This window comes from Eretmochelys imbricata, chromosome 6 (assembly GCF_965152235.1).
Source record: "Eretmochelys imbricata isolate rEreImb1 chromosome 6, rEreImb1.hap1, whole genome shotgun sequence".
Lineage (NCBI taxonomy): Eukaryota > Metazoa > Chordata > Testudines > Cheloniidae > Eretmochelys > Eretmochelys imbricata.
Genome location: NC_135577.1, coordinates 6282686 through 6851447, shown reverse-complemented (window position 1 = coordinate 6851447; position 568762 = coordinate 6282686). Strand labels below are relative to the sequence as shown.

Below are 568762 nucleotides of genomic sequence, written 5' to 3'. Positions count from 1 at the left end.
TAACTGGTTATGTGTAATTTCTTGACACTCTCGTTGGTACAAGTTTGTGCATTCTAATTTTAGTCTCACCACTAACTTAAGAGGAATCTTGTGTGTACAGAGCACATCAGCAAGTTTTTTTGATTTGTGCATAACTTTTATTCTGGAAAATTCAATAAACAAGATGTCAATTTAAAAAGAAAAATCATCTTCCTGGGTTTTTTTGCTTGTATTTTTGTCCTCAGATTGTTCCAGATGTCTTGATTTTGTATCCAACTACCTTGAAATTTGTCCAGGTTCTGGGCAGTAGGGCAGTACTCCTCCCAGTAGGAGTAGTGGGGGGGCAGACATCCTGATGAGCTTGAAGATGGAGCTTGATAAATTTATGAATGGAATTACTTGACAGGTTTGTCTATACTAGTGGAGGACTGGAGTCAATGGCACAGGAGGTCCCTTCCTCTCCTAGGTTCCTATGAGCCTCACTGACTGGGAAAAAATAAAAATATAGCTCTCTGTGATAAATCTGAGAATGCTCTTTAATAATTACCTCTATGCTGTCTGGAGCTGTCACTAGAGCCATATGTCTATACCATATAATGAAGTAGATATTTCACGCTAGGGGTGTGAAGGAGGGCAGACACTTTTTCTACTAGTTGCCTAGCAGCTTAAAATGTATAGATTCTAGTCTGACCTGTATAGCACAGGCCATTAATGCCACCCAGTTATCCCTGTAACGAGCTCAATGTGTTTGATTGAAGCATCTTCCAGAAAGGCGTCCCATCTGGATTTGAAGAGATGGAGAATGCACCAGTCCCATTGAGAGTTTATTAACCTTTGCATCACTTATTCCCAGTGGCTATAGCTAGATTTGAGGGGGGCAGAGTTAAGGTTGCATTGTGTGTGTCGGGGGTGATGTATATATACCTTAACTCTTTCCAGGTTTTCAGTGGGTTAAGTTTAGCCACTCTCCACACTCTGGAAAGGTCTAAGACAGCAGTGGACAACCTACATTCTGCCTTAACAAAGTTTTTGGTTTAGCCTGAAGAGCAGCTAGTCTTTATGAAGGCCAGCAAGAGCTCAGCTGGGTTAGAGAGCTGGAGCAAGGCTTCTGTGGTAGAGGAAAGAACTGAGTTATTAGGCAATTCCCAGTGTCCATCACAGCTCCGCAGCCAATACAGAACAGCTTTCCATGCCTTTCCCAAGCTCTTCCCACACATTCCTTGCAATCTCCCGGAACGTCTCCATACCCTGTTCACTCCACCGCTTCAGGCAGCTTCCAAAATGATAGCTGGACTTACACACAGCTATGACACCCTACACTGCCCTGCACTCTTATCTCCCTTCTCACCAAGCTTTCTGTGTGTTGTTAATTGGTATTTAATGCGCTGAAAGATAGCCAATTTTTATCTGTCTCCTACGTGTGGTGGTTGCTGTTGGTAATAATACATAGTGTTTGATCATTTGCTTGCAAATCCCAGTCAGGAATTATCACAATTTTCACGCAAGGTGACAAGTTAACAAAGCATGGCAGAGTGCTGTATAGAAAAACACATCACTGGTGCTCATTGACAAAATGTTGCCTCAAAGCCTCCCTGATTCGAATAGCCTCCCATAATGCCCCTCTAATAGTCCTGGTATCTGGTTGCTTAAATTCAGAAGACAGGTGATCCACCTCCACGCTCCACCCCGGGGGGAAACTTTTCACCCTTAGCCTCACAAATATTATGGAGTGCGCAACAGGCTGCTATGACCACGGGAATATTTTCTTCATTTAGGTCTAACCTGTCGTAAAGTCAGTGCCAGCATGCTTTTAATCTGCCAAAGACACATTCTACGGTCATTCTGCACCTGCTTAACCTATTGTTGAAGTACTCCTTGCTGCTATCTGGGTTTCCCATGTAAGGCTTCATGAACCATGAGAGCAAGGAGTACATTGGGTCTCCCAGGATCACTATGGGCATGTCAACATCCTCTCCTGGACTTTTCTGGTCTGGAATGAAAATCCCTGCTTTCAGCTTTCTGTACAGGCTAGTGTTCCTGAAGATTTATGTGTCATGCACCTTCCCGAACCACCCCACACTGATGGCAGTGAAACACCCACGATGATCCACAAGTACCTGGAATACCATAGACAAGTACCCCCTTTCTGTTGATGTACTCTGTCACAAGATGGTCCAGGGCCAAAATTGGAATATGTATGCCATCTATTGCCCCGTCACAGTTAGGGAATCCCATTGCTGCAAAGCCATCCACTATTTCATGCACATTGCCAAGAGTCACAATCCTTCATAGCACGATTAGCTGCTGCCCGAACAGTTGACTTCCTGACTCCAAACTCATTCGCAACTGACCAGTAGCAGTCTGGAGTCGCCAGCTTCCACACAACGATTGCCACATGCTTCTTCACTGAGAGGGCAGCTCTCATTTTGGTGTTCTTGTGCTGCAGTGCTGAGATGAGCTCCACACACCGTTCCAGAAAGGTGGCTTTCCGCATCTGAAAGTTCTGCTCCTACTCGAGATTCCCCTGGTCACGCATTCAAGACTTGCTGTAGCTCTCTGGGCCACAGCACTGCACTTGGACCTTGTTTCAGCTGATTGTCCACAATGACCCTTAAGTCCTTTTCAGAGTCACACCATGCCCAGAACATGTGGTGAACTTGACTTGACTAATCTTAAGGAAACCCAGAGAGCAGAGTGATTTCTTTATAGAACTGCTTTAATTCTTACAGTTAGGTGGTCCCTAGCTTCTAGATGGTCACTACAGAAAGTCCATTCTTGGATGACAGTTCCTTCACAAAATCCGCCGTGGTAGCCACATTGTGGATGGTCTCCAAAAATACAAAACCAGGAAATGTGTGAGGCCCATGATGGAAAAACTGGTACCATCCTTCCATGTAACTAATGGCTCATCAGCACCTACGCTCCCTCACCATTCTCTCATTAACACATGGCAGTTTCTGGATTCTTGCATCATGAAAAAATAGGGAAGTAGCTGTGAGGGCCTAATCAAGGTAAAAGTTTATGACCCACTCCAGAGATGGTTAACCTAGAAATACAGAGCTACTTTTAGAGCTTCATTAGAATAAATCCCATTCACAATATAACAATGAAAGTTTTCTCAGGCCCAATTTGAATATGTGATATTTCCCACCCAGAAGCAAATGTCCTAGTCTGGAGGTGGGGTGGGGGGTGGGGGTGGGAAGCAGCCTTTCGATCTTTACTGCCCACAGTAGCTGACAGGGGATTGATTTGTCTGGAAGATCCAGTAACCACCTGGAGTATCTTGCTATTTCAGATATGATGCTCAGATCAGAAAGCCATCCCTTCCAGCACTGTGTCAGTGAGCCAGCAGTTCAGGGAGATGGTCAGTGACTGGAGTAACCAAGGATTCCTGTTACCCATAATTCCAGGCACTTGATGAGCTACTGCTCAGCAGATGCTGATCAGCAGCTACCTGACCCTCGCTAAAGTGTGTGTGTGAAAGGTTTGAGGCAGCTGGAAATGGTGGGAGGATGGAATGTTAAGGGGATGAAGGTTCTTTAGTGGAAGCTGGAAAATGGCGGGAAAATGGAGTGTTGAGGGGATGAACGTTCTTCAGTGGCAGCAGGAAAATGGCGGGAGGATGGAGTGTTGAGAGAATGAAGGCTCTTGGGTGGCAGTTAGCAATGGCAGGAGGATGGAACGTTGGTCCCAAAGTTGGCAATGGGTCGAAACATTAAAACGGGGGCCAAATGGAGAAAATCGGGAAGACTTTCCCTTTCAGGGCAGCTGAGGAGGAGGAAATTTCAGTAGGCAACATATCCCCTATCCAACCCAAACCTACCAGAGGCAGAGGAATTTTCTTCTCTCTTCCCCGCAGCTTCCCTGGAGGGCAAATATTTAGGGGAAAGATGTAGGGTCTTGGCCTTGCTTCCGTTTCATCCAATATTCCACCCCTGTGCAATAAAGTACTGTGTGACCAAAGTTCTGTTGCACAATCCTTCTGGTAAAGGAGGGGAGTCCCCCCTTGAATGTTAGTTGCTGATGCGGAGTTGCGATGCTCAGACCTATGTAATATCGATGTGGCAGGAAAGCTTTGGCTCTGTGCTGAATAGATTTGTATAAGGGAGTGAGGAGATAAATCCTGGAGAGATCGGGCATGTCTGGATTCCCTGTGGTTTTCTACAAACACTCATAACCATTATGAGCTCCTTCTCTCTCTTTGAATATTGCTAAAAAGCACGCAAATCTGGGAGCACCCATCTGTCCAGCTTGTTTGGGAGTAGTCCCTCAGGTTCCCAGTGGGCTGTTGAGCTCACCCTGACTGCTCCCAAGCCTTGAGGCTGTGAATCCCCTCAGACAAAGCCTCTGGGAGAAGGGAAGGGGCAGAGAGAAAAGCCCAGAGTCAGCAAGATACAGGGGGGTGACGGAACGGGGTTCCTCCTGGGATGGGTACAGATGTTAAGGAGTGAGATGGGCCTGCAGGGGTTCATGATCCCTGCTGAACATGGCAGATAGAACACTTTGGCCCCAGCTCCAGCATGGAGGGGGCGTGACGTTATATGATTACAATATAACCATATAGAACATTGTTGCAACCACTGTTATATATTTTCAGCAAACCTTGTACAAAGGTTGTCAAGTGAGGTATCTACGAAAAAGTTATGATTTGCTGGTTATGATTATGCTATCTGTATGCATGTATCATTTTTGTATGTGAAGTTATAAGTATTGGCTCTATACTTGGATTTCAAATGTTGGCGCCTGGGGTAACATCCACAAGGCAGCTAGCCAGCACATCTTGGAGGGACTGTTCAAATTAAGTGGTTCATCAAGAAACACTTGGTTAACAATGGGCCATGGGAGACACCCAACTAAACTGAGTGGACTGTCATGTAAACGTGCTGTCTGGAGTGCAGGTAATGGTGTCCGGCAATGACTGAGGGAAATTGGGCATGAACATGTGACTTAGAATCATAGATGATTAGGGTTGAAAGAGGGTCATCTAGTCCAACCTCCTGCTCAAAGCAGGACCAACACCAGCTAAATCATGCCAGCCAGGGTTTTGCCAAGCCGGGCCTTAAAAACCTCTAAGGATGGAGATTCCACCACCTTCCTAGGTAACCCATTCCAGTGCTTCACCACCCTCCTAGTGAAATAGTGTTTCCTAATATCCAACCTAGACCTCCCGCACTGCAACTTGAGACCATTGCTCCTTGGTCTGTCATCTGCCACCACTGAGAACAGCTGAGCTCCATCCTCTTTGGAACCCCCCTGCAGGTAGTTGAAGGCTGCTAACAAATCCCCCCCGCCCCACTCCTCTCTTCTGCAGACTAAACAAGTCCAGTTCCCTCAGCCTTTCCTCATAAGTCATGTGCTCCAGCCTCCTGATCATTTTCGTTTCCCTCTGCTGGACTCTCTCCAATTTGTCCACATCCTTTCTCTAGTGGGGGGCCCAAAACTGGACGCAGTACTCCAGATGTGGCCTCACCAGTGCCCAATAGAGGGGAATAATCATTTCCCTCGATCTGCTGGCAATGCTCCTACTAATGCAGCCCAGTATGCCATTAGCCTTCTTGGCAACAAGGGCACACTGCTGACTCATATCCAGCTTCTCATCCACTGTAATCCCCAGGTCCTTTTCTGAAGAACTGCCGCTTAGCCAGTCAGTCCCCAGCCTGTAGTAATGCATGGGATTTTTCCATCCTAAGTGTAGGACTCTGCACTTGTCCTTGTTGAACCTCATCAGATTTATTTTGGCCCAATCCTTCAATTTGTCTAGGTCACTCTGGACCCTATCCCTACCCGCTAGCGTATCTACCTCTCCCCCCAGGTTAGTATCATCTGCAAACTTGCTGAGGGTGCAATCCACACCATCCTCCAGATAATTAATAAAGATGTTGAACAAAGCCGGCCCCAGGACCGACCCCTGGGGACTCCACTTGATACCAGGTGCCAACTAGACATCGAGCTGTAGATCACTACCTGTTGAGCCTGACAATCTAGCCAGCTTTCTATCCACCTTATAGTCCATTCTTGCCCATGTGACTCCAAACTCCATCTTGTTGCTGTGATTTTCCACAGTAAGAACAATGGGATGCCCTCCATATTGCAAAAGTTATAAAAGGCCCTGGAAACACCTCCATTTTGTCTTCAATCCTGCTTCTTACCTCTGGAGGAGCTTTGCTACAAACTGAAGCTCTGAACAAAGGACTGAATGACCCATCCAAGCTGTGGATGTATTCCAGAAACTTGACCTAAGACAGCAGTTTATTCCATCACTGCTACAAGCCTGAACCAAAAACTTTGCCATTACTGTATGTAATTGATTTCTTTAACCAATTTTAACTTTCTTTCTTTCTTTCTTTCTTTCTTTCTTTCTTTCTTTCTTTCTTTCTTTCTTTCTTTCTTTCTTTCTTTCTTTCTTTTGATGAATAAAGCTTTAGCTCGTAGATACTACAGGATTGGGTGATTTTTGGGTAAGATCTAAATTATATAGCGACCTGGGTGTGTGGCTGGTCCTTTGGGATCAGAAGAACCTATTATTTGGTGAGACTGGTTGTAAAGAACCACTCATCTCTGAATCCACTGTTTTTGGTGGTGACATAAGAACTGGAATGCCTGAGGAAACTGCCTTTATGTTTTCTTGTTAGCCAATGTGGTGAAACTGGAGTTTACTTTTGTGGCTGGTTTGGTATATCTTATAAAAGAATAACCACCAGTTTTGGGTTGTGTTTGCCCTATTTCTTGGCAGTTCGTCCTGAATTTGGCATCCCCATTTGTGACCCACTAAGGCCCAATTACAAGGGGTTCCTAGTGCCCACGTGTTTAAAACAATGTTAAAATACTGGAAAGGGTGGAGAGAAGATAACACACATTTAAACCTTTTAACACTGGGAAATATACAGGTAAGATAGGTGCTATAGCCCAGCCCTACCGCCTAATATTTCACACACACACACTCACATATCTGCCTTTTCCAACTGCCATGGAACCTTCATTCCCCAACATTCCATCTTCTTGCAATTTTCAGGTCCCTCAACATTCCATCCTCCTGCCATTTCTAATTGCCTTGGAACCATCTGCCTCTTAGAAATGCTTCTCCAGCCCCACAAAAAGTCATTACTTGGTGGGGAAAGACACGTCGTCATTTGGCCCACACACACTTTAGAGAGGGGCTGCCTGCTTCTGGTCAGCATCTCCCGAGCAGTAGCTCACCAAGTGCCTGGAATTGTGGGTAACAGGAAGCCTTGGTTACCCTGGGCACTGAACGTCACCCTGAACAGCTGGCTCACTGACACAATGCTAGAAGGAATGGCTTTCAGGTCTGAACATCATGCCTGAAATAGCTAGGCACCCCGGACGGTGTCTGGAGTTTTCAGATAACTCTATCTCCTGTCTGCTGTCATGGACGGTAAAGATTGAAATGCCATTTTTGCCAGAATGGGAGGTTTGCTTCGGTGTGATGGCTCACATATTCCTCCCTGCCCCCAAGACGCACACCTCTGTTGTGTATTGGAAAGGAAGGATGGTCCAGTGGCCAGGGCACTACCCAGAGACCTGGGTTCAATTCTCTGCTCCACCACAGCCTCCCTATATGGCCCTGGCCAAGTCACTTAGCTACTCTGTGCCTCAGTTTCCCATCCGGACATTGGGAGTAGTAGCCCTGCCTGGCTTCACAGGGGTACTCTAAGGATAAATATACTGCAGTTTGTGAGGTATTCACTTATTGCAGTGTTGGAGGCCAGATAAGAACCTTAGTGTGTGGTGGGCCAGCTGCATTTCAGTGGTACCAACCCTGAGAAATTCAGCCAGATGCTTGTGTCCCAGCGTAGGTCTACTCTACAAAGAAAGGCGCGCTCTTAACCGGAGTTAACTTGGGTTAAGACAGCTGTAAACACATGGTAGCTTGAGTTAAAGTCTAGATGGGTCTGAGCAGACGTCAATAGGGGAACAACACTGCCATTAAAAACCCACAGCTGGCCTGTGCCAGCTGACTCTGGCTCACAGGTCTGGTTACTTGCAGTACACCTCCGGGCTCAGGCTGGGCCGAGGTGGGAAGTCTACACTGCATTTAAACACCCCTGCAACTGGAGTCACCTGGCACAGGCCAGCCGCGGGTTTTTAATTGCAGTGTAGATGTACCCGGAGTGACTCCTGCATTGTGTTTGTGCAGGGGTGCGTTTCCGTCTTCAGCCCCGAGCCCCAGAGAGAATTGCCCCAGCCGGGTGGCGAGTAGGGGCACTGGGCACAGGGGAGACGCAGCGAGAGTTGCAGCAAGCGGAAGCCCCAGGGAGGGAGAGAAACAGCAGCGGGGGCAGGAAATCGTTGCCCGGAGAAAGTGGCTGCAGTAATGAGGGGATCAGAGCCTGAACTGCAGCTGGGCCTGGAGAGACACGCTACCTCCCGCCCCCTCAGCCAGCTCCAGGACAGGGTGTCTGTGTAGCTGAGCCCAGCAGGGTGTAATCCATGGGGCCAGATCACCAGCTGGTGTAAATGCCAAAGCTCGTCTCCAGTTCACACTGGCTGTGGATCTGGCCTTGGGTGTGTCCGTCTCCACAACGGTGCTTTGCTCTGTAGCTCCCGTGTCTGCCCCTGGGGTCCCACTCTCACCCCAGGGCATGTGACAGCATCTTTGTTCCTCACAGCTCTGCCCCTGCCCTGATGGTCATCTCCGGCGAAGAGGAGAGGAGGGAAGGGAGGATGATGGACTTGCTCCATGCGCTCCACTCTCAGGTGAGCTGGCAAGTGCTTTGCCCTCCTGGGGTCCCAGCTTCGCCTCCTCTGGGTGGTACCCCCATCCCAGTGCCAGCCCTGCAGCAATGGCTGTGCCCAACACACCTGCCCAGGCCCTTCGTCCTTGGGGAGAGGCTGTGCCAGGCCCTGGCAGCTGCCTGGTCTGTCATGGCACTTCCCGCAGGAGTCCAGCTTCCCTCACCTGGCTCATTCGCTCCTGTGGCCCCTCGCTGGTGGAGGAGAATGGTGTTCAGCCAGGCCAGGCCGCTGTGGCTGTGGTCAAAGCACTGGGCTGGGGCTTGAGAAAGCTGTGTTCAGTGCCTGTCTCTGCCACAGGCCTCTTGCATGGCCCTGGGGCAGTCACTTTGTCTCTCTGGGCCTCCATTCCCCCTGTATAGAATGGGTATAACAACCCTTCCTTTGTCTTTCTTGCCTCTTTAGACTGTGAGCTCTCCAGTGTAGTGTCTCACACTGCAAATGTGTGCAGCTCCCAGCACAATGGGGGCCCCGATCTCGGTTGGGGTCTGTGCAGCACCTGGCACAATGGGGTCTTGATCTCTAACCCTTTCTCCCTTGGCCTTCTCTCTCCTCTGTTTCATCTTGCATCTTCCAGCTGCCCATTTCCCTGTCCCCAACACTGATCCACCTCCCATCTCTCCACCACATCGGAGTAGTAACACATTCTAGGCAGGAGCCTGGTGCTACCTCCCCTCACCAGGATCGAGCCCACCGCAATGGTACCCATGTCATGACTCTCCTGATGTGGCTGGTCCCCTTGCAGCCTGAGCTCTCAGATTGTGGCTAGAGTGGCAGGTGCTGAATAGGGTTCCTTGTGGTTCCAGGTACCAGCGGTGTTCGAGGAGGTGGCCGTGTATTTCTCCCGGGAGGAGTGGGGGCTGCTGGACGAAGGCCAGAGGCAGCTCTACAGGGACTTCATGCAGGAGAATTACCAGATTCTGATCTCGCTGGGTGAGGAATCTATTAAAGATTTCCCTTCGGGGTGTGTGTGTGGGGGGGGGGCGGGGGCATGACTTAATTGCCTGGTTGGGCTCTCTGACTCCAGGCTGTGTCCACTCACTTTCATTCCTGGGGGAACATTCCCAAAGGCTCCAAAGTGTTCGTAACAGGTGCTATGTCTGAATCATATATGTGTGTGGGGATCCCTGACTCCCCTACAAGAGGTGCTGTCCACCTCCTCCAAGTGTCTCCCTGCCCCAAAGGGTCCCCGTGAACAATTCCCCCTCTATTCACATCACACGTCCCCTGCCAACTTCAAGTCATGAGCCGAAGGCTGCAGCGAGTCCAGTCTCTGACACAAACTTAAATTGTTGTATTTTCTGTTTCCTTCCCCACCATCAGGATTCCCTGTCCCTGCTGTGGTCTCCCAGATGGAGTGAGGGGAAGAGCCACACATCCTGGATCTCCAAGGCTCTGAGGAAAGGGAGACCCCAAGAGGCTCCGGCACAGGTGAGGAATGAGCGATAGCAGCTTAGAGACAGTCTGGGGGTGAAGGGAAAAACTGGGATCCCAGCAAAGCACTAGAAGCCCCCCAGTTCTGTATTGTCTTGCTCAGTATCATCCCCAGCAGGGCCTGTCTTCATGGCAGGTATCACTCCTGCCCGCAGCTTTTCCCTGAGGGCTAAGATGGGTCACTGAGGCAGAACTGGCCCCTCCTCTCCCATTTGGAGAAGAGTTTGGAGTGATATAATTAATGCTTATGAGCATCAGTTTATGGAAAATAGATCCTGGCAAACAAACATTTTTTTTTTGGCAAGATTTCAAGTTTGGTTGATAAAGGTAACAGCATTTATGTAATATACTTAGGCTTCTTTATGGCATTTGGCTTTGTACTGCACAACATTTTGATTACACAACTAGGACATTAAAAAATGAACATGGCACACATTAAATGGATTCAAAACTGGCTAACTGATAGGCCTCAAAATGTAACTATAAATGGAGACTCATCATCAGGGAGGTGTATTTGTAGTGTGGTCCAACAGGGATCAGTTCTTGGCCTTAAGCTATTGAACATTTTTATCAATGGTCTGGACATAAAATAATCACTGCTAAAGTTCACAAGTGACACAAATATTGGGGAGTTGTAAACAATGAAGAGGACAGGTTATTGATACAGAGCGATCTGGCAGCATGTGTGTTTCTAGTACTCCTGGGGGAATTCTGTGCCTAAAAATTCTGCAACAAAAAATTAAAAATTCTGCACACAATATTTTCAAATTCTGTAAAATTCTGCATATTTTATTTGTTAAAATAACAAGACAATATAATCACACCAGTTTCATTTATTTTTGGTCATTTATTTCAAAATGCCTGTCAACAAGTATGTCTGTAACAATACAGACAACAAAAAAGATTCAGAAAATGTTGTTTGACAAATAGATTCCTTATTAAGCATATTAATACAGAACTCTGAGTAATAATTCATTTAAACTATAATACAGAACCGTATTTCCCGCACCCTTAGAAGCAGTGCAAAGGCTTGGGGGAGACAGGGGTAATGGAGGAGCTGAGGGAGAAGGAAGTAATTGCTCAGAAGGAGCCTGGATGTGAACTTGGAGGGTTGTTGGATATGGGTGGGAAAAGTATGGAACAAGCGGGAAGGGACATGCAGATCCTGGCTGACCCCTAGCCTCTCCCATTCAGTCAGACACATCTGCCCTGTCCTCATGTGTCCCTGCACCCCCATGTGTCCCTCCACCTAAGTTCCCTGTAAGCTGTGTGGCTGGGCAGAGTGCGGGGGGGAGAGAGGGAGGAAGAGAGGGGAGAGGGGTGCTGATGTCAGGGTGTCCCCCTCCCCCTGCCCCTGTACCCCATCTCCACAGAGTATGTGTGGGGGACACACGGCAGGGCTCAGGATGGAGGGAGCTTGCTGGCAGCTGCTGCTGCGTCTGAATTTGCTGATCTACTTAAAAGGGCAGCATACTTAAAGTGGGGTCAGCATATTTAAAGAGACAAGGCGTGTCTCTGTCACACACACACGGTGTGTGTCTCTGTCATGCACCCACACACACCTGGTGTGTGTCTCTGTCACACACACACACACACACTGTCTTTCACACTCACCTCCCAACACATACTTGTATTTTTGTTGTTGTTGTTGTTACTTCTTGATACTTCTTTCAAAGTGTGTAATTTTAGTTTTTTGGCTGCTCTATGCATTTCATAATTTTTATTTCTCTCTTAAATTTAAATTTAATTGTTTGAGTTCTAAAATGCCTAACCTGTCCTGGCTGGAGTAATTATCCCTATGGCAACTTTTTAAAAATATATATTATATCTAGGTTTTTGATTTCTACTGGTGGTGCACATCCACACATTACCTCGATATGGTGCACATAACAAAATTCATTCTGCACATCGATGGAGAAAATTAGAAGGAACACTGCCCTCCACCCCCACTCAGACACCCTCTCCCCCCTCCCCCTGTCCCCATATGTCTCTGTGTCCCACTCAGCAACTCCCCTGTCCCTATGTGGCCCTGTACCTCCCTCCTCCCTGTGGCCATGCACCTCCACTCCCATTCAGCCCCTGCCCCAATATGTCCTCCCACACTAGCTGTTATGAGCCCCTGTCTGACCCGCCCCCTCCCCCAGGACCGCAGGGTGTCTCCCCATAGCCTCTGTCTCCTGACCCACTGTGAAGAAGGCTCTGCAGGCTCTTTCTCTTCCCTAGCTGGCTGGAAGTGGCTGCTGTGTTCTAGCGCCACAGTGCCCTCTGGTGGGCAAAAGGTGAAACTGCAGCAACATTCCAGCAGAAGCTTTTTCCTACCCAAAAAATTAAAAAGTTGCGTGGCTCATTAATTATGAGCGCACGCAGTAGCGCAGTATTCCCCCAGGAGCTGTGTTCCCTGTACCCTGCGTGCTTGGGCGGCCACGCAGGAGAGATTTAAGTGCCGCCCAGCTGATAGCAGAGCACGCCCAGCTGGCAGCATGTGTTCAGGTGCCCCTCCCCCCACGTTGCTCCATCCTGCAGCTGCTTCTGGGACCCTCCTGTTGGCTCTGCAGAGCAGGGGTGGGGGAGGGAGCTGATGTCAGGGTGTCCCCCTCCCCTTGCCCCTGCCTGCACCCCATCTCTGCAGAGCAGGCCAGAGGCGACAGCCTGGCTCAGAAGGACTCAGAGCTGCTGAGCTCTGAATGGTGAGAGTCTGAGTGCCTTTCTTAAAAAGAGACGGGTTTCAGAGTAGCAGCCATGTTCTGTGTGTATATAAATCTCCTCACTGTATTTTCCACGGTATGCATCCGATGAAGTGAGCTGTAGCTCATGAAAGTTTATGCTCAAATAAATTGGTTAGTCTCTAAGGTGCCACAAGTACTCCTTTACTTTAAAGAGACAGTGCACTTGTCAAGGTTCCTCCCCCACTCTGAACTCTAGGGTACAGATGTGGGGACCTGCATGAAAAACCTCCTAAGCTTATCTTTACCAGCTTAGGTCAAAACTTCCCCAAGGTATAAAATATTCCACCCGTTGTTCTTGGACTGGCCGCTACCACCACCAAACTAATACTGGTTACTGGGGAAGAGCTGTTTGGACGCATCTTTCCCCCCAAAATACTTCCCAAAACCTTGCACCCCACTTCCTGGACAAGGTTTGGTAAAAAGCCTCACCAATTTGCCTAGGTGACTACAGACCCAGACCCTTGGATCTTAAGAACAATGAACAATCCTCCCAACACTTGCACCCCCCTTTCCTGCGAAATGTTGGATAAAAAACCTCACCAATTTGCATAGGTGACCACAGACCCAAACCCTTGGATCTGAGAACAATGAAAAAACATTCAGTTTTCTTACAAGAAGACTTGTAATAAAAATAGAAGTAAATAGAAATAAAGAAATCCCCCCTGTAAAATCAGGATGGTGGATATCTTGCAGGGTAATTTAGATTCAAAAACATAGAGAACCCCTCTAGGCAAAACCTTAAGTTACAAAAAAGATACACAGACAGAAATAGTTATTCTATTCAGCACAATTCTTTTCTCAGCCATTTAAAGAAATCATAATCTAACACATACCTAGCTAGATTACTTACTAAAAGTTCTAAGACTCCATTCCTGGTCTATCCCCGGTAAAGACCAGCATATAGACAGACAGACACAGACCCTTTGTTTCTCTCCCTCCTCCCAGCTTTTGAAAGTATCTTGTCTCCTCATTGGTCATTTTGGTCAGGTGCCAGCGAGGTTACCTTTAGCTTCTTAACCCTTTACAGGTGAGAGGAGCTTTCCCCTGGCCAGGAGGGATTTCAAAGGGGTTTACCCTTCACTTTATATTTATGACAGCACTGTTTCTGAGATTTCCCCAGGAGCCAGCTCACACAGTCTCTGTCTCTCTCTCTCTCTCTCACACACACACATACACACTCCCCCCTCCCTGCTCATGTACCCCATCTCCACAGAGCAGGGGAGACGAGACAACAGGGCTCAGGGAAGAGCAGGAGAGCTTTCAGTGAGTGTCTTAAAGAGACAGGTTTCAGAGTAGCAGCCGTGTTAGTCTGTATTTGCAAAAAGAAAAGGAGTACAAATAAATTCGTTAGTCTCTAAGGTGCCACAAGTACTCCTTTTCTTTTTTTAAAGAGACAGTGCATGGCTTTCCTCAGCAGCCAGCACACACACTGTCTGTGTCACACACATACACACTGTATCAAATACACACACACACAGCATCTCTGTGTCTCAAACACACACACTGTCTATGTGTCACACACAGACACAGAGTCTCTGTGTCACACACACACATACTCTGTCTCTTGCACACTCAGCTCCCAACACATACTTGTATTATTGTTGCTGTTGCTCCTTGGTACTTCCTGCAATGCACGTATATTCGCTGTAATTTTATTCTTTCAAAGCATTATTTTAGTGTTTTAACTGGTCTATGTATTTCATGATTTTTATTTCTCTTACACTTAAATTTAATTCTTTGAGTAGTGAGTTCTAAAGTACCTAACCTGTCCTGGCTGGACTAATTATTCCTATGGTAACTTTTAAAACATATATATTCTATCTAGGTTTTTTGTTTCCACTGGTGGTGCACATCCGCACATACCTCGGTGCACATAACAAAATTTATTCTGCACATGGATGGAAAAAATTAGAGGGAACATTGCCCAGGAGTAGTCTAGGCCCTGAGCTGTGGGATGAACTATGTTCCAGGCATGCTGTCTCTAACTACATATTTTCTCTTCTCAGGTCTGCCCTGGTGGTTGGCCCTTTGGGAGGAGCAGAGTGATGGCTGTTGGGAGGCTGAGGTTTTGCATGGCAGGTTCAGCCTTCAGGTAAGCAGCACAGCGGATATAACTGCTCCCCCCCACCATCACCCATGGTTCCTTCTCACCTCCTGTCTGCTCCGTTGCAGCTTTTTCCACCTTCCCACTGACTACCAGCCCCAGGTTCTCTCTGGGGCAGGGTTTGGGGAACATTTTAAGCAAGGACCCTTTGCACGTTTAAGTGTTATGAGTTCTCTTAGAGTGAGGCACTAACCACAGACCTTGGGGACAAGCCCACAGCCTGCTAAGCCCTTTCTAGGTCTGGCCAGGAGCATTGCCCTGAAAAAGAGCCAAGAGATGCTGCCATTTGTTCCAAGTTACTCCAGCACTCTCACTTCAGGGCAATGTGTGTTTCAATAAAGCCAAATATAAAGTCACATAGTGAGGAACAAAGAACTCAGACCATACTTACAGGATGGGGGACTTCATCCTGGGAAGCAGGGATGCTAGACAAGGACTTGGGGCTCCTGGGGGATAATTTGTGGAACAGGAGCTCCCAGCAAAACAGAGCGAATGTGATCCATGGATGTATAAACAGGGGAATCTGGAGTAGCAGAGACTTTACTTTATCTCTGTATTCGGCACTGGTGCAACCACTCATTGAATACTGTCTTCAGTTCTGGTGCCCACAATTCAAGAAGGATGTTGATAAATTGGAGAGGGTTCAGAGAAGAGCCATGAGAATGATTAAAGGATAGGAACACCGGCTTTATAGTGATAGACTCACGGTGCTCAATCTCTTTAGCTTAACAAAGAGAAGGTTAAGGGGCAACTTGATCACAATCCCTGAGTACCTACAAGAGAACCCTTCCACACCACGCCTTTCAAGATCCATGGGTCCTACCCATGCCTATCAAAATAAGTGGCGTACCTCATCCAGTGCACTACATGCTCCAATAACAACGATGTGGGTGAAACCAGACAATCACTACACTCTTCAATGAATTCACACAGGAAAATGATGAAAGACAAAACCACCCTGTCACCTGTGGGTGAACACTTTTCACAAAGTGATCACTCCATATCTGACCTCTCAGTCCTCATCCTCAAAGGAAACCTGCACACTTTCAAAAGGTTTCAGAGTAGCAGCCGTGTTAGTCTGTATTCACAAAAAGAAAAGGAATACTTGTCGCACCTTAAAGACTAATCAATTTATTTGAGCATAAGCTTTCGTGAGCTACAGCTCACTTAATTGGCTGCAATCAAAAGCTGACCCTGGGTGCTTAAATTCATACCTTTGAGATACACTAAAAAGCATGGGCTATGTCTACATTACAGACCTATATTGGTATAACTATGTAACTCAGGGGCATGAAAAATCCACAAGCTAAGGTTGTGTCTACACTAGCACTTTTGTTGGCAAAACTTTGTCGGTCAGGGGTGTGAAAAAACACCCTCGGACCAACATAAGTTTCATCAACAAAAGCACCGGTGTTGATGAAATAGCACTATGTCGGCAGGAGAGCGTCTCCCACTGACGTAGTTACTGCAGCTCGTTGGGGGTGGTTTAATTATGCCGGCAGGAGAGCTTTCTCCCGCTGGCATCGGGCGGCTACGCAGGAGGCTTTACAGTGGGGCAGCTGCATCGGAACAGCGGTGCTGCTGCAAGGTCCGTAGTGTAGACATAGCCTAGCCCCCTGTGTAGACAGCACTATGTCGATGGGAGAAGTTCTCCCATCAGCGCAGGAGCATCTTCACTTCAGCGCTACAGCGGCCTTGTGAAAGTAGAATGAATTATATTGAAATTATAATTCATTAAAGAAATGCTACTTGAAGGGTTTGTTGAAATATAGTTGTCAGGAAGAGAAACATTAAGGAGTGTGAGACAATGGGTCCTCAAACTAATTAACTTAGAGCTCCTACTGAGCTAGGAGATTGGTAAACGTTAGTATGGAAATAAGATATGTATGTATATTTGTCAGTTTCTGCTTCCTTTTGTCTTTTATGCTAGATTGGCTTTGGCTTATTTGTATAAATAAGTTAGCTTGAGCCTCAGAGAGGGACTCACATATCTGGGTGCATTGGCAAAGCGCTTTGCTAATAAACAGAGTGGTCTGACAAATTATGTGAGTCCTGAATCTGACTTTGACAACCTGCACATGGTCTTAATACAGAGACTGGATTTATGGCTTATTACAACAATCTATAACCCACTAACCTCCCTTTTCCTCTTATGACTATAGTGGTATTAACGGGCCACTTCACCTGGAATGGTCCCTGTGACAGGATCCCCAGGGTGCAGTCTGGGACTATGGGACTGCTGTGCCCCCTAAACTCTCCAACCTGGGTTGTCTCTCACAATGCTTTGCTTTGCTAGTGACAAATAGCAAACCCCTCCCGGCACTGTGATCACTCAGCACAACCGTACGTGGAGCACCCACACCCAGCTAGATTGCATGAATGCTCCCAGAGCCACTCATGAATCACAAAGAGAAAGGCACCTGCCAAATCCCCCCAACTCCTAGCCTTGTGCCTCAGGACTATACCATCTTGCACTGCTCAAGACCCTTTCTTGAGCAATGCAAATTTATTAATTAGTTCACCACTTCATCAATGGAAAGTGGACATACACCAGCCTTTCTAACCTGAGCAGATTTACTAAAAACTTCAAGCAAACTCACTGGTAAAAACAAACAGTAAAACAAATTTATTGACTACAAGGCCAAAATAAAATAAAATATAATCTCTCAACCCTATTAGACTGGGCAACATCTAGATTAAGCAGTTTTTCTCTCCCTACTGGATATTGCAGTTCATAGTACACAGGTTTCACCCTTGAAACCTGGGCCAGTCTCCTCTGTTGGAGTCTTCAGTCTTCAGAGTATCCTTGTTGCTTGCAGCGTAGGTGGAGGAAGAGGAAAGGCCAAGCATATGGCTCCTGTTCTGTTTTATATCCTTAGTCCATGTGTTTGGAGAACACAAGTCCAGGCATGTCTGGTGAGCACTGCTGAGTCACCAGGCAAGGTTGAGCAATTCCCCTGGTGTGGCCTTATGCAGGTGAGTCACTGAATTGTAACTCCTCCGCTGGACAATGACTGTTGATGGTTGTTTGACACCCTCCTGGGCATTGGTTACTTTCCTTGCTGTTGTCCCTGGAGAGCTAATATCTGGCCAATTCCCCAACTTACAGCATGTTTTACAGACAACCATACAGCACACTCTCATAACTTCATATGCACTAATGGTGTACATATTTAGATAGAGCAGAGACTTTCACCAGATCATAACCTTTCCCCTGATACCTTACATGGCATGCTTTATATGCAATATCACAAATATATATATAAATGAGGAATATGGGGGTTACAGGGCGCTCCCCCAAGCTATAGAATGTCACAGTCTCTTAGAATATGTGTTAAAGACTTACGCTAAACTATCTCCTCCACCTTATGTTTAGCTGTGATACTCCGAGGCCAGGCCTACACTACACACTTACTTCAGTGTAACTATGTCACTCAGGGCTGTGAAAAATTCACACCCCTGAGCAATGTAGTTATCCCAACCTCAGCCCCCTGTGTAGACAGCGCTATGTCAGCGGGAGAGCTTCTCCCACTGACATAGCTACTGCCTCTCACGGAGATGGAGTAACTAAGCCGACTGGAGAACTCTCTCCCATTAGCTTAGAGCGTCTTCATCAAAGAGCTACAAATGTATTAATTTAAGTTAAATTTATTAATTAATAATTTATTAATTTATTAAATTAATTAAGCAGCAGTGTTTGTAAAGTAGATCTGCCCTAAGTACCTTTCCCAGACCAGAAGAAGAGCTCTGTGCAGCTTGAGAACTTGTCTCTCTCTCCAGCAGAAGTCGATCCTGTAAAAGTTATTACCTCACCCACCTGGTCTCTACAAAGGGATCAGATATTTGATAATGGGCTCTTCTGTCTAGGCGAGGGAGAAATAACAAGATCCAATGGCTGTAAGCTGAAGCTAGACAAATTCAGACTGGAAATAAGGTGTAACATTTTTACCCGTGAGGGGAATTAACTGTTGGAACCATTTACCAAGGGTTGTGGTGGATTCTCCATCACTCGCAATTCTTAAATCAATATTGGATATTTCTCTAAAAGCTCTGCTCTCGTGCAGACAGGAATTAACTCAGGGAGGTCCTATGGCCCACATTATAAAGGAGATCAAATAGATGATCACAGTGGTCCCTCCTGGCCTTGGGATCAGTGACTCAGTGAGCCCAGCAAGGATGATGCTATAAGAACAAAGATTTGAGAAATTGCGTGCTCGGCCTCAGACCAAGCAGTGGGGTGGCAGCTGGAGCGTCAGGTGCTGAGCGGGGTTCCTTGTGGTTCCAGGCACCGGTGGCGTTTGAGGAGGTGGCCATGTATTTCTCCTGGGCAGCGTGGGGGCTCCTGGATGAAGGGCAGAGGCAGCTCTACAGGGATGTCATGCAGGAAAATTACGAGACTCTGATCTCGCTGGGTGAGGAGATGGTTCCCATTGGGGTTTAGGGGCTTGTGGGTGGGGGTAGGGAGGGGGAATAAACAAGGGGAAATAGGTTACTTTTTATAATGAATCAACCATTCCCAGTCTCTATTCAAGCCTAAGTTAATTGTATCCAATTTGCAAATTAATTCCAATTCAGCAATCTCTCTTTGGAGTCTGTTTCTGAAGTTTTTCTGTTGTAATATCGCAACTTTCATGTCTGTAATCGCGTGACCAGGGAGATTGAAGTGTTCTCCGACTGGTTTATGAATGTTATAATTCTTGACATCTGATTTGTGTCCATTTATTCTTTTACGTAGAGACTGTCCAGTTTGACCAATGGACATGGCAGAGGGGCATTGCTGGCACATGATGGCATATATCACATTGGTGGATGTGCAGGTGAATGAGCCTCTGATAGTGTGGCTGATGTGATTAGGCCCTGTGATGGTGTCCCCTGGATAGATACGTGGGCACAGTTGGCAACGGGCTTTGTTGCCAGGATAGGTTCCTGGGTTAGTGGTTCTGTTGTGTGGTATGTGGTTGTTGGTGAGTATTTGCTTCAGGTTGGGGGGCTGTCCGTAGGCAAGGACTGGCCTGTCTCCCAGGATTACCAGAAAGTGACACTACCGCTGCCCCGACTGTGGGAGGAGCTTTGCCCACAGCTCCACCCTCAGCAAACACTGCAGGAGACACACCGGGGAGCGGCCCTATCAATGTGCTGAGCGTGGGAGCAGCTTTGCTCAGAGGTTCATGCTCATGCAGCACCAGAAGATCCACATGGGAGCCAAGCTCTGGAGAGGGCTGTGAGCACAGGGGACAGCCCGGCTCATGGCCATATCTAAGAACGTTCACTTTCCCGGCTCTGATGGTTTTGCGCCTGGCTTTAACGTGGTGGTTCCAGACACTGTAATTTCTCTGGCTTGTGTGGATCTAGACCCTGCCTTCCCTATGCCAACGTGCCAGCCATCTCTCACCAGGATCAATTGGAACTGCCTCTCCGGCTCAGACTGATTGAACTCAGGACCTCAGAACCAAAGAAGTACCTGCCTGCACTAAAAAAGCAGCCACCTTAAAGGGAAGCCAGGAGCAGACTCATATCCTTTCTAGGGTGACCAGATGTCCTGATTTTATCAGGACCATCCCGATTATTAGGGGCTTGATATTACCCCCTCCCATTACCTCCTTCCGGCCCTCCCTGATTTTTCACACTTGCTATCTGGTCACCCTAATCCCTCCACTAGGAGCCAGAGCCTGACATGGGTCACCTGCTGCCGCTGCTTCCAGTGCTCAGCCACCACTTTCACAGAAGCAAGATAAAATCCTGAGCGAGACACTTCTGTAATGGAATACACCCCTGTGTTCGCACCCGACTGAAATAGCGGTTGTACAAAGTATGCCTGGTGAGGTTTCATTTGAAAACTCACACCTGGCTGATCAGTAAGAGCATGCTAAAGTGCACATCGCAACATTATATGTAAAGGTCTGAACGTAAGCTGAAATCATGACTGAAGTGTGTTTCCCAGTTAAGTCCGGGGAGTGGTTAACCCAGTTTCTCAAAGACAAGGGGCAAGCTGATGCCCCACACAGGTGTCAACAAAGCTAATGGGCCATTACCTATCAAGTGGCCATGTCTGGCAAGACCAGGTGGCAGGCACAAAGATCTATATTGAGCAAAGAGAGAGCATGAAGGGTTTTCCTCCTAAGACTGGCTGTCTCCTAGTTCGCAGCCGGAAATGCTTTTCAATGAGGAACAGGAAACTATAAAAAGGAGAGGCAAACACCCCAAGACACCCCTTTTTCTCTCCCTCTCTGTCTCTGGCATCACGCCTAAGAAGTCAAAGGAAAACAGCTATTGGACTTTGGGGGAAGGAGTCCCGACCTGATGAGTTTGGCCAGTAATCTTTCTTGATTCATGTGGTCAGAAATTTTGCTTAAAACTAATATAGTTTGTGAAGTTAGGCACCAGTAAGCGTTTAGCTTTACTTTTCTTGCAGCCATTTCTGACTTTTATGTCTCATTGCTTGCATTCACTTAAAATCTCTCTCTTTGTAGTTAATAAACTTGTTTTATTGTTTTATCTAATCCAGTGCGTTTAAGTTAAAGTGTTTGGGTAACTCTATTTAAGATAACAGGCTAGTGTATATTATTCCCTTAAAGGACTGACAGACAATATATTTGGACTGTCCAGGTGAGGGCTGGGCACTGAAAAACATACATTTCCGAGGGAAAGTCTGGGACTATGTTGGGGTCACCCTGCTGTATAACCAAGGTTGGTGAGACCCAGGGTGTGACTGGCAGGCTTCAGTTCCACAAACATGTCTGTGAGTGACCTGCATGCTGGTGGCTGGTTGTGAGCAGTCCAGGTTGGAGACTACAGCAGCAAGGCATTGCAAGGCCCCCCTAGTCATGGGGGGCAGGCGACACAGCCTCTCACTGGTCTGGATTGTACCCCTGTATGTCACAACTCTGATCCTCCTTTATTTTCGTGACAATGTCAGGTCAGTAATTGCATTTTAAAAAATTATATTAATTAGGGATTACCTTTCCCCCCACCCCACCTCCTTATGCACTTTGTAGTTTGTATTAGCCCAGATCCTCTCAAGGATAGGCAGCTGCACATATAAGAACTTAAGAACGGCCATACTGGGTCATATCAATGGCCCATCTAGACCAGTATCCTTACTTCCAACAATGGCAAATGCCAGGTGCTCCAAAGGGAATGAACAGAGCAGGCAATCATCCATCCCCTGTTGTCCATTCCCAGCTTCTGGAAAACGGAGGCTAGGGACACTCAGAGCATGGGGTTCTCCATTGATGGACCTATCCTCCATGAACTTACCTAGTTCTTTTTTTAACCCTGTTATAGTTTTGGCCTTCACAACATCCCCTGGCAAGGAGTTCCACAAGTTGACTGTGCGTTGTGTGAAGAAGTACTTCCTTTTGTTTGTTTTAAACCTGCTTCCTGTTAATTTCATTTGGTGACCCCTAGTTCTTGTGTTATGTGAAGGAGTAAATAACATTTCTTTATTCACTTTTTCCACACAATTCATGGTTTTATAGACCTTTATCATATCCCCCCTTAGTCACCTCTTTTCCAAGCTGAAAAGTCCCAATCTTTTAAATCTCTCCTCATATGGAAGTTGTTCATTACCCCTCATAATTTTTGTTGCCCTTTTCTGTACTTTTTCGAATTTCAATATATCTTGTTGAGATGGGGTGACCAGATCTGCATGCAGTATTCAAGATGTGGGCATACCATGGATTTATATGGAGGCAGTATGATATTTTCTGTCTTGTTCTCTATCCCTTTGGTAATGGTTCCTAACATTCTATTACCTTTTTTGACTGCCGCTGCACATGAAGTGGATGTTTTCAGAGAACTATCCACAGTGACTCCAAGATCTCTTTCTTGAGTGGTCACAGCTAATTTAGACCCTCATCATTATATATGTATAGTTTGGATTATGTTTTCCAATATCCACTACTTCGCATGATTCAACATTGAATTTCATCTGCCACTTTGTTTCCCAGTCACCCAGCCTTGTGAGGTCCCTTTGTAACTCTTTGCAGTCTGCTTTGGACTTAACTATTTTGAGTAATTTTGTATCATCTGCAAATGTTGCCACCTCACTGTTTACCCTTTTTTCCAGATCATTTATGAATATGTTGAACAGTACTGGTCCCAGTACAGATGCCTGGGGGACACCACTGTTTACCTCTCTCCATTCTGAAAACTGACCATCTATTCCTACCCTTTGTTTCCTGTCTTTTAACTAGTTACTGATCCACAAAAGAAACTTCCCTTTTATCCCATGACTGCTTACTTTGCTTAAGAGCCTTTGGTGAGGGACCTTGTCAAAGGTTTCTGAAAATTTAAATATACTATAACCACTGGATCACCCTTCTTCACATGTTTGTTGACCCACCTCAAAGAATTCTAATACATTTACAAAAGCCATGCTGACTCTTCCACAATAGATCATGTCTAATATCTTAGGTTGGTTTGCCAACTGTGGGGTTTGCTTTACAGTAGGACTTTCTCCTCTTTTCTCCTAATACACCTTGTTTTTCGTTCAGATCCTTGCAGTATTGACTTGTGTCTGGGATGTTCATGCAAAGTTGGCCTGGGCGAGGTCACCTAGCATCCCACATCGCTGGAAACCTCATCCACTGCCTCGCCTGTCCGAAACCCACCCGACATAGGAATCTTAGCCAAACACACAGATCAACCAGTCCTTTCTTCTAACAGGCAGCCAAGGCCAGGGCTGTGGCCTGGAGCTAGGTCTGAGCCCCAGAACCTCACCTGCAGGCTTTCCTTGTGGGGGGAAAAGTTTCAGACCCTGGGTCACATCCTGGCCTCACTGCAGTGAATGGCAGACCTCCCACTGGTGTCAATGGATTTCACTTCATGAGTGGAATGAGAAGGGCATAAAATGATAAGGAGACATGCACAGATTGGGGTCTGTTTCTTGGCTGTTACATCAGTTCCAATGGACTCATACAAAACATATGTAATATAGGGGAGACTCAAGTCCTATCTATCTGCCTGTCTCCACACATTCACCTCTATCTGTTGACCCATACACATCCCTATATCCATCCGCATACACACCCCTTTATTTATCCATCCATCCAACCCCCCCTCCCCAAGCCCCCACCTATCTATCAGGACTGAACGCTGCTGGGATCTTGCCCTGCTTGTCTCCATTCAGAATGCTGCTGCAAAGATCGCTCTCCTAGCCAGTCGCTTTGCCCGTGTCACCCTTCTCTTTGAATCCCTCCACTGGCTCCCCTTTCTCCAGCTTGTCAGTCACTTTCTCCAGCTGCTTGTCTTCACTGGCAAGAGACTGCAATGTTTATTCCCCATCCTACCTATCATCTCTCATTCAGCACCAAGAGGTCAACTCCCTCCTCTGGTTGGCCCATGATTCAGCCTACTCATGAAATTCGCAAACAAGCCCCTTTGTGCTTTTTCATGTGCTGCCCCTCAGGCTTGGGAGGAGCTCCTCAAAAACATCTGCAAAACTACCTCTTCCTCCTTCTCCTTCAAATGCCTCCTCATAACACTCCTTTGCTGCAATGCCTATAAAAAACTTGACAACAGTTAGACTGCTGGTGCACTGAGACCACTGCTGATCCTGTGACCCATTATTAGCTCATTGGTTCCTTTTACTGCCTTGTCTGTCTCTGCTGTCTTTTGCTTTAAACTCATATTATATGCCCTTTGGGGCAGGGGATGTATTTTTGTTTTGTGTTTGTACAGTGCCTAGCACAGTAGGACCCTGGGCCATGACTGGGGCCCTTAGGAACTACCATAATACACCTCATAGACTTTAAGGCCAGAAGGGATCATCCTGCATGTCGCAAGCCACAGAACCTCCCCCCGGCCCTCCCGTAATAGACCCCTAACCTCTGGCTGAGCTACTGATGTCCTCAAATCATGAGTTAAAGACTTACAAGTTACAGGGAATTCACCATTTACACTAGTTTAAGCCTGCAAGTGACCAGAGCCCACGCTGCAGAGGAGGGCAAAAAACGGCCCCAGGGTCTCTGTCTATCTGACCCAGGGGAAAAATCCTTCCTGATCTCAAATATGTCTTCTCTCTTCTGTGTTGTATCTTTTGCTCTTTACACAACAATAATTGGAAGGAATCACAGCTTGGTTCAAAATAACTGTGTTTTCTAAACATACGCTAGAGGGGCATGAGTTCTGGGACTCCTGGTATCCCTCCATCCCTGAATGCCCTCCTCCCATCCTCTCTATTTCAAGGTCTCCCTGCAACCCCCCAAACCCTGCAATGCCAGGGCCTCTGTGTGCCCCCTTCCCCTATACCCCCCAATTTCCCTCCCCTCACAAGGGGTTGGGTGCCCCCTGTGAGGGGTTCTCTGTGCCCTCCATTTCCCCCACCTCTATTCTCCCCACCATGCCAGGGCTCTGTCCCCCCCATTTCCTCATCCCCCGTAGCAGGATCCCATTCTCCCCACCATGCCAGAGGCTCTATCTGGCTCCTGCCAGGGAAATACATCCTGCTGCTCTGACTGCTTATGAAATCAGACATAAGAATACAGAAGTGTCGCAAGCCACACTAGTACTGAACAATTGCCGACTTTCTCATTTTTACCATGTCATTATAAAATTAATCAAATGGAATATAAATATTGTACTTACATTTCAGAGTGCAGTGTGTAGAGCAGAATAAACACGTCATTGTGTGACATTTTAGTGTGTACTGGCTTCACTAGTGCTTTTTTGTGTAGCCTGTTGTAAAACTGGGCAAATATCGAGATGAGTTGATGCCCCCCCGGAAAGACCTCTGCCTAGCCCTGGCTGAGAACCACTGCTTTAGGCAAACACAGGTGACTGGGCTCAATACGGAGGCAACTGGGTGAGATTCTGTGGCCCATGCTATGAAGGAGGTCAAGGTAGATGATCAGATTCCTTCTGCCTTAAGATCCATGAATCTGCCCTTCACTTCCGTGACCCTTTCCCTCCCCCTCTTCTCCCTCCATCCCTCTTCTGTCTCTTTTTTCTACTTTCTCTTTCCTCATCCTATTCTCTCCCCATCCCATCCGTCTCAATCACATTCACACCCTCTCCTGTCTCGTCTCCTCCCCCTGTCCTGGTGATTTGCTCTCTGCCTCTGGGAGAGCCCAATCAGGGATCCCCCTGCCCGCAGCTCGCTCCTCCTTCTGGGAAAGGTGCACAGAGGAAGCAGGGAAGTGGGCAGACTGGATCGCTGGCTTTCTCCCTGCGTCCCTCCCCAGGCTCCTCCTCCGGTCCCTCTGTCCCCCTCCCGCGCTCTCCCGGCCTGTGCGCGCTGGGAAGCCCCAGGCCGGAGCATGGAGAGGGGCGCAGGCCTGCCGCAGCACATCATGGCCCAGGTGCGCGTCCAAGCCCCGGGGGCCGCGGCCAGCCGAGAGGATCCGTGCCGGGAAGGCTCGCGGAGGCAGCAGGCGGCTGCGGCCGGGGACAGGCTGGCCGGAGGGCGGCTGCTGGACAGCCGCAGCTTGGATGGGATCAGCCAGGCGTACGGGGCCAGCCGGGCGCAGGAGGGGCGCCGCGCCACCATCTCCAGCGCCCTGGAGCTGGAAGGGACGGTCAGCCACGACGGGGACCTCACCCACTTCGTGGCCAACAACCTGCAGCTGAAAATCAAGCTGAGCTCCCGGGGCAGCCTGGAGGAGCCGGAGCCCCCGGGCCAGCCCTTCCCAGGGCTGGGGCGGAGCAAAGCGGCCGACATCCCCCCCATTGACCCCGCGGTGCTGACGGAGCTGGAGCGCCTGACCCAAGAGGTGGCCCACAAGGTGGACCAGATGATGAGGAGCTTGAACGGCAGCATCCAGAACATGACGGCCCTGAGCGTGGGCTACATCCAGACCTACCGGGACGCCGTGGACAGCTTGGGCGAGTCCGTAGACATGAGTATCAAAGGGATGTACACCCTGATGGCCCGCTGCGAGGAGCTGGACCGCTCCATGCAGCCGGTCCACGCCCTGGCCAAACAGATCCGGGAGATCAAAAGGACCCTGGAGATATTGGAGTCACTGTGCAAGTAGGGCCGGTGGAAAACATTTCGCAGCTGCTTTGTTACTATCGGGGGAGGGGGGCCGCTGTGCTGGTTGCAAACTCCAAAAGGGAACATGTAATGTGTGTGGTTGTGTGTTTCTTTCATGTCTTGTGCTGCCATAAGCCTGTTACACTAAAAGCAGACACTGCTTTGCCGAGGATGTGTCTGAAAGGGGCTAATGTCCCCTGACCAATTACTTGAAAATTTCCCACCCTCCCTGTTCGTTAGAGGGGATGATGCATGCTCAGGATTTCAAAGGACCCTAAGGGAATGATGCTCTCAAATTCAGTAGGAACCCAACTTCAGTGGGAGTTGGGCTGCTTTCAAAATCCCAGCTGGGAAGAATTGTCAGCTGGACAAGGAATAGTGAACTGGATTCCCTCATCTGTGTATTTCACCTTTCCCTGTAAAATAAGAATATTTATACTTAATAAAGCCACTCTGCAATTTGCCAAACAACTTAAAATGTGTCCATAGGAAAGAACTTCTGCTATTGAGGCTTCCCGGTGTTATTTTCAAAAGAGCCCAGCATTGCTCTTGCCTTGCTCCCTTTGAAGTCAAGGGGAGGTTTACCTTTCATTTCAATGGGTGAAGAACAAGGCCCGCCCTGAGTGGTTTTGAAATTCCCATGCTCTCCATATTCAGCAGCTGAGGAGTTTGCCCTACCAGTGGATGTGCAGGATGCCGGCTCAGAAGCAGATTCTGAATCCTCTCTCAAAACCTCTGATGACTCTCACATTCGCTTCCACATTTAGCAGCCTAACCTGTGACCTATATTAAATATGGAAGAAATGACAGCTGTGTACATATGCTCTGTGGACCTTATACCCTTCAACTGGTTAATTTCTTTGTTTTAGTACAGCAGGGCTGCATGTATTTAATATTTGGCATGTGGTATGGAAGTGCTCCTTTCAGTGTATCTGGGGAACAGAAAGAATTAGCTATAGAGCCCCAAGGCCTTCCTCAGTTCCAGAGAGGACCAGGCTATGCTGTATGGGGGGGAACTTAATAAAGACAGGAACTTCCTGCTCTCAGCTGTTTCCTCATCTAGAGGTGTTAAGTGACTCCCCTGGCTCTGAGTCTCTCAGCCCCTTGGTGCACTAAGGCATTTCTCTCCTGGTAAGACCCTACCGGAATGGCACACCTCTGTCTGAGCATTGCTAAAGCCCAGGGGAGTCCGGTCTAAAGAGGAGTGGAAGCAGGAGGGGATCAGAGCCTGAACCCCCCACTAGGCCCAGAAGGAATCCCCCCCAGCAGCCCAGGGGCAGCCCGGAAGTGTGGGGGGGATGTGCAGCTGGGCCTAACAGAGTCCCCCTCCCGGTGGGAGCCTGCAAACTGGAGTAGGGCTAGGGTGACCATGTGTCTGATTTTCAACTGGAACACCTGGTTGAAAAAGGACCCTGGCACCTCTGGTCAGCACCCTCAACCGGGCTATTAAAAGCCTGGTCAGTGGTCTCCAGGGCTAAGGCAGGCTAGTTCCTACCTGTCCTGGGGCACCACGCTGTGCCCCGGAAGCTGCCAGCAGGTCCGGCTCCTTGGCTGGGGGGCCACGGGGCTCCATGCGGTGCCCCCGTTCTGAGCACCGATTCCTCACTCCCACTGGCCAGTTCCAGGCAAATGGGACCTGGAGGGGGGCAGTGCCTGCAGGCAAGAGCAGCGTGCACCACGGAGCCTCCTGCGCCCGCCTAGGAGCCAGAGCTGCTGGCAGCTTCCCGGGCACAGCGCAGTGCCAGGGCAGGCAGGGAGCCTGCCTTAGCCCTGCTGCGCCGCTGACCGGGAGCCGCCCAAGGTAAGCCTGGGCCCGTCTCCTACCTTAGCCCTGAGCCCCCCCAAACCCAAGCCCCCTCCTGCACCCCAAATCCCTCATCCCTGGCCCCACCCCAGAGCCCATACCCCCTCCTGCACCCCAGAGCCCTCACCCCCCTGCACTTCAATCCCCTGCCCCAGCCCAGAGCCCCCTCCCACACCCTGAACCTCTCACCCCCTCCTGCACCCCAACCCCCTGCCTCAACCCGCAGCCCCCTCCCGCACTGCGAACTGCCCGGCCCCCAGCTCCCCCTGCACCATAAAACCCCTCATCCCCTGCCCCACCCCAGAGCCCCCTCCCACACCCTGAACCTCTCACCCCCTCCCGCACCCCAAAACCCTGCCCCAGCCCGGGGAACGTGAGCGAGGGTGGCGGAGAACGAGCCACCGAGGGAGGGGGAACGTAGTGAGCGGGGGGCGGGGCCTCGGGGAAGGGGGCGGGGCCTCGGGGGCGGGGCGAGGGTGTTGGGTTTGGGCCAATAGAAGGTTGGTAACCCGAAGCAGGGCAGCGGGGCGGTAAAACCCCTGGCGACCCCCCGGCCCCGATGGCGGCAGAGGGTCTGTTCCTGGGGGGCGGGGCTGCGCGGGGGGCCCCGTTACACCCGGGCAACAGCATCGCCCTGCGGGGTCTCCGCAGGCCCCCGCCCCCTCCGGCGGGGCATCGGTTACCGGAGCAACCCGACCCCGCACTTCCGGCCTCCAGGGCCGTAGAGCTCGGGGTGGAGTGGGGCAGACAGGCGCTTCCGGTCTGCTCCAGCGAGTAGCGGCTTGGGAGACCGGAAGTGTTTTGTCCCCGAGCATCCATCGCCTTCGTCAGCGGAAATGCGTACCCGGCTCCTTTCGGTCTCCACGGCGGTCTCTCCTCTCATTGGCCGGTTCCGCGGGGCGGGGCTGGGGGCGTTGCCCTGGGTGCCGGGCGCTGAGACTGTGATGGGCAGGTCAGCGCGCAGGCGCTGTGGCTCTGTTATGGCGGCCGCCGCCGGGAGGAACGTGGTGTTCGTGACCGGCAACGCCAAGAAGCTAGAGGAGGTGGGTGGGGGGGCGCAGGGAGCTGCGCGGATTGGACGGAGGGGGCCACCGTACCGGAGTGAGCACGGTGTCCGCCAACTCCCGGAGGAGGGGCGGGGCCGCCTCCCGCGTGCGGTGCTTCCTCCCGCCCCCGTAGCGAGCCCCGCCCCCTGCTGTCACTGCCCGGCCGCTCCGCGTGCCGCCGTCGTTAGGCTCCAGAGTTAACGGCCGGGCGGGCCGTGGCTCGGCCTCCCGCGCCCGCAACCGCCGGGACTGTCGCTGCCCTGGGGACGCTCCCGACGCTGAACCTGTCCCCGGACGAGCCCCGTCGGGGGGGCGGGCCCGCTCCCCTGAACCAGAGCCTGGTGGGAGCCTTAGAGCGAGTCCCCCCTCGCCATCCCTGGTCCTGGCCAAACACTGCTCCCATCCGGCGCTGCCCAGCGCCCGCCCTGTTGCCAACTTCCTGCCACCCCCCCCATAGTGCGTGGGTCTGAGGCAGGTGGCGAGAGCCCCTGTGGCTGCGAGGGATGGGACAAACTATCCCCCAGTATCTCACACACTGGGTTAAATGCTGTCTCCCACCCGCAGAGCTTGCTGAACAGCCGCTGTCTTGTTCCCAACAGGTCCTTCAGATCCTCGGGGATGCGTTTCCCTACAGACTGGTCGCAAAAAAAATTGACTGTAAGCTTGTGATTTTGTTTCTCACTCGTTAAACAGTAACATTTCAGCAGCCATTGGCCAACCCTCCCCCCGCAATAATCCCTCCTGTTGTTGTTGCAGTGCCAGAATACCAAGGGGAGCCAGACGAGATCTCCATTCAGAAATGTCGGGAAGCAGCAAATCAGGTCATGTCCTTTTCCGCTTTTCCCACTTCCACAGGTGTAAGTCAAAAATGAATACAGATTAACAAAGAGTTTAGGCTAAATGGCCCAGCTGTTACCCACCGCATGACAGCCCACCCGTTTGGCACAGAGTTGGTGGGGAATTAAATGGCCATGGACTGACTGGTGCCAACAAAAAGGACGTAGAAGATTTGAATATAGCTACAGAGACATTCCAATGGAAGTCCATATGAGAAAGGGTCATAAATGGGGTCTGCCACGGCAAAGGCCCTTCCCTGGCCTGATCGCACTGATCTCTAGGACTGAGAGTGAGGTCTGCTCAGTTTCTTTGGCAGAACATTCCTACAACTGGCTCTGTCCTAGATTATTAGTATTCTCATCTTCCAATCCGGTAGAGCAGGGACATGGTGAAGGGTAGTGTGTCCATCCACAGAGCTCCGGCCTCTCACATCCCTAGAACAGAGGCTGCCACTGTTACTAGGTACAGTAACTCCTCGCTCAACGTTGTAGTTATGTTCCTGAAAAATGCTACTTTAAGCGAAACAATGTTAAGTGAATCCAATTTCGCCATAAGAATGAATGTAAATAGGGCGGGTTAGGTTCCAGGGAAATATATATATATTTACACATACACACATATACACAGTATAAACTGTTTGTTTAAAACTTATAATACTGTACGTAGCAATGATGATTGTGAAGCTTGGTTGAGGTGGTGAAGTCAGAGGGTGGAAGAGGGTGGGATATTTCCTAGGGGATACCTTACTGCTAAATGATGAACAAACACTCCACTGAGCCCCCAAAGGTTAACACGTTGTTGTTAATGCAGCCTCACACTCTACAAGGCAGCATGAATGGAGGGAGGGGAGACAGCATGGCAGACAGAGTCACAGTGTGAGAGAGAGAGGCGCATTGCCCCTTTAAATATGCTGACCCCACTCTAAGTACACTGCCTGTTTAAGTAGATCAGCAAATTGAGACAGCAGCTGCTGCCACTAAGCTCCCTCCTTCCTGATCCCTGTCGTATGTCCCCCCACTGCTCTGTGGAGATGGGGGGCAGGAGTGGGCAGAGGGGGACACCCTGACATTAGCACCCCTCTCGCCCCCCCCCACTCCCCCGCAGGAAGCAGGAGGCTCCCAGGAGTAGCTCCAAGGCAGAGGGCAGGAGCAGCACAAGGCAGTGGGGGGAGGGACAGCTGAACTGCCCGGCATAGGGTGGCTGCTGCACAGGGAACTTAGGGGAGCAGGGAGCTGATGCGGGGGGCTGCTAGTCCACCCAAGGTCCAAACCCCCACCAGCTAACTGCAACGATCTGCTCTTCCTGCAAGCAGTGGACAAAGCAGGCGGCTGCCAAACAACGTTATAAGGGAGCATTGCACAACTTTAAACGAGCATGTTTCCTAATTGATCAGCAATGTTACAATGAAACATTGTTAACCGGGACGACGTTAAGTCAGGAGTTGCTGTACCTATTGCGGGCAGGAGCGGCAAAAGCTCCTTAAAAATGTGTGTGTATGGGGGGCCACTGACACCACCCATTTCTCCTAGGCTCCACCCTTGCACTGTCCCTTCATCCTGTGCCCCACCCCTTCCTGCCGAGGCCTTGCCCCGCCTCTTTCCCGAGGCCCCGTCCTTGCCCCGCCTCTTCCCACTAAGAACCCAGCCCCTGCTCGCTCCTTTCCACATGTCCTACGGCCAGTAAAAAGTGGGAGGACATTGCCCTCCCTCTTTTAAAAGTGATGGGGCTATGGCTGCATGGACCCGCTGTTCCGGCGCCCCTGATTGCAGGTACGGGGTCAGCGCCTTTGTTCCCCTCTTATCATTTGGGTGGCAATGAGGTAGTATTGTGTCCAGTTTTGGGCCCCACACTACAAGAAGGATGTGGAGAAATTGGAGAGAGTCCAGCGAAGGGTAACAAAAATGATTAGTTTCAGAGTAACAGCTGTGTTAGTCTGTATTCGCAAAAAGAAAAGGAGTACTTGTGGCACCTTAGAGACTAACCAATTTATCTGAGCATGAGCTTCATCGGATGCATACTGTGGAAACGGCCGTTTCCACAGTACGCATCCGATGAAGTGAGCTGTAGCTCACAAAAATGATTAGGGGTCTGGAACACATGACTTATGAGGAGAGGCTGAGGGAACTGGGATTGTTTAGTCTATGGAAGAGAAGAGTGAGGGGGGATTTGATAGCTGCTTTTAACTACCTGAAAGGTGGATCCAAAGAGGATGGATCTAGACTGTTCTCAGTGATAGCAGATGACAGGACAAGGAGCAATGGTCTCAAGTTGTAGTGGGGGAGATTTAGGTTGAATATTAGGAAAAGCTTTTTCACTAGGAGGGTGGTGAAACACTGGAATGCGTTACCTAGGGAGGTGGTGGAATCCCCTTCCTTAGAAGTTTTTAAGGTCAGGCTTGACAAAGCCCTGGATAGGATGATTTAGGTGGGGATTGGTCCTGCTCTGGGCAGGGGGCTGGACTAGATGACCTCCAGAGGTCCCTTCCAACTCTGATATTCTATGATTCTATGATTCTCCACCAGCCAGTGGCAGGTTGTCATCCAAAGAGCGCAGGTGCAGATTTCTTTCAGACTCAAGAAGCCAGTTAGGCCTTGGGCTCCAATGAAAGCCAGGACTGTGCAAATGCAGCCCCCCGCATGTTAGGTTCCTCCAGCACTGGCCCCCCAGTGAGGGCGATACCCATATGAATGCTTTAGATTAGTTCTCCTCTGACTTCCAAAGGAAAGCTTATTCCCTCTGCCGTGGTAGTTCCCCTTTTAACTGCAGATGCGGAGCACAGGGTTCGTCGCTTGTTCTCTTAGCCTCCGATTTAAGGAGCTTTAATGGATGTTGTGTTTTTATGAAGCCTCTAACATCATGTGGAACCATAATGGATTGTAACCTAAAAGGCCGTTTAGGAGAGGGTGCCTTCCCCTTAGATCTAATATTTCTGTTTTTTTGACTTCCCTCTGCAGATTCAGGGACCTGTTATAGTAGAAGATACTTGTTTGTGTTTCAATGCCTTGGGGGGCCTCCCAGGACCATATATGTAAGTAGGAGTGAATATGCTTGTAGTTCTTTCCTGTATTGCGGTTTGACTGGGGCTATGGGTTTCTGAGATGTGAGTCCCGGGGGCTCTCCAAATCCCATGAGCAGAACTCTCTTTTCTGTTGTTTGCTGTCCTAGCTCCTGCAGCTTCATCCTGAAGAGTGGGGCAATGGGGAAGGGATTTGTACTCACCTGGTCCCTGCTTTGCACTTCGTGCGTGGTGCATGGGATGGATTGAACAGCTCAGTGAGCCTGATTTACTCCCAGCTACAGGCCCTGCAAAGGAATCCCTGGAGGCTGATCCATGCACTCCAAACTCAGCACGGGCGTCATTTGGAGGGTTGGGCTCTTAAACTGAAATGATGGTTTAAAGTGATTGGACCAAACTCATCCTTTGTGTAACTACTCTGAAGTCATCAGGGGAGGAATTTTGTCCATTCTGCCACTGCAGTAGAGAAAGAGCTTCAGAGTTTTGTTAATTCAAATCGCTGGATTTATTTTATTATATAATGGGACCCTGGAGGCTGCTGTAGTTCAACTGGTAACAAGATTTCTAAATTTAATCGCTCATAACTAAGGCTAAGGTTTAGTCACGGGTATTTTTAGTAAAAATCATGGACAGGTCACAGGCAGTAAACAAAAATTCATGGGCCGTGACCTGTCCCTGACTTTTATTATAAATACCCCTGACTAAATCTTAGCTGCTCTGGGGGGGCCCCGAGGGACTGTTGCTTCAGGGGAGCCCCGGGGGCCAATGGCTGACCCCTGCTCTGGCAGTTGGGGCTGACCGCTGACCTCACCCGCTGCTCTGAGGCCCCCCGGGACCATGGCTCTGGGACAGCCCCCAGAACCGCTGCTGCTCCAGTGGCCAGCCACATTGACTGCTCTTCCGGCGGCCCTGGGGCCGGCTGCTCAGGCAGCCCTGGGGCCAGCCACACCAGCTGCTGCAGCTGTGGAAGTCCTGGAGTTCCCAGAAAGTTACGGAATCCATGATCGAACCGCAGCCTTACTCATAACTCCTCTAGCAAAGACCTACTATAGCTCTTGGTACTGCTTTTTAGTTTTGCAATTTCTCCACAATTTGCTCTGCTTGTTCAGGTTACTAGGGCAGAAAACATGGAAGGCGGAATGTGATTATGTACTTCTGTAACTCATCTTCTTTATTTCTTACAACAAAACTGGGCAAATGATCACTCCCCAGATGTGAGTTAATTGGCTTAGTGATTCTGGAAGGAGGAAAAAAAATCTTAAGATGAAGGATTTTTTTTTACCATCTCACTGCTCATTTGTGGGAATTACGCTTCTGAACACTTGGCCTCTGGAACACTTAGCGCTTTTATAGTTCTCTTTATTTAAAGAGCTCCCAAGTATTTTACAAACTCACCTATGCAAGGTAGGTATTCTTCCCATTGTACAGGGGGGATTGCTACCGCATGGAGAGCTTAAGTGATTTCCCCCAAATTGTACAGCAACTCAGGAAAAGAACCCAGGTGTCTTGGGTCTCTGCTTTAACCATTAGACTATGCTTCCTCGCTAAAATATTGAACATACATGCTAGGTGGTATGGCACAGCAGACTGGCACATAATCTGAATAGCAAAAGTACTGGAGTAGAATCTTGGGCTAAAGAGCCACAGGCTCAGTTCTTTAAGAAATAGGCACCAACCCTGCAATGAACTCCATGCAAGTTGACCCCTGGCCCAGGGAAGAGACCCATTGATTTAGTATGACCCACGGGGGTCTGTAACTTGCTGGCTTGGGGTCTAAGTCTGCATTTCATAATGTTTGTTAATATAAAGCCCGGAGTAAGGTTTACTAAACAGCGCAAGTTCAACAGGGATTCATGGTGCTAGGAAACCTGTGCAGAGAGAAATCAGACCTAGAATGTTGCGCTGGACATATTTCCATTGTTGATGGCAATGGCAGAAAATAACCCTGCTCCTGACACTTGTGTTCTCTTCTTACGTTTCAGAAAATGGTTTCTAGAGAAGTTAAAACCAGAAGGTATTTCCCTTCGAATTACTGCTCTGAATGGGATTTGCTGTTCAGAATCACATGCTCCTGTGCAACCTAGCAATAATGTGAAATGAATCCCTTTCCTCTCTGCGCTTTCATGGCTCTGCACTTGACTGGTTGCTTTGCCATCTCTGGGACCGCTCACTTCTCCCCATTCCTCACGGTCTCCATGTGTCCCATCATGTTCTGCCCTTAGCCCCTCCCTTTGCTCCATCTCCACCTTATCAGTGAGTAAGATCATCTGCTCTGATGGCTTCAGCAGCCATCTCTGTGCCGATGATTCCCAAATCTACCTCTCCCACTCTCTTCAGAGTCATATCTGTCTTGGTACTGATGATTGCTCTTCCTAATTGCCCTGTAGTTATCAGTTCAGCATGGCAACACAGTAGTACAACCTTCGTGTCACCCCTCTTTCCTTTCCCCTCCTCACATCTAGACTATTACTGAATCCTGTCACTTCTTTTCCAACCTATCCAAAATCCATCCCTCCCCTGTATGTGCCTTCCTGATCTCCTTTTTACTGATCTGATCTTCCTGTCACCCACCTCGTGTCCCTCCAGTACCACCAAACTCCCCTTCTTTGCCTGCTCTTCTGACTACACTCTGGGAGCTCCCTCTCTGCTGCATAATGCTGTCACAAGTATGGACAATGGGAAATAGACTGACCCCAAGTGACAGGAGATGTAACCTTTAGTATCAGATGAATAAAACCATTATCCTAGGCAGTTATGTAGCATCTCATCTAGGCATTGCAAAACATTTCAAAAACATTCATTAAGCCCCCTTGCAAGGATTCTGTGGAAAACTCATGAGTAGAGTCCAGGAATCCTGATCACCAGTCTCCTGAAATACCCGTGAGACACCATTCCCTGCCTAATCCCGGTAATACTCCCTCACCCTTGTGAATGTGGATGCAGTCCGTGGGAGGCCTGCCACGGGGGCACAAAATGTTATCTGTTTGGGGTTCCCCCTCCCCTCGCTCGTCGCAGATTGTCTCTTGTCAGTTGTGCTGTGTGCCGAATGAAACGTGGAGATGATGGAATCCTTCTTCTGTTGCTTAGGTCTGTACAAGCTGTTAGCGGGGTTTGAAGACAAGTCTGCTTATGCTCTTTGCACCTTTGCATTCAGCACTGGAAACCCGGAGGACCCGGTGAAGCTGTTCAAAGGCCAAACTTGTGTAGGTATTCAGATCACTGTGCAAAAGAAGCCTCTGCAGATGGGAGTGAGGGGGCTTGTAACGTGAGTCCGTTAACAGCACTAATTCGCATGGGGCTCATCTTGGCCACCAACATCCATATTTAGTTACCTACATAAATGGCCTGATTTTTCCAGGGTTGCTGAGCTGCTGCAACTCCCAAAGACTTCAGTGGGAGATGTGGATACTCAGCACGTCTGGAGATCGGGCTACTCATCGTGGTGCCGAGGGGCACCTGAGTTTGAAAACGTTGGTTAAAGGTTCTGAATGATCCTCCCAAGTTCTCTTGTCTCCACTCCTGAGCCTGGTGGCTCTTCAGCCGTCCAAGCCCTTTAATGCTAGGAGCAGAATGTTTGGCTGCACCGTTTCAATGAGCTGGTAGTGGTGCTCCAAGCCCCATCACTCAGCTGCACGTAGTTAACCCTTTCCTCAGATGTCCGTCTTTCCAGACCCTATCGTTTTCATTTGGATATGTGGTTGCTCTTCTCCGAACTCCCTCTAATATGGCTACATCTTGCTGGTACTGAGAAGCACAGAAGTGACCGGTCTTCTCCCACCATCCATGCCCAGAGTTTTCTCCAGCCAGCCTTAAATCTTGTTGCAGTTGCTCTCTCCTGCTCCTATGCCTGTTTGCTAGTTTATCCTTCAGACAGTCAGGAATTCTTATTGGGGGCGGAGTCCTGAAGCCTCAACGCCCTGGGATGTGTATGTTGAGCAGGCCTGCCAGGGGAAGGTGGAGAGCAGTGCAGGAGGTCTGTCTGCCTACGGCATGGACGTAAGAAGATGGAGCACTAAACCAAGAAGTCCTAGTTGTTTACCTTGGCCTTGTTTTGCGGGAATGCTAAGCAATCTTGTAGCTTTTGGTGGTTTCACAAAGCAGAGGTCTAAAATGTAAGAGGTTCATTTTTCCACGTGTAATGATCTGGAATGTAAATGTGGCAGAGCAGTGCTGAGAAAGAAACCTCTTATTTTTTCTTCCTCCTCGAATTGGCAGGGTCGCATTGTTGAACCCAGAGGCCCCAGAGACTTTGGCTGGGATCCTTGCTTTCAGCCTGACGGCTATGACCAGACGTAAGTGACTCTTTGCCTTTAATTCTTTACTTAAGAAAATCCAAGAAACCAAAGGTTCTGTTAATGCATCAAGTGGAACCCACTTACAGTGAACTCTGCCAAAGGGAAGCTGAGATGGGCTTAAAGCAGAATTTTACATCTGAACAGCTTTGACCATGGGGGACGTGGCTCGGAACCTCACAGCTCAGACTGTCTCAAGCCTGTAGGGCAGAAGACCTGAGTGTGCAGCGTGTTTCTAAAGAACTGTTTCCCACCCTAGGACTCCTCACAGACTTTGGAGAGATGCAGGGATGGTTCTGCTCTTGTTTTCTAGTAGCTGCTGCTAGTTAGTGGACTGTTGTAGGAGTCAGATATGGTTTTTATTGACTCTGACTTTAAGTGAGCTGCATCAGCCTGCCTAGAGTAGTGTTGTTAAATAAATGGACAGAGGTGGTCTTGCACTAGGGCACATGACTGCACAAGTCCAGGACAATGGAGACCCAGGCCCAGGGTCTGACTTTCCTTTGGGAACTGAGCTGCACTCAATTCCTTGCCCTCTGAATAAGATGACAAAGGGCTCAGTGAGTTAAGCCTGGCAAGAGAGCCTGCTTGACTCCCAAGTAGAAATTATGTGACCAAAAGGTTGGTGCCGAAGTAAAGCCCAGAGTCAACAGAGGGCGCCCTAATCTGCACGTACAAAGCAGGCCAAGGGAACCACTTCTGCAAAGGAATGTAACAGTTACAGAATGCACGGATCTGGTCTGTCACCAGCGGCATCTCTAAGGCCTAGCATTACACTAGCCGGTGAAGGGAGCGGTCTCAGCTCAACAGGCCGCTGGAGCTCAGGAGCACGCAGTTACCAAGTAAACCATGGTTTAGACTCTTGGTTGGGATTGTGGCCATTCCTGTTTTTTCCTCCTCCCCAGGTATGCTGAGCTGCCCAAGGCAGTGAAGAACTCCATCTCTCATCGCTACAGAGCACTCAAAGAGCTCTCCGGCTACTTCAGTCAGCAGAACAACCCAGCAGAAGCCACCTCCACTCCCAGTTAGGCTTCTGGTGTCTTGGGCTACGTCCACACTGCAATAAATACCCCACGGCACCAAGCCTCGGAGCCCGGCTTGATTGACTCAGGCTCGCGGGGCTTGGGGTGTGGGACTAAAACTTGCAGTGTAGTTGCCTGGGCTCGGGCTGGAGCCTGGCTTTCGCTGGTTTTCGCAGCCTGGGCTCCAGCCAAGTCTGAACATTTCCAGTGCCATTTTTAGCCCTGCAGCCCGAACCCCATGACCCCAAGTCAGCTGACCCAGGCCAGCCGCGAGTCTCTGATTGCAATGAAGATGTGCCCTTGGGGACACCAGACTTTTACAGAGAGTTGTATGTGAGATGTGGGGTCCATTTGTGGTTGTCTGTACTGTCTATGTAGAATAAAGCTGCCCACTTTAAAACTGGGATGGTTTTCTGCTTCCTTTTGTTGCTTCTGAGGAGCCTGAAGAAGCCAGTGGGTCTACACTGATTTTTAGGGGCTGAAGTGCACTGGATACAGAGTTTGGTGTTCACGTTATCCCACAGCTTGTCCCAGGCCGGTGGCGTTTGTGCAGCTCACCCTGCCTCTTCTGTTCTCCCCTATGCTGTTGCCCTATCAACAGGATTTTTTTGGGTGGTGATGGGAAGATCAGTCAGTTGGTCATTGCACAAGATCAGTGGGAAAAATGACGATCATTTCCCCTTTGTGTATTGTAATCCTGATGGCTAAAATGCCTGTGAAAAGTATCTGACAGCTTGTCTAATGACATGAAAGTGCGATGCAAAGGTCACTCCCACATCCAGATTAAATTTACAGCGCTAGTTTGCTGTGTACTTCCCCTCACCACCCTTCCCACCCCCTCCTCTGAGCCTGCTGTGCCCTCGCGCCTCCACCACCTTTGCCTTTATTTCTGTCTTTCCTGAACAGCACATACCACAGCCGCTGACTTTGTCATTTTCCACGCGGTGCTCGATCCACGCTCTGCCCCAGAGCTGGTCCCACCCCTACTCTGCCTCTTCCTGCCCCCAGTCAGCCTATTCCTGCCATGTTCTGCCCCTCCTCCGAGCACCTCCTGCCCGCTGCTGAACAGCTGATCGTGTGGGCAGGAGGCGCTGGGGCGAGGGGGAGGAACTGATCAGCGGGGCTGCCAGTAGGTGCTGAGTACCCACCATTGTTTCCCCATGGGTGGTCCAGAGAGTCAGGACCTATGCCACATGCCCTTCAATAGCTGTACTCCACTCACGACTAGTCCACCATGTTTCTGTTATCCCTGTAATATCTGGTTTCCCTTCCTGTGTCAGTAGTTCTAATTCATCCGTTTTGTCACCCAGGCTCCTTGCATTGTGTACAGACATCTTTGTGGTTTCTGCTTGGCTTTGCCCAGATTCCTCACCTGATTAGGAACAATCATTCTACTGCCAGTATCATCTACCTGACTGTTAGTATCATTGGTATTGGCACTACCTTTCCTCTTGATGTCCATTCTCTTCCCCTTTGTTGTTCCTTTCTCCATTGCTGTATCCTCTTTTACTTGATTTTCCTCCCACTAGTATTAGACTCGGGTGTGGAGATCCCAACGGTCTCCCCAGAATTCCTAGTTTAAAGCTATTTGAATCAGTTGTATCAACCTCCATCCCAGAAGTCTATTTCCCTCCCTATTCAGGTGGAGTCCATCCCAGGAGAACAGTCCTCTGCCCGTGAATTCCTCCCAGTGGTCGAATATCCCAAAGACCTCCTTATAGCATCATTGCCTGAGCCATCTGTTGATGATCATAATCTTCTCTCCTACTCTTGGGACAGGTAGAACTCACTGAAGATCACCTGAGCCTCCATTTCTTTAACGTCTTACCTAGCCTGGCCTAGCCTCCCTTGATGCGTTCTAGTAGGAAACTAGCCGTATCTTTTTTTTTCCTCACACGAAGGACAATCTGTGTGTCCTCATTATATAAAGGGAGCCCCACACAATATACCCAACAGAGATTCCTGCCCTTTTATGATGAGGGAGCCCAATGCAACCCTTCTGCCAGGGGGAGCCAGCAGCAACAGGGGATAGGTTCAGTATCTAGGGGTTCCTCTTAACAATACAAAATAGAACTGGCTTAAGCCCTCATCCAGTAGTCTGGGAAAATTTAACACCATCTGTAGGTGCCTCTAAGACAGAGGTTCTCAACTGTGGTCCACTGTTTGTTCAGGGAAAGCCCCTGGCATGCTGGGCTCGTTTGTTTATCTGCCACGTCTGCAGGTTTGGCCGATTGCTGCTCCAGGCCAATGGGGAGTGCGGGCCGAGGGATGTGCTGGCTGCCCTTCCTGCAGCCCCCATTGGCCTGGAGTGGCGAACTGAAGTCCTCTCATGACTGTCTGTTCTTGGTTAACAAAAAACTCAGAGATGTGTTCATAGGGGTTCTAGGGTTGTCAACTTTCTAATCGCACAAAACCAAACACCCTTGCCCTGCCCCTGCCCCACCCCTTCTGCGAGGCCCCGTCCCCGCTCTCTCCATCTCCCCACCCTCACTCACTTACTCCCTCACTCATTTCACTGGACTGGGGCAGGGGGTTGGGGTGCAGGAGGGATGAAGGCTCTGGCAGGGGTGCAGGCTCTGGAGTAGAGCCAGGGATGATGGGCTTGAGGTGTAGGAGGGGGATATGGGCTGGGCTTGAGGGGTTTGGAGTGTGGGAGGGGGCTTCAGGCTGGGGCAGGGGATTGGGGTGTGAGGGGGAGGGCTTCAGTTGGGGGTATGGGCTCTGGGGTGCGGTTTGGGATGCAGGAGGGGGCTCCAGGTTGGGGCCAAGAGGTTCAGAGAATGGGAGGGGGTTCGAAGCTGGGGCAGGGGGTTGGGGTGCAGGAGGGGGTGTGGGGTGCAGGAGGGAATTTGCATGTGGGAGGGGGGTCAGGACTGGAGCAGAAGGTTGGGATGCGGGAGGGGGTGCCGGGTTCAGGCCTCAGCTCTTGCACCAGGCCCAGTGTTCCAGGCTCTCTCTACTACAGCTTCTGGGCTAGCTCCTGCTGTGCCGTAACAGTGCTTGTAACTACTACTTGTTTCCTCATCTTTAGATTGTGTATTAATTATACTGATTACTTAAGAATCCCCAGTTATCACTTTGAGGGTTGACGGGTTCTTGCCCCAAGATCAGGCCCAGTATTTATTATATAGTTGGGAAACCCGATGTGCACAGTTGTAACACTCACACTATAGGAACCCTTTTATACTTACAAATATAGTTTATTAATACATTTAACATAGTCACAAACACTCCAGCTCAGTAAGATAGAGATACTACAGAATGTACCTCTGCACTTCCATATACTCTCACCATCTCCTGTAGAACAACCTGCAGTGTTAGCCATCACCTTCCTCATCACCATCACTGTGCTCCTCATCACCAGTGGCCATCACTCTGTCACCTCCCAAGGACTACATCTCTTGCTCCTACTGCCCCTAGGCTGGGATGCCACTTTTATAATACGTTACGCTGACACCACTATGTTTGATGCATATTCAGTAGGGGGATTTCCCCCCTTTTCTTTATTTGTATTTCCTCGCCTTACTAATGTTGGAGTGTCTTTTTCCTATTGGTCAGTATATCAGTGAGCACAGCTTATTATCGTATATGTCAATTCGTTACCATGGCCCTTTTGTGATTAGGTATCACATTTGTTATTTCTGTCCTAACCGGTTATTTCAGTTCTTTCCAAGTTCCAAGTTGTGGTGTACCAGTTAATTTTAACCTGTTAATTTTAAAAGGGAATGAATTTAGGAAAGCCCCTATGCCAACCTACTTCAACGCATCCTGTATGTTAAAGGTCGCAGCCATACATGGACCTTATGCTTTAGCTCATCACCATCTATCCAGGGGAAAAGTCCCAAACATATGTACGCTAACTTTGCCTTAGGTCAACAAACAGGACGTGGCCTGCAGGTCCCTTGTGTTAGAGCCAAAATATACTCTAATATAAATCTATAATAATATAACAAATAATCACACCCATAAAAAAATAAGAAACTTATAAGAAAAGATATATAGGCAAGCAGCCATTTATAATAAGGCTCCTTCATGGGCTCCAGGTTTGTATAATTTTTGGTGGTGGCCAGAATGGGTCCAAGACCTGTCCCTGTAGCAGGGCACTGATTCACCGGTACGGTGCCTCCTGTTGGTTGTCTGGGAATTAGCTCTTTTTTTGCCTCGGAGCGCCCTCTGCTGGCCAGTGGCTCGCCTGATCAGGCCCCATGTCCCTACCGGACCCCAGTGCCCCTTTACCTCGGTGTTCTGCCCTAGCAGTACCCCCACACTCTGGGTCTTCCTTCCCAGGGGGACCCCCAACGCTCTGTGCCTGCCTTGCCTCAGTGGCTACTGCCAGTCATCATCTAGCCCCCTCTCACTGGGGCAGACTGTAGTCTGTAATGGCCACTCATTATTGGCAAGGGGGATTAGGACCAGCTGCCTCTGCCAATTCCCAGGCTGCACCTCTGTAGCCCCAGTACTTTTGTAGGCCTTCAACAAGGCCTTCAGTCTGGGGAATTGCCAGGCTGGAGCTCCCCAGCTCCTCTTGCCTTTCCCCAGCCCTGTTCTGCTTCAGGTACCTCGCTCCCAGGCAGCTAGCCGGTCTCACTACAGCCACACCTGGGGCCACCTACCTCTCCAGCCTCCCTCAGTTGCTCTTAATTCCTTTTACCTTGGAGTGGGGCAGCTGCCCCACTACAGTCCCCCACACCTGCTTTGTAAGCCGATATATAGCCTTACCCCTGTCCACCCCACCCCCACAGCTGGGGCCGGGAGCAGGGCCATGTCTCTGGGAAGGGGGACCCAGACAGGAGAAAGGGGGATGAGGCTGTGGCCACAGCTGGGACCCTGAGTGTGGGGCCGGGAGTGGAGACCCAGCTGGCAGCCGAGCCCTGGGCACAGGTCTGGCAGTGGGTCTCCGGGCGGCAGCTGGGACCCTGTGTAAAATGTTTCCACATCCCTAGTTCCCGCGCCTATGAAAATAAGGTTAAGCATGCCTTTCAAGTTGATGCTCAGTGGACAATTATGAACAGAGATATTGTTCACATCAAAATGTACGTAAAATATGAGCCCAAACATTGGTGGAGCTGGGCCCATGTTCCTGAATATTGGTGGAGCACGGGCACCACAGGCCCATAAAACTTGCCGCCTATGGGCTCCTTTACATCACTCTGGGAATGTAGGGGCCTTAAAACTTTCACAGTTTTAAAGCTTCTGGGGGACTTGACTAAGAATGGGAACAGTTAACTAACAATAGGAACATTAACAATGTTACTACATAGACAGGCTGCTACATTTCTGCCTCAGAGAATGAGATCAATTAACCATCAACAGCAACTTTAACTGTTAGGACACAGTCAGGCTGCTACATTTGTGCCTCAGAATATGAGACCAATTAACTAACTGGCAGGCTGCTACATTTCTGCCTCTAGCCGGCCTTGTGCATAATAAAAAGCCCTACCTTTCCATGCCAGTGAGCTGCAGTAGCAAACGAGAGGGACAGAGTCTCTCTCTCTCTCTCGTTGGCATGCACGTATATCCAGCCCCGCTCTGCCTCCCCACGGTGACCAACCACGCAGGCACGCATGCCCAGCCCCCCTCCCCTGTCTCTGAGGCTGCTCCAGGAACGCTGGAACTGACATGCTGCCGGGGAAGAGACGCGTGTCCCCTGGCAGATTTTTTTTGCGTTTTTCTGCACGGGGAGGCACAGAAAACTGCGGGCCACATGAATTCTGTGCCTGCGCAGTGGCACAGACTTCTGTCAGGAGTAAAGTCCGGCGTGGACTTTGGGCGCGTACTTGGCTTGCGAGCCCGTTCTGAAGCCTGTGCTGTGCTGGAGTACAGGCCGTGTGGGGCCAGTAGACCTCGGTGCCGCACAGCGGGCGGCAGGTGACCCCCCCCACCCTCTTGGTAGGGCGGCACAGCCATTGGTTGTGGGAAGGGGGTGCTGTGGCCGTTACAGAGGGGGACAGGGGAAGTTCTTGCCGTGGCCATTAGATGCGGGAAGAGGGAGGTGGTCGCTGTGGCCGTTACGGGGGTGGGGGGAGGCGGGCACTGGAGCCCGTGGCCCGCAGCACAGCCTTCATCCCCCGCTGGCTCAGCACCGGCTGGCAGAAGAGGCAGCAGGGCACAGCCCCACCCTGGTCCTGGTGCGAGGGGCCGTGGGGGCTCTGGACCAGAAGGGTCTGTCCCTGGTCTCTTCCCCAGGAGAGGTGACGGGGCTCCCCGCTGCTCTGAGCGCCCCCAAGCCCCCCTTCGCTGATCCCAGCCCCCCACCCCCCTTCTGCAGCTCCCCCCCCCCTCAGGATCCTTGCCCCAGGGGCTGCTCCCCCCACCTGCTCCTCCCACACTCCCAGCCCCCCCCAGGACACTGCCCTATGCCCTCTCCTCCCCCTCCCGCCAGCCTGGGGGGACACGGACCGTGCAGGCCGCTGAGAGCTTCCCGCGCGGCTCGCTGCCCCGGCCAGTAGGGGGCGCGGCGTGTCCGGCTGTCCGAGGCACGTGTCCTCACCCCGGCCGGGGCGGCGATGCCTGGGCCGTAGAACGCTGCTATTGGTTAGCAGGCTTGTCATTCCAGTCTCCTCTCGGCTGCTGATTGGGGGAAGCCGAGGAGGGTGGCGGGAGGCTCGGTCCCCGGCTCCCGGGGACTTGGCCGCGCGGCGCTGCCGGTGAGAGCGCGGGGCGGGGCTGGCGGGGGCGGGTTTCCCATCCCCCCCCCCCCGCCCCATGCCACGCGCCCTGTCTGCATGGGGTCGTTGGCGCTGCAGAGGGGAGGCGGGCGCCGCAGCGGTTCCAGAGCGGGCCGCGGGGAGGCGGGCGCCGTGGCGGTTACTGAGGGGAGCGGTGGGGGCGGGCGCGGCGGCCGTTACGGGGGGGGAGGGGCAGGCGGGCGCGGCGGCCGTTACGGGGCAGGCGGGCGCGGCGGCCGTTACGGGGGGGGAGGGGCAGGGGGGGGAGGGGCAGGCGGGCGCCCCGCTCCCCTCAGCAGCCGGTTTCCCGTCGCACGCCGCGGCCAGACTCCCGGCGCTGCCGGGCCGGTTCCGTCCTGCTCCGCCTAAGAGCCGGGCGCCCCGAGTAACCCCGGCTGCGGCCGCTGCCCGGCCTGGGGTGACCCCGCGCCCGGCTGGGCTGGGGGGGCCGGGGCGCTCCCTGCCAGTGGCCGAGGGGACCCCCGCGCGGGGGCGGGGCGACTAGCAGGTCGCCGGGGGAGGGGGAACATCTGCCCTGGCCGCAGTCCCAGGGCGTGGGGGGCAGAGGGGCTCCCCCCCTTTCCGGGGGCCGCAGCTCAGCACCCGCTCCCCGAGAAGCGCCCCCCGCGCTTGGCCGGGGCAGGTTGTCCCCAGCTGCTAAAGGAGACCTGCCCCCCTGCAACATCCACCCCCCCGAGGCGCTACTGCTGCGCCCTGGTTTCCGTGTTTAAAACAATCCGGATTCGGTTCCTGTGTCTACACAAAGCCTCCGAGCCCGCCCCAAGTGCCACCTCCCTGCTGCTCTGACTTGCCCTGCCCGAGTCCCCCGCCGTACGCGGCCTTTCCCGCCTTTCGCCGATTTATCCAGTGTTTGCCGGCTCTGAGCATCCCCCCATTTACCTTCCTTAGCATTTTGCCGCTGGATGCCCTTGTGCTATTTATATTTTAATAGGAAATAATCACTGGTCATATTAATAGGTGCTCATAGCTTCAGCAGTCATATCTCACGGTGTTTCTAGTATAGTGCTTCCTGTTTGTCTTGCTGTGTTAGATTTTCATTCTACGTTTTTGTTTTTAATCTTTTTATTGATATACAAGTTTAATGCTGTGGGAACAGAGGACTTCAAGGTGGACTGATTTTCTGGGTTGCTGTCCAAACTTCTTCACTTTCCTTTGATCTGCCAATGGGGATGGCCTTTGTCAACTGTTACTTTGTCTCTTTATCCAGAACCCTAATGCTATTTCACATCACCACTGGAGTGTACAATTTGGTTCCCAAAGATTTATTAAAAGCCAGTTTTTTAAAGGTTGAAAGCACCTAGATGCTTTTGAACATCCCACTAGTCATCTAAATACCTGGCCCTATATATCTAAAAATTATCTTATGTAAATCCTTCTCAAAGGCAAATTTCTACTGTAATTTTTTTTTTTTTTTACTAAATATAGGTATAAAGCCCCAAGATAGACTGACAACCACAAGCATTCAAAAATCATGAGTTATACACCCAGAAGTCATGAAGTTAAACACATACATACATTTTGGGTTCTTTTAATTTGCCTTTTTGTTTCTGAGCCTTTAGGGCATACTAGCTTCATGCTTTTGCTGTATTTATCCCAAAGATTCCATATACTGAAAAAAGTTGTACATTCCTACAACATTCAACACCATTTTGGACTTCTGGTAATGTGTTTTCCTCCCCCTGTTTGTAACTGCAAACTTATTAAAAATTCTTATTTCTCTAAGTAATTCCCCATCCTGCAAATATTGAAGTTTACACTTTCCTCTACTATTACTTCATTTGTTGCATACATAGATATTAATTTTTGTACCAAACTGTTTATTCTTCTAATTACATATTTTAATTTCATTGTCTTTTATGTATATTTTGTTATGGCACATTTCAGTGATGTTCTTCATTCTGACAAGTTTATTGTTCTTTACTGCTAAAGTCAAGGATTTTTTTAAACAATGAATATACTGTTACTTTTTTGCATTGGTTGGGTCGGGACATGGTGGTGATATCACCTAGCTTGTCTTTTGGTGAAACTAAAAGTGCTTTGGGTCCACTGTGTTTTTACAGGTTTCAGAGTAGCAGCCGTGTTAGTCTGTATTCGCAAAAAGAAAAGGAGTATTTGTGGCACTTTAGAGACTAACCAATTTATTTGAGCACAGGCTTTCGTGGCATCCGATGAAGTGAGCTGTAGCTCACGAAAGCTTATGCTCAAATAAATTGGTTAGTCTCTAAGGTGCCACAAATACTCCTTTTCTTTTTGTGTTTTTACAGTGGGATAGGTAATGCATGTGATTAAAAACATCCCTTTTCTTAGCACCTAGGACACAGATGTTAAATGAACCATTATTATTCAGAACTTGACAACCCTGATACTGATTATGTGGCTAACACTGCTCCTTTGCCATCAGATGTATTTGCGTCTGAATGCCTGCAGCCGCCCAGTTATGTGGGTATCAGGAAAAAACAGTTAAAACATTTTAAACTAAAGCATTAATAGAGATTTTTTCCTCCCTTAATTTCACTTATTTCCTTCCCTTTAAGTTATTAAAGGCTAGTCTACATGGTGTGACACTAAAGGTGTGACATTAGTGAACATAAGTTACAATGCCTTACACCTCTGTGTGAATGCTCTCTTTCAGAATTGGCCTTAGTTTTGCACTGACAGGGCCATCATAGAAGATTGTAGGAGTGTTTCCCCTAAAAACTATTAATCATCAGGGCTTTTACTTGTTTTCAACATTTTTAAAGTTTTGTACAGTCCAGGTGCCATCCACATTTGATTTTTTAAGTCCAAAGCGAAGGGGAGAAGCAGTGGAGCACTCATCTTAGCTCTTCTGATTGTTGTCCCCTGTAGAAAAGCATTTGCAATATTTCACAGGTATCAATTTTGACCCAAGAAAATTTCAATAAATTAAAATATAAGGTTAAAGGTTAAATTTTGAGGCGATCTCTTTCCTTCTCTCTGCCCTGCACTGGTCAGGACATCTTTCATGAGCAGGAGAATGAAGGCCTCATCATGTCATGTATAATGGGGCTTTTGGCATCTTACTGAAAATTAGTGGGTTTTTTGGTTGGCCCTCTCCCAATATAAAAAAGGGGCGGGGGGCTGACGAGAACTCAGGATCCTGAGACTGACAGTCCCCAGGGCCAATGGGGAGAGGGCAGTGCTCCAGGTCAGCCCGATTGACAGGGCAGGCAAGCCAGTGAGGGAGTCAGGAACTCGAGGGCCTGTCCTCTATGCGAGCTGGAGCTGCCTGAGCCAGATCAGGGCATAGCTAAGGAGAGCAGCAGCCTGAGCTGGGCTGAAGGCAGTGCAGCAGCACTAAGCCAGAGGAGCCAGGTTGAACTGGAGGCAGAGGAGCCAGAGGTAGGGGTCTGAAGCAGCACAGACCAGCTGTGCCCATGGTGAGCCAGGGCTGAGCTACAGCAGGGAGCTGTGGGGTCAGAGTCAGGATAGCAGATGCTGGCTGAACCACAAGTAACACTGCAGCCAAATGAGGTGAGCAGCTGGGGAGAGTGAGAGGGGAATCCTGGGCAGAGGGCCCAGTGCAGGGAGACGTTGCCAGACTGGAGAGGGCACGGGAACTAGGGTTGCCAGGCGTCCGGTTTTCGACCAGATCAGCCGGTCAAAAAGGGGCCCTGGCAACTCCAGTCAGCACTGCTGACCGGACCGTTAAAAGTCCAGTCAGCGGTGCAGCAGGGCTAAGGCAGGCTCCCTGCCTGCCCTAGCTCTGCGCAGTTCCCGGTAGTGGCTGGCATGTCCCTGCAGCCCTTAGGCGCAGGTGTGATCGGGGCGAGCTGCCCCTGTCCTGAGTGTCGCCTCTGCAGGTCCCTTTGGCTGGGAGCTGCAGGGTGGTGCCTGCAGGCACGGGCAGCGCGCACCACGTGGAGCTGCTTGGCTGCACCTCCGCCAGTCTGCCTAGGATCCAGATATGGCAGCTGCTTTCTGGGAGTCTGCCTTAGCCCTCTGCACGGCCAACTGGGAGCCGCCTGAGCTAGATGCCATTTGGCCAGAGACCACACCCCGAACCCCCTGCCCCAAGTCGGAACCCCCTCCTGCACCCTGATTCCCTCTTACAGCCTGCACCTCCTCCCACACCCCAACCCCTGCCCCAGCCCTGAGCCCGCATCCAAACTCCCTCCTGGAGCCTGCACCCCTGCCCCAGCCCTGAGCCACCTCCCAGAGCCCGCACCCCCGCCTGTGCTGGAGCCCCTCCTGCACCCTGAACCCCTGATTTCTGGCCCCATCCTGGAGCCTGCACCCCCAGCTGGAGCCCTCACCCCCTCCCGTATCCCAAACCCATGCTCCAGCCCAGTGAAAGTGAATGAGGGTGGGGGAGAGCGAGCAACGGAGGGAGGGGGGGTGGGGCCTCAGAGAAAGGGCATGGGATGGAGCAAGGGTGTTCAGTTTTGTGCAATTATAAAGTTGGCAACCCTAATGTGAACCCTATGGGAGGGCCAATACGGGGAGAAGGGTCTTGCCACCTATAGCCTGAGGGCGTGTGGCCACCACCGGAGCAGGTATCTGACCTGTGGTATCACCACAGTGCAGCAGAGGCCTGAGAAGGAGGCCTGGGATGTGTGAAAAACAGACTGTGAACGTTTATGGCTGTTTATGGTGTTCCCCATGCTCATATGGTGGGGTCCTTTGTTCCTTTAACCTTTTCTATTTTTTCCCTTATTTTTCTCACAGTTGCTGTTTAATAAATTGTATTTGGTTTGAACTAAATGTAGTGATCAGTTGGTCAGGGAAGTACCTGGTGTGGAGAGAGAACCTCAGAGTGGGGACACCCCAGTGCCTGTCCTAAGGGAGCACAACAAGACTGCGGGTTAAGCTCCCCCAGGAATCCTGGGTCCAGCCTTGTCGGGGTTACAAGGAGTCTGCACAGAAGAGTGGAAGGGGAGTCTTTGCGGTCAGGCAGGTCTCCATGTAAAGGGAATGGGAGCGGGGACTCGGATCCTTTTGCTGTCTGATTCCACCAGGGTAGTGTAGGGAACTTTCCTGGCTTCTACAACAGCAGGATCATCCCCCCCGCACTTACACTGGTAGATCCTGCTGTGCACACAGAAGGTTTTGGCCTAGCTGTACAGTGATCCACTCTATGAGCAATGCATATGAAGTGGTGGCTCTCTTGTCCTATTAGAATTAACCAGTTGATCCATATTTTTGGTGCTCTAACTGTAAAGATTCCCCTTTGATCTCACCTCTCCCTGCTTGCTAACCACACATGATATAAGCCTTTTCTTTTACTATGTGTTCTCAGGAAAATATAACTTACAAACATAGCTTTGCTTCTTACACTTTTCATATATTATGATACTAATATTAATGAGACCAGATTGCGATATTTGAAAAGGTGTGAGGTTACAATTCAATAGGTGGCAACAAAAATATTTGCAGGTCACTTAAAACATTGTGATGTTGTGTCTCTTGGGATGTGGAAGACCCAGCATCAATTTCTTCCTCAGGCAGAAGGGGAGAAAATATTTGAACAGGGGTTTCCCAGATCTCATGTCAGTGCTTTAACCCCTGGGTTAAAAGTTACAAGGTGGGCATTACCTCCTCCTCTGGCTGTTTTGTGTGCAGTTAGGCACCTACCCAGCTCATTCTCACAAGAAACAGATTGGGCCTCTAGGCTACCTGGCTCCAGGAGAAGGGTTCCCGTTCATGGACTTGGGGATGAACAGTGTCTGAGGAGTGGGGCTTAGTACACACCCCTCTGGTGGGTGTCTCCCATCAGCAAGTTTAGGTGGCTCCTCATCTAGCATCCTGGCTTTTATGGATCCCACTCTGTGGTGCCTCTCTCTCCCTGTTCATTGTATAGGGAGCATAAGTCTCTTACTCAAGCTTTGTGAATCACAGAGGTGTTCCTGTGACTTTTTAGGCACCAAAAACATAGGCAATGCAATGCTCAGCGTCACAACACCTAAGTCCCGTTGTAAATTTAGTGCTTAGGCCTTTTCTTCACTGTTAAAAGTGATTTATTTATTTTTTTAATTTCAGGGTAACTTGAGGTGCGGGAGCTATTCTGAGGTAAAAACACACCGAGGCCAAGGCACTTGGTTTTAGCAGTGAGGAAAAGGCCTGAGAAAATGTCTCTGGAATATCAGGGGGCGCTGTGCTTATGTGTTTGTACCAAAGTAGAGAAGTACAAATTTTGTTTTGAAAACTGGATCAATATGTGTAACAGTTAGGGATGTAAAAGTTTAACTGGTTAACCAATAAGCTTGATGCTTATCGGTTTCCGTTAACGATTAAACTCCGCTGCTGCCCCGTGCGCCCCAGGGTCCCAGCTGCCGCCCCGTGCACCCAGGGGGCTAGCAGCTGGGACTCCAAGTGCACTGGGATGCTGGGCGTGGGTGGCAGCAGAGCCCTCGGGTGGCAGCGGAGCCCCACATAAAACATGGAGGTGCTGCAGCACCCCCTGCACCCCTAGTTCCCTGGTTAAACATTTAACCGATAGAATTTTAATAGGTTACACGGTTACTTTTTTTACACGCTATTTACATGCCTAGTAACAATGACAATGGAGGGAACAATATATAAGGAACAATGGTTGATTTTCTGCATAGTTGGTGTTTCATGTGCATTAAAGTTCATGTTCAGTGTTTCATGTACATTAAATATTTGTTTATTATAGAAATTCTATGCAATTCTCTACAATGCAGAGTTCAATAAAGAAAAAACTACACCTCCATTCAGGTTTTTACTTACAATAGCCCTGATGTGCACAGTTGCAACACTCACACTATAAGAACTCCTATATTTACAAATATAGTTTATTAATACATTTAGCACAGTCACAAGCATCCAAACTTAGTAAGATAGATACACTACAGAATATACATCTGCACGTCCATTTACTCACACCATCTCCTGTAGAACAACCTGAAATGTTAGCCATCATCTTCATCATCGCCATCACCTTCCCCCTCATCACCAGTGGCCATCACTCTGGCACCTCCCAAGGACTACATCTCTCTCTCCTACTGCCCCTAGGCTGGTTGCCACTTTTATAATACATTGTGCTGATGCCACTATGTTTGATGAATATTCAGTAGGGGATTTTCCCCCTTTTCCTTATTTGTATTTCCTCGCCTTACTAATGTTGGAGTCTTTTTTTCCTATAGGTTAGTATATCAGTGATCTCAAATTATTATCACATACGTCAATTTGTTACCATAGCCCTTTTGTGGTTAGGTATCACATTTGTTATTTCTGTTCTAACTGGTTATTTCAGTTCTTTCCAAGTTGTGGTGTACCTGTTGAGTTTAAAATGGTATGAACTTAGGAAAGCCTGTATGCCAACCTGCTTTAAGCCATCCTCTATATGAAAGGTCGCAGCCATACGTGGACCGTATGCTTTAGCTCATCACCATCTATCTAGGTGAAAGGTCCCAAACATATGTATGCTAACTTTGCCTTAGGTCAACGTACAGGATGTGGCCTGCAGGTCCCTTGTGTTACAGCCAAAATATTCTCTAATATAAACCTATTATAGTAAAACAAATAACCAAACCCATAAGAAGATATATAGGCAAGCAAGCAAGCTGGCCTTACATGTATCTCATGTACCTGTTATCTACATCAGTTCGTTGCCAGGACATTTCTATGGTTGACTCATGTACCTGTGGTCAGAATTTCCCCTTAAACTCTATTTTCAGCTCCCCAAATACTTGGGGTTTTCGTTGGGTCATTTATCTGTGCAAAGTTTATCTGTTCAAAGTTCACAGGCTACCCCTGCAGGGCAAGAAATCTCTGTCAGGCTCTGGGGTTGGGCTGGGGATGAGGGGTTTGGGGTGCAGGAGGGAACTTCGGGCTGGGGTGTGGGGAAAATGAGGGCTCCGGCTGGGGGTGGGAGAGGGGATGAGGGGGTTGAGGGGTGTGGGGGGTGAGGGCTCTGGCTGGGAATGAGGGGTTTGGGTGTAGGAGGGGGCTCCGGGCTGGGCCAGGGGATTGGGGTGCAGGTGTGTGGGGTATCAGTGGCGCTTATCGTGGCTCTGAGGAAGTGGCCGCCAGGTCCCTGCAGGCCCTAGGTGCATGGGTGGTCAGGCGGCTCTGCGCAGTGCACTCTGCCTTTGCACCCACAGGTGCTGCCCTCCACAGCTCCCATTGGTCACTCTTCCTGGCCAGTGGGAGCTGCGGAGCTGGTACTCAGGGCGGGGGCAGCGTACGGAGCCTCCCTGGCTGCCCATGCATCTAGGGGCTGCAGGGACCTGGTGTCCACTTCTGGGAGTAGCGCAGAGCCAGGGCAGGTAGGGAGCTTCCCTTAGCCTCGGGCTCCTGCTGCACCGCCAACCAGACCTTTAACGGCAAAGGAAAAGAAAGAATGGTGGGGCAGAATTGTAAGGCATGGAAGGCACACAGAGCCTGGGACAATGGAGGACCCTGGTATGGGGAATGGAGGCACACAGATCCCCTGGCATGTGGCTGAGGGGGAAGTGAGGTGGCACACTGGGCCCCTGATATGGGGGAAGGGTTGGGGAGGCTTTGTAGGGAGTCCCTGAAATAGAGTGAGATGGGATGGTGGCATAAAGGAAGCTTGGGGAAGGGAATGGAGGAATGTGTGTGCAATCAGCTTGGCCAATAGAAGCAATGGAGTTATGTTTGAGCCAATGAGTCAAAAGGCTTCTGAGCCTAGCTTGGAGATGGCCGCTTAGTTCTCAGATCATTCACTCATAGAAATGTAGTGCTGGAAAGGACCTCGAGGTTATCTAGTCCATCTCCCATGCTGAGGCAGGACCAGGTAAACCTAGACTATCCCTGACCAGTGTTTTGCAGCCTGTTCTTATAAACCTCCTATGATGGGGATTCCACAACTTGCGTAGGTAACCTGTTCTGGGCCTTAACTATCCTTATAGTTAGAAAGTTTTTCTTAATATCAAACTTAAATCTCCCTTGTTGCAGATTAAGCCAATTGTTTCTTCTCCTGCTTTCAGTGGTCAAGGAGAACAATTGATCAGCATCCTCTTTAAAGGAGTCCTTCACATATTTGAAGATTGTTATCAGGTCCCCCCTCAGTCTCCCTTTCTGAAGACCAAACATTTCAGATTTTTTTATTCTTTCAGAAAGCCTATTTTATGAGGAATTTTTTTTTCTTTGCTCTCCTCTCCAATTTGTCTTAAAGTCTGGCACCTCAAACTGGACACTTTAAGAAAGTGATAAGGCATGTAAAAATAGAAAATATAACACTGTAGAAATGACAAAGTTACAAAGCAGTAGCTAATAAGGCAAATCTTTAATCCACATGAACAAAAAAAGGATTGTCTCTGTCTCTCACTGTCAGTCCCTTCTACACTAGCCAACTATATACTTTGAAAAGGGAAAGCTGGAATATCCATATCTTATTGCTTATTACTGAAAAAGGAGAAGTAACTCAGGACATTGAGTGGGGGAGAAAAAAGGGGAAGTTCCTTACTCCAGCATGTTCCTGTTATAACAAGCAGACCCAGAGTGGTAGAGTTTGCTTTAAGGTTAAAGCTTCCTGGTGAGGACTCCGCAGAATAATTTCTTCAGTCTGACTGGTTGAAAATGGAAAGAGCTATAAAGAACTCTCCTCCTTTGATAATCATTTTTTGCTGAAAAAGGAGGAGGAGCTCAGGACTCTGATGTGAGTGAAGTGGGAAGTTCTTCCCTGCAGCTGCAGACACAGAGCAATAGAGTTTGCTTTAAGCTCAGAGTTCCCCGTGAAAGCCTCTGAAGAAATAATTTCTTTGGTGCAATTGGTTGAAAGCCGACTGTATTTGAAAGGTGTTTCCTGAGTTACAGAAGTATTTTACTCTATTAGAATCTTTCTGTTCTCCAATCTCTAGAAAGCACCAGGAAGAAACCCAATCAACTCAGGGACTCAGCAATGGCAAGAGGAACCACTGGAGTCCATGGCTAGACAAAGAAAACTGTACGTACTAATTTCCTTTTAGTCGCCATTCTGCCTAGTGATATTTACATCCAAACTTGCATTTCACACTGCTGTGCCTAGCAGAATGGGGTTGTGGTCCATGAGTAAACCTCTGAGGCACTGTGGTAATAAATACTACATTACAGGTCCACCTGTTGTAATAACTGGGGCAGTACAGGACTGTGGGAAAACTGCTAAAATTTTATAAAATGTTCCAGTCACGTATAACAAATGCCAATGGGAAACGGTTCAAAAGGGAGACAGACAGATTGGGTTACTCCCAACAAACAGGCTTACTAATTTAACTCAAAAGTCTGTGTCAAGATCATGCCTGGTAAACAAGAGGAATGTGGAATCAGAAATCAATGGGGGAAGTTTTTCCATCCAGCCACAGTTTTAAGTTTGTTTTAGCTAAAAAAGTAGTGAGTTGTAAGTTCTTAGCTTTGTTAACCTCTGAGAGGTTTAACTGTGATTTCGAAAGCATCTAATCAAATAAGATTTGTAAATCCTATAACTCTAGGATTGTGTTACGATTGTGTCTGGTAAACTAGAGGAGTGTGGGATCAGAAATCACTGGACCAAAATTGGTTAAGGTTAAGGTATGTATTCAGTAGCTGAAAATTCTGGCAAACTAGCAATTGTTGTCCAAGTGTGTTTTAGCTTGTTTGATTGGGCTAAGCATGCAAAGTCATCTGCTAATGTTCTTATTTGAAAAATCAGAGCATTTAACAATTTTGTTTGAGGGTTATTGCTATTTTAAAAAACTTTTTACAAATGCTTTGTTTCTCTTTTTCTTTTGTGTATTTTAAGGTTTGTAGTTTCTGTAACTGGTAATAACTTTGAACCTTCAACGTAAAGGCATTTTTAAGCAAAATGCAAAAGTGATAAAATAAAGTGTTTTAAATTGGTAAAGGTTAAGCTGCTAAAGCAAACTTCTGCTCAGACAACATCATGAGTAACTCTTTTTTAACTGAATGCCAGCTTAATTCAGGGAGGCTACTGCATTGACTATACATTGAGTTTTAAAGCATTGGAAATGGTTGTTGCAGCCCCCAAGTTTTTTGTGATTGGAAAAACAACACAATTTGTCGGTGGTTGTTTTTGTGTATGTGAATCAGCACAGTTCTAGTGATTCAGCTTAGATCTCTGGGAGGGGCTAAATTGCCTCAGTGGCTGTGAAATGTTGGTGGGCAAGGTCTATCATAGACTAAAATGCCAGTGTATTTTACTACCTTTGAGTGTTATAAATGGCTCATGGATGCAACAGTGGTTCTAAAGAATGTTAGCCTTCTACATCTTTTTAAGAGGAGGAAAAATATAGGGCTAAAATCCCTCAAGGGGATTGCAAGTCAGCAATTTTAACCACTTGTGTATGATATTTTCATGGTTTATGTAAATGTGCAGCTTTAAATGAGGAGGAGGGTGTAGCCTATAGTATTAACCTGCTTGCTTGCATACATATACATATAATCTTTTTTTATAGTTTAATATAAATCTATAAACCTATTACAATAAACCAAATACTTAAAGTAAGTTTGGCTGTAATGCAAGGGACCTACAGGCCATATCCTGTATGTTGAGCTAAGGCAAAGTTAGCATATCTATGTCTGAGACCTTTCACCTAGGTAGATAGATAATGGTAGAATGGCATAGGGGATTTCCAAGTCTGTACCCTCAAATTTAACAGGTACACCACAAGGAAAGAACTGAAATAACTGGGAGAATAAAAATAATATGTGTGTATATGATCTAATGTCATTAATATGTATGTACATGTCATCAATATACACAAACATACTAGCCCATGGAGTAAGTGTACCCTAACATTTTTGTGGGTGGGAAATAAAGTTTGAGCATAGACGGAGGGTTCAGACACCTGCGCCCTGTAAAAGAGGGCCTTGCTAGAGAGGCTGTACTTGTTTTTCTTAGAACTTTCTAAGTTCCAAGGGGACTAGGCTAAACTTGGTTTCCCTAAGCTTTTGTTCTTAATTTTCTGTATTAGCTTTTAATTTTAAGTTTAAATTAGTTAAGTAAACTCTAAGTTAGCTTCGATAGCTCTTAGCTCTAGTGTCTTCTAAGCTTTGCACCTCTCACTCGAACCTGAACTGCCAAACGCGAGGCTGATCCTGTGTCTCTCACCACTGGGTTATCAAGGAAGGGTGTGAATATATTAAGCAAAGCTTTGTAGCATATAATACCATAATACCATGTGTATCTTTTGAATAGCACTAATACAATTGTAACTTTGTAACTCTGACTATTTTACCATTTAATTACTACTTCATTTATCTTAATAAAAAGTCTTTAAGGCTATATCTGTCTCAGTGTAAGCTTCCTATCATACCCCTAGGGTCCTTTGTAAATTCTGTGGATACTAATTTGGGACAAGAACCTTATTATCTTCTAATCAAACAAACTGCTGAGCCTAAAACCCGTACTATCCAAATTAGTATTATTAACCTCCTAAATCAAGCAACAGACTTGCGAGCCAGGTAGGACACTCAAAGAGTGTGTGACAGGGATTTTCAGGGATTCCAGGCCTCTTTAGACCTCCTGAAATCTCACCTGAAGCATAAGTGAAGAGTTAGAATTAGAGAGCAAGATTGTGTGTTTTACTCACTCACTCTTAAGAACACAGGAACCTGATTTTCTGTGACTGCTTCTTGGCAGCGATCCCAGAATTTCCTGTTATGTACTGTAGTTAGACTTAGAGTTTTAGCTTAGAGGTTTTGAATTTAATCTTGCAAGATTAAAGAGTAATAGTGTTATTATTTAAAGTGATACATGCATTTAAGGGGCTTTGTTGAAGGTTGAAGTTATAATGAATGGCACCAATAAGATATTAGCAGTAGCATCAGGCCCGATGACCCACAGTAGTGGTGGCAGGGGAGTTAATAAATCTATATATTAATTGCTGCCAAGAGGCTGCAGTAACTCAGAACTTGTATGTTTCGAGTTACCTTATTTCAGTCCCCTCAACTCTCCCGGGCTGCACCTCTGATCTGTCTGCCTCAGTTTCCCCCAGCTGTTTGGCAGGCCCTGACAGAGGGAAAGAGACCTCTCGAACAGCTACAAGCCATCGAGGGAAGAAAGGAGAACACGCCCCCACCCCTCTATCATTTACTTGGGACTTATTGAACTAAGTGTAAAAACAGTTTAGGGTGTTGTTTCCTGTTGTTTCTGTGAAGAGATGCCTTCAGTTTCAAAGTAAAGAACAGCAGAGTGTTCATTATATAGTTTATTACATAGGCTCATCAGTAGTGAAGTTGTAGAATTGAAATAAGTTCTACGTTACGTGTTAAGATGAGTGGAGCAAGGTCAAGAGTAGAGTCTGTTGGAGTTACCTGCAGTCCGGCTTTAAAAAACTTTGCCAGAAAATACATTCAGGAACATGGAGGAGGTTTAGTACAACTGAGAAATAGCTAAATGATCTCTAAACATTGTAACCCACGGGGTTTTATAAGTGAGGTGTTTAATGTAGAAACAGAGTAAAAAAAAAGAAAGGCTAAACTGGTGAAGGGAATAGCTGTTGAATGTCTGCTCGTGGCTTGTAGTTTGCTGGGAAAGAAATTGAATAAAAAATTAGAGTTACTCAGAAAAGTCCAGCAAACTTTGGATGAGAGAGGAAAGGTTATTCAGGATTTAACAAATCGGCTACATGTAGCGTCAGAGAAGCGGTCAGTACTTTCCAAAAGAAGCAGGAGATAAAGAAAACGTTAAAACGGTGCAGGTACCAAATACAGGAAGCAGGAGAGGAAGCACGTTGTTCGCAGGAGCAAGTGAATGCCAGCTTAAAATCGCTGGACGGCTACAAATCAGACCAAGGTCGGCTGTTGAAAAGAATCGAAGAGTTGGAAAAGACAGAAAATGTGTTAGAGGACGACAAAGAATCAGTTCCTATCCCTATTGGCATGGTGAAACTGATGAAGATAGAGAAACCTGCAGGGCCAATTACTAAAAGTAGGGTGAGAGCGTTAGTTCAGGCTGACACAGTATCTTTAGGAGTGGAGTTGGAGATTGAGTCTCAGAAGCCACTGGCATGGTGTCTCCAGTGGAGGGGTATGATTTAAACAAAATAGTGGCTAATCATGCAAACCAACCTGAGTTACAGGCTTTACTTCGCAAGCATGCGGATGCCTTTGCTAAACACAAACATGATTGTGGATGTATGGCAGTCACTATTGTTGTAAAAGGAAAAGATGTATCAGCCCAGACCAAACTAGACAAACCCATACTTAGAAAAGACTATCAAGTCTTTGCTGACACAGGAAGTACTACGTAGATGTACTTCCACTGGCAATTCCCCTATTTGGCCTGTGAAGAAACCAGATGGTTCTTGGCGTCTCACAATTAATTACAGACACCTAAATCAGGTCACTTGTGCCCCTACAGTGGTCAAAATGCCAGATATAATTGAGTCCTTTGATCCAGAGGCTGTGTGGTTTACTGTCCTTGACATCAGTAACAGCTTTTGGACATTACCATTGGCCCGCATTTCACAGTACCGTTTTGCATTTAAGTTTCCAGGGGGTCCAGTATTCCTAAACATGTTTACCCCAGGGATATAAAAATTCTCCAACTTTATTCTATGTGCAAATGAGGTGGGTACTGTTGCAGTTTTCTAAACCAACTGTTCTGTTTCAATACGTAAATGACCTTTGTTTAGCAACACAAACCAAGAAGGAGCATCTGAAAAGGCTTGTCAAGCTCCTGCAGATCCTAAAGGAAGCAGGACTAAAATGCAATCTGGCCAAGGCACAGCTAATGGCCGACCGTGTCTCTTTCTTGGGCTTGACCCTGACAAAATGGGGTAAAACCCTGGCGTAACAAAAAGTAAATGCAATTCAAACATTGCCTTTACCACAGGACCAAACGGCTTTAAAATCCTTTTTGTGTTTAACTGGGTACCACAGGAATTTCATTCTCAATTTTGCTTCCATTGCAGGTCCCTTGTACCAACTGTTAAAGAAAAGTATCCAATGAAAATGAAATGAACAACGCATGGAAGCAGTATCCCAGCTAAAACAGGCCATTGTCAAGGCTCTGGTGTTGATCACTTCAAATCCTAAGATATTCTATCATCTAAAGGTAGTGGTAAGCATTAATACATTAGCGGCTGTGGCTTCACAAGAGAGGCATGAAAAAATCAGACCTGTGGCCTATGCCTCATGTTTAATGTCATCAGTTAAACTTAAGTATAACAATTGTAAAAGTACCTATCGGCCACCAGTTAGGCCATACAACACTTTTATTTTTTAATTGGCCTCAGCCCAATCATATTGCACTCATTGCACACTCCCCTTCAGTTCTTACTGTCCAATAGGGTATAAGATGGGCAAGTCTCAAATGCTCGCCTAGCTCACTGGGCATTGGTACTGCAAAAACTATTGCAGTAAAACCTGTTAGGACACCATCTTTGTTACCAACTGCCCTACTGTACCAAGGGGAGCCACATGTGCGTCCCGATCTTAAGCAGTTGAATCTAAGGGGGAAGGAAAAAAAAACCTTTTCCAACCATTAATCCAGAAAACTAGTTATTTACCATCAAGGCAAACCTTATACCGGACTTAAAATCTATGCAGTTCCTCCTGAGGAGAAAAAAGAGCCTTGGAAGAAGGCATATTCATGCATTCCACATTTGGCTCAATATGCTAAATTAGCAGCGGTGGCTTGTGTGTTGGAGTACTGTGTGCAGTTCTCCATCACCACATACCAAAGTATCTGTCTGTTTGCAAACTCCGTATGGGTATGCAATTCTCTCGCAAAGTTTCTACCATGTTGAAAAACAAATGGGTTCACATCTTCTAATGGCTCACCTATTAGGTATGCATCGCTGGTAAAATACATCCGCTGGTTAGTAGTAACAATCGCTGTGCCAGGATGCCAATTAAAGTAAAAAAAATAAAAGCTCACTAAAAATTAAAACCCTATGCTACAAAAAATGGGGGAGCTAATAAATTAACCCGAAAAGAAGCCCAATCAGGGGAATTCTAAAAAAATAAATACATTAAAAATATTCTGTTACAGCCCCTCGCCAAGGCATATTCTCAGGGAGGCCCTAAAATAGGTCGGCATGGAGCCCCAGTTGCAATACTTCAGGAACCACAAGCTAATCCAGAGGTGAGCAAACTATGGCCTGCAGGCCACATCTGGCCCACTGGACTGTCCTTCCCAGCCCCTGAGCTCCCGGACGGGGAGGCTGGCCCCCAGCCCCTCCCCTGCTGTCCCCCTTCATCCCCCATCCCCCGCAGCCTCAGTGCACTGCGCTGCCAGCGCTCTGGCCTGCCGCTCCTGCCAGGCAAGGTGGCGGTGTGGCTGCGAGCTCCTGCCGCTCTGAGCGGCATGGTAAGGGAGCAGGGAGGGGTTGGATAAGGGGCAGGGGGTCCCAGTGGGCAGTCATGGGACAGGGAGCAGGGGGCGGTTGGATGAGGCAGAGGTTCGGCAGGGGGACGGTCAGGGGACAGGGAGCAGTGGGGGTTGGATAGGGGGTGGGGTCCCGGGAGGGAGCAGTCAGGGGACAAGGAGCAGGGGGTTTAAATTACGAATTGCATTTGTTAAAAGGAGAGGTTGGGGGCGTGAGGGTTTCTTGAAAATTAAAAAGGGGGTGTGATGCCGGAAAGTTTGGGAACCAATGGTCTAGAAGGTTTACTTGGTCCTGTCTTAGCGCAGGAGATTGGACTGGATGACCCTTTGAGGCCCCTTGCCACCCTACATTTCTATAATTCTATGAAATGCAAGTGAGAAATTAAAAGATCCTATGTTATGCTTAGGTAGTTTTATATTTGGTATGTATAACCTTGCAATTCCAATTGTGAATGCAAAGTCAGTCTAACATCCATAAATTGGAGTATTAATTAGATTCAACAAGGAGTTTTGGAGTTAAATGTTTTGGGGTTACTTATTGGAACTATCCCTTTATGTTATTGCTTCCATAAAATTTAATTTAAGGTGAAAATAGAATCATAGAATATCAGGGTTAGAAGGGACCTCAGGAGGTCATCTAGTCCAACCCCCTGCTCAAAGCAGGACCAATCCCCAACTAAATCATCCCAGCCAGGGCTTTGTCAAGCCTGACCTTAAAAACCTCAAAGGGAGGAGATTCCACCACCTCCCTAGGTAACGCATTTCTGTGCTTCACCACCCTCCTAGTGAAATAGTTTTCCCTACTATCCAACCTAAACCTCCCCCACTGCAACTTGAGACCATTGCTCCTTGTTTTGTCAACTGCTACCACTGAGAACAGTCTAGATCCATCCTCTTTGGAACCCCCTTTCAGGTAGTTGAAAGCAACTATCAAATTCCGCCTCATTCTTCTCTTCTGCAGACTAAACAATCCCAGTTCCTCAGCCTCTCCTCATAAGTCATGTGTTCCAGTCCCCTAATCATTTTTGTTGCCCTCCGCTGGACGCTTTCCAATTTTTCCACATTCTTCTTGTAGTGTGGGGCCCAAAACTGGACACAGTACTCCAGATGAGGCCTCACCAATGTCGAATAGAGGGGAACGATCACGTCCCTCGATCTGCTGGCAATGCCCCTACTTATACATCCCAAAATGCCATTGGCCTTCTTGGCAGCAAGGGCACACTGTTGACTCATATCCAGCTTCTTGTCCACTGTAACCCCTAGGTCCTTTTCTGCAGAACTGCTGCCTAGCCATTCGGTCCCTAGTCTGTAGTGGTGCATGGGATTCTTCTGTCCGAAGTGCAGGACTCTGCACTTGTCCTTGTTGAACCTCATCAGATTTCTTTTGGCCCAATCCTCCAATTTGTCTAGGTCCCTCTGTATTCTATCCCTACCCTCCAGCGTATCTACCACTCCTGCCAGTTTAGTGTCATGCACAAACTTGCTGAGGGTGCAGTCCACACCATCCTCCAGATCATCAATGAAGATATTGAACAAAACCGGCCCCAGGACTGACCCTTGGGGCATTCAACTTGATACCAGCTGCCAACTAGACAGGGAGCCATTGATCACTACCCATTGAGCCCAACTATCTAGCCAGCTTTCTATCCACCTTATAGTCCATTCATCCAGCCCATCCTTCTTGAACTTGCTGGCAAGAATACTGTGGGAGACCGTGTCAAAAGCTTTGCTAAAGTCAAGGAATAACACGTCCACTGCTTTCCCCTCATCCACAGAGCCAGTTATCTTGTCATAGAAGGCAATTAGATTAGTCAGGCATGACTTGCCCTTGGTGAAGCCATGCTGACTGTTCCTGATCACTTTCCTCTCCTCTAAGTGCTTCAGAATTGATTCCTTGAGGATCTGCTCCATGATTTTTCCAGGGACTGAGGTGAGGCTGACTGGCCTATAGTTCTCCGGATCCTCCTTCCCTTTTTAAAGATGGGCACTACATTAGCCTTTTTCCAGTCATCCGGGACCTCCCCAGATCGCCATGAGTTTTCAAAGATAATGGCCAATGGCTCTGCAATCACATCCGCCAGCTTCTTTAGCACCCTCGGATGCAGTGCATCCGGCCTCATGGACTTGTGTGCGCATCCAGCAAAAGAAACAGTGAAAAAGCAAGAGCACCAGCTGCATTTCTGGGTGTGCAGCCAAGAGTTGATTATACTCTAAAAGAGGAACTAAGGCCTGATCTCCACTAAAACTTATGCCGGCGTCGGTAATTAAAGATTGCTGGCCAATGTCTTCAGACAAAAGCACCAAGGGAATTTGTAAAGATTTAGTCCATACCTTGATTATACTAGCATAGTTTGGAAATTACTACCCGCTAAGTAAGAGATGGCTTAGCAAGCAGGCACCCTTGTCCCGATGATCAGTGTGAAATGTAAAACAAAGTGTGTCTTCAGTTTTGAGGGTCAAAACTTTTTTGATCTGAATATGACAACTACATCTTGAAACATGAAGCTGGACACAGGTAAATCATACTGACATACATCAGACTGGCTTTCTCATTTAACAAGAAACATAGAACAGATGGTTTTCTGGGTATTTTAATGTTACTCCAGAGTTCAGCATCTTCTTATGACAAGGCTTTGTCTGACACAGAGGCCAAAGGTAACCTAACCGTTCTGATATGATGTTGACTGGAGCCCCTTTATGGGAAAAGCACTCAATTAAATCAAAGTAGAGCTAATCTCTCACTACCAAAGACAAGTACACTGGAAAATGTAGAGCACGGGTATAAAACTTTGTCTGGGCCAAAAAGGGTCTTGAAAGAGGAACAGTTAAATCTGGATCTGGTCGAGGTTCAAACAAAAAGATTTTAATTAAATAAAATTCTGTTAATTCATACTCTTGAGAAAATTGGATACCCTTTTGAGTGATGCTCCTCAAATGTAGAGAGATTATGTTACAAGGGAAGCTCTTTCAGGAATCAAATGTCATTTTTCTCTCTTTGTACAGCACCCAATACAATGGAATCCTGGCCTATGACTAGGACTCCTGGGCTCTAGGGTAATACCAATAAATAATAATAATCTTAATTAAAAAGCATAAAAAGAGTCAACTACCTGCATTAGTGCAATTGTGATCTGATATTCCTAGGTGCCATGACCAGTCCAATAAAAGCCAGAATTGAGGTAACATCACCTGAGTGCGGAAAGGGTTCACTAGGAAGAAAAAAGCAGCACAGGAAGGAAGAAGGCTTGGTTTGGGCAGAAGGCTACAAGGAAGAAATACAAAACGGAGGGATCTCTTCTAGTCATCAATGGGCAGAACCCAACTGATATTGGTGAAAACTGGAAGATGGAAATGTGCGGGAGACACAGAGCCCCTTTCATGTGTGTGGCAGGCCCATCGGCTTTCAATAACTCTGTTTAGTAGAGAATCTGAGAGGCACTTGTCATTGCCCCTCAGATGATACCTTTGTCCCTCACACAGAGCTAACAACATATTTGTTTCCCAGGTCTCAGTTTGTGTGATCGGAAGAGAAGGGATTTCTGAGACGATGGAGCCGCTGTCCAGCTCAAGGTCTCAGAGCTTCCACCACCCAGGACCACAACTGAGCTGTGACCTCAGAGAGAAGCTGCAGTATTCACGGCAACTAGGTAATAAGTTGTGTGTGGAGATGCGGTGATGTTGCGGAGTATGGATATCACAGCATGGAGGTTTCAGAATAGCAGCCGTGTTAGTCTGTATTCGCAAAAAGAAAAGGAGTACTTGTGGCACCTTAGAGACTAACCAATTTATTTGAGCATAAGCTTTCGTGAGCTACAGCTCACTTCATCGGAGCATGGAGGGGAGTCCCCAAGGCAGCCTGTTTGAAATCATCGGAACAGCATTTGCTTGTCTAGTGGCATGTGGAGGCTGGGTGAATCCCTGTTCCTAGTAGAGTCGTGAGGTCCAGGAGCGTATGTGTCTGTGTGGGTCCCTCTTACGCAGTGGTTCTTAACCTGGGGTGCACGCACCCCCTGGGGGTGCGAGATGCCCTTTCTGGGGGTGTGAGACATGCCAGATTTTTTTAGAAGGTAAATCATTGAAAACACAAATTAAGCACAGGCACATAAGTACAACTGCTTTGTTTCATGAAACCTATGTATTTATTAGCATTATACATTTTTTAACTATGACTGTAATCTACAAACAAAAAAATTATTTTCAAGTTTTTAAGCTAATTGTAGTGAAATTATCTCGCTACAAAATACAGTGTACCGGCAGTTGCGGGGTATTTCTTGATGCGTACACAGACGATGATGTGGCAGCACTGTGGCTTTGTTTGAATTCAGTTAGCTGCTAACTGTTAGCGCGTTGGCTACAGTTTACTTCCACAGCAAAACTCCAGCATCTCTGGGAAGTACTTGCCTATTTTTGGGTGCCCACTGTACTATTATTTGTGGTGAGTATTAACATAAAACTATTTTACATATATTTAATATGCATTTAAAAGTGTATAGGTCCCCCATATTTATATATATTTTTTCATTTCAGTAACCCCTGCCACGTCCAAAGAAACGCAAATGGAACGACAAAATTACTGCGAAATTAAAATAAATATATAATTCTCTCTTTCATTCTATAGTTATGATATATCTAGGTTTAAAGAACTGACCTACTTCAACGATTTTTGATAAGCGAGAACATATTTTGAGAACCAAAGGGGTGCAAGCTGCAGTGAAGGTTAAGAACCACTGCTCTAACGGTATCTTTGTCATCCTTTAGATCTTCCTGTGACCTATTTGATTGTTTCTTACGATAAGGGGAATGAAGGAGACCAGGATATGGTGGCCTCGCTCCATAGGTTCAGCTTTATGGTGAGTTGTGAAATGGTCCGTGCTGTTCCTCCTGCTGGGCCATGCTGCTTCCTTGTCTGTCCTCACTCGTTGCTCTCACCTCCTCCTGGCTCCTCCATCGCTCAATAGTCTTTCCAACTTTTTCTTCCCCATCAATAAAATAATCACACCCCTTTCTTTGGGAGGTGCCTTGTGCATGTGGAGCTTTTCCAGCATCCTGGATAGCTCACTTCATGCCCCTCCAGTTGCTCAGGATTAGCTCCTGGCAGTACATCCCATGACTGAGTGGTGAGACTATCGCGGGAACAGCATGTGCTGAGTGGGGCTCCCTTGTGGCTCCAGGTGCGTGCTTGAGTGGCCTGAATTGGGACTAAGAGCTCTGTGGGGATGGGTAGGCTGACTCTGGCATCTCTTGCTGTGTGGAGGAGGATGAGATAGTGGGAAATGGGATTCCTTCCCCTCCTCCAGTGCTGCGTTGATGGTGATGACTCTGCCCTTTGCTGCTCAGCTTGTGCCTGAATGGTGGGATTGTGGCCAGACCAGGCAGGTGCTGAGTGGAAGACCCATGTCATTTCAGATGCCAGTGACGTTTGAGGAGGTGGCCGTGTACTTCTCTGAAGATGAATGGGCTCTTTTAGATGAAAAGCAGAAGGAACTCTACAGAGAAGTCATGCAGGAGAATTACAAGACTCTCATCTCGTTAGGTGAGGAGTTGCTATCGTCCCCGTAGTGTAGACATGGCCTAAATCTTTTATAAGCAACACAGCTCATTTCCCACCATACAGCCTGCTTGCTAAAATGTGATACACGAATCTTTTATAAACTATATGGATTATGTCTTTCCCCTTCAGCAAAGAAAATCTTGGAATGTTCTTTGTAGTTAAGTGATCGACGAATACTTAGACTCATAGAATATCAGGGTTGGAAAGGACCTCAGGAGGTCATCTAGTCCAACCCCCTGCTCAAAGCAGGACCAATCCCCAATTTTTGCCCCAAATGGCCCCCTCAAGGATTGAACTCACAACCCTGGATTTAGCAGGCCAATGCTCAAACCACTGAGCTGTCCCTCCCCCCAACTTAACACGTTGTGATGCATGTACCTCTTTCCAATGAGCAGGATTTCCTATTGCTAAACCAGATGTGCTGTCCCAGATGGAGCGAGGGGAAGAGTTGTGGATCCCAGATATCCAGGGCTCTGAGGAAAGGGAAATCCCAAGAGGCACTACGACAGGTGAGGAATGAGTGACACCAACTGAGAAACAATCTGGGACTGGGGAAAGCTGGGGTCCCAGCAAACCCACTGAGTCCTCCCCCTGTTCTGTCCCATCTCATCTGACTCACTGTTGTGCCCTGTCCTCCTGGCTCCCACTCGTTCTGCCTGACCCCTGGCAGAAGCCTTTTCCTCCCTCAGCCTTTTTTCTTAGGGCTCAGATGGGACTTTGAGGCAGAACTTGCCCCTCCTCTGCCACTTGGTGGAATATACTTCCTGCCTATCAGGTTCTGTTATCAATGATAAATCCCTTTGCCGCCCCCTCTGTCTCCAACGCATGGAGTGAATCCCATCTGGATTCTCTCTCCCAACAGGTACCGGGACGGCAAGTGAAAACAAGGAGGAGAGTCCCCAGCAGGAAGGCGCTGTGGGAGTGAAGCTGCACAGGATGTTCTCAGGAAGGCCGCGGTGCCCTAGTGGGGCAGATGCCAGTAAGAGTCAGGACAGAGTGGGGCGGCAGAGAGGAGACTCTCCAGGCAGGAGTAATTCTACTCACAGCAAAAGAGGTTTGAGGAAATCCACAGACACCAACGCCCACCCGGTAACCCATATTGGGTTGACCGCAAATACCATCAATGAACTGGGGGAAAGAGTCAGTAACAGCTCGCTCCTTTTTCAACATTGTCAGGAAACTAGTGTAGAGAAGAGTGCCGTCAGGTGTAGTGAATGTGGCAAAAGCTTCACTCGAGAAGAAAACCTTCAGATACATCTGAGAATTCACAGAGGGGGGAGACCCTATAAATGTAACAAATGCGGGAAAAGCTTCAGACACAAGACAAGCCTTGTTCTTCACCGTTACACAGTCCACAAGTCGGAGAGACCCCATAAATGTCCAGACTGCAGCCAGCTCTTTATCCTGAGAGAGAGATTTATTCAGCATCAGAGAATCCACAACGAAGTGGCATCTAGAGGGTTCAACGATGGGATCGTGAGTGAGAACAGGGACAAGAATCCCCAGAAGAAGGGGTCTGGGAGAGCAAAGCCAGACATGATGTTGTCGGGGAGACCCCAGTGCCCTGAGTGGGGAGATGCCCGTGAGAGTAAGGGAAAGGTGAGAGAGCAGCATGGAGACCCTCCAGATTGGAGACAAAGTAAATCCACTTGCAGCAAAACAGGCTTAAGGAAATCCAAAGACGCCAGCACACAGCATGGAGACTGCATGGAGAAGAGACCAAATACAGGCACTGAACTTGGGGAAAGTTTCAATAACTGCTCTCTCCTTATTAAGCATCATCAAACTGGTGCAGGAAAGAGTGCTTACAGGTGTAGTGAGTGTAGGAAAAGCTTCACTCAAGAAAAATACCTTCAGATACATCTGAGAACTCACAAAGGAGAGAGACCTTATAAATGTAAAGAATGTGGGAAAAGCTTCAGTCGGAGTTCAGTGCTCAAAGATCACTCCATGAGTCACAGAATGGAACAACCTTATAAATGTACTCAGTGTGGGAAAAGATTCAGAGAGAAGACAATCCTTGTATATCATCTTTACATAGTCCACAGGGTGGAGAGACCATATAAGTGTCCATACTGTGGCCAGCAGTTTGTCCTGAGAGAGAGACTTGTTCAGCATCAGAGAATCCACAAAGAAGAGGAACCTAGAGGGTTTAATGATGGGATCATGAGTGAAGATGAAGCTAAGAATCTCCAGCGGGAAGGGCGTCCCGGAGCAGAACCACAGAGGACATTCTCAAGGAGACCCCGAGGTCCTGAGCAGGGAGAAGGCTGTGGAAGTCAGGGCATGGCACGAAGGAAGCAGAGACACCCTGCAGGCAAAAGAGGCAATATATCTAATCAATGTGGAAGAGATTCCAAGAAATTGAAAAGCACCATCACGCACCAGGAGACCCATACTGGAGCACAAACAAACACAAATGGTGACAATGAGAAAAGCTTCAGTAGCAACTCAGCCCTTTCTGTGCATCAGAAAATCCACCTGGAAGAGAAACGTTACAGCTGTGCTGAATGTGGGAAAAGCTACCACCAGCATGCTCACCTTCGAAGGCATCAGAAAAACCATACAGGAGAGAGACCCTATGTATGTGCTGACTGTGGAAAGAGCTTTGTGTACAGGTCAATACTCAGCAGACATGAAAGGACCCACAAAGAGGAGAAAAACTATAGCTGCACTGATTGTGGGAAAAACTTCAGTGAGTACTCATACCTTACTATGCATCAGAGAATCCACAGGGAGGAAAGACCCTATCAGTGTCCTGACTGCCACAAAAGCTTCAGGCTGCGAGGACACTTTACCAGTCACTGTAGAACCCACACAGGGGACAAACCTTATAAATGTACCGAATGCGGGCAAGGCTTTGGGCGGAAATCAACCCTGACTAAACACATGAGGATCCACACCGGGGAGCGGCCCTATAAATGCACGCAGTGTGAGAAAAGCTTTCGTCAGAAGTTCGCCCTTTCCCAGCATCAGTTAATACACCAGGGAGAGAGGCCTCACAAATGTACTGAATGTGGGAAAATCTTTCTTCAGAAGTCCCACCTTACCACGCATCAGTCAGTGCATCAGGGAGAGAGACCTCACAAATGTACTGAATGTGGGAAAAGCTTCAATGACCGATCAAATCTTGTTAAACACTTAGCAAAACTCCACTTGAAAAAGAAACCCCATACAGCAAATGTGGCAAAGAGTCCTGTGGCACCTTATAGAGTAACAGACGAAAGCTTATGCTCCAATACTTCTGTTAGTCTATAAGGTGCCACAGGACTCTTTGCCGCTTTTACAGATCCAGACTAACACGGCTACCCCTCTGATACCATACAGCAAATGTAGCTTCAGATTAAATAGATCTACAGTTGTAATAGAAAATAATGGAGTGGTACTTTTTTGATTCTGGTGAAACACTTTTCCTTTCATACTTATTCTAAAATACAAGGTTTAAGGAGGATGGGTTGGTAGTATTGCCTAGTTTCTGATTATGGGAGTAAGATGTGTGAGGGGGACAAAGCTGGTGAAGAGAGGAACTGATCTTTCAACAGTTTTGGGGATGGTTAGTGGGAATTTCAGGGGAGTGGAATTGAATTTTGCAAGTTGACCAGCGGCATGCCATCTATGGATTGCATTCCCATGTGAGCCCTGAATATGACTTCCTGACTGGCTGTGCCAGTGGGACGATTCCATCCGGCCCCTGAACACACTACAGAACAAAATAGCATCCTCCGGACCTTATGAAGACACGGGTATTTTAACATGGCACTTTATAAATGGATTAAAACCTGGCGAACTGAGATGTGTCAAAATGTAACTGTAAACAGGAAATCCTTATTGAGCGGGTGTGTTTCTAGTGGGGTCCTGCAGAGATCGGTTCTTGATCCTCTGCTTTGAAACATTTTTATCAATGACCTGGAAAAAAACATAAAATGATCACTGATAAAGTTTGCAGATGACACATAAATTGGAGGAGTGGTAAATAATGAAGAGGACAGGTCACTGATTCACAGTGAACTGGATCACTTTGCAAACTGGGCAAAAGAAAACTATATGCATTTTAATGTGGCTAAACGTAAATATATACATGTACGAATGAAGAACGTAGGCCATACTTAAAGGATGTGGGATTTGATCCTGGAAACGTGGGACTCTGAAAAAGATTTGGGGTGTGGTGGATAATCAGCTGAATATGAACTCCCAGTATGATGCTGTCTCCAAAAGAGCTCATGCAATCCCGAGATGTATAAACAGGGGAATCTCGAGTAGGAACAGAGAGGTTATTTTACCTCTGTATTTGGTACTGAGGCAACTGTGTTTTTTAAACATGTCTCAGGGTTTATCTACTCCGGAAGTTTTACTGGTATAATTTTGCCAGTATGGTTATAGTGGCATAACTTCCTGTGAATAAGTGTGTCAACATGGGGCATTACGAGTGCATCTTCACCTGGATCTTCCATCCCCAGCAGTTCAGTCTATTCCATGGCTCTTGTAAGGGGTTAGGCACACTGTGATTTTTCCTGTGTGGCAGGTACCCTTAACTGTGCCAGTGTAACTGGTAATGCAAGTCCTACTTCCTCCCTGAGCTGTGCATACCAGAGTCCACTGACGGTGTCTGAAAAAATACCCATAATCTTTGGTACAGGGACCTGCTGCTCATCCTGCATGGAATTGCTGCCCAAAATGTTTCACAATTTACTCCTAAAAACAGAGTTGGGCAGAGTGGTGGGTATGAACTGGAAAACAGAAAATGCCCTGTTTAACTTACAGCTGGTTAAGCCTGAGTGTGATTTGTTAGCTTATGAACTGAAGGCCCCTAAGGCTTTGCAGCTATACAAAATGTATAAAGGATATGTGTGACAGACTGCAATGCTTGCTGGTGAAAAAAGTAATGGAGAGGTACTGAGACTGATGTTTTAACCATTAATTGCAAGTCCTAAATATTTTGCTGTGTAAGGGACATGCAAGTGGTATGAACAAAACAAGGAAGTAACTAGGTTGTAAACAACTGAGGTATATGTGATGGTATAAACAAATTGGAACAGACACAGATGTTGACACTTAAAGATAGGTCAGAAAAGATTTTTACGGCTTGCCTTGGGACAAGATTCCCATGATGCTTTGCAGTTAACATAAAGCTATCTAGCAAAGAATGGAATTTTACAATGCAGTAACTGATGACATATTTTATATAAGATATATTTTTGCAATGTACTAACCGCAACATATTTGCAAGATATGTAATGAATAAAAATGTCCAAAAAAGGCCATAAACAATGATTAACTACTTGGTGTTGAAACACTTGGAAAATTACAAGGAAGAGGGAACTGAGGAAAGAGCCTTAAGGGCAGGTCTACACTATGGGGCTAAGTCGACCTAAGTTACGCAACTCAAGCTATGTGAATAACGTAGCTGGAGTCGACATGCCTTCAGTGAATTTATTATGGTGTCTACACCGTGCTGGGGTTAATGGGAGAAACTCTCCCATCGGCTTACCTTATGCTCCTTGTACCGGTGGAGTACCAGAGTCGACGAGAAAGCAATCGGCGGTCAATTTAGCGGGTTTTCACTAGACCCACTAAATCGATCCCCGGAGGATTGATCGCACATTGATACCCCGTAATGTAGACAACGCCTAAGATATGGAGAACTATACACCAAAAGGAGGCAATAAATAAGAGTTGGAATGTTGAATTAAGAAGAGTTTCAAAGTAGCAGCCGTGTTAGTCTGTATCCGCAAAAAGAAAAGGAGTACTTGTGGCACCTTAGAGACTAACCAATTTATTTGAGCATAAGCTTTCGTGGGCTACAGCCCACTTCATCAGATGCATAGAATGGAACATATAGTAAGAAGATATATATATATACACACAAACACACACACACACACACACACACAGAGAAAATTGTATATATACACATACAGAAAATATGAAAAGGTGGAGTAAGAGGCTAATTAATTAAGATGAGCTATTATCAGCAGGAGAAAAAACCTTTTGCAGTGATAATCAAGATGGCCCATTTAGACAGTTGACAAGAAGAGTTACCAGGATATAACTACCACAAGAAATCATAAAAAAGCAAGACCACTGGCAGACAGGATCCAGACTATCTGAAGCTATAGAGAAGGCCTTCCACAGTTGTAGGTAATTGTATGCCTCTCTGTATGTGCTGTCTTGACTGTTTAGTAAATTCATTCAAAGCTGACTTGTTAACCAAATCTAAATTTAAGAGAAGGCTATTCATTAAACATATAATCACACTTAAAATCCCTATCATTATTAGCTATTCATTTATTAATTATTGACAAATTATTGGTTGATTATCAACACAAGAAATATGTAAACTACAGTCACTGGAAGACTGTTTTCTGTACTGGTAATGTCTGACCTTTCTGTATTATGCTGTTTTAGTGTTAATCAATAAAGTGACTGAGCTGAGTTCTCTGAGGTCTCATTAGCTGATGACAAACTTAACCAGCAACCGCCTCAAACCACTTACAGGATCACATTTCTAGCTGTAATGGGAATGGGGCCTCAAAGTGACTGAATTTCATGAGGACGGAGGACAGTGTCCCAGCTGTGTGAGGCATTAAGGGGAAAGGATTACAGATCAAGGAAGAGATGCCTTTTTTAAAATTTCTCAATAGACTGATTTAACAAAGGTAGCACTACTTTACACTATTAACTCTGGGTGCTATTAATTAAACATGAATGCCCCAGTGAAAGTGGGTGGGCCTGTTACGAAACAGTGAGTTTGTGTATTTCTTTGGTGGTGCTGGGGACTGTTGTGACATTGTAACTCACAACAAAAGCACCCGCATGGCTCCTAGTACTAGGGAACACGTTGCTTTTTCTCTGGAAGGTTGTGGGAGTAAATCCCTGGTTCCTGAAGAATTTCTAAGGGGATCCGTTTTTGTTCAGCTGCCTGCTCACTCCCTCTCACTGGGAAGAGTCTGGGATCTAAGCCCCTCTTCTCTTACCTGTCTGCAAAATCAACTCTTTCTTCAACTGCCATGACGTTGTTCAGTCCCAATAGCCACATCAGAGCAGACCAGTTGTTCAGCTAGTCCTGTGTCTGACAGCGGCCAGCACTACACGCTTGGTTGGATCATGCAGGAAACCCCGAGTGGACAATTATGGCAAAATCTGTCCCTAGCAAAAGTTTCTGCCTAATCCTGTCAACCAGTTGTTGGTTTGTGCCCTGAAACAGATTCCTCATATATACATTATATATTAGTTCAGCTAGTGTAACTCTGGAGGTTCTCATGATCTATATTTCTATCCGACCCTTTTTCAAAATTCCATGAGGTCCAAGTCTCAATGCTATCTAGTGGAAATGAGTTCCATAGGGTTATATATCTATATATGAGATAATCTAATCTGATCTCCTGTATATCACAGGCTATATCACATTTCACCCAGCTACCCAATAACTTACTTCAGAGTAGCAGCCACGTTAGTCTATATCCGCAAAAAGAACAGGAGGTCTTGTGGCACCTTAGAGACGAACAAATTTATTTGAGCATAAGCTTTCGTGAGCTACAGCTCACTTCATCGGACGCATGATGGATTCATCCGATGAAGTGAGCTGTAGCTCACAAAAGCTTACGCTCAAATAAATTTGTTCGTCTCTAAGGTGCCACAAGACCTCCTGTTCTTTTTGCCAATAACTTATGTTTGCCTAAAGAACACCTAGAAAGGCATCCAGCCTTGATCTGGAGACATCAAGAGACAGAGATCCACCACTTCCCTCACAAGTTTGTTCCAGTGGTTAATCACCCTCACCTTTAAAACTTGGGAATTTATTCCTAATTCAAATTTGTTTTGCTTCATTTTGCAGTCCTTGGCAGTGGCTCTTCCTCCATTACATTAAACAGCCCTCTAGGGCCCAGCATTTTCTCCCCGTAAAGGCATTTAAATTGTAATCAAGTCACCGCACTCTGAATCTTCTTTTTGAGAAGCTGCACACATTGAGCTCTAAGTCCCTCACTGTGAGGTATTTTGTCTAGCCCTGTGATCATTTTGTGGCTCCTCTCCAGTGTTTCAACATGATTTGTAAAATGTGACTACAAGAACTGTACACAGTATTATCGTATCAGTCTCACCAATGTGGTACACAGGATTAAAATCACTCTTGCCCTACTTATTACTCCTCTGATTATACATCCAAACATCACGTTAGCCCTTTTCGCCGCAGGATCACACTCGGGGCTCATGTTCAGATGTCTGTCAACTGTGACCCCCTAAATCCTTTTCAGAGCCACTGCTTTCTAGGATACAGTTGCCCATTCTGCAGCCAAGACCAGCATTCTTAGGCGGACGACCTTGTGTTAGACCCGCAGTAGAGGTCTCCCTACGGGATGGGAAGCAAGTAGATAGCGGATGCTGTGTTGGTATATAATACTCTAAATGCTCTTTACTGATTACAAAACAAACCTTTCTCACTCCACATTCACACCCCAAACATACTATGCCAGAGTCCAAAGGTCAGAATGGTCCCAATGGTCAGTTGAGGTTCCTTCCGTCAGGATAAGATCATAAGATGCAGGGAGCCAGCAAAAACCACATCTATATCCACATGGGGCTCTGGATCAATAAACAATTCTGATTTGTAAAAATCATAGGAAACCATTTATACGCATTCCATTGCGTCATCCGTTCTTTGCCTTCGTTTACTAGTCCTTCTACCCACACAATTCCAAAGACACAATCCTGGGCAGGCCGCCATGATCCAATGTGCCATTTCCTCCAATTCTTATACAATTTTATATCAGTCCAGCTGGTGTTGTTTTCTTTTCTGATGATTTTCTGTATTTTTCTTGGAACATAAGATTGTTTTTGCCCAAATAGTTCTAATAGTCCTTGACCTTAAGTTCTTGCTTCAGTTGCCAACTTTCAACGCACGTATTCATGTCAAGTACGCGTCATTCATATCAGGCCTCAATGACCTATAACACATTACATGGTATATGAATCACGATGTTTGTATGTGTATATATATATCCCAACACTTGTATGTGGCTGTATTGTTTGTTTGGTTCTCCTTGAATTGTTATTACCTGGCAATAAATAACTTTTATGGTTAAGCTGGTTGTTTCCCTCCCTCCCTCCCTGTCTCTTTTGTGTTTTTGGCTTCCCCATTTACTCTGCAGCAATGCTCCTCTTACCTAAGCTAGAGATCCCTGCAGTGCCCAAAAATCCTGTGGGGTTTTCTCATCAAGCGGGTTACTACCAGAACAATTGTAACGGGAAAGTGGGGATAGGGACGTGCTGAACCTGTGGCATAGGAGGGTGGCAACTTGGAAGTGCTGCTCGACTCAGACTGTTGTTCTTCGAGGTGTGTTGCATGTGTCTATTCTGCGATCCACCCTCCTGCCCTCTACATCGTAGTTTTCTGGAAAGAAGGAATGGAGGGGGCGAGGGGATGGCTGGGTGCCTTAACGACAGGTACCGCTGAGGGGAAAATTTTCAGCAACTGTGCTTGGGGTGCACACGCACCTAGAAGGAATGGACGTGTGCAACATGTCTCAAAGAACAACCTTTAGAGAAGGTTAGTAAACACTTTTTTAAAAATTAAAGCAGAGATCTCACATGATCACCTGACTCCATGAGCAAGGCTTTAAGAAAAGCACCAAATATTGCAAGACGGGATAAAATGGCTAGATATGCAAACAATGCACTCACCTCAAGACACGAACAACTTCTTCAGGGTTCCTAGCTTCCTATCTTCCAGCTCTGCACTGCAAAGTGCTAACCAAATCCAATATGTAGACTGGAAATTCTTTGGGGGAAAGGACCTTGTCTCCTTATTTGAGGAGTGTCCTATGGAGACCAGGAATTTCTCTCCTTTTTAGGTGAATAAGCACACTCTTTGGCCTCTGTAAAAATAACAGATGATAGTTTTCTTTTAATGAAAGCTGAGATTCTGCTGTAATCACATGACTCCTGGAACTGGGGCACTAAGTAGAGACTTGTAGTGTCTATCCCTTATTTAAATGCCTCCCAAAGTCATTAATGCATGCCAAGTTAGGGCTGCTCAGTGGTGCCTCATGTCCTTCCAGACTGAAAAGTGGCTAAACCTAAACCTTTGAAAACCAGGAAATACAAAGTGAATGCCATATGTGCCAAGCCCCTACCACTGGTGTTAAAACAAAACCAAAACTGATGTGTCCATGACTGAATACAGGGCTTCAGAGGGAAGACCAACCCAGAAACCCACGTGGATGGCAGACTACCTGGATTCCTAGGAGTTTCAGCAGTAATATTTTGGTTGCTGTTTTCAAACTCTTATTAAATGGAAGTGGGGAATGGTGTAATGATCAGTGCAGATAGCACCTCCACCAACAGCTGGTGCATCTTTATCTTAGTGTTAAGTTGTCTTGTTTTCATAGTGTGTGTTGTCCTGGTTGGGAAGGGCAGGGTTAAGGGTGCGGAGGCCACTAGTCCCGTATTAAACCAGATGGTCCTCTTTTTGAGAAGTGTGTCCTCCTTTCAGTACTGGGACAAAACCAGACATTGTATTGGATGGGGGACAATGTTCTGTCCCCTCTGACTCTTAGAAATGGCACCCTTCATGCAGTATGACCTCGCACGTAGGTCATGCCAGTGAGGACAGCGCATTCTTAAAAACAGTGGTCTCCGTGTGGCGTGACTTCGCACTCACCATGAGTATGAGGTCACACCAGCAGGGGCAGGGCGGGTATACTCTTAAAGACGATGTCCCCCGTGTGGCAGGATCTCACACTCACGTTGTCTCCACAGTTTCTGGAATTATCATAGGGTTTTCTGTAGGGTTGTCACCTTTCTAACTGCTGCTAACTGGATCCTTGAAGCCCTGCCCCTGCCCTGCCTCTTCCACCAGTCTCCCCCTCTTCACTCAGGCCCCGCTCCTGGATTTGCTCCCCTTGCTTGCTGGATTGTCTCCACCTCCCCGCTCCTGCCACTGGGCTCCCTCTGTTCTGGGGCTGGGGTGGCAGCTGCTGCAGCCTGAAAAGGAGCCTGCCTGCAGGCAGGAGGTGATCCGGGCTGGCACGGGTTAATGACCTGGCGTCTGATCCCGACTCGGGGGTCATTGGACTTTGTACTGACAAGACACTGCCACGTCCCATTTTGACCAGACTTTCCAGTCAAAAAGCTGGCACCTGGCAACCTTAAATGGCACCTGGACACAGAAGCGAAAAACCGGACTGCCCAAGTAAAACCCAGACAGGTGGCAACCCTAGTCCTCCGGAACATGTGAACGGCCACCTTGGTTCAAGGGCAGAGGAAACCTGTCTTACCCGTGTGTATTGGAGTTGTTAGTTGCAGCGTCCTGGTAAATCCCGTGATTTCTCTGGCTGACCTATGGCAGCATGTCTGGTGAATGAGAAGAAACCACCACAGAGGTGGTCAAATAAACCCATGGACGGTGAGTTATATGGGCCCATGGTGCCCATGCTCCAGAAAAGTCAGGGCCTGGGGGCCCGGCTCCACCAATGTTTGGGGTTGGGTCTCTCCCCCAGCCCCGCCTGCCTCCCCCGCATGCTCCCCCGGAGCGTCCCTGCCTGTGCCCTGGGCAGCAGGCTGCTGCCTGCCACGCCGCGCCGTGCTCCCTCGCCAGCCGCTGCCGGCTACAAAAGGGACGGGCACCCGCGGCAGGATGAGGTGGCTGCACAGCTGCCGCCTGTGGAGGGAGGAGGCGAACACAGGATGGCAGCCCCCCCCCGCCCCCCCCAGCACCCACCACAGGGGAGGCGAGGGGGCTTCCTGGACCAGAAAGGGGCCTGGCCCCTAGAGATGTGCAGTGACAGTGCTGGGTGAGTGTGCTGCTGGGGGGGGGGAATGGGGGGACTGTGGCATCCTCCTCTCTGGCCCCAGCCGTGGGGCAGCCTGCCTCCTCCCCAAACCCCTCATCCCCAGCCCCACCCCAGAGTCGCACCCCCAGCCAGAGCCCTCACCCCCCTGCACCCCAACCCTCTGCCCCAGCCCTGAGCCCCCTCCTGCACCCTGAACCCCACATCCCCAGCCCCACCCTGCAGCCCTCACCCCTGCATCCCAACCCTCTGCCCCACCCACACCCCAAACCCCTCAGCCCCACCCCGCAGCCCTCACCCCCGCACCCCAACCCTTTGCCTTAGCCTTGAGCACCCTCCTGCACCCTGAACCCCAGATCCCCAGCCCCACCCTGCAGCCCTCACCCCCGCACCCCAACCCTCTGCCCCACCCACACCCCAAACCCTTCAGCCCCACCCCGCAGCCCTCACCCCAACCCTCTGCCCCAACCACACCCCAAACCCCTCAGCCCCACCCCGCAGCCCTCACCCCCGCAGCCCAACCCTTTGCCTTAGCCTTGAGCCCCCTCCTGCACCCTGAACCCCAGATCCCCAGCCCCACCCTGCAGCCCTCACCCCCGCACCCCAACCCTCTGCCCCACCCACACCCCAAACCCTTCAGCCCCACCCCACAGCCCTCACCCCAACCCTCTGCCCCAACCACACCCCAAACCCCTCAGCCCCACCCCGCAGCCCTCACCCCCGCAGCCCAACCCTTTGCCTTAGCCTTGAGCCCCCTCCTGCACCCTGAACCCCAGATCCCCAGCCCCACCCTGCAGCCCTCACCCCCGCACCCCAACCCTCTGACCCACCCACACCCCAAACCCCTCACTCCAACCCCTTGCCCCAACCACACCCCAAACCCCTCACCCCTGCACCCCAACCCTCTGCCCCACCCACACCCCACACCCCAAACCCCTCATCCCCAGCCCCACCCCAGAGCTCGCACCCCCAGCCAGAGCCGGCACCCCATGCACCCCAACCCTTTGCCCCAGCCTTGAGCCCCCTCCTGCACCCTGAACCCCACATCCCCAGCCCCACCCTGCAGCCCTCACCACCGCACCCCAACCCTTTGCCCCACCCCGCAGCCCTTACCCCAACCCTCTGCCCCACCCACACCCCAAACCCCTCATCCCCAGCCCCACCCCAGAGCTCACACCCCCAGCCAGAGCTGGCACCCCATGCACCCCAACCCTTTGCCCCAGCCCTGAGCCCCCTCCTGCACCCTGAACCCCACATCCCCAGCCCCACCCTGCAGCCCTCACCCCAACCCTCTGCCCCACCCACACCTCAAACCCCTCACCCCAACCCCCTGCCCCACCCACACCCCAACCCCCTCATCCCCAGCCCCACCCCAGAGCTCGCACCCCCAGCCAGAGCCAGCACCCCATACACCCCAACCCTTTGCCCCAGCCCTGAGCCCCCTCCTGCACCCTGAACCCCACATCCCCAGCCCCACCCTGCAGCCCTCACCCCTGCATCCCAACCCTCTGCCCCACCCACACCCCAAACCCCTCAGCCCCACCCCGCAGCCCTCACCCCCGCACCCCAACCCTTTGCCTTAGCCTTGAGCCCCCTCCTGCACCCTGAACCCCAGATCCCTAGCCCCACCCTGCAGCCCTCACCCCCGCACCCCAACCCTTTGCCTTAGCCTTGAGCACCCTCCTGCACCCTGAACCCCAGATCCCCAGCCCCACCCTGCAGCCCTCACCCCCGCACCCCAACCCTCTGCCCCACCCACACCGCAAACCCCTCAGCCCCACCCCGCAGCCCTCACCCCAACCCTCTGCCCCAACCACACCCCAAACCCCTCAGCCCCACCCCGCAGCCCTCACCCCAACCCTCTGCCCCAACCACACCCCAAACCCCTCAGCCCCACCCCGCAGCCCTTACCCCTGCACCCCAACCCTCTGACCCACCCCGCAGCCCTCACCCCAATCCTCTTCCCCAACCACACCCCAAACCCCTCAGCCCCACCCCAAACCCCTCACCCCAACCCTCTGCCCCACCCACACCCCAAACCCCTCATCCCCAGCCCCACCCCAGAGCTCATACCCCCAGCCAGAGCTGGCACCCCATGCACCCCAACCCTTTGCCCCAGCCCTAAGCCCCCTCCTGCACCCTGAACCCCACATCCCCAGCCCCACCCTGCAGCCCTCACCCCTGCACCCCAACCCTCTGCCCCACCCACACCCCAAACCCCTCACCCCAACCCCCTGCCCCACCCACACCCCAACCCCCTCATCCCCAGCCCCACCCCAGAGCTCGCACCCCCAGCCAGAGCCAGCACCCCATACACCCCAACCCTTTGCCCCAGCCCTGAGCCCCCTCCTGCACCCTGAACCCCACATCCCCAGCCCCACCCTGCAGCCCTCACCCCTGCATCCCAACCCTCTGCCCCACCCACACCCCAAACCCGTCAGCCCCACCCCGCAGCCCTCACCCCCACACCCCAACCCTTTGCCTTAGCCTTGAGCCCCCTCCTGCACCCTGAACCCCAGATCCCCAGCCCCATCCTGCAGCCCTCACCCCCGCACCCCAACCCTCTGCCCCACCCACACCCCAAACCCTTCAGCCCCACCCCGCAGCCCTCACCCCAACCCTCTGCCCCAACCACACCCCAAACCCCTCAGCCCCACCCCGCAGCCCTCACCCCCGCAGCCCAACCCTTTGCCTTAGCCTTGAGCCCCCTTCTGCACCCTGAACCCCACATCCCAGCCCCACCCTGCAGCCCTCACCCCCGCACCCCAATCCTCTGACCCACCCACACCCCAAACCCCTCACTCCAACCCCCTGCCCCAACCACACCCCAAACCCCTCACCCCTGCACCCCAACCCTCTGCCCCACCCACACCCCAAACCCCTCATCCCCAGCCCCACCCCAGAGCTCGCACCCCCAGCCAGAGCCGGAACCCCATGCACCCCAACCCTTTGCCCCAGCCTTGAGCCCCCTCCTGCACCCTGAACCCCACATCCCCAGCCCCACCCTGCAGCCCTCACCACCGCACCCCAACCCTTTGCCCCACCCCGCAGCCCTTACCCCAACCCTCTGCCCCAACCACACCCCAAACCCCTCAACCCCACCCCGCAGCCCTTACCTCCGCACCCCAACCCTCTGATCCACCCACACCCCAAACCCCTCATCCCCAGCCCCACCCCACAGCCCTCACCCCAACCCTCTGCCCCAACCACACCCCAAACCCCTCATCCCCAGCCCCACCCCACAGCCCTCACCCCAACCCCCTGCCCCACCCACACTCCAAACCCCTCACCCCCGCACCCCAACCCTCTGCCCCACCCACACCCCAAACCCCTCATCCCCAGCCCCACCCCAGAGCTCGCACCCCCAGCCAGAGCCAGCACCCCATGCACCCCAACCCTTTGTCCCAGCCCTGAGCCCCCTCCTGCACCCTGAACCCCACATCCCCAGCCCCACCCTGCAGCCCTGACCCCCGCACCCCAACCCTCAGCCCCACCCACACCCCAAACCCCTCAGCCCCACCCCCCCAACCCTTTGCCCTAGCCTTGAGCCCCGTCCTCCACCCTGAACCCCAGATCCCCAGCCCTACCCTGCAGCCCTCACCCCCGCACCCCAACCCTCTCCCCCACCCACACCCCAAACCCCACAGCCCCACCCCGCAGCCCTCACCCCCACACCCCAACCCTTTGCCCTAGCCTTGAGCCCCCTCCTGCACCCTGAACCCCACATCCCCAGCCCCACCCTGCAGCCCTCACCCCCGCACCCCAACCCTGTGCCCCACCCACACCCGAAACCCCACAGCCCTCACCCCAACCCTCTGCCCCACCCACACCCCAAACCCCTCAGCCCCACCCCATTCATTTTGTGATGTGCATCAGCACGCAGGCGGAGTGCGGTGTGAGGGCAGGACTCGGACCGGCTCTGGGCACCCCCAAACCTGAGACAACCCTGCCGCCCCCGCCCCTCGTGCCCGGCGCTGGCGGGGACCCGGCCAGGGGGTCGGGGGAAGCGAATAGCGGCGGAACTTCCCCTCCTCGGCGGCGCTGGTTTCCTCCGGCAACTCAGCGAGCCCGGGCCGCCTCTGGCTGCGGGCGCGACTCCGCGATCGCGGCTGGTGAGCGCCCCGGGAGCCGCCTCCCTCCCCGCCGCGGTGAGCCGGGGATCGGGGCAGGGAGGGAGAGACGAGCTGCCCCGGCGAGAGAGCTCCGCCGCGGGCCGAGCCGTGGCCGGACAAGGGGGGGGCAGAGCCTGAACCCAGCCCAGCCGGCTCCCGGGGAGCACAGGGCGCGGGGGGGGGGGGTCTCTGCAGCTGAGCCTTGCAGGCTCCTCCCCACGCAGCCGGTTCCCGGGGTGCAAAGAGGGGAGGTCCGAGCCCGCAACGCCCGGGAGGGGCCCCTGCAAGCCGGCCAGCAACTGTCCCGCAAAACAACGCGTGACAAAAAGCCTTGCTGGGGTAGACGCAAAAGGCCCGGTGCAGAGGGAGCCTTGTCCACACGCACAAGGTGTCGTGCTTCAACCACCCCTGCGTTTAAAGCGGTCCAGTGCCCCCAGCCCAGCATATGGATATAATTATTTTATTACAAAGGTGCTTGCAGGGAAAAGGGAGTAAGCTACCCTGGTGTAAGGCAAAGCTCAGATTCAGTTCTCCTAAATTCAAGTTATGCTTTTTTAAAAGGCCTGTGTAGCAATGTACAGCAGTCGGCTGAGAAAAGGAAGGAAGACCTTGGGCCATGTGCAGCCATCACACCGTTACTTCTTATTTCTGCCGCTGCCCAGGCAAACAGGACGACCGCCCTGATGACGGGGACGCTGCGATTGTCTCCACCACAGAGCCTTGGCCACCAGAGCCTGTGCGTGGAGACACCGCGTACGCCCACAGGAGGAGGTTTTCTGCCAGCATGGCTGCCCCACCTCCTCAAATGACGCTAGTTACACCAGTGTTTCTCAGATGGGGGGCCACCAGGGTCTTTTCTTGGGGCCACAGCCTCCTGGGCAGTGATTGGGGGCACGAAGCAGTGACCCCTCCCCCAGGACCCCCAGCAGGGGTTGGATCCTGCCCCCTTCTGGAGCCAGAAATGCCAGAGGAGCAGGCAGCTGGTGTGAGTTCCCCACCTTCCTAGGGGCGGTGGGGCTCGAGCTTTCGACTTCAGCCCTGCACTGACAGGTGGCCGGCTCCAGACATGGGGCTTTGGCATGATCCGTCAACTGGTCCTGGGCTCATCGCTCCCACATCGTCCCTGGTTCCCACTGCCTCCTCTGGCTCTGGGCTTCGGTCATGTGGCAGCGGACTCCATCCCCCAGGCTCTGGCTGTGGGGCCCCAGGCTCTGGCCCCAGCCACGTGGCAGCAGGTGCCAGCCCCAGGATCCACCTCTCTCAGCCCCCGCCTGTCGCCCTGGTCACCCGCTGTCTCTTCCATCCCTGGGCTCTGGCTGCGCGGCAGCGGGCTCTGTTCCTGGCGCCGGCCTCAGGCTCTGGTCATGGGGCTCCAAGATCTGTGTGTGGGGCTTTGGGCTCTGGCCCTGGGCTCACCCCCCTGATCCTCGCTGCGTCCTCCAGCTCTGGCCTTTGGCCAGGCAGCAGCGGGCTGTCTCCCGGGCTCCATCTGTGGGGCCTTGGGATCCAGCCATGGGGCTTTAGGCTCTGTCCCCAGGCTCACCATCCCCTGCACATCACCCCTGGCCCCCACTGCCTCCTCCATCCCCAAGCTCTGGCCTCACGGCAGCAGGCTCCATCCCCAGGCCCTGGCCTCTGGCTGTGGGACCCCAGTATCCAGCCGTGGGGCTTTGGGCTCTGGCCCTGTGCTCATCGCCCTCCATGACCCCGGACCCTGCTGCTTCCTCTGGCCCCGGTCCCCAGCCACGGGGCTTTGGGCACCGGCACCATGCTCAACCCAACCCATTGCCATTGACCCCTGCTGCTTCTCCTGGCCCCTCACCCACCCCCCATCCTCCCTGGCTGCCACCGCCTCCCTACCCACCGTCCCATCCAAGTCTTTGTCCCACGGCTTGCTGGGGCTGAGTAAATCTGCTGTGAAAAGTGAAATGTTTATGTTTTTTAATAGCGCTTTTCACTGCCTCCCAGTTAGCTAGCAAGTCTGCTTCTGTGAAAAGTGATTTTAACAAACATACAAATATCACTTTTCACAGGAGCAGACTTACTAGCTAGCAATTAAAAAAGTCTTTTAGACAACTAAAAAAGCAAAAGAAACAACAACAACAACAAAAGACAAGAAGAACATGCAAAGCACTTTAGTTTTGTTTCTATTCTGTTTAGGTCCAGTAAAGAATAGAGACAATTGTACAATATTTTTATTACCGAGTTTGCAAATAAAAAAACCCCATCATAAATAAATTACAATGATGTGGACATGTATATGTGCATATTTATTTGTTTTTCCTAACGTTAATTAAGTATGTTAGGAAAAATTGTCAGAGTGGCTGCCAGCAAGGGATGATTGTTATAGCAGATGTTTCCTGTTGGGGAATCAACAGGGAAGAATGATGGCGGGGTAAGAAGGATCCACTGAGAGATACTATCTTAAAGAATTGTTAATCCTCCCAGCTGTCCTCTAACCATGTCTTCACACATAAATCAGGTAAACTGAGAATATATAGAAATGACACTGCAACATATGTTTCTGGCAGAATATGCTTGGCAATGAGGTTTCCTTTGTCTGAAACCCTATCTAATCAAATTGATACAGAAACTTAGTTGGCAGAGTGAAGACTGCACATCCCTTCCAGATGCAGGACAGACACGTCAGCAAGAAAGGGTGGTAATGTAGCTATTTCTTTCCGTATAGTGCTGTACTAATCTCTGATGAATAATCTGAGATTAAATAATTCCAATCTTGAGTCATTAATTCAGACATGCAACAGCTTTAAGGTCAAAGGTTCCAATGAAAGAAAGCCTGTGAAGAAATAATTTCTTTTGTGCAATTGGTTGAAAACCAACTATAGTTGACAAGCCGTGGGTCCCTTGTTTAATAGGTGTTTTCTGAGTTACAGAAATATTTTACCCTACTAGAATCTCTGTTTTCCAGTTTCTAGAAACCACCAAGAAGAAAGTCCATCAACTCAGAGACTCAGCAACAGTAAGAAGAACCGCCAGAGTTCATGGCTGGACTCGGAAAGAAAGAAAGCTGTACGTGCTTATTTCCTTTTAGTCGCCATTCTGCCTAGTGATATTTACATCCAAACTTGTATTTCACACGGCTGTGTCTAGCAGAATGGAGTTGTGGTCCATGGGTAAACTGCCGAGGCCCTGCGGTAATACATGCTACATTACATGTATACCTGTTGTAATAACTGGGGCCAGATAGGCCTACCCCAACTGTGGAAAAATGGCTAAAAATTTATAAAATGTTCCAGGCACCTATAACAAATGTTAATGGGAAACAGTTTGAAAGGGAGACAGACAGATTGGGTTACTCCCAACAAACATGCCTGCTGATCTAACTCAGAGTGTGTCAAGATCATGACTGGTAAACAAGAGGAATGTGGGATCAAAAATCAGTGGGGGAAGTTTTAAGCCACAGCCTCAGTTTTAAGTTTGTTTTAGCTACAAATGAAGTGAGTTGTAAATTCTTAGCTTTGTTAATCTCTGAAAGGTTTAACTGTGATTTTGATAGCATCTAATCAAATGAGATTTGTAAATCCTATAAATCTAGGATTGTGTTTCGATCGTGTCTGGTAAACAACAGGGGTATGATCAGAAATCAGTGGACCAAAATTGGTTAAGGTTAACGTACATACTCAGTAACTGAAAACTCTGGCAAACTACCAATTGTTATCCAAGTGTGTTTGAGCTTGTTTTGTCTGAGCATGCAAAGCCATCTGCTAATGTTCTTGTTTAAAAAATCAGAGGTTTTTGTAACTTTGTTTGATAGTTATTACTGGTTTTAAAATCTTTGTACAAATGCTTTGTTTCTCGTTTTCTTTTGTAGTTTCTCTAACTGGTAATAACTTGGAACCTTCAACATAAAGGCATTTTTAAGCAAAATGCAAAAGTGATAAAGTGTTTTAAATTGTTAAAGGTTAAGTTGCTAAAGCAAACTTCTGCTTAGATAACATTTTTTAACTGAATGGCAGCTTAATTCAGGGCTGTAAATTGAGTTTCAAACCATCGGAAAGGGCTATTGCAACCCTCAAGATTTTTGTGATTGGAAAAACAAAAGAACGTGTTGGTGATGGATTTTGTTATGTGAAACAGCACAGTTCTAGTGGTTCGAATTAGACTCTGGGATGGGCTAATTTGCCTCAGTGGCTGTGAAATGTTGGTGGGCAAGGTCTATCATAGACTGAAATGTTGGTGGGCAAGGTCTATCATAGACTAAAATGCCAGTGTATTTTACTACCTTTGGGTGTAGCAAATGGCTCATGGATGCAAAACTGGTTCCAAAGAACATTAGTTGGTTGCTTCTTTTTAAAAGGAGGAAATATACAGGGGTAAAAATGACACGAGGCCTAAAATTTCTGCTAGTCAGCAAGTTTAACCACTTGTGCGTGACATTTTCACCATTTCTGTAAATGTGCAGCTTTAAAAAGGCAAGAGGAGTAGGGGGATGGGGGGGGGGGGGAAAGATTTTCAATCTTTCCCCAATCTGGACTTAGAGCAAAAAATGTGACAAGAGCTAGTCTGTTTCTAAAAATCTGAAGACAGAGACCAACATCAGTTTTAAGTTTGTTTTAGGTACAAATCAAATGAGTTGTAAGTTCTTATCTTTATTAACACTCGAAAGGTTGAAATGTGATTTTTTTTTTTGTAGCATCTAATCAAATAAGATTTGAAAATCCCAATTTTGGGATGAGGAATTTGCAAACCTTGCAATACAACCAAGTACCTTTTCCCCCGTTTCTACAACAGCAGAGTTGCGAGTCAGCATGCGAGACAGAACTGCATTTTCTATCTTTGCTGTTCTTTCCTCTCCCTTTTTCTGTGCATTTGTCTGGTTTTGTCTTCACAGAAACGAGATCAGACTCTAACAACAGAAGCAACAGCTCCAGCCCATTTCAACTAACTGCTTCTCTCCCCCCCCCCCCCCCCCAAAAAGGAATTTTGTTACCATCCATACCAATATCAAAAAGACTGCTTGTCAGGGTTTCCTCCTCCCCCCCTCTTGAATACTCTCTACAGCTAAAGGAAAATGGAATAAGGCATATAGTTGAAATGAAAGCCTTATGGAGTACTTTACATTTCAAATCCCTTAAGGGTCTTGAAAAAGGAACAGTTAAATCTGGATCTGGTACAAGTTCAAACAAAAAGGTTGCCATTAAATAAAATTCTGTAAATTCATACTCATGAGAAAATTGTAAAACGTTTGAGTGATGCCCCTGAAATGTAGAAGGATTATGTTACAAGCGAAGCTCTTTGCGGGTAAAGACTGTCTTTTTGTTGTGTCCTTTTTCAGTGCCTGATACAATGGGGTCTTGTCCCATGATTAAAAGTCCTGAACTCTAAGGTAACACAAATAAATAATAATAATGTTCATTAAAAAGCGTAAAAAGAGCCAACTACCTGCATGAGTGCAATTGTGATCTGATATTCCGAGGTGCCATGATCAGTCAAATAAAAGGCAGAACTGAGGTAACATCACCTGAGTGCGGAAAGGGTTCACTAGGAAGAAAAAAGCAGCACAGGAAGGAAGAAGGCTTGGTTTGGGCAGAAGGCTACAAGGAAGAAATACAAAATGGAGGGATCTCTTCTAGTCATCAATGGGCAGAACCCAACTGATACTGGTGAAAACTGGAAGATGGAAATGTGGGGGGACACAGAGCTCCTTTCATGTGTGTGGCAGGCCCATTGGCTTTCAATAACTCTGTTTAGTAGAGAATCTGAGAGGCACTTCTCACTGGCCCTCAGATGAAAACTTTGAACCTCACGCAGAGCTAACAACGTCTATGTTTCCCAGGTTTCAGTTTGTGTGATTGGAAGAGAAGGCATTTCTGAGATGATGGAGCCCCTGTCCAATTCAACGTCTCAGATCTTCCACCACCCAGGACCACAACTGAGCTGTGACCTCAGAGAGAAACTGCAGTATTCACGGCAACTAGGTAACAAGTTGTTTGTGCAAAAACAACGAGGAGTCCTTGTGGCACCTTAGAAACTAACAGATTTATTTGGGCATAAACTTTTGTGGGCTAGAACCCACTTCATCAGATGCATGGAGTGGAAACTAAAGTAGCAGGTATATATATTGTGATACAAGAGGGCCAGGGAGCAGTGTGAGAGTGCTAGAGGGGAAATATATAAACTCAAGGCTAATTAAGGTGTGGTTCCCTGTAGACTAGGGAAGGTGGCTGCAGGTTAATTGGACCACCTGCAGTCAATTAAGGCCCTGTTAGGAACCTAATAAAACCCCCTGCTTCAGGCAGACAAGGGAAGAGGAGAGGATTGGAGATTGGAGGTGTGCTGTGAGACTTGGAAAATCAGAGAACTGAAGTAAGGGGGACCCTGCCCAGTATGGGAGGTAGACTCCCTTCCCCAGCATCTAAGGACTGCAGGTACCCCACCCAAGGGGGAAGAGGGTAAGAACCCGTAGGGGTTGAGAGGGGCTGGGGCTCAGAGTGAGGAGCAAACCCAGACCCCTCTCCTGCTTCCCTCCTTTATCACCTTCCTGGGCCACTAGTGGGGCCATCGACGCTCCAAGAACAGGGGCAAGGGGTGGCATCTTAGCTCCCCGCCAAGAAAAGCGCAGGACCCACCAGAGTAACACTGGCCATCTTGTCTCTATCTATCTACACACAGAGTACGTGAAAAGACGGGAGTTGCCTTACCAAGTGGAGGGGTCAGTGCTAATGAGACAATTCAATTAACAGTAGAATACCAAGGGAGGAAAAATCACTTTTGTAGTGGTAATGAGGGTGGCCCATTTCAAACAGTTGACAAGAAGGTGTGAGTAACAGTAGGGGGAAATTCATTTTTGTAATGACCCATCCACTCCCAGTCTTTATTCAGGCCTAATTTGATGGTGTCCAGTTTGCAAATTAATTCCAGTTCAGCAGTTTCTCGTAGGAGTCTGTTTTTGAAATTTTGTTGTTGAAAAATTGCTACTTTTAAGTCTGTTATTGAGTGACCAGGGAGACGGAAGAGTTTTCCTAGTGGTTTTTGAATGTTATAATTCCTGATTTGTGTCCATTTATTCTTTTGTGAAATCATCAGAACAGCATTTGGTTGTCTCGTGGCACGTGGAGAGCGGGTAGGTCCCTGTTCCTAGTAGAGTCGTAAGATCCAGGATCATGTGTGTCTGTGTGGGTCCCTCTAATGGTATCTTTATTATCCTTTAGATCTTCCTGTGCCTTATTTGTTTGTTCCTTATGATAAGGGGAATGAAGGAGACCAGGATATGGTGGCCTTGCTCCGTAGGTTTGGCTTTATGGTGAGTTGTGAAATGGTGCTTGCTTGCAGTGGCCTGAGCTGGGGCTGAGTTCTGGCGGGATGGGGAGCTTTGAGGGCAGGCTGAGTCAGGCATCTCTTGCTGTTTGGAGGAGGTTGGGATAATGGGAAATGGGGTTCCTTCCCCCGCAATGCTGCGTTGACAGTGATGGCTTTGCCCTTTTCTGCTCAGCTTGTGTCTGAGTGGTGGGATTGTGGCCAGAGCAGGCAGGTGCTGAGTGGAGGACACATATCATTTCAGATGCCAGTGACATTTGAGGAGGTGGCCATGTACTTCTCTGAAGATGAATGGGCTCTTTTGGATGAAAAGCAGAGGGAACTCTACAGAGATGTCATACAGGAGAATTACGAGACTCTCCTCTCATTGGGTGAGCAGTTGCTATTGTCCCCGTAGTGTAGACATGGCCTAAATCTCCTATAAGGAACACAACCCATTTCCCACCAGACAATCTGGTCGCCAAAGGGGGTTTCATGAATAATTGACAACGTATATGGATTGGTTTCAGAGTAGCAACCGTGTTAGTCTGTATTCGCAAAAAGAAAAGGAGTACTTGTGGCACCTTAGAGACTAACCAATTTATTTGAGCATAAGCTTTCGTGAGCTACTGTAGCTCACAAAAGCTTATGCTCAAATAAATTGGTTAGTCTCTAAGGTGCCACAAGTAAACCTATATGGATTATGTCTTTCCCCTTCATTCCAAGATTTTCTTTGCTGTTCTTTGTAGTTAAGTGATCGACAAATACTTGACATGTTGTGATGCATGTACCTCTTTCCATTGAGCAGGATTTCCTATTGCTAAACCAGATGTGCTGTCCCAGATGGAGCGAGGGGAAGAGCCATGGTTCCCAGATCTTCAGGGCTCTGAGGAAAGGGAAATCCCAAGAGGCACTACGACAGGTGAGGAATGAGTGACACCAACTGAGAAACCATCTGGGACTGAGGGAAAAGCTGGAATTCCAGCAAACCCACTGAGTACTCATCTGACTCACTATTGTGCCCTGTCCTCCTGGCCGGTGTCAGTCGTGGCTCCCACTCGTTCTGCCTGACCCCTGGCAGAAGCCTTTTCCTCAGGGCTCAGGTGGGACTTTGAGGCAGAACTGACCCCTTTTCCCTTCTGTGGAAAGATTTGGGGAATTTAATTCCTACCTGTCAGGTTCTCTTATCGGTGACCAATCCCTTTTCTGCCCCCTCCGTCCCCAGCACATGGAATGAATCCCATCTGGATTCTCTCTCCCAACAGGTACCGGGATAGCAAGTGAAAACAAGGAGGAGAGTCCCCAGCAGGAAGGGGCTGTGAGAGTGAAGATTCACAGGATGTTTTCAGGGAGACTACAGTGCCCTGACGGGGCAGATGCCAGTGAGAGCCATGGCAGGGCAGGACGGCAGAGGGGAGACCCTCCAGGCAGGAGTAAATCCACTCACAGCAAAAGAGGTTTGAGGAAATCCAAGGACACCAGTGCCCACCCGGTAATCCTTACGGGGGAGACACCAAATACTGTCAATGAACAGAGGGCAGGTTTCAATAACAGTTCGCTCCTTATTCAGCACTGTCAGCAAACTGATGTAGAAAAAAGTGTCTACAAGTGTTATGAGTGTGGCAAAGGCTTCTCTCGACAAGAAAACCTTCAGATACATCTGAGAATTCACCCAGAGGAGCGACCTTATAAATGTAATGAATGCGGGAAAAGTTTCAGACATAAGACAAGCCTTGTTCTTCATTGTTACACAGTCCACAAGTCAGAGAGACCCCATAAGTGTCCAGACTGTGGCCAGCTCTTTATTCTAAAAGACAGACTTATTCAGCATCAGAGAATCCATTCAGGAGAGGCGTCTAGAGGGTTTAATGATGGGATGGTGAGTGAGAACAGGGACAAGAATCCCCAGAAGGAAGGGCTTGTGAGAGCAGAGCAGGACAGGATGTTGTTGGGGAAACTTCAGAGTCTTGAGTGGGGAGAAGCCTGTGGAAGTGCGGGAGCTGCACGAAGGCAGCACGGGACCCCGGAAGGGGAGAGAGGCAGCGTATCTATTCAACATAAACAAATTTCCAAGAAACTGAACTGCCCCATTGGCCACCAGAGCACCAATCAGGGAGCACAACCGAGTACAAGTAGTGATCAGAAAAGCTTCAGTAGAAGCTCAGCAGTGCATCAGAAAGTCCGTCCCAAAGAGAGACGTTACAGCTGTGCTGAGTGTGGGAAAAGCTATTACCACAACTCGCACCTCCGATGGCATCAGAAAAAACACACAGGAGAGAGATCCCATGTATGCGCCGACTGTGGAAAGAGCTTTAACTGCAGATCGTCACTCAGCAGACATGAAAGGATCCACAAAGAGGAGAAAAACTACAGTTGCACTGACTGTGGGAAAAAATTCAGAGAGTACTTGCACCTTGCTTCCCATCAGACAATCCACACAGGAGAGAGAGCCTATCAGTGTCCTGACTGTCACAAAAGCTTCAGACTGAAAGGGGTCCTTTGTACTCACCGTAAAACCCACACAGGAGCTAAACCTTTTAAATGCACTGAATGTGGGCAAGGCTTTGGGCGGAAAGAAACCCTACATAAACACATGAGGATCCACACTGGGGAGCGGCCCTATAAATGCACCCAGTGTGAGAAAAGCTTTCGTCAGAAGTTCTCCCTTTCCCAGCATGAGTTAATGCACTGCGGAGGGAGGCCTCACAAATGTACTGAATGTGGGAAAGGCTTCAATCACAAATCAAACCTTGTTCAACACTTGGCAAAACTGCACTTGAAAAAGAAACCCCACACCGCAAATGTAGCTTCAGATTAAATAGATCTACAATTGCAATGGTAGAAAACAGTGGAGTGGTTTGTTTGTTTTTTTAATTCTGGTGAGACACTTCTAAAATACAAGGCTTAAGGAGGATGGGTGGATAGTATTGGCTTATTTTTGATGATGGGAGGAGGACAAAGCTGATGAAGAGAGGAACTGATCTTTTGATGGGGTGGGAGGATGGTTAGTGAGAATTTCAAGGCAGTTAAGTTGAATTTTGGAAGTTGTGCAGCGGTATGCCATCTCTGGATGCAACACATGGATTGCATTCCCATGTGAGCCCTGAATATGACTTCCTGACTGGCTGTGCCAGTGGGACGATTCCATCCGGCCCCTGAACACACAGGGAGGATGCCATTGTGTAGAACAAAATGGCGTCCTCCGCACATTGTGAAGACACGGGTATTTTAACATGGTACTCTATAAATGGATTAAAACCTGGTGAACTGAGATGTCACAAAATGTAACTGTAAACAGGGAATCCTCATTGAGCAGGTGTGTTTCTAATGGGGTCCTGCAGAGATCAGTTCTTGACAACATTTTTATCAATTACCTGGAAAAAACCCCATAAAATGATCACTGATAAAATTTGCAGATGACACTCTAAACCAGAGGATGGTAAATAATGAAGAGGACAGGTCTCTGATTTAACAGTGAACTGGATCACTTTGCACACTGGGCACAAGAAAACAGTATGCATTTTAATGTGGCTAAATGTAAATGTATACATCTAGGACAAAATATGTAGGCCATACTTATAGGATGGGGGATTCCATCCTGGGAAGGTGGGACTCTGAAAAAGATTTCGGGTTTGTGGTGGATAATCAGCTGAATATGAACTCCCAGTACGATGCTGTCTCCAAAAGAACTCACGCAATCCTGAGATGCATAAACAGGGGAATCTCAAGTAGGAACAGAGAGGTTATTTTACCTCTGTATTTGGCACTGAGGCAACTGTGTTTTTTAAACTTATCTACTCCGGAAGTTTTACTGGTATAATTTTGCCAGTATAGTTATAATGGCATAACTTCCTGTGAATAAGTGTGTCAACGTGGGGCGTTACAGAGGTATAATGATACTGGTATATTTTATGCCAGTTAAATTCCACATGTAGACAAGCTCTTAGCGAGAGCAGTTTTCAAGGTAACAGGTGAACAGGAGTAAGTCAGCCTTGCACCACCCCTACAGCAACTTTCTACCATGCACTAATGGGCTATAGCACTATTGGATAAAGATTCAGCTCACTGTCAAAAGCATATGATTAATAATGGGATGCCGAGTGCATCTTCACCTGGATCTTCCATCCCCAGCATCAGTCTATTCCATGGCTCTTGTAAGGGGTTAGGCACATCGTGATTTTTCCTGTCTGGCAGGTACCCTTAACTGTGCCAGTGTAACTAGTAATGCAAGTCCTACTTCCTCCCCGAGCTGTGCATTCCAGAGTCCACTGACAGTGTCTGAAAAAATACCCATAATCCTTGGTGCAGCGACCTGCTGCTCATCCTGCATAGAATTGCTGCCCAAAATGTTTCACAATTTACTCCTAAAAACACAGTTGGGCAGAGTGCTGGGTATGAACTGGAAAACAGAAAATGCCCCGTATAACTTACAGCTGGTTAAGCCTGAGTGTGATTTGTTAGCTTATGAACTAAAGGCCCCTAAGGCTTTGCAGCTATGCAAAATGTATAAAGGATATGTGTGACAGACTGCAATGCTTGCTGGTGAAATAAGGAATGGAGAGGTACTGAGACTGATCTGTTTGCAGATGTTTTAACCATTAATTGCAAGTACTAGATGTTTTGCTGAGTAAGGGACATGGAGTGGTACTAACAGAAATAGGAAGTAACTAGGCTGTAAACAACTGGGGCATATGTGTCGGAATAAGCAAATTGGAATAGACACAGGTATTGACACTTAAAGATAGATCAGGAAAGATTTTACGGCTTGCCTGGGGGCAAGATTCCCGTGATACTTTGCAATTAAGATAAAGCACACCTCTACCCCGCTATAACACGAATTTGGATATAATGCAGTAAAGCAGCGCTCCGGAGGGGCAGGGCTGCGTGCTCCAGTGGATCAAAGCAAGTTTGATATAATGCAGTTTCGCCTATAACGCGGTAAGATTTTTTGGTTCCCGAGGACAGCGTTATATCGGGGTAGAGGTGTATCTAGCAAGGAATGGAATTTTACAATGCAGTAACCCATGATATATATTTTATGTTATACAATATATTTTTGCAGTGTAGTAACTGCAACATATTCGCAAGGTATGTAATGCATAAAAAAGGCCATAAACAATGACTAACCAGTAGGTTTTGAAACAGTTGGAAAATTACCAGGAAAAGGGAACTGAGGAAAGAGCCTAAGGACATGTATACACTTACCGGGGATCAATGCTGCTGCTGCAGTCGATGTACCGGGCGTTGATTTAGCGGGTCTAGTGAAGACCCACTAAATCGACCGCAGATCGCTCTCCTGTCAATTTCAGTACTCCACCACAAGGAGTAGTGTAAGGTAAGTTGACGGGAGAACATCTCCCGTTGATGCAGTGCGATGTAGACACTACAGTAAGTTGATCTGAGCTATGTCAACTCCAGCTACGTTATTCACTGGAGTTGAGTAACTTAGGTCGACTTACCCCCGTAGTGTAGACAAGTCCTAAGATATGGAGAAGTATATACCAAAAGGAGGAAATTGATAAGGGTTGAAATGTTGAACTAAGGAGAGTCACCAGAGTATAATTACCACAAGAAATCATAAGGAAGTAAGACCACTGGCAGACAGGATCCAGACTGTCTGAAGCTATGGAGAAGGCCTTCCACAGTTGTAGGTAATTGCATGCCTCTCTGTATGTGCTGTCTTGACTGTTTAATAAATTAAATCAAAGCTGACTTGTTAACCAAATCTAAATTTAAGAGAAGGCTATTCATTAAACATATAATCACACTTAAAATCCTTATCCATTATTAGCTATTCATTTATTAATTATTGACAAATTATTGGTTATCAACACAAGAAATATGTAAACTACAGTCACTGGAAGACCTGTTCTCTATACTGGTAATGTCTGACCTTTCTGTATTATGCTGTTTTATTGCTAATCAATAAAGTGATTGAGTGAGTTATCTGAGATCTCATTAAGGGATGACAAACTTAATGAGCAACCACCTCAAACGACTTACAGGATCACATTTCTAGCTGTAATGGGAATGGGGCCTCATAGTGACTGGATTTCATGAGGACAGAGGACAGTATCCCAGATGTGTGAGGCATTAAGGGGAAGGGATTACAGATCAATGAAGAGATGCCTTTTTTTTTCATTTCTCAATAGGCTTCATTTAATAAAAGTAGCACTACTTTACACTATTAACTCTGGGTGCTATTAATTAAACATGAATGCCCCAGTGAAAGTGGGTGTGCCTGTTACGAAACAGTGAGTTTGTGTATTTCTTTGGTTGTGCTGGGGACATTTGTGACACTAGCTCACAACAAAAGCACCCCTTTTGGCTCCTTACTAGGGAACACATTGCTTTTCTCTGGAAGGTTGTGGGGATAAATCCCTTGTTCCTGAAGAAATTCTAAGGGGATCCGTTTTTGCTCAGCTGCCTGCTTGTTCCCTCTCACTGGGAAGAGACTGAGATCTGAGCCCCTCTTTTACCTCTCTGCTAATTCAACTTTATTTTTTCATCAACTGCCATGATGTTGTTCAGTCCCAATAGCCACATCAGGGCAGACCAGTCGTTCATCTCGACCTGTGTCTGACAGCAGCCAGCACTACATGGTTGGAATGTGCAGGAAACCCCGTTGTGGACATGGCAAAATCTGTCCCTAGCAACAGTTCCTGTCAACCAGTTGTTGGCTTGTGCCCTGAAACAGATTCGTCATATATACATTATATATTAGTTCAGCTAGTGTAACTCTAGAGGTTCTCATTATCTATATTTCTATCTGACCCTTTTTCAAAATTCCACGATTTCCAAATCTCAATGCTATCTAGTGGAAATGAGTTCCATAGGGTTATATAAACTTCCCTTAGTAGTTCGTTCCAGTGGTTAATCACTCACCTTTAAAAATGTGGTACTTATTGATAATTCAAATTTAGCTTGCTTCAGCTTGCAGTCATTGGTGGTGGCCCTGCCTTTTTCCATTAGATTAAACAGCCCTTTAGGAGCTGGGATTTTCTCTCCATAAAAGCATTTAAATTGTAATCAAATCACCTCTCAATCTTCTTTTTGAAAAGCTAAACCAATTGAACTCTCTAAGTCCCTCACTGTAAGGCATTTTGTCTAGTCTTGTTATCATTTTTGTGCCTCCTCTCTGTATGTTCTGTGACAGCCTCTCCGCCAAGCTTTTCACTGTAAGGCATGCAAAGCACAAGGCAAACTCTGTCAGTGCATACCCAGTGTCTAGTACAAAGTTACTATTTAAAAATCACTCCCCTTATTACACTGAAGTGCAAGCCAGAACGTAATCTGTATCCCTAGCTATTCAGTGAACCGGTTTGCTGTTCCTGCCAAGGTGAGTATGACCTAGCGGCACGGGCAATGGGTCCTGTGCTGCAACTTGTGGGAAACATGGGCAGTGCTTGGTTACCAGGGACCAGCATTAACTCTCCCAAATACTGGTCTTTGTCTGAGGCAGCTCAGGGGGAGGGGCGTGGGGCAGCCATGAGAATACAGGACCCCCGCTTCCCTTAAAGCTGATGGTATCAGGCACCCTGGACTTGCACATTCTGAGGTCAATGCCCATCCCTGCCACCCAAACCACCAGTATGTTAGGAAAACTGGTTGAGGGACCTGGAAATCACAATGGGCGTGGGATCAGATGCTCTATTGTTTGCAGTGTGAGCACCTGTAATGAAAACTTCCACTGTCTCCCGTAGGTGACCCGATGTGATATCAGTCTTGTGAGGGTAACAGAGGTGTCAAGGGAGCAGATGCTGCAAGATTTTGGATACAGACCTGGTTCTCGTGCTGCAATGATACGTACCGCAATGATGCCAGCAGAATTAATACTGTAGTGGCGTGGGAAAGTGTCCTTAACAAGCAAGTTGCCACTCCCAACAGATAAACTGCTATTCTCCACATTATACTGAGCTACTTTAAGCAAATCACTTCTACCTGGGTCAGGCTCACTTTTACAAACTTCAGTGCCAGCAATCCATCACTCATAAAAAAACTACCCTTTTCTTCCTTAATTAGGGCTTTAACCTGATCATCAACTTTAAGCTGCTCTAGAGAAACATTTCCCCCATAAATGAGCTCTCTTTGTGCTTTATCTAATTTCAGATTCACTTCTGAGATACTAGACAGACCTTCAGAAACTTCATTCACATATAAATTGCTTTTTTGCACAAACAGCTATTTTTCACCTTCCCCAGGTTAGAGACAACCTCTCTCTGGTCATAGCAAAATTGGTTAAACACAGGCAATTGCTCAGAGTCATACAACATACTATCATTGTTATAAACTGGACTTTCTAGATGATACAGTTTCTGCTGTTCTTCCATTGCTTTTTGGATTTCAAGCTTAAGTTTGTCCACCTTTGCCTTAGCTTAGCTGTGGTGAGCTTCTTTGGCTCTTTCTGCAGCTTGCTTGGCTTGGCACATCTCACCCCTGCACTAGTATGATTTGAAACCCAACGCCGTCTGAAATGGATCATTTTGAAAAAGCAGCTCCATCAGGCTGCGCGTCCAGGCAGAGCCGGCATGTCTGTGCAAACTCAGGCTGCTCCTGAAGTCATTTCCCCCAGCTCATCAATAGATGTCAGGGCAGAGCCCATTCAGGCTGGCTGACACCTGCCTGCACGCCCTCAGGTGAGACCTGAGCAATCCATCCCTATGGACTGAGCCCTCCTGCGTGAGTCCTCTGTGTCTGTGACATTGGGGGTGTGTGTGTGTGTGTCTGGGGGGTTGCCAATTTTGGTTGGACCTATTCGTGGAGGTTTCATCACATGACAATTTTTAATTAAAGAGTAATCTTGAATTCCTGGAGACTCCAGGCCAATCCTGGAGGGTTGGCAACCCCCAATTGGGGGCGCAGAGTTCAGCCCCATGTTCTCCCCCGACCCGGCGCAGGTGCCTCTGAGGAGATGGGTCACAGGGGGAAGGGCAGAGCAGCTCCCTGCACAGTGTTAGGTAAGAATAATTAAACATGAGACAGTTATGCCAGCTGAACTGAAGTCAGGCCAATAAAGGTTGCTGGGAAAGTCCCTGAAGGAGATAAGCAGAATGACAGAATACTTGTTGCTGAGAATGAGATAGATAGAGACCTGCATTCCTGCTTTTTTGTACCAGATGTTCTGAGATGTTCCTGCATTTCTGTTCTATGTCTGTTCTTAACTCCTTGTCTCCTGTTGGTTTCAGAGTAACAGCCGTGTTAGTCTGTATTCACAAAAAGAAAAGGAGTACTTGTGGCACCTTAGAGACTAACCAATTTATTTGAGCATGAGCTTTCGTGAGCTACAGCTCACTTCATCGGATGCATACCGTGGAAACTGCAGCAGACTTTATATATACACAGAGAATATGAAACAATACCTCCTCCCACCCCACTGTCCTGCTGGTAATAGCTTATCTAAAGTGATCATCAGGTTGGGCCATTTCCAGCACAAATCCAGGTTTTCTCACCCTCCACCCCCCCACACACAAATTCACTCTCCTGCTGGTGATAGCCCATCCAAAGTGACAACTCTTTACACAATGTGCATGATAATCAAGTTGGGCCATTTCCTGCACAAATCCAGGTTCTCTCACCCCCTCACCCCCCTCCCAAAAACCACACACACAAACTCACTCTCCTGCTGGTAATAGCTCATCCAAAGTGACCATTCTCCCTACAATGTGCATGATAATCGAGGTGGGCCATTTCCAGCACAAATCCAGGTTCTCTCACTCCCTCACCCCCCTCCAAAAACCCACCCCCATACACACACAAACTCACTCTCCTGCTGGTAATAGCTCATCCAAACTGACCACTCTCCAAGTTTAAATCCAAGTTAAACCAGAACATCTGGGGGGGGGGGGGGGAGTAGGAAAAAACAAGGGGAAATAGGCTACCTTGCATAATGACTTAGCCACTCCCAGTCTCTATTTAAGCCTAAATTAATAGTATCCAATTTGCAAATGAATTCCAATTCAGCAGTTTCTCGCTGGAGTCTGGATTTGAAGTTTTTTTGTTTTAAGATAGCGACCTTCATGTCTGTGATTGCTGTTGGACACCCATCCTGATAAGGAAGTTTGGTGAGGCATTAGGACTTGCTGAAAGCTATATGCAACAGGGGGCTAGGAATGCATGCCTAACAGAGAAAGAGAACTTTTAACTAACATGGGGTGGGCTGCTGTGTGAATAATCTGTGAGGCCAGGGACCTGTCTCTAAAAACCTACCCGTTTCACCTAAAGGAGCAGCTGGCTCTCCTTGGAGAGAGGCCGCTCTCTACTGTTGTGTGCGCTCCTCAGGGAAGAGCTTGTGCTTGGCCCTTGCTGGTCTTGCCTGTCTCTCTCCGGTCAGACAAGGAACCCTGCCCTCCGGGCTTCCAGGCCTCCGCGACAGGATGAATCAAAGCGCACCGAGGTAGGGGATTGCGGGCAGCGGCCATTAAAGGGGGAGGGGGAGGGGGAGGCACCACAGCCCTTCCGGAGGGGGAAGGGGGAGGCGGGCGCTGTGGTAGATACAGTGAGGGGAAGGCGGATGCCAGAGCCGTTCCACAGCGGGCCATGGAGAGGTGGGCGCCGTGGCGGTTACTGAGGGGAGCGGTGGAGGCGGGCGCGGCGGCCGTTACGGGGGGGGAGGGGCAGGCGGGCGCGGCGGCCGTTACGGGGGGGGAGAGGCGGGCGGGCGCCCCGCTCCCCTCAGCAGCCGGTTTCCCGTCGCACGCCGCGGCCAGACTCCCGGCGCTGCCGGGCCGGTTCCGTCTTGCTCCGCCTAAGAGCCGGGCGCCCCGAGTAACCCCGGCTGCGGCCGCTGCCCGGCCTGGGGTGACCCCGCGCCCGGCTGGGCTGGGGGGGCCGGGGCGCTCCCTGCCAGTGGCCGAGGGGACCCCCGCGCGGGGGCGGGGCGACTAGCAGGTCGCCGGGGGAGGGGGAACATCTGCCCTGGCCGCAGTCCCAGGGCGTGGGGGGCAGAGGGGCTCCCCCCCCTTTCCGGGGGCCGCAGCTCAGCACCCGCTCCCCGAGAAGCGCCCCCCGCGCTTGGCCGGGGCAGGTTGTCCCCAGCTGCTAAAGGAGACCTGCCCCCCTGCAACATCCACCCCCCCGAGGCGCTACTGCTGCGCCCTGGTTTCCGTGTTTAAAACAATCCGGATTCGGTTCCTGTGTCTACACAAAGCCTCCGAGCCCGCGCCAAGTGCCACCTCCCTGCTGCTCTGACTTGCCCTGCCCGAGTCCCCCGCCGTACGCGGCCTTTCCCGCCTTTCGCCGATTTATCCAGTGTTTGCCGGCTCTGAGCATCCCCTCATTTACCTTCATGAACGTCGCGCAGGTGGACGTCGTGCAAAGAAACAGTGAAAATAGGGCTGTCAAGCGGTTAAAAAAAATAATCGCAATTAAAAAAATTAAATGCGATTAATCACAGTGTTATACAAAAAATAGAATACCATTTATTTAAATATTTTTGGATGGAGTCTACATTTTCAAATATATTGATTTCAGTTACAGCGTAGGACACGAAGTGTACGGTGCTGACTTTATATTTATTTTTGATTACAAGTATTTGCAGTGTAAAAAAACAAAAGAAATAGTATTTTTCAATTCACCTAATACAAGTACTGTAGTGCAATCTCTTTATCATGAAAGTTGAACTTACAAATGTAGAGTTGTGTACAAAAAAAACCTGCATTCAAAAATAAAACGATGTAAAATTGTAGAGCCTGCAAGTCCATTTAGTCCTACTTCTTGTTTAGCCAATTGTTCAGAAAAGCAAGGTGGTTTACATTTGGAGGAGATAATGCTGCCCACTTCTTGCTTACAATAAAAAGAAAGGGAGGACTTGTGGCACCTTAGAGACTAACAAATTTATTTGAGCACAAGCTTTCGTGATCTACAGCTCACTTCATCGGATGCAGGCAGTGGAAAATGCAGTGGGGAGATTTATATACACAGAGAACATGAAACAATGGGTGTTACCGTACACACTGTAACAAGAGTGATCAGGTAAGGTGAGCTATTACCAGCAGGAGAGCGCGGGGGACGGACGGACCTTTTGTAGTGATAATCAAGGTGGGCCATTTGCAGCAGTTGACAAGAACATGTGAGGAATAGTGGGCGGGGCGGGGGGGGAATAAACATGGGGAAATAATTTTACTTTGTGTAATGACACATCCATTCCCAGTCTTTATTCAAGCTTAAGTTAATTGTATCCAGTTTGCAAATTAATTCCAATTCAGCAGTCTCTCTTTGGAGTCTGTTTTTGAAGTTTTTTTCTTGAAGAATTGCCACTTTTAGGTCTGTAATGGAGTGACTAAAGAGATTGACGTGTTCTCCGACTGGTTTTTGAATGTTATAATTCTTGATGTCTGATTTGTGTCCATTTATTTTTTTACGTAGAGATTGTCCGGTTTGGCCAATGTACATGGCAGAGGGGCACTGCTGGCACGTGATGGCATATATCACATTGGTCGATGTGCAGGTGAACGAGCCTCTGATAGTGCGGCTGATGTGATTAGGCCCTGTGATGGTGTCCCCTGAACTCAGAAGTTACCTACTACAGGACAGGCCCAACAAAGAAAATAACAGAACGCCACTAGCCATTTACCTTCAGCCCCCAACTAAAACCTCTCCAGCGCATCATCAAGGATCTACAACCTATCCTGAAGGACGATCCCTCACTCTCACAGATCTTGGGAGTCAGGCCAGTCCTTGCTTACAGACAGCCCCCCAACCTGAAGCAAATACTCACCAGCAACCACACAACAAAACCACTAACCCAGGAACCTATCCTTGCAACAAAGCCCGTTGCCAACTGTGTCCACATATCTATTCAGGGGACACCATCATAGGGATACAGACTAACATGGCTGCTACTCTGATTCTTGTTTACAATGTCACCTGAAAGTGAGAATAGGTGTTCTCATTGCACTATTGTAGCCAGCGTCACAAGATATTTTCATGCCAGATGCGCTAAATATTCATATGTCCCTTCATGCTTCAACCACCATTCATGCTGTTGATGGGTTCTGCTTGATAACAATATAAAGCGATGCGGACCGATACATGTTCATTTTCATGATCTGAGTCAGATGCCACCAGTAGAAGGTTAATTTTCTTTTTGGTGGTTCAGGTTCTGTAGTTTTCACATCAGAGTGTTGCTTTTTTAAGACTTTTGAAAGAATGCTCCACACCTCGTCTCTCTCAGATTTTTGGAAGGCATTTCAGATTCTTAAACCTTGGGTTGAGTGCTGTAGCTATGTTTAGAAATCTCACGTTGGTACCTTCTTTGCGTTTTGTCAAAGCTGCCGTGAAAGTGTTCTTAAAATGAACAACATGTGCTGGGTCATCATCTGAGACTGCTATAACATGAAATATATGCCAGAATGCAGGTAAAACAGAGCAGGGGACATACAATTCTCCCCTAAGGAGTTCAGTGACAAATTTAATTAACACATTTTTTTTTAAATGAGCATCATCAGCAGGGAGGCATGTCCTCTGGAATGGTGGCTGAAGCATGAATGGGCATATGAATGTTTAGCATATCTGGCACGTAAATACCTTGCAATGCTGGCTACAAAAGTGCCATGCAAATGCCTGTTCTCCCTTTCTGGTGACATTATAAATAAGAGGGCAGCATTATCTCCTGTAAATGTAAACAAACTTGTTTGTCTTAGTGATTTGCTGAACAAGAAGTAGGACTGGTGGACTTGTAGGCTCTAAAGTTTTGCATTGTTTTGTTTTTGAGTGCAGTTATGTAATAAAAAATCATCTACATTTGTAAATTGCACTTTCACAACAAAGAGATTGTACTACAGTACTTGTATGGGGTGAATTGAAAAATACTATTTCTTTTATCATTTTAACAGTGCAAATATTTGTAATAATAATATACACTTTGATTTCAATTACAACACAGAATACAGTATATATGAAAATGTAGAAAAACATCCAAAATATTTAATAAATTGCTATTGGTATTCTACTGTTCAACAGTGCGATTAAAACTGATTAGTCAAGATTAATTTTTTTTCGATTAATCATGTGAGTTAACTGCAATTAATTGACAGTTGAAAATATTAGTTGAAAATATTAATAGTTGTTAGTAGCTTTAGCAGTCATGTCTCACAGTATTTCTAGTATAGCGCTTCCTGTTTGTATTGCCATACTAGTTTTTAATGCTAAGTGCTTGTTTTTATCTTACCCACTATTCTGTGGGAACATATGACTTCAAGGTGGACTGATTTTCATCATCCTGCAAATACTGAATCCATCATCCTGCAAATACTGAAGTTCACACTTTCCTCTTCTATTAATTCGTTGCATACACAGATGTTGATTTTTGCACTGAATTGTTTATACATCTAATTGCATATTTTAATTTCATAGCCTTTTATGTATGCTATATATTTTGTTACGGCACATTTCAGTGATGTTCTTCATTCTGACAAATTTATTGTTCTTTACTGCTAAAGTCAAGGATCTTTTTTTTTAATGAATATACTATTACCCCTTTGCATTGGTTGTGGGGTGGGCATAGTGATGATATCACCTAACATCTTCAAGTAATGTCCCTGTGGGTGGTCCACTTTAGTTGTCGGTGTGTCCCTGTGCTATTGATGGGAGAATTTCAGCAGCAGACCTGACCCCCACTATTCCTTCTTAACCGTCCTCGGCCAGAGATGGAGCATGGAGTTCCCAGCGGTGCCCCGACTCAAGCTCATTTTAGGTTTAAAAGTAGTTAGAAATAGTTAAAAACAGTTCATAGTTATTTAGTTACTTTTCTCCTTCTGTTCTAGTTAAAAAAAAAATTTTTTTCTGAGAGACTGTTAGGGTCTATACCTGGGGCTAACCGTCCCTTTTTCAACTATGCCTGGTTCACCAGGATTTAAACGCTGTATCCTATGCCAGGATGCTATCCACGTGTCAGGTAGCCATTCATACTGTGTCCGCTGCCTTGGTGAGTCGCACATTCCCCAAAAGTGCGCTCACTGCAGTAACCTGTAGGCTAGGCGAGACAGAGATCTGTGCCTCAAGCTCATTCTTATGGAATAATCTCTCTGCCTGGCCTTTGACCCCAGGCAGCAAACCCCCTCTGGACGAAGATCCCTGGAGACTTCACCCTCTGCTCAGAGGAAGGCTCACTCCTCAAAAAAATCATTGAGGAAATAAGTGACAACTTCTCAGAGAGAGCCGACCAAAAATAAATGTTTCCCAGCCAGGTCGCTCTCCTTAGTACTGAGTGCACTGTGGCTAAGTACCTTTGATGCATCAGGATCCTCTGGCACCACGCATAGCCCCTCCATCCTCCAGTGAGGAAGAGGATGATGAGGAAGAGGGCGTCTTCTCCTCACACCATTCTTCACCTATCTGAACAATGCCAACCTCTGGAACCCTAAGATCGAGGTCCCAATATTGACAGTGGTATGGGCATCCATGGATGGGCCCACTCATAACTTTCCCCATGCAATGGCCTCACTGGGACCCTTGGGCCGCCTATAGAAGACATTATAGCAGACCACCCAGTCCCTATAGGGTGAGGATTAGATTGCCACCACCTTCGGTGCCAGCTATGTCAGAACCCCCAGAGGAAACAATGGTAGACAGGGAGGAGACGATAGAGTAGGACACCACACCACCTACTCATAACTCCTCATCCTCACCAGATGAGGCCATAATGCCCCCACCTCCTATGACTGCTGATGATTTCAAGCAATTTCAGAAACTATTCAAATGGGTAGTGGAAGGTCTAGAGGTCCCACTTGAGGAGGTATCTGAAACCCAACCCAAACTCCTGGAGATTCTCCAAACTTCGTTCACTTCAAAATTAGCACTGCCTATCAATGATGCGCTAATGGAACCAGCCAAAAATATGTGGAAAACCCTGGCAACCATTCTGCCCACAGGCAAGAGGACTGATACAAAATATTACATACCCTCTATGGGCATGGACTTTCTTTTTTCCAACCCTCTGCCAAACTGTCTTGTGGTGGAGGCTGTGAATTAACATGGGAAACAACTTCAATAAGTCTACTCCCCAGGACAAGGAGCAGAAGAGACTTGACTTTTTTTGGCTGCAAAGTTTACTTGTCGGCAACCTTGCAATTTTGAGTGGCCAACTACGTGGCACTATTGACAAAGTATGACTATGACAATTCCATTAAGACAATTAAATTTATTAATGACATCCCAGAGGACAAAAGGGATCAATTCAGATCCCTGGTGAATGAAGGTCAACTAGTTGCCAGAACTGTGCTCCAAGCATCCCTAGATGTGGTGGACACAGTTGCAAGATCTACAGCCACTGCAATTGTCATCCACAGGGCATCCTGGCTCCACTCCACGGGCCACTCAAAGGAGTTACAGACCACGGTGGAGGATCTCCCCTTTGACAGAGAGAAACACTTTGCTGCAAAGATGGACAAGGTCCTCCACACCATGAAGGACTCACAAGCGACCCTCAGCACGCTGGGCATTTACACACCTGTAACGAAGAGGAGACAACACAGATCTCAACCATACCAACGTAACAGATATAACTAATTTGCCCAGTAATGACAGTACGAGTCACAATGCCAGAGACAAAGACATCAGAGACAACCACCACCTCAGCCACAATCCTCAACATCACAATTGTCATCCGCGAAACAACAGTTTTGAGGGTTTGGTGGAGGGGCTAAACAACTTCCCCTACCCGACAGTGCTGACAACACCTACCACATCCCACTTTGGCCTCCGTTTATGCCCCTTCTACCTGGTGTGGGCGTCCATCTCTAGACAAGTGGGACTTAGAGATTATGCGTTCTGGCTACTCCATCCCATTTACTTCCATTCCCTCCCACCCAAGCCCCCTCCCTGTCTCTCTTCAGGGACCCTTCTCACAAGCACCTTCTACAACAAGAAGTAAACCACCTTCGAGATCTAGGTGCCCTGGGACAAGTTCCTCCACAACACAGGAGGAAGGATTTCTACTCCCACTACCTTTTAACCCAGAAGAAAAATGGAGTATGGAGACCCACTGTAGATCTCAGAAAGCTCAACAAGTTTGTGAGGGTCCAATGAGTCAGGATGGTCACACTGGCAAAGATAATGCCAACACTGAAATGGGGGGACTGGTTTTCAGTCCTCGACCTTCAAGATGCCTACTTCCACGTAAGAATTTATCCCACTCCGAGGAGGTTTCTCAGATTTACCCTGGGAACGGATCATTATCAATACAGGGTCCTACCTTTTGGTCTTTCCACAACATTGTGAGTATTCTCCAACATTCTCGCAGTAGTGGTGGCACATTTCCACAAACAAGGGGTAATAATATTCCCCTACTTGGATGATTGTTTACTAAAAGGCCATACTTGGGCAGAGTCATTTGATATCACTCAACGGACAATCATTCTCTTTCTGAATCTAGGAATACAGATAAACAAAAATCAACCCTAATTCCTGTACAACAATTGGACTTCATTTGGGCCCACCTTGACTCTACAGAAGCCAAAGCATCAATACCAACAAAGAAATTTTTGACCATAACCAGCCTCATCTCTTCAGTGATGAATAGTCCACCTATCAGCACGTACCTGCCTCCAACTATGAGGTTGTTGGAGATCCCAGGGCATGGCCACTAGTTAAGTCGAGGGGATGGAAGGCCATAAGGGTCGAGGAAGTCTCCCTGCTGAAGGCCTAAGGGCTTCTTGTCAACCCCCCTTAATGTAACTCAGGCCTGGCTGGTTTGAGTAAGCTCTTTTGCTCTTAAAACAATGTTGCAGTTGCAGATAATGCCTCATAGTGTAAGGTTTGCTGACGCCAAGTTAAAGATAACAGGAGAGACAGCTAGAAGGCCAGACAGGATGTGCTGGTTGTTTAAGTTGCTAGGAATGCTTGTTAGAGGTTGCAGGAAATAAACATTGTTGTAACCCATATAAGGAAGGCAGAGTATTTGTGCAAAGCTTTGATTGGCCAATGTGTAGTGCAGTAGCATTAAGGAATATACAAGTGTGTGTAATGACCTGCTCTGGTGTGCAGGATTTGAGATTTCTCTCCCCGTACCTTTCTTTGGAATTCCAAATAAACTTTTCTGCTTCTCCACCCTGTTGTGTTTATTGGGTGACGCACACCGGGCAACGAACCGCTGCTGTTGTTTTGCCTCTGGGCACTGGGTGCCGGCAACAAGGTCATATGGCGACAACTACATATGTGGTATGGCATGTGCATCTCTACATGTGCTGCATTCAGGGTTGGCTCAGAACTTTATACATACCACACAAACACAGCCTAAACAGACGCCTGACAATGCCGACCAAAGACAAAGACACTCTACCTTGGTGAACACAACCCAACAATGCATGCTCATGGATTCCCTTCACTCAGGACCTACTTTTCATGATGTTCACAACCGCTACCTCCTTGATTGACTGGGGAGCTCACCTGGAATGTTAATAAATTCAAGGGCAGTGATCTCCCCTAGAAACACAATTACACATAAATCTACTAGAACTCTGTGTGGTTTTCAACCAATGTCTCCACTTCTTCCCCTTGATAAGGAACGAGATGGTACGAGTAATGACCAACAACATTGCCTTCATGTTCTATATAAATCATCAGGGAGGAGCCAATCCCACTCCCTATGCACACATGTCATAAAACTGTGGAACTCGTGCATTTGATACAACATCAGCATCTCAGCCTCCTATCTTCCAGGCTGTCAGAACACAACAGTGGACACATTGAGCAGACAATTCTCCCAGAACATGAATGGGAACTGAACAATGTAGTCCCACAAAACATATTTCAACAATGGGGCAACCTATCCATCAACGTATTCACGACATCACAAAATCACAAATGACCACAATTTTGCTCAAGAGTAGGTCTGGGACTGCGATTGCTAGGGGATGCCTTCCTCCTCAAATGGGATGCAATACTTCACTACATGTTCCCACCAATACCACTTCTATCGAAGGTTATTCACAAAATACATACCGACAAAGTGAAGGTCATACTGATAGCCCCAACATGGCCACAACAGATTTGTTATGCTTACCTACTGTGGATGGCTGTCTGTACACCATGCACTTTCCCACTTTGGACGGACCTCCTCTCACAGGATGCCGGCCAGGTTCACCACCCAAACCTGGAGAGACTCCAGTTGAAGGTGTGGCTCCTACAGGGTTCCCTCATGGGGAACTAGCCTGCTCGGAACAGGTTAAACATTTATTACTAAACAGTAGGAGGACAACCACGCATAAGACTTATCTTCAGAAATGGAAGAGATTTTCCATATGGTGTCAGGTCAAACATGTTACTGCAATTTCTGCACTTGTCCCCTTGATCTTGGATTATCTCTTGGAGCTAAAACACTCGGGACTATCTACTACCACAATCAAAGTGCATTTTGTAGCAATTACTGTGTTCCACCACAAGATCGATGGAGCATCGTTATCTGCACATTCAATCACTAAATGTTTTCTAACGGGCATACAGAACATTTACCCTGAGGTACGCGCACCCTCATCAACTTGGGATTTGAACCTGGTACTACGCTGCCTTACTGGGCCTCCATTCAAACCCTTAAGGATGTGTTCATTGACTCAACTATCCGTGAATGTAGCATTTTTAGTCACTGTCACTTCGGCCTGTCACCCCTCGGGTGAGACAGCTGCTCTTATGGCACATCCACCATCCACCATATTCTACAAGGACAAGGTCACCTTGAGACCATATCCAGAATTTGTACCCAAAATATCATCCTCCTTCCACATAAACCAACCAGTCCATCTTTCTGTATTCTTTCCCAAACCTCACGGGGAGTACACATGATGCTGTACTACATACCCTGGATGTACCATGGACTAGCGTTCTACCTTGATAGAACTAAGCCATTCAGAAGATCCCCGGGTTTTTTCATTTCTGTCACAGAATGCTCTAAAGGATTGGTTATTTGCACACAAAGACTATCAATATGGATCTCAGGGTGCATTCACCTCTGCTACAAAACAATTTACAACCCCCAGCAGGGATCAGAACTCATTCTACCAGATCTAAAGCAACCTCAATAGCCTTTCTGAACAATGAACCACTCAAAGACATATGCAAAGCTGCCGCCTTGGCCTCTGAACATACATTCATAAAACATTATGCAATTGACCAGACCTCAGGCTCAGATACACTTCTAGGCCTAGCAGTACTATCTTCAATCACCCCTTCCATCCACAGAGGGCACTGCTCTACGGTCACCTTAAGTGGAGCACCCACAGGGACAAACATCTCGAAGAACCTCAGTTACTGCAGCAGGTGAGTAACCTTCTCTTACTGTTTTCAAACTCTTATTAAAGTAAAGGGGGGAATGCGTAATAATCAGTGCAGATAGCAACTCTGCCAAAAGCGAATGCATCTTTATCTTAGTGTTAAGTTGTTGTCTTGTTTTCAAATTATGTGTTGTCCTTTCTTGGAAGGGCATGGTTAAGGGTAGGAAGGCCTCTCATCCTGAATTAAACCAGATGGTTATCTTTTTGAGAGGTTTGTTCCCTGTTCAGTCCTGGGAACAAAACCAGACCTGATTTTGTCTGGTATTGGGTGGGGGACGGCGGTCTGCTCTCTCTGGATTTTAAAAATGGCACCCCTCTGCGCTGTGTTACCTCACATGTGGGGCAGGGCACTCTTAAAAATAGTGGCCCCCATGCGGCATGATCTCGTACGCACCATGCATATGAGGTCATGTTGGCGGGGCAGGTAGTGTGATCGTAAAGATGATGGCCCCCCATGCGGCATGACCTCACACGCATGCTGCCCCAATTCTTCTTGGAAGTACCAGAGTGTCCAAGAATTCCGAGAATAGTGTGCATGGGAGGTGTTAGTTGCAGTGTCCTAGTAAATCCTGTGATTTCTATGAGTGAGTATTACAGTATGTCTGGTGAATGAGAAGAAATAACCATAGAGGTGGTTCAATAAAAGATATTACCACACACACCCTGTCTCTAATAACCATAGAGCTACACAGTTCTAGAGAGGACCAGGCTATGCTGTAAGGGGAACTAAATAAAAAAGGAATTTCCTGTTCTCAGCTGTTTCCTCATTTGGAAAACCCAATGCGGTCTGAGTCTCATTGTGTACTGAGGGATTAAATCCTTGATCTCTTCTGGTAAAACCCTGAGGAGATCATGTTCTCCTCCCCCTCATGTGCTGGCAAGAGCGGTGAGTAGGGGTGTCTGGGATAAGAGGAAGGAGATGCCCCTGCAGCGGCAAGAGATCTCTGTCAGGAGGAAGTTGTGCCAGTGACAAAGGGATCAGAGCCTGAACCCAGCATAGGGGAGGTCTGTGCAGCTGAGCCCAGCATAGATTCCCCCATCCCAGCCAGCTCCAGGGCAGCATTCTGGTGGGTGGGAAGGACCTGTGCACCTGAGTCCTGCAGGCTCCTCCCCACTCAGCCAGCTTCTAGAATGTAAAGAGGGGAGGTCTGTGCAGCCAGAGCCCAGGAGGGGCCCCTCCAAGCCAGCCAGCAACTGTTCTGCAAAACATTTTTTTAAAAAGCCTTGTGAAACGCAAAAGGCCTTAAGTATCAGAGGGGTAGCCATGTTAGTCTGTATCCACAAAAACAACGAGGAGTCCGGTGGCACCTTAAAGACTAACAGATTTATTTGAGCATAAGCTTTCGTAAAGTGGGTTTTTTACCCACGAAAGCTTATGTTCAAATAAATGTGTTAGTTTATTTCATGAGGGAAATTAAAGACTATCTCAAACCAAATGGCAATTAACCAGGATGTTCAATGAAATAATTACAAACTTTAAAACCATCACAATACAAAAAACGAAAAGCAAAGAATCAATCCTTCTCAATTCAATTTAAGCTTTTTTTTTTTTTTTAAAGTCTGTAAAACAATATATAGAAATAAAATGAGAAAAGGTAGGCCTAAATTGATCCATTTAGGCCATAAAGAACATTAATTTCACAAAATTAATTTTTATTTCTGCTGCTGACCAGGCGAATAGGGCAACTACTCTTATAACTGAAATATTGAGATTGTCTCCACCAGAGAGCCTTGGCCAGTGAGCCTATGAGTGGAGACACAGCGTACACCAACGGAAGGAGTTTTTCCGCAACCATGTCTACCGCACCTCCTCAAATAACACTAGCTACACTATCAGAACCACTGTTCTGTCGGTTTTGGGGTGCCATTTCACCCACGTTGGCTGGGTGTGTGTGATTTTTTCCACTCACTCCTAGCCAGTATAGCTATGCTGGCAAAACTTTGCAGTGTAAACTAAGCCATCAGCACTACACATGAAATATTTGGCCCAGCTTATGAAACCCTACACTCAGCTTGATGGCTTTTCTCTGTCTGTAATGTGATAGCTTTTGAACACCACATCTGATTAATTCGACAATATCAGGGAATGTTCTCTGTCTTGATACATTTTGGTGAAAATCAGAAAAGTAGAAGGAGGAATATGGGTACACATGGAGCCCCTGGCATATGCTTAGCAGGCCCATTAACTTTGAAAAACTCTGAAATTATCTATAGATCAAAGAACCAGTTAATGATTGCCATTAACCACTTCGGGCATAACAACACTCGTACTAGTATGTCCCAATGGAGTTTACATATTGACACCCTGAATGACTTATCAGCCAGACAAAGGAAAAGAAAGAATGGTGGGGCAGAATTGGAAGGCATGGAGGGAACAAAGAGCCCTGGACATGCGGGGGACAATGTGGGACCCTGGTATGGGGAATGGAGGCACACCGACCCCCAGGCATGTGGCAGAGGTGGAAGAGAGGTGGCACGCTGGGCCCCTGATATGAGGGAAGGATTGGGGAAGGTTTATAGGGAGTCCCTGAAATAGAGTGGGATGGGAGGGGGGCACAAAGGAAGCTTGGGAAAAGGAGTGGAGGGATGTGTGTGCAGTGAGCTTGGCCAACAGAAGCAATGGAGCGTACCTTTGAGCCAATGAGGCAAAAGGCTTCTAAGCCTAGCTTGAAGATGGCCCCTTAGTTCTCAGATCATAGAATCATAGAAATGTAGGGCTGGAAAGGACCTCAAGAGGTTATCTAATCCCATTTTTCTCAACCTTTTTTCATTTAAAGACGCCTTTGGAAATTTCTAATGGAGGTGCAGACCCTTTTGGAAATCTATTGTCTCTCTATATAGTTGATTTCTGTTTTCAGTCTAAGTCTTTCGCAGACCCCTTACACATAGTCTGAGGATCACCAGGAGTCCACAGACCGCAGGTGGAAAGCCACTGATCTAATCCATCCCTCATGCTGAGGCAGGACCAAGTAAACTTAGACCATCCCTGACTGGTGTTTGTGCAACCTGTTCGTTAAAACCTCCAATGATGGGGATTCCACAACTTCAGTAGTAACCTGTTTTGGGCCTTAACTATCCTTGTAGCTGGAAAGTTTTTTCTAATATCAAATCTAAATCTCCCTTGTAGAGTAAGCCAATTGCTTCTTCTCCTGTTTTCAGTGGACATGGAGAACAATTGATCACCATCCTCTTTATAGGAGTCCTTAGCATATTTGAAGACTATTATCAAGTTCACCCTCAGTTTCTTTTCTCAAGACTAAACGTTCCAGATTTTTTAGCCTTTCCTCATAGGTCAGGTTTTCTGAATCTCTTACTATGTTATTTATTTATTTTGCTGTCCTCTGGCCCCTTTCCAATTTGTCTTAAAGTTTGGTACCTAACACTGGACACTTTAAGAAAGTGACAGTAAATGAAAAAAATGTAAAATATAACACTGTAGAAATGACAAAGTTACAAAAAAGAGTAGCTAATAAGGCAAATCTTTAATCCACATGAACAAAAAAAGGATTGTCTCTTTCTCAATGTCAGTGTATCTCCTTTCCACACTAGCCAACCGCATCCTTTGAAAAGGAAAAGCTGGAAAGCTGTAGAGGCCCTCCATATCTCATCATTGCTTATTACTGAAAAAGGGTTAGTAACTCAGAGCTCTTCACTGGGTGGGGTGGGGGGAAAGGGGAAGTTCCTTATTCCAGCATGTTCCTGTTGTAACAAGCAGACTCCAGGTGGTAGAGTTTGCTTTAAATGAAAAGCTTCCTGCTAAGAATGTCTTCAGAATAATTTCTTCAGTGTGACTGGTTGAAAATGGAGACGAGCTATAAAGTACCCTCCTCATTTGATGATCATTTTTTACTGAAAAAGGGGAAGTAGCTCAGGGCTCTGATGTGAATGAAGTAGGAACTTCTTTCCTCCAGCTGCAGACACAGAGCAGTAGAGTTTGCTTTAAGCTCAAAGCTTCCTGTGAAAGCTTCTAAAAAATTAATTTATTTGGTGCAATTGGTTGAAAATCAACTATATTTGAAAAGCGGTGGGTCCCTTGTAGAAAAGGTGTTTCCTGAGTTATGGAAGATTTTTACCCTACTAGAATCTCTTTGTTCCCCAGTCTCTAGAAACCATCAAGAAGAAACTCCATCAACTCAGAGACTCAGCGACAGTAAGAGGAACCGTCGGAGTTCATAGCTAGAGAAATAAAACTGTACGGACTAATTTCCTTTTAGTCACCATTCCGCCTAGTGATATTTACATCCAGACTTGCATTTCACACTGCTGTGCCTAGCAGAATGAGATCATGGTCCATGAGTAAACCTCCGAGGCACTGTGGTAATAAAAACTGCATTACCGTACACTTGTTGTAATAACTGGGGCCAGACAGGCCTACACCAACCGTGGGAAAATGGCTAAAATTTTTATAAAATATTCTAGGCACCTATAACAAATGCTAATGGGAAACAGTTTGAAAGGGAGACAGACAGATTGGGTTACTCAAAAGAAACAGGCCTTCTGATCTAACTCAAAGAGCGTGTAAAGATCATGTCTGGTAAACAAGAGGAATGTGGGATCAGAAATCAGTGGGGAAGCTTTTCCACGCAGCCACAGTTTTAAGTTTGTTTTAGCTACAAATGAAGTGAGTTGTAAATTCTTAGCTTTATTAACCTGTGAAGGGTTTAACTGTGATTTTGATAGCATCTAAACAAACAAGATTTGTAAATCCTATAACTCTAGGATTCTGTTAAGATTGTGTTTGGTAAACTGGAAGAGTGTGGGATCAGAAATCAATGGACCAAAATTAGTTAAGATTAATGTACATACTCAGTAGCTGAAAACTCTGGCAAACTAGCTATTGTTGTCCAAATGTGTTTGACCTTGTTTTGGTTGGGCATGCAAAGCCATCTGCTAATGTTCTTATTTGAAAAATCAGAGGCTTTTATAATTTTGTTTGATAATTATTACTGGTTTTGAAATCTTTTTACAAATGCTTTGTTTCTCGTTTTCTTTTGTGTATTTTAAATTTTAAATTTCTCTAACTGGTAATAACTTTGAACCTTCAACATAAAGGCATTTTTAAGCAAAATGCAAAAGTGATAAAATAAAGTGTTTTCAATTGTTAAAGGTAAAGTTGCTAAAGCAAACTTCTGCTCAGACAACATCATGAGTAGCTCTTTTTTAACTGACTGCCAGCTGAATTCAAAGCTGCTACTGCATTGACTATACATTGAGATTCAAACCTTTGGAAAGGGCTGTTGCAGCCCCCAAGATTTTTGTGATTGGAAAAACAAAACATGTCGGTGATTGTTTTTGTGTATGTGAATCAGCACAGTTCTAGTGATTCAGATTAGATCTCTGGGCGGGGCGGGGGGCTAAATTGCCTCAGTTGCCGTGAAATGTTGGTGGGCAAGGTCTATCATAGACTAAAATGCTGGTGTATTTTAACTATCTTTGGGTGTAGCAAATGGCTCATGGATGCACATGTGGCTAAGGAACATTAGCTGGCTGCTTCTTTTTAAAAGGAGGAAATATATAGGGGTAAAAATGCAACTAGGGCTAAAATTTCTGCAAGTCAGGAAATTTTACCACTTGTGCATGACATTTTCACGGTTCATGACATGTGCAGCTTTAAATACGGAAGAGGTGGGGGATGGGATTGGGAGAGTTTTTTGATCTTTACCCAATCTGGGCATTCAGTCAAAATGTGATAAGAATAGTGTGTTTCTAAACATCTCAAGACAGAGAACAGCAGCACTCTTAAAATTGTTTTAGGTGTAAATAAAGTGAGTTGTAAGTTCTTATCTTTATTAACATGAGAAAAGTTCATATGTCATCTAATCAAAGAAGATTTGAAAATCCCAATTTTGGGATGAGGAATTTGCAAACCTTACAATACAACCAAGTACCTTTTCCTTTTTTCTGTTTCTCCAAGAGCTGGGTTGCAAGTAAGAGTCAGCATGTGAGACAGAACTGCATTTTCTATCTTTGTTGTTCTTTCCTCTTCCTTTTTCTGTGCGTTTGTCTTGTTCTGTCTTCAAGGAAGCAAGATCAGACTTTAACAATAGAAACAACAGCTCCAGCCCATTTCATCTAACTTCTTCTCCTTTCCCCCCCAAAAAAGGAATGTTGTTACCATCCATAACACCATCCAAAGGACTTCTGAACAGAGTTTCCTCCTCCCCCCTTTTCTAAAAACATTCTACAGCTAAAGGAAAAATGGAATAAGGGATACAGTTGAAACGAAAGCCTTGCTTACTACTTTATATTTCAAATGGCTTAACTGTTTTTTTCTTTTTTTTTCTGTTCCTTTGGTAAAAGGTTAAAAAAGCTTTTAATGCTGGTTGTTGCCATGGCACTTAGCAGGCTGAAGGTTACTGGCCTAGTGGATAAAGGGGAAGCACTAGACATGACATATCTCAGTTTTAATTGGGCTTCTGACATAGTCCCAGATAACATTATCATGTGTAAACAAGTGAAATGTGGTTTGGATGAAATTACTATAAGGTGGATGAAAAAATTATTCAAAGAGTAAAAATTACTCAGAGTAAATGTCAATGGTTTGCTATCAAACTGGGAGGGTGCATCAAGTAGGGTTCTGCAGGGGTCAGTCCTGGGTTCAATACTGTTAAGAAAAGCTTCCTAGCTAGAAGGGTAGTTTAGCTGTGAAATAATCTTCCATGGGAAGTTGTGAAATCCCCATCATCATAGGCTTGTAAGAACAGGTTGGACAAACACCTGTCATGGGTGTTCTAGGAGGTTTATTTGGTCCTTCTTCAGTGCAGGGGACTGGACTGGATGACCCTTTGAGGCCCCTTCCCGCCCTACATGTCTATGATTCTGTGAAATGCAAGTGAGAAATTAAAGCATCCTATGTTATGCTTAGGTAGTTTTATCTTTGGCATGTATAACCTTGCGATTCCAGTTGTGAATGCAAAGTCAGTCTAACCTCCTTACAATTGGAGTATTAATTAGATTCAACAAGGAATTTTGGGGTTATTTACTAGAACTACCCCTTTAAGTTATTGCTTCTGTAAAGTTTAGTTTAAGGTAAAAATCTTCCAGGCAAAAGAAACAGTGAAAAAGCAAGAGCACTAGCTATACTTTTTGGTGCGCAGCCAAGAGCTTATTGTACTCTAAAAGAGGAACTAAGGCCTTGTCTCCACTTAAAACTTATGCCGGCATCAGTATGTCAGTCAGGGCTGAAAAACCATACACCCTCAGCAACATGGCTATGCTGACAAAACCCCCAGTGTGAACACAGATATGCCGAAAGAAAAATGCTGCTAACGGCATAGCTAATGCTGTTTGGGGAGGTGTTCACTTGCCATCAGAAAAACTTCTGTCAGTGTACTTTGTATCTACACTAGGGGGCCATCCTGGCTCCAGCATAGACTCTGGAGTGTAGACAGCGCTACTTTTCTGACAGTCTCTGTGAGGCTATGGAAGTGAGAGTGACAGACAGCATTGCTTTTAAACTAGTCAGTGCAATCTAAATTTCTCCCTAGCTGAAATGGGAAATTAAAGATTGCCGCCCTCTGGCCAATGTCTTCAGACAAAAGCACCAAGGGAATTTGTAAAGATTTACTCCATACCTTGGTTATGCTAGCATGGTTTGGAAATTACTACTCACTAAGTAAGAGATGGCTTAGCAAACACGCACCCTTGTCCAAATGATCGATGTGAAATGTAAAATAAAACATGTCTTGCTTGAGTTTTGAGGGTCAAAACCTTTTAGATCTGAATGTGACAAATACATCCTGTAAGAGGAACAGTTAAATCTGCATATGGGAGAAGTTCAAACAAAAAGGTTTCCATTGAATAAAATTCTGTTAATTCAGACTCATGAGAAAATTGGATACCCCTTTGAGTGATGCCCCTCAAATATAGAGAGATTATGTTACAAGGGAAGCTCTTTGGGAATCGAATGTCATTTTTCTCTCTCTTTGTACAGCACCTAATACAATGGGATCCTGGCCCATGACTAGGACTTTTGGGCTCTAGGGTAATACCAATAAATAATAATAATGTTCATTAAAAAGCAAAAAAATAACTACCTGCAGGAGTGCAATTCTGATCTGATATTCCTAGGTGCCATGACTAGTCCAATAAAAGGCAGAATTGAGGTAACATCACCTGAGCGTGGAAAGGGTTCACTAGGAAGAATAAAGGCACACAGGAAGGAAGAAGGCTTGATCTGGGCAGAAGGCTACAAGCAAGAAATACAAAATTGAGGGTTCTGCTCTAGTCATCAATGGGCAGAACCCAACTAATATTGGTGAAAACTGGAAGATGGAAATGTGGGGGGACACAGAGCCCCTTTCATGTGTTTGGCAGGCCCATCAGCTTTCAATAACTCTGTTTAGTAGGGAATCTGAGAGCTACTTGTCACTGCCCCCCAGTAAATACCTTTGTCCCTCACACAGAGCTATAAACAAATATGTTTCCCAGGTCTCCGTTTGTGTGATCGGAAGAGAAGGGATTTCTGAGATGATGGAGCCCCTGTCCAGTGCAAGGTTACAGAGGTTCCACCACCAGGACCACAGCTGAACTGTGACCTCAGAGAGAAGCTGCAGTATTCACGGCAACTAGGTAAGTTGTGTGTGGGGATGCATGTGGTGTTGGGGAGCATGGATAGCACAGTAGGGAGGGGAGTCCCTGAGGCAACCTGTATGAAATCATCAGCACAGGATTTGGTTGTCTAGTGGTGTGTGAAGGGTGGGTGGTTCCCTGTTCCTAGTAGAGTCGTGAGGTCCAGGTGTGTCTGTGTGGATCCCTCTAATGGTATCTTTATCATCCTTTAGACCTACCTGGACCTCATCTTTCTGCTCCTCATGATAAGGGGAATGAAGGAGACCAGGATATAGGGTCTTGCTCCATAGGTTTGGCTTTATGGTGAGTGGTGAAATGGTCTGCACTGTTCTTCCTGCCAGGCTGTGCTGTTTCCTTGTCTGTCCTCACTCATTCCTCCCACCTCCTCCTGCTCCTCCATCGTTCACCAGCCTTTCCAACTTTCCTTCTTCCCCATCAATAAAATAACCACACCGCCTTTTTGGGAGGTGCCTTGTGCATGTGCAGCTCCTTCCGCATCCTGGATAGCTCACTTCATGCCCCTCCAGGTAGCCAGGCTTTGCCCCTGGCTATTATTCCGTTACTGAGCGGTGAGGCTATCGCAGGAACAGCATGTGCTGAGTGGGGCTCCCTTGTGGATCCAGGGGCTTGCTTCAGTGGCCTGGGTTGGGGCTAAGAGCCCTGTAGGGATTGGGAGCTTTAAGGGCAGGCTGAGTCTGGCATCTCTTGCTGTGTGGAGGAGGTTGGGATAGTGGGAAAATGGGGTTCCTCCCCCCAGAATGCTGCATTGACAGTGATGGCTTTGCCCTTTGCTGCTCAGCTTATGTTTGAGTGGTGAGATTGTGGCCAGAGCAGGCAGGTGCTGAGTGGAGGACACGTGTCATTTCAGATGCCAGTGACGTTTGAGGAGGTGGCCGTGTACTTCTCTGAAGATGAATGGGCTCTTTTGGATGAAAAGCAGAGGGAACTCTACAGAGATGTCTTGCAGGAGAATTACGAGACTCTCCTCTCATTGGGTGAGCAGTTGCTGTAATCCCCATAGCGTAGACATGACTTAAATCTTCTCTGAGGAACACAGCCCATTTCCCACCAGACAATATGCTTGCCAAAAGGTGATACTGAATGTTTGACAACCTATATGGATTATGTCTTTCCCCTTCATTCCAAGATTTTCTTTGCTGTTCTTTGTTGTTAAGTGATCGATGTAGGATTCATACAAGGTTCATGTGCTTGGCAACATTCAGGGCACACCCGGAGTGTTGTATAGGAGCTGTGCACACACAGCTCTTCTCAAGGGCATGAACCTTGGAATCTCGCCCAGATGACATGAACCGTGGGAAGCCTCCCAGGACTGGACTCAAGGCCCGAGAGCAAGGAATGTGGTAGATAGAAATTGGTAAATAAGAATGTTAAACAAAGCCAGTGTATTCCTTTTATCTGCTGGAGAATGTAATGCGCAGGGGGAGAGAAAGAATAAAGGGGAAGGTGGAAAGCTGACAGGCAGAAGTCGGTTGGCAGACAAGCTCGCTTGCTTGCTAAAAGCTCTGTGCTGTCTTGTATTTGAACCGCAACAGATCGACAAATACTTGACAAGTTGTGTTGCATGTACCTCTTTCCAATAAGCAGGATTTCCTATTGCTAAACCAGATGTGCTGTCCCAGATGGAGCAAGGGGAAGAGCCGTGGTTCCCAGATCTCTCTAAGGAAAGGGAGAACCCAAGAGGCACTAGCACTGGTGAGGAATGAGTGACACCAACCGGGAAACCATCTAGGGCTGAGGGAAAAGCTGGGATCCCAGCAAACCCACTAAGGACTGCTCCTGTTCTGTCTTGTCTCATCTCACTCCCTATTGTGTCCTGTCCTCAGGGGAGGAGTCACCCCTGGCTCCCACTTGTCCTGCCTGACCCCTGGCAGAAGCCTTTTCCTCCCCCAGCCTTTTTCTTAAGGTTCAGATGGGACTTTGAGCCAGAACTGGCCCCTCCTCATTCCTCTAGGGAGATATTAGGGAAATTTGCTTCCTGTCCATCAGGTTTTCTGATCTGTGACAAATCCCTTTGCTGCCCCCTCTGCACCCAGCACAGGCAATGAATCACATCTGGATTCTCTCTCTCTCTCCCACCAGGTGCTGGGACCGTGAGTGAGAAGGAGAAAAAAGCCCCAAAAGTAGTATCTACAGGAGCAGAACCACAAAGGATGTTCTCAGGGAGACTCTGTTGCCTTGAATGGGGAGATGCCAGTGAGAGTCAGGGCAGGACAGGGAGGCACTGGGAAGACCCTCCAGGCAGGAGTAAATCCACTCATAGCAAAAGAAATTTAGAGAAATCCAAAGACATCAGCACCCACCAGACAGCCTGCACGAGGAAGAGCCCAAACACAGGTACTGAACCTGGTGAAAGTTTCAATAAATGCTCACTCCTCGTTAAGCATTGTCAGCAAACTTGTGCAGAAAAGAGTGCCTACAAGTGTAATGAATGTGTCCAAAGCTTTTCTCAACAACAGTGCCTTCAGATACATCTGAGAATTCATACAGAGGAGAGACCCTATAAATGTAATGAATGCGGGAAAAGCTTCAGACACAAGACAAGCCTTGTTCTTCACCGTTACACAGTCCACAAGTTGGAGAGACCCCGTAAGTGTCCAGTGTGCGGCCAGCTCTTTATCCTGAGAGAGAGACTTATTCAGCATCAGAGAATCCACAACGAAGAGATGCATAGGAGGTTTAATGATGGGATTGTGAGTGAGAACAAGGATGAGCATCCTCAACAGAAAAAGCCAGTGGGAGCGGAGACTCATGAGGCATCTCAGAGATGTGAACTGGCAGATGCTAGTAAGAGTCGGGGCAGGAGAGGACAGCAGCGAGCTTACCCTGCAGGGGGGAAAGACTGTGAATCCGCTGTATGTGAAGGAAGTTCTAAGAAATTGAACCGCACCATTGCCTACCAGGGAACTAAGGTGGGAGCACAGCTGAATACACAAAGTAAAAGTAAGAGAAGCTTTAGTAGCTGCACAGCCCCTGACCTGCATCAGAAAATCCACCCAGATGAGAAACGACACAGCTGTGCTGAGTGTGGGAAAAGCTACCGCCGGAACTCACACCTCCGAAGGCATCAAAAAAGCCACACGGGAGAGAAACCTTATGTATGTGCTGACTGTGGGAAGAGCTTTGGACGGAAGTCGATACTCAGTAAACACCTACGGACGCACAAAGAGGAGAAACCCTATAGCTGTGCTGGCTGTGAGAAAAGGTTCAGTGAGAGCTCATACCTTGCTCTGCATCAGAGAATCCACACAGGAGAGAAACCCTATCAGTGTCCTGACTGTGACAAAAGCTTCAGGCTGAAAGGGGACCTTTCCAGTCACTGTAGAACCCACACGGGGGAAAAACCCCATAAATGCACTGAATGTGGGCAAGGCTTTGGGCGGAAATCAACCCTGACTAAGCACCTGAGGATCCATACTGGGGAGAGGCCCTATAAATGTCCTTATTGTGAAAAAAGCTTTCGTCAGAAGTTCACCCTTTCCCAGCATCAGTTAGTGCATCTTGAAGAGAGACCTCACAAATGAACTGAATGTGGGAAAAGCTTTCATCAGAAATTCACCCTTAGCCAGCCACAGTCAGTGCACCAGGGATAGAGACCTCACAAATGTACCAAATGTGGGAAAGCGTCAATCAAAAACAAAAGCTTGTTATACCCTTGGTAAACCTCCATGTGAAAAAGAAACCCAATAGAGCAAGTGTAACTTCAGATTACATTATCTCTAGCAGCGCAATAGGGACTCCACATGTGATATAAAACAGTGGTGTGGTACTTTCTTTGCTTGGAGAGGGGCACTTAAGTACAAGGTGTAAGAAGGATGGGTGAGAAGTATTGGCTTATTTATGATGACAGATATGAGATTCAGCTGGGGAAAGGAGCTGGTGAATGTAGGAACAGATCCTTTGGCAGGGTGTGGGGGTTAGTTGGAATTGCAAGGTAATGGAGTTGAATCTTGTGGGAGGACTGATCATAAGGGCACAGTGGCAGGAACCAAGAGCAGAGAGTGCCTGGTAACGGAGATACGGATCATTTAAAAACTGGGATGTTGCACAAGGAGGAATACTTGTACACGCGTGTGTGCACATTTGTGTATCTTTTAGGGCTTGTCTATATGAGGAGTTCTACCAGTATAATTATGCCACTCTGGTTATACTGGTACAATTTCCCATGTGGACACTTTTATTCTGGAATAAGTGTGTCCAGATGGGGAGTGAGAGATGTATAATTACAGTTGTATATGGCCTGTAAAATTCCCCATGCAGACAAACCCTTAATGAGGGAATATTAAAGGTGACTGCTGAGCAGAAGTAAGTCAGTCATGCTCCACCCCCACAGCAGCCTACCATGCCACTGTGGGTCTGTCTACACAGCAAGTAGCAGTAAGTGTCAGAACCTAGGTCAACGGACTCGGGCTCACTCTACAGCGTTAACAATAGCTGTGAGATGTTTCAGCTCGGGCTGGAGCTTGGGCTCCGTGAGTCTCAGCGCCCGGGTTGACACACTTGGGCTTGAGGAGCTCACGCTATGGTGCTAAAAATAGCGGCGAGACCTGGCTAATCAGCCTAGGGTCCCAGCCCGAGCTGCAATGTCTACACAGCTCTTTTTAGCACAGTAATTCAAGGTCAAGTCTGTTGACCCACACTCTGAGACTTGCTGCTGCTGGCTGCTCCTCACTGTGTAGACATACCCTAGCTGGCTAGTAGCACTATTGGCTAAAAATAAACTCCCTTTCACAAAATATATGGTTAATAATAACAACAGGATTCCAGGGGGAGCCAACAGGGGAGGTATGCTGCCTGAGCTCCAAGCTTCTTGCTCCTTGTTATACCCCACAGAATCTGTTCAAAATAATAGAAATCCTACTATAAATGTAGTTAATTTAGGTTGATATCAATGCACCATCTGCTAAGGGATCCCTGGATAAGAGTTTGGACCTCTCCTCTTCTCCAGTAATGGAGCAGGCCTGCAAAAAGTAAAAGCTATCTGAGAGCCCATGTCAGGCAGAGATGGAGATGCAGGAAGAAGCTCCAGATAGAATCCTGAGCAAACCTTGCAGGTGCTTCAGTAGATGTCTGAAGAACAACGTCAGCTGATATTGCTGATGTGAAAAAGACCACTGCAGCTCATCAAACAAGCCTATGAAGGCTCTCAAGGAGAGTGGGGCAAGTTGAGGCCCATGTGTCTGCACTGGAGGACTCTGTAACAGCCAGTAACTCCTCCTCAAATCAGCAAATGCAGAGAATTAGAGCCCTACAGGAGAGAGTCAACTATCAGGAGGCAGATCAAGATATAATAATTTGCATTTGGTTGCCTTTCTGGAGGGCTTTAAAAAAGGTAAATCTAGAAATTCCTAAATAAGGCTACCCCAGAATTCTTAAAACCCCCTTTGGGAACTGATTTTGAAATTGAGAGGGAGCACCGTTCCGTTGTTAGCCCCGAAGCCCCCAGCAGATGTGAGACCAAGACCTTTCCTCATTTTTTAATGATGAAGTTTTTAAAATGTGGCACCAGACAGTTATCCTGCATAAGGCTTGGGAATTGAAATGGGGCAGCAAGAGCATCATGGTGTTCTGTCTACACTCAGCAGGTGGCAGGGGGAAGGGCCCAGTTCAATAAGGCCATGAACAAGCATACAAGGCCGATGACGTACTACATTTCATTTCCGGCCAGATTTCAGACTAAGACTGAAGGATAATGCCACAGTTTTGGCACAGCAACAGAAGCTAAGAAATGTATGGATTCTCTGTGAGGGACTCTCTTCTGATCAGCACCCCAGAGACTGATCCTCTCTTTTACACTTCAAGGCATAGACTAGTCCTTATTCTGCTCCACCCCCAATGTCTGTATTTAAGATAGAAGGAAGGTATTCTTTGCTTGGTCTGTTTTACTGGAAACAATTTTTGAGGCTGCTTTTTTCTTTAAGACTTCTGCCTCCCCCACTGAGTATATAAGAAGTCGGGGTCTATAAAACTGTACCTGGAATTACCAATGCCAGTGGTATGTGATTATCCAGATCCACAGTGAAACCAGTGACCCCATCTGCTAGGAAGGACTATGAAGGTGAAACATTTACTTGATGCATAATAATTTATACCTCCCTTGGACTGGGACTGAATCTTATGATAGTGAGCATCTGTGTAATGTGGACAGTACATGCTGGTTCATGCTGCTTGCTTTTGTTTAACAGTTACCCTGTGAGACATGAGAAGGGAATTGCAGCTCTCTGTATGGCAATTTGCTGAATCCTTCTTTCTCACTGAAACACGCCCTTCCCCAATCTGGATCTGTATAAATGGCCTCACTCTCCTCTGCAGATTTATTTCCCTCTCCTATGCCCCCCACCCCATTTTGTAAATTATTGTTAGCTGGCCTCACCTCTTGATTTTCCATCCCTTTTGCCATATCACCTCAATTTAGGTTATTGTTGATTGTTAATGATTCAAGTTACATCTATTGTGTTTATACTCTGAGCCCTGGTCTACACTAGGAGTTGAGGTCGAATTTAGCAGCGTTAAATCGATTTAACCCTGCACCCGTCCACATGACGAAGCCCTTTTTTACGACTTAAAGGGCTCTTAAAATCTATTTCCTTACTCCACCCCCAACAAGGGGATTAGCACTTAAATCGGCCTTGCCGGGTCGAATTTGAGGTATTGTGGATGCAATTAGATGGTATTGGCCTCCAGGAGCTATCCCAGAGTGCTCTATTGTGACCACTCTGGCCAGCACTCTCAACTCAGATACACTGGCCAGGTAGACAGGAAAAGGCCTGCGAACTTTTGAATTTCAATTTCCTGTTTGCATGGTCACCTGCAGCTTACCACGCTGGCCAGAGCTCATCAGCAGAGGTGACCATGCAGAGCTCATCGGCAGAGGTGACCATGATGGAGTCCCAGAATCGCAAAAGAGCTCCAGCATGAACCGAACGGGAGGTACGGGATCTGATTGCTGTATGGGGAGAGGAATCCGTGCTATCAGAACTCCGTTCCAGTTTTCGAAACGCCAAAACATTTGTCAAAATCTCCCAGGGAATGAAGGACAGAGGCCATAACAGGGACCCAAAGCAATGCCGCGTGAAACTTAAGGAGCTGAGGCAAGCCTACCAGAAAACCAGAGAGGCAAATGGCCGCTCCGGGTCAGAGCCCCAAACATGCCGCTTTATGATGAGCTGCATGCCATTTTAGGGGGTTCAGCCACCACTACCCCAGCCGTGTTGTTTGACTCCTTCAATGGAGATGGAGGCAACACAGAAGCAGGCTTTGGGGATGAGGAAGATGATGATGATGATGAAGTTGTAGATAGCTCACAGCAAGCAAGCGGAGAAACCGGTTTTCCCGACAGCCAGGAACTGTTTCTCACCCAGGACCTGGAGCCAGTACCCCCCGAACCCACCCAAGGCTGCCTCCTGGATCCGGCAGGCGGAGAAGGGACCTCTGGTGAGTGTACCTTTTAAAATACTATACATGGTTTAAAAGCAAGCATGTTTAATGATTAATTTGCCCTGGCATTTCCGGCTCTCCTGGATGTACTCCCAAAAGCCTTTGCAAAAGGTTTCTGGGGAGGGCAGCCTTATTCCGTCCACCATGGTAGGACACTTTACCACACCAGGCCAGTAGCACGTACTCGGGAATCATTGTAGAACAAAGCATTGCAGTGTATGTTTGCTGGCGTTCAAACAACATCCGTTCTTTATCTCTCTGTGTTATCCTCAGGAGAGTGATATCATTCATAGTCACCTGGTTGAAATAGGGTGCTTTTCTTCAGGGGACACTCAGAGGTGCCCATTCCTGCTGGGCTGTTTGCCTATGGCTGAACAGAAATATTCCCCACTGTTAGCCACGGGGAGGGGGGAGGGGCTAGTCACGTGGTGGGGGAAGGCAAAATGCGACCTTGGAACGAAAGCACATGTGCTGTGTATGTAATGTTAACAGCAAGGTTTACCCTGAAAGAGCATACCCATTGTTCTATAAAATGTGTCTTTTTAAATACCACTGTCTCTTTTTTTTTTCTCCACCAGCTGCATGTTTCAAGGATCACAGGATCTTCTCCTTCCCAGAGGCTAGTGAAGGTTAGAAGGCGAAAGAAACGCACTCGTGATGAAATGTTCTCTGAGCTCACGCTGTCCTCCCACACTGACAGAGCACAGACGAATGCGTGGAGGCAGACAATGTCAGAGTGCAGGAAAGCACAAAATGACCGGGAGGAGAGGTGGCGGGCTGAAGAGAGTAAGTGGAGGGCTAAAGAGAGGGCTGAAGCTGAAAGGTGGCGGCAGCATGATGAGAGGAGGCAGGATTCAATGCTGAGGCTGCTGGAGGATCAAACCAATATGCTCCAGCGTATAGTTGAGCTGCAGGAAAGGCAGCAGGAGCACAGACCGCTGCTACAGCCCCTGTGTAACCAACCGCCCTCCTCCCCAAGTTCCATAGCCTCCTCACCCAGACGCCCAAGAACGTGGTGGGGGGGCCTCTGGCCACCCGACCACTCCACCCCAGAGGATTGCCCAAGCAAGCAACAGAAGGCTAGCATTCAATAAGTTTTAAAGTTTTAAACTTTTAAAGTGCTGTGTGGCCTTGTCCTTCCCTCCTCCACCACCCCTCCTGGGCTACCTTGGTAGTTATCCCCCTGTTTCTGTGATGAATGAATAAAGAATGCATGAATGTGAAGCAACAATGACTTTATTGCCTCTGTAAGTGGTGATCGAAGGGAGGAGGGGAGGGTGGTCAGCTTACAGAGAAGTAGAGTGAACCAAGGGGCGGAGGGTTTCATCAAGGAGAAACAAACAGAATTTTCACACCGTAGCCTGTCCAGTCATGAAACTGGTTTTCAAAGCTTCTCTGATGCGCACCGCACCCTCCTGTGCTCTTCTAACCGCCCTGGTGCCTGGCTGTGCGAAACCAGCAGCCAGGCGATTTGCCTCAACCTCCCACCCCACCATAAACGTCTCCCCCTTACTCTCACAGATATTGTGGAGCCCACAGCAAGCAGTAATAACAGTGGGAATATTGGTTTCGCTGAGGTCTAAGCAAGTCAGTAAACTGCGCCAGCGCGCCTTTAAACGTCCAAATGCACATTCTACCACCATTCTGCACTTGCTTAGCCTGTAATTGAACAGCTCCTGACTACTGTCCAGGCTGCCTGTGTATGGCTTCATGAGCCATGGCATCAAGGGGTAGGCTGGGTCCCCAAGGATAACTATAGGCATTTCAACATCCCCAACGGTTATTTTCTGGTCTGGGAAGAAAGTCCCTTCCTGCAGCTTTTGAAACAGACCAGAGTTCCTGAAGATGCGAGCGTCATGTACCTTTCCTGGCCATCCCACGTTGATGTTGGTGAAACGTCCCTTGTGACCCACCAGTGCTTGCAGCACTATTGAAAAGTACCCCTTGCGGTTTATGTACTCGCCGGCTTGGTGCTCCGGTGCCAAGATAGGGATATGGGTTCCGTCTATGGCCCCACCACAGTTAGGGAATCCCATTGCAGCAAAGCCATCCACTATGACCTGCACATTTCCCAGGGTCACTACCCTTGATATCAGCAGATCTTTGATTGCGTTGGCTACTTGCATCACAGCAGCCCCCACAGTAGATTTGTCCACTCCAAATTGATTCCCAACTGACCGGTAGCTGTCTGGCGTTGCAAGCTTCCACAGGGCTATTGCCACTCGCTTCTCAGTTGTGAGGGCTGCTCTCATCTTGGTATTCTTGTGCCTCAGGGCAGGGGAAAGCAAGTCACAAAGTTCCATGAAAGTGCCCTTACGCATGCAAAAGTTTCGCAACCACTTGGAATTGTCCCAGACCTGCAGCACTATGCGGTCTCACCAGTCTGTGCTTGTTTCCCGAGCCCAGAATTGGCATTCCACGGCATGAACCTGCCCCATTAGCAGCATGATGCCCACATTGCCAGGGCTCGTGCTTTGAGAGAAGTCTGTGTCCATGTCCTCATCACTCACGTCACCGCACTGACGTTGCCTACTCGCCCGGTATCGCTTTGCCAGGTTCTGGTGCTGCATATACTGCTGGATAATGCGCGTGGTGTTTAATGGGCTCCTAATTGCCAAAGTGATCTGAGCGGGCTCCATGCTTGCCGTGGTATGGCGTCCGCTCAGAAAAAAGGCACGGAATGATTGTCTGCCATTGCCCTGACGAGGGAGGGGCGACTGACGACATGGCTTACAGGGAATTAAAATCAACAAAGGGGGTGGCTTTGCGAGAAACTGAATGGCCCCCTCAAGGATAGAACTCAAAACCTCAAGGATAGAACTCAAAACTGAGTTTAGCAGGCTGCTGATTTCACAGAGGGAGGGAGGGAGGAGAAAATGAATATAAAACAAATCTGGTCTATTTCTTGTTTTGAGCCACTTCATCTATCTTTATACATCTTGCTGGTAGCAGACTGTGCAGTACGACCGCTAGCCATCATCATCTCCTGTGTGCTCAGCAGAAGACGGTGCAGTATGACTACTAGCCATCATCTTCTGCTAGCTGGAGGTTAAAAGACAGTGCACTGCCGGTCGGACTCAATCGCCACGAGACGAAACTTAAAAGAGAAATGACCTGGCTGAGTCACTCCCATGTTTGCCCAGGCACCCAGTTAAAAGAGCACCCAGGACTATGTCGATGATGGCTACTAGTCATACTGCACTGTCTGCTGCCAAAAGGCAATTAACTGCTGCTGTGTAGCAATGCAGTACCACATCTGCCAGCACCCAGGAGACATACAGTGACGGTTAGCTGAGCGGGCTCCATGCTTGCTGTGGTATGGCGTCTGCACAGGTAACTCAAGAAAAAAGGTGCAAAATGATTGTCTGCCCTTGGTTTCACGGAGGGAGGGAGGGAACGGGGGCCTGACGATATGTACCCAGAACCACCCGCAACAATGTTTTAGCCCCATCAGGCACTGGGATTTCTACCCAGAATTCAAATGGGCGGCGGAGACTGCGGGCACTGTGGGATAGCCACCCACAGTGCAACGCTCTGGAAGTTGACGGTTGCCTCGGTACTGTGGACACAGTCTGCCGACAACATGCAGTTAGAGCATTTGTGTGGGGACACACACAATCAACTGTATAAAAACACTTTCTACAAAACCGACTTCTATAAATTCGATCTAATTTCGTAGTGTAAACATACCCTGATAGTTATTGGCGATAATGATGAAGAAACATGGTCTTGCTACATGTTAGGTTCCTTTTCCCTCCCCTCTTCTGTGGATGTGTGGATCATTAGAGGACTGCCAATCTTTGCCGTGTATGTAGGATGTAATACCTCACTTAATGTGGTAACCCTACTAACTGTTAAGGTGAAATAGTATATATTATATCAATCTCAATTTGTTACATATGCTGTTTAAATGTTAATGAGCACCTATATAGGTTATGTTATAATAAATTGGGTGTGGGCATGGGGGAAGTAGGGGAGGGTTTTTTTCTTCCTCCTCCTCAAATGGCTCTTCCCATGGTACATGTGACACAGAGGCATTGGTGCTAACTCGTAAAAGGGTCACTGTTCTTTACAAGCAATTCCTGTCTCAACAAACCTGACAAACTCCCTGCACCTAATACATCACTTTCATGGTATTTATCTATGAAGGGTAGCATGTGAGGTCTCTACTGAAAGCTTGTAACTTATTGGTACTCATAGTCATTGTGAGGTGTGGATATGGGTAATTTTTAAGAAATAGTGTAACTATATTGAAAATTATGCCCTTCTGGTCTTGGAGTGAAAGTGAGTCACCAGGGAATAACATGTCTCAATGGAGGCCCACTGAAATGGGAGGGAGTTTTCACCCCTCCCTGGTTAGCTGATTATGTAATATAGTGCGCAGTTGTCTACCATTCTACCAACCCAGAAAAGTCAATGGAAAACCATCAAACTATAAACATTGAAACCATATGGAAATGAAAAGGAACTCTATGACAGTGAGGGGATCACACTGTTTGTGAATGAAAATGCTACAGTGACACAGCTGCACTTCTGTGTAGACACTACCTGCACTGACGGGAGGAGTTCTCCCATCAGCATAGGTAATCCACCTCCCCGAGAGGCAGTAGCTAGGTCGACAGTAGAATTCCATAGCGCTGCCTACACCAGGGCTTGATTGGCTTAACTAGACTGCTCAGCGGTGTGGATTTTTTCATACCCCTCAGCAATATGCTTGAGCCGACTTAATTTTGTAACATAGACCAGGCCTGATTCAGTATATCACAGGGTGGAGAAAGATAGTCTGGATCCATTCATTGAGGAGATACCTTGATGAGCAGGGTACTTTGTGAAAGACTGGGTCCTAGGTCCTAACTTTGGGGTGAGAATCTATTTTATTACATAGGAAAGGTAACTATTAATAAGGGTAGGTCCTAGTTCACATTTTGTGATTTTGCTTTGGATGTAACCATTTGATGCCATCACTTACGCTTGTTTCTCTTTGAATCTCTATTCTTTCTTAAAATAAAATTCCTTTTGTTTTACTATAATTGAACTCAACAGCTGTGAACTCAACAGCTGTGTGTGGTACAAGACCAGTGGTCCAAGGTGCAACTGATAAACTGGGGTACACTGTTCCCTTGGGAATGGAGGTATCCAGTGATCATAAGAACAAATGAACATAAGAATGGCCTACTGCATCAGACCAATGGTCCACTGTGATAGCCTGTACCCCATGTTCACCTCTTTTATGTGGTTATGATACATTGTGTACAAAGCATGCCTTGTGAGGTATTATTTGAAAACTCACAATTTACTGAATATTATTATCATGTTGAAATGTGTGTAACAACGCTACATGTAAATTTACAAGATTTTGCTATATTTTTTAATGAAATATGTTGTAATTTTGGGTAAAACCCACAAACTAATTTCCCAGAGACAAAGACACACTGGCACACCAGCAGAATGCTAAAGAGTCATTACCTGTTTAACCAGACATTCATCAGCGTGGGGGGCGGGGGGGAGATAAAAACAAAGTATTTACAATTCATCTGAAGGACAATTTGTAGCTCGCATATGCAACAGACCTACCCCATGACCCAGCAAGGATTTTTCCAGTACAAAGGGTTGGAGTATAAGAAGGAGGAAAAAAGGCCTCTGGCCACCTCTCCTCCTCTCCTCTCCACCTCCCTTCTCTCTACTTGAGATTAATGAATATCTTAAAGACACTGAAGCAAGGAGAGATGTCCCAGGCTAACAGGAAATCCAGCCTGTGAAGTGAGAGCTGTGAATTCTGAACTGCCTGCAGCATCTGCTGTGGTGAGAAAGATGTTTGCTTCAAATCTCATTTAGCTTGGTAAAGTTTAGGAATAGTTTGTGGTTTTATTTTATTTGTTTTGTGACCAATTCTGACCTTTATGCTTTATCACTTATAATCACTTAAAATCTATCTTTCTCCAGTTAATAAACTTGTTTTATTGTTTTATCTAAACCAGTGTGTTTGATTGAAGTGTTTGGGAAACCTCTACTTGAGATAACAAAGGCTGGTGCATAAACATTACCTATTGTTGGAATATCAGGCTATCTATGAGCTTATACTGTCCAGGGGGTCTACTGAGCAGTATAAGACACTCATTTCTGGGGAGCCAAGGCTGGGGCTGGGGATATGCAGGTGTCTCCATGTATATAATTAGTGGGTGTCTGGGCATAGCATTCATGGATTCAGGTGGGAGTGATTTTATATGCTAGTGGCTGTGTGTGAGCAGAGCCTGGAGGGGTTGCTGTTCTCCAGCAAAGCAGTGTAAAAGGCATCTCAGATTGCAGAGTTAAGGGGACCCAGCAGTCCAGATTGTACCCTGGGGAATGTCTAATCCATCTAGCCCAAAATCCTGTCTTCCAACAGTGGCTGGTGCCAGATACTTCAGAGAGAATCAACAGAACAGGGCAATTTATCAAGTGATCCATCCTCTAGTGTCAAGGCCTAGCTTCTGGCAGTCAGAGATTCAGGGACATCCAGAACAGGGGATTGCATCCCTGACCATGTTGGCTAATAGCCACTGATGGACCTTGAAGTTTATCTTCCATTTTCTTGCACAATTATCCAGTTTTATGAGATCCCTTTGTAACTCTTCACAGTCAGCGTGGACTTTACTATCTTGAGTAACTTAGTATCATCTGCAAACTTTGCCACCTCACTGTTTACCTTGTTTTCCAGATCATTTATGAAAATGTTGAATAGCACTGGTATATATCTTTGGGGGAACCTCACTATTAACAATTCTCAATTGTGAAAACTGACCATTTATTCCTATCTGTTGTTTTCTATCTTTTAACCAGTTACTAATCTGTGAGAGGACCTTCCCTCTTATCCAATGACTGCATACTTTGCTGAAGAGCCTTTGGTGAGGGACCTTGCAAGAGATGTTAAGAGTAACAAGAAGGGTTTCTTCAGGTATGTTAGCAACAAGAAGAAAGTCAAGGAAAGCGTGGGCCCCTTACTGAATGAGGGAGGCAACCTAGTGACAGAGGATGTGGAAAAAGCTAATGTACTCAATGCTTTTTTTGCCTCTGTTTTCACAAACAAGGTCAGATCCCAGACTACTGCACTGGGCAGCACAGCATGGGGAGAAGGTGACCAGCCCTCTGTGGAGAAAGAAGTGGTTCGGGACTATTTAGAAAAGCTGGACGAGCACAAGTCCATGGGGCCGGATGCGTGGCATCCGAGAGTGCTAAAGGAGTTGGTGGATGTGATTGCAGAGCCATTGGCCATTATCATTGAAAACTCATGGCGATCGGGGGAGGTCCCAGATGACTAGAAAAAGGCTAATGTAGTGCCCATCTTTAAAAAAGGGAAGAAGGAGGATCCAGGGAACTACAAGCCAGTCAGCCTCACCTCAGTCCCTGGAAAAATCATGGAGGAGGTCCTCAAGGAATCAATTCTGAAGCACTTAGAGGAGAGGAAAGTGATCAGGAACAGTCAGCATGGATTCACCAAGGGCAAGTCATGTCTGACTAATCTAATTGCCTTCTATGATGAGATAACTGGCTCTGTGGATGAGGGGAAAGCAGTGCACGTGTTCAGTTCCTTGACTTTAGCAAAGCTTTTGACACGGTCTCCCACAGTATTCTTGCCAGCAAGTTAAAGAAGTATGGGCTGGATGAATGGACTATAAGGTGGATAGAAAGCTGGCTAGATTGTCGGTCTCAACGGGTAGTGATCAATGGCTCCATGTCTAGTTGGCAGCCGGTATCAAGTGGAGTGCCCCAGGGGTCGGTCCTGGGGCTGGTTTTGTTCAATATCTTCATAAATGATCTGGAGGATGGTGTGGATTGCACCCTCAGCAAGTTTGCAGATGACACTAAACTGGGAGGAGTGGTAGATACGCTGGAGGGTAGGGATAGGATACAGAGGGACCTAGACAAATTGGAGGATTGGGCCAAAAGAAATCTGATGAGGTTCATCAAGGACAAGTGCAGAGTCCTGCACTTAGGACAGAAGAATCCAATGCACTGCTACAGACTAGGGACCGAATGGCTCGGCAGCAGTTCTGCAGAAAAGGACCTAGGGGTTACAGTGGACGAGAAGTTGGATATGAGTCAACAGTGTGCCCTTGTTGCCAAGAAGGCCAATGGCATTTTGGGATGTATAAGTAGGGGCATTGCCAGCAGATCGAGGGACGTGATCGTTCCCCTCTATTCGACATTGGTGAGGCCTCATCTGGAGTACTGTGTCCAGTTTTGGGCCCCACACTACAAGAAGGATGTGGAAAAATTGGAAAGAGTCCAGCGGAGGGCAGCAAAAATGATTAGGGGACTGGAACACATGACTTATGAGGAGAGGCTGAGGGAACTGGGGATGTTTAGTCTTCAGAAGAGAAGAATGAGGGAGGATTTGATAACTGCTTTCAACTACCTGAGAGGGGGTTCCAAAGAGGATGGCTCTAGACTGTTCTCAGTGATAGCAAATGACAGAACAAGGAGTAATGGTCTCAAGTTGCAGTGGGGGAGATTTAGGTTGGATATTAGGAAAAACTTTTTCACTAGGAGGGTGGTGAAACACTGGAATGCGTTACCTAGGGAGGTGGTGGAATCTCCTTCCCTAGAAGTTTTTAAGGTCAGGCTTGACAAGGCCCTGGCTGGGATGATTTAGTCGGGGATCGGTCCTGCTTTGAGCAGGGGGTTGGACTAGATGACCTCCTGAGGTCCCTTCCAACCCTGATATTCTATGATTCTATGATTCTTGCCGAAGGCTTTCTGAAAGTCCACGTAAATTCTATCAACTGGATCACCTTTGTTCACATGCTTGTTGACACCCTCAGAGAATTCTAGTAGATTGGTGAGACTTGATTTCCCTTTTCAAAAGCTGTGATGACTCTTCCCCAACATATCGTGTTCATCCATGTGTCTGATCATTCTGTTCTTTACTATCGTTTCAGTCAAATTGCCTGGTACTGAAGTTAGGCTTATGGGCCTGTAAGTGCCAGGATCGCCTCTGGAACCATTTTAAAAAATTGGCTTTAAATGAGCTATCTGCCAGTCATGTTGTACAGAGACTGATTTAACTGATAGGTTCCATACCACAGTTAATAGTTCTGCAGTTTCACATGTGAAGTCCTTCAGAACTCTTGGGTGAATGCCATCTGGTCCTGGTGACTTCTTATTGATTTGTTGCACAACCACCTGTATAGACACCTCAATCTTGGACAGTTCCTCAGATTTGTCACCTAAAAAGAATGGCTCAGGTGTGGGAATCTCCCTAACATCCTCTGTAATGAAGACTGATGCAAAAAATTCATTTAGCTTCTTCTCAGTGACCTGGTCTTCCTTGAGTGCTCCTTTAGCACCTCGATTGTCCAGTGACCTCACTGATTGTTTGGCAGGCTTCCAGCTTTTGATGTACTTTTAAAAAATGCTGTAATTTTTTTGTGTCATTTGCTAGTTCCTCTTCATTTTTGGCCTGCCTAATTATACTTTTACACTTGGCTTGCAATGCTCCTTTACATTTTCCTCAGTAGGATGTGACTTCCAATTTTTAAAAGATGTCTTCCTTTGTCTCTGCCTCTTTTACTCTGTTGTTTAGTCCTGGTGGCACTTTTTTGGTCCTTGTCACAGAGGAAGAGCGTCCCATCCCCTTTTGGGGCAGGGTGAGGGTTATTTCCCCGTGGCTGAGTCTGTGAGACCGCCCTTTGTCTCTGGCTAGCGTGGCCTAGGGGCAAAAGTCAATATAGCTGCCTTCTCTCAGGTCTGTGTTGCCCAATGGCCTGAATCAACTGAGGCTTCCCTCTCCCTCAGGCCTGCTTGGCCTACTGACCAGAGTCAATATAACTGCCCTCTCCCTCATGGCTGTGTGGCCTAATGGCCAGAGTCAATATGGCTGTCCTCTCCTTCAGGGCTGCGTAGCCCAATGGCTCAAGTCAGTAGGGCTGCCCTCTTCAGCAGGGCCATGTGGCCTAATGGCCTGAGTCAATATGGCTGCATGGTCTAGTGGCCAGTCGGGGAAGTGGGCTGCCACTTATGGGTGGGTGGCGGCCGGGATAGGGGGACCCGGGCCCTCCCTGCTCCACCAGTCCCAGCTCAGGGCCCTGGCAGTGGCAAGTGTGCTTACCACTGGGTCAGCGGGGCATCCGTCCGAAACATGGTGACACCGCCCCTGCACAATGACTAATCCCCCTGAGCCACTTCCTACCCTGTCCCTGGTGAGGTGGTCTGGGTGTCGCCAGGGTCTCTGGGCCCCTCAGCCTGTGCAACTCTCAGCAGCTCTGTCTCTTCTTGGGCATCTGCAGGAGCTTGGGCATTCATCGCCACCTGCAGCATCAGCAGTTCCTGGGCGGAGTCTGCAACATGCATCCTCCTTCCTTGGCGGTCAGCCCTGAATGAGCTGGACTGCTCCCTTTTATTCCTGGTCTAGCTGGAGCATGCCCAGCAGGGCTGAAAGAGCATGGCCTCCTCGGCCCAAAGGGTGGAGTTAACCCTTGCAGTACCAGTGCGGGGCAAGCATACCCCATCACAGTCCTCTTACCTTTTTTTCTTTTTATTTGGGGGTGGACATGTAGTTTGAGCCTCTATTATGTTTTTAAAAAGTTTCCATGCAGATTGCAGGTTTTTATGTGTGTGTTTCAAACTAGGAAGAGCACCTCCAGCCTCTGATGAGGGGGGGAGGGGCGGATGGAGAAATCTAATTGGAAAGTTAATGTGTAGAACTGGTTGACAAAATTTTGACTAAACTATTTTCTGTTGAAAAACACCAGTCAGTCTAAACTGCAATGTTTCTTGGAAACATATTGGTTTGACAAACTTTTTTGTCATATGTGACTCAAAGGTGGATGTTCCCATTCTGTCACCATTCCTGCTGCTTTTTAAAAAATGCCCCCTGAGGCCACATTTAATTCAGGTATCATTTTATGTGTCTGTTTTATAAAAAGGAACTGCTAATCTTGAATGACATTCATACCATCTATCTTTGAATGCCCTCCCAAGCTTTCCTTCTGCACCGACATGAGCAAGGTCTCCTGTCAAGGTTCCTTTCCCACTCTGAACTCGAGGGTACAGATGTGGGGACCTGCATGAAAGACCCCCTAAGCTTATTCTTACCAGCTTAGGTTAAAAACTTCCCCAAGGTACAAACTTTGCCTTGTCCTTGAACCCTATGCTGCCACCACCAAGCGTTTTAAACAAAGAACAGGGAAAGATCCCACTTGGAGATGTCTTCCCCCAAAATATCCCCCCAAGCCCTACACCCCCTTTCCTGGTGTCAAGGTTCCTCCCCCACTCTGAACTCTAGGGTACAGATGTGGGGACCTGCATGAAAAACCTCCTAAGCTTATCTTTACCAGCTTAGGTCAAACTTCCCCAAGGTACAAAGTATTCCACCCGTGGTCCTTGGAATGGCCGCTACCACCACCAAACTAATACTGGTTACTGGGGAAGAGCTGTTTGGACGCGTCTTTCCCCCCAAAATACTTCCCAAAACCCTGCACCCCACTTCCTGGACAAGGTTTGGTAAAAAGCCTCACCAATTTGCCTAGGTGACTACAGACCCAGACCCTTGGATCTTAAGAACAATGAACAATCCTCCCAACACTTGCACCCCCCCCTTTCCTGGGAAATGTTGGATAAAAAGCCTCACCAATTTGCATAGGTGACCACAGACCCAAACCCTTGGATCTGAGAACAATGAAAAAACATTCAGTTTTTTACAAGAAGACTTTTAATAGAAAATAGAAGTAAATAGAAATGAAGAAATCCCCCCTGTAAAATCAGGATGGTAGATATCTTACAGGGTAATTAGATTCAAAAACATAGAGAACCCCTCTAGGCAAAACCTTAAGTTACAAAAAGATACACAGACAGAAATAGTTATTCTATTCAGCACAATTCTTTTCTCAGCCATTTAAAGAAATCATAATCTAACACATACCTAGCTAGATTACTTACTAAAAGTTCTAAGACTCCATTCCTGGTCTATCCCTGGCCAAGCACAGCATACCGACAGACACAGACCCTTTGTTTCTCTCCCTCCTCCCAGCTTTTGAAAGTATCTTGTCCCCTCATTGGTCATTTTGGTCAGGTGCCAGCGAGGTTACCTTTAGCTTCTTAACCCTTTACAGGTGAGAGGAGCTTTCCCCTGGCCAGGAGGGATTTCAAAGGGGTTTACCCTTCCCTTTATATTTATGACACGCCCCCCAAATCTCAGCTAGGGTGAAACACTGGCTGGGATTTCTTCCTGGAGCTCTAGGAAAAACAGAGTTAATAAGACACATGCATCTCTAAATATACTACCAAGTACATAAAGACTAACAATATTTTCCACATCTCAAGGACGATTTTAACCAGTTGACTCTGGGAAACTTTCACGGGAGAGTGCATCAGCCACTTTGTTAGAAGCTCCTGAGATGTGTTGGATGTCGAAATCAAAATCTTGGAGAGCTAAACTCCACCGAAGAAGTTTTTTGTTAGTTTCTTTGACGGTGTGAAGCCACTTCAGTGCAGCATGGTCGGTTTGCAGGTGGAAACGCCGTCCCCAAACATATGGGCGTAGCTTTTCCAGAGCGTAGACAATGGCATAACATTCTTTTTCAGTGACTGACCAGTTGCTTTCCCTCTCAGACAGTTTTTTGCTGAGAAACACTACAGGGTGGAATTCTTGATCAGGTCCTTTCTGCATTAAAACTGCTCCCACACCACGCTCGGATGCATCTGTGGTTACTAGGAACGGTTTGTCAAAGTCTGGGGCCCTTAGTACAGGGTCAGACATGAGTGTCGCTTTAAGCTTGTTAAAGGCCTTCTGACACTTTCCGGTCCACTGAACAGCATTTGGCTGTTTCTTTTTGGTTAGGTCTGTCAGTGGGGCAGCGATTTGGCTGTAGTGCGGTACAAATCGTCTGTAATAACCAGCCAAGCCTAAGAAGGATTGAACCTGTTTCTTTGACTTTGGGACAGGCCACTTTTGGATAGCATCCACTTTGGCCTGTAGGGGGCTGATAGTTCCTTGACCCACCTGGTGTCCAAGGTAAGTCACTCTGTTTAGGCCTATTTGACACTTCTTAGCCTTAACAGTTAGTCCTGCCTCCCTTATGCGCTCAAGGACTTTTTGTAGATGTTCCAGGTGGTCTGCCCAGGAATCCGAAAATATGGCCACATCATCAAGGTAGGCGACTGCATATTCTCCTAATCCCGCTAGGAGACCATCTACAAGTCTTTGGAAAGTGGCGGGTGCATTTCGCAGCCCGAAAGGGAGTACATTAAATTCATACAGCCCGAGATGTGTGATGAAGGCTGACCTTTCCTTGGCAGATTCATCTAGCGGTACCTGCCAGTACCCCTTTGTTAAGTCCAAGGTAGAGATGAACTGGGCCCGTCCCAGTTTCTCTAACAGTTCATCTGTGCGGGGCATTGGATAGTTGTCTGGGCGAGTTACAGCATTTAGCTTACGGTAGTCCACGCAAAAACGTATTTCCCCATCTGGTTTGGGAACTAGAACCACTGGAGATGCCCATGCACTTTCAGAGGGGCGGATTACACCCATCTGTAACATATCCTGGATCTCCCGTTCTATAGCAGTTTTAGCTTGAGGAGACACCCGGTAAGGTTGGACCCTAATTGGGTGAGCATTACCTGTGTCAATGGAGTGGTATGCCCGTTCAGTCAGTCCTGGGGTGGCTGAGAACGTTGGCGCGTAGCTAGTGCACAGCTCCTGGATCTGCTGTCGCTGCATACGCCCAAGGGTCATGGAGAGGTTCACCTCTTCCACACCACCAGCACTTTTCCCTTCGTAGTAGACACCTTCAGGCCACTCAGCATCATCTTCTCCCTGGGCTGTAAACTGACAAACCTTTAATTCTCTGGAATAAAAGGGCTTTAGAGAATTAATATGGTACACCTTAGGCTTTCGGTTGGAGGTGGGGAATGCTATGAGATAATTAACAGCTCCCAGGCGCTCCTGGACCGTGAATGGCCCTTCCCACGATGCTTCCATTTTATGGGCCTGGAGCGCCCTTAAGACCATGACCTGGTCTCCTACTTTGAAGGAACGCTCTCTGGCATGTTTATCATACCAGGCTTTTTGCTCTTTTTGAGCATCCTGTAAGTTTTCTTTAGCAAGGGCTAAAGAGGTTCGGAGGGTGTTTTGTAGGTTGGTTACAAAGTCCAGAATGTTAGTTCCTGGAGAAGGTGTAAATCCCTCCCATTGCTGCTTCACCAACTGCAATGGCCCCTTAACCTCACGGCCATATACAAGTTCAAATGGGGAAAACCCTAAACTGGGATGTGGTACAGCTCTGTAGGCAAAGAGCAACTGCTGCAACACTAGGTCCCAATCATTGGAGTGCTCATTTACGAATTTACGTATCATGGCCCCCAAAGTTCCATTAAACTTCTCCACCATGCCATTTGTTTGATGGTGGTAAGGAGTGGCAACCAAGTGATTTACCCCATGAGCTTCCCAAAGGTTTTTCATAGTTCCTGCCAGGAAATTAGTCCCTGCATCTGTGAGGATGTCGGAGGGCCAACCTACCCTGGCAAAAATGTCTGCTAGTGCCTGGCATACACTTTTAGCCCTGGTGTTGCTTAGAGCTACTGCTTCCGGCCATCGGGTGGCAAAATCCATGAAAGTCAGTATGTACTGCTTTCCTCTGGCTGTCTTTTTCGGAAAAGGACCCAGAATATCCACAGCTACTCGCTGAAATGGAACTTCAATGATGGGGAGTGGTTGTAGAGGGGCTTTGACCTGGTCTTGGGGTTTTCCCACTCTTTGGCACACCTCACAAGACTGGACATAGGTAGAAACATCCTTGCCCATTCCCTCCCAGTGGAATGACCCCCCCAAACGGTCTTTGGTCCTGTTCACCCCAGCATGGCCACTAGGGTGATCGTGGGCTAAGCTCAAGAGCTTGGCCCGGTATTTAGTTGGAACTACCAACTGTCTCTGAGGATGCCAGTCTTCCTGGTGTCCACCAGAAAGAGTTTCCTTGTATAAAAGTCCTCTTTCTACAACAAACCTGGATCGATTAGAAGAACTGAGAGGCGGTGGGTTGCTCCGTGCCGCCGTCCAAGCTCTCTGGAGGCTTTCATCTGCTTCCTGTTCGGTCTGGAACTGTTCCCTTGATGCTGGGGACATCAGTTCCTCATTGGATTGTGGACCTAGGCTTGGTCCCTCTGGAAGCGATATAGGGGATGGAGCTGTTTCTGTTGACTGTGAACCGCTCTCCGCTGGTGCACTAGGTTGGGATTCAGGCTCCGGCTGAGCCTCTTGTGTAGGGTTATCGGCTGCTGCCAGTTCAGGTTCGGTGGGGCCCTCTGGTGTTGAGGTTGCAAGTACTGGATTCAGTGCTGGCACGGGGTCTGGTGTTGGTTGTTCGGCTGGTTCCGGTTCTGGGACTGGTTCCGTCTGGGTCTCTGGGACTGGATCCACTACTGCTGTTGCAGACATTGGCCTGGGGTCCGGGTCCATCACCTCTGACCGGGTCCTGATAGAAGTTTCCGGAACAGAGCTAGGCCTCACGGCTTGTTTAGCCTGGCTGCGGGTGACCATTCCCACCCTCTTGGCCTGCTTCACATGATTGGCCAAGTCTTCCCCCAACAGCATGGGGATGGGATAATCATCATAGACTGCAAAAGTCCACATTCCTGACCAGCCCTTGTACTGGACAGGCAACTTGGCTGTAGGCAAATTGAAAGAGTTGGACTTGAAGGGTTGAATCGTCACTTGGATCTCTGGGTTGATTAAATTGGGGTCCACTAAGGAAGCATGGATAGCTGACACTTGTGCTCCGGTGTCCCTCCACGCGGTGACCTTCTTCCCGCCCACACTCACAGTTTCCCTCCGCTCTAAGGGTATCTGGGAAGTATCTGGGCCTGTGGACCTCTGGTGTGATTCCGGTGCAATGAACTGTAATCTGTTGGGGTTCTTGGGGCAGTTGGCCTTTACATGCCCCAGCTCGTTACATTTAAAACATCGTCCAGCTGACGGGTCACTGGGGCGAGGAGGGTTGCTGGAGAACGGGGTGGCAGGACGATAAGGGGTCTGGAGGGTTCTTTGGGAGGTAGGTGGGGCCTTGGGCGGCCCCCGGTAATAGGGTGTGGTCTGGGGTGGTCCCTTCTGGTCTCCGCTCCAACTGCGACCAGTTTTCTTCTTCTCTGCCACCTCCACCCATCTGGCTCCAATCTCTCCTGCCTCGATTACAGTTTTGGGTTTCCCATCTAGGATGTATCTTTCTATTTCCTCAGGAACACCCTCTAAGAATTGTTCCATTTGCATTAGGAAGGGCAAATTTACTGGAGATTCAACACTTGCTCCTGATATCCAGGCATCCCAATGTTTCACAATGTGGTAGGCATGTCGGGTAAATGACATGTCTGGTTTCCACCTTAGGGCTCTGAACCTCCGACGAGACTGCTCGGGTGTTATCCCCATTCTGACTCTCGCCTTGGATTTAAACAGTTCATACTTGTTCATGTGTTCTTTAGGCATTTCAGCTGCCACCTCAGCTAAGGGTCCACTGAGCTGCGGCCTCAGCTCTACCATGTACTGGTCAGTAGAGAGGTTGTATCCAAGGCAGGCCCTTTCGAAGTTTTCTAGGAAGGCCTCAGTATCATCGCCTGCCTTGTAGGTGGGGAACTTTCTGGGATGGGAAGTGGTACTTGGAGAAGGATTACTAGGGTTTGTTGGGATATTCTGCTGAGCCTTTATCTTCTCCATCTCCTCCACATACTTCCTCTCTTTTTCCTTCTCCTCCAGTTCTTTGTCCCTCGCTTCCATAGCTCTCCTGTGAGCAGCCGCTTGGTGTTGTTCTGCCTCCCTTTCTTGTTCCTTCTTCAGCCGCATGAGTTCTATCTGTCTTTCATGTTCCCTTTGTCTTTCCTCAGCCTGAAATTTGGCTAATTCCAGCTGTAGTCGAGCTGAGGATTTGGTCATTCTAACCTCTCTGTTTTTAACTAACTTTACACCCGAGGTTTAGAAATAAACAAACAAAACTTGGCTGTAAAATTTTGCTGTGCTGGAATAGAATACCTATTCTCTGATAGTGATTGTCAGCCTACAGAAAAAGACAATTCCCTTGTCTCTGTTCTGGGCCCAACTTAAAGCAAAAAACCTCCAAACTACTTGGAAACCTGCTTACCCAGCCCAAAGAAAAAGCAAATGGGTAGAACACACACCCCCTATTTACTTTTAGGAAGAAAAGAAAAAAAAAAACCTCTGGGTTGGAAGACTGTGAATTTCCCTGCAGGAGTTAAGTACCCTGCCTCCAGGCAAAGAAAACCTGCAATTCACAAGATAATCCCCTTTTGTCTCTGCTTGGCCACAAAGCAGGGAAAACCCAAGATGCTTTCAGTTTCAAAGCTGCTTCAAAGCCACAGGAAAAAAAAATTCCTTTTTAAAATCTGTATTTCTAGTTCAAAAAATCTCAACTGGATCTCAAAATGATTTCAGGTTAATCCCACCACTATGCCACCATGTCAAGGTTCCTCCCCCACTCTGAACTCTAGGGTACAGATGTGGGGACCTGCATGAAAAACCTCCTAAGCTTATCTTTACCAGCTTAGGTCAAACTTCCCCAAGGTACAAAGTATTCCACCCGTGGTCCTTGGAATGGCCGCTACCACCACCAAACTAATACTGGTTACTGGGGAAGAGCTGTTTGGACGCGTCTTTCCCCCCAAAATACTTCCCAAAACCCTGCACCCCACTTCCTGGACAAGGTTTGGTAAAAAGCCTCACCAATTTGCCTAGGTGACTACAGACCCAGACCCTTGGATCTTAAGAACAATGAACAATCCTCCCAACACTTGCACCCCCCCCTTTCCTGGGAAATGTTGGATAAAAAGCCTCACCAATTTGCATAGGTGACCACAGACCCAAACCCTTGGATCTGAGAACAATGAAAAAACATTCAGTTTTTTACAAGAAGACTTTTAATAGAAAATAGAAGTAAATAGAAATGAAGAAATCCCCCCTGTAAAATCAGGATGGTAGATATCTTACAGGGTAATTAGATTCAAAAACATAGAGAACCCCTCTAGGCAAAACCTTAAGTTACAAAAAGATACACAGACAGAAATAGTTATTCTATTCAGCACAATTCTTTTCTCAGCCATTTAAAGAAATCATAATCTAACACATACCTAGCTAGATTACTTACTAAAAGTTCTAAGACTCCATTCCTGGTCTATCCCTGGCCAAGCACAGCATACCGACAGACACAGACCCTTTGTTTCTCTCCCTCCTCCCAGCTTTTGAAAGTATCTTGTCCCCTCATTGGTCATTTTGGTCAGGTGCCAGCGAGGTTACCTTTAGCTTCTTAACCCTTTACAGGTGAGAGGAGCTTTCCCCTGGCCAGGAGGGATTTCAAAGGGGTTTACCCTTCCCTTTATATTTATGACACCTGGGGAAGGCTTGATAAAAATCCTCACCAATGTGTACAGGTGAACACAGACCCAAACCCTTGGATCTTAAGAACAATGAAAAATCAATCCAGTTCTTAAGAGAATTTTAAAGAAAAGGTAAAAGAATCACCTCTGTAAAATCAGGATGGTAAATACCTTTCAGGGTAATTAGATTCAAAACATAGAGAATCCCTCTAGGCAAAACCTTAAGTTACAAAAAGACACAAAAACAGGAATATACATTCCATTCAGCACAGCTTATTTACCAGCCATTAAACAAAAGGAAATCTAACGCATTTCTAGCTAGATTACTTACTAACTTAACAGGAGTTGGAAGGCTTGCATTTCTGATCTGTTCCCAGCAAAAGCATCACACAGACAGACAGAACGCTTTGTCCTCCCCAGCCTCCCCACTCCAGATTTGAAAGTATCTTGTCCTCTCATTGGTCATTTTGGTCAGGTGCCAACGAGGTTACCTGAGCTTCTTAACCCTTTACAGGTGAAAGGGTTTTGCCTCTGGCCAGGAGGGATTTTATAGCACTGTAAACAGAAAGGTGGTTACCCTTCCCTTTATACAAATGACACTCCATATTTCTCTCTATGAGCAGTGATCTCTGGTGAGATGCTAATGCCGACAGTAACGCTCTTTATTCCCTGTGTTTACAGGTGAGGGGAAACTGCTGGGGAAAGTTGCCTCTGATCAGAGGAGACCCTCTTAGCCCAGAGAGCGCAGACCACAGCCCTTGAGGAAAAGGGGGCAGGGAGACTCAGTGCTGGGAGGGGGCAACACAGGGTAACAACCCCAAAAAGGGTCATTGTGCTCTGGGAGTGGGCGCCTGTTAATGGTGGCGTCTAATACTGAGAACCACCCCCCACTGAAGTCAGGATCTGGCCCTAGCTACCCAACTGGTGACATCCTACAAGCTTTGTGTCCTTCCCCTGTGGTCCCTGCTCCTGCCCCTGCCCTCATGATGGGTTCTGTCCCTCCACGTGTCTCAATAGCTCCATTCCTGACCCCTCACCAATTGGCAGCCCCATGAGTTGGCTGATTTCCCTGGGCTGGGGGACAGAGCCGGGCTCTGAGATAACGCAGCCAATTTCCTTGGCACTTTTGTTCTCTTCGCCTCTCCCTGAATTAGGGAGATGAGTGTAATTCATCATCTAAGCCGGGGTCAGTCTCAGAGGAAGGGGCTTCTTTCTGTAGGGTCCCATTGCCTAGCAAGGGGGGCCTCCAAAGCAGGGGCCTTGTTTCTATTGGGGTCCCTCTGCCCCGCTTCAGTTGGTCTAAAAGAAGAGGCCTTAGTTGTATAGGCATCCCAATGTCCAGCTGGAGCTAGTCTCCAAGGGGCTTGCTTTTATGGTGTCCCATTGTCCAGCTGGGTTTCTTACCCTTCTTCAGCAGGAGGCTGTACAGCCAATAAACCCCGCCCCTGGCTTGCCGGCTGATGTCGTCGGCTGGGTCTCATATGTAGAGACCCAGCTGCAGCACAAAGTCGTCCGCCTTGGGGAAGTCGGAGGAGCTCTGGTGGAAGGAGGAGGAGAGGGGAATCCATCAACAGTCTCCCTTCAGCTCCCCAGCTCCCCTGGGCCAGAGCTCTGCTCCCATCCATCTGTAGGAGGCGCTGGGGGAGCTTGGAGAAAAGGGACCAGAGCAAGGGCCCTCTATGAGCACTCGCTGCTACCAGAATAACAAGGGCCCTGAGGCCAGGCACGGCCGTGCCAGCCAGTGGCCTATGGAACGCGGCTGTCCCTTACGGACCCAGGGGGAACCATGTAGCCAGGGGATGAGGAACTTGACTCAAGCATAGTTGGGGCTCAGTTCTGACTCTGCCTCCCCACGGGGGTCCTCTCTACAACCCCTGCAGCGGCTCATCCCACAGCCTGTCAGCGCCAGCCCTGCCTATGTAAGTGGTCAAAGGTCACTTACATCAAATCCGGGGAGGGTAGTGGTGAATCGGAGCAGGGCAGCACTGCTCCGAGCTAGAAATGGACGTGCTGCGGGAGAAGGAGGAAGGGGAGGGTCAGCGGGCAGGCTTACATGCTCTACAAATGAGCCTCTCCCCCTCCCCAAGGGGCTGAGACCTTGTGCTCAGGAGGGAATAGCTGACCCCTGACTGCAGAGCTTGAAAAGGGGGTTCGTGACACTGCCAACGTCTTGCTGGGCACAAGCTGTCATTGTCTCTCCAGGCTGGGACAATGTTCCGTCTTGGGGCTGGTCTATTTGCTCTGACCCCCTGATCCAGCACATCAGAATCAAGGCACATGCCCTGGACCCCCAGACCCCAGCTGCAGAGGCCTTGGTAGGATGGATGGAGGGGCCATGAGGACAATCCCCCCGGAAACTGCCGTGTCCCTAGGACAGAAGAGCTGATTCCCTGAGGCTCCTCCTGTATCTCAGGGTCTCCGTAGAAAGGAGCCAGTGACTTTTCTCAGAGGCCCATGTCCTGCATCTCACAGGGCTTTCAGTCTCTCAGTCCCCAGCCAGGACTGGTGCTCACTGTTAGTGCTTAATGCAACCGTGCAGAGCTCTGGCTGACAGTCCCAGCTCTGCACTGATGGCTCTGGGAACCTGTGGCCGGCTGGGTCCAAGCTGGAGGACACAATGGAAACATGGCTCTTCTAGTCTCTCCTTTGCAGCCCTCCCATGGGGTTCAGGGGAAATTCTGCCCCAGACCCTCCCATTCTGCTCACCTCCAAGAGGTGCTGCAGCTTGTCCGTGGTGGGGGTCTCTGTCAGCAGGCCCCTGAGCATGGTGTCCATGCTTTGTAAATAGGTCTTGTGCAGAGCCTGCAAGAAGAGGGGAGCACCCGTCAGTCATAGGATCTGGGGCTACCCCAGTCAGGGGAATATTAGGGGGGTTCTCTGGGGAGCCCTGGCAAGAGCCAAAAGGCACATCCTGGCCTCTCCCATTCACATCACTCCAGGGACACTTAGCAAGAGTTCATGGCTGGATGCCTGCTGGCTCCTCAATCCTAGCCCTTAGCTGTTCTCTGCGCAGGGCCTGGTACCCAGCAGAGTATGGAGCAGTCAAACCGCAATGGATGGAGGTAGGATCCCCGGGTGGGAGAGTCCGGGCAGCAGAGCAGAGAGTGAGGAGAAGAGGGAAGTCTGGGATCAGCCACAAGGGCTAACACAATCCCCTCTGGACGGAAGGGGCCCTCCCTGACAGTTTGTGTCCGCCCCTCTCCCCCGCCCCTCCTGGGCCTGTTCCCAGCTCTGCTCACCCCTCCCCTATTCTCAGCAGCTCCATCAAACCGAGGGAGCAGGGACCAGAGGCCGCTCTTGCTCCTGGGACAGAGAAGTAGGATCAGGACCTACCCGGAAGTGGGTGGTGCCCTGCCCCGTGCCCATGGTGAAGACGCGTGAAGAACAGCCCGCAGGAGGCGTGACTCCAGCTCCAGGGCAAGCGGCGGCTTCAGTTTGCTGTCAGGAGAGAGGAGCCCGTGTTACACCTTGCAGGACGAGAGGGGTGCTGGCACTGCCATGGACACGACCCCCATCCCCTGCAGTGATCCCCTCCCTACGGCCACTCGAACGTTACTGGAGTGAAATCAACCCCCAGCCAGGAAAGAGGGGACGTTCCCACCTCCTCTGCTGGGGGATGCGAACAGCCAGAGCTTGGGGTAACGCAGGCCGGGGAGGATCTGTGATACCCAGCTCTGGGCCCGATCAGCACCAGGGTTAGGGCAGCTGGAAGGGAGGGTCCTGGTACCTGAGGCTGCAAACCGCGGCCATGGAGCTGGAGACGATGGAGGCTGGCTCGGACTCCATGGGGAGATTTTCAGTCAGCTCCTGGGAGACCCCAAGGAGACAAAACCGCACGTGAGATTCAGGCCCCGCAGACCCACAGGCCTTCCCAAGGAGGAGGCCAAAATGCTCTGCAGAAACAGCCACTGTCACCCCAACCTGTAGCCAGCCAGCCAGCACCCCCCCCCTCAGACCAGCATTGCTGGGAACACAAGGGAGCCAAAACAACAGGGGACTTAACATATATTCCAGCACAGCCTTTGAAGCTGTGAAAGCACAGGTGTGCTGCTACAATGTGCCTCTGGGAACATATACAACGATTAGGCTCCCAGCAGGCAGAGGCCCTGTGACAGACATGGCTCTTAGCCCCTACTAAATAGCGTGATGCACACACCCCAACATCCTAGGTGGGAAAATATTTACCCTAATAAAAGGAATGTCCAGTAGTCGAAACTTATTGTTTCTCTCCCTTGCAAGCGTAAACTACTCTTGCGAGAGCTGGCGTCACCCAGACAGACCAGCCTCAATTTGGCATAAGAAAGGAGAAAGAGAATAAAGGAGTACAGAGGTATAAGTAGGGGACCTGCAGCACCATGATTTTTGAGTGCTTTTCACTATCTATCTGCTGGTCAGATAAGTGACAGCCTCCCAAGGCTTCTGCAGCTAAGAGGGTCCCTAAGCCTTGTCCCTTATTCGTCTTTCCGCGGAATTGAGTGACCGATCCTGGCTTGGCACCGCTGGAATCGAGAGATGCAAGGAGGGTAAGAAGCACCCACACCTGATCTCCTATCTTTAGTGTACACATATTTTGAAATAGAGCTCTATACTTTGTTTTCTTTCTTTGGGATTGTGGCTTCAGTTTTGTAACTTGTTTGTGTGTGTAACATCTCTACATTTAAATAAGTAGGCACTAGCAATTTTGTAACCACATGATTAGAATCTAGTTTAATAAATTTTGGTAACCATTTGTGCGTAAGCCTGACTTGTTTTCTCTGGTTTACTGTAAAGCAGCCAACGCAATTAAAGAACCTCAGCCGTTTTGGCTCTAAAGCCTGGCCATGAGGTGAGAGTACTAAGAGCCTAGCGTTGAGTTGTGCCGCCTCCACGGGGCAAACTCTTGGGGCACCTGTCAGTCAATCCTGGCTGCCCGCTGCGAAGGAGCTCTGAGCTCTAGCAGTTAAAATCACGGGTGTGGAGAGGCTCTTAGTGCTGCCATTGGGGCACCTGTCAGTCAGTGTTGACTGCCCGCTGCGAAGGGGCTCTGAGCTCTAGCAGTTAAAGTCACGGGTGGTTAGGACCTTGGGGCATCCGTCAGCCTAGCCCGGGCTGCCCGCCGTGAAGGGACAGTGCGTCCTAGCGGTTAAAGTCATGGATGGTATAAAACGGGCATAGCTGGCACCTCACCAAACATCCTTGGCCATCGGCTAACACCACCCCAACCAGCTGGGCTCCCCATTGCTCCCATCCATCAAACTTACTCCTTCCTTCCTTCTCTCCCACTCAATTCCTCCCTCCCCTCAGCCTCAGCTGCCCCTCTGGCCTCACAATTCCCCCACTGCCAGTTCCCCATCAGTGTCAGAATTTCCCCCTTCCCTGCTCCCCAGCCTGCAGCCCCAGGAAGCCCTGTCCTCTGCTCCCCCCTCCAGCCCCACTAACTCGTCCTGCCATGTCTGGCTCCCTCGCCCCAGGGGCCGGGCACGGGGTCCCACTCACCGCAATGCTCTCCATGAGGGCCGCTTTGGAGAACTGGGGCTCCAGGGTGTCCCACCTCTGCCTCTGTGCCGAGTAGCACAGACTCGGGACAGCATGGAGGAAGCGGAGCTGTTTGGCCCTGTCCTGCACCCACTAGGAGTGGGGTGGGGGGGAGAGAGAGAGAGACGGTTAGGTAGGGACCACCCCGCCCCACCTAAACCAGCTCCAGGGCTCAGGACCTCCATGGGGTTGGACAGGGAAAGCCACCCCTCTTCCCGAAACCACAGTGTCGCCCTGCACAGAAAGGGGTTGTAACTGGGACTGTGTCTGCGGGGAGCGGACACCTTGGCCTGTGTGGGACAAATGCCCCCACTTTGGGGTGCAGGATAACAGGGGAGAAGTGCCCCCCATTGGGGGTGATGGATTCTCTGGTACTAGACCCCACTGTGTGGGTGGGGATGGAAGAAGGGGCAGGACAGACTTGGGGGCAGCGCAGCTGGGGGAGTTTTGTACCTCAGCTCTGCCCCGGAGGTGCTGCTGGATGACCCTGATGGTGGCTTGTTCAGGGGACACATCCTCCTCCTCCACCTCCTCCAGCTGGGCACTGGGGGTCTCTGCACCGGGGAGGGAAGGAGAAAGGGTCATTTATGCTGCTGCTGGGGGGATGCAGTGGAGAGAAAAGGCTCCATGTTCCTCCTCCTCTGTAAGGAGCCCCATGGCAGAGAGGGCCCCACCCTGCCCCTCCCAGAGATGCCCTCAGCCCCAGGGCCCTGTGGGAGTCAGCCCCCACAAACAAAGTAATCAGGGGAGGCTGGAGCTCCCCCGACTCCGCCCAGAAGCCCGCGAGCCCCCAACCGCCCTGTCCTCCTCCCGTTCCCCTGGGTCTCCCCTCACCTGCACAGTGGGAGCCTTCAGCCTCAGGGCTGTGAGACCCCACGGAGGGGCTGCTGGCCCCGCGGGAGTAGGCAGAGCAGCTGGTGTTCGTGCCAGAGTTGCCCAGCTCCTGCTCTGGGCCGGCTGGGGGCTGCTCAGTGGCCAGGCTGGTGGGTGGCTCCTGCTGGGCCCTGGGGTGCGGCTCCTGGCTCCTCTGCTTCCTGTGAAGGAAGCCCCAGAGCTGCCTTGCCCGGCTCCCGCCCGCTCCTGGGTCCCTCCGGCATAGCGTCACCCTGGGCCACCTCCGTTTGGGCCCAAAGAGGCCTCAGGGCCTGTTATGGGAGCTGGTGTCTTCCTCCTCCTTCAGAAAGCCAGGGAGCTCCTCCTCCTTGCCTGGCCACTGGCCTCTTCCCCGCCCGCGGGGACAGAGGGGCCGCTCTCCTCCTGGGCAAGCCGGCCGCTGCTCCCCACTGGCTCCGGAGCCACCTGCCCAGCCTTCCTCCTCAGCATCCGCTTCAGCCGCTGCATCCTGGGACTGAGTGGGGAGCAGCCATGAGTCTGGGCTCAAGGCAGCTGCTCATTAACGGGCCGGCCTGATCCCCTGCCCACCTCCCCTCCGCTGAGGCAATTCCTCCTCACCGCACACCCCACCCCAGGGCATGGGGGCTGCCATCCACACCCACTGGCAGCTGCTCCCAACGCTCCCCCTCACCACTGGGGCCCTGTGACACCAGGGGGGTCTCGTCCTTTCAGAGCAGTGGGGCTCTCCGTTAGTTTGGACAAGCAGCTCCCTCCACCCCTCCAGGCCCCGCTCCCTCCTCGGCCAGGGAAAGAGCAGCACCTGGATAGTCCCCAGCGAAAGTTTACAAGGTGCGAATCCCAGGAGGCAGGAGTTGCCCTGAGTTCCCACTGATTTCACTGATTGGGGGTGGGGGTGTTCAGCATGTGGCAGGTTCTGCCCTCTCCAAAGACTCTCGACATGGGGAACAATCTCCGACAAGGGAAGGGCTGGGAGCCCTGTTGCTGGGCCATTCCCCCCACACTGGGGATGGCTCTGGAGAACTCCACTCACTTGCTCTAGATGGGATGGAGCTGGATGGCAGATGCTCACTGATGGTCCGTGATTTGCCCTCTTCCTCAATCTCCTGCCCCCAGGTGGGCTGGAAAGGGTTACTGCACAATGCCCTGCCAGCAGAGCAGGGGGTAGAAGCCAGGAGATCGAAAGTGGCTGTGAAAACAAGATGATGTTTTATTGCCAGGGGATGGATAAACCCAGGCTAGCAGCCGGGGCTTCACAACACTGACCTACGGCCAGCAGCACACCTCCATCTCCAGGTCTCCTTGTACCTCACGCACATTCCTGAAGCGTGATGACCCACAGGCTCTAGGGGAGTGTCCCCAGCCCCACTGATGGAAACAGAGGCCTGGGCAGGAGAAGCCACTGCCTCAGGGTCGCACTGGGAGTCAGGGATAGAGCCGGGGTTGGAGCCCAGGAGTCCTTTGTCCAGGTTCCCGCACTAACCACTAGAGGATCACTCCCTTCCAGTGCTGGGACGTGCCAGCGGTCCTCGATTCCCAGGGTCCTTGGCTCTGAGTGTGACCTGTTGTAGTGACTGAGGCAGGGAGTTGGGAGTCAGGACTCCTGGCTTTCATTGGTGGTTTTCCCATTGACCTAAGGGACCTTGGGTCAGCCATTCCCCTGCTCTATGTTTCAGTCCCCAGCAATAAAATACTTACCCATTATTGTAAATTGCTGTGAGATTTACCCAGAAAGAGCCACTCTGTAAGTGCTATGCAGCATTGGACCATCAAAGATCAGATCCAAATTCCTGCCCTGGAATGGGTTACCTAGGGAGGTGGTGGAATCTCCATCCTTAGAGATTTTTAAGGCCCAGCTTGACAAAGCCCTGGCTGGGATGTTTTAGTTGCGGTTGGTCCTGACAAAATTGCCTCCGGAGGCCTTTTCCAACCCTAACCTTCTATGATTCTATGATCCTAGAGTGAGGAGTGTTTGGATCCTGGCTTTCAGTTCAGCCCAGTACAGGGAGAGGAGCTCAGCCTTGAGTTTGGATAGAGGAGGATCAGCCCTTCCTGGGTTGGGAGATGAGCTAAGAGGCCCTTTTATCCCTAGTGGGGTGGGAAAATATTGATTATTTTTAAAAAAATATTAACTGGATTTGTAATTAAATTAACAATAGGCTTGTTTATTAAAAATCATCTACTTAAAATGAATGATGTGATAGCTAAGCCCCTGGAACCAAAGTTAGCTGAAATGCTAACCCAGCTCTGGACAGCAGTAGCTTCCTTGAAAGGTGCAGAAAATATTTTCTTCATTTCAGTTTATTCAAATAGTTCAGTTCACTTGACTAGTTCGTTGAAATTGAAGAAAGCCTTTGGGAGTTCACTAAACAGGCAACCTTGTTTTCCTCCCTCAATCTATGGATAATCTATGGATCTACTAGTTCATAAATCAGGAAACACGTGGAGACCAGAATGTATCATTTCAATTCACTAACCACACATCACATTTCCTTTGTTTAAGAAATCAGTTAGTTTTAAATGAAAAACATTTTTGATACAACTCTTTTCTTATGCTTCTTTTTCTAGCTCTGACATGACCTTGCTGTGTGACCAAAGAGAGGTCACTTCCTTTCTCTTTACCTCTGTGTCATGGGGATGGAGAAAATTCTCTAAATCCTAGCAGGAGACAGATTTGAGCACGTCAGGAGTTTTAAAGCCCTTGTGCTCAAAAGGACAATGGGTGACTGTTGTTTGGGGCAAGAAGCCCGACGGATTTACTACCTCTCCCCCATTCAAAGCCAATACCACATCTCTGTGTTTGCAATCATGAGTTAGAACTTCTCAGTGCCTCTCTGTCTCTGGCTGAATATTTCAACAAACTCTGGACCCAGGTGCTTAGGCAACGACTTCCAACAGTTCAGTGGTTTGACTTCCTCTGAAAATTGGCAGCAAACGTGGACTTCTTCATATATTTATTCAATTTAAATTAGTTTAATAGGTTATAGCAACTATAGGCCTTAACATAGCTTGTCATAGTTTCAAATGTTATCCCTGATAGGTTTGGTTTTTAAAACAAATAAAACTGGTTTTAAATTTACATGTAGAAATCCAATTCAAATGCTTAAAAATGCCTTTTTGGGATTTTTTGGTTTTGAAACAGCCATTGATTGGTATTCACGTTGATTTTAGAAGAACTACGTCATCTCAGAGACTCATCAACTGCTCGTACTCTATGAAAGGAGAGGAGGCAGCAAAATTCATCGTATCGATAACTTGTTGTGAATTATTTGCTCAGTCTGAAAAGAGATGAACTAGAGTTTTCGGACACTTGTTTATGTAGGTCCAGCTCAGAGGTGGTGGGAAGGGCAGGAATGCTGTCTCTCTCCCTGAACCAGCAGCAATTGCACGGGATGCTGCACAAAACCTACATTTTACTGCCAAATCGTCTCAGCCATTCATTCCTTTTCTGTGCTTCCCGTTTTAAAAGTTACAAATCTACAAAACCTTCCCCTCGACAGTCACTGCCCAGGGGTTGCTGCAGGCAGAGGAACCTGAGCGGTAACACGGTGACCTCAGTGGTAACTCGGCCACCTGTCGCTCACTGACTCCACCAACGCTGAGCGTAGACCCTGACCCTGCGGCCTGCCTTGGGCATCGCTCCCACTGAAACCTGCAGGCTCATTTGCTGACTTATGCAAATCGCCCGTGGAGAGTCAGCACTGACTGGCTGAATTAACTCCCAAGTCACAACGCCCTTCAGCTTCCAGCACCAATGTAAGGGGCACAGAGTGGAAATCAGGCTTTTCTGGCGGTGTTGTTTTCCAACTGTCACTAAAATCAAGGAGGTTCTTCCCACTGATGCCTAGAAATTCCCTGAAATGTTGGAATCAATTGGACCAAGTCCCAAAAATTACTGTGTTACAGACAGACAAAGAAATGCCGTTGAATTGAGCCTTAGGCCTCACTGCACTCAGCCAAGAGTGCCTGAGTCTCCTCCCTATTAACTCAGCAATAGCCCCCCACTTGGCCGATCAGTGTGGAGACTCTCAGGCCTGGAGGCCGAGCAATCTCAACTAGTCACCACAGGAGATCACTATAGTGGAGATCACCATCAGCGCACAATTCCAGCCCCACCTCTTCGTGAGGGCCTCCTACAATGACAGCTGGAGCACAGCCCCACCCTCCCCAGGAAGAAGAGCAGCAGAGAAAAGAGAAGAAGAGACAAGAGGGAAGGAGGAAGAGAGAAGCAAAAAGGGACAAATTTCAAACGCCCCCAGCGAGTCTCAGATTCATAAATTCCAAGCCCAGATGGAACCACTCTGCTCTGACTTTCTGTTTCACATTGGCCATAGAACGTCCCTCAAAATAATTCCCACAGAAATTAGAGCGGATTTTTTTAGAAAAACACCTAATTTTGATTTTAAAACAAGCCAGTTGTGGAGGATCCAGCACAAGCCTTGGTGAATTGCTCCAAACCCTGGCATTAAAAATGCTCTTCTTATTTCCAGTGTAAATTGGTCTAGCTTCAGCCATTGTCTGCTCATAACCTTTATCTGCTAAAGTGAAGAGCCCATTAGTAAATATTTGTTCTCTTAGGCTCACCGCTTAACCTTCTCTTTGATTGAGCTCCTGTAGTCTGTCAGCACAAGGCATGTGTTCTAATCCTTTCATCGTTCATGTGGCTCTTCTGTGGACCCTCTCCAACTGATCAGCATCTGTCTCAAATTGTGGACACCAGAAATGGACACAATATTCCAGGAGTGGCTGCACCAGTGCCCAGTACAGAGAGATATGGAACCTCTCTCCTTCTACCTGAGAAGCTTCTCTGTACGGCTCCAAGGGTCGAATTTGCCCCTTTGGCCACAGCGTCCCACTGGGAACTCATGGTCAGCTGATTATCCCCCATTACCCCAAGTCTTTTTCAGGGTCACAGCTTCCCAGGATAGAGTCCCCCATCTTGTACATAGAGCCTGTATTTTTTCTTACCTTCTACACCGATGATGATTTCTTTCAACAAAATCCACAGGGAAATGCAAAAAATCCCAAGGAATCTCCTCCACCCCAATCCGCTCCTTGTCCTCACCGAGAGACCGGGAGATGGAGGCTTGGTGCAGCAAGGCTACAGGGGTCTCTGAGGTTCCCCCTGCCCCGCATCCCTGTCCTGCCGGGCTGTTGTCAAGGGAGCTCTGTGGGGTCACAGCCGCCTCATCACCTTTGCCCAATAGGCTGAGTTCCTGCCAAAGGCCTGTGTGAAGTCACTGCCACGCTCACCTTTCCCTTGCAGGCCTGATGTCTGTCCCTGGCCAGCCCGGCTGGATGTTTGAGCTGCACCCTGGATCACCCCACTTCCTCCTTATTGATTCTGGGGAGCAAGCCCCCAGTAAAACAGCAGAGTCTGTTCCTCACCCCACCCTGAGTTTTTCATAGAGGCATCGGTTGTGAAACAATTCGATCTCCTAATCTGGCCTCTATTTCACGGGCTATGAAAAATTTCATACACTTACCACCATATTAAGCCCAATTGCTTGAAATTCACTAAAAGGCATCTTCCAGAACAGGGCCATCCCTAGCTATTCTGGGGTCCTACACAGCCCCCCCCATGGGTGGGTGTGGCGGGGGCCCCAGGCCTCCACGGGGGCGGGGGGGGGGGCTGACTTGGGGGGCAGGCTGGGACCAGGTCGCTTCACTTCCCACTGCTGGTGAGTGCAGGCCTGGCCCTGCTGCAGTCCTCACGGATGTGGGGGCGGGGCTGGGGCAGAGCAGGGCAGGGGCTTTGGGGAAGGGGTGGAGTGGGGGCGGGGCTGGGGCAGAGCAGGGGTAGGGGCCATGGGGAAGAGGCAGGGCAGGGGCTGGAGCTGCGTAGGTCACCAGGAAATTTGGTGCCCTACGCAGCTGCGTACTTTGCATATGACTAGGGACGGCCCTTCTTCCAGAATGACAACCAGTTGTGATGTGAGGACAGCAGGAAACAGAATCCACCTCTTCCCTGGGTTTGCACTCCCAGTTCTCCTGAAAGACCATTGAGAATTCATGCAGCCTGAGAAACTTCCCAGAATAAGCTACCAGGCGTGGGGGGAAATGAAGGAAACCAACCAAAGCCTGAGCTAGGCTGGAGAGCATTGATCCAAGCGGTGTTTGAACCCCTCCGCCCCCACCTGCCTGCCTGCAGTGAAGTGGACAGAGGGGCACTGATTTCTATTTGTGAACTTGCTAAAGACCGTGGGCTTCAGCACAAGCGATACAGCCCATACTCCAACCTCTTGGAAAAATAGCCAAGTTGGCTTTTCAGAAACCTTTCCCCCCAGTGCTCTGCCTCCACTTGGGATTGTGCCCAGCAGAGGCTGGTGGAGGGGAGGGGAAGGTAGAGGAGGCTTTGCAAGTGCCATTTGCATTACACCACAGACACACGCACAGCAGTGCAGGGCATGTTACCCAGGACAGTAAATTATTTGGCCATAACTTACAAAGTCCTCAGTGTTGAAAGTACAATTTATCCGGAAAGCAAAGGGAGGGAGGGGAGGGAGAGTTGCAGTAACCAGCCTGGATACTGCACATCCCCCTCGCCAGGCACATCCCCCTCACCAGGGTTTTCACTGACTTTTCCTAGCAATGGGGGTGGAAGGGCCCTCATGTAGTCAAGTCAGGGTCCCTGTGCTGGGGCAAGACCAAGTAACACACCAAGTAAACATCGCAATGGCTGTTTCTCCAGCCTGTTCTGAAACACCTCCAATGCTGAGGATTTCACATGTTGAACTGTCTAGCTGAAGTTCCTCATGCTCCCTTTCTCCTTTATGGAGTATGGGCATTCGGAGTATGGACCAGTCTTACTGGTTTGACAACATCTCCCAGTTGCTCCATTTCAAAACCAAAATACCTCAGACTTCAGCCAAAATATAGCAGTACCAAAGTATTTTGGATTTGGGGATTTGTTCCTGAAAGCTCTAAAATTTCCAAGGGGGTAGGTGGGAATTTTGACCAGCTCTACATAAAAGGTCTCTATTAACAGTGAGGGTAACTAACCCTTGGAACGATTTTCCAAGGGTTGTGGTGGATACTTAGTTCATGGACAATTTTTCATTCAAGATTGGATGATTTTTTAAAAGATATGCTCTAGTCTACAATGAAAAATACAGGGAAAAAATGATGATGTTATATATGTTATATAAGTTATATATAACTGTGTTATATAAGCAATTAGATGAGATTGAGGGGTTTGAATTTGTTGTCTGCAAACACCTTGGGGTCCACAGACTATATCTAAGGGGTCCTCAAAAGGTTGTTGTTACCATAGAATGCTAGTTTTTGACCTGTGGTCCGTGGATTTCCAAAATTTTTGATTGGTCCACAAATGAAGAAAACCCCACTGGACTAGATAATCAAAATGGTTCCTTTGGGCTTTGGAATCTCTGACTACATTAAATGTCCATTGTTTAGGCATCTCTTAAGAGAGAACATGAGTCTCCACTGGACGTCAGATTTATTTTTGTGGTACCCATTGCTTCTATCCCCTCCTCTGTCTCTTCTCTGGCATAGAGTACAGTGACAGGAGAAATGGCTCCTGGGAACTGCCCCACAGTGACTGGCTTCATTTTCCGGGCAATAACAGAAAGTCCAAAGCTGCAAAAACATCCTCTTTGTGTTCTTCTTCGCCATTTATTTCTGCACCCTGGTGGGGAATGTCGGGATGATTGTGCTGATTAGGGTTGACTCCCAACTCCACAGCTCCATGTACTTTTTCCTCAGCAATTTGTCACTCTTAGATGTTGTCTCCTCTGCTGTGATTGCCCCCAAGGCGATGGTCAGTTCCTAGTGATGAGTAAAGACATTTCTTTCCCTGGGGGTGTGGTTCAGTTTTTCCTCTTCTCCTTCTGTGCCAACAATGAGCTTTGCCTCCTGGCTGTGATGGCCTACAATCGCTTTGTGGTCATCTGCAACTCATGGCTTTATAATGTCATCATGTCCAAGAGAGTCTGCCTCCAGCCATTGGCTGGCTCTTACCTGTGCCCCTGTGTCAATGCCACTGTGCATAGGTGTACTGTATTCAGTCTGTCCTTCGGTCACTCCAGTGTCCTCGATCATGTCTTCTGCGATATTCACCCACTCCAAGAAATCTCCTGCTCTGACTTTCGCATCAATAAGCTAGTGCATTTCACCTTTGCAGCCATAGAAACGATAGGCACCATTCTCATCATCCTCATCTCCTACATTTACATCATCTTTGCCATCCTGAGGATCCGCTCCACTGCAGGAAGGCACAAAGCCTTCTCCACCTGCGCCTCCCACCTGCCTGTCGCTTCCATCTTATATGGGACCCTGATCTTTACATATTTACGACCCTCGTCTGGCAGCTCAGTGGACTCGGAGAAAACGGTGGCTGTGTTCTATACCCTTGCGATCCCGACACTGAACCCCCTGATCTACAGCCTTAGGAACAAGGAGGTGAAGGACACCCTGAGGAGGACAATATACCAAAAAACTATTTCTCGCTGTATGTAAACATGGGGACTGGTTTTTACTGATCAGTACTGGAGTGCAAATATGAGCTAGTTCTCACTCAGTAAGTCAATGTGCAGAATTTTCTGTCATCATGGAATTTACAGGAGAAAACAAGAAGGAAATGGAACTTGAGCCAGATAATGAGGAAAGGTGCCATTTCCTTTGAAAACCAATATCCAGTAACAGTGTGACAGCTTCTCCTTTATGCATTGATATGTGATTTCTGCAATATAGGCACCTCCCCCTGTTTGTTCCACTGCCTTTTGAACTATATTGGTTAATTCAGCAGATGATATAAAGAGGAGGTACTCGGACTGTAACTGTTTTTGTTTGCTACTGCTCTTATCTCAGTTCCCACAGCCACCATGTGAAATCACTATACAATTAAATAAAGGAAGGTGTACATGGAGAGGTGTTTTTATAGATAGATAGACAGAGAGATGGTTATGTATGGGGACAGATAGATAGAAACACGTGATTATACACACACATGAGAAAGGAAGGATGGTCCGGAAGTTATCACACTCGCCTAAGACTTGAGGGGGTCTGAGTTTAAACTCCTCCTCCTCAGTAGACTTCCTTTGTGACCTTGAGCAAATCACTTAGGGCTAGATTTTCTTAAAGGAATTTCAGTTCCTAATTCCCATTGAAATAAATGGGATTTAGCTGCCTAAGTACCTTTAATAATCCTGGGTTTAGTCTCCCTTTGCCTCTGTTTGTCACTTGTAATATGAAGTTAAGAGCACCTTTAAACCCTCTCTGATTGGTCCATGCTTATAGGCCTATCCAGTGATGAGCTGCCAAAATCTTAACAACCGGTTCCCTCCTCACCCCACAAGGGGGTTGTCAAGGTTCCTCCCCCACTCTGAACTCTAGGGTACAGATGTGGGGACCTGCATGAAAAACCTCCTAAGCTTATCTTTACCAGCTTAGGTCAAAACTTCCCCAAGGTACAAAATATTCCACCCTTTGTCCTTGGATTGGCCGCTACCACCACCAAACTAATACTGGTTACTGGGGAAGAGCTGTTTGGACGCGTCTTTCCCCAAAAAATACTTCCCAAAACCTTGCACCCCACTTCCTGGACAAGGTTTGGTAAAAAGCCTCACCAATTTGCCTAGGTGACTACAGACCCAGACCCTTGGATCTTAAGAACAATGAACAATCCTCCCAACACTTGCACCCCCCCTTTCCTGGGAAATGTTGGACAAAAAGCCTCACCAATTTGCATAGGTGACCACAGACCCAAACCCTTGGATCTGAGAACAATGAAAAAGCATTCAGTTTTCTTACAAGAAGACTTTTAATAAAAATAGAAGTAAATAGAAATAAAGAAATCCCCCCTGTAAAATCAGGATGGTAGATATCTTACAGGGTAATTAGATTCAAAAACATAGAGAACCCCTCTAGGCAAAACCTTAAGTTACAAAAAAGATACACAGACAGAAATAGTTATTCTATTCAACACAATTCTTTTCTCAGCCATTTAAAGAAATCATAATCTAACACGTACCTAGCTAGATTACTTACTAAAAGTTCTAAGACTCCATTCCTGGTCTATCCCCAGCAGAAACCAGCATAAGACAGACACACAGACCCTTTGTTTCTCTCCCTCCTCCCAGCTTTTGAAAGTATCGTGTCTCCTCATTGGTCATTTTGGTCAGGTGCCAGCGAGGTTACCTTTAGCTTCTTAACCCTTTACAGGTGAGAGGAGCTTTCCCCTGGCCAGGAGGGATTTCAAAGGGGTTTACCCTTCCCTTTATATTTATGACAGGGGTCGTTGCCCATCCTCACCCCCCGGAACCCCCGCCCCATCCACCCCTCCCCTGTCCCCTGACTACCCCCAGAACCGGGCAGGAGGGTCTCGTGGGCCACCGTAGTTGGTGCCCACCCCACCCCTAAGAGCCAGAGGGACCTGCCGGGGGCTGAGGTGGGGAGTCCCGGTGGGGCTTACTTGGGGCGGCTCCCAGGAAGCATCCGGTAGGTCCCTCTGGCTCCTAGGGGCGGGGGAGCGTAGCTGGGGGGGAGCAGGGGGAGCGGCTGCTCCCCCCACTGATCACATCAAAAGTGGCACCTTAGGCGCCGACTCCCTGGGTGCTCCGGGGCTGGAGCACCCACGGGGAGAATTTGGTGGGTGCAGAGCACCCACTGGCAGCTCACCTTACCTCCGCCCCTGAACACGCCGCCCCGCTCTGCTTCTCCGTCCCTTACCCCGGCTTCCCGCGAATCAGCTGTTCATGCGGGAAGCCGGGGAGGGCTGAGAAGCAGAGCAGGGCGGCGCGTTCAGGGGAGGAGGCTGAGGCGGAGCGGAGGTGAGCTGGGGCCGGGTGCGGGGCGGGGCGGGTAGATGCCGGTGGGTGCTCTGCACCCACCAAACTTTCCCCTTGGGTGCTCCAGCCCAGGAGCACCCATGGAGTCGGTGCCTAAGGCGCCACTTTTGGCCGGTTGTTAAATTTAGAAGCCCTTTTGGAACCGGTTGTCCCTCGCAGAACAACCGGTTCTAAAAGGGCTTCTAAATTTAACAGCTGGTTCCAGAGAACCGGTGCGAACTGGCTCCAGCTCACCACTGGTCCTATCACAACTGCTAAATCTGGCTGTCAATCAAAGCTGTTACATAACAAGTCTTATGGTCTGTTTAGTATTATGGTCTGTTTACTATTATGGTCTGCAAAAAGAAAGGGGGACTTGTGGCACCTTAGAGACTAACCAATTTATCTGAGCATAAGCTTTCGTGAGCTACAACTCACTTCATCGGATGCAGCTCATGAAAGCTCATGCTCTAATAAATTGGTTAGTCTCTAAGGTGCCACAAGTCCTCCTTTTCTTTTTGCGGACACAGACTAACACGGCTGCTACTCTGAAACTTGTTATTATGGTCTGGTGACCCTCACCTAGTTTTGGACTGAGCCTGCCTGCCTGACCCCTCCCTGCAGTGCTGGAGTGACTTTTACTTGGCCCCAGTCTACATTTGTCTGCCTGCCAACCTAGGCTGACCTGAAACTGCTATCTCCTACCCGATTACCAAACTATTCAACTGTAAACAATTACCTCATCCTTTTCAATAGGTATCCAATCGTTAATTTATGCCTCTTAATGTTAAAACCCCGTTTTTTTTTTAACCCATTTAGTTAATTTTATTGTAGTTCTTCCCCTATTTTCGGTTAATGACAGCAAAGGCCCGTCTTCAGTGCTGTGCTGAGGAAACAGAATAGAGCAGCCTCCCAAACTCTTGCAGGAACGCAGGATTGTGCCCACTTGTGCATTTATTAGGATTTGGTCCAGGCCCGTTTTAAATGTCCCAAGCAATAGGGCTTCCACCGTTTCCCAGAGAGCGCTCGCTGAGGACATTAAGAGCTATGTTAAATTGTTCTGCAGCATCCAGCCAAAGCATGATGGCTTATGACAACACAGCTGTTAGATTACATTGTCTAGCTCTCAAGGGTAGGAGCCACGAAGCAGGTGCTGAAGCTGTCTGATTCCAGGTGGTGAGTTCCTGTTTGGGGCTCACTAAACTGACATAGGGGCGTCAGTGCAGCTTGGATATAGGCGCCTATCTCTGAGAAAGGAGGCAGGGCTTTCACACATGCCTGTTGTTGGCCTCTCTCCCATTGCAGAGGGAGCAGCAGCGCTGGCTTTTGTGGACGGCCTTCTTAGGCACTTCTCTCTGCTCATGCACAGGGAGCTTAGGGGCCCATCTGAGCTTTGTGGATCATGGTGTGTTCCTGTGATTTTTCTAGGTGCTGTGACACTCAGCATTGCAACGCCTCAGTCCCTTGGTGTGTTCCACCCATAGGCGCCGACTCTGTGGATGGTCCAGGGCTGGAGCACCCTTGGGAAAAAAATGGTAGGTGCTTAGCACTCACTGGCAGCCCATCAGTTCCTCTCTCTCCTCCCGTGCCTGCTGGCAGGCCCCACCAATCAGCACTCCCACCTGCCACAGATCAGCTGTTTTGCGGCATGCAGGAGGCGCGGGGGGGTGGGAGGAGCGAGGGTGGGGTGTGCTCGAGTTAGGGGGAGGAGCAGGGACAGGAAGAGGTGGGGTGGGGGCTTGGGGAAGGGGTGGGGCGGGGCGTTGAGCACCCCCCAGCAAAGAAGAAAGTTGGCGCAGGTGGTCCCACCCGAAGTACTTTACAAAAAGGAAGTAGCATCATTATCACCATTTTATAGCTGGGGAAATTGACCAGGCAGTGTGACTTGCTGCAGCGATTAGGCCAAGGAGGCAGGTCTGATTCCCAGACTTGTGCCCAGCCCAGTAGACCTTAGTTGCTATCAATGCTCGTGCTACGCTTTGCACCATTACCTGGGAATTCTGCCATGGGAAATGCCAGGTATTAATTATTACTACTCTTTGGGTGTCACTGTTTCCACTCACGGTTCCTATCCCGCAGCCCTGCGCCTTTGCTGATGGACAATCGTGTCTTGCTCTTTTGACATTTCGACACTGGGGGGACATGGCTTTCTAATTTCATTAGAAAAACAAAACAGTTCAAAGCTGTTCCTTTTTGTTTCCTTTCCCCCCAGGTCTCATCCTCCTCTTGATTTGCTGGTAAAACACAGGTGGCTTAGATAAGCGTGAGGGGCTTTAAACTACGTACTTCAGACAATACAATGAGGAGAATAATAGAGCCTGTGAAAGAAGATGTCTACTTTATCTGAGATGTGTTTTAAAAGGGCTGGGTGTGTGGTGGGAGATGGACTAGCCATAGTCTGCTGTAGAGAATCACATTTCCTTTCAATGCCCCAGGATGAAAAGGTGATGCTGGCTAATTTGAACCTGGTCATTCAGATCCCACTTCAAAACGCAGAGTCAATTAAGCTCTGTTCTCCCCCCCAGCTGTGGGCCTGGGTTTGTTGTTGCTAATCAGGACTAAGAGAAATTGCTTTCACCAGAAAACTTGCACGTTCTTTGCTGGCAGCAAAACACTGCTCAGATCTGGCCTGATGGAAGAGGTTTTTATGTCAGCTGGAGATAAGTGCAGAAAGGAGGGAGGGATAGCTCAGTGGTTTGAGCATTGGCCTGCTAAACCCAGGCTTGTGAGTTCAATCCTTGAGGGGGCCATTTAGGGATGTGGGGCAAAAATTGGGGATTGGTCCTGCTTTGAGCAGGGGGTTGGACTAGATGACCTCCTGAGGTCCCTTCCAACCCTGATATACTATGATTCTAATAAAAAGAAAAGGAGGACTTGTGGCACCTTAGAGACTAACCAATTTATTTGAGCATGAGCTTTCGTGAGCTACAGCTCACTTCATCAGATGCATACCGTGGAAACTGCAGCAGACTTTATATATACACAGAGAATATGAAACAATACCTCCTCCCACCCCACTGTCCTGCTGGTAATAGCTTATCTAAAGTAATCTTCAGGTTAGGCCATTTCCAGCACAAATCCAGGTTTTCTCACCCTCCACCCCCACACACAAATTCACTCTCCTGCTGGTGATAGCCCATCCAAAGTGACAACTCTTTACACAATGTGCATGATAATGAAGTTAGGCCATTTAATAAGTAGGCACTAGCAATTTTGTAACCACATGATTAGAATCTAGCTTAATAAATTTTGGTAACCATTTATGCATAAGCCTGACTTGTTTTCTCTGGTTTACTGTAAAGCAGCCAACACAATTAAAGAACCTCAGCCGTTTTGGCTCTAAAGCCTGGCCATGAGGTGAGAGTACTAAGAGCCTAGCGTTGAGTTGTGCCGCCTCCACGGGGCAAACTCTTGGGGCACCTGTCAGTCAATCCTGGCTGCCCGCTGCGAAGGAGCTCTGAGCTCTAGCAGTTAAAGTCACGGGTGTGGAGAGGCTCTTAGTGCTGCCATTGGGGCACCTGTCAGTCAGTATTGACTGCCCGCTGCGAAGGAGCTCTGAGCTCTAGCAGTTAGTATGCATCTGATGAAGTGAGCTGTAGCTCACGAAAGCTCATGCTCAAATAAATTGGTTAGTCTCTAAGGTGCCACAAGTACTCCTTTTCTTTTTGCGAATACAGACTAACACAGCTGTTACTCTGAAACCTATGATTCTAATGCCTCTCAGAAGAGAGCAGTTTAGCACAGCTCCTGTGGGCTAGGGAGGGACAGGCAGATTAGTGACAGAGTAGGAGGGGCCTAGCTACAGTGGTGCATCCCATTCCCTGGGACATGTGTTAACAAGCAGGATTCTCTCTCTGAGGAAGCCACACGTGGGCATGGGTTTTTGTGGTGGGGAGGATGACGTTCCAGAGAGGCATATTTGAAATCTTTATAAAACAGAGACTACAGAACGGGTCCCAAATGCTGTAGCGGCTCCATTGTATATTCTAGCCCTAGAGGCCATTATTGCAGAGCACAGCAATATTTCTTTCTGTAAGGGCTCCTAACTTGTGATCTCTGATTTACGGGGGAAGCTTCCCATTTTTTCCATGTACACGTTCTGGAGGGATGAACTACTCTAGTTTGCATTCTTCTAATGCCTTTAATTTCGCCCATGAGTTCTACCTCCCCACCACTCCGCTGTAAGTATCATTATCCCCTTTTTAATAAGGGGAAACTGAGGCACAAAACCACATGATCAGCCCAAGAATACCCAGGAGGCGAGTTGCAGAGCTGTAACCAGGGTGGGGCGAGCAGGGCAACCGTCCAGGGTGCCAAGCCGTGGGGGAGGAAGATGGGGAGGAAAAATGACGAAAAAATTGGTACAGGTGCAAATATGCTTGCTTGCTTGCCCCGAGCGCTAAAATGCCTAGTTACGGCTCTGCTCCTCTGAGCCACCTCTCACTACTTCTCCTCTGCGCTTGGCGCTCCCACTCTCTGCTGAACCAGGGCGATTTCCCTGGGGCTATCGGTGGGAACTCATCCCTGGGAGCACATGGGGGCTGGGGGAAGTTGGACTGTGACCCAGGTGTTGGGAGCTCGGACAGGAAGTTCCCTACACTATTACAGCCTCATATAAGGCAGCACCAGCCTTATATGAGAAGCTGGGGTTGAAATTTTCTGTTATATCAACACTAAAATCTCCAGTCAGCAGAAAATTATTTTTCTTAAGTTCCTTCCATCCCTGCTTCCTAAATGAAGCCCAGAAGAATTAAGTTACTTGTCTGAGGAGATCTGGCGATGGAACTCAGGAGTACCGACTCCCACGCCTCTGCTCTACCCCACTCCTCTCCCAGAGGCAAGAGAAAAGCCAGGAGTCCCAACTCCTAGCCCTGCCCCATTGTAACTAACTAGACTTTACTCCCAGAGGGCAGGCTAGCACCAGGGAGTTCTGACTTTAAGACTGCTCTGTCCACTAGACTCCACTCACCTCACAGAGGTGAGATCAGAACCCAGGAGTTCTGAGCTTTAGCCATTGCGTCATGCTGGCTCCCCACATTTATCTACAGGGAGAATTTAGGCCAAAATGAGTGTGACCGTCTGAACCGCTATGGTCACTTTTATAAGACTATGATAAAACTTGTACAATGTATGCCTTATGAAACTCATTTGAAAACTCATAATTTGCTCATCATTATTGTCCCGGTAAAATGTCTGTGGCAACATTGTATGTAAACTTCTAAGAGTCTACTCTATGATATTATTAAGCCATGTTCCAAGTCTGGAGAGCAGTCACAAACCAGTTTGCCAGAGACAAAAAGCTAGCAGATGCTTCAGCCAGCTATCAACAAAATCAAATGGACCATCACCTGGTTAAGTGGCCATTCTTTGGCAGGAAAGAGGTTGTGGGCGAAAAATCTACATCCTGACAAAGAAACAGCTGGGCGTTCCCATCCACACAGACTTTCTGTCTCCTGAACCTCAGCTGGAGATGATTATCAAAGAAGAGAAAGAGCTATAAGAAGGGAAAGCAGATGCCCCAAATTATTCCTCCCTTTCTCTCTACCCAGGGCATCTACAACACCTGTAGATAGGGCCCTATCAAACTCATGGCCATGAAAAACATGTCAGACTGTGAAATCTGGTCTCCTCCAGTGAAATCTGTTTTTTTGGGGGTGTGCTTTTACCCTATAGTATACAGATTTCATGGGGGAAACCAGTGTTTCTCAAATTGGGGGTCCTGACCCAAAAGGTGGGCCGGGGCGGGGAGCAAGGTTATTTTAGGGCTGTCACGGTATTGCCACCCTTACTTCTGTGCTGCCTTCAGAGCTGGGCGGCAGGAGAGCGGCAGCTGTTGGCCAGGCGTCCCGCTCTGAAGGCGGCACCCCGCCAGCAGCAGCACAGAACTAAGGGTGGTAAAACCATACCATGCCACCCTCACTTCTGCGCTGCTGCCTTCAGAGCTGGGCGGCCGGAGAGCGGCGGCTGCTGACTGAGGGGCCAGCTCTGCAGGCAGCAGCGCAGACGGAAGGGGGGCAATACCAGACCAGGCCATCCTGACTTCTGCGCTGCTGCTGGCAGCCGCTCTGCCTTCAGAGCTGGGATCCCGACCAGCAGCCGCTGCTGTCCAGGTGCCCAGCTCTGAAGGCAGGGCCGCCACCAGCAGCTGCACAGAAGTAAGGGCAGCAGGACCGCAACCCCCCCTACAATAACCTTGTGACCCCTCCCCACAACTCCTTTCTGGGTCAGGACCCCTACATTGACACCACCGTGAAATTGCAATTTAAATAGCCGAAATCATGACATTTTTGATTTTTAAAATCCTATGACTGTGAAATTGACCAAAATGGACCGGGAAGTCAGTAGGGCCCTACTTGTAGAACAAAAGAAACAGCTTTGCACTGGGGGAGGGATCCTGACTGAAAGCCATTCAGCCAGGAAGACGGCTAACACGTGCTGAGAGAGACTTTGCTTTGAATTCACATAGCTGGTTAAGATAGGTATTAGTTGCATTTTACTCTTATTTTCTTGTAACCAATTCTGACTCTTTCATATTCACTTAAAAGTTATCTTCTGTAGTTAAAAAAACTTGTGTTATCTAAACCACTGTGTTTGGATTGAAGTGTTTGGGAAACTCCATTTGAGGATAATAGGATTTGTGCCTATCATTTCCTATTAATAAAATGATGGACTTTATACGAGCTTGTGTTGTCCAGGAGAGGGCTGGGCAGTACAAGACGTACATCACTGGGGGCAAGTCTGGGACTACGAATTTGCTGGTGGTGTTCTGCAGTGTAATTAAGAGTGGCTGGCTATTGCATTCAGACAATATAACTAGGAGTAACTTACATGCTGGAGGCTGTGTCTGAGCAGACCAGGAGCGGTAGCTCAGTGAAGCAGTGTAAAAGGCACCCCAGGCTGGAGAATTGAGGGAACACAGCTGTTTATCAGTCCAGATTGTACCCTGAGAAATGTAACAATGGGGAAAAAGTTTCTCCCCTCAACTGGTTTCGCCAGCAGATGCTTCTTCAGTCATAGAATATCAAGGTTGGAAGGGACCTCAGGAGGTCATCTAGTCCAACCCCCTGCTCAAAGCAGGACCAATCCCCAATTTTTGCTCCAGATCCCTAAGTGGCCCCCTCAAGGATTGAACTCACAACTTTGGGTTTAGCAGGCCAATGCTCAAACCACTGAGCTCTTCCCTGATCTAAATACTATGTAAACATAAGTTTAAAATCACTGGGCTGGATTCTGCTCTTAGTGACCATGGCGTAAATCTAGAATGACCTCACTTATGTGAATGGAGTCAGGGTTGGATTCTGCTCTCAGCCACAGTGGTTTATATCCACAATAATCCTTTTGGGTTTACTGGGGTCACTCTGCATTTATTCTAGTATGAGAACGGAATCGGGTCCTTTGAATTACTGTGTTTATATGTGAGAAACCCACTGTTAAGGATTGAGAGTAACTCAATAGCAGCTTGGATTAAAAATATAGTTCAAAACCTTTGTGTGTTATCCAGAATCTGAATCTTAAAGGAACAAACAACAACCAGCACGCTCAAGCCTATTTGCTAATAAGAACAATCAGAATGCAGCCCTGACTCCAGAGATGTCAGGGGGGTTGCTCCGGATTTACCCGAGAGTCATGAAGAATAGAATCTGTCCCTAATGCTGATGCAATCAGGGGTTACAGAAACTGAGCTATATTAAAGACTCCCCATCATTTTCTTTGTTTCCCTTTAATCTTTTCCAGGAACCAAAGCACCACCCAATGTGACTGAGAGATATGGAATGCTCCTTCAAATCCCCATCTTACCCTGCAGCAATCCAGGCACTGGGATTCAAATCCTTCATATAGGCCTCTGATCTCCCACACTCCACTTCCTGTGACCCCCTACAGAGCTCAGTTCACCCGCACAGAATCCCTACACCCACAGACCTCTCACCTCCCTACAGCTGTGATTTTTCTGGACACCACAGACCACAAAGAAAAAAACACATACCATCTTTTAGCTCCAAATATTTATTGTCACCTCTTAAATCTAACTACAGGAAGCTCCCGACACCGATAGAAAAATAGCATTACTAAAAAAAAAATGGATACAGAATTAAAAAAATCAGCCCTACAGAAAAATATTAGATTAATTCAAACACCCCTCCCTTAAAAGCTACATCGTGAGAAGGCCCCGATCCTGCCACAAGCAGATTTCCTGCATTAAGTCTCTCTCAGCTCCTCATAACGTTGATTGAAATGGTTGGAGAGACAGCTCTGAACTATGACAACTCACAAAGCTGCAGGAGAGAGATCTTTGGGTTATGACAACTCATGAAGCTGTGGGAGAAAGACCTCTGGGTTATAACGTCCTGTGAGGTTGTGGGGAAAAGATCTCTCTTTTTCCTGCTAAGATGAAATCTTGCCAATCCCTTTACTTCCCCTCTCTGTGTTTATAAAAATCCTTGAAATTAAAATAGACACGTCCTCCCCTCAAAAAAAAAAAAAAAAAAAAAAAGGCTAAAAAATATTACTTAAAAAGGGCATTTAAACAGCAGTCACTTCTCTAAAGCAATCTGGGTTTCCTTTTGTTTTAGAAAAGGTTTCCCACGTGAATCAAAGAAGCAAATAAGTGACTTAAGGAGAGGGTGAGAGGTGGGTGGAAGACCTGGCTAAGGAGACAGCAGGAATTCTAGCTAGCTACTTTGAAGATTCAGTGGCCACCACTGTCAAAAGCAGCGAGTGATTAGGAGTGTCTGATTTTTTATGGGAGTCAAATTGGGGGAGACCCACTTACAAGGAAAGTGATTCCCCAGAAAGCGCAGACTGCTCATCCTCTGATAATCAGGCTCAGACTGAACACCCCAAAATAACTAGCCAGTTTGGAAAAAATCTTAGCCATTTTCTTTCTCTCCTTCTTCCCCCTCTCTCACCCCTTTCTTCAATCACAGCTTTTCCATGCCACATCTTGATGCTAGTTTGTTGTTTTAAAAAGCCTTGGTCTCTTCTCTCCCAAAAGTCTAGATTTCCATTCCTTCCTCTGTTACAACCTCTAGAGCCCACTTCCCCCTGAGTGCCAGGGATAGAACCCTGGTGTCCTGGCTCTCAGGCCCCCTCGCCCACTCTAACCCACCATTCCCCTGCCAGAACTGGGAAGAAAACCCAGAAGTCCTGACTTAAAGCCCTCCTCTAACCTATTCAGCTCCAAGAACAGAAGAATCACCTTTTCTTAAGTATAAATAGTTCCACATGGCTGTTGGGTTTTTATAAAGAATTCTGCCTTGCAGACATAATGCCATCAAAGCTCCCACTGATCCCCACTGACCGCTTTGCCTGGAGAAATACAACAGGGATGGGGCAAGCTCTGGGGTTTATTCTTTAAACCTTAGCAACACCAGGAATGTATGTTCTTATTTTATTTCCCTGTGAAGCATCAGGTGAGGAGGCTCAAGAGTTTAACAGAACTCCCGAAGCAGAGGGTTGGGGAACTTTTAACAAAGAAGATTTTTCTCCAGAGTGCCTGTTATGCTGTGATGTACACGGGAAAGTTGGTAATATTTTTATGATCCAGATGCGCGTCTCAGTTTCCCTGTGCACTTTGTGTAACTACACACTGAGTAGAACAGGGAATGAGGGCTGGCAGAATGGCAGGTAGACTGTCTGAGATGGTACCAAGGTGACTTTAGGAGCAGAAAAGAATCAACACATCTGAATGAAAGATCCGGAAGACATAATGGGACCGCCAATGACTGAACAAGAATGCTTAGCTGCTGGGCCTGAAAAGAGCAGGCAACTTCCTCTGACACTCTGCAGGGAGGAAAGAGCTCAGCATCACTGCTAATACACAATGGGCTGCATCACTCCCTGAAACGAGAATGTCTCCGCAGAAGTCTGATCTCAGTCGGACTTGCTGTAGGAGCTCCCGGTGGCAAAGGCCTGAAGGCCCAATCCTGGAGTCAGAGAGGCCGCATGGCCTATCCTGGTGGATCAGTGTGGCCCCCTGTGGTCTGCCACACTGAAAGGGAGACTGTTTAAAGGCCAGCATGTAGCACAGACATGGTAAACCCATGTCTGATGGGGTGTTCACCCCACACCACCTCTGAAGGGCTTAATGTGGCTAGTTGGACCAATTAGCCACCAAGGCTGCACCTGGACAGGGAACCAGGGAGCAGAGAGGACTAATTAAAGGATGAAGCTCTCCTGGACAGGAATAGGAAGGGCTTGTAGAAAGCCAGGTAGCTGAGGGCAGAAAGGGGCTGCAGGGAGGAGGTCTGTAGTCACTCTGTGGGGCTTGGGAGAGCAGGGAGCTTGGCCCAGAGGGAAAGGCAAGCCAGAGGAGGGTAGAGAGGAAGCTGGACAGAGACAATGTAGGAAGCAGACCAGGGAAACAGCAGTGAGGTGTGGGACAGCACAGGGTAGGGTCCCTGGCTGGAACACAGAGAAGAGGCCAGGCCTGGGTTCCTCTACCACCCACTGGGGAAATGGCCCCATTGATGGGCAGTGAACTGGAAGACTGCCTGGGATGACTGGTACAGAGAGACTTGGGTACACAAACCCCCCCCCCGAAGGGGAAAACCACATGACCTGGCCTGAGGGCCAAGCCATGAAGAGGAAGCCATTGAGTCCCGAGAGAGACGGAGTGAGCACCTGCAGGAAGGAGCATCAGACTGGCAGAGCTAACCCCAAGGAGGTGCTTCAGTGGCGAGTAGAGCACCCCGTGAAACAGACATTTGACCTAGATCAATATTAACACAGGCAAAGAATCTGACAGGCTCATTCTGTTGTCACTTATTGAACTCAGTTACCCAAGGAACACATTGGGAGAGAAAATCTTGATTTTTAAAGATTTGGACCAAAACTTTCAATGGTGATGGGCAGTACCCAACCTTTAATGGTTAAGCGTGCCCAATTTTCAGACAATGTTGAGCACTTCCACCCGAAAACTAGGTCTCTAAGATATCTCCTACAATGGACGTCCTCTGAGATTACTGTTGAAAACTCCTAGCCTTAACTTGTTTTAAATCCACTCTCCACGTTCAATCAGGTTTAACTGATCAGACCCAATTCTCCAGTCTTCCCAACAGACTTCCAAGTTATTTAACTCCCAAATGTCTAATGTACAAGTCCCAAGCAGGTTGATTCAAGCTTTGTTTTGTGCATCATAAAGTAGCAAAATTGAAGGGCACAATCCCCAGATTTATTTCCCTTTCCAGGATCCCTTTACATTTCTTCTCCTGGTTGGTTGAGAGAAATGAGAGCTCAATTGTGGATCTTAATTACTGCAAACCAGACTAAGAAAAGACTTAGAGATCTATGCTCTGCAGCCAACTCAGAGCATGAACAAAGCACGGTGAAATGAGAGTCACTTCTAGCTTATACAATTACTCATCAAATACAGAATAATAAGCACTTTTCATCTATGACTCTCAAAACACTTTAGAAAACAGCTGGGTACCATTATTCTCATTTGACAGATGAAGAAGAAACTGAGGCACAGAAAGGTAAAGTCCCAGAGCCGGGTGTAGAACCCAGGCCCCTACTCTAAACTATACACCTAAGCATAACTGCAAACAAACTCCGATTTCACCTTCTATAACCCACACATAGCTGGGAATCTAATCCATGAGTCCTGGCTTCCAGCCTCCTCTGTGATCACCCACTAGACCCTACTCCCCTCCCTGAGGACAGAACCCAGAAGTCCTGACTCCCAGGCCTAATCACTAAACCTCACTATGTTTGCTTATTTCCTCTGTACAGATCCCTGTGGCTCACATCACAGCTGGATGATTTGCCTTAGCATTTCCTGCCACTTTGGGATCCTCGCAGAGGCCATCCGCACCTTGATCCACCTTGTAAGTGGGGGAAAGGCCTTCAGATCAGACCTGCAGCTTGCTGCAGGCAAAAGGGCACTGGCATACACTGGGGGTACGAGCCCCGGTTTCCGAGATGGATTGGTACGTCTTGCTGAGCAATAGGGGGGCTGGAAGAGAGGACACCAATTTACTCTCTATAAAGGTGCCCTTGTCCCCCTAGAAGGCACATCGATGTCTCGCTTTATAGAGGCCCTCGTTCCCCACAGCATGTCAATTTCACCCTCTAGAGAGACACCAGTGCCCCCCTCTCCATCTGCTGGGTATCTACTTGGCGTGAGTCCTCTGGTGCTTCATGAGGGCGGAGCTGTCTCCAAAGCCCTTCCCGCAGTCGGTGCATTTGTAGGGCCGCTCTCCGGTGTGGGTGCGCCGGTGGTTGTTGAGCTTGGAGCTGTCGATGAAGCACTTCCCGCACTCGGGGCACTTGTAGGGCCGCTCCCCGGTGTGGATGCGCTGGTGTTTCATCAGGGATGAGTTGCAGCCAAAGCTCTTCCCGCAGTCAACGCACTTGTAAGGCTTTTCGCCCCGGTGGATCCGCCGGTGCTCCACCAGGTGGGAGCTGACGCTGAAGCGCTTCCCGCACTCGGTGCACTCGTAGGGCCGCTCGCCCCGGTGGATCCGCCGGTGCTGCATGAGCGACGAGCTCTGGTTGAAGGTCTTGCCGCACTCGGAGCAGCTGTAGGGTCTCTCTCCGGTGTGGATGCGCCGGTGCTTGATGAGGTTGGAGCTCTGGCTGAAGCTTTTCCCGCAGTGGCCACAGCTGTAGGGTTTCTCTCCGGTGTGGATGCGCCGATGCTGGCTCAAGTTGGAACTGCTGCTGAAACTCTTGCCGCACTCGGCACAGGTGTAGGGCTTTTCACCCGTGTGCGTGCGGACATGCTGGGCGAAGGATCCCAGGCTGAAGCTCTTCCCGCACTCGCTGCAGATGAAGGGCTGCTCCCCGATGTGGGTGTGGTAATGCTTCACCAGGGTGTAGTTGCGGTTGAAGCTCTTCCCGCACTCGGTGCACTGGTAGGGCCGCTCGCCCGTGTGGATGCGCTGGTGCTGGAAGAGGTGGGAACTCTGGCTGAAGGTCTTCTCACACTGGTCGCACTTGTAGGGGCGCTCCCCGGTGTGGATGCGCTGGTGTTCCAGGAGGTTGGAGCTGAGAACAAAGCTCTTCCCGCACTCGGTGCACTTGTAGGGCTTCTGGCCTGTGTGGATGCGCTGGTGCTGGACCAGGTGGGAGCTCTGGCTGAAGCTTTTCTCGCAGTCCGAGCAGCTGTAAGGGCTCTCCCCCAGCTGGGCTCGGTTGTGCTCCATCATCATCCTGATGCCGATCTCCTCTGGAGACATCGCGTTGATCTCCTCCGGCCATCCAGCCCCGCTGGCCTCTTCTTGCTTAATGTTCTGGGACATCCAGTGTGGCTCTGCTCCCGTAGGCCCTTCCTTCTTGGGACTCTTCACCTCCATCCTGGCACCTGCTGGGAGAGAGGGAGAATCCAGCCAGGACTCGTTGACTGTGCTAGGGAGAGAATGAGTGGCAAATCTGATGGGTAGGAGGTGAATTTCCCCAAACCCTTCCCCAGAGGGGAAGTGGCTTTGCTCCAACAATCCGGCTGAGCCCTCAGAGGAAAGCTTGGGGAGGGGAATTTGATAATGGGCTCTTCGATCTAGAAGATGAAGGACTAACAAAATACAAAGGCCGGAAGTTAAGGCTAGACAAATTCAGACTGGAAATATGGTGTAAATGTTTAATCCTGAGGGGAATTAACCATCAAAACAACTTGGCAAGGATCAAGATGGATTCTCCATCTTTGGCAAGTTTTAAATCAAGATAGGATTCGTTCTGAAAAGATTTGCTCTAGTTCTAAAGCAATTATTCTGGGGAAGTTCAACAGCTGGCGAGACGAGATAAATCACACGCTTCCGGCCTTGGGATCTGTGAGTGTTGGGTACTGAGCGAGACAGGGCAGAACAAATTCAGGCTGGAAATTAGAAGGTTTCGAACCACCAGAGAGGTGAGGTTCTGGAACAGCCTCTCAATGGGGAGTGTGTGTGTGTGTGTGTGGGGGGGAATAACTGTTAATTTTAAGAGAACTGGACAAATTTGAGTGCAAAGGTGATGTGGGAGGGTGGGGCTCATTTCTGGTTTATGTCTGATGTTCCTAAAAACTGTTACTTCAGGGTTTCAGTTGTCCCCCAGCAAGAGGCAGGGAGGGATCTTTTCCCCCCGAAGCGTGTTTTGGGAGGCTGGATTTTTTTTTGGTCTTCTTCCTCTGAAACCCTGGTGATGGCCAACGCTGCAGATGGGACACAAGCTGTGGGACAGGGCTCTGAGATGGCACCGAGCACTCTCTGGTGCTCGGCTCGCGGGGTCGAGCTCACATGCTCAGGGTCTAACTCAGTGGTTCTCAACCTTCCCAGACGACTGGACCCCTTTCAGGAGTCTGATTTGTCTTGCGTACCCGCAAGTTTCACCTCCCTTCAAAACGACTTGCTTACAAAATCAGACATAAAAATATAAAAGCGTCTCAGCCACAGTAGCACTGAAAAATGGCTCTCATTTTTACCATATAATTATGAAATAAATCAACTGGAATAGAAATATTGTACTTACTTTTCAGCGTATAGAATATAGAGCCATTGTCTGTATGACATTTTAGTTTGTACTGACTTCGCTAGTGCTTTTTATGTAGCCTATTACAAAACTAGGCAAATATCTGGGTGAGTTGATGTACCCCCCAGAAGACCTCTGCGTACCCCCAGGTACCATGGTCTAACTAATCGCCATATATGGGGTGAGGAACAAATTTCTTCCCCAGGTTAGACTGGCAGAGACCTTGGGTTTTTTACATCTTCCTCTTAGTTTCGCAGCGTGTGGGTGTGGATCACTTGCTAGGATCATCTGGGGATCTCTCACTTAATCGTTTCCCTTCCACTGTGGGGGGGGCCTCAGGCACTGGTGCGCCTCGGTCCCTTGCAGGGAGGGACAGCTCAGTGGTTTGAGCATTGGCCTGCTAAACCCAGTGTTGTGACTCAATCCTTGGAGGGGGACATATAGGGATCTGGAGCAAAAATTGGGGATTGGCCCTGCTTTGAGCAGGGGGTTGGACTAGATGATATTCCAACCACGATATTCCATGATTCTATTCCCTGCCTGTGGCATCTCATGGCTGAGCCTCCGGTGGGCTGTGATACTTTGGTTAAAGTCCCTTGCTGGGCTTCATGTGCAGGTGGTGGGTGGCACCGCCGGCCTGGGACACACTAGAGGGCAGATTACGAATCGCCACAGCACCCTAAATAATTGGATGCCACTTTTGCCACCTCCCGGCTCTTCCCCCCCCCCCCCCCCCGCCTTTGCGGATCATTGATACTAGCCCTCCAGCGTCGGGGTGCGACTCCAGCTCCGCCCCTTCTGGCCTGCACCCTCCCCAGCTGTAGCAGGGCCTGCTGTTAACTCGTGGAGGGTCTTCCTCACCTGCGCAGGCCCCTCGGGGGATCGCCCTTTCCTCGGCGCCCTGGAGAGCCGGGACACACGGCTCTTCCCCTCGCTGCATCCCGGAGTCAGGGCCAGGGAATCCTGCCTGCAGGCGGGGAAAGAGGGGACGGCTCTGCTTTGATAAATTATCACGAAACCCTTCAAAACTCCCCCCCCACACAGGCAGCCCTGGGTTGGGGGGCGGGGGGGACCTGGGGGCTCAGCTGCACAGACCACCCCCCCCCCACGTGCTGCTGGGGGGAAATCTCTCCGTTCCCAGCCCCACTTTGGCTCCCATCCCCTTGTCCCTGCGGCCGCTTCCTCCGAGCAGCGATTGGCCGCCGCTGCCCTTTCTCTCCCCGCGGCCGCCTCTGGCTGCGTCCCCCCCGGCGCCCCCGCTCACCGCCCGGCCGGGGCGATCCAGGGGGCTGCGGACGGGGACGCGCCCAGCGCAACAGGAGGAGTCCGGCTCCGGAGCAGACCCGCCGGGGCAGGAGGAGCTGCGGGGTGGGGGGGCTGGACAGGAAGGTCCCTGCGCTATTCCAGCCCCCTGATGGTGGCACCATGTGCTCTGGGAAGGGGAGGGCTGCGGGGTTAACCCTTCGCTCCCTGCACGCCGCCGCCCTGGGGAGTTTGGTTCCCACCCGGAGCGAGCAGATCAGGGGCCCAGCCCCCCAGGGCACGTGTCCTGGCGCGGCTGCCTGCGGCCCCGGGACCTGGGTGCAGGGCGGGGGGCGACGGCGAGGAGACCCGCTGCCCAGCCTGATCCCCAGCCAGCTGAAAGGCTGCGCAATGGGGAGGGTGTGTGGAGTCCTTGTGAGGGTGTGTAATCAGTGTGGGTGGGTGTAGGCCCTGTGAGTGTCCATCCGCGCTGATTGAATTGGCCTTGTCAACACTACTTCTCCCCTTTTAAGGTAACTCCCTTCTCTTCCTGTAGACTAGTGTCTGCATCTGTAGTTTGCACTCCATGCATCTGAGGAAGTGGGTTTTTTTACCCGCGAAAGCTTATCCCCAAATAAATCGGCTAGGCTGCAAGGTGCCACCGGGCGCCTCGTTGTTTTGGTGCAATCAGTGTGTGGGTGCAGTCCTTGTGAGTGTGTGTATGTGGGGGTGTAATCAGTGGGGGGGTGTGCAGTCCTTGTGGGTGTGCAGTCGGTGGGAGTGTCTGGGGTTTGTGCGCAATGAGTGTGGGGGTGTGCAGAGCTTGTGAGTGTGTGGGGTGTGGGTGCACAGTGGGTGTGTGTGCAATTGGTGTGGCTGTGTGCAGTCCTTGTGTGGGCTGTGTGCAGTCCTTGTGAGTGTGTGGTGTGTGTGTAATGTATGTGCAATCCTTGTGTGTAGGTATGGGTGCAATCAGTGTGGGTATGTGTAGTTTTTGTGTGTGACTGTGTGCAATCAATTTGGCTGTGTACCATCCTTGTGTAAGTGTGTGGGAGGTGTGTGCAATCTATGGGGATGTGTGTCATTTATGTGGGTCTATGCAATGCCAATCAGTGTGGTGTGTGGAGTTCTTATGTGAGTGTGGGGTGCACGTGCAATGAGTGGGGGTGCATGCAGTCCGTATGTGTGCAATCAGTGTGGGTGTGCACAGTCTGTGTGCATGCATGTGTGTGTAATCTGTGTTTGTGTGTCTGTACAGTATAGCTAGTCTGTGAGGGTCAAGTCAGGTGTGTGTCTGCAGGGTGGGAGTCTACTGGTGATCTGCAAAGAATAAACTTTGGGGTTGGTGTGTATAATTTTGCATGTATCTGATGGAGGAGGAAGGCTTTGTGTGTGTGTGAATAGGCAGAGTCTATGAGTGTTGTACAAGAGTGCAGTCAGTATGTGTGTGTGTGTATACAGCAGGGGTGTGCATAGGTGTAGCCAGCGTGTGTCTGAAATCAGTGTGTGCACATTCAGGGTCCGTGTGTGCAGTCAATGGGTGTATGTGTGTGCGCCGTGTTGTGCAACGTGTGTCTGGAGCCCACGGCTGTAGCGTGTGGACTGTGTGCAGGCAGCCAGTGTGTGTGCACGTGAAGACCCCCCCCCAGCCCGGGTTTGCCTGGCGGACGCTGCGGAGGCGCGGGGAAGCCAGAGGCACGGTGCTGGCCCAGGCACTGAAGGAGCCTTAGGGGTTAAAACCACCAATTTCTTAAGCCCTCCCCTTCCCAGGCGGGGCCATAAGCGGGGCTGCAAATAGCGCAGGGACCTTCCTGTCCCCGCGCCCCCGACTCTCGAGCCCGGCTCCGTGTGTGCCCCGGGGTCCGCAGGCGATCGGGAGCGGGGCCCCGGGGGGCGCAGAGAAGCGCAGCCGGAGGAAGCTCTCGGGGCAGGGAGAGAGGCTGCCGCAGGGGCAGGAAGTCGCTGCCCGGAGAAGTGGCTGCAGCGACGAGGGGATCCGAGCCCGACCCGCAGTTGGGACCGGAGGGACCACGGCCCCAGCTCCGGGTGTGTGTGTGTGTAAAGCGGAGCCCTGCAGGGGCCCGCCAGCTGCGGGGTAGCCCCGGGGTGGGAGTTTTGGGGTGGCTCTTTGAAGGGTTTAATGGTAATTTATCAAAGCAGGACTCCCCCTGTTTCCTCCCCTGCAGGCAGGATTCCTGGTCCCTGACCCCGGGATCTCCGGGATGAAGCGCGGGGATGAGCCATGTGTCCGGGATCTCCAGGGTGCCGAGGAAAGGGAGACCCTGGCTGTCACTTGCACAGGTGAAAAAGGAGTGAGGCTGGCTTGGGAACCCTCCACGAATTAGCAGCTGGGACCCCGGGGTGCCATGCTAGAGCCATAGATGGGGAAGGCCAGAAGGGACCGTTCTGGTCGGCTACTCTGACGTCCTGCCAAACCCACACCAGAGAACCGCACCCCAAACCCGTAGGGCTGGCATCAGTGATCCACAAAGCTGGGGGACCTTGGAAGTAGTAAAACTGTCATCAAATTACATAGGTTAGTTTGGCAATTCAGGGGAGTGAAGGGATCCCCGCAAAGCCGCCTGGAGCCCTCCGGGTTCTGTCTGGTCTTGCTCAGTATCCTCTCCCGCAGGTCCCTGTCCTCCACGTCTCACTCCCAGCTCCCACCTCTGGTAGGAGCCCTCCCCTTCCCCACCCTTTCTCTGAGGGCTTTGAGGAGGGGCTGGTTCTGCTGGGGAAGAGCCTCGTCTGGATTCTCTCTATTTCCCAGCAGGTGCAGGAGCGGAGGAGAATCTGCAGCAGGAAGGGTGTGTGGGAGCGAACCCACACGGGATGCCCCAGAGCCCCGAGCGGAGAGATGCTGGCAGGCCAGGATGGCATCAGGGAGACTCCCTAGAGGAGAGACCTGATGAGTGTGAAGCTTATGGGATCCCTGAAAACATCATTATTCTGGAAACCACCTACATGGGAGAGAGACCCTATAAATGCCTTGTCTGTGGGAAATCCTTCAGCCAGAGCTCCCACCTTGTCCAACATCAACGGATCCACACGGGGGAGCGACCCTACAACTGCCCCGACTGTGGGAAGAGCTTTAGTCAGAGCTCCCACCTCGCCCAGCACCAGCGCATCCACACCGGGGAGAGGCCCTACCCATGCGTTGAATGCGGGAAGAGCTTCAACCGCAGCCACACGCTGGCCAAGCACGTCCGCACCCACATGGGCTCGCAGCCCTACATCTGCCCTGAGTGCGGGAAGAGCTTCAGCCTCAGCTCCCTCCCTCAGCACCTGCGATCCCACCTGCCGGGGAAGCTGTACACCTGCTCCGATTGTGGGAAGGACTTCAGCAGCAGCTCCAACCTGGCCCAGCACCAGCGCACCCACACGGGCGAGCGGCCCTACAAATGCTCGGACTGCGGGAAAGGCTTCAGCCAGAGCTCCAACCTGGTGAAGCACCAGCGCACCCACACTGGGGAGAAGCCTTACAAATGCACCGAGTGTGGGAAGTGCTTCACCCAGAGCTCCACCCTCATCCAGCACAGGCGGATCCACCGGGGCGAGCGCCCCTACAAGTGTCCCGAGTGCGGGAAGAGCTTTGGCCTCAACTCGTCGCTGGGGAAGCACCTGCGCATCCACACCGGGGAGCGGCCCTACGAGTGCATGGAGTGCGGGAAGAGCTTCAACCTGAGCGCCAACCTCATCCAGCACCAGAGGATCCATCGTGGGGAGCGGCCCTACAAATGCCCCGAGTGTGGGAAGTGCTTCAATCTGAAGTCCACCCTGGTCAAACACCTGCGCACCCACACAGGAGAGAGACCCTATAAATGCACCCAGTGCGGGAGGAGTTTCATCGACAGCTCAAAGCTCAGCAAACATGCCAGGACCCACGTTTCAGAGAAGTCTCCCCAGGAGGTGCAGTAAGATCCTGCGTAGCAGGATCTGCAAAGCGGCTCTGTCTTGGCCCTGGTGCGACTGCTGCTGGAATAGTGGTACTGATTCTGGTGCCCACAGTTCAAGAGGGATATTAATAAATTGGAGAGGGGTCAGAGAAGAAGGATTATGAGGGGTCACTAGAATGATGAAAGGATTGGAAAACCTGCCTTATAACGATAGATTAAGCTCCTTGAGTCTATTTAGCTTAACAAGGAGCTCGTTAAGAGGTGACTTGGTTACAGTTGAGAAGTATCTCCATGGGGAACAAATCACTCTTCAGTCGAGCAGCAAAAGGTTTGACTCGCTCCAATGGCTGGAAGTTGAAGCTAGACAAATTCCGACTAGAAACAAGGCACAATTTTTCAACACTGAGGGTAATTAGCCATTGGAACAATTTGCCAAGTGTCATGGTGGATTCTCTATCACCAGCACATTTAAAATAATGATTGGATGTTTTTCTAAAAGATCTGATCTAGTTCAAACAGGGATTAATTCAGGGATGTTCTCTGGCCTATGAGACACAGGAGGTCAGAGTAGATGATCACAATGGTCCCTTCTGGCCTTGGGATCTGGGACTCTGTAATGGACAACTTTTCCCACGGTGAGGCCAGAAATTAGATGCCCCAAATGAATCTATGGCTCTTGAGTTGCCCTGTGTAGAACCATAGATTTCAAGGCCAGAAGAGGCCATTAGATCATTCTAGTCTGACCTCCAGTATAAGACAGACCAGAAAAACCTCACCCGGTGTTTCCTGCATCCAGCCAAGAGGCCCATGGTTCCACTTGAATGAGGCCAAGATTTTTCAAAAGCGACTAGTCATTTAAAAAAAATATATTTTTTTGGAACTTCTTTTTGGTTGATCACCTTGAGACCCCTTTTATAGGGGGCTGGTTTTCAAAAGGTGCTGAGCGCCCGCCCTCTGAAAACCAGCCCCTTTAATATGTTTCCAAGAAACTTAGAACTGGAAGGGCCTTCCTGGGTCACTGAGTCAACTCTGTGCTGTCGCAGGCCATCATGGAGTCCTACTCGGAGACTCACCCAGATCCATCTTCAAACCAGTTAGGGTGTTTGCTCCTGGTGGGAGGCTGTTCCACAACCTCCCTCCTCTGATGGTCAGGAACCTTCTCATTTCCAGCCTATGTTGATTCCTGGCCAGTGTATCCCCATCTGTTCTTGTGCCAACGTTGTCCTTTAGCTTCAATAGCTCTTCTCCCTCCCTGGTGTTTTCCGCATGGTATATTTAGAGAGAGCAGTCAGATCCCCTCTCAGCCTGCATTTTAGGTAGGCTTGGAAGGATTAGATGTTTATTGGTAAATGTCAGTTTCACCACACACACAAACCATCAACAGAATATTTCTATCAATATTAATTGAAATTTACAAATAGGCAAAGTAAGGAAAATGCTGCTTGAGAACTTATTAGAGTCAAAATCCAGTGATTTAGATTATTGAATTGGGCTTTTTACAAATGGACCGACGAATGAACAGTAAAACCAGGTATGATCTGTTGATTTAAGGATATTTACTTTGTATATTGTGATGTGATGTTGACAATTTGTGTTTGAATGGTGTATAAAACTTTTAACTTTTTGAATCTCAGTGGCTTTTGTCATTAAATAATTGTCTGACACCCCCTAATATTTTCCATACAACTGTGAAAATTTAAATAGATAATCTCAAATAATGCTTAAAAATAGGGCTGTCAAGCGATTAAATAAATTAATTGTGATTAATCGCACGATTAAAAAAATTTATCGTGCTGTTAAACAATAATAGAATCCTATTTATATAAATATTTGTGGATGTTTTCCACATTTTCAAATATATTGATTTCAATTACAACACAGAATACAAAGTGTACAGTGCTCACTTTATATTTATTTTTTATTACAAATATTTGCACTGTAAAACTAAAAGAAATAGTATTTTTCAATTCGCTTAATACAAGTACTGTAGTGCAATCTCTTTATCATGAAATTTGAGCTTAAAAATGTAGAATTATGTACAAAAAACCCTGCAAAAACAAAACAATGTAAAACTTTAGAGCCTACAAATCCACTCAGTCCTACTTCTTGTTCAGCCAATCGCTCATACAAACACGTTCGTTTACATTTGCAGGAGATAATGCTGCCTGCTTCTTGTTTACAGTGTGACCTGAAAGTGAGAACAGGCACTGTTGTAGCCGGTATTGCAAGATATTTACGTGCCAGATGCACTAAAGATTCATATGTCTCTTCATGCTTCAATCACCATTCCAGAGGAAATGTGTCCATGCTGATGACGGGTTCTGCTTGGTAATGATCCAAAGCAATACAGAGTACTGCATGTTCATTTTCATCATCTGAGGCAGATGCCACCAGCAGAAGATTGATTTTCTTTTTTGTTGGTTCGGGTTCTGTAGTTTCCTTATGGGATTGTTGCTCTTTGAAGACTTCTGAAAGAATGCGCTACAACCTGTCCCAATCAGATTTTTGGAAGGCACTTCAGATTCTTAAATCTTGGGTTGAGTGCTGTAGTTTTCTTTAGAAATCTCCCATTGGTACCTTCTTTGTGTTTTGTCAAATCTGCAGTGAAAGTGTTCTTAAAGTGCTGGGTCATCATCCAAGACTGCTATAACATGAAATATATGGCAGAATGTGGGTAAAACACAGAGCAGGAGACATACAATTCTCCCCCAAGGAGTTCAGTCACAAATTTAATTAATGCATTATTTTTTTAACAAGCGTCCTCAGCATGGAAGCATGTCCTCCGAAATGGTGGCCAAAGCACGAAGGGGCATACGGATGTTTAGCATATCTGGCACATAAATACCTTGTAATGCTAGCTACAAATGTGTCATGCAAACGTCTGCTCTCACTTTCAGGTGACATTGTAAATAAGAAGCGGGCAGCATTATCTCCTGTAAATGTAAACAAACTTGTTTCTCTTAGCGATTGGCTGAACAAGAAGTAGGACTGAGTGGACCTGTAGGCTTTAAAGTTTACATTGTTTTGTTTTTGGGTGGAGTTATGTAATAAAAAAACTACCTTTGTAAGCTTTCATGAGAAAGAGATTGTATGACAGTACTTGTATGAGGTGAATTGAAAAATACTATTTCTTTTGTTTATCATTTTTACAGTGCAAATATTTGTAATAAATAATATAAAGTGAGCAGTGTACACTTTGTATTCTGTGTTGTAATTGAAATCAATATATATGAAAATGTAGAAAAACTTCCAACATTTTTAATAAATTTCAAGTGGTATTCTGTCGCTTAACAGTGCAATTAAATCTACGATTAATTTTTTAAATCATGATTAATTATTGATATTATCCAGCAAAATTATTTTAAAAAACCCCAAACTAATTCTGAAAAGCCTAGTTTTCGGCTAACTAAGTGAAGGTCTTTCCGTCTCCTCTTGTAAACTAGGTACTCCATTCCTCTTACTAGATGTTTGGCTGCGTGTGTGTTCTCCCTGCGTACTGCCCCAGCTCTGCGCAGACAGCTGGCACAGCAGACCTTGAGCGAACTGCCCAATGACCAAAGATCCATTAAGGTACGAAGGCACCAGGCCAGGTTTATTGTTGACAAAGCACGGTAATAGCACCTGGCAGACTCTATGAGGATAGTAAGACACGTATGCCCGTGACAATGGATGCAGCTCTCATACAAGGGCTTATATTTTAGGCTCTCTTCCTACTACACCTCTGATCATCCTAGCTGCCTTCTCTAAACCTGTTCCAGTTTGAATTAATCTTTGTGGACCATGTGACCAGAATTGGACACAGTATTCCAGATGAGGTTTTACTAGTGCCTCGGTTTCTTTCCCAAATCATTAATCCCCTTTGAAAATCTTGACCACGGTATCTTTGAGAGAAGCCAGCCAGTCCAGTCTGGCTTGGAAAGTCCACCCCATCCTTTCAGGGAATGGTTCTGATGTGGTGTAATTTTACCAATGGCCAATAAAGAACCAGGGATTACAGATTTAAGGAGAGGCAAAAGGAGAGAAATCTAGTTATGATCCCGTGTCATGTGAAACTTCATGACCAGGGAGCTGAGAATTTCCATTGTTCTTGAAGCAAGATTGGCAAAGGGCCCCAGACTGGGATTCAAACCCTTGGATCCCAGCACCACCCTCTTTTTTTTTTTTTTTTACATGCCCTACTCAGCCCCTGCTGAGCTGGCTCCTTTCATCTCCCCTTGTAAACTGGTCCCTGCAGCCTCTGATCACGTCTGTTGCTCTGCCCTAGGCTCCCTGCAATCTGTCTGTATCTCTCCAGGATTGTGGGGCCCAAAGATAAGCCCAGAAGGGGTCTCCCCAGGATTATACAGACAGGGACTATCCCCTCTGTTCTCAGGTCTGGGAATGGGACATGCAGCCTTTCCCCTCTACGGGCTCTGAGCAGCCTCAGGGCAGGGGAGTGGGTGGCTTGGAGGGTGAGGGGGTTGAGGGGAATGGGTTATGGGACCTTCCCCTCTAGGGGGCACTGGCTCTGATCCAGCCCCAGGGCAGGGGACTGGCTCGCTCGGGGGGCAGGGAATGGGATACAGGCCAGGACCTTAGTGTGTGAATCTCGTTTGCTGTGTTCATTAGGCCTAGTGTGAAACGAGTTGGGTCTCAGCCCAGATAGGAACAGACAGGTGTGCGCTTGACCACAGTCCCCACAAAACAGTGGGCTCAGTGACAGCAGGAGCCATGAATCCCTGAGACATTTCTGCCTCCTCAACTGCCCCCAGGGTTTGTGACTGAGGTATTTACCTCACGCCTGTGACCCCCTGTCCACCTCAGGCCCCAGAGACACCAAACCACAACATGCCCAACTGCCATGGAACCTCCAGAGACCAACATTCCACGCAACTGCCACAGAACCTCCAGATCCCAACACTCCCCCCCAGCCCTGACTGCCACAGAACCTCCAGACCCCAGCACCTCCCACCCCACTGCCACAGAACCTCCAGATCCCAACACTCCCCGCCCCGACTGCCACAGAACCTCCAGACCCCAATATTCCCTTCCCCCAACTGCCACAGAACCTCCAGATCCCAACACTCCCCCCCACCCCCGACTGCCACAGAACCTCCAGACCCCAGCACCTCCCACCCCACTGCCACAGAACCTCCAGATCCCAATATCCCCCTCCCCCGACTGCCACAGAACCTCCAGATAGCAATATCCCCCACCCCACTGCCACAGAACCTCCAGACCCCAGCAGCCCCCACCCAACTGCCATAGAACCTCCAGATCCCAATATCCCCCTCCCCCGACGGCCACAGAACCTCCAGATCCCAACATCCCCCTCTCCCGACTGCCACAGAACCTCCAGACCCCAACATTTCACCCAACTGACATGGAATCTTCAGATCCCAGCATTCCAGCCAAGTGCCATGGAACCCTCAGACCCCAATAGTCCATCGTAAATGGGCTGTGTAGAAAGGTAGCTGAAGTCCTGTTCCAGTCCAGGTGCACCGTCCTTTGGTGTAATGAGAAGGGTGGGGCTGGGCTAGGAGCTATAAAAATGAGAGCCCAAAAGCAAGTGACAATCCAGAGAGGGAGGTAGAGTCATGAATGCAGAGCTCAGGAGCAGAGCGGAGCAGAGCACGGCTGGGCTGGGCTGGGCTGGGAGCCTCAGGGAGGGGATGTCTGGAAGGAGGGAGAAGTGAGAGGTCCCTGGTGAGCAGGTGAGCCAAATCAGGCTGGAGAAAGCAGAGGGCCTTCAGGGGAGTCACCTACAAACTCCCCCAGGCTGGAGATCCATGGCCAGAGAGGGCTGAAGGCTGAGAGCAGCAGCAGGAGGCTCAGGACAGCTGAAGCCAGAGGGGCAGAGAGGGCTGAACTCTGGGGAAGGATGGAGGGTTGAGCCCACTGATATCTCCAGCTGGAACCAGACCTGGGAATGAAACAAGGTGGAAAAGCACCCGAGCTAGAAGGGTGCTGGAGCCGTACTGCAGAGCCGTGGTTTCGTTCATAGATCCCTAGATTCCAAGGCCAGAAGAGATCATTGTGATCATCCAGCCTGACCTCCTGTGTAACACAGGCCTTAGAACTTCCTTGAAATAATTCCTAGAGCAGAGCTTTTAGAAAAGCGTCCAATTCTGATTTTAAAACGGTCAGTGATAAAGAATCCAGTATGACCCTTGTTAAGTTGGTCTACCGGGTAATTACTCACATCTCCTTGTTAAAAATGTATGTCTTATTTCCAGTCTGAATTTGTCTAGATTCAGCTTCCAGCCATTGGATCATGTTAAACCTTTGTCTGCTAGATTGAGGAGCCCATTATAGCAGATCAAGTCACCCCTCAACCATCTCTTTGTTAAACTGAATAGATTGAGCTCCTTGAGTATCATTTCAATCGTTCTTGTGTCTTTTTTCTGTTCGCTCTGCAATTGATCAACATCCTTCTTGAATTTTGGTGACCAGAATTAGACACAGGATACCAGCAGAGGTCGCAGCGGTGCCAAATATAGGGGTAAAATAAACGCTCTACTCCTACTTGAGGTTTTCCTTTTTATACAGTGATGAATTGGCACAGGTTCCACCCCTGAGCCATGACCCATGGTCTGATAAGAGTCCAGACGCTATGTGTGATGAGCAGGAACCCTCCAGATGTTCAGCCCATGCAACGCTCTCCAGCCGCTCCAGATGTTCTGCAGGTGACATCATTCCTCAGCCCTCTCCAGATGTTCTGAACTTGTAATAATATCTCTTCCTCTCCCCCAGACCCTTCAGATGTTCAGGACATGTGGCATTACCCCTGAGCCACCCTCTCTTCCCCCTTCTCTGTCCATTTTTGGGAATCTTTTCCTTTGCTTTTAACAAAAGCCTGATGTTGAATGATTTTCGGAAGGCTCTGTACAGAGTACACTCCCTGATTTTAGCCCCTGGCCCCGTTCTCTGCTGGGGGCAACATGGGGAAATGTTCCTGGAGACCCTTTGGGGGTGAGGGGTGTCAGGAGGCAGCGGCCTGGATGGCTCACAGCACAATATGAAGCCACTTGTCCATTTTTAACCCTGCAAAAGGGGACAAGTTCTGGAGCTCTCTAGCTCAACCCTCCACCTCCTCTTGTATCAGGAGAGCTCCGTCTGGCCAGGATGGCTGCTGAGGGTCCCCCGTAAACGTTCTCTTCTGAAATACTGTCCCAGTATTGCCTGCAAGATGGGAATCTGCAGAAACAGAAGCCCACAACCTCCTTGATAGTTTACATTCCTCTAATCTCCCAGCAGAGGGCGCCCTGCCCCAAGATTGAAACAATAAAGGACCAATAGTCATGCTGCAACCACCAGGGAAAATCAACTGCAGGGACTTCCCTGTGCTGCCTGGGAGCTGTTCGGGGGGGGGGGGGGGAGGGCAGGGGGGAGAAGAACCCTGCTGGGCTCAGTTGCACAGACCCCCTCCTTCACTCCATGGTGCAGCAGAGTTAGGAGAGATCAGATCAGATGTATCCAACATAGGCTCCCGCACCAGTGGGATGCGGGCCAGGAGTGGGGTGGTGGAATATAGCCCCTCCCTGGGGACATGGTATTATGTTCTATAGGTCTTGTTGTTTAAAGGCAGGTCTCTCGGAGGCAGCATCCCTTGAGTCACACTTCTCCAGCCGGGAGGTGGAAGACACTTATTGCTAGGGCCCTACCAAATTCACAGTCCATTTTCATCAATTTTGTGGCCAGAGGGTTTTAAAATTGGGCAGTTTCACGTTTTCAGATGTTTACATCTGACATTTCACAGTGCTGTAACCGTGGCAGTCCCAACCCATAAGGTACCCTGAGATGGGTGTGATCTCCCTCTCTGCCCCCAGCAGCTGTACAGGTGAAGAGGAAGTCCTGTCCCTTCCCAGCCCAGCTGGGACTCACAGCTCAGAGCTCCCGGCTGGGGCACTCCCAGAAATATGGGGAAGATCTCATGGAAGGAGGGTCTCAGCCATGCTGGCGGAGGGCTTTGGGGGCAGCAGTACCTTGTTAGCCAAGAGGGGATCTTGTTAGTGCGCTGAAGCTCTGGACCAGGTTAGGATTTTAGGGCACCTGTCACCCATTGTGTCCTGTAGTCCTGTTTGCTGCCTGTGACTCTCTGCCCTTCATTACACTAAGAGCGGCTGCCTCTAGAAATGACTCTAGGTGCTGTGTGTCGTGTGGAGCTGTGCACAGGGTGTAACCGGTGCGCTGGGGTGTACTGTTGCTGTGGGAACAGCAGGCTTTGTCAGGAGTGATGGAAGCTCTCTAAAAGTTTGGGGGGGCACCGTTGCTTGAACCGTTAGCCCACTCCCCATGCAGCCTGTTCCCCTGAGGCCCTGCCCCTGCACCGCTCTTTCCCCCAAGCCCCCACCTTTGTGCCACTCCTTCCCCAGAAGCTACCCTCCTCCCCAAGCCCCTGCCCTCGTACCACCCATTCCCCCTCAGACCCCGCCTCTGGACTGCCTCTTTCCCTGAGGCCCCACTCCTCTGCCACCTCTTCTCACAAAGACCCCGCCCCTGCTCGCTCCTCTCCGCCCCCACCACTTGCCTTTATGGCTGGTAAAAAGTGATGGGGCCAAGGCCCTCTAGTCCCCCCTCTTCCAGGACCCCTGGAGCTGGTGATGCTGTGAGTGTCCAGGGGACCAGGTCTGGGCACTGCCAGGGGGTGCTCAGAGGACTGTTCTTCTCTAAGCTGCAGAGAGACAGCAGAGCCTGCGTGGGCGGAGAGGGGAGGTCGTGTGGTGCCTGTAGATGGGAGTCGGGGAGCTGGCCCCCAGCTGGCAGAGCCACGGCTGCTTCACGCTAATGTAAGCGGGGGAACAGTCCCACTGTTGTGGGGAACTTTCCTGGCTTCTGCACTACCCCGGTGAAGTGGGCTAGAGAAAGGATCTGAGTCCTCGCTCCCACTTCCTTTACCCAGTGGTCTCCCTGCCCTTGAGGACTCCCCTTCCACTCTCCTGTCTGGCAGAGTCCTCGTAACCCCAACAAGGCTGGGCCCAGGATTCCTGGGGGGCTCGACCCCCAACCCTGCTGCGGTCACCTAGGACAGGGGCTGGGGCATCCCCACTCCGGGGTACTCTCTCTGCACTGGGCGCTTCTCTGACCCGCTGACCACTACATACAAGTTAAAGCAAATGCAAGTTATTTAATCAACAATTATTTTTAAAAAGAATGAGGAAAAATGGGAAAGGTGAAAGGAAACACATCACCCCGCTCTGTGGCAGGGAACATCACAAACAGTGTCTCTGGAACGTCAGGGCAGTTCACAGTCTGCTCCTTGTAAGTCCCAGGCCTTCTCAGGCCCTCGCTTTGCTGCAGGGATGCTGTGGGTTGGACACTTGCTCTGGTGGTGGCCACACGCTCTCAGGCTCTAAGAGGTAGGACCCTTCTTCCCAGTGTCGCCCCCGCCCTGTCGGGGTTACGATCCAAGCCTGGCCTGCGGAGCCTCTTGGCTGAGGCGTCTCCCTGTGCTGGGCCCGCTGCCCAGGGTCCCCCTCGCTCTCCCCAGCTGCTCACCGCACCCAGCTCCAGACTGCTCCAGCCCCAGCTCCACCACTCGGTCTCTGCACTGCTGGTGCTGTTTGTGCTCTGCCTCCAGCTCCCTGGGCTGCTTTTCTGGCCCCTCTGGCTCTGGTTGCTGCAGTTCTGCTCCCAGGGCAAGTCTGCTCTCTCTGGGCTGTGCCTCTGGCTTCGGGGCTGCAGCTCTGCTCCCAGGACAGGGTCTTCTCTCTCTGGGCTGCTTTTCTGGTCCCTCTGGATCTGGCACAGCTCTGCTCCCCAGCTTAGCTTGGGCCCCTGCTTTCTCCTTAGCTCGGCCCCACTCTGTCTGACCCAGGCAAATCCAGCTCACATGGAGGACGGGACCTCCCTGGCCTCCTGACTCCCTGATTAGCCTGCCCACCCCGTCATTCAGGCTGACCTGGAGCATTGGCCTCTCCCCATTGTTCCTGGGGGCTGTCAGTCTCATGGTCCTGATTCCCCATCGACCCTTCCCCCTTTTTGGTACTGGGAGCTAGCCAACCAAACCACCCCCACTGAATGTTAGTAAGGGGGCAACAGTCCCCTTACAGTAAGGGCAGGTGCCTCACAGCCCTGGATCTTCCCAGGGAGTGTCCCACATGGGGAGTGGGACACTGACTTCGCAGGTAGAGGTGGATTGAGATCTATTCAACTATGTGTGTCATAGACCCTCTACAGCACTTACAATAAGGATTCCCCTTCAACTTGTGAGGCTGGGGCTGGGGCTTTGGCATGAGGAAGGGATGGGATCTCCTCCTGCTGTTGAGATCCACAGCAGCCCTTCCTTTCTGCCAGGGCACTGAGCTGGCACAGAGAGAACAGGGTCTGGGATAGAGCCAGGAGTCAAACCCAAATCTCTTGACTCAGGGCCACACCTTAGTCCCCAGACCAGTTGGAGTCATTCCCTCTGGGGTGGTTGTGACGTTCCCCTCTGGTGTTATCTGGACCGGTGATCTGATAGGCCTCTCCAATCCTTGACTCTGGGAGCCAGCCTTCCCCTGCTCTGCTGTGAGAACCCCCACTCCTGGGCTGTCCACGCACAGCCTCTGGCATGTAAGCTGCTCCCCGCTACTTGCAAGCGAATGACACTAGACAATATCTCCGGTCCCAGACACAACCCTGGGAACCTCCATCTTGCAGTGTCCAGTTATGCGTGCTGGCTGCTGCAAGCTTATATAAGTTTGTCAATATAACAAAGAAATTGCTATGTACCAGGCTTCTTATCCTAAGGGGAGTCTCTGACACACTGTAAACCAAATGCACTGCTTCAGGTAGAATAAACAAACAGATTTATTAACTATAAAGGTAGATTTAAGTGATTATAAGTCAAAGCATAACAAGTCAGATTTGTTTAAATGAAATAAAAGCAAAACGCATTCTAAGCTGATCTTAACACTTTCAATGTCCTTACAAACGTAGATGCTTCTCACCATAGGCTGGCTGGTTGCTCTTTATCCAGGTTCTCCCCTTTGATCAGCGCTTCAGTCACTTGGTGGTGGTGGTGTCTGTAGATGGAGGTGGAAGAGAGAGAGCATGGCAAAATGTCTCTCCCTTTTATCATGTCCTTTCTCTCTTCTTGGCTTTGCCCGCCCCCCCCCCCTGCCCCGTCAGAGTCAGGTGAGCATTACCTCACCGCAGTCCCAAACTGCCCAAAGGAAGGGGGTGACTCCCACGGGGGTCTAACAGATTCTTTTGTTGCTGCCTAAGCCAGTGTCCATTGTTCCTGTGAGGCTGGGCTGGGTTTGTCCCATCCATGCCCTGATGGGGTGTGAACTGCCCCTCTGTTCTTGGAGAGTTTTTGCATGGGCTTGCTTTAAGCCATGAGGATACATTTTCAGCCTCATAACTACATACAGTACATGAAATTATAACCTATAACCTTACTATAACATGGCTGTAACAATTACTATAACATCACTATAACAACCATGTTCAGTGCATTATGAGCCTTTCAGCGTGACAAACTTTGCACTGGATACCACACAATCATTTTATAGAGATGAACATGGGGGAGCAGGGTGTTTCCCCAAGGTACAGAACATCACAGTGGTGCTCAGCCAGTCTGGGGCACTTTGACCTCCCTACATTGGGCAGTTCCCAGGATGCTGTGGACAGCTGTGTTTGTTCCAAGATCTAGTCCCCACCTCGGATCCATTCTCCGGGGAGAGAGGGAAAGCGGAACCCGCAGAAAAGAATCACGGTCACCGTGAAGATGTGGAGAGCTCTGCTGCATCACAGTGACTCTCATCTCAAATGAAACCCCACCCACAATCAAACCATCGGTGTTTAGGAAACACCCTCTCCAGCTCTTCCCCCTGGGCCTCCCCTCTGCATCATGTTGGACAGTCTCTCACAAAAATGTCTCAGGCACAAATGAAAATCAGGGCATCCATGACAGTTTTAATGCCATGACATGCCCAGAGCCCTAACCACACCCCCTATGAGCTTTTCAGAGTCACTGCTTTCCAGGATACAGGCCCCCATCGAGTAAATGGGAAAGATATTCTCTTTTGGTCTCTTTGCACCCGATGTACAGCTTTGCATTTGGCCGTGTTAAAACACATCTGTTTGAAAAATGTGTATAATGTTCAGTATTTAGACTTTATGAAATGCTTGTGTAGGTTGCTGCAGGCATTGATCTCACTGAAATGTCTGTACCCCACGTTATGAGGTTCTATTATGGACACAGACCATGGGACGTTCCGCCTCATGGGTTTGACAGGCAGCAGCCCCATGGCTCCTGATTGGCTCCCTGTCCCATAAAAACCCAAGAAGTGGTCCAGGAAGTGTCCAGGCACCAGCATGGCTCTTCGGTAGCTGCTACGACTGTTCCTGTTCTACGCTCTGGAACTCCTGGCTTGATCTCAGCTTGATTTGGACTCAACAGGCTCAACCACCGCTCCCTCCAGTACAGGTCTGAGGACAGAATGAGTACGAGGTGCACGAGATACTGGACTCAAAAATGAGACACGGCTCCTTATTGGCTGGGAGGGTTCTGGCCTGGAAGAGCAATCCTGGGTTCCTGCATCCCGAGATCACACGCCCAACTTCATGGCAGCCTTCCATGATTTGGGGTCCACAGTTTGTGTTGTGGTTTTGGCACAAAATCCTACAAACCTGCCAAACTGAGGCCAGCAGGAGGCTCCCCTAGTGGGGTGGTGGTGGGGGGGGGGGGAGAGCAGTAAACGTAAGACTCCCTGAGTCTAGAGCCAGGCCAGTAGTATTACCAGGCAGCTGATAGCTCCAGGCTGACACCCGTAGTAGCTATAACCAGCCTCTGCTCCACCTCCCGTGACCCGCTGTGGACACAGACCATGGGCTGTTCTACCTCAAGGGTTTGACAGGCAGCAGCCCCAAGGCTCCTGATTGGCTCCCTGCCCTATATAAACCCAAGGGGCATTTTGGTCTCTGTCCAGGCAGTAGTGTGTGTCGTCTGTAGCCATGAGTGCCCCTGGCCCATGCTCTTCAGCTCCTGGCTTGATTTGGACTTTGCTTCCTGACTCAGATCCTGAAACCCAACTTGAACCCTGACCCTCCATATTGACCCTGGTCTGGACCTGACTATGGACTCCTCGGATACTCCTAGCCTCAGGTTTGCCCCTGCTCTGAGCCCTGGCCCTGACTGCTCTTGTTGGGATCCTGTTGGAGAGACCCTACACATGTCCCCAGCATGAGAGAGGGTTCACCCAGCCTGCTGTCCTGAGCAGACAGCAGAAGACCCACCAGTGTGCTCAGAGTGGTGTCACAGGCTGGCCCTTTAAGGGGAGTTGGGCTCAGCCCTGGTCAGCTGCTCCTGATCAACCAGTTCAAGTCAATGATCAGCTCCAGCTGGGGAGGAGATGGGGGATCTCTATAAAGGGGAGAGCAGCCCTGCTGGGGATACACCTCCACCAGCCGTATTCCCAGTCGTGGGGTCCTCCAAGGCCCCCTGCCCCAAGGAGAGCTCCCCCTGCTGGAAAAACATCTGTGTCTCCTGCACACCCAACCCTGGGGGAGCTGAGTTAGGGAGAGGGTGGCAGGAGAGAAGGAGACTCCAGGGGCAAGCCCTGGAGAGGCAGATAGCCTGGAGGCAGGCTGGGAATAAGGATCTAGCCTAGGGAATAGCCTCCAGGCTTGGGTAGGAGCCAGGCCTCCAGGGAGACAATCTGGAGGGTCAGCACTCTGTGTGAGAGTGCGGGGCTGGAAGCAACGCCTGGGAAGGACGGCAGACCCTTGGTGCTACTGCTTAGGGTATTTATCAGTGTCCCAACCGGGGGATGGTGGGCACTGTGGAGGACAACCCTGCCACAGCAGGGATGAAGCCAGCTTGAATGGAGAGTTTATTAACTGCCAGAGGATCAACCCAAGGGGGAAGCCCCAGGCTGGCGAGGGCTCCTAGCTCCAGCTTATGGCACATTGGGGTAGCCACGAAGGGGGGAAATCTCAGCAGGGATCCCATTGCAATCAGAGCTCGGTGCTGGCTGCAAGGACCGCACCCAGGGCAGCGGTCCTATGAATGCCCTGACTGGGGAAGATGCTGCAGTCAGCAGGGGGAAGCCCATGAGGGACAGTCCCTGTTGGCTTTACTGTCCAAAGCTTTGGTGCTTAGGAACAGCTGGTACAGAATGCTGCAGTGCGGGATATTGGGCGTGCATCAGACCTGTCCACTCCCTCCACTGGCTTCCCTTCGGAGCAACTCCTGACTGATGCCATGTGCGGACGCGCCAGTTCCAGAAAAGGAGGGTCTTGTTCCTGTTGGGTGTCACCCACGTTGAAAGTGGAACACTGCACCTTAAATTCATGCCCACCTGAATCCGGCTTAGTTTTCATACCCTGAGAATATTGAATCTGGTTCACAGGCTTGGTCCTTAGCTTCAAGGCTTGGTCCCAGGGAATCGAGAAACATCTCAAGCTTCAGGATAAGGATCAGGGTTGGCAAGTCTGCCCCTCTGGGTCTTCTTGTTCTGCCTCTGTACAGTGCCTAAAACCATGGGGATGTGGTGGCCTAGGTGCTACCGTAATACACCTAATAAATGTCCAGTACCTAACACAGAGGGGTCCTGGTCCATGGGAAGGTAGTCTACATGCTTCCGTAATTCACCCAGTAAATAATGTTCAGTGCTTAGAACAGCTGTATCCTAGTCAATGACTGAGGCTCCTAGGTGCTACCATAATACACCTAATAAATACTATACCGTGCCCAGTGCAGTGGGGGCCTGGACCATGCCTGGGGCTGTCCTAATTGCTACTATCATTGAGGTAGACCATCTGTGCTGGACACAGCACTTTCTCAGGGCCTGATCCCAGGCTGGAACAAACTCCCCAGTGACTACAGACCATTCCAAACCTCCCCACCCTTCATTCCAAGCATCAGGGGCATTTCTTTGATCTTGCCTTCTCAAGCATAGAGCTGTTTGTGTGTGTGTGTGTGTGTACACACATACAAGAGGGTCTCACACCTTTGTTGCTTCTGCAAGCAGAGCTCACAGCACATGCCACGGGTTCCTTGCATCTGTTCACTCCCCACCCCACAAGCTCCCTATGTATCTATCCCATCCCTCTCTCTTCGTCCCATTGCAGAATGTAAGGGTGGAAGGCGCTCAGATACTCCAGTGATGAGCGCTGTCTAAGACCCAATGTTGAACAGGGAGCACTTCACTCTCAGATGCCACATCTCTGCGTTTCTTTGGGGCAAGTCATCTGCAAGGACTGAACTTTAGCGAAAAGCCTCTCTCTGCTTTCTGAGCTAGAGGGCCAGGTTCGGGGAGTTTAAATGGTCCAAAGCCCATTGCAGGGCTCTGCTTCTATTGCAGAAGATTTGTCTGTGCCTGTGTCAGGGTTGCAAACCCATGCGTAGGCTGGGTGAGACGTTCCTCTGGCCAGCAGAATGTGACGTAGCCTTCTCAGAGTTGGACAAAGGCTCCTGTGACTGCTCCTGTCTGGGCCTACCCAGGTTTCAGACCCCCTTTCTTATTGGACACAGATGGCTCGGGGGCAGTATTGACACAAGAACACAAAGCACCGGGGAGGGCCAGAGCTTATTACTGCCGAAGTCCAAAGTCCAGTGGTATGATTTCACAATATCGAGATGGCCTTGCTGAGATGCGAACGACAAGCATGACCCTAAGCAGAGAGCAAGGAATTAGAGCTCAATGGGGACGGGTGTGATTAGGAAGAAGTGGCTGTCTCCTCTCTCTCCCCATAACTTGCAGAAATGAAAATGTTCCTGGCTCACCTATTGGACCAGTGAATGGGGGGTGTGGGGGTTTGCAGGAGTGGACTCCAGAACATCGAAAAGCTTCCCAAATAGAGGACCTCGATATCAACGTAGACTGGAAAATCATTTGGCAAACACAGCCACCGTGGAAGATAGCTTTCACTGTAGTATGGGGAGGGGATGCTGTCTGCTCATGTCTGTATTACTCCTCTGACTGTCCCGGACAGGGCTGGACATTTCAAGGCAGAAGGTTTTGGGGAAATTTGGGACTGGGGGTATGTTGGGGTCACTTGTCTAGCAGTAACCCAGGCTGGCAGAGACCAGAGTAGGGCTGTAACGCGCAGGGGGCTGGAGTCAGAGTCGCTGGCTGGGAGAATGCAGACAGGGAGCTACAGCAGTTGAGCATTTTAAGGCTCTCAAGGTTATATGACAAGCGATGCCACAACTTCTCGCTGGTCTGAACTGCAGCCCAGAAGGTGACCATAGCCTTATGCTTATTGACAAGTTACTTTCCCATGGGATACGGTAGCTCTTGCCCTCTGGTTTGCTCTTGCAGCTCTTGTCCAGTTTAAAAAGCTGAGATCCAACTGCCATGAGACTGATCGAGTTTCTCCTCCATATTGGACAACCACTTGGGCCATTTCTTCTGCTTTTATGCAGTCACAATCTCAGTCTCTTAGCCGGGGGGCCTCTCTTCTGAGTGCTTGCCCGGTGTATGTGTGTGTGTGTGTTTGTCTTTGGAATTCTCCAGCTTGCATCTAGTCCAGATTGTAAATGTCGTCTGTTGCCACAGGTGTCCATTGTTCTCATATTGATTGGGTCCGTTCTCAGCCTCTCCCTTCTCCGGTGGTGGGTTTCGCTCCAGGTAGATTGGGGACACAATAGCCAAGCTGTCACATAGCTCTAAAATTGCTTCCTATACAAACATCTCACAACAATTGGTGAGTTCCTACCTTTTGTCAGAGACCCCCACGACCCCCTTCAGTGAGATGTTCTGACATGGGACATCAGGGGCTTTGTCTTATATATGCAGCTATACCCGCTCCCCTGAAAAAAAAAAACTTTCCTGATTTTTCACACTTGCTATCTGGTCACCCTAGGGGTAATATACATGCCTGGGGGGTCTCTCTGTTACAGCTGTTCCAGAATTCCTGTAGGTCCCCGGCCAGGTGGCTCCTTTCCCTTCCTGGCTGCAGAGTGTCCTCTGGGTCAGGCAGGGTCTTTTCTGAGGCTGCTGCAGCTGAGACCTTGCAGGGAAATGCAGGGCCAGAGCCACCAGGAACCATTTTCCTCCCAGCAACCCCACTACCCTAGCTCCTTTCCTGGGGCCTCCCGCTACCTGGTGTTCCAGCACTTCTTTCTTTAGGACTCCAGCACTGGCTAGATGGACCTCAGTGTGCTCCGGTCTGGGGAGTGCTGTGTTCCTCTCTCTTTCTATGGCACTGCCTTTATCCCAGCTGGGTCAGTATCCATGTGATCCCTTAATCTGAAAACCCTTTCCGGGCCTGTGCCTGCTTTACAGAGCCGTCTCACCCAAACACCAGCTTTGTGTAAACGGGGCACCGTGTACGTATAGATTTTTCCATCTGTCAGGGTGTAGGGGAGGGGGGAATTGAGCTCAGAAAGGTGTCGGTAGTGCACATCTTGCAAATCTACAGCCTAAAAAGGATGTGAAATTGATGTGTGAATTTCTCAGCTCGGCCCCCCTCACTCTGACTCAAAGGCTGGGCATGAAGAAGCTAGGTTTTTAGTTAGATTGAGGACAGATATGACTCCTGTGTGAGAGAAAGATGGAGAGAGCTAGAGATACTCCAGTCAGCATTAGGTCTCTGTGGGTCCTCACTATAAACATTATTTATCCTCCCCCACCACGCTCCAAGTTGTCTCCTGCTCTGTCTTGAAACCACTTTGTGCCTCTCTCCCTGGTCAAAGTGGCCCCCTGTCATGCCAGGTACTGCATGGAGCCCGGCCGAAAGCTGGGGACCCCCGTGAGGCTGGGCGCTGCAGGGAGCCTGGCTGAGAGCTGGGGACCCCCGTGGGGCCAGGCAGTGCACGGAGCCCGGCTGAGAGCTGGGGACCCCCATTGGGCTGGGATGCTGCATCGAGCCCGACTCAGGTCGGATCCAAACTGTGATGGGTGCTGCACAGACGCGCAGTGAGAGACAACCATTGCCCTAAAGAATTCAGTCTAAGTAGACAAAGGAAGGCTTATTATCCTTAGTTGGGGAAAACGGAGCCCCAGAGAGATTCAGTAACTTGTACAATCTCATCCAGGGAGTCTGTAGCAGAGCCAGGAGCAGGACCGAGGTTCCTGAGTCCAGTTTAATTCCTGAACCACAAGCCCAGCCTGTCTCTGTAGTGGGCTCGCTGGTCTGTCAAATTTAACCGAGAGACAAGCAATAGAAACATGCAGCCTACAGTGGTCAGTAGGGGATGATGCCTTTTCTATAGGGCTATCTGGAAACACCATATAGGATTCTGATGCAGGAAGAGAATTCTCTGTTGCTCTAGGATGGACCCCAAAATGCCCATAGGACAGTGACCCTCTCCCATTCAGGCCTGCAGGATCTGTGTTCTGCTCTTCAAACACCATGCGCCCAGGGTTTGGATTGTGTCTTTGACAAATGCTATGAGACAATGTAGACAGCCCCATGTGCAGGAAAAGATGGGTTTGAATAGTGCTTGAGCTAGATGTTTTCCCTGCACATTTCCTGCTTTGAGGGATTTCCCCCAATACTGGGTCCCACCCCAAAGGCAGCTGAACAAGCTCCAGGGGAGGGATCCCTGTACACATGCTCAGCCTAGAAAGCATCTTGTTGTTGGTTGTTGTTGTGCGGGTTTAGGGGCACTAGGAAATGCATGAAGGTCCCGTTGTGTGTTTTTTGAATGGGGAACAGGGTCCTGGCTCTGGGTGTGGTTTTTCCACTTTCCCTTTTGCTGCAGCTGGTCCTGGATCACATGTCACAGGTTGGGGGGCCAAATGGCCTGTGGGGCTGGGTTCCAGATAAGCAGGGCTGGATTCAGGCAAAATGGAGCCCTGGACGAACTCGTCCTTGAGTGCAGTTGGAGAACAGCAGCGTGGGGCGCAAGGCGCGAGAGCCAGCTTCTGGCCCCAGATCCGAGCCCGGCTGCACATGGAGGAGTTTCTGAGCCTGGGGGTTCCCCCGGCCATTCGCCCCGACCATCTAGCTGGAGGAGAGCGGTTGTGCGGCAACACCCGTCCCTGCAGGAAAGGGGGACACGGGCCGGCCCGCTTGCTCCGCAGGGGCCAGCTCTGTTGCCTGTGACTTCCTGCCATGCTGGCAGCTCCACCCACGCCCCGCCCGTGTGTCCAGGGGCTTCAGCCCCGGGCTCGCCCGCACTCATCTCCTCTCTGGCAGCCCAGGCCTGCCATCTTGTGGCACTTGGATGGTACCCACCCTCCCCAACCACGGCACCCTGGGCGGTCACCCAACCACAAGGCCGGCCCTGCAGGTAATAATTGGAGAAATTAGAAGCCTTGCTGACTCCCCTGTCTGCTTTCCTCTGGAGCACAGAGTGAATGGGCATCAGCTGCCTCTGGAGTGGTGCCCGGGGGCTGTTTATACAGGATCACTAGGCCGGTGCTGAGATGCAGCTGCCTCTGGGGTGGGGCACAGGGGCTGTTTATACAGGGATTCCTTGCCTGGCACTGAGATGAGCCACCTCCCGGGTGAGTACAGGGGCTGGTTAGCCGTCATCCAGCAACGCAACTTAGAAGTGAATCCGACACCAGTGTAAACCCGTCCCACTCCCTGAGTTTCCTCCATCATGGCCCTGGCCTAGCAGAGCCCTGCTTCGCTCCTGGGAGCCGCCACAGGGTGCAGCACCCACGGGGCTGGGGTACCAGCTCCCCACCAGTGCAGATCAGGTGGGAGCCCTCTGCCCTTCTCACGCTGAGCGGCTCACACAGCCAAAGGGGAGGCACCAGCCCAGGGGGGTTCGCTCCTGCGGGAACGGCTGGGAGGGCAGCGTTTGTCCAGTGGTCGCCACTGGGTGTAAGAAAAGTGTGTGTGGTTGTCTCAGTGCAGGGGTGTGTGAGTGGTTTTTGGGTGTCTGTCTGTCAGTGGAGCGTTGGATTGTGACTGTCCGTGTCAGGTTGTCTCAGTGTCATATTGTGTGTGTGTATTTGGGTGACTTAGTGTTGTTTTGTGTGTGTGTGATTTGTGTGTCTCATTATCGTCCTGTGTCTGTCTCAGTGTTGTCTGTCTGTTTGTTTAGCTGTGTGTGTCTTTCACTGCAGTTGTGTGTCTAATTGTGTATCTGTCTATCTCAGTGTAGTTGTGTGTGTGTCTGTCTGTCTCAGAGTAGAGGTGTTTATCTGTCTGGTTGTGTGTCTGTCTGTCTCAGGGTAGTTGTATGGGTGTCTGTCTAGTTGTGTGTGTTTGTCTCAGGGTTGGTGAATTCGCAGTATTTTCCCCAAGAATTAAAATGAGAGGGGTGTTGAATTTGCAAAGGGTGGGGGTGGAAAATGTCTAAATTAGCAATACCACGTGTAACCAGTTGACCACTGACAGGTGTGGGGGAGGGTATGGGGGAGTTCAGGGTGTATGTGGTTGATCTTTTTTATTTGTTTTTTCACCTGTCTCCATGTAGCTGCGTGTGTGTCTGACTAGTTGGGTGTCTCAGTGTAGTTGACTTTTTCTTTTCTCCGTTCTGCTCCCTCCCTATAACACCCCTGAGTCTGCCCCCCTCGCCCCATCAGTTTTTCTCTCTTTTCGGGTATCACTTCTCTTTCCTCTGCACTCCGCCGCCTCCTCTCCAGGCAGCGCCCTTGAACCTCTCACTCCCCGCTCCACACACACCCCTCACCCAGCACAGGATGGACCCCCTGCCTCTGCTCCTCTACCTGTGCGCAGGTAAGTGCCAGCCAGAGGGACTGGGAAATGCTGGGCTTCTCCACATGGGTGCCCAGCGAGTACCCCTCTGGCAGGGGGATGGGAGCAGCTGGACGGTCGGGACTCCTGGGTCCTATCCCTGGCTGGCTCTGGGCGGGTGGGAGGGAGTGGGGTCTGGTGGGTTGCAGCAGGGGACATGTGCATCAGGAGTCCTAGGTTCTCTCCCCAAATTTGGGCGGGGAATGGGGCTCTAGTGGCTTAGAGGAGGGATGGGAGGCGCTGATAACCAGTATTCCTGGGTGCAGTTCCTTCTGTGTTCTGTTCCCCCAGACTCTCTGGGATGGGAGTGGGTCAGAGGTGCGACTCCCCTTCTCTGGGGGGCGTGTGTGCTCGGTAGGATGTGGGGCGAGGGTCCGGCGGATGCGAAGTGGATGCAGTGTTCGCAATTGCGCAATCCTGCTGTAAAACCACAGCCGCTTCCCGCTGCTTCAACGTCACATCTCTCTTCTCTGTGAGTCCTGGACCCATCAGGGAATGGAGGGGGCTGACTTTGGGGTGGCTGAGAGTGAGGGGGATGGGCTGGGCAGGGGGACAGACTGGAAGATGGGGTCTGAAAAGGGATGAAGGGAAGAATGGGGGAGGCCACCTCAGCTCCTCCCCCATCCTCAGCTCCTTTGTCCCCAGGCCCCACCCACCCAGCTCCACAATTCTGCACCCCGCTTTGCCCCATATCTGCTCCTCCTACAGCTCTGGGGGATCTTTACTACCTCCCAAGCCTGAAGGGGGCAGCTCCCAGGGGATTCTTGCAGAGGGATGGCCACGCTGTGTGTTAGGGATTCACTGTTGCCACTGATGGGCTGTTTGGTGTATCTTGTGTGACATGAGTTTGGTGGGTCTCAGCTCGGGCTCTCATGGCACAGGCTTACCAGGCCACCCTGCATTAGCTGACAGACTCGGTCGAGAGACCGAGAACTGCCTGGGCCAAGGAGCTCCCGCTGCGATGCTGCGGCCAATCCTTGAAGGCAGAAGAAGGGGAAACTCGAGTAAGAGCAGAGAGGTTATTTTACCTCTGTATTTGCTAGTGATGCGAGTGCCTCTGGAATCCTGTTCTGCCAGTTCTGGTGCCCACAGTTGAAGAAGGATGTTGATAAATTGGGGAGGGAGTCAGAGAACAGCCATGAGAATGATCAAAGCATTAGAAAACCTGCCTGATGGATTGAGCTCCTTGAGTCTATCGCTATTTAGATTAACAAAGCAAAGGCCAAGGGGTGATGATCTCAGCCTATAAGTACCTGCGTGGGAAACAAATATTTGATATGGGCTCTTCAATCTAGCAGAGGAGGGTGTAACATGATCCATGGCTGGAAGCTGAAGCTAGACAAATTCAGACTGGAAATGAGATGTAACATTTCTAACACTAAGCCCTGGTCTACACTAGGAGTTTAGGTCGAATTTAGCAGCGTTAAATCGATGTAAACTGTTAGAGAGCTTATTCCTTCACTCTCCCACTTCCCTGGTCCTTCTCACATGAACAGAGAGCAACAATACCCGAAGTCCGAAGGTGAAAACAATTCGATGTTTATTGGGGTGAACTTCCAGCAAGCTTAAATACAAGTTCCTTTTCCTTATTTCCGAATCCCAACTTACTTCCTGTTTCCCCTAATTTATATAGTAATATTCTTAGCTATACCTTAACCAATCATTCTACTAAAATTTAACTAACCAATCCTAACATATTGTAACATGATTATGTAACCAATTATATCCCACCACCTTAATTAGTTTACACCCAGCAAAATTAATTATACAGCAGACAGGAACAATCACAGAACCAGACAGAGATTATACAGACAAACAATAGCAAAGTGGGAACTATAATGGCAAGACAATACAGAAGTGAGGATTTCACATCCCAGTATTGATAAGTGAGTTCTTGCCAGACAGGATGCTATCAAACTAAGTTTTCTTTTACATTTTCTAGGCACTTCCCTTTCTCTGGAGCTGATAGGCACTATCAGGACAGGATTGTATTCCTAACAGCCCAATAGCACCTTATTTCAATGTGACTAGTTTGGAATGTGAGGATGTGACCTGTCGCTTCCTAGCTTATGGCTGCCTCTGCTGCTTAGCCAAAGGCCTTAGCCTAAGAACAGGGCCTCAGACTGTCACAGTAAGAGAAGGACCTTACACTGGCAGACAGTGATTTTGATTCTTTCTTTTATACCTCTAGAACTAGCCAAGTGATAAGAATACCCCTAAATTCTTAAAGTACAGGCCTTTGCAGACAGGCCTGAATATCTATATCCTAACATAAACCTGCACCCATCCACACGATGAAGCCCTTTTTTTTGACTTAAAGGGCTCTTAAAATCGCTTTCCTTACTCCACCCTTGACAAGTGGATTAGCACTTAAATCGGCCTTGCCGGGTCGAATTTGAGGTACTGTGGACACAATTAGACGGTATTGGCCTCCGGGAGCTATCCCAGAGTGCTCCATTGTGACCGCTCTGGACAGCACTCTCAACTCAGATGCACTGGCCAGGTAGACAGGAAAAGAACCGCGAACTTTTGAATTTCAATTTCCTGTTTGGCCAGCGTGGCAAGCTGCAGGTGACCCTGCAGAGCTCATCAGCAGAGGTGAGCATGATGGAGTCCCAGAATCGCAAAAGAGCTCCAGCATGGACCGAACGGGAGGTACGGGATCTGATCGCTGTATGGGGAGAGGAATCCATGCTTTCAGAACTCCGTTCCAGTTTTCAAAATGCCAAGACATTTGTTAAAATCTCCAAGGGCATGAAGGACAGAGGCCATAACAGGGACCCGAAGCAGTGCTGCGTGAAACTTAAGGAGCTGAGGCAAGCCTACCAGAAAACCAGAGAGGCGAATGGCTGCTCCGGGTCAGAGCCCCAAACATGCTGCTTCTATGATGAGCTGCGTGCCATTTTAGGGGATTTAGCCACCACTACCCCAGTCGTGTTGTTTGACTCCTTCAATGGAGATGGAGGCAACACGGAAGCAGGTTTTGGGGATGAGGAAGATGATGATGATGAGGTTGTAGACAGCTCACAGCAAGCAAGCGGAGAAACCGGTTTTTCCGACAGCCAGGAACTGTTTCTCACCCTGGACCTGGAGCCAGTACCCCCCGAACCCACCCAAGGCTGCCTCCTGGACCAGGCAGGCGGAGAAGGGACCTCCGGTGAGTGTACCTTTTAAAATACTATACATGGTTTAAAAGCAAGCATGTGTAATGATTAATTTGCCCTGGCATTCGAGGCTCTCCTGGATGTAGTCCCAAAGCCTTTGCAAAAGGTTTCTGGGGAGGGCAGCATGTCCACCATGGTAGGACACTTTACCACTCCAGGCCAGTAGCACGTACTCGGGAATCATTATAGAACAAAGCATTGCAGTGTATGTTTGCTGGCGTTCAAACAACATCCGTTCTTTATCTCTCTGTGTTATCCTCAGGAGAGTTTTCAGAGTAACAGCCGTGTTAGTCTGTATTCGCAAAAAGAAAAGGAGTACTTGTGGCACCTTAGAGACTAACCAATTTATTTGAGCATGAGCTTTCATGAGCTACAGCTTACTTCATCGGTGAGCTGTAGCTCATGAAAGCTCATGCTCAAATAAGTTGGTTAGTCTCTAAGGTGCCACAAGTACTCCTTTCCTCAGGAGAGTGATATCATTCATGGTCACCTGGTTGAAATAGGGTGCTTTTCTTCAGGGGACACTCAGAGGTGCCCATTCCTGCTGGGCTGTTTGCCTGTGGCTAACAGAAATGTTCCCCGCTGTTAGTCACGGGGAGGGGTGAGGGGTTAGCCACGCAGTGCAGGGAGGCAAAATGCAAGCTTGTAACGAAAGCACATGTGCTATGTATGTAATGTTAACAGCAAGGTTTACCCTGAAAGAGCGTACCCATTGTTCTATAAAATGTGTCTTTTTAAATACCACTGTCCCTTTTTTTTTTCTCCACCAGCTGCATGTGTTTCAATGGTCACAGGATCTTCTCCTTCCCAGAGGTTAGTGAAGATTAGAAAGAGAAAAAAACGCACTCGTGATGAAATGTTCTCTGAGCTCATGCTGTCCGCCCAAACTGACAGAGCACAGACGAATGTGTGGAGGCAGACAATGTCAGAGTGCAGGAAAGCACAAAATGACCGGGAGGAGAGGTAGCGGGCTGAAGAGAGTAAGTGGCAGGCTGAAGAGAGGGCTGAAGCTGAAAGGTGGCGGCAGCGTGATGAGAGGAGGCAGGATTCAATGCTGAGGCTGCTGGAGGACCAAACCAGTATGCTCCAGGGTATGGTTGAGCTGCAGAAAGGCAACTGGAGCACTGACTGCCGCTACAGCCCCTGTGTAACCAACCGCCCTCCTCCCCAAGTTCCATAGCCTCCTCACCCAGACGCCCAAGAAATCGGTTGGGGGGCCTCCGGCCACCCGGCCACTCCACTCCAGAGGATTGCCCAAGCAACAGAAGGCTGGCATTCAATAAGTTTTAAAGTTGTAAACTTTTAAAGTGCTGTGTGGCCTTGTCCTTCCCTCCTCCACCACCCCTCTTGGTGCTTCTCTCCTCCACCACCGCTCCTGGGCTACCTTGGTAGTTATCCCCCTATTTGTGTGATGAATGAATAAAGAATGCATGAATGTGAAGCAACAATGACTTTATTGCCTCTGCAAGTGGTGATCGAAGGAAGGTGGGGAGGGTGGTTAGCTTAAAGGGAAGTAGAGTGAACCAAGGGGCGGGTGATTTCATCAAGGAGAAACAAACAGAACTTTCACACCGTAGCCTGTCCAGTCATGAAACTGGTTTTCAAAGCTTCTCTGATGCGCACTGCGCCCTCCTGTGCTCTTCTAACCGCCCTGGTGTCTGGCTGTGTGTAACCAGCAGCCAGGCGATTTGCTTCAACCTCCCACCCCACCATAAACGTCTCCCCCTTACTCTCACAGATATTGTGGAGTGTACAGCAAGCAGTAATAACAGTGGGAATATTGGTTTTGCAGAGGTCTAACCGAGTCAGTAAACTGCGCCAGCGCGCTTTTAAATGTCCAAAAGCACATTCTACCACCGTTCTGCACTTGCTCAGCCTGTAGTTGAACAGCTCCTGACTACTGTCCAGGCTGCCTGTGTACGGCCTCATGAGCCATGGCATTAAGGGCTAGGCTGGGTCCCCAAGGATAACTATAGGCATTTCAACATCCCCAATGGTTATTTTCTGGTCTGGGAAGAAAGTCCCTTCCTGCAGCTTTTGAAACAGACCAGAGTTCCTGAAGATGCGAGCGTCATGTACCTTTCCCGGCCATCCCACGTTGATGTTGGTGAAACGTCCCTTGTGATCCACCAGTGCTTGCAGCACTATTGAAAAGTACCCCTTGTGGTTTACGTACTCGCCAGCTTGGTGCTCCGGTGCCAAGATAGGGATATGGGTTCCATCTGTGGCCCCACCACAGTTAGGGAATCCCATTGCAGCAAAGCCATCCACTATGACCTGCACATTTCCCAGGGTCACTACCCTTGATATCAGCAGATCTTTGATTGCATTGGCTACTTGCATCACAGCAGCCCCCACAGTAGATTTGCTCACTCCAAATTGATTCCCAACTGACTGATAGCTGTCTGGCGTTGCAAGCTTCCACAGGGCTATTGCCACTCGTTTCTCAATTGTGAGGGCTGCTCTCATCTTGGTATTCATGCGCTTCAGGGCAGGGGAAAGCAAGTCACAAAGTTCCATGAAAGTGCCCTTACGCATGCAAAAGTTTCACAGCCACTGGGAATCGTCCCAGACCTGCAACAGTATGTGGTCCCACCAGTCTGTGCTTGTTTCCTGGGCCCAGAATCGGCGTTCCACGGCATGAACCTGCCCCATTAGCAGCATGATGCCCACATTGCCAGGGCCCTTGCTTTGAGAGAAGTCTGTGTCCATGTCCTCATCACTCATGTCACCACGCTGACGTCGCCTACTCACCCGGTATCGCTTTGCCAGGTTCTGGTGCTGCATATACTGCTGGATAATGCGTGTGGTGTTTAATGTGCTCCTAATTGCCAAAGTGATCTGAGCGGGCTCCATGCTTGCCATGGTATGGCATCCGCACAGAAAAAAGGCGCGGAACGATTGTCTGCCATTGCTCTGACGGAGGGAGGGGCGACTGACGACATGGCTTACAGGGAATTAAAATCAACAAAGGGGGTGGCTTTGCGAGAAAACTGAATGGCCCCCTCAAGGATAGAACTCAAAACCTCAAGGATAGAACTCAAAACTGGGTTTAGCAGGCCGTTGATTTCACAGAGGGAGGGAGGGAGGAGAAAATGAATACAAAACAAATCTGGTCTATTTCTTGTTTTGAGCCACTTCATCTATCTTTATACATCTTGCTGGCAGGAGACTGTGCAGTACGACCGCTAGCCATCAACATCTCCTGTGTGCTCGGCAGAAGACGGTGCAGTAGGATGACTGGCCATCGTCTTCTGCTAGCTGCAGGTTAAAAGACAGTGCACTGCCGGTTGGACTCAATCGCCACGATCCAAAACAAGGGAAATGACCTGGCTGAGTCACTCCCATGTTTGCCCAGGTGCCCGTTAAAAGAGCACCCAGGACTACGTTAATGACGGCTACCAGTCATACTGCACTGTCTGTTGCCAAAAGGCAATAAACTGCTGCTGTGTAGCAATGCAGTACCGCGTCTGCCAGCACCCAGGAGACATACGGTGATGGTGAGCTGAGTGGGCTCCATGCTTGCCGTGGTATGGCGTCTGCACAGGTAACTCAAAAAAAAGGCGCAAAACGATTGTCTGCTGCTGCTTTCACGGAGGGAGGGAGGGAATGGGGGCCTGACGATATGTACCCAGAACCCACCCGCGACAATGTTTTAGCCCCATCAGGCACTGGGATCTCTACCCAGAATTCCAATGGGCAGCGGAGACTGCGGGAACTGTGGGATAGCTACCCACAGTGCAACACTCTGGAAGTTTATGCTTGCCTCAGTACGGTGGAAGCACTCTGCCGAGTTAATGCACTTAATGCACTTAGAGCACTTTCTGTGGGGACACACACTCGAATATATAAAAACGATTTCTAAAAAAAGTCTTCTATAAATTCAACCTAATTTCGTAGTGTAGACATACCCTGAGAGTAATTAACCACTGGAACAATTTACCAGGGGTCCTGGTGGATTCCCCGTCACTGGCAATTTTACATCAAGATTGGATCTTTTTCTAAATGTTCCAATCTAGTTCAAACAGGGATTAATTCAGAGAAGCTCTCTGGCTTGTGTTACGCAGAAAGTCAGGGTAGATGAACACAGCGGTTCCTTCTGGCATTCTATTCTGTAATTCTATGAAGGTTGATCTGCCCCTGCGACCTTACAGAAAGTCCCCCTCCCCCCGTGAATCCGGGTCGGCAAGAGATAAATCAAGGGCTTCATTCACCAGTGCTAAACACACTCCTTAGATTTATTCTTCACATGGAAGTTTCTGCTGCTATGCAAATGAATGCATGGGCAATTTTCATAAAATGGCCATCCAGGGCTAGACACAAAGGAAACTTGAATGAACTGGTGGGGAGCGGCTGGTTGTCAGGGCTCCTGGGTTCTATCCCCAGCTCTAAGAGGGGAGTGGGGTCTGGTGCTCAGTTTCAGAAAGGTTTTGGAATGAACTTGCTGTAGCTAATGATGAGATTTTACATAGGGTAATTAACACTATTACCGTCGGGTGGGCAGGACATTCCCGATCAACTCCACATTTTCAGTTCAAAGCAGAACTGTCTGTTAGTGATGGCATATTGTTTAGAGGAAATAGAATAGTGGCGCCAAAGATGTTACAAGCTGACATGCTCACAAGAGGACATGAAGGACGCTTGGAACTGGAGAAATATCAATGCAGAGCCAGAGAGAGAATGTACTGGCCACAAATGAGCAATGAGCTAGCGAAATTGTTAAAATGTGTGAAACAGGCCCCCAGTGCCAACCTAAACAGAGTAAAAGAGGCTATGTTGGTAAGCAATGAACAGTGAAGGGCATGATCTGAAGTTGGTGTGGATCTATTTGCATATGCAGGTGAGGGCTCTGTTTTGACACTGGATTATAATTCTCATTCTCTGGAGGTGGTTTTACTAGAAAATAATACACCAAAAAACATGTTATACTGCACATGAAATCCGTATTTTGCAGGCATAGAATCCCTGAAGTTATTTGCCCGGCGTTGAGATGCAGCCACCTATGGGGTGGGGCCTGGGGGCTGTTTGTACAAGGATTCCCTCACCCAGCACTGAGATGTGGCCACTTGTTGGGTCTCTCTGGGAGGGGATGGGGGGAGGTGTGACTCTCACTCTCCATGGGGCACGTGTGCTTGGTAAGATGTGGGCTGGGGTTGGTGGGCAGGAAATGGATGTGGTTGGCATGGTCCTGCTGTAAAGCGACCACAGCTTCTTCCTCATTCAAGGTCATGTCTCCTCTGTCTGTGAAGCTGGGACCTCTCAGGGCATGGGGGAGGTCACACGTTGTGTTGGCTGAGAATGAGAATGAGAGATTTGAGGCTGGGACTGGGGACTTTGAGGCACATTGGGAGATGTGTCCTAAAAAGGGAAGAAGGGAAGACTGGGGGAGCCTGCCCCCACCCTCTCAGCACCCCTTTTGTCCAACCAGCCCCACAATTTCTCAACCTCACCCCTCAGCCCCACAATTCTGCACCCCACCTTGCCCCACATCTGCTCCTCCTGCAAATCTGGACAGTCTTTATAGTCTCCCACCCTGGAGGGGGCAGCTGCAAGGCGACTCTCCTTCCCAGGTCTGGGCTTGCAGGGATGGAGAGGGCAGAAGGGCCAGGGGAGAGGAGAGAAGAGCTAACCTGAGAGATTCTTACACTCCCTACTTCTCTCCCACAATTCCTCTCACCTCTGCTTGCCTCCTGCAGCAGCCCTGATTGGCTATCAGGAGGTGGGAATGTGGAGAAGATCAGCCAGTTGGAAAGGGGTTTCCCCACTCACCCACTTCCCCCAGCCAGTCCCACAGAGGATGGCGGGGAGTTAGTTAGCTACCCAAATGCATTAGGGATTCAGTGTTGCCATCCACTGCCTGTTTCTTGTGTGACGTGAGTTTAGTGGGTCTCAGCTTCAGCTCCCACAACACAAATTTTACCAGCGTGATGCTGTGGCCAAAAGGGCTGTTGCGATCCGTGTATGCATGAACTGGGGAATCTCGAGAAGGAAGAGAACCTCAGAGTTATGAACACCAGAGTTAGGAACTGACCAGCCAACCCCACACTTCATTTGAACCAGAAATACGCACCCAGGCAGCAGCGGAGCCCGCCCCGCCCCCAAAGCAAATACAGTATGGTGCTGTGTTAGATGTAAACTACTAAAAATATAAAGGGGAAGCTGCATTTTTCTTCTGCATAGTAAAGTTTCAAAGCTGTATTAAGTCAATGTTCAGTTGTAAACTTTTGAAAGAACTGTAATGCTTTGTTCAAGTTACGAACATTTCAGAGTTACGAACAACCTCCATTCCCGGGGTGTTCATAACTCTGAGGTTCTATTGCATTTTACCTCTGTATTTGACCCTGGTGCGACCCCCTTCTGGACTAGTGAGTCCAGTTCTGGTGACCACAGTTCATGAAGGATGTTGATAAATTGGAGAGGGGTCAGAGAAGTGCCATGAGACTAATGAAAGGATTGGAAAACCTGCCTCATAGTGATAGACTCAAGGAGATCAATCTAGTTAAGGGAAGGTTAAGGGATGGCTTGACCCAAGTCTAGGAGTACTTATGAGAAGAACAAATATTTAATATTGGTCTCTTCAACCTAGCAGATAAAGGGTAACACGATCCAGTGGCTGAACGTTGATGATAGGCAAACAATGGCCATGCCTACCCTAGCGATCGTACAGCGGCACAGCTGTACCCATGCAGCTGCATCGATGTAAGATCACTCGTGTAGCTACTCTGTGCCGACAGGAAAGAGCTCTCCGGTCAACGGAATTAAACGACCTCAATGAGTGGTGGTAGCTCTGTCGGTGGGAGAAGCTCTCCTGCCGCCACAGGGTTCTGCACACTGCCACTTATGCCAGCGAAACTTATGTCGCTCAGAGGTGTGGTTGTCTCATACCCCTGAGTAACACAAGTTTTGCCGCCGTAAGTGGTAGTGCAGACTTGGCTCGTGACTGCAAATAAAGCCGACATTTTTAACAGGAAGCGTAATTCACCCTTGGAACAGTTTGCCATGAGTTGTGGTGGATTCTCCATCACTGGACATTTAAAATCATGGTTTGACGTTTTTCTGAAAGACCTGCCGTAGTTCAATCAGGAATTAATGCAGGGAAGTTCTCTGGCCTGTGTTATCCGGGAGGTCAGACTAGACGATCACAATGGTCCCTTCCGGCCTTGGAATCTATCAGTCTGTGAAGTCTCTGATCTGACCCTGGTACCCCGACAGGAAGTGCACCCGCTATGGATCAGCGTCAGGGAAGCTGATGGAGACAAATCTAGGGCTCCCTTCACCAGCATTAGCTCCACTCTTGATATTTATTTTTAAGCGGGAGTGACTGGCACTATGCAAATAAATGCAGGGAATGATTTGCATAATATGGCCCTTGAGGACTAGGGAGCAGGTGGTGAGGAGCTGGGAGTCAGGACACCTGGGTTCTATCCCTGGCTTTGGGAGAGGAGTGGGATTTGTTGAGTTAGAGCGGGGTGTGTGTGTGTGGAATTCAGTCCCGTAGCCAGAAGGAGCCGGCCCCTCAGCCCCAACCACTGGCCCGTTCTCCAAAGGGAAAGCTCTAACTGGTGACTGTTTAACCCCTGCAGTGCTGGCCCCAAGCCGTGAATTCAGTGTAGACGTGGAGGGACCCATCACCTTCCAGGAGGCAGCAGCGGGGTTTGGGCAGAGCGTGGTGCAGTTCGGGAGTGCCAGCACTGGGAGGTAAGGGCTGAACGTGGACTCAGGGCCCCACATGACTCATGCCCAATGCTAAGGGGCTTGTCTGGCTGGGCTGCCCCTCGTGGGACCCACTCCCCTGGGTGTGATGGGGCATCCTCCTAGCCCCCCTCTGTTCTCTCCCTGCAGGCTGATCGTCGGGGCCCCGCTGCAGATGGGAGACATGAATGACACCGGCAAAGTTTACAAGTGTGATCTGGGCTCCAGACGCTGCCAGGAGATCCCCATCCAGAGTAGGGGCACCCTGTGCTGTGGGGTGCAGCAATAGGATTGGGGTAGGAGTCAGGACTCCTAGGCTCTGTCCTCAGCTGTGGGAGGGAGTGGGGTGGGGTCTAGTGGTTAGAGCAGGGGGAGCTGGGAGTCAGGAATCCTCGGTTCTATCCTCTGCTCTGGGAGAGGAATGGAGTTTATCTGCTCACCCTGGTTTGCTTCTCTCTCCTGTCAGGGCCTCCCGATGCCATGAAGATGTCCCTTGGTTTGTCTCTGGCTGCCCGAGGCTCCAAGGTCCTGGTAGGTACCACACCGAGGGGAAATAGGAGTGGGATCCGATATTTGCTCCCTTGTCATTCCCGGGGCCAGCTCCCCCCAACCCCGCAAACCGCACTACTCATGGATGGTAGTAACTGGGCTGTGTCAGCATGACTGGGGCAACGGTGCAGAGGTAACAATTGGGAGATGTTACCATGATTATACAATAACTGCAAGGGCTGTTGTTAACTCCTGTAATTGGAAGGGGGGCACAAGGATGCAGTGGGGAATGGTGGTAGCCAGGTATCCATGCTTTGGCAACAGTGAGAGGGATGGAGGCAACTGGCTGATGTTGCCATGGTGACAGTGACTGGAAGGAAGCAGGAAGCTGACATAGAAGGAAGCATTGTAACTGGGTTGTCGCCATGGTTACAGTGACTGTGCATGAATATAGCAGGGAGCATGGCAACTGGGTGACACTGATATGGCAACAGTGACTGGGTGCTGCCATAGCAGGGAGCGTGGGAACCAGGTGATGCCACCGTGTGACTCCCCTGTCTCCTCTCTGGGACCTCGGTGCTGGGACTGGGGTCCTGTCTGCCCCAAGGGGGTCCCCTGCCCTGGCAGGGCCTTTCCCTGCATATCCATGGGGGAGAGCCGGCCCCAGGCTCTCTCCCACACCCTCAGTGCTCTGTTCAGAGGGGCACCTACTGATCCCGTGCCTTCTTGTGCCCCAGGTGTGCGGCCCCACGGTGCACCGGGCTTGCGGGGAGAACATGTACGTCAACGGCTACTGCTTCCTCCTGGACCAGAGCCTCCAGCAGATCCAGCGCATCCCAGACACCCAGCCAGGTGAGGGGTGACGCAGGGGTGTGGGGGGAACCTACGCTCTGGGGTTATGGGTGGGTACACGGGTGTAACGATGCTGGTTCTGGCGGGACCCAACTGAGAGTGCCAATTCAGGAGAAATTGCTTCAAGCAGGGCAGTTACAGCCCAAGGCTGGGGTTTCTATGCACACCAAGGCAAACCAAACCAGCCAGCCAGAGAAGACTTTCGTTTTACCCCACTGGCTCACCACAAGTCACACAAGCAATTCCCTTAGACACCCCTGTTTCCCAGTATCACCACCAGTGCCCCTTGTTATGGGGACGAATGGTTATGAAAACCAATACCTCAGTAAAAGAAAAGAGGTTCTCTCTGTCCCAAAGGACCAAGCCCCAGACCCAGGTCAATATACAAATCAGACCTTACCCACAAATCACGCTGTTGCCAATCCTTTAGAATCTAAAATCTAAAGGTTTATTCATAAAAGGAAAAAGATATAGATGAGAGCTAGAATTGGTTAAATGGAATCGATTACATACAGTAATGGCAAAGTTCTTGGTTCACGCTTGCAGCAGTGATGGAATAAACTGCAGGTTCAAATCAAGTCTCTGGAGAACATCCCCAGCTGGGATGCGTCTTTCAGTCCTTGGTTCAAAGCTTCAGTGTAGCCAAGTCCCTCCAGAGGTAAGAAGCAGGATTGAAGACCAGATGGAGAAGCTGCAGCAGCTTTTTAAATTCTCTTGCCATGTGGTCTTTCTTCCTTTGTCCCAAAGACAAGCTGTCCATCACATGGCCTGGAAACACCTCAGAGTTCTGTCCATAGGCAGGTCCCTGCATACTTTGCTGAGTCACAAGGTGTGTCTGCCTTCTCTCAATGGGTCAGTTGTATCGCTGATGGTCCTTAATGGGCCATCAAGCAGGCTAGGCAGAGCTGACACCAACTTGTCTGGGGTGTCACCCAGAAGCATAGCATAAGTTTGAAACACAGACAGTATAGAGCCAAAATTCATAACTTCAACTACAAAAATGATACACACATATAGACAGCATAATCATAACCAGCAAACCATAACCTTGCCTTAGACACCTCATTTGACCCCCTTTATATAAGATTTGGTGCCACTACAGGACCTTGGTTGCAACGATGATCTATACGGTCCCAGATTATGTCAATAACGTCACAACGGGCCATGGGAAGTTGGAGGGGAGATGGGTCTAGACGGTCCCATGGGTCTGATATGGGTTGGGATAGCAGGCTAGGTGGGCCCATTGGTTTGATTCTGGATGTCAGTGGGAGCTGGAAATCAGGACTCCTGGGTTCTGCCCCAGCTCTGGCGGGGGATGTGGTGTATTTTTTCCATCCCAATGCATGTCATGCTCTACTCTCACGACCCCTCAATGGCAGGAACGGGATGATATTGCGACAGGGGGGCCCATTGGTCTTATCTGGGGTTGCAGGATACCAGGTTAGATGGACCCATTGGTCTGGTCTAGCTCTTTCTACTCCATGTTTGTGGAGTTGAGTCAGGAGTCAGATGTATTTCTTTCCTCTCCCCATCAGAGTGTCCTAAATATGTCACAGACATAGCGCTCCTCATTGATGGCTCTGGCAGCATCGCACGTGAGGATTTTAAAAAGATGAAGACGTTTCTCTCTGAGATCATGAAGTGTTTCCGCAGCACCGACACGCAGGTAACGGGTAGAGGCTGAACCCTGACTACGTACCCTGCCCTTCGCAGTCAGTGCTGACCCCAATACCCCAGTGCGGCACTAGGGGGCGCTGTGCTGCAGGGAGGAGCAATAGATTTTGCATCCTAAACCAGGAAAAAATTCCCACAGAACCAGCTACATCCAGACTGCCTGCCCCAGCCCTTAACTGAGTCGGATTCCTGCTTTTCTGACCTTCCACCACTGGGGTTGTTTTTCTCTCTTCTCCCCTGCTTCCTCCCGCAGTTTGCCCTCATGCAGTACTCGCACGAATTAAGAGAGCACTTCGACTTCTTCCAGTACAGGAGGAGTCACGACCATGATCACCTTCTCCAGGGCGTTAAGCAGCTTCGTGGAACTACACACACTGCCACTGCCATCCGGGAAGTGGTGTAGGTATTGCCCTCCTCCCCGTGCTGACTCCACAGGGAATGGGCTGTAAGGACTCCTGGGTTCTATCCCCAGCTGTGGGAGGGGACAAGTGGTTAGAGCAGGGAGCATCAGGACTCTTGGGCTCTGTCCCCAACTCTGGGAGGGGAGAGGGCACTAGTAGGTTAGAGCGGGGTGGGGATGCTGGGAGCAAGGACTCCGGGGTTCTATTGCAAGCTCTGAGCCTCTGTTGCCGTGTGACTTTAAGCAAGGAATGTCCCCTCCCTGTGCCTCAGTTTCCCCTTCAGTAAAATGGGGACATGACAGTGACCCCCTTTGTAAAGGACTTTGAGATCTGCAATGCCAAAGCAGTGGACAAGAGCTAGGTGTTATTACGTATCAATAACCCTCCCAGGCATTCCCCACCCCACCTTTTCCAGGCAGAAGCTGTTCACCTCTGGGAGAGGCGCTCGGGATGAGGCCACCAAGGTTCTCATTGTGATCACAGATGGGAAGAAATACAACGACCCGCTTTCTTATTCAGATGCCATCCCCGAGGCTGAGAGAGCTGGAATCATCCGCTACGCCATCGGGGTGAGCTGCGGCTGTGTGGAGAACTAGTAGGGATCTGAGCCCTGTCCAGGTTCCCATTAGATAAGGGAGAAGAACTGACCCAGGGTTGTAACTGGGTCAACGTGTGACGTTATAGGAGAGCTGGAGCTCCTCTCTTGTTCAGGTTGAGCAGAGCTGTCTAGTTACAGGTTGGGTTTTCTCCCTGCCCTACTGTCCACGTGCTGACTCAGATTGCCATGAAATTTGGAATTCCTCATGGGGACACAGGTTAGGATTTGGGGTCACTTGAACTAGGGGCTCCTGACATACAGCCCCCCGCAGTTAAACAGCAAAATCACCCGGTTCTAATAGTTTTTTCTGCACACACCTAGGGCTCAAACAATGGCTCTGATCCTCCTCAAACTGGTGTCAGTCACTTGACACTTATCTCCATGAAACTGCTGAGCCAAAGAGATTGAAATGAGCATCAGCAGCAAGATAAAGGGCAAGTCTATGCGACAAACTTAAAAGTCGACTTAAGTTACCTTGTCACACAGCCACCTTAGTAATTCAATCATTTTTTCATGTCCACATTATCCTCCTTCTGTTGGTGGTGCACGTCCTGACCAGGAGCGCTTGTACCGACTTAACTGTCAGCGTGGGGCATGGTGGGGCCCTGACAGCCAGCGCCCGCAGGCAATATAAGCAATGTGGTGCCTATGCGGACACTGCACCGACCTGACTACATTGAGCTCAGTGCACCGGCTCTTGCGGAAGTGGAGTTATGAAGTCGGTGTGGTGGACGAGTTACATGGGTGGGAGCTACACTTTAGCGAGGCCGCTTACAGAGTTAGGTCAATGTAAGCCTTACATCAACAAACTCGGGTTTAGAATCATAGATTCCCAGGCCAGAAGTGACTTTTGCAGTCATCTAGTCTGAGCTCTCATGGAGCGCAGGCCAGAGAACTGCCCCAAATAATCCCTGCTGAAACCAGAGCAGATCTCTTAGAAAACCAGCCAGTCTTGAGATAAAAATTGCCAGGGATGGAGAATCCACCACGGCCTGTGGTGAGCTGCTCCAAGGGTTAATTCCCCTCACGGTTAAACCTGAGACCTTCTTTCCAATCTGAATGGGTGTAAATTCTGTTTCCAGCCATTGGATCTTGTTTGACCTTTGTCTGCTGCTTACGTCGGGCCCAGCAACGGGGAGGTGCCTGACTCCACCTCTGAACTGACTGCACACAACCCACCCAGACAAGCGCAGTGGTCCCGGCCCTTCACCCCTTGCCCTGAGGTGTCCCCCGGAGACATTGCCCGCACTCACCCCTCACTACGCCCTGGAGGTTGAGTCATGCTGGGCCCCAGAGCACTGACAATCCCCATGGCAAGGAGACCCCTGTGCCCTGCTGCTGGTACAACCGACACAACTCGGTGCTGAAATGAGGCAGGCTCCATAACTCCAGGCTCCAGCGGCCCGCCACACCCCACTCACCAGAGTGGCACATAGCGCTGACTGAGCCATGCCTCTCTAGGGCCCAGCAGGGCTCGGGGCGGGTGGGTGTTGGCCCAGGGCTCTGGGCTGTGAGTGACGCCCATGCCCTGGTCTCTCCTGTACCTCCCTCTACGCCGTGAAGGTTGGTGAGGCCTTCTCCAGTGACACTGCCCAACGGGAGCTCCAGGAGATCGCCTCTGAGCCCACCAAGGAGCACGTCTTCCGGGTGGACAATTTCGATGCCCTCCAGGGCATCCAGAACCAGCTGCAGGAGAAGATATTCGGTATCGAAGGTACCAAAGCCAGGGGAGGGGCCGCACTGGCCCTGGGGCTTTAGAAATGGGTTTTCAAGGCCGAGATGGGACAGGGAGCTGCTGGGAATCCAGAGCCCAAATAGGCCCCAAATATTCTCTCTTTCCCCATCCAACATGTATCCATTAATCTTCCTCCCTAAATGCCCCTGATGCCTTTCTCATCCGGGGGCCCCCGGGCAGGGGACTGGCTGGCTCAGGAATGGGACACGGGGCCTTTACTGTCTATGATGATCTCTCCTGTGTCTGTCTGTCTGTTTCTGTCCTCAGGTACCCAGTCTCAGAGCGGCAGCTCCTTCCAGCTGGAGATGTCCCAGGAAGGATTCAGCTCCCTGCTGTCCCCTGTGAGTGACTCCTGGCCCCAGGGTGTGTCTAGTAAATACATGCTGTGCTGTCTGTTCCCTGTAATCGGCCCCCTTTGCCGTCCCTGTCGATTTAGGACGGGCCTGTGCTGGGAGCGGTAGGAGCCTATGACTGGTCTGGTGGGGTATACCTATACGGAAGCAGCGGGAAGCCAAGCTTCATCAACGTATCCAGAACCTCCACTGACATGAATGATGCTTACCTCGGTAAGAACAAACCCACCGAGCTTCCCTTACCTATTTAAACAGCCCCCGCGCCCCGCCCCAGAGGTGGCTGCATCTCAGTTCTGGGAAAGTTCTGTGCAGCACTGTTGTAGGGCTGTTTCCCATCTCACCTCCCCACGTCCCTCTTTTCCTTTGAGGTTATTCGTCTCAGGTCATCACAGCCAATGGGCAGACCAGCTATGTGGTCGGGGCCCCTCGCTACCAACACGCTGGCAAAGTCGTCCTGTTCTTCCGAGATACCAAGGGTGGGGAATGGACACCCAGATCAGAGGTGCTGGGAGAGCAGGTATGGAGAGTGTTACTGGTAATATGGAGTGTGGGTGTGAGAGAGAGAGGGCTGGAGGAAGCCTGTAAGATTTTGACATGGTGTAATATTTGTGTTTGGATTCACCTTCAGGAACGATTCAGTCAGAGAGCCTCAGGCAGGGGATAAACTTGACTGGTTTAGGGAATTGCACCGCAGCTGACATTCAGCTTCTCTCCAATATCCCACTGCTGTTACCTTCACTTACAGTCTAGATAGAGCTCATGAGACCGATACAGACAGAGGCCCAGACATACCAAGGGACTTAGGCGTTGTGATGCTGCAGGGAGGCACCTACCCCTGCCAGTGATCCATGAATGGGGGGAAGATAGGCGCTCTTCCACCTAGCTCAAACGTTGGGCCTCATCCAGTAGGCAGGCTCAGAGCCACCACGATCTTCACAAACCAGCCGGAGGAGAAGAGGGAGGGCCTCCCTTATAGATGGTGGTTAGATTTCTCACCTAGGACGTGAACAACCCCTGGTTTGAGTCCCTGCTTTGCCTGATGAGGAAGAAGGCTTTAACCAGGGTTCTGCTGTCTCTCAGGGAGTGCCCTGACCACTGGGCCTTAGGGTGGTTGTGATTTGTACACGTTGTGCAGCCCAACTGATATTTAATTAGTCAATTAAAGTGGAATAACTTTAACAGGCAAGACCGAGGGAGCGCTCAGCTCCGGGGTCAGGGCATTGACTTAAGAAATAGCAGACCCCTGTTCAAGTCCTTCTCCTCTGACCACACGTACCAGATGGTGCCCTACAGGTGGGGGAGCGTTTGTCTTCCCCCAGTTTGTGGATCCTGCTGGGGTGTGGTAGGAAATGGGCAACTGGCTGCCTAGAGTAAGACAGGAGTGCACATGCCCTGCCCTTGAGGCAGCAACATAAGGAGCTTCTACTGCAAAAACATAGGCACCAAGTCAGGTTAGGCACCTAAAGGGTCAGCAGCAGCCATGCAGAGGTTTTGTGAATCACAGTGCACCTAAGTCTGGGGGTTAAGCACATAAGTACCTTTGTGGATCTGGGCTAGAGAGACTCAGGCAAGGAAAATTACATTACTAGTGATATCAGCAGTGTTCGAAAAGGATCACACTACACTAACGAAGTGAATTTCTCCAAGATCTAACTGCCTATACATTCCAGCTGAACAGAACTTACAAGAGTGACTCAGTCAGTGAATAAACTTTACTCGTGCTAGAACAGCCGCTAGAAAGAATTGCACCACAACTAGCATTCAGCGTCTCTCCAAGATCTAACTGCCTCGTTGTGCAAGAACCCTTTCAGCGACAGCACCACCCGCTGTGCAGCGAGAGGGTGCGACTGAGGATGGAATGAGGATTGGGACTGAATCCTCATCCCCAGAGGGTGAGAAGGGTCCCAGCAGGAGAAGAAGGAGGAGGTGACTAAATGAAAGGGGTGACTTATCTGCCTCTCCAGATTGGCTCATATTTTGGGGGTACACTGTGCGCTGTGGACCTCGACAGAGATGGGAACACGGACCTGGTTCTCATTGGAGCCCCCATGTACCATACACCTCTCAATGGAGGACGGGTCTATAACTGCCTGATTAACTGGCCGGTAAGAAAGAGGATGGAGCCAGGGGGAAGATGGATGGCCTGGGGTTCTTCTTTGCCTGCACTGCCATGGGGTTGTGATGCTGGGGCAATTAGCATGGCAGTAGCAGGCGCGGTGCTCCAGGAAGTAGGATGGGGGGGGGGATCGTTCGGGGAAGCTTTTCCCTGCCAGTCAGAGCTGGCCCCGATGCCCCAGAGCGGCACCAAGGGGCACTGTGCTGCAGAGAGAGGGAAAGGGGGTCAGTGCGGGGGGTACTCTCTGCTGACAGTCAGTGCTGAACCTTTCCCCATGTGTCTTTTTGGATGGGACCTGCAGAGCGTGACGCTGACCTGCAGCAAGACACTGCAGGGGCAGATGGGGCAGGCGTTTGGGCGCTTCGGGGCCAGCATGTCCGAAATCGGGGACATCAGCGGGGACGGACAGACGGATGTGGCCATCGGGGCCCCCATGGAGAGCGACAATAGCGGGGCCTTGTACATCTTCCATGGGGAAAAGGGAGGCCTCAATCCCCAGTATAGACAGGTGAGCCCAGCCCGTGTGAGGAGGGGTCACCAGAAAGCCCCGAAGAGACATGATGGGGCCCCATAGCCCCCTAGTGCCTATTAGCCTGTAGCTGCTGCTTTCCCATCCCTCACCCTCCGCTGCCCCCGAGTGCCCATTGTACAGTACAGCCGCCCCTTTCCCATCCCTCACCCTCCACTGCCCCCGAGTGCCCATTGTACAGAACAGCCGCCCCTTCCCGAGCCCTCACATTCCGCTGCCCCCGAGTGCCCATTGTACAGTACAGCCACCCCTTTCCCACCCCTCACCCTCCACTGCCTCCTAGTGCCCATTGTACAGAACAGCCGCCCCTTCCCGAGCCCTCACCCTCCGCTGCCCCCGAGTGCCCATTGTACAGTACAGCCGCCCCTTTCCTACCTCTCACCCTCCACTGCCCCCTAGTGCCCATTGTACAGAACAGCCGCCCCTTCCCGAGCCCTCACCCTCCGCTGCCCCCTAGTGCTCATTGTACAGTATAGCCGCCCCTTTCCCACCTCTCACCCTCCACTGCCCCCTAGTTCCCATAATACAGTACAGCCGCCCCTTTCCTACCTCTCACCCTCCACTGCCCCCTAGTGCCCATTGTACAGTGCAGCCGCCCCTTCCCCAGCCCTCACCCTCCACTGCCCCCTAGTGCCCATTGTACAGTACAGCCGCCCCTTCCCCAGCCCTCACCCTCCACTGCCCCCTAGTGCCCATTGTACAGTACAGCCGCCCCTTTCCCAACCCTGACCCTCCACTGCCCCCTAGTGCCCATTATATAGTACAGCCTCCCTTTTCCCACCTCTCACCCTCCACTGCCCCCTAGTGCCCATAATACAGTTCAGCCGCTCCTTTCCCACCTCTCACCCTCCACTGCCCCCTAGTGCCCATAATACAGTACAGCCGCCCCTTTCCTACCTCTCACCCTCCACTGCCCCCTAGTGCCCATAATACAGTACAGCCGCCCCTTTCCCACCCCTCACCCTCCGCTGCCCCCTAGTGCCCATTATACAGAACAGACGCCCCTTTCCCACCCCTTACTGCTCTCTCTGCCCCACAGCGCATCGAGGGGTCACAGTTTCCCAGCAGGCTGCACTACTTTGGCCAGGCCGCCAGTGGCGGGACAGACCTGACGAGGGACGGACTGCCAGACATCGCGGTGGGGGCACAAGGGCAGGTCCTGCTGCTGAGGTGAGTTACTCTGTGTCGTTGCGCTGCTCCACATGGCAGTCTCAGGCCTTGTCGACGCTACAGAGTTTTTTTGATAGAAGTTCTGCCCGCGATGAAGAAGCGCGATAATTTCACCGCTATTGCATGTTCACACTACGCTCCTTGTGTCGGCAGAGCGCATCCACATTTGGTGGTCTGGCACTGACAGTGAGAGCAGGGCTCTGGGTGGGTACCTATCCCAGGGTGCGACTCGCCACATTCTGCAGCTAGGAATTGTGGGAAGGCGGAGTGGATCGCAGCGCCTCATGGGTGCTCGCTCAGCGTCCCATGGTGCATTGTTTTCTGTCCCAGCATTCCATGGGCTTCCGACCAATTTTAGCGGCGTTTTTAACACCCCCTGTTTACTGTGCGCCCGCCATCTCTGTGTGAAAGGATGGACCCCGCAATGCTCTCTACTGTTGTGGTCACTGCTTTGAACACACCGGAGCTGGTCAGGCAGTACATCGTGAGCACCCAATCTGTACAGCAATAGGAAGGGGTACTTCTCTGAGGTATGGCAGGTGCTTCTTGATCAGGCGGTCAGGTCGTAGATTTGCCAAATTTCTAGTCACACAGAACCGAATGCCTGCCCCTTCCCTGAGGCCCTATCCCTGCCCTCCCCCTTCCCCAAAGCCCCGCCCCCGCTCACTACATTCCCCCTCCATCGGTGGCTTGCTCTCCCCCACCCTCACTCACTCTCACTGGGCTGGGGCAGGAGTTGGGGTGTGAAAGGGCGTGAGGGATCTAACTGGGGGTGTGGACTCCAGGGTGGGGCCAATAATGAGGGGTTCAGGGTGCGGGAGGGGGCTCGGCCTGGGGCAGGGAGTTGGGGTGTGTGAGGGCTCCGGCTGTGGTGCAGGATCTGGGGTGCGGCTGGGGATGAGGGGTTTGGGATGTAGGGGGGGCTCCAGGCTGGGGTGTGGGGTTGAGGGATTTGGAGTGAGGGAGGGGTCTGTGGGTTGAGGCAGAGGGTTGGGGTGCAGGAGGGGGTGAGGGCTGTGGGCTGGGGGTGCTGTCTATGGGGTGGGGACGGGGTGAGGAGTTCAAGGTGTGGGAGGGAGCTCTGGGCTGGAGCAAGGGGTTGGGGTGCAGAGGGGGTGAGGGCTCTGGGCTGGGGTTGCTGGCTCTGGGGTGGGGCTACGGATGAGGGGTTTGGAGTACAAGAGGGGACTCTGGGTCGGGGGGGCTCAGGGCTGGGGCACGGGGTTGGGAATCAGGATTGGGGCATGGACTGACCTCTGGCGGCTCCTGCTCAGCAGTGCAGTGGGGGCTGTGTGGGGGTTAAGGCAGGCTCTCCTACTGCCATGCACACCCCAGAAACAGCCAGCAGGTCCGGGTCCTAGGTGGAAGGGCAGGAGGCTTCACAGACCACTCTTGCCACCGGCACCGCCCCCCCGGCCCCAGCTCCCATTGGCCGGGGAGTGCAGAGCCCGCACTCAGAGAACGTGCCCCCCTGCCCCAGAGGCCGGACCTTCTGGCCAATTCTGGGGCGCAGCCTGGTGCCAGCCAGGACAGGAAGGGACTAGCCGGCCTTAGAGCCGCAGCACCCCCGACCGGACTTTTAAAGGCCACCTGGTCAGCGGTGCTGACCGAAGCCGCCAGGGTCCCTTTTCGACCGGTTGTTCCATTTGAAAATCGGACACCTGGTCACCCTCTCAGGAAGGGCATTGTGGGACACCTCCTGGGGGCCAATCACAGCAACATGACCAAGCGCAATCTTTACACTGGCACTTTGTCGACAAAACTTTGCCGCAAAAAGCTCGAAGCCTCTCGTCGAGGTGGTTTTACGTTGTCGGCAAAACAGGAGAGTTTTGTCGCCATAAGTCACATTGTCGTGTGTAAACCTCCAGTGTTTTGTGGACAAATGCTGCCTTTTGTAGAAAAAATCTCTACAGTGTAGACAAGGCCGTGGTATTCTGAGTGTGAGTGTCTGTGACTGCTGCCCCCAGCTGGAGAATGGCACAAGGACAGCTCTGCTGCTCCCTTCTCTGCCCCCAGCATCTCCTCTAGCAGAGCTGCGTGTCCATAACCCATCTCCCTGGGGTGCTGTGAGCACATCCAGGCTGGGTGGGAGGCTCAGGGGAGGGAGGGGGCCTGGCTCCATTGCAGAGAGCAGCTGGGTGACGGTTCTGTTCCTCCCATGGCAGGTCCCGGCCAGTGCTCAGAGTCGGGGTCTCCATCAGCTTTCAGCCCCACATGATCCCAACCTCAGCCTTCAACTGCCAGGGGCAGGAGCAGCTCAACACGGAGGCCAGCAGGGCAGAGGTCTGCTTCACTGTCACTAAGAGCACCAGGGACAGCCTAGGTCAGACCAAACCCCCACCCCCCATTCCCCTCCCCTCTGAGCGAGCCAGTCCCCTGTCCTGGGGATGGATCGGAACCAGCACCCCCTAGAAGGGCAAAGCCCTGTGTCCCATTTCCCCTTGAAGTTCCTGCTCTCAATTTCTCTGTCCCTCGTTTCCCCTTCCCCGTAGGTGACAGGATCTCCAGCACCATCCAGTACAGCCTGGCTCTGGACCCCGGGCGGACGAAGATCCGAGCTGCCTTCAACTGCACCGGCCCCGTCCTGAGCAGGGAACTGAGGCTCGGCATCGAGACGAGATGTGAGATGTACCGGATAATGTTTCCTGTGAGTGTGGGGGGTCCTAACCCCTTCCCCTCCCACTGTGTCTGCCCCTCCAACTCTGCCCCTTCCTCCCAAATCACCCAGAGAACAAACCGACATGTCTCTCTGTCTCCCCAGCTCTGCCCAGAGGACACCCTGACCCCCATCACCCTGCGTCTCAACTACACCCTGATGGGGGAGCCCATCTCTACCGCTAGCAACCTCAAACCCATCCTGAGCGAGGACTCCACCACGGTGTCTGCAGGCTTGGTAAGCTGCCAGAGCCAGGCCCCGCGGTGGGTCTGCTGCAGGGATTGAACCAGTGACCGCGGGGTTTGAATGCAAGAGTCTGGAAAATTCAGAGGCAGCAGCAGCCTCCTAATCCCCTTTACACAGCACAGCCACTCGAGGGTGACAGATGGATGCTGAGTTTGCTTTGGCATCTCCCCTCCATGGGAACATTCCAACTTCTCCTCAAAGCTCCCAAAACTTCTGTCCAAAAACCCAAATATTTTGGCTAAGAAAAAAAAGATTTTTACGAGACAATTGTCAATATTTATTTTGGCCAGGGCCCCCTAGAGGGGAAAGATCCCATGTCCTGTTCCCCATTCCCCTGAGCCAGCCAGTCCTCCAGTCATGGCACTCCTAGAAGTGTGAAACTGCCGCTGGGCAGAGGGTGAGGAGGAAGGGTGGGGTGGGGGGGCTGATGATGGTTTTATCTGTCCCCCAGTGCAGGGGGCTGGGAGGTGCTGGGGTAACAGGAGGGTCCCTGGGTCCCCGCAGTGTCACTCCGGCAGGTGGTGCTGCAGACCCCTCTCCACCCACTCTGATCCTGCTCTCCTGGGTCTCCAACCAGCTCCCGTTTCAGAAGGACTGTGGGACAGATGACCGCTGCGATGACCAGTTAGAAATCTCCTTCAATTTCTCTGGGTAAATCACTGAATCCTCCCGCCAAAAACACCTGCCATGGTGGGACACATTTGGTTTGATCACGCTTCGGATCTTCAACATCCAGCTGGAGATCTTGTTAGATTTCCAGTGCTGATGGATGGGGGGTGAGAAGGGTTGCCCCCTCCCACTCCGGGGTGCCCCCTGATGTACTGGGGATAGCAGTGAGCCCGCCGGTTCCACCAGCCTGGGCTCCCTTACACTGTTCTGCTGAGCCAGGCCCTCAAGCCTCCTCCAGCACACACCCAGGTAGGGACACACCCAGCTGCAGAAAGACACAGATGCTGAAATCAGCTCTGCATGGGAAGAATCAGCTCGGAAATGTCCGGCACTCAAGTACACACAAGAGTGTAAACCCAAAATTGTATTGTCTTGTGCTACACAGAAAACTGTACAACGTAAGCTCATGACAAGCACCCCTCCCTCAATGTGGAGGAAGATATGCACAGCTTTTTGCCCCCCAGTTATGACTTGCACAAACTGGTTGAGAGAAAACAAACACATGTTTAATAACTACAAAGGATAGATTTTAAGTGATTATAAGGGATAGAAAACAGATCAAAGCAGATTACTGAGCAAATAAAACAAACATGCAAACTAAGGTTAATACACTAAAGAAACTGGCTATGAGTAGTAATTTCTCACCCTAAATGTTGTTTTAAGCAGGTTGCAGAGTTTCTTGTAGACAAACCGCTCTTGCTTGCAGCTTCGAACCCCAGATATTCCTTTCACAGGCCAGACACCTTCTAGCCTGGGTCCAGTCCTTTCTTCCCCAGATCAATCTTAGGTATTTTCAGCAGTCATCTTGGGCAGGGATTTAGTGAAGAACCAGCCCTGATAAACTCACTTCCCTGCCTTATATAGGATTTACATGTGGTGGGAATCCTTTGTTTCCCTGTTTGAGCCCCATCCCCAAACAAATAGGACAATCACATTCAGTAAATCATCACCTTTCCAGTGATACCGCACGTGACCCATCTTGCATAAAATACAAATTAGTTATGCCATATTCATATCACAACAGTAGCTCTATGAAGAATATGGGGCGTAGTGTCACAGGGTGACGCTGGAAGCTCACAGCCCTGGGGTCCCCGGGTGGACACTGATAGAAGAAGTTCACAGAGCATACAGGACACTGCCCTGAGGAAGCTCACCCCTTTCTCCCGCCTTAGCTTGAGCACCCTGGTGGTGGGCGTCACCCCCGAACTCAACACCACCGTCTCCATCCAGAATCACGGGGAGAATTCCTACAGCACCATGGTGCGGTTCTTCTACCCAGCCACGCTGTCCTACCGCCGGGTCCTGCTGCTCCAGGTACCCCAACGAACACCAGGCATGAGGGGCAGGCTCTGCAGTGGGGAGCCATGCTGCAGGGAGTGGACAGGGAGCTCAGCAGGGGTTGCTGAGCTGCAGGGAGCAGGTGGGGGGCTCGATAGGGGAGCTGAGTTGTGGGGAGCGGGGGGCTCGGCGGGGGGTGCCAAGCTGCAGGGAGCGGGCCAGGGGGGGCTCGGTAGCAGTGCTGAGTTGCAGGGAGTGTGCAGGGGGCTTGTCAGGGGTGCTGTGGTCTACGTCTCTCACTGGCTGGTCTCTCATGGTCAGTCTAACAGGAGGGCCGTGGCTGTTAAGTGCAGCTCGGCCTTGGGCTCCAAGGAACAGACTCAGAGGAACAGCACCTGCCACATCAACTACCCCATCTTCTGGAGTGGAGCTGAGGTAGGGACGGGCCCTGGCCTCAGACCTGTCATGTGAACTCCCCAGGTGTGAGCGAGGGTTGCCAGGCATCCAGTTTTTGACTGGAATGACCGGTTGAAAAGGGCCCTGGCAGCGCCGATAAGCACCGCTGACCGGGCTGTTAAAAGTACGGTTGGCGGAGCAGCGAGGCAAAGCCAGGCTCCCTGCCTGCCCTGGCTGCACGGGGCTCCTGGAGGTGGCCGGCATGTCTCTGAAGCCCCCTGAGGCAGGGGAGATCAGGGAAGCTCTGTGCGCTGACCCCCCACCCCCCGGCCCGCGCCTCTGCCTAGTGACCCGGGAACCACAGCGAATGGGAGCTGTGGGGGCGGTGCCTACCGGGCGTTGGTAGTGTGCACTGCACAGAGCTGCCTGCCCGCGCCTCTGCCTAGTGGCCCGGAGCTTTCGGGAGCAGCATGGAGCCAGGGCAGGCAGGGAGCCCACCTTAATCCCACTGCACTGGTAACTGGGGGCTGCTTGAGGTTAGCGCCACCCGGCCAGAGCCCGCACCCCAACCCCCCTCCTGCAGCCCAGCTCCCTACTCCAGGTCAGAACCCCCTCCCACACCCTAACTCCCTCCCAGACCCCGCACTCCATGCTCCTGCCGCAGCCCTGAGACCCCTTCAGCACCCAAGCTCCCTCCAAAAGCCCATACCTCCAACTTCCTCCCGCACCCCAACACCCTGCCCCAGCCCCGAGCCCTCTCCCACACCCTGAACTCCTCATTTCTGACCCCACTCCAGACCCTGCATCCCCAGCTGGAGCCCTCACCCCCTCCCACACCCCAATTCTCTGCCCCAGCCCAGTGAAAGTGAGAGGGTGGGGAACGGCGAGCAACTGAGGGAGGGGAGCTGGAGTGAGTAGGGACAGGGCCTCAGAAAAGGGGTGGGGCAGGAGAGGAGGAAGGGTGTTCAGTTTTGTGCAATTAGAAAGTTGGCAACCCTCGTGTGAGCCCAGCTGGGAGCAGAGATGGGCAGTTCCCTGGGGTCAGCCCAGCCCGTGACAAGTGATGTGCTGGGGAAAGCGCCTCGGAGAGCCCGGCGAGTCAGTGCAAACAGAGTCCTGAGGTCACTCCGGGGCTGGAGTCAGGCCCTGCCAGGGCTGCAAACCAAGGGCCAGACTTTGGGGAGCTGGAAATCAGGCCTTACTGGGGGAAAGAAGGGGAGGGGCTGTTCCCTCCCCCCTTTGGGGTCCTAAAAAGGATAGTTAATGGTGTGTTGCCATGGCATGGAGTGGGTTGAGGTCTCTGGATCCCAAACCAGATTAGCGCTCTCTGTGGACAGGGACAGGGTCATGTTAACACCTTTGCCTCCTTCTAAGTTCATACAACAGTCCCCCTGGTCCCCTGTGCCTCCCCCGCCCCGCAGTCTCTGGCAGTTCCCCAGGCCCTGGGCCCAGCAGCTCTCAACCCCTGTGTTTTCCAGGCCGTCTTCGTGGCCACCTTCGACGTCTCCTCTGAGGCTGACCTGGGGAACAGGCTGCAGATCACGGCCAAGGCCAGCAGGTGAGGGGGCCGTGCAGGGCCAGGGGTCAGGGTGGGGGCAGTGGGAGGAGGCCGTGCAGGGAGCAGGGCAGGGCAGTGGCTTGTGATGCAGCCTCCCTGCCAGTTATCTGCCTGTGTCTCCTCACATCTCTGCCCTTTGCCCTCCCCTCCCCCTAGTGACAATGGCGGCCCCATCACCGAGCGCATGATTCACTGGGCGGAGCTGCCGGTCAAGTACGGCATCTTCATCATCCTCACCAGGTAGGTCAGTGCGGAGACAGAGGGGAGAGCGCCCCCTGCTGGGGCCCCTCCCCGCTCCCTGCAGCACAGCGTCCCCACCCACCGCCACTCTCCAGCCCCATCCATCACACTCCCGTCTCTCTCCTTCCTTCCGTCCTTTTCCTCCCCCAGCCTCGAGGAGTCGACCAAGTACGTCAACTTCTCCGCCGAGGAGGCAGGGACAAGTGTGCCAGTGACACAGTGGTACAAGGTGAGGCCGGCAGCACAGAGTGCGAGGGGGGAGATGGGGCAAGAGGGAGGGAGTGGAAGTGATTGAATGGGATCTAGTGGGTTAGAGCATGGAGGGGGAGGGAGAGGGAAGTGGTGGGCAGGGAGCCAGGACTCCTGGGTTCTATCCCCAGCTCTGGCAGGGGAGTGGGGTCTGAGGGTCAGAGCGGGGGCTGGGGATCAGAGCTCCTGGGTTTTCTTCCTGCAGTGCCCTGTAGCGAGTCTGTTTCTTTCAGGTCAAGAACCTGCGGCAGCGAAGCGTCCCCGTCTCGGTCACGTTCCAGTTCCCCGTGGAGCTGAGCGGGGTCCGGGTGTGGGACGCCTCTGAGGTCGTCCCCTCCAAGGTACCTGCCTCTCCCTGCCCTTGTGTGTGTGTGAGATGGGCCCAGTGATGCCTGCTCGGCCCTACAGCGCCCCCTGCTGGGACAGAATGCCTAGGGGGGAAAGGCCACATGTTCCCCCTCCCCACTGGAGCCAGCCAGTCCCCTGCCCTGGGGCCAGATTGTAGCCGGCACCCCATAGAGGGGAAAGACCCTGTGTCCCCTTCCCGCCCCCATTAACACCGTGTCTCTCTCCCTCCCCAGCCCCAGCTGGCTCAGTGCACCAGTGAGGTGGGAACGACCAGTTCAAAGGACCTTGTGAAGCAGATGAGCGAGCGCCCCCTGCTGGTGAGTGCAGGCCAGTGTGGGTCCCAGCAGCCCCTTCCCTTGGCACTAATATAGACAGTGAGTTGGGGGCTAGGCTGTGGGAGGGACCCCTGCTGTAGACAGACTGAGACCCTCATGCCCAGGCTGAACCCCTGCACGTCCCCTACCTCACCTGGCGATATCCTTCCGCCCCAGGACTGCTCCGTGGCCACCTGTAAGAAGATCCGGTGCCGAATCCCCTTCCTGGAATTGCAGCAGCCACTGGAGTTCATGATCAAAGGGAACGTCAGCTTCCAGTGGGTCTCCCAGGTAGGAGAGCTGCCACTGCCTCCTGGCCCCAGGCAAGAGATCCCCCCGTGTGAACAGCCCCTGAGCCCCTCCCGAGAGGTGGCTGCATCTCAGTGCCGGGCAAGGGATCCCTGTGTGAACGGCTGGGTCATCCCTGTAAATTTCTCTGGGTCAATCTGGGATGACGCTCCTGCCTGGTTTGTGTCATTTCCAGTCAGGGACGGTGAATTTCTCTGTTCCAGACTCAGCAGCAGAAAGTGAATCTGGTGAGCGAGGCCTGGATTGAATATGAGGAGAAGAAATACACCCAGAAGGAGGGATTCATCCAGCGCCAGGTACCAGAGTGACTGCACTCGGGATAGAGAGAGCATCGGGTAGTGGTTAGAGCTGGGAGCCAGGACTCCTAGGTCCTGTCCCTGCTCTGGGGGGAAGTGGGGTCTGGTGTGATAGTGTCAGGACTCCTGGGTCCCCATCTCACAGCTCCTCTCCCCCAGGTGCAGACGGTGGTGGAGCGCTTCGTGGTCTATAACTACCTGCCCATCACCGTGGGCAGCAGCATGGGGGGCCTGGTCCTGCTGGCTCTCAACACAGCAGCCCTCTACAAGGTGAGTGGGGCAGGGCTCTAACCCCCCCCTACAGCTCATCACCCTCGGGGAGGGGCCTGTGGCTCTCCCAGCTGGTGGAGGAGGTACAAGGATTTTTCCTTCATAGGTTCCCACGGCCCATCCCTCCTGCTCCTCCACCATGAGCCTGTCTCTGTCTGCCTCTCACCATCTCCCCTCTGTCTCCTTCCAGCTCGGCTTCTTCAAGCGCCAGTACAAGCAGATGATGGAGGACGCTGTGGAGGGCGAGGGGCCTGGCCCGACCCAGAGCACCTCCGCTGGCAAACCCCCTGCTTCCGATGTCCCCAAACAATAGCCCCCCATGCGCCAACGCCCCCAGCTTGGCCTCCCTCTGGGCTGCTCCAGATTCACCCCTGCCCGCTTATGTTGGTCACTGGACACCCTCCCACCAACAAAATGCATCCTAGTGCCAACTAGAGCCAATCGTTACTGAAATTAGGCTGGGGCAAATTCTCTTTGTCTTTTTATAATTTTGATGGAAAATGTTGAAATTTCTTTTCGGCCTTTTTTTAAACTTCCATCGATTTTAAATTTTGATGTGGAAAATTGTGGGTATTACGCATCTTTTTTTTTCTATTTTTATCGATTCAAATTATCCCAGTTGTGGGAATTTATGTGTATGGGGGGGGGGGGCCGGGCCGTATGTGGAGGTCAGACAATTATTTAATGGCAGTAGAGGTTGAGATTCAAAAAGTTAAAGCTTTATAACTGTGCTTGGAAGGACTGGATTTTTATCAGGAAATGTTGTATTCACCACACGCACATAAACTGCTGGCAAAATATTTCTATTGCTAATAATCAAAATTTGCAGATAAGCAAAGTAAGAATAATGCTGCTTGAGAACTTCTTAGAGTTGGATTTGAGGCTATTGACTTAGCCCAGGTCTACTCTGGGGAGGGGATCGATCTAAGATACGCAACTTCAGCTACGAAAATAGCGTAGCTGAAGTCGGCGTACTTGGATCGACTTACCGCGGCGTCTTCACGGCGCTGAGTCGCCTGCTGCCACTCCCCATCAACTCCGCTTGCGCCTCTCTTTGCAGTGGAGTACAGGAGTCGACGGGAAAGCGCTCAGGGATCGATTTATCGCATCTAGACTAGACGTGATTGTAATGATGCTGGTTCAGGCGGAACCCAGCTGAGAGTATCAGTTCAGGACAAATTGCTTCAAGCAGGACAGTTACAGCCCAAGGCTGGGGTTTCTATGCACACCAAGGCAAACCAAACCAGCCAGACAGAGAAGACTTTGGTCTCACCCCACTGGCTAACCACAAGTCACACAAGCAATTCCCTTAGACACCCCAGTTTCCCAGTATCACCACCAGTGCCCCTCGTTATGGGGACAAATGGTTATGAAAACCAATACCCCAGTAAAAGAACAAAGGTACTCTCGATCCCAAAGGACCAAGCCCCAGACCCAGGTCAATATACAAATCAGATCTTACCCACAAATCACGCTGTTGCCAATCCTTTAGAATCTAAAATCTAAAGGTTTAAAAGGGAAAAGATATAGATGAGAGCTAGAATTGGTTAAATGGAATTGATTACATACAGTAATGGCAAAGTTCTTGGTTCACGCTTGCAGCAGTGATGGAATAAACTGCAGGTTCAAATCAAGTCTCTGGAGAACATCCCCAGCTGGGATGGGTCATTCAGTCCTTGGTTCAAAGCTTCAGTGTAGCCAAGTCCCTCCAGAGGTATGAAGCAGGATTGAAGACCAGATGGAGGAGCTGCAGCAGTTTTTTAAATTCTCTTGCCATGTGAGGCTGTCCATCACATGGCCTGGAAAAACCTCAGAGTTCTCTCCGTAGGCAGGTCCCTGCATACCTTGCTGAGTCGCAAGGCGTGTCTACCTTCTCTCAATGGGTCAATTGTATCGCTGATGGTCCTTAATGGGCCATTAAGCAGGCTAGGCAGAGCTGACACCAACTTGTCTGGAGTGTTCCCCAGTAGCATAGCATAAGTTTGAAACACAGACGGTACAGAGCCAATATTCACACTTCAACTACAAAAATGATACACACATATAGACAACATAATCATAACCAGCAAACCAAAACCTTGCCTTAGACACCTTATTTGACCCCCTTTATACAAGATTTGGTGCCACTACAGGACCTTGGTTGCAACGATGATCTATACGGTCCCAGTTCAAGTCAATAATGTCACAGTGATAAATTGACCCCCGATAGATCGATCGCTACCCACCGATTCAGCAGTAGTGTAGACCTGCCCTAAGTATATTTTGACATGTGATGTTAATAATTTGTGTTTGAATAGTTATAAAGCTTGACCTTTTTAAAATCAACGCCTGTTGTCATTACAGAATTAGGTTTTGATCCCCACAGTAATTTTCCACAACGGAAAATCTGAATCAATAAAAATTAAAACAAAACAAAAAAACGGTTAGAAATAAACATCAGTACTGTCTGTGGAAGTTATTAAAAAAAATAGCATTCTGCCAAGCCTATTTATAACCTTTGAAACCACAAATTGTCAACATCACATGTCAAAATGTACAAAGTAATTATCCTGCAAGCCGCCCCAAGGACACTGGCATGGTCACAAGTTTTCTACACAGTAAGGTGGGACTCTAGTAAGCTCACTAGGAGCATCGTTCTTTCTTTGTCTAGCAGCACATTTGAATTGTTATCACCGGAAACGTGCCGTTGGCTGGATGCCTGTTCGGTGAGACTGATGGTTGCTGACAATTACCGCTAAAAATCTCATCGTCCAAACCCTACTTAAAACACGGTCTGAGCGGGCAACAAAAATGACCCCCAAAACCACCAGCCCCTCTCTGTGTATTTCTGTGTTCTGTTAGGGAATGACAGATTCTCCGAGCTGCCTGTTCTCCTACCCCGGTGAGCAACAAACAAATATGTTTGGGGACAAGAAGAGATGTTCAGTGGTGAATGGGTGAGGCCACTAGCAAACGCTGTGCCCTTCCTCTAGTTATCTTACAGCTCTGGCTTCTTTCCCCACACCTGTGGCCACAGCCCTTCTGTCTTGCCAGGTAACACAGGAGCCCTTGCCTCACCCACTGTCATAAATATAAAGGGAAGGGTAAACCCCTTTAAAATCCCTCCTGGCCAGAGGAAAAATCCTCTCACCTGTAAAGGGTTAAGAAGCTAAAGGTAACCTCGCTGGCACCTGACCAAAATGACCAATGAGGAGACAAGATACTTTCAAAAGCTGAGAGGAGGGAGAAAAACAAAGGGTCTGGGTCTGTCTGTGTGATGCTTTTGCCAGGGACAGAAAAGGAATGGAGTCTTAGAACTTAGTAAGTAATCTAGCTAGGTATGTGTTAGATTATGATTTCTTGAAATGGCTGAGAAAATAGCTGCGCTAAATAGAATGAATATTCCTGTCTGTGTGTCTTTTTTGTAACTTAAGGTTTTGCCTAGAGGGATTCTCTATGTTTTGAATCTAATTACCCTGTAAGGTTTTCACCATCCAGATTTTACAGAGATGATTCTTTTTTACTTCTATTAAAAGTCTTCTTGTAAGGAAACTGAATGCTTTTTCATTGTTCTAAGATCCAAGGGTTTGGGTCTGTGGTCACCTATGCAAATTGGTGAGGATTTTTACCAAACCTTCCCCAGGAAGTGGGGTGCAAGTGTTGGGAGGATTTTTGGGGGAAAGACGTTTCCAAACAACGGTTTCTCAGGAACCCAGATAAAGTTTGGTGGTGGCAGTGGAAGTCCAAGGGCAAAGGGTAAAATAGTTTGTACCTTGGGGAAGTTTTAACCTAAGCTGGTAAAAGCAAGCTTAGGAGGTTTTCATGCAGGTCCCCACATCTATACCCTAGAGTTCAGAGTGGGGAAGGAACCTTGACACCCACCATGAGCCCCCACACCCAGCGCCTCCCAGGAGCCTCAACACAGGAAGGAGCCTTCCCCCAGCTTCCCCTCCCAGCAGCCCCTGCCTCTCCCATATTGCTCCTTACCCATCCCTGCTAGAGAGCTGTGGGCCCAGCTCACTTCCTGGTGCTGAGGGGAGCTGCCGCGGTTCGGCAGGCTGAGCAGGGCCCGGCGTGCTGCTGTCAGAGTGCTCCCAGCGATGCATCGTGCATAGTAGTTACAAATTCACTGCACGTGTGGCTGCCCATGCTTGTATCTGGCAGAGGGACATAAAACCCCAATACATTCAATCTTTTCACGGGCAACAGGTAAGGCAGGGCAAAAACCAGGAAAGCCAATTAAAAATCATCCAGGTGGCAACACTACGTGGGACCCTCCGCATCCATATCCTGATGCCCCTTGCTAAGCTTGAAACATTCCAACCAGAGCGTCCCTGGCAGGGCTGGGAGCCAGGACTCCTGGCTTCTAACCCTTCTGTGGACGGGAGTGGGGTCTAGTGGTTAGAGCAGGAGGCACTGGACTTCTGGTTCTACTCCTGTATCTGGGGGAGAGAAAGGTCTAGTGGATTACAGCAGAGGGGGCTGAATCTCACTGAGGCACTGTTTGCGTTTTGGGAGAATAATCTTCTCTTTATACTGTGAACTCTTTTGAGGAGGGAGAGACTGTGAATCTGTGCAGCACCAGGCACAACGGGAGCCCTGATCTTCTGGGTTACTTCCAATAAAACCAAGCTCTCAGAGTCATTTGCCTGCCTTGTCTGAAGTCTCAGGTCACTTCAAACTGTCTCTAAATATTGTGTGTGTGTGTCTGTGGCAGTGAAAGGGGCTGTGCTGTCACTATGTGCTTCCACACCACACAAGGAAATGAAATCACGTTTAAAACTGATTGAAAAGGGCAAAATCAATGTCTCTGTCCTGCAGGTTTAGCCTGTGGAACTCCCTGCCACATGTGGCAATGAGGCTGTGACAGAATACGCTCTTGTATTCACACCCTACATCATAGACGCCTACTTCCCCTCTGCCCAGTGGGTGCTCGACCCCGCCTCGCCCCTGGCCCTGCCCCTGCACCACCCTCGACCCACCTGCATTCCACCCCCTTCCCTCAAATCCCCATCCCTGCCCTGCTTTTCTCTGCCTCCTCCTCTGAGCACGCCACGTCCCCGCTCCGCCCCCTCCCTCCTGGAAAGTCCTAAGCGCAGTTAAACAGCTGTTAGGTGGCTGCAGGGGGAGGAGCGGTGACATGGTGCACTAGCAGGGGAGAGAAGGAGGCAAGGAGTAGGGAGCTTGGCTGCTGGTGGGTGCGCAGCACCTGCTAAATTTTCCCCATGGGTGCTCAAGCCCCGGAGCACCCACGGATTCGGCACCTATGCCTTATGTACTATTTTAATAATCTTTGTACATAGTATGCCTTGTGAGGCATAATTTGAAAACCCATAAGTTGTTGGTCAGTATTGTCCTGACAAAATGTGTGTCAACATTGTCTGGAAAGTTCTATAAGAGTTCCCCGTTTGATGTTATTAACCCATGTTCCCAACCCCACAGCCCTACTGAGGCAGAAGTTGGCAAACAGGTGTGTCCTCGGGAAAGGAATGTGTGCTTGCCTGAATTTGCATTTAAGCAGTAAACAGTCATCAAGCAGGGACGGAAACAAAGGAAGCTCAAACAGATGAGGAAAAGCCAGCAGGGAACATCCTTCCACATAGACTCTGTGTGCCCTAGTGCCCAGCTGCAAATGTTTTTCAACCATGGGACTGAAACTATAGAAAGGAGGGACAAACACCCCAAACCCCTCCCTGCCCATGGCATTCACTACACCTGAAGAGAGGAAGGGAGTATTCACTGGACACAGAGGAAGGGGGCCTGACCTACACAGTTTGGTCAGGAAGGCTGCTGAAAGCATGTGGTGAGACACTTTGCTTGAATCTGATACAGTTTGTTAAGTTAGGCACTAGTAAACGTTTCATCTTTTATTTTCTTTGTAACTATTCCTGACTTTTATGCCTCATTTCTTGGACTCCCTTAAAATCTCTCTCTGTGTAGTTAATAAACTTGTTTTATCGAATCCAGTGTGTTTGAATTGAAGTGCCTGTTTGATACACTCTGTTTGGGGTGACAAGATGTGTGCATAGCATAATCTTTAAGAAATAATGGATTTAATATAATTTGTAGGGTCCAGGAGAGGGCCTAGCAGTACAGGACATACATTTCTGGGGGAAAGCTAAGACTGTGGATGTGTTGGGGTCACTCTGCTATATAACCCAGGCTGGTGGGAGCCTGATGTAACCCAGGTGTGGCTGGCAGGTTGCTGTTACACACAGACACTCAGGGTGTGACTTGCATGCTCTCAGGTTCAAAGCTGGCGGGGGGTGGGGGGGCGTGCAGAGAAGCCCAGCTGGAGGAAGGTCTCGGGGCAGGGAGAGAGGCAGCAGCAGCAGCAGTGGTAAGAAATCGCTGCCTGGAGAAGTGGCTGCAGCGACGAGGGGATCCGAGCCCAACCTGCAGTTGGGACCGGAGAGACCCCGCCCCAGCTCCGGGGCAGCCCAGGTGTGTGTAAGTGTGTGTGTGTGAAATGGAGCCCTGCAGTGGTCCCCCAGCCCCGCCAGCTCTGGGGTAGCCCCGGGGTGGGAGTTTTGGGGTGGCTCTTTGAAGGGCTTAATGGTAATTTATCAAAGCAGGACTCCCCCTGTTTCCTCCCCTGCAGGCAGGATTCCTGGTCCCTGACCCCGGGATCTCTGGGATGAAGCGCGGGGATCAGCCGTGTGTCCGGGATCTCCAGGGCGCCGAGGAAAGGGAGACCCTGATGGTCATTTCCATGGGTGACAAAGGAGTGAGGCTGCCTTGGGAACCCTCCATGAATTAGTAGCCAGGACCCTGGGGTGCCATGCAAGAGCCATAGATGGGGAAGGCCAGAAGGGGCCATTCTGGTAGGCTACTCTGACGTCCTACCAAACCCAGGCCAGAGAACCGCACCCCAAAACCGTAGGGCTGGCGTCAGTGATCCACAAAGCTGGGGGAGCCTGGAAGTAGTAAAACTGGCATCAAATTACATAGGTTAGTTTGGCAATTCAGGGGAGTGAAGGGATCCTGGCAAAGCCGCCTGGAGCCCTCTGGGTTCTGTCTGGTTTTCCTCAGTATCATCTCCCACAGGTCCCTGTCCTCCACGCCTCACTCCCAGCTCCCATCTCTGGTAGGAGCCCTCCCCTTCCCCACCCTTTCTCTGAGGGCTTTGAGGAGGGGCTGGTTCTGCTGGGGAAGAGCCTCGTCTGGATTCTCTCTATTTCCCAGCAGGTGCAGGAGCGGAGGAGAATCCCCAGCAGGAAGGGTGTGTGGGAGCGAACCCACACGGGATGCCCCAGAGCCCCGAGCGGAGAGATGCTGGCAGGCCAGGATGGCATCAGGGAGATCCCCTAGAGGAGAGACCTGATGGGAGTGTGAAGCTTATGGGATCCCTGAAAACATCATTATTCTGGAAACCACCTACATGGGAGAGAGACCCTATAAATGCCTTGTCTGTGGGAAATCCTTCAGCCAGAGCTCCCACCTTGTCCAACATCAACGGATCCACACGGGGGAGCGACCCTACAACTGCCCCGACTGTGGGAAGAGCTTTAGTCAGAGCTCCCACCTCGCCCAGCACCAGCGCATCCACACCGGGGAGAGGCCCTACCCATGCGCTGAATGCGGGAAGAGCTTCAACCGCAGCCACACGCTGGCCAAGCACGTCCGCACCCACATGGGCTCGCAGCCCTACATCTGCCCTGAGTGCGGGAAGAGCTTCAGCCTCAGCTCCCTCCCTCAGCACCTGCGATCCCACCTGCCGGGGAAGCTGTACACCTGCTCCGATTGTGGGAAGGACTTCAGCAGCAGCTCCAACCTGGCCCAGCACCAGCGCACCCACACGGGCGAGCGGCCCTACAAATGCTCGGACTGCGGGAAAGGCTTCAGCCAGAGCTCCAACCTGGTGAAGCACCAGCGCACCCACACGGGGGAGAAGCCTTACAAATGCACCGAGTGTGGGAAGTGCTTCACCCAGAGCTCCACCCTCATCCAGCACAGGCGGATCCACCGGGGCGAGCGCCCCTACAAGTGTCCTGAGTGCGGGAAGAGCTTTGGCCTCAACTCGTCGCTGGGGAAGCACCTGCGCATCCACACCGGGGAGCGGCCCTACGAGTGCATGGAGTGCGGGAAGAGCTTCAACCTGAGTGCCAACCTCATCCAGCACCAGAGGATCCATCGTGGGGAGTGGCCCTACAAATGCCCCGAGTGTGGGAAGTGCTTCAATCTGAAGTCCACCCTGGTCAAACACCTGCACACCCACACAGGAGAGAGACCCTATAAATGCACCCAGTGCTGGAGGAGTTTCATCGACAGCTCAAAGCTCAGCAAACATGCCAGGACCCACGTTTCAGAGAAGTCTCCCCAGGAGGTGCAGTAAGATCCTGCGTAGCAGGATCTGCAAAGCGGCTCTGTCTTGGCCCTGGTGCGACTGCTGCTGGAATAGTGGTACTGATTCTGGTGCGCACAGTTCAAGAGGGATATCAATAAATTGGAGAGGGGTCAGAGAAGAAGGATTATGAGGGGTCACTAGAATGATGAAAGGATTGGAAAACCTGCCTTATAATGGTAGATTGAGCTCCTTGAGTCTATTTAGCTTAACAAGGAGCTCGTTAAGAGGTGACTTGGTTACAGTTGAGAAGTATCTCCATGGGGAACAAATCACTCTTCAGTCTAGCAGCAAAAGGTTTGACTCGCTCCAATGGCTGGAAGTTGAAGCTAGACAAATTCTGACTAGAAACAAGGCACAATTTTTCAACACTGAAGGTAATTAGCCATTGGAACAATTTGCCAAGTGTCATGGTGGATTCTCTATCACCAGCACATTTAAAATCATGATTGGATGTTTTTCTAAAAGATCTGATCTAGTTCAAACAAGGATTAATTCAGGGATGTTCTCTGGCCTATGAGACACAGGAGGTCAGAGTAGATGATGTCCCTTCTGGCCTTGGGATCTGGGACTCTGTAATGGACAACTTTTCCCACGGTGAGGCCAGAAATTAGATGCCCCAAATGAATCTATGGCTCTTGAGTTGCCCTGTGTAGAACCATAGATTTCAAGGCCAGAAGAGGCCATTAGATCATTCTAGTCTGACCTCCAGTATAAGACAGACCAGAAAAACCTCACCCGGTGTTTCCTGCATCCAGCCAAGAGGCCCATGGTTCCACTTGAATGAGGCCAAGATTTTTCAAAAGCGACTAGTCATTTAAAAAAAATATTTTTTTTTTAACTTATCTTTTTGGTTGATCACCTTGAGACCCCTTTTATAGGGGGCTGGTTTTCAAAAGGTGCTGAGCGCCCGCCCTCTGAAAACCAGCCCCTTTAATATGTCTCCAAGAAACTTAGAACTGGAAGGGTCACTGAGTCAACTCTGTGCTGTCGCAGGCCATCATGGAATCCTACTCGGAGACTTACCCAGATCCATCTTCAAACCAGTTAGGATGTTTGCTCCTAGTGGGAGGCTGTTCCACAACCTCCCTCCTCTGATGGTCAGGAACCTTCTCATTTCCAGCCTATGTTGATTCCTGGCCAGTGTGTCCCCATCTGTTCTTGTGCCAACGTTGTCCTTTAGCTTCAACAGCTCTTCTCCCTCCCTGGTGTTTTCCGCATGGTATATTTAGAGAGAGCAGTCAGATCCCCTCTCAGCCTGCATTTTAGGTAGGCTTGGAAGGATTAGATGTTTATTGGTAAATGTCAGTTTCACCACACACACAAACCATCAACAGAATATTTCTATCAATATTAATTGAAATTTAGAAATAGGCAAAGTACGAAAAATGCTGCTTGAGAACTTATTAGAGTCAAAATCCAGTGATTTAGATTATTGAATTGGGCTTGTTACAAATGGACCAACGAATGAACAGTAAAACCAGGTATGATCTGTTGATTTAAGGATATTTACTTTGTATATTGTGATGTGATGTTGACAATTTGTGTTTGAATGGTGTATAAAACTTTTAACTTTTTGAATCTCAGTGGCTTTTGTCATTAAATAATTGTCTGACACCCCCTAATATTTTCCATACAACTGTGAAAATTTAAATAAATAATCTCAAATAATGCTTAAAAATAGGGCTGTCAAACGATTAAATAAATTAATTGTGATTAATCGCACGATTAAAAAAATTTATCGTGCTGTTAAACAATAATAGAATCCTATTTATATAAATATTTGTGGATGTTTTCCACATTTTCAAATATATTGATTTCAATTACAACACAGAATACAAAGTGTACAGTGCTCACTTTATATTTATTTTTTATTACAAATATTTGCACTGTAAAACTAAAAGAAATAGTATTTTTCAATTCGCTTAATACAAGTACTGTAGTGCAATCTCTTTATCATGAAATTTGAGCTTAAAAATGTAGAATTATGTACAAAAAAAATGCAAAAAGAAAACAATATAAAACTTTGTAAAACTACAAATCCACTCAGTCCTACTTCTTGTTCAGCCAATCGCTCATACAAACACGTTCGTTTACATTTGCAGGAGATAATGCTGCCTGCTTCTTGTTTACAGTGTGACCTGAAAGTGAGAACAGGCACTGTTGTAGCCGGTATTGCAAGATATTTACGTGCCAGATGCACTAAAGATTCATATGTCTCTTCATGCTTCAATCACCATTCCAGAGGAAATGTGTCCATGCTGATGACGGGTTTTGCTTGGTAATGATCCAAAGCAATGCAGAGTACTGCATGTTCATTTTCATCATCTGAGGCAGATGCCTCCAACAGAAGATTGATTTTCTTTTTTGTTGGTTCGGGTTCTGTAGTTTCCTTATGGGAGTGTTGCTCTTTGAAGACTTCTGAAAGAATGCGCCACACCCTGTCCCAATCAGATTTTGGAAGGCACTTCAGATTCTTAAATCTTGGGTTGAGTGCTGTAGTTTTCTTTCAAAATCTCCCATTGGTACCTTCTTTGTGTTTTGTCAAATCTGCAGTGAAAGTGTTCTTAAAGTGCTGGGTCATCATCCAAGACTGCTATAACATGAAATATATGGCAGAATGCGGGTAAAACACAGAGCAGGAGACATACAATTCTCCCCCAAGGAGTTCAGTCACAAATTTAATTAATGCATTATTTTTTTAACAAGCGTCCTCAGCATGGAAGCTTGTCCTCCGGAACGGTGGCTAAAGCACGAAGGGGCATATGGATGTTTAGCATATCTGGCACAGAAATACCTTGTAATGCTGGCTACAAATGTGCCATGCAAACGTCTGTTCTCACTTTCAGGTGACATTGTAAATAAGAAGCGGGCAGCATTATCTCCTGTAAATGTAAAAAAACTTGTTTCTCTTAGCGATTGGCTGAACAAGAAGTAGGACTGAGTGGACCTGTAGGCTTTAAAGTTTACATTGTTTTGTTTTTGGGTGGAGTTATGTAATAAAAAACTACCTTTGTAAGCTTTCACGAGAAAGAGATTGTATGACAGTACTTGTATGAGGTGAATTGAAAAATACTATTTCTTTTGTTTATCATTTTTACAGTGCAAATATTTGTAATAAATAATATAAAGTGAGCAGTGTACACTTTGTATTCTGTGTTGTAATTGAAATCAATATATATGAAAATGTAGAAAAACATCCAACAGTTTTAATAAATTTCAGTTGGTATTCTGTTGCTTAACAGTGCGATTAAAACTGCAATTAATTTTTTAAATCATGATTAATTATTGATATTATCCAGCAAAATTATTTTAAAAAAACCCAAACTAATTCTGAAAAGCCTAGTTTTCGGCTAACTAAGTGAAGCTCTTTCCGTGTCCTCTTGTAAACTAGGTACTCCATTCCTCTTATTAGATGTTTGGCTGCGTGTGTGTGTGTGTTCTGCCTGTGTTCTGCCCCAGCTCTGCGCAGACAGCCGGCACAGCAGACCTCAAGCGAACTGCCCAATGACCACAAGATCCATTAAGGTACGAAGGCACCAGGCCAGGTTTATTGTTGACAAAGCACGGCAATAGCACCTGGCAGACTCTATGAGGATAGGTTTCAGAGTAACAGCCGTGTTAGTCTGTATTCGCAAAAAGAAAAGGAGTACTTGTGGCACCTTAGAGACTAACCAATTTATCTGAGCATGAGCTTTCGTGAGCTACAGCTCACTTCATCGGATGCATACTGTGGAAACTGCAGAAGACATTATATACACCTAATGTCTTCTGCAGTTTCCACAGTATGCATCCGATGAAGTGAGCTGTAGCAATGTCTTCTGCAGTTTCCACAGTATGCATCCGATGAAGTGAGCTGTAGCTCACGAAAGCTCATGCTCAAATAAATTGGTTAGTCTCTAAGGTGCCACAAGTACTCCTTTTCTTTCTATGAGGATAGTAAGACACGTATGCCCATGACAATGGATGCAGCTCTCATACAAGGGCTTATATCTCAGGCTCTCTTCCTACTACACCTCTGATCATCCTAGCTGCCTTCTCTAAACCTGTTCCAGTTTGAATTAATCTTTTTGGACCATGTGACCAGAATTGGACACAGTATTCCAGATGAGGTTTTACTAGTGCCTTGGTTTCTTTCCCAAATCATTAATCCCCTTTGAAAATCTTGACCACGGTATCTTTGAGAGAAGCCAGCCAGTCCAGTCTGGCTTGGAAAGTCCACCCCACCCTTTCAGGGAATTGTTCTGATGTGGTGTAATTTTACCAATGGGCAATAAAGAACCAGGGATCACAGATTTAAGGAGAGGCAAAAGGAGAGAAATCTAGTTATGATCCCGTGTCATGTGAAACTTCATGAGCAGGGAGCTGAGAATTTCCATTGTTCTTGAAGCAAGATCGGCAAAGGGCCCCAGACTGGGATTCAAACCCTTGGATCCTAGCACCACCCCCTTTTTTTTACATGCCCCACTCAGTCCCTGCTGAGCTGGCTCCTTTCATCTCCCCTTGTAAACTGGTCCCTGCAGACCTCTGATCATGTCTGTTGCTCTGCCCTTGGCTCCCTGCAATCTGTCTCTATCTCTCCAGGATTGTGGGGCCCAAAGATAAGCCCAGAAGGGGTCTCCCCAGGATTATATAGACAGGGACTATCCCCTCTGTTCTCAGGTCTGGGAATGGGACATGCAGCCTTTCCCCTCTAGGGGCTCCGAGCAGCCTCAGGGCCGGGGAGTGGGTGGCTTGGAGGGTGAGGGGGTTGAGGGGAATGGGATATGGGACCTTCCCCTCTAGGGGGCACTGGCTCTGATCCAGCCCCAGGCCAGGGGACTGGCTCGCTCAGGGGGGCAGGGAATGGGATACAGGCCAGGACCGTAGTGTATGAATCTCGTTTGCTGTGTTCATTAGGCCTAGTGTGAAACAAGTTGGGTCTCAGCCCAGATAGGAACAGACAGGTGTGCGCTTGACCACAGTCCCCACAAAACAGTGGGCTCAATGACAGCAGGGGCCACGAATCCCTGAGACATTTCTGCCTCCTCAGCTCCCCCCAGGGTTTGTGACTGAGGTATTTACCTCACGCCTGTGACCCCCTGTCCACCTCAGGCCCCAGAGACACCAAACCACAACATGCCCAACTGCCATGGAACCTCCAGAGCCCAACATTCCACCCAACTGCCACAGAACCTCCAGATCCCAACACTCCCCCCCAGCCCCGACTGCCACAGAACCTCCAGACCCCAGCACTCCCCCCCAGCCCCGACTGCCACAGAACCTCCAGACCCCAGCACCCCCCCCGACTGCCACAGAACCTCCAGACCCCAATATCCCCCTCCCCCAACTGCCACAGAACCTCCAGACCCCAACATTTCACCCAACTGACATGGAATCTTCAGATCCCAGCATTCCAGCCAAGTGCCATGGAACCCTCAGACCCCAATAGTCCATCGTAAATGGGCTGTGTAGAAAGGTAGCTGAAGTCCTGTTCCAGTCCAGGTGCACCGTCCTTTGGTGTAATGAGAAGGGTGGGGCTGGGCTAGGAGCTATAAAAATGAGAGCCCAAAAGCAAGCGACAATCCAGAGAGGGAGGTAGAGTCATGAATTCAGAGCTCAGGAGCAGAGCAGAGCAGAGCAGAGCACGGCTGGGCTGGGCTGGGCTGGGCTGGGAGTCTCAGGGAGGGGATGTCTGGAAGGAGGGAGAAGTGAGAGGTCCCTGGTGAGCAGGCGAGCCAAATCAGGCTGGAGAAAGCAGAGGGCCTTCAGGGGAGTCACCTACAAACTCCCCAGGCTGGAGATCCATGGCCAGAGAGGGCTGAAGGCTGAGAGCAGCAGCAGGAGGCTCAGGACAGCTGAAGCCAGAGGGGAAGAGAGGGCTGAACTCTGGGGAAGGATGGAGGGTTGAGCCCACTAATATCTCCAGCTGGAACCAGACCTGGGAATGAAACAAGGTGGAGAAGCATCCCAGCTAGAAGGGTGCTGGAGCTGTACTGCAGAGCCTGGTTTTGTTCATAGATCCCTAGACTCCAAGGCCAGAAGAGATCATTGTAATCATCCAGCCTGACCTCCTGTGTAACACAGGCCTGAGAACTTCCTTGAAATAATTCCTAGAGCAGAGCTTTTAGAAAAGCGTCCAATTCTGATTTTAAAACGGTCAGTGATAAAGAATCCAGTATGACCCTTTTTAAGTTGGTCTACCGGATAATTACTCACATCTCCTTGTTAAAAATGTATGTCTTATTTCCAGTCTGAATTTGTCTAGATTCAGCTTCCAGCCATTGGATCATGTTAAACCTTTGTCTGCTAGATTGAGGAGCCTATTATAGCAGATCAAGTCACCCCTCAACCTTCTCTTTGTTAAACTGAATAGATTGAGCTCCTTGAGTATCATTTCAATCGTTCTTGTGTCTTTTTTCTGTTTGCTCTGCAATTGATCAACATCCTTCTTGAATTTTGGTGACCAGAATTAGACACGGGATACCAGCAGAGGTCGCAGCGGTGCCAAATATAGGGGTAAAATAACTGCTCTACTCCTACTTGAGGTTTTCCTGTTTATACAGTGATGAATTGGCACAGGTTCCACCCCCGAGCCATGGCCCATGGTCTGATAAGAGTCCAGAAGCTATGTGTGATGAGCAGGAACCCTCCAGATGTTCAGCCCATGCAACGCTCTCCAGCCGCTCCAGATGTTCTGCAGGTGACATCATTCCTCAGCCCTCTCCAGATGTTCTGAACTTGTAATAATATCTCTTCCTCTCCCCCAGACCCTTCAGATGTTCAGGACATGTGGCATTACCCCTGAGCCACCCTCTCTTCCCCCTTCTCTGTCCATTTTTGGGAATCTTTTCCTTTGCTTTTAACAAAAGCCTGATGTTGAATGATTTTCGGAAGGCTCTGTACAGAGAACACTCCCTGATTTTAGCCCCTGGCCCCGTTCTCTGCTGGGGGCAACATGGGGAAATGTTCCTGGAGACCCTTTGGGGGCATATGGGCTGCAGACCCTGTGGGGTGGGGGTGAGGGGTGTCAGGAGGCAGCGGCTTGGATGGCTCACAGCACAATATGAAGCCACTTGTCCATTTTTAACCCTGCAAAAGGGGACAAGTTCTGGAGCTGTCTAGCTCAACCCTCCACCTCCTCTTGTATCAGGAGAGCTCCGTCTGGCCAGGATGGCTGCTGAGGGTCCCCCGTAAACGTTCTCTTCTGAAATACTGTCCCAGTATTGCCTGCAAGATGGGAATCAGCAGAAACAGAAGCCCACAACCTCCTTGATCGTTTACATTCCTCTAATCTCCCAGCAGAGGGTGCCCTGCCCCAAGATTGAAACAATAAAGGACCAATAGTCATGCTGCAACCACCAGGGAAAATCAACTGCAGGGACTTCCCTGTGCTGCCTGGGAGCTGTCTGGGGAGGGGAGGGCAGGGGGGAGAAGAACCCTGCTGGGCTCAGTTGCACAGACCCCCTCCTTCGCCCCATAGTGCAGCAGAGTTAGGAGAGATCAGATCAGATGTATCATAGAATCATAGAATATCAGGGTTGGAAGGGACCCCAGAAGGTCATCTAGTCCAACCCCCTGCTCGAAGCAGGACCAATTCCCAGTTAAATCATCCCAGCCAGGGCTTTGTCAAGCCTGACCTTAAAAACCTCTAAGGAAGGAGATTCTACCACCTCCCTAGGTAACGCATTCCAGTGTTTCACCACCCTCTTAGTGAAAAAGTTTTTCCTAATATCCAATCTAAACCTCCCCCACTGCAACTTGAGACCATTACTCCTCGTTCTGTCATCTGCTACCATTGAGAACAGTCTAGAGCCATCCTCTTTGGAACCCCCTTTCAGGTAGTTGAAAGCAGCTATCAAATCCCCCCTCATTCTTCTCTTCTGCAGGCTAAACAATCCCAGCTTCCTCAGCCTCTCCTCATAAGTCATGTGTTCTAGACCCCTAATCATTTTTGTATCCAACATAGGCTCCTGCACCAGTGGGATGTGGGCCAGGAGTGGGGTGGTGGAATATAGCCCCTCCCTGGGGACATGGTATTATGTTCTGTAGATCTTGTTGTTTAAAGGCAGGTCTCTCGGAGGCAGCATCCCTTGAGACACACTTCTCCAGCCGGGAGGTGGAAGACACTTATTGCTAGGGCCCTACCAAATTCACAGTCCATTTTCATCAATTTTGTGGCCAGAGGGTTTTAAAATTGGGCAGTTTCACGTTTTCAGATGTTTACATCTGACATTTCACAGTGCTGTAACTGTGGCAGTCCCAACCCAAAAGGTACCCTGAGATGGGTGTGATCTCCCTCTCTGCCCCCAGCAGCCGTACAGGTGAAGAGGAAGTCCTGTCCGTTCCCATCCCAGCTGGGACTCACAGCTCAGAGCTCCCGGCTGGGGCACTCCCAGAAGTATGGGGAAGATCTCATGGAAGGAGGGTCTCAGCCATGCTGGCGGAGGGCTTTGGGGGCAGCAGTACCTTGTTAGCCAAGAGGGGATCTTGTTAGTGCGCTGAAGCTCTGGACCAGGTTAGGATTTTAGGGCACCTGTCACCCATTGTGTCCTGTAGTCCTGTTTGCTGCCTGTGACTCTCTGCCCTTCGTTACACTAAGAGCGGCTTCCTCTAGAAATGACTCTACGTGATGTGTGTCGTGTGGAGCTGTGCACAGGGTGTAACCGGTGCGCTGGGGTGTACTGTTGCTGTGGGAACAGCACGCTTTGTCAGGGGTGATGGAAGCTCCCTAAAAGTGTGTGTGTCAGGGGGCACCGTTGCCTGAACCATTAGCCCACTCCCCACGCGGCCTGTTCCCCTGAGGCCCCACCTCTGGGCTGCCTCTTTCCCTGAGGCCCTGCTCCTGAGCCACCTCTTCTCACAAAGACCCCGCCCCCCGCTTGCTCCTTTCCACGCCCCCACCACTGGCCTTTATGGTTGTAAAAAGTGATGGGGCCAAGGCCCTCTAGTTCCCCCTCTTCCAGGACCCCTGGAGCTGGTGATGCTGTGAGTGTCCAGAGGACCAGGTCTGGGCACTGCCAGGGGCTGCTCAGAGGACTGTTCCTCTCTAAGCTGCAGAGAGACAGCAGAGCCTGCGTGGGCAGAGAGGGGAACCCGTGTGTTGCCTGTAGATGGGAGTCGGGGAGCTGGCCCCCAACTGGCACAGCCATGGCTGCTTCACGCTAAGGGCAGGTGCCTCATAACCCTGGATCTTCCCAGGGAGTGTCACACATCGGGAGTGGGACAGTGACTTCACAGGCAGAGGTGGATTGAGATCTATTCAGCTGTGTGTGTCATAGACCCTCTACCATGCTCACAATAAGATTTCCCCTCCAACTTGTGAGGCTGGGGCTGGTGATTTGGCATGAGGAAGGGACGGGATCTCCTCCTGCTGATGAGATCCACAGCAGCCCTTCCTTTCTGCCAGGGCACTGAGCTGACACACAAAGAAGAGGGTCTGGGACAGAGCCAGGAGTCAAACCCAAATCTCTTGACTCAGGGCCACACCTTAGTCTCCAGACCAGTTGGAGTCCTTTCCTCTAGGGTGGTGCTCAGCCAGTCTGGGGCACTTTGACCTCCCCGCACAGCTCCCTACATTGGGCAGTTCCCAGGATGCTCTGGACAGCTGTGTTTGTTCCAAGGTCTAGTCCCCACCTCGGATCCATTCTCCAGGGACAGAGGGAATGCAGAACCCGTGGAGAAGAATCACGGCTACCATGAAATCGTGGAGAGATCCTCTGCGTCACGGTGACCCTCACCTCAAGTGAAATCCCACTCACAATCAAAGTCTCCTCTTCTGTATGTTCTGCTGGAGGGCTCCCGGGAGGCCTCAGGGATTTGGGGTGGCAGCCGGGATCGAAGGCTCTCACATGTCACTCAGTCCAGCTCCCAAAATTACCTACATTCCATGTTAGAGGGTTTCACGTCTTGTTGCTTCTGTCGGCCAAGCTCATTGCATCCACCAGGGTCTCCAACTGCCCCTCCCGGCTCCCTGTGTGCCCCTCCCATCCTCCTCTATTTCAGGAGTTACCCCACCCCTTCCCTCCCGGCAGGGGCTCTGTGTGTCCCCCATTCCCCACTGACTGACAGAGAAATGCCGTGGAGTTGAGGGTAAGATCTCGCTTTGCTCGGCCAACAGGCTTGGGTTGTGGGACCTCACTTCCCCACCAGGATAAAGCAGCCCAAGGAGGAGGCAACAGAGTCATTTGTAAATGGCGCTAAAGCTTCCTACTTCATTAGTTATTTCTATTACAGCCACACCCACAGGCCCACCCCAGATCAGGGCCCCATTGTGCCGGGCGCAGCACACACCCAGAGCAAGGACAGTCCCTATCCCAAAGGGCTTAATAGGGAAAATAGAAATGGCAGGAGGGTAAACTGAGGCACAGAGAGGGGAAGGGACTTGCCCAAGGACACAAAGCCAGTCAATAGCTGAGGCAGGAATACAACCCAGGACTGCTGACTTTGAGGACCACGTGGCCTCTTAGGCCACATCTACACTATCCGCTGGATCGGTGGGTAGTGATCGATCTACTGGGGATTGATTTATCGCGTCTAGTGTAGACTAGATAAATCGATACCCGAGCACTCTCCTCATCGACTCTGGAACTCCACCACCACGAGAGGCGGAAGCGGAGTCGATGGGGGGAGCGGCAGTGGTTGACTCGCCGCCGTGAGGACGGTGAGGTAAGTTGACCTAAGATACATCGACTTCAGCTACGCTATTCTTGTAGCTGAAGTTGCATATCTTAGGTCGACCCCCACCCCCAGTGTAGACCTGGCCTTAGTCTTAGTTCATCCTGCCTTGATACGTTTATGTGAATCCTTCGTTTTGTGTCTCTATCACACTCTGCCTCCCACAGCTGGGCAGACAGGGGTGAGGGATTCGTAGAGTTTATAGCCAGAAGGGACCATTCTGACCACCCGGCCTGACCTCCTGCATGACCCCAGCCAACGACCCTCACCGAGTGATTCCTGCAGCCAGCCCAGAACTTCTGGTGGCTCTAGAGTGGAACTTTTACAGAAAGTCGTCCAGTCTTGGTGTAAAGACTCCAAGTGATGGGGAATCCACCATATCCCTCGGTGAGTTGTTCCAGTGGTTAATTCCCCCCACTGCTAGAAATTCACACCTTATTTCCAGTCTGAATTTGTCTCCCTTCAGCTTCCATCCTTTGGATCTTGTTAGACCATCTTCTGCTCGATTTAACAACCTTCTGAGAAATCTCCCCACATGGATACCAGGGTCACGTTACCTCTTAACCTTCTCTTGGAAAAGCAAAATAGATCGAGCTTCTTCGATCTCTCAAGTTAGGGCAATTTAAGGAGCGTTGAATGTAAGACATGGAAGGTAATTATCCCATGCTACTCGCCACCGGTGAAGCCTGAGCTGGAGTGCTGTGTCCAGTTTTAGGCACTACACTTTAAGAAGGATGTGGCCAAACTGCAGAGAGTCCAGAGGAGAGCAACAAAAACGCTAAGAGGTTCAGAAAACCAGACTTGTGAGGAAAGGACGGAAGAACAGGGCATGTTTAGTCTTGAGAGGAAGGCTGTGGGGGGACCCGATAACAGTCTTCAAAGATGTTAAGGGCTGTTATAACGAGGACAGTGATCAATTGTTCTCCATGTGCATTGAGGGCAGGACAAGAAGGAACTGGCTTAGTTTGTAGCAGGGGTGTTGTAGGTTAGATATTAGGAAAAACTTTCTACCTCTAAGGCTAGTTTAGCCCTGGGACAGGTCACTGGGGAGGGTGTGGAGTCCCCATGACTGGAGGCTTTTAAGAGCAGGTTGGACAAACCCCTGTCAGGGATGGTCTAGGTTTTCTGGGTCCTGCCTCAGTGCAGGGGGCTGGACTATTTAGTCTCTGGGGTCCCTTGAAGCCTAACATTTCTATGATTTCTGAATGGTGGAGGCCAGACTTGGGCACAGTCTCCAGTCATGGTCTCCCCTAGGCCGTATATAGAGGTGACACCCCTCTCCCTGTTCCAACTCAATACTTTCCTCTTTATAGTTCATCCTGTGACCCTCTTAGCTACAGCCATGCTCTGGGATCTCTTGGTCAGGTGGTTAACCACCGTGACTAAGGCTGCAGACTTGTCATGGCACCTTTGATCCAGCATCACGGTGCAGTGGTGGGAAATGGGGTGTAGAGTCACAGGTGTGAAAATTCAACAATACTTCTTTAAATCCTATAGACATAAATTCCTTGTCCATGCCCTGCCGAGGGGCAGCCTGCAGCAGCAACCTCTGCCCTGGCAGAAAACCCCTAATCCTGGCCTGGTGTGGAGGGGGGCCCTGGGAAGGGTGGGGGGCCTGGAGAGCAAACCCACCCCACACTCACCACTCAGTGGTGGCTCCTGCCCCACCAGGTTGCAATGTCCTTCACTCCAATTTGGCTTGGCTGCCTCCCCAGTTGCGCTCAACCTGAGTGGGGCTGTGACCCCGTGAGCCAGGGTGCAATGCCCAGAGTGGGAAGCTGGGCCCAATCCATAGTCTACGAGAACTCTTGGATTCCCTGCTGATGCTGATCTCTCACATAGCAGCATCTGTGGGTAACCTTTTCTACCATTTCCGGTAGGCTAGGATGCTCCATCCCATCCTGGTGGACAAAGACCTCTCAGTTATTCACCTATTCACCACCTCTTGGCTGGACTACAGCAATGTGGTGGACCTGGGCATGAAACTAGTGGTGTTTAGAAAACACCCTATCCAGCTGTTCCCCCTGGGCCTCCCCTCTGCATCAGGTAGGACTGTCTCTCCAATCCCTCTGGCCCCTTGGACTTCCTCTCCACACTGGGCTGGCCACCCCTCTAAAACCTTGCTGTGACCCACTGGTTGGGAAACGTTGCTTTATTAAAATCTTGGACACACTCACAAAAATATCTCAGTCACAAATCAAAATCAGGGCATCCTATGAGCTTTTTAGTACCATGACATGCCCACAGCCCTAACCACGCTCCCTACGAGCTTTCCAGAGTCACTGCTTTCCAGGGTACAGGCCCCCATCAAGTAAATGTGAAAGATATTCTCATTGTTGCTGGATGTACACCTTTGCATTTGGCCACGTTAAAACACATCTGTGACTCTGGCAGACAAGCTGCCAGCTCATGCCAAGGTCCCCAAGCCTCATTGTACACTGACACATGAACAGCTGGGAACCGGTCTGGCTCACCTGTGCATTAGCATTGATACATTAGGTGTTCGATTTTGAAAAGTCTGTGTCGTGTTTAGACTTTATGAAATTTTTGTGTAAGTTGCTGTAGGCATTGATCTCACTGGAATGTCTGTACCCCACTTTATAAGATTATATTGTGGACACAGACCATGGGAAGCTTTGCCTCATAGGTTTGACAGGCAGCAGCCCCATGGCTCCTGATTGGCTCCCTGTCCCATAAATCCCAAGAGGTGGTCCAGGAAGTGTCCAGGCACTTCGGTGCCTGTTCAGTAGCTGCTACGACCGTTCCTGTTCTATGCCCTGGAACTCCTGGCTTGACCTCGGCTTGATTTGAACTTACCAGGCTAAACCACCACCTCCTCCAGTACGGGTCCGAGGACACAATGAGTATGAGGTGCACGAGATACTCTACTCAGCTCCTTATAGACTGGGAGGGCTCTGGCCTGGAAGAACAATCATGGGAGTCTTCATCCCAAGACCATGCACCCAACTTTGCACCAGCCTTCCATGATTGGGGGTCCACAGTTTGTGTTGTGGTTTTGGCACAAAATTTCACAAACGCCTGCCAAACTGAGGCCAGCAGGAGGCAGCCCTAGTTGGGGTTGGGGGAGTAAATGTAAGGCCCCTGTGTGATGGTTTGGATCACAGAAACCCCCTTGGGACTGCCATCTGATGCATTGGGATGACTTCTGAGCCTGTTTTCCCTGTGTAGCTTGGGACTTCAGAACCTTGCCAGTTTGAACCAGGCATGCTAGCCTGTACAAACCCAGACCCAGGTCTGAACAACGTCCCTCAAACTGCAGGCTTAACTGAAAACAGCTTAATAAGTGTTCCTCTCTCCAACACGCCGATGCCCAGCTCCCAGTAAGGTCCAAAGCCTAAATAATCTGTTTTACCCTGTATAAAGCTTATAGAGGATAAACTAATAAATTGTTCGCCCTCTATAACACTGATAGAGAGATATGCACAGCTGTCCCCCCCACCCCGGTATTAATACATACTCTGGGTTAATTAATAAGTAAAAAGTGATTTTATTAAATACAAAAAGTGGGATTTAAGTGGTTCCAAGTAATAACAGACAAAACAAAGTGAATTACCATGCAAAATAAAATAAAACACACAAGTCTAATCCTAATACTGTAAGGCCAGGTTTGCACTCTTGGGGGGAGGGGATCGATCTAAGATACGCAATTTCAGCTATGAGAATAGCGTAGCCGAAGTTTACGTATCTTAGATCGACTTAGAATCACTTACTTCACGTCCTCGCGGTGCAGGATTGACGGCGGCTGCTCCCCCGTCAACTCCGTTTCCGCCTCTCGCCGTGGTGGAGTTCCGGAGTCAACGGCAGAGCGATCAGTGATCGATTTATCTTGTCTACACTAGACACGATAAATCGATCCCCGATAGATTGATCATTACCCACTGATCCAGCGGGTAGTGTAGACATGGCCTAAGAAAGTGATTACAGATGAAATCTCACCTTCAGAGATGTTTCAGTAAGCTTCTTTTACAGACTAGGCTCCTTCTAGTCTGGGTCCAGCAATTACTCACACCCCTGTGGTTACTGTCCTTTGTTCCAGTTTCTTTCAGGTATCCTTTGGGGGTGGAAAGGCTACCTCTTGAGCCAGCTGAAGACAAAATGGAGGGGTCTCCCAGGGGCTTAAATAGACTTTCTCTTATGGGTGGAGACCCCCTTCTCTCTCCTATCCAGAATTCAGCTCCAAGACGGAGTTTTGGAGTCACATGTCCATGCATGACTGAGTTCCTTACCAGCCAGGCCACATTCCTGGGAGAGCTCAGATGTGGATTGGTGTCTCCAAGTTCATTGTTAGCTTAAGTGTTTCTTGATTGGGCACTTACTGAGAATAGTCTTTTTTCTGGAAGCTGACCAACTGCTTCACTGAGGCTACTTAAACAAGTACATAGCCAATATTAATAACTTTGAATACAAAAGTTTTTGATACATGCATACAAATAGGATGAATCCATTCAGTAGATCATAACCTTTGCAGAGATATGTTACGTGGCATATGTAGCACAAAACATATTCCAGTTATGTCATATATACATTCATAAGCATATTTCCATCAAGCATTATGGGGTGCAACGTCACACCCTCCTCCTGAACTTACTGCCAGAGGCTTGGACACTGTCCATGGCAGAGGCATTTATACCTAAAATTTCTCTTTTATGGACAGGGCATCTGCTACCCAATTCTCCTTTCCTCTAATATGCATAATCTCCAAGTCAAATTCCTGTCGGACCAGGCTCAAGCATAGCAGTTTGGAGTTTGTGCCCAGAGTCTGGTGAAGCCATACCAAAGGTGAATGGTCAGTTAGAATTCTGAACCTCCTATTGAAGAGGTAAGGCCTTAGTTGTTTGACGGCCTACACAATGGCATTACACTCCTTCTCTATGACAGAGTAATTCTGTTCGGCAGGGGACAGCTTTTTCCTTAGGAAGGCAATGGGATGCTGTGACGTTATTGACTTGAACTTGGACTGTATAGAACATCGTTGCAACCAAAGTTCTATAGTGGCACCAAATCTTGTATAAAGGGGGTCAAATGAGGTGTCTAAGACAAGGTTATGGTTTGCTGGTTATAATTATGCTGTCTATATGTGTGTATCATTTTTATAGTTAAAGATATGAATATTGGCTGTCATAAATATAAAGGGAAGGGTAAACCCCTTTAAAATCCCTCCTGGCCAGAGGAAAAATCCTCTCACCTGTAAAGGGTTAAGAAGCTAAAGGTAACCTCGCTGGCACCTGACCAAAATGACCAATGAGGAGACAAGATACTTTCAAAAGCTGGGAGGAGGGAGAAAAACAAAGGGTCTGTGTCTGTCTGTATGCTGTTTTTGCCGGAGACAGAACAGGAATGGAGTCTTAGAACTTTTAGTAAGTAATCTAGCTAGGTATGTGTTAGATTATGATTTCTTTAAATGGCTGAGAAAAGAGTTGTGCTGAATAGAATGACTATTCTTGTCTGTGTGTCTTTTTTGTAACTTAAGGTTTTGCCTAGAGGGATTCTCTATGTTTTGAATCTAATTACCCTGTAAGGTATCTACCATCCTGATTTTACAGAGGTGATTCTTTTCTTTTTACTTCTATTAAAAGTCTTCTTGTAAGAAAACTGAATGCTTTTTCATTGTTCTAAGATCCAAGGGTTTGGGTCTGTGGTCACCTATGCACATTGGTAAGGATTTTTACCAAACCTTCCCCAGGAAGTGGGGTGCAAGGGTTGGGAGGATTTTGGGGGGAAAGATGTGTCCAAACTACGTTTCCCAGTAAACCCAGATAAAGTTTGGCGGTGGCAGTGGAAATCCAAGGGCAAAGGGTAAAATTAATTTGTACCTTGGGGAAGTTTTAACCTAAGCTGGCAAAAGTAAGCTTAGGAGGTTTTCATGCAGGTCCCCACATCTGTACTCTAGAGTTCAGAGTGGGGAAGGAACCTTGACATTGGCTCTACACTGTCTGTATTTCAAACTTGTGCTATGCTTCTGGGGAACACTCCAGACAAGTTGGTGTCAGCTCTGCCTAGCCTGCTTGATGGCCCATTCAGGACTATCAGCGATACAACTGACCCATTGAGAGAAGACAGACATCTTGTGACTCTGCAAGGTATGCAGGGACATGCCTATGGACAGAACTCTGAGGTGTTTCCAGGCCATGTGATGGACAGCTTGTCTTTGGGACAAAGGAAGAAATACCACATGGCAAGAGAATATAAAAAGCTGCTCCAGCTCCTCCATCTTGTCTTCATTCCTGCTTCTTACCTCTGGAGGGACTTGGCTACACTGAAGCTTTGAACCAAGGACTGAATGACCCATCCCAGCTGTGGATGTTCTCCAGAGACTTGATTTGAACCTGCAGTTTATTCCATCTCTGCTGCAAGCCTGAACCAAGAGCTTTGCCATTAGTGTATGTAATTGATTCCATTTAACCAATTCTAGCTCTCATCTGTATTTCTTTCCTTTTATGAATAAACCTTTAGATTTTAGATTCTAAAGGATTGGCAACAGCGTGATTTGTGGGTAAGATCTGATTTGTATATTGACCTGGGTCTGGGGCTTGATCCTTTGGGATCGAGAGAACCTTTTTTCTTTTACTGGGGTATTAGTTTTCATAACCATTTATCCCCATAATGAGAGGCACTGGTGGAGATACTGGGAAACTGGAGTGTCTAAGGGAATTGCTTGTGTGACTTGTGGTTAGCCAGTGGGGTGAGACCAAAGTCTGCTCTGTTTGGCTGGTTTGGTTTGCCTTAGAGGTGGAGAAACCCCAGCCTTGGGCTGTAACTGCCCTGCTTTAAGCAATGTGTCCTGAATTGGCACTCTCGGTTGGGTCCCGCCAGACGCATAGTCCGGTGAAGCCATACCAAAGGTGAATGCTCAGTTAGGATTCTGAACCTCCTATTGAAGAGGTAAGGCCTTAGTTGTTCGACGGCCCACACAATGGCATAACACTCCTTCTCTATGACAGAGTAATTCTGTTTGGCAGGGGACAGCTTTTTGCTTGGGAAGGCAACGGGATGCTTCTTGCTGTCTTCCCCATCTGCATCAACACAGCACCCAACCCTGTGTCTGATGCATCAGTACACAATTCAAAAGGCTTATTGAAGTCAGGGCTGGCCAGCACAGGCTCCGCAGACAAGAGTGCTTGTACCTTGTTGAAGCCTTTCTGGCACGCTTCTGACCAAATTACTTTATTAGGTTGATACTTTTTACATAAGTCTGTGATTGGGGATGCAATGTCACTGAACCCCTCCACAAACCTCCTGTAATAGTTTGCCAAGCCTATGAAGGATTGGACTTGCCTTTCAGTTTGGAGTGCGGGCCATTTCATGATGGCTTCCACCTTAAGAGGGTCGGGGAATATTTTACCCCCCACAACCCAGTGTCCTAGAAAAGGGACTTTGTCTGCCCCTATCTTGCACTTAGAGGGTTTCACAGTTAGCCGGGCTTCTTTGAGCTTTGATAGCACAACTTCCAGGTGCTCCTTGTGGTCACTCCAGGTGTTGCCGAATATAGCAATGTCGTCTATGTATGCTCTAGCATAATTCTGCCAACCATTTAACACTCTGTTGACCAGTCTCTGGAAGGTTGCACCAGCATTTACCAAACCAAAAGGTAACATTGTAAATTCATAGAGCCCTATATCAGTGATAAAAGTTGATTTTTGTTGTGCCTCCCCCTCCAAAGGGATTTTGCCAGTAACCTTTGGTTAGATCAGTGGTTCTCAAAGTTTTGTACTGGTGACCCCTTTCATATAGCAAGACTCTGAGTGTTGTGGAAGTATAACATTGTATAAGTATAACGTTGTATAAGGGGACATGCTGGATACATTGTATATGAGAGGGCATGCCAAAACATGTTACAAAGTATCTGAGGGAGCACACATAGGGACAGTTAGCTTTTGAATGGAGAAGCAATTAAGATAGAGCCAGCATGTCTAAGAAGCAGGCATCAGAATGGAAGGTGTGAAGGGCAATTAGTTAAGTTAACTGGAAGCTGTTAAAGGAGATTGTTAAGGATGGCAGGTAATTGAAGATACGTGACTGGTCTCAGGGATCTCGAAGGGTGGTGACTAAAATCTTTTTCTTCTTTTTTCTGTAACTTCTCTGTAACTTGTTCTCCAAAAAACTGTATAAATTAAAAGACACAAGCCCCACTCGGGGGGCTCACTTCTAAATGTATTAGCAGAGCAGCTTTGCTAATAAAACAGAGTGGTCTGATAAATTGTGAGTCTGAGTCAAACTTTGACAATTTGGAGGTCCCACCGAGATGGTAAGCGGCTTCACTGAGGCTGTGTGATCCCTGACTGCCTTGCAGGACGATCGTGGCAGCTGGCGCCTGGACGCTTAGTCCAAGCGATCCTCCACAAGACAGAAAGGTACACAGCAGCAGCGCAGTCTACGCCATTGAACTTGTTGGTTCCCACTCTGTTCGGGTAGGGGTCTTTGGATCCAGCTTCTGGAATCAGACGTCTCAGGTAATTATTATTTTTGTGCTTTAACCAGTTTGAGGACTGTCTTGTCTTTGTGTCTATCCGTCTTCCCCGTGGTGTGTGTGTGAATCTGGGAGCCATCTCTGTCCGGAGACTGGCTGACCAAGGGGTCCCCGTCCCCACGGTCTGAATAAGTGGAATCTGCACAGCTGCAGCCGCACCACGCCTTGGGTATAACCCCTGGTGTGAAAGCAAGGGCAGTTGAGGCAGTAGCCTGTGGGCTCCTTTCTGTGTGTTGCACTGGGTACCGCTCTGCTGAGCCCGAATTTCCTTCTTGTGTGAGTGCTGTGTGAAGTCCTCCTGGATGGGTAATCAGAAGTCTAAGGTAGAACAGTTCCCTAAGGGAACTCCAGCTTATTTTATGTATTTTAGGAGGGGTCCGGACTCGTGTAGGTTTCTTGAAAAATAGTCCAAATTAGCTCTAGAGAACCCCAAATTACAGTGGCCACTGTTAGGTTCTTGGGACAAGGATCGAGTGGACGCTTTAAAAAGCAAACTCGTCCTCCCAAAAACCAAATTGGAGAGAGGAGAAGTAGACTGCTTCAAAAAACTAACAGTTCAATTGGATGCAGTCTCTCCCACCACTAGTCCGAGCGCTCCCATTTGCCCAGTCCTGTGCAATGATCTGGATCAAACCCGACCCCCACCATACTCCTGCACAAATAAGAAATCAGAAAAGGAAAAATCTTCAGTGACTACAGATAATGAAAGTGAAGAAGATACCCTCATTGGCCTCGCAGCTCTGCAAAATATTATGAAGAAGAAATCCAAAGCAGACTGCAAAGATTCTCTTGACATCTCTTCTTGGAAAAGAGAACCTGATGGGAGGTTAATGAGAGACTCTGATCAAACTGTTGTGGCACCCTTACGAGTCCTTAAGATGGGAGAAAGTGAGTCCATATGGGATTATAAGCCCTGGACTCGTACGGAACTTTTATCTATAGTTAAAAGTTTTCCCAAACGACAGGAAAACTCTGTCAAATTTGCTGAGGAGTTTCTGTTAATCTGTGAAACCTATGAACCCTCTGAGACAGATCTCCTCCAACTGTGTAAATTGTTAGCTCCTGCCAGTTATTATGAAAAATGGTTGGCTGCCGCAGACTGGCCAGCTGAGGCACGCCACTCAACCATAAAAAGTACTGGCCCAGATTCGGCATACAGAGACCGGTGTATGGCTCTTTGGAAGCGCCTGCATCAAGCCATTCCCAAAGTGTGGTCTCCTAAAACAAACTGGACAGCAATGCGTTGCTGTAAGCAAGGACAAGGAGAAAGCCCAGGCGACTATATGTCCCGGCTAACTGATATTTTCCTACAACATTCAGGAATACAAGAGCCCGATGTAAATGGGCAGGGGGCCTTGGCACATGCATTTGTTGATGGTCTTCTCCCTGCCACAGGCAGCATGTTAAAACGAATAAGTGTGGAATGGGAAACTGAAACCATGGACAAATTGCTGGCAGTAGCAGAGCATTGCCACCACACTTTAAAAGGAAAGGAGGAACAGTCCTCCCAAAAGTTAATGGCTCTGCAGATACAGCATTATTCAAGACTAAGCAGACCACACCGGGGATAGGGACGGGGTTGCAGAAGGGGGCGGGGGGCTGGATTAACTGGGGTTTGTAACTACTGTAAACAGCCTGGACACTGGAAAAAAGAGTGTCCAAGACGACCTAATAATTGTATGGGAAATCAAGTGAACCCCCCACTCGTTCCTCCAGCTGATCCCCAACCCTATTTTTCACCCCAACAATGATGGGATGCTGGGGAACCTCACAAAGTTTTAGCTCCCTTATTACCTCTGTCCCCTACTGGAGAATGTGTCCTGACTGTAAATGATCTCTCTCTCCCTTTCCTTGTTGATACTGGAGCTTCTCTTTCTACAGTCCTCACCACTGACTTGCCGGAGGTTCCCCGATCTGGAAAATCTGTGTCTGTTGTTGGCATTATAGGGATCCCTACCTCTTTTCCCCTCTCAAAACCTTTGTCTGTTCAGGTGGGTCCCCTCTCTGAGGAGCATGCATTCCTCCTCTCTGATTCCACCCCTGCAAACCTTCTGGGATGGGACTTGCTATGCAAACTTCACTGTTCTATTTACTGCTCCCCAGATGGTGTCTATCTGCAAATTCCTCAGTCTTCCTTATGTGATTCTGTAGCCTCCCTGCTGTCTGAAACTTCCCTCTCCACTCTGGTCTCTTGCTGTCCCTTAACTCCGTCCCTAGAGCACCTAATCTCTCAGGTTCCTTCCTCCCTATGGCCATCGCACCCATCTGAAGTGGGCCGATTAAATACTGACCCAGTTCGGATTACTGTAGACAATTCCAAACCTCTGCCTCGCCTGTCTCAGTATCCTTTGAATCCTGAGGCAGAGGCTGGGATTGCTCCAGTTATATCTGCATTAAAAGAACAAGGAATTATTGTCCCTTGTTCCAGCCCCTGTAACACCCCTATCCTCCCAGTTCAAAAGGCTGATGGCAAATCGTGGCGATTTGTTCAAGACCTTCGAGCTATTAACCGTATTGTCATACCTTCTTTTCCAGTGGTTCCTAACCCTGCTACAATACTAGCGTCTATTCCTCCAAATGCAACCCACTTTACTGTTGTAGATTTGTGCTCCGCTTTCTTCTCTGTCCCAGTTCACTCTGAATCCCAGTATCTCTTTGCCTTCTCCTACAAGGGTCAGCAATATACATGGACTACCCTTCCCCACGGGTATACAGAGAGTCCATCCTATTTTTCTCAAGCCCTAGCCAGGGATCTTGCTGATCTGGTTTTCCCATCAGGATCCACACTGATCCAATATGTGGACGACTTACTCCTGTGTTCTCCCTCTCTGTCTGCCTCAGAAACTGATTAACAAGGGTCATAAGGCTTCTCGCACAAAATTGCAGCTCTGCCAAACCTCTGTCACATACCTAGGCTTCCTTTTCTCCCAGGGCTCCCGTACACTCTCTCCAGCCCGGGTACAAGCCATCCTTAGCTTTCCCCAGCCTTGCTCTCCACGCCAGGTCAGAAAATTCTTAGGCATGACAGGGTTCTGTAGGCAATGGATTCCCCAATATGCTTCTCTGGCTAAACCACTCCAAGAACTCACTCGATCCTCTGTACCTAACCCCATGCCATGGCCACTTGAAGCAAATGCTGCTTTCATCTCCCTTAAGCAGAATTTAGCCTCTGCCCCTGCCTTAGGGTTACCTAACTATGACAAGCCTTTTACCCTTTTCTGTCACGAACAATCTGCTTGTGCCCTCGGGGTTCTTACTCAGGAGCACGGTGACAGAAATCACCCGGTGGCTTATTTTTCTGCAACCTTGGACCCTGTAGCTCAGGGTTTACCCCCTTGCCTACACGCTGTAGCTGCTGCAGCGCGCCTGGTTGAGATGTCTGAGTCCCTTGTCCTCTGTTCTCCTCTCACTCTCATGGTTCCCCATTCTGTGGAAACTCTCCTTCTGCAATGCAACACTGCTCACCTCTCCTCTGCTCGCCTCACTAGGTATGAACTTTTGCTGCTTTCAGCCTCACATATCACTATTAAGGGCTGCTCCCGGTTAAACCCTGCTACCCTCCTTCCTTTACCTAGTGATGGTGAACCCCATGACTGCCTTGCAACTGTCTCCGCTATCACTGTCCCGCTCCCCGACCTTTCAGATGTACCTCTCCCTAACTCTGACCTGGTATTATTCACTGATGGGTCCTGTTATAGAAATGACCAAGGCCACCTTCTTGCAGGGTACGCTGTGGTCTCTCTCTCTGAGACCATAGAAGCTGCGCCCTTACCCTCTGTGACCTCTGCCCAGGTGGCTGAACTGATTGCTCTAACCCGTGCCTGCTTTCTAGCCGAGGGGCTCTCTGCCACTATTTTTACTGATTCTCGGTATGCCTTTGGGGTTGTGCATGACTTTGGCACCCTCTGGCAGGCTCGAGGTTTTCTTACCTCTACTGGTACCCCTATCAAGAATGGCCCCTACATTGCCACCCTCCTGTATGCAGTTTTACTTCCGTCTGCCTTGGCAATTGTTAAGTGTACTGGCCACTCAGCGGCAGACACCGAGGTGGCAAAAGGTAATGCACTTGCTGATGCTGATGCAAAACATGCCGCCACTATAAAACCTTCACCAGAAGCGTTTCTTGGTCCCCTCTCTGTCTCTGTAATGCCACCATCCCTGTCTCATCTCGCTCAGCTCCAGGATTCTGCCCCAGAAACAGAGAAAGACTCCTGGAGTGCTTTGGGTTGCTCTTTGCATTCTGATTCCCTTTGGCGATCGCCCACCGGTACCTTTGTAGCCCCCCTCTCACTCTACCCATCTCTAGCCGCCCTGCTACATGGTGTTTTGCATGTCGGCAAGGAGGGGATGGTCTCTGCTATGAGTAAGGCGGGGTAGTGGGCTCCCCATTTTAGCTCCTTTGCAACCTGCCACTGTGCCACTTGTGTTACTTGTCAAAGCCACAATGTAGGCAAATCTGTAAAAGTAACACAAGGATTCCGGGGTTTGCCTCAAGCACCTTTCCTACACTGGCAACTTGATTTTGTACAAATGCCAAAGTGTCAGAAATATGAATTCATTTTAGTTATAATATGTCTGTTTTCGGGTTGGATTGAAGCTTTTCCCTGTCGCAAAGCTGATTCATTGTCCGTTGCAAAATGTTTGTTAAACCACATTATCCCTACCAAGGGCATTCCTGCCACGTTGTCTAGTGACCGGGGAACACATTTTACTGGAAAAATTGTTCAACATCTAAACCAGGTATTACATGTCACCCACCTGTTGCACTGCCTTTACCATCCACAGAGTGCAGGGGCAGTTGAAAGGCGAAATGGTGTGCTTAAAAATAAGCTGGCAAAAATCTGTAGTTCCACAGGGTTAAATTGGCCAGCTGCTTTACCACTGGCCCTTATGGAAATTCGGTCATCCCCATCCCAGAGACACAAATTGAGTCCATTTGAAATCATCATGGGACACGCTATGCAAACAATGGCTACTATTACCCCAGCCCCAGCCCCAGCCCTAAACCTAACTCACAGCACGCTCCTCCAGTACTGCAAAGGGTTAATGCAAGCTGTGAGCTCCTTCCATTGGCAGGTGGGAGCAGCTTGGCCGAGGGAACCCACCTCTGCTGCCTGTCACACCCCTGAGCCTGGTGAGTGGGTCTGCCTGCGGCACCACCTTCGGAAGCACGCCTTGGAACCCCGGTGGAAGGGTCCATACCAGGTACTGCTCACCACCCAGACAGCAGTGAAATTATCCGGCATCGCTGCATGGATCCACGCCTCACAGTGTAAGCCAGTGCCACCTCAAGGGGACCAAGCACCTCTGCAAGACCACGCAGAACCAGCTTCAACCCCAGAAGACAAAGAGGAACAGCCTGCAATACCTTACAATCTGCGCTCTCGTAAGGGTTGCCAGAAGCAGAGGGTAAGCAGACAGCAGGACCCAACAAACAAGAAGCAGTAGTGAGCCTAGTGCCTGCTGCCTGGTGGACGTAAAACCGTGACTGTGGTTCCCTTGAAAGGGGTTGTCGGAACCAGAAAGGGTCCTGCTTCCAACATGTGTCCTTTGAGAAGCTTAATCCTCAGCTACTGTGTCCTGAGGATCTGGGGAATCCAGAGTGACAGTGACAATTCTTTCATCCAACAACAGGTGCAGATAGCCCAGATCCTGAATATTTCTAATTGCTGGTTCTGCAGCCACAATCCCAGCTCACTCACAAGCTAGTATCCCCACCATGGCAATCCCTTTGAATTCCTCAGAGCTTGTTGGAGAACCCTATCCACTTAAAAGGACATGGAAGGAAAATGACACTTGGGGGTGGGGAAAAACATATGTTCCTAAACTTGTAAGTGTGGTGAAAGGAAAGGGCCACTGGTGCTGGGTGTGTAATGGGACAGGGCTGAATCTAGGGAGGAGCAGCTGTCTCCAATACATCGTGTCCCATGGTGTACGGGACTATTCAAACAAGGTTGGAGAATGGCAAACCGGGTCTGGAAATGTTGCCGGCACCCAGTGCCGAGAGGCTGAACAACAGCTTGAGTGGTTCGTTACCCGGTGTGCTGCACCCAATAATCACAACGGGGTGGAGAAGCAGAAAAGTTTATTTGAAGCTTCAAAAAGGTACAGGGAGATTTGAATCTCAAATCCTGTACAACAAAGCAGGAAGTTACACAGGCTTTTATACATCCTTTTTCACAGCATACTTATCCAATAGTAAGCTGCTCCAAGTATCCATATAGCCAGCCAATCCAGTTCCCAGCTAGTTCCCTGATTCTCTGTATCATTTGTTAAACTATACATAAAGCTGCTTTATTCAGCATTGTTCTTCCATATCTCCCCTGTTTGGCCTTGCTTAGTTTCAGGCAGTCTGACTCTGCAACATACTGTTGCAGATTCTCAGCATAACTGCTGTGTGTGCCTCCAGGCGGGGGGGCCAAGGACACTTGGGCCTAGCACGCAGAGCTGCTGCGAGTGCCTCCAGGCAGGAGGGGGGCCAAGGACACTGGGGCCTAGCGCGAGGGGGCTTCATCGACACTCGTGGTCTTCCATCCCCTCGAGTTACCCAGTGGCCATGCCCCAGTGTTCCCAACAACTCCCCCCTTTGAGAACACTCAACAGCCTTGGCTCTGAGTTTTCTCACTTGGGCTACTTATTTCTTTACAATATGACTTTGCATAAGCACTTTGTGATAGCCCTGAAGAGAATGACTTATTAACTTTTGCAAAAGGGCCCTGACACATGATACCGCACAGCATAATACCAGTAATACAAGCAATACAGGAAAGAGAATTTTCAGTAGCAGGCTAAATAAACCACCAAGCCAAGACGACAAACCCCAGCCTGAAAACAAGGTTTGCAACCAATCGCTCTCTGGGGCAGTATAGGCAACCTGTGATCCGGCTCGGGCATGGGCCTCAGCCTGTACCACCTTTTCATAGATCTCATAACTGCACCCAGCAATCAGTCTGGTTTGTTAAATTAGCAACATGGTGCGCAAGCGAAACAAAGGAGTTATGCTCCCGATATGCACAGTTTGGAAATACCAATACAGAGAATAACAATGTTACCCAATTAATTATCACCAGAGTCTTCCCAACCCAGGGTCTCCAGTACCTGGGTGGGCCCATTTTAGCATTAAGGTGCCCGCTATTTGTGTCTTTTAAACAGTAGCTTTAGCCCGAGATCATCACTAGATGAGGAGTCAGCAGATTGGACGGTCCACTGTCCTGCTGACGAGGGGGCAGGTACTGCCTTCAGACGAGAGTGATGGATCCAGTTCTTGTGTCCCTCGATCTTTGCCGCTGTATGGGAGACCAGCAGGACGGTATAGGGTCCTTTCCACCTTTCCTGGAGAGGCTCGTCTTTCCAGGTGCGAACAAGCACAGAGTCACCGGGCTGTAAGGAGTGGACGGGAGAGTCCAAGGGGAGAGGCTGGGAATCCTTGGTATACCTGTGAAGAGACAAGAGAACAGCAGACAGGGAACACATATACTGTGACAAAAAACCATTACCCAACTCCCATTCCCCTGACAGAACCGGGGTGCCATTCATAGGCCATGCCCTTCCAAACATAATTTCAAAGGGACTGAGCCCTAATCTACCCTTTGGGAGAACGCGGATACGGAGTAGGACGAGGGGCAAAGCATCAGGCCATCGCAGTGAGGCTTCTTGGCACACTTTTGAGAGATGCCGTTTAAGGGTCTGATTGGTACGCTCCACTACACCACTGGCTTGCGGTCTCCAGGGCGTATGGAGTTTCCAGGGGATCTGTGAGGCATGTGAGATGCTTTGAATGATTTTTGACGTGAAGTGTGTCCCATTGTCAGATTCCATCCACAGGGGGAGTCCAAAGCGAGGAATGAGCTCCTTAACAAACTTGAGGGCCACTGTCCTGGCAGTGCAGTTACGGCATGGGAAGGCTTCCGGCCATCCGCTGAACCGATCCACTATAACAAGGAGATATTTGAACCCTTGGGTCCGGGGAAACTCAGTAAAGTCTATTTGCCACACTTGTCCAGGGCCCGGAGTGGGTTCTAGGGCAGCTGGTGGCACAGGATGTCCCGGTCGGGGGTTATTCTTTTGGCAGACTAAGCAGTCCGCTTGTACCTGGGCAGCCAGGGGTCGGAGTCCAGAAGTGATAAAGTATTTTCCCATTAGTTGGATAAGTGCTTCCCTGCCAGCATGAGTGGTTTGATGTAGTTTCTGCAGCACTGGCTGGATTAGGCCCTTTGGAAAGAGGACCTTCCCTTCTGGGGAATGGAGCCATCCCTCCTTTTCCCGGAGATCGAGTTTGTCAGTTAGCTGTCTCTCCTCCCCAGAGTACTGAGGGGTTGGAAGTTCCCCTACTGATGGGATAAGGGCATGCATATGGGCATTCTCAGCCTGAGGGGATGGCAGGGTGGCAGCATGCTTAGCCTCTCTATCTGCTCGGGCGTTACCTCTGGCCACATCTTGATCCTCCCTTTGATGGGCTTTACAGTGTACCACTGCCACTTCTGAGGGGAGTTGTACAGCTTCTAGGAGCCGGAGGATTTGGGGCCCATACTTGACTGGGGAGCCTTGGGCTGTCAGCATTCCCCTTTGCTTCCATAGGCCAGCATGAGCATGCAGCACACCAAAAGCATACTTTGAATCAGTAAAAATGTTGACCCGCTTTCCTTTTGACAGTTCAAGTGCACGGGTCAGGGCTGTTAGTTCGGCAAGCTGGGCAGAGGTCCCAGCAGGCAAACCTTCAGCTTCCACAGTGTCATGGAGGGTCACAACAGCATAACCCGCCCTCCTTTGCCCATCTATTACAGTACTGCTACCATCAGTGTACCACTCATAATCTGCATTTGGGAGGGGTACATCCTTTAAATCCGGACGGCTGGAGTACTGGACATCTATGATCTCTAAACAGTCATGTTTCTGTTCCTCTGTTTCTGGCAAGAGGGTGGCTGGGTTAAGGGAGGGGCAAGGCTGTAAGGTGACTTCAGAGTTCTCTAACAGCTTAGCCTGGTACCGAGCAATCCGAGCCTGGGTGAGCCAAAGCCCTCCCTTTGCATCCAATAAGGCTCGGACCATATGGGGAGTATAGATTTGCATAACCCCTCCCAATGTTAGCTTCTCAGCTTCCTCAAGCAATAGGGCAGTAGCTGCGACCGCCCGTAAACATGCCGGCCAACCCTTTGCAACCTGATCCAATTGCTTAGAAAAATAAGCCACAGGACGCTTCCATGCTCCTAACAGCTGTGTAAGCACTCCTAGGGCCACCCCCCTTCGTTCATGTACATACAACTGAAACGGCTTAGAGAGATCTGGCAGGTCCAGAGCCGGGGCTTCCATCAATTTTCTTTTCAGGATTTTAAATGCCCTGTCAGCCTCTGGGGTCCAATAGAAGGGGTCATGATCTGCTCCTTTTACACAGTCGTACAGGGGTTTAGCCCACAGTCCAAACTCTGGGATCCATATCCTGCAAAAGCCTGCCATACCCAGAAATGCCCTGAGCCGCTTACGGTTACTTGGGGTAGGAACTTGACAGATAGATTCCTTTCTTTTTTTTCCACTTGAACGCTGACGCTCCCCTTGCCTTAGCTGTAACCTGATCCCTCTCCACCTCAGACAACAGGGTTCTCAGGAGGATATTACAGTCGTTTCAATCGGCTTGTGACTACTGAGGCACCCCTCAAAGACTGAAATAAACCTGCTTGCGTTCGTTGAGAATTCCCCAGCCTGTGTTTTAAAAGCTGCTAAGTCTATTGGATTGAATGGCACATGGGTGTAAACTTGCATAGTGGTAGCCTGACGTCCGTCTGCCCCTGGGCAAGCCACAACAGTCTCGGTAAGCAAAGGATAGAGTCCCACCGAGGGGGCAATCTCTGTAACCCGAGGCATCCTACCCTTATACGGTGGGAGTGTGGGGGCCGAAGGGGACACCGGCTCTGCCATTACAGTGGGGGTGGGGGTCTGGGGACTAACATTAGCTGCTACCGAACCAGTCGGAGTCAGATTACAGCGCTGTAAAATATCTGGTCGAGTACATAAAGTCAGAAACAAATGCGCATACATATGTTCATTCCATTTCCTTGTTCTCTGACAGAACAGGAGTAACTGAAGGATCGTGTTGTAATTAATTGACCCTCCTGGTGGCCACCACTCCTGGTCCTTTAGTTGATATTGAGGCCAGTCAACTGTACAGAATCGTTTTAATTGGCTCTTAGTCATCGGATCCGCACCAAATACCTTCCAGTTTGCTAGAATGCACTCTAGGGGCGTACACCGTGCCCTAACCTCTGAGCTCTGTCCCTGTCCCATACCTACAGGGTAACTCTGGGCGTCCCCAGGTTCCAACAGAGCATATAATCCGGATTTCAAAAGGTTCCTACCTTATCCAAGGGACCGGTTCTTCACCGTGGCCTGCAGCTGCTCCTCCCCCACGTCTAAGGGACCGGTTCTTCACCGCCGTCCACAACTGCTTCTCCACTATATGAGTGCGTTGCACCGTTGTGCCCTCTGGGGTCGATCAAATCACGTCTCCTCCGAGGCCCCCGATGAACTCACCGGTGCGCGCTGGGCGTCGGTTCTCGCCGCAATCCTCGACCTCCAGGAGGGGTCCGGGCAAGGCTAAATTGCAGCCTCGGGCCCACCCAGGGACGCCAAAAGCTGTTGCCGGCACCCAGTGCCGAGAGGCTGAACAACAGCTTGAGTGGTTCGTTACCCGGTGTGCTGCACCCAATAATCACAACGGGGTGGAGAAGCAGAAAAGTTTATTTGAAGCTTCAAAAAGGTACAGGGAGATTTGAATCTCAAATCCTGTACAACAAAGCAGGAAGTTACACAGGCTTTTATACATCCTTTTTCACAGCATACTTATCCAATAGTAAGCTGCTCCAAGTATCCATATAGCCAGCCAATCCAGTTCCCAGCTAGTTCCCTGATTCTCTGTATCATTTGTTAAACTATACATAAAGCTGCTTTATTCAGCATTGTTCTTCCATATCTCCCCTGTTTGGCCTTGCTTAGTTTCAGGCAGTCTGACTCTGCAACATACTGTTGCAGATTCTCAGCATAACTGCTGTGTGTGCCTCCAGGTGGGGGGGCCAAGGACACTTGGGCCTAGCACGCAGAGCTGCTGCGAGTGCCTCCAGGCAGGAGGGGGGCCAAGGACACTGGGGCCTAGCGCGAGGGGGCTTCATCGACACTCGTGGTCTTCCATCCCCTCGAGTTACCCAGTGGCCATGCCCCAGTGTTCCCAACAGAAAGATAAACTTCCTCTCAACCTGGGATCAAACCAAAGATTCAATCTCTTGCTCCCCCTACAGCCTCTCTGAGAAAAACAGCACCATCTACAAATGTCATGTGAATGCTACCTCTTCTCCCAGTGAAAATCGTCCTGTGCTCTTTGGGGGATACTATTCCTCCTTCATAAATTCTTACATGTCAAAGGGTTGCAGTCAACCCTTCCCAGCTTTAATGGGACACCATTGGGTTTGTGGGGAAAATGCTTACACTGTGTTACCAGCAAATTGGTCAGGTATCTGTTATCCTGCTCAGCTTTTCCCACAATTCCAGGTGCTTCAATCCCTCCCACGAAATCGCCTCCGTAATTTCAGGCAAAAAAGGAGGGACTTGCCAGATGTTAAATGGTATGTGGATAACATAAGCCCCCTAACTTGGGAAGAAGCTGTTGGCATTTCTTTAGTCCCAGTAGGGGGGGTAATCCACCATGCAAAAAGGCTTTTAAGGTTACAAGCAGTGGTTGAGATCATGGCCAATGAAACAGGAGAGAGCTTAAAAGCTCTAGCCAAAGAAGCAGGAGTGGTCTGACAAGTGGCCCTCCAAAACCGTCGGGCATTAGATATAATACTGGCAGCCAAAGGAGGGACCTGTGCTCTAATTGGAACAGAATGCTGTGTATACATACCTGATAATGCTAATGAGGTAATAAATCGTGCTAGCCATCTGGAGCAAATTGCATACCTTCCCCATGAAGAACCAAGTTCCTTGTGGAAATGGATAAGTAACTTATTCAATTTCTCTAGTCTGGGAAACTGGTTGTTTCAAGGAATCCTGACTATCCTATTTGGAATTCTAATAATCTTTGTGTGTTTTCAATTGATTTCTTGTTGTATCCAAAACTGCACAAGACACACCATCCATCAGGTTACCCCTAACCAGAGTGCTAATCTAATGTTGTTAAATGTCACCAGTGAAAGTAATGAAAAAGAACGATTGATGTATGGAATCCAGTAAGTCATTGGTCATGGGCATAGCCTTGACCAAAAGGGGGGATTGTGGAAGTATAACATTGTATAAGGGGACATGCTGGATACATTGTATATGAGAGGGCATGCCAAAACATGTTACAAAGTACCTGAGGGAGCACACATAGGGACAGTTAGCTTTTGAATGGAGAAGCAATTAAGATAGAGCCAGCATGTCTAAGAAGCAGGCATCAGAATGGAAGGTGTGAAGGGCAATTAGTTAAGTTAACTGGAAGCTGTTAAAGGAGATTGTTAAGGGTGGCAGGTAATTGAAGATACATGACTGGTCTCAGGGATCTCGAAGGGTGGTGACTAAAATCTTTTTCTTCTTTTTTCTGTAACTTGTTCTCCAAAAAACTGTATAAATTAAAAGACACAAGCCCCACTCGGGGGGCTCACTTCTAAATGTATTAGCAGAGCAGCTTTGCTAATAAAACAGAGTGGTCTGATAAATTGTGAATCTGAGTCAAACTTTGACAGTGTGACCCTCCTTATCAATTAAAAACAGTTTTTTATATATTTAACACCATTATAAATGCTGGAGGCAAAGCAGGGTTCGGGGTTGTCAGGGTTCCCTCCCCACTCTGTACTCAAGGGTACAGATGTGGGGACCTGCATGAAAGACCCCCTAAGCTTATTTCTACCAGTTTAGGTTAAAATTTCCCCAAGGCACAAATTCTTTGCCCTTAGACGGTATGCTGCCACCACCAAGTGATTTAACAAAGAATCAGGGAAAGGACCACTTCGAGTTTCTATTCCCCCAAAATATCCCCCAAGCCCTTCCACCCCCTTTCCTGGGGAGGCTTGAGAATAATATCCTAACCAATTGGTTACGAAGTGATCACAGACCCAAACCCCTGGGTCTTAGGACAATAGAAAAATCAGACAGGTTCTGAAAAGAAGGATTTTATTTTTAAAAAAGGTAAAAATCACCTCTGTAAAATCAGGATGGAAAATAACTTTACAGGGTAAAAAAAGATTCAAAAACACAGCAGAACTTCCTCTAGGCTTAGTTTCAAAGTTACAAAAAACAAGAATAAACCTCCCACCAGCAAAGGAGAAATTCACAAGAATAACAAAAGATAATCTAACACGCCTTGCCTGGCTTTTACTTACAATCTTTGTAATATAAGAGACTTTTAGAATGGTTTATAGGAGAAGGAGTTTTCTGACCTGATGCTTCTCTGCTTCCCCAGAGAACACACAAAACAAAGCCTCCCCCCTGCTCAAGATTTGAAAGTATCTTGTTTCCCCATTGGTCCTTTTGGTCAGGTGCCAACCAGGTTATTTGAGCTTCTTAACCCCTTAGAGGTAAGGAGGAATTCTAGGCTACCCTTCGCTATATGGTTATACTAGGGGTGGAGGCTGACAGCTCATGACCCCCCATGTAAGAATCTTGCGACCCCCTGAGGGGTCCCGACCCCCAGTTTGAGAACCCCTTGGGTTAGTTCAAATGTACTGAGATACTTGGCTTGGCTCAGGACATCCAGCATGTCATCAGTTCTTGGCATGGGGTATGCATCTGTTACAGTGACAGCATTGAGTTTTCTATAGTCTACACAAAATCTAACAGTGCCATCCCTTTTGGGGTCCAAGACCACAGGGGAAGCCCACGCACTGTCAGACTCCTTAATCATCCCCAGGTCCAACATGCTTTGTATCTCAGCCAAATTTGCTCCTTCACCTTGCCGGTGGCCCTGTAAGACCTGGAATGGGGAGGCTGAGCCCCTTTCGGCAGGATTCTATGGGACAGCAAGTGTGTCCTCCCTGGTTTGTTGAAAAATACCTCACTGTACTTTTGTGGCATTGACAACACTTTCTCCCTTTCGACTGGTATCAGCTCACTACAGATTTCCATGCTTTCCAGGATTGACCCATCTTGGCATTCAGCCATCAAATCAGTGAGTGGGTGTTCCACAGTTTCCCCTTTGATACAACAGGTCATGTTTACCCTGGCACTCCACTGTGATAGGCCTTGAGTCTGTTTACATGTACCAGTTGGAGCACAGCATCATCAAGGGGCTTTTTAACTTTATAAGTGTCCTCACTCACCACTTCCACCACTTCAAAGAGCCCCTCCCAGGAGTTCTGCATCTTGAACTTTTTTGCAGGGCTGAGAACCATGACCAAATCTCCTACATCAAAAGTGCATTTACAAGTATTTTTGTCATACCACGCCTTTTGCTTGGCCTGACTGCTCTGGAGGTTGTTTTGGACAATTTCCATCATGCCTTTCAACTCCCTCCTGAACCTCTGGACATACTCAGTCACGGGTTCCTCCCTCACTGTGTTGAATCCTTCCCAGGTATCCCTGATGAGATCAAGAGGTCCCCCCACTTTGCTCCCATACATAAAGTCAAATGGGGAAAATCCTGTGGACTCTTGGGATACCTCCCCGTAGGCATACAGCAGGAAGGTCAATAACTCACCCCAACTTTGGCCCCTTTACTTGGCATACATCCCCAGCATGGATTTTAGGGTCCCATTGAACCTTTCCACCAGCCCATTGGCCAGGGGGTGGTAGGGGGCCATCTTAAGCTGTTTCACTCCACACACCTTCCATAGCTCATTGAACAAATGCGACATAAAATTTGCCCCCCAATCAGACAAAATCTCCTTAGGGAAGCCCACTCTGCTGAGTATGGTGAGCAGGGCTCTTGCAGCTGTCTCAACTTCTATGTTAGACAGTGCGATTGCCTCAGGATACTGAGTGGTGACGTCTACTACCACGAAGATATACTTGTTCCCCCTCTGAGTGGGGCCTGACCTAGGACCCACTATGTCCATTGCCACCCTTTGGAACACCTCTTGGATGACCGGCAAGGGATGCAGCAGAGCCTTCTGGGGTCCCCCCGGTTTCTTCCTCTCCTGACACACTGCACAAGTCCTACAATAATCCCTCACATCATTCTGTATCCCTGGCCAGTAGAAATTTCTCCTCAGCTTGTCATAAGTCCTCTGTACCCACAAGTGACCAGCAAAGGGACTGTTGTGTGCTACCAGCACTAATTCCCCCTGGTGTTGGCTGGGTACAACCAACTGCTTATAGGTTTGACTGGGGCCTCAGTTTTTCCCTACAGGGTCCTCCCTATAAAGTTTCCCATCCTCTTCAAAAAACTTCTCCCCTCCTTCCCTTCTTGGAGTTCCCTCCGAGATACACTTTCTTATGCTCTCAAGGGAGGGGTCAGCCCTTTGTTTAGCTGCAAATTCCTGACAGACAACCCTTGAGATAGTGTCTCTGTCTCTAGGCACTAACTGCATCTCCCCGGCCCCCGGCGCCTGTTGTCTTCAGTTGCGTAGAGGCCTGGCTCTGCCTCTCCCGTACTTGGAAGCACCCCGCCTCCCACATTGTTGTGTCAATGGGACCCTCCCCCACCTCCTCTGTGGGTTCCAAGGTTCAAGGGACTCCCTCCGAGTCACCCACCCCTGTGTTCCCTGGGGCAGGACGTGTTAACTGACCTACCATCATCAGCTGGAACAGCCTCCTCATGGACAGGCCATTCTCTCTCCTCCCACCCTGGGAGCCCCTCACAGCCTTTCTTCATGCTGCGAGTTACCACATGAACAGGCCTAGTTTTGCTGAAAAAATCATTTCCCAGCAACATGTCTGGGGGGATGTCCTGGAGCATTCCCTCCAGTAAATCACCTTCCATACCTTCCCACTCCACATGAACCTTTGCCAGGGGTACAGAGAACCTTTGCGGCCCCACCCTCTTAATGTGGGTCGTCTGCCCTGTCAAAACACTAGCATCTGGAACCACACTTGGTCGAACCAGAGAGAACTGAGCTGCAGTATCCCTCTACCCCAGTCACTCCATGCCATCAATTTTGATAACCTTGATGTGTTCCATGGGGCTTCACCAGGCCCCATGTCCACCAAGCTGGTGTGATAAGAGATAGGAGTACCCTCTGGGGTCTCAGGGCTGAGGGTAACTGAGCTAACATGGGACAAGGGAGGTTTACTCTCCTTTAATTTGGGACAGCTGCTTTTCAGCTGTCCTGGGGAATTGCAGTGAAAGCGCCTTCTGGGATCCCCTCGTTGTCCAGGAGTCCTGAGGCGAGTAACAGGGGAATGGGGAGGTGAATGCCCAGCCTCCTTTTCCCCAGGGGCAAAACAGTGATTTTGCTTTTCCCCAACCTTGTACCCCCCTGCCAGTGGTTTACATTTAATTGCAGCTTGTATTTGCTCATAAAAGTCTGCAGACCCAGCTAATTCACCCACTGCATTTACCTTTTTGTCCCACAAACACTGTTTTACATCATCGCTGGACATATTCAGGAATTGTTCCTGAGTAACCAAATCACACATTTCTTCCAAGCTTGTAATGCCTTTTCCCCTCATCCACTTATCTAACAAATCTCTCATTTCATTTACTTAAGCCACATTACTCAATCCAGATCCCCTCTTAAGACTCCTGAATTTAACCCTGTAGGTTTCAGGTATAATCTGAAACTGTTTCAAAACCAGTTCCTCAAGTTTACCACAGTTTGAAGCATCATCAATAGGCATCTTACTGAATATGTCCAGAGCTCTGCCAGTCAATTTTGCTATCAATATGGTCATCTTTTCATCTTCAGGGATTGCATGGGGGGGTGCACAGTCTCTCAAAGGTGATAAAATGTTCAGCAATATCACTGGATCCATCATACTGTGGATACAGTCACTCCCATTTGTGGATTTTTGGGGACGTGGAGCAAGCAGCTGGAGGGTTTTGTCTCTTCCACCCCATAACAGCCAGTTCATGCTTCTGGGCCTCAGTCTGGGCCTGTATTTCTCGATCTCTCAACTCCAGGGCTCTTTTTTCCCTGGCTGCCTCTGCATTAATTTCCATTTGTTTTAATTCCATCTGTCCTTTATGTTCATTTTCTTTCTCAGCCATTTGCAACCTGTGCAGTTCTAGCTTTTTCTGAGTCTCACTCTCACTCATGCTGCTGATTTTCCTGCTTCTATTCCCTTCCCCGAAATAAGCTAACAGAAAATAACAAACCAGTAACTAGTTTGTCTGTTCTCCAGCCACCACACCCAAAACTCACTTAAAATCACTACCAGTATCTCAGAGCAATCAGCTGTGCACAGATCCTGCTCTACTACGCCACTGTGACGGGTTGGATCACAGAAACCCCACGGGAATTGCTGCCTGATGTGCTGAAACTACCTCTGAGCCCGTTTTCCTTGGCAGCTTGGGATTTCAGTGCCCTGCCTGGTTGTGCCAGGCATGCTAGCCTGCTACAAACACAGACCCAGGTCTGAACAACATCCCCCAAAAGCTGCAGGCTTAGCTGAAAACAGCTTAAGAAGTGTTCCTGTCTCCAGCACTCAGATGCCCAGCTCCAAATGGGGTCCAAACCCCAAATAAATGCATTTTGCCCTATATAAAGCTTATACAGGGTAAACTCATAAATTGTTCACCCTCTATAACACTGATAGAAAGATATGCACAACTGTTTGCCCCTGCAGGTATTAATACATACTCTGGGTTAATTAATAAGTAAAAAGTGATTTTATTAAATACAAAAAGTAGGATTTAAGTGGTTCCAAGTAATAACAGACAGAACAAAGTGAATTACTATGCAAAATAAAATAAAACACGCAAGTCTAATCCTAATACTGTAAGAAAGTGATTACAGAAGGTTTCAGAGTAACAGCCCTGTTAGTCTGTATTTGCAAAAAGAAAAGGAGCACTTGTGGCACCTTAGAGACTAACCAATTTATTTGAGCATAAGCTTTCGTGAGCTCACGAAAGCTTATGCTCAAATAAATTGGTTAGTCTCTAAGGGGCCACAAGTACTCCTTTTCTTTTTGTGATTACAGAAGAAATCTCACCCTCAGTGATGTTCCAGTAAGCTTCTTTTACAGACTAGCCTCCATCTAGTCTGGGTCTAGTAGTCACTCACACCCCTGTGGTTACTGTCCTTTGTTCCAGTTTCTTTCAGGTATCCTTTGGGGATGGAGAGGCTACCTCTTAAGCCAGCTGAAGACAAAATGGAGGGATCTCCCAGGTGCTTAAATAGACTTTCTCTTGTGGGTGGAGACCCCCTCCTCTCTCCTATCCAGAATTCAGCTCCAAGATGGAGTTTTGGAGTCCCATGGGCAAGTCACATGTCCGTGCATGACTCAGAACTTTACAGGTGGCAGCCATTGTTCACATGCTACCTTGAACGCCCCCAGGTAGACTCCTTATGTAGATTGGAGTCTTCTAAGGTTCCATTGTCCATTAAGTGTTTCTTGATCGGGCACTTAACTCGCAAATTCCTTTCTTAAGAAGCTGACCAAATGCCTTACTAAGGCTACTCAAAATCAAACAAGTATTCATAGTTTCAAATACAAAAATGATACATGCATACAAATAGGATGAATATACTCAGTAGATCATAACCATTGCAGAGATATGTTACATGGCATATGTAGCATAAAACATATTCCAGTTATGTCATTGTAGCGGGGTGGACACCCGCTCAAGGCCAGAGGGTTTAAAACAGCCCTGAGAGAGGGCTGCTGCAGAAGAAAGGCAGCAGGGCTGATTGGGGAAGCAGCCTCAGCTGGGGGGGCCATGCCCCAATCAGGGCCCAGCTGGCTCTATAAAGGCTGTAAGCCAGAAGCCCAGAGAGACTCTCTCTAGCTTCTGAGAAGGAGGGACCTGGCTGCGGGGACCTAAGCAGAGTACCTAGATTAGAGCGGGGCTGGGGAAGGGCCTGAGGAGCTGGGGAGCTCCAGCCAGGAAAGCCCCAGTCTGCGGCCTAGCATTAGGCCCAACAGGTACTGGAGTTGCAGGGGACAGCCCAAGGTTAGACAGAGGCAGCAGGTCCAAACCCAACCTTGCCTGTGATGAGTGGCTCATACTGCAGTCTGCCCCAGGGCATGGAGGCTAACTGGTGACTGGAAGGAGCCTATGACTGAGGCGAGGTAGGGATAGTGGGTGGGGGGTTCCCCTGGGAGAGGGAGACCCAGAACTGTGGGGTACTGCCAAGGGGAAGCACACAGTGAAAGGGGCACCGGGGTCCTGGGAGGGACACGGGAGCCAGCAGTAAGGCGAGACACTGGCCTGAAGAAGGTGCTCTTGAGGCTGGTGAGCTCATTCCTGGAGATGACCAGCAGGGGGCGCCGCCGGTGAGTCTGCGCCCGGTTACAGTCATATATACATTCATAAGCATACTTCCGTAAAGCATTATGGGGTACAATGTCACATGGTGGTTGTGATTACAACTTGAATACATTTCATTCAGACTGTGAAAGGAAACCCTGGGCAGACTACGAAGTGACTAAAGACCAGGAACTGAGAATATCCAAGGATATTTCAGTCACTGTCATTTTCTCAAGGGGAATCAAGTTCGTCCTCCTGCCCTGCCCCAACACACAATCATCCGGCTAGGCTGAATGCACAAGAGCAGTTTGGGTGCTCTAAAACCCGTCTCATTGTACTTTTGTACACTAGGTATTCCCTAAAATGTATCCCAAAAGCCTCCAGCCCCAGACAGAACTTTGATTTAGAAAACTCACAAGGCTCTGTACTAGGTGCACCAGGGAAGACACATCAGCAGGATGGGAAATGGGGGAGAAGGGCAGTTTCCAACATTATTCTTGGGCATCCTTTTTCATTTTACATAGTTCTAGAAAGAGAAGGAGAGAACAATCCCTGTGGACTAAAACTAATGACAATTTACTATATGGAGCACTTTATGAATGTTTGTCACAGCCCTCCAAGGTCTTTGTTATGGTGCAAGGAGACCAGAGGCCAAGTGACCAGCTCAGCTTTACAGAGGGGGAAGCAGGGGTGTCGAGTGCGGCTGGAAGACTTGCTATTTAAAAAAACAAGAGCTGCTTTGAAAAAAAAGTCTTGATATTTTATCATTAAGGAGGCACAAAATGAACCCACCAGCCCTCTACCAAGAGGATGGATGGGAATTTAGGAATTTTAATTAGACTATCTGGGAAACACACTTCTCTAGGACCTGAAAGCCTATAGTAGGCTTGAGGAATGACTGTGGGTGAGCATACACCATGGGCTGCTTAGATTAATTACGTCACGGCAGTGATGACATAGGCCTTATAGCACTGAAGTGCCTGAACTTCTGGTCTTTCCTGAGTGGCACAGACATTATGTCACACTGCTTAGTGGACACAGCATTCCGACAGCAGTCACGCCAGTGCCAAACACCGAGAGAATAGAACCCCTTTACTCCCACGTGAGAGTCCTGTTTACACATCTCTGGCATGCCAGGGTACAATCCAGGCTAATGAGCAGCTCTGTCACCCCCCGGCCCTGCAGCCTTGGGTGTCTTACAAAGTCTCGCCAAAATAATTCCCACCTGGGCCACTCACAAACAGCCTAAGAGCATGCAAGCCAGCCCTGAGTGTCAGTGTGTAACTGCAGCCTGCCAACCACACCTGGGTTACACTCTGGCTCTCACCAGCCTGGGTTATACAGCAGGGTGACCCCAACACACACCCAGTCTTAGATTTTCTCCCAGAAATCGATGTCCTGTACTGCCCAGCCCTCTCCTGGACACTACAAATTATATTAAGTCCATTATTCCTTTAAGATTATTCCTGTGCACACAATTTACCACCCCAAAACAGAGTTACCCAGATACTTCAATTCAAACTCACTAGACTAGATAAAACAATAAAACAAGTTTATTAACTACAATGAGAGATTTTAAGTGAATCCAACTAATGAGGAATAAAAGTCAGAAATGGTTACAAAGAAAATAAAGATGAAACATTTACTAGTGCCTAACTTAAACTATATCCTCTTCAAGCAAAGTTTCTCACCACATGCTTTCAGCTGCCTTCCAGATCAAACTGTGTACATCAGACCCTCTTCCTCAGCATCTAGTGAATACTTCCTTTCTCTCTTCAGGTGTAGTGAATGCCATGGGCAGGGAAGGAGGGGTTGTCCCTCCTTTTTATAGTTTCAGTCCCACTGTTGAAAAACATTTCCAGCTGCGGACTAGGACACACAGAGTTTATGTGGAAGGATGTTCACAGCTGGCTTTTCCTCATACCTTTGAGCTTCCTTTGTTTCCCTTCCTTCTTGATGACGGTTTACTGATTAAATGCAAATTCAGGCAGGCACATTCCTTTCTCGAGACCACACCTGGTTGCCAACTTCTGCATGAGCAACGCTGTGGGGTTGGGAACACGGGTCAGTAACATAATACAGGGAAATCTTATAAAACTTTACATACAATGTTGAGACACATATCTTATCAGGACAATACTGATCAACAACCTGTGAGTTTTCAAATTATAACTCTCACAAGGCATACTTTGTACAAAGATTATTACAATAGTACGTAGGGTGTGAATACAGGAACGTATTTGGTCCCAGCCTCATTACTGCATGTGGCAGGGAGTTCCTCAGGCTAAACCTGCAGGACAGAGACATTTATTTTTTCCTTTTCAATCAGTTTTAAAAGTGATTTCATTTCCTTGTGTGGTGTGGAAGCTTGGACAGCACAGCCCCTTTCACTCCCACAAACACACACACACAGTATTTAGAGACAGTTTGAAGTGACCTGAGACTTCAGACAAGACAGGTGAATGACTCTGAGAGCTTGGATTTATTGGAAGTAACCCAGTAGCACCTCAAGGCCCCAACTGAGATCAGGGCCCCCGTTGTGCCGAGCGTGGCTCAGATGCCAGCCGAGAGCGGGCCTCCTGCCCTAACCCACTAGATCCCACTCCCTTCCACAGCTCCTGGGATAGAATCCAGGAGTCCGGGCTCCCAGCCCTGCCAGGGACGCTCTGGGTGGGAGATTTCAAGTTCAGCAAGGGGCATCAGGATATGGATCCGGAGTGTCCCACATAATGCTGCCCCCTGGATGATTTTTAATTGGCCTGCCCGGTTTTTGTCCTGCCTTGCCTGTTGCCAGCGAAAAGATTTAACGTATTGGGGTTTGATGTCCCTCCGCCGGACGTGAGTATGGACAGCCACCCGTGCAGTGAATTTGTATCTACCACGCAAGACATGTGGCTGGGAGCGCAGCTGGCCCTACTCAGCCTGCTGAACCACGGCAGCTCCTCTCAGCGCCAGGTAGTGAGCTTCACTCACAGCTCACCAACAGGGAGGGGTAGGTGCAGGGTGGGAGAGGCAGGGTCTCCTGGGAGGGGACGCTGGGGGGAAGGCTCCCTCCCGGGCTGTAGCTCCTGTGAGGCGCCAGGTGTGGGGGCTAATGATGGGCAAGGCAAGGGCTCCCTGAGTTACGTGTCAGAAAGAACAGCTATGGTCACAGCTGTGAGGAAAAGGGCCAGAGCCTCACCCCTGTTCACCATTGAACATCTCTTCTATTCCCCAAAGTGAAGCGCCATTCATCCTTTATGCATTTGTTAGTTTCTCTCCAGGGCAGGAGAATGCCGCTCTGAGGATCTGTCATTCCCTAAGAGAACATAGGAAAACCTATGCAGAGGTTTGGGGGTTTTGGGGTCGTTTTTGTTGCCCACTCACTCCGTGTTTTAGCTTGGGACAATGAGATTTTTAGTGGTAATTGTCAGCAATCATCAGTTTCACCGCGCACCCCCCAAAACCAAGGGAAAACATTTCTGTCAATCACAATCAAAACATGCAGCTAGACAAAGAAAGAAAACTGTTCCTGGAGAATTTTCTAATGTCCCACCTTATTGTCGAGAAAACTTGTGGCAGTGTGGGTGTCACTGGGGCTGCTTTCAGGATAATTACATTGTACAATTTGACATGTGATGTTGACAATTTGTGTTTTTAAAGGTTATAAATAGGCTTGGCAGAATTCTTTTTTAAAATACTTTCCATGGACAGTACTGTTTATTTCTGATCAAAATTTTTTGATTTTTATTCATTTAAATTTTTAGTTGTGGAAAATTACTGGGGGCGGGGTGGGGGGAATCAAACCCAAATTCTGTAAAGACAACAAATGTTGATTTTAAAAGGTCACATTTTATAACTTTTCAAACACAAATTATCAACATCTTGTGTCAAAATATACAAAGTAAATAGCCTTAACTCCGATATGTTCTCAAGAGGAAAATTTCGATTATTAGCAATGGAAATATTTTGCCCCCAGTTTGGCTGTGTGTGATGAATTCAACATTTACCAGTAAAAATCCAGTCCTTCCAAGCATTGTTATAAAGCTTTACCTTTCTGAATGTCAACCTCGACTGCTACTAAATAACAGTCTGACCGTCACATATGGCCTGACCCCAAACACACACGAATTCCCACAACCGTGATCATTTAAATTGATAAAAATGGGGGTGGGAAGCTTAAACCCCACAAGTTTCCACATCAAAATGTAAATCAATAGAGTTCTAAAAAAATGCCTGTGAACGTATCCTCAGTGTGCGCCACTAAAATGATAAAAAGGTTTATAGAATTCTGCCCAGCCTAATTTGAATAACAATTAGCTCGAGTTGGCACTCGGACCTCTTTTGTTGGTTGGGGATGGGCAGTGGCCGGTCTTTCTGCGTCTTGGAGGTGGCAAACATAAGGGGGCGGGGGTGGATCTGGAGTAACCCAGAGGGAGGCAAAGCCGGGGGGGGTGCCAACATTGGCAACTCGTGCCTGTGGGGGAGGGGGACAAGGAGGGGGGCAGAGTGAGGGTGCCCAGCTTCAGCAATTAAAATTTGGGGGTTTTGTGACCCATCTAGGGGAGCGCATGGGGGGGCTATTGTTTTGGGGCATCGAAAGCAGGGGGGTTGCCAGCGGTTGCAATCTGGGTCAGGCGAGGCCCCTCGCCCTCCACAGCGTCCTCCATCATCTGCTTGTACTGGCGCTTGAAGAAGCCGAGCTGGAAGGAGACAGCCAGGGGAAATGGTGAGAGCCAGACAGACACAGGCCCATGGTCGAGGAGGAGGAGGGACAGGCTGTGGGAACCTCTGAAGGAAAGACCGTTGCCCCTTCTCCACCAGCTGGGAGAACCACAGGCCCCACCCCCAGGGTGATGGGCTGTGGGGGAAGGGGTCCAAGCCCTGCACCCTCACCTTGTAGAGGGCTGCAGTGATGAGAGCCAGCAGGATCAGGCCCCCACGCTGCTGCCCACGATGATGGGCAGGTTGTTATAGACCTCGGAGCGCTCCACCAACGTCTGCACCTGGGGGAGAGGAGGTGTGAGATGGGGACCCAGGAGTCCTGGCACCATCATCCACCCCTGCTCTAAATCCCCAGACCTCACTTCCTCCCAGAGCAGGGACAGGACCCAGGAGTTCTGGCTCCCAGCTCTAACCACTAGCCAATGCTCTCCCTAACCCGGGCGCAGTCACTCTGGTACCTGGCGCTGGACGAATCCCTCCTTCTGGGTGTATTTCTTCTCCTCGTATTCAATCCGGGCCTCGCTCACCAGACTCACTTTCTGCTGCTGAGTCTGGAACAGAGAAATTCACCGTCCCTGACCAGAAATGACACAAACCAGCCCAGAGCATTGTCCCAGGGGGACCCAGAGCAATTTACAGGCTGTTCACATCGGAGCAATCACTTGCCCGGCACTGAGATGCAGCCAGCTCTGGGGAGGGGCTCAGGGGCTGTTCACATGTGGGGGATCCCTCGCCTGTTGCTGAGAGGCAGAGGCACCTCTCGTACCTGGGAGACCCACTGGAAGCTGACGTTCCCTTTGATCACAAACTCCAGCGGTTGCCGCATTTCCAGGGAGGCGATTCTGCACCGGATCTTCTTACAGGTGGCCACGGAGCAGTCCTGGGGGGCGGAAGGATATCGCCGGGTAGGGCAGGGCGTGTGCAGGGGCTCAGCATAGCCATGCGGGTCTGGGTCTATCTATAGCACTTGCTGTCTGAGCTAGTGCAGAGGGAGAAGAGTGGCTGGGATCCGCACCGGTCCATACTCACCAGCAGGGGGCGCTCGCTCATCTGCTTCACAAAGTCCTTCGAACCCGGCATTTCAGCCTCACTGGTGCACTGAGCCAGCTCGGGCTGGGGAGGGAGAGAGACACGGTGTTAATGGGGGTGGGAATGGGACATGGGGTCTTTCCCCTCTAGGGGGCACCAGCACCAATCTGGCACAAGGGCACAGGACTGGCTGGCTCAGGGGCTGGGGAAGACCCTGGGGAAGGTCGTTCTCCCTGAGGCATTCTGTCCCAGCAGGGGGCGCTGTAGGGCCGAGCAGGTGTCACTGGGCCCATCTCACACACACAAGGGCAGGGAGAGGCAGGTACCTTGGAGGGGACGACCTCAGAGGCGTCCCACACCCGGACCCCGCTCAGCTCCACGGGGAACTGGAACGTGACCGAGATGGGGATGCTTCGCTGCCGCAGGTTCTTGACCTGAAAGAAACAGACTCGCTACAGGGCACTGCAGGAAGAGAACCCAGGAGATCTGATCCCCAGCCCCCGCTCTGATCCTCAGACCCCACTCCCTGCCAGAGCTGGGGGTAGAACCCAGGAGTCCTGGCTCCCTGCCCACCCCCACCTTCATCTCTCTGTGCTCTAAGCCACTAAATCTGACTCAGGCAGTTCCACTCCCTCCCTCTTGCCCCATCTCCCTCCTCGCACTCTGTGCTGCCGGCCTCACCTCGTACCCATGTGTCACCGGCACACTTGTCCCTGCGTCCTCGACAGAGAAGTTGACGTACTTGGTCGACTCCTCGAGGCTGGGGGAGGAAAAGGACGGAAGGAAGGAGAGAGACGGGAGTGTGATGGATGGGGCTGGAGAGTGGCGGTGGGGTGTCATGTCCAGAAGGGGGCGCTGTGCTGCAAGAAAGGACTCAGTAGGGGGCGCTCTCCCCTTGCAGTCAGCGCTGGCACCTATGACCCCGTGCGGCGCTAGGGACACTGTGCTTCAGGGACGAGCTCAACAGGGGGCTCTGTGCTGCAGGGAACAGGGGGCCCAGCAGGGGGTGCTCTCCCCTCTGTCTCCGCACGGACCTACCTGGTGAGGATGATGAAGATGCCGTACTTGACCGGCAGCTCCGCCCGGTGAATCATGCGCTCGGTGATGGGGCCGCCATTGTCACTGTGGGGAGGGGAGGGCAAAGGGGAGAGATGTGAGGAGATGGAGCCAGTTAACTGTGCAGGGAGGCTGCACCACAGGCCTCTGCATCGTCCTGCTGCATGCACGGCCCATTCCCACTGCCCCCCCACCCCACCCCTGGCCCTGCATGGCCCCCCTCACCTGCTGGCAGTGGCCGTGATCTGCAGCCTGTCCCCCAGGTCGGCCTCAGAGGAGACAGCGAAAGTGGCGACAAAGATGGCCTGGAAAACACACCGGGGTGGAGGGGGTGAGAGAGCCAGTGGACTCAGGGCCTGGGGAACTGCCAGAGACTGCGGGGGCGGGGCAGGCACGGAAGACGGTGGGGGGTTTTTGTATGAACTTAGAACAAATGGCCCCAGAGCAGCAAATGGTGTTAACATGACCCTGTCCTTGTCCAACATTAAACAGCGTTAACCTGGTTTGGGGTCCAGAGATCTCAGCCGGCTCAATGCCATGGCAACACCCCATTCACCATCATTTTAAAGACCCCAAATGAGGAAGGCAACAGCCCCTCCCTTTGTTTTTTTCTCCACCAGTGAAGCCTGATTTCCAGCCCCCCAAGTCTGGCCCTTGGCTTCCAGCCCCGGCAGGGCCGGACCCCAGCCCCGGAGTGATTTCAGGGCTCTATTTGCACTGATTCTCTGGGCTCCCCGGGGCACTTTCCCCAGCACATCGTTTGTCACGGGCTGGGCTGACTCCTGGGAACTGCCCCTCTCTGCTCCCAGCTGGGCTCACCCCTGGGGAGTCCACAGGCCAGGGCCCGTCCCTACCTCGGCCCCGCTCCAGAAGATGGGGAGGTTGATGTGGCAGGTGCTGTTCCTTTGAGATTGTTCCTCTGAGCCCTCCGCCAAGCTGCACTTAATGGCCAGGGGCCTCCTGTTAGACTGAGCACAGGGGACCAGCCAGTGAGACAGGGGGCCACAGACCCCTGTTGAGTCCCCCATCTCCTCCCTGGAGCACAGAACCCCGTGCTGAGCCCCCTACCCGCTCCCTGCGGCACAGCGCCCCCTGCTGATCCCCTGACCACTCCCTGAAGCACAGTGCCCGCTGCTGAGCCCCCTGCCCTCTCCTTGCATCACGACACCACCTGCCAAGCCCTCACCCACTCCCTGCAGCACGACACTCCAGACTGAGTTCCCAGCCCACTCCCTCCTGCACGGTGCCCCCTGCGGAGCCCCCCACCTGCTCCCTGCAGAGCAGCATCCCCTGCCAAGTCTCCTGCCCACTCTCTGCAGCACGGCTCCCCACTGCAGAGCCTGCCCCTCATGCCTGGTGTGTTGGGGTACCTGGAGCAGCAGGACCCGGCGGTAGGACAGCACGGCCGGGTAGAAGAACCGCACCGTGGTGCTGTAGGAATTCTCCCCGCGGTTCTCGATGGAGACGGTGATGTTGAGTTCAGGGCTGATGCCCACCACCAGGGTGCTCAAGCTAAGGGGGAGACAAAGGGGTGAGCTTCCTCAGGGCAGTGCCCTGGCTGCTCTGTGAACTTCCTCTAGCAGTGCCCAGTCAGGGACCCCAGTGCTGCGAGCTTCCTGAAACGGTGCCCAGCCAGGGACCCCAGTGCTGCAATCTTCGCCACAGCAGTGCCCCCTACCCAGGATCCATCAGCACTGGAAATCCAAACTGTGATCAAGCTGGACGAGTCCCCCCATGGCGGGTGTTTTTGTGGAGAGGATTTGGTGACTTACCCAGAGAAATTGAAGGAGACTCCTAACTGGTCATCGCAGTGGCCATCCATGTCACAGTCCTTCTGAAATGGGAGCTGGGGGGAGGGCAGGAGGGCAGGGGTCAATGGGGAGAGGGCTGCAGCACCATCTGCCAGAGAGACACTGCAGGGACCCAGGGGCCCTCCAGTTACCCCAGCACCTCCCAGTCCCCTACACAGGGGACAGCTGAACCCATCATCTGCCCTGCCCTTGCTACCCACCCACTCACCCAAACCCCTCCTCCCCCTTCCCCTCCCGGCTCTGGCCAGAAAAAGTATCACAGTTCTAGGGGTGCCAGGCAGGGGGCCTGCCTGGCTCGCGGAGGGATGGGGAACAGAGCGTGGGGCCTTTCCCCTCTAAGGGGCTCTGGCCAAAATAAGTTTTGAAAAATTTTCAGCAAAAATCATGTTTTTAGCCAAAAATATTTTGGTTTTTGGACAGAAATTTTGGGAACTTTGAGGAGAAGTTGGAATGTTCCCACACAGTGGAGACAGGTCCGTAGCCAAGGCAAACTCGGCCTCCGTCTCTGTCGCCCTCCAGTGCCTGCACTCTGGAAGGGGTTTAGGAAGCTGCTGCTGGCTCTGAACTTTGCAGTCTCTCGCTTTGGAATGCCAACGTCACTGGTTCGATCCCTGCAGCAGACCCACCGCGGGGCCCGGCTCTAGCACCTTACCAAGCCTGCAGACACCAGTGCAGAGTCCTCGCTCAGGATGGGTCTGAGGCGGCTGGCAGCAGTGATGGGATCCCCCTTCAGGGTGTAGTTGAGACGCAGGGTGATGGGGGTCAGGGTGTCCTCTGGGCAGAGCTGGGGAGACAGAGAGACATGTCGGGCCCCTGAAGGGTAATGGGGGGCTGGGCGCTGGGTGGGACCCGGAGAGAGGTTTGTTCTCTGGGTGATTTGGATGCGAGGGGCAGAGTTGGAGGGGCAGACACAGCGGGAGGGGAAGAAATTAGGACTCCCCCACACTCACAGGAAACGTTATCCGGTATGTCTCACATCTCGTCTCAATGCCGAGCCGCAGCTCCCTGCTCAGGACAGGGCTGGTGAAGTCGAAGGTGACTCGGATATTAGTCCTCCCGGGGTCCAGGGCCAGGCTGTACTGGATGGTGCTGGAGATCCTGTCACCTACAGGGGAGGGGAAATGAGGGACAGAGAGAGACAGAGTGGGAACCTAAAGGGGAAATGGGACATGGGGCCTTTCCCCTCTACGGGGCACTAGCTCCAGTCCAGTTCCAGGGCAGGGAACTGGCTGGCTTAGAGTGCAAGGGAACAGGGGGTGGGGGGGTATGGCCTGACCTAGGCTGTCCATGGTGCTCTTAGTGATGGTGAAGCAGACCTCTGCCCTGCTGGCCTCTGTGTTGAGCTGCTCCTGCCCCTGGCAGTCGAAGGCCGAGGTTGGGATCGTGGGGGGCTGGAAGCTGATGGAGACCCTGACTCTGAGCACTGGCCGGGACCTGCCATGGGGGGAACAGAACCATCACCCAGCTGCTCTCTGCAATGGGGCCAGGACCCCTCCCTCCCCTGAGCCTCCCACCCAGCCTGGAGGTGCTCACAGCACCCCATGGAGACAAGTTATGGATATAGAGCTCTACTAGAGGAGATGCTGGGGGGCAGAGAAGGGAGCAGCCAAGCAGGGGCAGCAGGTTTGTATAATTTTTGGTGGTGCCCAGAACAGGTCCAAGTCCTGTCCTCCCCCACCCCCACCCCGCCACACACACATACCGGCCTAAGGCTCTGGAAGGGAGTTTGGGTGCTGGGTGTGGGCTCTGGGCTGGGGCAGAGCGTATGAGTTCAGGAGGGGGTGCCAGTTCTGGGAGGGAGTTTGGGAGTAGGAGGGGGTTTGGGGTGCCACACAGCCCCCCACCACCACACTCCCCGGACACGTGATGTCCTGCACCCTCATGCACAAATCCACAGTGCCCTGAACACCACCACCCCTGCACCAGCACTCCCCTGCCCTCAGCCCCACCTCAGCCACCTCAGCCAAGAGGAGCAAGGGCGGGGGAGGAACCGGGGAGGTGTGTGGGGCCAGCGGTGGAACTCGGACCCAAACTTTAGTGGAGCCGGGCCCCCAGGCCCGGAATATTCCTGGAGCTCGAGCACCACAGGCTCATGCAACTCGCTGGCCCCGCAGCAAAGCGATCATTGTGCCTTTCTCCAGTACAGAGACACACACACACACACAATGTATTGCTACTGTGTGCATCCTTGTCTACACTACAGATAATTGAGCTTAATGAAGCGTGGCAGATTACTGGTTCTCATTCTCAAAATGTTGCTTCAAAGCCTCCCTGCTTCGATATAGCCCTCATTGTGCCCCTCCAATAGCCATGGTATCTGGCTGCTCAAAATCAGCCGCCAGGTGATCTGGCTCAGCACTCCACCCCAGGCAAGCTTTTCACCCTTAGCCCCACAGGCAGCTCTGACCATTGGAATGTTTTCCTCACTAAGATCTAACCTTTCCTATAGGCATCGCCAGCGTGCTTTTAGTGTGTCAAAGGCACATTCCACAGTCACTCTGCATCTACTCAGCCTGCTGTTGAAGAGCTCCTTGCTGCGGTCCAGGCTTCCCATTTAAGGCTCCATGAGCCATGGGAGTAAGGGATATGCTGGGTCTAGCAGGATCATGATGGGCATTTTAACATCCCCCACTGGAATCTTTTGGTCTGGAAAGAAAGTCCCTGCTTGCAGCTTTCTGTGCAGTCCGGTGCTCCTGAAGATGCGCACGTCATGCACCTTCCCAGACCACCCCACATTGATGTCAGCAAAACACCCACAGTGATCTACAGGTGCCTGAAATAACATGGAGAAGTGCCCCTTTCTGTTGATATACTCCTTCACAAGATGGTCCATGGCCAAAATTGGAATATGCGTTCCATCTATTACCCTGCCGCAGTTAGGGAATCCCATTTCTACAAAGCCATTCACTATTTCACGTACGTTGCCAAGAGTCGTGGTCCTTCATAGCAAGATTCAATTAATGGCCATGCATACTTGCATTAACACAGCGCCTGCAATCGACTTCACAACTTCAAACTGATTCACAACCAACTGGTAGCAGTCCAGGGTCACCAGCTTCCACACTGCAATTGCCATGCACTTCTCCACCAAGAGGGCAGCTCTCACTTTGGTGTCCTTGCTCTGCAGGGCTGGGGTGAGCTCCGTACACAGTCCCAGGAAGGTGGTTTTCTGCCTCCGAAAGTTCTGCACCCACTGCTCGTCATCTCAGAGCTGCATAACAGTGTGATCCCACCAATCAGTGCTTGTTTCCCAAGCTCAAAAGCGACAGTCCACTGTGTTCAGCTGCTCCATGAATGCCAAAAGTAATCTGTGTTGTTTCTTTCCATGGCACACAGCATGTCAGGCATCTCTAGTTCCTGTTCAGATTGGGAGCTCATGATATACTGCATGACCATCCACGATTTGTTCACAATAGTTATCACAACAGTACAGATCAGTGCAGGATCCATCTTTTCAGACGGAGATGGCAGGCTCACAGTAAACAAGAACCATTGAAAAATGCCACAGAATGCAGTCAAAAGCCCATAGACTGCTGTGACAGAAAGAACTGCATCATGGGACATTGATTCCATACCCATGATGCACTGCGATCCACTCCACCATCACACAACACCCAGCTGTGGCATGTGGCGAGTCGCACACTGAGATAGGTACCCGCAGTGCGCTGCTCTCACTCTCAGTGCGACTGTACCAAGTGTGGATGTGCTCTGCTGACACGAGGACCGCAGTGTGGACATGGAATGGGGATGAGATTGTTACACTTTCAGATCGCTGGAATAATTTATATCAAAAATATGCTTTAGTGTAGACAAGGCCTGAGATGGTCGTTTGGAGCAGTGCAACGTTATTTACCTCAGCAGCAGGACCTGCCCTTGTGCCCCCACCGCGATGTCCGGCAGTCCATCCCCCGTCAGATCTGTCCCACCACTGACGGCCTGGCCAAAGTAGTGCAGCCTGCTGGGAAACCGTGACCCCTCGATGCGCTGTAGGGCAGAGAGAGCAATGAGGGATGCAGAAGGGGTGAGTACACTGTATAATGGGCACTAAGGGGCTGTGGGCCCCATGGAGTCCCTTCAGGGCTGTGTACTGACCCGTCCCCGCAGGAGCTGGGCTCACCTGTCTGTACTGGGGACTGAGACCTCCCTTTTCCCCATGGAAGATGTACAAGGCCCCACGATTGTCATTCTCCATGGGAGCCCCAATGGCCACATCCGTCTGTCCGTCCCCGCTGATGTCCCCGATTTCAGACATGCTGGCCCCGAAGCGCCCAGACACTTCCCCCGTCTGCCCATGTAGTGTCTTGTTGCAGAACATCGTCGTCCCCTGCAGGCCCAATCCAAAAAGACACATGGAGAAAGGATCAGCACTTGCTGTCATCAGAGAGTGATCCCAGTCAAGCTCCTTTTCCTCTCTCTGCAGCACAGCGTGCCCCACCCCCAACTCTGGGGCACTGGGGCCAGAACTGACTGGGAGGGAAGAGCGCCCCCTACTGAGCCTCTACCCCGCTTCCTGGAGCGCCATGCCCACCACTGCAATACTAATTGTCACAGCATCACGGCAGTCCAGGCAAACAAGAACCCCAGGCCACCCATCTTCCCCAGTGCTGCGCTCCTCTTTCTTACCAGCAAGTCGATCGGGCAGATATACACCCGTCCTCCATTCAGGGGTGTATGGTACATGGGGGCTCCAATTAGAACCAGGTCCGTGTTCCCATCTCTGTTGAGGTCCACAGTGCACAGTGTACACCCGAAATATGAGCCAATCTGGAGAGGCAGATAAGCCACCCCCTCAATTTAGTCAACTCCTGCTTCTTCTCCCACTGAGACCCTTCCCACCCTCTGGGGATAAGGATTCAGTCCCAATGTCCATTCCATCTTTAGCCTCACCCTCCCAAAGTGCAGCCGGTGGGGCTATCTCTGTAAGTGTTCTTGAACAGACAGGCAGCTAGATCTTGAAGGGATGGGGATGCTGAATGCTAACTGTGGTGCAATTCTTTTTAGAGGCTGGGCTATCACAAGTCAAGTTCATCACTGACTGAGCCACTGTTGTAAGTTTTGTTTAGGTGGCACAAATAGGCAATTGGATTTTAGAGAAATTCACTTTGTTAGTGTAGTGTGATCTTTTTCAGACACTGTTAATATCACTAGTAATGTTATTTCCTTGCCTGAGTCTCTCTAGTCTAGATCCACAAAGGTACGTATGTGCTTAACCCCCCGGACTTAACTGCCTCTGTGAGCCGCAAAACCTCTGCCTGGCTACTGCTGACCCCTGTAGGTTCCTAAACTGACTTGGTGCCTATGTTTTTGCAGCAGAAGCTCCTTTGTTGCTGTCTCAATGGCAGGGCTTGTGCCTTACTGTCTTACTCTAAACATGCAGTTGCACGGTGCCCATTTCCCCCTCCCCCCGCCATCCCAGCATGGTCCACAAACTCGGGGAAGACAGGCTCTCCTCCATCTAACTCCTCCTCTGGTAGGTGTCATCAGAGGAGAAGGAATTGAATAGGACCCTGCTATTTCTCAGTTCAGTTCTCAGTTCAGTGCTCTAACCCCTAAGCTATGGGATAGTCTGATGTGGACTCCCTCAGTCTCCCCTGTTAATTGAGTAATTAAGTATCAGTTGGGCCACAGAACATATGCAAATCACAACCACCCTACAGCCTGAGAGAGGACAGCTACATGGTTAAATCTTCTTCTTAATCAGGCAAAGCAGAGATTTGAACCATGGGTCACCCGTGTCCTAGGTGAGGACTCTAACCCCCAGGCTATAAGGGAAACCTCTCTTTGTCTCCTCCAGCTGGTTTGTGAATATCTTGGCAGCTCTGAGCATGCCTATTGGATGAGACCCCACATGTGGGGTAGGTGAAGAGGGCCCGTGTCTCTCTCTCCCCTCCCCCCATTCATCGATCACGGGCAGAGGCAGGTGCCTCCATGCAGCATCACAATGCCTAAGTCCCTTGGTGGGTCTGGGCCACCTTATGAGTTCCGTCTAAACTGTAAGTGAAGGTAACAGAAGTGGATTATTGGAGAGATGCTGAATGTCAGCTGTGGTGCAGTTCTCTAAACCAGTCAAGTTTATCCTTTCCTGAGGCTCTCTGACCGAATCGTTCCTGAAGGTGAAGCCAAACACAAATATTGCACGATGCCAAAAGCTTACAGGCTTCCCCAGTGCTCTCTTTCTTTCACACCCACAATCCACATTACCTGTAACACTCCCCATACCTGCTCTCCCGACAGCTCTGATCTGGGTGTCCATTCCCCACCCTTGGTATCTTGGCTGAACAGGATGACTTTGCCGGTGCGTTGGCAGTGAGGGATCCCGACCATGTAGGTGCTCTGCCCATTGGCTGTGATGACCTGAGATGAATAACCTCAAAGGAAAAGAGAGACATGAGGAGGTGACATGGGAAACAGCCATTCAACAGTGTGATGGGTTGGACCACCCTGTCTGGGATGCCACTTGATGTATTGGGTTTTCACTGACCCTCTCCTGCTCCACCAGCCCGGATTCCCTCTCCCTGTTATGCTGAATTAGGCTCTCCAGTCTCGTGCAGCACACACACACAGAAAGGGCCACACCCAGCTGCAGACTCAGAAAGAAGTCAGCTTTATGTGAGAGGACTCACCTGGAACTCACGTACACATCCTTTTGGGCAATAAACTCGAAACAATACTGTCTTACACTGTACAGATAGATCTGCACAGTGCAAGCTCCTAAAAATTCACCCTCTCCCTCAATGTGGAGAGAGATGTGCACAGCTTCTTTCACCCCCAGCACCCCCCTGGTATGAATTGCTATCTCTGAGAGGTTTGTATTGTACCCAGTTGCTGGGGTAATCCATGTGCTTATGTGCATTTCCTCAGTAAGCCATTAACACTCTTTGGCCTTTTTACTGTTGTACCTTCATAACTTCACATAGAACGATAACACATACAATCCAATGAGATTAACCTTTAGCAGACCAAGACTTTTAGAATAATCCCTCACAAGACATACTTTGTACAAAAAATATCCTAATTACATGACAGTGGTGAATATTGGGGTGTCAGGGTGTCATAAACAGTGCTACACAGAGATCCCTTTCCCAGAACGAAGAGGCAGCCACCTCTGGGGTGAGGAGCAGGGGCTGTTTAAATAGGGAAGGGGAAATCTTTGGGTTTGTTCTTACCGAGGGAAGCATCATTCACGTCCCCAGAGGTTCTGGGTATGTTGATGAAACTAAGCTTCCCACTGCTCCCGTATAAGTATATCCCATCGCATTACTCATAGGCTCTCACCACTCCCAGCTCTGGATTCCCAGCAGCTCCCCGTGCCACAGAATCATAGAAGATTAGGGTTGGAAGAGACCTCAGGAGGTCATCTAGTCCAACCCCCTGCTCAAAGCAGGACCAATACCCAACTAAATCATCCCAGCCAGGGATTTGTCAAGCCGGGCCTTACAAACCTCTAAGCATGGAGATTACACCACCTCCCTAGGTAACCCATTCCAGTGCTTCACCTCCCTCCTAGTGAAAGAGTGCTTCCTAATATCCAACCTAGACCTCCCGCACTGCAACTTGAGACCATTGGTCCTTGTTTTGTCATCTGCCACCACTGAGAACAGCCGAGCTCCATCCTCTTTGGAATCCGCTTCAGGTAGTTGAAGGCCGCTATCAAATCCCCCCTCACTCTTCTCTTCTGCAGATTAAATAACCCCAGTCCCCTCAGCCTCTCCTCATAAGTCATGTGCCCCTAATCATTTTTGTTGACCTCCGCTGGACTCTTTCCAATTTGCCCACGTCCTTTCTGTAGTGGGGGGCCCAAAATTGGATGCAATACTCCAGATGTGGCCTCACCAGTGCCAAATAGAGGGGAATAATTAGTTCCCTCGATCTGCTGCCAATGCTCCTACTAATGCAGCCCAATATGCCGGCCATCTCGACCTTGAAAACCCATTCTCAAGCCCCAGGGCCCCTGTGGCCCCTGCCCCACCTCTGTTACCTTTGCAGGTGAAGATCTTCTCCTGCAGCTGGCTCTGGATGCTCTGGAGGGTGTCGAAATTGTCCACCCGGAAGACATGCTCGTTGGTGGGCTCAGAGGCGATCTCCTGGAGCTCCTGTTGGGCAGTATCACTGGAGAAGGCCTCGCCGACCTTCACGGAGTAGAGGGAGGTACAGGGGAGACCAGGGCATTGGCATCAGTCACAGCCGGGAGCCCTGGACCAACACCCACCCGCCCCGAGCTCTGCTGGGCCTTCTAGAGGCACGGCTCAGCCAGCGCCATGTGCTCCTCCGGTGAGTGGGGGGCCGCTGGAGCCTGGAGTTATGGACCCTGCCTCATTTCAGCACTGAGTTGTGTCTGTTGTCCCAGCAGCAGGGCACAGGGGTCTCCTTGCCATGGGGATTGTCAGCACTCTGGGGACCTGCATGGCTCAATCTCCAGGGCGTAGTGAGGGGTGAGTGCTGCAATGTCTCCGGGGGACGCCTCAGGGCAAGGGGTGAAGGGCTGGGATCACCGCACTAGTCCGGGTGGGTTGTGTGCAGCCGGTTCAGCGGTGGAGTCAGACACCTCCCCATCGCTGGGCCCGACGTAAACAGCAGAGAATGGTCGAACAAGATCCAATGGCTGGAAGTGGAATTTACACCCATTCCTTTTGGAAATAAGGTGTCAGGTTTAACCATGAGGGGAATTAACCCTTGGAGCAGCTCACCACAGGCCGTGGTGGATTCTGCATCCCTAGCAATTATTATCTCAAGGCTGGCAGGTTTTCTAAAGGATTTGCTCTGGTTCCAACAGGGATTATTGGGGTCAGTTCTCTGGCCTGTGCTACACAGCAGCTCAAACTAGATCATCGCAAAATTCCCTTCTGGCCTGGGAATCTATGACCTGAGTTTGTTGATGTAGGACTTACGTTGACCTAACTCTGTAAGTGGCTACAGTAAAATGTAGCTCCCACCCATGAAACTCACCCGCTACACCAACTTCATAGCTCCACTTCCACAAGAAGCATTGTTTTTAGGTCAATGTAGTTAGGTTGATGCAGTGTCCATAAAGGCACTGTGTGGCTTATATAGCCTGAGGCTCCAGCTGTTGGCCCCAGGCGGTGGGGCTTCAGCCTCACAACGCCCCGCACTGACAGTTAAATAAGTGAAAAGTCCCCGGTGAAGATGCGCACCGCCGACAGGAGAGTAATGTGGACACGAAAAAACCGATTTAATTACTGCGGTGGCTGTGTGACAACGTAACTTAATTCGACTTGAGTGTATCGTGTAAACTTGCCCTTCACCTTGCTGCTGCTGCCCATTTCAATCTCTTTGGCTCAGCAGTTTAACAGAGAGAAACGTCAAGTGACTGAGATCAGTTTGGGGAGGATCAGAGCTGTTGTTTGAGCCCAAGGCGGGCGCAAAAAAAACTTTATAAGAACCAGGTGACTTTGCTGTTTAAGGGAGGGAGGCTATATCTCAGAAACCCTTTGTTCAAATGATCCCAAATTTAGACCATTAATCTTAACCTGCATCCCCATGAGGCAAACCAAATGTTATGACAATCTGAGTCAGCATGTTTATCGTAGGGCAGTCAGAAAACCCAACCTTTAACTAGAAAGCTCTGCTCAACCTGAACAACAGGGAGGCTCCAGGTCTCCTATAATGTCACACATTGACCCAGTTACAACCCAGGGTCAGTTCTTCTCCCTTATCTGGTGGGAACCTGGACAGGGGCTCAGATCCCTACTAGTTCTCCGCACAGCCACGGCTCACCCCGATGGCGTAGCGGATGATTCCAGCTCTCTCAGCCTCGGGGACGGTGTCTGAATAAGAAAGCGGGTCTCCGTATTTATTCCCATCTGTGATCACAATGAGAACCTTGGTGGCCTCATCCCGAGTGCCTCTCCCAGAGGTGAATAGCTCCTGCCTGGAAAAGGGGGGTGGGGAATGCATGGGAGGGTTATTGGTATGTAATAACACGTAACGCTCATCCACTGCTTTGGCATTGCAGATCTCAAAGTCCTTTACAAGGAGGTCACCGTCATGTCCCCATTTTACTGATGGGGAAACTGAGGCATAGGGCAGGGGTGTGACTTGCTTAAAGTCACAACACAACAGATACTCAGAGTTGGCAATCGAACCCCAAAGTCCTGGCTCCCAGCATCCCCACCCCACTTTAATCTACTAGTCCCCAGTCCCCTCCCACAGCTGGGGATAGAACCCAGGAGTCCTGAGTCCCTATCCCTTAGCTTGCATGTCCTTGTAGCCCATTCCCTGTGGAGTCAGCACGGGGAGGAAGGAATACCTACACGACTTTCCGGATGGCTGTGGCCGTGTACGTCGTTCCATGAAGCTGCTCAATCCTCCAGACTAGGTGATCGGGGTCATGACTTCTCCTGTACTCCATGAAGTCGAAGTGCAATTGAAATTTATTGGAGTACTGCATGAGGGCGAACTGCAAGGGGAGGCGGGGAGAAGAGAGAAAAACAACCCCAGGGGTGGAGGGTAAGAAAAGCAGGCATCAGACTCAGTTAAGGGCTGAGGCAGTCGGGACGTAGTGGTTCTGTTGGAATTTTTTCCTGGTTTTGGATGCAAAATCCTTTACTGCTCCCCCTGCAGAACAGCACCCCCTAGAGCTGCACTGGGGCTTTGGGGTCAGCACTGACTGTGAGAGGCAGGGTACGTAGTCAGGGTTCAGCTTCTGCCCATTACCTGCGTGTCGGTGCTGCGGAAACGCTTCATGATCTCAGCGAGAAACGCCTTCATTTTTCCAAAGTCCACAGGTGCAATGCTGCCCGAGCCGTCAACGAGGAGCGCTATGTCTGTGACATGTCTGGGGCACTCTGAGAGTGACAGGAATGAAGTACGTCCTGACTCAACTCCATAAACATGGGAAACCCAACAGAAAGAGCTAGACCAGACCAATGGGCGCATCTAAGCTGATATCCCGCCCCCTGCTGGCCACCCCGATCAGACCCCTTCGGCCCCTCTGTTGCAATATCATCCCGTCCCTGCCATGAAGGGGTCCTGAGAGTAGACCATGACATGCACTGGCATGAAAAAGATACACCCTTCCCCCTCCCAGAGCTGGGACAGAACTCAGGAGTCCTGACTCCAAGTTCCTACTGACATCCTGAATCAAACCAATGGGCCCACCTAGCCTGGTATCCCAACCCACATCAGACCCTGGGCCTCTCTAGACCCATCTCCCTTCCACCTCCCCACGGCCCTTGTACCCACCCAGGAACCCAGGGTGTAAGTCCTCCCCATACACACCCCCGGGTCACCCCTTACCTGGCTGGGTGTCCAGGATGCGCTGGAGTTGCCAGAAGATCTGCTGCAGAGGGAAGCAGCAGTGACTGACATACATGTTCTCCCCACAGGCCCGGTGCACCACGGGGCACGAAAAGGCAGCGGGTCAGTAGGTTCCCCTCTCAACAGAGCAGTGAGGGTGGGGAAGAGAGCCTGGGGCCTGATCCCTTCCCCCTCCCATGTATATGCAGGGAAAGGCCCTGCCAGGGCAGGGACCCCCTTGGGGCAGACAGGACGTCGGGACCTAACTCTGAGAGGAGACAGGGGAGACGCACGGGGGCATCATCTGCTTACCACACTCCCTGCTATAGCAGTGTCCAGTCACTGTTGCCATGGCAATGTCAACCACTTGCCATGCTCCCTGCTATGTCCACGTACAGTCACTGTCGCCATGACAGAAACCCAGTTACAACGCTTTCTGCTACCTCAGCACACAGTCACTGTCACCATGGCAACATCAGCCAGTTGCCTCCATCCCTCATAACATCACCTCACGATCACTGTAGCCAAAGTGAGGATACCTGGCTAACACCATTCCCCACTGCATCGTTGTACCACCCCTCCAGTTACAGGAGTTACCAACAGCCCTCACACAGTTATCATGTAGTCATGGGGATGTCACCCAGTTGTCACCTCTGCACCGTTGCTGCAGTCACGCTGACACCGCCCAGTTACTACCATCCATGAGCAGTGGGGTTTCGGGGCGGGACGGACCTGTCCCCTGGAATGATGAGGGAGAAAATGTTGCACTCCAATCCCACCACCCATTTCCCCTGGCTGCGGTACCTACCAGGAACTGGGAGCCTCGGGCAGCCAGAGACAAACCAAGGGACATGTTCATGGCATCTAGGGACCCTGACAGGGGAGAGATGCACATCAGGTTGAGCAAATAAACTCCATTCCTGTCCCAGAACGGAGGAAAGAACTGAGAATTCCTGACTCACAGCTCTAACCACTAGCCAATCCCTCTAGCCTGGGACCAGCACTTCCCACAGTTCAGTCCTTGCCCCTCAGATATTTCCAGGTGTAATGTTGTAGGGAGAGTGATGTCCCCCATGATATCATTGTCCACTTTTTATATCTTCTTCCCACTTGCTGGAAAGCTCTTTTTCTGTGACCTGGGACAAACAGTTCCCATTGTGTAGTGCTATCTCTGAGAGGTTTGTATTGTACCCAGTTCCTGGGGTAATCCATGTGCTTATGTGCATTTCCTCAGTAAGCCATTAACACTCTTTGGCCTTCTTACTGTTGTACCTGAAAGGCTGCTTGTGGGTGTTGTGAACCTCGCCACACGTTTCAGTTGCACATATGTAGCCAAACTTCATAACTTCACATAGAACGATAACACATATAATCCAATGAGATTAATCTTTAGCAGACCAAGACTTTTAGAATAATCCCTCACAAGACATACTTTGTACAAAAAATATCCTAATTACATGACAGTGGTGAATATTGGGGTGTCAGGGTGTCATAAACAGTGCTACACAGAGATCCCTTTCCCAGAAAGAAGAGGCAGCCACCTCTGGGGTGAGGAGCAGGGGCTGTTTAAATAGGGAAGGGGAAATCTTTGGGTTTGTTCTTACCGAGGGAAGCATCATTCATGTCCCCAGAGGTTCTGGGTATGTTGATGAAACTCAGCTTCCCACTGCTCCCGTATAAGTATATCCCATCGCACTACTCATAGGCTCTCACCACTCCCAGCTCTGGATTCCCAGCAGCTCCCCGTGCCACAGAATCATAGAAGATTAGGGTTGGAAGAGACCTCAGGAGGTCATCTAGTCCAACCCCCTGCTCAAAGCAGGACCAATACCCAACTAAATCATCCCAGCCAGGGATTTGTCAAGCCGGGCCTTACAAACCTCTAAGCATGGAGATTACACCACCTCCCTAGGTAACCCATTCCAGTGCTTCACCTCCCTCCTAGTGAAAGAGTGTTTCCTAATATCCAACCTAGACCTCCCGCACTGCAACTTGAGACCATTGGTCCTTGTTTTGTCATCTGCCACCACTGAGAACAGCCGAGCTCCACCCTCTTTGGAATCCGCTTCAGGTAGTTGAAGGCCGCTATCAAATCCCCCCTCACTCTTCTCTTCTGTAGATTAAATAACCCCAGTCCCCTCAGCCTCTCCTCATAAGTCATGTGCCCCTAATCATTTTTGTTGACCTCCGCTGGACTCTTTCCAATTTGCCCACGTCCTTTCTGTAGTGGGGGGCCCAAAATTGGATGCAATACTCCAGATGTGGCCTCACCAGTGCCAAATAGAGGGGAATAATTAGTTCCCTCGATCTGCTGCCAATGCTCCTACTAATGCAGCCCAATATGCCGGCCATCTCGACCTTGAAAACCCATTCTCAAGCCCCAGGGCCCCTGTGGCCCCTGCCCCACCTCTGTTACCTTTGCAGGTGAAGATCTTCTCCTGCAGCTGGCTCTGGATGCTCTGGAGGGTGTCGAAATTGTCCACCCGGAAGACATGCTCGTTGGTGGGCTCAGAGGCGATCTCCTGGAGCTCCTGTTGGGCAGTATCACTGGAGAAGGCCTCGCCGACCTTCACGGAGTAGAGGGAGGTACAGGGGAGACCAGGGCATTGGCATCAGTCACAGCCGGGAGCCCTGGACCAACACCCACCCGCCCCGAGCTCTGCTGGGCCTTCTAGAGGCACGGCTCAGCCAGTGCCATGTGCTTCTCCGGTGAGTGGGGGGCCGCTGGAGCCTGGAGTTATGGACCCTGCCTCATTTAAGCACTGAGTTGTGTTGGTTGTCCCAGCAGCAGGGCACAGGGGTCTCCTTGCCATGGGGATTGTCAGCACTCTGGGGACCTGCATGGCTCAATCTCCAGGGCGTAGTGAGGGGTGAGTGCTGCAATGTCTCCGGGGGACACCTCAGGGCAAGGGGTGAAGGGATGGGACCACCGCACTAGTCCGGGTGGGTTGTGTGAAGTCGGTTCAGCGGTGGAGTCAGACACCTCCCCGTCGCTGGGCCTGACGTAAACAGCAAAGGTCGAACAAGATCCAATGGCTGGAAGTGGAATTTACACCCATTCCTTTTGGAAATAAGGTGTCAGGTTTAACCATGAGGGGAATTAACCCTTGGAGCAGCTCACCACAGGCCGTGGTGGATTCTCCATCCCTAGCAATTATTATCTCAAGGCTGGCAGGTTTTCTAAAAGATTTGCTCTGGTTCCAACAGGGATTATTGGGGTCAGTTCTCTGGCCTGTGCTACACAGCAACTCAAACTAGATCATCGCAAAATTCCCTTCTGGCCTGGGAATCTATGACCTGAGTTTGTTGATGTAGGACTTACGTCAACCTAACTCTGTAAGTGGCTACAGTAAAATGTAGCTCCCACCCATGAAACTCGCCCGCTACACCAACTTCATAGCTCCACTTCCACAAGAGGCATTGTTTTTAGGTCAATGTAGTTAGGTTGATGCAGTGTCCGTATAGGCACTGTGTGGCTTACATAGCCTGAGGCTCCAGCTGTTGGCCCCAGGCGGTGGGGCTTCAGCCTCACAACGCCCCGCACTGACAGTTAAATCAGTGAAAAGTCCCCGGTGAAGATGCGCACCGCTGACAGGAGAGTAACGTGGACATGAAAAACCAATTTAATTACTGCGGTGGCTGTGTGACGACGTAACTTAATTCGACTTAAGTGTATCGTGTAAACTTGCCCTTCGCCTTGCTGCTGCTGCCCATTTCAATCTCTTTGGCTCAGCAGTTTAACAGAGAGAAACGTCAAGTGACTGAGATCAGTTTGGGGAGGATCAGAGCTGTTGTTTGAGCCCAAGGCGGGTGCAAAAAAGACTTTATAAAAACCGGGTGACTTTGCTGTTTAAGGGAGGGGGGCTATATCTCAGAAACCCTTTGTTCAAATGATCCCAAATTTAGACCATTAATCTTAACCTGCATCCCCATGAGGCAAACCAAATGTTATGACAATCTGAGTCAGCAGGTGTATCGTAGGGCAGTCAGAAAGCCCAACCTTTAACTAGAAAGCTCGGCTCAACCTGAACAACAGAGGAGCTCCAGCTCTCCTATAACGTCACATGTTGACCCAGTTACAACCCAGGGTCAGTTCTTCTCCCTTATCTGGTGGGAACCTGGACAGGGGCTCAGATCCCTACTAGTTCTCCGCACAGCCACGGCTCACCCCGATGGCGTAGCGGATGATCCCAGCTCTCTCAGCCTCGGGGATGGCGTCTGAATAAGAAAGCGGGTCGTTGTATTTCTGCCCATCTGTGATCACAATGAGAACCTTGGTGGCCTCATCCCGAGCGCCTCTCCCAGAGGTGAACAGCTGCCGCCTGGAAAAGGGGGGTGCGGAATGCATGGGAGGGTTATTGGTATGTAATAACACGTAACGCTCATCCACTGCTTTGGCACTGCAGATCTCAAAGTCCTTTACAAGGAGGTCACCGTCATGTCCCCATTTTACTGATGGGGAAACTGAGGCATAGGGCAGGGGCATGACTTGCTTAAAGTCACAACACAACAGAGGCTCAGAGTTGGCAATCGAACCCCAAAGTCCTGGCTCCCAGCATCCCCACCCCACTTTAATCTACTAGTCCCCAGTCCGCTCCCACAGTCCCTATCCCTTAGCTTGCATGTCCTTGTAGCCCATTCCCTGTGGAGTCAGCACGGGGAGGAAGGAATACCTACACGACTTTCCGGATAGCTGTGGCCGTGTACGTCGTTCCATGAAGCTGCTCAATCCTCCAGACTAGGTGATCGGGGTCATGACTTCTCCTGTACTCCATGAAGTCGAAGTGCAATTCATATTTATTGGAGTACTGCATGAGGGCAAACTACAAGGGGAGGCGGGGAGAAGAGAGAAAAACAACCCCAGGGGTGGAGGGTAAGAAAAGCAGGCGTCAGACGCAGTTAAGGGCTGAGGCAGTCGGGACGTAGTGGTTCTGTTGGAATTTTTTCCTGGTTTTGGATGCAAAATCCTTTACTGCTCCCCCTGCAGCACAGCGCCCCCTAGCGCCGCACTGGGGCACTGGGGTCAGCACTGACTGCGAGAGGCAGGGTACGTAGTCAGGGTTCAGCTTCTGCCCATTACCTGCGTGTCGGTGCTGCGGAAATGCTTCATGATCTCAGCGAGAAACGTCTTCATTTTTCCAAAGTCCTCAGGTACGATGCTGCCCGAGCCGTCGACGAGGAGCGCTATGTCTGTGACACGTCTGGGGCACTCTGAGGGGGATAGGAATGAAGTATGTCCTGACTCAACTCCACAAACATGGGAAACCCAACAGAAAGAGCTAGACCAGACCAATGGGCGCATCTAACCTGATACCCCGCCCCCTGCTGGCCACCCCGATCAGACCCCCTCCGCCCCTCTGTCACAATATCATCCCGTCCCTGCCATGGAGGGGTCCTGAGAGTAGACCATGACATGCACTGGCATGAAAAAAATACACCCCTCCTACTCCCAGACCTGGGACAGAACCCAGGAGTCCTGACTCCCAGCTCCTACTGACATCCTGAATCAAACCAATGGGCCCACCTAGCCTGGTATCCCAACCGACATCAGACTCTGGGCCCCTCTAGACCCATCTCCCCTCCACCTCCCCACGGCCCTTGTACCCACCCGGGAACCCAGGGTGTAAGTCCCCCCCATACACACCCCCGGGTCACCCCTTACCTGGCTTCGTGTCCAGGATGCGCTGGAGTTGCCAGAAGCTCTGCTGCAGAGGGAAGCAGCAGTGACTGACATATATGTTCTCCCCACAGGCCCGGTGCACCACGGGGCACGAAAAGGCAGCGGGTCAGTAGGTTCCCCTCTCAACAGAGCAGTGAGGGTGGGGAAGAGAGCCTGGGGCCTGATCCCTTCCCCTCCGCCCCCGGGATATGCAGGGAAAGGCCCTGCCAGGGCAGGGACCCCCTTGGGGCAGACAGGATGTCGGGACCTAACTCTGAGAGGAGACAGGGGAGACGCACGGGGGCATCATCTGCTTACCACACTCCCTGCTATAGCAGTGTCCAGTCACTGTTGCCATGGCAATGTCAACCACTTGCCATGCTCCCTGCTATGTCCACGTACAGTCACTGTCGCCATGACAGAAACCCAGTTACAACGCTTTCTGCTACCTCAGCACACAGTCACTGTCACCATGGCAACATCAGCCAGTTGCCTCCATCCCTCATAACATCACCTCACGATCACTGTAGCCAAAGTGAGGATACCTGGCTATCACCATTCCCCACTGCATCGTTGTACCACCCCTCCAGTTACAGGAGTTACCAACAGCCCTCACACAGTTATCATGTAGTCATGGGGATGTCACCCAATTGTCACCTCTGCACCGTTGCTGCAGTCACGCTGACACCGCCCAGTTACTACCATCCATGAGCAGTGGGGTTTCGGGGTGGGGGGGAACCTGTCCCCTGGAATGATGAGGGAGAAAATGTTGCACTCCAATCTCACCACCCATTTCCCCTAGGTGTGGTACCTACCAGGAACTGGGAGCCTCGGGAAGCCAGAGACAAACCAAGGGACATGTTCATGGCATCTAGGGACCCTGACAGGGGAGAGATGCACACCAGGCTGAGCAAATAAACTCCATTCCTGTCCCAGAACGGAGGAAAGAACTGAGAATTCCTGACTCACAGCTCTAACCACTAGACCCCCCCACATTTGGGTATAGAACCCAGGAGTCCTAGCTCCCAGCCCCCCTTTCCCCCCGCTTTAACCCACTAGACCCCCCTTCCCTCTCAGAGCTGGTGACAGAACCCAAGAGTCCTGACTCCCACCCCAATCCTATTTCTGCACCCCACAAGACAGGGTGCCCCTACTCTGGATGGGGATCTCCTGGCAGCGTCCGGATCCAGGGTTGCACTTGTAGACTTTGCTGGTTTCATTCACGTTTCCTGTCTGCAGCAGGCCCCCAACAATCAGCCTGCGGGGAAAAGGTATGGGGGGTCAGGGGATGCCCCACACACCCAGGGGACTGAGGCCCAGGGGAGGCAGCCCAGCCGGACATGCCCCTCAGTGTTGGGCACAAGTCACGTGGGATCCCATGTCCAGCCCTTACCCCCCGGCACTGGCATTCCCGAACTGCACCACGCTCTGCCCAAACCCCTCAGCTGCCTCCTGGAAGGTGATGGGTCCCTCCACGTCCACGCTGAATCCATGGCTCGGGGCCAGCACTGCAGGGGTTAAACAGTCTCCAGTTAGAGCTTCCCGGATGGAGACCAGGCCAGTGCCTGGGGCTTTCTGGCTGTGGGACTGAATTCTAGCCCGCTACTCTAACCCACCAAATCCCACTCCTCTCCCAAAGCCAGGGATAGAACCCAGGCCTCCTGACTCCCAGCTCCTCACCACCTGCTCCCAGCTGTCTAGCCCTCAAGGGCTATTTTATGCAAATCATTCCCCACATTCATTGCATAGTGCCAGACACTCCCATTTAAATATAAATTTCATTAGTAGAGCGCTACCAAATTCAGAGTCCATTTTGGTCAATTTCATGGTCACAGGATTTTAAAAATCATAAATCTCATGATTTCAGTTCTTTAAATCTGAAATTTCACAGTGTTGTAATTGGAGGGGTCCTCACGCAAAAGGAGCTGTGGGAGTGGGGGATCAAAAGGTTATTGGTGGGGGCCTATGGCACTGTACCCTTACTCCTGCTCTGCTGCCGGCGCGGCACTGCCTTCAGAGCTGGGTGCTTGGCCAACAGCCGTTCCTCTCTGGCCCCCAGCTCTGAAGGCAGCACAGAAGTAAGGGTGGCACTACTGTGACCCCCCTAAAATAACCCTGTGACTCCCCTGCAACACCCTTTTGGGTCAGGACCCCCAGTTTGAGAAATACTGGTCTCCCCTGTGAAATCTGTATAGGATTAGGTAAAAGCACATAAAAGACCAGATTTCACAGTCTGTGATATGTTTTTCATGACGGTGAATTTGGCAGGGCCTAATCATGAGTGGATTCAGCGCTGGCGAAGGAAGTCCTAGATTTATCTCCATCCGCTTTCCTGATGCTGATCCATAGCGGATGTACTTCCTGTAGGGACAGAAGGGACAGATCATTCTTCATAGATTGATAGACTAATGGCCATGTAGCCAGTGGTTTTAGTTATTATTCATTTATTGTACAACATTGTGATTATGTTATATCATAGATATATTCATTAACTAGAGTTAATTTGTAGGATTATAAAAGTATAATTCCTCTAAATACCGAACCAAGTACTAGTGATGACTAAGACAAGCTGAAATGTAAGAACCTGTAGGTTAAAGCCTGAAAGACTTTAGTTTATCTAGTTTAGGCCTTGGAGACAAGAAATGATGACATAAGTGACTGAAAAATAATCCAGTGCCATAAGATTATGGGAAAAGAGGCACCAAGTGACAGTATTGTGCAAAATTACCCAGAAGATTAATATTAGATCATAAAAATACCATAAAGGCGCATCTGTCTCAGACATGTGTCTTAACCATGGGATACAGCTTGTGCGCTAATGCTAATGAGAATAAAGGGAACTTACCTAGCCTATAGAAAATTGGGGTTCATTAAGTTTCCAGGGGAGACAGACCAATAAGGGAAAAGAGGGTGGACACTTTTATGGACACACGCAGAATGTAGGTGTAGACAGAATCACAGTATAAAAAGGGGATGCCCAGAATGAGAAAACTGAGCTCCCTCTGGGAGACTCCAGCAGGAACCATCCCTCTACTGATGATCAAGCCATGAGAGACCCATCAGACCCTAACACTATTGTCAAGGATGTGAGTATAACTATATTTTTAAATTGTGCATAGGTCTGTATAGAATTTCTATATGCGTGGGTAATCATAACTAACTTTAATAAAACTTAAAAATAGACTAGACCTTGTACTGGTGAATTATAGATGGTCATTACCTTTGGTCTCTATGTGTTCCTAGGGGCTCTCAGTTTGAAGCAAGTAACAGAGGTGACTTTCACTCTGTTAAGCTTGAAACTGTAGCCACCAGAGCCGAACCCAAGATGGTGTCACACCACAATATAAAATGTACTTTAAATAAAATAAAAGGCTACATCCAGAAGGGACCACTGTGATCATCTAGTCTGACCTCCTGCATAACACAAGCCAGAGAACTTCCCCTGCATTTATTCCTGATTGAACCAGAGCAGATCTTCCAGAAAAATGTCCAGTCTTGATTTAAAATGTCCAGTGATGAAAAATCCACCACAACTCTTTGCAAATTGTTCCAATGGTGAATAACACTTGCTGTTAAAAATGTCAGCTTTATTTTCATAGGCCATGTCTACACTACCACTTATGTCTGCAAAACTTATGAAAAAACCACACCCCTGAGCGACATAAGTTTCGCCTGCATCAGTGGTAATGTGCAGAATGCGATGGTGGCAGAAGAGCATCTCCCACTGATATAGCTACTCCCGCTTGTTGAGATTGTTTAATTATTTTGACCGGAGAGCTCTCGCCCGTCAGCATAGAGTGGCTACAGAAGTGATCTTGCATTGGCACAGCTGCATCGATACAGCTGTGCTTCTGTAAGATCGCTATTGTAGACATGGCCTTAGTTTGTCTAGTGTCAACTTTCAGCCATTTGATCATGTTAGACCTTTATCTGCTACAGTAAAGAGACCAGTATTAAATATTTGTCCTCCTCATAGCTACTCAGACTGGGATTAAATCAGGCCTTAACCTTCCTTAACTAGACTGATCTCCTTGAGTCTATCACTGTGAGGCAGGTTTTCCAATCCTTTCGTTAGTCTCATGGCACTTCTCTGACCCCTCTCCAATTTATCAACATCCTTTGTGACTTCTACCTGAAAGGCACCTGAACTGGATACACTATTCCAGCAGCAGTCACCCCAAGGCCATGTACAGAAGTAAAAAACCACTCTGCTCCTGCTTGAGGGTCCCCTGTTCATGCACACAGAGAACGCATTAGCCCTTTTGGTCACAGCGTTGCATTGGTAAGTTTGTGTCGCAGGAGCCAGAGTTGAGACCCTCCAAACTCATGTCACACACAAAACACCAAACAGCTAGTGGCTGGCTACACTGAACCCCAAACACACAGGGTAGCTAACTCCCCTGATGCAAAGCTCCCCCGATGGGACTGGCTGGGAGAAGTGGATGAGTGGGGAAACCCCTCCTTGAATGGCTGTCTTTCCCCACATCCCCCACCTCCTGGAGAAAGGCAGCCAATCAGGGCTTCTGCACTGGGCAAGCAAGGCCAAGAGTAATTGTGGGAGAGAAGTAGGGAGTGTAATAATCTGTCAGGGTGGCTCTGCTCTCCTCCCCCTTGCCCCTGCCTACTCCATCCCTGCAAACCCAGACCTGGGAAACAGAGTCCGCTGCTTGGAGCTGCCCCCTTTAGGCTTGGAGGCGGTAAAGACCCTCCAGATTTGCAGGAGGAGCAAATGTGGGGCAAAGTCGGGTGCAGAATTGTGGGGCTGGTGGGTGAGGTTGGAAAATTGTGGGGCTGGCTGGACAAAAGGGGGTGCTGGGAGAGCGGGGGCAGGCTCCCCCAATTTCGCCTTCTTAGGCCTCGTCTCCCAGTGTGCCTCAAAACCCCAAGTCTGTCATCCTTATTCTCAACCACCACAAAGTCTGCCCTCCCCCATGCCCTGCGAGGTCCCAGCCTCACAGACAGAGCTGACATGACTTGGAAGGAGGAGGAACCTCTGGTAACCTTATAGCAGGTCCGTGCCAACCACGTCCACTTCCTGCCCACCAACCCCATCCCTGGCCCACATCCTACCAAGCACACATACTGCACAGAGAGGGAGAGTCATACATACCCCAATGCCCTCCCAAAGAGACCCAACAAATGGCCACATCTCAGTGCCGGGTGAGCGAATCACTGTACAAACAGCTCCTATGCCCCACCCCAGAAGTGGCTGCATCCCAGAGCCAAATAATTTCAGGGATTCCATGCCAGCAAAATATGGATTTCATGTGCATTGTAACGTGTTTTGATGTGTATTTTCTAATAAACAACCTTCAGTGAATGAGAATTATAATCCAGTGTCAAAACATAGTCTTCACCTGTGTATGCAAATAGATCCACACCAACTTTAGACCACGCCCTGAACTGGTCATCACTTATCAACATAGCCTCTTTTACTCTGTTTAGGTTGGCACTGGGGGCCTGTTTCACACATTTTAACAATTTTTCTCTATCATTGTTCATTTGTGGCCAGTACCATATCTCTCCGGCTCTGCACTTACATTTCCCCATGTCCAAGGGTCCTTCATGTCCTCTTGTGAGCATGTCATCTTGGAACGTCTTGATATGTAATGTCTTGGCCATCTGACGTTAATAGCCTCGAATACCCTCTGTAAACTCTTGTCATTAGCTGTAGCCTCAGCAAATTCACTCCAAAACCTTTCTGAGACTGAGCACCAGACTCCACATCCCTCTCAGAGCTGGGGATAGAGCCCAGGAGTCCTGACTCCCAGATCCTTCAAACTTCCCTTTTCTCTAGTCCTTAAGGGCCATTTTACGTGCATCGTACCCTGCATTCATTTGCATAGCAGCAGAAACTCCCAAGTGAAGACTAACCATCATGAACGGATTTAGCACAGGTGAATGAAGCCCTTGATTTATCTCTTGCTGACCCAGATTCATAAGAGGAGGCGGGGAACACTTTCTGTAGGGTAGCAGGGGCAGAGCAGCCTTCATAGAATTACAGACCATAACTCCAGAAGGAACTGCTTTGAGCATCTAGTCTGACCTCCTATGTAACACAAGCCAGAGAGCGTCTCTGAATGAATGTCTGTTTGAACCAGACTAGAACATTTAGGGAAAGATCCAGTCTTGATTTAAAATTTCCAGTTCAGGGTGTTAGACCCTCAGCAGGGGCCTTTTTATGGGATGGGGGAGCAGGCAGATACTGGACACAGTGTTGCTATATATAAATACTTTTTATGCTTTACAAAATGGATCTTATTTACTTTACATTTATACCCCAAACATACTACACCATAGCCCAGTAGTTAGACATTTTGATGTTTAGTTGGGGTTTAGTTTAGTTACAAGGTGCGGGGAGTTTACAAGTACCACACCATACATAAACTGGGCTTTGGATTATTGAAAGACTATAAATTGCAAATGTGTGAAGCTTTTATTTATAATTTACTTTGTGATATTATTAGATTTTTGTTTTTGTTGTTTTGGGCCTTTACCCTTTGTTTTAAAGCGACAATTTTGGGCAGGCTGACACAATCCAAGGCATTTATACATTTTTATAGCAGTTCCACTGGTGTTATTTCCTTATCTGCTGATTCTTCATTTTTTCCAAGGACATAACAAAGTTGTTTGTTACAAATAGGTTTTGACCGCTTGACCTTTAAGTTCTTGCTTTGGTTGCCAAAATGCAGGACATGCACTCCGGTTTCAAACACACAACAGCCACACTCGGCCCCATAGCATATATCATCTTACATATTATATCCCAACGAGGGAATCCACCACAAACCTTGGTAAATTGTTGCAGTGGTTAATTACTCTCGCTGTTAAAAATGTTATGCCTTATTTCCAGTCTGAATTTGTCGAGCTTCAACTTCCAAGGCATTGGATTGTGTTAGTCCTTTGTCTGCTAGACCAGGGGTTTTCAACCTTTTTCTCTCTGAGGCCCGACATGCTATAAAAATTGCAGGGCCCAGGGGGACAGAGGGGCCTTGGGCATAGGTGTAGTTTGACTTCTATTTGGGGGGGGACAGGGGACAGTGGGGTTCAAGCCCCACATAGCAGTTTCCAGGAAGGGAGTGATACCTCCACCTTCTGACTCACCTCAGCAGGCCACCCAGTCTGTCTGGGTTGGGGGGGCAACCAAAAATTACAACTCAAAGCTGGGGGGCTTAGCTCAAAAAGTTTGAAAACAGCTTAGGGTGCAGGGAGAGGGTAAGTAGGGTCCGTATGTGGGCAGGGGGGTGGGTAGCTCAGGGTGAAGGGAGGGGGTAGCTGGGGCTGTGTGTGGGCAGGGGGGGTAGCTCAGGATTCAGGGAGGACATAGCTCAGGGTGTAAGGAGAGGGGTATTAGGGACTGTGCTGGGAGGACTCCCCTGTGGTCCCTGTTCCCGGAGGGGTCCGCCAGCCACGGAGCTGGGGGGCTCTTACCGGCTGCCACTGCGGGAGCAGAGGAGGCTGGGAGCTTCAATCTAGGGCACCAGCAGGAGAGGCAGGACAGCTGCTGCTGCCTGCTCCATGCACCAGCCAGAACAGCAGTTATCCCACATTGCCGGGCTCTGGCTTCCTGCCTCTGACCTGGCCAGGCGGCGGGGACTGGGGAGGGATTGCGCCTCCCCCAGCTTCAGCCCCACAGTGGGGCACCGGGGATTGGGGCTTCTGCCGCAGGGCCCAGAAGCCTCCTTGAAAGGGCTCGCGGACACCCTGTGGGCCGTGGACCCCTAGTTGAGAACCGCTGGGCTACACTGAAGAGTCCATCATCAAACATTTTTCCCCAGGTAGGTATTTATAGACGGAGATAAGCACTCCTTAGTCTTCACTTCGTTAATCTAAATAGTGATAGATTGAGCTCCTTGAGTCTATCGGGCAGGTTTTCTAATGTTTCAGTCATTCTCATGGCTGTTCTCTGAACCCTCTCGAATTTATCAACATCCTTCTTGAAGTGTGGGCTCCAGAACTGGCCACAGGAGTCCAGCAGTGGTCGCACCAGGACCAAATACAGAGGGAAAATAACCTCTCTAGTCCTTCCCGAGATTCCCCTGCTTATGTATCCAAGGATTGGCCACAGCATTGCACCGGTAGCAACTTGGCCCAGGCAGATCTTGGTCTCTGCCGAGTCTGTCAATTAGTGCAGGGTGGCCTGGCAAGCTTGTGCCATGGGAGCCACAGCTGAGACCCACCAAACTCTTGTCACACAAGAAACACCAAACAGCCAATCAGTGGCAAAAGTGAATCCCTAACGCACAGCGTAGCCAACTCCCCTAATGCAGAGCTCTCCTCCCTTCTGCCCTCACCCTCCCTGCAAGGCCAGGCCTGGGAAGGAGAATCCCCTTGGAGTTGCCCCCTCCAGGCCTGGGAGGTGGTAAAGGCCCTCCAGCGCTATAGGAGGAGCAGATATGGGGCAAAATGGGGCTGGGTGGGTGGGGTCTGGGGGCAAAGGAGCTGAGGGTGGGGGAGGAGCTGAGGTGGCCTCCCACATTCTTCCCTTCCTCCCTTTTCAAGCCCCATCTCCCAGTCTTTCCCCACTTCCCAACCCATCCCCCTCATCCTCAGCCACCCCAAAGTCTGCCCCCCTCCATTCCCTGATGGGTCCAGGCCTCACAGACAGCAGAGATGTGACCTTGAAGCGGGGGGAAGCGACTGTGGTTTTACACAAGGACTGAGCCATTGCAAACACTGCATCCACTACAGACCTGCTGGACTCTCCACAAACCTGCCTCCCCCACACCCCCCACATCCTACCGAGCACACACGTCCCACAGAGAAAGGGAGTCGCACCTGTGACCCACTCCCATCCCAGAGAGTCTGGGGGGAACAGAACAGAGAGGGAAGTGAACCCAGGAGTCCTGATTACCAGCCCTCCCCCACACAAGTCACGAGAGCCCCATTCCCTTCCCAGAGCTGAGGAGAGAACCCAGGAGTCCTGATGCACAGGCCTCCTGCTGTAACCCACCGACCCCACTCCTCTGCCAGAGCCAGCCAGGGATAGGACCCAGGAGTCCCGACCGTCCAGCTGCTCCCATCCCCCTGCCAGAGGGGTACTCGCTGGGCACCCATGTGGAGGAGCCCAGTGTTTCCCAGGCCCTCTGGCTGGCACTTACCTGTGCACAGGTAGAGGAGCAGAGCCAAGGGGTCCATCCTGTGCTGGGTGAGGGCTGTCTATGGAACGGGGATGCTCCTGTAGGAGGTGTGAGGTTCAAGGGCGGTGTCTGGAGAGGAGGCAGCAGAATGCAGAGGAAAGAGAAGTGCTCGCTGAAAAGAGAGAAAAACTGTCAGGGTGGAGGGGGGACTCAGGGTGTTATAGGGAGGAGCAGAATGGAGAAGACAGGGAAAAAAGTCAGCGACACTGGTACACTCAGCTCGTCAGACACACAGACAGCTGTATGGAGACAGATGAAAAACAAATAAAACGGCCAAACTCCGCCCCCCTGAACTCTCCCCTCCTGCTTCCCCTCCATGCTAGTAGTCAGCTAGTCATTTTCCACCCTCCCCTCCCCCTCCGCCCTTTGTAAATTCAACCCCCCCTAGTTTCAAATCTTGGGGAAAACACTGCACACACACACCTATCCTGAAACAAACACACATGCAACCAGACAGACAGACAACTGGTCAGACACACACAGCTACACTGAGACAGAAAACAGATACACAATTAGAAAAACAACTGCAGTGAGACATTCACACAGCTAAACAGACACACTCACAAACTCAGGGCCGTCCTTGGGCACACACAGAATATTCAGCTGTATAGGGTGGAGCACCTGAAAATTTGGAGCACCCCGGGTCTTAATATCCACCCATCCGCCTCCTCCTATGCCTGTTTTATGGATGCTGCAGCCTGATGAGTTTTCCTCTGGAGGGGATCTAGGTCTTGTCTACACTAGCAAGTTGGAGCTCATTAAATCGTCCCCAGGCGCCATAACGCCCGAGGTGTCCACACTGGCAAGGCACGTAGCGCGCTCGCACCCCGCGGCTGGAGCGCCCTGGGAATCCACCTGCCCAAGAGGCATAGAGCTTGCTGCACCCGGGCTGGAGCACTGCGGTGCCAGTGTGGACGCCCTGGTCTATTACTGCGCTCTGATTGACCTCCGGGAGACGTCCCACAATGCCTGTTCTAGCCACTCTGGTCATCACTTTGAACTCTACTGCCCTGGCCTCAGGTGACCAACCAGCTCTGGGAAATTTGAAAGTCCCCTTCCGTGGAGTGCTCTCAGCGAATCTTTCCAGGTGACCATGTCTCCACCCGCCAGGCGATTCCTGGCATGGAGCGATGCTGAGGTGCTGGACCTCATCAGCGTTTGGGGAGAGGAGGCTGTCCAGTCCCAGCTGTGCTCCAGCCATAGGAATTACGTTACCTATGGGCAGATATCAAGGGCCATGACTGAAAGGGGCCATGACCGGGACGCAGTGCAGTGCAGGGTTAAAGTGAAGGAGCTGCGGAACGCCTACCACAAGGTGCAGGAGGCAAACCGCCGCTCCGGTGCTCCCCCACGACCTGCCGGTTCTACAAAGAGCTGGACGCGATACTTGGGGGCGACCCCACCTCCATTCCGAAGAGCACCATGGACACTTCAGAGGCCGTTCCAGCCCAGAGTGCAATGAGCCAGGATGAGGAGGAAAGTGGGAGCGAGGGTGCTGAGGAGGAGGGGTGCCCAGAGCCAGAGGACGACTCGCCATCCCTAGATGCATGCAGCCAGGAGCTGTTTTCAAGCCAGGAGGAAGGTAGCCAGTGGCAGCATCCAGTGCTTGGGGAAGAGGAAATAGCAGAGGAGGCGCCCGGTAAGCGGCTTTGATTTTGTGAAGAGATTTGTTGGGTGTGGGCTGTTGGGGCGAGGAGGGTTGCAGAAAGAAGGGTTAGGGCTGTGTGCATGCCTAGATGCGGAATAGGGCATGGATGTGCTGTCTCACATCGCAGTAATTGGCCTCAGTGATCTCATCAAAGGTCTCATGCAGAAGCTGGGCAATCTGCTTACACAGGTTCCTTGGCAGAGCTACTGTGCTCCTTGTCCCAGTCAGGCTAACGTATCCGCGCCACTGTGCCGTGCCGGGCGGGGAGACTATTGCTGCACACAGGCAAACCGCATAAGGGCCAGGGCAGAAGCTGCATTCTTGCTATTTAAAGGGCCGGGGCAGTAGAAGCAGGGGAGCCCTGGGCCCTTTAAATAGCCACCGGAGCCCGGCAGCCGCTACCCCAGGGCTCCAGCAGCGGGGCTCTGGAGGCAATTTAAAGGGCCTGGGGCTCCAGCCACTGCTGGGAGCCCCAGGCCCTTTAAATTGCCCCCTGGAGAAGCCGGGCTGCCCCCATATGGTGCACCAGCTCTTGGTGGTATGCCATACCAGGGCGAACCGGCTTACTTTCACCTCTGACATTGTGGTTACTCACCATTTCGGGGCTCTTGTGGGTTATGTGTGCTTGCCTTGGGACAGGCAGTTTGTGCTATTGTGTGAACTGTGCTTCTCTTTAAGATTGGCCAAATCATTGCTCTGTCTGGTGTGAACAATGCTGCCTCTGTAAAATGTCGCAGATGCAACCTTGACATCCCAGCCGTCCATGTTATCAACGGCCGAACGGCTACGCAGCCTCAGGAAATGGCTACGAAGAAGCAAGGAGGACCTTCTGAATGAAGTCATGCCGCAGTCCCTTGCTGAAAATCAAAAATTCCAGGAGTGGTGGGAGAGCGAAAGGAGGCTCCGCCAGGAGAATGCAAATCGCCGGCAAGAAACCACGGAGTGGCTCCTAAGCATTATGGAGCGCCAAGCAGACTCGATGCAGGCGTTCATAGCGCTGCAGACAGAGCAGATCTGCACCCGCTCCCCGCTGCAGCCCTTGTCCCAAAACTCCTTCCCTTGTGCCCCCATGTTACCTCCAACCTGCTTTACCCAACATCCGGTTTCTTATTGCCACCAGCTGCCTCCATCACCTTTACCTTCACTGTGCACCCCTGCAAACTCCAACCCCTACCCACTGCACTCAACCCCATCCCCATGCAGTTTAGCCAGCCTGAAGTGCAGCACCCATTGCAGGGCACTCCAGACAGGAAGGCTGAATATGATACCTGGACATATGCAAATCTGTGATTGTCCCGTTCCCACCTCCACCCTTCCCTCCTCCCACACAGCACAGATGTGTCATGTCATGTATGTTTCTCCAGCAGTTGTGTTTCTTTGCAATACATGAATTTTTTTGTTTTGGAACCGTTTTTTATTGCATTAAGTAAAAGCTAGCATAGCCCAGGAAAGCAACAGGCAGCCCTATTTAGGGACAGCACTGCTTTCTTTGAAAGAAGAGGGGGAGAGAAAACAATCCCTAAACACACCTTGTTCCTGTTGACTCCTGTCAGTTGGTCGCAACCAACTTGATATCCAGTTTTGCGGTCATAAGAGAAAACCAACGTCTAAACAGAAACTACGCTTTGCGTGCTGGTATGTACGGACACTTCTTGACAGCGATGGTCGCCATGAACGCAGGTCAGCAATTATTGGTAGAGAACTTGCACATTATAACATGGATGTCGCCGCATTAAGCGAAACACGCATCTCTGGTATCGTCCAGTTTACAGGGGTTGGAGGAGGTTATTCATATGATTGTGTGGGCCATCCTGAGGGGTGTCCAAGACAAGCGGGAGTGGGCTTCACCATCAAGACGTTACTAGTTCCCCAGCTTGAACCCCAGCCACACGCCATCAGTCCTCACTTCATGACTGCACAGCTTAGACTGACTGAAGCATGGACAGGGCCTTGTACTTGTTAGTCTGTACGCACGTACATTGCCTGCTGCAGACAATGACAAGGAGACTTTCTACGAGAGCCTGAATTTGGTGATCTCTTCATTACCTTTTAATTCCAAGCTCTATACACTCGGCTATTTTAATGCTACAGTTAGTCAAGACTCCACCACATGGCACAAGGTGCTTGGACATCATGGTATTGGAAGGGAGAACTCAAATGGCGCCCTCCTTCAGATACAATGCAACTTGAATGCACCCTCGGTCTAAGCATTGGCATATGATTTCATTTCATTACAAAACAAAGAGACATCTCTGATGTTAAGCTGACTTGTGCAATGTGAGTCACTGGCTCCTGATCTGACCATTGTATGGTATGCAGTGTCATCTCCTTGAGCCTCTTTCCACCAAAACATCATCATTCTGCTGTGTGCCAGAAGGAGTTGGATGTAGGTAAACTTGAAATGCCTGAGACACGAGCATTGTTTCAACTCAGTCTTGATGCCTCCTTAGCCATCAACAATGAAGGTCCAGAGCAGCCAGTCACTTTTGAAGAGGACTGGATCAACATCAAGGAAACAACCTATAAAACTGTTGTCGAAGTACAGGGTTTCCGAACACGCAAACACAAGGACTGGTTTGATAATGGAGAGACATTGGTACCTTTTGAAATTTCAAATAGTACAAAGCAAGGATGTGTCCTTGCTCCTCTCCTGTTCGGCATCGACTTTTCGATGAGGCTTTTGCTTTCAAGGATTGCAAGTTGGGCATACCCATTCTGTTTCAAACTGATGGCAGCGTCTTCAACCTCCGAAGACTTCAGGCTCGCACCAAAGTGTTCACTGCAACCATCCGTGACCTCCTCTTTGCTGATGACTGTGCATTGTTGGCTCATTCAGTCGAGGATACACAGAAACTTTTTGCAAAAACAACGAGGAGTCCTTCTGGCACCTAAGAGACTAACAAATGTATTTGTGCATTAACTTTCGTGGGCTAAAACCCACTTCATCAGATGAATGGAGTGAAGAATACAGTAGGCAGGTATAAATATACAGCACATGAAAAGATGGGAGTTGCCTTACCAAGTGGGGGGGGGGGTCAGTGCTAAAGAGGCTAATTCAGTAAGGGTGGATGTGGCCCAATCTCAACAGTTGACAAGAAGGTCTCCTGATACAGATGAACACGGCTACCCCTCAGAAACTTTTTGATCATTTTGCTACCGCTGCTCACCGTTTTGGACTCACTGTGAGCCTCAAGAAGACTGAGATTATAGAACCATAGAAGATTAGGGTTGGAAGGGACCTCAGGAGGTCATCTAGTCCAATCCCTTCTCAAACAAGGACCAACACCAACTAAATCATCCCAGCCAGGGCTTTGTCAAGCTGGGCCTTAAAAACCTCCTAGGATGGAGATTCCACCACCTCCCTAGGTAACCCCTTCCAGTGCTTCACCACCCTCCTAGTGAAATAATATTTCCTAATATCCAACCTAGACCTCCCCCACTCCAACTTGAGGCAATTGCTCCTTGTTCTGTCATCTGCCACCACTGAGAACAGCTGAGCTCCATCCTCTTCGGAACCCCCCTTCAGGTAGTTGAAGGCTGCTATCAAATCCCCCCTCACTTTTCTCTTCTGCAGACTAAATAAACCCAGTTCCCTCTGCCTCTCCTCGTAAGTCATGTGCCCCAGCCCCCTAATCATTTTCATTTCCCTCTGCTGGACTCTCTCCAATTTGTCCACATCCTTTCTCTAGTGGGGGGCCCAAAACTGGATGCAATACTCTAGGTGTGGCCTCACCATTGCCAAAGAGAGGGGAATAATCACTTCCCTCGATCTGCTGGCAATGCTCCCCCTAATACAGCCCGATATGCCATTGGCCTTCTTGGCAACAAGGGCACACTGCTGACTCATATCCAGCTTCTCATCCACTGTAATCCCCAGGTCTTTTTCTGCAGAATTATATCTCAGTCTGTTTGGAAAGAGCCCAGCACCCCAGTGATCACTGCTGCTGATACTGTTCTTAAGGCTGTTAACAAGTTCTGCTATCTTGGAAGTGTACTCTCCTCCGGTATAAACACTGATGACGTTGTAACGGCTCGACTAGCCAAAGCCAGCAATGCCTCTGGAAGATTGACTAAACGCCTATGGAATGGCCCTGGTGTTAAACTTCATAGGAAGGTCGTTTGTCAGGCAGTTGGACAGTCAGCAGTTGTCCTGACTGTCCTGTTGTATGGATCGGAGTCATGGACCATATATCGCCGCCACATTTCAAAACTTGATCAGCTCCATGTGCGCTGCCTCAGGAAGATCGCCCATGTGAACTGGTGGGACAGAATTCGAAACATGGAGGCCCTTACGCTGTGTGGTATCATGGGCACGGAAGCAATGCTTAGGAACAAACAGTTTCGCTGGATTGGTCATGTTATGAAAATGGATGACACGTGGATACCGAAGATGGTCTTCTACTGCCGGGTTGTTTGTGGAAAATGCTCCATTGGCGGTCAGTATAAGTGCTGTAAAGATGTCTTAAAGGCCAACGTGAAGTCATACAGCATATCTCCCAATGATCTGGAAATGATAGCTCGGGACAGATGATTCTGGCAGCAAACTATTACACAGGCTTTCAAACACTTCTATAGTCAGTGTATCCAGACATTACAAGAAAAGCGTAGGGTTCGAAAAGGGTGCATGGCACCCACAGGAGGTGGATTTTTATGTGACATCTGCGATCGGATTTGCTGATCGAGGATTGGCCTAGTCGCTCACCAGCAGTGTCCTAGAAGATGGCTCAATCCATATATAAACAGCCACCACCCCCTGCTACAGAGCCAGCTGATGCCCATTCACTCTGGTCCAGAGGAAAGCAGACAGGAGAGTTGGTCAGTTAAAAAAAAAGGGGGAACTAGAGATGCTGTTACTATCTCCAATTCTTGTCTGCAGGGCCAGCCTTGTGGTTGGGTCTGGGGATGGGAGGGAAGGTGCGGCATGGCTGTGCCTGGCCTGCGGCTCCTCTAGGCAGGTGCAGCATACTCAGGGCTTCAGCCAGCCCAGGGCTCCTCCGGCTGATGGGAGGTCACTCAGGGCATGTCTGGGTGGGGGGATTCTGGCTCTGGCCATGGTTGGGGGGAGGGGTCCCGGGGTTCCGTTTGTGGTGGGGGGAGATGGATGAGGCAGAGACAGGGGCTAGCCTCCCCAAAGCTAGCTCCACCCACCACCCATGGTGTTATCCCTTTTGCATTGAGTGGTTAGTCAGTATTCGAGGTCATGGAGATTTTTTCTGTTAGAAGGCTAAATTGATGATGGAGTCAGGTATTTCTTTGACACTATCCTGTTTGTGTACAATAAACATGGAAAGTCCTGTTTCCCTGAACACAGCGGGAATCAAACAGCCAGCGGTGGCAGGTTTGTATAATTTTTGGTGGTGCCCAGAAGGGGTCCAAGTCCTGCCCCCCCCTCCACACACACACACCTGCCTTGTACGGGTTAGATGTGAGGACTCTGGCTCTGGGGTAGGGCTGGAGATGAGGGGTTTGGGGTGTGGAGGGGCTCAGGGCTGGGACAGAGGGTTGGGGTGCGGGCTCTGCTGGGGGTGCAGGGCTCTGCGGTGGGGCTGGGCACGGGATACATTGGTCGGTTGGGGTGTGCGCACGTGTATGGAGATCCTTCCCTGTAGAGTAATTAAGAACCTGTGAATGTCCCCAGGTGGGAGGTGAAATGACTTGGCCCCAGGGGAGCAAGCGGCAAATGCCACTGCAGCACCCAGATCGGTTTCAACTGGCAGGAAAACACATTGCAAAGCCCTGGTTTGGTTGCCCCTTGCCTCTCTATTCTCTCTCTATTCCCGCGCAGGTCTCATCTCTGCTGGCAAGCAGCTCCCCGGGGGCGATTGCTGTGTGTATGTGAGAGGGCTGATGAGGACAATGGGGTCCCCTCGGCCGAGGGAATGCACCGCAGAGCAAGCAGCGGGCAGGGGAGATCTGAGGAGCTGCTGGGGAAGCGCTGTGCGTTAATACCAATGGGCGCAGATCTAAGTTTAGAACAACCTGAGGTTTTAAAAATAGACTGGCAGACGCTGTCAACTGCGCCAGCGATTTATAAACGAGGCATTAAATGGCCAACTCCAATCTTGTCACAGCGACAGGAGCTCAAACTTTGTACAGTTTGACTTGAGCAGCAGGCAGGCTGCCCTGGGGCTGGGGCCAGAGAGGAGGACTCCCGCTCTCCCTGCTAGCTCTCAGCCAAGCCAAGAGTCCACTCCGAGTCGCCTGCCGGGTGGGGGGCTGCCCTGCTCCTCCCCTCCCAGACACAGCGGTCAGCCGGCCCTGCTCCCTTACAGCCAGGCTGCAGCAGCCGGCGAGAACAATTATCCTGTAAAAGTGGGGATAGGGACATGCTGAATTAGAGCATCTGAAGGTGGCAGCTTGGAAGTGCTGCTCAAACCAGCGTAATGAGTCCAGGGACATATAAGGGGTCAGCTTGGGAGTGTTGATCAACGCGGTCCTCTCAGATGCGTTCTGTTAATGTGTGTGTGTGTGCTCATCTGATTCTGGGGCGGGAAGAACCCAGCGCTGGGGAACCTAAGTCCTGCAGGACAGCTCCAATGGGAGGGGACTTGCAGCAGGGAGAAGTAGAGCTCCGTATGAGAACACAAGTGACACCACCAGTATATTGATAGAATTCCCAACCCCAATAAATGAGCATACCCCAAAGTAACGGGCAAATCCGGTAACACTGGAGCAGCAGCTCCTATGGTTTCCGCTAGCCATTGCATAAAGCAATGCTTGATGATTTGTTTCTGACATGTATCCTGAACAAAGGGCAGGTTGAATTAGGGTTTATCCAACCTGTAACAAAACCCTCCCCTCTCAGAAAGGAAATAATTTAACAAATTACCATTGATACAGTCTTCGGTATCTACATATTGACATAGCACCTTTCTGTCAGGATGGTTTTCACACCAACTCCAATTTGATCTTACAAAACATTGCATAGGAGATGGGAGTTTTCCGGCCATGAGCAGACAGCATCCCCTCCCCATACTACAGTAAAAGCTGTCTTCCAAGATGGCTGTGTTTGCCAATGATTTTCCAGTCATACCCTATGCTGATATCTAGGTCTGCTATTTGGGAAGCTTTTTGTTGTTCTGGAGTCCACTCCTGCAAACCCCCCATTCACTGATCCAACAGATGAGCCAGGAACATTTGCATTTCTGGAAGTTATGGGGAGAGAGAATCATAGAATCATAGAATATCAGGGTTGGAAGGGACCTCAGGAGGTCATCTAGTCCAACCCCCTGCTCAAAGCAGGACCAATCCCCAACTAAATCATCCCAGCCAGGGCTTTGTCAAGCCTGACCTTAAAAATATCTAAGGAAGGAGATTCCACCACCTCCCTAGGTAACGCATTCCAGTGTTTCACCACCCTCCTAGTGAAAAAGTTTTTCCTAATATCCAACCTAAACCTCCCACACTGCAACTTGAGAGGAGACAGCCATTTCTTCCTAATCACACCTGTCCCTCTTGGACACCAATTCATTGCTCTCTGCTTGGGGCAGTGTTTGCTGATCACATCTCAACAAGGCCATCTAGCCATGCACGCAGGCCTGCGCGGGATTGTGCTGGGTTAAGCGTATGAAGGAATGAAGGGGCATGGATACAGGAGGACTAATGGGAGGTGGTTGATTACAGCAGGGAAACCACACTTGGGCAAATATCTCAGTTTTGACTGAGAGAAATGCAGTTTATTTGGTGTGATCAGTGGAGGGGTGTTTGATATTGAAAAGGTACAAAGGCAAGTGTGAGGTATGTGTACTATAGGGGACATTTGGATTTTAAATCTCAATACAAGCCCCTGGGTATTCTGAAGGAAAGGTTTGTTACTGTGTGGTTACTGTCTACAAATGAACCCTGCATAGCCCTGATGACTCAGAGCCCACAGAAAACACCCTGAGCGTCCCAGGAAGCATAACCTTGGGCTGGATAATTGCATTTGTGGGCCTCTGCCCTTGGGGCTGTGTCTAATACATCTAGGGGCACTCCAGGCTTTGGCCTGTCTCTTTACAAGCAAGTCCAAAAATCTGTGTTTGTTTATGGTGTCACTGTTCTGATGAACAGCTCTTAATTCTGGGAAACCCTGCCCCATCCGGGAAGTAAAATGAAACTTAACATTTGCTTTCATTTTTCTCTTTTTTTATTCGTAGATTAGATCTCCCTCTCCACGGTTCACCAACCAGAGCTGCATCAAGAAAAAAACATCCGGCTCTAATCAATCACAGTTGCCTGTAGCCCTGTTGCAATTAGTTTTTTTTTCAATGACCTTTTATTCTCTAGGCCACTTTAGCAAGATCATGGCAAAGCTCCTCAGAAACCAGTAGGATTTTTGCCTGAATACGGAGTGTAGGATTTGTCCCCAAGTGAGAAAGGCTTGGCAGGGACAACAGTCACATTGAAAACTGATTGTCTTACTTTTATTTGTAGGGGCTTAGGGCACCGGTTTCTAAAGACTGATGGCAGCTGGGACAGCAGAGGATGGAAAGACACCTGAGCCTCAGGCTATTGCACTGAGAATATTATAGCAACAGGTGCCTAGAAGATTGTCACTTTGGGCCCAGCTTCCAGTATCTAATCACCTGGAAAGTTAGACACTCCCCTGCTGCCTTGAGTAAGTAAAGAGTTAATCCAGATTAAGGTGCAAAACAAACCATGATTTATGAAGGGAAGTGTACAGAAAGTAGGGAAACCCCGGGGAAAAGATAAACAGACAACAAACACCTCCGTGGTTTAACCATACGGGCATGAAGCCTGGCTCCCAACTATCCTTGGCAACACTATGGGTTTTATACTTGCAGGTCCTGATGGCAGAGGCAAGCAGAAGACGGACAGCAGCTGCTGACCACTGGAACCAGTCACCAGGCAATCCATGGGGTCCACTTCTTCTGCCCCAATGTAGCTTGAGCAGGAGGAACACGGAACCAGAGCAGATGTTGTCGCTCAGGATCACTCTTCGCTCTTCTCCAGGCAAGTGGTGCTGGTGTTGGTGGTCCTCGACTTTATCAATGAAGGGCTGCTAATGTGGATGCGCTCTGCCGACACAAGGAGTACAGTGTGGACATGCAACAGACTGTCACTTACTTTTGGTCTTTCTCTTATTTGTAGCTCCCAGGGGCAGCCCACCCTCCTCCTTACACCAAACAAGGGTGCACCTGGACTGGAACAGGATTTAAAGGTCCAGCTACCATGATACATGGCCCATTTAAGATGGACTATTGGGGTCTGAGGGTTCCCGGGCAGTTGGGCAGAACATTGAGGTCTGAAGATTTCATCTCAGTTGGGTGAAACGTTGGGGTCTGAGGGTTCTGTGGCAGTTGGGTGGAATGTTGGCATCTGGAGGTTCTGTGGCAGTTGGGCATGTTGTGTTTTGGTGGTTCTGTGGCAGTTGGGCAGGAGGCTGGGGCCTGAGGTGCACAGGGGCTCACAGGCGTGTAGGGTATATACCTCGGTCACTAACCCTGGGGGAAGCTGAGGAGGCAGAAATGTCTCAGGGATTCAAGGCCCCTGCTCTCCCTGATCCCCAATTTTGTGGGGACTGTGATCAAGCGCACACCTGTCTATTCCTATCTGGGTTGAGACCCAACTCATTTCACTCTAGACCTAATGAACACAGCAAATGAGATTCACTCACTAAGCCCCGTATCCCATTCCCTGCCCCCCTGAGTCAGCCAGTCCCACTGACCAGGGCCAGATTGGAGCTGGCACCATGTCAGGGTTCCCTCCCCACTCTGAACTCTGGGGTACAGATGTGGGGACCTGCATGAAAGACCCCCAAGCTTATTTCTACCAGCTTAGGTTAAAACTTCCCCAAGGCACAAATCCTTTCCTTGTCCTTGGACAGTATTGCTGCCACCAGCAAGTGATTTAGGCAAAAATTCAGGGAAAGGGCCACTTGGAGTCCCTGTTTCCCCAAAATATTCCCCGAGGCCTCTTCACCCCCTTTCCTGGGGAGGCTTGAGAATAATATACTAACCAGTTGGTTACAAAGTGAGCACAGACCAAACCCCCGGTTTTTTAGGACACTGAAAATCAATCAGGTTCTTAAAAGAAGAATTTTATTTTTAAAAAAAGTAAAAGAATCACACCTGTAAAATCAGGATGGAAGGTAACTTTACAGGGTAAATAAAAAGTTTTAAAACACAGAGGATTCCCCTCTAGGCTCAGCTTCAAAGTTACAAAAAACAGGAATAAAACTCCCTCTTAGCATAGAGAAAATTCACAAGCTAAAACAAAAGATAATCTAATGCATTTCCTTGCCTTTACTTACAATTTCTGTAGTTTTATATGTATCATTTCAGGTATCTTTTCAGGAGATGGTCTACCTGCTTGGTCTCTCTCTCTCTCTCTGTCCAGAGAGGGAACAAACAAAGAGAGCACAAACCAAACCTCTCCCCACAGATTTGAAAGTATCTTCTTTCCTTATTGGTCCTTTTGGTCAGGTGCCAACCAGTTTATTTGAGATTCTTAACCCTTTACAGGTAAAGTGATTCTGTACCTCTGGCCAGGAGGGATTTTATGTTACTGCATACATAAAGGTTCTTACCCTTCAGCTTTTTCCAAATCATCTGTCACTAGGTTGCCTCCCCCATTCATTAAGGGTCCCACTCTTTCCCTAACCTTCTTTTTGTTGCTAACATACCTTTAGAAACCCTTCTTGTTACCCTTCACATCCCTTGCAAGCTGCAACTCCAGTTGTGCTTTGACTTTCCTGATTACCCCCCGCACCCTGCATGCACTAGCAATATTTTTATACTCCTCCCTAGTCATCTGTCCAAGTTTCCACTTCTTGTAAGCTTCCTTTTTGTGTTTAAGCTCACCAAAGATTTCACTGTTAAGCCAAGCTGGTCGCCTGCCATATTTGCTATTCTTTCTGCACATTGGGATGGTTTGTCTCTGTGCCCTCAATAAGGCTTCTTTAAAATACAGATAGCTTGCCTGGACTCCTTTCCCCCTCATATTAGCCTCCCAGGGGATCCTGCCCATCAGTTACCTGAGGGAGTCAAATTCTGCTTTTCTGAAGTCCAGGGTCCGTATTTTGCTACTCTCCTTTCTTCTTTTTGTGAGGATCCTGAACTCAACCATCTCATGGTCACTGCTCCCCAGGTTGCCACCCACTTCTACTTCCCCTACCAATTCTTCCCAGTTTATAAGCAGCAGGTCAAGAGGAGAACGGCCCCTGGTTTGTTCCTCCAGTAGGCGAGGAGAGATATGAGGAGAGATTAATAACACCGGGACTTTTCAGCTTGGAAAAGAGATGACTAAGGGGTAATATGATAGAGGTCTATAAAAAACATGACTGCTGTAGAGAAAGTAGGTAAGGAAGTGTTATTTACTCTGTCTCATAACACAAGAACTAGGGAATCACCAAATGAAATTAATAGGCAGGAGGTTTAAAACAAACAAAAGGAAGTATTTTTTCACACAACGCACAGTCAACCGGTGGAACTCTGCCAGAGGATGTTGTGAAGGCCAAGACTATAACAGGGTTCAAAAAAGACCTAGATAAATTCATGGAGGATAGGTCCATCAATGGCTATTAGCCAGGATGGGCAGAGATGGTGTCCCGAGCCTCTGTTTATCAGATTCTGGGAATGGGCGCAGGGGATGGATTACTTGATGATTCCCTGTTCTGTTCATTCCCTCTGGAGCACCTGGCATTGGCCACTGTCGGAGGACAGGATACTGGGGTAGATGGACCTTTGGTCTGACCTAATATGGCAATTCTTATGTTCTCACACTGTTAAAATTTACTCCTTATTTACGGTCTGAATTTGTCTAGCTTCAACTTACAGCTATTGGATCGTTTTAGACTTTTCTCTGCTAGGCTGAAGAGCCCATTATTAAATATTTGTTCCCTAAGTAGATACTTATAGATTGTAACGAAGTGGCTACTTAATTTTCTCTTTGTTAAGGTAACTATATTGATCAGTTTGAGTCGATCAGTATGAGGCATGTTTTCTAATCATTCTCTTGGCTCTTCCCTGAACCCTCTCCAAGTTAGCAACAACTTTCTTGAACTTTCGGCACCAGAACTGGACACAGCATTCCAACAGCAGTTGCACCAGTGCCAAACACAGAGGGAATAGAACCCCTTTACTCCTGCTTGAGATTCCTGTTTATGCATCTGTGACAAACCAGGGTACAATCCAGGCTAATGAGCAGGTGTGTCACCCCTGCCCTGTAGCCTTGAGTGCCTCACAAAGCCTTGCTGAAAGAGCTCCCACCTGGGCCGCCCACAAAGAACCTAAGAGCATTCAAGTCACACCCTGAGTGTCTGTGCGTAACAGCAGCCTGCCAGCCACACCTGGGTTACATCAGGCTCTCACCAGCCTGGGTTATATAGCAGAGTGACTCCAACACACCCCCAGTCTTAGCTTTCCCCCAGAAATGTATGTCCTGTACTGCTAGGCCCTCTCCTGGACCCTACAAATTATATTAAATCCATTATTTCTTAAAGATTATGCTATGCACACATCTTGTCACCCCAAACAGAGTGTATCAAACAGGCACTTCAATTCAAACACACTGGATTCGATAAAACAAGTTTATTAACTACACAGAGAGAGATTTTAAGGGAGTCCAAGAAATGAGGCATAAAAGTCAGGAATAGTTACAAAGAAAATAAAAGATGAAACGTTTACTAGTGCCTAACTTAACAAACTGTATCAGATTCAAGCAAAGTGTCTCACCACATGCTTTCAGCAGCCTTCCTGACCAAACTGTGTAGGTCAGGCCCCCTTCCTCTGTGTCCAGTGAATACTCCCTTCCTCTCTTCAGGTGTAGTGAATGCCATGGGCAGGGAGGGGTTTGGGGTGTTTGTCCTTCCTTTCTATAGTTTCAGTCCTATGGTTGAAAAACATTTGCAGCTGGGCACTAGGGCACACAGAGTCTATGTGGAAGGATGTTCCCTGCTGGCTTTTCCTCATCTGTTTGAGCTTCCTTTGTTTCCGTCCCTGCTTGATGACTGTTTACTGCTTAAATGCAAATTCAGGCAAGCACACATTCCTTTCCGGAGGACACACCTGTTTGCCAACTTCTGCCTCAGTAGGGCTGTGGGGTTGGGAACATGGGTTAATAACATCAAACGGGGAACTCTTATAGAACTTTCCAGACAATGTTGACACACATTTTGTCAGGACGATACTGACCAACAACTTATGAGTTTTCAAATTATGCCTCACAAGGCATACTATGTACAAAGATTATTAAAGTAGTACATAGGGCATAGGCGCCGACTCCGTGGGTGCTCCGGGGCTTGAGCACCCATGGGGAAAATTTAGCGGGTGCTGTGCACCCACCAGCAGCCAACCTCCCCACTCCTTGCCTCCTTCTCTCCCCCGCTAGTGCACCATGTCACCGCTCCTCCCCCTGCAGCCACCTAACAGCTGTTTGATGGTGCTTAGGGCTTTCCAGGAGAGACGGGGGCGCAGCGGGGACGTGGCGTGCTCAGGGGAGGAAGCGGAGAAAAAGCAGGGCAGGGACGGGGATTTGAGGGAAGGGGGTGGAATGGAGGTGGGACAAGGGTGGTGCAGGGGCGGGTCCAGGGGCGAGGCGGGGTCGAGCACCCACTGGGCAGAGGGGAAGTAGGCACCTATGATGTAGGGTGTGAATACAAGAGCGTATTCTGTCACAGCCTCATTACCACATGTGGCAGGGAGTTCCACAGGCTAAACCTGCAGGACAGAGACATTGATTTTGCCCTTTTCAATCAGTTTTAAACGTGATTTCATTTCCTTGTGTGGTGTGGAAGCACATAGTGACAGCATAGCCCCTTTCACTCCCACAAACACACACACACAGTATTTAGAGACAGTTTGAAGTGACCTGAGACTTCAGACAAGGCAGGCGAATGACTCTGAGAGCTTGGTTTTATTGGAAGTAACCCAGAAGCACCTCAAGGCCCCAACTGAGATCAGGGCTCCCGTTGCGCCTGGTGCTGCACAGATTCACAGTCTCTCCCTCCTCAAAAGAGTTCACAGTATAAAGAGAAGATTATTCTCCCAAAATGCAAACAGTGCCTCAGTGAGATTCAGCCCCCTCTGCTGTAATCCACTAGACCTTTCTCTCCCCCAGATACAGGAGTAGAACCAGAAGTCCAGTGCCTCCTGCTCTAACCACTAGACCCCACTCCCGTCCACAGAAGGGTTAGAAGCCAGGAGTCCTGGCTCCCAGCCCTGCCAGGGACGCTCGGAGTGTGATGTTTCAAGCTTAGCAAGGGGCATCAGGATGTGGATGCGGAGGGTCCCACGTAGTGTTGCCACCTGGATGATTTTTAATTGGCCTGCCCGGTTATTGTCCTGCCTTGCCTGTTGCCCGTGAAAAGATTGAACGTATTGGGGTTTTATATCCCTCTGCCAGACATGAGCATGGGCAGCCACACATGCAGTGAACTTGTAACTACCACGGACGATCCATCGCTGGGAGCACTCTGACAGCAGCACGCCGGGCCCTGCTCAGCCTGCCGAACCGCGGCAGCTCCTCTCAGCACCAGGAAGTGAGCTGGGCCCATGGCTCTCCAGTAGGGAGGGGTAAGGAGCAATATGGGAGAGGCAGAGGCTGCTGGGAGCGGACGCTGGGGGAAGGCTCCTTCCTGTGTTGAGGCTCCTGGGAGGTGCTGGTTGTGGGAGCTCATGGTGGGTGAGGCTCCTGTGTTACCTGGCAAGACAGAAGGGCTGTGGCCACAGGTGTGGGGAAAGCGGCCAGAGGTGTAAGATAACTAGAGGAAGGGCACAGCGTTTGCTAGCGGCCTCACCCCTGTTCACCACTGAACATCTCTTCTAGTCCCCAAACGTATTTGTTTGTTGCTCAGCAGGGTAGGAGAACAGGCAGCTCGGAGAATCTGTCATTCCCTAACAGAACACAGAAATACACAGAGAGGGGCTGGTGGTTTTGGGGGTCATTTTTGTTGCCCGCTCAGACCGCGTTTTAAGTAGGCTTTGGACGATGAGATTTTTAGCCGTAATTGTCAGCAACCATCAGTCTCACCGCACAGGCATCCAGCCAATGGCACAACGTTTCTGGTGATAACAATCCAAATGTGCCCCTAGACAAAGAACGAACGGTGCTCCTGGTGAGCTTACTAGAGTCCCACCTTACTGCGTAGAAAACTTGTGGCCATGCCAGTGTCCCTGGGGCGGCTTGCAGGATAATTACTTTGTACATTTTGACATGTGAAGTTGACAATTTGCGGTTTCAAAGGTTATAAATAGGCTTGGCAGAATGCTATTTTTTTTAAATAACTTCCACAGACAGTACTGATGTTTATTTCTAACCGTTTTTTTTGTTTTGTTTTAATTTTTATTGATTTAAATTTTCAGTTGTGGAAAATTACTGTGGGGATCAAAACCTAATTCTGTAATGACAACAGGCGTTGATTTTAAAAAGCTCAAGCTTTATAACTATTCAAACACAAATTATTAACATCACGTGTCAAAATATACTTAGGGCAGGTCTACACTACCCGCCGGATCAGCGGGTAGCAATCGATCTATCGGGGATTGATTTATCGCTGTGATGTTATTGACTTGAACTGGGACCGTATAGATCATTGTTGCAACCAAGGTCCTGTAGTGGCACCAAATCTTGTATAAAGGGGGTCAAATAAGGTGTCTAAGACAAGGTTATGGTTTGCTGGTTACGATTATGCTGTCTATATGTGTGTATCATTTTGGTAGTTGAAGTGATGAATATTGGCTCTATACTGTCTGTGTTTCAAACTTATGCTATGCTTCTGGGGAACTGTCAAGGTTCCTTCCCCACTCTGAACTCTAGGGTACAGATGTGAGGACCTGCATGAAAACTCCCTAAGCTTACTTTTACCAACTTAGGTTAAAACTTCCCCAAGGTACAAACTATTTTACCCTTGGACTTCCACTGCCACCACCAAACTTTATCTGGGTTCCTGAGAAAATGTAGTTTAGACACGTCTTTCCCCCCAAAATCCTCCCAACCCTTGCACCCCACTTCCTGGGGAAGGTTTGGTAAAAATCCTCACCAATTTGCATAGGTGACCACAGACCCAAACCCTTGGATCTTAGAACAATGAAAAAGCATTCAGTTTCCTTTCAAGAAGACTTTTGATAGAAGTAAAAAAGAATCATCTCTGTAAAATCAGGATGGTAAATACCTTACAGGGTAATTAGATTCAAAACATAGAGAATCCCTCTAGGCAAAACCTTAAGTTACAAAAAAGACACACAGACAAGAATATTCATTCTATTCAGCACAGCTATTTTCTCAGCCATTTCAAGAAATCATAATCTAACACATACCTAGCTAGATTACTTACTAAATTCTAAGACTCCATTCCTGTTCTGTCTCCGGCAAAAGCATCACACAGACAGACACAGACCCTTTGTTTTTCTCCCTCCTCCCAGCTCTTGAAAGTATCTTGTCTCCTCATTGGTCATTTTGGTCAGGTGCCAGCGAGGTTACCTTTAGCTTCTTAACCCTTCACAGGTGAGAGGATTTTTCCTCTGGCCAGGAGGGATTTTAAAGGGGTTTACCCTTCCCTTTATATTTATGACAGGAACACTCCAGACAAGTTGGTGTCAGCTCTGCCTATCCTGCTTGATGGACCATTAAGGACCATCAGCGATACAACTGACCCATTGAGAGAAGGCAGACACGCCTTGTGACTCAGCAAGGTGTGCAGGGACATGCCTATGGACAGAACTCTGAGGTTTTTCCAGGCCATGTGATGGACAGCTTGTCTTTGGGACAAAGGAAGAAAGACCACATGGCAAGAGAATATAAAAAGCTGCTGCAGCTTCTCCATCTGATCTTCAATCCTGCTTCTTACCTCTGGAGGGACTTGGCTACACTGAAGCTTTGAACGAAGGACTGAAAGACCCATCCCAGCTGTGGATGTTCTCCAGAGACTTGATTTGAACCTGCAGTTTATTCCATCTCTGCTACAAGCCTGAACCAAGAACTTTGCCATTGTTGTATGCAATTGATTCCATTTAACCAATTCTATCTCTCATCTATATCTTTTCCCTTTTATTAATAAACCTTTAGATTTTAGATTCTAAAGGATTGGCAACAGCGTGATTTGTGGGTAAGATCTGATTTGTATCTTGACCTGGGTCTGGGGCTTCGTCCTTTGGGAGCGAGAGAACCTTTTTTCTTTTACTAGGGTATTGGTTTTCATAACCATTTGTCCCCATATCGAGGGGCAATGGTGGTGATACTGGGAAACTGGAATGTCTAAGGGAATTGCTTGTGTGACTTGTGGTTAGCCAGTGGGGTAAAACAAAAGTCTTCTCTGTCTGGCTGGTTTGGTTTGCCTTGGTGTGCATAGAAACCCCAGCCTTGGGCTGTAACTGCCCTGCTTGAAGCAATTTGTCCTGAACTGATACTCTCAGCTGGGTCCCGCCTGAACCAGCATCGTTACAATCGTGTCTAGTCTAGATGCGATAAATCGATCCCTGAGTGCTCTCCCGTCGACTCCGGTACTCCACCGCCAAGAGAGGTGCAAGCGGAGTCGATGGGGAGTGGCAGCAGTCGACTCAGCGCCGTGAAGACACCGTGGTAAGTCGATCTAAGTACGCTGACTTCAGCTACGCTATTTTCGTAGCTGAAATTGCGTATCTTAGATTGATCCCCCCCCAGCGTAGACCTAGTCTAAGACAATAGCCTCAAATCCAACTCTAAAAAGTTCTCAGGCAGCATTATTCTTACTTTGCTTATCTGCAAATTTTGATTATTAGCAATAGAAATATTTTGCCAGCAGTTTATGTGCGTGTGGTGAATACAACATTTCCCGATAAAAATCCAGTCCTTCCAAGCACAGTTATTAAGCTTTAACTTTTTGAATCTCAACCTCTACTGCCATTAAATAATTGTCTGACCTCCACATACGGCCCGGCCCCCCCGCACACACATAAATTCCCACAACTGGGATAATCTGAATAGATAAAAATAGAAAAAAAAAGATGTGTAATACCCATAATTTTCCACATCAAAATTTAAAATCGATGGAAGTTTAAAAAAAGGCCGAAAAGAAATTTCAACATTTTCCATCAAAATTATAAAAAGACAAAGAGAATTTGCCCCAGCCTAATTTCAGTAACGATTGGCTCTAGTTGGCACTAGGATGCATTTTGTTGGTGGGAGGGTGTCCAGTGACCAACATAAGCGAGCGGGGGTGAATCTGGAGCAGCCCAGAGGGAGGCCAAGCTGGGGGCGTTGGCGCATGGGGGGCTATTGTTTGGGGACATCGGAAGCAGGGGGTTTGCCAGCGGAGGCGCTCTGGGTCGGGCCAGGCCCCTCGCCCTCCCCAGCGTCCTCCATCATCTGCTTGTACTGGCGCTTGAAGAAGCCGAGCTGGAAGGAGACAGAGGGGAGATGGTGAGAGGCAGACAGAGACAGGCTCATGGTGGAGGAGCAGGAGGGATGGGCTGTGAGAACCTATGAAGGAAAAATCCTTGTACCTCCTCCACCAGCTGGGAGAGCCACAGGCCCCTCCCCAAGGGTGATGGGCTGTAGGGGGGGGTTAGAGCCCTGCCCCACTCACCTTGTAGAGGGCTGCTGTGATGAGAGCCAGCAGGACCAGGCCCCCCACGCTGCTGCCCACGATGATGGGCAGGTAGTTATAGACTGCGAAGTGCTCCACCACCGTCTGCACCTGGGGGAGAGGAGCTGTGAGATGGGGACCCAGGAGTCCTGACACTATCACACCAGACCCCACTTCCCCCCAGAGCAGGGACAGAACCTAGGAGTCCTGGCTCCCAGCTCTAACCACTACCCGATGCTCTCTCTATCCCGAGTGCAGTCACTCTGGTACCTGGCGCTGGATGAATCCCTCCTTCTGGGTGTATTTCTTCTCCTCGTATTCAATCCAGGCCTCGCTCACCAGATTCACTTTCTGCTGCTGAGTCTGGAACAGAGAAATTTACCGTCCCTGACTGGAAATGACACAAACCAGGCCGGAGCATCATCCCAGAGAGACCCAGAGAAATTTACAGGCTGTTCACACAGGGATCCCTTGCCCGGCACTGAGATGCAGCCACCTCTCGGGAGGGGCTCAGGGGCTGTTCACACGGGGGGATCTCTTGCCTGGGGCCAGGAGGCAGTGGCAGCTCTCCTACCTGGGAAACCCACTGGAAGCTGACGTTCCCTTTGATCATGAACTCCAGCGGCTGCTGCAATTCCAGGGAGGGGATTTGGCACCGGATCTTCTTACAGGTGGCCACGGAGCAGTCCTGGGGCGGAAGGATATCGCCGGGTGAGGCAGTGGGCGTGCAGGGTTCTGCCTGGGCATAAGGGTCTCAGTCTGTCTATAGCAGGGGTCCCTCCCCCAGCCTAGCCCCCAACTCACAGTCTATATTAGTGCCAAGGGAAGGGGCTGCTGCGACCCACACTGGCCTGCACTCACCAGCAGGGGGCGCTCGCTCATCTGCTTCACAAGGTCCTTTGAACTGGTCGATCCCACCTCACTGGTACACTGAGCCAGCTGGGGCTGGGGAGGGAGAGAGACACGGTGTTAACGGGGGCAGGAAGGGGACCCGGGGCCTTTCCCCTCTATGGGGCACTGGCTCTAATCCGGCCCTAGGACAGGGGACTGGCTGGTTTAGGGGCTGGGGAAGACCCTGGAGAAGGTTGTTCTCCCCGAGGCAGCCTGTCCCAGCAGGGGCCGCTGTAGGGCCGAGCAGGTGTCACTGGGCCCATCTCACACACACAAGGGCAGGGACAGGCAAGTACCTTGGAGGGGACGACCTCAGAGGCGTCCCACACCCGGACCCCGCTCAGCTCCACGGGGAACTGGAACGTGACCGAGATGGGGACTCTTCGCTGCCGCAGGTTCTTGACCTGAAAGAAACAGACTCGCTACAGAGCACTGCAGGAAGAGAACCCAGGAGATCTGATCCCCAGCCCCGGCTCTGACCCTCAGACCCCACTTCCCTGCCAGAGCTGGGGATAGAACCCAGGAGTCCTGGCTCCCTGCTCACCCCCACCCCTCCGTGCTCTAACCCACTAGATCCCATTCAATCACTTCCACTACCTCCCTCTTGCCCCATCTCCCCCCTCGCACTCTGTGCCACCAGCCTCACCTCGTACCGATGTGTCACTGGCACACTTGTCCCTGCCTCCTTGGAGGAGAAGTTGACGTACTTGGTCGACTCCTCGAGGCTGGGGGAGGAAAAGGACAGAAGGAAGGAGAGAGACGGGAGTGTGATGGATGGGGCTGGAGAGTGGCGGTGGGTAGGGACGCTGTGCTGCAGGGGGCGGGGATGGGGGCCCCAGCAGGGGGCGCTCTCCCCTCTGTCTCCGCACTGACCTACCTGGTGAGGATGACGAAGATGCCGTACTTGACCGGCAGCTCCGCCCGGTGAATCATGCGCTCGGTGATGGGGCCGCCATTGTCACTGGGGGAGGGGAGGGCAAAGGGGAGAGACGTGAGGAGACGCAGGCAGATAACTGGGCAGGGAGGCTGCATCACAGGCCTCTGCCCTGCCCTGCTCCCTGCACGGCCTCCTCCCACTGCCCCCACCCCACCCCCTGGCCCTGCACGGCCCCCTCACCTGCTGGCCTTGGCCGTGATCTGCAGCCTGTTCCCCAGGTCAGCCTCAGAGGAGACGTCGAAGGTGGCGACGAAGACGGCCTGGAAAACACATGGGTTGAGAGCTGCTGGGCTCAGGGCCTGGGGAACTGCCAGAGACCGCGGGACGGGCGGTGGGGGCGGGGGACCAGGGGGACTGTTGTATGAACTTAGATGGAGGCAAAGGTGTTAACATGACCCTGTCCCTGTCCACAGAGAGCGCTAATCTGGTTTGGGATCCAGAGACCTCAACCCACTCAGTGCCATGGCAACACCCCATTAACCATCCTTTTTAGGACCCCAAAGGGGGGAGGGAACAGCCCCTCCCCTTCTCTCCCCCAGTAAGGCCTGATTTCCAGCCCCTCAAAGTCTGGCTCTTGGTTTGCAGCCCCGGCAGGGCCTGACCCAAGCCCCAAAGTGACCCCAGGGCTCTGTTTGCAATGACTCGCCAGGCTCCCCGGGGCGCTTTCCCCAGCACATGGCTTGTCACGGGCTGGGCTGACCCCACGGAACTGCCCCTCTCTGCTCCCAGCTGGGCTCACACGAGGGTTGCCAACTTTTTAATTGCACAAAACTGAACACCCTTCCCCCTCTCCTGCCCCACTCCTTTTCTGAGGCCCCGCCCCTACTCACTCCAGCCCCCCCCCAGTTGCTCGCCGTTCCCCACCCTCACTCACTTTCACTGGGCTGGGGCGGGAATTGGGGTGTGGGAGGGGGTGAGGGCTCCAGCTGGGGATGCGGGGTCTGGGGTGGGGTCAGAAATGAGGAGTTCAGGGTGTGGGAGAGGGCTTGGGGCTGGGGCAGGGTGTTGGGGTGCGGGAGGAAGTTGGAGGTATGGGCTTTTGGAGGGAGCTTGGGTGCTGAAGGGGTCTCAGGGCTGCGGCAGGAGCATGGAGTGTGGGGTCTGGGAGGGAGTTAGGGTGTGGGAGGGGGTTCTGACCTGGAGTAGGGAGCTGGGCTGCAGGAGGGGGATTGGGGTGTGGGCTCTGGCCGGGTGGCGCTAACCTCAAGAAGCCCCCAGTTACCAGTGCAGTGGGATTAAGGTGGGCTCCCTGCCTGCCCTGGCTCCATGCTGCTCCCGAAAGCTCCGGGCCACTAGGCAGAGGCGCGGGCAGGCAGCTCTGTGCAGTGCACACTACCAACGCCCGGTAGGCACCGCCCCCACAGCTCCCATTCGCTGTGGTTCCCGGGTCACTAGGCAGAGGCGCGGGCCGGGGGGTGGGGGGTCAGCGCACAGAGCTTCCCTGATCTCCCCTGCCTCAGGGGGCTTCAGAGACATGCCGGCCACCTCCAGGAGCCCCGTGCAGCCAGGGCAGGCAGGGAGCCTGGCTTTGCCTCGCTGCTCCGCCAACCGTACTTTTAACAGCCCGGTCAGCGGTGCTTATCGGCGCTGCCAGGGCCCTTTTCAACCGGTCATTCCAGTCAAAAACTGGATGCCTGGCAACCCTCGCTCACACCTGGGGAGTTCACATGACAGGGCTGAGGCCAGGGCCCGTCCCTACCTCAGCTCCACTCCGGAAGATGGGGTAGTTGATGTGGCAGGTGCTGTTCCTCTGAGTCTGTTCCTTGGAGCCCAAGGCCGAGCTGCACTTAACAGCCACGGCCCTCCTGTTAGACTGACCATGAGAGACCAGCCAGTGAGAGACGTAGACCACAGCACCCCTGACAAGCCCCCTGCACACTCCCTGCAACTCAGCACTGCTGCCGAGCCCCCCCTGGCCCGCTCCCTGCAGCTTGGCACCCCCCACCGAGCCCCCCGCTCCCCACAACTCAGCTCCCCTATCGAGCCCCCCACCTGCTCCCTGCAGCTCAGCAACCCCTGCTGAGCTCCCTGTCCACTCCCTGCAGCATGGCTCCCCACTGCAGAGCCTGCCCCTCATGCCTGGTGTTCGTTGGGGTACCTGGAGCAGCAGGACCCGGCGGTAGGACAGCGCGGCTGGGTAGAGGAACCGCACCGTGGTGCTGTAGGAATTCTCCCCGTGATTCTGGATGGAGACGGTGGTGTTGAGTTCGGGGGTGACGCCCACCACCAGGGTGCTCAAGCTAAGGCGGGAGAAAGGGGTGAGCTTCCTCAGGGCAGTGTCCTGGATGCTCTGTGAACGTCTTCTAGCAGTGTCCACCCGGGGACCCCAGCGCTGTGAGCTTCCAGCGTCACCCTGTGACACTACGCCCCATATTCTTCATAGAGCTACTGTTGTGATATGAATATGGCATAACTAATTTGTATTTTATGCAAGATGGGTCACGTGCGGTATCACTGGAAAGGTGATGATTTACTGAATGTGATTGTCCTATTTGTTTGGGGATGGGGCTCAAACAGGGAAACAAAGGATTCCTGCCACATGTAAATCCTATATAAGGCAGGGAAGTGAGTTTATCAGGGCTGGTTCTTCACTAAATCCCTGCCCAAGATGACTGCTGAAAATACCTAAGATTGATCTGGGCAGTTTCTTTAGTGTATTAACCTTAGTTTGCATGTTTGTTTTATTTGCTCAGTAATCTGCTTCGATCTGTTTTCTATCCCTTATAATCACTTAAAAGCTATCCTTTGTAGTTATTAAACGTGTGTTTGTTTTCTCTCAACCAGTTTGTGCAAGTCATAACTGGGGGGCAAAAAGCTGTGCATATCTTCCTCCACATTGAGGGAGGGGGTGCTTTTCATGAGCTTACGCTGTACAGTTTTCTGTGTGGCTCAAGACAATACAATTTTGGGTTTACACTCTTGTGTGTACTTGCGTGCTGGACATTCCTGAGCTGATTCTTCCCATGCAGAGCTGATTTCAGTGTCTGTGTCTTTCTGCAGCTGGGTGAGTCCCTACCTGGGTGTGTGCTAGAGGAGGCTTGAGGGCCTGGCTCAGCAGAACAGTGTAAGGGAGACCAGGCTGGTGGAACCGGCGGGCTCACTGCTATCCCCAGTACATCAGGGGGCACCCTGGAGTGGGAGGGGGCAACCCTTCTCACCCCCCATCCATCAGCACTGGAAATCTAACAAGATCTCCAGCTGGATGTTGAAGATCCGAAGCGTGATCAAACCAAATGTGTCCCACCATGGTAGGTGTTTTTGGAGGGAGGATTCAGTGATTTACCCAGAGAAATTGAAGGAGATTTCTAACTGGTCATCGCAGCGGTCATCTGTCCCACAGTCCTTCTGAAACGGGAGCTGGTTGGAAACCCAGGAGAGCAGGATCAGAGTGGGTGGGGAGGGGTCTGCAGCACCACCTGCCGGAGTGACACTGCGGGGACCCAGGGACCCTCCTGTTACCCCAGCACCTCCCAGCCCCCTGCACTGGGGGACAGATAAACCCATCATCAGCCCCCCCCACCCCACCCTTCCTCCTCACCCTCTGCCCAGCGGCAGTTTCACACTTCTAGGAGTGCCGCGACTGGAGGACTGGCCGGCTCAGGGGGATGGGGAACAGGACATGGGATCTTTCCCATTTAGGGGGCCCTGGCCAAAATAAATATTGACAATTGTCTAGTAAAAAATCACTTTTTTTAGCCAAAATATTTGTTTCTTTGGACAGAAATTTTGGGAGCTTTGAGGAGAAGTTGGAATGTTCCCATGGAGGGGAGATGCCAAAGCAAACTCAGCATCCATCTGTCACCCTCGAGTGGCTGTGCTGTGTAAAGTGGATTAGGAGGCTGCTGCTGCCTCTGAATTTTCCAGACTCTTGCTTTCAAACCCCGCGGTCACTGGTTCAATCCCTGCAGCAGACCCACCGCGGGGCCTTGCTCTGGCAGCTTACCAAGCCTGCAGACACCGTCGCGGAGTCCTCGCTCAGGATGGGTTTGAGGTTGCTAGCGGTAGAGATGGGCTCCCCCATCAGGGTGTAGTTGAGACGCAGGGTTATGGGGGTCAGGGTGTCCTCTGGGCAGAGCTGGGGAGACAGAGAGAGATGTCGGGCTTCTGAAGGGAAAGGGGGGCTGGGGGCTGGGTGGGACCAGGAGAGAGGTTTGTTCTCTGGGTAATTTGGGAGCAAGGGGCAGGGTGGAAGAGGCAGACACAGTCGGAGGGAAGGGGTTAGGACCCCCCACACTCACAAGAAACGTTATCCGGTATATCTCACATCTTGTCTCAATGCCAAGCCGCAGTTCCCTGCTCAGGACAGGGCCAGTGGAGTTGAAGGTGGCTCGGATCTTTGTCCGACCGGGGTCCAGAGCCAGGCTGTACTGGATGGTGCTGGAGATCCTGTCACCTACGGGGAAGGGGAAACGAGGGACAGAGAAATTGAGAGCAGGAACTTCAAGGGGAAATGGGACACGGGGCTTTGCCCTTCTAGGGGGTGCTGGTTCCGATCCATCCCCAGGACAGGGGACTGGCTCGCTCAGAGGGGAGGGGAATGGGGGGTGGGGGTTTGGTCTGACCTAGGCTGTCCCTGGTGCTCTTAGTGACAGTGAAGCAGACCTCTGCCCTGCTGGCCTCCGTGTTGAGCTGCTCCTGCCCCTGGCAGTTGAAGGCTGAGGTTGGGATCGTGTGGGGCTGAAAGCTGATGGAGACCCCAACTCTGAGCACCGGCCGGGACCTGCCATGGGAGGAACAGAACCGTGACGCAGCTGCTCTCTGCAATGGGGCCAGGCCCCCTCCCTCCCCTGAGCCTCCCACCCAGCCTGGATGTGCTCACAGCACCCCAGGGAGATGGGTTATGGACACGCAGCTCTGCTAGAGGAGATGCTGGGGGGCAGAGAAGGGAGCAGCAGAGCTGTCCTTGTGCCATTCTCCAGCTGGGGGCAGCAGTCACAGACACTCACACTCAGAATACCACGGCCTTGTCTACACTGTAGAGATTTTTTCTACAAAAGGCAGCATTTGTCCACAAAACACTGGAGGTTTACACACGACAATGTGACTTATGGCAACAAAACTCTCCTGTTTTGCCGACAACGTAAAACCACCTCGACGAGAGGCTTCGAGCTTTTTGCGGCAAAGTTTTGTCGACAGAGTGCTAGTGTAAAGATTGCGCTTGGTCATGTTGCTGTGATTGGCCCCCAGGAGGTGTCCCACAATGCCCTTCCTGAGAGGGTGACCAGGTGTCCGATTTTCAAATGGAACAACCGGTCGAAAAGGGACCCTGGCGGTTCCGGTCAGCACTACTGACCAGGTGGCCGTTAAAAGTCCGGTCGGGGGTGCTGCAGCTCTAAGGCCGGCTAGTCCCTTCCTGTCCTGGCTGGCACCAGGCTGCGCCCCAGAATTGGCCAGAAGGTCCGGCCTCTGGGGCAGGGGGGCACGTTCTCTGAGTGCGGGCTCTGCACTCCCCGGCCAATGGGAGCTGGGGCCGGGGGGGGTGGTGCCGGTGGCAAGAGTGGTCTGTGAAGCCTCCTGCCCCTCCACCTAGGACCCGGACCTGCTGGCTGTTTCTGGGGTGTGCATGGCAGTAGGAGAGCCTGCCTTAACCCCCCCACAGCCCCCACTGCACTGCTGAGCAGGAGCCGCCAGAGGTCAGTCCATGCCCCAATCCTGATTCCCAACCCCGTGCCCCAGCCCTGAGCCCCCCCGACCCAGAGTCCCCTCTTGTACTCCAAACCCCTCATCCGTAGCCCCACCCCAGAGCCAGCAACCCCAGCCCAGAGCCCTCACCCCCTCTGCACCCCAACCCCTTGCCCCAGCCCAGAGCTCCCTCCCACACTTTGAACTCCTCACCCCGTCCCCACCCCATAGCCAGCAGCCCCAGCCCACAGCCCTCACCCCCTCCTGCACCCCAACCCTCTGCCTCAACCCACAGATGCCTCCCTCACTCCAAATCCCTCAACCCCACATCCCAGCCTGGAGCCCCCCGTATACCCCAAACCCCTCATCCCCAGCCGCACCCCAGATCCTGCACCACAGCCGGAGCCCTCACACACCCCAACTCCCTGCCCCAGGCCGAGCCCCCTCCCGCATCCTGAACCCCTCATTATTGGCCCCACCCTGGAGTCCACACCCCCAGTTAGAGCCCTCACCCCCTCTCACACTCCAACTCCTGCCCCAGCCCAGTGAGAGTGAGTGAGGGTGGGGGAGAGCAAGCCACCGATGGAGGGGGAATGTAGTGAGTGGGGGCGGGGCTTTGGGGAAGGGGGAGGGCAGGGATAGGGCCTCAGGGAAGGGACAGGCATTCGGTTCTGTGTGACTAGAAATTTGGCAAATCTACGACCTGACCGCTCTAATCAGCGGTTCGAACCCTGCTGCTCTGCAGCCACAACTTCAAGACCTACAGGCAGATTTCTCATGGCATATGTGAGAAGAGCTACAAATCGGGACATGGTGCAGTGCAGAGCGAAGATAAAGGAGCTGAGGCAGGCGGACCAGAAGGCAAGGGAGGCAGACCCTCGCTCCGGTGTTGCAACAAAGAGCGGCCGCTTCTACAAGCATTTGGACACCATCCTAGGTGGCAACCCCACCTCCACCACCAAGAGCCCCATGGACACTTTGATGGGGCGGGAGGGAATGGAAAGTGGACCTAACCCTGAGGACGAAGTGGTGGATGAGGAGGTCAAGTTGGAAGACGTTTTGGACCCCATGGCAGGGTCGTCCGGTACCATGGTGAGTCAGGAACTCTTTTCCACTCCAGAGGGGTGGAGCCAGTCCCAGCAGTCTGTCTCCGGCGAGCACGATGCAGGAGAGGAGACCCCTGGTGAGTGATCTTTTTGAGCAGATACTGCTCGATTACATGGCGGACAGCTGTCCTTTGCTCTGAATACTATAGTGGTGGGTGAAGGAAGAGATAGAAATGTGCAAGACCAGCTTTCCCTGTGCAGCTTAGCAGTGCAGCAGAAGAGGGTGCTGATGCACACCTAGATTTCATGGGAATCCTCCAGAGAGATCTCTAGGAAACTACCCTGGAGGTTCTTGCCAATCCTCTGCCAAAGGTTCCTTGGCAGAGCTGCTTTGTTCCTTCCCAATTGTAGGAAATTTTACCGCACCACTTGGCAATCACTTGTGCACGGACCAAAGAGGCACCCAGGTGAGCAGCCTAGGGACCTGGTCTGAACCTGGATGCAGGCAGTAGATGTGCCCTTGCTTACCCTCAGGAATGAGCTATCAGCTTCACTGACATCCGCCTGTGGAAAATGGTGGCAGAATTTACAATATTGTCCCCGGTCCCCTTCACTGATCCTCTGAAAGCATCATCAACACCCTTTGCCCCATTTTGAATGTCCACCCCGCACCTAGGCCATACTCACCATGTTTACGGTGTTCGTTGAGATGTGTGCTTGCCAAGGGACATTGAGAAAGTGATTGGTATGTTACAAGAGGTGTATTTTACTGTAATGAATCAATGCTGTGCATGAACTAACTGTCATGCTTCTGTGCATTGTTTCTTGTGCATCTGCAGATGTGCCATTCAGGGGACCCCACTACACACCAGCGGAGCACCTACTCCAGATAAGGAAGCAACCAAGGTGGAGCAAGGAGGACGTGTTCAGAGAGGTGCTCCAATCCTCTGAGTCAGAAAAAAAAGAACGCATGGTGCTGAGAGAAATGGAAAGATGGGACAGAAAGGGGTGTGAGGAGTGCACTCTAAAGGCCCATGGGAGGATGATAAAAGTAACAGAGGAGCCCTGGGGCTGGTGCTAGTGGGGGCTGGCCTGCAGCCAGGGATGCCAGGCAGCTGGAGCCGGTGCTTGCATCACCCGCCCAGCGCTCAGGGCTTGTGTGTGTGCATGGGGGTGGGGTGGGGAGGGGGGCTCTGGGCTCTGGCAGGGAAGGGTGGGGCGGGAGGGGTAGAGCCCTGAGTAGAACGGGTGGGCTAGGCCAGGGGATAGCACCCCCAAGGCCCTGGTTCACTGACCGCCCATGCCTACACATAGTGATTGTTGCTGCTAGTAATATTTACATGCATTCTAATCATTTGCTTACTAGAAATCCCAGTCAGGAATCAACACAAGTGCTAGGTCAAATAAGATAATTGAGTTTAATGAAGCATGGCAGATTGCTGTATAGAAATACACATTACTGGTTCGCAATCTCAAAATCTTGCCTCAGTCAGCAGTCAGCTATGACCATTGAATTCTTTTTCTCACTTAGATCTAACCTGCCATAAAGGCATCGCTAGCGCGCTCTTAACCTGCCAAAGTACATTCCAGGAGAATTCTGCACCTACTCAGCCTATTGTTGAAACGCTCCTTGCTGTGGTCCAGGTTTTCCTGAGTAAGGCTTCATGAGCCATGGGTGTAAGGGGTAGGCTGGGTCTCCCAGGAACACTGTGGGCATTTCAAAATCCCCCACTGGAATCTTCTGGTGTGGAAAGAAAGTCCTTGCTTACACCTTTCTGTACAGACCAGAGTTCTTTAAGATGCGTGCATCATGCACCTTCCTGGACCACCCTGTGCTGATGTCAGTGAAATGCCTGCAGTGATCAACAAGCACCTGCCATACCTCAGAGAAGTACCCCTTCCTATTGCTGTACAGATTGGGTGCTCACGATGTACTGCCTGACCAGCTCCGGTGTGTTCAAAGCAGTGACCACAACAGTAGAGAGCATTGCGGGGTCCATCCTTTCACACAGAGATGGCGGGAGCACAGTGAACAGGGGGTGTTAAAAATGCCGCTAAAATTGGTCGGAAGCCCATGGAATGCTGGGACAGAAAACAATGCATCATGGGACGCTGAGCGAGCACCCATGAGGCGCTGCGATCCACTCCGCCTTCCCACAATTCCTAGCTGCAGAATGTGGCGAGTCGCACCCTGGGATAGGTACCCACCCAGAGCCCTGCTCTCACTGTCAGCGCCAGACCACCAAATGTGGATGCGCTCTGCTGACACAAGGAGCGTAGTGTGAACATGCAATAGCGGTGAAATTATCGCGCTTCTTAATCGCGGGCAGAACTTCTATCAAAAAAACTCTGTAGCGTCGACAAGGCCTGAGACTGCCATGTGGAGCAGCGCAACGACACAGAGTAACTCACCTCAGCAGCAGGACCTGCCCTTGTGCCCCCACCGCGATGTCTGGCAGTCCGTCCCTCGTCAGGTCTGTCCCGCCATTGGCGGCCTGGCCAAAGTAGTGCAGCCTGCTGGGAAACTGTGACCCCTCGATGCGCTGTGGGGCAGAGAGAGCAGCAAGGGCTGGGGAAGGGGCGGCTGTACTGTACAATGGGCACTAGGAGGCAGTGGAGGGTGAGGGATGGGAAAGGGGCGGCTGTACTGTATAATGGGCACTAGGGGGCAGTGGAGGGTGAGAGGTAGGAAAGGGGCGGCTGTTCTGTACAATGGGCACTAGGGGGCAGCGGAGGGTGAGGGATGGGAAAGGGGCGGCTATACTGTACAATGGGCACTAGGGGGCAGCGGAGGGTGAGGGCTCGGGAAGGGGCGTCTGTTCTGTACAATGGGCACTAGGGGGCAGCGGAGGGTGAGGGCTCGGGAAGGGGCGGCTGTACTGGACAATGGGCACTAGGGGGCAGTGGAGGGTGAGGGATGGGAAAGGGGCGGCTATACTGTACAATGGGCACTAGGGGGCAGCGGAGGGTGAGGGCTCGGGAAGGGGCGTCTGTTCTGTACAATGGGCACTAGGGGGCAGCGGAGGGTGAGGGATGGGAAAGGGGCGGCTGTTCTGTACAATGGGCACTAGGGGGCAGCAGAGGGTGAGGGGTGGGAAAGGGGCGGCTGTACTGTACAATGGGCACTAGGGGGCAGCGGAGGGTGAGGGCTCGGGAAGGGGCGTCTGTTCTGTACAATGGGCACTAGGGGGCAGCAGAGGGTGAGAGGTGGGAAAGGGGCGGCTGTTCTGTACAATGGGCACTCGGGGGCAGTGGAGGGTGAGGGATGGGAAAGGGGCGGCTGTACTGTACAATGGGCACTCGGGGGCAGCGGAGGGTGAGGGATGGGAAAGCAGCAGCTACAGGCTAATAGGCACTAGGGGGCTGTGGGGCCCCATCATGTCTCTTCGGGGCTTTCTGGTGACCCCTTCTCACACGGGCTGGGCTCACCTGTCTATACTGGGGATTGAGGCCTCCCTTTTCCCCATGGAAGATGTACAAGGCCCCGCTATTGTCGCTCTCCATGGGGGCCCCGATGGCCACATCCGTCTGTCCGTCCCCGCTGATGTCCCCGATTTCGGACATGCTGGCCCCAAAGCGTGCGAACGCCTGCCCCATCTGCCCCTGCAGTGTCTTGGTGCAGATCAATGTCATCCCCTGCAGGCCCCATGGAAGGAAACACATGGGGAAAGGATGAGCACTGACTTCCAGCAGAGAGTACCCCTGCCCCTACTGACCATCTTTCCCTCTCTCTGCAGCAAAGCGCTCCTTGGCATCTCTCTGGGGCATCAGGGCCAGAACTGACTGGCAGGGAAAAGCTTCCCTGAATGATCCCCCCCATCCTACTTCCTGGAGCACCGCGCCTGCTACTGCCATGCTAATTGTCCCAGCATCACAACCCCATGGCAGTGCAGGCAAAGAAGAACCCCAGGCCATCCATCTTCCCCCTGGCTCCATCCTCTTTCTTACCAGCCAGTTAATCAGGCAGTTATAGACCCGTCCTCCATTCAGAGGTGTATGGTACATGGGGGCTCCGATTAGAACCAGGTCCGTGCTCCCATCTCTGTCGAGGTCCACAGCGCACAGTGTACCCCCAAAATATGAGCCAATCTGGAGAGGCAGATAAGTCACCCCTTTAATTTAGTCACCTCCTCCTTCTTCTCCCGCTGGGACCCTTCTCACCCTCTGGGGATGAGGATTCAGTCCCAATCCTCATTCCATCCTCAGTCGCACCCTCTCGCTGCACAGCGGGTGGTGCTGTCGCTGAAAGTGTTCTTGCACAACGAGGCAGTTAGATCTTGGAGAGACGCTGAATGCTAGTTGTGGTGCAATTCTTTCTAGCGGCTGTTCTAGCACGAGTAAAGTTTATTCACTGACTGAGTCACTCTTGTAAGTTCTGTTCAGCTGGAATGTATAGGCAGTTAGATCTTGGAGAAATGCACTTTGTTAGTGTAGTGTGATCCTTTTCGAACACTGCTGATATCACTAGTAATGTAATTTTCCTTGCCTGAGTCTCTCTAGCCCAGATCCACAAAGGTAGTTATGTGCTTAACCCCCAGACTTAGGTGCACTGTGATTCACAAAACCTCTGCATGGCTGCTGCTGACCCTTTAGGTGCCTAACCTGACTTGGTGCCTATGTTTTTGCAGTAGAAGCTCCTTATGTTGCTGCCTCAAGGGCAGGGCATGTGCACTCCTGTCTTACTCTAGGCAGCCAGTTGCCCATTTCCCACCACACTCAAGCAGGATCCACAAACTGGGGAAAGACAAACGCTCCCCCACCTGTAGGGCACCATCTGGTACATGTGGTCAGAGGAGAAGGACTTGAACAGGGGTCTGCTATTTCTTAAGTCAATGCCCTGACCCCTGAGCTGTGGGCTCCCTCAGTCTTGCCTGTTAAAGTTATTCCATTTTAATTGACTAATTAAATATCAGTTGGGCTGCACAACGTGTACAAATCACAACCACCCTAAGGCCCAGTGGTCAGGGCACTCCCTGAGAGACAGCAGAGCCCTGGTTAAAGCCTTCTTCCTCATCAGGCAAAGCAGGGACTCAAACCAGGGGTTGTTCACGTCCTAGGTGAGAAATCTAACCACCATCTATAAGGGAGGCCCTCCCTCTTCTCCTCCGGCTGGTTTGTGAAGATTGTGGTGGCTCTGAGCCTGCCTACTGGATGAGGCCCGACATTTGAGCTAGGTGGAAGAGCGCCTATCTTCCCCCCATTCATGGATCACTGGCAGGGGTAGGTGCCTCCCTGCAGCATCACAACGCCTAAGTCCCTTGGTATGTCTGGACCTCTGTCTGTATCGGTCTCATGAGCTCTATCTAGACTGTAAGTGAAGGTAACAGCAGTGGGATATTGGAGAGAAGCTGAATGTCAGCTGCGGTGCAATTCCCTAAACCAGTCAAGTTTATCCCCTGCCTGAGGCTCTCTGACTGAATCGTTCCTGAAGGTGAATCCAAACACAAATATTACACCATGTCAAAATCTTACAGGCTTCCTCCAGCCCTCTCTCTCTCACACCCACACTCCATATTACCAGTAACACTCTCCATACCTGCTCTCCCAGCACCTCTGATCTGGGTGTCCATTCCCCACCCTTGGTATCTCGGAAGAACAGGACGACTTTGCCAGCGTGTTGGTAGCGAGGGGCCCCGACCACATAGCTGTTCTGCCCATTGGCTGTGATGACCTGAGACGAATAACCTCAAAGGAAGAGAGGGACGTGGGGAGGTGAGATGGGAAACAGCCCTACAACAGTGCTGCACAGAACTTTCCCAGAACTGAGATGCAGCCACCTCTGGGGCGGGGCGCGGGGACTGTTTAAATAGGTAAGGGAAGCTCGGTGGGTTTGTTCTTACCGAGGTAAGCATCATTCATGCCAGTGGAGGTTCTGGACATGTTGATGAAGCTCGGCTTCCTGCTGTGCCCATATAGGTATACCCCACCGGACCAGTCATAGGCTCCCACTGCTCCCAGCACAGGCCCGTCCTAAATCGACAGCGATGGCAAAGGGGACCGATTACAGGGAACAGACAGCACGGCGTGTATTTACTAGACACAGCCACCACCTGCAGCACAGCGCCCCCTAGCATCGTGCTGGGACACTGGGGTCAGTGCTGATGGCCAGGGGAGTGAGCACCCCCTACTGGGCCCCCACACCACTCGCTGCAGCATAGAGCCCCCTAGTGTCTGCCCTTAGTGAGAGGGGGGGTGCCCCCTGCACTGCTCCCACAGGACTCTGGGCTCCAGGGACACACCCTGGGGCCAGGCGTCACTCACAGGGGACAGCAGGGAGCTGAATCCTTCCTGGGACATCTCCAGCTGGAAGGAGCTGCCGCTCTGGGACTGGGTGCCTGCGGGGAGAGATAGACAGACAGACACAGGAGAGATCATCATAGACAGTAAAGGCGCCGTGTCCCATTCCCTGAGCCAGCCCTTCTCCCCACCTCGAGGCTGGATTGGATCCAGCACCCCCTAGAGAAAAGGCCCTGTATCCCGTATCAGCCCCTTGAGCCACCCAGTCCCCTGCCCGGGGGCCCTGGATGAGAAAGGCATCAGGGGCATTTTGGGAGGAAGATTACTGGATACATGTTGAATGGGGAAAGAGAGAATATTTGGGGCCTATTTGGGCTCTGGATTTCCAGCAGCTCCCCGTCCCATCTTGGCCTTGAAAACCAATTTCTGGAGCCCCAGGTCCAGTGTGGCCGCTCCCCTGGCTTTGGTACCTTCGATACCGAATATCTTCTCCTGCAGCTGGTTCTGGATGCCCTGGAGGGCATCGAAATTGTCCACCCGGAAGATGTGCTCCTTGGTGGGCTCAGAGGCGATCTCCTGGAGCTCCCGTTGGGCAGTGTCACTGGAGAAGGCCTCACCAACCTTCACGGCGTAGAGGGAGGTACAGGAGAGATCAGGGCATGGGCGTCACTCAGCCCAGAGCCCTGGGCCAACACCCACCCGCCCCAAGCCCTGCTGGGCCCTAGAGAGGCATGGCTCAGCCAGCGCCATGTGCCGCTCTGGTCAGTGGGGGGTGGCGGGCCGCTGGAGCCTGGAGTTATGGAGCCTGCCCCATTTCAGCACCGAGTTGTGTCGGTTGTACCAGCAGCAGGGCACAGGGGTCTCCTTGCCATGGGGATTGTCAGCGCTCTGGGGCCCAGCATGACTCAACCTCCAGGGCGTAGTGAGGGGTGAGTGCGGGCAATGTCTCCGAGGGACACCTCAGGGCAAGGGGTGAAGGGCCGGGACCACTGCGCTAGTCCGGGTGGGTTGTGTGCAGTCAGTTCAGAGGTGGAGTTAGGCACCTCTCGGTAAGCAGCAGACAAAGGTCGAACAAGATCCAATGGCTGGAAACAGAATTTACACCCATTCAGATTGGAAAGAAGGTCTCAGGTTTAACTGTGAGGGGAATTAACCCTTGGAGCAGCTCACCACGGGCCGTGGTGGATTCTCTATCCCTGGCAATTTTTATCTCAAGACTGGCTGGTTTTCTAAGAGATCTGCTCTGGTTTCAGCAGGGATTATTTGGGGGCAATTCTCTGGCCTGTGCTCCATGAGAGCTCAGACTAGATGACTGCAAAAAGTCACTTCTGGCCTGGGAATCTATGATTCTAAACCCGAGTTTGTTGATGTAGGACTTACGTCGACCTAACTCTGTAAGCGGCCTCGCTAAAATGTAGCTCCCACCCCTGTAACTCATCCACCACACCGACTTCATAACTCCACTTCCGCAAGAGCCGGTGCACTGAGCTCAATGTAGTCAGGTCGGTGCAGTGTCCGCATAGGCACCACATTGCTTATATTGCCTGCGGGCGCTGGCTGTCAGGGCCCCACCATGCCCCGCGCTGACAGTTAAGTCGATACAAGCGCTCCTGGTGTGGATGCGCACCACCAACAGAAGGAGGATAATGTGCACATGAAAAAATGATTGAATTACTGAGGTGGCTGTGTGACAAGGTAACTTAAGTCGACTTAAGTTTGTTGCGTAGACTTGCCCTTTATCTTGCTGCTGATGCTCATTTCAATCTCTTTGGCTCAGCAGTTTCATGGAGATAAATGTCAAGTGACTGACACCAGTTTGGGGAGGATCAGAGCCGTTGTTTGAGTCCCAGGTGTGTGCAGAAAAAACTATTAGAACCGGGTGATTTTGCTGTTTAACTGGGGGGCTGTATGTCAGGAGCCCCTAGTTCAAGTGACCCCAAATCCTAACCTGTGTCCCCATGAGGAATTCCAAATTTCATGGCAATCTGAGTCAGCACGTGGACAGTAGGGCAGGCAGAAAACCCAACCTGTAACTAGACAGCTTTGCTCAACCTGAACAAGAGAGGAGCTCCAGCTCTCCTATAACGTCACACGTTGACCCAGTTACAACCCTGGGTCAGTTCTTCTCCCTTATCTAATGGGAACCTGGACATGGGCTCAGATCCCTACTAGTTCTCCACACAGCCGCAGCTCACCCCGATGGCGTAGCGGATGATACCAGCTCTCTCAGCCTCAGGGACGGTGTCTGAATAAGAAAGTGGGTCGTTGTATTTCTGCCCATCTGTGATCACAATGAGAACCTTGGTGGCCTCATCCCGAGTGCCTCTCCCAGAGGTGAACAGCTCCAGCCTGGAAAAGGGGGGGTGGGGAACGCCTGGGAGGGTTATTGATACGTAATAACACCTAGCGCTCGTCCACTGCTTTGGCATTGCAGATCTCAAAGTCCTTTACAAAGGAGGCCACTGTCATTGCCTCCATTTAACCAATGGAGAAACTGAGGCACACGGCGGGGCTGTGACTTGCTTAAAGTCACTCAGCAACAGAAACTCAGAGCTGGCAATAGATCCCTGGAGCCCTTGCTCGCAGCATCTCCCTCCCCGCTCTAACCTACTAATGCCCACCCACCTCCCGGAGTGGGGACAGAGCCCAGGAGTCCTGATGCCCAGCCCCCCTGCTCTAACCACTAGTCCCCAGTTCCTTCCCACAGCTGGGGATAGAACCCAGTGGTCCTGAGTCCTTTCTCGTAGCTCACATGTCCTTACAGCCCATTCCCTGTGGAGTCAGCACTGGGAGGAGGGCAATACCTACACCACTTTCCGGATGGCTGTGGCCGTGTACGTCGTTCCATGAAGCTGCTCAATCCTCCAGACAAGGTGATCGGGGTCATGACTTCTCCTGTACTCCATGAAGTCGAAGTGCAATTGAAATTTATTGGAGTACTGCATGAGGGCGAACTGCAAGGGGAGGCGGGGAGAAGAGAGAAAAACAACCCCAGGGGTGGAGGGTAAGAAAAGCAGGCGTCAGACTCAGTTAAGGGCTGAGGCAGTCGGGACGTTGTGGTTCTGTTGGAATTTTTTCCTGGTTTTGGATGCAAAATCCTTTACTGCTCCCCCTGCAGCACAGCGCCCCCTAGCGCCGCACTGGGGTATTGGGGTCAGCACTGACTGCGAGAGGCAGGGTACATAGTCAGGGTTCAGCTTCTGCCCATTACCTGCGTGTCGGTGCTGCGGAAACGCTTCATGATCTCAGCGAGAAACGTCTTCATTTTTCCAAAGTCCTCAGGTACGATGCTGCCCGAGCTGTCGACGAGGAGCACTATGTCTGTGACATGTCTGGGGCACTCTGAGAGTGACAGGAATGAAGTACGTCCTGACTCAACTCCACAAACATGCAGAAAACCCAGTAGAAAGAGCTAGATCAGACCAATGGGTCCATCTAACTTGGTATCCTGCCCCCGCCCTGCAACCCCGGATCAGACCAATGGGCCCCTCTGTCACAATATCATCCCGTCCCTGCCATGGAGGGGTCCTGAGCATAGAGCATGACATGCACTGGGATGAAAAAAATACACCCCTCCCCCTCCCAGAGCTGGGACAGAACCCAGGAGTCCTGACTCCCAGCTCCTACTGACATCCTGAATCAAACCAATGGGCCCACCTAGCCTGGTATCCCAACCCATATCAGACCCATCTAGACCCATCTCCCCTCCAACTTCCCATGTCCCTTGTACCCACCCATGACCCCAGAGCATAGGTCCCCCCCCACACCCCTGTGTCACCCCTCACCTGGGTGGGTGTCTGGGATGCGCTGGACCTGCCGGAGGCTCTGGTCCAGGAGGAAGCAGTAGCCGTTGACGTACATGTTCTCCCCGCAGGCCCGGTGCACCGTGGGGCCGCACACCTGGGGCACGAGAAGGCACGGGGTCAGTAGGTGCCCCTCTGAACAGAGCACTGAGGGTGGGGGAGCCAGGGGTCTGGTGGGGGAGCCAGGGGTCTGCTCCCCAACCCTATGGGTATGCAGGGAAAGCCCCTGCCGGGGCAGACGGGACCCACACGAGGGCATCACCTGGTTCCAACGCTTTCTGCTAGTTCACGCACAGTCACTGTCGCCATGGCGACAACCCAGTTACAATGCTTCCTGCTACATCAGCTTCCTGCTTCCTTCTAGTCACTGTCACCATGGCAACATAAGCCAGTTGCCTCCATCCCTCACAACATCATCTCACGGGGTCACTGTTGCCAAACCAAGGATACCTGGCCACCGCCATTTCCCACTGCATCCTTGTGCCCCCCCTCCAGTTACAGGAGTTACCAACAGCCCTCGCACAGTTATCATGTAGTCATGGTGATGTCACCCAATTGTCACCTCTGCGCCATTGCTCCAGTCACGCTGACACAGCCCAGTTACTACCGTCCATGAGTAGTGGGGTTTTGGGGAGGGAGCTGTCCCCTGGAATGATGAGGGAGTAAATGTCGGACCCCAGTCCCAGCACCCATCTCCCCTGAGTGTGGTACCTACCAGGAACTGGGAGCCTCGGGAAGCCAGCGACAAACCGAGGGACATGTTCATGGCATCGGGGGGTCCTGACAGGGGAGAGAAGCACACCAGGGTGAGCAAATAAACTCCATTCCTGTCCCAGAGTGGAGGAGAGAACTGAGGATTCCTGACTCCCAGCTCCCCCCACTCTAACCACTAGACCCCACCCCACTCCCTCCCAGAGCTGGGGACAGAACCCAGGAGTCCTGATTCCCACTCCAATCCTCTTGCTGCACCCCACAGCACAGGGTGCCCCCTACTCTGGATGGGAATCTCCTGGCAGCGTCTGGAACCCAGGTCGCACTTGTAGACTTTGCCAGTTTCATTCACGCCTCCTATCTGCTGCGGGGCCCCGACGATCAGCCTGCTGGGAGAGAGCAGAGGGGGGTTAGGGAGATGCCCCATCACTCCCAGGGGAGTGGGTCCCACGAGGGGCAGCCCAGCCAGACAGGCCCCTTAGCATTGGGCATGAGTCATGTGGGGCCCTGAGCCCAGGTTAGGCCCTTACCCCCGAGTGCTGGCACTCCCGAACTGCACCACGCTCTGCCCAAACCCCGCTGCTGCCTCCTGGAAGGTGATGGGTCCCTCCACGTCCACACTGAATTCACGGCTTGGGGCCAGCACTGCAGGGGTTAAACAGTCACCAGTTAGAGCTTCCCCTATGGAGAACGGGCCAGTGTTTGGGGCTGAGGGGCCGACTCCTTCTGGCTACGGGACTGAATTCCACACACACACACCCCGCTCTAACTCAACAAATCCCACTCCTCTCCCAAGCCAGGGATAGAACCTAGGTGTCCTGACTCCCAGCTCCTCACCACCTGCTCCCTAGTCCTCAAGGGCCATATTATGCAAATCATTCCCTGCATTTATTTGCATAGTGCCAGTCACTCCCGCTTAAAAATAAATATCAAGAGTGGAGCTAATGCTGGTGAAGGGAGCCCTAGATTTGTCTCCATCAGCTTCCCGGACGCTGATCCATAGCGGGTGCACTTCCTGTCGGGGTACCAGGGTCAGATCAGAGACTTCACAGACTGATAGATTCCAAAGCCGGAAGGGACCATTGTGATCGTCTAGTCTGACCTCCCGGATAACACAGGCCAGAGAACTTCCCTGCATTAATTCCTGATTGAACTACGGCAGGTCTTTCAGAAAAACGTCCAATCATGATTTTAAATGTCCAGTGATGGAGAATCCACCACAACTCATGGCAAACTGTTCCAAAGGTGAATTACGCTTCCTGTTAAAAATGTCGGCTTTATTTGCAGTCACGAGCCAAGTCTGCACTACCACTTACGGCGGCAAAACTTGTGTTACTCAGGGGTATGAGACAACCACACCTCTGAGCGACATAAGTTTCGCTGGCATAAGTGGCAGTGTGCAGAACCCTGTGGCGGCAGGAGAGCTTCTCCCACCGACAGAGCTACCACCACTCATTGAGGTCGTTTAATTCCGTTGACCGGAGAGCTCTTTCCTGTCGGCACAGAGTAGCTACACGAGTGATCTTACATCGATGCAGCTGCATGGGTACAGCTGTGCCGCTGTACGATCGCTAGGGTAGGCATGGCCATTGTTTGCCTATCATCAACGTTCAGCCACTGGATCGTGTTACCCTTTATCTGCTAGGTTGAAGAGACCAATATTAAATATTTGTTCTTCTCATAAGTACTCCTAGACTTGGGTCAAGCCACCCCTTAACCTTCCCTTAACTAGATTGATCTCCTTGAGTCTATCACTATGAGGCAGGTTTTCCAATCCTTTCATTAGTCTCATGGCACTTCTCTGACCCCTCTCCAATTTATCAACATCCTTCATGAACTATGGTCACCAGAACTGGACTCACTAGTCCAGAAGGGGGTCGCACCAGGGTCAAATACAGAGGTAAAATGCAATAGAACCTCAGAGTTATGAACACCCCGGGAATGGAGGTTGTTCGTAACTCTGAAATGTTCGTAACTTGAACAAAGCATTACAGTTCTTTCAAAAGTTTACAACTGAACATTGACTTAACACAGCTTTGAAACTTTACTATGCAGAAGAAAAATGCAGCTTCCCCTTTATATTTTTAGTAATTTACATCTAACACAGCACCATACTGTATTTGCTTTGGGGGCGGGGCGGGCTCTGCTTCTGCCTGGGTGCGTACTTCTGGTTCAAATGAAGTGTGGGGTTGGCTGGTCAGTTCCTAACTCTGGTGTTCATAACTCTGAGGTTCTCTTCCTGCTCGAGATTCCCCAGTTCATGTATACACGGATCGCAACAGCCCTTTTGGCCACAGCATCACGCTGGTAAAATTTGTGTTGTGGGAGCTGAAGCTGAGACCCACTAAACTCATGTCACACAAGAAACAGGCAGTGGATGGCAACACTGAATCCCTAATGCATTTGGGTAGCTAACTAACTCCCCGCCATCCTCTGTGGGATTGGCTGGGGGAAGTGGGTGAGTGGGGAAACCCCTTTCCAACTGGCTGATCTTCCCCACATCCCCCACCTCCTGATAGCCAATCAGGGCTGCTGCAGGAGGCAAGCAGAGGTGAGAGGAATTGTGGGAGAGAAGTAGGGAGTGTAAGAATCTCTCCAGTTGGCTCTTCTCTCCTCTCCCCTGGCCCTTCTGCCTTCTCCATCCCTGCAAGCCCAGACCTGGGAAGGAGAGTTGCCTTGGAGCTGCCCCCTCCAGGGTGGGAGGCTATAAAGACTGTCCAGATTTGCAGGAGGAGCAGATGTGGGGCAAGGTGGGGTGCAGAATTGTGGGGCTGGGGGGTGAGGTTGAGAAATTGTGGGGCTGGTTGGACAAAAGGGGTGCTGAGAGGGTGGGGGCAGGCTCCCCCAGTCTTCCCTTCATCCCTTTTTAGGACACATCTCCCAATGTGCCTCAAAGTCCCCAGTCCCAGCCTCAAATCTCTCATTCTCATTCTCAGCCAACACAACGTGTGACCTCCCCCATGCCCTAAGAGGTCCCAGCTTCACAGACAGAGGAGACATGACCTTGAATGAGGAAGAAGCTGTGGTCGCTTTACAGCAGGACCATGCCAACCACATCCATTTCCTGCCCACCAACCCCAGCCCACATCTTACCAAGCACACGTGCCCCATGGAGAGTGAGAGTCACACCTCCCCCCATCCCCTCCCAGAGAGACCCAACAAGTGGCCACATCTCAGTGCTGGGTGAAGGAATCCTTGTACAAACAGCCCCCAGGCCCCACCCCATAGGTGGCTGCATCTCAACGCCAGGCAAATAACTTCAGGGATTCCATGCCTGCAAAATACGGATTTCATGTGCAGTATAACATGTTTTTTGGTGTATTATTTTCTAGTAAAACCACCTCCAGAGAATGAGAATTATAATCCAGTGTCAAAACAGAGCCCTCACCTGCATATGCAAATAGATCCACACCAACTTCAGATCATGCCCTTCACTGTTCATTGCTTACCAACATAGCCTCTTTTACTCTGTTTAGGTTGGCACTGGGGGCCTGTTTCACACATTTTAACAATTTCGCTAGCTCATTGCTCATTTGTGGCCAGTACATTCTCTCTCTGGCTCTGCATTGATATTTCTCCAGTTCCAAGCGTCCTTCATGTCCTCTTGTGAGCAAGTCAGCTTGTAACATCTTCGGCGCCACTATTCTATTTCCTCTAAACAATATGCCATCACTAACAGACAGTTCTGCTTTGAACTGAAAATGTGGAGTTGATCGGGAATGTCCTGCCCACCCGACGGTAATAGTGTTAATTACCCTATGTAAAATCTCATCATTAGCTGTACCCTTAGCAAGTTCATTCCAAAACCTTTCTGAAACTGAGCACCAGACCCCACTCCCCTCTTAGAGCTGGGGATAGAACCCAGGAGTCCTGACAACCAGCCGCTCCCCACCAGTTCATTCAAGTTTCCTTTGTGTCTTGCCCTGGATGGCCATTTTATGCAAATTGCCCATGCATTCATTTGCATAGCAGCAGAAACTTCCATGTGAAGAAGAAATCTAAGGAGTGTGTTTAGCACTGGTGAATGAAGCCCTTGATTTATCTCTTGCCGACCCGGATTCACGGGGGGAGGGGGACTTTCTGTAGGGTTGCAGGGGCAGATCAACCTTCACAGAATTACAGAATAGAACGCCAGAAGGAACTGCTGTGTTCATCTGCCCTGACTTCCTGTGTAACAGGAGCCAGAGAGCTTCTCTAAATTAATCCCTGTTTGAACTAGACTGGAACATTTAGAAAAAGATCCAATCTTGATGTAAAATTGCCAGTGACGGGGAATCCACCACGACCCCTGGTAAATTGTTCCAGTGGTTAATTCCTCTCAGTGTTAGAAATGTTACATCTCATTTCCAGTCTGAAGTTGTCTAGCTTTCCAGCCATGGATCATGTTACACCCTCCTCTGCTAGACTGAAGAGCCCATCATCAAATATTTGTTCCCCACGCAGGTACTTATAGACTGAGATCATCACCCCTTGGTCTTTGCTTTGTTAATCTAAATAGCGATAGACTCAAGGAGCTCAATCCATCAGGCAGGTTTCCTAATGCTTTGATCATTCTCATGGCTGTTCTCTGAGCCCTCCCCAATTTATCAACATCCTTCTTCAACTGTGGGCACGAGAAGTGGCAGAACAGGATTCCAGCAGCACACGCATCACGAGCAAATACAGAGGTAAAATAACCTTTCTGCTCTTACTCGAGTTTCCCCTTCTTCTGCCTCCAAGGATTGGCCGCAGCATCGCAGTGGGAGCTCCTTGGCCCAGGCAGTTCTCGGTCTCTCGACCGAGTCTGTCAGCTAATGCAGGGTGGCCTGGTAAGCTTGTGCCATGGGAGCCCGAGCTGAGACCCACCAAACTCATGTCACACAAGATACACCAAACAGCCCATCAGTGGCAAGAGTGAATCCCTAACACACAGCATGGCCATCCCTCTGCAAGAATCCCCTGGGAGCTGCCCCCTCCAGGCCTGGGAGGTAGTAAAGACCCCCCAGAGCTGTAGGAGGAGCAGATATGGGGCAAAGCGGGGTGCAGAATTGTGGAGCTGGGTGGGTGGGGCCTGCGGACAAAGGAGCTGAGGATGGGGGAGGAGTTGAGGTGGCCTCCCCCATTCTTCCCTTCATCCCTTTTCAGACCCCATCTCCCAGTCTGTCCCCCCTGCCCAGCCCATCCCCCTCACTCTCAGCCACCCCAAAGTCAGCCCCCTCCATTCCCTGATGGGTCCAGGACTCACAGAGAAGAGAGATGTGACGTTGAAGCAGCGGGAAGTGGCTGTGGTTTTACAGCAGGATTGCGCAATTGCGAACACTACATCCACTTCGCATCCGCCGGACCCTCGCCCCACATCCTACTGAGCACACACGCCCCCCAGAGAAGGGGAGTCGCACCTCTGACCCACTCCCATCCCAGAGAGTCTGGGGGAACAGAACACAGAGGGAACTGCACCCAGGAATGCTGGTTATCAGCGCCCCCCATCCCTCCTCTAAGCCACTAGAGCCCCATTCCCCGCCCAAATTTGGGGAGAGAACCTAGGACTCCTGATGCACAGGTCCCCCGCTGTAACCCACCAGACCCCACTCCCTCCCACCCGCCCAGAGCCAGCCAGGGATAGGACCCAGGAGTCCCGACCGTCCAGCTGCTCCCATCCCCCTGACAGAGGGGTACTCGCTGGGCACCCATGTGGAGAAGCCCAGCATTTCCCAGTCCCTCTGGCTGGCACTTACCTGAGCACAGGTAGAGGAGTAGAGGCAGGGGGTCCATCCTGTGCTGGGTGAGGGGTGTGTGTGGAGCGGGGAGTGAGAGGTTCAAGGGCGCTGCCTGGAGAGGAGGCAGCAGAGTGCAGAGGAAAGAGAAGTGATACCCGAAAAGAGAAACACTGATGGGGCGAGGGGGGACGGACTCAGGAGTGTTATAAGGAGGGAGGAGAATGGAGAAAAGAAAAAGTCAACTACACTGAGACACCCAACTAGTCAGACACACACGCAGCTACATGGAGACAGATGAAAAAACAAATAAAAACGATCAACCACATACACCCTGAACTCCCCCATACCCTCCCCCACCGCTGAGAGTGGTCAACTAGTTACACGCGGTGTTGTTAATTTAGTCATTTTCCACCCCCACCCACTGCCCTTTGTAAATTCAACACCCCTCACACATCCCTGCACTGAGACAACCACACACACTTTTCTTACACCCGACAAACACTGCCCTCCCAGCCGTTCCCGCAGGAGCGAACCCCTCTGGGCTGGTGCCTCCCCTTTGGCTGTGTGAGCCACTCGGCGTGAGAAGGGCAGAGGGCTCCCACCTGATCTGCACTGGTGGGGAGCTGGTACCCCAGCCCCGTGGGTGCTGCACCCTGTGGCAGCTCACAGGAGTGAAGCAGGGCTCTGCTAGGCCAGGGCCATGATGGAGGAAACTCAGGGAGTGGGATGGGTTTACACTGATGTCGGATTCACTTCTAAGTTGCGTTGCTGGATGACGGCTAACCAGCCCCTGTACTCACCTGGGAGGTGGCTCATCTCAGTGCCAGGCAAGGAATCCCTGTATAAGCAGCCCCTGTGCCCCACCCCAGAGGCAGCTGCATCTCAGCACCGGCCTAGTGATCCTGTATAAACAGCCCCCGGGCACCACTCCAGACGCAGCTGATGCCCATTCACTCTGTGCTCCAGAGGAAAGCAGACAGGGGAGTCAGCAAGGCTTCTAATTTCTCCAATTATTACCTGCAGGGCCGGCCTTGTGGTTGGGTGACCGCCCAGGGTGCCGTGGTTGGGGAGGATGAGTGCCATCTGAGTGCCACAAGATGGCAGGCCTGGGCTGCCAGAGAGGAGATGAGTGCGGGCGAGCCCGGGGCTGAAGCCCCTGGACACACGGGCGGGGCGTGGGTGGAGCTGCCAGCCTGGCAGGAAGTCACAGGCAACAGAGCTGGCCCCTGCGGAGCAAGCGGGCCGGCCCGTGTCCCCCTTTCCTGCAGGGACGGGTGATGCCACACAACCGCTCTCCTCCAGCTAGATGGTCGGGGCGAATGGCCGGGGGAACCCCCAGGCTCAGAAACTCCTCCATGTGCAGCCGGGCTCAGATCTGGGGCCAGAAGCTGGCTCTCGCGCCTTGCGCCCCACGCTGCTGTTCTCCAACTGCACTCAAGGACGAGTTCGTCCAGGGCGCCATTTTGCCTGAAGCCAACCCTGCTTATCTGGAACCCAGCCCCAGAGGCCATTTGGCCCCCCAGCCTGTGACATGTGATCCAGGACCAGCTGCGGCAAAAGGGAAAGTGGAAAAGCCACACCCAGAGCCAGGACCCTGTTCCCCATTCAAAAAACACACAACGGGACCTTCATGCATTTCCCAGTGCCCCTAAACCCGCACAACAACAACCAACAACAACAACAGCATGCTTTCTAGGCTGAGCATTTGTACAGGGATCCCTCCTCTGGAGCTTGTTCAGCTGCCTTTGGGGTAGGACCCAGTATTGGGGGAAATCCCCCAAAGCAGGAAATGTGCAGGGAAAACATCTAGCTCAGCCACTATTCAAACCCATCTTTTCCTGCACACGGGGCTGTCTACATTGTCTCAGAGCATCTGTCAAAGACACAATCTAAACCCTGGGCGCATGGTGTTTGAAGAGAAGGACACAGATCATGCAGGCCTGAATGGGAAAGGGTCACAGTCCTATGGCCGTTTTGGGGTCCATCCTAGAGCAACAGAGAATTCTCTTCCTGCACCAGAATCCTATATGGTGTTTCCAGATACCCCGATAGAAAAGGCATCATCCCCTACTGACCACTGTAGGCTGCATATTTCTATTGCTTGCCTCTCGATTAAATTTGACAGACCAGGGAGCCCACTACAGAGACAGGCTGGGCTTGTGGTTCAGGAATTAAACTGGACTCAGGAACCTAGGTCCTGCTCCTGACTCTGCTGCAGTTTCCTTGTATGATATTGCACAAGTTACTGAATCTCTCTGGGACTCTGTTTTCCCCAACTAAGGATAATAAGCCTTCCTTTGTCTACTTAGACTGAATTCTTTAGGGAAGTGGTCGTCTCTCACTGTGCGTCTGTGCAGCACCCAGCACAGTTTGGACCTTAGTCGGGCTCGATGCAGCATCCCAGCCCAACGGGGGTCCCCAGCTCTCGGCCGGGCTCCGTGCACTGCCTGGCATGACAGGGGGCCACTTTGACCCGGGAGAGAGGCATAAAGTGGTTTCAAGACAGAGCAGGAGACAACTTGGAGCGGGGTGGGGGAGGATAAATAAGGTTTATAGTGAGGACCCACAGAGACCTAATGCTGACTGGGGTATCTCTAGCTCTCTCCATCTTTCTCTCACACAGGAGTCATATCCGTCCTCAATCTAACTAAAAACCTAGCTTCCTCATGCCCAGCCTTTGAGTCAGAGTGAGGGGGGCCGAGCTGAGAAATTCACACATCAATTTCACATCCTTTTTAGGCTGTAGATTTGCAAGCTATGCACTACTGACACCTTTCTGAGCTCAATTCCCCCCTCCCCTACACCCTGACAGATGGAAAAATCTATACGTACATGGTGCCCCGTTTACACAAAGCTGGTGTTTGGGTGAGACGGCTCTGTAAAGCAGGGACAGGCCCGGAAAGGGTTTTCAGGTTAAGGGATCACATGGATACTGACCCAGCTGGGATAAAGGCAGTGCCATAGAAAGAGAGAGGAACACAGCACTCCCCAGATCGGAGCACACTGAGGTCCATCTAGCCAGTGCTGGAATCCTAAAGAAAGATATGCTGGAACACCAGGTAGGGGGAGGCCCTGGGAAAGAAGCTAGGGTAGTGGGGTTGCTGGGAGGAAAATGGTTCCTGGTGGCTCTGGCCCCTGCATTTCACTGCAAGGTCCCAGCTGCAGCAGCCTCAGAAAAGACCCTGCCCGGCCCAGAGGACACTCTGCAGCCAGGAAGGGAAAGGAGCCACCTGGTCTGGGACCTACAGGAATTCCGGAACAGCTGTAACACAGAGACCCCCCAGGCATGTATATTACCCCTAGAGTGACCAGATAGCAAGTGTGAAAAATCAGGAAAGTTTTTTTTTCGGGGGGGGGGTATAGTTGCGTATATAAGACAAAGCCCCTGATGTTCCAGGTCAGAACACCTCACCGAAGGGGGTCGTGGAGGTCTCTGACAAAAGGTAAGAAGTCGCCAATTGTTGTGAGATGTTTGTATAGGAAGCAATTTTAGAGCTATGTGACAGCTTGGCTATTGTGTCCCCAATCTACCTGGAGCAAAACCCACCACCGGAGAAGGGAGAGGATGAGAACGGAGCCAATCAATATGAGAACAATGGACACCTGTGGCAACAGACGACGTTTACAATCTGGACTAGATGCAAGCTGGAGAATTCCAAAGACAAACACACACACACACACACACCGGGCAAGCACTCAGAAGAGAGGCCCCCCGGCTAAGAGACTGAGACCGTGAATGCATAAAAGCAGAAGAAATGGCCCAAGTGGTTGTCCAATATGGAGGAGAGACTCGATCAGTCTCATGGCAGTTGGATCTCAGCTTTTTGAACTGGACAAGAGCTGCAAGAGCTAACCAGAGGGCAAGAGCTACCGTATCCCATGGGAAAGTAACTTGTCAATAAGCATAAGGCTATGGTCACCTTCTGGGCTGCAATTCAGACCAGCTAGAAGTTGTGGCATCGCTTGTCCTGTAACCTTGAGAGCCTTAAAATGCTCAACTGCTGTAGCTCCCTGTCTGGATGCTCCCAGCCAGCGACTCTGACTCCAGCCGCCTGTGCGTTACAGCACTACTCTGGTCTCCGCCAGCCTTGGTTACTGCTAGACAAGTGACCCCAACATACCCCCAGTCCCAAATTTCCCCAAAACCTTCTGCCTTGAAATGTCCAGCCCTGTCCGGGACAGTCAGAGGAGTAATACAGACCACAGGTGCCGACTTTCTTCTTCCTAGGTGGGTGCTCCACCCCACCCCACTTCTTCCCATGCCCTCCCTCAAGCATGCCCCTCCCTCGCTCCGCCTCCTCCCACCCCTGCTTCGCCCCCTCCCCCAGCGCCTCCCACCAAACAGCTGATTGGCGGGTGGGTGCTGATCACCCACTTTTTTCTTTTTGATACAGACAATGGCTTCTTTAAAGAGACAAAAGCCTAACAGTTTGTTCCTTTAACTGGAGTGAATATTCACTTCTAGGCAAACACAGCACGCGGCTGATTTAGAATAAAAGCAAAAGAAGTTTATTTCATCAAAATGAGAGAGCCTTTAAGTGAGTTCAGGGGTCAGGGATAAAGTCAGAAATGGTTACAAGTAAATGAAGTGAAAACCCCTTTCTAGTGACTCAGGTTTAACAAAACTACAGTCTTGGTTCAAAGTAAGATTCTTACCACACATCCTTTCAGCTAGACGGCTGCCCACCCCCTACTCAGGATCTCCCACAAAGTCCAACGTGCTCAACTCCTTTGGCATCTTAGGTGAAAAATCCCTTGGGGGACTTTTCCCCTCTCCTTTATAGTCTAGGGCAGTTTTGAGATGTATCCTCCTGAGAAAATGATGCCCCAGCTGTGGGGGAAGGTGCCAGGAAGTCTGATGGAGAACTTTCCAGCCTGGTCTCTTCCCTGCTGGAGCTTTCCACAATGCAAAGTGGATTGATCCGTTCCCCACAGACTCAGATATGCTAATGAGTGGCCACTTGACCGTGATTGCACCCACTTCTCATGGATACCCTTGACATAGGCAATGGAGCATCCTGAAGGTAAAAACCTGAGGTCTCAAACTTCAGTCTACTCTCAGGGAGGACAGTGTAGAGAGCACAGGATGGGTTAGATTCCCATGTGGTACCCCATACTGGGGAATGATGTTCTGCAGTATTCTGGACTAGTTGGAGTTTCCTAAACACCGATGGCTTCATGCCCAGGTGACAATCCATCACATTACTGTAGTCCAGCTGAGAGGTGGTGAATAGGTGTATAACTGAGGCCAGGTCTTTGTCCACCAGGGTGGGATAGAGTGTTCTAGACTGCCACAGATGGTTGGAAAGGTTACCCACAGATGCTGCTATGTGAGAGATCAGCGTCAACAGGGAATCCAAGAGTACTCCTAGACTATGGACTGAACTGACTGATTGTGTGGGTGCTTGTTCAACTGCAGGAGACTGTGCCAGGGCTGTGAACTCTTGAAAGGACTTTCCTCTGCCCACCAGCAACACCCCTTGTCTTGCTTGGGTTCAGCTTCAGCCAGCTGTTCTTAACCATGAGTTGATCTCATCCAAGCACTGGCCATTTTTGGTGGTAGTGGTGTGTTGGTGTGTGGGCAAGGGTTTGTAGAGCTGTGTCTCATCTGCATATTGCTTGCACTTGAATCCATCTGACCAGTTCACCTCGCAGTTGCATGTAGATATTGAAAAGGACTAGACAGAATTGATTCTTCTGGGACTCCTGTATCTTTCTGGGTATCAAAGTCCCACATTCCTTATGGTTTAAACTTCTGAGTGGCCTTCCCTTGTCCCTTTCTGGCTTGGGCAATGGCTTCCCATTTCCAGCTCTCACTACATAAAGGGACATTTAATTGCTCCTTCAATTTAGTCTGAAAGAAAGGTGCTTAACACTCCTATCAGCTTTGTCAATAAATCAAAGACCCATCTCATGGCAGCTATCAGCCTCTTCCTTAGGGCACATTTCTAAATGGCTTTGTCCCTTTTGCATTGAGTGGTTCATCAATATTCAGGGCCTCGTGGCCTATATTCTGCAATATTCAGGGCCTTTCAGTTAGAAGGTTACATTAATGATGGAGTCAGGTATTCCTTGGATGCAGTCCTGTTTGTTTGTAAAGAACATACAAAATCCTGTTTCCCTGAACACTGCAGGAATCAAATAGCAGGAGACAGTTTCTTTGCTCCCACCCCCCAACCCCCTTTCTCGCTAGCACTCTTTCCAAAACCTCTCTCACCTTTTAGTCAGTGTCAGGCTTTCACTGCTTCTGTGGCTAGTGTTTCCTTGCTGACTTCTCTTTCCTTCTGTTCACACTCGGAGCACCCAGAAAACCCCTCCCCCGCCCACAGCTCAGTTTCCGACTGGTCTTTCATGACCTGCATTTTGAGCAGCGGCTCCCATGGTTTCCGCTAGCCATTTCATAAAGGAGCTTGATGGTTTGTTTCTTACATGTATCCTGAATGAAGGGCAGTTTGAATTAGGGTTGATCCAACCCAGAAAATTACCCTCCCCTCTCAGAGAAGACATAATTTAGCAAATTACCAATGACACGGTCTTAAGTATTTCTATATCGACACAGCGTCTTTCTGTCAGGATGTTTTCACACCAACTCAGATTTGATCTTACAAAATATTGCATCGGAGACGGGAGTGTTCCTGCTGTGAGCAGACAACATCCCCTCCCCATACTACAGTAAAAGCTATCTTCCACGGTGGCTGTGTTTGCCAAATGATTTTCCAGTCTACGTTGATATCGAGATCCTCTATTTGGGAAGCTTTTCGATGTTCTGGAGTCCATTCCTGTAAACCCCCACACCCCCCATTCACTGGTCCAACAGGTGAGCCAGGAACATTTTCATATCTGCAAGTTATGGGGAGAGAGAGGAGACAGCCACTTCTTCCTAATCACACCCATCTCCATTGAGCACTAATTCCTTGCTCACTGCTTAGGGGCGTGCTTGTCATTCGCATCTCAGCAAGGCCATCTCGATATTGTGAAATCATACCACTGGACTTTGGACTTCGGCTGTAATAAGCTCTGGCCCTCCCCGGTGCTTTGTGTTCTTGTGTCAATACTGCCCCCGAGCCATCTGTGTCCAATAAGAAAGGGGGTCTGAAACCTGGGTAGGCCCAGACAGGAGCAGTCACAGGAGCCTTTGTCCAACTCTGAGAAGGCTACGTCACATTCTGCTGGCCACTGGAACGTCTCACCCAGCCTACGCATGGGTTTGCAACCCTGACACAGGCACAGACAAATCTTCTGCAATAGAAGCAGAGCCCTGCAATGGGCTTTGGACCATTTAAACTCCCAGAACCTGGCCCTCTAGCTCAGAAAGCAGAGAGAGGCTTTTCGCTAAAGTTCAGTCCTTGCAGATGACTTGCCCCAAAGAAACGCAGAGATGTGGCATATGAGAGTGAAGTGCTCCCTGTTCAACATTGGGTCTTAGACAGCGCTCAGCACTGGAGTATCTGAGCGCCTTCCACCCTTGCATTCTGCAATGGGACGAAGAGAGAGGGATGGGATAGATACATAGGGAGCTTGTGGGGTGGGGAGTGAACAGATGCAAGGAACCCGTGGCATGTGCTGTGAGCTCTGCTTGCAGAAGCAACAAAGGTGTGAGACCCTCTTGTATGTGTGTACACACACACACACACAAACAGCTCTATGCTTGAGAAGGCAAGATCAAAGAAATGCCCCTGATGCTTGGAATGAAGGGTGGGGAGGTTTGGAATGGTCTGTAGTCACTGAGGAGTTTGTTCCAGCCTGGGATCAGGCCCTGAGAAAGTGCTGTGTCCAGCACAGATGGTCTACCTCAATGATAGTAGCAATTAGGACAGCCCCAGGCATGGTCCAGGTCCCCATTGCACTGGGCACGGTATAGTATTTATTAGGTGTATTATGGTAGCACCTAGGAGCCCCAGTCATTGACCAGGATACAGCTGTTCTAAGCACTGAAGATTATTTACTGGGTGAATTACGGAAGCATGTAGGCTACCTTCCCATGGACCAGGACCCCTCTGTATTTGGTACTGGACATTTATTAGGTGTATTACGGTAGCACCTAGGCCACCACATCCCCATGGTTTTAGGCATTGTACAGAGGCAGAGCAAGAAGACCCAGAGGGGCAGACTTGCCAACCCTGATCCTTATCCTGAAGCTTGAGATGTTTCTCGATTCCCTGGGACCAAGCCTTGAAGCTAAGGACCAAGCCTGAGAACCAGATTCAGTATTCTCAGGGTATGGAAACTAAGCCGTATTCAGGTGGGCATGAATTTAAGGTGCAGTGTTCCACTTTCAACGTGGGTGACACCCAACAGGAACAAGACCCTCCTTTTCTGGAATCGGCACATCCGCACATGGCATCAGTCAGGAGTTGTTCCGAAGGGAAGCCAGTGGAGGGAGTGGACAGGTCTGATGCACGCCCAATATCCCGCACTGCAGCGTTCTGTACCAGCTGTTCCTAAGCACCAAAGCTTTGGGCAGTAAAGCCAACAGGGACTATCCCTCATGGGCTTCCCCCTGCTGACTGCAGCACCTTCTCTAGTCAGGGCATTCATAGGACCACTGCCCTGGGTGCGGTCCTTGCAGCCAGCACCGAGATCTGATTGCAAGGGATCCCCCTGAGATTTCCCTTCTTTGTGGCTACCCCAATGCGCCATAAGCTGCAGCTAGGAGCCCTCGCCAGCCTGGGGCTTCCCCCTTGGGTTGATCCTCTGGCAGTTAATAAACTCTCCATTCAAGCTGGCTTCATCCTTACTATGGCAGGGTTGTCCTCCGCAGTGCCCACCATCCCCCCGTTGGGACACTGATAAATACCCTAAGCAGTAGCACCAAGGGTCTGCCGTCCTTCCCAGGCACTGCTTCCAGCCCCTCTCTCTCACACAGAGTGCTGACCCTCCAGATTGTCTCCCTGGAGGCCTGGCTCCTACCCAAGCCTGGAGGCTCTTCCCTAAGCTAGATCCTTATTCCCAGCCTGCCTCCAGGCTATCTGCCTCTCCAGGGCTTGCCCCTGGAGTCTCCTTCTCTCCTGCCACCCTCTCCCTAACTCAGCTCCCCCAGGGTTGGGTGTGCAGGAGACACAGATGTTTTTCCAGCAGGGGGAGCTCTCCTTGGGGCAGGGGGCCTTGGGGGACCCCACGACTGGGAATACAGCTGGTGGAGGTGTATCCCCAGCAGGGCTGCTCTCCCCTTTATAGAGATCCCCCATCTCCTCCCCAGCTGGAGCTGATCATTGACTTGAACTGGTTGATCAGGAGCAGCTGACCAGGGCTGAGCCCAACTCCCCTTAAAGGGCCAGCCTGTGACACCACTGTGAGCACACTGGTGGGTCTTCTGCTGTCTGCTCAGGACAGCAGGCTGGGTGAACCCTCTCTCATGCTGGGGACATGTGTAGGGTCTCTCCGACAGGATCCCAACAAGAGCAGTCAGGGCCAGGGCTCAGAGCAGGGGCAAACCTGAGGCTAGGAGTAGCCGAGGAGTCCATAGTCAGGTCCGGACCAGGGTCAATATGGAGGGTCAGGGTTCAAGTTGGGTTTCAGGATCTGAGTCAGGAGGCAAAGACCAAATCAAGCCACGAGCTGAAGAGCATGGGCCAGGGGCAGTCATGGCTGCTACAGAAGACCCACACTGCTGCCTGGACAGAGACTGAAATGCCCCTTGGGTTTATATAGGGCAGGGAGCCAATCAGGAGCCTTGGGGCTGCTGCCTGTCAAACCCTTGAGGTAGAACAGCCCATGGTCTGTGTCCACAGCGGGTCACGGGAGGTGGAGCAGAGGCTGGTTATAGCTACTACTGGGTATCAGCCTGGAGCTATCAGCTGCCTGGTAATACTACTGGCCTGGCTCTAGACTCAGGGAGTCTTACGTTTACTGCTGCCCCCCCCCACCCCACAAGGGGTGCCTTCTTCTGGTCTCGGTTTGGCAGGTTTGTAGGATTTTGTGCCAAAACCACCACACAAACTGTGGACCCCAAATCATGGAAGGCTGCCATGAAGTTGGGTGTGTGATCTCGGGATGCAGGAACCCAGGATTGCTCTTCCAGGCCAGAACCCTCCCAGCCGATAAGGAGCCGTGTCTGATTTTTGAGTCCAGTATCTCGTGCACCTCGTACTCATTCTGTCCTCAGACCTGTACTGGAGGGGGCGGTGGTTGAGCCTGTTGAGTCCAAATCAAGCTGAGGTCAAGCCAGGAGTTCCAGAGCGTAGAACAGGAACAGTCGTAGCAGCTACCGAAGAGCCATGCTGCTGCCTGGACACTTCCTGGACCACTTCTTGGGTTTTTATGGGACAGGGAGCCAATCAGGAGCCATGGGGCAGCTGCCTGTCAAACCCATGAGGTGGAACTTCCCGTGGTCTGTGTCCACAATATAACCTCATAACGTGGGGTACAGATATTCCAGTGAGATCAATGCCTGTAGCAACTTACACAAGCATTTCATAAAGTCTAAACCCTGAACGCTATACACATTTTTCAAACTGATGTGTTTTAGCGCAGCCAAATGCAAAGCTGTACATCCATGACCAAAGAGAATATCTTTCCCATTTACTTGATGGGGGCCTGTACCCTGGAAAGCAGTGACTCTGAAAAGCTCGTAGGGGGTGTGGTTAGGGCTCTGGGCATGTCATGGCATTAAAACTCTCATGGATGCCTTGATTTTCATTTGTGCCTGAGACATTTTTGTGAGAGACTGTCCAACATGATGCAGAGGGGAGACCCAGGGGGAAGAGCTGGAGAGGGTGTTTCCTAAACACCTATGGTTTGATTGTGGGTGGGGTTTCATTTGAGATGAGAGTCACTGTGATGCAGCAGAGCTCTCCACATCTTCACGGTGACCGTGATTCTTTTCTGCGGGTTCCGCATTCCCTCTGTCCCCGGAGAATGGATTCGAGGTGGGGACTAGATCTTGGAACAAACACAGCTGTCCACAGCATCCTGGGAACTGCCCAATGTAGGGAGCTGTTCAGGGAGGTCAAAGTGCCCCAGACTGGCTGAGCACCACTGTGACGTTCTGTACCTTGGGGGGAACACCCTGCTCCCCCATGTTCATCTCTATAAAATGATTGTGTGGTATCCAGTGCAAAGTTTGTCACGTTGAAAGGCTCATAATGCACTGAACATGGTTGTTATAGTGATGTTATAGTAATTGTTACAGCCATGTTATAGTAAGGTTATAGGTTATAATTTCATGTACTGTATGTAGTTATGAGGCTGAAAATGTATCCTCATGGCTTAAAGCAAGCCCATGCAAAAACTCTCCAAGAACAGAGGGGCAGTTCACACCCTGTCAGGGCATGGATGGGACAAACCCAGCCCAGCCTCACAGGAACAATGGACACTGGCTTAGGCAGCAACAAAAGAATCTGTTAGACCCTCGTGGGAGTCACCCCCTTCCTTTGGCCAATTTGGGACTGCGGTGAGGTAATGCTCACCTGACTCTGAACGGGTGGGGGGGGGGCAGGCAAAGCAAAGAAGAGAGAAAGGACATGATAAAAGGGAGAGACATTTTGCCATGCTCTCTCTCTTCCACCGCCATCTACAGACACCACCACCACCAAGTGACTGAAGCACTGATCAAAGAGGAGAACCTGGATAAAGAGCAACCAGCCAGCCTATGGTGAGAAGCATCTATGTTTGTAAGGACATTGAAAGTGTTAAGATCAGCTTAGAATGCGTTTTGCTTTTATTTCATTTAAACAAATCTGACTTGTTATGCTTTGACTTATAATCACTTAAATCTACCTTTATAGTTAATAAATCTCTTTGCTTATTCTACCTGAAGCAGTGCATTTGGTTTACAGTGTGTCAGAGACTCCCCTTGGGATAACAAGCTTGGTACATAGCAATTTCTTTGTTATATTGACAAACTTATATAAGCTTGCAGCAGCCAGCAGGCATAACTGGACACTGCAAGATGGAGGTTCCCAGGGTTGTGTCTGGGACCGGAGATATTGGCTAGTGTCATTCGCTTGCAAGTAGCGGGGAGCAGCTTACATGCCAGAGGCTGTGCGTGGACAGCCCAGGAGTGGGGGTTCTCACAGCAGAGCAGGGGAAGGCTGGCTCCCAGAGTCAAGGATTGGAGAGGCCTATCAGATCACCGGTCCAGATAACACCAGAGGGGAATGTCGCAATCACCCCAGAGGGAAGGACTCCAACTGGTCTGGGGACTAAGATGTGGCCCTGAGTCAAGAGATTTGGGTTTGACTCCTGGCTCTATCCCAGACCCTGTTCTCTCTGTGCCAGCTCAGTGCCCTGGCGGAAAGGAAGGGCTGCTGTGGCTCTCAACAGCAGGAGGAGATCCCATCCCTTCCTCATGCCAAAGCACCAGCCCCAGCCTCACAAGTTGAAGGGGAATCCTTATTGTAAGTGCTGTAGAGGGTCTATGACACACATAGTTGAATAGATCTCAGTCCACCTCTGCCTGCAAAGTCAGTGTCCCACTCCCCATGTGGGACACTCCCTGGGAAGATCCAGGGTTGTGAGGCACCTGCCCTTAGTGTAAGGGGACTGTTGCCCCCTTACTAACATTCAGTGGGGGTGTTTTGGTTGGCTAGCTCCCAGTACTAAAAAGGGGGAAGGGTCGATGGGGAATCAGGACCATGAGACTGACAGCCCCCAGGAACAATGGGGAGAGGCCAATGCTCCAGGTCAGCCTGAACGACAGGGTGGGCAGGCTAATCAGAGAGTCAGGAGGCCAGGGAGGTCCCATCCTCCATTTGAGCTGGATTTACCTGGGTCAGACAGAGCGGGGCCGAGCTAAGGAGAAAGCAGGGGCCCAAGCTAAGCTGGGGAGCAGAGCTATGCCAGATCCAGAGGAACCAGAAAAGCAGCCCAGAGAGAGCAGACCCTGTCCTGGGAGCAGAGCTGCAGCCCCGAAGCCAGAGGCACAGCCCAGAGAGAGCAGACTTGCCCTGGGAGCAGAGCTGCAACAACCAGAGCCAGAGGGGCCAGAAAAGCAGCCCAGGGAGCTGGAGGCAGAGCAGCAGCAGCAGCAGCAATGCAGAGACCGAGTGGTGGAGCTGGGGCTGGAGCTGTCCGGAGCTGGGTGCGGTGACCAGCTGGGGAGAGCGAGGGGGATCCTGGGCAGCGGGCCCAGCACAGGGAGACGCCTCAGCCAAGAGGCTCTGCAGGCCAGGCTTGGATCATAACCCCAACAGGGTGGGGCGACACTGGGAAGAAGGGTCCTACCGCTTAGAGCCTGAGAGCGTGTGGCCACCACCAGAGCAAGTGTCCAACCCACAGCATCCCTGGAGCAAAGCCAGGGCTTGAGAAGGCCTGGGACTTACAAGGAACAGACTGTGAACTGCCCTGACGTTCCAGAGACACGGTTTGTGATGTTCCCTGCCACAGAGCGGGGTGATGTGTTTCCTTTAACCTTTCCCATTTTTCCTTATTCTTTTTAAAATTAATTGTTGATTAAATAACTTGCATTTGCTTTAACTTGTATGTAATGGTCAGTGGGTCAGAGAAGTGCCCAGTGCAGAGAGAGTACCCTGGAGTGGGGACACCCTATCCCCTGTCCTAGGTGACCACAGCAGGGTTGGGGGTCAAGCCCCCCAGCCTTGTTGGGGTTACAAGGACTTTGCCAGACAGGAGAGTGGAAGGGGAGTCCTCAAGGGCAGGGAGGCCACTGGGTAAAGGAAGTGGGAGCGAGGACTCAGATCATTTTGCTAGCCCACTTCACCAGGGTAGTGCAGAAGCCAGGAAAGTTCCGCACAATAGCGGGACTATTCCCCCCGCTTACATAATTGGCATCATGAACAGGATCCTATCCACAGGGTCCACCCCATTGGTTTACTGGTTGAGTTCTGGTAGCACTGTCCAGGTCTGGTCAAGAACCCTATCATAGCTGGAATTGAAGAAGTACGGGCCCAGTTTGCTGAACTTCAGCGTAGATTGTCAGACCAAGCTGAGGCATTACAACAAGCTAGAACAGAACAGAGAGAAGCCTTATCACTGGCTAAGGCGGTAATAGACCAACAGGCAGCAGAAGCTAAGAAACCCCCTACTATTTATGTCCCACGGGAGCAGAAGGTCACAGAGTTTGGTGGCTTCCGGCAAGATCAGGAGACATTGCGGTAGAGGAATGGGTCAAGTCTGTGAAGGTGGCTCTGCTTGTGCTAAGAGTACCCGAAGAAGTTCATGTGGACTTCGTAGAGGAGCACCTCAAGGGCCAGGCCAAGGCCACAGTAAAGTTCATGGCAGTGGCAGACAAAAAAGATGTGGAAAAGGTGTTTGAACTCCTCCTGGAAGTGTATGGAGATAAGGTACCTATTGGAACCCCAAAGCAGTTCTTTGAGCAAAAGCAGGAGCCCGGTGAAACTATCTGGGCATATGCTTATGACCTCCAGGAGAGAATGAGCAAAGTGGCGCGGCGAGACCCTCAACGAGTTCCAGACCCAAATACGGTTCTGAAAGAGCAGTTAGTGCTGGGATCCAGAATGATTCCCTGCACCGCGAAATGAAAAGGAGGTTTAAGGAAGAGCCCAGTAAGAAGTTTCATGAACTCATGCAGGCTGCCAATATGTGGTCAGAAGAAGAGGAAGTTCCTGTCCCCTGTACACGAAGCCAAGCCTATCCGCCATACACACATTCACTAGGCCCCCACTTCAGCTGCTGGGGAAAAGGCCCTGCCCCAAACACAGTTAACACTGGAAAGTTTAAGTGAGGCTGTCCAAAAACTGGCGGTCCAACAGGAGGAGATAATAAAAGTGGTGACTGAGTTAATGAAAGAAAAAAAACCCATTAGTATATCAAAGTATCCAAGGGCACCGGGATCCCGAAGAGCCCCACTAAAGGATGAGCTGGGAAGGTACATCTGTTACACTTGTGAAAAGTCAGGGCATATTAGCTGGGAATGTCCACTGAGAAGGAGAACAGAATCCCAGATACTGAAAACCCATGGGGCACCAGGAGCAAGTGGTGCATCTACAGTAGAAGGGCAAGCAGTGGCAGAAGGATTCCTAGGCATCTCCTTGGTGGAAAATCACTCTGCATACAGCGTTGAAAGGAATGTGGGCAATGCCAGCATATCTAGTGACTTCTGTAAGCGAGCATTTGGAGAATGTCTAACTGCTGAAGTATGTATAGGAGGGGTGAAGACCAGATGTTTGTTAGATACTGGCTCAGAAGTCTCCACCATTACTGAGTCACATTTTCAAAAATATTTGAAAGACAAGGAGCTGACCATGCACAGCACACAGTTTGTACGTCTAACAGCAGTTAATGGACTGGCAATCCCAGTGGTGGGATGCCTCGAAGCAGACATAGACTACATGGGCCAGACACTGCCAGGGAAATGCAGTCTTTGAAAGACAAAGACTCTGAAGGGAGCCATATAGGAAAAGGAGTCCCAGGGATTCTAGGGATGAACATCATTAGTGAGCTGAAGGAGCTAGCGTTGCCAGAAGAAGGAACCAGGAGGATGAACCATCATGGGCACGCTAAGAAGAATGCTGTGCTGAGTCGAGTACTGGCTCGAGCACAGAGACAAAACCGTTCATTGGACCCTCCGGGGCAGACTGGAAATGTTAAAGTGGGCAGAAAACAGTAGACTGTTATTCCTCCTCAGAGAGGGAAGTTCCTTGACGAACACTGCTGTGTATCAGAAAATACCAATAGGTATCGAGCTCTTGTAGAGCCTACATCTGGGGTAAACCTACCTAATGGACTTCAGTCAGCCAATGTACTGACTAGTGCCGTCAAAGGAAGAGTACCAGTGAGTCTTCTAAACTCAAGCGTGAAGGCTATGGAGTTACAGCCTGAGGAGCTGATCCCTCAGGTGAAGGTAACATTTGGGGAGAGGGGAGAACAAGTTACCTTTCCTCAGGAAAGATGTGGTGGGAGACTGCCAGTTCCAGTTCAAGCGGCATGCCAAGGGCTGATTCCTGCACAGGTGGCTAACTTAAGGGTGTTGCCAGAGAAGCATCAAGAAGCCTTTTCAAAGGATGAGGTGACCAGTTTGGATGGCTGGGTCAAAGGTGTCCATGACAGACCAAAGACAGCCAGCGAAGTTACTCTCAGTGCAACTAAAGACACAGCCCAAAGTAGGAAAAGGACTTATGATTGCAAGTCCAGAGGGGCTCTCATCAGACCTGGTGACTGTGTACCAGTTCGCAGCCACGGACGCCAGAGACGTAATAAAATACAGGACAAATGGGAGCCAAATCCCCACACTGTGGTCACCCACAACAATCCGGAACTGCCAGTGTACGCTATCCAGCCTGAACAAGGAGGTCCTGAGAGAGTAGTACTTAGGGACCAGCTAAAGCATTGGTCTTTTAGTCTTACCAGGGCTCGTAGGAGGCATAGAGCAGCATTTCCAGAGGAGACTAAAACCAAACGGGGTAAACCCAAACCCTAACGGGAATGGCCAGATCCCTCAAACTCACCCAGTTTTACCCGAGAACGGGAAATGGAAAATATGAGTAACGAACCACCAGTTTTAAGAAGGTCCCAGAGGGCTAATAAGGGTGTACTTCCTCTTAGACTTAGAGATGATTAGGTTATTGGTTCTATGAAGTGTTTTAATAAATACTGTTATGTATAGTATGAAGAAGTAGATGTGAAATGTTAAATATGTTAAATGTTTTTTTGATAATTGTTAATGAGTTTTGATATGATGCTATGTGGGTATATGTTGTTACTATGGGGCCTGGATGTACTGGTGTGAATATTGTGGCTGTAGCAGAATTTTAGCAAGAGGGAATGTAAGGGGACTGTTGCCCCCTTACTAACATTCACCGGGGGTGTTTTGGTTGGCTAGCTCCCAGTACTAAAAAGGGGGCAGGGTTGATGGGGAATCAGGACCATGAGACTGACAGCCCCCAGGAACAATGGGGAGAGGCCAATGCTCCAGGTCAGCCTGAACGACAGGGCAGGCAGGCTAATCAGAGAGTCAGGAGGCCAGGGAGGTCCCGTCCTCCATGTGAGCTGGATTTGTCTGGGTCAGACAGAGTGGGTCCGAGCTAAGGAGAAAGCAGGGGCCTAAGCTAAGCTGGGGAGCAGAGCTATGCCAGATCCAGAGGGGCCAGAAAAGCAGCCCAGAGAGAGCAGACCCTGTCCTGGGAGCAGAGCTGCATCCCCAAAGCCAGAGGCACAGCCCAGATAGAGCAGACTTGCCCTGGGAGCAGAGCTGTAGCAACCAGAGGCAGAGGGGCCAAAGAAGCAGCCCAGGGAGCTGGAGGCAGAGCAGCAGCAGTGCAGAGACCAAGTGGTGCAGCTGGAGCTGGAGCAGTCTGGAGCTGGGTGCGGTGAGCAGCTGGGGAGAGCGAGGGGACCCTGGGCAGCGGGCCCAGCACAGGGAGATGCCTCAGCCAAGAGGCTCTGCAGGCCAGGCTTGGATCATAACCCCGACAGGGTGGGGGGACACTGGGAAGAAGGGTCCTACCACTTAGAGCCTGAGAGCGCGTGGCCACCACCAGAGCGAGTGTCCAACCCACAGCATCCCTGCAGCAAAGCGAGGGCCTGAGAAGGCCTGGGACTTACAAGGAGCAGACTGTGAACTGCCCTGATGTTCCAGAGACACTGTTTGTGATGTTCCCTGCCACAGAGCGGGGTGATGTGTATCCTTTAACCTTTCCCATTTTTCCTTATTCTTTTTAAAAATAATTGTTGATTAAATAACTTGCATTTGCTTTAACTTGTATGTAGTGGTCAGTGGGTCAGAGAAGTGCCCAGTGCAGAGAGAGTACCCCGGAGTGGGGACGCCCCCGCCCCTGTCCTAGGTGACCGCAGCAGGGTTGGGGGTCGAGCCCCCCAGGAATCCTGGGCCCAGCCTTGTTGGGGTTACGAGGACTCTGCCAGGCAGGAGAGTGGAAGGGGAGTCCTCAAGGGCAGGGAGGCCACTGGGTAAAAGAAGTGGGAGCGAGGACTCAGATCCTTTCTCTAGCCCACTTCACCGGGGTAGTGCAGAAGCCAGGAAAGTTCCCCACAACAGCGGGACTGTTCCCCCGCGTACATTAGCGTGAAGCAGCCGTGGCTGTGCCAGTTGGGGGCCAGCTCCCCGACTCCCATCTACAGGCACCACACGACCTCCCCTCTCCGCCCACGCAGGCTCTGCTGTCTCTCTGCAGCTTAGAGAGGAACAGTCCTCTGAGCACCCCCTGGCAGTGCCCAGACCTGGTCCCCTGGACACTCACAGCATCACCAGCTCCAGGGGTCCTGGAAGAGGGGGGACTAGAGGGCCTTGGCCCCATCACTTTTTAGCAGCCATAAAGGCAAGTGGTGGGGGCGGAGAGGAGCGAGCGGGGGCGGGGTCTTTGTGAGAAGAGGTGGCAGAGGAGTGGGGCCTCAGGGAAAGAGGCAGTCCAGAGGCGGGGTCTGAGGGGGAATGGGTGGTGCGAGGGAAGGGGCTTGGGGAGGAGGGTATCTTCGGGGGAAGGAGTGGCACAAGGGTGGGGGCTTGGGGAAAAGAGCGGTGCAGGGGCAAGGCCTCAGGGGAACAGGCTGCATGGGGAGTGGGCTAACGGTTCAAGCAACGGTGCCCCCCCAAACTTTTAGGGAGCTTCCATCACTCTTGACAAAGCCTGCTGTTCCCACAGCAACAGTACACCCCAGCGGACTGGTTACACCCTGTGCACAGCTCCACACGACACACAGCACCTAGAGTCATTTCTAGAGGCAGCCGCTCTTAGTGTAATGAAGGGCAGAGAGTCACAGGCAGCAAACAGGACACAATGGGTGACAGGTGCCCTAAAATCCTAACCTGGTCCAGAGCTTCAGCGCACTAACAAGATCCCCTCTTGGCTAACAAGGTACTTCTGCCCCCAAAGCCCTCCGCCAGCATGGCTGAGACCCTCCTTCCATGAGATCAATGCTGGCAACTTGTCTTCCAGATGAAGGATGCCAGGGTGTCTTTCTGCACCCCCAGATATACCCCTCCGACCTTTGCTGTCCACCTGAAAACACAGTCTTCCCCCACACATACTTTATCTCTTCGGGTTAATTTTCCGTCTGAAGTCCCCACAAGCTCTTCATTAACTTTTGACTCAGTGTGCAAATAGACGTCTATGGTAAGACACACACCACGCAATGGGCAGCTAGGACCAGATCAATAAGTAGGACCCGATCAATTTCACAGCTCTGAAAAATGTGTCAGGGACTGTGAAATAAGACCTTTTCAGTGAAATCTGATCTCCCCCGTGCTTGTGGGAGTGCCCCAGCTGGGAGCTCCTAAGCTGTGAGTCCCAGCTGGGCTGGGAAGGGACAGGACTTCCTCTTCACCTGCATGGCTGCTTGGGCAGGGAGGGAGATCACACCCATCTCTGGGTACCTTTTGGGTTGGGACTGCCAGGGTCACAGCACTGTGAAATGTCAGATGTAAACATCTGAAAACATGAAAATGACCAATTTTAAAACCCTTGGACCATGAAATTGATGAAAATGGACTATGAATTTCGTAGGGCCCTAGCAATAAGTGTCTTCCACCTCCCGGGTGGAGAAGTGTGTCTCAAGGGATGCTGCCTCTGAGAGACCTGCCTTTAAACGACAAGACCTAGAGAACATAATACCATGTCCCCAAGGAGGGACTATATTCCACCACCCCACTCCTGGCCCACATCCCACTGGTGGGGGAGCCTATGTCGGATACATCTGATCTGATCTCTCCTAACTCTGCTGCACCACAGGGCAAAGGAAGGGGTCTGTGCAACTGAGCCCAGCAGGGTTCTTCTCCCCCTGCCCTCCCCTCCCCAGACAGCTCCCAGGCAGCACAGGGAAGTCCCTGCAGTTGATTTTCCCTGGTGGTTGCAGCATGACTATTGGTCCTTTATTGTTTCAATCTTGGGGCAGGGCGCCCTCTGCTGGGAGATTAGAGGAATGTAAACTATCAAGGAGGTCGTGGGCTTCTGTTTCTGCCGATTCCCATCTTGCAGGCAATACTGGGACAGTATTTCAGAAGAGAACGTTTACGGGGGACCCTCAGCAGCCATCCTGGCCAGACGGAGCTCTTCTGATACAAGAGGAGGTGGAGGGTTGAGCTAGACAGCTCCAGAACTTGTCCCCTTTTGCAGGGTTAAAAATGGACAAGTGGCTTCATATTGTGCTGTGAGGTATCCAGGCCGCTGCCTCCTGACACCCCTCATAGAATCATAGAATCATAGAATATCAGGGTTGGAAGGGACCCCAGAAGGTCATCTCGTCCAACCCGCTGCTCGAAGCAGGACCAATTCCCAGTTAAATCATCCCAGCCAGGGCTTTGTCAAGCCTGACCTTAAAAACCTCTAAGGAAGGAGATTCTACCACCTCCCTAGGTAACGCATTCCAGTGTTTCACCACCCTCATAGTGAAAAAGTTTTTCCTAATATCCAATCTAAACCTCCCCCACTGCAACTTGAGACCATTACTCCTCGTTCTGTCATCTGCTACCATTGAGAACAGTCTAGAGCCATCCTCTTTGGAACCCCCTTTCAGGTAGTTGAAAGCAGCTATCAAATCCCCCCTCATTCTTGTCTTCTACAGACTAAACAATCCCAGCTCCCTCAGCCTCTCCTCATAAGTCATGTGTTCTAGACCCCTAATCATTTTTGTTGCCCTTCGCTGGACTCTCTCCAATTTATCCACATCCTTCTTGTAGTGTGGGGCCCAAAACTGGACACAGTACTCCAGATGAGGCCTCACCAATGTCGAATAGAGGGGAATGATCACGTCCCTCGATCTGCTCACTATGCCCCTACTTATACATCCCAAAATGCCATTGGCCTTCTTGGCAACAAGGGCACACTGCTGACTCATATCCAGCTTCTCATCCACTGTCACCCCTAGGTCCTTTTCCGCAGAACTGCTGTCTAGCCATTCGGCCCCTAGTCTGTAGCGGTGCATTGGATTCTTCCGTCCTAAGTGCAGGACCCTGCACTTATCCTTATTGAACCTCATTAGATTTCTTTTGGCCCAATCCTCCAATTTGTCTAGGTCCTTCTGTATCCTATCCCTCCCCTCCAGCATATCTACCACTCCTCCCAGTTTAGTATCATCCGCAAATTTGCTGAGAGTGCAATCTACACCATCCTCCAGATCATTTATGAAGATATTGAACAAAACCGGCCCCAGGACCGACCCCTGGGGCACTCCACTTGACACCGGCTGCCAACTAGACATGGAGCCATTGATCACTACCCGTTGAGCCCGACAATCTAGCCAGCTTTCTACCCACCTTATAGTGCATTCATCCAGCCCATACTTCCTTAACTTGCTGACAAGAATACTGTGGGAGACCGTGTCAAAAGCTTTGCTAAAGTCAAGAAACAATACATCCACTGCTTTCCCTTCATCCACAGAACCAGTAATCTCATCATAAAAGGCGATTAGATTAGTCAGGCATGACCTTCCCTTGGTGAATCCATGCTGGCTGTTCCTGATCACTTTCCTCTCATGCAAGTGCTTCAGGATTGATTCTTTGAGGACCTGCTCCATGATTTTTCCAGGGACTGAGGTGAGGCTGACTGGCCTGTAGTTCCCAGGATCCTCCTTCTTCCCTTTTTTAAAGATTGGCACTACATTAGCCTTTTTCCAGTCATCCGGGACTTCCCCTGTTCGCCACGAGTTTTCAAAGATAATGGCCAATGGCTCTGCAATCACAGCCGCCAATTCCTTCAGCACTCTCGGATGCAACTCATCCGGCCCCATGGACTTGTGCACGTCCAGCTTTTCTAAATAGTCCCTAACCACCTCTATCTCCACAGAGGGCTGGCCATCTCTTCCCCATTTTGTGATGCCCAGCGCAGCAGTCTGGGAGCTGACCTTGTTTGTGAAGACAGAGGCAAAAAAAGCATTGAGTACATTAGCTTTTTCCACATTCTCTGTCACTAGGTTGCCTCCTTCGTTCAGTAAGGGGCCCACACTTTCCTTGGCTTTCTTCTTGTTGCTAACATACCTGAAGAAACCCTTCTTGTTACTCTTGACATCTCTTGCTAGCTGCAGCTCCAGGTGCGATTTGGCCCTCCTGATATCATTCCTACATGCCCGAGCAATATTTTTATACTCTTCCCTGGTCATATGTCCAGCCTTCCACTTCTTGTAAGCTTCTTTTTTATGTTTAAGATCCGCTAGGATTTCACCATTAAGCCAAGCTGGTCGCCTGCCATATTTACTATTCTTTCGACTCATCGGGATGGTTTGTCCCTGTAACCTCAACAGGGATTCCTTGAAATACAGCCAGCTCTCCTGGACTCCTTTCCCCTTCATGTTAGTCCCCCAGGGGATCCTGGCCATCTGTTCCCTGAGGGAGTCGAAGTCTGCTTTCCTGAAGTCCAGGGTCCGTATCCTGCTGCTTACCTTTCTTCCCTGCGTCAGGATCCTGAACTCAACCAACTCATGGTCACTGCCTCCCAGATTCCCATCCACTTTTGCTTCCCCCACTAATTCTACCCGGTTTGTGAGCAGCAGGTCAAGAAAAGCGCCCCCCCTAGTTGGCTCCTCTAGCACTTGCGCCAGGAAATTGTCCCCTACGCTTTCCAAAAACTTCCTGGATTGTCTATGCACCGCAGTATTGCTCTCCCAGCAGATATCAGGAAAATTAAAGTCACCCATGAGAATCAGGGCATGCGATCTAGTAGCTTCCGTGAGCTGCCGGAAGAAAGCCTCATCTACCTCATCCCCCTGGTCCGGTGGTCTATAGCAGACTCCCACCACTACATCACTCTTGTTGCACACACTTCTAAACTTAATCCAGAGACACTCAGGTTTTTCTACAGTTTCGTACCGGAGCTCTGAGCAGTCATACTGCTCCCTTACATACAGTGCTACTCCCCCACCTTTTCTGCCCTGCCTGTCCTTCCTGAACAGTTTATAACCATCCATGACAGTACTCCAGTCATGTGAGTTATCCCACCAAGTCTCTGTTATTCCAATCACGTCATAGTTCCTTGACATCACCAGGACCTCCAGTTCTCCCTGCTTGTTTCCAAGGCTTTGTGCATTCGTATATAAGCACTTGAGATAACCTGTTGATCGCCCCTCATTCCCAGTATGAGGCAGGAGCCCTCCCCTCACAGACATTCCTGCCTGTACTTCCTCCCGGTATCCCGCTTTCCCACTTACCTCAGGGCTTTGGTCTCCTTCCCCCGGTGAACCTAGTTTAAAGCCCTCCTCACTAGGTTAGCCAGGCCTGCTGGCAAAGATGCTCTTCCCTCTCTTCGTAAGATGGAGCCCGTCTCTGCCCAGCACTCCTCCTTCATGGAACACCATCCCATGGTCAAAGAATCCAAAGCCTTCTCTCCAACACCACCTGCATAGCCATTCGTTGACTTCGATGATTCGACGGTCCCTACCCAGGCCTTTTCCTTCCACAGGAAGGATGGACGAGAACACCACTTGTGCCTCCAACTCCTTTATCCTTCTTCCCAGAGCCACGTAGTCCGCAGTGATCCGCTCAAGGTCATTCTTGGCAGTATCATTGGTGCCCACGTGGAGAAGCAGGAAGGGGTAGCGATCCGAGGGCTTGATGAGTCTCGGCAGTCTCTCCGTCACATCGCGAATCTTAGCCCCTGGCAAGCAGCAGACTTCTCGGTTTTCCCGGTCAGGGTGGCAGATAGATGACTCAGTCCCCCGGAGGAGAGAGTCCCCGACCACCACCACCCGCCTTCTCGTCTTGGGAGTGGTGGTCGTGGAACCCCCAACCTCAGGACATCGCATCTCATGCCTTCCAACCAGCGGAGTCTCCTTGTGCTTTCTCGCCCCAGACATATCATCTGGTCCACTCTCCGCAACGGTACCTGTGGAGAGAACATGAAAGCGGTTAGTTACTTGTGTCTGTGTTACTGGAACCCGGACATTCCGCTTACCTCTTCTGGAAGTCACATGTTGCCAAGCTTCTTCACTGGCCTCTTGGCTCCTCTGTGCAACCTGCTCTATATCTTTAGAGCTTTGTGCCCCTAGAAGCATATCCTGAGTTTTGTCCAGAAAATCCCCAGTTTCTCATATGCAACGCAGGGTTGTTATCTGTTGCTCCAGACCTTCAATCTTCTCTTCCAATATGGAGACCAGCTTGCACTTTGTACAGACAAAGTCGCTTCTGTCCTGTGGAAGAAAGACAAACATGGCACATCCAGTGCAGGTCACAACAGCTGAACCCCCCCCTTCCATATCACCTTCCTACTATGAGCTTCCTCAGAGCAGTTTGCAAGACGTAAGCCTCACTGGGCTCACTCCAGGCGAACTCCCAGGCAAACTCCTGCTGTGAGCTGCTCTGCTGTCCCCCGCTGCTCAGCTGGTTCGCGAAGCTCTGGCTATTTTTAAACAGCCAGGCTTCCCTGACACAAACAAACGGACACCCTAATGCCTGCCCCCTGCAGGCTAGCAGCCAATCAGACACTCACACTGCCCTCCCAGCAAACACACGCTGGGATACTTCCTCAGCAAGCAAACACACACACACTCGGATACTTACCAGTCCCAGGCAAACTCCTGCTGTGAGCTGCTCTGCTGTCCCCCGCTGCTCAGCTGGTTCGCCGCCGCTCAGCTGGTTCGCGAAGCCCTCACCCCCACCCTGTAGGGTCTGCAGCCCATATGCCCCCAAAGGGTCTCCAGGAACATTTCCCCATCTTGCCCCCAGCAGAGAACGGGGCCAGGGGCTAAAATCAGGGAGTGTTCTCTGTACAGAGCCTTCCGAAAATCATTCAACATCAGACTTTTGTTAAAAGCAAAGGAAAAGATTCCCAAAAATGGTCAGAGAAGGGGGAAGAGAGGGTGGCTCAGATCCTGAACACATGTCACATGTCCTGAACATCTGAAGGGTCTGGGGGAGAGGAAGAGATATTATTACAAGTTCAGAACATCTGGAGAGGGCTGAGAAATAATGTCACCTGCAGAACATCTGGAGCGGCTGGGAAGCGTTGCATGGGCTGAACATCTGGAGGGTTCCTGCTCATCACACATAGCATCTGGACTCTTATCAGACCATGTGGGATGGCCCTGGGGTGGAACCTATATCAATTCATCACTGTATAAACAGGAAAACCTCAAGTAGGAGTAGAGCGGTTATTTTACCCCTATATTTGGCACCGCTGCGACCTCTGCTGGTATCCTGTGTCTAATTCTGGTCGCCAAAATTCAAGAAGGATGTTGATCAATTGCAGAGCGGACAGAAAAAAGCCACCAGAATGATTGAAATGATACTCAAGGAGCTCAATCTATTCAGTTTAACAAAGAGATGGTTGAGGGGTGACTTGATCTGCTATAATGGGCTCCTCAATCTAGCAGACAAAGGTTTAACATGATCCAATGGCTGGAAGCTGAATCTAGACAAATTCAGACTGGAAATAAGACATACATTTTTAACAAGAAGATGTGAGTCATTACCTGGTAGACCAACTTGAAAAGGGTCATACTGGATTCTTTATCACTGACCGTTTTAAAATCAGAATTGGACGTTTTTCTAAAAGCTCTGCTCTAGGAATTATTTCAAGGAAGTTCTCAGGCCTGTGTTACACAGGAGGTCAGGCTGGATGATCACAGTGATCTCTTCTGGCCTTGGAATCGAGGGATTTATGAACAAAACCACGGCTCTGCAGTATGGCTCCAGAACCCTTTTAGCTTGGGTGCTTCTCCACCTTGTTTCATTCCCAGGTCTGGTTCCAGCTGGAGATATCAGTGGGCTCAACCCTCCATCCTTCCCCAGAGTTCAGCCCTCTCTGCCCCTCTGGCTTCAGCTGTCCTGAGCCTCCTGCTGCTGCTCTCAGCCTTCAGCCCTCTCTGGCCACGGATCTCCGGCCTGGGGGAGTTTGTAGGTGACTCCCCTGAAGGCCCTCTGCTTTCTCCAGCCTGATTTGGCTCCCATGCTCACCAGGGAACTCTCACCTCTCCCTCCTTCCAGACACCCCCTTCCTGAGGCTCCCAACCTAGCCGTGCTCTGCTCCTGAGCTCTGCATTCATGACTCTACCGCCCTCTCTGGATTGTTGCTTGCTTTTGGGCTCTCATTTTTATAGCTCCTAGCCCAGCCCCACCCTTCTCATTACACCAAAGGATGGTGCACCTGGACTGGAACAGGATTTAAAGGTCCAGCTACCTTGCTACACAGCCCATTTACGATGGACTGTTGGGGTCTGAGGGTTCCATGGCAGTTGGCTGGAATGCTGGGATCTGAAGATTCCATGTCAGTTGAGATCTGCAGGTACCATGGCAATTGGGCAGAATGTTGGGGTCTGTGGATTTCGTGTTAGTTGGGTTGAATATTGGGGCCTGAAGGTTCTGTGGCAGTCGGGGGAGGGGGATATTGGGATCTGGAGGTTCTGTGGCAGTCGGGGGAGGGGGATATTGGAGTCTGGAGGTTCTGTGGCAGTCGGGGGAGGGGGATATTGGAGTCTGGAGGTTCTGTGGCAGTGGGGTGGGGGGTGTTACGAATTACACCTTGTAGGACACGCACACAAGTGCTACGAATTACACCTTGTAGGACACGCACACAAGTGCTATGAATTACACCTGATAGGTCACGCACAGTTCGAATCTAGGCTGAGGCACAGAAATAAAGTCCACAACTGCAGAGTTCCCAAAAGACACTAAGTTTATTACGCTCGAGCGTGGTGCCCCCCTGCTAGCCAGGAGGGGACCCTGAATGCAGATTATACAAAGGTTATATACCTTTTAGCAAAGCATGTTGCCCTCGTGCATCGGAAACCTTAGCCAATAAACAAACCCTTGTCTTATCTACCACCTATCCCTGCCTGGTGCATTCCTCGTGCTGTACTAGTATGTTAATTACACAGCATGGTCCTAAAGCCATGCATCAGTAACTTTTATTATCAGGATGGGAGACCTCACATCAAGGCCAAGAGACAGGGAGTTAGAGTCTGACAAAAACCAGATACTGGGAATCAAGGCAGGCTGGAGACAAGGAGGAGGATTTTCACAGGGATTCAGTATCTAAGGATTACTCCTCCTGGTGTATGATGTGCTGGCATTTAAACAATGGTGGGCCCCAAACCAAAATGGAGTCACATGTGCTAACTTTTCCTTAACAGGGGTGCTGGGGTCTGGAGGTTCTGTGGCAGTCGGGGCGGGGAGTGTTGGGATCTGGAAGTTCTGTGGCAGTTGGGTGGAATGTTGGGCTCTGGAGGTTCCATGGCAGTTGGGCATGTTGTGGTTTGGTGTCTCTGGGGCAGCTGGGTGGGAGGCTGGGGCCTGAGGTGGACAGGGGGTCACAGGCATGAGGTAAATACCTCAGTCACTAACGCTGGGGGGAGCTGAGGAGGCAGAAATGTCTCAGGGATTCAAGGCCCCTGCTGTCACTGAGCCCACCATTTTGTGGGTACTGTGGTCAAGCACACACCTTTGTATTCCTATCTGGGCTGAGACCCAACTCATTTCACACTAGGCCTAATGAACACAGCAAACGAGATTCACACACTAAGGTCCTGGCCTGTATCCCATTCCCTGCCCCCCTGAGCCAGCCAGTCCCCTGCCCTGGGGCTGGATCAGAGCCAGTGCCCCCTAGAGGGGAAGGTCCCGTATCCCATTCCCCCCAACCCCTTCACCCTCTGAGCCACCCACTCCCCTGCTCTGAGGCTGCTCGAAGCCCCTAGAGGGGAAAGGCTGCACGTCCCATTCCTGGACCTGAGAACAAAGGGGATAGTTCCTGTCTATATAATCCTGGGAGACCCCTTCTGGGCTCATCTCTGGGTCCCTCAATCCTGGAGAGATACAGACAGATTGCAGGGAGCCTAGGGCAGAGCAACAGACATGATCAGAGGCTGCAGGGACCAGTTTACAAGGGGAGATGAAAGGATCCAGCTTAGCAGGGGCTGAGTGGGGGATATAAAAAAGAGGGTGATGCTGGGATCCAAGGGTTTGAATCCCAGTCTGGGGCCCTTTGCTGCTCTTGCTTCAAGAACAATGGAAATTCTCAGCTCCCTGGTCATGAAGTTTCACATGACCCTGGATCATAACTAGATTTCTCTCCTTTTGCCTCTCCTTAAATCTGTGATCCCTGGTTCTCTATTGCCGATTGGTAAAATGACACTGTGACGTTTGCCTGGTGTTATCTGGACCAGTGATCTGCTAGGTCACTCCAATCCTCAACTCTGGGAGCCAGCCTTACCCTGCTCTGCTGTCAGAACCCGTGTTCCTGGGCTGTTCATGCACAGCCACTGGCATGTAAGCTGCTCCTTGGATTGTGCAACCTAATGACACTAGCCAATATCTCCGGTCCCAGACACAATGCGAGGAACTTCCGCCTGGCAGTGTCCAGTTATGCCCGCTGGATGCTGCAAGCTTATATGAGTTTGTCAATGTAACAAAGAAATTGTTATTCCAAGGGGCATCGCTGACATGCTTCAAACCAAACGCACTGCTTCAGGTAGAATAAACAAACAGATTTGTTAACTGTAAAGATAGATTTTAAGAGATTATAAGTCAAAGCATAACAAGTCGGATTTGATCAAATGAAATAAAAGCAAAACGCATCCTAAGCTGATCTTCACACTTCCAGTGCCTTACAAACTTAGATGCTTCTTACCACAGGCTGGCTGGTTGCCCTGCAGCCAGGCTCTCCCCTTAGATCAGCACTTCAGTCACTTGGTGGTGATGTCTGTAGATGGAGGTGGAAGAGAGAGGAAGAGCATCTGAAACGTCTCTCCCTTTTATCATGTTCTTTCTTCCCTGTTGGTTTTGCCCCCTCCCCCTTCAGAGTCAGGTGAGCATTACCTCATCGCAGTCCCAAACTGACCAAAGGAAGAGGGGTGACTCACTCGAGACTCCAACAGATCCTTTGTTGTTGCCTAGGCCAGTGTCCATTGTTCCTGTGAGGCTGGGCTGGGTTTGTCCCATCTATGCCCTGATGAGGCATGAACTGCCCCTCTGCTCTTGGGGAGTTTTTGCCTGGGCTTGCTTTAAGCTATGAGGACACATTTTCAGCCTCATAACTATATACATGAAATTACAACCTATAACATTTGTGACGGGGCAAGGCCAGATGGCTATAGAAAAGTAATGGGAGATAGATATATTAGCTCCAGGCTAAACAAATCCCTGGTACAAGGTTAAGTGAAATGGAAGCTGCTCCAGGTCAATTAGAATCATAGAATCATAGAATATCAGGGTTGGAAGGGACCTCAGGAGGTCATCTAGTCCAACCCCCTGCTCAAAGCAGGACCAATTCCCAACTAAATCATCCCAGCCAGGACTTTGTCAAGCCTGACCTTAAAAATATCTAAGGAAGGAGATTCCACCACCTCCCTAGGTAACGCATTCCAGTGCTTCACCACCCTCCTAGTGAAAAAGTTTTTCCTAATATACAACCTAAACCTCCCCCACTGCAACTTGAGACCATTACTCCTTGTTCTGTCATCAGCTACCACTGAGAACAGTCTAGATCCATCCTCTTTGGAACCCCCTTTCAGGTAGTTGAAAGCAGCTATCAAATCCCCCCTCATTCTTCTCTTCCGCAGACTAAACAATCCCAGTTCCCTCAGCCTCTCCTCATAAGTCATGTGTTCCAGTCCCCTAATCATTTTTGTTGCCCTCCGCTGAACTCTTTCCAATTTTTCCACATCCTTCTTGTAGTGTGGGGCCCAAAACTGGACACAGTACTCCAGATGAGGCCTCACCAATGTCGAATAGAGGGGAATGATCACGTCCCTCTATCTGCTGACAATGCCCCTACTTATACATCCCAAAATGCCATTGGCCTTCTTGGCAACAAGGGCACACTGTTGACTCATATCCAGCTTCTCATCCACTGTAACCCCTAGGTCCTTTTCTGCAGAACTGCTGCCTAGCCATTCGGTCCCTAGTCTGTAGCGGTGCATTGGATTCTTCCATCCTAAGTGCAGGACTCTGCACTTGTCCTTGTTGAACCTTATCAGATTTCTTTTGGCCCAATCCTCCAATTTGTCTAGGTCCCTCCGTATCCTATCCCTACCCTCCAGCGTATCTACCTCTCCTCCCAGTTTAGTGTCATCCGCAAACTTGCTGAGGGTGCAATCCACACCATCCTCCAGATCATTTAGGAAGATATTGAACAAAACCGGCCCCAGGACCGACACTTGGGCACTCCACTTGATACCGGCTGCCAACTAGACATGGAGCCATTGATCACTACCTGTTGAGCCCGACAATCTAGCCAGCTTTCTATCCACCTTATAGTCCATTCATCCAGCCCATACTTCTTTAACTTGCTGGCAAGAATACTGTGGGAGACCGTGTCAAAAGCTTTGCTAAAGTCAAGGAACAACACGTCCACCACTTTCCCCTCATCCACAGGGCCAGTTATCTCATCATAGAAGGCAATTAGATTAGACAGGCATGACTTGCCCTTGGTGAATCCATGCTGACTGTTCCTGATCACTTTCCTCTCCTCTAAGTGCTTCAGAATTGATTCCTTGAGGACCTGCTTCATGATTTTTCCAGGGACTGAGGTGAGGCTGACTGGCCTGTAGTTCCCAGGATCCTCCTCCTTCCCTTTTTTAAAGATGGGCACTACATTAGCTTTTTTCCAGTCGTCCGGGACTTCCCCCGATCGCCATGAGTTTTCAAAGATAATGGCCAATGGCTCTGCAATCACATCCACCAACTCCTTTAGCACTCTCGGATGCAGTGCATCTGGCCCCATGGACTTGTGAACGTCCAGCTTTTCTAAATTGTCCCAAACCACTTCTTTCTCCACAGAGGGATGGTCACCTCCTCCCCATGCTGTGCTGCCCAGAGCAGTAGTCTGGGAGCTGACCTTATTCGTGAAGACAGAGGCAAAAAAAGCATTGAGTACATTAACTTTTTCCACATCCTCTGTCACTAGGTTGCCTCCATCATTCAGTAAGGGGCCCACACTTTCCTTGACTTTCTTCTTGTTGCTAACATACCTGAGACACCTGGGGCCAATTAAGAACTTTCCAGAAGGCAGGGAGAATGCTAGGTTGATTGGGACACCTGAAACCAATCAGGGGCTGGCTGAAACTAGTTAAAAGCCTCCCAGTCAGTCATGTGGGTGTGCATGTGAGGAGCTATGGGAGGAAGTTGCACTGTTGGAGAGGCTGAGTAGTACACACTATATCAGGCACAAGGAAGGAGGCCCTGAGGTAAGGGTGAAGTGGAGCTTGAGGAAGTGAGGGCTACTGTGGGGGAAGTAGCCCAGGGAATTGTACATGTCATGTTTCTAAAAGGTCAGCTACCATAGCTGATACTATTAGGGTCCCTGGGCTGGAACCTGGAGTAGAGGGTGGGCCCAGGCTCCCCCCACCTTTGCCCCCTGATTAGTCACTGAGACTGGGAGACAACAGAGACTGTGCAAGGAAGGATAACTTTTCCTCACCTCCCTCGCTGCCTTATGATGAAAATGGCTCAGTAGACTGTGACCCTTGTCTCTAGAGAAAGAAGGCTTATGTGGAGGGTCACAGTTAGCCTGTGAGGCTAGCGAAATCCACCAGGAAACGCAGGACCCACGGAGGCAAGGACAGAGCTTTGTCACACATTACTATAACAGCAGTTACTACAACATTACCATAACAATAATGCTCAGTACATCATGAGCCTTCCGAAGACACCCGACATGACAAACTTTGCATTGGATACCACACAATCATTTTATAAGGATGAACATGGGGGTGTAGGGTGTTCCCACAAGGTACAGAACGTCACAGACACCATATCAGAACAATTCCCTGAAAGGATGGAGTGGACTCTCCAATCCAAATTGGACTGGCTGGCTTCTCTCAAAGATACAGTGGTCAAGATTTTCAAAAGGGATTAATGATTTTGGAGGGAAATCAAGGCACTAGTAAAACCTCATCTGGAATACTGTGCCCAATTCTGGTCACATGGTCCAGAAAAATTAATTCAAACTGGAACAGGTGTAGAGAAGGCAGCTAGGATGATCAGAGGTGTAGTAGAAAGAGAGCCTGAGATATAAGCCCTTGTATTAGAGCTGCATCCATTGTCATCCATTAGCTTCCTTGTAAAGTCTGCCAGGTGCTATTACTGTGCTTTGTCAACAATAAACCTGGCCTGGTGCCTTCATACCTTAATGGATCTTGTGGTCATTGGGCGGTTCACTCAAGCTCTGCTGTGCTGGTTGTCTGTGCAGAGGTGGGGCAGCACACAGGGAGAACACACACACGCAGCCAAATGTCTAACAACAAGAGGAATGGAGTACCTTGTTTATGAGAGGAGACTGAAAGAGCTTCACTTAGTTAGCCGAAAACTAAGCTTTTCAGAATTTGTTTTTTTTGTTTTTAATAATTTTGATGGATAATATCAATGCTTATTTTTAACTAGGGCTATCGATTAATCACAGTTAACTCACGCGATTAACTCAAAAAATTAATCACGATTAAAAAAATTAATCGTGATTAATCGCAGTTTTAATCACACTGTTAAACAATAGAATACCAACGGAAATTTATTAAATATTTTGGATGTTTTTCTACATTTTCAAATATATTGATTTCAAATACAACACAGAATACAAAGTGTACACTGCTCATTTTATATTTATTACAAATATTTGTACTGTAAAAATGATAAAGAAAAGAAATAGTATTTTTCAATTCACCTAATACATGTACTGTCATACAATCTCTTCCTCGTGAAAGCTTACAAAGGTAGATTTTGTTACATAACTGCACTCAAAACCAAAACAATGTAAAAACTTTACAGCCTACAAGGCCACTCAGTCCTACTTCTTGTTCAGCCAATTGCTAAGAGAAACAAGTTTCTTTACATTTACAGGAGATAATGCTGCCCACTTCTTATTTACAATGTCACCTGAAAGTGAGAACAGATGTTTGCATGACACTTTTGTAGACGGCATTGCAAAGTATTTATGTGTCAGATATGCTAAACATTTGTATGTCCCTTCATGCTTTGGCCACCATTCCAGAGGACATGCTTCCCTGCTGATGACACTTATTAAAAAAAAAGTGTTAATTAAATTTGTGACTGAACTCCTTCCCACCATCAAGCTCAGCCTGGACCAGTCCACAGAAGAGATCCACTTCCTGGACACTACGGTACTAATAAGCGATGGTCACATAAACACCACCCTATACCAGAAACCTGCTGACCACTATACTTACCTATATGCCTCCAGCTTCCATCCAGACCATATCACGTGATCCATTGTCTACAGCCAAGCTCTAAGATACAACTGCATTTGCTCCAATCCCTCAGTCTGAGACAAACACCTATAGGATCTCTATCAAGCGTTCTTAAAACTAAAATACCCACTTGGTGAAGTGAAGAAACAGATTGACAGAGACAGAAGGGTACCCAGAAGTCACCTACTACAGGACAGACTCAACAAAGAAAGTAACAGAATGCCACTAGCTGTCACCTACACCACCCAACTAAAACCTCTCCAGTGCATCATCAAGGATCTACAACCTATCTTGAAGGACAATCCCTCACTCTCTCAGACCTTGGAAGATAGGTCAGTCCTCGCTTACAGAGAACCCCACAACCTGAAGCAAGTACTCACCAGCAACTACACACCACACAACAAAAACACTAACCCAGGAGACAATCCCTGCAACAAACCCTGTTGCCAACTCTGTCCACATACCTATTCAAGGGACACCATCATAGGACCTAACCACATCAGCCACGCCATCAGGGGCTCATTCACCTGCACATCTACCAATGTGATTTATGCCATCATGTGCCAGCAATGCCCCTCTGCCATGTACACTGGCCAAACCGGACAGTCTCTACACAAAAGAATAAATGGACACAAATCAGCCATCAAGAATTATACAGTAACATTCAAAAACCAGTAGGAGAACACTTCAGTCTCCTGGACACTCAATAACAGACTTAAAAGTGGCAATTCTTCAACAAAAAACTTCAAAAACAGACTCCAACAAGAAACGGCAGAACTTGAATTAATTTGAAAACTGGACACCATCAAAGTAAGCCTGAATAAAGACTGGGAGTGGATGCGTCACTACAAAAAGTAATTTCCTTCTGCTGATACTCACACCTTCTTGTCAGCTGTTTGAAATGAGCTACCTTGATTGCATTGGTGTCATTAGCACTACAAAAGTGATTTTCCCTCCCTTGGTATTCACCCCTTCTTGTCAACTGTTGAGAATAGGCCACTTCCACCTTAATTAAATTGGTTCGTTAGCACTGACCCCCCCACTTGGTAAGGCAACTCCCGTCTTTTCACGTGCTGTGTATTTATACCTGCTACTGTATTTTCCATTCCATGCATGTGATAAGTGGATTTTAGCCCACGAAAGCTTATGCCCAAATAAATGTTTTAGTCTCTAAGATGCCACAAGGACTCCTCATTGTTTTTGCTGATACAGACTAACACAGCTACCACTCTGAAACTTGGAGGAGAATTGTATGTCTCCTACTCTGCTTTACCCGCATTCTGCCATATGTTTCATGTTATAGCATTCTCGGATGATGACCCAGTGTGTTGTTCATTTTAAGAACACTTTCACTGCAGGTTTGACAAAACACAAAGAAGGTACCTATGTGAGATTTTTAAAGAAAACTACAGCACTCAACCCAAGATTTAAGAATCTGAAGTGCCTTCCAAAATCTGAGAGGGGCAAGGTGTGGAGCTTGCTTTCAGAAGTCTTAAAAGAGCGACACTCCGATGCGGAAACTGCGGAACCCGAACTACGAAAAAAGAAAATCAACCTTCTGCTGGTGGTATCTGACTTGGATGATGAAAATGAACATGCGTTAGTCTGTACTGCTTTGGATCATTATCAAGCAGAACCCATCATCAGCATGGACGCATTTCCTCTGGAATGGTGGTTGAAGCTTGAAGGGACATATGAATCTTTAGCGCATCTGGTGCATAAATATCCTGCAACGCCGGTTACAACAGTGCAATGGGAATGTCTGTTCTCACTTTCAGGTGACATTGTAAACAAGAAGTGGGCAGCATTATCTCCTGCAAATGTAAACAAACTTGCTTGTCTGAGAGACTGGATGAACAAGAAGCAGGACTCAGTGGGTTTGTAGGCGCTAAAATTTTACATTGTTTTATTTTTGAATGCAGTTATTTTTTGTACATAATTCTACATTTGTAAGTTCAACTTTCATGATAAAGAGATTGCACTAGAGGTTAATTGAAAAATACTATTTCTTTTATTTTTTACAGTGCAAATATTTGTAATCAAAACTAAATATAAAGTGAGCAGTGTACACTTTGTATTCTGTGTTGTATTTGAAATCAGTATATTTGAAAATGTAGAAAAACATCCAAAAATATGTAAATAAATGGTATTCTATTATTCTTTAATGGTGCAATTAATTTTTAATTTTTTTAATCACTTGACAGACAAATTTGGACTGGAAATAAGGTGCACATTTTTTAACAGGGAGGGGAATTAATTGTCGGAACAACTCATCCAGGGCCATCGTGGAGTCTTGTTCACTTGCAATTTTTAAACCAAGATTGGAAGTTTTTCCAAAAGTTCAGCTCTTGGAATTATTTTGGGGACATTCTCTGGCCTGTGTTATGCAGGAGGTCAGATGAGATGATCACAATGGCCTTGGAATAGATACAGGGAGGTCTGTCCGCTTTAAGAGTAGTAGGGACTAGGGGTTGGTCAACCTCTGTTCTATTGAGCATGTCTTTAAAGGTTCTTGGGACTTCTGGAGGGAATGAATGTAGAGGGGAAGGCAGAGGAAGATGGTCTTGGGGGAATAGTTAATTCTGGCAGGAACGGGGGGACCCCCAGGCTGCTATTTCTTTAAGGGCCGTGCTTAATTGGTAACGAAAGAGGTGCCAGGGTTCAAGCAATTTTTTTTTTAACTTTTGTATAACTGATTTGCCAAGCCTAGAGGTGCCGGGGCTCTGAACTGCAAAGCCCAGAGTTGCCGGGGCTTAGCCCTAGCACAAATCAAGCACTGTTGAAGGGCTTGGGAGCAGGATCCTTGTAGAGAGAGGCTCCCCTCTCTCCCAGCCAACCAGGTATGCTGCTTCCTCTCTCCTAACAGGCGAGATACCAGCAGGGGAAGGCGGGCTGCCCACAGGCCTCTCCCAGCCCAGGGAGGGAAAGCTGACCTGAGTCAGCACAGCCCCAGCAGAGAGGGCTCTGGGACTCCTGATTCAGGGAGAAACAGGGTTGGACTTGTGGGGCTGATGAAGAGGTTTGGACTCCATAAAGGAGGTCATCACTCAGAGTCCACAAAGTGGGTATGTGTGTGTGGAATCAGTCCTCAGATCTGGGAGTCAATTATTGCAGAAAACCAAGAGCAAACTGAGGGTAGGGGGTCTGCAGGGCCATCATAGGCCATAGGTGCCAGGGTGGGGGAGGCCCTCTGGAGGCAGTAATCCTGGTCATATAACGTGTTCATACCCGCAGTATCTGAGTGCCTTCCAGCCATGCACCAAGCAACGCGACTAACGTCTGTCATATGGGGTTTGCTCCCCCGATTATCCAAGGTGAGGTATTGTGTGTGCAGTGGGGTGCCTTGTTTTGGTAGGGTTTTTACTGTTGTTGGTATTAATATTATATCTATATATTACAGTAACTCCTTGCTTAACGTTGTAGTTATGTTCCTGAAAAATGCGACTTTAAGCAAAACGGTGTTAAGCAAATTTCTCCATAAGAATTAATGTAAATGGGGGGGTTAGGTTCCAGGGAAATTTTTTTCACCAGACAAGACTATATTATACTGTGTGTGTGTGTAAATATGTATATATAAGTTTTCAGGAAGATCACTGATGGATTGGCACCTTGACAGCAGGATTGTCTGGCTATGTAGACTCCCTCCTCAGGCCCTACGCTACCAGCACTCCCAGCTACCTTCGAGACACCACTGACTTCCTGAGGAAACTACAATCCATTGGTGATCTTCCTGAAAACACCTTCCTGGCCACTATGGATGTAGAATTCCTCTACATCAACATTCCACACAAAGTGGGACTTCGAGCCGTCAGGAACAGTATCCCCGATCATGTCATGGCAAACCTGGTGGCTGAACTTTGTGACTTTGTCCTCACCCACAACTATTTCACATTTGGGGACAATGTATACCTTCAAATCAGCAGCACTGCTATGGGTACCTGCATGGCCCCACAGTATGCCAACATTTTTATGGCTGACTTAGAACAACACTTCCTCAGCTCTCATCCCCTAATGCCCCTACTCTACTTGCGCTACATTGATGACATCATCTGGACCCATGGAAAAGAAGCCCTTGGGGAGTTCCACCATGATTTCAACAATTTCCATCCCACCATCAAGCTCAGCCTGGACCAGTCCACACAAGAGATCCACTTCCTGGACACTACGGTGCTAATAAGGGATGGTCACATAAACACCACCCTATACTGGAAACCAACTGACTGCTATACTTACCTACATGCCTCGAGCTTTCATCCAGACCACACCACACGATCCATTGTCTACAGCCAAGCTCTACGATACAACCGCATTTGCTCCAAACCCTCAGATAGAGACAAACACCTACAAGATCTCTGTCAAGCATTCTTACAACTACAATACCCACCTGCTGAAGTGAAGAAACAGATTGACAGAGACAGAAGGGTACCCAGAAGTTACCTACTACAGGACAGGCCCAACAAAGAAAATAACAGAACGCCACTAGCCATCACCTTCAGCCCCCAACTAAAACCTCTCCAACGCATCATCAAGGATCTACAACCTATCCTGAAGGACGACCCATCTCTCTCACAGATCTTGGGAGACAGGCCAGTCCTTGCTTACAGACAGCCCCCCAACCTGAAGCAAACACTCACCAGCAATCACACACCACACAACAAAAACAGTAACCCAGGAACCTACCCTTGCAACAAAGCCCGTTGCCAACTGTGTCCACATATCTGTTCAGGGGACACCATCATAGGGCCTAATCACATCAGCCACACTATCAGAGGCTTGTTCACCTGCACATCTACCAATGTGATATATGCCATCATGTGTCAGCAGTGCCCCTCTGCCATGTACATTGGCCAAACCGGACAGTCTCTACGTAAAAGAATAAATGGACACAAATCAGACATCAAGAATTATAACATTCAAAAATCAGTTGGAGAACACTTCAATCTCTCTGATCACTCGATTACAGACCTAAAAGTGGCAATACTTCAATAAAAAAACTTCAAAAACAGACTCCAATGAGAGACTGCTGAATTGGAATTAATTTGCAAACTGGATACAATTAACTTAGGCTTGAATAGAGACTGGGAGTGGATGAGTCATTACACAAAGTAAAACTATTTCCCCAGGTTTATTCCCTCCCCACTCCCCACTGTTCCTCACATGTTCTTGTCAACTGCTGGAAATGGCCCACCTTGATTATCACTGCAAAAAGTCCCCCCCGCATCGCTCCGCTCTCCTGCTGGTAATAGCTCACCTTACCTGATCACTCTCCTTACAGTGTGTATGGTAACACCCATTGTTTCATGTTCTCTGTGTATATAAATCTCCCCACTGTATTTTCCACTACATGCATCCGATGAAGTGAGCTTTAGCTCATGAAAGCTTATGCTCAAATAAATTTGTTAGTCTCTACGGTGCCACAAGTACTCCTTTTCTTTTTGCGAATACAGACTAACATGGCTGTTACTCTGAAACCTATCATGCTTCTGTGCATTGTTTCTTGTGCATCTGCAGATGTGGCATTCAGGGGACCCCACTACACACCGGCGGAGCACCTACTCCAGATAAGGAAGCAACCAAGGTGGAGCAAGGAGGACGTGTTCAGAGAGGTGCTCCAATCCTCTGAATCAGAAAAAAAAGAACGCATGGTGCTGAGAGAAATGGAAAGATGGGACAGAAAGGGGTGTGAGGAGCACATTCTAAAGGCCCATGAGAGGATGATAAAAGTGACAGAGGAGCTCTGGGGCTGGGGCTAGTGGGGGCCGGCCTGCAGCCAGGGATGCCAGGCAGCTGGAGCCGGTGCTTGCATCACCCACCCGGCGCTCAGGGCTTGTGAGTGTGTGTGCGGGGGGGCTCTGGCAGGGAAGGGTGGGGCGGGAGGGGTAGAGCCCTGAGTAGAACAGGTGGGCTAGGCCAGGGGATAGCACCCCCAAGCCCCCGGTTCACCGACCGCCCATGCCTACACATAGTGATTGTTGCTGCTAGTAATATTGCCATACATTCTAATCATTTGCTTACTAGAAATCCCAGTCAGGAATCAACGCAAGTGCTAGTTCAAATAAGATATTTGAGCTTAATGAAACATGGCAGATTGCTGTATAGAAATACACATTACTGGTTCGCAATCTCAAAATCTTGCCTCAGTCAGCAGTCAGCTATGACCATTGAATTCTTTTTCTCACTTAGATCTAACCTGCCATAAAGGCATCGCTAGCGCGCTCTTAACCTGCCAAAGCACATTCCAGGAGAATTCTGCACCTACTCAGCCTTATTAATTTGCAGACTGGACACCATTACATTAGGCTTGAATAAAGACTGGGAGTGGATGTGTCATTACACAAAGTAAAACTATTTCCCCATGTTTATTTCCCCCCCTCCCCGTTCCTCACATGTTCTTGTCAACTGCTGGAAATGGCCCACCTTGATTATCACTGCAAAAGGGTTTTTTTTTTTCTCTCCTGCTGGTAATAGCTTACCTTACCTGATCACTCTTGTTACAGTGTGTATGGTAACACCCATTGTTTCATGTTCTCTGTGTATATAAAATCTCCCCACTGTATTTTCCACTGCATGCATCCGATGAAGTGAGCTGTAGCTCATGAAAGCTGTTGCTCAAATAGATTTGTTAGTCTCTAAGGTGCCACAAGTACGCCTGTTCTTTTTGCGTATTTCCCTGCTGACTTCTGTTTCCTTCTGATAACACACAGAGCACCCAGAAAACCCCTTGCCTGCCCACAGCTCAGTTTCCGACTGGTCTTTCATGACCTGCATTTTGAGCAGCGGCTCCCATGGTTTCCGGTAGCCATTTCATAAAGGAGCTTGATGGTTTGTTTCTTACATGTATCCTGAATGAAGAGCAGTTTGAATTAGGGTTGATCCAACCCAGAAAATTACCCTCCCTTCTCAGAAAAGACATAATTTAGCAAATTACCCGTGATACAGTCTTAAGTATTTCTACATTGACACAGCATCTTTCTGTCAAGATGTTTTTCACACCAACTCAGATTTGATCTTTCAGAATATTGTATCAGAGAAGGGAGTGTTCCTGTTGTGAGCAGACAGCATCCCTTTGCCATACTACAGTAAAAGCTATCTTCCACGGTGGCTGTGTTTGCCAAATGATTTTCCAGTCTACGCTGATATTGAGGTCTTCTATTTGGGAAGCTTTTTGTTGTTCTGGAGTCCACTCCTGCAGACCCCTACACCTCCCATTCACTGGTCCAACAGGTGAGCCAGGAACATTTTCATTTCTGCAAGTTATGGGGAGAGAGAATGTTATGCAGACAAAACTACACAGGATCGTTTCAGGGGACAAGACAAGATGTCACGTTTATTATAACACAATTTGATTTATGACCAATAACTAATATCTAATACCTATGTATATACACACACACACATCAAATGTTCTGTAGCTGCTAGATAGTTACCAGTCCTGAATGTAGCATGGGTTTGTGGCTTGGGTTCGTAGCTTGTGGCAGCTAACTGGCCAGGAAAGCCGGGCACAAGGAAGAACTGGGTCTCTGTTGGGCATGCACTGATGCCCTTCCATGTTGGCAACAGAATGTTACCCTCCAAAGTCTTCCATCTTATCCATCCTTTTTGTAGGCTTTAGTTTGAATCCAGAGTCTATAGGTCTTGCTGTGTCATGCTGCCTCTGGGTTTGGTGTGATTGATCACCTGTCAATTGCAGACATGACCTGGCTTTGATGTTCCTTCAACTGTACCTTTGTTCTTTTCTTTTTAGGGTGGACTCTTCTTGCTGTGTCAGGGCTGTTGTCTGCATCTTCAGCGGTTGGTGTTTACACTTTATTTCATCAGGACAGGCTGGGGCTGGAGGTTGATTCCATCATCCATCCATACCTCATTCACACATCTAAAGTAAACTAATAGGATTACAGCAGGGTTTTGCAAAAATGAAGGTTGCAGCAAGCTTTTACATAATGGACTGAGCATTTTTAAATGGAGTTTGAGTTATAATATGGACAAGTGTAAGGAATGGCAAACAGTGAGCAGAAGTTACAATGTTGAAACAGTGCAAGTTTCAGTGATTTAAGCAGCAATTGGATTAAAGGGTGAAACTCAATTAGCAAGTTATTGGGGTAACCAGTTTTATGAATGAATGTTGTTTCATTCATAAAACTTTGCTTATGAAGTTATATTAATAAAGTGAACAATTAAAAACAATTTCATCGATCAGTTCTATACGAGGAGACAGCCACTTCTTCCTATCACACCCATCCCCCTTGAGCACCAATTCCTTGCTCTCTGCTTAGGGCAGTGCTTGCAGTTTACATCTCAGCAAGGCCCTCTAGACATGCACCCAGCCCTGCGTGGGATAGTAAAATCGTAGCACTGCAGTGCTGCTAACTATGCAGCAAGTTGCCCCTCAGGATTCCTGACTCTAAAGAGCCATTTCAGAGATGCATGTTCTGTCCTGATCATAAACATCCTCTCATCCAAACCGTGCTGAAAATGTTCTATAGACTTTACCACTGCCAGGACCTCCCTGGGGCTGATGCCATCATTTCTCTCTGGCAAACTTGGACTTCGGCAGTAATAAGCTCTGGCCCTCCCGGTGCTTTGTGTTCTTGTGTCAATACTGCCCCCGAGCCATCTGTGTCCAATAAGAAATGGGGTTTGAAACCTGGGTAGGCCCAGACAGGAGCAGTCACAGGAGCCTTTGTCCAACTCTGAGAAGGCTACATCACATTCTGCTGGCCAGAGGAATGTTTCACCCAGCCTACGCAATGGGCCCCCATTGCACTGGACACTGTATAGAGTTTATTAGGTGTATTACTGTAGCACTTAGGAGCCCCAGTCATTGACCAGGATCCAATTGTTCTAAGCACTGAAGATTATTTACTGGGTGAATTACGGAAGCATGTAGGCTACCTACCCATGGACCAGGACCCCTCTGTGTTAGGTACTGGACATTTATTAGGTGTATTTCGGTAGCACCTAGGCCACCATAAACTTTCATAAAGTCTAAACATGACACACATTTGTCAAAATCTAATACCTAATGTATCAATGCTAATGCACAGGTGAGCCAGACCGGTTCCCAGCTGTGCATGTGTCAGTGTGCAATGAGGCCTGGGGGCCTTGGCATGAGCTGGCAGTTGGTCTGCCAGAGTCACAGATGTGTTTTAATGTGGCCAAATGGAAAGCTGTACATCCAGGACCAACGAGACTATCTGTCACATTTCCTGGATGGAGGCCTGTACGCTGGAAAGCAGGGACTCCTGAAAGCTCGTAGGGGGTGTTGGGCATGTCATGGAACTAAAACAATCTGCTGCCGTGGAGCCTGATGCTAAAGAATATGTCATGTAAATTGCACCTATTAAGGAAAATATAGTAGCAGATGCCCTGTCCTGGAATGAGGGTTCTGAGCCAATGCCTATGGATCAGCCAGTGGCTGACCCTCTGCAGCCTTGCAAGAGAGGACGGGTGACTCTGGGAGCCCCTTGGTGCCACCTAGCAGGGGGCCCGCCATACTGTAACTCATACCAGGTCTGATGCACTCACTGCCCCCAACACACTGTCATAATACGGATCTAAAGTGTCATGTAAGGTATCGGATGCAAACTAGTGATGTGCTGGGCTGAAAAATCCATTGTGTGATGTACATAGGGGTTGCGTTCAGAGTTACAGATGTGGGCCGGAAATATGTTCTTGGAATGTGTTTGGGAGGAAGTACCTGCCCCGAGCCCGCCCTAGACAAAGGAACGTGGATTTACCTGCCTCAGCGGCAGGCCGAGGACAACAAAAATACATTGACACAGAAGTTAAACAAAGCAACCGAGCTAACAAGCAATGGAGGGAAGAGCTTAGTGAGCTCACCGAGGGACAGAGTCTGCCACTCCTGGGAATCTTCCTGGCTCTTGAGGCAGAGACAATGGGCTTTAGGGAAGTATAAGGGGACCCAAAAGACATTCTAGTTTCCAGCACATTGGGGACAGCACCCTCTGATTCTGTGACCGCTGGAACCCTGGGCCTGGGGAGAGCTAGAGATGCTGGTAACTGGGCACATGTGAGAAAACTACACAAGCAAAGATTGTAACTCACGAAGATTAAGTTTTAGGCCCTGAGAGTGTGTTTGGTTTGTAGCCAGACCTGTCCCTTTTTCTCTTGCTTAGTATCACTTAAATCTCTGTTCTTTGTTAATTAACTCAGTTTTACTATAAACCATCTCCGTGCTGTTGTACTGACGTATGAAGAGAGTCCTCAGCTAAGCTAACAGGCTGGTGTGTGGACACTGTCTCTTTGGAGGCAGCAAAGAAACTTTTCTGTGAGTGTCCAGGGAGAGGGACTGGACACTGCAGGGAAACGTCTCTGGGGAACTCGGGAACTGGGGCCGCTGACCGTTACCGGCAAGGCAAGGTAAAGACTGGCAGAGCTTTGAGGAGTTGGCTGGAGAGGTGGACAGATGGGTGGCAGGGAGCTGCTAACCACTCTCATCTCCAGTAAAGCTCACTCCTTCTAAGACAGAGGGGTGCCACAGTGGCGCACAGTTGTGGGTGTCCTGTAAAGAACGTCACACTCTGTGCCCCACCTGGAGGCAGCTACATCTCAGTGCTGGGCAAGGGATCCTTGTGTAAATGCTCAGCCTGGAAAGCGTGTTGTGCAGGTTTGAAGGCACGAGGAGATGAATGAGGTCCTGCTGTCTATTTTTGAATGGGGAACAGGCTCCTGGCTCTCGGTGTGGTTTCGCCGCTTCCCCTTCTGTCGTGCAATCAGCCGCCACAGGCCGGTTCCAGAGAAATTAGAAGCCAGGTTGCCTCACTACTTCCCCATTTTTCTGAAAGTACCAACTCCCCTCCATGTTTTTTTTTTTCCATTTCTGCGTGTTCAGACAAATTATGTCAGACAAAAAAGAAAGATCAAAGAATGTGTGGGTCCGCTGCTCAGTGGAGAAGGTGAGCTGGTAACGGAAGATAATAAGAAGGCAGAGTTGCTCAATGCCTACTTTGCTTCAGTCTTCTCACAAAAAATAACGTGACCAGATGACTAGCGAAGTTACCACAGACAATAAAGGGGAAGGGATTCTGATCAGGATAGATAAAGAACACATCAGAGCTCTTCTGACCAATGTGAATGAATTCAAATCAGCAGAGCCGGATGCTATTCACTGGAGGGTACTGAAGTGATATTGCCAACCCCAACTGTTCAAAAGTCATGAGGCAGGCTCACCAAAAATCATGAGATTGTTTTTAAAATCATGAGGTCATGTAAAAACAGTAAATTTGGAGTTCTTTTTATTTGACTTCTGCATTTTGAGCCTTTAGGTTGCACTGAGGTCACATTTTGAAGCTTTCTCCACAGACTCAAGGGCTAGAAACATACTTTTTCTTTAAGAATGAGGGCTGAAATCATCACATATCCACTTGACTCCAGGAGCTGGGGCTATATGGAAAACATTAATGATCATGAACCTCATGACAAAGTCATGAGTTGGCAATTCTGCTGAAGGAATTAGCTGAAGAAACCTCAGCGCCACTAGCAATAATATTTACAAATTCATGGATGACAGGAGAGGTCCCAGAAGACTTGAGAAGGGCTAATGTGGTGCCTATCCTTAAAGAGGGGAAAAGGGAGGAGCTGGGAAACCGTAGACCAGTCAGCCTGACTTTGATACCTGGGAAGCTACTAAAGCAATGTATAAAACATTCAATTTACGAATACCTGGAGGATGAAGGGGTGATTACTAGCAGCCAGCATGGAGTTACCAAGAACAAACTATGCCAAACCAGCTTGATTTCCTTCTTTGACATGGTAGCTGGTTTGGTGGATAGGGGGAATGTGGTGGACATAATAGACCTGGATTTCAGCAAGGCTTTGACACAGTACCACATGGCATTCTCATAAGTAAGCTGGAGAAATGCCGGCTCGGCGGAACTACCATTAAAAGGATACAAAATTGGTTAAACAACCACAAACAAAGTGTAGCTTTTGATGGAATGATGTCAGATTGGAGGGAGCTATTAATGGAATGATGTCAAGTGGGGTTCCACAAGGATCTGTTCTGGACCCGGTGTTGTTTAACATCTTTATTAATGACCTGGATGTAGGAATAGAAAGCTTACTGATCAAGTCTGCAGATGACACAAAGCATAGAGGTGCGGTAGGGGGTTTGCCAATACTTTGAAGGATCAAGCTAAAATTCAGAGGGATCTTGACAAATTGGAGAACTGGGCTGTAGACAACCAAACGAAATTCAACAAAGACAAATGTAAGATGCTAGACACAGGGAAGAAAAGCCAAATGCACAAATACAGAATGGGGGGAAACCGGCTTGGCAGCAGCACTGCTGAGAAGGATCTGCAAATTGCGGTGGATCACAACCACAACATGAGTCAGCAAAGCGATGCTGTTGCAAAGAAAGCAAATGCTATTTTAGGTTGCATTATCATTGGCATAGCATGCAAGTCATGGAAGGTGATAGTACCACTCTGCTCGGCACTGGTTAGGCCTCAGTGGGAGAATAGGCCTCCAATATTGGTCAAAGCTGTATAGAATGGATGCAGAGAAACTGGAAAGGATCCAGAGACGAGCAAGAAAGATGATATAAGGGATGGAATGCAGGCCATATGAGCAAAGGCTGAAGGAACTGGGTATGTTTAAGCTTGGAAAAGAGGAGATTAAGGAGAGACATGATAGTGGTCTTCAAATACTTGAAAGGCTGCCATAAAAAAGGTGGAGAAAAGTTATTCTCTCTTGCCACAGAGGGCAGGACAAGAGGCAATGGGTTCAAACTACAGCACGGTAGGTTTAGATTAAATCTCAGGAAAAACTTCATAATTATAAGAACAGTGGGACAATGGAACGGACCTGCTTAGGGAGGTCATGGAAGCTACTTCCCTGGATTTTTTCAAAAGGAGGCTGGACAGCCATCTGTCCTAGATGGTTTAGACACAACAAATCTTGCATCTTAGCAGGGGGATTAGACTAGATGGCCATTGTGGTCCCTGCTAACCCTATGGTTCTCTGTTCCTCTGGACCGCAGAGTGAATGGGAATCAACCACATCTGGGATGGGGCGCAGGGACTGGTTATACAGTGATCACTTGACCGGCACTGGGATGCAGCCACCTCCCGGGTGAGTACAGGGGCTGGTTAGCCGTCATCCAGCAACGCAATTTAGAAGTGAATCCGACACCAGTGTAAACCTATCCCACGCCCTGAGTTTCCTCCATCATGGTCCTGGCCTAGCAGAGCCCTGCTTCACTCCTGTGAGCCGCCACAGGGTGCAGCAGCCACGGGCTGGGTATCAGCTCCCCAGCGGTGCAGATCAGGTGGGAGCCCTCTGCCCTTCTCACGCCGAGCGGCTCACACAGCCAAAGGGGAGGCAAAGGCCCAGAGGGGTTTGCTCCTGCGGGAACAGCTGGGAGGGCAGCGTTTGTCCAGTGGTCGCCACTGGGTGTAAGAAAAGTGTGTGTGGTTGTGTCAGTGCAGGAGTGTGTGGGATTGTGAGTATTTGTGTCTGGTTGTTTCTGTCATATTGTGTGTGTGATTATGATGGTGTGTAACTGTGCATGTATTTGGGTGACAGTGTTTTGTGTGTGTGATTTGTGTGTCTCAGTATTGTTGTGTGTCTGGCTCTGTCTCAGTGTAGTTGTGTGTGTGTGTCTATGTGTTTAGCTGTGTGATGTGTCTCACTGCAGTTGTGTGTGTCTGTCTATCCCTGTGTAGTTGTGTGTCTCTCTCAGTGTAGGGGTATGTCTCTGTCTAGTCTCTGTCTATCTAGTGTTTTTGTGTCTGTCTAGTTGCGTGCCTCTGTGTGTGTGTGTGTATGTCTGCCTTGTGTGTGCGTGTGTGTGTCTCTCTCAATATAGAGGTGTGTGCCTGTATATCTCAGTGTAGTTGTGTGCATATGTGTAGTTGTGTGTGTCTGTTTCAGTGTAGGTGTGTTGGCTGGTCTGTGGTTTTTTTGTGTGTTTTTTGTCTCTTGGTGTAGTGTGTTTGTCTGACTAGTTGTATGTCTGTCTCAGTGTAGCTTTCTTTCTTTCTTTCTTTCTTTCTTTCTTTCTTTCTTTCTTTCTTTCTTTCTGCCACCTCCATATGCCACCCATAACTATTTTACATTTGGGGACAATGTATACCTTCAAATCAGCGGCACTGCTATGGGCACCCGCATGGCCCCACAGTATGCCAACATTTTTATGGCTGACTTAGAAGAACGCTTCCTCAGCTCTCGTCCCCTAACGCCCCTACTCTACTTGCGCTATATTGATGACATCTTCATCATCTGGACCCATGGAAAAGAAGCCCTTGAGGAATTCCACCATGATTTCAACAATTTCCATCCCACCATCAACCTCAGCCTGGTCCAGTCCACACAAGAGATCCACTTCCTGGACACTACAGTGCTAATAAACGATGGTCACATAATCACCACCCTATACCGGAAACCTACTGACTGCTGTTCCTACCTACATGCCTCCAGCTTTCACCCTGACCACACCACACGATCCATCGTCTACAGCCAAGCTCTACGATACAACCGCATTTGCTCCAATCCCTCAGTCAGAGACAAACACCTACAAGATCTCTATCAAGCTTTCTTACAACTACAGTACCCACCTGCGGAAGCGAAGAAACAGATTGATAGAGCCAGAAGAGTTCCCAGAAGTCACCTACTACAGGACAGGCCTAACAAAGAAAATAACAGAACGCCACTAGCCGTCACCTTCAGCCCCCAACTAAAACCCTTCCAATGCATTATCAAGGATCTACAACCTATCCTGAAGGATGACCCAACACTCTCACAAATCTTGGGAGACAGGCCAGTCCTTGCCTACAGACAGCCCCCCAACCTGAAGCGAATACTCACCAGCAACCACATACCACACAACAGAACCACTAACCCAGGAACCTATCCTTGCAACAAAGCCCGTTGCCAACTGTGCCCACATATCTATTCAGGGGACACCATCACAGGGCCTAATAACATCAGCCACACTATCAGAGGCTCGTTCACCTGCACATCTACCAATGTGATATATGCCATCATGTGCCAGCAATGCCCCTCTGCCATGTACATTGGGCAAACTGGACAGTCTCTACATAAAAGAATAAATGGACACAAATCAGACATCAAGAATTATAGCATTCATAAACCAGTCGGAGAAAACTTCAATCTCTCTGGTCACCCGATTTCTGATCTCAAAGTGAGTATCCTTCAACAAAAAAACTTCGAAAACAGACTCCAATGAGAGTCTGCTGAATTGGAATTAATTTGCAAATTGGATACAATTAACTTAGGCTTGAATAGAGACTGGGAATGGTTGACTCATTATAAAAAGTAACCTATTTCCCCTTGTTTATTCCTTTTCCCCGCCCACTGTTCCTCAGACGTTCTTGTTAAACCCTGGATTTGTGCTGGAAATGGCCCACCTTGATTATCATACACATTGTAAGGAGAGTGATCACTTTAGATAAGCTATTACCAACAGGAGAGTGGGGTTGTGTGTGGGGGGGAAGGGTGGTGGGGGTGGGGAGAAAACCTGGATTTGTGCTGGAAATGGCCCACCTTGATTATCGTACACATTGTAAGGAGAGTGATCACTTTAGATAAGCTATTACCAGCAGGAGAGTGGGGTGGGGGGAGAGAAAACCTTTTGTAGTGATAAACACCCATTTTTTCATGGTTTGTGTGTATAAAAACATCTTCTGTATTTTCCACAGTATGCATCCGATGAAGTGAGCTGTAGCTCACGAAAGCTTATGCTCAAATAAATTGGTTAGTCTCTAAGGTGCCACAAGTACTCCTTTTCTTTTTGCGAATACAGACTAACACGGCTGCTACTCTGAAACCTCCTCATAACACACTCTCCTTCCTCTGGTCAGTGTTTCTCTCTTTTCGGGTGTCACTTCTCTTTCCTCTGCACTCTGCTGCCTCCTCTCCAGGCAGCGCCCTTGAACCTCTCACTTCCTGCTCCACACACACCCCTCACCCAGCACAGGATGGACCCCCTGCCTCTGCTCCTCTACCTGTGCGCAGGTAAGTGCCAGCCAGAGGGACTGGGAAATGCTGGGCTCCTCCACATGGGTGCCCAGCAAGGACCCCTCTGGCAGGGGGATGGGAGCAGCTGGACGGTCGGGACTCCTGGGTCCTATCCCTGGCTGGCTCTGGTGGGGAGATGGATTTGGTGGGTTACAGCAGGGGGCCTATGAATCAGGAGTCCTAGGTTCTCTCCCCAGATCTGGGAGGGGAATGAGGCTCTAGTGGCTTAGAGGAGGGGAGGGGGGCTGATAATCAGGACTCCTGGGTTCAGTTCCCTCTGTGTTCTGTTCCCCCAGACTCTCTGGGATGGGAGTGGGTCACAGGTGCAACTCCCCTTCTCTGTGGGGCATGTGTGCTCGGTAGGATGTGGGGGGGAATGGTTCGGCAGGTGCAAAGTGGATGCAGTGTTCACAATTGCGCAATCCTGCTGTAAAACCACAGCCGCTTCCCGCTGCTTCAACGTCACGCCTTTTTTGTCTGTGAGATCTGGACCCATCAGGGAATGGAGGGGGGCTGACTTTGGGGTGGCTGAGAGTGAGGGGGATGGGCTGGGAAGGGGGGCCAGACTGGGAGATGAGGTCTGAAAAGGGAAGAATGCGGGAGGCCAGCTCAGCTCCTCCTACCCTTCTAGGACCATCTCAGCCCGTCTTTCCCCTTTACCCCCGAGCCCCGCCCACCTGCCCCATAATTCTGCATCCACTTTGCCCCATATCTGCTCCTCCTACAGCTCTGCATGGTCTTTACCACCTCTCAGGGTTGGTGGGGGCAGCTCCAAGGGGATTCTCCTTCCCACCTTTCCCAGGCCTGGGCTTGCAGGGATGGAAAGGGCAGAAGGGAGGAGAGCTGTGCAATGGGGGAGTTGGCTATGCTGTGCGTCAGGGATTCACTGATTGGCTGTTGGGTCTTTCTTGTGTGACATGAGTTTGGTGGGTCTCAGCTCTGGCTCCCATAGCACAAGCTTACCAGGCCACCCTGCACTCATTGATAGACTCGGCGGAGAGACCGAGAAGTGCCTGGGTCAAGGAGCTCCGAGTGCGATGTGGCGGCCAATCCTTGGACACATGAATGAGGGAATCTCGAGTAGGAGTAAAGAGGGCCTACTCCCTCTGTATTTGCCAGTGGTGCAAGTGCTGCTGGAATCCTGTGTCCAGTTCTGGTGCCCACAGTTCATGAAGGATATTGATACATTGGAGAGGGGTCAGAGAAGAGCCACGAGAATGATTAGAAGATTAGAAAACCTGCCTGAGAGTGATAAGGAACAAATATTTGATGATGGGCTCTTCAGTCTGGCAGAGAAAGGTCTAATGTGCTCCCATGGCTGGAAGTTGAAGATAGAGAAATTCAGACGGGAAATAAGGTGTAACATTTTTCACAGTGAGAGGAATTAACCCCCAGAACAATTTACCAAGGGTTATGGTGGATTCTCCACCACTGGATGTTTTTCTAAATGTTCTGGTTTGGTTCAGTTCAGGGAAGTTTGCTGGTTCGTGTTACACAGGAAGTCCAGCTAGATGATCGCAGTGGTTCCTTCTGGCAGTACATTCTGTAAATCTATGAAGGCTGATTTACAAGAAATGACACTCAAGGTCTAGACTTAAGGGAAGTCTTAAGGGGACTCCTGGGTTCTATACCCAGCTTTGGGAGGGGAGTGGGATCTAGTGCCTTAAAGCAGAGGGCCTCAGAGTCAGTCCTAGAAACAGGAGGGGCTGGTTCCTGAGCCCCCACCACTGGCCCCATTCTGCATAAGGGAAGCTCTAATGGATGGCTGTTTAACCCCTGCAGTGCTGGCCCCAAGCCATGGATTCAGCGTGGATGTGGAGGGACCCATCACCTTCCAGGTGGCTGCTGCGGGGTTCGGGCAGAGCGTGGTGCAGTTCGGGAATGCCAGCACTGGGGGGTAAGGGCCGAATTTGGGTTCAGGGCCCCACAGTTACGTGCCTCACATGCATCCCCGAGGGGCCCGTCTGGCTGGGCTGCCCCTCCTGGGCCCCACTCCCCTGTGTTTGATGGGGCATCTCCTGAGACCCCCTCTCTGCTCTCTCTCTGCAGGCTGCTCGTCGGGGCCCCGCTGCAGATGGGAGACGTGAATGAAACTGGCAAAGTCTACAAGTGCAACTTGGACTCCAGACGCTGCCAGGAGATCCCCATCCAGAGTAGGGGGCACCCTGTGCTGTGGGGTCCAGTGGGTTAGAGCAAGGGGTCTGGGGGTCAGGACTCCTGGGTTCTATCTCCAGCACTGTGAGATCTAGTGGGTTGGAGAGGGGTGGTGATGGGGGGCAGGGCTGAGAGTCAGGACTCCTGGGTTCTCTCCAGGGGGTGGGGTTTATTTGCTCACCCTGGTGTGCATCTTTCCCCCCTCAGGGCCCTCTGATGCTGTGAACATGTCCCTCGGTTTGTCTCTGGCTGCCCGGGGCTCTATGCTCCTGGTAGGTACTGCACATTGGCGGGATGGGTGCTGGGACTGGGGTCTGACACTCGCTACCTGGGAATGCCATGGGGCAGCTCCCCCCAAACCTCACTCCTCATGGCTGGTAGTAACTGGGCCGTGTCAGCGTGACTGGGGCACCTGGGCAGAGTTCATGACTGGGTGACGTCATTGTGATGTAACTCTGCGGGGGTCTTTGGTAACTCCCGTAATTAGTGGCATTGTGTAATGCTGTGGTGGGGAAAGGAGGTCGCCGGGTGATGTCGCCAAGGCAACAGTGACTGTGAACTGACTTAGCAGTGAGCATGGTGACCAGCTGACATTGCCATGGAGACAGTGGCTGTGCGATGATATTGTAAAAGATGGAGGTAACTAGCTGATGTTGCCATGGCGATATCGACTGTGCACTGCCATAGCAGGGCGTGTGGCAACTGGATGACTTCATCATGGCAACCTTGACTGCACACTGCCATAGCAGGGAGTGTGGTAACCAGGTGATGTCCTCGTGTCACTCCCCTGTCCCCTCTGGGAAACGAGTGCTGGGTCCTGGGGTCCCGTCTGCCCTATGGGAGTTCCCTGCCCTGGCAGGAACTTTCTTTGCTTATCAATGGGGGAGCAGGCCCTGGCTCTCCCGCACTGTGGCTCTACTCAGGAAAGCCCAGTGACCCCATCCCTCTCTTGTGCCCAGGTGTGCGGCCCCACGGTGCACCAGGCCTGTGGGGAGAACATGTACACCAAAGGCTACTGCTTCCTCCTGGACCAGAGCCTCCGACAGCTCCGGCACATCCCGGACAGTCTGCCAGGTGAGGGGCAGTCCAGGAGGTGGGGAACCAGCACATAGGGGAAACGTGGTGGGGCATATGTGCCAGCGGGGGAGGAGGAGGAATGAGGCTAGCTGGACCCTTGGTCTGATCTGGGGCAGCAGGGAGGGGACCCAGCTAGATGGGTCCATGGGCCTGTTCCAGGGTGGCAGGGAGAGGCCGGGATACCAGGCTAGATGGGCAGATGTCTTGGCAGTTTCACTGCCATTTGGTGTTTCTTGGCCCATCTAGCTGAATTTCTCTGTGTAACATGCACCTTCCCCATTCCCCAGAGTGCCCCAAAAACCCCACAGACATCGTGTTCCTCATTGACGGCTCAGGCAGCATTAATTCCAATGACTTTGAAAGGATGAAGACGTTTATCATCAAGGTCATAAGGCGTTTCCACGGCACTGACACACTGGTAACTGGCACCCGCTGATTCCAGACCCTTGAACCGTTGGCATCCCCTGCCCCTGGCAGGCAAGGCAGCGCCAGAGGGTGCTGAGCTGCAGGGAGCAGGCTGAGGGCTCATACAGGGCCCTTTCCCCTCACAGTTGTGTTGACCCCAATGACCCAGCGTCTCTGCTATTCTGACCCACTCTTACTCCAACCTGCCCTGTTCCCCATCTTGTCTCCCAGTTTGCTCTCATGCAGTTCTCCAGGACTTTCCAGGAGCACTTTGACTTCAACCGGTTCAAGAGCACCCGCAACATAGAGTCACTCGTCAGGCAAGTTAGACAGCTCGGAGAGTATACCTTCACAGCCAGTGCCATCCAGAAAGTGGTGTAGGTACCTCCTCTTCCCCTACAAGTTCTTTCCTTCCCACTCCACAGACGTGGAGGTGAAAGAACTAACCCCCCCTGCCTGTGCCCCATTTCCAGGAACGAGCAGTTCGTCTCATGGAAAGGATCCCGGGATGCAGCTACCAAGATTCTCATAGTGGTAACAGATGGTATGAAAAATGACAACACTCAATACTCAGAAGTGATTCCACAGGCAGAGAGAGCTGGGATCATCCGCTATGCCATCGGGGTGAGATCTATCTATCTATCATAATACTCACCTACAGAATCACAGAGATTTGTTGGGACATTGCAAGTACTAACTCCAGCACACGCAGACAGGTGTGTTGCTAGCCCATCCAGGTCAGATTCAACAACATAATAGCATACAAGACAACAAGTTAACACTAAGATAAAGATATAGCACCATCTATTTCTGGAGATGGTCTGCACTAATCATTGCAACTTCTCCCTCTTTTAGTTTACATTTTAATTTAACTATAACTTCTAGGAATCCATGTAATCTGCCATCCACACAGGTTTCTGTGTTCATTTGCCCCTTGACTGCTATATTCAGCCATGCAGACATCACTTGTAGTTGGATCTAAATGACAGGGAGTGCAGGGTTCATGTCCTCCTAGGTCAGGCCTATCGTGGACAGACTGTCTGTTGAAGATGGCAGGGGGCTGAGGTCCTAAAAGCACTCTGGCAATTCCACCTCCACAACTGGCTCCCATTATGACCCACAGGAACCTGCTGGGGTATCTCCAAATTCTCTTCTACATCCCCCCGGGAAAATGGTTGAGCAGCATCTGGGTTTGCCCTCCCTTTCCTTCAATGACTCTGTTGGACGGCTCTCGGTGCATTACAAAGGGGCAAACTCTTGTGTCTTCTATGAGCACAGACAAGTTGTTTAGTTTCTTAATCATGGCATAAGGTCCCCTCCAAAAAACAGGAAGTTGGGAGTTTTTTTTTTTTTTTTTTAATCCCAGCCTGATTTTTCCAGGTATGTATCCACAGTGTGTCTCCTTTGTGGATGGGCATGAAATTTTCCTGACATCTTGTGCCTGGCATACTCACCTCCAGCTCTCCTGTTCCTCCACCTTATGGCATGCTGTCCACAGCTCACTGAGATCAGACTCCATCACATCACCCACCTGTGTAGGTGCAGGGGGCCTTCTGAGTGCTTGCTGCCTGGACAGGAAGTCACAGATTTGCAGAGTCTAAAAACAATCTCTGTGATAAGGCACCTCCTTCTCCTCGCTCAGCATTTCTCCCTCTGGTGGTGTGGGGGCCTGGAGTGAATCAGTCCTGCTCTGGAGGGTTTGAATTCCTTACTTTGGTTTATTTCACAGTATTTACAAGGCAGGCCTCAGGGTAGGTCCCAGTAGTTCTCGTAAGCGAAACAAGAACAGCAAACTCATAGCACAGAAAGGAATCCCTTTCCCTGCCCCCTCGCCGGTTACTGCCTTATTATGCTGGCTTCGGGTTGCCGGTCCTTCCCCAAACAGTCATTGACTTGGTGGTTTTCCCTACAGGGAGGAGAGCCACATCCCACCCAGGAGGAGCCTTTCCTCCCTGCTGCCACTAACCCTGCTGCGGCTTGCTTCTCACCCCTCCTCCCTGTCTCTCACCAGAACTGGGGGGTTTAACAGCGGCCCTTAAATGAGACTCAGGTGCCTGTAGTTAACCTGGGATAACCTCTTTTCAGTTCATAGAGAAAAGGGCCTTCCCCATACTGGAGCTGATACACCTGCCTCCCACCACTCTCCTGTAGCCGTCAGGTTGGACTCTTTCACATATCCCCCCTCCCCTGCTCTACGCTATGGGGTTGGTCTACTTGGGCTGAGAAGCAGCATATTCTTGTCAGGTCATCCCTGTTGCCGGGCCTGACGGCAGCCCTACGTTGCACCCGGAAGCAGAAGGGCTGTTGCGCCAGGAATCGTCTTGTTACCCTGGCATTTTGTATTTTGTTCCAGTGCATCCACTTCAGGGGACCATGGCCTGTAATGAGGATAAACCTCTGGCCGAGCAGGAAATACCAGAGGGTTTCCGTGGCCCGTTTTACCGCGAGGCACTCCTTCTCCACTAGGATGCACTTTCCTTCTCCGTGAAGGAGTTTCCTACTAAGATACCAGACTGAATGTTCTTCATCTCCTACTGTTTGAGACAGTATGGCTTCCCCACCCTTCTCCGGAAGCATCCATCTCAAAGTCTGCGACTACTAGCACTGGGTTACCTACCAACCCCACCTTTTGATTCTGGGCCAAGATTTTAGTCTCTAGTCTTTTAGTAGGGCAATTTAGTATGCGTGGACTCCTCGTTCAGAGGGAGCTAGATTTCTTCTGCTGTCTGCAGTGGTTGATAAATAATAGTCACAAATTTAACTCCTGCAATACAAATCTTCCCCTTCAACTGTTCTCCGTGGATCAGACTTATTTCAGATCCTGAGTCTAACAGCCTTGTGGTTTTCCAGCTGTCGTCTCCAGACGCATGGTAACAGGTATCGGGGCAGCTCTTCACAAGGGCCATGCTAGTAGATGCTGCTGATGGACCTACTGCATCAACAACTTCCAGTTTCCCTGGTGTGGCTTCTCTCTGCCTGGACAATTCCATCTCCAGTGCCTTTCCCCCTGCATTGCCTGCAAATGCCATCCGGTCTGGGACCCACCTGGGAAACCATCTCTCTCATCTGACCCACAGGAGGCTGAGAATTAACAGCTGATACTTTTAAGGAAACCCCAATTTCTGCTTCCACATTTTGAACTCTGTGGGGTAATCTCGTCCACAGGTTTATCTGGTTTATCCAGCAGGTTAGGAAGTTCTCCCTTTAAACCATTTATAAACTGGCATTTCACACATGTTTTTCTCATGGCGTAGCACTGGGCATATGACCCTCTCTGCATTGCCACTCGCAGATTTTGAGAAACAGGGTCTGCTTCACTCCAGCCATCTCCCAGACAGGGTGATGGAGGGTAAACTCCGTCAAACCATCTATGCAATGCACACAAATAACTGTGCAGGGATTCCCCCTCCAGCCTCCTCCTCATTTACCATTCCTTCCGGTATTTCAAAAGGGTCAATCCCCCCTCAGAGCAGCAGAGAAGCATTTGCATATTTGTCTGTAAGACCCTGAGCCGCACTGGGAAGCTGATGGTAAAATGCTTTGGCATCACCATCCAAGAGCACTGCTAGGTATTGAACCGCTTTCTCATCTGTCCAGTCATTCATGGCGAGCAACAACTCAACGTCTGTCAAGGGCTCAAAGATTCCGGTCTCATCTGCGTGCCCAGTACATTTCTTCTCAGGCAAAAGTGCTTTGTGCCATCTTGAAGCTCCTGCCACCAGTTGTAACACTTGCTTACAGAAACACAGAGACTTACTGGGATACTGCAAATATCAACGCCAGCACACACAGGCAGGACTGAACCTCCAATCCCCCTCCCCACCCCATCAGAGTATTCAACAACATAATGACGTACAAGACAACAATGTAACGCTAAAATAAAGATCTAGCACCATCTACTGGTGGAGGTGCTGTCTACACTAATTATCTATCCCCATACACCCCTCCTTCTCTCTCTCTCTCTCTGTCTCTTTCTCTCTCTCTCTCAGGTTCGTACCAGTCTCCCTAATTCAAGGAAAATTACGTGTATTTTTAACAATGAAGAATCTCCCTGGCGGAAGTCCAGCACACCTGGCATAAGCGCCAGAGAGGGAACAGAAAGGGAACCGAGCCAGGAAACAAAAAGAGGCTGGTTGGAGTGGGGTTCATGTGTAATTATTTAATTACATGGTCTCCAGAGGGAAACTGGGACTAGAAGCCTGGTCCTGTAACTCTGAGAAGATATGAGCTAAAGGGAGATGCTCTCCAAGCCTTGTAATAGAGCAGTAATAGGCATTTTATACTGTTCATGCACTGCAAGCACTAGGGGATGACAAAACAGACACGTGTGCACGCACACACAGGCATTGGTGGGTGTTTGCCCAGGGCTCTTGGCGGTGACTTACTCTGGTGACTGTGAAATGCTCAGGGAGATTAGAGAGGCTATAAAAACAGAAAACTCAGTAATAATGGGGGATTTCAACTATCCCCATATTAACCAGGTACATGTCACCTCAGGACAGTATGCAGAGATAAAGTTTGTAGACACCTTAAAAGACTTATTGGAGCAGCTAGACCTGGAATCCCCAAAGGGGTTACCTGGTGAAATTAACAGGCAGCAGGTTTAAAACAAATGAAAGGAAGGATTTCTTCACACAACACACAGTCAACCCATGGAACTCATTGCCAGGGGATGTTGTGAAGGCCAAAAGTATAACTGGGTTCAAAAAAGAATTAGATAAATTCATGGAGGATAGGTCCTCAAAGGCTGTTAGCCAAGCAGGTCAGGGATGCTACTCCATGCTCTGGGTGTCCCTAAGCCTCTGACTGCCAGATGCTGGGATGGCAAAACAGAATGGATCACTTCTGATTCCCTCTGAAGCATCTGGCAATGGCCACTGTTAGAAGATAGGATACTGAGCTAGATGGACCATTAGTCTGACCCAGTCTGGCCATGCTTATGTTCTTCTGTTTCTATTCCCTGGTCTCTCCTGCACCTTTGCCTCATGAAGGTCGGCCAGGCCTTCTTCTACTATAGTGCCCAGCAGGAGCTCCGTGACATCGCCTCTAATCCCACTGATGAGCACATTTTCCAGGTGAATGACTTTGACGCCCTCCAGGGCATCCAGAACCAGCTGCAGGAGAAGATCTTTGCCATTGAAGGTACTGGACCAGGGAGAAGCACTTCACTTGCCTTGGGCCTGTGTAAACAGGTTCCCGGGGTAGCAATGGGCCAGGGAGCTGCTGCTATATCGCAAAGGGACCCAGGAGCTATCCGTTCAAGGAGTCCATTCTGTGCCCATCACCAGAGTATCTGAGCTCCAGGGTGAAGTGCTAGCAACTCTGGCTGCTCCTGTAATGTACTTCTCAGGGGGTCAAATTAACTCATGTGCATTGATCAGTGGGGCTGACTGGCTCAGCAGGGAATGGGACATGGGACCTTTCCCCTCTAGGGTCTCGGGCTCCAATCCAGCCCCAGGGCAGGGGACTGGCTGGCTCAGGGGGCCAGGGAATGAGACCTGGGGCCTTTCCCTTTCAGGAGCACTGGGTTGGCTCATGGGGGTGGGGATGGGACACAAGGCTTCTCTAGGGATGATCTCTCCTGTGTCTGTCTGTCTCTCCCCCCAGGCACCCAGTCCCAGAGCAGCAGCTCCTTCCAGCTGGAGATGTCTCAGGATGGATTCAGCTCCCTGCTGTCCCCTGTGAGTGATGCCTGGCCCCGGTGCTTGTCCCACACTGCCATGCGCAGGGGCCCTGATGGATTTTCCTGGATAGAGTCTGGCTGGTTTAATGCCTGGACGGGAGAGACCACCTCATAGTAGTCCACAGTAGTAATAGGTTCTTTAATTTTGCAGTTAGTGCTGGCCCCAATGCCCCAGTGTGATGCTAGGGGGCGCTGTGCTGCAGGAAGTGGGGCAGGGGCTCCATAGGGGGTGCTCCCCCTTTGCAGTCAGTGCTGGCCAAATGCAGCATGGTTGGGGGGTGGGGGGGGAGGAAGGGGCTGTGCTGCAGTATGTGACTCAGTCTACTAATTATTTCTCCCTTGCTATATTTTGCTGTGCTGTCTGATTTGTGTAATCCATTCCCTTTGCCATGCATGTCGGTTTAGGACGGGCCTGTGCTGGGAGCGGTGGGAGCCTATGACTGGTCCGGTGGGGTATACCTGCATGGGACTGGTAGGGAGCCGAGCTTCATTAACGTAACCAGCACCTCTGGGGACATGAAAGATGCTTACCTTGGTAAGAATAGCCTGAGAGAAATCTTTGAGCACAACTCTAGCCATGTTCCTATCAGGTAGTTTACAAGCTGCTGTGCCCCACCCCAGATGTGGCTGCATCTCAGTGCTGGGGGAGGAATCCCTGCATAAACAATCCCCGCCCCCCCGCCCCAGAGGCAGCTGCATCTCAGCACTGAGTGAGGGATCCATGCATGAACAGTGCCCGTGCCCCACCCCTGGGGCAGCTAATACAGCGGTGCTGGGCAAAGGATCTCTGTATAAACAGCCCCTGTGTGCCACTCCAGAGATGGTGCATTTCAGTACCAGTGGTGGGACCCCGTGAGATCACCCCTCCCAGTAAGATTCCCCCCCCTTCCCGGAAGCAGATGCATCTCACTAACAAGTGAAATATATCAGTTTATAAAAGATTTTATGTTCCTTCTTGATGACAGATGAGCTACAGTCGTTTTTTATTGTAATAACTATTAACATCATAGCACTGTAATTATTGTAATGACTGCTGTCATTTTCTCATTGTAATTTTTCATATTTTATTATCACTTTAATGCACAGTGGAAAGCATAATGCCAACAATACATATAAAATGATGGGGTCTAAATTAGCTGTGACCACTCAAGAAAGAAATCTTGGAGTCATTGTGGATTGTTCTCTGAAAACATCCACTCAATGTGCAACGGCAGTTAAAAAAGCAAACAGAATGCTGGGAATCATTAAGAAAGGGATAGATAATAGGACAGAAAATATCATGTTTCCTCTATATAAATCCATGGTACACCCATATCCGGTGATGAGCTGCCAAAATCTTAACAACCGGTTCCCTATAAAAAGTTCTGATTTAAGGGATGTGCCCCAGTATGTATTTTTTGTACCAACAGGGTTACCATACGTCCGTATTTTCCCGGGAGGAATTTTTAAAATTTAAAAATTCCTCCCGGACGGCGATTTAAGACCCAAAATGCCTGACATGTCCAGGAAAATAAGGATGTATGTTAACCCTGCCTAAAGTTCTTTTTTAAAAAGATGGGCCTAAGCTAGAACTGAGCTCCGTTTCACACGTGTGGGGCCCCACCACTCCCAGGTGGTGTGCTAGGGTGACTAGATGTCCCAATTTTATAGGGATAGTCCCGATTTTGGGGTCTTTTTCTTATATAGGCGTCTATTACCCCCCAACCCCTGTCCTGATTTTTCACACTTGCTGTCTGGTCACCCTAGGGTGTGCACATGTGTGGGTCCCAGCTGCTCCCTGTCCCCCTCATTGAAGGTGTGCAGGGTTACTGCCCTGGGAACTGCAGGGCACCAGTGGACGTGGGGCCAGCTGCAGACAGGGGCGTGGGGCAGGGCTAGCTGGAGGCAGGGGTTGCAGGGCTGACTGCAGGCAGGGCAGGGGGTGTGGAGCTGGCTGGAGACAGGAGGGTGTGGGGTTGGCTGGAGGCAAGTGGGTGTGGGGCTGGCTGGAGACAGGGGCAGGCTGCGGGCAGGGCGGGGGTGCATGTGGAAGGGGCTGGCTGTGGGCAGGGCAGGGGGTATGGGGGTGGCTGCAGACAGGTGCTGGCTGCAGGCAGGGGGTATGGCAGGGGCTGACTGGAGGTAGGGGCTGGCTGTGGCAGGGCAGGGGTGTGCAGGGTTGGCTGGAGACAGGGGCTGGCTGCAGGCAGGGAAGGATGTGCGTGTGGCAGGGGTTGGCTGGATACAGGGCAGGGGGTGTGGCAGGGGCTGGCTGCAGGCAGAGGGTGCAGGGCTGGCTGGAGACAGGGCAGGGGGTGCGTGTGGCAGTGGCTGGCTGTGGGCAGGGGCTGGCTGCAGGCAGGGCAGGGGGTGCGGGGGTGGCTGGAGACGGCTGGCTGCGGGCAGGGCAGGGGATGTGTGTGGCAGGGGCTGGCTGCAAGCAGGGGGTGCGGGGGTGGCTGGAGACGGGCTGGCTGCAGGCAGGGGCTGCTGTTGGCAGGGGGTGCGGGGGTGTCTGGAGACGGGCTGGCTGCGGGCAGGGCAGGGGGTGCGGCAGGGGCTGGTGCGGGCAGGGCAGGGGGTGGCTGGAGACGGGCTGGTGTGAGCAGGGGGTGCGGCAGAGACTCACTGCAGGCAGGGCAGGGGGTGGCTGGAGACAGGAGCTGACTGCGGGCAGGGGGTACGGGGGTGGCTGGAGATAGGGGCTGGCTGCGGGCAGGGCAGGGGGTGCGGCAGGGGCTGGCTGGAGGCAGGGGGTGGGGGGGCGGCTGAAGGTAGGGCAGGGGTGGCTGGAGACAGGAGCTGGCTGCGGGCAGGGCAGGGGCTGGCTGGAGACGGGCTGGTGCGGGCAGGGCAGGGGGTGTGTGCAGCAGGGGCTGGCTGGAGGCAGGGCGTTGCTGGAGACAGGAGCTGGCTGCGGGCAGGGCAGGGGCTGGCTGGAGACAGGGGCTGGTGCGGGCAGGGCAGGGGGTGCGGGGGTGGCTGGAGGCAGGGCAGGGGGTGCGGGGGTGGCTGGAGGCAGGGCAGGGGTGGCTGGAGACAGGGGCTGGTGCGGGCAGGGCAGGGGGTGCGGGGGTGGCTGGAGGCAGGGCAGGGGCTGGCTGGAGACAGGGGCTGGCTGCGGGCAGGGCAGGGGATGCGGGGGTGGCTGGAGGCAGGGCAGGGGGTGCGGGGGTGGCTGGAGGCAGGGCAGGGGTGGCTGGAGACAGGGGCTGGTGCGGGCAGGGCAGGGGGTGCGGGGGTGGCTGGAGGCAGGGCAGGGGTGGCTGGAGACAGGGGCTGGTGCGGGCAGGGCAGGGGGTGCGGGGGTGGCTGGAGGCAGGGCAGGGGGTGGCTGGAGGTAGGGCAGGGGTGGCTGGAGACAGGGGCTGCTGCGGGGGTGGCTGGAGGCAGGGCAGGGGGTGGCTGGAGACAGGGGCTGGCTGCGGGCAGGGCAGGGGGTGCGGGGGTGGCTGGAGGCAGGGCAGGGGTGGCTGGAGACAGGGGCTGGTGCGGGCAGGGCAGGGGGTGCGGGGGTGGCTGGAGGCAGGGCAGGGGGTGCGGGGGTGGCTGGAGGCAGGGCAGGGGGTGCGGGGGTGGCTGGAGGCAGGGCAGGGGGTGCAGGGGTGGCTGGAGGCAGGGCAGGGGGTGCGGGGGTGGCTGGAGGCAGGGCAGGGGGTGCAGGGGTGGCTGGAGGCAGGGCAGGGGCTGGCTGGAGACAGGGGCTGGTGAGGGCAGGGCAGGGGGTGCGGGGGTGGCTGGAGATGGGGCCTGGCTGTGGTCAGGGTGGTGGGTGCTCACGGGGAGAGCAGCCGGACACAGCCCAGGCCCAGCAGAGCAGCCGGGGACCCAGCCGGCAGCATCGGGAGCCCCAGGGCCAGGGGAGCAGCAGCAGCAACAGGGCTCCTGCAGTGCAGCGCCCCCGGCGGCCGGAGGAAGAATTACATCACTTCCCGCCCGGAGCCCATTAAAGCCTCAGCACCTCCTGCAGGGAAGCAGGTTAACAACCGGTTCTAAAACTGGTTCAAAATTTAACAACCGGTTCACGCGAACCGGTGAGAACCGGCTCCAGCTCACCACTGCCCATATTGTGAATATTGAGTGCACAAGTGGTTGCCCCATCTCAAAAAAGATATATTGGAATTGGAAAAGGTTCAGAAAAGGGCAACAAAAATTATTAGGAGTATGGAACGGCTTCCACATGAGGAGAGATTAATAAGACTGGGACTTTTCAGCTTGGAAAAGAGACGGCTAAGGGAAGATATGATTGAGGTCTATAAAATCATGACTGGTGTAGAACAAGTAGATAACAAAGTGTTGTTTACTACTTCTCATGACACGGGAACTGGGAGTCACCAAATGAAATTAATAGGCAGGAGGTTTAAAACAAACAAAAGGAAGTATTTTTTCATACAACGCACAGTCAACTTGTGGAACTCCTTGCCAGAGGATGTTGTGAAGGCCAAGACCATAACAGAGTTCAAAAAAGAACTAGATAAATTCATGGAGGACAGATCCATCAATGGCTATTAGCCAGGATGGGCAGGAATGATGTCCCTAGCCTCTGTTTGCCAGAAGCTAGGAATGAGCGACAGGCGATGGATCACTTGGTGATTCCCTGTTCTGTTCATTCCCTCTGAGGCACCTGGCACTGGACACTGTTGGAAGACAGGATACTGGCTTAGGTGGACCTTTGGTCTGACCCAGTAGGGCCGTTCTTATGTTCTTATTACCGCACTTACATTAAGATTTGTCAATATTTTATCTTTGTAGCATTTATTCTGTTGGTCATTCTTGCTATTATAACTGACATCCTTATTTTTACATGACCATTTAGACTCCACCACAGCTCTGGGGAGTTCTTTAAAAATTGGTGCCTCATTTCTGATTGGAATTTGTCTGGTTTCAACTTCCAGCCACTGGTTACTTGTTTTGCCTTTCTCTGCTAGATCAAAGAGCCCTTTGGTACGCAGTGTTTTCTCCCATGAAAGTTTGTTTACACTGGAATCCAATCACTTCTCCTTCTTTCTGACAAGCTAAACAGACTGAGCTCTTTAACTCTCTCACTGTCAGACATTTTTGCCAGCCCCTGAATCATTTTTATGGCTCTTCTCTGCACCCTCTCTAATGTTTCAACGTCATTCTTAAAATGTGGACAACAGACTGGGACACCGTGTTCCAGTATCGGTATATGGGGGAATCACCTCTCTGCTCCTACTCTTTTCTCTCCTCTTTATACATCCAAAGGTCGCATTAGTTCTTTTGGCTACAGTGTTGCTGTGGGAGCTCATGTTCCCTTGTGACTCCTAAATCCTTTTCAGAGTCAATGCTTTCCAAGACACAGTTCCCCGCTGTGCACATATGGCCCGCATGGCTTGTTCCTAAATGGACGACCTTGCATTTGGTTTTGTTTGAATGGGCCCAGCTTACCAACTCATCCAGATGCTCTGTATGACTGCCCTGTCCTCATCATTATTCACCACTCTGTCAATCTTTCTGTCATCCGCAAATTTTGTCAGCAGTGGTTTTTGGATTTACTTCCCAGTCATTGATGAAAATGTTGAACAGCGTCAGGCCTTGAAATGATCCCTGTGGAATTTCCCTGGCATTCCAAGATTTATTCAAAATTAACATTAGTGGGTTAGTCCAGAGGGTTTCAAACTTTTTTTCTGGTGACCCAGTTGAAGAAAATTGTTGATGCCCATGACCCAACGGAGCTGGGGATGAGGGGTTTGGGGTGCGGAAGGGGCTCAGGGCTGGGGCAGAGGGTTGGAGTGCAGGAGAGGGTCAGGGCTCTGGGCTGGGGGTACGGGCTCTGAGGTGGGGCCAATGATGAGGAGTTTGGGGTGCAGGAAAGGGCTCCAGGTTTTGGGGGGGGGGGCTCAGGGCCAGGACAGGCAATTGGGGCATGGGGTTGGGGCATGGGCTTACCTCAGGCGGCTCCCAGTCAGCAGCACAGCGGGGTTGCTAAGGCAGGCTTCCTGCCTGTCCTGGCACCGCAGACTCCCCGGAAGTGGCCAGCAGCAGGTCCGGCTCCTAGGTTGGGGTGTGCATGTGGCTCCGCGTGGCTCTTGCCCGCGGACACCGCTCCCCCAGCTCCCATTGGACGGGAACCGGTGTGGAGCCGGTGCTTGGGGTGGGGGCCCCGCCCCTCTGCCTGGGAGCAGAACCTACTGCTGGCCGCTTCCAGGGCGCAGTGCAGTGTCAGAACAGGTAGGGACTAGCCTGTCCTAGCCGGGCAGCACCGCCGACAGGACTTTTAACGGCCCGGTTAGAAGATGTTGGTGTGTAATATTTAGAAACTCTAATGATTTTGCACTACTGGGTGCATGAGGCCGTCAGCATATGTGTCCCAGATGGAAGTCCATTGTGATAACACCGTTTTACGTTGCACAGCTCATTAAGAAGCAAGATGTGCTACGGTTTATTGTGGAATGCTGTGTGCAGTTTGCGGGGCCCACAATTCAAGCAGGGCGTCGATACATTGGAGAGGGGATCAGAGAAGAGCGATGAGAATGATTAAAGGATCCAACAAACTGCCTTATAGCAAGAGACTCAAGAAGCTCAATCTATTTAGCTCAACAAAGAGAAGGTTAACAAGTGACTAGATCAGAGTCTATAAGTGTCTACACGGGGAACAGAATTTTAATAATGGGCCCTTCAATCTAGCAGAGAAAAGTCTACCATGATCCAATGGCTGGAAGTTGAAGCTAGACATACTCAGACTGGAAATAAGGTGTAACATTTTTAATGGTGAAGGTAATTAACCACTGGAACAATTTACCAAGGCTCGTGGATTCTCCATCACTGACAATTTATAAATCCAGACAGGAAGTTTTTCTAAAAGCTCTGCTCTAGGAATGATTTTGGGTTAGTTCTCTGGCCTGTGTTACACAGGTGGTCAGACGAGATGATCACAATGGTCCCTTCTGGCCTTGGAATCTATGAATCTGTGTTTAATTCAGGGGTCTGTAACAGACCCTCCCCGCCACACTAATGCCCCTTCCCCACATTGATCCATATGCCTTCCAGGCATGGGTGGCAGGTATCATAAGCCCCAGGGCAGGCTAAGCTTCCCCTGACCCAGGCCATGGCTCTGCCCATGTTGCACCCCAAGGCCCCGCCCTCCCTCTCTACCTGAAGCCATCAGGGCACCAGTGGCTCAGCTCCAGTCGCTGGCCCTGAACTCGGGCCTGCTGGTGGCCTGGGACAGCACTCGGGCCAGTCGTGGAGGGGGAGTTGGGGGGGAGGGCCAGTGGCTTGGCTCAGTGCTCAGGGAGGGCTGGTGGCTTGACCCAGCGGCTTGGCCCGGCGCTGGGGCCATCTCGGCGTGGAGGGGGGGCCACGGCTCGGCCTGGCACTGGGGCCAGCTCGGTGCGGAGGGGGGACCGTGGCTTGGCCTGGCACTGGGGCTAGCCTGGAGCTGGTGGGAGGACGGCGACTCAGCCTGGCACTGGGGCCGGCCTGGTGCTCAGGGGAGCCGGCCGGGTGTTTGGAGCTCCGGCAGGTGGGGCCTTGGGTGGAAGAGGGGGGATGGGCTAGTCTCCCCGAAGCAGGGGTTCACCCCTCGCCCACACTTCCAGGCCCTGCTGTTCTGAGTTATCTGTGCTCTGAAACAGGCAGTGGTGCCTTTCATGTCGAGTCTTTCATGTCGAGCACCACCCTTCACCTCGTTTACCCACTCTGGGTTGGAACCAGGGATTTTCGCCTCACAGCCATAAGAATCGTCCCACCAGGTTCCAGTAATGGCAATGCCACCTGAGATTTTTCTCGTGAATGAGAATTTCCAGTGCCCTCTTGCTTGTTACCCAGAGTGCTAGCATCTCGATAGAAGCATTTAAAAATGTCTTTTCTTTGCCTCCTTTGCCACCTCAGTACAATACGTCCCTGACATCTTGAGCTGAAGGGATATTTTCAGATCTGGGACTTGGATCCCATCAGACGGCATGCTAAGCAAGGATGCCCCCAATGCCCCAGTGGGGCACTAGGGATACTGTGCTTCAGGGGCGTGGGGCATGGGTCTCAATAGGGGGCGCTCTCCTCTCACAGTGAGTGCTGGCCCCAATGCCGCAGTGAGGCACTAGGGGTGGGGGGCCTCATTCCCTCTCAGCCAGTGCTGACCCCATTTGCTGCCTTAGAACTCTCTCCATGGGGGGCTCCTGACACCCACCCCCAATGCAGGCTCAGCAGGGCTCATGATCAAGCCCTTATACTATTGTAAGGCTGTGTGAGGCCCTGTGTCAGGAAATATCTCCTCCCCCCACTCACCCTTGTGTATCTCTTGTCTCTTGCAGGTTATTCAGTTCAGGTCATCACATCCCAGGGGCGGAGCAGCTACTTGGTTGGGGCCCCTCGCTACAATCACATTGGCAGAGTCATCCTATTCAGGCAAGATGCCAAGACTGGAGTATGGCAGATAGAAACCAGGGTGCCAGGAGAGCAGGTAAGGGGAGGGCATGGGGAGTGATGGGCAGAGAGTGAGAGAGAGGCAAAGAAGTCTGCAATATTTCCACAACATGTAACATTTTATGTTCAGATCTAAGCTGTAGGCAGCACCGGGCGGTTTCAGTCAGAGAGACTCAGGCAATGGATAAATGCTGTTGGTGTAGACAAGTGCACCACAGCTAACAATCAGCATGATGATGATCATTTATTTATTTGTTTTGAGGTAGTGCCTAGGAACACTACGTACCAGCTCAAGTTACAGACCAGGACCCCATTGTGCAAGGCACAGTACAAACACAGGCTACAAAGATGGCTCCTGCCCCCAAAGAGCTGACAGTCTCAGAGCTTATATGTTCAGTTAGATGAGTGATCCAGACAGAGAGGGGAAACATTTAACTCGTGCAAACACGGTAGCTTAAATAATGGCACCACATTTAGCAGGAAGCACCTCTCTCACATACAGCTTCCTGTGCGCTCAGGCAAACAGAACGGGAAAGATGATTTCAGCCAAGTAGACTTTATCACTTAAACACCCATTTTTTCATGGTCTGTGTGTATAAAAACATCCTCACTGTACTTTCCACTTTATGCATCCGATGAAGTGAGCTGTAGCTCACAAAAGCTTATGCTCAAATAAATTGGTTAGTCTCTAAGGTGCCACAAGTCCTCCTTTTCTTTTTGCGAATACAGACTAACACGGCTGCTACTCTGAAACCTATACGTTCTATGGGACAGAAGACTGACAGCAAGAGCACCACCTGCTGTGTGTAAAGGGAGGGTGACGCTGAGGACAGAATGAACATGGGGATTGAATCCTGCTCCCAGCAGCTTGGGCGGGGGGGGGGGGGGGGAGGTCCCAGTGGGATAAGAAGGAGGAAGTGACTAAACTAAAGGGGTGACTTATCTGCCCCTCTAGGTTGGCTCGTATTTCGGGGGTACACTGTGCGCTGTGGACCTCAACGGAGATTGGAACACGGACCTGGTTCTGATCGGAGCCCCCATGTACTATACACCCCTGAATGGAGGGCGCGTCTATATCTGCCTGATTAACCAGCAGGTAGGAGAGGGGAAGAATTGGGGTTTATCATGTAGATGGACAGATTTAGGGCTGGGATCCCATTAAATGGCTTGCTGGCAGAGCTGTCCCCATGCTCCAGTCGAGGGCTAAGGGGTGCTGTGCTGCAGGGAGCAGGGAAGAGTCTCTGTAGGGAAGAGGTGGGCAAACTACACCATGCTGCCCGGCCCCTGAGCTCCTGGCCCAGGAGGCTAGACCCTGGCCCCTCCCCTGCTGTCTCCCCTCCCCTGCAGCCTCACCTCGTTGCCAGCGCAATGCTCTGGGTGGCAGGGCTACAGAGCCCGGCCTGACCCGGTGCTCTGTGCTGGCCGGCTGCCTGTCCTGGTGCCTGGTCCAGGCAGCGTGGTAAGGGGGCAGGGAGTTGGATAGATGGCAGAAGAGTTCAGGGTGTGGATGGGGTCGGGGTGGTCAGAGGGCGGGAAACAGAGGGGTTGAATGGGGGCAGAGGTACTGGGGGGGCAGTCAGGAAGGAGGGGGGGTTGGATGGGGCGGTGGGGGGCAGTTAGGGGTGGGAGGTCCGGGGGCGGTCGGGGGTAGAGAGCAGGGGGGTGGATGGGGCAGGAGTCACGGGGGGCCATCGGGGTCGAGAAGCAGGGGGGGGTCAGATAGTGGGCAGGGGTTGGGCCATGCCTGGCTGTTTGGGGAGGCACAGCCTCCCCTAACCGGCCCTCCATACAATTTCAGAAACCCGATGCGGCTCTCAGGCCAAAAGGTTTGCCCGCCCCTGCTGTAGGGGGTGCTGATCCTTTCATCCTTTGACTCTTTGGATGGGGCCTGCAGGGGGTGACGCTGATCTGCACCAAGACACTGCAGGGGCAGACGGGGCAGGCGTTCGCACGCTTCGGGGCCAGCATGTCCGAAATCGGGGACATCAGCGGGGACGGACAGACGGACGTAGCCATTGGGGCCCCCATGGAGAGCGACAATCGCGGGGCCTTGTACATCTTCCATGGGGAGAAGAGAGGGCTTAATCCCCAGTACAGACAGGTGAGCCCAGCTCCTGTGGGGAGGGGTCAACACAGAGCCCTGAAGTGACACCATGGGGCCCCACAGCCCCCAAGTGCTGATTAGCCTGTAGCTGCCGCTTTCCCACCCCTCACCCTCCATTGCCCCCTAGTGCCCATTGTACAGAACAGACGCCCCTTCCCCACCCCTTACTGCTCTCTCTGCCCCACAGCGCATCGAGGGGTCACAGTTTCCCAGCGGGCTGCACTACTTTGGCCAGGCCGTCAGTGGCGGGACAGACCTGACGGGGGACGGACTGCCAGACATCGCGGTGGGGGCACAAGGGCAGGTCCTGCTGCTAAGGTGAGTTACTCTGTGTCATTGCGCTGCTCCACATGGCAGTCTCAGGCAGCACCAGTGCATGTGTGTGTGTGTGTGTTTGCTGCCCCCTGCTGGAGAACAGCAAGGGCATAAACCTCAAATTGGCTGTGTGCTCTATCATTAGATTTCACCAGCAAAGTTAGAAGTATGAATTCCTCAGGCACTGTAACAACTTCATCATGGCATCCCAGAAAGCCCCTTCAGGTGTTCTGGTCTATCTTGCCACCCATGTAAGCCTGCCTTTATGATAGATGGTCCCTTACACCAAAAACCACAACAATATTCCAGTTACTCCCTTCCCCAAAGGACCGGTCACTTACCCCAGAACAATTGTATGTCAGATCTCAAACCTAAGACAATGCTGGTAGCCAGTCCTGTGATAAACTAGCTAAAGATTTAGTAACTAAGAAAAAGATTACAGTCTTAGATTCCAAAAGATAAGAGAATCTTCTGTAAAAAGCAAACTCTATATGTCCTTTAGGGCTAACCCAGGCGAAGCACCTGGGGGTCTTTTGCTTATGCCTAGTGATTCTCACCCCTTTAGAGTCCAAGTGACACAAAGAAAACAAGCTTCTCCTTGTCAGGGATTTGTATCCCCTTCCCCCCAGAGCCCACACAGATGGGACAAGTTCATGCATAGGGTTACTTTTCCTAGAGGGGATGAGAAATGCAATTAACCAAATCTCTGTTCTTCCATGTCTCACAATGGCTCATTTGGTTTCAATGGCCTTCTTCTTTGGCAGGAGCTAACCCCTTCTGTAGGAAACCAGCCTTTGCATTAGAGAAGTTTCTCCCTGTTTACTGAGTTACAGGGTTACAGAGGTTTAAAAGGAAAAGACTCCCTGGAGTGCTATGAGCACATCCAGGCTGGATGGGAGGCTCTGTGGAGGGAGGGGGCCTGGCCCCATTGCAGAGAGGAGGTGAGTGATGATTCTGCTCCCCCCATGGCAGGTCCCGGCCGGTGCTCAGAGTTGGGGTCTCCATCAGCTTCCAGCCCTCCACAATTCCCACCTCAGCCTTCAACTGCCAGGGGCAGGAGCAGCTCAACACGAAGGCCAGCAGAGCAAAGGTCTGCTTCACCATCACTAAGAGCACCAGGGACAGCCTAGGTCAGACCAAACTCACCCCCCTCTTCCCTCCCCCCTGAGCCAGCCAGTCCCCTGCCCTGGGGATGGATCGGAGCCAGTGCCTCCTAGAGGGGAAAGACCCCGTGTCCCATTTCCCCTTGAAGTTCCCACTCTCAGTCTCTCTCTGCCCCTCGTTCCCTCTTCCATGTAGGTGACAGGATCTCCAGCACCATCCAGTACAGCCTGGCCCTGGACCCCGGGCGGACGAAGATCCGAGCCGCCTTCGACTCCACCGGCCCCATCCTGAGCAGGGAGCTGCCACTCAGCATCGAGATGAGATGTGAGACGTACCAGATAATGTTACCTGTGAGTGTGGGGGTTCTTGGCACCTTACCCTCCCACTGTGTCTGACCCTTGCTCCCAAATACCCAGAGAACAAACCTCTCTCTGGGTCCCACCCAGCCCCCCTTTCCCTTCAGGGTCCTGACATGTCTCTCTGTCTCCCCAGTTCTGCCCAGAGGACACTGTGACCCCCATCACCCTGCGCCTCAACTACACCCTGATGGGGGAGCCCATCTCTACCGCTAGCAACCTCAAACCCATCCTGAGCGAGGACTCCGTGATGGTGTCTATAGGCTTGGTAAGCTGCCAGAGCCAGGCCCCACGGTGGGTCTGCTGCAGGGATCGAACCAGTGACCGCAGGGTTTGAAAACAAGAGTCTGGAAAATTCAGAGGCAGCAGCAGCCTCCTAAACCCCTTTACACAGTGCAGCACTAGGGGGAGACAGAGATGGATGCTGAGTTTGCCTTGGCGATGGACCATCTCCCTTCCGTGGGAACATTCCAGCTTCTCCTCAAAGCTCCCAAAATATCCATGTCTAAAAAAATGGAAAAGGAGTACTTGTGGCACCTTAGAGACTAACCAATTTATTTGAGCATGAGCTTTCGTGAGCTACAGCTCACTTCATCAGATGCATACCGTGGAAACTGCAGCAGACTTTATATATACACAGAGAATATGAAACAATACCTCCTCCCACCCCACTGTCCTGCTGGTAATAGCTTATCTAAAGTAATCTTCAGGTTAGGCCATTTCCAGCACAAATCCAGGTTTTCTCACCCTCCACCCCCCCACACAAATTCACAGAATTTGTGTGGGGGGGTGGAGGGTGAGAAAACCTGGATTTGTGCTGGAAATGGCCTAACCTGAAGATTACTTTAGATAAGCTATTACCAGCAGGACAGTGGGGTGGGAGGAGGTATTGTTTCATATTCTCTGTGTATATATAAAGTCTGCTGCAGTTTCCACGGTATGCATCTGATGAAGTGAGCTGTAGCTCACGAAAGCTCATGCTCAAATAAATTGGTTAGTCTCTAAGGTGCCACAAGTACTCCTTTTCTTTTTGCGAATACAGACTAACACGGCTGCTACTCTAAAAAAATGGAAAAAGTTTAATCAAAAATCAAAATTTATTTTGGCCAGGGCCCCCTAGAGGGGAAAGGCCCCATGCCCTGTTCCCCATCCCTCTGAGCCAGCCAGTTCCCCTGCCCTGACGCTTTATCAAAGCTGGAGCCTCCTAGAGGGGAAAGGCCCCCTGTCCTGTTGCCCATCCTCCATGAGCCAACCAGTCCCCCTGCCCTGGCACCCCTAGAAGTGTGATACTGCTGCTCGCCAGAGGGGGAGGCGGAAGAGGGATTGTGTGGGCAGGGGAGGGGGCAGGGCTGATGATGGTGTGAAGGGATCCCGGGAGTGCAGCCTGGGAGTGTGGGACCATTGTGCCCCCTTAACTCTCCAGCCTGGGCTGTCTCTCACAATGCTTTGCTAGTGACAAGCAGCAAACTCCTCCAGGTGCTGTTATCAATCAGCACAACCGCATGCAGAGCCCCACACCCAACTACATTGCACAAACGCTCCCAGACCACTCACCAATCACACAGAGAAAGGCACCAGCCAAATCCCCCCAGCTCCCAGCCTTGCACCTCAGGAATATACCATCTTGCACTGCTCAAGATGAGCAATGCAAGTTTATTAATTGGTTCACCACTTCATCAATGGAAAGTGGACATACACCAGCCTTTGTAACCTGAGCAGATTTACCAAGCACTTCAGGCAAACTCACTGATAAAGATAAACAGTTAAACAAATTCATCAACTACAAAAGATAGATTTTAAGTGATTATAAGTGCTAGGCAAAAAGTCAGTTAGTTACCAAAAAAAAAAAAAAAAAAAAGGAAATATAAGCCTGGAGTCTTAACTCTAAATTCTATTTGACTGGGCAACATCTAGTTTAAGTAGTTTTTCTCACCCCACTGGATATTGCAGTTCACAGTACAAGGTTTCACCCTTGAAACCTGGGCCAGTCTCCTCTGTTGGCGTCTTCAGTCTTCTGAGTGTCCTTGTTGCTTGCGGCATAGGTGGGGGCAGGAGAAAGGCCCAGCATGGGGCCCCTGTGTTCAGTTTTATACCCTTAGTCCCATGTACTTGGAGAACACAAGTGAAGGCATGTCCGGTGGGCGTTGCTGCGTCCCCAGGCAAGGTTGAGCAATTCCCCTGGTGTGGCCTTATGCAAATGAGTCATTAAATTGTAACTCCTCTGCTGGACAATGGCTGGTGATCTGTGTTCAGCACCCACCCGGGCATTAGTTACCTCCCTTGTCATTGTCTCTGGAGAGCTAGTATCTGGGCAGTTCCCAAACTTACAGCATGTTTTACTAACAACCATACAACACAATTCTTATAACTTCATATGCATTAACGATATGCATATATGGATAAAAAATGACTTTCAGCAGTTCATAACCTTTCCCATGATACCTCACACAGCCTGCTTTATATGCAAGATCACAATTCTATATACTTGAGGAATATGGGGGTTACAGGGTGCTCCCCCAAGATGTAGAATATCACAGATGGGTTTAGCTGTCCCCCAGTGCAGGGTCCCTGGGTCCCTGCGGTGTCACTCTGGCAGGTGGTGCTTCAGCCCTCTCCCTACCCATGCTGATCCTGCTCTCCTGGGTCTCCCCCCAGCTCCCGTTTCAGAAAGACTGCGGCACAGATGGCCACTGCGATGACCAGTTAGAAATCTCCTTCAATTTCTCTGGGTAAGTCACTGAATCCTCCTCCCCAAAACACCTACCACAGTGGGACCCGTCCCATGATCGCATGATCACACCTCGGATCTTCAACATCCAGCTGGAGATCTTGCCAAATTTCCAGTGTTGATGGATCCTGTGTTGGGGGCACTGCTGTGGGGAAGATGCACTGCTGGGTTCCCTGGCTGTGCAGTGTTATGGGAAGCTCACAGCAGTGGAGTTCCCCGCTGGGCACTGTTATAGGAAGCTCTCAGTGCTGGGGTCCCTGGCTGGGCACAGCTAGAATAAGTTCACAGAGCTGCCAGGGCACTGCCCTGAGGAAGCTCACCCCTTTCTCCCCCCCTTAGCTTGAGCACCCTGGTGGTGGGGGTCACCCCTGAACTCAACACCACCGTCTCCATCCAGAACCGCGGGGAGAATTCCTACAGCACCACGGTGCGATTCTTCTACCCGACTGCGCTGTCCTACCGCCGGGTCCTGCTGCTCCAGGTACCCCAATACACACCAGGCATGAGAGGCAGGCTCAGCAGAGGGCACTGTGCTGCAGGGGGCAGGCAGGGGGCTCAGCAGGGGCGCTGTGCTGCAGGGCGTGGGCGGGGGGTTCAGCAGAGGGCGCTGTGCTGCAGGGAGCGGAGCAGGGGAGCAGCTCATCAGGGGTCGCTGGGCTGCAGGGAGCAGGGGAGTGGCTCAGTAGGGGGCACTGTGCTGCAGGGGGCAGGCAGGGGGCTCGGCAGGGGGTGCTGTGCTGCAGGGTGTGGGTGGGAGGCTCAGCAGGGGGTGCTGTGCTGCAGGGGCTCAGCAGGGGCTCGGCAGGGGGCTCTGTGGGCCACATCTCTCACTGGCTGGTCTCCCATGCTCAGTCCAACAGGAGGGCCGTGGCTGTTAAGTGCAGCTCGGCCGTGGGCTCCGAGGAGCAGACTCAGAGGAACAGCACCTGCCACATCAACCACCCCATCTTCTGGAGCGGGACCGAGGTAGGGATGGGCCCTGGCCTGTGGACTCCTCAGGGGTGAGCCCAGCTGGGAGCAGAGAGGGGCAGTTCCCTGGGGTCAGCCCAGCCCGTGACAAGCGATGTGCTGGGGAAAGCGCCCTGGGGAGCCCGGCGAGTCAGTGCAAACAGAGCCCTGAGGTCACTCCGGGGCTGGGGTCAGGTCCTGCCTAGGCTGCAAACCAAGGGCCAGACTTGGGGGGCTGGAAATCAGGCCTCACTGGAGGAGAAAATAACGAGGAGAGGGGCTGTTTCCTCCCACATTTGGGCTCCTTAAAAGAAGCAACTCAGGGGGGAGAGAGGCGACCGTGGCTCAGTAAAAGACAAGGGAAAGGGAAGGAGCCAGCATCATTGTCATGGCTGCCCCCAAACCCGTCCCCTCGGACCCAGCGTGACACCACTGGGCCTTCGTCATCCTGAGAGGTGTCCTGATCCGACTGGGCCAGGCCCAGGGAGAGGGACCCACCTGCCCCTGCCCCCGGCGAGATCCAGACACCACCTGGGATGGGCGACTTTGTCTCCCCACCCCCGCCCCATGGGCTCCTTCCCTTCACCGCCTTCTTTCTTCTCTTCCCGCTCCCCTCCGTCTCAGGAGCGTATGGCTGAGCCGGCCACGCCTGTGTGTGGTGCTCGCTCCCGGGAGCCAGGTCCCAGGACGGCGGCGAAATCCAGCGCCCGCGCCAGCCCGAGGCTGGCCCCGCTTGCCAGCTCTCGGACCGGCTGCTCCGGGGTCTCTCCAGCAGGGAGGCTGCTGGCGAGGGGCAGCAGGGGCCGCAGAAGGGGCATTTTTTCCCTGCGCTGCTCTTTGCTCTCCCCGGTGTTGTCCACCAGGAACCGGGGCTGGACTTTAACCCCCACGCCCAGGCCGGCTCCAGCCCCTCCACGAACCTCCTCTCCTCCCCCAGCGGCCAGGGATTGCGTCCAGAGCCGCTCAGACGAGGGGGGGAGGATAAAACACTCTCTCCAGGCGCCGGGCAGCGGGAGGATAAAAGTCTTGCTGAACACGTTACAGTGCCAAGGCCTTAGCTGATTTCTTCTGTATCTGTGAGACAAGGACGGTGAATGGGGTGTGGCCATGGCATGGAGCCGGCTGAGGTCTCTAGATCCCAAACTGGGTTAATGCTGTTGGGCAGGGACAGGGTCATGTTAATACCTTTGCCTCTCTGGGCCCATTTATACCATCTAAGTTCATACAACAGTCCCCCTGATCCCCTGTGCTTGCCCCGTCCCCTGGCAGTTCCCCAGGCCCTGAGCCCAGCAGCTCTCAACCCCTGTGTGTTTTCCAGGCCGTCTTCGTGGCCACCTTTGATGTCTCCTCTGAGGCCGACCTGGGGGACAGGCTGCAGATCACGGCCAAGGCCAGCAGGTGAGGGGGCCGTGCAGCGCCAGGGGGCGGGGTGGGGGCAGTGGGAGGAGGCCGTGCAGGGAGCAGGGCAGGGCAGAGGCCTGTGATGCAGCCTCCCTGCCCAGTTATCTGCCTGCGTCTCCTCACGTCTCTCCCCTTTGCCCTCCCCTCCCCCCAGTGACAATGGCGGCCCCATCACTGAGCGCATGATTCACCGGGCGGAGCTGCCGGTCAAGTACGGCATCTTCATCATCCTCACCAGGTAGGTCAGTGCGGAGACAGAGGGGAGAGCGCCCCCTGTTGGGGCCCCCTCCCCGCTCCCTGCAGCACTGCGCCCTCACCCACCTCCGCTCTCCAGCCCCATCCATCACACTCTCGTCTCTCTCCTTCCTTCCGTCCTTTTCCTCCCCCAGCCTCGAGGAGTCGACCAAGTACGTCAACTTCTCCTCCAAGGAGGCAGGGACAAGTGTGCCAGTGACACATCGGTACGAGGTGAGGCCGGTGGCACAGAGTGCGAGGGGGGAGAAGGGGCAAGAGGGAGGGAGTGGAAGTGGTTGAATGGGATCTAGTGGGTTAGAGCATGGAGGGGGAGGGAGAGGGAAGTGGTGGGCAGGGAGCCAGGACTCCTGGGTTTTATCCCCAGCTCTGGCCGGGGAGTGGGGTCTGAGGGCTAGAGCGGTGGCTCGGGATCAGAGCTCCTGGGTTCTCTTCCTTCAGTGCCCTGTAGCGAGTCTGTTTCTTTCAGGTCAAGAACCTGCGGCAGCGAAGCGTCCCCATCTCGGTCACGTTCCAGTTCCCCGTGGAGCTGAGCGGGGTCCGGGTGTGGGACGCCTCTGAGGTCGTCCCTTCCAAGGTACCTGCCTCTTCCTGCCCTTGTGTGTGTGAGATGGGCCCAGTGAAGCCGGCTCTACCCCACAGCACCCCCTGCTGGGACAGGCTGCCTAGGGGGAAAGATCCCTGCCCCAGCCTCTGAACCAGCCAGTCCCCTTCCCTGGGGCGGAATTGGAGCCAGCGACCCCTAGTGGGAAAAGGCCCAGTGTCCCGTTCCACACTGCCATGAGCCAGCCAGTTCCCTTCCCTGGGGACAGATTGGCCCTGATGCCCCCTAGAGGGAAGGTTCCATGACCCATTCCCACCTCTGTTAATACCATGTCTCTCTCCCTCCCCAGCCCCAGCTGGCTCAGTGTGTCGGTGAGGCTGAAACACCTGGTTCAAAGGACTTTGTGAAGAAGATGAGCGAGCGCCCCCTGCTGGTGAGTACAGGCTGGTGCTGGTCCCAGAAGCCCTTTCGCCTTGGCACTAACACAGACAATGCATGGTTGGCTGGGCTGCAGGAGGGACCCCTGCTATAGACAGACCCAGACCCCCATGGCCATGCTGAGACCCTGCATACCCTCTGCCTTACCTGTCAATATCCTTCCACCCCCAGGACTGCTCTGTGGCCATCTGTAAGAAGATCCGGTGCAGCATCACCTCCCTGGAAATGCAGCAGCCGCTGGAGTTCATGATCAAAGGAAGCGTCAGCTTCCAGTGGGTCTCCCAGGTATGAGAGCTACTACTGCTTCCCAGCCCCAGGCGAGAGATCCCCCTGATATGAACATCCCCCATGCCTCACCCCAGAGATGGCTGCATCTCAGTGCCGGGCAAGGGATTGCTCCTGTGTGAATGGCCTGTAAATTGCTCTGGGTCCCTCTGGGATGATGCTCCGGGCTGGTTTGTGTCATTTCCAATCAGGGACAGTGAATTTCTCTGTTCCAGACTCAGCAGCAGAAAGTGAGTCTCGTGAGTGAGGCCCGGATTGAATACGAGGAGAAGAAATACACCCAGAAGGAGGGATTTGTCCAGCGCCAGGTACCAGAGTGACTGCACCCAGGATAGAGAGAGCATCGGCTAGTGGTTAGAGCTGGGAGCCAGGACTCCTGGGTCCTGTCCCTGCTCTGGGAGGAAGTGGGGTCTGGGGATTTAGAGCAGGGGCAGGTGATGGTGCCAGGACTCCTGGGTCCCCATCTCACAGCTCCTCTCCCCCAGGTGCAGACGGTGGTGGAGCGCTCCGAGGTCTATAACTACCTGCCCATCATCGTGGGCAGCAGCGTGGGGGGCCTGATCCTGCTGGCTCTCATCACTGCAGCCCTCTACAAGGTGAGGTGGGCAGGGCTTTGACCCCTCCCCCACAGCCCAGCATCCTGGGGGTGGGGCCTGTGGCTCTCCCAGCTGGTGGGGGAGGGACAAGCATCTTTCCTTCACAGGTTCCCGCAGCCTGTCCCTCCTGATCCTTTGCCATGAGCCTGTGTCTGTCTGCCTCTCACCGTCTCCCCTCTTTGTCTCCTTCCAGTTCGGCTTCTTCAAGCGGCAGTACAAGCAGATGATGCAGGACGCTGGGGAGGGCGAGGGGGCTGGCCCAACCCAGAGCACCTCCGCTGGCAACCCCCCTGCTTCCGATGTTCCCTTGCAATAGCCCCCCATTCGCCAACGCCCCCAGCTTCGCCTCCCTCTGCGCTGCTCCAGATTCACCCCCGCTCGCTTATGTAGCTACCTCCAAGATGCAGAAAGACCAACCACTGTCCACCCTCCCACCAACAAAATGCATCCTTGTGCCAACTAGAGCCAATCGTTACTCAAATTAGGCTTGGCCGAATTCTACTGATCTTTTTATAATTTTGATGGAGAATTATCCAACGTAATTATCCTGAAAGCAGCCCGAGCGACACTAGCATTACCACAAGTTTTATGCATATTAAGGTGGGACTCTAATAAGTTCTCCCGCAACAATTTTTGTTCGTTGTCTAGCTGCACATTTTGATTATTCATGGAAATAGTGTATCGTTGGTTTGTGCATGTGTGTGCGGTGAAACTGGTGTTTGCTGACAATTACGCCCTGCCCACCTTCCCCATCTAATTCACTACTCCTGAAGAGAGAAAGGAAGTATTTGCTGGACACAGAGGAAGGGGGCCTGACCTACATGGTTTGGTCAGGAAGGCTGCTGAAAGCATGTGGTGAGACACTTTGGTTGAATCTGATACAGTTTTGTTAAGTTAGGCACTCAGAAACATTTCGTCTTTTATTTTCTTTGTAACCATTTCTGACTTTTATGCCTCATTACTTGGACTCACTTGAAATCTCTCTATGTGGCTAATAAACTTGTTTTATTGTTTTATCTAATCCAGCATGTTTGAATAGAAGTGTCTGGGTAATTCCATTGGGGGTGACAAGTTGTATGCGTAGCATACTCTTAAAAGAATAATGGACTTAATATAATTTGTAGTGTCCAGGAGAGGGCAGTACAGGACATAGCTTTCTGGGACAAAATCTAAGACTGGTGATGTGTTGGGGTTACCCTGCTGTATAACCCAGGCTGGTGAGAGCCAGAGTGTAACCCAGGTCTGGCTGGCAGGCTGCAGTTACACACAGACACTCAGGGTGTGACTGGTGTGCTCTTAGGCTGTTTGTGAGTGGCCCAGCTGGGAGCTATTTCATCGAGGCTTCGTAAGGCACCCTAGATTGCAGAGCTCCTCATTAGTCTTGCATACCACAGATGCATAAATAGGGGTATCTCAAGCAGGAGTAAAGGGGTTCTATTCCCTCTGTGTTTGGCACTGGTGTGACTGCTGTTGGAGTGCTGGGTCCATTTCTGGTGCCTAAAACTCAAGGAAGATGTTTCTAAATTGGAGAGGGGTCAGAGAAGAGCCATGAGAATGATTAGAAAACATGCCTAATACTGATCGACTCAAAGAGCTCAATATATTTAGCTTAATAAAGAGAAGATTAAGGGGTGACTTGATTATCCTCAACACATAGCTGTCACAGTATTTAGCCAAACAGTGTCTTGTAAGGCATGATATAAGAACTGGTGACATACTGGCCATGGATATCATTGCGTGATGTACATGTGGGCTGTGTCCAACTGGGATTCTCTGAGTTACCAACCTCTCCCATATTACCGTCATCTGCAAATTTTATAAGCATTCTCTCCACTCCATTATCCAAGTCATTAACAAAAACATTGACTAGTACCAGACCCAGGACTGACTCCTGCGGGACCCCACTAGATACGTCCTCCCAGCTGGACAGCAAAGCATTGATAACTACTCTTTGAGTACAATCTTTCAACTAGTTATGCACCCACGTTATAGTAATTTCATCTAGACCACATTTCCCCAGCTTGCTTATGAGACTGTCATGTGGGACTGTGTCAAAAGCCTTACTAAAATCAGGATATATTGCATCTACTGCTTTCCCCTTATCCGGTAGGCCAATAATCCTGTTATGAAGGAAATTAGGTTTGTTTGGCATGATTTGTTCTTGACAAATCCAGGTTGGCTATTCCTTATAATCCTATTATCCTTCAGATGCTTCAGAATGGGTTGGTTAATAATTTATTCGAGTATCTTTCAGGTCTATACTTCTCTGAGTTGTCCTTATTCCTCTTTTTATGGATAGGTACAATATTTGCCCTTTTCCAGTCCTCCAGGATCTCTCCCATCCTCCACAAGTTCTCAAAGGTAATCACGAATGGCTCAGAGATCTCTTCAGCCCATTTTTAAAGTATTATGGGATGAATTTCATTGGGCCCTGCCGATTTGACTATGTCTAATCTATCTAACTATTTTTTAACCTGTTCTTTCCTTATTTTGGCTTGCATTGCTCCCTCTTTGTTCTTAATATTAGTTGTGTTCAGTATCTGGTTTTGTCTTTTTAGTGAAGACTGAAGCAAAAGAGTTTGCTTTCCGGCCTGTAATTGCCAGGATCTCCTCTAGAACCTTTTTAAAAAACCACAATTCACAGTTCTGCAATTTCATATTTGAGTTCCTTCAGAGCTTTTGGGTGAATACCAGCTGGTCCTGGTGACTTACTGCTGTCTAACTTATTAATTTGTTCCAAAACCTCTTCTACTGACATGTCAATCTGGGACAGTTCCTCAGATTTATTACCTAAAAAGAATGGCTCAGGTGTGGGAATCTCCTTCACATCCTCTGCAGGACTGCCACACGCCTTACACCCCTAAGAGAAGGGAGACGACCCTGAGTCGCAGGTACAGGATGTTGCTCAGAGCAGGTTCAGCTCTGGGGATCTGCAGCAGCATGGAGACATCTGCTCCCTTCCCTGGCTCAGACTCAACTGGGTTAGAGGCTCCGCCTTTTATACTTCCTGTCCCAGCCCTTATCTTCCTGCTGGAGGGGCAAGCCTGGCCTAGCTCCGCCCACCAGGGATCAGAGAGCGGCTCCTCCCTCCTCCAGCTCAATGGGAGGCCCCTACACCCCCATTTCTATCCCATTAGCCGTAACCCACACACCGTTGTGCACCTTCCCACACCAGTAGTGTGCCCTTTAATGTCATTCAGGCCTTTTCTTTGTCTCTCTGAGATCCAGACTCCCATCTAGGAGACTCTGTGCTTAAAACCACCTGTCACGGAGTATGGGCGAATCATGGCCCTGCACCCCCCACTTCCTATGATTCACCATGACTCTCAGCCAGCCAGTAAAACAGAAGGTTTATTAGACGACAGGAACATAGTCCAAAACAGAGCTTGTAGGTACAGGCAACAGGATGCCCTTAGTCAGGTTCATCTTTGCGGGCAGGGAGGCTAGACCCTGACCCTGGGTCTCCCTCCGTTTCCCCAGCCAGCTCCAAACTGAAACCCCCTCCAGCAGTCTCAGCCAGCCACATCCCCCGACTCCTCCTCCTCCAGCCTTTGTCCAGTTTCCCGGGCAGAAGGTGTCACTTGGCCCCGCCCCCTCCTGGGCTCAGGTTACATGCTTAGGTACCATCCCTCAAGTGAAACCACCCCTTGATATCCCATCACCAATGCAGACAGTACCAGTAAAACTCCCACGCAAGATTCCCAGGTCAATCCTCCCCACTCCCTACTCCGTCACACCACGACATTAGTAGTCTCAGGCATGCACCTCGTTTCTATGCGTTCCATCTCACCACATCTTCTGGAGAGATAATTACCATCCCGATCACACTTTTTAATTGTCCTAAGATCCATTCCGACTCCCCTTGGCCTGCGTCTGTATTCTCTGGGTCCCAGGAGCTCCTGTTTCAAATCCAATCTCACATGTTGCATTTCTCTCCTTATGTCGTCAAATGTTTTCTTCAAATCCTCTGTCTCCCTTTTAAATTCGCTCTGAAAAGGGTCTTCCATCCCCGAATTACCATTCTCTGACATCGGGCTAGCCTGCCCCACAAAATACCCAGCGTCTCCAAGGTTACAAGGCAACGACACATTTGCAGCCATGCTGTGGACACACCACAACTGCCCTGTCTAGTCCCTCACCTCCAAGAAGTTTTATAGCAGCCTCCTTAAAGCCTAGGAAGGAAATCTCTGGATTCTGTCTTAGTCACAGCCTTAATTCCCTCAGTAAAGTATCATCATATAACACCTCAACAAATTTGTCCTTCAACATTTTATCTGTATGTTGGGCTTCATGTGGTTCTAACTTTTCTATTGCTTGTAAAGCTTCTTGTAATCCCAATGCGCATCCCCTTAGTCTCTCGGCTGGACTCTGTATTCTGGAGAACTTCTTCAGTTCTGACAAGGTGTGAGTGTCAAACATACAGCCTAGCCTTCTAAATATCCGTTCTATGCTCCCTTTTTCATTTTCTGGCCACCTCGGCACGTCCCTCCTGGCTCTCTACTTGCCCCAGCCGATTCTCTATTTCCTGTCGTTCCAGCAGTTCATGTGATCTAAACATTGGCTGACGCGTTGTCTTAAATTCCCCAAATGAAACAGCAGTACTTTCATAGTTTTCTCCAGGAGATCTAGGAACTGGAGTGCTCCAAAGAAATACGGCATGGTTGGGGTGTCTGCACAAGTGGACATTGTGTCCCCTGGTTGACCTTCCTCCTGCATTCTCTCCCGACTGACTCGTGTTCTTTTAAGATGGTCAGCTCCTGCTTTGGACTCTGCCTATCCTGTTCATGGTGCTAATTTGCTAGGTCAGGCTATGCTAACTGTGAGGCGAGGCAGCGGCAAACCAAGACAAAAAGGATCATTTAAAATTTTTAGAACTTTAAAAGGGAACCCCCCAAAATTGCACCAGGAGGATAAATAATACAGAACATTACCAAGTACTTACTACTTATAATAATAAACTCTCGGTTACCAGTGTTGTCAGTTTGGGGTGCGTGTTTGTCCTCTTCAAGTGCTGTCCCGGCTCTGTGCACGTAGCTGGCTCGGCAGGCCTCGATGGAACTGCCCGGAAAGAGCACAGGTTCTGTTCGGTGGCGATGGCGCTCAGCCAGGTTTGTTGTCCAGCTCAGTGGTTACGGGAACCCTAACACATGTATGGCCGTCACAATGGACCAGCTCAATCAGCAGTAGGACTTTCTGCTGCCGCCGAGGCCGGACAAAGGGTTATGGCGAGGTACCCCAACATTTATAGACTGAGACAAACAATCTGCGATAAACAACTTAGGTATCACCTACATGTTTCGTAACGTGGTTGTTACCTCCCCTGGTACCTTGATCCTGATGCTTCAGATAGAACATCCCTGTTCATCACTTCTGTCAAATCATCTGATTGTGTGCTAGGTTGGGGTGTACTTGTGCTAACCCGCTGGAACGCGTTTCCGTTGTCGGTGTGTTTGAGCAATGCCAGCAGTACCTGGGCCAAGTTCAGGGACTGGACAGAGAACATGCAGGCAAGCGTCTGCTTTTTAACAGTGCCTGATCTTTGCTCACAGCACAGTTTTTGCTGACTTTTTGGTTCAGGCCTCAAGCCTTGTGCCAGTCCCCGTGCTCCAGCCTCTCTCTTGCTACTACACCCCCTTCCCCATCTTCCCTGAGCCAGTCAGACCCCCTGCCCTGGGGCTGGATTGGTGCTGGCACCCCCTAGAGGGGAAAGGCCCCCTGTCTCCTTCTCGCCCCCGTTAACACCGTGTCTCTCTCCCGGCCCAGCCCCAGCTGGCTCAGTGCAACAGTGAGGTGGGAACGCCCGGTTCGAAGGAGTTTGTGAAGCACATGAGCGAGCGCCCCCTGCTGGTGAGTGCAGCCTGGTGCGGGTCCCAGCTGGTCCTTCCCCTTGGCACTAACAAAGACAGCAAGCTGGGGGGCTAGGCTGGGGGGGACCCCTTCTAACAGACCCAGATCCTCATTGCCATGCTGAGCCCCTGCACACCCCCTGCCTCACCCAGCGATATCTTTCTACCCCCCAGGACTGCTCCGTGGCCACCTGGAAGAAGATCCGGTGCAGAATCGCGTCCCTAGAAATGCAGCAGCTGCTGGAGTTCATGATCAAAGGGAATATCAGCTTCCAGAGGGTCTCCTGGGTATGAGACCTGCCTCTGCCTCCCGGCACTGGGCTAGGAATCCCCATGTGAACAGCCCCCACACCTCACCCCAGAGGTGGCTGCATCTCAGTGCTGGATGAGGGATCCCATTACTCTGGGTCCCTCTGGGATGATGCTCTGGGCTGGGTTGTGTCATTTCTGATCAGTGACGGTTAATTTTTCTGTTCCAGACCCAGCAACAGAAAGTGAGTCTGGTGAGTGAGGCCTGGATTGAATACGAGGAGAAGAAATACACCCAGGAGGAAGGATTCATCCAGCACCAGGTACCACAGTGACTACGCCCAGAATAGAGAGAGCATCGGCTAGTGGTTAGAGCTGGGAGCCAGGACTCCTGGGTTCTATCCTAGCTCTGGGAGGGGAGTGGGGTCTAGTGGTTACAGGGGGGGGGTTGTGGCTTGTGCGAGGACTCCTAGGTCCCTGTCTCACCACACGTCTCTTCTCCCACAGGTGCAGACGGTGATGGAGTGTTTCATGGTCTATAACTGTCAGCCCATCATCCTGGGACGAATAGCGAGGGGCCTGTTCCTGCTGGCTCGCATCCTTGTTGCCCTCTCCAAAGGGAGGGGGATAGGCCTTGGAATTCTGCCTCACGCCCATCGCTGTGGGTTTGATGCCTGTTGTTGTCAGCGTGCGTGTGCGTTCTCTCCGTATGCTGTCCCAGTGCCACAGAAAGTTGGCCCAGCAGACCTCGATAGCGCTACCCAGAAAGACCACAGACTCGGTTTGATGGTGAAGGCACTTGGCCAGGTTTATTGTCAATGAAGCACGATCCTAGTGCCCCCTAGACTCTACAGGAGCACTAACACACTTACGCCTGTGACAAAGGTGGATAGAAAGCTGGGTAGATCGTCGGGCTTAACGGGTAGTGATCAATGGCTCCATGTCTAGTTGGCAGCCGGTGTCAAGCGGAGTGCCCCAAGGGTCAGTCCTGGGGCTGGTTTTGTTCAATAACTTCATTAATGATCTGGAGAATGGTGTGGATTGCACCCTCGGCAAGTTTGCGGATGACACTAAACTGGGAGGAGAGGTAGATACGCTGGAGGGTAGGGATAGGATACAGAGGGCCCTAGACAAATTAGAGGATTGGGCCAAAAGAAATCCGATGAGGTTCAACAAGGACAAGTGCAGAGTCCTGCACTTAGGACAGAGAATCCCATGCACCGCTACAGGCTAGGGACCGAATGGCTCAGCAGCAATTCTGCAGAAAAGGACCTAGGGGTTACAGTGGACGAGAAGCTGGATACGAGTCAACAGTGTGCCCTTGTTGCCAAGAAGGCCAATGGCATTTTGGGATGTATACGTAGGGGCATTGCCAGCAGATCAAGGGACGTGATCGTTCCCCTCTATTCGACATTGGTGAGGCCTCATCTGGAGTACCGTGTCCAGTTTTGGGCCCCACACTACAAGAAGGATGTGGAAAAATTGGAAAGCGTCCAGCAGAGGGCAACAAAAATGATTAGGGAACTGGAACACATGACTTATGAGGAGAGGCTGAGGGAACTGGGATTGTTTAGTCTGCAGAAGAGAAGAATGAGGGGGGATTTGATAGCTGCTTTCAACTACCTGAAAGGGGGTTCCAAAGAGGATGGCTCTAGACTGTTCTCAGTGGTAGCAGATGACAGAACAAGGAGCAGTGGTCTCAAGTTGCAGTGGGGGAGGTTTAGATTGGATATTAGGAAAAACTTTTTCACTAGGAGGGTAGTGAAGCACTGGAATGCATTACTTAGGGAGGTAGTGGAATCTCCTTCCTTTGAAGTTTTTAAGGTCAGGCTTGACAAAGCCCTGGCTGGGATGATTTAGTTGGGGATTGGTCCTGCTTTGAGTAGGGGGGTGGACTAGATGACCTCCTGAGGTCCCTTCCAACCCTGATATTCCATGATTCTGTGAAAGGACTCCGCTCGCTCAGCAGTGGGATTTTCTGCTGCCCCCTCGGACGGACAGGGATACCAACAAGTTACGTATCGCACTCCTGTCGGGGTTAGTTACTACATCTTGTACCTGCTGGTTCAAACAAAACATCTCCATCCATCACTGTGTCCTCCCATCCTTGTCTGACTCGGGGTCGGTGTGCTCCTGTACCATGGCCAAGGAGCGCGCTTATATTGTACCTCCAGGGTGGGGTGCACCTGTGCCAGCCTTCTGGAATGTGTTTACGTGATGACTGATGTTAAGCGCTGAAGGCCGGAAGGATGTTGCCCCGGTAACACTACCCAGCACGCTCAGCTGCTCGGTGTTGCTGTCCTTGGAGCTCCGGTGTTAGCATCACGAGCAGAGAGCGCAGCCTGCTCATTCACCAGACCTCGATGTTACTCATAAGACAGCCCACAGGCTCGGCTCAGTGACAAAGGCACTCGGACAGGTTTATGGCCCCCTAGGGACAGCCCCAGTGCCCTGGCTCGGCGGGAACAGGTATGCTAACACGAGCGTCCATTGGCAAGGAGCAGATCAGTCAGCAGTAGGAGGCTCAGCTGTCCCTTTGGCCGCACGGAGGGTTTAGGGGAGGTACCTGATATTTATAGACTGGGACAGACAACTTATGTATCACCTTACCTGACATCTGCTTGTTACCTCCTCTTGGACCTGGCTCCGGACTGCGTGTGTGCTCTCTGGGTGTGCTGTCCCAGCTCTGCGCAGGGAACTGGCTCAGCAGACCTCAACAGACCTGCCCAGAAAGACCACAGACTCAGTTTGGTGGCAAAGGCGCTCGGCCAGGTTTATTGTCAACGAAGGACAGTCCTAGTGCCCGGGCTCAATGGTTACAGAAGCACAAACACATGTATGGCCATCACAATGGACTCAGATCATTCAGCAACAGGACTTTCCTCTCCCCCGTCGGCCGGACAAAGGGTTAAGGCGAGGTACCCCAACATTTATAGACAGAGACAAACAATCGGCAATAAACAATTTATGTACCACCTGACATGTTTCATGACAAGGCTGTTACCTCCCCTTGTACCTTTCTCCTGATATTTCAGACAAAACAACCCTCTTCACCACTTCTGTCTTTGTACTTTACTCCTGATGTTTCAGACAATTCATCACTTCTGTCACATCATCTTATCTTGTGCTAGAGGATTTTAAGTGCTGGACCTATGACTAGAAGATCATCGTCCGGAACCTGTTTGACCAGTTGACCGAGATTTGTGGTAATCCTTGAACTCAGTCTGCCAGATGGATTGCCCATTTCTCCAACCAGCAGACCAGTTGCAGCTGGGTAGTTACAGGGGACGCATCGGGAACGCTGATCCATTGTCCTCCAAAATGACTCAATTTCCTGGAGATCTTTATGCCTTGAACATCATTGATAAGAACGCTGTGGCTTGGCTTGACCAGACTGCATATGCCGAATAAAAATAATCTTGTGGTAGCTTAGGGTGTACTTGTGTAACCCGCTGGAATGTGTTTACATATTCGGTGTGTTTGAGCAATGCCAGCAGCACCTGTGCCAAGTTCATGTACTGAACTGTGAACGTGCAGGCAAGCGTCTGCTTTTTAACATGGCCTGAGCTTTGCTCATAGCACAGCTTTTGCTGACTTTGGTTCAGGCCTCAAGCCTTGAGCCAGGCGTCATGCTACAGTCTCTCTCTTTCTCTTATGTTCCCCTTCTTTTGTCTTTTTTGTGGGGAGGCTGTTTACTCATCACCCAGGAAAAGGGTGATGCATAAGCTCAAGATGACCCAGTGGGCTAAACACGGTTATATGGCCATCTTGCATGGCCATCCACACATTCGTGCCCCGTCTGGCTTTTGGTCTTCACATTCCCCCATAAGACCAAAAGGCAGATTTTCATTTCCAATTGTTCTTAGTGCCATATAGCGGGCCTGGGAATGTTAGGTCCAGGACCTTGACTGAGGAATTAGTTTTATGACTGAGCCTACTACTCTCAATCACCTAAGAGCACATTAGCCATTGAGGGAAGAGAGAAGGAGCAGACCCCCCTCCCCTCTGCTGATACTTGGGACTTGTTTAAGTAATTGTTAAAACCGGTTAAGGGGTTAATTATTTAAGAAGGAATGCCTCTTCATATGTGTAGTGTAAAGTGCTAATTAAACTAGTTAGTAGAATTTAATTAAGCTCATTTGAAGTAGAAGTTGAAGGTAAGTAAAGTAAAGTTACCTGAGATTTCTGGGAACCCAGTTGTGGTCAATCAAAATATAGCATGAAAATACATTAAAATTCAGAAAGGAGGTTTCATAGATTCATAGATTCATAGATACTAAGGTCAGAAGGGACCATTATGATCACCTAGTCTGACCTCCTGCACAACGCATGCCACAGAATCTCACCCACCCACTCCTGCGAAAAACCTCTCACCTATGTCTGAGCTATTGAAGTCCTCAAATCGTGGTTTCGTACGAATGCAACATAGCCAGAGTATTTTAAGCACCTCTAGTCGGCAGGGTTTGATTGTATGTGGTATGGTATAGTCAGGAGAAGTACAAAAAACTGTACTTACAAGTATCACAAACAGCTAAAGCTTATCAGGGGTAATAAAAATGAAAACTGTCTAAGTGCAGCTGTAAGTATGAGCTTACAAAGCAGGGTGTTAACAATCCAGGAAACTGAATCGCATAGGAATGGTTTAAATAAAACATAAAAAACTACAACAATTGTTACTTCCCAGAAAGCACTGACAGCTCACCCCCCCCGCCCCGCCCCAGTCATACAGACTGTAACCCATATCTCGTACTCTGTCAGGCTGACCGTCACTTTGCTTTTCATTTAGGATTTCTAAGCCAACAGGAAACAAAAAGTCACTGAGCAGCTAACATGTTGCTGTGAAAACTGTAGGGAAAATGCTTCTGAGCGTTTTGAAAAAACAAAAAAGGAAGTGGGCAACGTAAATTGCTTCTGACAAAATAATATTAAAGTTAAAAACCCGTAAAACATCTCATTCAGCACCCTTTCGATTCATTGGGCTATGTCTAATGTACGTGTACAAGGTAAAGCAAAGGCTTGCTTACTTGCTTACCTGTAAGTGGGAGGCAGTAGGAAAAGAAGTGAGGGTAACACCCCTTGGGTGAAATTAATTATTGTTTTGTTACTTGCCTATTTGTATTAGCCAAATTGCAGTCACAAAGCTTTGGGGCTTAAATCAGTTGCTGTGCATCGTGATTCCAAAAATAGGTATCACGTCAGTTGTGATTTCAGACATACCCAGCACGGTAAAAGGAAGCCAGCAACATATAAGCTTTCTGCTTTACACAGGAAGTATCGAAGCAAAATGCAGCCACCTTTACTACTCACAACCTAAATCACAGTTATGGTTACAAGTCGTAATTCACCAAAATAAAATATTCGATTTATCGCTTGTAATTTTCGCTTTACATACCCTAAACAAATAAAGTTAATCTTTTAATATATGTTAATATTTTTCTCTCTTACCCACTTATGTTTTAAGCTAGGGTCTAAAGATGCAAAAAAAACAAAAACAAAACCCATTTTGGCTCCTAACTAAATCATTAGATCTCTTTTACAGGCAAACCAAGGTGTAAACCCGAAACGATTACTGATTTCAACCCTTAGGTTTCCTAGACCTGCTCTGAACAACGTTTAACCATTGGTGGTATGGTTTGTTGAAATTACTTGTCTGTGAGTGCTGTGTTTTGTGTCACATGACTCAATTATGGTTCTGAGGGAGTTTTTGTTGCAACGACATTTTTGCACACAAAAATGTGCATAATAATAATTAATAATTAACAGTAAAACATTTTTCTTTTTGGTACCACACTATTTATAATTAGGGTTTAACCCCATGGGTGTGTCCCTATAAGACACCAGTAATGGTTCTATCTTTGCAAAAGTCAGTCATAAATATAGGTATGTTAGTCAACAAATAATTTAATTGCAACTAACGATTTATAAATATACAACTTTAATTTGAAGTTTGTCAGGCAATGTGGCCAGTTGTTTGGCAAAACCCAATTTAAAATTAAAAAGTTCATTGGGCAAGCCCCGGTAATATTAATGTAAAATTCTACCTTGTTATAATATGATATAATTAATAATTAATATTGTTTTGTTATTATAATCAAACTCAATAAATATATAAAATCAAGTTCTAGCTAAAGTAACACGGTGTTGGAATAATAATCAAAACTATCCCCCGAACAAAGTGGGGTGCATATGTCTATACTGGAACAAATGCTGGGTCATCATCCGAGACTTGTCTGTCTTAGCAATTGGCTGAGCAAGAAGTAGGACTGAGCGGACTTGTAGGCTCTAAAGTTTTACACAGTTTTGTTTTTGAGTGCAGTTGTATAACAAAAAAAAATCTACATTTGTAAGTTACACTTTCAGGATAAAGAGATTGCACTATAGTACTTGAATGAGGTGAATTGAAAAAGACTATTTCTTTTGTTTATCATTTTTACAGTGCAAATATTTGTAATAAAAATAATAACATAAAGTGAGCACTGGACACTTTGTATTCTGTGTTATAATAGAAATCAATATACTTGCAAATGTAGAAAAACATCTAAACTATTTAATAAATTTCAATTGGTATTGTATTGTTTAACAGTGCGATTAAAACTGTGATTAACGTTTTTGAGTTAATTGCAATTAATCGACAGCCCTAAAAAAACCCAACTAAACAGGACCATTATTAAATGTATTGCCTAAACTGTAGGTGTCATATATATATACACAGTATGTATCTAAAAGGGACATATCGTAAAGGGACATAACCGGTGACCGTGCAACCCTCAGCTGTAAGCTAGTGAATGTAACCATGTCACATTTAGTAACCTGGAAAAGCGTTTATCTTCAAATCAATAACTCCAAAGTACCTACATCTATACCAGGTGTAGCAATGGGTATAGTATGGCATAAATCAGTTCTGCCAACAGTATATATATAGAACACCATCCTATCATTTTAAAATTGAAAAAGGCCCCACATTTCATCAAGAATTAGCAATAGCTAAAGTGTATTGTTAGTTGCTGTTTTTAAAACGGAAAACAGAAAAGGCCACTTGTTTAATTGTTGTCAAAAGTGCCACGGAAAGCAGTTCGGGTCTGGGGTCTATAACGCTGTACCCTAATTAAAACTCTTATTTAACTAAAATTATCACGGCAAAACCTTGTTCCCAGCCTCTTTGCCTGTGTTCAGTCCAGGTGAGAATGTGTTAGGTCACTGGGCAGTTATCCACGCAGTCGGTCACCTTGAAAACAACGTCTCCAATAAACACTGCAATGTATCTCCTCTGGTAATTTATCACTCAAATGGGGAAATTCCACCGCTGGCCTATTGCTCTGGAAAGGGGTATCAGTACGTTGGCAGATACAATATGTTTAAGGTGGACACACCGTGGGGTGGCCAAAAGGAAGGTACCTACACAACCTGTCGTCCTGGTCGTCGGTAGCCTGCCAGGCCAACCAAGCAATAGGCTTGTATGCAAAGGGTAATGTAGAATAAAAATGGCCAGTATTCTAGTATTGTACTATCAAAACTATTTTTATGGCCAATTAAAGTGCAGGGTCACGGGTCAAATTTTTGCCAAACCCCAAAGGCACATTTACACCTATACTAATTGAGAAGGTGGCAATTCCCATTCACCTCGTGTGTTAAGGGTAAAGTCCTCATCTTCTGTGATAGGGTTCAGTGACATTCACCCTATCAAAGGGGGGGCCTGTAGCCCAGTTTCCCTTTGTTATATTTACTGCTACTGTAGCCCAGTGGGCTAGCTTGCCTTTATTATATTTACTGCTTTGCATTATATTCTGCTTTGCATTACGTTCAGCAGTAATGCAGGCAACCTACAGGCCTGTATCCTGGAAGACATTAGCTTCAGCAAGTTAGCATAAGGCTTAAGGCCTATAAACTGTGAACAAATAACCTTTGCACAGATAAACGGCCCAAGGGAAAAATATAAGTGTTTGGGGAGCTAAAAATAGCGTTTAAGGGGAAGTTCTGACCCCAGGTACATGAGTCAACCGCAGAAATGTCCTGGCAACGAACTGACCTACGTAACAGGTATGTAGGAAGGCTAGCCTGCTTGCTTGCCTATATATCTTTTCTTATACGTTTCTTCATTTCTTATGGGTTTAATTATTTGTTTTATTATAATAGGTTTATAGGTTCATATTAAAGTATATTTTGGCTGTAACACCAGGGACCTGCAGGCCACATCCTTTATGTTGAGCTAAGGCAAAGTTAGCATATGTATATTTGGGACCTTTCACCGAAATAAATGGTGATAAGATAAAGCATAAGATCCATGTATGGCTACAACCATAGAGGATGCGTTAAAGCAGGTTGCCATAGGGGCTTTCCTAAGTTCATACCCTTTTAAACTTACTAGGTACACCACAACTTGGAACTTGGGAAAAAACAAAATATCCAATTACAAGAGAAATAACAAATGTAATACCTAATCACCAAAGGGTTGCACTTTCACGAGAAAGAGATTGCACTACAGTACTTGTAGGAGGTGAACTGAAAAATACTATTTCTCTTGTTTATCATTTTTACAGCGCAAATATTTGTAATAAAAAAAAATAATATAAAGTGAGCACTGGACACTTTGTATTTTGTGTTGTAAGTGAAATCAATACGTTTGAAAATGTAGAAAAAACATCCCAAAATTGGCTAAATGTCAACTGGTATTGTATTGTTTAACAATGCGATTAAACTGCGATTCATTTTTGTAATCGTGATTAATTTTTTTGAGTTAATCACGTGAGTTAACTGCGACTAATCGACAGCCCTTGTAATGATAAGTTCAAATCATGAATATACTAACCTATAAAAAGAACCACTCCAACATTAGTAAGGTAAAAAAATACAAATAAAAAAAAATCCCCTACTAAATATACATCAAACATAGCGGCATCAGCGTAACATATGATAGAAGGGGCATCCCAGCCTCGGGGCGGTAAAAAAAATGTAGCCCTTGGAAAGTGCCAAAATAATGGCCACTGGTAATAATAAAAAAGGTAATGGTAACAAAATATATATATATTGGCGAACATTTCAGGTTCTACAAAAAATGGGCAAATGTACATTCTGTAGTATCTCTGAAAAGAACAGGAGGACTTGTGGCACCTTAGAGACTAACCAATTGATTTGAGCATGAGCTTTCGTGAGCTACAGCTCACTTCATCAGATGAAGCTCACGAAAGCTCATGCTCAAATCAATTGGTTCGTCTCTAAGGTGCCACAAGTCCTCCTGTTCTTTTTGCGGACACAGACTAACACGGCTGCTACTCTGAAACCTGTATTATCTCTATCTATCTTACTAAGCTGGGGTGTTTGTGACTGTGCTAAATATATTAATAAACTATATTTGTAAAGATAAAAGAGTTCCTATAATGGGAGTGTTGCAACTGTGCATATCAGGGTTCCCAACTATATAATAATTTAAATAATACTGGGCCTGAACTTGGGGCAAAAACCTGGAACCCTCAAAGTAATAACTAAAAATTCTTAAGTAATCAATATAGTTAATACATAACCTAAAAACCAGGCAACAATATCTATATAAGCAAGTTATCTTTTATTTACAACTTTTCATAAGAATTGATAACAATTCATATTAAGTTATTCGCACACTTTATTGTGTTAATTTAGTAATTTAAGGCATTTTCCATTACTTTATATTACTTCATTTTAAAAAAACTCTGTGGAAATAAGGAAAACACGTTTCAAATAGTGGTCAGTGGTTAGGATTAGAAGCAGAGTCTGCATTTCTGTTGCTTGGGAACCATATCTTCAAGAAAGTTGAGAGTAATCCCAGCTGTGGCATTCCTGAAGGGTTAAAATGGTTAATTTACTGGGTTTATTTAAAGTAAGTTTTTATCTTGTTTTCTTTTCGTTTTGTTTTGTTTTGAGGTGCTTTGTCTTTTTCAGAAATGGAGGTTTATGTAATAACCATAACTTTTAAAACAGAGGACAGAAGGGAGCAGAAGTAGGGGAAGAGGGAGGGAGGGAGACCTGAGCCAGGAGAGATTAAGTAACTTCTGTCCAGGTATCTTAAAGTACAGGCAGCCGCAGCGAGGTGAGCAAACAGAGAGGATATAAAGGAAAATTGAACTGGTATGCAGAAATATTTGAGAAAGGTTATACTATTAGCTCTGAGCAAGGAGTGGGACTCTGAGGGTTAAAGCAGCTGGGAACCCGTACCCTTGGCTTTTATACTGATTCTGGGAAGAGAGTAGCGGCCATGTGCTCTTGCAAAACCTGAATTTGTTCCCTCAGTGTCTGTTGCTTTTTGTCTATATGCCGACTGGATTGCAGGAGGGCCCTTCTCTGCTGCAGTTAACCCTTTCTGGACAACTCCATGTGCTAAAGCATCAATTTTAGGTGTTAACCTGCTTCCTCTCCGTTTTGCACTTGGAAATTCTTTTTTATCCACTCCTCTGTGATCATGTCGCATCTCCTGTCTCCTAAGGTGCTCTGTTAACCCCACGGTTTTCTCCTTCATCTGATTTACTAATCCATGTTTGTTACCTTTCTCCTGCTGTTTCAGACAAAACATCCCTCTTCATTACTTCTGTCAAACCATCTTATCAGGGGCTAGGTTGCAGTGAACTTGTACTGGCCTGCTGGAATGTGTTTACATATTCAATGTGTTTTACCAAGGCTAACAGTGTCTGTGCCAAGCAGTGTTCCCTCTAATTTCTTACGCCCATGTGCGGATTGAATTTTGCTATGTGCACCAATATGGAGGTGATGTGTGACACGTCACCTTCATATCGGTCCACATAACAAAATTCATGTGGTCGGGGTGGGGCCGAGGGGTTCAGAGTGTGGGAGGGGGCTCAGAGCTGGGGCAGAGGGTTGGGGTGCGGGGGATGGGGGTGAGCGCTCTGGCTGGGGGTGCAGGCTCTGGGGTGGGGCCATGGATGAGGGGTTCAGGGTGCAGGAGGGGGCTCAGGGCTGGGGCAGAGGGTTGGGGTGTGGGGGGGGATGAGGACTCTGGCTAGGGGTGCAGGCTCTGGGGTGGGGCCGGGGATGAGGGGTTTGGGGTGCAGGAGTGGGCTCAGGGCTGGGGCAGAGGGTTGGGGTGTGGGGGGATGAGGGCTCTGGCTAGGGGTGCAGGCTCTGGGGTGGGGCTGGGGATGAGGGGTTTGGGGTGCAGGAGTGGGCTCAGGGCTGGGGCAGAGGGTTGGGGTGTGGGGGGATGAGGGCTCTGGCTAGGGGTGCAGGCTCTGGGGTGGGGCTGGGGATGAGGGGTTCAGGGTGCAGGAGGGGGCTCAGGGCTGAGGCAGAGAGTTGGGGTGTGGGGGGATGAGGGCTCTGGCTAGGGGTGCAGGCTCTGGGGTGGGGCCGGGGATGAGGGGTTTGGGGTGCAGGAGTGGGCTCAGGGCTGGGGCAGAGGGTTGGGGTGTGGGGGGATGAGGGCTCTGGCTAGGGGTGCGGGCTCTGGGGTGGGGCCGGGGATGAGCGGTTCGGGGTGCAAGAGGGGGCTCAGGGCTGGGGCAGAGGGGAGTGCAGGCTCTGGAGTGGGGCCGGGGATGAGAGGTTTGGGGTCCAGGCTGCCCCAGGGCTGTGGTGTGGAGAGAGGACTCCCCCCAGCCCTCTCTCGCCACAGCAGCTCGGGGCCGGGGGAGAGGAGCTTCTCCCCAGCCGGGCTGGGCTGGGCTGGGCCAGGGGAGGAGCGCCTCTCCCCAGCATGGCAGGTCTGCGCTGGGGGAAAGGCATCTCTCCCCGCCGCAGCCCTGAGCCCCTGCGTGGGGCTTAAGAGACAGTGGCCGCGCAGCTCATAGGGAACTTAGGGGCCAAGTTCATGTTCCAGACAGTGAACTTGTAAGAATCTGCTTTAATACCTGGCCCGACTTTGGTCAGAGGCAGATTAACGTGTCCAGGGGTCCCAGGCAATTTGGGGGCCCCCGCAGGAGCGCCAGAGCCTGTGTAGGGGAAGGGGGCGGGGGACACCAGCATTGGAACTGTGGCCTTGGCCCCCCCCCCGCTCCTCCTCTTTTCCCCAAGACCCCACCCCGGGCCAGAGCTGGGCTGGGGTAAGCGCTGCCCAGGGAGCCCGGGCCACTGTGGGGAGCCCCGCCCGGACCCTCCACCTGCCCTGGGTGGGGTGCCCGAGAGCAGCCCCCAGCCTGTGTCTCCACCCCTGAGGGCGTGCCGCCCAGGGCAGGTGGAGCGTCTGGGGCTCCCCACCGTGGCCCGGGCTCCCTGGGCGGCTTTTGCTACTGCCTGGTTCCGGCTTCTGGCCTGGCCGGGGAGCAGGGCCTCGGGGGGAGAGGAGAGGAGGGGCCCTGCGGTGAGGGGGGGGCTAAGGCCCACCGACTGGGAAGAGACCGATGCCACTGGCAGGGGCTGCGATTTGCTATGGGGGAGCTGCTCACCTTATCACCTCCTCTGCCGCATAGCACTCTGTGCCTCAGTTGCTCTGTGCCTGCCCTCAGCGTCTATGCCCATGTTAAAAAAGGGGGGGCATGGCCCCCCCTGATTCCGGTGGCCCTGGGCCCCCAAAGCATGGGGGGCCCAAATGTTCTTTGTGCCCAGAACCCCAGTAAATCTTAATCTATCTCTGCTTTGGTTCATGGCGTGGTCTGACTTTGGTTCACCACCTGTGGTTCAGGCCTCAGGTCCCGCACCAGGCCCAGTGCTCCAGGCTCTCTCTCTGCTACAGTGGGGTTGGTCAGCCCTGGCGAGAGCGACTAGGTCAACCTCCGTCCCAGCCTGATGCCCCCTTTGCACCAGCCCCTCATCATGCCCACCCCATTGCCTCTCCAGATCCGATGCACTACACTGGACTCAGAGCATCCTGCGGGAGGGGGCTATGAACCAGGACTCCTGGGTTCCATCCCTGTCTCTGGAGCGGGAGTGTGGTCTAGATGGTTAGAGCAGGTGGGGCTAAGAACTGGAACTTCTGGGGTCTATCCTTGGCTCTGGAGTGGGATGGGGGGGTCTCGTGGATTAGAGCAGGGAGAAGGGGCTGGGAGTCAGGACTCCTGGGTTCTGGTTCCAGCTCTGGGACAGGAGTGAGGTCTATTGGTTTATGGTGGGGGTGGTGCTGCATCTCTCTGGGTCTCAGTTTCCCTACCTATAATGAGAGAATAATAATGTGCTGTTTGGGGCAGAGCCTGTCTCACAATTTGTCTATGCAGTGCCCAGCACGACAGCCCTGATCTCGGTTGGGGCCTTGAAGCTCTCTTGTAGTACTTCTGATAAAACCAGCCTCTCAGCGTCCTTTGCCTGACTTGTTTGAATTCTCAGGTCATTGCAAAGTTTCTCGAAATAGGGTGTTTGTGAGAGAGACAGGAGCTGTGTTGTCAGCCCCGGGCCAACTTCCACCTCACACCAAAAACCTAAATTATTTTTAATAGTACTGATTAAAAAGAATAAAAATAAATGTCCCCACACTGTGGATAGACCCTGTGGAATTCGCTGCCACAGGATAGAATTAAGGCCGAGCCCTGTCGCTAGAACTGCCAAGGCTGATGTAGTCGAGAGAGCGAGCCAGCCTGGAGCACTGGGCCTGGTCTGAAGTTCGAACCAGAGTCTAGAAACCAAAGTCAGGCCATCTATTAAAGCAGATGCTTACAAGTTCACTGTTCAGTACATGAACTTGGCAAAGTTGTTGCTAGTGTACGAGGCCCTAGATAATTACATAAACATATTTCAGCAAGTACAAATACATTCCCATCTAGTACAAGATAAGGCGGCTTGACAAAATAACAAACGTTTTGTCCAGGATAGTAGGAACAAGGGGAGGTAGCAAACAGAAGTCATGAGACATGTAAGATGGTGCATAGTATGCTTATTCCAGTTGCGGGGTACCTCGCCGTAACCCTTTGTCCAGCCTAGGGGGCAGCAGAAAATCCCGCCGCTAACTAAACCGAGTCCATTGGAACAAGCATCCATGTGTTAGTGTACCTGTCAACTAATCCGGGGACCGAATGCTGTGCTTCGTTGACAATAAGTCTGGCTGAACGTCTTCGCCGCCAAACCAAGCTTCTGGTCTTTCTGTATAAGGATCATTGAGGTCTGCTGAATGGGCAGGCTGCCTGATCTGCTGTCAGTGGTAATAACACTTATTCCAAGGACAGAAGCATTGGGCAGCCCGAACAGTGTTACGGTGGCAACGACATTCCGGCCGTCAGTGCTTAACCGCACGGGGCAGTGCTATCAGCTATCAGCGTCGAGCTGGGACGGCACAGGGAGAGCACACACAACACAAGCCGACTGACCACAGATGAGAGGTTTGTATGGCTCCTGTGCTAGACCGCAATGATGGTAAATTAAAGAATTCAGTCTGCTTGGCTTATCAGAAAGAAGACTGAGAGGTCGCTTGATTACTATGTGTAATGTTTGCCTGCCTGCCTATCTATCTATCCCTATACACCCCTATCTATCTAATCTATCTATCTATCTATCCCTATACACCCCCCCTCTCTAATCTATCTATCTATCTATCCCTATACAACCCTATCTTTATCTATCTATCTATCTATCCCTCTACACCCCTCTGTCTCTCGCCTCTCTCTCTCTCTCTCTATCCCTATACACCCCCCTCTCTCTATCTATCCCTATACACCCCCCATCTCTCTATCCCTATACACCCCCCCTCTATCTAGCTCTCTCTCTATCTATCCATCCGTATACACCCCTCTCTATCTAATCTATCTATCTATCCCTATACACCACTCTCTCTCTCTATCTAGCACTCTATCTCTCTATCCCTATACCCCCCATCCCTATACACATCTATCTATCTATCTATCTATCCCTATACACCCCATCTATCTAATCTATCTATTTAACCCTATACACCCCTCTCTCTCTCGCCTCTCTCTCTCTCTATCCCTATACACCCCCCATCTCTCTATCCCTATACACCCCTCTCTCTCTCTCTCTCTCTCCATCCCTATACACCCCTCTCTATCTAATCTATCTATCTATCCCTATACACCACTCTCTCTCTATCTATCTAGCTCTTTGTCTATCTCTCTATCCCTATACCCCCCCTCTATCCCTATACACCCCTCTCTATCTATCTATCTATCTATCTATCTATCTATCTATCTATCTATCTATCTATCTATCCCTGTACACCTCTATCTATCTATCTATCTATCTGGCTTTATATTCTTTATACTTATGCTAACAGTGTGTAACTGTGAATCAAATTCCCAGCCTGGTTTTCACTGAGGCCAAGCCTGCAGTGAACTGTGTGTAATCCCAGTTCCTTGTGCACGCGGGACCTGTCCGAGACTAAATGTATGTTGTGCTGAAGTTTGCCAAATGTGCTCGTGTGCTGGGTGCCGTCTGTACAGCTTGGGAAGGCGGGAGATGATTCTGCTGATGCTTGACCACCATGCAGGCTCACCTAGGGCTGGTGCAGGATGTGGCTGGGTTTGCTGACGTCTGGAGACCTGTGTTCAAAACAAGATAAGAAACTGATTAAAAACTGGGTTAAGCCTTTCTTTGTTGTAAACACCTGAGGTATATACACAAGGAGGGTTAAAGTGATAATTTGGGAGAAGATTGGATGTTGCTGGAGAAGATGAGTCTCTGCTTCCCAGATCAGTGTGATAAAGGGTTAACGCTTTCCTTTCTGGGTGGGGCTCTTTTGTCTCTGACTAATAAAGCTGATTGAGGCTGGGTTATTTGACATCTCATCAATATTTGAAAGTGAACCCCAACAATCCGTACTTTCACGGGGAGAAAACACCAGGTATGAAAAGGCCCTTTCACCCTAGAGGAGAAAGGCAGAACAAGAACGAATGGGAGGAAGTTAAGCCCAAACAAACTCCAATTAGACACAAGGATTCTTCCTAAATGTGGGAGGGCCATGAGACCCCCCCCACTCCATGGTCCCACCCCTGCCCCTCCTCTTCCCCCTGAGGCCCCACCCCTGACCAAGCTGGGAACTGTAGTTGGGTCTGGGAGCCTGGGTCCCTCCACCTACTCGGGGTTGGGGGGGCCTGAGAGCAGCCCCCGGCCTGTGTCTCCACCCCCCCGGGTCCCCCCACCCAGGGCAGATGGAGGGTCTGCGGCTCCCCATAGCTGACCACATGGCTCTTACTCCGACTTGGCTCTGGCTTCTAGCCTGGCTGGGGATGGGGCCTTGGGGGCCAAAGAGCCACCGCTGGGCCATGGTAAGAGCTGTGGGGAGCCGCAGATCTTCCATCTGCCCTGGGTATGGGGTCTGGGGGGCAGGGCCGGGGGCTGCTCTCAGGCCCCCCCACCCAGGCACGTGGAGGGGCCTGGGCTCCCCACAGCTGCCTGGGCTTCCCAGACCTCTCTTACCCAGGCTGGGCTCCAGTTTCTGGCCTGGCTGGGGACACGGGGAGAAAAGGGGCAGGGAGCCAGGCCTGTGGTGAAAAGTAGGAGGGCCATGACCCCTTGATCCGCCCCCTCCCACCCCTGCCCCATTCCGGCGCCCCTGGGTGCCAGTTTTTACCCGTGTGGATGATTAACCCATTGGAACACACTCCCCAGGGGTGTGGTGTATTCGCAGTCCTTTGATGGCATCCAGACCAGACAGGAGGATACTTTGGCCAAAACAGAAGCGATTGAGCTCAGTACAGTGGTGCCTGGGTGAAATTCTTTGGCCCGAGCTCTTCAGGAGGTCGGCCTAGATGATCACTGGTGACTTCAGTTCAGCTCTACAGATCTATGAAAGAATTTGCCCCGGGGTGGGGAACTCTTCCCAAAGTGTCCACGAGGAGTTTCTCGCCAGACATGCCAAACCCGGGAGGGGGAAAAACACAGAAATTGGGCTTGTTTGGGGCTTAATGGGCTTGTGAGTTGCTTGTTGGCGAGTTTTTGCCTTGTTGTAGCTGGTTGCTTCTTTTTTGTTGTTTGGCTCCCGGCAGGGGCAAGTGGGGGAGAATCAGGGGTGCACAGCGGGCCCACCACTGTCCCAGACTGCAGGCCTGGGGGATCTAGCCACATAGAGTTCTTGGGGTTCTTAGGGATCGGTTTGTTTTGAAGTGGGATTAGCTTGATTTTTGGCTTCTTGTGAAAGTCGGGGTGCTTATTTACCGCCTGCAAGTTGGCGACTGTGTTTCTCGCACCGTCCCCTGCTGCCGCTGGCTTTGGGCAGAGCTGGGGGCAGGATACTGGCTAGGGGGCCTAGCTTTGGCCTGATCCAGTGAGACAGGGAGGTCTGGCTTGATAATGGAGCAGGGAGGAGGCTCAGGATTTCCCTGGTTCTTTCCCTGATTGGAGTCCCCCTGGGGCGTTGGAGAATTAAGAGGGTTAAAACCAATGAGCTCTGAGCCCGGCCACTTCCCAGAGCGATGCTGTAAGGGGCGGTGGTAAATAGTGCAGGGACCTTAGTTCCTTCCTGTCCAGCCCCCTGCTCCTTGCCTGGATTCGGAGTCACTCCCGGTGCACAGGGGCGAGCCTCCGTCTGCGGCCCCCCGGCCAGGCGGTGAGTGGGGGCGCGGGGGAGACGCGGGGAGAGGCAGCTCCAGGGAGGGAGAGAAAGGGCAGCAGAGGTAGGAACTCGCTGCTTGGAGGAAGCGGCGCCAGGGGCGAGGGGATCGGAGCCAAACCGTGGCTGGGACGGAGAAACACCCTCCCCGCTCCCAGCCAGCTGCAGGGAAAGCACCGGGGGTGGGTCTGTGAGCTGAACCCAGCCAGCTCCAGGGCAGCGCACAGATATTAGACACGCTGAGTTGGGTCCCCAGGGGTCTAGGGGTTAGAGCAGGGGGTGCTGGGAGCCAGGACTCCTGGGTTCTATCCCCAGCGCTGGGAGGGGAGTGGGGGCTGGAGGGTTAGAGCAGGGGGTGCTGGGAGCCAGGACTCCTGGGTTCTATCCCCAGCGCTGCGAGGGGAGTGGGGTCTAGGGGGTTATAGCAGTGGGGGCTGGGCGTCAGGACTCCTGGGTTCTATCCCCAGCGCTGGGAGGGGAGTCCGGGCTGGAGGGTTAGAGCAGGGGGGGCTGGGAGCCAGGACTCCTGGGTTCTATCCCCAGCGCTGGGAGGGGAGTCGGGGCTGGAGGGTTAGAGCAGGGGGTGCTGGGAGCCAGGACTCCTGGGTTCTATCCCCAGCGCTGGGAGGGGAGTGGGGGCTGGAGGGTTAGAGCAGGGGGTGCTGGGAGCCAGGACTCCTGGGTTCTATCCCCAGCGCTGCGAGGGGAGTGGGGTCTAGGGGGTTATAGCAGTGGGGGCTGGGCGTCAGGACTCCTGGGTTCTATCCCCAGCGCTGGGAGGGGAGTCCGGGCTGGAGGGTTAGAGCAGGGGGGGCTGGGAGCCAGGACTCCTGGGTTCTATCCCCAGCGCTGGGAGGGGAGTCGGGGCTGGAGGGTTAGAGCAGGGGGTGCTGGGAGCCAGGACTCCTGGGTTCTATCCCCAGCGCTGGGAGGGGAGTGGGGGCTGGAGGGTTAGAGCACAGGGGGGTGCTGGGAGCCAGGACTCCTGGGTTCTATCCCCAGCGCTGCGAGGGGAGTGGGGTCTAGGGGGTTATAGCAGTGGGGGCTGGGCGTCAGGTCTCCTGGGTTCTATCCCCAGCTCTGGGAGAGGAGTGGGGGTCTGGGGCAAGGGCTGGGAGCCAGGACTCCTGGTTTCTGTCCTGAACTCTGGGAAGGCATGGGGGGAGCTTGTAATTAGATCTGTGTATCAGGATCTAGGACAGGGGTTCTCAAACTGGGGTCCCTGACCCCTCAGGGGGTCACAAGGTTATTACATGGGGGTCGCGAGCTGTCAGCCTCCACCCCAAACTCCACTTCACCGCCATGATTTATAATAGCGTTTAAACATAAAAAAGTGTTTTAAATTTATAAATGGGGGGGTCACAATCAGAGGCTTGCTGTGTGAAAGGGATCACCAGTACAAAAATTTGAGAACTGTTGATCTAGGAACAAGACACGGGTAAGGAGTCTGTAGCCCAGTGGGCCAGCTTGCCTTTATAGATTCGCTGCTTGGCATTATGTTCAGCCACAGCGGCCTGCTTCCCCCTTTCCCTGGAGGTATTTGACTCCCCCGCTCTGCCCCAGGGCCCACCCCCACTCATGGGTGGCAGGTGCTGGCTGGTGGATGCTAGCCCCCAGCTGCCTCCCCCACGGCCCCACCCCCTTCCCCTGCAGGAGCCCTGAGTCCCCCTGTGGCTGCCAGCCCCTCCCGTATCCCCAGCCCTCCCCCCCACAGCATCAGGTGGCCCGGCCCCAGTGCCAGGTGGCCCCAAGTCCCAGCCGCCCTAGCTCCAGCCATACTGAAGAGGAGCAACCTGTCTGGGCTGGGGCCAAGGGGGAAGGGCAAGGAGGGGGTAGCTTCGGGGAGGAACATGGGTGGGGCACAGCCTTCCCTAGCCTGTTGGACCTGCCGCCCTGGCCCCCACTCCGCCCCTTCCCCCAACACTCCATCCCACCCCTCCTCTTCCTGCCCCCACTCTGCCCCCGCCCCACCTCTTCCCATCCAGTTCCACCCCCTCCCCAAGTGCGCCCCGTCCCCACTCCTCCCCCCTCCAGTGCCTCCTGCACACCACGGAACAGCTGATCGCAGCGGGCGGGAAGCGCTGGGAGGGAGGGGGAGGAGTTGATCAGCAGGGCCGCCAGTGGGCGGGAGGCACTGGGGGGAGGGGGGTAGCTGGCTAATTTTTTTCCGTGGGGGCTCCAGCACCTATGTATGTAGCAGTAATGCAAGGAACCTACAGGCCTGAATCCTGGAAGACATGAGCTTCAGCAAGTTAGCGTAAGGCTTGAGGCCTATGAACTTTGAAGAGCTAAACTTTGCGCAGATAAACGGCCCAGTGGAAAACCCCAAGTATTTGAGGAGCTGAAAATAGAGTTTAAGGGGAAGTTCTGACCACAGGTACATGATCCAACCACAGAAGTGTCATGGCAACGAATTGATGTACATAAAGGTACATGAGCTATATCCGCAGATACCTAACCACTAAAAGGCCATGGCAATGAATTGACGTATATTATAATAAGTTGAGATTATTGATATACTAACCCATAGAAGAAAGACAGTCCAAAATTAGAAAGGTAAGGATATACAAATAAGGAAAAAGGGAAATACCCCTCTAAATATGCATCAAACATAGTGTCGTCAGCGTATCATATTATAAAAGTTTCATCCCAGCCTCGGGGCAGTAGGAGAAGGAGATGTAGTCCTTGGGTTGGCCACTGGAGATGATGGGGACGTTGATAGCCATCATCTTCCTCATTACTAACATTTCCAGTTGTTCTGCAAGGGATGATGTGAGTATGTGGATGTGCAGAGGTACATTCTGTAATATCTCTACCTACCTTACTGAGTTGGGGTGTTTGTGATGTGCTAAATGTATTAATAAACTGATATTTGTAAATATAGAAGCGTTCCTATAGAGTGAGTGTTGCAGCTGTGTACAGTGGGGTTCACAGCTATGTAATAATTTAAATAATACTGGGCCTGATCTTGGGGCAAGAACCTGTCAACCCTCAAAGTGATAACTGGGGATTCTTAAGTAATGAATCTATCTATTTATCTAGAATATATCTACCTATCTATCTGTAGATGAGGCTACAAGTCCTGATCCTTTTTGGATTGATTTTCACTTCACATGGCAGGAGGAGACCCAGGTGTGTAGAAATATGTAGGTGATGGGAGATCAAGAGCCACCAACCTTGAGGTCACCTGCGCTGGGTCCGTGTCTTTCCTCACAACACTGGGGCTGGGAGGGGTGGTTCCTGTGTGTCTCGTTCCTTCTGTGGCTCTAATTTCTCTCCCCTCTTCATAAAGGTGATCATCCCCTGGGCTGATCTCACCCCCCCCTTGGACGTGCCCCCCCACCCCTGTACAGATGGTGCTGCAGAGGGTCCTCTGCTGATGCCAGGTGCTCCCCAGGGAGATACGGCTGTGCCCTGGCTCAGAGACGGGCCATGGCTGCCCAGGTGGCTCCCCCAGCTGCTCTCAGGCTCCAGTTCCAGCCCCCACCGGGATGTGGCCTGGTTCCCAAAGAAGAAGTGGAGGAGCCGGATGCCCACGGACCCATCGACATGGAGATGCATCGTCTGCGCTTCAGAGGTTTCCGCTACCAGGAGGCTGAGGGGCCCCGGGAAGCGTACGGCCACCTCTGCCTCCTCTCCCAGGCGTGGCTGAGGCCGGAGCAGTGCTCCAAGGAGCAGATGCTGGAGCTGCTGGTGCTGGAGCAGTTCCTGAGTATCCTGCCCCAGGAGATCCAGAGCTGGGTGGGGGGGTGTCACCCCCAGACCGGGGAGCAGGCAGTGGCCCTGGCGGAGGGTTTCCAGTTAGCCAAGCAAGAGCCCGGAATATGGCCGCAGCAGGAGGTAAGGATGTGAAATAATTCGGGAGTGGGACACGGGGCCTTTCCCATCTAGGGGGCGCCAGCTCCTATCCACCCATGAGGCGGGGGGGACTGGTTGGCTGAAGGGGGTTGGGGAATGGGATGGGGACCTTTCACCTTGCGGGGAGGTGCTGGCTCTGATCTGGCCCCGGGGCAGGAGACTGGCTGGCGCTGGAAGTGGAGAACGGGCCATGGGGCCTTTCCCCTCTAAGAGGCACTGGCTCTGATTCACCCGCAAGATGGGGGGATGGGGTGGCTCATGGGGGTGGGGAACGGCATGAGAGGCCTTTCTCCTCTCTGTCTCCGGGGCAGGAGTTCCCATCGGACGGTTTGCAGGCTGGCGGGGAAGGAGTGGGTCTGGCTAGGGCTGCAGCGCTTGGTGACCAAACTGAAGCAGAGTCTAGGCCATAGGTGAAGGGAGAGACCGCTGCTTGCAAAACTGCTGTACTAATTCTTTAGTGGCAATTTCCATCAAAGGAACGGACTTCTGCTGAGGAGTGTGAAATCAGCTGGCAGACAGATTAACAAAATGTGAATTGCTTTACTCCTATAGTACGATTGTCTAAGGTGGCCATGCACAGCAAAGAAGGAATAGTATATGTTGTACATCCATGAACTGTACTCTCCAAATTCTTAATACTTTTACTCCCATTTCCGCTTTTCTGTGGAAACCTCATGGGAGCTAAACGGTTGCAATCTCTGTGCCTCTGTTCTTTGGAGGTTTAGAAACTTAGCAGAACCTGTCAGAATGAAGATATCTGAGGCTTGCAAAACCCAGAAGCCTCCGGGTATCTGAGTCTGGCTGTTACAAGACACCTCTGTGTCTGGCAACTCCTCAGTGGAGCTAGATAAGAGAAAATCATAGAAGGTTAGGGTTGGAAGGGACCTCAGAAGGTCATCTAGTCCAACCCCCTGCTCAAAGTAGGACCAATCCCCAGTTTTTGCCCCAGATCCCTAAATGGCCACCTCAAGGATTGAACTCACAACTCTGGGTTTAGCAGGCCAATGCCCAAAGCACTGAGCTATCCCTCCCCCGATGAGGTCTCTGTGTTAACCAATATCGATGAGGTCTCTGTGTTAACCAATATCATATAATGCCAATCTATATCAATAGCATGTGTTAACGCTTTATGTGACTATGAATTGTATTCATATTAAGCTCTCTCCAGGGTGCTTTTCAGCATCCCTGATTGCTAAGATTGATTAACTGAGGGCACATATGAAGTGTTGCAATTTCAGTGTCAGGTACAGAGACATACCAAAGAGACAGGATAAGATGGATAGTTTTGTTGATGCTTAATCAACATCCGTTCAGTACCAAGGCACGAGTCTCTAAGAGAACTATGTTCAAAACGAGATAAGAAACCTGGTATGTCAACCTTCGTTACTATCATGGGATGTGTAGAACTTTCTCTTTGTTGTAAACAACTCAGGGATAAATATGATCAGAGGTAAGCCAATAATTTCAGGACAATCTGGATCACTGCAAAAACGGTCTTCCAGATCAGATTGGCGATGTATTAACCTTTGCCTTTCTGTGCTATGCTTTTGGGGCTCTGACTAACGAAGCCTGATTGAGCCTGGTTGTGGGATGGCTAAGCTGAACTGTAACATGCTGATCGGGGGCCCTTGTTGTTCCAGGAGCTGGTGACATGGAAGGAGGAGACTGTGTGTTCCTCTGAGGCAGAGCTGGATCCAGGACAGGGCGAGATCTGCAGGGAGGTTAAGGAGGAGAATAAGGAAGAGACTCTAGTTTTGCTGGGTGAGGAGCTGCTTCGGGAGCTGGGGGTGGGGGTTGGCAGGAGTTACTGAAGTCGTCATGCTGCATCGGGGGCATTACATTTCTGGGGAAGTGGCTTGTGGAGCCCCCAGGCCTAGCAGCACAGAGACGGTCACCCTCCAAATGGTGATGCTTCGTCTTCCCGGCAGAGAGCAGGGCTGGGGTTAAAATCGGGGCACGTTCTCCATACAAAGCCCTAGGGGGAGATTTCACCAAGTGCGTCTTGCCCGTTTCCTCCCCACCAGAAGGATTCACCATCCCCAACCTGGCCATGGTCTCCCGGATGGCGCGAGAAGAAGAGCCGAGGGTCCCGGATCTCCAGGGCTCTGAGGAAAGGGAGACCCCGAGAGGTGCCCGTACAGGTGAGGAATGAGTGGCACTGGCTCAGAATGAAGGGAACAGATGGGATCCCAGTAAAGCCAGTGGGAGCCCCCCAGTTCTGTCTCGTCTCGCTCAGCAGGGGCCTCACGGCAGGTGCCACTCCTGGATCCACCCCTGGCAGGACCCATCCCTCCTCCAGCCTTTCTCTGAGGGCTCAGCTGGGATGCTGGGGAAGCCCCGGCCCCTCCTCTCCCCTCAGCGAAGGTTTTGGGGGTTTCGCTTCCTGCCGATCAGGTTTTCTGCTCAATGACAATCCCATTTGCTGCCCGTTCTCTCCCCGGCACAGGGAACGAACCCTGGCTGGATTCTCTCTCTCTCCCAGCAGGTGCCAGGACAGACGAGGGGAATCCCCAGTGGGAAGGACCTGTGGGAGCGGAGTCACCCGGGGCGTCCCAGAGCCCCGAGCAGGGAGACGTCTGTGGGGCAGCATGGCTGCAGAGAGACCCCGCAGGGGAGGAGAGAGCTGCTGGGTGTGATGATCCTCAGCCTCAGGGAACCCATGTGGGACAGAAACCCCATAAATGCCCCGACTGCGGGAAGAGCTTCAGATGGAACTCAGCGTTTCTCCATCACCAGCGATCCCACACGGGGGAAAAACCTCATCAGTGCAGGGAATGTGGACAAAGCTTTGGGCAGAAATCCACCCTGACTAGGCATCTGAGAATCCACACTGGGGAGAGACCCTACACATGTGCCCAGTGTGGGAAAAGCTTTAGCCAGAAGTACAGCCTGTCCCAGCATCAGATGACGCACCAGCAAGAGAGACCTCACACCTGTACCGCATGTGGGCAAAGCTTCACTCTCAAATCGTACCTTGTTCGACACTTGGTGAAACGCCACATGGGACAGAAACCCTATAAATGCCTCCACTGTGGGAAGCAGTTTGCTTGGAGCTCAGACCTGAGGAAGCACCAGACGACCCACACGGGGGAGCGCCCCTACCGATGCCCCCAGTGCGGGGTAGGGTTCACCCAGAGGTTCAGCCTCCTAACGCATCAGAGGACCCACGTGAATGAGAGACCCTACAAATGCCCCCACTGTGACAAGAGCTTCAACAGGAGATCGGGGCTTGTCAAGCACCAGAAGATCCACACGGGGGAAAAACCTCACGAGTGCACTGAATGCGGGCAAGGCTTTGGGCAGAAATCAAACCTGACTAGACACCTGAGGATCCACGCTGGGGAGAGACCCTACCAATGTACCAAATGTGGGAAAAGCTTCACTCAGAAATCGAACCTGGTTCAACACTTGATGAAACGCCACATGGGAGAGAAACCTGATGCAGCAAATGTAACTTCAGATTCAGTAGCTCTAGCATTGTGATAGGGACTCCACGCACGGTAGAAAACACTGGTGCGGTACTTCCTTTGCTTGGAGTGGCTTAAAGAGCCTGGGTGGGTAGTAGCGGCTTATCGCTGATGACAAGTGTGAGATTTGGGAGCACGGGTGCCAGCTTCCAATTTTCCCCGGGGGTGCTCAACCCCCGGCCCTGCCCCCACCTCCCCCTTCCGCCTCCTCCTGCCCCACCCCGTCCCCTTCCCTACCTCTTCCCGCACAGTTCTGCCCCCTCCCCTGAGTGTGCGCTGTCCCCTCTCCTCCCCCTCCCTCCCTATGCCTCCTGCATGCCACAGAACAGCTGATCGCAGAGGCCGGGAGGCGCTGGGAGGGAGGGGGAGGAGTTGATCAGCGGGCTGCAGGTGGGCAGGAAGCGCTGGGGGGAGGAAGGGGGCAGCTTGGCTGCCGGTGGGTGCTAAGCACCGGCTAACTTTTCCCATGGGTGCTCCGGGGTCGGCACCTATGTTTGGGAGGAAGGAAGAGATCTTTCGCTGGGGGGGAGGGGGAATAGTTGGTGGGAATTTCAAGGTTAGATGATTGGACGCTGGAGGGAAGTGATCACAAGGGCACTAGTGGTAGAAAACTAGGGCAGAGAGAGACTGGTAGTGGAGGTACGGACCATTTGAAACGTGGGATGATGTAGGAGTGGGAATACGAGTGTGTTTCTGTGTGCATGCGTTTGTATCTTTTAAACACGTCTCAGGGCATGTCTAACCCCGGGAAGTTTACTCGTATAATTATGCCACTCTGGTAATACCGGTTATAACTTCCCCAGTGAACACTCTTATTCCAGCATAAGTGTGTCCACACAGGAAGTTACAGAGTTATCATTAGACTTGTATACAGACGCCTGAAAAATACCCTGTGCTGACCAACCCTCACTGGGGGAAGTTTAAAGGTGGCAGCTGAGTAGGAGTAAATCAGTCGTGCCCCATCCGGACAGAAGCTTGCTACCATGTTCCTAACTGGCGAGTAGCACGATGGGATAAAAATGCAACTCAGTCTCACAAAGCGCATGGTGAACAGTGGGTTACCAACCATCCCGTCTGAGCCTGTGGCTTCAGTGTCGAGCTGCTCAGTCTATCGCAGGGTTCCAGTAAGTGGTTGGGCACATGGTGGTTTTCCTGCGTGGCCGGTTCCTGTAACTGTACCAGTGTAACTGATGATTCACGTCCTACTTCCTCCCCTAGCTCTGCATCCCACAGTCCACTGTGAGTGTCTGAAATAAATAATGTCCATGTTGTAGGGAGCTGCTGCTTGGCCAGTGTGGACTAGTAGCCCAGGATATTTCACCATTTACTCCTACAAACACTGCGGGGCCGAGTGCTGGGTGTGAACCGGAAACCAAAAAACGCCCCGTTTGCCTCGGAGCTGGTTGGGCCCTAATACTGTCTGCCTTAGACCAATCACAAAACCCCAGTTCTCTCTGCAGTGTAAATGGGGCGTCGGCCAGTCGGTTTCACAGGGATTGAGCAGGACGGTGTCCCAGAAGCGTGGGGCTTTTAGGGGAGGGGATTGCAGGGCACAGAGAAGTGGCCATTCCTTTCCTTTCCCAATAGGCTGATCACTACTTTCCCTGATCAACCCTGCGTGCTGTTAACTAAGCGCGAGTGTGCCCTGGGAAGGCAGCTGTGCCTAGACCAGCGAGTTTCTGTATTTCTTTGGTTGTGCTGGGGCCTGCTGTGACCCCTCAGCTGCCGTCCGCTGGGAAGAGCCTGGGGCTATGTCTACACTACACAACGCCAGGGCTGCGGGTCCGCTGGTGTAGCGCAGACACGACGGCAATGGAAGGGGGTTTTTTGTCCCCTGTAGCAAATCCGCCCCCTTGAGAGATGGTAGCTAGGTTGGCAGAAGAATTCTGCACAGAATTCAAGACATTTTTCACAACCCCGAGCGATATGGCCAGGTCGATGTCAGGTTTTGATGTAGACCATGAGTCTCTTTTCTTTGCCCCTCGCCAAAATCAGAGCTCTCTTCTTTCACCCTCTGCCATGACGTTGTTCAGTCCCCATAGGAACAAGTCACACTGGTAGCCAGTGGCCACTAGTTAGGCCCTTCATAGGCACATGAAAGAAACCCAGTAGCGGACAAAGGTGGCACAATTTGCCCCGAGTCCAAGTGTCTTCCTAATCCTGTCAGCTAATTATTGGGTTGTGCCCAGAAGCAAATTCCTCCCAAAACCGTTTTTTACTTGAGCTAATAATGTACCTAGGGAGGTTCTCATTATCCATGTTGCTAGCTGATCCCTCACTGAGCTCCAGGCCTCAGTGATATCTAGTGGAAATGAGTTCCACCGGCTAATAATGCATTGTGGGTAAGTATATGTGTGTGTGTGAAAGTAGAACCTAAATTTTGATGAATTTTCTCCCTGTGAAGATACTAATACACCAAAATCAAGTCACCCCCTACCTTTCTGATAAACTAAACAGAGTGAGCCAAGTCCCGCCCTGTAAGGCATCGTTTCTAGCCCCTGAATCATTTTTGTGGCTCTTCTCTGCACCCTCTCCAGTTTGTCAACGTCCTTTTAAAAATGGGGACACCAGAGATGGATGTTGTGTTCCAATATCGGTCTCCCCAAAGCCACACAAAGAGGTCAAATCTCCTCCCTCCTCGCTGCTCCTGTTTAAACAGCCAAGGATGGCTTGGCCCTTTTTCCCCACAGCATCTCATTGGGAAGTCACGTCCAGTGGTCTGTCGACAATGACACCAGAATCCCTGTCCAAAGCAGTGCTTTCCATGAGACAGTCCCTCGTGAGGTCAGTAAGGCCTGTATTCTTTGTTCCCGGTGGCATGATCTTGCCTCTGACTGTATTGAAACACACTGTGTTTGCATGTGCCCCGGTTACCCAACAGAGCAGATCCTGGGCACGCTCCCTCCAGCGTCACCAGCTCCCATCCAGCCCCAGGGCAGGGGGACTGGCTGGCTCAGGGGGGTGGGGAATGGGACATGAGGCCATTCTCTTCTAGGACCGGATGGTTCGTTGGCTGACGGGGAGCGAGTGGGTCCAGCAGGTGCTGAGCAGGGGTCTTTGTTGTTCCAGGAGCCGGTGATGTGGGAGGCGGAGGCTGCGTGTTCCTCCAGGGCAGAGCCGGCAGCGCTGGTCCCAGAGCAGGGCGAGATCTGCAGGGAGGTGAAGGAGGAGAATAAAGAAGAGCCTCTGATCTCGCGGGGTGAGGAGCAGCTTCCCCTCAGGGGTTAGCAGCTGCGGGGGAAGGGAGGTTCTGAAGCCTCTGTGGTGCCTTTGGGGCACTGGCCTCTGGATGCCCCAGACGCAGCAGCACAGGGCCCGTCCACCCCACAATTCAGATCCTGCTTCCCCCCGAGCAGAAAGCGAGGCTGGGGTTAAAATCAAGGGGCAGTTTTCCGGGGGAGGCCTCGGGGGAGATTTCACTGAGTGCTATCTCGCCTGTTTCCTTCCCCTGAGCAGGATTCCCCGTCCCTGACCCGGCCATGACCTCCTGGATGGAGCGAGGGGAAGAGCCGAGGGTCCCGGATCTCCAGGGCTCAGAGGAAAGGGAGACCCTGAGAGGCACCCACACAGGTGAGGGATGAGCGACACTGGCTCGGAGACCGTCCGGGAGGGAAGGGAAAAGCTGGGATCCCAGCAAAGCTGCCAGGATCTCCCCATCTCCCCTTCAGTTCTATCTTGTCTCTGTCAGTATCGTCCCCAGCAGGTCCTTGTCCTCAGGAGACACTCCCAGATCCCACCCCCCGCCGGAGCCCTCCCCTCCTCCAGCTTTTCTCAGAGGGCTCAGCTCGGCCCCTGGGGCAGAACTGGCCCCTCCTCTCCCCTTAGGGAAGGGTTTGGGGCATTTGCTTCCTGCCCATCAAGTTTTCTGCTCAGTGACAAACCCCTGTGCCCCCCCCTCTCTCCCTGGCACAGGGAACGAACCCCAGCTGGATTCTCTCTCTGTCCTAGCAGGTGCCGCGAAAAAGGAGGAGAATCCGCAGCTGGAAGAGCCTGCAGGAGCAGAGCCGAATGGGATGTCCTGGAGCCCTGAGTGGGAAGACCCTGGTGGAGCAGGATGGCAGCAGGGAGACCCCGTGAGGGCGGAGAGACCTGCTGAGTGTAATGATCATAATCCTCAGACAGCCTACATGGGGCATTTATGGGGTTTCTGTCCCGACTGCGGGAAAAGTTTCAGGGGGAACTCAGCGTTTCTCCATCACCAGCGATCCCACATGGGGAAAAAACCTCATCAGTGCAGGGAATGTGGGCAAAGCTTTGTGCAGAAATCAAACTTGACTAGACACCTGAAGGTTCACACTGGGGAGAGACCCTACACATGTCCCCAGTGTGGGAAAAGCTTTAGTGAGAAGTGCAATCTTTCCCAGCATCAGTTAATGCACCGGCAAGAGAGACCTCACAAATGTACCGAATGTGGGCAAAGTTTTGTGCAGAAATCAACCCTGACCAGACACCTGAAGGTCCACACTGGGGAGAGACCCTACACATGTGCCCAGTGTGGGAAAAGCTTTCGTCAGAAGTACAGCCTTTCCCAGCATCATTTAAGACACCAGGAAGAGAGTCCTCACAAATGTACCGCATGTGGGCAAAGCTTCGCTCTCAAATCGTACCTTGTTCAACACTTGATGAAATGCCACATAGAAGAGAAATCCTATAAATGCCCCGATTGTGGAAAACTGTTTGCCCGGAGCTCGTACCTTAGGAAGCACCAAATGACCCACATTGGGGGGTGCCCCACAGATGTCTCCAGTGCGGGGTAAGGTTCACCCAGAGGTTCAACCTCCTGGTGCATCAGAGGACGCACACAGGTGAAAGACCCTACGAATGCCTGGACTATGGGAAGAACTTCAACTGGAGATTGGGGCTTGTCCAGCACCAGAAGATCCACATGGGGAAAAAACCTCATGAGTGCACTGAATGCGGGCAAGGCTTTGGTCAGAAATCAAACCTGACTAAGCACGTGAAGGTTCACACTGGGTGAAGATTCACAGTGGGGAGAAGCCCTATAAATGTCCCCGGTGTAGGAAAAGCTTTCATTAGAAGATCACCCTTTCCCAGCATCCAGTTACACACTGGCACCGGAGCCCTCACAAATGCAGCAAGTGTTGGAAAAGCTTCACTGTCAAATCAAACCTTGTTCAACACTTGGCCAATTGCCACATGGAGGAGAAACCCGATGCCATAAATGTAAGTTCAGATGAAATGCGATCTAGCATCGCAATAGGGACTCCACACAAGATAGAAAACATTGGCATGGTACTTCCTTTTCTTGGAGCAGGGCGGTTCTCCACTCATATATATTAAAAATTACAAGGTTCAAAGTTCATGGGTGGGTAGTAGCAGCTTATTTATGGTGACAGGTTTGAGATTTGGGAGGGGGAAGGATCTGGTCAAGGAAGGAAGGAAGAGATCTTTCACTGGGGCGAGATGGTTAATGGAAATTTCAAGGTAAGATGATTAGGTGTTTAAAAGGGATTGGCAGGAACCAAAAGCAGAGAGAGCCTGGTTGTGTCCACACACGGATTTATGGTGGTATAATTATCCAGGTATATTTGCGCTGGTAAAATTCCCCATGTAGATGAGTGCTTATGGACAGAAGTTTTAAAGGTAACAGGTGAGCATTTTCAGGTTTATAGAGAACAAATATGTCTTGAACGATTAGTACCTATGACTTCCTCCTGGTCCTCAAAAATTAGCAAAGCTATCTACCTCTATTCATCCCCAAATAAGATCCATCTGGATAATAAGAAAATGGTTCATATCATGTGAGACACTTTGTCTAAGAGAGTGTTTCTCAAACTTATTGTGTTGGAGAACCCTTTCACACAGCAAGCCTCCGAGTGCGACCCCCGTTATAAATTAAAACCACATCTTTTAAATTAACACTACTTTCAATGTTAAATTTATAACCATATTGTTTAAAATGAATTGATCTTTTCTCACCGCTTTAAAATTAAAACACATTTTCATGGAATCACTGTTGTACGCAGAAGAGTTATTTTGTAAAATAGTTACTGATTAACACTGGGAGGGCGCTGCTGTGAAGTCTGCCTCAGCCAGTCTGCGGTGAAAAGTGAGATTTGTACGTTTGTTCATTTCACTTTTCACAGCCTCCCTGCTCTGAAGGCAGTGCGGCTGCCAGCAGCAGTGCAATAGGGTCCTAAGTCTGCTGTGAAAAGTGATATTGACAAAGTTTCTTTGCGCCCCTCACCAGAGAATCTCAGGCGCACCTCCCAGTTGGTGCACCATTGGTCTAGCCCACCTCAGCCCGCCCACTGGGAAGAGGCTGACACAGCCCCTGACTCGTGACCCCCATGTAATAACCTTGCAACCCCCAGTTTGAGAATTCTTTGGTCTAAGACACTTGTCTCCACATTAGCCAAGGTCTGGAGTTCCACTTCTTCCCAAAAATAGAACCTAAAATGGCTGGATGAGATTATTGTTAATTGCCTAAACAAGAATCTCAATCAGTGTTGGCATATGGATAAAACCTCTTTCTCACTCCCAATATAGCTAAAAAGACCTCCAAAAAGTCACCAACTAGGGTGATACCCTGCTTTCCCATGTCACACTGGAAGTGGATCAAATGATGGGTGGCGAAGCTGGCTATGAGACTGAAGGTCTAATCGGGCAAACTGTCTGTTACCCCAAGAAACCAAAAGCACACATTTCCATCCCAAATGCAAAACTATACGTCTGTTGTGCTTATCAATCAAATATACCATGGATGATCTGTTTTGTCCTATCAATATGTCTTCCACCCCAAAGTTAGAGGCTGCACACTTGTCTGCTCTGTGAATCAGATAAACTCTCTCTATGTGGATAATGTCTTTTCTGCTATTGTGAGAACTAAACAGTATGAAATGCATATATACAATCAAAGAATGTATGGAATTTATCCACCAAATTTAGAAGACTACAATGGATTTTGTTTGTTTTCTTGGTAAACGATGGCTGCACTCCAGAAGCGATAGGCATTGGATAGCACGCAATGGAAGATTGAAAGGTATAACCACTTCACCAGGGTACAGCCTTGAATTATTAAAAGAAATTGCTTAAAAAGGGTGAAATTCCAATAAACAACATCACAAGGTGGGTGAGGGGGAAAACTTTTATTTTTTATTTCTACTGGCCATTTAATGCCAACCTAGAGCTCAGATTTCAGCTCAGTTTCTCTGCTGTTTCCATGGGTATCCAATAGGTGGTGGTCGTGTACAACAAAAGCCTTCAACCCTTTTCCTATCAGTCTCTTTTTTGTTTGATTCATTTCAAGGATTGTATTTCATATCCGCCCGCCTCATTTATTGCCTGCAATGTCGTTGTAACCGTGTTTGGTCCCAGGATACTAGAGAAACATGGCCACTCTTATTTCTCTGCTGCTGCTGGCCGCGGCACTGCCTTCCTGCAGGGAGGCGGTGAAAAGTGAAATTAACAAACATACAAATATCACTTTTCACAGCAGACTTGCTGGCGCAGAATTCGCAGCAGCGTAGAAGGAAGGGTGGCAATGAGGCGCTAAGTCGGCTGTGAAAAGTGATACGGACAAAGTTCCTTTGCACCGCATCAACAGTATTAAACAGTATCTATTTCCCCCAAAATCACTTTTCTGCTTAGAACAATAATTCAATGGGGTTTAGTCTTAAGCTGGTCCAATAAAAGATATCCCTTCACCCACCTTGTTTCTCTAGTATCCTGGGACCAACCCAGCTACAACTACACTGCAATGCAAGAAATGAGGCGGGCGGATATGAAATACAATCCTTGAAATGAATCAAACATAAAAAGACTGATAGGAAGAGGGTTGAAGGCTTTTGTTGTACACGACCGCCACCTACTGGTTACCCATGGAGGCAGCAGAGAAACTGAGCTGAAAATCTGAGCACTCTGTTGGCAAATGGCCAGTAGAAATTACAGGGAGGCCCCCTCCATCAAGGACGGGAGTCAAGGTCTATAAAACTGAGGTCACCATGTGGGAGGAGCCCAGGGTTGACTGTACCCATGAAGAAGCTGCAGTATCCCCAGACGTACGGAAAGCATTCTCCCGCTAATCCAGGGTTAACAGGATAAGAAGAAGGGGTGAGATTTCATTTCAAAGATTATATTTCCCCTTCTGTTCTTTAACATAAATAACTGAAAGTTGTACTGAGTAAATCAGCATTCTCTAGTGAGACATCACGTAACCACACTGTAGATTTTCACTAATGCTATAAACACTCTCCTTTATAAGCCCTGCGAGAGATTTAAAACAATAACTTTAAGCAATTGCTTTTAACAGTCTAAACTTGTCTCTTTTGGACAGTCCATTCAAGTAGCAGTGATCACGCTCTTCAAAGTACCTCCTTGGAACTGCCATAATGTGTCAGGTGCTAAAGAACTGATGCCTGATGTCATAAGAAATCTTGTTGACTTCTATCGTTCATTGATAATGACTGCTGAGCCTCAATGCTTGCAAGACTGTATTGTGTATTCACTGCCTCCCCAGAACAGTGGTTGTGTCTACACTGGATTGGTGAAGTGTTGGTTCTACACTAGGGTGGTTCTAGGTGGATTCATAAATTGTTGATTGGTTAAGAATAGCCCTTGTCCTGATTGGAGAGACACTGTTCAAGTTCAGTGATGACCTGAGGAGAACCCAGTGTTAAATTATTGGACTAGCATTCTTTGCATTCACGAGGAAGGGATTATCCTATTAGATTCCATTCTAATATTGGCCACATACCCTATTCAACTGATCTAGTTTATTGTATTTCAGCTTTAAATCTAACTGGTGCGTCAGCAAATTAATAAACTGACCCCCTTTCACACTTTTCAGCAGGACTAAATCAGTCATGCCCCACCCGCATGGCAGCTTTCTACCATGCACTAACAAGCTAGTGTGCTATTGGCTAACGATACAGCTCATGCACACAAAGCATTTGGTTAATAATGAGTTACCAAGCGGTGCATCTTAACTCACAGCTTCTAGGTCTAGCTGCTCAGTTTATCCCGGGGTTCCTGCGGGTGGCTGGGCACACAGGGATTTTCCTGTGTGACAGGTACCCCCAACTGGTCATTCAAGTCCTACTCCTGCCCATACCTGCATCCCACAGTCTGCTGAGAGTGTCTGAAAAACAAAACAAAACAACCCTGCCCCCCCACACCCTAAAAAACATAGTCCTTGCTGCATGGCCAGTGTGGAATAGCTGCTCGGGATGTTTCACAATTTACTCCTAAAAACATAGTTGGGAAGGGTGCAGAGTGTCAACTGGAAAACCGAAAATGCCCCGTTTGACTTGTAACTGGTAAAGCTTGAGAGTCCCTCTAACCCGTTACAAAATCCCAGTGCTCTCTGCAGCGTGCATGGGTCCTTGGCTGGTGGGTTTCATAAGGACGGTGTCCCAGAAGTGTGGGGCTTTTAGGGGACACTGAAGGGGAGAGGACTACAGGGCAATGAGAAGCTGCCTTTACTTATCCTTCCCTGATTGAACCAAATGCTCATTACTTTACCTGATTAACCCTGCGTGCTGTCAATTAAACTTGACTGTGCCCTGTGAAGGCAGCTGTGCCTAATACAAAACAGCAGGTTTATGTATGTTTTGGGTTGTTCTGGGGACAGCTGGTATACCACAGCTCACAACACAAGCCCACTCCCCCCCCGGCTCCTCACTAGGGAACACATTGCTTTGTATCTGGAAGGTTGTGGGGTAAATCTGAAGCATCTCTAAGCAAGCTCCTTGTCCTGCCGTCCGTTGGGAAGAGACTGGATGTACGTCTACACTACACGTGCTACGGCAGCACAAGTCTGGTGCTGCAGCTCTGCCCGTTGCTGTATAGAGAGGTCAAGTCACCTCCCTCCTCCTACTCACTTCTCCTCTTTGTACATTCACGGACTGCATTAGCCCTTTTCCCGCACAGCGTATATAGCCTTGCCTGTATCTTATGCCCTGTGTTGTGTTCCATAGATGTGGAGTCCTTTGCCTGTATCCTGAGCCATATACCATCAATATCATCAGCATCTCCTTTTTCCAAAACTAAGTTTGGGTAAGGGGGTGGTTATGAGTGGATTCCATCCACACCTGTTTTGAGCCCCCTCTTTGAGCCTTGTGGGGGTTGCCTGGATGGTTTCAGATACCGTGTTGTAACACTGTCTCCTTGGATGCCTGGGGCCTCTCTCTCCAGGCACTCGTACACAGAGAACAATTGCAGATCATCAGTATGGGGTCATTCTGGCATCATGGCCAAACCCCTTGTAGTTGTCGCCGAGCTCTGCCTGGCAATCCATGAATGGGGAACTCCTCTCCTGGAGCCAGGAGGCTTAGGTGCCTCAGCTGTGTCTTGAGAGAATGAGCTAGGCTGGTGTCTTGCTCCCCACAAAATAGCCAGAAGAGGAGATGGTGCCCACCTTGCAGGGGTTAGAGCACTCACCTCCAACAGGGCAGACCTCTGTTCAAATCCTTTCTCCCCAAGGGGGGGAACTGAACCTAGGTCTCCCACATCCCAGGCAAATGTGTGAACCACTGGGCTAGAGAGTATAGTCACCCACCTTGTCCTCCTCCAGCCAGATTCTGAATGGGCCCTGATCCAATAGTTAGCCGCTGAGGACACCTACCAGATCAGGACCCACATGCAAGATAAGCATTACCCATCCTCACCTACCATCTTCCCTGATTCATAAATCACGCCGCGGGTTCGGTTGGATATCACCATCCAGATGCCTAGGATAAGGCAGCCGTGTGCATGCTCAAAGGCAGAGACAGAGATGCTTAAGGAACTTTTACCCAGAAGATGTAGCTACTGAGTTTGTTTAGGTGCCTAAAGGGTTTGGTGGGAGTTTTGGAAATTGCAAGTGGAGCCTAAAACTGGGATGTAGACCTCAGTCTCTACAAAGAGGAACAAAGGGACCCGGAGAATTATAGACCAGTCAGCCTCACTTTGCTAGCTGGAAAGAGACTGGAACAGATTATTAAACAATCAGTTTGTAAGCACCTGGAGGATAATCAGGTTTATAAGGATTAGCCGGCATGGGTTTGTCAAGAACAAATCATGCCAAACCAACCTAATTTCCTCCTTTGACAGGGTTACTGGCCTAGTGAAAAGGGGGGAAGCAGTAGACGGGATATAGCTTGATTTTAGGAAGGCTTTTGACACAGTTCCACATGACAATTTCCATAAGCAAACTAGGGAAATGTGGTCTAGATGAAACTACAATAAGGTGTGTGCACAACGGACTGAAAGACCATACTCAAAGTGTAGTTATGACTGGTTTGCCGACAATCTAGTGGGGTACTGTAGAGGTCGGTCTTGGGTCTCACAATTATTCAATATTTTCATTAGTGACTTGGATAATGGTACTGAGAGCACACTTGTAAAGTTTGCAGACGATACCAAGCTGGGAGGGGTTGCAAGTGCTTAGGAGGATAGGATTAGAATTCAAAATGATCTGGAGAATTGGTCTGAAATAAAAAGGATGATATACAGTAAGGACAAATGCAAAGCACTCCACATAGGAAGGAGCAATCAGTTGCACACATACAAAATGGGAAGTGACTAGGAAAGAGCACTGCAGAGAAGGATCTATGGGTCATAGTGGATTACAAGCTAAATATGAGTCAACAAGGTAATGCTGTTCTAAACAAAAGCGAACGTCCTTCTGGGATGTGACAGGGTGTATAAATCCCTCACTGGACATCAGAGGATGTAAGAGACGCTCCAGGCTCAGGAGGCCCCACCCATCCACCCTTGCTGAGCATGCTCCAATTGGAGGCGGGTTTTAAAAGGGAGCGAGCGGCTCTATGGGGGCTGGACAGGGCAGGGAGAAGGACCTCCTCCAGGTCAGGATGCAGCCAAGCCCTGGCTAGGAACAGGTGCAGCAGCCTGTACGAGTTGGAGGCGGGTAGGCAACCTGCAAACTGGTGCTTATGAGGACATCATGCATCCTGGAGCAGGAAAAAGGAGGTAGGAAGTGGCGCAGAGAAGCTTAGTGCCTATCCCTGCACCCTCACGGGCCTCAAGAAGGGACCTATATGCCCATCCCTTATTTAAATGCCCCACAACTTGATTAATGCAGAGTTAAAGTTGCCCAATGGTGCCCCGTCCCCTTTCACAGTGGTTGAACCTAAACCTCTGAAAACCAGGAAACGCAAAGTTAAGGTACGTGATCTTGAGGTACAAAAGAACTTGGGAGGTAGTTGAGTCATGACGTAAGCAGCGGGGTTTTGAAAACGAATTCCAGCTGCTTCATTGAAGTGAGATCCATTGTGCTGGTTGCAACATCTGAATGGGGTGTGTGTGTTCGTTTATGTACTGTGATGCAATAAGCCTGAAAGAACACGCTGTACAGGTAACAGATCCCGTTTCATGAGGGAATAATGTCTCCTGAGGATTATCTTTAAATTTCCCACCTGCTGTTTCTTAGAGGTGATGATGCATACTGGGATTTTCAAAGGACCCTCAGGGAGTTAAGTACCCAAAATCCCAGCTGTAAAGAAGTGCTGGATTTACAAGGAACAGTGAAGGGGATTCCCTCATATGTGTATTTGATCTTTCCCTGTAGTAAGACACCCCGTTCCTCTCCCAGCCTGTACCTTAGTGAAGACATTTGTGCATTGGATCCGGACTGGAACCTGGCAGAAGGGGGTAGCAGTGTGGGATGTTTGACACAGGGCAAATCTACACTACAAAATTAGGCCGACCCAAGTTAAGTAGACGTACAGCCAATGCAGTAACTGAATCACTTTTACATGTCTACACTATGCTTCTTGTGTCAACTGTGCACATCCTCACTAGAGGTGCTTGCACCAATTTAACTGCCAGGGTCAGGCATTGGGGGATGGTTTCTGAAAGGCAGCAACAGTTGATGTAAGCATTCAGTGTCTACACTGACACTGTGTCAACCCAACGACATCAACCTAAGCACTATGCCTCTTGGGGAGGTGGAGTTAAGTCAGTGGGAGATACGTTTTGGCACAGACGCTTACAAAGCTAGGTAGACGCAAGCTGCCTCGCATCGACCTAACTCTGTAGCATAGACCAGGCAATTCTAGGGCACTGCTAACCCCATATGGTTCTGACCGATGGTGCACAGGAACTGACCCCCAAGGGGACAAGATTGGCCTCACGGACACACTTGATTCTCCCCCCCTTTATGATAGTGTGAAGAAAAGTGACATTCTACCAGAAAAGAAAACAACTTCACATTCCAGTTGAATTTTTATTGACTCAGATTGCACAAGATCAAACACAATGGCTCTTCCAAAAAATAAGAGGTAGAAAAGAAACTCACTATCCACCCCACTCGGAGGCCCCACTCCTCCGCCATACCAGAAGTCCTGTTCTGAGCTCTGAATGACGCTTACCTCCACATTTATTTCTCAGGCCTGTCTCTGCTGTGGATCTTCTGATGAATAACAAGGTACATCCTGGGATTAAAGCTCTTCCATCAGTTGGGGCGTTTATAGGTAGCCCCAGACGTGCATTCTCTGGTACCTACTAAGCTCCGAGCTGAGACAGAAGCTCTGGTTACAGTTGGGGCATTTATAGCGTCTCTCCACTGCATGGGTTCTCTGTCTAAAGAGCCCAGAGTGATCACAGTAGCATCTCCCAGAATTGGGTCACCTGTCGGGTTTACTCCTGAGCGTGGGTCCTCAGATGCCTGCTAAAATTTGGCCAGCCACTAAAGCTCTTCCCACAGTGGGGACATTTATAGGGTCTCTCTCCTGTGTGGATCCTCTGGTGGACAACAAGGCTGGAACTCACACTGAAGCTCTTCCCACACTCATCACATCTATAGGGCCGCTCCCCGGTGTGGGTTCTCAGATGCTGGGCATGGGTGGAGCTCTGACTAAAGCCCTTCCCGCAATGGACACACTTGTAGGGTCGCTCGCCTGTGTGGATGCGCTCATGCCGGGTCAGGACAGAGGGATCGCTGAAACACTTCCCGCAGTGGGCGCATTTGTGGGGTTTCTCCCCCGTGTGGATCCGCTCATGCTGGATCAGGACTGAGAGAACGGCAAAGGCCTTCCCGCACTGGAGGCATTTGTAAGGTCGTTCCCCTGTGTGGATCCTCATGTGTCGAATGAGCATGGAGCGGCGTCCAAAAGTCTTCTCGCACTCGGGGCATTTATAGGGTCTCTCACCTGTGTGGACCCGCTGATGATTGGTCAGCGAGGAGCTGTGGCAAAACACTTTCCCACAGATAGGGCATTTGTAGGGTTTCAAGCCTGTGTGGATCCTCTCGTGCTCTAGGAGCTTGGAGCTTTCCGAGAAGCGCTTCCCACACTCATCACACCTGTAGGGCCTCTCGCCCGTGTGGGTCCTGGAATGCTTCATCAGGGTCGCGCTGTGCCCGAAGCTCTTCCCACACTGGGCACACGTGTAGGGTCGCTCCCCCGTGTGGCTCCTCTGATGGCGAAGGAGGTTGGAGCTGTCGGCAAAGCTCTTCCCGCACTGGGGGCATTTGTAGGGTCGCTCCCCCGTGTGGGTTCGCTGGTGCCTCCTTAGGGTCGAGCTCTGCTTAAAGCTTTTCCTGCAGTCAGAACATTTATGGGGATTTTCTTCCATGAGGACAGGGATCGACTCTGCTCTGGGATTCGGGGGCGGGGGGTCTCTCCCGGCTCAGGGCTTTGGGGTCTCCCCGCGAGGGGCTGTGCGGCTCCGGGCTCCAAGTCCCGGCCTGACGGGGATCCCCTTCCTTGTTCTCACCTTCGGGGCAGGAGGAAAGCGCCGCACAGCTGATCTAGAAACCCCCCTGCGACTGCTGCCCCAGGGCGGGCTCGGCTGGGGGGGCCCTGCTGGGCTCAGGGCCACCGACCCCCCCGCGCTGCTCCAGAGCTGGCTGGGGGCGGGGGGGTCTCTCCGGTCCCAGCCGCGTCTCGGCTCCGAGCCCCCCGCCCCTGCCACCACTTCCTCCAGGCAGCGATTTCCTGCCTCGGCCTCTCCCCGGCGCCCCCACTCACCGCCCGCCCGGCCGGCCGGGCCGAGCCCTTCCGGGGCCCGCGGGCTGCAGACTGGGACTCGCCCCCTCACGGCGCTGCGAGCCACGCTCGGAACCCAGGCGTCCGGGGCGCTGCTGCGCTCCCACCCTGCTCCCGACCTGCCCTATCACAGCCCCGTTATGGCACCACGTGCCCCGGGAGAGGGCGGAGTTCGGCTTAACCCTTCCCTGCCCACACGGTCGGCGCAAGGCTCTGGCGAGGGTGGGAAATAACGGTAGCCGAGGCATTAGCGAGCTGCCCCGGCATGCTTGGCCGCCACCCAGGGGGGCACTGGCGGGCAGCCAGCCCTTGTGGAGGGGAGCCCCGGCCGGGATCTCATCCAAGGCCTCAGCCCGATGGATGTTCCAGCCCCAATGGACACAGTCCCCCAGGGATCCCTTAGCCCAAGACAGTGCAGCTGGGCGAGATGTTGGGACCCTGAAGGTTCTGTGGCAGCTGGGCAGAATCTTGGGGAGTCTGAAGGTTCCAAAGCAGCTGCACAGAACGTTGAGCCTCTGGGGGTTCTGAAGCAGCTGGATGGAATGTTGGGGGCCCTCAGGGTTCTGAGGCAGTGTTGAGTGAGAAGCAAACTTGATTCCACAGGAAGAGGTTTCATGTTGCCCGAGACTTTGACCTGGGGGGGTTTGTGGGGGGGGTTCCTATTGAGGCTCTGAGGAGGGGATGGTGCATGCCCACCCACATCTAAAGCCCCTCTCCTCCAGCCTAAGGGGAGGCGCTACTGGACCCAGCTCTCAAACGATTTTGAGGGACAACAAATGGAAAGAAAGAAAGAAAAAAAAGGGACAGAAGTGAATGTCACAGGTTCAAAAACATAGCTCCAGTCGGGGCACCAAGCAGAGACCCCTGGACAGCGCTCAATGCTCCTCAGTGGCATCCAGTGTGCCAGTTGATGTGGAACTCTGCCCAGATACGTTACTGAAGGGGGGATCAGAAGTAGGCCTCACAGTCATAGAGCACCTCCCCATCCAGCGAACTCCTCCAGGTATGGTGGTCAGCCACCTTGGACAGCACCAGGAGGAGGCTGACAGGGAGGTCTTGCGACTTCATGGGGCTACAGATGGGGTGTGCCTAGATCAGGAGGTGTGGGGCGAAAGTGCAGCCAGAACTTCAGGAGAAGAGTTTGGAGGAACCAGAGAAGAGACTGCAACCTGGCGAATCCAATGTATATGTGTGCCATATACTTGGTCTCCCTCTTGCCACAGAAGGGGCAGCTGTTGGGGGAGGTGGTGAACAGCACCAGGCACACACCCATGCTCATGGCTCTGTGAAGGAGCTGCCAAATAATATCCCTGCTGGGCCAGGGGACCAGCATGAAATATGCACTTTGCCTACCAAAGTGCTTCACCCTCCACAGGTAATAAGAGGTCCCACCACATGTTGCTGGGGCAGGACACAAGGGTGAGGAAGTGAAGAGTGTGGAGCACAAGCCTCTACAGCTGTTTCCAAGGCACAGTTTGGAGGTGAGCCACCTGCATATCACACAGCTGGCTTGGTGCTTAGGGGGTGGCCGGGGAGGATCAGGGGCCTGATCGTATTTGGGGTGGATAGCTGAGGAGACAGAAATGTGTCATGTATTTATACTTCCTGCTCCCCACCCCGCCAACTGCTTAGGAAATTTGTTCATTGGAACTGGACTATGGCCACTACATCATTTCACTCTGGGGTCAATGAATGCTCAGCAGAAGGGGTATGCATTAGGTAGGAAAGGCAACTATTAGTACTCAGCAGATGGGGCTAACAAATATTTATTCAGGCAAAACACTCAGCAAGTTGTGATCAACTACTTACAAGTGGGAAGCTCCTTAGGACGACTGCAGTCACTTGCAGCATCAGACAATGCAGCTTCAACCTCCCTTTGTTACACAAACTTACCTACCATTTTTATTCTTTTCTTATAGATGTGTATTAGTCTCTCATTTCCACGGCAACTCTCCTCCCCCATCAGTACAAATTTAGTTTTAGTTCAAACCAGTCTTTTCTAGCTTTTAAGGCACTGGATCTTTTCTTGTGCTCACAACCATGATTGCTCTGCAGTTTCTCACATATACATAGCTCTGCTTCTGCTGTTATCAGAACAAACTCTTAAAATCCATAGCAGGCTTCTGCGTAAATATGCCTTTGTTCCCAACGGGCTCTAGTTCATGATTTATGATTTGGTTTTGTATTGTGACCACCTCTCTCTCGTTTCTAGCGGAATGTCTATCTTTTCCCTAAATAAACCTTTTGTTTTATTATAAGTGCTCACCAGTGCTATGCGAGCGGTGAGGTACGGTCAGACTCGTAAATGGGGGTACACTGCTCCAGTGTCAGGGGCTGTATGTCACACTGGGAATGCTTCAAGGAGACTAGTGAACCTCTTCTTTACCTGCAAGGTAAAGAAACGGCTGGCATCGTCCAGAGGAGAGTGTTTGGTGGGTGAAGGATGGTGGTGACAGGGAGTTAACCCCCAGCTACCACAGGCAAGACTCCCTCTCACCAGAGGCAGGTGGGTAACAAGGTGATTTACAATCCTGGATATGCTGAGAGAACCATCACAATTGTTAGCGGACATGATAAACAAATGAATAGTGTTGGACTACATGGCATTGAGAGAGCAAACGATAATGGGGAAAAGGTTAAGAACTTGCTGTGAGATACACAACCTGATGCTTGGCCGTGCTTGGCTTCCTCCCAGAGTTATGCACACAGCTACTTGGAATTCACCAGCTGGTCAAACCAAAAACCTGACTGACCTGATTCTTATCAGTGAAAGGCCCACATGGCCACTGTTGGATGTTAGAGTCTATAGAGTGTGGCCGGGATCACAAACTACTCATGGGAATGATTAAGCGAAAGCCCAAGAAAAAGATGGGTGCAGCTGGAGCCAAATTTGATTTTGATAAAGGAAAACTCCACGAGGGAGGCACACAAGGCCATGCTTGGGGGGGGTATTTCAGAGTATTAATTTGTGATGACGAGGAAATCTCACTACAGACTGAATGGGAACCATTCAAGGAAGCTATACAAAATACAGCGGAGGAAGTTATTGGAAGGTATAAGCACACAAGGAAAAACTGGATAAGTAACAAAACAAGAACGTTGCAGGAAAAGTGTAAACAAGCCAAGGCTGCTGGGAAAGTGGAAGAAGAAAAGGTGTTGCACAAAGCAGTGAAGAAATCACAAAGATTGGACAAGCACAAGTTCTGGAAAGAAGCAGCTCAACAACCAGAGGTGGCATCAAGAGAACAAGATATGAAAACGCGAAACTGCCTAGGGAAGTGGTGGAAGCTCCTTCACCAGATGTTTTCCAAAGGAGGCTGGACAGCCATCGGTCTTGGATGGTTTTCTAGAACGGGAATGAATGGCGATGCTGCATTGCTCCCCGGGTCTTCAAAGATGGTTTGGGATGAGAAGAACCTCTACTGGAAGGACCTTGCCTGATACATCCTGGGATCGTGTTTGCCTTTTGCCTGGCCACAGGACATTGGGGCTCATCGGTATCCTGGCAATGGTGTTTATAAAACTAAAAGGTTAGGAAAGTAATGAAATACCCTCCCCACTCTAACCAGTAGACCCCACATCCTCTCAGAGCTGGGAATGGAGCCCAGCCATCCTGACTCCCAGCTCTTCCTCTAACCCACTAGACCCCACTCTCACAGCAGGGAACAGAATCCAAGTGTCTTGACTCCTGGCCCCCTGTTTTAACACACTAGACCCCACTTCTCTCCCAGTGCAGGGAATAAAACCCAGGAGTCCCAACGTTCATCCCTCCCGCTGTTCTATCCCATTAAACCCCACTCCCTTACTAGAATTGGGAATAGAACCCAGGAGTCCTGATAATCCAAGAGCCCTGCTCTCACCACCAGGGTCTGAGCTCCAAATAAAGCTTTCTTCTACATTTATTTCTCGGTCCCATCCTGGGTATGTTTCTTCAGCGGTCTTGTGAAATTTGGCCAGTCACTAAAGTGCTTCCCACAGTTGGGACATTTATAGGGTCACTCCCCTGTGTGGATCCTCTGGTGCATAACAAGCCTGGAGTGAACACTGAAGCTCTTCCCACATTCGCATGTATAGGGTCGCTCCCCTGTGTGGGTCCGCTGGTGCTGTGTGAAGCTCTTCCCGCAGATGACACATTTGTAGGGTCGCTCACCGGTGTGGACCCTCTGATGATCTGCCAGTGAGGAGCTGTGGCAGAACACTCTCCCGCAGTCGGGGCATTTGTAGGGGTTCATGCCTATATGGATCCTCTGATGCTCGAGGAGGTTGGAGGTCTGAGCGAAGCTCTTCCCACACTCGCCACACCCATAGGGCTTCTTGAACCATGTGGGTTCTACGGTGCTTGATTAGGGTTGCACTCTGACTGAAGCTCTTCTTGCACTGGGCACACATGTAGGGTTGCTCCCCCATGTGGCTCCTCTGATGGTGAAGGAGGTTGGAGCTGTCGGCAAAGCTCTTCCCACACTGAGGGCAGTTGTAGGTCGATCCCCCGTGTGGATCCTCTGGTGCCTGTGAAGGTTCGATCTCCAGCTAAAGATTTGTCCACATTCTGAACATCTGTGGGCTTTTTCTCCCATGGTGATAGGGTTGGCTTTGGTTTGGCTGAAGTCTCCTCCATGCTGAGCGGGGGTCTGCCGGCGGCTGTCCTGCTCTGCCCTGACTCTCGCTGGCATCTCCTCCTGGGGGGCTCTCCTTCTCACCTCCTGGAAGAGAATAAACCACAGCTGAGCAGCAGATGAATTCAGCCAAATCTTTCCTGCTTCACTGCTGCCCTAGAGCTGGCTGGATAGGTGGGATACCTCTGGGATTCAGCTCCCCAAACTCCCTCTCCTTGCTGCTCTGGAGCTGGCAGGGTGTGTCTCCAGTCCCTGTTTGGATCTGATCCCGACCTCTCCCCCTGTCAAGGTTCCTTCCCCACTCTGAACTCTAGGGTACAGATGTGGGGACCTGCATGAAAACCTCCTAAGCTTACTTTTACCAGCTTAGGTTAAAACTTCCCCAAGGTACAAATTAATTTTACCCTTTGCCCTTGGATTTCCACTGCCACCACCAAACTTTATCTGGGTTTACTGGGAAATGTAGTTTGGACACGTCTTTCCCCCCAAAATCCTCCCAACCCTTGCACCCCACTTCCTGGGGAAGGTTTGGTAAAAATCCTCACCAATTTGCAGAGGTGACCACAGACCGAAACCCTTGGATCTTAGAACAATGAAAAAGCATTCAGTTTTCTTACAAGAAGACTTTTAACAGAAGTAAAGGAATCACCTCTGTAAAATCAGGATGGTAGATACCTTACAGGGTAATTAGATTCAAAACATAGAGAATCCCTCTAGGCAAAACCTTAAGTTACAAAAAAGACACACAGACAAGAATAGTCATTCTATTCAGCACAACTCTTTTCTCAGCCATTTAAAGAAATCATAATCTAACACATACCTAGCTAGATTACTTACTAAAAGTTCTAAGACTCCATTCCTGTTCTGTCCCCGGCAAAAGCAGCATAAAGATAGACACAGACCCTTTGTTTTTCTCCCTCCTCCCTGCTTTTGAAAGTATCTTGTCTCCTCATTGGTCATTTTGGTCAGGTGCCAGCGAGGTTACCTTTAGCTTCTTAACCCTTTACAGGTGAGAGGATTTTTCCTCTGGCCAGGAGGGATTTTAAAGGGGTTTATCCTTCCCTTTATATTTATGACACCCCCGACCCCCACTTCCTCCAGGCAGCTATTGCCTGCCTCTGCTGATGTTTCTCTCCCTCCTGCGAGTCCCCCTCGCTGAGCCTGCATCTCCCTGGCGCCCTCGCTCACCGCCCAGCTGGGGCAATCCCCTCCTGGGCCTGGGGCTGCAGATGGGGACTTGCCCCGGCCCTCTTCACCACACAGAGCCCAGCTGGTCTCATCATCAGACAAACTGGAGTTTGTGATGAAAGCTTATTAATACCAAATTCACCACACATCGGGTTCTTCCAGCCCCAGGGGCCCAGCCACGTACCCAGGTCAACGGATACTTCATATCATAAATAAAAAACCATGCCGATAGCCAATCCTTTAGTAAGCGAAGTCTAGAGGTTTTTTAACTAAGAAAAAGAAATGAGAGTTATTAAAAGGTTAAACAGATAAAGGACATTACGGTTGAATTATATAGCATGTAGTCCAAAAGAGAGCAGGGATGTTAAATCAGCTGGTTTTCTGTAAATCTTTCTGGATTGCCCAAGTAGTTTGGGGGGACCTCAGTCCTTTTGTTCAAAATTCCCTTGTTAGAATTCATCAGTCCAGAGATGGGCTTGGAAAGAGGTGGGGAGGAGCCTTTGTTCTTTCCTTTTATATCTTGACCCTTTGGGCTGGAAAAATACTGGCTGTCTCATGGGGCACGCATCTCCATGGCACACAGGAAAAAACCCCACACCTCAGTACCCTATGTTGTGGACCTCCACCTGGAGCTGGCCAAGATGACCATCCACCATACCAGGAGGAGGGAGCTGGACAGGGAGGTGCTCTGGAACTATGGGGCCTACTTCCAATCCTCCCTTAAATCACATCTCCAGGCAGAGCTCCTCAGGGCCATGTCCACTGGCTCCCTGGATGGCTTTGAGGAGCAGTGGGCACTGTCCGGGATTCCTTGCTCAGTGCCCCCCTCTGAATCCTTGTTTTTGAAACTGTGACTTTCACTCACGTCCCTCTATTTTTAATTTGTTGTCCCTTAAAATAATTTCTGACCTGGGTTCAGTAGCTCCGCCCTTTCGGAAAGCCCCCATCCCCAGTACCCCCCACCAGAGCAAATGCTCAGGCATGAAATCCCGGCCCATGAAACCTGTTGTCTGCTTCTCACTCATCCACTGCCTCAGAACCTGCAGGACAGCAACATTCCATCCAGTGGCTTCGGAACCCTCAGGAACCCAACATTCTGTGCAGCTGCCACAGAACCTTCAGGGCAGGGCTCCAACGTTCTATCCAGCTGCACTGTCCTTGGGCTAAGGGATCCCTGGGGGACTGTGTCCATTGGGGCTGGAACATCCATCGGGCTGAGGCCTTGGATGAGATCCCGGCTGGGGCGCCCCTCCACAAGGGCTGGCTGCCCGCCAGTGCCCCCCTGGGTGGCGGCCAAGCATGCCGGGGCAGCTCGCTAATGCCTCGGCTATCGCTATTTCCCACCCTCGCCAGAGCCTTGCGCCGTCCGTGTGGGCAGGGAAGGGTTAATCCGAACTCCGCCCTCTCCCGGGGCACGTGGTGCCATAACGGGGCTGTGATAGGGCAGGTCGGGAGCAGGGTGGGAGCGCAGCAGCGCCCCGGACGCCTGGGTTCCGAGCGTGGCTCGCAGCGCCGTGAGGGGGCGAGTCCCAGTCTGCAGCCCGCGGGCCCCGGAAGGGCTCGGCCCGGCCGGGCGGGCGGTGAGTGGGGGCGCCGGGGAGAGGCCGAGGCAGGAAATCGCTGCCTGGAGGAAGTGGTGGCAGGGGCGGGGGGCTCGGAGCCGAGACGCGGCTGGGACCGGAGAGACCCCCCCGCCCCCAGCCAGCTCTGGAGCAGCGCGGGGGGGTCGGTGGCCCTGAGCCCAGCAGGGCCCCCCCCAGCCGAGCCCGCCCTGGGGCAGCAGTCGCAGGGGGGTTTCTAGATCAGCTGTGCGGCGCTTTCCTCCTGCCCCGAAGGTGAGAACAAGGAAGGGGATCCCCGTCAGGCCGGGACTTGGAGCCCGGAGCCGCACAGCCCCTCGCGGGGAGACCCCAAAGCCCTGAGCCGGGAGAGACCCCCCGCCCCCGAATCCCAGAGTAGAGACGACCCCTGTCCTCATGGAAGAAAATCCCCATAAATGTTCTGACTGCAGGAAAAGCTTTAAGCAGAGCTCGACCCTAAGGAGGCACCAGCGAACCCACACGGGGGAGCGACCCTACAAATGCCCCCAGTGCGGGAAGAGCTTTGCCGACAGCTCCAACCTCCTTCGCCATCAGAGGAGCCACACGGGGGAGCGACCCTACAACTGTGTCATCTGCGGGAAGAGCTTTAGCCAGAGGTCCAACCACACGCAGCACCAGCGGACCCACACAGGGGAGCGACCCTATACATGCGATGAATGTGGGAAGAGCTTCAGTGTTCGCCCCAGGCTTGTTATGCACCAGAGGATCCACACAGGGGAGTGACCCTATAAATGTCCCAACTGTGGGAAGAGCTTTAGTGACTGGCCAAATTTCACAAGACCTCTGAAGACACATACCCAGGATGGGCCTGAGAAATAAATGTAGAAGAAAGCTTTATTTGGAGCTCAGACCAGAGAGAGAGCAGGGCTCTTGGATTGTCAGGACTCCTGGGTTCTATTCTCAATTCTAGTAAGGGAGTGGGGTCTAATGGGATAGAACAGCGGGAGGGATGAACGTTGGGACTCCTGGGTTTTATTCCCTGCAGTGGGAGAGAAGGGGGGTCTAGTGTATTAAAACAGGGTGTTGGGAATCAAGACACTTGGATTCTGTTCCCTGCTGCGGGAGTGGGGTCTAGAGGAGGAGCTGGGAGTCAGGATGACTGGGCTCCATTCCCAGCTCTGGGAGGATGTGGGTTCTACTGGTTAGAGTGAGGAGAGTATTTCATTACTTTCCTAACCTTTTAGTTTTATAAACACTATTGTTAAGATACCAATGAGCCCCAATGTCCTGTGGCCAGGCAAAAGGCAAACATGATCCCTGGATGTATCAGGCAAGGTACTTCCAGTAGAGGTTCTTCTCATCTGAAACCGTTTTTGGAGCCCCGGGGAGCAACACAGCGTTGCCATTCATTCCTGTCCTAGAAAAGTTGGCCTGGAAGGGACCTCCTGAGCTCATCTAGTCCAGCCCCCTGCGCTGAGGAAGGACCAAGCCTAGCCATGGGCAGCAAGTTCTGTGGGGTCGTGTTGCCTGGGCACCAGGAATATTCCTGGCCTGGGGCCTGGCTCCAGCAATGTTTGAGGCTGGGTCTCTCGGCCTCACCTTCCGCCCCCAGGTTTTCCACCACCTGTGCGTCCCCTGGGTTATTTAAAACAGTCCAGGGCCCCCACCCATTACGGGCAGCACAGCGGAGCTGAGCGGCTTCATGCCTGTTCGTCCATGTGGCTGTCGCCCCCTCCCTGCGGCCCTGGGTCGGGGGGGGATCTGTGTCTATTCACGCTGCTCCCCGCCCCAAGCGCCCCTGCAGCCAATAGGAAGTTGTGGGGGGCAGTGCCTGGGGGTAGTAGCACGCGGAGGCCCCCTGGCCTGCCCTGCCTCGGAGCCCCAGGTCAGTGCTGCACCCTCCCCACCCAGAGCCTTCACCCCCTCCCGCTTTCCACACCCCTCTCCTGCTGCCAAACTGCATTCCAGAGCCTGCACCCCTCACCCCCTCCTGCAGCCCCAGCCCAGAGCCTGCAGCCAGCACCCAAACTCCCTCCCAAAGCCTGCACCCCCTCCCACTTCCTACACACCCCCTCCTGCCCCCAAACTCCCTCCCAGAGACTGCGCCCCTCACCCCATCCTTTGCCCCAGCCCAGAGCCTGCACCCAAACTCCATTCCAGAGCCTGCACCCCCACCCCCTTCCCACACACCCTCTCCTGTCCCCAAACGCCCTACCAGAGCCTGCACCCCTCACCGAGTCCTGCACCCCCACTCCTTGCCCCAGCCCACAGCCTACACCCAAACTCCGTCCCAGAGCCTTCACCCCTCTTGCACCTCCACCCCCTGCCCCAGCCTGGAGACTGCACCCAGCACCCAAACTCCATCCCAGAGCCTGCAGCCCAGACCCCCTCCCCCCCACCCAAAATCCCTCCCAGAGCCTTAGGCAGATGGAGGTGGTGGGACTTGGGGTGAGGGGGGGCAGGCTCTGGGCGTTCTGGGCACAACCCAAAATTCCACCAACCTGCTGCCCTTGAGCCTAGACCATCCCTGACAGGTGTTTGTCCAAGCTGTTCATCCACAATTCCAAGGACAGGGAGGCCACAGCCTCCCTTGGAAGCCTGATCCAGAGCTTAACTAGCCCGAGAGTTAGAAAGACTTTTTCCCCCAATATCTAACCTACATCTCCCTGGTTGCAGACTGAGCTGATTACTTCTTGTCCTGCTGCTGGTGAGCGTGGAGAACAAATGATCACTGTCCTCTTTATCACAGCCCTTGCTATATTGAAAAATGTTATTAGGGCCTCCCCTCCCATCTTCTTTTGTAAAGACTAAATATGCTCAGTTTCTTTCCCTCCTAGATCAGGTTTTCTAAACCTTGGAACATTTTTGTTGCTCTCCTCGGGATTCTCTCCAGTTTGTCCACATCTCTCCGAAAGTGCAGCGCCCAGAACTGGACCCAATATCCAGCTGAGGCCCCACCAGCGCTGAGTAGAGCAGCTACCTCTCATATCTTACATAGAACGCTCCTGTTAATATGCCCCAGAACGATATTAGCCTGTATTGTATTGACTCATATCCAATCTGTGATCCACTGTAATTGCAGATGCTTTTCAGTTGTATTACTGTTAGCCAGTGCTCCCCATTTTGGAGTTCTCCAGTTGATTTTTTTTTCTTCCTAAATCCAGGTCTACACTCAAAAATTAAGTCTACCCAGTTACGTTGCTCAGCCACCAAACACTCTCCTCTGAGCTATGCCAGCCCTGTCTTTACTTTGCAGGTAAACAAGAGGTGCACTGTAGTCTCCTTGAAGCATCCCCCTAGTGACATCTAGCCCCTGACACTGGTTACTCACAGAAATCCCAGATCCTCTGCTCCCAAAGGAGCAGTGTACCCCCATTTACGAGTCTGATCTTACCTCACTGCTCGCATAGCACTGGTGAGCACTTATAATAAAACAAAAGGTTTGTTTAGGAAAAACATAGACATTCCACTAGAAACAAGAGAGAGATGGTCACAATACAAAACCAAAATAATAAAACATGAACTAGAGCCCTTTGGGAACGAAGGCATATGTAGGCAGAAGCCTGCTGTGGATTTTAAGAGTTTGTTCTGAGAACGTTTAACAGCAGAAGCTGAGCTATGTATATGTAAGAAACTGCAGAGCAATCATGGCGGTGAGAACAAGAAAAGACCCGTTTGAACTAACACTAAATTTGTACTGATGGGGGAGGAGAGCTGACATGGAAATGAGAGACTAATATACATCTATAAGAAAAGATAAAAAATGATAAGTTTGTGTAACAAAGGGAAGTTGAAGCTGTATTGTCTGATGCTGGAAGTGACTGCAGTCGTCCTAATGAGCTTCCCACTTGTAAGTAGTTGATCACAACTTGCTGAGTGTTTTGCCTGAATAAAAATTTGTTAGCCCCATCTGCTGAGTATGAATAGTTGCCTTTCCTGCCTAATGCATACCCCTTCTGCTGAGCATTCGTTGACCGCAGAGTGAAATGATGTAGTGGCCATAGTCCAGTTCCAATAGACAAACTTCCTAAGCGGTTGTCGGGGTGGGGAGCAGAAAGTGTAAATACATAAGACATTTCTGCCTCCTCGGGTATCCACCCCAAGTACCATTAGGCCCCTGACCCGTGAGCCTCCCCGGCCACCACCTAAGCCAGCTGTGTGATACGCAGGTGGCTCACCTCCAAACTGCGCCTTGGAAACAGCTGTAGAGGCTTGTGCTCCACACCCTTCACTTCCTCACCCTTGTGTCCTGCCCCAGCAACACGTGGTGGGACCTCTTATTACCTGTGGAGGGTGAAGCACTTTGGTGGGCAAGTGCAGATTTCACGCAGGTCCCATGGCCCACCAGGGATATCAGTTAGCCACTTCTTCACAGAGCCATGAGCACGGGTGTGAGCGCTGTCTGGGGTTCTCTGCTTGGTGCCCTAACTGGAGCTATGTTTTTGAACCTGTGACTTTCACTTGTGTCCCTGTTTTTCTTTCATTTGTTGTCCCTCAAAATCATTTGAGAGCTGGGCCCGGTAGCTCCTCCCCTTAGGTTGGAGGAGAGGGGCTTTAGATGTGAGCGGGCCTGCACCATCCCCTCAGAGCCTCAATAGGAACCCCCCCACAAACCCCCCAGGTCAAAGTCTCAGGCAACGTGAAACCCCTTCCTGTGGAATCAAGTGTGTCTGCTTCTCACCCACCACTGCTTCAGAACGCTGAGGGCCCCAACATTCCATCCAGGTGCTTCAGAACCCCCAGAGGCCCAACATTCTGTGCAGCTGCTTTGGAACCTTCAGACTCCCCAAGATTCTGCCCAGCTGCCACAGAACCTTCAGGGCAGGGCTCCAACGTTCTATCCAGCTGCACTGTCCTTGGGCTAAGGGATCCCTGGGGGACTGTGTCCATTGGGGCTGGAACATCCATCGGGCTGAGGCCTTGGATGAGGTCCCGGCCGGGGCTCCCCTCCACAAGGGCTGGCTGCCCGCCAGTGCCCCCCTGGGTGGCGGCCAAGCATGCCGGGGCAGCTCGCTAATGCCTCGGCTATCGCTATTTCCCACCCTCGCCAGAGCCTTGCGCCGACCGTGTGGGCAGGGAAGGGTTAATCCGAACTCCGCCCTTTCCCGGGGCACGTGGTGCCATAACGGGGCTGTGATAGGGCAGGTCAGGAGCAGGGTGGGAGCGCAGTAGCGCCCCGGACGCCTGGGTTCCGAGCGTGGCTCGCAGCGCCGTGAGGGGGCGAGTCCCAGTCTGCAGCCCGCGGGCCCCGGAAGGGCTCGGCCCGGCCGGCCGGGCGGGCGGTGAGTGGGGGCGCCGGGGAGAGGCCGAGGCAGGAAATCGCTGCCTGGAGGAAGTGGTGGCAGGGGCGGGGGGCTCGGAGCCGAGACGCGGCTGGGACCGGAGAGACCCCCCCGCCCCCAGCCAGCTCTGGAGCAGCGCGGGGGCGTCGGTGGCCCTGAGCCCAGCAGGGCCCCCCCCAGCCGAGCCCGCCCTGGGGCAGCAGTCGCAGGGGGGTTTCTAGATCAGCTGTGCGGCGCTTTCCTCCTGCCCCGAAGGTGAGAACAAGGAAGGGGATCCCCGTCAGGCCGGGACTTGGAGCCCGGAGCCGCACAGCCCCTCGCGGGGAGACCCCAAAGCCCTGAGCCGGGAGAGACCCCCCGCCCCCGAATCCCAGAGCAGAGTCGATCCCTGTCCTCATGGAAGAAAATCCCCATAAATGTTCTGACTGCAGGAAAAGCTTTAAGCAGAGCTCGACCCTAAGGAGGCACCAGCGAACCCACACGGGGGAGCGACCCTACAAATGCCCCCAGTGCGGGAAGAGCTTTGCCGACAGCTCCAACCTCCTTCGCCATCAGAGGAGCCACACGGGGGAGCGACCCTACACGTGTGCCCAGTGTGGGAAGAGCTTCGGGCACAGCGCGACCCTGATGAAGCATTCCAGGACCCACACGGGCGAGAGGCCCTACAGGTGTGATGAGTGTGGGAAGCGCTTCTCGGAAAGCTCCAAGCTCCTAGAGCACGAGAGGATCCACACAGGCTTGAAACCCTACAAATGCCCTATCTGTGGGAAAGTGTTCTGCCACAGCTCCTCGCTGACCAATCATCAGCGGGTCCACACAGGTGAGAGACCCTATAAATGCCCCGAGTGCGAGAAGACTTTTGGACGCCGCTCCATGCTCATTCGACACATGAGGATCCACACAGGGGAACGACCTTACAAAGGCCTCCAGTGCGGGAAGGCCTTTGCCGTTCTCTCAGTCCTGATCCAGCATGAGCGGATCCACACGGGGGAGAAACCCCACAAATGTGCCCACTGCGGGAAGTGTTTCAGCGATCCCTCTGTCCTGACCCGGCATGAGCGCATCCACACAGGCGAGCGACCCTACAAGTGTGTCCATTGCGGGAAGGGCTTTAGTCAGAGCTTCACCCATGCCCAGCATCTGAGAACCCACACCGGGGAGCGGCCCTATAGATGTGATGAGTGTGGGAAGAGCTTCAGTGTGAGTTCCAGCCTTGTTGTCCACCAGAGGATCCACACAGGAGAGAGACCCTATAAATGTCCCCACTGTGGGAAGAGCTTTAGTGGCTGGCCAAATTTTAGCAGGCATCTGAGGACCCACGCCCAGGAGTAAACCTGACAGGTGACCCAATTCTGGGAGATGCTACTGTGATCACTCTGGGCTCTTTAGACAGAGAATCCATGCAGTGGAGAGACGCTATAAATGCCCCAACTGTAGCCAGAGCTTTTCTCTCAGCTCGGAGCTTAGTAGGTACCAGAGAATGCACGTGGGGGGCTACCTATAAACGCCCCAACTGATGGAAGAGCTTTAATCCCAGGATGTACCTTGTTATTCATCAGAAGATCCACAGCAGAGACAGGCCTGAGAAATAAATGTGGAGGTAGGTGTCATTCAGAGCTCAGAAGAGGACTTCTGGTGCGGCGGAGGAGTGGGACGGATAATGAGTTTCTTTTCTATCTCTTATTTTTGCAAGAGCCATTTTGTTCTTGTCCAGTCTGGGTTGTTAAAAATTCAGCTTGAATGTGAAGTTGGTTTTTTTTTTTTTTTTTTTTTTTTTTTTTTTCTGGTAGAATGTAATTCTTTTCTTCACGCTATCCTAAAGGTGGGTGGGGGTAGAGATCAAGTGTGTCTGTGAGGCCAGTCTTGTCCCTGTTGTGGGTCAATTCCTGTGCAGTATTGATCTGTACCATACGGGGTGCCACCACTTTGGTCACTTTGGATGGGCTATCACCAGCAGGAGAGTGAGTTTGTGTGTGGGGGGGTGGAGGGTGAGAAAACCCGGATTTGTGCTGGAAATGGCCCATCTTGATGATCTCTTTAGATAAGCTATTACCAGCAGGACAGTGGGGTGGGAGGAGGTATTGTTTCATGGTCTCTGTGTATATAATGTCTTCTGCAGTTTCCACAGTATGCATCCGATGAAGTGAGCTGTAGCTCACGAAAGCTCATGCTCAAATAAATTGGTTAGTCTCTAAGGTGCCACAAGTACTCCTTTTCTTATAGGGTATGAGAAACTGTTATCTGTAGGAATTTGCTACCAGTATTTGCTACCTCTCGCCTTTCCCATCTTCTGGTGCAGAGGTAGGAAATTGTTACCAGTCGCAGTTACTGATCCTTAAGGCTGTTCTACACCTGCGACTGTGACTGAGAACTAGCCCTGATGACTCCAAGATCTCTTTCTTGAGTGGTAACAGTTAATATGGACCCTGTGTGTTTATGTGGGGGAGGGCGGGTGTCAAGGTTCCTTCCCCACTCTGAACTCTAGGGTACAGATGTGGGGACCTGCATGAAAACCTCCTAAGCTGACTTTTACCAGCTTAGGTTAAAAATTCCCCAAGGTACAAACTATTTTACCTTTTGCCCCTGGACTTTCGCTGCCACCACCAAACATCTCACCGGGTTCATTATTGGGAAAGAGCCATTTGGAAGCATCTTTCCTCCCAAAATCCTCACCCAAAACCTTGCACCCCCCTTCCTGGGGAAGGTTTGATAAAAATCCTCACCAATTTGCATAGGTGACCACAGACCCAAACCCTTGGATCTTAAGAACAATGAAAAGGCATTCCATTTCCTTACAAGAAGACTTTTAATAGAAGTAAAAAGAATTGCCTCTGTAAAATCAGGATGTGAAATACCTTACAGGGTAATTAGATTTAAAACATAGAGAATCCCTCTAGGCAAAACCGTAAGTTACAAAAAGACACAAAACCAGGAATATCTATTCCATTCAGCACAGCTTACTTTCTCAGCCATTTAAAGGAATCATAATCTAACGCATACCTAGCTAGATTACTTACTAAGTTCTAAGACTCCATTCCTGTTCTGTTCCCAGCAAAAGCATCACCCACACACAGAGAGCCTTTGTTTCTCCCTCTCCCCAGCTTTGAAAATATCTTGTCTCCTCATTGGTCATTTTGGTCAGGTGCCAGGGAGGTTATCCAAGCTTCTTAACCCTTTACAGGTGAAAGGGTTTTTTCTCTGGCCAGGAGGGATTTTAAAGGTGTTTACCCTTCCCTTTATATTTATGACAGGGGGTCTTCCTGATAATTGCTTCCTGCCTTCTTTTAGTTTTCTGGTTCCTTTTCCCTGAACTCAATGTTCGTGTGTCTGTCTGTCTGCCCGCCTAACTTCACTGGGTGGTGGTCGTTACATGGTTTGATTGTTCACCTACCTGCATGTCTTGCAGCCATTTCCTCGTGTTTTGGGATTGTTGTCTTGGGGTGCATCAGAGTGTCCCATTATGGAGACTGGTGATCTGTTTTGGGGTGCACACTCCATCACTTTGTACATACAGTCGGGATTCTGTTTTCCAATGTGCACGTTACTTTGCACTTACCAACATTGAATTAAATCTGCCATTTTGTTCCTCAGTCACCCAGCTTTTTGAGATCCCTTCAGAGTCGGTTTTGGACTTGACTACCTTAAATAACTTTGTATCCTCTGCAAACTTTGCCCCCTCAATGTTTCGTCTTTTTTTCCAGATCATTTATGAATATGTTGAATAGCACTGGTCCCAGGACAGAGCTTTGGGGGACCCTATTGTTTAACCTCTCTCCACTGGGAAAACTGACCATTTATGTTTACCCTTTGTTTCCTGTCTTTTAATCACTTACTGATCCAGGAGAGGACCTTCCCTCTTGTCCCATGACTGCTTAGTTTGCTTAACAGCCTTTGGTGTGGGAACTTGTCAAAGGCTTTCTGAAAGTCCAAGTACAGTAACTCCTTGCTTAACGTCGTAGTTATGTTTCTGAAAAATGCTACTTTACGCAAAACGATGTTAAGCGAATCCAAGTTCCCTATAAGAATTAATATAAATAGGGGGAGTTAGGTTCAGGGAATTTTTTTTTGGTCAGACAAAATACTGTATATAAAAGTTTTAAACAAACAAACAAGTTAATACTGTGCACAGCAATGATGATTGTGAAGCTTGGTTGAGGTGGTGAAGTCAGAGGGTGGATATTTCCCAGGGAATGCCTTACTGCTCAATGATGAGCCAGCACTTGGCTGAGCTCTCAAGGGTTAACACACTGTTGTTAATGTAGCCTCACACCCTACAAGGGAGGGGAGACAGCATGGCAGAGAGAGACAGAGACACACACCCTGTGTGTGAGAGAGATGCACATTGCCCCTTTAAGTACGCTGATGCCACTCTAAGTACATTGCCTTTTTAAGTAGATCAGAAAGTTGAGACAGCAGCTACTACCAGCAAGCTCCCTCTGTCCTGAGCCTTGTTGTGTCTCTCCCTCCCCCTCCCCCCCACGCCCCGCTCTGTGGAAATGGGGTAAAGTAGCAGGGAGGGGACACATCCTGACTTTAGCATCCCTCTTTCCTCCCCCCTTCCCCCCCCACAAAGCAGGTAGGAGGCTCCTGGGAGCAGCTCCAAGGCAGAGGGCAGGAGCAGCACATGGCAGTCCGGGGGAGGGACAGCTGAACTGCTGGCAATGGGTAGCATGCTGGGTGGCTGCTGCACAGGGAATTTAGGGGGGCTGTCGGTCCACCCTGGTTTCAAGCCCCCACCAGCTCGCTGCAACGGGCTGCTCTTCCTGCAAGCAGTGGACAAAGCAGGCAGCTGCCAAATGACGTTATAAGGGAGCATTGTGCAACTTTAAATGAGCATGGTCTCTAATTGATCAGCAATGTAACAACGTTAACCAGGACGACTTTAAGTGAGGAGTTACTGTACACTATATCAACTGGGTCACCCTTGTCCACATGCTTGGTGACTCCCTCAAAGAATTCTAATAGATTGGTGAGGCATGATTTCCCTTTACAAAAACCACGTTGACTCTTCCCCATCAATTCACGCTCATGTGTGTGTGTCTGATAATTCTGTGCTTTACTATAGTTTTGACCAGTGTGTCTGGTACTGAAGTTAGGCTTACCAGCCTGTAATTGCCTGGATCACCTCTAGAGCCTTTTCTTTTAAAAAAAATAAAATAAAAATGTTAAATTAGCTATCCTCCAGTCTTCTGCTACAGAGGCTGATTTAACGGATAGGTGTCATGGAGTGGAGTGTACGTGGCCTGGCCTAGAAGAGCAGGAGTGAGATCTAGTGGGTGGAGCAGGCATCCAGGTTGGGGAACGAAGCCAAGGGTCAGCACCAGTCAACTACCAGTTACCAGAGCCAGGGGTCAAGCCAGAGTCAGAACTAGGAATTGAAGCTGAAGGTCAGAGCCAAGGTTGGATACCAAATTCCAGAGCCAGGATCAGGAGTCAGAGGATGGGGTCAAAGCCAGGACGGGTCACTGAGGATTGGAGGTGAGGCATAAGGGCAGGAGGAGACACAAGGATCAAGCACAGAGCAGGAGCATGGTGGGAACAAGAGTGAAGCCAGGAGCAGGGATGAGTGCAGGAGATAGGCACAAGCAGGGTCCAATGCAGCCACAACAGGAAACGACCTTGTTGCTCAGACAAATGTCCTGTTCCGCCTCCTGGCTTAAATAGCGTAGTAGGACCAATCAGCGGAGCTGGGCAGTACTCCAGTCAGAGCGCTCGTGGGTGATGCCTATAACCCCAGTAGCTTTTCAGCCCACTTGACTTCAATAGCCATTGGGTGGAAGCCAGGATGTGACAGCTGTTTGGGGATGTGTAAGCCTGAGGTCAAGTCCTGGGACGTCATAATAGGTTATGTACCATAGTTAGTAGTTCTGGGATTTCATATATAAGTTGCTCCAGAACTCTTGGGTGGATCGCATCTGGTCCTGGGGACTTATTACTGTTTAATTAATCAATTTATTCCAAAAACTCTGACATCTCAATCTGGGACAGTTCCTCAGATTTGTCACCTAACAAGATTGGATCAGGTATGGGAATCTCCCTCACATCCTCAGCTGTGAAGGCCAATACAAATAATTAGCTTCTCCGCAACGGCCTTGTCTTCTGGCCATTGCGGAGAAGCTAATTGGGTGCTCCCTTAGCACCCTGATGGTCCAGTGGCCCCACTGATTGTTTGGCAGCCTTCCTACTTCTAAACAACTTTTTGCTGTTAGTGTTTTGCTTGTTAGCCTTCAAATTCATTTTTGGCCTTCCTGCTTATACTTTTACACTTGATTTGCCAGAATTTTTGTTCCTTTCTATTTTCTTCAGTAGGATTTGAGTTCCAATTTTTAAAGGATGCTGTTTGGCCTCTAAGAACCCTTTTTACTCTGCTCTTTAGCAGTGGTCACGTTTTTCCCTGTTTTTTTTATTTATTTATTTGGGGAATATGTTTCGTTTGGGCCTCTTATGGTGTTTTAAATAGTTTACATGCAGCTTGCAGGCATTTCACTCTTTATTTTTATTTCCATTTCCTCCTCATTTTTGTGTAGTTCCCCTTTTGGAAGTTAAGTGCTATTGTGGTGGGTTTCTTTGGTATTCCCCCCCCCCCCCAACAAGGTTGTGAAATTTAATTACATCATGGTTGCTATCACTGAGCCATCCTACTCTATTAATCTTTTGGACCAGATACTGTGCGCCACTTCATCAAGAATTGCCTCTCCCTTTGTGGGTTCCAGGACTAGCTGCTCCATGAAGCAGCCTTGAAATGCAAAGCACTATTTGACACTAGGGACATATTTTAAAGTAACATTTCTGTAACTTTGCCCTCTTCACATCAGATTTCCCCCTAAAAACTGCCATGAGAAATATCCTTAATTATGGCCCCATTGTGCATTCACTCACTGTGTGACCTTGGGAAAATAATTTTGCATCTGTTTCTGAGGTTTCCCCACCCATAAAATAGCAATTATGAAACCCACCTTTGTGGTCCGCAGATTAAAAGTGATATTTAGGTGTTCTTACTACTTTGGAAACATACATCTGCAGTGAAGAAAACTTTGAACTGACACTCCCAGGCCTCACAACGGGAGCCAGTGAAAATTGACAGTGAAAATTGAAAGCATAGGGTCATCTGCAAGCATCAGAAATGCAGCGTCCTGGGAGACACTGAAATGGACTGAGGGGAAGATGGGGTCAAACAGCTCAAGTTAAAAGCACCTGTGACTATTGATAATAAATCAAAGTGGAAAGCTCTTCGCATGTATGTGTTTCTTTAAGCAGCTTGTGCTACTGTACAAGACAGGACAGCACTGCTTTATCCCGCTGTAGGAATGCATGGGCGTCCCTCCCTGTCAGCCTCAGAGGGAGGCCACACGTCCTCGCTGTCACATCTATAAATGGCAATTTTTCAAAGGGGGAATTAACAGTTCGTGAAGCTCAGGCCCTCTGTCAAGGCTGATTCCCCACCCTGGCACTTCGAGTGCAGAAGGTGAGGGCCCACAAGGATTCTAAAAATGGATACTGGCCACTCCAGGCTTGTATTAAACTCCGAAGGTTACAGCTTCTCTCTGACCTTGGATGGGTAGATGCTGCCACCACCCAAATACAAAAAAACGCTTTTAACCTAGGGAGGTGCACTTGGGAATTCCTCCCTGTGGGGTACCCTCATGCCCTCTTCCCCACCCCTCCGGGGAAGAGTTGAGAAAGAAAACAAATGAAATTAGCTGTTGTCACCAGCTAGTGAAACAACATCTGCACAAACCTCTTAGGACACAAAAAACCCAATCCTGTTATTAACAAAGGTAAATTTTATTAAAAACCAAAAGAAAGAAAATACATCTGGAACTTAGGCTATTGCTAGATTTAAAAAGAGCAAATCTAATTAAGCATCAAGAATGTTTTTTTTTTTTTTGAGGTCCAGCTTAATGGTTACCAGCAAAACAAAAGGATTTTGGGGGTTAGCACAGAGGAGTCCACAAGCCTTACAGAAATAAAAGAGAGAATCTAATCGCGCCTTCCTAGACATTTCCTGATCTACTTACATATCTGGGGTTTCAAATTGAGTAGTTCTAGGTATGATCTGGTGATTTTCATACCTGGTTCACAGCTTTTTACAGTATAGCTTTACCACTGACAAAGGGAAAGTTTCCCCCCGCCCCCATTTTAAAAAGTTCTAGCCCTCCCATTGGCTCTTTTGGTCAGTTGCTCACTCCCTTCCTTTTTACCTATGGGCTTTTTTAACCCTTTACAGGTAAAGCAAGTAGAGAACAGCTACTAACATGGATTTTATAGCTAACTGGCTGGCTGGGTGTCCATAAAAGGGAGCTACCCCTCCCCCCTTCATTTATCACATGCCCCCCAAATCACAGACGGTGCTGGCCAGCCTGGTTCAGGTCAGGTCCACACTGGCTGGGATTTCCTCCTGGAGGTTTAGGAAACAGAGTTAATAAGATACACGCACCTCTAATTTTACTACCAAGTACATGGAGAATTCAACAGTATTTTTCACATTTCAAGGACTACGTTGACTTAGAATCCGGGGACATTTTTACCCAGCTGATTCTGGGAAACCTTTCTGGGAGAGGGCATCAGCCACTTTGTTAGAGGCTCCTGAAATGTGTTGTATTTCAAAATCAAAGTCATGAAGAGCTAAACTCCACCAAAGAAGTTTTTTGTTAGTTCCTTTGACTGTGTGAAGCCACTTCAGCGCAGCATGGTCGGTTTGCAGGTGGAAACGCCGTCCCCAAACGTATGGGCGTAGCTTCTCTAGAGCACACACAATGGTGTAACATTCTTTTTCCGAGACTGACCAGTGGCTTCCCCTCTCAGACAGTTTTTTGGCTGAGAAACACGACAGGATGGAATTGCTGATCTGGTCCTTCCTGCATTAAAACTGCTCCTACACCACCTGTGGTTATGACGAAAAGTTGGTCAAAGTCCAGGGCCCTTAGTACAGGGTCAGACGTAAGGGCTGCCTTAAACTGGTTAAAGGCTTTTTGACACTTTTCGGTCAACTGAACGGCATTTGGCTGTTTTTTCCTGGTTAGGTCTGTCAGTGGGGTGGCAATTTGGCTGTAGTGTGGTACAAATCGTCAATAATACCCAGCCAAGCCCAAGAAGGATTGGACCTGTTTCTGTGACATAGGGACAAGCCAATTTTGGATAGCATTTACTTTAGCCTGTAGGGGGTTGATAGTTCCTTGACCCACCTGGTGTCCAAGGTACCTGTTACCCTGTTTAGGCCTATTTGACATTTTTTGGCCTTAACGGTTAATCCTGCCTCCCTTATACGCTGAAAGACAGCTTGGGGGTGTTCCAGGTGTTCTGCCCATAAATCTGAGAATATAGCCACATCGTCAAGGTAGGCTACTGCAAATTCCCCCAGTCCAGCCAGAAGGTTATCTACCAGTCTCTGGAAGGTGGCGGGTGTATTTTGCAGTCCGAAAGGGAGCACATTAAATTCATACAGCCCGACATGGGTCTTACCTTTCCTTGGTGGGGTCATCTAGCAGCACTTGCCAGTGCCCCTTAGTTAAATCTAAGGTGGAGATGAGCTGGGCATGTCCCAGTTTCTCCAATAGCTCATCTGTGCGGGGCATTGGATAGTTTTCTGGGCGAGTTGCAGCATTTAGTTTATGGTAGTCAATGCAAAACGAATTTCCCCATCGGGTTTGAGAAGCAGAACCGCTGGAGAGGCCCATGGACTCTCAGAGGGGCAGATTACACCCATCTGTAACATGTCCTTCATCTCCCTTTCTATAGCAGTTTTGGTGTGAGGAGCCACCCGGTAGGGTTGGGCTCTAAATGGGCGAGCATTACCTGTGTCAATGGAGTGGTACGCTCGTTCTGTCCGTCCTGGGGTGGCTGAGAACATCGGTGCGAAGCCGGTGCACAGCTCCTGGATTTGCTGTCGCTGCTTATGCCCAAGGGTGATGGAAAGGCTCACCTCTTCTACAACACCATTGCTTTTTCCTTCATAGTAGACTCCTTCTGGCCACTCAGCATCGTCTCTCTCCTGGGCTGTAAACTGGAGAACCTTGATTTCTCAGGCATAAAAGGGCTTTAGAGAATTAACATGGTATACTTTAGGTTTTAGGGTAGGGTCTGGGAATGCTATGAGGTAATTAACAGCTCCTAGGTGCCATAAATGGCCCCTCCCATGGCACTTGCATCTTATTGGCCTGGAGCGCTTTCAGGACCATGACTTGGTCACCTACTCGGAAGGAACGCTCTGTGGCATGTTTATCATACCAGGCCTTTGGCTCTTGTTGAACATTTTGTAGGTTTTCTCAAGCAAGGTCTAGAGAGTCCTTGAGGGTGTTTTGCAGGTTGGTTACGGAATGCAAAATGTTAGTTCCTGGAGAAGATGTAACTCCCTCCTGTTGCTGCTTCATCAATTGTAAAGGCCCCTTAACTTTGTGGCCATAAACGAGTTCAAAGGGTGAAAACCCCAACCTGGGATGTAGTACAGCCCTGTAGGAAAAGAGCAACTGCTGCAACACTAGGTCCCAATCATTGGAGTGCTCATTCACAAATTTACATGTCATGGCCCCCAAATTCCCATTAAACTTCTCCACTAGGTCATTTGTTTGATGGTGGTAAGGAGTGGCAACCAAGCGGTTCACCCCATGAGCTTCCCAAAGATGTTTCATGGTCCCTGCCAGAAAGTTAGTTCCTGAATCCATAAGGATGTCGGAGGGCCAACCTACCCTTGCAAAAATGTCTGTTAATGCCTGGCACATGCTTTTAGCCCTGGTGTTGCTTAGAGCTACTGCTTCCGGCCATCTGGTGGCAAAATCCATGAAAGTCAGTATGTACTGCTTTCCTCTGGGTGTCTTTTTCGGAAAAGGACCCAGAATATCCACAGCTACTCGCTGAAATGGAACCTCAATGATGGGGAGTGGCTGGAGAGGGGCTTTGACCTGGTCTTGGGGCTTTCCCACCCTCTGGCACACCTCACAAGTCCGGACATAGGTAGAAACGTCCTTGCCCATTCCTTCCCAGTGAAATGACTTCCCCAAATGGTCCTTGGTCCTGTTCACCCCAGCATGGCCACTAGGGTGATCGTGAGCTAAGTTCAAGAGTTTTCCCCTATACTTAGTTGGAACTACCAACTGTCTCTGGGGATGCCAGTCCTCCTTGTGCCCACCAGAAAGGGTTTCCTTGTATAAGAGTCCTCCTTCTACAACAAACCTGGGCCTTTTGGAAGAGCTGAGAGGCGGTGGGTGCCGCCGTCCAAGCTCCCTTAAGATTTTCATCCGCTTCCTGTTCGGCGTGGAACTGCTCCCTTGATGCTGGAGACATCGGTCCCACTGGAAGTGATGCGGGTGACGTGAGGGGTGTCTCCGTTGACTGTGAACCGCTCTCCACTGGTGCACTGGGTTGTATTTCAGGCTCCGGTTGAGCTTCTTGCGCCGGTTGAGCTGCTGCTGCAGGTTCAGGCTCTGTGGCGCCCTTTGGTGCTGGCTCCCCTGACTCTGGCGGGCTCTGGTGCTGAGGGCTCTGCCAGTTCCGATCCTTGGGCTGGTTCTGGCTGGGTCCCAGGAACTGGATCTACAACCATTGTCATAGACTCTGGTCTGGGGTCTGGTTCCATCAGCTCTGGCGGGTCCCTGTAGGAGGCTCAGGAATGGAGTTAGGTGTAGAGGCCTGTTTAGCCTGGTCATGGGTGACCATCCCCACCCATTTTGTTAGCCTCACATGGTTGGCTAAGTCTTCTACCGGCAGCATGGGAATGCGATAATCGTCATAGACTGCAAAAGTCCGTATTCCTGACCCACCCTTGTATTGGACAGGCAACCTGGCTGTAGGCAAGTTAAAAGAGTTGGCCTTAAAGGGTTGCACCATCTCTTGGGCCTCTGGGTTGATGAATTTGGGATCCACAAGGGATTAGTGAATAGCTGACACCTGTGCTCCAGTGACTCTCCACTCAGTAATCTTCTTCCCACCCACACTCACAGTTTCCCTTCGCTCTGGAGGTATTTGTGAGGCATCTGGGCCTGAAGGCTCCTGGTGGGACCCTGGGGTGATGAGTTGCAGTCAGCTGGTGGTCTTGGGGCAGTTGGTCTTCACATGCCCCAGCTCATTACACTTGAAGCATCGCCCAGCTGACTGTGGGTTGGGGCGAGGTGGGTGGTTGGAGAGTAGGGTGGTGGGATAAAAAAGCATCTGCGATCTCCCTGGCTGTGTGGAGGGCTCCTCCTTGCAAGGTGGGGCCTTGGGCTGACCCAGATGGTGGGGTGTCTGGTTGGGTTGCCCCTTCTGGTATCCGCTCCAACTGCTACTAGCTTTCTTCTTCTCCACCACCTCCACCCATTTGGCTCTGATCTCCCCCGCCTCAATTGCAGTTTTGGGCTTCCCATCTAGGATGTACCTTTCTATCTCCTCAGGAACATCCTCTAAGAACGGCTCCATTGGCATTAGGAGAGACAGATCTTCCAGAGATTTAACGCTTGCTCCTGATATCCAGGCATCCCAATGTTTCACAATGTGGTCGGCGTGTCGGGAGAATGCCACGTCTGGTTTCCACCTTAGGGCTCTGAACTGCCAATGGGCATGCTCGGGTGTTCACTCCATCCTAATTTTGGCCTTGTGTTTAAAAAGTTCGTACAGGTGAGCCAGATTCATTTCCAGGTCAGTGTTCAGTTGAGACTTAGGGGCCTTGTCATGGGCTGGCACCTGGCCTGCCGGCATCACAGAGGCCACTGTCTCTGAATCATCCTCCCGGTTCCTGACAATTATAAGGTGCACCAGAAACTTATGAAAAGGGCAGCCCTAGGTGCACAGGTAGAATTGGTTAATGGCAATCCATATAAGTTAGTTCATATTTGACATATTGCTGGGCCTGCTAGAGTGGTTTTGCTTATTCATGAGGCCATCTGGGAGCTTACCATGATCCTTTGGCAGACTCCCTCCTCTCTGATGCCCACTGCCACGAGAACAGAAAAGAGGTGCCAGATTCCTTCTTAGGCATGTGAATATTTTTACTCACCCCCAACCTCAGGATCTTTGGCCTTCATTATGCTTAACCATCAATTCCACTGATTCCAAGAACTTTAATGAAGCTCAGACAAGACTCAGCTTCTGTGATTCGCATTGCACCAGTATGGCACGGACAATACTGCTTTCCAGAACCGGTCAGGCTGTCGATACAACCAGCCATCACGGTTCCTCTTACTCCCAACTTGATATTGCAGAATGGCATCTTCATCATCCTCACGAGGTAGGTTAGTGCGGAGACAGAGGGGAGAGCGCCCCCTGCTGGGCCCCCTGTGCCCTGCAGCACAGAGCTCCCTAGCACTGGACTTGGTCATAGGTGTCAGCGCTGACTGCAAAGGGAGAGCGCCCCCTACTGGGTCCTCACCCTGTTTCTTGCAGCACAGCGCCCCCTACTGAGCCCTTCCCTGCAGCACAGTGCCCCAACCTATTGCCGCTCTCTAGCCCCATCCATCACACTCTCGTCTCTCTCCTTCTTTCCATCCTGTGCTTCCCCAAGCCTCAAGGACTCAATCAAGTACATCAACTTGTCCACCGAGGAGGCAGGGGCAAGTGTGCCAGAGACACATCAGTATGAGGTGAGACCGGCAGCAGGGAGTCAGGACTCCTGGGTTCTATCCCCAGCTCTGGCAGGGGAGTGGGGTCTGAGGGTCAGAGCGGGGGCTGGGGATCAGGGCTCCTGGGTTCTCTTCCTGCAGTGCCCTGTGGTGAGTCTGTTTTTATTTCAGGTCAAGAACCTGCGGCAGCGAAGTGTCCCCCTCTCGGTCACGTTCCAGTTCCCCGTGGAGCTGAGCGGGGTCCGGGTGTGGGACGCCTCTGAGGTCGTCCCCTCCAAGGTACCTGCCTCTCCCTGCCCTTGTGTGTGTGAGATGGGCCCAGTGATGCCTGCTCGGTCCTACAGCGCCCCCTGCTGGGACAGGCTGCCTAGGGGGAGAAGACCCCTTCCCAGTGGTGAAAGTAAAATTAATTTTTCCCAGTATTGGGGATGGGGGCATGTCACCTCCCCACATGACCCTCCCTGTGACTCTGTCCTGTCCCCAGCCCAGGATCCCCACGCTTTTCCCCTCCCATCCCCGTTACCTGGGGGGGAGAGGGGGCTGGGAGCGGTACAGCATCCGGAGGAGCTACCGGCATCTACGCCTTTCCCCGCTGCCCCTCCCAGCCCCCTACGCTTCCACAGAGCTGCATCTCCTTCGGCAAGGCTACCGGTGTCTTTCCGGTATGCCGTGCCGGCTATAAATAGCTTTCTGGTACAGCAGACCGGACCGGACCAGCCCGGCTTTTTCCTTATCAGTACACCACACCGGCCCTTACCAGGTTACATTCACCGCTGCCCCTTCCCCAGCTCCTGAGCCAGCCAGCCAGCCCCCTGCGTTGGGGCCCTGTAGAGGTGAAAGGTCCCATGGCCCATTCCTGCCCCTATTAACACCGTGTCTCTCTCCCTCCCCAGCCCCAGCTGGCTCAGTGCGTAAGTGAGGCTGGAACCCCGGGTTCGAAGGACTTTGTGAAACGGATGAGCAAGCGCCCCCTGCTGGTGAGTACAGGCCAGTGCTGATCCCACCAGCCCCTTCCCCTCTGCGCTAACGCAGACAGTGCATGTGGGGCTGGGCTGGGGGAGGGACAGGGCCCCGTGCTATAGACAGACCCAGAGCCTCATGACCATGCTGAGCCCCTGCACGCCCCCTGCCTCACCCGGCGATATCCTTCTGCACCCAGGACTTCTCCGTGGCCACCTGTAAGAAGATCCGGTGCAGAATCACCTCCCTGGAAATGCACCAGCTGCTGGAGTTCATGATCAAAGGGAACATCAGCTTCCAGTGGGTCTCCCAGGTACGAGAACCGCCTCTGCCTCTCAGCACCGGGTGAGGGATCCCTCATGTGAACAGCCCCCACGCCTCACCCCTGAGGGTTGCTGCATCTCAGTGCCGGGCAAGGGATTGCCCCTGTGTGAACATTGCTCTGGGTCCCTCTGGATTGATGCTCCGGGCTGGTTTGTGTCATTTCTGGTCAGGGATGGTGAATTTCTCTGTTCCAGACTCAGCAGCAGAAAGTGAGTCTGGTGAGCGAGGCCCGGATTGAATACGAGGAGCAGAAATACACCCAGAAGGAGGGATTTGTCCAGCGGCAGGTACCAGAGTGACTGTGCCCGGGATAGAGAGAGCATTGGCTAGTGGTTAGAGCTGGGAGCCAGGACTCGTGGGTTCTGTCCCTGCTCTGGGAGGAAGTGGGGTCTGGTTTGATAATTTCAGGACTTTTGGGTCCCCATCTCACAGCTCCTCTCCCCCAGGTGCAGACGGTGGTGGAGCGCTTCGTGGGCTATAACTACCTGCCCATCATCGTGGGCAGCAGCGTGGGGGCCTGATCCTGCTGGCTCTCATCACTGCAGCCCTCTGCAAGGGGAGTGGGGCAGCGCTTGGACCCCTCCCCCACCTCCCATCACCCTGGGGGTGGGGCCTGTAGCTCTCCCAGCTGGTGGAGAAGGGGCAAGGGTCTTTCCTTTGGAGGTTCCCACAGCCTGTCTCTCCCCATCCTCCGCCATAAGCCTGTCTCTGTCTGCCTCTCACCATCTCCCCTCTTTGTCTCCTTCCAGTTCGGCTTCTTCCAGCGCCAGTACAAGCAGATGATGGAGGATGCTGTGGAGGGCGAGGGGGCTGGCCCGACCCGGAGCGCAACCGCTGGCAACCCCCCTGCTTCTGATGCCCCAAAACAGTAGCCCCCCAGATGCCAACGCCCCCTGGCTTTACCTCCCTCTTAGCTGCTCTAGATCCACCTCCTCCTCCTTGTGTTTGCCACCCCCAAGACGCAGAAAGACCGGCCACTGCCCCAACCATTAAAAGAGATCCTAGTGCCAACTCGAGCTAATTGTTACTCAAATTATGCTGGGCAGAATTCTGCTTACTTTTTTATCATTTTGATGGAGAACATTAAAGTTAGTTTATAGGCATTTTTTTTTGAGTTCTATTGATTTAAATTTTGATGTGGAAAGTTACTTGTTTTAAGCATCCCTCCCTCCCCCATTTTTATCAGTTTAAATAATCACGGTTGTGGGAATTTGTATGTGTTGGGAGTCAGGCCATAGGTGAAGGTCAGACAATTATTTAATGGCAATAGAGGTTGAGATTCAAGAAGTGGAGCTTTATAATTATGCTTGGAAGGACTGGATTTTTATTGGTAAATGTTGAATTCATCACACACGTGCAAGCTGCTGGCAAAATATTTCCATCGCTAATCATCAAAATTTGCTGCTTGAGAACTTCTAAAACTGATTGAAAAGGAAAAAAATCAATGTCTCTGCCCTGCAGGTTTAAACTGAGGAACTCCCTGCCGCATGTGGTAATGAGGCTGTGACAGAATACGTTCCTGTATTCACACCCTCCATATTATTGTTATAATCTTTGTACGAAGTATGCCTTGTGAGGTATAATTCGAAACCTCACAAGTTGTTAATCAGTATTGTCCTGATAAGATATGGGTCTCAACATTGTCAATAGGATGAAATTCAATAAGGACAAATGCAAAGTACTCCACTTAGGAAGGAACAATCAGATGCACACATACAGAATGGGAAATAACTGCCTTGGAAGGAGTACTGCGGAAAGGGATCTGGGGGTCATAGTGCACCACAAGCTAAATATGAGTCAACAGTGTAATGCTGTTGCAAAAAAAGCAAACGTCATTCTGGGATGTATTAGTAGGACAATGGGGCACAGCACGGCGGGGGCAACCCTGCTTCGTCCAGTTCAAGAGCACTGTTTACAAGCCACAGCCCTGTGCTGCCAGTGTGCCCCTTCCCCGTGGGGGTGGGTCCATGCCATGCCACACAGCCCTCCCACCCAGCACCCCTGGACCCACTATGCCCAGCACCCCCCCCACAAATGCACAGTGCCCTGAACACCGTCACCCCTGCCCAGCACCCCCCCACACCCTCAGCCCCACCACCTCTGCCCAGCACCCCCCACAGACCCCCCCACTGCCCAGCACCCTAAAATGCAAAGATCTCCCCCACTGCCCATTACCCTTCCCCACAGTCCCACCATCACAACTACACTGCGCCTCACACAGACCCCCCCCCACTGCCCAGCATCCCAAAATACACAAACCTCCCGCACTGCCCAGCACCTCCCACCCCCTCACATCCCAGCATCCCCTCACAGACCTACTCCCCAACACCCTGCCCCTAGGCCCTGCTGAGCCAGCGCAGAGCAGGGATCCCTCTCCAGAACAGTGCTGGGGGCAGGACAGCAGAAGCTCGGGAACGCAGAGCGGCCCTGTCCCCCAGGGCCCCATGCAGCCCCAGACCACAGATCCATGGCCGGAGAGGGCTGAAGGCTGAGAGCAGCAGCAGGAGGATGCTGGTTCTCTCGGCAGGACAGCTGAAGCCAGAGGGCCAGAGAGGGCTGAACTCTGGGGAAGGATGGAGGGTTAAACCCGCTGATGTCTCCAACTGGAACCATACCTGGGAATGAAACAAGGTGGAGAAGCACCCCAGCTAGAAGGGTGTTGGAGCTGTACTGAAGAGCTGGGGCTTGGCGAGAAATGCTCGAGCTGTCCCGGAAAGCCAGGGCATGGCGAGAGACACTGGAGCCCTGCTGCAGAGCTGGAGCATGGTGGTGATCGATGCTGGAGCCGTACTGCAGAGCCGTGGTTTTGTTCAGAAATCCAGATCCGAGGCCAGAAGAGACCATTGTGATCATCCAGCCTGACCTCCTGTGTAACACAGGCCTTAGAACTTCCTTGAAATAATTCCTAGAGCAGAGCTTTTAGAAAAGCGTCCAATTCTGATTTTAAAACAGTCAGTGATAAAGAATCCAGTATGACCCTTTTCAAGTTGGTCTACCGGGTAATGACTCACATCTTCTTGTTAAAAATGTATGTCTTATTCCCAGTCTGAATTTGTCTAGATTCAGCTTCCAGCCATTGGATCATGTTAAACCTTTGTCTGCTAGATTGAAGAGCCCATTATTAAATATTTGTTCCCCATGTAAATACTTATAGACTAGGATCAAGTCACCCCACAACCTTCTCTTTGTTAAGCTGAATAGATTGAGCTCCTTGAGTCTATCATTTCAATCATTCTTATGGGTTTTTTCTGTCCCCTCTGCAATTTATCAATTTCTTTCTTGAATTTTGGGTACCGGAACTAGGCACAGGATTCCAGCAGAGGTGGCAGCAGTGCCAAATATAGGGGTAAAATAACCTCTCTACTCCTATTTGAGGTTTTCCTGCTTATACAGTGATGAACTGGCACAGGTTCCACCCCGGATCCATCCCACATGGTCTGATAAGAGTCCAGACAATGTGTGTGATGAGCAGGAACTCTCAGCTTGCCAAAGCCCATAGGGACTCTCTGGGGGCTCACCAGATCATCACTTCAGGCATCTTCAGATATTCAGCCCCTGCAACACTCCCCAGTATCTCCAGATGTTCAGCAGGTGATGACATTCCTCAGATGACATTCCACAGACATTCCTCTCCAGATGATAATATCCCTTCCCCTCCCCCAGTCCCTTCCGATGTTCAGGACATGTGGCATTACCCCTGAGCCACGCCCTCTTCCTCCTTCTCTGGCCGTTTTTGGGAATCGTTTCCTTTGCTTTAACAAAAGCCTGACATTGAATGATTTTGGGAGGATCAAAAAGTCTTCAATTAGCTGGAAAACTTCATGTTCAGTATGACCTGAACTGAAAATTTTCCTGTTTGTTTTTCCTGGAATTGCCAGGGAACCCCCTCCCCCTCATTCTATTATTTGCCCAGCTCTATCTGGGAGGGCTCTGTACAGAGAACACTCCCTGATTTTAGCCCCATTCTCTGCTAGGGGGCAACATGGGGAAATGTTCCTGGAGACCCTTTGGGGGCATATGGGCTGCAGACCCTGTGGGGTGGGGGTGAGGGGTGTCAGGAGGCAGCGGCCTGGATGCCTCACAGTACAATAGGAAGCCACTTGTCCATTTTTAACCCTGCAAAAGGGGACAAGTTCTGGATCTGTCTAGCTCAACCCTCCACCTCCTCTTGTATCAGGAGAGCTCTGTCTGGCCAGGATGGCTGCTGAGGGTCCGCCATAAACCTTCTCTTCTGAAATCCTGTCCCAGTATTGCCTGCAAGATGGGAATCGGCAGAAACAGTAGCCTGCTACTTCCTTGATAATTTACATTCCTCTAATCTCCTAGCAGAGGATGCTCTGCCCCAAGTTTGAAACAACAAAGGACCAGTAGTCGTGCTGCAACCACCAGGGAATACTAACTGCAGGGATTTCCCTGTGCTGCCTCGGAGCTGTCTGGGTTGCGGGTGGGGGAACCCCACCAGTGGGATGTGGGCTGGGCTGCGGTGATGGAATATAGCTCCTTCCTGGGGCCCTGGTATATGTCCTGGGTATTATGCTCTCTAGGCTTTGTTGTTAAAGGCAGGTCTCTTAGAGGCAGCATGCCTTGAGACACACTTCTCCAGTCAGGAGGTGGGAGACACTTATCGCTAGGGCCTACCACATTCCCAGTCCATTTTGATAAATTTTGTGGCCAGAGGGTTTTAAAACTGGTCAGTTTCTCATTTTCAAATGTTTATGTCATAAACATACAGCTAAGGGTAGCATAAAATCCCTCCTTTACCTGTAAAAGGTTAAGAAGCTCAGATAACCTGGTTGACACCTGACCAAAAGGACCAATAAGGAGAGAAGATACTTTTAAATCTTTGGAGGAAGGTTTTTGTTTTGGGCTGTTGTTGTTCTCTCAGGAGACAAAGATTGAGACCAAGCAAGTAATCCATATCCTACTGAATGATACATCTAAAATTACATCTTGAAATAGTAAGTAATAGCAAGGAAATGCGTTAGAGTATCTTTTTTTTTAGCTTGTGAATTTTCCCTGTGCTAAGAGGGAGGTTTATCCCTGTTTTTGTAACTTTAAAGTTTTGCCTAGACAGGAATCCTCTGTGTTTTGTATCGTATTACCCTGTAAAATTACCTTCCATCCGATTTTACAGAAGTGCTTCTTTTACTTCTTTTTCTTTATAATAAAGTTCTGTTTTTGTTTTTTTAAGAATCTGATTGGTTTTTAGTGTCCTAAAACCCCAAGGGTCTGGTTTGTGCTCACCTTGTTTACCTATCTGGTTGGTAGATTATTCTCAAGCCTCCCCAGGAAAGGGGGTGAAGGGGCTTGGGGGGATATTTTGGGGAAACAGGAACTCCAAGTGGTCCTTTTCCTGAATCTTTGTCTAACTCACTTGGTGGTGGCAGCAGTATTCATCCAAAGACAAGGAAGGATTTGTGCCTTGGAGAAGTTTTTAACCTAAGCTGGTAGAAATAAGCTTAGGGGGTCTTTCATGTGGGTTCCCACATCCGTACCCCAGAGTTCAGAGTGGGGAGGGAACCCTGACATGGTGGCAGAGCGGTGGGATCCTTTTGAACCAGAAGCACAAACCTCAGGATATTAAAAGAAGCACTTCCGCACCTGGCATTGGGAAACAGGATACTGGGCTGGATGGACCTTTGGTCTGACCCAGTATGGCCATTCTTATGTTCTTATGACTACACAAGGAAAATTAACAAGAAGAGGTAAAGTGTGTGTGTGTGATATGTGGGAAGACCATGTTTTCAGGTGGAGAGCAAAGGTCAGAGCTGGTATATCCGGGGGTGCAGAAAGACACCTTGGCATCCTTCATTTGGGAAGACAAGTTGCCAGTGTTGATTCATGGAAAGAGGGTTTCAACCATGCTGGCAGAGGACTTTGGGGACAGCAGTACCTTCTTAGCCAAGGGGGGATCTTGTTCCACAGCTTAAGTGCAACTAACATGTTAGGATTTTAGTGCACCTGTCACCCGTTGTGTCCTGTTTGCTACCCTTTGACTCTCTGCCCTTCGTTATACTTAGAACGGCTTCCTCTATAAAAGACTGTAGGTGCTGTGTGTCGCACGGAGCTGTACTTCAAGGGGTAACCAGTGCGCTGGGTGTACTGTTGCTATGGGAACCGCAGGCCTGGTGATTTGGTGAGTGTCCAGGGGACCAGGGGCTGGGCACTCCTGGGGGAGGCTCGAAGGATTGTGCTTCTCTCTAAGCTGAGGAGAGACAGCAGAGCCTTCTTGGGCTGAGAGGAGAGGGCGTGTGTTGCCCGTGGCTTGGAGAGTCAGGGAGCTGACCCCCGGCCAGCATGGCCACAGCTGCTTCACGCTAAGGGCAGGTTCCTCACAACTGTGGGTATCCCCAGGGAGCGGGAAACTGACTCCACAAGCAGTGGTGGATTGAGATCTATGCAGCTGTGTGTCATAGATCCTCTACCAACAAAGATTATATAAAGATCCTCATGCAATAAATATTGCCCTCTGACTTGCGAGGCTGGGGCTGGTACTTTGGCAGCAGGAAGGGATGAGATCTCCTCCTGCTGTTGAGATCCACAGAAGCGCTTCCTTTCTGCCATGGCACCAAGTAGGCACAGAGAGAAAGGGTCTTGGACAGAGCCAGGAATCAAACCCAAATCCCTTGAATCAGGGCACACAGTAGTCTCCAGGCCAGTCTGAGTCCCTCCCTCCAGGGTGGTACTCAGCCAGTCTGCGGCACTTTGACTTCCCCAGACAGCTACCTAAATTGGGCATTTCCCAGGATGCTGACAGCTGGCTGGGGATGGGGAAGAGACCCTGGGTATGTTTATGTAAATACACTTTGCTCCTGCTTTGCTTAGATTTGCTAGATATTCAGCTGATGGAGTGGTGTTTTACTCACTGTAATCAACTTGGCTGGTGTTGGGTCACAAATTATGTTAGTACTGAATGCAGGGGTAGTGAAATATGGTCACCACTATTGTAATTATTGTGGGAATACAGAAAAGCAGGACCGTGCTTAACCTGTCCCAAGGGAGGGAGTCACTCTCAGTGAAAGAACCTCAGTCAGACAAGGGCTTGAATGTCAGAGCCCAATGAAAGTAAGAGATGGGGGGACAGGACTCTCAACCAGTAGGTTGCATGTTCTAAAGGGTTTGTGGTAAGACTGGCTCACCCTATTTCTTCCCACTGTTCAACTGTGTTGTTTTTAATTTGCTTAATCAGAAGTAAAATCACTTGTGGCAAGACTGTGTTTCTGCCCGGATTACACAGAGCGAAAAGCACTAAGAGACTGCCCCGGGGGAGCAGAGAGTAGGTGGCCAGCAGGGTGGTGCCAAAGAGGTGCGATGAGCAGCCAGCAGGGTGGCGGCAGAGAGGGGAAGCCAGCAGGGCGGCGGTGGAGAGCAGTGAGCACGTGGCCAGCGAGCAGCCAGCAAAGCGAGTAAGATGCCTCTTTACCCCACACCCAGGGTGGGAGGTGAACTCTGCAGATGCACCTCTGAACTCTGGGTCTGCACTGACCGAAGACAGCAACTGTGAGTGGGGTCAAGAGAAGGGTCAGGCATGGGAAGGGGACTTTTGGGTTGCTGGACTTAAGAACCTGAGGGGAAAAAGACTCTGCCCAACATACTTGGGGTGGGGCTTTTACTCATGGTTTATGTTTATGAACCCTGTCTGTGGTGTTTTCCCAAATTAATTCCAGGTTACTTCCCTCCTTTTATTAAAAGTTTCTTTTCTACACTCAGACTGGGTGCTTGCCCATGGGGAAGTATTGCCTCTCAGAGGTGCCCAGTGTGTAAATTTCCCAGGTTACTGGGTGAGAGCTCGAGTCAGTTCTGTGTTGTATTGATGGAAAGGAATCCTTAGATATTGAACCTGGCCCTGGCTGGTGCTGGCTCCACCTGGTAGAAGGGTTCCACATCTATTCACCACCTCTTGGCTGGATTACAGTAATGTGATAGACCGGGGCATGCAGCCATCAGTGTTTAAAAAACACCATCTCCAGCTCTACCCCCTGGGCCTCTGCTCTGCACCAGGTTGGACTGTCTCTCCAGACCTCCCAGCCTTGGATTTTATATTTTTCCACGAAGCGTGAGAAAAGTTTAAACAAAGAGACAAAGGATTTCTGCCTTTTGCCAAATCTATATAAGGGTGTGAAGCAGAACAGAGAAGGAGTGAGGAGGATAACCCTGCTTACCACCTAAGATGTCTGCTGGAATTAACAGAGACTGAACAGGGGGAAGGATTGGGCCCAGACTAGAAATGAGTCTAGTCTGTGAAAGAATCTTATTAGAACACCTAGGGAGGTGGTGGAATCTCCTTCCTTAGATATTTTTAAGGTCAGGCTTGACAAAGCCCTGGCTGGGATGATTTAGTTGGGGATTGGTCCTGCTTTGAGCAGGGGGTTGGACTAGATGACTTCCTGAGGTCCCTTCCAACCCTGATATTCTATGATTCTATGATTTGAGGATGAGATTACATGTAACCAGTTTCTTAGTGTATTAAGCTTAGCCTTGCGTGTTTGTTTTATTTTGCTTAGTAACTTTCTTTGTTCTGTTTGTTACCTCTTATGATTACTTAAATCCTACCTTTTATACTTAATAAAACCACTCTTGTTTATTAATAAACCCAATTTAAGTAATTGTTACCTGGGGGGCACTCTGTGCATATCTCTCTTTACTTCAAGAAAGAGGGCGAATAATATGAACTTATGCTGTATGAAACTTTATACAGTCTGACACAAATTTATCTGGAGTTCAGGGTCCCAGAAAGGCTGTGCATTGGGGTGCTCAGGCACGTCCCTTTAACTGAGTCTTCCCAGAGTTGATCTCAGTGTCTGTATTCTGCGGAGGGGTGTGACCCAGTCCCTGAGTCTGTGCTGGAAGAGGCCTGGCGGGTGTGGCTCAGCAAGACAGAGTTGAGGGGTGCCCAGGTTGGCAGAAAGGTTAAACTCAGTGGTATCTCAGCATACCCAGTGACAGTCCCAAGGGGGTCCCGATGAGAGAACCCATCACACCAGGCTCTGATTATTTAAAGTCCAAGTTTGCCAGAGAGAAATGATGGCACGAGCCCAAGGGAGCTCCTGGGAGTGGAAAAATCGATACAATGTTTTCAGCATGGTTTGGATGGGAGGATGTTTATGATCAGGACAGAGCATGCGTCTCTGAAATGGCTCTTTAGAGTCAGGAATCCTGAGGGGCAACTTGCTGTGTGGTTAGCAGCACTGCAGAGCTACGATTTCTCAATCCCACACAGGGCTGGGCACATGGCTAGATGGCCTTGTTGAGATGGGAACGGCAAACACTGCCCCAAGAAGAGAGCAAGGAATTGGTGCCACAGGGGGATGGGTGTGATAGGAAGAAATGCTTGTTTCCTCACTGTCCCCATAACTTGCAGAAATGCAAGTACTCCTGGCTCAACTGTTGGATCAGTGAATGGGGGGTTTGCAGGAGTGGACTCCAGAACAACAAAAAGCTTCCTAAATAGCAGACCTAGATATCAGTGTGGGGTATGACTGGAAAATCATTGGCAAACACAGCCATCTTGGAAGACAGCTTTTACTGTAGTATGGGGAGGGGATGCTGTCTGCTCATGGCCGGAAAACTCCCATCTCCTATGCAATGTTTTGTAAGATCAAATTGGAGTTGGTGTGAAAACCATCCTGACAGAAAGGTGCTATGTCAATATGTAGATACCAAAGACTGTATCAATGGTAATTTGTTAAATTATTTCCTTTCTGAGAGGGGAGGGTTTTGTTACAGGTTGGATAAACCCTAATTCAACCTGCCCTTTGCTCAGGATACATGTCAGAAACAAACCATCAAGCTCCTGGTTTGTTTCTGACATGTTTGAGAAGCCAAACGAAACAGTTATAATATTAAATCTAACTTAAATTTGATTCGGAAAGTTAGGTTTAGCAAACTATAACTGATCCCACAAGTCATGGTCAGAAGGCTGTACCGAGAGAAAGAGAGGGGTGGGTTCTCACCATTCCGTGAAGCGTGACTCAATCAGGGTTCCCAGGTGGTGTCCGGAGTGCTGGAGACAGGCAGAGCCCCCAGCACAACCAGTCAGGAGAAGATGAAGTCCGAATGGAACTGATACAAAATTTGGATCCAGGCATCAGAGCCCATACTTGAGAGTGAGTCTGGGTTTTTGCAGGGAAATAACACTAGATTTGTCTGGGTAAACTGATGATTCAAGGGAGTATACCAAAGTTGTTTTGTTCAGGCTAGACAATAGGAACTGATCGTTCCCGGCTGTTGGTGGTGCTCCTTCCAGGGAGCTCATAATGCAATTAGGCAGCTTCAGTATTTTGGATACCAATAGAGGATTTATTGCTAGAATTGGTCTGATAAGCGGGTGTGTGCAGGCATGGATTCATTCACATCTGGAGCAGAGATCCCCAGGATGCAGTGCTTCCCTGCTTTCCTGGTCCCAGAGTTCAGTGCGGTTCTTGCCTTGGAATCTCTGTTCTCCATGCTGTATGCTAACGGAGATGCCTCCCTGTCCCATCTTTGATGCAAATGAGGTTAGGGGAGTTTCCTTAATCCTGTCAACCTTGTCTGGAGGGGCTTAGGTTTGCCTCCTACTGCCATTTTATTGCTTTTTGTAAGTCTTTCTTCTGATGGGCTTTGGTTCAAGCAGAGGCTGACGGGGGAGGTCTTTTATGAGTCAGGCTGGATACTGCAATCTGGTTCTGCAGGTGGGATGAGTGGAGTCTGGGCTTGGGTGAGTGCTGTGTGGGGGAGTCCTTCTCTCTGGCCAGAACCCCAGGGCAGCCTGCCTGCTGCACAAGTCAAACTGTACAAAGTTTGAGTTCCTGTGGCTATGATAAGTCTGAAGCTGACGATTTAATGGATGGACTTTGCTGAACCTTCCTGCTTTCTGTGCTAACAAGATCTGTTCTACGCTGTGTTCCAGACGACTATAAACCCTTCTCTTTTACCTAGCTGGCTGAGAGTCACTGCTGACTGTGAAGTTGGGGTACATGGCCCTTTTGGGGGCATGTAAGACTTCCCCAGTGTGGGGAGCTCATGGCACAAACAGGGGTGCTGAATGCTCCAAGGTTGGAAGAGATCCAAGGAGGTGCTGAAGCCAAGTGAGAGTGTGCCCTGAGGAGTTGTCATGCTGCAAGAGGGTCCTGTCTGAACTTCATTCAGAGCCATTCCAGAGCACCAAGCCTGTGCACCCATGACAAACAAAACATTTAATGAAATCATGTCAGATTTGACAGTTCGTTTCTGTAAAAAAAAAAAAAAAAGAAAAAAGAAAAAAATCATTCCAATGGATCTACCTGCAGAGGAAGAGAACTACAGAATGTGGGGGTAGAGGGGTGGTAGAATCTGCCCACAGTGTGTATTTTGGCCTAGCTTTCTAGTGGGAATGATTACTTCTGCATCGAACAGACAGAACTGTTAATAGCTTAAAATCTTTCCAACATGCTCTGCAAGCATTGTGTAACACAAATCAGCGCAGGTAATGAATGCACTGACCCCTGCTCATCTGCTGGAACAGCACATGATGACGCATCAAGATGTTGGTGTCGAAATTTTCAGTAAAAGTGGCTGAGTAAGCCCTGGTCTACACTAGGACTTTAGGTCGAATTTAGCAGCATTAAATCGATGTAAACCTGCACCCGTCCACACGATGAAGCCCTTTATTTCGACTTAAAGGGCTCTTAAAATCGATTTCCTTACTCCACCCCTGACAAGTGGATTAGCGCTTAAATCGGCCTTGCCGGCTCGAATTTGGGGTACTGTGGACACAATTCGACGGTATTGGCCTCTGGGAGCTATCCCAGAGTGCTCCATTTTGACCGCTCTGGACAGCACTCTCAACTCAGATGCACTGGCCAGGTAGACAGGAAAAGAAGCGCGAACTTTTGAATCTCATTTCCTGTTTGGCCAGCGTGGCAAGCTGCAGGTGACCATGCAGAGCTCATTAGCAGAGGTGACCATGATGGAGTCCCAGAATCGCAAAAGAGCTCCAGCATGGACCGAACGGGAGGTACGGGATCTGATCGGTGTAAGGGGAGAGGAATCCGTGCTATCAGAACTCCGTTCCAGTTTTCGAAATGCCAAAACCTTTGTCAAAATCTCCCAGGGCATGAAGGACAGAGGCCATAACAGGGACCCGAAGCAGTGCCGCGTGAAACTGAAGGAGCTGAGGCAAGCCTACCAGAAAACCAGAGAGGCGAATGGCCGCTCCGGGTCAGAGCCCCAAACATGCCGCTTCTATGATGAGCTGCATGCCATTTTAGGGGGTTCAGCCACCACTACCCCAGCCGTGTTGTTTGACTCCTTCAATGGAGATGAAGGCAATACGGAAGCAGGTTTTGGGGATGAAGAAGATGATGATGATGATGAGGTTGTAGATAGCTCACAGCAAGCAAGCAGAGAAACCGGTTTTCCCGACAGCCAGGAACTGTTTCTCACCCTGGACCTGGAGCCAGTACCCCCCGAACCCACCCAAGGCTGCCTCCTGGACCCAGCAGGCGGAGAAGGGACCTCCGGTGAGTGTACCTTTTAAAATACATACATGGTTTAAAAGCAAGCATGTGAAAGGATTACTTTGCCCTAGCATTCGTGGCTCTCCTGGATATACTCCCAAAGCCTTTGCAAAAGGTTTCTGGGGAGGGCAGCCTTATTGCGTCCTTCGTGGTAGGACACTTTACCACTCCAGGCCAGTAACACGTACTCGGGAATCATTGTACAACAAAGCATTGCAGTGTATGTTTGCTGGCGTTCAAACAACATCCATTCTTTATCTCTCTGTGTTATCCTCAGGAGAGTGAGATATAATTCATGGTCACCTGGTTGAAATAGAGTGCTTTTCTTCAGGGGACACTCAGAAGACCCCATTTCTGCTGGGCTGTTTGCCTGTGGCTAAACAGAAATGTTCCCCGCTGTTAGCCACAGGGAAGGGGGAGGGTTGAGGGGGTAGCCACGCGGTGGGGGGAGGCAAAATGCGACCTTGTAATGAAAGCACATGTGCTATGTATGTAATGTTAACAGCAAGGTTTACCCTGAAAGAGTGTAGCCACTGTTTTATAAAATGTGTCTTTTTAAATACCGCTGTCCCTTTTTTTCCCTCCACCAGCTGCATGTGGTTCAATGATCATAGGGTCTTCTCCTTCCCAGAGGCTAGTGAAGATTAGAAAGAAAAAAAAACGCACTCGAGATGAAATGTTCTCCGAGCTCATGCTGTCCTCCCACACTGACAGAGCACAGACGAATGCGTGGAGGCAAATAATGTCAGAGTGCAGGAAAGCACAAAATGACCAGGAGGAGAGGTGGCAGGCTGAAGAGAGTAAGTGGCGGGCTGAAGACAGGGCTGAAGCTCAAATGTGGCGGCAGCGTGATGAGAGGAGGCAGGATTCAATGCTGAGGCTGCTGGAGGACCAAACCAGTATGCTCCAGTGTATGGTTGAGCTGCAGCAAAGGCAGCTGGAGCACAGACTGCCACTACAGCCCCTGTGTAACCAACCGCCCTCCTCCCCAAGTTCCATAGCCTCCTCACCCAGACGTCCAAGAACGCGGTGGGGGGGGGGCCACCGGCCAACCAGCCACTCTGCCACAGAGGATTGCCCCCAAAAAAGAAGGCTGGCATTCAATAAATTTTAAAGTTGTAAACTTTTAAAGTGCTGTGTGGCATTTTCCTTCCCTCCTCCACCATCCCTCGTGGGCTATCTTGGTAGTCATCCCCCTATTTGTGTGATGAATGAATAAAGAATGCATGAATGTGAAGCAACAATGACTTTATTGCCTCTGCAAGCGGTGATCGAAGGGAGGAGGGGAGGGTGGTTAGCTTACAGGGAAGTAGAGTGAACCAAGGGGCGGGGGGTTTCATCAAGGAGAAACAAACAGAACTTTCACACTGTAGCCTGGCCAGTCATGAAACTGGTTTTCAAAGCTTCTCTGATGCGTACCACGCCCTCCTGTGCTCTTCTAACCGCCCTGGTGTCTGGCTGCGCGTAACCAGCAGCCAGGCGATTTGCCTCAACCTCCCACCCCATCATAAACGTCTCCCCCTTACTCTCACAGATATTGTGGAGCACACAGCAAGCAGTAATAACAGTGGGAATATTGGTTTTGCTGAGGTCTAAGCAAGTCAGTAAACTACGCCAGCGCGCCTTTAAATGTCCAAATGCACATTCTACCACCATTCTGCACTTGCTCAGCCTGTAGTTGAACAGCTCCTGACTACTGTCCAGGCTGCCTGTGTACGGCTTCATGAGCCATGGCATTAAGGGGTAGGCTGGGTCCCCAAGGATACATATAGGCATTTCAACATCCCCAACAGTTATTTTCTGGTCTGGGAATAAAGTCCCTTCCTGCAGCTTTTGAAACAGACCAGAGTTCCTGAAGATGGAAGAATCCAATGCACCGCTACAGACTAGGGACCGAATGGCTAGGCAGCAGTTCTGCGGAAAAGGACCTAGGGGTGACAGTGGACGAGAAGCTGGATATGAGTCAGCAGTGTGCCCTTGTTGCCAAGAAGGCCAATGGCATTTTGGGATGTATAAGTAGGGGCATAGCGAGCAGATCGAGGGATGTGATCGTTCCCCTCTATTCGACATTGGTGAGGCCTCATCTGGAGTACTGTGTCCAGTTTTGGGCCCCACACTACAAGAAGGATGTGGATAAATTGGAGAGAGTCCAGCGAAGGGCAACAAAAACGATTAGGGGTCTAGAACACATGACTTATGAGGAGAGGCTGAGGGAGCTGGGATTGTTTAGTCTGCAGAAGAGAAGAATGAGGGGGGATTTGATAGCTGCTTTCAACTACCTGAAAGGGGGTTCCAAAGAGGATGGCTCTAGACTGTTCTCAATGGTAGCAGCTGACAGAACGAGGAGTAATGGTCTCAAGTTGCAGTGGGGGAGGTTTAGATTGGATATTAGGAAAAACTTTTTCACTAAGAGGGTGGTGAAACACTGGAATGCATTACCTAGGGAGGTGGTAGAATCTCCTTCCTTAGAGGTTTTTAAGGTCAGGCTTGACAAAGCCCTGGCTGGGATGATTTAACTGGGAATTGGTCCTGCTTCGAGCAGGGGGTTGGACTAGATGACCTTCAGGGGTCCCTTCCAACCCTGAAATTCTATGATTCTATGATTCTATGCGAGCGTCATGTACCTTTCCCGGCCATCCCACGTTGATGTTGGTGAAACGTCCCTTGTGATCCACCAGAGCTTGCAGAACTATTGAAAAGTACCCCTTGCGGTTTATGTACTCGCCGGCTTGGTGCTCCGGTGCCAAGATAGGGATATGGGTTCCGTCTATGGCCCCACCACAGTTAGAGAATCCCATTGCTGCAAAGCCATCCACTATGACCTGCACATTTCCCAGGGTCAGTATCCTTGATATCAGCAGATCTTTGATTGCGTTGGTTACTTGCATCACAGCAGCCCCAACAGTAGATTTGCCCACTCCAAATTGATTCCCAACTGACCGGTAGCTGTCTGGCATTGCATGCTTCCACAGGGCTATCGCCACTCGCTTCTCGACTGTGAGGGCTGCTCTCATCTTGGTATTCATGCGCCTCAGAGCAGGGGAAAGCAAGTCACAAAGTTCCATGAAAGTGCCCTTACGCATGCGAAAGTTTCGCAGCCACTGGGAATCGTCCCAGACCTGCAACACTATGCGGTCCACCAGTCTGTGCTTGTTTCCCAAGCCCAGAATCGGCATTCCACAGCATGAACCTGCCCCATTAGCACCATGATGCCTGCATTGGCAGGGCCCATGCTTTCAGAGAAATCTGTGTCCATGTCCTGATCACTAACATGACCGCGCTGACGTTGCCTCCTTGCCCGGTATCGCTTTGTCAGGTTCTGGTGCTGCATATACTGCTGGATAATGCGTGTGGTGTTTAATGTGTTCCTAATTGCCAAAGTGAGCTGAGCGGCCTCCATGCTTGCCGTGGTATGGCGTCTGCACAGAAAAAAGGCGCGGAACGATTGTTTGCCGTTGGTTTGATGGAGGGAGGGGCGACTGATGACACGGCTTATAGGGTTGGCTTCAGGGAGCTAAAACATCAAGGAGTATTTCAGGCAGGACTTTACGGAGGGTTCCAATAAGAAATGGTGCACCTAAGTTATTGTTCTTATTGGAACAAGGAGGTTAGCCTGGCCTCTGATTGATACATGGCTAGATTTACCTCGCTGCACCTTCTCTGTGAGTGACTGCAGTGTGACCTAGAGGAATGAGTCCCCTAGATGGGGGAGGAGGCAAATGAGTACAAAACAAATCTGGTCTATTTCTTGTTTTGATCCACTCCATCTATCTTTTACATCTTTGGCTGGCAGCAGACGGTGCAGAAGGACTGCATGCCATCCACATCTCATGGCTGCTCGGCAGAAGATGGTACAGTACGACTGCTAGCCATCCTCATCTCTTGCCTGCCTGGCAGAAGATGGTACAATACAACTGCTAGCAATCCTCATCTCTTGCCTGCCCAGCAGAAGATGGTACAGTATGACTGCTAGCAATCCGTATCGCCTGCCTGCTCATAAGACGGTTCAATAGGACTGACTGCAGGACTAAAGAGAATGACCTGGTCAAGTCACTCCAAATTTAGTCCCTGCGCCCATGTCTGCCCAGGCGCTCCCAGCCGATGTGGCCAGGAGCACCTCGGACACGACAAGGACGGCTACCAGTCGTACTGCACCGTCTGCTGCCAGAAGGCAATGGGTTGCTGCTACTGTGTAGCAATGCCATACCGCGTCTGCCAGCACCCAGGAGACATAGGGTGACGGTTACCTGAGCGGGCTCCATGCTTGCCGTGGTATGGCGTCTGCACAGGTAACTCAGGAAAAAAGGCGCGAAGCGATTGTCTGCCCTTGCTTTCACGGAGGGAGGGAGGGAACGGGGACCTGACGATATGTACCCAGAACCACCCGCGACAATGTTTTAGCCCCATCAGGCGTTGGGATCTCAACCCAGAATTCCAATGGGCAGCGGAGACTGCGGGAACTGTGGGATAGCTACCCACAGTGCAACGCTCCGGAAGTCGACGCTAGCCTCGGTACTGTGGAAGCACTCCGCCGAGTTAATGCACTTAATGCACTTAGAGCATTTTCTGTGGGGACACACACACTCGAATATATAAAACCGATTTCTAAAAAACCGACTTCTATAAATTCGACCTTATTCCGTAGTGTAGACATACCCTAAGTAAAGAGCTAAACCTCTCAGTCAGAATTAGTAGGGAGTGAGCTGAGAGCTCCTGTCTGCAGCATCTACCCTGGCAATTGGTGGGGAACTTCCCATGATTGAACTGCCACCAATATCGGGTTTCAATTGGCACCGTAGCACCAGGCCCACACTCAAAAGGGGCCCCGGTACCTGGACTGAGAATTGATCTAGCCCTGGGGTGGCTGCCACAACAGCAGCTCTGGTGGAAGAGGTAGCTGAGCTTGATCCTGCTGTGAGCTGATTCAGATAATGTGGTGGTAACAACGCCTGGAGTCCCTGGAGCTTTGTCCACTCTAGAGCTCTCAGAGATACGCCTCTCACTGGCTGTGACCCATGGTATAAAGGGTGGAAATAGTTTAGGGCAAGAGGGTACAGCACAGAGAGGGCCTGCGTGACAGGAGGTATCTACTGCGGCTTCTCTGATATAATGTTCCGTAAGGAAAAGGGTAAGGAGATATGTCTATGTAGGTACATATGTATATGCAACAGGGTCTGTGGGAAAGCTACAAAAAGGAAAACTCCAGCATTGGAACAACGTTCAAGCCAATGGATTTTTCTCCCTGGGGAAAGGCAGGAACAGGCTGAGGCTATGTCTACACTACAGAGTTTTGTTGACAGAAGTTATGCCGCTTTAATTATACCACTGTTGCATGTCCACACTGTGCTCCTTGTGTCGGCAGAGCGCATCCACACTAGCAGCCCTTCATTGACAAAGTCGAGGACCGTCAACACCCGCACCACTTGCCTGGAGAAGACTGAAGAGTGCTCCTGAGAGACAACATCTGCTCTGGTTCCGTGTTCCTCCTGCTCAAGCTACTTTGGGACAGTAGAAGTGGAGCTCACGGATTGCCTGGTGACTGGTTCCAGTGGTCAGCAGCTGCTGTCCGTCTTCTGCTTGCCTCTGCCATCAGGACCTGCAAGTATAAAACCCACAGTGTCGCCAAGGATAGTTGGGAGCCAGGCTTCATGCCCGTATGGTTAAACCACTGAGGTGTTTGTTGTCTGTTTATCTTTTCCCCTGGGTTTCCCTACTTTCTGTACACTTCCCTTCATAAATCATGGTTTGTTTTGCACCTTAATCTGGGTTAAGTCTTTACTTAAACAAGGCAGCGGGGGAGTGTCTAACGTTCCAGGTGATTAGATACTGGAAGCTGGGCCCAAAGTGACACTCTTCTAGTCACCTGTTGCTATAATATTGTCAGTGGAATAGCCTGAGACTCGGGTGTCTTTCCATCCTCTGCTGTCCCAGCTGCCCGTCAGTCTTTAGAAACCGGTGCCCTAAGGCCCTACAAATAAAAGTAAGACAATCAGTTTTCAATGTGACTGTTGTCCCTGCCAAGTCTTTCTCACTCGGGGACAAATCCTACACTCCGTATTCAGGCAAAAACCCTATTGGTTTCCGAGGAGCTTTGCCATGATCTTGCTAAAGTGGCCTAGAGAATAAAAGGTCATTGAAAAAAACCTAATTGCAACAGGGCTACAGGCAACTGTAATTGACTAGAGCCAGCTGCTTTTTTCTTGATGCAGCTCTGGTTGGTGAACCGTGGAGAGGGAGATCTAATCTAGAAATAGAAAAAGAGAAAAATGGAAGGAAGTGTTAAGTTTCATTTTACTTCCTGGTTGGGGCAGGGTTTCCAGGAATTAAGAGCTGTTCATCAGAACAGTGCCACCAAAAACAAACACAGACTTTTGGACTTGCTTGTAAAGAGTCAGACGAAAGCCTGGAGTGCCCCTAGATGTCTTAGACACAGCCCCAAGGGCAGAGGTCCACAAATGCAATTATCCAGCCCAAGGTTATGCTTCCTGTGATGCTCAGGGTGTTTTCTGTGGGCTCTGAGTCATCAGGGCTATGCAGGGTTCATTTGTACAAAGTAACCACACAGTAACAAATCTTTCCTTCAGAATACACAGGGGCTTGTATTGAGACTTAAAATTCAAATGTCCCCTATAGTACGCATACCTCACACTTGCCTTTGTACCTTTTCAATATCAAACACCCAGCAGCTCCTCAGATCTCCCCTTCCCTCTGCTTGCTCTGGTGTGCATTCCCTCGTCCGAGTGGAACCCCATTGTCCTCATCAGCCCTCTCACATACTGTCATAAATGTAAAGGGAAGGGTTAACACCTTTAAAATCCCTCCTGGCCAGAGGAAAAACCCTTTCACCTGTAAAGGGTTAAGAAGCTAGGATAAACTCCCTGGCACCTGACCAAAATGACCAATGAATTGACAAGATAATTTCAAAGCTGAAGGGAGGAAGAAATAAAGGGTCTGTGTGTGTCTGTGTGATGCTTTTGCTGGGAACAGAACAGGAATGGAGTCTTAGAACTTAGTAAGTAATCTAGCTAGATATGCGTTAGATTATGATTTCTTTAAATGGCTGAAGAAATAAGCTGTGCTGAATGGAATGGATATTCCTGTCTTTTTGTAACTTAAGGTTTTGCCTAGAGGGATTCTCTATGTTTTGAATCTAATAACCCTGTAATGTATTTACCATCCTGATTTTACAGAGGTGATTCTTTTTACTTTTCCTTCTATTAAACTTCTTCTTGTAAGAAACTGAATGCTTCTTTTCATTGTTCTTAAGATCCAAGGGTTTGGGTCTGTGGTCACCTATGCAAATTGGTGAGGATTTTTATCAAACCTTCCCCAGGAAGGGGGGTGCAAGGTTTTGGGTGAGGATTTTGGCGGGAAAGATGCTTCCAAATGGCTCTTTCCCAATAATGAACCTGGTGAGATGTTTGGTGGTGGCAGCGAAAGTCCAAGGGCAAAAGGTAAAATAGTTTGTACCTTGGGGAAGTTTTAACCTAAGCTGATAAAAGTCAGCTTAGGAGGTTTTCATGCAGGTCCCCACATCTGTACTCGAGAATTCAGAGTGGGGAAGGAACCTTGACAGGTGGCCAGATATACACAAATGAAGCTTGTGGATAACACTGATCTTTTTAGCTCTAGGATGTAATCCAGGATAAGTGGTAAAGTAGCACTAATTGCTGAGACATGTTTGGTGTTGCACCAAGTCCAGAATCTTTTCCATTTATGTAGGTAAGTGTAGCGTGTGTCAAATGACTGCTAATCACAATATTCTCCTTTACCTTTTGCGAATAGACCATCTCTGTATACTGGAACCATGAAGGAGCCATGCCTTCAGATGGAGAAGTTTTAGATTTGGATGGACAATTTGATCTGCATCCTGTGAGAGGAGATGTGGAGTCAACTGCAGGGTGATTGGTGGACAGACTGCCATGTGTAAGAGGTAAGGATACCATATGTGTCATGGCCATGTTGGGGCTATGAGAATGACTCTGGCTCATTCCACTTGTATCTTGTGAAGCACTTTGAATAGTAGGGAGAAGGGGGGAAAGGTACAGAGGACAGGTGCATCCCTTGTAATGAGGAGGGCGTCCACCAGAGATTGGTAACCCAGACCTGCTCTTGAGCAGATGTGTGGGCATTTGGCATTTTTGGGTGTGGCAAAGAGATCTATGTCTGGGAATCCCCAGTGGCCGAATATGTGCTGTATGGGTCTTGTGTCTGTCTCCCACTAGTCTTCTTGTGAGAACCTCCTGCTCAGTGAGTCTGCTGTGATGTTCTGGTGTCCAGGTAGGTATGCGGCAGAGATGTTGATGCCATGTTGGATGCACCAGTTCCACAATTTTAGTGCTTCTGTACACAGGGATTGAGACCTCACTCTGCCCTGTCTGTTGACATGAAACATGGAGGCGATGTTGTCTGTCATTATTCTTATGGTCTTTTGTCTGATTATTGGTAGAAATTGTAGGCATGCATTGTGGACTGCATGTAATTCTAGGAGGTTGATGTGCAGTGTGGATTCTGAAGGGACCACTTGTCCTGTACTGTATAGGTCTGTCGATGCACTTCCTAACTGAGTACTGAGGTGTCGGTCTTCAGTGGCAAGGATGGTGGTGGTTGTAGGAAGAGAACCCCCATGCAGACATTCTGGGATTGCGTCCACCAGTCTAATGAGTCCTTGACTTTGAGTGTTAGCGAGAGAAATTTGTTAAGGCTGTGTCTGTGGGGTACGTACACTGTGCGTAGCCATCCCTGGAGGCACCACATATGTAATCTGGCATGTTTTCTCACGAACATGGTCACTGCCATATGACCAAGCAACTGTAAGAAAGTTGTGGCAGAGATCTATGGGCTGGTCCTCACAGTGAAGATGAGACTGATTATTGCAGAAAAATCTGTGAGCTGGGAGGAAGGCTCTCACCTCTATCACATCTAGTTTGGCTCCAATAAACTCCAGTCGTTATGCTGGGGTCAGTGCTGATTTTTGTATGTTTATCTGGAAGCAGAGTCTCAAGAAAAGGTCCATCATTTTTCTTATGGCTTTGAATGAGTTGACTGTGGATGGGGCCTTGATGAGGCAGTATTCTAGGTTTGGGAATATTATAATTCCTTGCTTGCGGTGGTATATTGCCACCACTGCCAGGACTTTGGAAAATACTGTTTGTACTGTAGAAAGGCCAAAGGGTAGTACCTTGTATTGATAATGGTCAGACCCCAGAACAAATCTGAGGAACCTCCTGTGGGAAGGGTGTGTGATAATATGGAAGTATGCATCTTGGAGGACAAGGGCCGAGAACCAGTCCCCCTGTCCCAGTGCTGGGATTACTGTTGATAGTGTGACCATCTTGAACCGCTGTAGTTTGATAAACTTGTTGAGGTTCCACAAGTCTAGAATAGGTCTCCCCCCACTGGATTTCTTTTGGATTAGAAAATAGTGGGAATAAAAGCCTTTCCGTCTGTGCTAGAATTGGACCAGTTTCACAGCTCCCAGTCACAGAAGGTGGTTTATTTCTTCTTGTAGAAGGTGCTTGTGAGAAGGGTCCCTGTCAAGGTTCCTTCCCCACTCTGAACTCTAGAGTACAGATGTGAGGATCTGCATGAAAACCCCCTAAGCTTATTTTTTACCAGCTTAGGTTAAAACTTCCCCAAGGTACAAACTATTTTCCTTTTTTCTTTGGACTTTATTGCTGCCACCACCAAGCCTCTAACAAATATATAACAGGGAAAGAGCCCTCTTGGAAACATCTTTCCCCCCAAAATCCTCCCCAAACCTTACACTCCCTTTCCTGGGGAAGGCTTGATAAAAATCCTCACCAATTTGCGTAGGTGAACACAGACCCAAACCCTTGGATCTTAAGAACAATGAAAAAGCAATCAGGTTCTTAAAAGAAGAATTTTAATAGAAGAAAAAGTAAAAGAATCACCTCTGTAAAATCAGGATGGCAAATACCTTACAGGGTAATCAGATTCAAAACATAGAGAATCCCTCTAGGGAAAACCTTAAGTTACAAAAAGACACAAAAACAGGAATATCCATTCCATTCAGCACAGCTTATTTTCTGCCATTTAAAGAAAACAGAATCTAATGCATATCTAGCTAGATTACTTACTAAGTTCTAAGACTCCATTCCTGTTCTGTTCCTGGCAAAAGCATCACACAGACAGAGAGAACCTTTGTTTCTCCCCGCCTCCAGCTTTGAAAGTATCTTGTCTCCTCATTGGTCATTTTGCTCAGGTGCCAGAGAGGTTATCCTAGCTTCATAACCCTTTACAGATGAAAGGGTTTTTCCTCTGGCCAGGAGGGATTTTAAAGGTGTTTACCCTTCCCTTTATATTCATGACAGTCCCTCAAGAGGGAAGCAGAGGGGAGGGTGGGTGGGAGAGAGAGGAACAGAATCGAATACCCATTCTTGATTATTTTTAATACCTACTTGTCAGAGGTGATTTGTCATTACGTAGGGTAGAACGAGGTCAAACCGTCACCAGACTGATGGAGTAATGCGGATGGTTGCACCATCTGGATCAGGGGGAGGCATTCTGGGGCCTCAATCAAATTTTCAAAATTGTTGTTTGGAGGCGGATGAGTGGGGCATAGTCACCTGCGCTGATGTCTGCATTTTGGAAGGAGGTCTCTGTTGCCTGCATTGTGGATCATAATGCTCTGGAGGGGTGAAATGTGGGGTTCGAGATCTCAGAGTAGGTGGATATCTACCCAGTCTTCTCTGCAGCACTGATTTATAGATGCTGAGTGAACACAGGGTTGCTCTGGAATTCTTTAATGAATGAAGGGACTCATCAGTGCACTCAGCAAAGTGTTTAGATCCTTCACACCAGAGATCTTCCACAGTGGTCTGCACCTCCCTGGGAAACCCTGAGAGGTGACACTATGAAACTTTTCAAACTTTATCTTGGAAAAGTCATGGAAGACAGAGGAGATTCCAGAAGACTGGAAAAGATACTGTGCATATCTGTAAAAAGGGAAAGAAAGGCAACCCAGGCAACTACAGATGTGGTATATCTAGACTTTAGTAAGGCTTTTGACACAGTCTTGTATGACCTTCTCATTAAGAAACTAGGGAACTACAATCTAGATGGAGCTACTACAAGGTGGGTCCATAACTGGTTGGATAACCATTCCCAGAGAGTAGTTATCAATGGTTCACAGTCATGCTGGAAGGGCATGAGTGGGGTTCTGCAGGGATCAGTTCTGGGTCTGATTCTTTCCAATGTCTTCATCAATTATTTAGATCATGGCATAGAGAGCACACTTATAAAGTTTGCGGACAATACCAAGCTGGGAGGGGTTGCAAGTGCTTTGGAGGATAGGATGAAAATTCAAAATTATCTGGATAAATTGGAGAAATGGTCTGAGGTAAATAGGATGATATTCAATAAGGACAAATGCAAAGTAGTCCAGTTAGAAAGGAAAAATCAGATGCACACATACAAAATGGGAAATGACTGCCTAGGAAAAAGTACTGCAGAAAGGGATCTAGGGGTCATAGTGGACCACAAGCTAAATATGAGTCAACAAGTGTAATGCTGTTGCAAAAAAAAAGCAAACATAATTCTGGGATGTATTAGTAGGAATGTTGTAAGCAAGACATGAGAAGTAATTCTTCCGCTCTAATCTGCACTGATTAGGCCTCAACTGGAGTATTGTGTCCAGTTCTGGGCACCACATTTCAGGAAAGATGTGGACAAAGTGGAGACAGTCCAGAGAAGAACAACAAAAATGATTAAAGGTCTAGAAAACATGACTTATGAGGGAAAACTGAAAGAACTGGGTTTGTTTAGTCTCTAAAAGAGAAGACTGAGAGGGGACATGATAACAGTTTTTAAGTACCTAAAAGGTTTATTACAAGGAGGAGGGAGAAAAATTATTCTCCTTAACCTCTGATGATAGGACAAGAAGCAATGGGCTTAAATTGCAGCAAGGGAGGTTTAGGTTGGACATTAGGAAAAACTTCCTATCAGGGTGGTCAACCACTGGAATAAATTGCCTAGGGAGGTTGTGGAATCTCCATCATTGGAGATTTTTAAGAGCAGGTTAGACAAACACCTGTCAGGGATGGTCTAGATGGTGCAGGTCCTGCCATGGGTGCAGCGGACTGGACTTGATGACCTCTTGAGGTGGGACAGAGGACTCGGCCATCCCACCGTTCAGGTTGCACCCCGGGAAAACCCCATGACAGCAGTCCTACCCTCTTAGGTCTTTGGACCTCTCAACAGTGCCAGCACTGGAGGCACCTGGACAGTCAAAGGAACTGTCGCCCTAGATTCTAGGGCCTAGAATATGTTGAGGTTACCGACCTCGCAGGTGATGCTTGGGGCCCATTTCTTCTCATCTTGGTGACAGAGCATGGATTTATTTTTTGGGGTGCAAGGTGAATGGGCGTCAGCAGATGGTGACCACTGCAGAGGAGTCGTATCAGGGCCAGGGTCCAAGGTTGGTCCTAATAAGCTTTCTATCATTAAAAGTTGGAGTTTCAGCTCCACTTAATTTTGGGACCATGCCTTCAATTTGAGGCAGTGGGTGAACTTCTGTGAAATGTGCCCCTCAGCGTAACAATGGATGCACAGTTTGCATCTGAGCAATTTTATCTTCAGAATACCAAGAAAATTCTTCGCTCTAACAAGCACCATTCACACCTGGCAGTGCCAAGCTCTTCTAAAAGTGTTAACTCCCACTACCGAAGGAAAGGTGATAAGAGGAAATTACATTTGGAAAGGTCTGTCTCCTCCGGCTTTCTGGCTTGTTGAATGTCTAATTCTAGCTCTGGATTTACACCTTCTTTCTCCCCCAGCTCTGGGGTCGCAGATTCTGAGATTCCTGATTTAAACCTTCCAACAAGAGAACCAGAGCAGAAATTAGTTTTTTACTGAGTAATTTTCCTCAATCATTTCCTGTTTTGTGTGTGTTTGTTTTATTTAGTACATTGCACCTGCCTCTGCATTTCATTACATAGTTTCTAGTTTATAATGGAAGATCTGCTTGTCCAATACAATGATACACAGCACTGTGAAGCTTTGAATAAAGAATGCAATGGACTCAGTAGTATTCTGGCCTCTGAACTCTTCTAAGGGAGATCAGGGGTTAATTTTCAGTCACGTTCCTTTCTGATCAGAGAGCCCGAGAATGGAGCTGCGCACCTGTTTATGGTTCTGGCTCCGCACTGTATTCTATCCCTGTTCTCCAATCAGTTCCCAATAAGCTAGGAAACACTGATAAATGTTGTCTTTGACTTTCATTGCCACCCCCCGTTACATTACCTTTGTGTGCTTGCACGGCAACACCACGTTATCTTACCTTGGTGGACTTGGCACCATCAAACCATTCTAGCTAGAATCCAAAGAGGTTCTTTGGAGCATGGTGGCTTTGTTGGTGCCCCTGCCACACAAACTGTGGCCAAAGCTTGACAGACCATTGGTCTTCAATGGGCATCACTTTCTGGCCTAGCTCTAGCTCTCTTCCACTTTTAGAGCATTTTGCTGCTCCAGCCTCATGGAAAAAATACTAAATTCTAGGGCACCTTGGAAAAATGCCAGATTCCATGGATGTGGAATCAGGAAGTCTGTGGGGCCCAACAGAGATTTAAGGGGCAAGTTCACACTTCTCAGAGCTGTTGTTTCAGGCAGATATCACTGCAGAGGTTACATTCGCTTGCACTTCACACTATCAAGGTTATCTCCGCAAGCACAAAAGCTAGAAACGTTTTTTTTTAATGAAAAAGTTCAGATTCTGTATCATAATTCTGTAGCAAAGGGGAAATTCTGCAGCTGTAGAATGACATAAACAGGGCACTGGATGGAAGCAAGGGAAGATTGCCTTCTGTCCATGGCCATAACTACTGGGTTCTCTGGTGACCTTGTGTGGGTGTAGACATCGTTAAACCGAGACGTTATTTAATGGATACATAGATCCTGTAGTTAGATACAGTGTCACATTTCAAAAGTTTCTTCTATTTTGAAAGATTTCACAGGTTTGAGAGAGATCCCTTATATGTAAAGGGCCTCATCCAAAGCCCACTGAAGTCAATGGAGCTACACCAATTTTAGCCACCTGAAGATCTTTTTGTCTACTTCTGTTCTGTTGCTAAATGTCTATCATAAAGGTTCTATAAAATGTGCCACAATCTTGTCATTTCACATATAAATAAAGAAGGCCAAGAATAACTGTCTGGGAACTAGATGTTTGAATTTAATCATGCATTTAAATTCTCACCCATAACTTTGCGTGAACATAGGTTTTCCCATTAAACATGTCCTGTATCTATTTGGAAATGAGTCCTTGATCCATGTTGCAACTATTACATTTTTTTCCTCTTGAAAGACAAAAAAACAAAAACAAATACTCAAAAAACCCCAACAACCTACCCCATTGATGATGTTGTAAATCCTGATTTGTGCCTGGAAACATGGTTCCTAAACACACCAGAAATTGCTGACAGGTCAATTCCCCCTTCCTCTGTATTTGAATTAACAATTTTCTAATTTTGGTCTCTGTATCTACTATTGTATTCATATGGTCATAGTCCTCGTCTGTGATGATGGACTGGGCAAGTGACTCATCCAAGACACTCCCTGGGTCACTTTGAATAATTTTGATTAGTTTATTGCGTTCTTTGCATATAATCTTCAAGGATTTATCACCAGTGGCCACTGTTACTGAACCAGGAGATCTGTAAGAATGAAAAAATAGACAAGGAGCAAGAAATAATTTGTGAAGGTACCAGAATTAGATTCAGGTTAGTGAGTAACAATCTGGGATTCTGCCTTCCTCAGTATCAGGCACTCATCCTATTCAACGATTTAGTGTTGTCTGTACTGCAATCAGAGGTGTGACCGCAGCACTTGTAGACATTCCCAAGTTAGCTTTGAACTCGCTAGAGCCACTAGCAACAGCAGTGAAGCTATGGTGCAAGGGTGGCACAGGCTGGCCTCTTGAGTAAGTGTCCAGGATCCCAGGCTGGCGCCCACAGGGCTACAGCTTCGCTGCTATTCTTATTCGACCAAGCTAGATCAAAGCTAGCTCAGGTATGTCTCCATGTGGACGTATCTATCTGTATATATAGAGAGGTTGCTATTCTTATTCAAACTAGCTAGATTGAAGTTCACTCAGGAATTTCTACATGTCTATCTATCTATGCACATGTAACAAGTGTCTTCTGTAAGCCCTGATGTGGGGGCAGGGATTTTGAGGCTCACTTTCCCTCCTCTTACTACTTCCAACTGGTAGGTGCACTCCCAACAGCCTCATAACTACCACCCTTCCTCCTGCCCCTGGTACCTTCAGTCCTACCAAGGCCATGGAGGGGCCAGGAGAAGAGAGGAGCTGGTTGCCATGTGGGAGCAAGATTTGCCCAGGAAGCTCCTCACGCTTTCACCGGATGCCCCTCAATCCTGTCCCACCCTTACTACCACCACTTCAACCAAACACAGGGGGAATTCACTGCTAAAAAACTTGATGAACACACCTCTACCTTTCTCTTACACTGTCTCTTGCCCCTCCAGATGGGGGGTGATGGTTAAACATGAACCAGGAAATAAAGCGTTAAGGGAATGTCTCCCACACCACATAGCCTCGCAGCCTTAATTCTGCCCCCTTGGAACAATGCCAAACAAAATCCCTCTGAGATAGCATAGGACTGTCTCCTTTCCAAGCATGCAGGGGATGGCAGGAGCATAAAGAAGAGTAGCGTGGGGGAAATGTTTAGGGCCTGTCTTGACCAGAATAAAGGTCACATTTAGGCCAGGCCTTGCTAAAACAAGCTAGTAACCCCAAAATTCTCTCTTGGACAGTTATAAATACTGACAAGTGGATTTCTCTTTCTTTTCTAAAGTGTTTGACTAGGATATTTCTTGGTTTCACTTTTGGGCCAGTCTGAGGCTGGCCTATGACACCGGAAGGGAGGGAAAGCCTTCCAGCTGAGGCTCATCATGGAGCTGGTATAGAGAAGGGAATGAAGGCGGTTTGAAAGCAGCTGGCTCTTGATAAGGAGAAGCAGAATTTGTCTTCACAATGAGCTGGGCAGAATGTGGTTTAATGGAAATAAGGACAGGAAAATATCCAGAACCCTGCTAGAGAGGGAAGGACACTATTTCAATTTTTACCTACCCAAACTGGAGCCCAGCTTTCTTTCTCTTCTCCTAGAGATAGAGTGTTTTCGTTTCTCAACCTGAAACAATGGACTAATATTCAGGGCAGCTCTGCTGGTGCCACAGACCTTAGGTAAAATGTTCTGAGCCTTACAAGGGGGAGGGGACTTGGCATCTCTTATCAACCTGGCAAATGCTGCTTGGGACCTCAGCATTGTTCAGCCCAGGGAGGTAATGAATAGAAATATGCTGTCTTGCCCCAGAAATGAGCCAGGAGCTTTTCCTTGTATGGAGCAATAATAGTGACAGCATCATGGCATTGACACTGTGGTGCTGTCTGAGGAGACACTTTCATTCTAGTCACCCTGGCCTAGATTGTTTAGGGACCGAAACCCCAGACTGAGGCTCCACTGGGATCCACAAAACTCCCGCCACACCCTGTAGGTGCCTCAACTCACTCGGTGCCTAATTTTTTTCAGGAAAAGGTTCCCTGGGCGCCTGTGTCTCTGCTGCCTCCCTCTGAGCATCACAGACACCAGACTCCTGCCTAAGCCCCAGAGCAATTCACAGACAGGAGAAGACAGCCACCTGACTCGCTCAGGGTAGGTGTGCTCAGAGCCCGCCTACTGGGTAGGGCCCCTCAGGTGAGCTCACGCCAAACAGCCTTGCGGAGCGGAGCTCCCTCATCCCTTACAGCCCAGCGGTGGGGGTACTCACCTGGAATGTCGGAGACCCCCAGCTCAAATCCACCCCCCCCCCCCGCCTGATGAGGAGAAGGGATTTCAACAGAGGTCTGAGGACAGTGACCTAACCACTAATTTATGCAATGTTCTGATGTGGGGAATCCCTGGGTCATTTCTGTTGAAGCTGTTCCATAGTTGATCATATAATTAAAGAGTCATCTGGGCGAGAGAGCGAGCAAGCAGGGAAATGCCCCTGTAGCCTCATGGTTGGAGAACTCAGTGGCAAGGCAAGAGATCCCTGTTCCTGTTCTAATGAGGGTTCTCAGCTGAGACTCAGGAGTAGTAGAAATTGGTGCCTCCCTGCAGTCTGCACTTAGGCGCCTATCTCTGTGAGGAGGTGGGGCTTAGCACACACCCTTCTCGTCAGCATCTCCCATTGGCTAGCGTAGACAGCTTCCCACCTCGCATGCTGGCTTTTGTGACTCGGGGTCTAAGGCTCCTATCTCCCCCATTCTTGTACAGGGAACCTGGTGCCTACCCCAGGCTTCACTCCACTTTACAGCGAGTGAATAGTGGGAGATTCTGGTGATTTTCTAGGTGTCTAAAAGTTAGGTAATATGAGCATCACAAAGCATTAATCCCTTTGTGAATTTAGTTCCTCTTTTCAGTCACTTATACCCCATCAGAAGAATTACCCTGTAGCTGAGCTTGTGAGTGTAGGGCTGCAGCCCAGCTCTTCCTTCTCCTCCTCATCCACTGGCCTCACTGGCGAGGTGTCCCCGGCTAGTTCAGAAACTATGAGATAAAGCAGAACTGAGTCCAACAGGGTGCTTATGGGAGCAAACATGTAAAGCAAGAGATTAAAATTCCCCAGACAAAATGCTTTGCTAAAGTGGAGTGAAGTTTGAAAATACTCATCAGTAACTGGAGTGTTAAAGGCCTCTCAAGAACTTTGGAATTAGTAAAAGACAAATGTCAGAAAGCTACACAACTTGGAACTGAGATTACAAGAAGGGTATAGTTGTGTTAAAATAAATAAAAACATACAAATTCAGGACATTATAAATTCCTATAATAACCCTCACATCTTTGGCAGTATGGAAATCCACAGTTTCAGTCACCCAAACAACCTTCATTCTGCCTCATTGTAACACTAGTCTTCCATCTTCCCCTCTATGTTCCTTGAGTACCAATGCTGCAAGTAGCAGTGTTTCAAACTCTTGCAATTTTTTTGGAGTCGTGTTATTCAGTTTTCATTTAAAAAAAAAAAGGAAATTTCTAACCTTTATGGCTTCAGAGCAAAGTTCAAAAACATGATGCCTAAAAGCTCAAAACCCAGAAAGTAAATAAATAGAAACCAAAATGCATTACAGTTTAAATCTCATAATTTTTTAGACCATCTCATGATTTTGGAGTGGGGGTCTGACTCATGATCTGTGAATACTTGGGGTTAGCAATATGGAAACAGTGTTATCAAGGTATTAAGTGTACAGCCATTGGAAGACAACACTGGTTTGCAGTTTGCAAGTTGTAATTTCAAATAGTGAACTACAGACTACCAGTTCTGGTTTGAAACATTCATGTCTTTGATAATTAGTGTGACTATGTCCCCATATTAGCCCTGGCTCAAAGCCCAGGGGATTTATTTATATACAGGAGCTGGAAGAAAGCTAATGTTGCAACAATATTTTAAAAAGGAAAACAGGATGACCCAGGTAATGATAGGACTTTCAGTCTGACATTTATCCTGGGCAAGATATTGGAATGGGTGAGACAGGACTCAATTTATAAAGAATAAAAGGAAGCTAATATAATAAATGCCAATCAACATGGATTTAGGGAAAATAGATTCCATGACGTGGATGAGGTCATACCTTTTATTGGACCAATAAATATTCTACTACTGCTGCCTGGCTTTAAGATTGAACTCGATAAGTTTATGGAGGAGATGGTATGATGGGATAACGTGGTTTTGGTAATTAATTGATCTTTAAATATTCACAGTAAATAGTCCCAATGGCCTGTGATGGGATGTTAGATGGGGTGGGATCTGAGTTGCTACAGGGAATTCTTTCCTGGGTATCTGGCTGGTGAATCTTGCCCATATGCTCAGGGTTCAGCTGATCGCCATATTTGGGGTCGGGAAGGAATTTTCCTCCAGGGCAGATTAGAAGAGGCCCTGGAGGTTTTTCACCTTCCTCTGTAGCATGGGGCACGGGTCACTTGCTGGAGGATTCTCTGCTCCTTGAAGTCTTTAAACCACGATTTGAGGACTTCAATAGCTCAGACATAGGTGAGAGGTTTTTCGCAGGAGTGGGTGGGTGCGATTTTGTGGCCTGCATTGTGCAGGAGGTCGGACTAGATGATCATAATGGTCCCTTCTGACCTTAGTATCTATGAATCTATGAATCTCTCTATTATTCTGGGACCAACATGGCTACAACAACACTGCATACATAGAATTAAGATGGTACAAATTAAATGGATTAAAAGCTGGCTAAGAAATAGGTCACTAAATGTAATTGTAAATGGAGAATTATCATTGAATGCATGTGATTCTAGTGGTGTCCCAGAAAAGGATCAGTTTTTGGCTCTGTGCTACTTAATATTCTTGTTAATGAATGGTAAGAAGACATATAACCATCACTGATAAAGTCTGCAGATGACACAAAAATTCAGGGGAATAGAAAGTAATGAAAAGGACAGGTCACTGAAACTGAGTGACCTGGATTGCTTGGGAAATGGGGTGAAAACAAACAACCCATGTTAGAATACGGTTATATGTAAATGTATACATGTAGAGACAAAGAATGTAGGCCATACTTCCAGGATGGGGGGGACTCTATCCTGGGAACCCAGTGACTCTGAAAAAGATTTGGGACCCTGGTGGATAATCAGCTGAACATGTGCTCCCAGGTCACTCTGTGGTCAAAAAGGCTAAGGTGATCCTGGGATGCATAAACAGCAGGAATCTGAAGTAGGAGAAGAGGGGTTATTTTACTTCAATATTTGGGACTGGGTAATGTGATACAGGAGGGCCAGGGAGCAGTGGGAGAGTTGTCCTTTTGAGCGCTGGGATGTGGCCAAGCACTAGTTTGCCCACTGTTAAAAGCTCCTCCCCCAGCCTAGGGAGGAGCTACTGAACCAGAACCCAACCAAGTTCAGGGGACAACAAAGGCAATAACAGGAACATGTGGGGGGGTCAAAAGGCCAAAACTAGGGAACCAGAAGGGGACACCGAGCAGAGAACCCCGCACAGCACCCACTGCTCCTCGAAGGTGTCGAGAGAGCCGGAGGACACTGCCCAGAGGAACTCTGCCTGGATACGTGAGCAGATAAAAGAATGAAAGACAGCCCCATAGTCGCAGGGCCCCCACTCTGCCAACCTCCTCTCCCTGGTGTGACGAATGGACACCTTGGTCATGGCTAGGAGGAGGTTGACGAGGTAAATAAACAAGTGCGGGGAAAAGTGCATCCAGAACCTCAATAAGAGCTGGAAGAGGGGCTGCAGACTGGTGCACTGAAGAAACACATGCGCCAGGTTCTCCCTCACGCCACAGAAGGAGCAGGCTTCAGGGACAAAGTGAAGTGCACCAAGGACATGCCCGTGCTCACGGCTCCATGGAGGAGTCGCCAGCTGATATCCCCGGCAGGCCACAGAACTAAGATGGAATATAAGCTGGCCCACCAGGGTTCCCCACCCTCTGCTGCTGGTAAAAGTTCCCGCCACTTGGTAGCAGGGTGGGAGACGAGGGTGGGGAAATGCTCCCAGCACTGGCAGCTACTCCCCTGGTCAGGGTGGGTTTTTTTGCAGCACTGGGAGAGCTCTTTCCCAGCGCTGGTGCTGCGACTACACAGCCACGTTAAAGCGTTGCCACGCTTGGTGGTGAAGACATCCCCTAAGTCCAGACAAGGGTGAGGGCACAGTGCCCCTCTTGCTTTGCCTTCATTCAGATGGGAGGCAGTAATTTAGGGCAGGCATCTAACAGCAGAAAATTAACAGAACCACACGATGGCTCAGCTGTGCTGGCTGACACGTTCCGTGTGAGAGAGCAGAGAACCACATCTCCATCCATTCCCCTCCCACCTTCAGCCATGGACACACAGTCCTTTCCTCCAGCTCTTGACGGAGCTCCAGGGATTTATGCCTCTTCTTCCTGCCCCTTGTCAAATTGAGAGAGAGGAAACTTGTCCCTGAAGCGGTTTCCAGAGCTCAGGTGCCAGTTCTGCTCTCCGAGAGCTTCTCCTGCGGCTTGCGGGCAGGGATGTCCTGCTCTGAGGGGCCAGTGCTGATGGGACACCTCCCCAGCTGCAAAGGGAGGTTACTGGGGGGCAAGGAGAGGCCCTTCTGGCCTATGCTATGGAAGGACTGGGGGAGCAGGAATATCTGGGAGGACCATGGGAGAGAAGGAATGGTGGGGGCAGCTATAACCTCTGTAAATGCCCCCACCATTAATATCATGCATCCTTAGTCAGGAGTTCTCTCCCTGATGATTGGCCCATGGTACAAGAGATCCTTAGTTCAATCACTGGGGATCCCCGTCACTGATGATCTTTGTGAAAGGCAAAGGAGGCCTTTGCAGCTGAGCTAGGATCTGTGCTCTTTCTCCCTCCCCACCTACGACTGCAGTTTCTTCTTCTCTCCACCTCCTACGAGGAGGTCAAATATATCCCGTCCATTGATAGCCACCTTTGAAGTTCAGGTGTGGACAAAGCACCCTTTCAGTTAGGCTAAATATGGGAGCAATTAAATACCCCATGGTTTAGTGGGAGCAAAAACAACAGAACCCATCACCCAAGGCATGGACCAGCATGGCAAGGCCTGAGTAGTAGGTGAGACAAGCAGGCTGAGGAGAACCCTAGGACTGATTGCAAAAATGCAGGGGCTGAGGAATGGATTTATGTTGCAGATAACTATCGAAAGGAATAAGGAAGCCAGCAGAAACCCAGAGAAGCCTTGGTAATGTGGCTGTGGAGAAAGCCAAGAAAAAGCCCTTTGTTAGGGCACAGGACTGGCTACAAGCAAGTTTGCATTTCTACTGTGTTCAGGGAAACAGAGCTGTGTGCACCTTCTTCTTAAGTAAACAAGATTGTACCAAGAAATATGGGACATTTATAATCAATTTCTCCTCTTAATGGAAACAACCTGGAGAGGCCCCGAATACTGCTAACCACTTGGGCCGAGAGGCAACACTATAAAGAAATACAGTACACACAAAAAATGCCTTTAGCTTGAACTGCAACACAAAACCTTAACTCTGAATTCATACTTCCCCCACACGAAAAGAATAGATCATGTATCTTCACGTTTCTAGAAAGCTTATGTTAATGTTGCTGATGTCACAGTTAAAGTTTGTGTTACAGTTGGAGGTAGTGGGCAGTAGCTTGTGGAATCGCCAGGTCCATCAATAAGAGTGATTAACACAATCTGTGGGTTTTAAGGCTTGATAGAGAAGCCTCCGAGTCTAAGGCCAGCCATGCTCTCTGGTTTATTTGGGCAGATCCTCTGAAGCCTGCTTGTGACACCCCCATCCCCCCGACAGGGCCACAGACCCCCCAGTTGAGAACCACTGTGGTAGAATAGATCCCTGTCAGCCGAAAGAGCTGAGGCTTTGTCTTCACTGCAGAGTTAACTTGAGTTTTCTACACTCAATTACTGTGCTTGAGTCAGCCTCTCTCACATGAGAAGAGCCGCACTGTGAATAAACAAAGGTCCTGCTGTGTCCAGACTGGCACTGCACTCACTCAGGTGGGGCACTGAGACTTTTAGGAGCTCATGCCAAGGCTCTTTGCACAGCAGTGAGCTGAGCCACTGTATGGATTCTTCCCCAGTGGATGGTGGGAGAACTTGTCTGTCCTTTCTTGGGACACAGGGGGAAGAGTGGGAAGGCATTGGAGAATTAGAAGCACTCAAGTGCAGCTAGCTTGCATCCATACTACAGAAAGATCATGTTAGCTGGTGAGTTGTGCTAACTTAGGCTTTAGCCTGTGCCCCGAGGGGCCAGCTCACTTGAGTTATAAGCAGCACATCTTAAGGGTTTTTCTGTGTGGACAGGAGTCGAGTTAGGGCAATGCATAAGGTGTAGCTCGAGTTAACTGGGCATCTCCTTTTGAATCTGAGCAATATTATCTGCAGAATACAATGAAAATACTTCACTCTCACAAGCCCCATTCACACCTGGCAGTGCCAATCTCTTCTAACCATGTTCACTGCCACTACAGAACAAAGGGCGATAAGAGGACATTGTCTTGGGGAAGGTCTGTCTCCTCCGGCTCTCTGGTTTGTTGAAAGTCTAATTCCAACTCGGGATTTATGCCACCTTTCTCCCACAGCTTTGGGGCTCGCAGAGTCTGTGATTCCTGATTTAATACCTCCATCAAGATAAACAGAAGAGAAATAAGTTATTTAATGACTAATTCTCTTCAATCACATCCTGTTTTGTATGTGTTTGTTTTATTCAATACACTGCACCTGCCGCCAGGGCCGGCCCACAACATTTTGGCACCTCAGGCATTAGGGTGACCAGATGTCCCAACTTTATAGGGCCAGTGCCGACTTTTGGGTCTTTTTCTTATATGGGTTCCTATTACCCCCCACCCCCTCTCCTGATTTTTCACATTTGCTGTCTGGTCACCGTATCAGGCGGGGAGCTCAAATGACACCCCCATGCCCCCTTGCTTGGGCCAAAACTTTGAAAGGTCTCAATTCTGCCTTTTTTCTGTTCTACTCCGCCCATGGTACTGCTCTGCTACCTACCCCAATAAAGGAGAACTAACAACTTTAAATGCCTTGTTCAAAAATTGTCAGTACACTTTACTATGCAGACAAGAAAAGTTACATTTGCTGTTCAGGCATTTGAAAGTTAACACTGGCATTTTGATGTTTGAATAATCAAAGTGGTGCTTCCGTGCCTTCTTGGTTGCAGAGATTTGAACTGCTTCTGCTTCCTGAAGGTCCACAGTCTGGGCGAACTCATACTCTATTGAGGTGGTTGCAAGGCCGACTAGCCTCTCCTGGGTCATTGTGGAGCGTAGATGTGTTTTTACTAATTTCAGCTTGGAGAAGCTGTGTTCTCCACTGGCAGCTGTTACAGGAAGTGTTAGAAGTATGCACAGAGCAACAAAATAATTTGGAAAGATGGTGGTCATCTTATTTGTACACATATATTCCACAACAGCCTTTGGAGTTGATCCTGTTGAATGTATCTGAAAAGGGCTTTCCGTTCATCACCTATATCACTTGCATCAATATCGCACATGTCGTCATGTGTCAACATGGTCTCTAGTGCCCTGCATTGCTGGTTTAGGTCTTCTTCAGGAACAGTGAGGAGTTTGGGAACATCCTACAACATCCCAGATATACTGCTGTGATCCTTGAGCTGCATGAAACATTCTGCAACTGATTGTATCGCACAGTCTAGCACCCGGTTAAAGAATTCAGCTTTGAATTGTTGTTTGGGGTCTCTTATGAGACTCTCCCGTGCCTCATATACAAAATGTCGTCTTCTTCGGTGACTCTTGTATTCTTGAAGGGTGGGGAAATAGCTTCAGTGGGAAGCTCCTCTACCCATTTCTGCGCACGCTTCAGAACGTTTTGAAATCCCTCATCTGGCCGGAAGGAGTGTAGGTGGCTGCAGCGGCAGAGGAGCCAGCCAACAGAGCTGGAGACAGGGGAGGTTGAGGGGAAGTTCTGCTGGAGGAGAAGGACTGAGGTGAGAAGGCAAAGACAGACACAGAGGCAGCAGTGGTGGTGACCCAAGCGGTGGAAGACACAATGAAAACCTCATGTTTTCTTCCACACTATGGATAGAGACCTCTTTAATGTTTTTAATGAAGTAAATACTCATGGGAACTGTGCGCTCACGGGAGACTTTAACTTCCCAGATATAGACTGGAGGACAAGTGGTAGTAATAAGAATAAGGCTCTGATTTTAATAGATGCGATAGCTGATGAATTCCTTCATCAAGTAGTTGCTGAACCAACAACTGGGGATGTCATTTTAGATTTGGTTTTGGTAAGTTGTGAGAACCTCCTAGAAGAAATGGTTGTAGGGGACACCCTTGGATCCAGTGATCATGAGCTAATTCATCTTAACCTGAAGGGAAGGATAACAAAAAATAGATCTGTGAGTAGGGTTTTTGATTTCAAAAGGGCTAACTTTAAAAAAATTAAGGACATTAGTTTGGGAAGTGGATTGGACTGAAAAACTTATGGATCTAAAGGCAGAGGAGGCCTGGGATTCCTGCAAGTCAAAGTTGCAGAAGCTGTCAGAAGCCTGCATCCCAAGAAAGGGGAAAAAAATCATAGGCAGGACTTGTAGACCAAGCTGGATGAGCAAGCATCTCAGAGAGGTGATTAAGACAAAGCAGAAAGTATACAGGGAGTGGAAGATGGGAGGGATCAGCAAGGAAAGCTACCTTATTGAGGTTAGAACATGTCGGGATAAAGTGAGAAAGGCTAAAAGCCATGTAGAGTTGGACCTTGCAAAGGGAATTAAAACAAATAGTAAAAGGTTCTATAGCCATATAAATGAGAAGAAAACAAAGAAAGAAGAAGTGGGACAGTTAAACACTGAGGACTGAGTGGAAGTTAAGGATAATCTTAGAATCATAGAATATCTAGGCATGGCCCAATATCCAAACAAGTACTTTGCCTTTGTCTTTAATGAGGCTAATGAGGATCTTAGGGTAATGGTAGCATGACAAATGGGAATGAGGCTATGGAGGTAGATATTACCATATCCGAGATAGAAGCCAAACTTGTACAGCTGAATGGGACTAAATGGGGGGCCCAGATAATCTTCATCCAAGAATATTAAAGGAATTGGCACATGAAATTGCAAGCCCATTAGCAAGAATTTTTAATGAATTTGTAAACGCAGGGGTTGTACCACCTGACTGGAGAATTGCTAACATAGTTCCTATTTTTAAGAAAGGAAAAAAAGGGATCCGGGTAACTACAGGCCTGTTAGTTTGACATCTGTAGTATGGAAAAAATTTTGAAGGAGAAAGTAGTTAAGGACATTGAGGTCAATGGTAAATGGGACAAAATACAACATGGTTTTACAAAAGGTAGATCGTGCCAGACCAACCTTGAGACAGTAACAGATTTTTTAGACAAAGGAAACACAGTGGATCTAATTTAGCTAGATTTCAGTAAGGCGTTTGTTACGGTGCTACATGGGGAATTATTAGTTCAAGAATACTAATTATTAGAGAGGGTCCTACTGAAAGGTGAACTGTCAGGCTGGAGGGAGGTGACCAGTGGAGTTCCTCAGGGATCGGTTTTGGGACCAATCTTATTTAATCGTTTTATTACTGACCTCGGCACAAAAAGTGAGTGTACACTAATAATGTTTGTGTGTGACACAAAGCTGGAAGGTATTGCCAATTCAGAGAAGGACCGGGATATCATACAGGAAGACCTGAATGACCTTGTAAACTGGAGTAATAGTAATAGGATGAAAATTAATAGTGAGAAGTGGAAGGTCATGCATTTAGGGATTAATAACAAGAATTTTAGTTATAAGCTGGAGATGCATCAATTGGAAGTAACAGAAGAGGAGAAGGACCTTGGAGGATTGGTTGACCGCAGGATGACTATGGGCCACCAATGTGATATGGCCGTGAAGAAAGCTAATGCGGTTTTGGCATGCATCAGGTGAGGTATTTCCAGTAGAGATAAGGAGGTGTTAGTACCGTTCTACAAGGCACTGGTGAGACCTCATCTGGAAGACTGTGTGCAGTTCTGATCTCCCATGTTTAAGAAGGATACAGGAACAGGTACAGAGAAGAGCTACTAGGATGATCCGAGAAATGGAAAACCTGTCTTATGAAAGGAGACTCAAGGAGCTTGGCTTCTTTAGCCTAACCAAAAGAAGGCTGAGGGAACATGTGATTGCTCTCTATAAATACATCAGAGGGATAAATACCATGGAGGGAGAGGAATTCTTTAAGCTCAGTACCAATGTGGACACAAGAACAAATGGATACTGTGGAAGAAGACAAGTTCTTACTTTTAGTTTGCATGCAACAAGTTAGAGACAGTTTTATTTTTAGGCAATTGCAAGAAGGAAGACAGCCGTTTGGACAGGGTGTCTGTTTTTATGCAAATTTTTAAAGTATAAACAATGTAAAGCAAGTATTTATACCTTTTTATTACATAAAGCTCTGCTTTGTCTATACATTTTTTATATTTTATTTGTTTTTAACATGTTTTTGCTACAATTACATTTTATTGTTCTTTTAAGGCAAGGTTTTTGCTTTGCAATTTTTGTACGCTTACACCAGTTTTGACTTTAGAAGTTTTGAGTTCTTAGGGGTTAGAGTTAGCCTGACTTTTATTTTTAAACTTTTTTTTTTTGCTTTTTTTTTTAACAGAACTAAGATGGCTGCACTTAAATGCCCTTTTTTACTTTCACACTCCCCTCTTCAGTGCTTTTAGCACAACCATCATTTTTAAACTTTTATTTTATTAGAGCTTGTATTTTTGATATTAGATTAAAAGGATCGGCCCCATACGTTTTGGTTGGATGTAACGATAATGCATAATTAGTATGAACATGAAAAGTATTTTTGTTATTCTGTTTTTTATAACAACAATAACATATTTTTTAATTAAACAAAAACAATACAAACATTAATGTGTTTAGTGTAATAATGTGCTGGAGTTATTTTGTAGCCTTAGTTACATAGCACAATATATTATAATTAGTCCATAAGATAAATGCTTTATAGATGGTATGAAAGGCATGTTTTTTAATTTGATATGTATTTTGAAGCACATAGATTTGGCCTTGTAATTTAGAGATTTTTTTGAACCTTTGGTAGGAGTGAGTGTAGGTTTTGGAATTGGTCAGGTATTAAGGTGGTTTAATTAAAGAGTATTTGAAGCCTAAGATTTAATTATAGGATTTTATTTGCAGGCCAATAGATAAGGATTTTTTGCAGCAATGGTGAAATTAAAATGTATGTTTTGCAAATGGTGACCTTAACGTTTACACAGCTGTAACTAGCTTGGAAGAGCAGGTGTTTTGTTAGGGTCGGTTTTTGTTTTCTACTTTTTTAACAAATGCTGTTAGAAACAGTGACAAATTTTATTTTGGCTTTAGCTTTTGTACGCAGTGAGGCTGTGGGGGCTTTAAAGGCCAAAAATGTTTATTGGCTTTTTATTTTTATGAAAACATTGGGTGTTATTTTAGGAGCACTGACTATAAATTGGCTAGGCATACCAGGGGAATTAATTTTTTTAATATTACCGTGAATTGTTTCATGTTCTAGGCATTTTTTTTACGGACCTGCAGGATTTGGTATGTGGGAGCCCACATCCCTTTCACCGGCCCGTAGGCTTGGAAGGAGCACTGCGGGTGCCTGCAACTTTACCCTGAAAACGTTTAAGTTTGTTTTTACGGCCACAGATCAGATGGCACTTTGGAAGCACTAGTAAGGGCAGTGGGCCAGGCCTGATGCTTAAGGTCACTGTGAATGGCCGTTAGCTGGTTATTTAGGAAATTTGGAACATGCCAGATTTTACTGCAATTTTTTTTGCCTTAGTGATATTTAATACCATTTTCATTAACAGCTTTTGGGTTATTAACCTAAGGGCGGAGATAACGTGTAATTTACCCATTTCAGCTTGCACTTGGGTTAACTGTGCTTTAGTCATAAGACGAGTGGCCTTTTTTAGCTGCCCTGATTTTTTATTATGTTGTTGGCTTTTATAAATGTTTTCAATTGCTGCTGCACGATTGGCCCCACTTGACAGGTGTTTGACCAAATATTGTTTTAGAGGAGACACGGGCGCTTTGCTCTGCTCACCGAATGGCAGCTTTTTTGGAGCAGTTGGGATAGATATACGTGACCTGAAAGCTAAATAGGGCAAGGGTAAATTTTATCGTTTTTAATATAGCATTAATTACTATTACTTTAACACATTTCTTTTAGTAAAGTACCATACCACATTTGTTGTTTATATAGTTTAAAATACTTTTAAGAAGCATTGACATGAATAGCATAGGAGGGGTATATTGCAATATGGTACAGATTAGGTTATTAATTACTGGGACTATTTTAGTACAGGTAAATTTTTGGTGGCAGAACACACCCTTTTTTAAATATGAATTTGATTATTTACTAATTGGGCAACCAAAACCAATAAGGACCTTTTTATGACATATTATAGACCCCTAAGATGGCTTTTATATTAACCCCGCTATAAAATCCACTAATTTTAATTTTAGATTTTTGAGGCTTATTTGTAGTGATATTGTATACTTTTCTTTTTATGGACTAGTTTGTTTTTTATTTAATTGTTTTCTTAGATAAGATATTTTGAACCTTAAACCTAATTTTTTAAACAATATTTAAATACATTATTAAAATGTGAAGGCCTTGGCCATTGGGTTTTATTAGAATATCTGGTGTTGTTTGTATTTGGATGTGTTACGGGGGTAGAAGTATCATGGAGGGAATGGCGGGGGCAGTGGCAACAAGGCACCTTTGGTATTTGTTATCTGAAAGCGAAGTAGGGAGGGCAATACATGCTGAAGGTACTTATTGAAAAACACAGGGCGCAGCCTTGGAATAAACCCCCAAACCCAATTAATACCACACTTTTAAGCATGGATTTTACAAGGTTTTTTTTTGCCAGTGTATAACGCTACGCCTTGTTTACCAGGGCCAGTTTTTAATGTTTTTTGTAGTTAGGAATTTTTGGACTTTGGCGGTTTTAGCAGAGTGAGCGGCTTTGTTTGTTTGTTTGTTTTGGAGCAATTGTGGTTTAGTACTGTGGAAAAAAAAATATATCTTTTTTTAGTTTGAATGCAACAAGTCAAAAAGAGTTTATTTTTAAGCAATTGCAAGGGAAGAAATACAATGGACCGAGAATACCTTTGCCTTAGTAGTTTTTTAAAGTATAAACAATATAAAGCAGTATTTATACCCCTTGATTATATAAGATGGTGTCTTTGTTTATACTTTTTTGATATTTTATTTGTTTTTAAAATTTTTTGTTAACAATTACATTTTATTTTTATTTTAAGGCAAGGTTAAACAGCTTTGCTTGCAGTTTTCTATACGCTTTACCAGGTCTGCCTTTACAAATTTTGCGTTATTATGGTTCTGCGTTAGCCTGACGGTTGCTTTGTTTTTAAAACAACTGAGAGGCCGACATTTAATGTTTTTTAATTTTGTTTTTACACTCCCCCCCCTTTTGTGCATTTTTTAGCACAACTACCATTATAAATTTTTTATTTTTATTAGATTTTATATTTTTGATTTTAGATTAAATGGTTAGCCTTATCAACTGTGACTGGATATAACAACAAAGCATACTGTTTGAACATGAAAGGTATTTTTGTTATTACATTTTTTACAACAACATATTTTTAAACTACACAAAAACAATATAAACATTACTGTTTTTATTGTAACAATCTGCTGGGGTTGATTTATAGCCTTAGTTACATAACACATTACATTATGATAGACACTTTATAAACTGTGGAATGCATGGTTTTTAATTGAATATATAATTTGAAGTATAATATAATATACTTTGAAGTACATAAATATATATGCACATCAATGAAGTACATAAATACAATATAACTTGAAGTACATAAATTTGACCTTGTAATTTAGAGATTTTTTGAACCTTTGGTAGGAGTGAGTGTAGGTTTTGGAATTGGTTTGGTATGAAGGTAGTTTAATTCAAAGGTATTTGAAACCTAAGATTTAATTGTAGGACTTTATTTGCAGGCCAATAATGGAATTGTTGGCAGCAGTGATGAGATTAAAATGTATATTTTACAAAGTGGTGGCCTCAACATTTACACGGCTGTTACTAACTGGGAAATTCGGTGTTTTGTTCGGGCCATTTTCTGTTTGCTACCTTTTTAACAACCATTGTTATAAACAGTGACGACTTTTTTTGGCTTTAGCTTTTGTACACACTGAAGCTGTGGGGGCTTTAAACGCCAAAGTGTTTATTAATTTTTGATTTTTATTTAAACATTAGGTGTTATTTTAGGAGCATTGACAACAAATTGGCTAGGCATACAAGGTGGTTTAATTTTTTAAATATTACGGTGAATTATTTAACTTTACCTGCATTTTTTTATGGACCCGGCAGGATTTGGTATGTGGGAGCCCACACCCCTTTCACCGGCCGTAGGCTTGGAAGGAGCACTGCGAGTGCCTGAAACTTTACCCTGAAAACGTTTAAGTTTGTTTTTACGGCCACAGATTAGATGGCACTTTGGAAGCACTAGTAAGGGCAGTGGGCCAAGCCTGATGCTTAAGGTCACTTTGAATGGCTGTTAGCTGGTTATCTGGGAAATTCTGAATGTTTGAACATGCGAGATTTTACTGCATTTTTTTTTTTTGCCTTAGTGATATTTAATACCATTTTTGTTAACCGCTTTTGGGTCCTTGAACTAAGGGTGGAGATAACATGTAATTTACCAACTTTAGCCTGTACCTGGGTTAACTGTGCTTTAGTAATAAGACCAGTGGCCTTTATTAGCTGTTTTAATTTTTTATTATGCTGTTGGCCTTGAAATGTTTTAAATTGCTGCTGCACTCCTGGCACCATTTTATAGGTGTTTTACCAGAGTTCATTTTTCTAGAGGAGACCCATGGCCTTTGTTGTGCCAACAGAACAGCAGCCCCCTTGGAGCAGTTTGGATATATAAAATTGACGTGAAATGAGATAGGGCCAAACAAATTTGACAATTTTGAATGTAACATTAATTACTGTTAATTAGTATTTTAAAACTTTTTTTTAATAAATACGGTACCACATTTGTTTAAAATTTTTCATGTACCTTTAAGAAGCATTGACATGAATAGCATAGGAAGAGGTATATTGCAATATGGTACAGATTAGGTTATTAATTACTGGGACGATTTTAGTACAGGTAAATTTTTGGTGGCAGAACACAACTTTTTTAAATATGAATTTGATTATTTTCTAATTGGGTCACCAAAAACAATAAGGACCCATTATATATATATATATATATATATATATATATATATATATATATATATATACTACAGACCCCTGGAATGGCCATTATATTAACCCCATTATAAAACCCACTAATTTACATTTTAAATTTTTTAGGCTTATTTGTAGTCATGTGATATACCTTTACTTTTACTGACCGGTTTGTTTTATTTAATTGTTTGCTTATATGGATATTTTGAATGTTAAAAATATTTTTTAAACAATATTTAAATAAATTAGTAAAGTGGGAAGGCCTTGGCTATTGGGTGTTATTAGACTATATGATATTGTCTGTACTTGGATGTGTTATGGGGTGAGAGTATAGTGGAGAAAATGGCGGGGGCAGTGGCAACAAGGTCCTTCTGGTATTTGTTATTTAACAGCCAATCAGAAAGGACAATACATGCTGAAGATACTTATTTAAAAACACAGGGCGCAGCCTGTGGAATAAAGCCCCACATTTAATTAATACCACTTTGTTAAGCATGGGTTTTACAAGGCTTTTTTGGCCAGTGTATAATTTTTTGTTTTCTTACCAGGGTTAGTTTTTAATGTTTTTTGTAGTTAGGAATTTTTGGACGTTGGCAGTTTTAGCAGAGAGAGCGGGGTTTTTTTGTTTGAAGCAGTTGTGGTTTAGTACCATGTAGGGGAGAAGTTACCAGCACGTTACCCTGCAGTGGTCTGGGTATTTTTGGCAAATGCTGGCTGTGTGGTAATTTCATTACTGGACAAGTGAGCGGTTACTAGCACTTCAGTTTGTTTGTTTGTTTGTTTTGCTGTCCAGAAGGAGGAAAAGCAATACCAGAAGGAGGGAGCGGCTGATTAGTAGTTGAAGTGGAGTTATTTTGAGGCCGAGGGGCTTTTTTGCAGAAAGAAGCATGGGTTCAGGCAGTGAGCTCTTGGCACTTTACAGCAGTGTTGGTAGTTAGCAGGACTTGCTAAAGGCCTTTTTAGTGTGGGGCCAGAGCAGTTTTGTGTTGATGGACCTGTACGAAGACCCAGTTACCTGTTTTTTAACCAATGGCAGGTTGGTTGAGGTTTCTTGGAGCAGGACTTGTCTTACCTGTGAATACAGAGACCTAACACATTTTATTAATGCCTGGCAGTGTTCTGCAGATTTTACGGCTGCTTGGACCCATTTTAAGCCCCCGTTTTTTTCTTGGGGCAGTTAGGTTTTAATAAAACCCCTTATGTATTTTTAGCTCATTTGACTAAAATGTTTATGGCCAAATGATTTTAATGAAATCATTTTTTTGCCTGGATTTATTTGCAGACCTTTTTTTTGGAAAAGGGCCCCCCCCTTTTTTTAGACTGGCTGCAAAGAAATGAAGAATTTCTTTTTTTTTTCTAGCATTTTGTAAAATTTAACTGCTTAATTTTTTTAGCAATTATAGAATTAACTTTAGTTTATTTAAATTACTTATTTTTAAAATGACACTTAAAATAGTAAAATCTAAGTTAATTAATTGTTTTAGGGATTTAAATTTTTGATGCTTGTAATTAGATATGCTTTTAAAGTTTTTAACTTTAAAAAAAAAATTTGTGTTGCTTGCTTGGGCCCGATTTTGCTTTTTTTGCTGAAGCGTTCCTTTTTATGGGTACAAGCCTTGTTTTATTACCACTTTAGCAAGGAGGGTGGGCTTTTTAACTAGCCCCCACCCCATTGGGTTATTTTTTTGGAAACATTTTTATTTCCAATGGCTATCCGGGTGGTGGCGTGTGAGGCTGGCCACCTGGGCAGAATGCATGGCCAATTGGCGTTGTCACTGTTCCATGTTTTTTACAGCAGACACACGGCCATTGCGGCATATGCTGAGCACACATGGTTACATTTTCACATGTTCCTGAAGGGCTGGTACTTCCTCAGCCAGGGCTTTCAGGTGTCTGCGTTCCGCTTTTTTTGCCTGGAAGTTTTGTTTTAAGGCTTGCAACTTGTTTGGGCGGAGGTTTGAGTTGCTGCTTGGATAGTGATTTATGCTTTTAGTTGCTTCATTTTTTTGAGCTGTTGGGTACACATATTTTTTAAATTTTTTTTTTATTGCTTCGTTTTGCTATGACTTGGGGTAGACCCACCTGCACCCTTTGTTTGCAGCCTGGGGTGGAGGGCGGAATGCTAAACCGTTTTTTTTTTTTTTTTTTTTTTGGTTTTTAGGCATACTACAATGGAGAGTGGGGCTTATTTTTAATTATGCAATTTTTAACCTATAATACCAACAGTGCCAAACAAAGCAAACGTAAAATAACAAGGATAAAACAGATAGATGGTGTTCACTGTTCAGGGCTTTTTCCCTTTGCAGTTTTTTCTTAAACTGTCTCAGATTTTTTGTTACCAATTTGCCTGTGCCTTAGTTAATTAGGCTAAGACCACAGGATCGCAGGGGCGGAGATGAAGAGCGTGCACCATGTGACTGAATTTTAAATCTTTATTAATAAACTAACACAGTGGTGAGTGTAGGAACTGCTTTTACGTTACTTAAAGGAAGAAAAAACTTTAATACTTAAACCTTGACCCACTTTTATACATGTACACACGCTGCCCGGGCTGGCCAGCCCTGGGGGTAGGAAAGAGAGAGAGAGAGAGAGAGAGGTGGATGGTAGGTTGTTTTGTGTATAGATTGTTTAGAGGTACGCTGCAAAATTTTTTAACTTGCTTTTCCTTTTGGGAGGGATTTTTATGCCCTGGGTTTTTTGGGGCGTTCCTTTTAGAGATCTTTGCTTGGTATTTTAGTTTACGCCGGCTGTTTGTGGCCTTTTTAGCGTTTTCAAACCATTCTGGCTTTAGGGTTGCAAAGGCAGACTGTTGGGTTTTACCGGGCAGCCAATCTTTGCAAATGTAATTTTAGTTTTGCAACTTATTTGCTTTTTGTTTTGTGTGTGTTTATATTTTTTTACAGCCAGCTGGGGCTGAAAGCAGTTTTTTCTGCTTGGCTTGGTCTCTGTTTTTTGATTTTTGAATGCAGGGCAGCTTTTTTTATTTTTAGGCCAAACTGACTTTTTAAATTTACCCCTTCCCCGCCTGCCCGCCCCCCTTTTTTTTTTTTTGCATTTAGCTTTAACTAATTGGGGATATGAAAGAGCTGAGAGGGTTAACAATATAGTTTGGGTAGGGAGGCATTTGGTTGCATTACATTTAGTTTTTACATTTTGTACTTGAGTTTTTAATTGGGGGGAGAGTTTTTTAGCTTTTGCACTTGAGACTTATGGAGGTTTTTGTAGCTTTTTTTTTTGAGGTGTATGATTTTATTTAAATTGAAGGTACCTTTTAGTGGGAATTGTTTAGAGGGATTATTATGTAAAAATTTTAATTACACAAGGGAGTATTTTGTTCACTTAGCGGCTTATCAAATAGTTTCCCCAGTTTATTTTGTTTGCTGTGTTAGCTGCTTAAAAGCTAAACAGATTTTTAAATACTTGAGGGAAAGTGTTTGTGGGGTAGCAGCTTATAAGTAGGAAAGGCTTTTACTTTTTTGCACTGTTTGCTGGGTCATGAGGCTTGGCTGACCCCTTCCTCCTTACGTTTAGAACTTTTTTACTTAGAGAGTGAGGGCCCTGGTGTGCCTGAAGTTAGCTTAAGTCCCAGACCTCAATAGCGGCATTTACTTTTTACACATTTATTATTTACTTTTATTTTATTTACTTTTATATTTAGATGCATTTTTTAAACTATAACCTTAATGTTTGGACATAATACACCCTTATTGAGGCAGCAAAAATTTTTAGCATTGATTAGGTCTGACCTCAACCTCATATTGGGGGTGCGGAAAAAAGTTTTTCAGCACCACTTTGCATTTGCCTTGTTGCATAATAAATAAGTTTGCATGGCTTGAGCCCAAAGGGACAGACAGCCCCATGGTTAGGGGTTTTTTTTTTGTTTGTTTGTTTTTGATACCCCAGTATCGATTTTTAAAGGTTTTTTTACCTTTTGTTTGGTGCTTTGGCTTTGAAGGGAAAGGTTTGTAGTAATTGCTGCTGTTTTAGCCGGGCATTGTTATCTGAGTCACGGCACCAAATTGTAGAAGAAAACAAGTTCTTACTTTTAGTTTGGATGCAACAAGTTATAGACAGTTTTATTTTTAGGCAATTGGAAGAAGGAAGATGTCCGTTTGGACAGAGTGTCCTTACGCAAATTTTTAAAGTATAAAAAATGTAAATTAAGTATTTATAGCTTTTTATTATTTATGTAATAATAAAGATTTGTTTTGTTTATACTTTTTTATATTTTATTTGTAGCAAAAAATGTTAAACAATTACATTTTATTGTTATTGTAAGGCAAGCTTAAATCCAGCTTTGCTTTGTAATTTTTATACGCTTACCAGTTTTGCCTTTACAAGTTTTGCATTAGAGTTAGCCTGACTTTTGCTTTCTTTTCAACAGAACTAAGATGGCTGCACTTAAATCCCTTTTTGTTACTTCCACAGGAAGTTTAGACTTGAAATTAGATGAAGGTTTCTAACCATCAGAGGAGTGAAGTTCTGGAACAGCCTTCCAAGGGAAGCAGTGGGGGCAAAAGACCTAGCTGGTTTCAAGATTAAGCTTGATAAATTTGTGGAGGAGATGGTATGATGGGTTAACATGATTTTGGCAATTAATTGATCTTTGACTATTTGTGGTAGATGGGGCCTAGTGGCCTGGGATGGGATGTTGGATGGGATGGGATCTGAGTTACCCAGAAAAGAATTATCTGTGGTATCTTGCTGGTGAATCTTGCCCACATGCTCAGGGTTCAGCTGATTGCCATATTTGGGGTCAGGAAGGAATTTTCCCCCAGGGCAGATCGGCAGAAGCCCTGTTTTTTGTTTGTTTTTTTTTGCCTTCCTCTGCAGCATAGGGCACGGGTCACTTGCTGGAGGATTCTCTGCACCTTGAAGTCTTTAAACCATGATTTGAGGACTTCAATAGCTCAGACGCAGGTGAGAGGTTTATTGCAGGAGTGGGTGGGTGAGATTCTGTGGTCTGCACACAACACTCACCATTAAAGGCATGTGTTCGTATGGCTGATGTCAGGTGTGCAGTTCAGAATAACAGGGTAATATCTTGCTGACTTAAGATCTCCCACAATCATCCATTTGACTTTTGTTGCCAGTAACTGAATGATCTCATTTTGAATGGTTTTCCAAGGTAGTAGTGTGTGTATATTTCTTGGGTGGGGACACATCTTAGAAGCTCCTGGAGTACAGCACCAAACTCAGCCATCAGCTCCAGAATTTTAAGGAAGTTTCCATTGTTTGGCAGATACAGCTGATCTGAAATGCCACGCAGTGCTAGGTTTTGGGTAGCAAGCATTCTCACAATGGCAAGGAGCCTTTTCTGAACATTTTCATAGAATATCAGGGTTGGAAGGGACTCCAGAAGGTCATCTAGTCCAACCCCCTGCTCGAAGCAAGGAAAGAGACTCTGGTGTAATCTTCTCTTGATACTGATCATCTATGGTGGCCTTTAACCTTAGTCTCATCTCAAGCTCTTTCCACCTATGGAATGCTCTCTGGTGATTTGCTGCCTTCTCATGGCATGCCAGATTTCTAGCCAGATTTTTCCAGTCCTTTGTTTCTGTAGAGCCCAAAGAGGCTGGAACATTAGAATGCAGTATTCTCGATTTTTAAATACATAAGCCGTGGCCTCTCCACTTTCTCACCATTGGGGATTTCATGCCAGTAATGTGTTGGATGGGAACTACTCTTTTCATTGTCTTTGGGGAACATGGAGTTTTTCACTTGCTGTGGCCCATGCAGTACAAGGAAGTCCCTCAGGCTACTGCTCAAGTGGGTCCACAGTCCTGGATCATCTAGACTCAAGGAATTCAACTCAGCAGCAGCAGTTTCGTGCGCCTCCACCACACTCTTCTCTGAGCTACACTTTTCTTCAGGAACGTGCATGGTTACATCCATTGGAGATGCAGATAGGGACGCTGCAGTAGCTGCCAGGTCACCTGCACTCTGACTAACTGGAAGATCAGGCATCTCCTCACCACGCACATCCTCACTGGGGCTGGAAGGCTCACTGTGAACATTTGTGTCTACGTATCTCAGGAGAGCTCCTTCCTGCTTAGATAAAGAAAGCAAAAGAAGCATTTCTCTTTTTCTGAATGCTGCCTCAGAGGGACATTTTCTTCTTTCACTCATGACTGCTGTTCTGTGCCAGCTATAGTGGCTCTCAACATTCAGTTGAAGGGGACAAATAAGCAGGCTGGTAGCAAGACGCTGATTTCTTCCCTCACTCAGGCCCTAAGGGCCTAACTGGCTCCTACTACCTTAGCTGACTTCCTGTTCTCCTCAGGTGGGTTCAGGGAAGCAGCAGGAAACAGGAAGCTCCCTGAGAAGCTGGGGTTAATCAATCCAGGCTCCTGGGGATGCTAAAGAGGTACGTAAGAGGCTCCTCCTCCTCTCTCTCCCTGCAGCTCCTGCTGCTTTCTGTCATTCTCTCTCACCTTTTCTCCTGCCTGCCTGTTATGTCTCTTGTGCCCTCCTGCCTCCAGCGCAGCACTCCACCCTCTCTGTGCATCTCGAGCAGAGAGAATCCACATGCACCAGCAGCAGACACAGTTTTCTACACTCTGGGTCCTAGTGGTGCCCCCCACAGTCTGGTACCTGAGGCGGCCACCTCAGTTCATCACCTAGTAAGGCCAGCCGTGTCCTGTGGGCACAGAGCACCTAACTCCCACTGAGGTCAGCCTGGGAGGCCGGATGTGCACATTACAGGAAGTAGACTGTCAGGGCAGCATAATCTACTGAAAAAAGTGTATTGCTCATTGCAACACAAGCTCTCACTGTGTGGCTCTTTGTCCTGCCTCTGTTGTGTAGAGCATGAGCAGAGGTTTATGAGATGGCGGCTGCTGCTGTGGCCAGCCATCTCCGTACCTTTCCCATTGTCTCTCTTCTGGCTGTGGATGCTGGACTGCAGCAGCTCTGCGGAGGTCCCAGCCTCGCTCTTTAATGTCCACTCTCCACTTGCTTGGATGGCGCTTCATGGGCCATTGAGTAGCCTCCTGAAAACATCCCAGTTGTGGACACAGGCACCAGCAACCGATTGCCCAAGCCAAACTCCCCTTCGCAATCCAGAGAAACAGCCTGGAGCACAGGGTTTGGCCCATGCTGACTGTAGACACCACAGCTGCTGCACGGTGACTCCTGTGACCCCTCTAGCCCATCAGCACTCGGCTCTCCTGCCTTCTGCTGAGCGGCTGAGATCTGGGGGAACAGAAACCCTTTGTTAGAGATGGAAAATCTCTTCACAGGGTCACTCTGTTAATGGCTGCCAGACGCCTTCCCTGTGAAACCCCAAATGTGCAGCCCCTCTGATTCCCACAGGGGAGATCTCTGCTCATTCACTGGTCACCCGTGGCTGCAGTCTCTGATGGGGAAGGTAGAGGGGTCTCCGCAGATGGTCCCTTCTACAGCACCCATAATGGGAGGAGGTTTGGCCTTGTGATGTGAGGCATGGATCTGAGATTTAGGGCTCCTGGATTCTGTGACTCTGGAAGGGGGCGAGGTCTAGTGGGTGGAGCTGGATTGGTTGACAATGAGTGAGCAGAGCTTGTGCTGAAGGACCGTGGTTCAATCCCCCCAATTCCTGTGGTGTCTACATGTGGCCAGCGATGAGCTGCCAAAATCTTAACAACCGGTTCCCTATAAAAAGTTCTGATTTAAGGGATGTGCCCCAGTATGTATTTTTTGTACAAACAGGGTTAGCATACGTCTGTATTTTCCCAGGAGGAATTTTTAAAATTTTTAATTCCTTTTTTTTTTAAATTTAAAAATTCCTCCTGGACGGCAATTTAAGAACCAAAAAGCCTGACCTGTCTGGGAAAATATGGATGTATATTAATCCTGCCTAAAGTTCTTTTTTAAAAAGATGGGCCTGTACTAGAAATGATCTCCGTTTCACATGTGTGGGTCCCCGCCACTCCCTGGGGGTGTGCTAGGGTGACCAGATGTCCTGATTTTATAGGGACAGTCCTGATTATGGGGTCTTTTTCTTATATAGGCTCCTATTACCCCCCGTCTCCTATTACCCCCCCACCCCATGTCCTGATTTTTCACACTTGCTGTCTGGTCACCCTAGGGTGTGCACATGTGTAGGTCCCAGCTGCTCCCTCCCCCCCTCATTGAAGCAGGTGTGCAGGGTTACTGCCCTGGGAACAGCAGGGCACCAGTGGATGTGGGGGTGGGAGCAGCAGGGGGTGGCTGGAGACAGGGGCTGGCTGTGGGCAGGGTGGTGGGTGCTCACGGGAAGAGCAGCAGTACGTAGCCCAGGCCCAGCAGAGCAGCTGGGGACCTAGCAGGCAGTAGTGGGAGCCCCAGGGCCAGGGGAGCAGCAGCAGCACCAGGGGCTGGCTGCAGGCAGGGGGAGCGGGAGTGGCTGGAGACAGGGGCTGGTTGCGGGCACGGGGTGCGGCAGGGGCTGGCTGCGGGCAGGGGCTGGCTGCGGGCAGGGGGTACGGGAGTGGCTGGAGACAGGGGCTGGCTGCGGGCAGGGGGTGAGGCAGGGGGTGGCTGCAGGCAGGGGGTGCGGCAGGGGGTGGTGGCAGGCAGGTGATGTGGCAGGGGGTGGCTGCAGGCAGGGGCTGGCTGCGGGCAGGGTGGTGGGTGCTCACGGGGAGAGCAGCGGGACGCAGCCCAGGCCCAGCAGAGCAGCCAGGGACCCAGCAGGCAGTAGTGGGAGCCCCAGGGTCAGGGGAGCAGCAGCAGCCCCAGGGCTCGTGCCCAGGGCCAGGCGGCAGCCCACGTGGCTCCCACAGCGCAGCGCCCCCGGCGGCAGGAGGAGGAATTACATCACTTCCCGGGCGGAGCCCATCAAAGCCTCAGCGCCCCCTGCAGGGAAGCGGGTTAACAACTGGTTCTAAAATGGCTTCAAAATGTAACAACCGGTTCGTGAGAACCGGCTCCAGCTCACCACTGCATGTGGCCATGACTTTACTTACCTGTCAGTGTAGGTTGTTCAGACTATTCCTGGACACATGGTACATCTGCTGCTGGCCATCCCTGAGATGTAGGTCCTTCATCCACACAAGGACATGGCATATCAAGGTCAATCCAGCAGCTCCCATCTGGTCTTCACCTCTGCAATGGACGGCTAGTCCGACCCTGACCAGAGATAGACAGGGTGGTGTTCTTCAGGGGAATCTGCTGGAGCTCCCGTATCCCCCACTCCAGCTCTCTCCCCCACATGCGAAGGAATTTCCAAAGATACCACTGTTGGGGACACTGGGGCATGGCCACTAGGTAACTCGAGGGGATGAAAGACCACGACTGTCGATGAAGCCCCCTCGCACTAGGCCCAGGTGTCCTTGCCCCACCCCCCCCGCCTGGAGGCACACACAGCAGTTATGCTAAGAATCTGCAATAATATGTTGCAGAGTCAGACTGCCTGCAACTAAGCAAGGCCAAAGAGGGGAAAGATGGAAGAACAATGCTAAATAAAGCAGCTTTATGTATAGTTTAACAAATGATACAGAAAATCAGGGAACTAGCTGGGAACTGGATTGGCTGGCTATATGGATACTTGGGGCAGCTTGCTATTGGATAAGTATGCTGGAAAAAAGAATGTATAAAAGCCTGTGTAACTTCCTGCTCTGTGTGCAGGATTTGAGATTTTATTCTCCCTGTACCTTTTTGCAGCTGCAAATAAACTTTTCTGTTTCTCCACCCCGTTGTGATTATTGGGTGCAGCACACCGGGTAACGAACCAACTCAAGCTGTTGTTCAGCCTCTCGGCGCTGGGTGCCGGCAACACCACTAATCATGGATAAACAAAGCAGCCAAGATGAGGTCAGTGTGGGTTGATTTACTGAGCAGACTGGTTCTAAGGGAAGAACAGATTTCTCCCCTGTTCTAGGGAGATTCCAATCGGAAAAGTATCTGATGGCGGGGGTGGGGGCAATGCAAGCCCCCAGCCCCTTGAATGGCAGGAAATCAGGACTTGGGGAGTTAAGGGGTGTCTCTGTCCTGCTGCAGGGAGCAGGTCTGGAGAGCAGAAAGGGCACTAGTGGCGTTGTAGGAAAGACAGTGACTTCTACCTGTGAAGGTGGCTGAAGCTTCTTGCAGACATTAGTCGAAGATCCTCACACCTCCTTTGGGGATCCTTTTTCCCTAGGAATAAAATAAGGAGAATGACGTGTGAAGCCCAGGTCTGGGATCCAGGGAAAAGGCAGAATCTCAGCCAGGCTACGCACCAGGAACCTGATCTTTATCCAAAGAACCACAATTACCCAGATGAGGTTTTCTCCCCCATTTGCTTCCAGGTTATTTACTCACAGGATTCATTCGTTTGCTTTGCTGTGTTTCCACTCTCTGCATCTGTTCATTGGTTTAAGTAACATTCTTTCAGTTTTTGCTTCTGTTTCCTCTTATTACAGGGTAGCATCTGCTTAGCACCTTCAAAAAATAAATTAAAAACAAAATCCTGATTCTACATTGAAGAGGAAAGTTTCTGAGAATTAGGCTGCAGAACTTTAGTGTCTGCATATGTCATTCACTAGTATTTATTGTGGTGCAGGTCTGATGCAATCTGCCCACCCAAGAATACCCACATGAAGCATGGGGTGCCCTTAGAATACCAGTTAAAAGAGAGGAAGAGAGTGGATTAATAGCAGGGGTGGGGGGAATCCAAAAAAATCCAGTGCATCAGCACTTCTCTTCATCACTGCAGCACCAGTCCCGGGAGCAATACAGGTTAAAAATCTTCATGGTTCTTTCCCCCTAGAACCACATCTGAGCAGAAAAAGGCCTTCAGCCAATTATTTCCTTACACTCTGAATGGGTGAAATTCAGCCCTGTGCAGACAGTCAGTGCATCACAGCGGGTTTAAGTGGCATTTCACTGCCCAGGTGCTGTGAGACTTCGGTGGCTTCCAATCCTGGATTGGAACAGCCAGTGGGAATCCTGTGAGGTACAGAGCAGAGAGAGGTTGGGGCCACAACGTTCACCTCAGAGGCTGAGCTTCTACAGGCTTTTGGGATGTTCCCATCTGAGGAGGATGATTTTGGCCAGCCCTAGTTCAGAGCTTTCAGCACCTCAACCGGTGAGTCTCTGGCACAATTGTTCTAATGTATCTGAACTTTTCAGGCCTTGCCCCCACCTCTGACACCCCTTGTACCTCACCATTGCCCTCTAACAGCCCCTGTCCCTTCTCTTGATCCCTGCCATGCCCAAATACAGAGTAGCTCATGCTCCTTCTCTCTTAGACCTTCTTCTTACACGATCCTTCCCTACCTTTTGATAAACTGATCACTGTGCCCTTCCCCAGCTCCTGGAGGAATTGCAGCTCCTCAGGACAACCTGGGAATGGTTGGCTCCTACCTCCGGGTGGGGTGTGTGGTTTTCCATCTAAGCATCCCTGAGAGCCAGTACTTCTCGATTTCACAGGATGAGGCCATGGCTCCCCAAGCCGGGCCAGCTGCAGGCTGCATTGCTGTTGGCGACATGGACAGATCCCAGAAGCTGGAAGACAGAGCAGGGAGGAAACCCTTGCTCATTTCCCTTTCAGAGCCCCCTTCAAAGACGGGTCAAGAGGGAAGGAGAGGAGGAAGGGCAGAAAGTGAACCTGCCCCTGTGGGGAGGGCACTCCTGTAGAACCCAGTCAGTTCCCAGCTCTCCCCCACATTGCTCGGTGTGACCTTGGAGAGGTCACTTCCTCACCTTCATTCCCTGTCTGTAAAATGGGGGTACAAGTCTCCCCCACCCCACAGGGAGGAGAAGGGAGGAGAGACCCATTTTCGGTGAGGGACTCAGACACTCTGGGCACAGATTGTGCCAGAGTGAGGGAAGGGACCCAGAGTTTGCTCCCTAGACCCAGGGGAGGAAGATGTTATCAGAAGGTCAGCAAAGGGGATGGGCCAGGAACTGCTGCCATGGACAGAGCTTAGGGATTTGGTCAGTGCCAGGGACTTTGTACCTCCCTTCAGCAAATGGCTTCCCTCTTGTCATCAGCAGTCCATACAGTATCTGAACTCCTTCCAAGTGTCCTGAAGGGGCTCCCTTCATTCTTCTTGCAGGTGATGGATTCGTTGACCCAGGTCGATAGCTGGGAATTTCGGAGAGGTCATTTGTAGCATGACATGAAATCAGTGGGAAATCTACATTTAGCAAAATAAAGGTTTCATTGGCCTTTGCAAATTTGGAACTGATCTGTCCTATCATTCGACGGTACATGTTCAGAAGAGGATGAAGCACGCCATCGTGGTCAGGTGATCTATGAGAGTCAGTTCCATCATGTGGCCATTTGATTCGGTAAAATTCCTGGCAATGGCTGCCCATGGCCAGGGCAGGGTCTCCAGAGGCCTGAAATGCCAAGGAGTTTGGTGTGTGGTGCCTTGGTGAAAGCGCAGAAGTCACATCAGTCAAGCTAAGTCTGAATTTCAGCCCACATCTGGCACCAGCTAATGAAGCAGGCCCTGGTGGTCATAGTAGATACGTCTACTTCCAGGATGAGCACTGAGCCTCCAAATAGGTGCAGTAGTGAAGGCAGTTGTGAGCTGTTTGTGGGCTTTTTGGAACTTGGGTGACCAAACGAACGTGGCCATTATGTGGAGGAGAGCTCTCGTGGGGGTTATTGGCTCTGAGAACCCTGGGCCGAAGCAGCAGTAAAGCGGGTGAAGTCTAGGAAGCGCTGGTCTTCTTGAGGACTTCAAACTTCGTCCCATCTATGAATGGCTTCCACCTTATTTGGATCAATCGTAACATTTTCCGGGGAGAGGATGTAGCCCAAAAACTCTGTGGAGAGTTGGCCGGAGGTACGCTTTTCCAATTCTGTGCTGAGACCATGCTGCCGAAACCTCTCCAGGTTCAGGTATGGTGCGCATGCTGCTCTTGGTTCTCCAAAAAAAAGAAGTCTGTCACCTGAATAGATGACACTGTGCAGATCCACAATGGCCCCAAATACATCACTGATGAAGTGTTGCAAGGGCAGGGGACCGTTAGTTAGCTCAAATGGCATGTCTGACAGTTAAAATGTCCATAGTGTGCATTGAAATCTGCCTTCCATTTGTCCCCTGCCCAAATGAGTGTTAGATTGGAAATCCTCACAGATGAAGTTTGATGAACAACTTTGCAGATTTCCTGCGAGCAAACAATTGTGGGATTCCTAACTGGGGGTTATGGTTCCAAATGATCCTTTTTTTCAAGCGGCTGATTGTCTAAAGAGAGACATAGTAGAGTCCCACATTTCTTCTTCCCCAAAAGGGCCTGGGCACCCGTGGGAAACGCTAATTTGCTCATAAACTCGTAGGACCGTTTTTCAAGCCTGTACGCAGGGAGAGCCACTAATTCTGGTTCCACCAATGTGTAAATACTGGTGAAGGCAACTTTCAACCAAGGTTGCAGGTCAAGAGGGCAGTCATAGTCCTGGTGCAGAGGCAACGAGTCCCCATTTCTTTCAAAGGTATCCATGTAATCCGGGTATTGATCAGGAATGCCGGGTGTCCGAGTCAAGAAGGTGGAGTAGGTCCAGAGGCAGAGGCTGGTTCAAGGAACCTCAACATTTTCAATCATTTCCATTGTGCAGCTCCAGCGGGGACATCATCGGACCAGGCTCATGTAGTGAGGCCCTGGTTCTCACCTGGTGAGGTGTGTCCCTGTTGCATACAGGCCACTGACTTGCAGAGATCCTGCTTTTCTCCAAAAAGTTGCACCAGCTAATGTCACGTACTGCATCTGATAATGATGCCCAGTGGTGGGAGCACAGGTTGCAGCAAGGTGCAGGATTGTGCCGAGGCTAAGAGTGGTACTAGAATCAAGGTCCAGGGACACAGCAGGGTCAAAACCGAGATCAGAGTCCATCGACAAAGCAGAAGCAGAACCAGGGCCAGAGTCTAAATCCATGCCAAAGGTCATAGCCCGGTAGTCAAAGAGCAAAGATCAGCCAAGTCAATGTCAAGCCAGAGTCCAGATCCAGGCCGAGGGTCAAAGCCGGGTAGTCAACGTCCGAGTGGTTGGGGAAGATCAGGAGGAGAAGGCAATGCTGGAGCGGGTCAGTGGAGGGCCTGGAGCGGGGCTAAAGAAGGGCAAGGAGATATGGAATCAAGGTGGGCAGGCAACATGTGGAGCCAAGAAGGGTCACGCCAAAGTCATAATCAGAGACCGGAGCCAAGGGTCAAACCAGAGTCAACAATGAAGAACAGGAGGGCAGGGCAGGACAGGGTGGTGCATGCAGGCGGGAACGAGGATGACTTACAGGTTCTCCTAGGCACTGCCCAGCTGGATCCCTAGAGACCCCTCATCGGGGAACTCCCTTCCTAGGAATAAAAGAAGGAGAGCAAGATGACAAAGATGTCTCTGACCCTGGGGTCCAAGCCAAGGGGAGCTCCCACCCAAGCATTGTGCCAGGACCCCATCACCCTCCTGGTTCATTTCACACTCAGAGACCCGCCCCCCCAGCAGGAGGGGAGAATAAAGGGCAGAAAGTGAAGTTGCCTCTTGGGGAAAGGGACTAGCCTGGGATCCACTCCAGTTCCCAGATCTACCCCCAGGAGTGTGTGACCAGGATTGCAGCCCTTCTTCTGTGTCTCAGTCTCCACCTGCCAGATGGGGAGGATCCTTCCTTGCCCCAAGGTGTTAGGGGGGAGTTTCATTCCTGTCTGGGAAGGGTTCAGATACCATGTGTGTGGCTTGGGACCCAGGTGCGGGATGGTCAGACATTCACTGCGACGGGGTAACATGGGCAATGGGGAGGTCTGAGCAGTGACGACAGGGGAGGGCTCCACATCGGGCCACCCCTCCCAGACTGCAATGATTACTGAGGATAAACCCTGGCTCTGTGGATGCTCCCATTTCTGGGCCAGTCCCATGGCCCTGAAAGCCTGATGCTTCTGAAACTGGCCTCTGGGCATGGGGGCAGGGACCG

The 568762-nt window shown here is 49.9% G+C and overlaps 14 protein-coding genes, 2 long non-coding RNA genes and 4 pseudogenes across 29 annotated transcripts; 14 read left to right on the top strand and 6 right to left on the bottom strand.

Annotated features, from left to right (window-relative positions):
* The first annotated feature begins 26252 nt into the window (after nucleotides 1-26252).
* Nucleotides 26253-26969, top strand: BORCS6 (BLOC-1 related complex subunit 6). Its single transcript, XM_077820729.1, has one exon. It carries the CDS (start codon nucleotides 26253-26255, stop codon nucleotides 26967-26969), a length of 717 nt encoding a protein of 238 aa, XP_077676855.1.
* A 2639-nt stretch (nucleotides 26970-29608) lies between these two features.
* On the top strand, nucleotides 29609-39389 carry ITPA (inosine triphosphatase). Its single transcript, XM_077820727.1, has 8 exons — nucleotides 29609-29815; nucleotides 30418-30475; nucleotides 30575-30639; nucleotides 33610-33683; nucleotides 35654-35685; nucleotides 36759-36874; nucleotides 37887-37963; nucleotides 38869-39389. The coding sequence occupies exons 1-8, from the start codon at nucleotides 29609-29611 to the stop codon at nucleotides 38990-38992; spliced, it is 753 nt and encodes a 250-aa protein (XP_077676853.1). The 3' UTR covers nucleotides 38993-39389.
* Nucleotides 39390-45544: 6155 nt separating this feature from the next.
* Nucleotides 45545-73912, top strand: LOC144267013 (uncharacterized). 4 transcript variants are annotated; one of them, XM_077820627.1, is made up of 8 exons: nucleotides 45545-45632; nucleotides 55481-55566; nucleotides 60512-60660; nucleotides 65435-65576; nucleotides 66688-66779; nucleotides 67336-67462; nucleotides 67876-67989; nucleotides 68343-73912. In XM_077820627.1, exons 3-8 carry the CDS (start codon nucleotides 60568-60570, stop codon nucleotides 70736-70738), a joined length of 2964 nt encoding a protein of 987 aa, XP_077676753.1. In that variant the 5' UTR covers nucleotides 45545-45632; nucleotides 55481-55566; nucleotides 60512-60567; the 3' UTR covers nucleotides 70739-73912. The 4 variants fall into 4 exon arrangements, with proteins under 4 accessions (XP_077676753.1, XP_077676754.1, XP_077676752.1 ...); XM_077820628.1 differs by lacking the exon at nucleotides 45545-45632 and having other exon boundaries at nucleotides 55441-55566; nucleotides 60512-60654; XM_077820626.1 differs by lacking the exon at nucleotides 45545-45632 and having other exon boundaries at nucleotides 55441-55566.
* Nucleotides 73913-76254: 2342 nt separating this feature from the next.
* Nucleotides 76255-78942, bottom strand: LOC144267075 (uncharacterized). The gene is made up of 3 exons (XR_013346534.1): nucleotides 78754-78942; nucleotides 77159-77352; nucleotides 76255-76422 (listed from the first exon to the last, which is right to left on the bottom strand). It is a non-coding gene; the product is annotated as an uncharacterized LOC144267075 (long non-coding RNA).
* Nucleotides 78943-83323: 4381 nt separating this feature from the next.
* LOC144267035 (uncharacterized) lies at nucleotides 83324-93453 on the top strand. Its single transcript, XM_077820677.1, has 7 exons — nucleotides 83324-83414; nucleotides 86308-86408; nucleotides 89176-89317; nucleotides 90551-90642; nucleotides 90901-91027; nucleotides 91444-91557; nucleotides 91901-93453. Exons 3-7 carry the CDS (start codon nucleotides 89215-89217, stop codon nucleotides 93451-93453), a joined length of 1989 nt encoding a protein of 662 aa, XP_077676803.1. The 5' UTR covers nucleotides 83324-83414; nucleotides 86308-86408; nucleotides 89176-89214.
* A 7667-nt stretch (nucleotides 93454-101120) lies between these two features.
* On the top strand, nucleotides 101121-104975 carry LOC144267072 (uncharacterized). Its single transcript, XR_013346531.1, has 3 exons — nucleotides 101121-101179; nucleotides 102499-102605; nucleotides 102999-104975. It is a non-coding gene; the product is annotated as an uncharacterized LOC144267072 (long non-coding RNA).
* A 14237-nt stretch (nucleotides 104976-119212) lies between these two features.
* On the top strand, nucleotides 119213-123150 carry LOC144267034 (uncharacterized). The gene is made up of 5 exons (XM_077820676.1): nucleotides 119213-119470; nucleotides 119683-119773; nucleotides 120339-120465; nucleotides 121076-121183; nucleotides 121571-123150. The coding sequence occupies exons 2-5, from the start codon at nucleotides 119771-119773 to the stop codon at nucleotides 123010-123012; spliced, it is 1680 nt and encodes a 559-aa protein (XP_077676802.1). The 5' UTR covers nucleotides 119213-119470; nucleotides 119683-119770; the 3' UTR covers nucleotides 123013-123150.
* A 36022-nt stretch (nucleotides 123151-159172) lies between these two features.
* On the top strand, nucleotides 159173-160117 carry LOC144267057 (olfactory receptor 5J3-like; annotated as a pseudogene).
* Nucleotides 160118-170414: 10297 nt separating this feature from the next.
* On the bottom strand, nucleotides 170415-178238 carry LOC144267046 (uncharacterized). Of its 2 annotated transcripts, none has more exons than XM_077820693.1 (3): nucleotides 178133-178238; nucleotides 177730-177835; nucleotides 170415-175732 (listed from the first exon to the last, which is right to left on the bottom strand). In XM_077820693.1, exons 2-3 carry the CDS (start codon nucleotides 177806-177808, stop codon nucleotides 174537-174539), a joined length of 1275 nt encoding a protein of 424 aa, XP_077676819.1. In that variant the 5' UTR covers nucleotides 177809-177835; nucleotides 178133-178238; the 3' UTR covers nucleotides 170415-174536. The 2 variants fall into 2 exon arrangements, with proteins under 2 accessions (XP_077676819.1, XP_077676820.1); XM_077820694.1 differs by having other exon boundaries at nucleotides 170415-175729.
* A 1792-nt stretch (nucleotides 178239-180030) lies between these two features.
* Nucleotides 180031-240846, top strand: LOC144267048 (uncharacterized). Of its 6 annotated transcripts, none has more exons than XR_013346529.1 (5): nucleotides 180031-180156; nucleotides 180297-180411; nucleotides 180881-182414; nucleotides 185450-185472; nucleotides 240800-240846. XR_013346529.1 is itself a non-coding variant. In XM_077820701.1 (3 exons), the coding sequence occupies exons 2-3, from the start codon at nucleotides 180333-180335 to the stop codon at nucleotides 182026-182028; spliced, it is 1224 nt and encodes a 407-aa protein (XP_077676827.1). In that variant the 5' UTR covers nucleotides 180031-180156; nucleotides 180297-180332; the 3' UTR covers nucleotides 182029-183634. The 6 variants fall into 6 exon arrangements, 3 of the variants coding, with proteins under 3 accessions (XP_077676827.1, XP_077676826.1, XP_077676828.1); XR_013346528.1 differs by lacking the exon at nucleotides 240800-240846 and adding an exon at nucleotides 188535-189044 and having other exon boundaries at nucleotides 185450-185576; XR_013346527.1 differs by lacking the exon at nucleotides 240800-240846 and having other exon boundaries at nucleotides 185450-186449.
* LOC144266036 (uncharacterized) lies at nucleotides 180061-473254 on the top strand. The gene is made up of 8 exons (XM_077819171.1): nucleotides 180061-180156; nucleotides 239347-240460; nucleotides 466553-466941; nucleotides 467026-467266; nucleotides 470353-470482; nucleotides 470740-470853; nucleotides 471235-471958; nucleotides 472042-473254. Exons 2-8 carry the CDS (start codon nucleotides 239540-239542, stop codon nucleotides 472259-472261), a joined length of 2739 nt encoding a protein of 912 aa, XP_077675297.1. The 5' UTR covers nucleotides 180061-180156; nucleotides 239347-239539; the 3' UTR covers nucleotides 472262-473254.
* On the top strand, nucleotides 202523-232692 carry LOC144266038 (integrin alpha-D-like). The gene is made up of 30 exons (XM_077819176.1): nucleotides 202523-202559; nucleotides 213325-213439; nucleotides 213584-213687; nucleotides 213900-213964; nucleotides 214660-214774; nucleotides 216310-216440; nucleotides 216702-216847; nucleotides 217265-217418; nucleotides 219011-219161; nucleotides 219450-219523; nucleotides 219619-219748; nucleotides 219904-220052; nucleotides 221500-221640; nucleotides 221953-222159; nucleotides 223220-223350; nucleotides 225516-225673; nucleotides 225843-225997; nucleotides 226112-226243; nucleotides 226830-226903; nucleotides 228094-228235; nucleotides 228521-228634; nucleotides 230074-230153; nucleotides 230310-230393; nucleotides 230544-230622; nucleotides 230876-230983; nucleotides 231224-231307; nucleotides 231482-231595; nucleotides 231817-231909; nucleotides 232069-232179; nucleotides 232370-232692. Exons 1-30 carry the CDS (start codon nucleotides 202523-202525, stop codon nucleotides 232490-232492), a joined length of 3501 nt encoding a protein of 1166 aa, XP_077675302.1. The 3' UTR covers nucleotides 232493-232692.
* On the bottom strand, nucleotides 280746-313608 carry LOC144267015 (integrin alpha-D-like; annotated as a pseudogene).
* LOC144267014 (integrin alpha-D-like) lies at nucleotides 331489-358792 on the bottom strand. Its single transcript, XM_077820630.1, has 30 exons — nucleotides 358722-358792; nucleotides 353538-353652; nucleotides 353290-353393; nucleotides 353012-353076; nucleotides 352279-352393; nucleotides 351705-351835; nucleotides 351302-351447; nucleotides 350689-350842; nucleotides 348964-349114; nucleotides 348518-348591; nucleotides 348097-348226; nucleotides 347793-347941; nucleotides 346205-346345; nucleotides 345686-345892; nucleotides 344669-344799; nucleotides 340151-340308; nucleotides 339827-339981; nucleotides 339532-339663; nucleotides 338872-338945; nucleotides 337687-337828; nucleotides 337288-337401; nucleotides 335769-335848; nucleotides 335529-335612; nucleotides 335298-335376; nucleotides 334948-335055; nucleotides 334622-334705; nucleotides 334335-334448; nucleotides 334031-334123; nucleotides 333761-333871; nucleotides 331489-333570 (listed from the first exon to the last, which is right to left on the bottom strand). Exons 1-30 carry the CDS (start codon nucleotides 358756-358758, stop codon nucleotides 333448-333450), a joined length of 3501 nt encoding a protein of 1166 aa, XP_077676756.1. The 5' UTR covers nucleotides 358759-358792; the 3' UTR covers nucleotides 331489-333447.
* LOC144267017 (integrin alpha-D-like) lies at nucleotides 407657-436772 on the top strand. The gene is made up of 30 exons (XM_077820636.1): nucleotides 407657-407699; nucleotides 409485-409599; nucleotides 409752-409855; nucleotides 410064-410128; nucleotides 410816-410930; nucleotides 411221-411351; nucleotides 411570-411715; nucleotides 411812-411962; nucleotides 416330-416480; nucleotides 416946-417019; nucleotides 417427-417556; nucleotides 425274-425422; nucleotides 426341-426481; nucleotides 427280-427486; nucleotides 427677-427807; nucleotides 428777-428934; nucleotides 429104-429258; nucleotides 429401-429532; nucleotides 431920-431993; nucleotides 432332-432473; nucleotides 432845-432958; nucleotides 434259-434338; nucleotides 434496-434579; nucleotides 434731-434809; nucleotides 435063-435170; nucleotides 435487-435570; nucleotides 435747-435860; nucleotides 436076-436168; nucleotides 436346-436456; nucleotides 436650-436772. The coding sequence occupies exons 1-30, from the start codon at nucleotides 407663-407665 to the stop codon at nucleotides 436770-436772; spliced, it is 3498 nt and encodes a 1165-aa protein (XP_077676762.1). The 5' UTR covers nucleotides 407657-407662.
* Nucleotides 463313-465968, top strand: LOC144265796 (zinc finger protein 232-like). The gene is made up of 3 exons (XM_077818791.1): nucleotides 463313-463798; nucleotides 465457-465577; nucleotides 465841-465968. The coding sequence occupies exons 1-3, from the start codon at nucleotides 463391-463393 to the stop codon at nucleotides 465966-465968; spliced, it is 657 nt and encodes a 218-aa protein (XP_077674917.1). The 5' UTR covers nucleotides 463313-463390.
* A 7201-nt stretch (nucleotides 473255-480455) lies between the features above and the next one.
* On the bottom strand, nucleotides 480456-482269 carry LOC144267059 (uncharacterized). Its single transcript, XM_077820719.1, has one exon. It carries the CDS (start codon nucleotides 481816-481818, stop codon nucleotides 480883-480885), a length of 936 nt encoding a protein of 311 aa, XP_077676845.1. The 5' UTR covers nucleotides 481819-482269; the 3' UTR covers nucleotides 480456-480882.
* A 3861-nt stretch (nucleotides 482270-486130) lies between these two features.
* Nucleotides 486131-486901, bottom strand: LOC144266034 (uncharacterized; annotated as a pseudogene).
* Nucleotides 486902-494803: 7902 nt separating this feature from the next.
* LOC144267052 (uncharacterized) lies at nucleotides 494804-496359 on the top strand (annotated as a pseudogene).
* Nucleotides 496360-496374: 15 nt separating this feature from the next.
* LOC144267061 (integrin alpha-D-like) lies at nucleotides 496375-510771 on the top strand. Of its 5 annotated transcripts, none has more exons than XM_077820722.1 (8): nucleotides 496375-496455; nucleotides 507221-507443; nucleotides 508327-508405; nucleotides 508556-508663; nucleotides 509278-509361; nucleotides 509544-509657; nucleotides 509863-509955; nucleotides 510418-510771. In XM_077820722.1, the coding sequence occupies exons 2-8, from the start codon at nucleotides 507319-507321 to the stop codon at nucleotides 510538-510540; spliced, it is 726 nt and encodes a 241-aa protein (XP_077676848.1). In that variant the 5' UTR covers nucleotides 496375-496455; nucleotides 507221-507318; the 3' UTR covers nucleotides 510541-510771. The 5 variants fall into 5 exon arrangements, with proteins under 5 accessions (XP_077676848.1, XP_077676850.1, XP_077676852.1 ...); XM_077820721.1 differs by lacking the exon at nucleotides 496375-496455 and adding an exon at nucleotides 507835-508053 and having other exon boundaries at nucleotides 507342-507443; XM_077820724.1 differs by lacking the exon at nucleotides 507221-507443 and having other exon boundaries at nucleotides 496401-496455.
* Nucleotides 510772-568762: the final 57991 nt, after the last annotated feature.

Excerpts from the sequence above, each read along its gene's own strand:
- LOC144265796 (XM_077818791.1), top strand. The coding sequence starts at position 463,391 with ATGGCTGCCCAGGTGGCTCCCCCAGCTGCTCTCAGGCTCCAGTTCCAG. Across the intron at positions 463,799-465,456 it reads GAATATGGCCGCAGCAGGAG|GAGCTGGTGACATGGAAGGA; the intron begins GTAAGGATGTGA and ends TTGTTGTTCCAG. Across the intron at positions 465,578-465,840 it reads AGAGACTCTAGTTTTGCTGG|AAGGATTCACCATCCCCAAC; the intron begins GTGAGGAGCTGC and ends CCTCCCCACCAG.
- LOC144267048 (XM_077820700.1), top strand. The coding sequence starts at position 180,333 with ATGAAGCGCGGGGATGAGCCATGTGTCCGGGATCTCCAGGGTGCCGAG. Across the intron at positions 180,412-180,880 it reads CCTGGCTGTCACTTGCACAG|CAGGTGCAGGAGCGGAGGAG; the intron begins GTGAAAAAGGAG and ends TCTATTTCCCAG.
- LOC144267017 (XM_077820636.1), top strand. The coding sequence starts at position 407,663 with ATGGACCCCCTGCCTCTGCTCCTCTACCTGTGCGCAG. Across the intron at positions 417,020-417,426 it reads TCAGCTCCCTGCTGTCCCCT|GACGGGCCTGTGCTGGGAGC; the intron begins GTGAGTGATGCC and ends ATGTCGGTTTAG. Across the intron at positions 435,861-436,075 it reads GCTTCCAGTGGGTCTCCCAG|ACTCAGCAGCAGAAAGTGAG; the intron begins GTATGAGAGCTA and ends TCTCTGTTCCAG.
- BORCS6 (XM_077820729.1), top strand. The coding sequence starts at position 26,253 with ATGGAGAGGGGCGCAGGCCTGCCGCAGCACATCATGGCCCAGGTGCGC.
- LOC144267061 (XM_077820721.1), top strand. The coding sequence starts at position 507,890 with ATGAAGCTCAGACAAGACTCAGCTTCTGTGATTCGCATTGCACCAGTA. Across the intron at positions 509,658-509,862 it reads GCTTCCAGTGGGTCTCCCAG|ACTCAGCAGCAGAAAGTGAG; the intron begins GTACGAGAACCG and ends TCTCTGTTCCAG. Across the intron at positions 509,956-510,417 it reads AGGGATTTGTCCAGCGGCAG|TTCGGCTTCTTCCAGCGCCA; the intron begins GTACCAGAGTGA and ends GTCTCCTTCCAG.
- LOC144267035 (XM_077820677.1), top strand. The coding sequence starts at position 89,215 with ATGATGGAGCCCCTGTCCAATTCAACGTCTCAGATCTTCCACCACCCA. Across the intron at positions 89,318-90,550 it reads GCAGTATTCACGGCAACTAG|ATCTTCCTGTGCCTTATTTG; the intron begins GTAACAAGTTGT and ends ATTATCCTTTAG. Across the intron at positions 91,558-91,900 it reads CCCAAGAGGCACTACGACAG|GTACCGGGATAGCAAGTGAA; the intron begins GTGAGGAATGAG and ends CTCTCCCAACAG.
- LOC144266036 (XM_077819171.1), top strand. The coding sequence starts at position 239,540 with ATGGGAGAGAGACCCTATAAATGCCTTGTCTGTGGGAAATCCTTCAGC. Across the intron at positions 467,267-470,352 it reads AGAAACCTGATGCAGCAAAT|GAGCCGGTGATGTGGGAGGC; the intron begins GTAACTTCAGAT and ends TTGTTGTTCCAG. Across the intron at positions 470,854-471,234 it reads CCTGAGAGGCACCCACACAG|GTGCCGCGAAAAAGGAGGAG; the intron begins GTGAGGGATGAG and ends CTGTCCTAGCAG.
- LOC144267059 (XM_077820719.1), bottom strand. The coding sequence starts at position 481,818 with ATGGAAGAAAATCCCCATAAATGTTCTGACTGCAGGAAAAGCTTTAAG.
- LOC144267014 (XM_077820630.1), bottom strand. The coding sequence starts at position 358,758 with ATGGACCCCCTGCCTCTACTCCTCTACCTGTGCTCAG. Across the intron at positions 351,448-351,704 it reads TCCGCAGCACCGACACGCAG|TTCGCCCTCATGCAGTACTC; the intron begins GTAATGGGCAGA and ends CTCCCCTTGCAG. Across the intron at positions 339,664-339,826 it reads TATACCGGATAACGTTTCTT|CTCTGCCCAGAGGACACCCT; the intron begins GTGAGTGTGGGG and ends CTGTCTCCCCAG.
- LOC144266038 (XM_077819176.1), top strand. The coding sequence starts at position 202,523 with ATGGACCCCCTGCCTCTGCTCCTCTACCTGTGCGCAG. Across the intron at positions 226,244-226,829 it reads CCACGGTGTCTGCAGGCTTG|CTCCCGTTTCAGAAGGACTG; the intron begins GTAAGCTGCCAG and ends GTCTCCAACCAG. Across the intron at positions 231,910-232,068 it reads AGGGATTCATCCAGCGCCAG|GTGCAGACGGTGGTGGAGCG; the intron begins GTACCAGAGTGA and ends CCTCTCCCCCAG.
- LOC144267013 (XM_077820627.1), top strand. The coding sequence starts at position 60,568 with ATGGAAGCAGTATCCCAGCTAAAACAGGCCATTGTCAAGGCTCTGGTG. Across the intron at positions 60,661-65,434 it reads TCTATCATCTAAAGGTAGTG|GTCTCAGTTTGTGTGATCGG; the intron begins GTAAGCATTAAT and ends TTTGTTTCCCAG. Across the intron at positions 67,990-68,342 it reads CCCAAGAGGCACTACGACAG|GTACCGGGACGGCAAGTGAA; the intron begins GTGAGGAATGAG and ends CTCTCCCAACAG.
- ITPA (XM_077820727.1), top strand. The coding sequence starts at position 29,609 with ATGCGTACCCGGCTCCTTTCGGTCTCCACGGCGGTCTCTCCTCTCATT. Across the intron at positions 29,816-30,417 it reads ACGCCAAGAAGCTAGAGGAG|GTCCTTCAGATCCTCGGGGA; the intron begins GTGGGTGGGGGG and ends TGTTCCCAACAG. Across the intron at positions 30,640-33,609 it reads GTCGGGAAGCAGCAAATCAG|ATTCAGGGACCTGTTATAGT; the intron begins GTCATGTCCTTT and ends TTCCCTCTGCAG.
- LOC144267034 (XM_077820676.1), top strand. Across the intron at positions 120,466-121,075 it reads CGAGACTCTCCTCTCATTGG|GATTTCCTATTGCTAAACCA; the intron begins GTGAGCAGTTGC and ends TCCAATAAGCAG. Across the intron at positions 121,184-121,570 it reads CCCAAGAGGCACTAGCACTG|GTGCTGGGACCGTGAGTGAG; the intron begins GTGAGGAATGAG and ends CTCTCCCACCAG.
- LOC144267046 (XM_077820693.1), bottom strand. The coding sequence starts at position 177,808 with ATGCAGCGAGGGGAAGAGCCGTGTGTCCCGGCTCTCCAGGGCGCCGAG. Across the intron at positions 175,733-177,729 it reads CCCCCGAGGGGCCTGCGCAG|CAGGTGCCAGGATGGAGGTG; the intron begins GTGAGGAAGACC and ends CCTCTCTCCCAG.